We start from the raw sequence: 546297 nt of genomic DNA, 5'->3' as shown, positions 1-546297 counted from the left end.
TCAGTTCAGTCCCTCAGTCATGTCCAGCTCTTTGTGACTCCATGAATTGCAGCACGCCAGGCCTCCCTGTCCATCACCAACTCCCAGAGTTCACTCAAACTCATGTCCATCGAGTCGGTGATGCCATCCAGCCATCTCATCCTCTGTCGTCCCCTTCTCCTCCTGCCCCCAATCCCTCCCAGCATCAGTCTTTTCCAATGAGTCAGCTCTTCCCATGAGGTGGCCAAAGTACTGGAGTTTCAGCTTTAGCAACATTCCTTCCAAAGAACACCCAGGACTGATCTCCTTTAGAATGGACTGGTTGGATCTCCTTGAAGTCCAAGGGACTCTCAAGAGTCTTCTCCAACACCGCAGTTCAAAAGCATCAATTCTTCAGTGCTCAGCTTTCTTCACAGTCCAACTCTCACATTCATACATGACTACTAGAAAAACCATAGCCTTGACTAGACAGATCTTTGTTGGCAAAGTAATGTCTCTGCTTTTGAATATGCTATCTAGGTTGGTCATAACTTTTCTTCCAAGGAGTAAGTGTCTTTTAATTTCATGGCTGTGATCACCATCTGCAGTGATTTTGGAGCCCCAAAAAAATAAAGTCTGACACTGTTTCCACTATTTCCCCATCTATTTGCCATGAAGTGATGGGACCAGATGCCATGATCTTAGTTTTCAGAATGTTGAGCTTTAAGCCAACTTTTTTATACACACCAGTAAACTTACGTAAGTATATAAGTGTATGTGTTATGTATAGACTGTGAAAGGATACAAACTGAATACTTGTTGCTTTTAGAAAAGAAACTAGTGCCTAAAAGACAAATATTAGAGGAAGATATTTTTTTCAGTGGATACACAACACTAAGTTTGAGTGTGTGTATATATATATATATATATATATATAATTTATGTGTTTATTTATGGCTGTGCTGAGTCTTCATTTCTGCGCAGGCTTTTCTCTAGTTGCAATGAGTCAGGGCTACTCTCTAGGTGTAGTGTGTGGCTTCTCATTGCAGGGGCTTCTCTTGTTGCAGAGCAGGGGTTCTAGAGGACTCAGCTTGAGCGGTTTCCAACTGCTGGATCCTTAGTTGCCATTCTCAGGCTCTAGAGCACAAGCTCAACATTTGTAGCACAAGCTCAATAGTTGTGACCCAGGGGCTTAAGTTGCTCCATAACATGTTGGATCTTCCTGGGCCAGATATCAATCTGTGTTACCTGCATTGGCAGGTGAATTTACCACTGAAGCCACCAGAGAAGCCGCTTGAGTTTTTATTTTTACCAAATGCGCCGCACTAGCAGAGACAGAGACACGAACGGTAGAGACAGACCCTCGTAGAGAACCCTTGCTCTCGGAGCAGAAAAGAGAAGCGCTCTCCTAAGCTCACTTCCCCCTCCCCTGGTCCTCTTCCATCTTCTCTCTACTGCTAGAGGCACACGGTAACAAGGGATGCTCAATAGTTGTGTCTGTTGCTGCCTTTCTTTGTTTTGAAAAACTGTGACTAGGCCACAACAGGAGGTAGAATGAGACAGAGCTTGGAGCCAGCCAGGTCGCTGCGGAAGGATGAAAATCTTGTACTTTGGCAGCTGATCTGTTTTAAGATATTTAAATACTATGGGTCTATTTCTCTGTTGTTCCCCTTCGAGCTTAAAAAGGCTTTTAAAAGATAACGCTGGTCTCAGCCTTGCTAAGCAGAGCCAAAGGGTAAATTTGCTCTATTGCGCTGACTCGCAACGTAGGACTCCCTGCCGGCTTGTGCAGTGAGAGGCGCCTCAGCGGGAAAAGAGGGTGGAGCCGCCAGAAGAAAGGCTGCCAGCCAGGATCATAGATTTATAAGAACCGTTTCGAGAACAAAAGAGCTCCATCACTCAGCATTACCCTGGGGCTTCCGAAAGTAGATGCTGCCTCACTCCCATCCCCATGCGCTGTGAACCTGCGAAGATTCCCCAGGTGAAAGGAGTACCAAGGAAAAGCTGGGAAAGAAGCAGGTGTCTGCCTAGCATGTCACGGGGCCCCTGCGCTCATCTGGCAGGAAGGGCAATCAGGCCTGCCCAAGACAGCATAACCCTTCTCCCGTCGTGCGTCCATGTCTCCTCACCCCACTCCCTGTCACACGAGGCGCCCTGAGAGTGAGAGAGACGGTGGGCCGGGTCAGTGAGAGGTGCAAATTCGGGGAAGGAGTCTAACCAGAGGGAGCACCACCGAAGGCACCCCAATTAAGGCGCTGGTGTGCTGAGATCCTCAGGGCGTCCATGAGGACCCGGTGACCTGGGAGGCCAGCTGATGACTGATGACTCTACTGGTTCAGCACACAGGCCATTCAGATATACCAGGACCAGATCCTAGACCTCTAAGGAGAGTCAGAGGGCCAGGACCCCAGAGAGACCATGTACTGGGTGATGAGTTTTCAGAGGTGGACGTACCGGTTATTCCTTCAGGCACCTGGCAGGCTTGGCGCTGCATGTCATTCACCCCTTGCAAGCTCTGGTGAAAGAAGGTATTGAGGGACTTGCAGACCCTAGAGACAGTCCCCCTGTGCCGCATCATCACGTGGTGCTACTAACTGGACCCACATGGGATCCTGGACCTGGGGCGCTCCTGTGGATGCTGGGGAATCTGGGAGAAAACAGTCTGATGTAGCAGCAGAAACCTGGAGAAGGGTCTATGTGATAACTGTGTTTTCCATGAAGGACACACTGTTACGATTAGTCTCTTTCCAGAGACAAGGTGTCTGCCCTCCTCCTAGTTAAGAAATGTAGTGCTACAAGTTCTCACAACTCTCAAAGGGAATTTTCTGACACTTCCTCTTCTGCATCAGCTCACTCGGCCACACCCTCCTCTACTTGACCCATCTCCTTTCTTTTCTTCTCTGGGGCTTCCCCTTCCTGTATTGCCATCTGGCCCAGCTTTTTTCCCCCTAACTTTTTGGCCACATGGGATCTTAGTTCCTCCACCAGGGATCCAACCAGCAACCCCTGCAGTAGAATCGCAGGAGTCTTAACCACTGTACCACCAGGGAAGTCTGCGGCCCAGCACATTTCTGATCACAGTGCTGGAGTCTAGATTTCTTCAAGGAACTGAGGTGGGGGGAGCTGTCACACACGTATAGGGCCAAGTTCCCCCCTCCCTCTAGACCTGGTGCAGAGGTCCCATCTTATCCCAAAGGATCTATGATCCTCACCTAACCCCTCTTCAGTAATTGCCAGAACTTACATTGTGGAGTGCTGCAGGGATTACAAAGCATTTCACCCCATCTGATCCTTACCACCATCTTATGAGTTAAAGCAAGCATTTTTACAACCCAATTTTATAAAGAGATAAATGACTCTCTGACGTTTGTGACCTGCCAAAAGTCAGCTAAAAAGTGAGAGACAGCCTAGAATAATGATGAACACTTCACATTCAATAAAGCTCCCCACCAATAGAAACCTGCCTCATGCTGCAAACTAAGAAAGCCTGAGCAGTCTCCACTTCCTCTCATGCTCACCTAGACTTATTTCTAACTACCTCACTTACCCCCTTACCCACTCTTCTCCGCAGGACCACAGAAGGGTCACAGTTGTTACCACCCCATGAGTGAGAGTCCTCCCCTCCAGTCTTGATCTCATGTGTGCAGCCCCATCTACTTGGCCCCGGGCTGAGGTTCTCGCAGTTAAGGTTGAGGAATCTGTGGCTGGAGAGGTGTTGAAGGGCTCTCCTTCCAAGGTGTATTGTTATATCACTGGGGGGTGGGGGGGTGGGGAGGAACTGGGTGCACTGGGGTTGAGGAAAGAGCACTGTCCCATTATCTTCCAGAGATGAAAGTTGAGACTTTCAGTCTTGACACTCAAATAGGACCTCAAGCAATATATGCAGAGACTATATAGCAGGAGGCCAGGGGTCTTTGGGGAAATCAGACCCAGGCATGGACTGGAGGGTAGTTTCTGGGCTCCCCAGATAATCATTCTCCTCTCCCTGAGCCTCTTTGTTGCCACAGGTTATATGGGAAAGGAGTCTGATTGTTCATGTCATCTGGAAGGGCAGTGGTAAAGAGGAAGAGAGCCTAACTAGAAAGCCTAAAGTCTGAGCAACAAGCCAGCCTCTAGACCGACTGTCCTCTCCCCTAAATAGCTCTGGGGCTCTCTAATTTGAAGCCAGGAAATCAATGGGTCCAGAGAAAAGAATATTCATAGATTCCCAGTGAGGAAGAGGCTCTCAGAGATAGCTGGAAGGGAAGGAAGAGGGCCTGAGGATGGAAAGTATCAAGAGGAAGAGCTGAGATCTGAGAAAAAGAACTGATGTTGACTATATGGGCAGTCCTGCTCCCTCGAATGCCCTCCCAGGCTCCCTGCAGAAAAGCCCTAGTACTCTTCTCCTTTCACCACGAGGGCCAGAGCTTGGGTTCTGAGACTCGTTTTTCACAGTCCACACTCCGGGTCAGCTCTCCAAGTGCCTCATCAGCCTTAACGCACTGCAGCCTGGTTGCTGGGTCATCCCTTCACTCAGCCAAGTCTGCTTTTCTATTAGCTGATTCTTTCAACCTGACCACTCAGCCCTGATTGACCTCATTCTTAGATTCAGGGCTTCTCCTGTGGTTCAGACCCCACAGGCCTATAGACAAGAATCATTATCCCTCATCTGGAAAATTGAAGTAAAGGATACACTTTCACTTATGATACATGTTGCATAGCTCTTGCTAAGTAAATCTTTACCAAATGAAATGGAGCCACCAGCTAAGTGAAAGGAAAGTACTTGAGTCCCTAAAACAGGCATCTCAGCCATCTAGCCATTTACAGTGTGATGGGGTGATGACAGGGCTTCTCCTATTTGTAGAGCTCTTTCTTGGTCTCCCAGATTTCTGCTCGGGCATCTACACGGTCACTGCTTGAGAGTACTTTCTCATAAGTCTGCATGCCTTTGGGACCTGCATTTATGACCCTATTCAGCTTGTTCTTGTTTTGGAGGTGGTGGAACATAAAAACAAACTATATGTTGACTCTTTCTAGTGTTGCAAAACTTTACCCTCTCCAAGCCTTTAACTTTTCCTTTAGGTTTTAATTCTCAGACTTTCAGTCATGTCTGCTGACCTCTGGCTCTTCTAAAAGGTCTCCCATCTCACCCTTGTCCACTTCCCTGGTGGCTCAGACAGTAAAGAATCTGCCTGCAATGCAGGAGACCAAAGTTCAATCCCTGGGTTGGGAAGATCTCCCAGAGAAGGGAAATGACAACCCACTCCAGCATTCTTGCCTAGAGAATTCCATGGACAGAGGATCCTGGTGGGCTACAGTCCATAGGGTTGGCAAAGAGTCGGACACAACTGAGGAACTAACACACACATCTCACTCTTGGCAATGCTGGTGAGCAGAAATAAGTCTGTCCTTCTCCAGAGACAATTAGCCTATATTTCCATCATTTCCTCCTATACTGTGGCCTGACTCTGCTCTACCAAAGCATCTGGAGCCTCGTGCCAGATTAAACTGCCATGGGAAGGGAAAGGATCATGTGTCTTGCCTGTCTTGTGCCCTGTGGCTCCAGCTTTCCTACTTAAGAAGTTGCCTCTGCTTCCTATTAGGGACTTAGGGATCACTGAAGTCCTGCATTATGCTGAAGGGACCCAGGGAATGCAGTTCATGCTTGCCAGCTGCTACTACAGGGGAATTTGTAGCCAAGGTGGCCTATTTGCCTCTGTCTATCCCAGAGAACTGAAGGGTTGAATGTGTACCTCTAGATAGAAAATAAAAACCAGAGTCAAGGGAAAGAAAATAAAAACCAGAGTCAAGGGAAAGTCAAGCGTAAACATTTTTTTCTAATGTCAGCCTTGAGAATGGTTACATAACTTCCTGAAATCCTTTCTAGGCCTACCCTCTAGTCATGTTGAATCAGGGACAGCCAACTCCAGGTCCTAGTCTGGCTCTGCCTGGAACACATGATTTTCTGGGGTAATTATTTATCCTCCCAGATTCAGTGTGGTGATATCTTCAGCAGGAAAACTTTCCAGTCCCTTGCCATACACTTCCCAGACCTGTGGTTGGGCTCATATCTTCCCCCATTCACGCTTATATTATGATGATTGGATTACTGTTTTTGTTTTTTTTTGTTTTTCCCAGCAGACTGACAATTCCTGAAGGCCACAATGTGAAGTGAAAGTCTTTCAGTCGTGTCCAACTCTTTGTGACCCCATGGATAGTCCATGGAATTCTCCAGGCCAGAATATTGGAGTGGGTAGCCTTTCCCTTCTTCAGAGGGTCTTCCCAAGCCAGGGATCGAACCCAGGTCTCCCACACTGCAGACGGAGAAGAGCACGATGTGCAACACTAATCTCTGATGTTTCTGTCTTGAATGTTATCATACAAGGACTCTATAAATGTTTATAGAATAACAAAATTGGGATCAATGCATCAAAGGACCCAAAACACTCCTTTTGGCTCCTGGTATATTGCAACAGCACCCCACTCCAGCACTCTTGCCTGGAAAATCCCATGGACTGAGGAGCCTGATGGACTGCAGTCCATGGGGTCGCTAGGAGTCGGACACGACTGAGCGACTTCACTTTTGCTTTTCACTTTCATGCATCGGAGAAGGAAATGGAGACCCACTCCAGTGTTCTTGCCTGGAGAATCCCAGGGACGGGGCAGCCTGGTGGGCTGCCGCCTATGGGGTTGCAGAGAGTCGAACATGACTGAAGTGACTTAGCAGCAGCATATTGCAAACTGCCCTCCAAAAAATTAACACCTATTTATAATGCCATCTGCTATGGAATATAAGTTTCACTGCAACTTTGCTGGTTTATAAGGAAAAAATCATCCCAATTTTGAGGGGTTTTTTGGTTTGGTTTTGTTTTTGCTTTTTGGACACACTGTCAGGCATGAGGGAATCTTAGTTTCCCTACCAGAGATGGAACCCATCCCCACTGCAGTGGAAGTACAGAGTCTTAACCACTGAACTGCCAGGGAAGTCCCTATTCTATTGTTTTAACATGCTTTTCTTTACTAGTGAAGTTAGTTTCCCCAGTGTTTATCTGACTAACCATGACCTTCTATTGCGAACTGTCTCTTTATATCTTAGTAATCACTTTCTCTGACAACTTACCAAAGCTACAGCCAATTTCTTTCTCCCCTTGAGCAAGGAGTCACTGGCCCAATCTTATAGATGAATAAAGGATTTGTTTCCTAACTTCCATAGATCCATATCAATGGGCCTCAGAGGGTAGTTTACAACCTAAGTCTGTTACAAGGCCCAGGGCAGTTAAGATTCTCCACATTACAGACTTTATTTTCTTGGTAGGAGTTGCATCATCAAAAAAGCAAGAGAATACCAGAAAAACACCTACTCCTGTTTTATTGACTACATCAACGCCTTTGACTGTGTGGATTACAACAAACTGGAAAATTCTTAAAGAGATGGGAATACCAGACCACCTGACCTGCCTCCTGAGAAATCTGTATGCAGGTCAAGAAGCAACAGTTAGAACTGGACATGGAACAACAGACTGATTCCAAATTGGGAAAGGAGTATGTCAAGGCTGTATATTGTCACCCCGCTTATTTAACTTGTATGTAGAGTACATCATGCAAAATGCCAGGCTGGATGAAACACAAGCTGGAATCAAGATTGCCAGGAGAAATATCAATAGCCTCAGATAAGCAGATGACACCACACTTATGGCAGAAAAAGCTTCTTGATGAAAGTGAAAGAGGAGAGTGAAAAAATTGGTTTAAAACTAAACATTCAGAAAACTAAGATCATGGCATCTGGTTCATGATCATGGCAAATAGATAGGGAAACAATGGAAACAGTGACAGACTTTATATTGGGGGGCTCCAAAATCACTACAGATGGTAACTGCAGCCATGAAATTAAAAGACGCTTGATACTTGGAAGAAAAGCTATGACCAACCTAGACAGCACACTAAAAAGCAGAGACATTGTTTTGCCAACAAAGGTCCGTCTAGTCAAAGCTATGGTTGTTATTCCAGTAGTCATGTATGGACGTGAGAGTTGGACTATAAAGAAAGCTAAACAGAAGAATTGATGCTTTTGAACTGTGGTGTTGGAGAAGACTCTTGAGAGTCCCTTGGACTGCAAGGAGATCCAATTAGTCCATCCTAAAGGAAATCAGTCCTGAATATTCATTGGAAGGACTGATGCTGAAGCTGAAACTCCAATACTTTGGCCACCTGATGCGAAGAACTGACTCACTGGAAAAGACCCTGATGCTGGGAAAGATAGAAGGTGGGAGGAGAAGGGGACAACAGAGGATGAGATGGTTGGATGACATCACCAACTCTACGGACATGAGTTTGAATAAGCTCTGGGAGTTGGTGATGAACAGGGAAGCCTGGCGTGCTGTGGTCCATGGGGCTGCAAAGAGTCAGACATGACTGAGGGACTCATGTGAACTGAACTGAGAAGCTACAGATAAGAAATACAGTCTGGGACTTCCCTGATGATACAGTCAGTAAGAATCCACTTGCCGATGCACGAGACATGGGTTCAATCCCTGGTCCAGGAAGATTTCACATGCCTCGGAGCAACTAAGCTCACATGCTGCAACTACTGAAGCTGGTGAGCCTAGAACCTGTGCTCTGCAATTAGAGAAGCCACTGCAAGAAGCCCTCAGGCAGCAACGAAGACCCAGTGCAACTATAAATAAATAAACAATATATTTATTTATATATAATATAATAATATATAATAATATAATATATTTTTAAATGTTAAAAAAAAGAAAGAAATATAGTCTTACAGTTTTCAGCAGATGCCTAAAATTTCTGGAAAAGCACAAGAAAAAGATCCATCCTGTCTGTCCCTTGAAATTTGCAAAGTCTGTTCTCTAGAACGTCTTCTCTTAAACCTCTAGATGGAGAGGGAAAGCAAGAGCACGAAGCAGGTAATACTGCCAGAGCACAGGTCAAGGGCATACCCACCCTGAAAACTTCGTAGCCAGATTTACAATCAGCTGTTTAAGTTGCTGTCATGTAAATTTCAAGGACAGTCTTTTTCTCCAAAAAATGTGGTCTGAGATTTTACTCCCTCCCTATACCTCCCTGATACATGATAGCAAGCATTAAGGAATTTGGCATGGAACAGTCTCACCCACCATTCAGACTTTGAAGCCTGCTCCAGTTCATTTCAAAGTTCACACATACTGCCAGTCTCCATTTTGCTTTTGTTTAGTCACCAAGTCATATCTGACTCTTTTGCAACCCGATGGAATGTAGCCCGCCAGGCTCCTCTGTCCATGGGATTTCCCAGGCAAGAATACTGGAGTGGGTTGCCATTTCCTTCTCCAGGGGATCTTCCTGACCAAGGGATCGAACCCATGTCTTCTGCATTGCAGGTGGATTCTTTACTATCTGACCCACCAGTTTACTTAGTTCTGCCCAACTCTGTGATCCCACGAACTGCAGGACGCCAAGCTTCCCCTTGCTTCACCATCTCCCGGAGCTTGCTCAAACTCATGTTCATTGAGTTGGTGGTGCCATACAACCATCTCATCTTCTGCTGTCCCCTTCATCTCCTGTCTTCAATTTTTCCCAGCATCATGGTCTTTTCTAATGAGTCAGCTCTTTGCATCAGGTGGCCAAAGCGTTGGAGCTTCAGTTTCAGCATCAGTTCCTCTAATAAATATTCAGGGTTGATTTACTTTAGGATTGACTGGTTTGATCTCCTTGCAGTCCAAGGGACTCTCAAGAGTCTTCTCCAACACCACAGTTCAAAAGCATCAATTCTTTGATGTTCAGCTTTCTTTATAGTCCAACTCTTGCATCCATACATGACTACTGGAAAAACCATAGCTTTGACTATATGGACTTTTCTTGGCAAAGTAATGTCTCTGCATTTTAATATGCTGTCTAGGTTCATCATAGCTTTTATTCCAAGAAGCAAGCATCTTTTAATTTTGTTGCTACAGCCACCATCTGAGCCACCAGTTTAGGCCAGAACTGTTTATCCCTTGATCTCTAAAGAAACAGCATTCTTTCAGCCTGAACTCTGGGCCCCGCCTTCATGGCTCAAGTAGAAACTACCGTCCTTATGCCCATACAAAGTCAACTCCAAGAGTTCATCTGTATTTTGTTTAGAGAACATTTCTAAACTAGTCTCTTCTTGGCTGACAATTCTAAACTTTTCCTTCCCTGAAAATATTCTCCCTCTGATCTGTCCTCATTGTCTTCCTCCTCACTCTAAAGAAATGCTTCTTTTAAAAAAAAAAGAAAAGAAAAAATTACCAACTATAGAGGATCCAGAGAGTCAGCAACACATCTCTTTCAGGAACTCATCCAATTCACTCAAAAATTTTTTGATCAGATACTTACTGGGAATCTGATATGACTATATACCTGACTTTGCCTAAGTGCTGAAGGTACCAGAACTACCCATTGGCCCAAGAAAGAGGAGTCCCTTTCCTGGGTCTCACATTTAAGAAAATCCCATATGTAACTAATGTAGACAAATAAATAAGTTTACTATAGAATACAGAGGTGCCTCTGTCACTTGGGATCCTCTGCAACCTAAAATCATTCTGAACTTCTGCTTCCAGGACTAACATGGCTCTAAGACAGGGGGAAACACCTCCCACATCTCTTGTGCAAACCCTTAAAGGTGACTGTGTCTAAGTGACAAGACTGCTTGTAGATTGTGCCTCCGCCAGACATTGCTTCCAAGTACAAGGGAGGACTAGGCAGCAGAAGCATATAGGCTACAAAAAAAAAAGGACAAATTTGTCAAATTCTTCCTCTCAGAGAGCATGAATGGAATACATTTAAAAATAATATTGGATTTATTTATTTTTGGCTGTGTTAGGTCTTCATTGCTGCAGACTGTTCTCTAGCTGCAGAGAGTGGGGGCCACTCTCTAGTTGCAGTGTGCAGGCTTCTTGTGGCGGTGGCTTCTCTTGTTGCAGAGCATGGTCTGTAGGACGCAGAGGCTTCAGTTTGTGGGGCACGTGGGCACAGTAGTTGTGGTTCCCTGGCTCTGGAGCACAGGTTCAGTACTTGTGGCACACGGACTTATTTGCTCCACAGCATGTGGAATCTTCCCAGATCAAGGACTGAACCCACATCTCCTGCATCAGCAGGCAGATTCTTTACCACTGAGCCACAAGGGTAACCCTCGAAATACATTTTTATACCGTGACGTATCATAGTCCCAAGTACCTATTTTCTTTTTTCCCTTCATGTTTCAATGCATAGTTCTGAAGGTACTCAAAAATTAACACAATATCCCTAACAGTTGTTCATTGCAGCAGAGGCACAGTTTGCAATAGCCAACAATGTCGTTACTCTTAAATTTGTATATATGTAGGTTAGGACAACATGTGTGAACTTGATACTAATTCTTTATAATTCTCTGTGTATCTAGATACTGCTTAAAGATATAGTAACAAAGTTGTGATATAAGGTATATAGTACTTCATATAATAAAATAATCCTTAACACAATATAATAATGTTAATTTAACATATGCAACCCCATTATAGTGTGAGAACATGATACATAAAACCAACAATTCATTTCCAAATCTAACTATTACTTTAAGAACTGTATTGATAATACCAGTTGCTAGAGGTTAAAGCACCTGCCTGCAATGCGGGAGACCCGGGTTCGATCCCTGGGTTGGGAAGATCCCCTGGAGAAGGAAATGGCAATCCACTCCAGTATTCTTGCCTGGAGAATCCCATGGACAGAGAAGCCTAGTAGGTTACAGTCCACAGAGTCGCAAAGAGTCAGACACGACTGAGCGACTTCACCTTCACCTTCATGGACTTAACAGAGCAAAATATTTTCCAATTAAATTCACTTTAAAAAACCAATAATTATAATTCAAGAAAGTCTGGCTAATTTGACATCTATTGCTGTCCAGAGGACATAAATTATGTAAAACTGTGGACAGAGATTTTGCTGAAATGAAGGCAAAAACAATTTTTCAGCTATGCCTTTAGAAGGTCAATCTTTGTGCCCTGCTTCCTTTAAACAGAAGACATTCCACATTCCACTGATTCTCTGATGTTTTCAACTCCAGTATTCTTGCCAGGACTTTGGAAGGAAGGAACATGAGTATATGGAAGTTAAAGAGCTATTTCTGGTATGAAGGATTTATATGCCTATAGTAAGAAAATTCAGAGAAGGCAATGGCAACCCACTCCAGTACTCTTGCCTGGAAAATCCCATGGACGGAGGAGCCTTGTAGGCTGCAGTCCATGGGGTCGCTAGGAGTTGGACACGACTGACCGACTTCACTTTCATGCATTGGAGAAGGAAATGGCAGCCCACTCCAGTGTTCTTGCCTGGAGAATCCCAGGGACTGGGGAGCCTGGTGGGCTGCCATCTCTGGGATCGCACAGAGTCGGACACTACTGAAGCTGCTTAGCAGCAGTAAGAAAGTCTGAGGAGGAGTATATTAGACTCTGGGGCTCTCCATATGTTTCTGGGTCACTGATGCTATCAGCACTTGATGACAATTAACAGAGACTGGAGAGTTCATGCATGGGTGGGTCATGCATTTTTTTGCTTCCTCCCATCCCAGGGGCCTTTAGATTGCCCTTTTCCTCTGCTTTCAGCCATCCTTCCAAAGATCATTTCCTTTTCCTTTCCCAAGATTCTTATCAACCAGGACTGGAACCACCTTTCAGTTCAGTTCAGTTGCTTGGTCTTGTCCAACTCTTTTCAACCCCATGGACTGCAGCACACCAGGCTTGTATACAACCATATTGTATCAAGAGCTAGAACAGAGCCAGAGAATACTGCATATAGAGAATACTGGGGTCAAGAAAAGGAACAATCTTGTTCATTTACAAAAGCTCTGAATCCCCAGAAAGGAGCCAGGGAGGGCCTCTAAGAGAGCAGATGAATGTGATTTCCAAATGAGCTAGAAATGAGGAAGAACAGAATAAGAAAGGATAGGAGGGACAGCTGAGTTAGCTGGGGCATGGTGACGAGAAGTCAGATTCAGGATTGACTTAGGAAGGGACCTGGAAAGGAAAATTAGGAAGAGCAATGCCAAACACAGGGGCCACTGCATCCCCACGGCATACCCTGGAGTGTGCGAGACCAACAAATCAGAGAGGTGAGTCAAGAACAGCAAAGCCCCTCCCTTGCTCCCAGCAGACAGCATCTCTCCCTCTACCTAACTCTTGGGTTTCTTATAGATGCAGAGACATCTGTAGGAGAGAGAAACACATAGTCACCATCCATTCACACTCCACCTCCATGACAGATACACATTCACGCTCCACCTCCACGACGGATACACACACATGCTCTAGAGACAGGAAGACAAAAGTACAGCCATTTTGGAAAAGGACTAGTGAATAGTCTTGGGAAGCTAAGAAAACAAAGGCTCTAGGGGCCTTAGTTCCAGAGACAAAAATCAGGCTCACAGCAGTAAAAGATTACCTTTATTTCTGTTACACTAATGAGTATACTTAGTTGCCACAAGACAAGAAACTCAACCATAAATTTTAACCTTATCTGTTCTGGTGCTTTCTTACAGAAAATTATCATGTACTTCTATTTGCTCACAGAAGCACTCCTATTCCTGATAGCTATCTTGGAGCCACCTGCTGCAGATCAAACAAGTTTCATGATTTCTGGAGATTACTGGTGATCACCAGACAAAGCCTCCTCCCTTTTGTTACAAAAACAACTTGCCCCTTCTACTCAGGGAACTGACACTTTTCCCCTCATCTTCTCCTTTATGCACAAGCTATCTCTTTCAATAAAAATTTTTGCTTATCTAAAAGTCTTTTTTTTGTTGTTCATTACATCTTTATAACTCATTTATTTTTTTTAATTGAAGTATAGTTGATTTATTATATCATGTTAGTTTCAGATGCACAGCACAGTGATTCAGTTATACAAATCTCTCTCTCTATATATATATTTCTTTTCAGATTATTTTCCCTTAAAGTTATTACAAGGTATTGAGTAGAGTTCCGTGAGGTATATAGTAGGGCCTTGTTAGTTGCCTAAGAGTCTTGTGGAAGCAATTACTCATTTCTGTGGTATTGCTGTCCAAAAAGGTGGAAAGGGTCCTATAATACCCCCACATATGTACACATAGCTGTATGTACTCCCTCTTCCAAAGATCACCCTAATAACAGCATTATCTTTGTAGGTAAATGTACTGAGAAGACCTATCTTAATGAACAACAGCTATTGCCAGTCAAGGCTGATGCTTGTTGGAGAGCTTTGCCTGTTTTGCTACAGCTTAAAAACACCAGGGCTTCTTATGGATTTTTATGGTGTTCCCGTGGTTAAGAATCTGCCTTGCAATGTAGGGGACACAGGTTTGATATTTGGTTGGGGAAATAGACCCCACATGCCACCTGGCATGGACAAAAAAAAAATAATGAATATTTAATTATAAACAAAAAAAAACATAAAGGTTTCCTTTAGGTTGATGACCAGGAAAGGAACTCAGTTCCCTTGAAGGAATCTGCCCAGCCCAGGATGCGGTCCTCAGTTGATGAAAAGATTGAGTAACAGTAGGAGACTGCTTATAACTCTAAAGCACATGTGACGAATCAGATGGATGCCAGCCAAATTGGACACATATGGTGATTTGTGAGACTTGTTTGTGTTCAGTTGCTCAATCACGTCTGATTTTTGCAACCCTGTGGACTGTAGTCCACCAGACTTCTCTGTAGGGGATTTCCCAGGCAAGAATACTGGAGTGGATTGCCATTCCCTCCTCCAGGGGATCTTCTCAAGGGCTCAAACCCATGTCTCCTGTGTTAGTAGGCAGATTCTTTACAACTGAGCCATCTGGGAAGCGATTTGTTTAGGTATTTTTAAAAGGATGCTTCACCCCTTACTGAAGTGAATTGTTTTGACCAAGAGCTTTTACTTCACCTTGTCAAATTATAAACCTATTGTTATTTTTAAATCTCATAACTATATGTATGTAAATCTTATTTTTAAATCTGCCTTTGAGAGAAAATATTAAAAGTAGAAATTGTGTTTATATCTGAAATAAGTAATGCAAACATCCAGTTTTTGTGGAAGAACTGATGAGGATCTAGGGTCAGGTTCCCAGCTGTCTGCACTAACCCTCAATCCCTGGTATGAGTTTTCGCATATAAGCCTGGGAAGCCACACCATCTCTGAATATTGAGCAATCAAGCTCCAATATCCCTTTACTTCTAATGGAGAGAGCTGAGTCGGATTTCCTGCAGACCATGACCACTAGTCTTTGAAGGGACTCAGCCTTCTTGTGCAAAAGTGAGGAAGAAAATCTTGCAGGTGGAGGTCACTGATATGCAGCAGTCACTAGGCAGCAGTGAAATGCATGAAAACACTGGCATGATGAAGACATTGTTTCTAGGTTGGTGTCTCTGTTCCTGTTTTCCTATACTACACATTCGCTTACTCCCCATTTAGCTAATTGACAGAAATAAATGTAAATGCTGCATTAATAAAGTGAATGTGGTGTGTCATAAATATGTTCTCTCAGGACTGTCTGTACTTTGAAATCCTGAAGCCTATGGGCTTTATACTCAATCTTATTACTCAGAATAAAACACATATCCTTTCTTGTAGTTCTTGGCCTGCTGAATCCTTCAAAGTCTTAAGAGAGATGTAAAGAAATCTATTCTAACTCAATTTGGTCAATCCAGTGAATCTTTATCACTGTTAGAGAATTTTCTTGGTCTTGCCTTCCCTCCCTGGGGCAAGAATCACTCTGAGCCCAGAGTCACATTTAAATTATATTTCAGCAACACGGAAGTTGAACCAGTAGAAATGTACCCTGTCTACTTGTTCAATATCTAACTTGGTCCCCAAATCTATTAATAGGACCTATTAACCTGAAAGGGCCCCAAATCTCTATTTTAGAATACATATTTTTTTTTAATAACTCCCCCTTTCCATGCTGTAGAAAGTACAGTTTTCAAAGCACAGTCAAATGCCAAAAACCTAAATATCTAAACATTAGAACAAGGTGTTAATTCAGTTGGTAATGATACCATCCTTAACCACAGCAGGGAAGAAAAAGATGATGCTAGAGATCCCTAGAGAATTAAAACATACTGAGATTCCAAAAATGAATATAAAGCACAAGACGCAGAATCAATAATCAAAGATAGAAGAAATATTTCTTTGGCAGGAGGTAGGGAACTGGTTTTAGAAATAGGTAGACCTCATAGATTCTCACCATAGGCAATTCCCACCATTGCTTTTAAAAAGAATGTCTAAAACATAACAAAAGAAGCATCCTGAAAATTCCTAAGTAGGAAGAGTAGACCACTAATAGAGGGACATATTTTGTTGCTATAAGTCACTAAGTCCTGTCCAACTCTTTTGCGACCCCATGGACTGTAGCCTGCCAGGATCCTCTGCCCATAGGCAAGAACACTGGAGTGGGCTGCCATGTCCATTTCCTAGGCAAAAACACTGGAGTGGGTTCCACTGCCCTAGTGCAGGAGATCTTCCCGACCCAGGGATCAAACCTGCATCTCCTGCATTGGCCAGTGTATTCTCTACCACTGGGCCAGCAGGGAAGCCCAAAAGAGGAGTACAGACAATAATAATCCATGTCATTCCACTGAAAAAGTAAAAATTACCATGTGGACACCAAGAGAATGATACTTTAGTTAACTTTTTATTCTTCAGTTCAGTTCAGTTCAGTCGCTCAGTCATGTCTGACTCTTTGTGACCCCCTGAATTGCGGCACACCAGGCCTCCCTGTCCATCACCAACTCCTGGAGTTCACTCAAACTCACGTCCATTGAGTCGATGATGCCATCCAGACATTCTCTGTCGTCCCCTTCTCCTCCTGCCCCCAATCCTCCCAGCATCAGCGTCTTTTCCAATGAGTCAACTCTTCACATGAGGTGGCCAAAGTACTGGAGTTTCAGCTTCAGCATCATTCCTTCCAAAGAACGCCCAGGACTGATCTCCTTTAGAATGGACTGGTTGGATCTCCTTGCAGCCCAAGGAACTCTCAAGAGCCTTCTCTAACACCACAGTTCAAAAGCATCAGTTCTTTGGCGCTCAGCTTTCTTATATGAAGACAACAGAGTCATTCTTAGAATACTAATACTTATTTAACTGACATTTCTTTCTGAGTGCTTTTGATGTAACAAGCACTATTCTAAGTGCTATGCATACAGTGGTGAGCAAATCAGACAGTCACCTGCATTTTAGAAATTTTGTCCCCATGATGCTGAAAGCTCAGCCTCTCTGTACACCAGTGCCAAATCAAATCTCAAAGTCCTAAAGTGGAAAAGAATAGCTTTATTGCTCTGTCAGGCAAAGGGAGACACAGTGAGTTCCTGCCCTCAAAAACTATGTGTCCCAACCGAGAAGGATTTCATGAGAAGTTTTATAGCAATGGATCAAGGCTTGGGTCCCGGACAAGATCAGAGTGTGTGCAGGGCCTGGTTCAAAATTGGAAAAGGACTATGTCAAGGCTCTATATTGTCATCCTGATAATTTAACTTATATGCAGAGTATGAAAAATGCATGCAAAATGCAAAATGCCGGGCTGGATGAAGCACAAGCTGGGTTTTCTAATTTTTGCCATGCTTGTGGGAACTTAGTTCCCCAACCAGGTATCAAACCTGGGCCCTCAGCAATGAGAGAACAGAGTCCTAACCACTGGACCACCAAGGAATTCCCTGAAGAACAAGCTGGAATCAAGATTGCCAAGAGAAATATCAGCACCCTCAGGTATGCAGATGATACCACTATAAGGGCAGAAAGTGAGGAGGAACTAAACAGTCTCTTGATGAGGGTGAAAGAGGGGAGTGAAAAAGCTGGCTTAAAACTCAACATTCAAAAACTAAGATCATGGCATCTGGTCCCATTACTTCATGGCAAATAGAAGGGGAAAAAGTGGAAACAGTGACAGATTTTAATTTCTTGGGCTCCAAACTCACTGTGGATGGTGACTGCAGCTATGAAATTAAAAGACACTTACTCCTTGGAAGGAAAGCTATGACAAACCTAAACAGTGTATTAAGAAGAAGGTCCATATGTTGCAGAAAGGGGGACCCCTCCAGGGTCCGAGAGTTGGCTCTTGTCTAACACTCAGAAATGAATTGTCTGAGGAGACACATTGTCTGAGGAGACACATGTGCTAACAAAGCAAGAGATTTTATTGGGAAGGGGTGTCCAGGTGGAGAGCAGTAGGGTAAGGGAACCCCTGCTCTGCCACAGGGCTCAAAGTTTTGCATTTTATGGTAATGAGATTAGTCTCTGGGTTGTCTTTGACCAATCATTCTGACTCAGAGTCCTTTCTGGTGGCACATGCATCACTCAGCCAAGATGGATGCCAGCCAGAAGGATTCTGGGAGGTGATCTGACACATGGTGTCTCCTTTTGACCTTTCCCAAACTCTTCTGGTTAGTGGTGGCTTATTTGTTGCATGTTCCTTACCAGGACCTCCTGTCAGAAAACAACTCATGCAAATGATTACCATGGTGCCTGGCCAGGATGGGCAGTTTCAGTCAGTGTACTTCCCCTAGTAAAAGCTATGGTTTTTCCAGGAATCATGTACGAATGTGAGAGTTGGACCATAAAGAAGGCTGAGTGTCAAAGAATTGATGCTTTCAAACTATGGTGCTGGAGAAGACTCTTGAGAGTTCTTTGGACAGGAAGAAGATCAAACCAATCAATCCTAAAGGAAATCAACCCTGAATATTCATTGGAAGGACCGATGCTAAAGCTGAAGCCCAATACTTCTAGCCACCTGATGCAAAGAGCCAGCTCATTGGCAAAGACCCTGAGGCTGTGAAAGATTGAAGGCAGGAAAAAGGGGCAACAGAGTATGAGATTTGGGGGCTGGATGGCATCACTGACTCAATGGACATGAGTTTGAGCAAGCTCTGGGAGATGGTGAAAGACAGGGAAGCTTGGAGCACTGCAGCCCATGGTGTCACAAGGAGACACAACTTGGCGACTGAACAACAACAACAACAACAACAAGCCTGCACTCCCTTAATCTTGTCTCAAATGGTCAGTCTCCTAATCTTGAGACCAGCATCTCTGGTCCTGTTAATATTGATTGCTTCAGGGGGTTTCTTGACTGCTTCTCCTTTGGTTAGCAATTGTTTGAATCTGCCATTTGGACCTCAAGGAAGACACGGGGCTGGAATCTTGCCTGCAAGAAATGGGAGATAGAAAATGCCTCCATGCCTAGGAGCCCCATAGGGTTTCACTCAGTTTACCCACACATCTTGGATATTTCTCAAACTAATTCAGCAGGACATATTTTAACTAAGAAAAGAAAATCCTTCTATTGAGGCAATTAAATACCACAGTGAGATCCCACTTTCATTACCATCATAACCAGGGACAGTGCAAGAGGAAGAAGGACACTGCCTTTGGCATCAAGACTATGGCTTGAGACCTGCTATGTGGCCTGCATCAGTGAATTGTGTGAGGATAAATTATCAAATCTAGGGAAGACAGAAGTCATATATCATAAGATGAAAAGTTAGTGCAGTCATCATCAGGTGGCTCTACAGGCTTGATAAGTAAAAGCAAAGATACGGAGGGTTATAACCAAGGAGAAGTAGCTAAACTACCACATTCTATTTTTAACCATAGTTCATAAGAACTCCCTTAATTTCTTTTGAAGTTATTTCAACAGTATCACTTACTTCTAAAGGAAAACAAAGGACAAATGTGAAGCATTAATTGGTATTGATGCCAAAATCTTGGCTCTCCGTGCACGGATGTCAAACAGAAATATAGAGATAGAGTTATAGAGAAAAAAGATAGAGTGGCTTTATTTCCCTGCCAGGCAAAGAAGGACCACAGTAGGTTAGCACCTCAAACACTGTGCTCTCCTCCCTGGGGAATAGGGAGAAGTCTTACAGTCAAGTAGGTGATAAGGATCAAGGCAGTGACAGGTTTGCATTCCTCTAATGGGTTGGTAGTGAGGTAAGGATGAGTCAACATCATCAGCCTTCCAGTTCCAACTGGTCTGAGGTCTACATGCTTCTTATCTGGGCAGCATACCATTGTTGATAGTTAACTTCTTCCTCTGGGAGGGGGTTTCAGTATCTGCAAAACAACTCAAAGATATTATTGTGTGTATCCTCTGAAAGGGAACCAGGACCCTGCCCCAAGGCTGCACTATTGTTTCTCTTGACTATTTCTCCCTTATCTTGCATCTTCTCCCTTCCCTAATTAGAACTGCTAATTCTGGCCTTTGGAACTCAGGGAAGTTCATGGAGGCTGAATGAAGGCTATTTCCTATAATCAAAGAAATGGGGGACACAGAAAGGCTTTCTACCCAGGAGTCCCATAGGGCCCTTATCAGCATCAGTATTTGTTATTGCTTAGTGGCTAGGTTACCCACTCCAGTGTTCTCGCCTGGAAAATCTCAGGGACGGGGGAGCCTGGTGGGCTGCCATCTCTGGGGTCCCACAGAGTCAGACATGACTGAAGCGACTTAGCAGCAGCAGCAGCAGCAGCAGCAGCGGCGGCGGCGGCTAGGTTGTGAGCTGAAATCAAGATTGCCGGGAGAAATATCAATAACCTCAGATATGCAGCTGACACCACTCTAATGGCAGAAAGTGAAGAGGAACTAAAAAGCCTCTTGATGAAAGTGAAAGAGGAGAGTGAAAAAGTTGACTTAAAGCTCAACATTCAGAAAACTAAGATCATGGCATCTGGTCCCATCACTTCATGGCAAATAGATGGGGAAACAGTGGAAACAGTGTCAGACTTTACTTTTTTGGCTCCAAAATCACTGCAGATGGTGATTGCAGCCATAAAATTAAAAGACACTTACTCCTTGGAAGGAAAGTTATGACCAACCTAGATAGCATATTCAAAAGCAGAGATATTACTTGGCCAACAAAGATCCATCTAGTCAAGGCTATGGTTTTTCCAGTGGTCATGTATGAATGTAAGAGTTGGACTGTGAAGAAAGCTGAGCGCCAAAGAATTGATGCTTTTGAGCTGTTGTTCTGGAGAAGACTCTTGAGAGTCCCTTGGACTGCAAGGAGATCCAACCAGTCCATCCTAAAGGAGACCAGTCCTGGGTATGCATTGGAAGGACTGATGCTGAGGCTGAAACTCCAATACTTTGGCCACCTCATGCGAAGAGTTGACTCATTTGAAAAAACCCTGATGCTGGGAGGAATTGGGGGCAGGAGGAGAAGGGGATAACAGAGGATGAGATGGATGGATGGCATCACCGGATGCACCTGAGTTTGGGTGAACTCCAGGAGTTGGTGATGGAAAGGGAGGCCTGGCCTACTGCGATGCGTGGGGTCGCAAAGAGTCGGACATGACTGAGCGACTGAACTGAACTGAGTGGCTAAGTTTTGTCCAACTCTGCTGACAAGGGAAGGAAAGGAAAAGGAAGGGAAGGGAAGAGGAAGGGAGGGGAGGAGAGGGGAAAGCTACAGGCTGACTCTCTAAGGGCACAGCTGAAACAACAGCTTGAAGGGAACATTCTGAAAAGATGGGGTACCATCCTTCAGGATGCAGTTTATGTATTGAATCAGAAAACTCTAAATGATACCCCAATAGGATGATTACATAGATCTGACAACCAAGGAGTAGAAGCAGGAATGGTTTCCTTTACCATCACTCCTTCTGACCCATGGAAATTTCATGCTTTCATCTCTGTAATGCTGGGCTCTGTCAAGTCAAAGGTTCAGCTCCCCAAAAAGGATGCACTCTTGACAAGGGATATATCAAGGGTCTCCCTGAACTACAATCTACAGCTGCTGCCATGACACTTTGGATTTCTTAGGCCTAGGGAGCAGAAGATGAGGAGTTACCGTACTGTCAGGGCTGCTGCTGCTGCTGCTGCTAAGTCGATTCATTCGACTCTGTGCGACCCCATAGACAGCAACCCACCAGGCTCCCCGGTCCCTGGGATTCTCCAGGCAAGAACACTGGAGTGGGTTGCCATTTCCTTCTCCAATGCATGAAAGTGAAAAGTGAAAGTGAAAAGTGAAAGTGAAGTCGCTCAGTCGTGTCCTACTCTTAGCGACCCCATGGACTGCAGCCCACCAGGCTCCTCCATCCATGGGATTTTCCAGGCAAGAGTACTGGAGTGGGGTGCCATTGCCTTCTCTGCTGTCAGGGCTAAGCAACACTAATTAGAAGGAAGAGGTAGGACTCTTTTTTACACAATGAGAGCAGAGAAGAATTCATGAAGAACCAAAGTGATCTACTTGGGTGCTTCCCAGCATTCCCATGTAACTGTGAGTCTATATGTACTACAATGTCAGCTGGAGAAAGATATGATTATGAAGGGTTTGGACCATTTAGGATAGAGGGTTTGGGTCCTAATACCAGACAAGCCACTATGACAGCTGAGGGAAGGGAGAATGAGAATGAATGTAAAGGAAGGAGAGGATAGCTGCAGCCCTGAAATCAACCATAGTAACAGTGACTATATTTTCCCTCTCCTTCTTCTAAATTTCTCTTCAAAAACGGAGTCCCATACAAAGCTTGAAGGAATCGTCTCTTGAACCTATCTGTCAAAGCAGATCTGTGTGGTTCTAGGGCAAGTGTGAAAATGCACTACTCAGATCTCCTGCTGTGGTAATCATAATTAACTGATGACCCCAACTGCCAGCCTGTGAATCTGCTATACTTCTTATGGGCTGCTCTCAGACAATGACTGAGTGTAGCTTGGATACTAAGTCAGGCCTATTTCTCAGGAAGCACAACTTCTCTGATAGCCATCTTGAGCTCAAAGACTCTCCATTAGCCTGGCTGAACCTTTTTAGAACTGTGCCTATCCAACCTTTTTTCTTTTCCTCCGTCTTTCACAGAGGTCAGACCTGCATCACAGACTGTGATGAGTTGTGAATTAACTTTTATTTGGGGGCAAAATGAGAACTTAGAGGCCAGGAGACAGCATTTCAGATAGCTCTGATAAACTGTTCTGAAGAGGCACGAGGCAAGGTCCGTATATATGTGATTTTGGTGAAGGTGGGGGAATACACGCAATCAAGCACAAATTTTTGCAAAAGGTTGCTGCTAGTCATGTGAAGGTTACTGCTAGTCATGAAGAGCACACATCACCATGAAAGATGCTGGTGCTTTTCTAGATACTAGAAAATGCAAAAATTGGGCTCATAAAAATAATCTCCTGAAAATAAATGGACTTTTCTGGCAGTTTTTCCCAGAGCACAAAGTGCCTCATTCCTGATCTCCACCCTGAAATCCTTTCAGAGGATGCTACAGGTCAGCAGCTACAGCAGGTCATCATTTAATCCTCATAGATGTAGATGGCGGTGGTGGTTTAGTTGCTAAGTCGTGTCTGACTCTTGCAACCCCATGGACAGTAGCCTCCCAGGCTTCTCTGTCCATGGGATTCTCCAGGCAAGAATACTGGAGTGGGTTGCCATTCCCTTCTCCAAGTTATCTTCCCAACCCAGGAATCGAGCCCAGGTCTCCTGCATTGCACGCAGATTCTTTACCAACTGAGCTACCAGGGAAGCCCCCAGATAGAAAGTACCAATTTGTCATCAGCACTTGACAAATTGGCACTTGCTAACTTGCATTCTATGTACCAATACTACCAGCAGAGCATATGTTTAAAGGTGAAGATCAGACTTAGATTGCCAAGGTTTAGAACTTGTTCTCACCTAACAAGCTCTTGGATCTCAAGCGGAATATTTAGCCACCTGAACTTTCACTTTCCTTGGGTGCAAAATCTATCCTTTAGAAGTATGGGGACTAAATAAGGTAGTACCATATAACAGCGCTTGCCACACTACCTGTCACATAAGGTTCTCATGGTAGCTATTTACCTGGCTTAAAAGTACTGGTTTAATATTAAGAGAAACTAACAAGTAAGAAACATTAAATCTATTATCTATTATTCCATCAATTTGGTCGCCTAAATCTGGCTTCCCTTGGTCATCTTCCCATTACTGCAGTCTCTCCTGGAGAAGGAAATGGCAACCCACTCCAGTACTCTTGCCTGGAGAATCCCATGGAGGGAGGAGCCTGGTAGGCTACAGTCCATGGGGTCGCAAAGAGTCGGACACGACTGAGCGACTATACTTTACTCCATTTCACACAGGAGGTAAAAACTCTAAGACTTCAGTGTTCTCCAGAAGGTAAAAGAAAGAACACTGGTAGTTAATACAAACACAAATCCTTCGCCGTCCTGTGACGCGTTTCTGGCGAACCCAGCATAGGGTCAGCCCATACCTACCTAACCCCGCCCCTCCGATTTCTGGAGGCGGAGACAAATCACAACGCAGGGTGGAAGTCACCTAGCTTCCGGCTAGCTACGCTGGAATTGAGGTGCACAAACGGCCTCCAAGGCGATTTACAGATCGATTGTTTATTGGCTACTAGCAAGCACTCGCTCTCCGCATTGGCTGTTACTGCCCGGCGCCAATGTTCGCGCAGGATGTTCGCTGCAGCTAGTGAGAGTGACAGACACTGCACCTAAATTTCCGGTTCCGGTTCACCGCTGGCGCCATGGCGACCGTTAGAGGGTCGCGGTATCTGCTGACAATAGGCAGATGGCGCCTCAGCTTTGGAATAGCGCCCCAGTTCCGAGTGAGTACCTATTTTCCCTGCTTTCAAAAGAAGCTTTGGACCTCAAGAACAGCTCCTCTCCGAGGAGGTGCGCTTTCGGCAGCTCCTCCTTTAGCCTCCCGCAGCCATCCTCTGTGCCCCCTATTAGCTTTCCTTTTTCTGCAGGCGCTTGCTGCCCTCGTGCCCGGCGTATCCCACGTGGATAACAAGTCCGATTTCCTGGGGAAGAGGCCCCATCGCCGGCACCCTGGCATCCTGCAGCTGTCATGCGTGCGGCTGCCGCAAGGATTGGCTGAAGCCGCGCAGTTACTGCTGCTAGGTGAGTAAAGATGGGAAATGGAAGCTCAAGAAGCGAAGATTGGACCCTGCGTACAAGTGATTCCTCTTTGCATCTTTGGTCCATAGAGAGCTCGATGCCCAATGTGGAGAAACAGGTGCAAGCCCTAACCAATTATCTCTGGAGCCGGCATTTACCTGTAGAGCCAGAGGAGCTACAAAGACGGGCTGTTCTTCTTGAGAAAAAAATCCTGGAAAACGCAGGTAGGTCTTTTCAAAAATAAAGAGTAAGCCAAATAGAAAGAGCAGAGGGAAATGAAGAGCTAGTAATAATTCTGCAGCCTCTTAAATAGATACTGCGATTTCTTATTTGACTTTCTAATCAGAGTAGTTATTCATAATGTTGCCTTTCTAAAAGAAGAAAAGTAATTTCAGAGATTGCCTATTAAATTCAGGGCTTTAGTAAAGATCAATGAGTGCTTCAGTCTACTGTAGAAATTTAGATATTTGTTTTATTTGCCCAAGTCCACTGGATTAAGACCGTCTTAAGTTTTTGTTCAGATAAAATAAAGTCCCTCTCCAGTACTACAGGGAAAGGAAAATTAGTTTGTCAAGTTGTTTTCATGATTGTGAGTTCCTTCCTATTAAGAGGCCTGCCTTTTGTTCATTTTGTATTCCCTGACTTCTTGTAGTACCTGGTTTGTAGTAGGCACTCCGTAGGTAAAATAGTACTGAAGTGAACACAATTGTAAGACAAGTTTTTCAAGCCCCTTTCCTTCCTATAGGAACTTTGGAGACATCACATTATTAAATTGGGGGGAAGTGAAGAAATCTACAAAGTACTGTCTTTATCGTATCCTTTAACTTTTTATTACACTTGCTTTTGATACAGAACAAAACCTGTGAGATAGAGTTGGTTGAGTTGAATGAATTGCTGTTAGAGGCAATATATTATCTGATATACTATGGTGGTGGTGGTCATTATTATTCTTACCTGAAACTCTCCTCTAGTTTGGCTTCTCTCTTAAGCATTTTCCATGTGGGAATTGGTAGGGAATGGCAGGCAGTAAATTCAGATATTGTATCTGAGCCCTGTTCTTCCTAGGTCCTTACTTGCAGTGCTTGTTCTTACCCCAGACTCATGTCAGACAGAGAAACATCATGAAGAAGTCCTGCGTGCCTTGCGCAGAACTACCTATCATTGGCAAGAATTGAGGTAAGGGAGACTAGAAGGGCTGCAGAAGAAGGAAAAGTTTGGCTTTTGAGAAGGAGAGTTGGGGAAATACAATTACACCATTTAGTGTGTGAAAAGGCAATCTGGTTTATAAGCCTCCCTAAGACTTGTCTGTGTTGATCAGTGAAAGGGTTGAGCTGGAAGAGCCCTTTGCAAAGATTTCATTTCCTAAAAGTCTGGAGGGTAGCTGCAGGATAGAGATTAATTCCCAGTGGTATGTCTGATTTTTCTGGCAGCTACAATGAGGGACTGAGCCTGGTGTATATGGCAGCAAGACTGGATGGTGGCTTTGCAGCAGTTTCCAGAGCTTTCCATGAGGTGAAATTCCCTCAACTTCCAACCAGAAACTTTACTATCAGTTCCCTTTTTCATAAAGTAATCTGGGGCAAGATTCTTGGGACATTACATGTGCATTTTTTTCGAGAGGTTGTCTTTATCCTCTGAAAGGAATTTTTGACCCAAAAAAAGGTTTAGAATCACTGTTCTAAGAGCTTTCTATTCTATAAGGCATTTACACTGAATCTTGACATTCACGGCTCATTTCCTCTGTTGCGGTCCCCTAATTCATGTTTACCAAGACCCTAAATAAGTGTCTGTCTTCCCCACTGTGGGGTATTGAATATTTCTTCAGATCCAAGCTCGCCTTCCAGACTTCCAGCCACAAACCTTGATGGACTTTGGCTCGGGTACTGGCTCTGTCACCTGGTGAGTATCTTTCTCTGTCTCTGTCAGTTCCAACTCTAGAGAGTTAGAGCTAGCTTATGCCACGTCAATATCAAGACACTGGAGAACCAAAGGAAGAAGAGGAAAATTGGAACTGATGTGTTTCTTCCCTCAGATTAGACAAGGCATGAGAAGGTATATAAATTAGGGTCAGAACTTAAAGAAATGTCAAGTGAAAAAACCCACATTTAGAAGGATAAAAAAGGAAAGGAATTTGATCTCGGACAGGGATTTACATGTCAGCAAGATTTTTGTGTGTGTGTTCATATAGTTTTTGAGTCTTCTTAACAGTTGTAGATGAAACAAGAAAATAAGATTGCTAGTTTTTCCAACTATTTTAACATAGCGCTCTGTTTCCTCAAGGTTGGGTTAGGGACAGAGGGGTCTCTTGTAGGAATAACTTTGTCGTAAGAACTGAAGATTTATTTTTTGCCACTTTAGGGCTGCTCATAGTACTTGGGGTCAGAGCCTACGTGAGTATATGTGCGTGGACAGCTCAGCTGCCATGTTGGAATTGGCAGAAAAGCTGCTGAAAGGTGAGGACAAAATGTAAGGAAGGGCTTTTCCAAAGTTGAAGGCATTTGCAAAGCAAAGGAGTACCAGAAAGGGTCTTTTACTGGGGAGTAGAGGAGAGGCCGGAAAGTTAAAGATGGGTCTGATGCGATGACCCTGTTGAAGATGCTGGAGGCCTCTGTTGGACTATGGATGGGTAGGGTAAGAATAACAGGACAAATGACCCAATATTCCCCCTGCCCTTTTTTTCAGTTGTCTACTCTGTTGCATCTCATCCTCAGCTAGCATTTTGTCCCTTCAGTTTATACCTACAGTCATATTTGCCACATCTCTACTTTCCTCCACAGGTGGTTCAGAATCTGGGATGCCTTGTGTTCCAGGTGTCTTTTTCAGACAGTTTCTACCTGTATCACCCAAGGCAAGTGGCAGTGTTTAAAGTATGCCAAATGTGGAGTATGCAGATGGAAAACTGTGGTCCTGGCTTTACAACTTAGCATTGAATGTTAGAAAGTAAAAGAAAGCAGAAGAAATTTAGTGGGATAGACCTTTGTTGTACTCTTTAAAAGACAGAGATGTCAAGGTCGGTCGTTTTCCTCATCTTGTGCACCAGGTGCAATTCGATGTGGTGGTAGCAGCCTTTTCTCTCAGTGAACTGCCCAGTAAGGCCGACCGCACTGATGTGGTCCAAACCTTATGGCGCAAGACAGGTCGTTTTCTGGTAAGTGGAAGCCCCTTTTTCCCTTCAAGTTTTTAAGCAGCTTCATGGGTCTGTTTCATGCCTTTCCTTGTCCCCATTGGAGCTTGTCTTCGTTTTTAACCATTTTCATCCTACATAGATCCCTTTGTCCCTCTTTTCAGGTCTCCATCTGCATCATATATGTAATACCTGTTTCGTTTAGAATCCCTATTCTATTTGGGAATGCTCTTACAGAGCTACTGACATTCATGTTTTCATGTAATTCAAGGCTTCTTACTTTCCCTTTTGTAATCAGGTATTGGTAGAGAATGGAACAAAAGCTGGGCACTCCCTTCTCATGGACGCCAGGGACCTGGTCCTTAATGTAAGGTTCTTTTTCCTTCTTTCACCTTACCCTCCTTTCCCCACTTATTCTCACCAGTTCTTGGCACTCCCTTGCAAACTGAAGGGACTGGCATATAGTAATAAGGATGACTCTGGAGATAGTAAGCACATGAAGTCATGATATAGGGTAGTAGTTGGCAAACTCCAGCCTATGGATCAGATCCATACCTGTTTTTATATGAGCAGTGCTTATTTGTGCATCTATAACCATGTGTCTGTGGCTATAGGTCTGTTGCCTGTGGCTATTTTCATCATACAGATAGCAGTAGGAAACAGATTTTTGCCTAGTCTCTGGACCTTTAAAAAAAATTTTGTTTTTGCCAGCCCCTGATCCAGGGCACTTCTGAACTAAGAACCTTATCTGTTTAGGACCGTATGAACCAGTGTATAATCGCAAATTTCATTGTCTTGAAATGGGATATTTTTTTGAGCGTGAAGGTTACTGACAAGGGAGCGCACCATACTATGTGCCAAGTTTCTGCCTTTCTCTTGCTGCAAAGAGAAAGTTCTTTGTTTGGAGTATTAGAGAAACAGCCAGCTTAATTCAGAACATAGTTAATAATTACCAGAATTGAATGTTAGAGGAATCCTTAATTTATTGAGTGCAGAGATTGAGTTAGAATAGACCCCTCAGCCCAGCCTAAAATTTTTTTCATTTCCCTTGATTTCAGAGAAAAGAAAAGTCACCTTTGGACCCTCGACCTGGTTTTGTCTTTGCCCCAGTGAGTATTACTTCCGCCTTTCCCTGCAAGCAAAGATCTGAACTCAGGGCTAGCCAGGAAAAGAGGGCTAGCCACCATCCTCTACTCTTGATTCCTCAGTGATTCCCCTGGCTTGCCCTTTCATCTGCTCTGTGCTCCTTTATCCCTAGCCCTTCTTGACTCTATTAGTCGTAGTTTCTAGGTTTTATGATCTGTGGTTCTCTTGTCTTACCTCATGTCTTTGTGTTCACAGTGTCCGCATGAACTTCCATGTCCCCAGCTGACAGCCTCTAAGCCCCTGGCCTGTAGCTTTTCCCAGGCCTACCATCCCATCCCCTTCAGCTGGGTATGTACTCTGAGAATACTGTGGTAGGGAGAAAATAGCCTGGGAAAGCACAGTAAAAAAGATTCAGAGATGGGAGGATTTGGGAAATTCCAGAGAATGCTTGGAGGTTTTAGGGTCTGAATATATATGACTTATAGAATATGAGAAGAGTCACAGGAATGAGGTTTGAAGAAATTTGTTTTCCCTCATCTTTTCCCGCAAGCCATCTCTGTCTCCTTGTCTTAGAACAAGAAGCCAAAAGAAGAAAAGTTCTCCTTGGTAATCCTTGCCCGAGGATCTCCAGAGGAGGCCAATCGCTGGCCCCGAATCACTCAGCCTGTTCTTAAACGGCCACGCCACGTGCATTGCCACCTGTGCTGTCCAGATGGGCATATGCAGCACGCTGTGATCACGGCCCGCAGACATGGCAGGTGTGGAGGGTGTGACCAGAGTTAGAGGGAGGCAGCGAGAGCCTGCAGCCCACATTGACCCTCTCTTTTCTGTAGGGATTTGTATCGCTGTGCCCGGGTCAGTTCCTGGGGAGACCTTTTACCTGTGATCACACCATCAGAACTTTCTCCATCTCCTGCTCAAGATGCGCCTGAGAGTTGACAACGGATGTGGGACAAGTGTTTTCTTCTATCTTGACGGCCGAAGCTGAAGCTACCTGGTGTCCAGGATGGGAGTGCTATTACTGTTACGGCAAAAAAAAAAAAAAACTAGTTCAAATATTCTCCATTATAGTAGACCATATTCTTTGAGCTTACTCGGCCATCCTCTCGTGTCAGGAGACATTCAACTTTAAGGGATCCAATATGTTGCATTTTCTTCCTTTGTGTGCCATTTGTCAAGGACTCTGTTCCTTATCAGTTCCTGGGATACAGGAACAAGTAGAGCTGCATGCAGTTCTCAGGACTGCTGCTGCTGAGTCACTTCAGTCATGTCCAACTCTGTGTGACCCCATAGACAGCAGCCCACCAGGCTCCCCCATCCCTGGGATTCTCCAGGCAAGAACACAGGAGTGGATTGCCATTTCCTTCTCCAGTGCATGAAAGTGAAAGTGAAGCTGCTCAGTCATGTCTGACTCTTCACGACCCCGTGGACCGCAGCCTACAAGGCTACACCATCCATGGGATTTTCCAGGCAAGAGTACTGGAGTGGGGTGCCATCGCCTTCTCTGTCTCAGGACTTCTCTGTCTCAGATCATGGGAAAGAGCACCTGCTTGGATCCCCTTCAGTGACTCCCTTCAGTGACCTTGTACTTGTTAGACTATCCATTTTGTTGCAACTGGTGGAATTTCATTCTTTTTAACGGCTGAGTAATCATTTTACTGAAGATATATAAGCATGCATTTCTTATACGCATGCTAATAAAATACCCTTGCTCCACTAGAGACTTGGGTCCCCCGCATCCTTCTTTCTGTCTCCAGCTACTTCTTCAGAGCGTGGAAACCTAATGAACTCACTTTCTCACCCGGGCTTTAAAGACCTCCTTGAGAGGACACGCTGTGCCTTTGTTAGTGGTACAAGTCCTATGTATGGGCTTTATTGGTTTTCCACGTAGCCCAAGGGATATTGCCCTTTCCCTCTCTTTCTCTCTTTCTTTTCATCGACTCCAGTGCCCAGGTCCTGGTCTGTAAAAGACCGCAACAAATGGCACCTGAAACATGGACATGGTATTCACCCTTGGCAAACTGGATGGAGTGACTGGGACCTACAGAGGTCGGTAAGTGCGGAGTTATGGGACAAATGTCTGGAAAGCCCCACCATTTTTCTACTTTACTTCATCATTTAAGGTTCAAAGACTTTTGGTTTTGTGTCAGTGCATAGAGGCATGCCTTCAAACAGTGGTTGAATATAATCCCTGGTTCCCTGATGAAGGCAGTTTTGATTTAGAAATTTGGCACCGAGCCAAAGAGAATGTTGGAACAAGCCACTAAACGGGGAAAAAATATTCCAATAGATTTCTGGCCGCTATGGACTCATTAAAGCTGTGATTCTGCCATTTCAGGATAATTCTAGCCCTCCTGATATTCGACAACAGGCGGAACACTTGTTACATGAATATGAATTAGATGATGAAACTTTTCAGAAGGCCCAATTAGAACATAAAATATTGCAGAATTTTCCTACTAGCCCTGTTCTGGCGGCCCCAAGTGCTCCTCCTCTCTCAACAGGCACAAAACCGAAAGTCCCTTCAATTTAAGGACAAAATGACCAACAGTGACTTTTTTGAGGCTCTCTTTGACACTAAAGCTGATAATGTGGCTCTCTTTGACACTAAAACTGATAATGCTTTTTTGGATAATAATGATAAGCCTTTAGCACACACTCGTATTTATGAGAAAAAACTACTCATTCTCCTTCACGACAGAGGCTCTCTGTGTTGCTGACTTTGCAGTCTTGAGTCTCTGAGGCCAGTGGTTTTTCTGCTTTTCCTGTGTTAAGAAATGTTAATAATGCCCAGGGCCAAATAATACCTCAATATGAAGGCATTTTTTCTCACGTGCAACAAATGAAAAAGGCTGTAACTATGTACGGCCTTCATTAACCTTTTACTAAAGAACTTTTAAAGGCTATGGCATCTTCTATTGGAAATTTTGTTCCTTGATTGGCAGCTTTTGATAAGGGCTCTTCTTAAACCAGGAGAATATTTTCAGTGGACAATGTGATTTCAGGATATGGCCCAAGATGATGCCAATTCTAATGCTCAAGCTGGCACTGTCCAAAACCAAATTACTTTTGAAATGTTAACCGATACAAGGTAATTTGATTCTATAGAAGCTCAAATACAAAGCCCTCCTTGATGGAAAACTATCTTGACTATAACTGTAGTCATCTTATTCTTGCTGTTTGCTTTTTATATCAGTAACTGTATAATGAACTTTGTATCTAAGTGGCTTAGGCATTTAAGTTACAAATGATTGTTCATGCTCCTGCAGTTTCCAGTGCCTTGGGGCCCCTGGATCAGAGACCCTCCATATGAGGACAAGGAGAATATATTGCCTCAGAATTTTAGGGTCTATACCCCTTCCCAGCAGGAAGAAGTTACAGAACACTTTCTTCACCCCTTTCCTTGGCAACCATATTCTCCTAAAAGCAGGACAAAAGGAAAGAGTTAAAGCTTAGGCAAACAATCCAGGACTCTGTAAGGAAGAAGCAAACATTCCCACTCATGCCTTCCTTAAGCCTTGTGCAACAATGTATCTTGCTGGAGAACTGACCTTTCTTTAGGTCCAGAGCTAATGATTACACAGCACAATGTCTTACTCATGGAAATGCTTTTCCTAGGCCCTATGTTAATGATTTTAATTATAACAAATCTTTCCTAGGAACCTATATCTCAAGACTTGTACCCCTTATTACACAGCGACAATATATCTTGCCCAGGGACTTTGTCTGGAACCTGTTCTCCCTGGCTAATCTTGTGCCAAAGTTATCTCAGGATATATGTCTTGGGAAAGGGCCTAATAGAACTCTTACAATGTTGAGGTATTCTTTTCATCTATTCTCAGCAGCTAGTTGAGAAATATATAAGGTCCCACTTAAACTAATGAGGCAGATACCCTTTCTACCCCCACAAACCTTCGACCTTTTACTTGGCAAATCTAGTTTGACTTCTAAAAGAATTACTGTTCACCCTGGAATAATTGATTTAGATTATAAGGGAGAATTTCAAATTATGATGTCATCTCAGATACTATGGCAATTCAAAAAGGGGGACAAAATTGCCCAACTACTTCTTTTACTTTAGAATTCTATTAACACCTCTAACAGCATACAGACAGATGGACTTGGCAATACAGATCAAAAACAATCCTTATGGACATCAGTAATACCTGAATATGTATGACCAAATATAAATATCAAAATTAATGGCAAAAGATTTTCTGGTCTTGATACTAGATCCGATATTACTGTTATTTCCAAACATTTATGGCCCAAATCTTGGCCTATACAGAGAATTTCTTGCCAAATTATAGGAGTTTCTCAAGCTAAAATAACAAGAAGTCTGTATCAAAATACTCAAATTTATCCTTGTGAGGGACCAGAAGGCCAACCAGCAACATTACAACCTTATGTGATAGATGTAGCCCTTAATTTAATAGAGATTTACTTATGCAATGGCAAGCACAAATATATATTCCACATTTTTCCTAGGGGCCACTGCTCATTTAACAAACAGTGCAATTATTAAAATAACTTGGAAGAACGATGAGCCTATTTGGACAGATTGAAATTAAAACATATCAAGGAGTCTTATTCCCCTTGGAACTCTCCCATTTTTGTTATAAGAAAGAAATCTAACAAATGGCATCTCTTAACAGACCTTAGAAAAGTTAATGCATCTATGAAACCTGTGGATGCATTACAACCAGGAATTCCATCATCTACCACTATTCCTCTAAACTGGCATATTATTATTACAGATTTACAGGATTGCTTTTTTAGTATCCCTTTACGCCCTCTAGACCAAGAGAGATTTACTTTCTCTTCCTTATCCTAATCACACCAGGCCTCATAAACGATATCAGTGGACTGTATTGCCTCAATGGATGATGAATTCTCCCACCATGTGCCAATACTATGTAGCCAAAGCCCTGAACCTATAAGAAGACAATTTCCTAACTTTCTTGTTACTCATTATATGGATGATGTATTGTTTTCAGCTCCATCTGTTTTGGAAACTCAACACATGTTTGATACTGCTCAACAATGCCTGAAAGACTCTGGATTAATCATTGCCCCTGAAAAAATTCCAACCTCTACACGTTACCATTACTTACGATAATGTTATTAATAGACAACATATTACTCCCCAACTAAAACAGATTCACACTGATAAATTCTCAACCTTGAATGATTTTCAAAAACTTTTAGGTGATATAAATTAGATTAGACCCTCTTTCAGTTCAGTTCAGACGCTCAGTCGTGTCTGACTCTGTGACCCCATGAATTGCAGCACACCAGGCCTCCCTGTCCATCACCAACTCCCGGAGTTCACCCAAACCCACGTCCATCAAGTCGGTGATATCATCCAGCCATCTCATCTTCTGTCGTCCCCTTTTCCTCCTGTCCCCAATCCCTCCCAGCATCACAGTCTTTTCCAATGAGTCAACTCTTCGCATGAGGTGGCCAAAGTACTGGAGTTTCAGCTTTAGCAACATTCCTTCCAAAGAAATCCCATGGCTGATCTTCAGAATGGACTGGTTGGATCTCCTTGCAGTCCAAGGGACTCTCAAGAGTCTTCTCCAACACCACAGTTCAAAAGCATCAATTCTTCAGTGCTCAGCTTTCTTCACAGTCCAACTCTCACATCCATGCATGACCACAGGAAAAACCATAACCTTGACAAGGTGGACCTTTGTTGGCAAAGTAATGTCTCTGCTTTTGAATATGCTATCTAGGTTGGTCATAACTTTCCTTCCAAGGAGTAAGTGTCTTTTAATTTCATGGCTGCAATCACCATCTGCAGTGATTTTGGAGCCCCAAAAAATAAAGTCAGCCACTTTTCCACTGTTTCCCCATGTATTTGCCATGAAGTGATGGGACCAGATGCTATGATCTTAGTTTTCTGAATGTTGAGCTTTCAGCCAACTTTTGCACTCTCCTCTTTCACTTTCATCAAAAGGCTCTTTAGTTCCTCTTCACTTTCTGCCATAAAGGTGGTGTCATCTGCATATCTGAGGTTATTGATATTTCTCCTGGCAATCTTGATTCCAGCTTGTGCTTCTTCCAGTCCAACGTTTCTCATGATGTACTCTGCATAGAAGTTAAATAACAGCCTTGATCTACTCCTTTAGGCATTGCTAATTATCAACTGACTAATCTATTTAATACTTTGAAAGGAGATCCTGATTTAAATAACCCTTGTATAGATGGGGAAACAATGGAAACAGTGTCAGACTTTATTTTGGGGGGCTCCAAAATCACTACAGATGGTGACTGCAGCCATGAAATTAAAAGACGCTTACTCCTTGGAAGGAAAGTTATGACCAACCTAGATAGCATATTCAAAAGCAGAGACATTACTTTGCCAACAAAGGTCCGTCTAGTCAAGGCTATGGTTTTTCCTGTGGTCATGCATGGATGTGAGAGTTGGACTGTGAAGAAAGCTGAGCACTGAAGAATTGATGCTTTTGAACTGTGGTGTTGGAGAAGACTCTTGAGAGTCCCTTGGACTGTAAGGAGATCCAACCAGTCCATTCTGAAGGAGATCATTCCTTCTTTGGAAGGAATGTTGCTAAAGCTGAAACTCCAGTACTTTGGCCACCTCATGCGAAGAGTTGACTCATTGGAAAAGACTGTGATGCTGGGAGGGATTGGGGGCAGGAGGAGAAGGGCCGATAGAGGATGAGATGGCTGGATGGCATCACGGACTCGATGGATGTGGGTCTGAGTGAACTCCGGGAGATGGTGATGGACAGGGAGGCCTGGCGTGCTGCAATTCATGGGGTCGCAAAGAGTCGGACACGACTGAATGACTGAACTGAACTGAACTGTTCACTTTCTCAAGAGGCATGAGAGGAACTCTGGTGCAAAATAAGTTGCGAAAACAGTTTCTTACTTGCATTAGACTTGATTTACCTCTTGAATTATTTATACTCCCCTCTCCATTCTCCCACAGGACTTTTTGCCCAACAAGAACACCCAATAGAATGGATGTATACCCATTTTAGAGGAATAAAGTCACACCCTACCTTGATTTAATTGCTCTAATCATTATCAGTGGAAGAAATAGAACCAAAACTCTAATTGGCTCTGATCCTCATAAAATTGTAATACCCATTAATAAATCTCAATTTGAGAACGCATTACAAACTTCTACCGATTTCCAAAGAGCTTTTCTGGAATATTCTGGCAAATTTTCATTTCATTATCCTAACAAGCTCTGGAATTTCTTCAAAAATACTGAATTTATCTCTTGCATTATCAGCTCGCAATGTATACCTCAAGCTGATATTTTCTATATAGATGGGACTAAAAACGCCAAAGCTTCATTCTGGTCTCTCAAAGAACATAAAATTTTTTGTACTTTCATTCTGCTCAACAAAATGAATTATATGCTCTTATTCAAGTTATTCACCTACATCCTTACCCCATTAATATAGTCTCTGACTCCTTATATTCAGCTTTTGTATTAAAAAATATAGAAACCTCCACTATAAACTCCAATCAACCTATTATTCAACAACTTTTTTTCAAACTACAATCTATTATTAGAAACTGCACTTCTCCCATTTATAATTTTACGTATTCAAACACATTCCTACCTTCCCAGCCCTATGACTCATGGTAATCAACAAGCTGATAAACATTTCTTTTGCTACTTCCGAGGAACAACATGCTCTATTACACAATAACGCTGGCTCCTTGCACCAAATTTTTGAAAATTCCATACCAACAAGCTAAAGAAATCATTAATAATTGCTCTACTTGTAAACCCTTACATCTTCGACCCATTACACAGGGTGACAATCCTCGAGGATTACAACCCAATGTATTATGGCAAATGGATGTAACTCATTGCCCTGAACTTTCTCCATCTTCTTTCCTACATGTCTATATCAACACAAAGTCTTCTTTTATATAGGCCACACCTCTTCAAGGTGAGGCTACACAGCACGTTATAACTCACCTATTAGCTTGTTTTGCAGTAATGGGAATTCTTAGTTCTATAAAAACAGACAATGGCCCTGCCTATATTTCTAGGCAAATCAAACAATTTTTACAATCATTTTCTATTAAGCACATTACAGGTATTCCTTATAATCCACAAGCACAAGGCATAGTTGAACGAGTACATCACACACTGAAACTACTAATAAAAAAATTTAAAAGTGGGGAATACACAGGAACACGTCTATATTCCTTATCCAAAGCAGACTTTACTAGATTTCAGTGTAAGATACTATTTAAACCTATAACTATTGTTAATACAGCTTTATTTGTTTGAGATTTTTATTTTTTTAATTTAAATTTATTTTAATTGGAGGCTAATTACTTTACAATATTGTATTGGTTTTGCCATACATCAACATGAATCTGCCACGGGTATACACGTGTTCCCCATCCTGATCCCTCCTCCCTATACCATCCCTCTGGGTCATCCCAGTGCACCAGACCCAAGCATCCTGTATCCTGCATTGAACCTGGACTGGCGATTCATTTCTTATATGATATTATACATGTTTCAATGCCATTCTCCCAAATCATCCCACCCTCTCCCTCTCCCACAGAGTCCAAAAGACTGTTCTATATATCTGTGTCTCTTGCTGTCTTGCATAGAGGGTTATTGTTACCATCTTTCTAAATTCCATATATATGCGTTAGTATACTGTATTGGTGTTTTTCTTTCTGGCTTACTTCACTCTGTATAATAGGCTCCAGTTTCATCCACCTCATTAGAACTGATTCAAATGAATTCTTTTTAATGGCTGAGTAATACTCCATTGTGTATATGTACCACAGCTTTCTTATCCATTCATCTGCTGATGGACATCTAGGTTGTTTCCATGTCCTGGCTATTATAAACAGTGCTGCGATGAACATTAGGGTACATGTGTCTCTTTCCATTCTGGTTTCCTCAGTGTGTATGCCCAGCAGTGGGATTGCTGGGTCATAAGGCAGTTCTATTTCCAGTTTTTTAAGGAATCTCCACACTGTTCTCCACAGTGGCTGTGCTGGTTTGCATCCCCACCAACAGTGTAAGAGGGTTCCCTTTTCTCCACACCCTCTCCAGCATTTATTGCTTGTAGACTTTTGGATAGCAGCCATTCTGACTGGCTTGAAATGGTACCTCATTGTGGTTTTGATTTGCATTTCTCTAATAATGAGTGATGTTGAGCATCTTTTCATGTGTTTGTTAGCCATCCGTATGTCTTCTTTGGAGAAATGTCTGTTTAGTTCTTTGGCCCATTTTTTGACTGGGTCATTTATTTTTCTGGAATTGAGCTGCATAAGTTGCTTGTATATTTTTGAGATTAGTTGTTTGTCAGTTGCTTCATTTGCTATTATTTTGTCCCATTCTGAAGGCTGTCTTTTCACCTTGCTTATAGTTTCCTTTGTCGTGCAGGAGCTTTTAATTTTAATTAGGTACCATTTGTTTATTTTTGCTTTTATTTCCAATATTCTGGAGGTGGGTCATAGAGGATCCTGCTGTGATTTATGTCAGAGAGTGTTTCCCTATGTTCTCCTCTAAGAGTTTTATAGTTTCTGGTCTTACGTTCAGATCTTTAATCCATTTTGAGTTATTTTTGTGTGTGGTGTTAGAGAATGTTCTAGTTTCATTCTTTTACAAGTGGTTGACCAGTTTTCCCAGCACCACTTGTTAAAGAGATTGTCTTTTCTCCATTGTATATTCTTGCCTCCTTTGTCAAAGATAAGGTGTCCATAGGTGCATGGATTCATTTCTGGGCTTTCTATTTTGTTCCATTGATCTATGTGTCTGTCTTTGTGCCAGTACCATACTGTCTTGATGACTGTGGCTTTGTAGTAGAGCCTGAAGTCAGGCAGGTTGATTCCTCCAGTTCCAGTTGCTTTGGCTATTCGAGGTTTTTTGTATTCCCATACAAATTGTGAAATTATTTGTTCTAGCTCTGTGAAAAATACCATTGGTAGCTCGATAGGGATTGCACTGAATCTATAGATGCTTTGGGTAGTATACTCATTTACAGTATATTGATTCTTCCAATCCATGAACATGGTATATTTCTCCATCTATTAGTGTTCTCTTTGATTTCTTTCACCAATGTTTTACAGTTTTCTATATATAGGTCTTTAGTTTCTTTAGGCAGATATATTCCTAAGTATTTTATTCTTTTCATTGCAATGGTGAATGGAATTGTTTCCTTAATTTCTCTATTTTCTCATTATTAGTGTATAGGAATGCAAGGGATTTCTGTGTGTTGATTTTATATCCTGCAACTTTACTATATTCATTGATTAGCTCTAGTAAATTTTTTAAACTTACCACAGGGAGATATCTTAACAAGAGCAGAAAAACATTTTGAAGGATTACAGGATACCTCTCTTTCTTTGCCTATTTGGTATCAAGATGGGCTGACTAAACAATGGAAATCTGGGAAATTAATCTTACTGGGAAATTAATCTTACAGGGAAAGGGGTATGCTTGTATTTCTCCAGATGGATCCAACAAACTCAATTGGCTTCCTCTTTGGAAAATCCACCCCAAGGGAGCCTCCGGTGTTCAAAATAAAGACAAAAAGACAAAACCTCCAGGAGGAAGAAATTCCAGTACAGGCCATGGCGGCTCTAAAACTCTCCAAGAAGCACCGCCCTCGACATCATCGACCTCATGATCTCCCTGCTGCTAAGTCACTTCAGTCGTGTCCGACTCTGTGTGACCCCATAGATGGCAGCCCACGAGGCTCCCCCGTCCCTGGGATTCTCCAGGCAAGAACACTGGAGTGGGTTGCCATTTCCTTCTCCACTGCGTGAAAGTGAAGTCGCTCAGTCATGTCCGACTCTTAGCGACCCCATGGACTGCAGCCTACCAGGCTCCTCTGTCCATGGGATTTTCCAGGCAAGAGTACTGGAGTGGGGTGCCATCGCCATCTCCGATGATCTCCCTACTTGGGGACAAATAAAAACCCTTACTAATCAAGCTGAAAATCTGGTTTATCAACAGGAAATGCCTCAGAATCCAGAAAATATTTTTGTTGCTAAGCTTGCTTTGCTTGCTTTTGCTTCCCCTGCTCAGGCTGAATTAATTAATCATACTTACTGGGCCTATATACCCAAGCCCCCTTTACTGCAGGTTATAAAATGGACAGATAAAGGACCAATCGTATCCACCAATGACTCAGTACATATGCCTCCTCCTTGGAGCTTGGAGGGGCCCTCTCATCCTGAGAAAAAAGGAAGACTAATTAATATTTCTCTAGGGTATGAAGTCCTTCCTATATGCATGGGTCCAACAGAATTATGCATTAACGTTAGCCGACAAACATGGGCTTTCGTTCTGCCTCCAAAGAAGAACTTTTGGACATTGCTTGGACTGTTTACTGCCCTTTCTTTCTATGAGAACCATGTCAACACTACTGAAACTCTCGGAAAAGGACAAAAATCATTATGCAAAGAGTTTACATATAAATACTTTAAACATACTCCTGTTCATTGGGACAAATGTCAGGCTAAATCAGGAAAATTAATGTTTGTGGCCAATTACAGCATTGATTACTGAGGACCCCATGGTATGTAGTTGTCTAACTGCTCAGATGATATTAACAGCACTGTATATGATTATACCACTCAAGTAGCATAAAAGGTTACTAATACTCTGATTGACTTCATAGTATTAACAAAGGACTTCTTGGCTGGCTTGACGGTGGAATGGCACCCCTCAACCTCGAATCATCCTCAATAAACGGATTGGGCCTGAACAATGGGACATCTGGAAACTTGCCACAAGCACCAAAGAACTTGGAACTTGGAATGGATATTTTATGCGGACCAGTCATAGGCATCATAAATATTCCCTTCGTTATAATCATTCATATTTCATATAAGCTTGTGTTCCCCTTCCTTTTGTTATAGCTATAGGGAACTTGCAGTTTAATAAGACTTTACGTTCTGTGACTTCTATAGATTGCAAATTGTATACTTGTTTTAATTCCTCTGTCTCTTTGAAAAATGAATCCCTTTTGATTCTTCATCCATGGTTGCCAATAGATCTCCAGTGACCCTGGGAAGAGGGTCCCATAGCAGGATTTGCCTCCCAGCTACTTACTAAATCACTTTGACGATCTAAACAAGTCACTAGATGGTTAATTCTTGGCATTTAGGGATTAATAGCCATTTGCACTACTGCCACTGTCTCAGGCATTGCTTTACAAACCTCAGTTCAAACACACAGCTTTATTCAAAATTGGACCAAAGATGCTCGTACTATGTGGACCACTCAGACTCAGATAAATGAGGAAATTCAAGATGAAATACAAGAAATAAAAATAGCCATCCAATAGGTTGGAGATCAATTAATAAATTTGCAAAAATGAGCTATACTAAAATGTAACTGGAATTCTACTCAATTTTGTATTACCCCCATTCCATTCAACTATAGTGCCTACAATGGGAACAAATCAAATTTCATTTGCAAGACTTACATGATAATGCTTTCTTAAATGTACAATTATTACAAAAAGAAATCTTTGAAACTTTCTCTAAGAGTCTACCCTCTTCCAAAAATCTGGAAATCTTAGCTGAACAGCTAGCTGATTAATTATCTGGGCTAGACCCTCGAGGATGATTTCAAAGCGTTATACATACTATTGGATCTAGAGCTATGACTCTGATAATTATCCTGATGGTTATATTTGTAGTATACAGATGCCTTTCAACTAAAATTGTTCAAACTAAACAAACTCGTTTGGTCAGGGCCTTTTTCACAAAAGTATCTACAGTTGCCTCCAATTATGAAAAAAAAGGGGGAATTGTCAGGGGACGGTCAACTTTAAGGGATCCAATATGTTGTATTTTCTTCCTTTGTGTGCTGTGTCTCAAGGACTCTCTGTTCCTTATCAGTTCCTGGGATACAGGAATGAGTAGAGCTGCATGCAGTTCTCAGGACTGAGATCATGAGAAAGAGCACCTGCTTGGATTCCCTTCAAGTGACTCCCTTCACTGACTCTCTTCAGCGACCTTGTACTTATTAGACTATCCATTTAGTTGCAACTGGTAGAATTTCATTCTTTTTAACAGCTGAGTAATCATTTTACTGAAGATATATAAGCATGCTAATAAAATACCCTTGTTCCACTAGAGACTTGGGTCCCCCACATCCTTCTTTCTATCTCCGGCTACTTCTTCAGAGCGTGGAAACCTACTGAGCTCACTTTCTCACCCAAGCTTTCAAGACCTCCTTGAGAGGATGCCCTGTGCCTTCGTGAGTGGTACAAGTCCTGTTTATGGGCTTTATTGGTTTTCCACGTAGCCCGAGGGATATTGCTCTTTCTCTTTCTCTCTTTCTTTTCGTCAACTCCAGTCCCCAGGTCCTAGTCTGTAAAAGACCGCAACACTCTCACAGCTGCTTTTCTTTCTTAATTGCACTTCTCAAGTGATTGCCTTCTAGCTAGAATTGTACTGTGCACCTGGTGTTTACTTCTCCAAGAAAATACTCCCTAAAACTCTCTTCCCTCGTGAGCATCATTCATTCCAGAAAGAAGGTCATCCCTGGTGTGATCATCTCAAGGACCACCTAACACCAGCTTTGACAATTTTGAAAATTTCCAGAAGTGAAGAATGCAAGCTTGATCTACCCTGATCCTTATCTATGGTCCCGGTTTCCACCCTCAAACTATAAGACCCCTTGCTATTCTCTTTCGAGGGAGGGCACAGTCTGTAGGACATTAACCTTCAGTGGCCTCCTTTGCCTGGCACAATAAAAAAACTACTCTTTTATACTTCACCCAAAACTCTGTCTTTATGTTTCTGTTCACTCTGGTTAATAGAGACGAGTTTCAGCAACAGTACCCCTATATATCTGTGTTCACTTGAAGCTTTAATAAGAATAAAAAGGTTTCAAAGAATGGAAATGAATCTGGTGATTTCTTAAAAGGTATAGAGGTCTGTTGTCATGGCCTATCCTATAATGAAGAGAATCCTCAGATTTTCAGTGGTCCCCACGCAAGTCTCCAGCTCATCCTCTCCTGGAAGAATCCTGCTGCTTCCACCAGATAATGAGGGGACAGGGAAAGTCACCCCCAGCTTCCTGAGAACTGGCTCAACAGGTCTCAGGATTGTTACACAGGCCACCTGAACAGGGTAATCAACAGCTGCTTGGCTTCTATTTTTTTCCTGCCTTCTTCCCTTTCAACTTTCTCAACTCCCTCTGAGTTAACCTCATATACATTTGCCTCAAGAGTTGGTTCCCCTCAGGCCTCAATATTCCATCTCCATCTTCACATGTCCAAGCAGGAGCCTTCAGTATACTTGGTTCGTTTCTGTTTTCCCCTATGCCTTGCTGTTTCAGAACTAGAGCAACTTTCTTCATCTTAAAACTCTCAGTCCCCCCAAAAAATAAAAAAATTAAAAAAAAAACCTCTCAGTCCCTTTTCTATAATTTATATCAGGAAACAGGCATAGTCAAAGTTGTAACAGTATCACTATTATAATACTAGAAATCTCAACTTCCTTCTAGACATTTCCATGCCTGGAGCTATTTCTCTGGAGTGACAGGATAGGGGAGTCCCCCTCCTCTACTAGTTGTCACAGAGTGGTGGCAGCTCTACTCGCCAGCCCCACCTTATTCCTGCTGCTGCTAAGTCGCTTCAGTCGTGTCCGACTCTGTGCAACCCCGTAGACAGCAGCCCACCAGGCTCCCCCGTCCCTGGGATTCTCCAGGCAAGAACGCTGGAGTGGGTTGCCATTTCCTTCCCCAATGCATGAAAGGAAAAAGTGAAAGTGAAGTCGCTCAGTCGTGTCTGACTCTCAGCGACCCCATGGACTGCAGCCTACCAGGCTCCTCTGTCCATGGGATTTTCCAGGCAAGAGTACTGGAGTGGAGTGCCATTTCCTTCTCCCCTTCTTATCCCAAGTGGCCCCAAATCCCCTTTGAAAGGATGCAGTTCGGGTATCAACAGAGCAACCTAAAGGACTTGAGGCGGAGTAGACAGGGTATGAAAGGCTTAGATCAAATGTCCTGAGTGAGGCAAGATCAGATTGTCCCCAGGACAAAACAGCTAGGGAGAGCTACTATAGACACTCTGGATTAGAATGGCCCCAGGTCAGAACTGACTCGACAGCCCCAAGATTAGTCACAGCATTGAAGAGGAGAAGACACTGCACCAGGCCATGCCTGGCAGAGAGTCTGGAGTTTCTGGTTTCTAAATTCAGGAAGGCGTCAGCCAGGGGAGGGGCCTGCATGTAAGGGAAGAGTGAGAAACGGGCTGGGCAAGCTTCCTATGTAAGGCTACACAAGAAGAGGCAACATAGACCAGAAAGAGGATTCCTGATAGCCTCCTGAAACTCAGGAGAGTGAGCACGCCATCTCTGACCACCTGAGACACCCCTCCTGCTCCAAAGACTATATATAACTCCACTTGTCTTTCTGAGGCCTCTACTAACCCTGTACCACAAGGATGGAACCACTACTAGGAGCAAAAATTGGCTGCCTATTTGCCCTGCTGGTGCTCACTCTGGTGTGTGGCCTTATTCCCATCTACTTCAAGTGGTTCCAGACTGCTACAGCCACAGGTATAGCCCTATCACATCTTTGTCCCCATAACCTAAGTCTGACTTCAGCCTTGTCACCCTGTCCTGATATCTTGCTCTGATTCTCTCACCATCCCCAGTCTTGGGACATTGAGTGCTGCCCGTGGCTCCTTAGTCACCTTCTTCTTATCTCCTCTTTGCCAACTGGATTGTAACTCCTGCTTTTCATTAGGTTGTCACCGCCGGATCCTCAGTTTCCTGGGCTGCACATCTGCTGGTGTTTTCCTGGGAGCGGGGTTCATGCATATGACTGCTGAAGCCTTGGAGGGGATTAAGTCAGAGATCCAGAACTTGATGATACAGGTGAGCATCAGACCTCCAAGGCCATGAGGCCAGAATGATGAACAGAATGAGGAGAAGAAAGGGGGGAAAGTGACAAGGTCAAGGACAGAAGGAATGACGAGGAAAATGATGGCTCTTGTGTGGAGTGATGGAAACAGGTCAGACTGGCCTTGAAGGAAAGTGGTAGAGCCAACAGCACAGAACAGGACGCTGAGCTGCTTTCCCTCATCTAATTTGCGCTTTTTTCTCCCTAGAACAGGACAAAGAGTGAGGGGCATTCTGATGATGATGCTGATTCAGCTTATGTAAGTGTCTCCCACCATCCCTTACCTGGACAGTAAGGAGAACCAGAGATTGCTTTCATGCCCAGACCTTGAGGATTTATGTATGGAATTCTAAGAATTCCTCCTGCCCCTCAGCTCTGACATTGTTGTTGGCAAGGAAAGGTGGAGCCACTCAATCCTTCCGGGCTTATGAAACCCAGAGAGAATTCTTGTTTAACCTTCCATTCTTTCTCTGGACCCTTTGATATGCTTCATATCATTTCCCCATATTTCTAACCCTATTGATTTTCTTTCCCTTATTTCCTCAGGTTTTCTTGTGGTCAAACGTCCATGTCTCCTCTTGGCTTCGTTCCCCTTTTTATGTTCTGTTACCACACTTCCCATTCTCTTCAGCCCAGTCCCTGCTGCTGCTACTGCTGCTAAGTCACTTCAATTGTGTCCGACTCTGTGCGACCCCATAGACGGCAGCCCACCAGGCTCCCCCATCCCTGGGATTCTCCAGGCAAGAACACGGGAGTGGGTTGCCATTTCCTTCTCCAATGCATGAAAGTGAAAAGTGAAAGGGAAGTCGCTCAGTCGTGTCCGACTCTTTGTGACCCCATGGACTGCAGCCTTCCAGGCTCCTCCATCCATGAGATTTTCCAGGCAAGAGCACTGGAGTGGGGTGCCATTGCCTTCTCCGTCAGCCCAGTCCCAATCCTGTGCAATTTCTTCCCTTCCTTACTTCCCCCAGAGCTCAGCAGTAAAGAAACCACCATCAACACAGGAGACTCGAGTTCGATCCCTGGGTGGGGAAGAACCCCTGGAGAAGGAAATGGCAGCCCACTACGGTATCTTTGCCTGGAAAATCCCATGGAACCTGGCGGGCTATGGTCCAGAGGATCGCAAACAGTTAGGTATGACTGAGCACAAGCGCAGCACACTTTGCCATCTCACAACAGCTTTCTGTTCCCACCAGATGGAGTATCCCTACGGAGAGCTCGTCATCTCTCTGGGCTTCTTCCTTGTCTTCCTTTTGGAGTCGCTGGCATTGCAGTGCTGTCCTGGGACTGCTGAAACACCCAAAGTGCAGGAGCAGGAACTGGGTACAGCTCATGAGCTTGAACCTCACAGCCACGGACTTCTACCCTCACCCTCACAGGGTCCCTTTCGAGCCCTCATCCTCTTGCTCTCACTCTCCTTTCACTCCGTGTTTGAAGGTCTAGCTGTGGGGCTGCAGCTCACAGTCGCATCGACTGTGCAGCTCTGTCTTGCTGTCCTGGCTCACAAGGGGATCGTGGTGTTTGGCGTAGGACTGCGGCTGGTGCAGGTAGGCACTGAATCACGTTGGGCCGTGCTCTCCATTCTGTCTTTAGCTCTCATGTCCCCCCTGGGCCTAGCCATAGGGCTGGCCGTGCCTCAGGGAGACTCTAAAGCTGGGCAAGGTTTGGCACAGGCTCTGTTAGAAGGCATGGCAGCTGGTACATTCCTGTATGTCACCTTCCTGGAAATTCTGCCCCGGGAACTTGCAAGTCCTGAAGCCCCTCTGGCTAAGTGGAGCTGTGTAGCTGCTGGTTTTGCGTTTATGGCTGTCATTGCCTTGTGGGCCTGAGAGATTCCTGACTTTTCTGATGGACCCAAGATGACCTCCCTACTCCCAGAAGAAGCTGCTCAAATGACTTCGCCCTCTGACATTTCTTTCCTGAGACACAGTGACATTTACTAGGCATTGTGCCATAACCTGGACCCCAACTTTTCACCACGTGAGATGCCATTTCTCATACAGGACCGAGAAAAAGTTGTTTTGGTTGAGTACTTATAAATGAGAGGATTTGACTCTTGTCCCATTTGTGCTGTTATGTGTAATAAAATGTCATTTTGTCCTTCCCCTTCAGCTGTGCTGCGCTTCATTTCTCTGGGCTGCCTAGGAGGTGCCTGGTCAGGAGGTGGTGGAGTGGCAGGTGGGAAGGGTGAGTGTGGGACACGGTCTTGTTTTCTGGAATTGGGCCCCCAGTCATTCATTCTGTCAGCTGCAGGCCGAGCCCCTCCAGTTATGGGAACATTGCTGAAATTCCAGCAACTCACTACCACGTTATGCACGTATGCATGTCTTTATGTGTGTGTGTGTGTGTGTGTGTGTGTGTGTGTGTGTGTGTGTGAGTCGCTTCAGTCATGTCCAACTCTTTGCAACCCTATGGACCATAGCCCACCAGGCTCCTCTGTCCATGGGGTTTCTTCAGGCAAGAATACAGGAGTAGCTTGCCATGCCCTCCTCCAGGGGATCTTCCCAACCCAGGGATTGAACCTGCATCTCTTGCATCTCCTGCATTGGCAGGAGTGTGGTTTACCACCGGCACCACCTGGGAAGCCTCCTTACGCACAGATTTGAGAAACTGAGCCAGAGCTCCCACATTCAGAGAGAAGAGGTTTAGGGATCTAGATTTTTCTCCTATGCTATCCACACCCACCCTACTCCCAGTGCCTGTTATCAGCCTCCCACAAAGTATCCAACAGACTTTTGAGATAGAGCTAAATGGAGGCTATTTCCATATGCTTCCTGTTTCATGCTGAGCCCCATGTGGCTTCAGGGACACTCTTGCTCTTCTTGGAGTCTCTGTCTCCTTCCAGCAGCCTCATGCTGAGGGATTAAGAAGCAGTGTATTTGGAGAGAGAGAAAGATGCCAGATAGATGTCTGGGGTGATTACTGGGCTCAAACTGTGACTTGATGACTTTCTTTCTCCCTGCCTTACCTGCCACGATGGCTGCAGCCCCTCCTTTCTAGACCATTTGCCTTTCAGTTTGAGTAACTCTTACAATGTGTTGTTTCTCCTAAGAGCTGCTAAAGACATATACATTATCTAAAACCGAGGGGGAGCAAATGACCGTTGCCCAGCCGCTGACCCATGGGATGGAGGAATATATCAGACTTAGTGGGGAAATAGGGAAAGAGAAGGTATGCCCTGTGCGCTCAACTGCTCACCAGTTTGCTCCTTCTCAGATTTTTGGTATTTAACTGGACTTAACACAGACAAGGTCTCCTGAGTTTCATTCTTGTCTCAGTCTGTCTCCTGTCAGATACACAAAACTCCACCAGCACCAACCCAGCTTACACTCACAAGGATCAGTGAGAAGGCAAGCCTCGGGCAAAGCTAAATAAAAATGTCTGACAAGGGAAATAATTTCCCTGAAGCATCATCCTATTTTGTTTGCCCTTCGGTATTAATTGCACTCACATGGAGTACACTCCAATGTAGTAATGATAGAATTTCTATGCTGAGCATCTGGCACTGTTCTATTGCTTTCACACATTTTATCTCACCTTCCCAACTCTACCAGGTAAATATTATCCCTATGGTAAGTCAAGGAAAGTACTAGAAAAGTTAAATACCTTGGTAGCTAACTGGGCTTCAAACCCATGTTTTTGTGATTCTAAGAAAAACTCAAGATGTAGCTTTTCTTCTCCTACCTTACCTTTCCCTCCCCATCTTCCACGTCAGAGTTTCATAAGAAAGCAGAGAGCACACTGGATAAGTGAGGCAAGCTTAACAAAGGGAGTATATAGAAAGGTATGGGCAGGGTTTAGACAGAGCAACAAGGGATGGTGCAATTGCTTGGGGCTGAGTAATAACAATGCTGTTACCTGGGCTGAACAGAGGGAGTAGCAACCAGAAACTAGAGGGCTGTCCAATAAGAGCTGTGGCCTTGGTACAGGGATACAGCCAAACTGCAGGGACCAGGAGGAAGTCAGAGGAATATCCTCACTCTCCTTCTCTGTGGCCTGCAGCCAGTGTCTCCTGCTGGCCATACCCAAACAGAAACCAAGGATGAAAATGTCTATGGGTGATTGCACATAGGTCAGCCTTGCGAGGCACAGGTCCTAAAGAACTCTGGAAGGGCAAACAGAAGAGATTCCACCCAACATCGATTCTCTGCTGCCTTCGACTCCAGTGATCTTGCCAGGACTTTGGAAGGGACACGATTATATGGAAGTTAGCTATTTCTGGTCCTGAGGATTTGTATGACTACAGAAAGAAGGCTTGAGGAGGAGTACATTAGACTCTAGGGCTCTCCATACGTTTCTGGGTCACTGATGCTATCAGCATTTGACGACAATAAGCAGAGGCTGGAGATTTCAAGCGTGAGTGGGTCATGCATTTTTTTGCTTCCTCCCAACCCACGGGCCTTTAGATTTCCTTTCTCCTCCTCCGCTTTCAGCCTTCCAAAGTCCATTTCCTTTTCCTTTCTCAAGATTCTTACCAACCAGGAACCATCTTTAGTTTGAACCATATTGTATCAAGAGCTGGAATAGAGCTAGGGAATGCCACATGGAGAGAACACTGTGATGAAGAAAAGGAACAATCTTGATCATTTTCAAAAGTTCTGAATCCCCAGCAAGGAGCCAGAAAAGGCTCTAAGGGAGCAGAAGATGAGTGTGATTTCTGAATGAGCTAGAAATGAGAAAGAATGGAATAAGAACCATAGGACAGGAGGGAGAGCTGAGTTAACTGGGGCCTGGTGACTAGAAGCCAGATTCAGGAGTGAACCCTGATTCACACAGCCTTGAAAGATAGATTGTAACCGAAGAAAATTAGAGTCACGAGAGTTGAAATATAAAAATCAGAGGGAAGATATATAGGTTGGAAGAGTGAATAAGAGGAGAAACTAGTTGGAATAATCACAAGAGGATTTATACAAATAGTTTTCAAATCTTCTCAAGTTTTCTTTCTGTGTCTCTTCCTCAACCGTCTTCTCCACGCCATCTATTTTTTACTTATTTAAACAGGAAAAAAAAATCTGAAACAAAAGAATGAAACCTCCAACTTCCTTCCCACTTTGAGCCAGCTTTCCATTTTTGTACCAATAAATGATTCTTTGGGAGAGTTCCCTGGTGATCTAGTGGTTACTTTCACTGCCAAAGCCCAGGTTCAATCCCTGCTCAGGGAAGAGATTCCACAAGTCTCATGGAGTGGCCAAGAAATAAATTAATTACAAATTTAAAAAGTAAATAATTCTTTGAAGTAATCCTTGGGAGCTCCCCACCTTTCCTTTGCTTATGAGCTAAGGGTTGGGTTTAGATATTGCTGTTGTATGAAAAAATGGAGATGGGGAACAGCATACTGAACATTATTCAGTGAACACCTCAGAGCCAGGTGGGAGGCCAGCCAGAGAACAACACATGTGAACAAGATACACCCAGGAACAAAAACCAAAGCGCTCTGAACTAATTCTCATGAGGCGGTTCATGCCATTTCACCCCTCCCCTGAAGGACAGTTTTCCAATGTCTTGCCAAAGGAAACAGTCCCTTGCTCCTGGCTCTGGGTGATAGAGTAAGAAACAGCTAATTGGGGTGTGTTGGTAACATGAGTGCGCCAATCAGCCAAATACCCTCACATTTCCCCCCCGCCCCAGCCCCCAACCTGAGGAAGAAGCCCATAGTTACCAGCAAAGGTGAAGCAAGAAGGGGTACAGACAGGTGTGACACCCACCCCCACCCCCAGTCTGTGCAGATGCTTAACAACAGTTGCCAATTATGTCCTTTTTTATTTCAGTTTTGGTTGTGAGTTACTTTTTTTATATAACTTTATTTAAATAATTAATGTTTAAATAAATAAAATTATATTTTAAAAGTAACAACAAAAACTGAAAAAAAAGTAAATAATTGACAACTGGCGTCTTTAATAATCTCCACAGACTAGGAGTGGAGGTGGTGACTTTATTTCTTTATTTGGCCTTCCCTGGTGGCTCAGATGGTGAAGAGTCTGCCTGCAGTGCAGGAGACCCAGGTTCAATCCCGGGGTCGGGGAGATCCCCTGGAAAAGGAACTGGCAACCCACTCCAGTATCCTTGCCTAGGAAATCCCATGGACACAGCAGCCTGGAGGGCTGCAGTCTATGGGATCACGAAGAGCCGGACACGACTGAGCAGCTAACAGACAGATTTACTTGTTTGACTGTGCAGGGTCTTCACTGCTGTGTGAGGGCTTTCTCTGGCTCTCTGGCAGAGAGTGCAGGGGCGACCCTCTAGTTGCGGTGCGCAGGATTCTCATTGCAGTGGCTTCTCTTGTTGCGGAGCACAGGCTCTAGACTCGTGGGCTTCAGCAGCTGCAGCACAGAGGCTTAGTAGTTGTGGCTCTCAGGCCCTAAACTCACTGACTGCAAGAGCTGTGGTACGTGGACTTCAGCGGTTTCAGCTCCTGGGCTCTACGGACTCAGTACTTGTGGCATACGAGCTTAGTTGCTTCATAGCAAGTAGGATCTTCCCAGACCAGGGATTGAACCCATGTTTCCCTGCATTGGCAGGCAGACTTTTATCCACTGTACCACCAGGAAAGTCCCTGAGTTACTTTCTTTAGATTCATTGAAAGTGAAAAAACAGGAAAGAAGCATTCTATTTTTGCTGTATATTTATCCAGTTGGAGGAAAATTCTAATGTTGGTGAGAAAAGAAGGTTATGTTGTGACTTACATTGCTCTGGGCACTGTTTACCCTGACCACACCCCTGGCCTGTGGTCAGAACTGACTCACACTTTCCACTTTAGTCCTAAAATCTCTGTAGAAAGGTGGTGTCTCCCACTCTGGCTGTTCCCTGTTAGAAGAGTGCTCTCTAAAGCTTAACGGCTATCCTCCTGCTGCAGTTTCACAGCTTTGTGTGTTCCTTCAGAGAATCACCCTTTCATCTGTCTTTAGTAGTTCCGGAATTTTTAAGGGCTCTCATCACTGTGTTCTAATTTTAATCTCCTTCCCATGGCACCCTTGCTTAGCTGTCTTGGGCTTCGGTCGCTAAAGTCAGGGAAACATTCCTTGAGAACAAGAGGAAGAGAGAAACAAGAGTCCTAAGCCTGAAGCCACGACAAAAGAGCGGTAGTTTGTGGTTTGACATCTATCAAGTCCCCTCACCTCTCCTCTAAGCTCTGATCTTAAGAATGGGAAGAGCCACAGACCACTGCTGACCATGGTATCAGGCCTTCCCTCCAGAGCTACCACTAGAATCACAAAGAGCTATGGGAGACGCTTACTCCTTGGAAGAAAAGTTATGACCAACCTAGATAGCATATTCAAAAGCAGAGACGTTACTTTGCCGACTAAGGTCTGTCTACTCAAGGCTATGGTTTTTCCAGTGGTCATGTATGGATGTGAAAGTTGGACTGTGAAGAAGGCTGAGCGCCGAAGAATTGATGCTTTTGAACTGTGGTGTTGGAGAAGACTCTTGAGAGTCCCTTGGACTGCAAGGACATCCAACCAGTCCATTCTGAAGGAAATCAGCCCTGGGATTTCTTTGGAAGGAATGATGCTAAAGCTGAAACTCCAGTACTTTGGCCACCTCATGCGAAGAGTTGACTCATTGGAAAAGACTCTGATGCTGGGAGGGATTGGGGGCAGGAGGAGAAGGGGACGACAGAGGATGAGATGGCTGGATGGCATCACTGACTCGATGGACGTGAGTCAGTGAACTCCGGGAGTTGGTGATGGACAGGGAGGCCTGGCGTGCTGCGATTCATGGAGTCGCAAAGAGTTGGACACGACTGAGCGACTGAACTGAACTGAACTGAACTGAACTGAACTGAACTGAACTGATGGGAGACTTTGGAAGGGACCTGGGAGCTGAGGAGTTGGGAAGAACCATGCCAACCACAGGGGGGCACTGCATCCCCATGGGCTAGCCTGGAGTGTACAGGACCAACAAAGCAGAGAGGTCAGTCAAGGACAGCAAAGCCCCTCTCCCTTGCTCCCAGCAGACAGCATCTCTCCCTCTACTTAATTCTTGGGTTTCCTAAAGATGCAGACACATCTGTAGCAGAGAGAGATACAGTCACCACCCATTCACACCCACCTCCATGGCAGATACACACTCTCTGATATGTATACACAAATGTAATTTACTCCCTCTTCTGAAGAATATCCTGATAACAATGTTATCTTTGTAGGTAAATGTACTGAGAAGACTGGCCTTCCCTTCCATAATGAACAACGGCAGGTATTGCTGGTCAAGGCTGTGAGTTCTCTGCCTTATCTGCATGTTTATCTAGGAGCTGGTTGGTCCAATGTTCCAGTTATGCTGTTTTGTTTCTTTAGCATGGCATTTAAGCCCTGCTTGCTGTCTACCCTGTGTGTGGTTTGTCAACACCCTCACCATCCATAGCCAGCTCTGTAACTTCTGTATTTCTGTGTGCGTGCACGCGTGCTAAGTCACTTCCATCACGTCCGACTCTTTGCAACCCAATGGACTGCAGCCTGCCAGGCTTCTCTGTCCATGGGATTCTCCAGGCAAGAATACTGGAGTGGGTTACCATTCCCTTCTCCAGGGTCTCTATCTCTGCTAGTCACCTAATACTTCCCCCTTCTGATCCTGGCCTACCGCATTGAAGATAGATTTCACCCTGTGTGAGACAGTGAGGAAATGCTCAAGATTCAAGCATACATTCCACATTCCACTCTGATGCCAATGTGTCAGCACCAGATCTCAAGCTACATTAGTCCTTAGCTCAGTTCCACTGAGGAAAGTGCAATTGCCTATGGCATTTCTATTATATGAAGCAATCTAACAAATGACCTTGTAACAATCCATCTACAATCCTCTTGCCAGTAACGCTATATGGTGCCTTCTCATTTTTACTTCTTGTGACCCAAGAGCGTAAGAATCAGCCTGCAACAGCCACAGACTATCAGAAGTCCTCTTGATCGTTGTTCTTACTTGAAAAGCTTCTCAGAGAACCACACGCATAGTCTAATTAACTCCCTGATTCACAGAAGAGGAGAAATTCCTGAGAGGAAGTCCTCTCTTTTGCTGTAACTGTCCTGAAGGAGTCTTCAGATTGGGATCAACCTCGCTAGCAACTGCATGAGGCCTGGTCTGACTGTATTGATCAATCAAAAATGAAATCTACAGAACCCTAGGGAGGATCCTGCCGGAAAATGAGTCAAAAGATGTCCTTGGACACTTGTGTCAGTTTTCTATGCTTCCTTCTTTAAATCATGATTTTGGTGATGTCTCTAAAACTGTATGGCATTTCTCAGTGGGCCAGTCCACTGATAAGGAAGTCTCTTAAGATGTGAGTCCCTCCTCTGGCCCCCAATGGGGATATCCTATCAATATCAAGGGCAATACCATGCTACTGGAGTAGGGACCAGTGACCATGGGGTCACATTTTATAGTGTGTCTATGCTATACAGGGGCCTCCCTGGTGGCTTACACAGTAAAGAATCTGCCTACAATACAGGAGTCTGGGGTTCAATCCCTGTGTCAGGAAGATCCCCTGGAAGAGCGCATGGCAACCCACTCCAGTATCCTTGCCTGGAGAATTTCATAGACAGAGGAGCCTGGAGGGCTACCCACAGTCCAGGGGGTCCACAAAGAGTTGGACACAACTGCGTGACTAACACTTCTGCTATACAAGCCCTCTCCTGTGGTTCTGTCACCTCAAGAAGAGAAATGTAAGGGCTGAGCAGGGAAAGGCAGAAAAGGGGCACGAGGCAGGCATATTCAGACCCAGAAGAATAATGGAGCTCAGATTCCTCTATAGTTTATTGTTACAGCAGAAGTTGTGGGAGATAGGAGGGTACCCCCCACATATAACACACTGTGGTCAGAGCCCCAAGGCAGCCCTTCCCACCCCCACGCCAAGCCCCAAGCAGCCATGCCCAGCTTGGCTCCCCCCCCACCCCCCTCTAGACACACGCTGTCTAGATAGCTACCAAAGTTAGAGCAGCCAGCGGCCCCAGTCCCCTTCCTACTTACTGCCCAGCTCCAGCCCTTCTGTCACACTTGTTCACCGCCCACCACCTCCCATTCCAACTTCCATTTCCACACTGAACGTCTCTGGCATGTCCTGAGGACCACTAACCCACCAGCAGTTCTCCCCATCACACATTCATTTAGGCCCACACCCTTCAGAGGTGAAGGATTAACGCGACACCATGTCAGCTTTGGTGAGAGGAGCCCCAGCCCGGAGCCCCTTACCCTTGCAATCTGGGATAAGGAGGGAGAGTCTGGGGGAGTCACCATAGACAGCTTCTACAACCTCTTGTCCCTTAGCTACAGACACCCAGATTAGGGAGCAGGGAGGCATGCCTTCTCCGCCTTAACACCAAGATGAAGGAGAGGGATCATTTAGGGGTCTGGGTCCCTAAGAGATATTAGGACATCTCTCCCAGGAGCTGAGGGAAATCACAGGTTAGAGGTCAAGGTTAGGGTAGCAATCAAAGATCAAGGTCATCTCCCCACATGATCTGCCCAGCTTCCTGTGCTCACTTGGGCCCAGTGCCCTGTGCGCCTCCCAGGTTAGTACTGGGGGAGGTGAGGGCTGGGTCCCACACCCGGGCAACAAGGGTCACTCAACAGGAGACCTCCATAGTGTGCCCCGGGGGCCCTGAAGAGAGAGTCCCAGACTCGCTGCTCTGGGACAGGGTGCGAGAGCGGGACCGGTTGCCATCAATGGACGCTGCGCTGGTCAGGGAGGCCGTGCGAGACCGGGACAGGCGAGTCATGCAGGATGAGGCCACTGCGGAGACGGAAGGGGAAGCCAGCGGTCAGAGCGGAGGCGGCGAGAGAAGCAGGCAACTCAGAGTGGGGTACTTGGTGGAGACAAGAGTTACAAATGGGGCCAGGGGTCGAGGAGCTTGATTTGACAGACAGTGGTAAATCGAAGAATTAGCCTGAAGTGGTTCCTGCCCCCCGTGGCCCTCCCTCCTCCTATGCCACAACCTCTTGTCTTCATGACAGCCTCTGACCCCCATACTCACTATAGCCCATGCCCTGCAGGAAGTACTTGAAGGCCTCGGTCAGCTTGCCTGGCTGTGAAAGTAAAATGAGGAAAGGGAGACAGCAAAGTGAGGTTAGAAACTGAGCTGGAGCCCATAGCCATGGCAGGTTGGAGATGGGGTGTGTAGCGAAGGGTATAGCTCAGGGCCACTAATATCCCACCCCACGAATGGCAGGGGCGCTCACCTGAGTCAGCTGCGGCTGCCCCCCAGAGTCAGCCATCTGTTCAGGAAAGAGTCATCCAGAAAAAGTGATAAACGTATAAACCAATGAGCCATGCCGAGAGGTACAAGAGGGCCCTCTTCCCTAGGCTTCCCACTCCAGGCCGATGGGGTGTTTTCTGTTTCTTGCTCCCATGTAGGACCCTGGAAGCCAGCCTAGCAGCTGAATCTGGAGAAGATCTATGGCTCTGGACCAGGGGCCAAGAGTCAGGCTGAATGTGGAATAGGGTCACTGACCTTGAGGAAGGAAGTCTGGGTGGGGTCCAGTTTTGAGTTACATTCCACCTGGAGTAGGGAGGAGGTTGAATGAATGAAGTCACACCCCCAGTGGCCCCTCCCAACCAAAAGACCCAGGGGCCCAGATCCAATTCTTTTTTTTTTTTTTTTTTAATTTTATTTCGCCCATACCCACAACATATGGAATCTTAGTTCCACGACCAGGGATCAAACCCATGCCCCCCGCATTGGGAGCATGCAGTTTTAACCACTGGAGCACCAGAAGAGTCCTCCAAGTTCCTTTCTCATCAAGCCTCTGCCCATTTCCTTTTTGTAAGGAATCAACCTCTTATGCCCCAAAGTTACTCTCCCCGTCCCCAAACAGAGCTTGCTTCTTGACAAGCTAGCCCTCTGACTGCCACCCTCCTTCACCCACCCCAAGACTCCCTACTGACCACTGCATCTTCGTGGGGTGCTTGGTCTCCTACCACCAGCATCACAGGGCACCTAGAGGCACAGTGTTGGGGAGCAGGTGGTGAGCCCCTGGCACTCCCTCCTCCGCCTCCTCCCAGAAGAGCAGTTGGCTCCAAAGAGAAAACAACCTTCTGAACCCCGCTGACCCCACCAACAGAGTTCAAAGGGGTAAGACCTAGAGGGTGGTGGTTTGCTAAACAGGATAGGGGAGGAGGTGACAAGAAAATTCCCTGGCAAAAGACTCTCCTTCTAAAGGATGCAAGCATCTAGTAGGGGAAGATCCAGGGAGAGAGGGAAAGCTTTATCCCTTGAGTCTTACTTGAGGGTGGTATCGCCTCCACGCACAAAGTTCAGGTCTCGGCGACTAAAGAGGGTTTAAAAGAAGAGTAGAAACTTTAGGCAAGCAGTGGTACCCACACATATGTAAGCCAGCTTCCCCATGAGGAAGCAATCTTCCTCCCCTAAATTAGAGTTGAATATTGGTGATTACAAGTGAGAACCGAAGGAGAAGGTGGCAGACAGGCCTCAAGCATGAGCCCTATGGTCACTTGTGCCCAAGGTCCCTGGTCAGAGGGCACTGAAGGGGACGAAGGGCACGAGGACCGGAGATCATCTTACTTCAGGGAATCCAAAAGTCTAAGGAAGTAACAAGAGAGAGGGGGCCGGCTTCTCAGAATTCTCCCCTCCACAACCCCCATCTGTCCTGCAGCTGCCCCCTACTGCCCAACAATCCGCCCACCTCGCACAGCCTGCTTCTCCTCCCCTTGGCCCTCTGCGCCTCCCATGACCCCCATTCCCGCTTCTACAATTCTCTTCCGTGCCCACTCACTTGTTGTAGCTGTTCCAGTACAGTTCAATGTTATCCAGGTTGGGAGCATGTGCAATGATATTTCTATACTTTTGTATCAACTCGGAATTTCCAGACAGCTCTTCCTGAAGGAAAAAAGAGGGAGAAGAAATAGGGCTGGGAAGAGAACTCAAAAACAGTTACGAGATGCAAAGAGGCAAACGTTCTTTCCTCCCCAAATCAGTCCCAAGTAAGGAAATCACCCCACACATTCCAGTCCCTGCTGATTCCTTCTACTTCCATCTTCCACAACCATTTACCTGGCTGAAAAGATGTCCAAGGATCATCTCCGAAATGGAAGAGGTGAGGCCTGTTAGCTATGAGGACAGGGCAGGTGAGACAGCTCAGGACATTATGAGGAGTAGAGACCCAAGTTTCTTTCCTGCTCCTTCCCCCATCCCTGAAGCTCACAGGCCAGCCAGTTATGTTGTTAGAGCCTAAATGGACCCACACAAGGGGAAGCCCCCCAAGATCTCAGTGCACAGGCCCCTCCAAACCTTGTGGGCTGCCCAATCCATCCAGCCTTTGGCATTGGGATCAATGTTGATGAGGACAAGACCCTCGACGGTATCAGGGTGGGTAAGCTAAGGGGCAGCAGAGGGAAGTCAGAGGCAGGCATGACTTATCCCCTCCCCACTGAGCTCTGCCCACTCCAGGCTCCATGGGGCCTGCTTCCCACCCTCGTACTCACAGCCTCCCCCCAAGCACACACTAGTAAACACTGCCTGGGCCTTGGACCCGCCTTTTGCTTATCTGGCTTATTTTTTTAATTTCTTACAGCGTATCGCGACAGGACGTAGGCCCCAGCTCCAACACCAATTCCAATTATTGTGGAGAAACTGTGAAAGATAAATGTAGGTCTAATGGGTCCGGGTATCCAAAACTTTGACTCTCCAAACTCCTCCTTCCTAAGGCCATGGGCACAAAGGACAGAAAGGGACCTTCCTTTGGGAGGATGCTGAAAAAGAAGGTGCTAAGGAGCTAAAAAATGGACACTAGTCTTTTCCCAGCTCTCTCCGAGAGAGTGAGTGTCTTGGAAAGAAACACCCACACGCCAACCAACTAGACACTGTTTCCTATGTAGCTCTTTGTCCCTTCTCAACTTTCAGGATCTAGTTCAACTAGTTCTGTTTTAGTTCCTGGTTCCTCTAGAGGAACTGGGAAGGGGGGAACTTAAAGCAAGATATTAAAAAAAGATACAAGTTTGGTGAACAACAGGAAGTATCAGGAGAAAGAGCCCAAGAGGTGAACCACAGCTGCCCAGGGCCCTGATGCTCAGGAAAAGCCAAGTCAAGGACAGAGCCCAGGTGTCATCAGCACTAAGTATGCCCCGAAGAGGCCACACCTGGCTTTCTTTTCCTTCTCTCACCCCCTCTGCCTCTGGAGGAGGCACAGGGAGGGGGAGGGAAAGACAGGCTTGTCTGGTTCCTCAGGGACTATGTCGCCCCCTCCTCTTCTTCTCTAGCTTCCAGATCAGAGAAGACCCTCCTCAGCCTGAGGCAGGGCCAGGCACACAGCTCCCTTCTCTTCTCCTCCTCCCTTAGAGCTACTCTGCTGACTCAAGTCAGCTTTCCAAAGCCACCCGCTTCCTCTCAACTGGAATAGACAATATCTAGTCGGGACAGAACTCGCTCAGGAGTTCTAAGGGCCACCTTGTGCTGGAAAGAGAACTCTGGCTCGGAGGGGTCCCCAGGCCTCTCACTTTAAGTACTGCAGGATGCAAGGGATCATGTCTGCAAGCTGGTCCAGAGATGGGTACTGATACCTGGGGAGGAAAAGAAGGTTAAGGAAAACACCAACCTGCCCCCATGGCCCCCGCCTCCGTGTGCTCCTCATTCTCTCCCAGGGTCACCATTTGCCCTCCCCTTCCTCCTCCCTGATCCAGTCTACTCCATACCTGCCATGTGCCTCACAGCCTGATGAGGAGGGAAGGAGCTAATTCTCACCCCAAAGGGAACACGGGAGCCCCCTCTTCCATGCCAGGGGCATCCACATGAACCCGCACGAAGTTCTGAATGATTTCCTGCATATCCGCAAATTGAAACAGCGGCTGGAAGCAGGATTTATCTAAAGAGAATCCCCATCACCCCAACAGTAGAGTCAGACGGGGAGAATGTCCCCAGGTCAGAATCCACCCTCTTTCTTTCATGCCACATTCAGACTAGGAGAGAACTACCCCTTTGACATGCCACATGGCTCCCTTCCCATACTGGCCCTTCTCCTCCCCCTGCCCCTCCAGCCTCTTCCCAGAAAGAAATGGGAGAGGAAGTGAAGGTCCTTACAGTTGAGTCCCACATCATGGTAGGTGAGTATCGCTGGCCGTTTGGGTTTGGGGGTGCCATAGACAGTAAAAGTGACAGAGCCATAAGGTGTCTCCACAGAGTGAGTCTGCAGGGAAACAGGTCACCATCAGGCAGGAGTTAGGCTGAGAGGAAAAGAGGCACGAGAGGAACCTCCATAACAGTCGGGGGGTTGAAGGGGTGGGGCAAAGAGAGGAAACTGGAGCCAAAAAGTAGAAGCAGGATCAGCAAGAATTTAGGTACAAATGACACTGGAAGATGATTTAGGGGGTGGGAAAGAATAATCAAAGATCGAAGAGCATCAGGGAACTCTGAGAAAAGAAGGAGACGGGAGGAAAGCAGGGAGATGGGGACAGGAACGGACTGGAATAGGAGAAGAAGCAGAGAGAAGAAAACCAGGCAGGGCCCCTCCTTCCTGGGGCGAGAAGAGCCCCTCCTCCCACCTGGGCTGCCCGAAGCTGTTACCTGTCCCTGGTCCAGGAGGATTCGGGCAGCTAACTCAGCCTCCTGGAGAGATACACACAGACAGATACACACAGAAACACACAGCAGAGTCACACAGAGAGACAGACACAGATGAAAGGAAGACAGGTAAAGGGGCCAACGACCAATGACAGAAAGAGATTGACGAAAAAGAGACATGGAGAGGATGAAGGTTAGCATAGTGACAGGAAAGAAGCCTGGACTCTCAGTCGTGGTGTTTGGGGAGAGAGAACATGGGGAGGTGTGGAGAGCTTAGGGGGGTGTGAGTGATAATGAGTCTGGGAAGGGAAGAAGTGAGGGCTATGCTTGGAGGTCTGGGATTCCGGCCTGGGAGTCAGGGGTCTCTGATAACCTTGGCCACCTCGGGTGTCTGCCCTGGCAACAGCGGCTTCTCCTCCGTAATCTGCACTTCCCGCAGCTCTGCCATGGTGACCTGGCAGGGTGAGGGAACACAGAGACTGAGGAGGCTGCCCCCACACTGCACGCCTCCCCCAACCCCTGGCTTCCTCTCTCAACACTGGACAGTGCTGGGTGCGGAGGGCCCCAGGAGCTGAAGACTACTCCAGGACCCACAGAGAGGCGGTCCGGCACGCCCGGCTGCAGGGCCAGGCAGCTGGGAAAGAGGGCTTGGGGAAGAGGACTCAGGACACCACTTCCTTTCAGCCCGGCCATCCCAACACCCCTCAACACCGACACCTCACCTCCGTACCCCCTCCCCTGTCCTGGATGGAAATATCAGGGTGGGGCAGCAGGGCAGCTCGGGTTTCCCAGGCTATATTTAGGGGCCACCCCACACTCCTAGTTAGGTAGGGGGTGAAACTCGTGGTTCAGTGACTGGGTGCTCTAAAGATACCAAGGGATGGGTATCGAGAGTTCACCACTGACTGTGACCTTCGACTAAAGCGCCAAGGTCAGCAGCGCAAAGAGAAAGGGGCTAAAAATGACCTGAGTAACATGACCAAGAGGGGGAGGGGGAAACCAGAAAAGAAGGACAAGGGACATCTGTGTCCAGCAGACCCAATGCCTCCCTTCCTCCCAAGACTCCTGACTTCGAATAAAGTAACATGTATTCAACCTTTGGGGCCGGTGAGGAGCAGAGCACCTGTGCAGACCAGCAGAGTCAAGGGCCAGCAGCCTGGAGGTGGGGTCACTTACTTGGCTCCTATTGGCTGGATAAAGTAGGGTTAGGGGTCAGGGTTCTCACTCCTCCTGGCTCTGGGGTCTGAGAAAACAAGGCAATGAGGTGAATGACATGGAAGACAGATCATGGGTCTTTTAGAGACAGAAAACCTAAGCCAAGACCTGGACTATCTGGGTCACCAATCCCTGCCAGGTCACTAACCCTCCCAATCTGTACCCACGAGTCCAGTGAACAAGTCTTCTCCAGGCTTCAGCTAGAATCAATACAGGCTGGAGGGGTCTGCCGGGCAACACAGCAGGTATCAGTCCAGGCTTGGGGAAGGGGGGCGGGGGGCCGGGGGCCAGGGGCGGGGCGGGGAGAGGAGAGAAGGAAGTGCTGATGTGGAGGAAAGAGCGTGTCTTGTGTCAGAACCTCTGGATTCTACCCCAGGCTCTGCTGCTCCCACTGTGACCTTGGCTCCGTCTGTCACTACTTTTGCGCTCAATTTATTTGCAAATTAAAATGGGGACTAAGGGATCCCCAAGATTTTTGACAGCTCTCGAGTGAGATGGGGTGGCAGAGCACGACCGTTTCTTCCACCATTAAAAAAAAAAATTTTTTTTAAGCCTCGTGCTTTCGCTTCTCTCCTCCACCCAGTCTCGGTGTGGGTCCCGAAAGTGGAGAAGGAGTGTGTGTGGGGCGTTTCCACATTCTCTCCCCAGCGTGCCGCGACGACCCACAAGGGCAGGGAGCCAGCTGGGAAGGGATGGGGAGGACAGATGGGACTGACTGGGCCCAGCCTCCGGAACCTGTCCCTCCGAGTCCCCTCGCTGCTATCCGCGTGGAGGCTGACAATTCGCACGGCTGGCGCGGAGAGCCCTGGACCCCGGACTCAACTTCGTGCACGCCCCAAACACGCCCTGCAGCCCGCGGAGCCTCCGCCTCTGTGCGCCGCGGCCTCGCGGCCCTGCGGGCCGGCTCCTGCCCACGAGCCGTGCACTCCGACGGGTTGGGATCCAAGCGCCTCCCGGTACACCCCGGTGCCAGCCTGGCCCCGCGGCCCCACTCCCGCCCTTCCCCCTACCTGCTGCCGCCGCGGCCGCTTCCACCTTCACTTGCCTTTGACTCCCCGGCCCGCCCCGGCTTGGGCTCCCCGCAGACCCGCCCCCGGCCCGCCCCGGCCCGCCCACGGGCCGCCAGCTCCCCGCAGATCCGCCCCAGACCCCTGGTAAACACGCCCCCCTTCACCCCGCCCGGAGCCTCCCACAGCTCCGGGAGGGGCAGCGCTGGGGGCCCGAGGGGAACTCTAAAGAAAGCCAACTGCTGGGTGCTTCCAGGCTCCGGCCCGCGCTACCCACAACATTCACCACCGCCCCCCGCCCCCGGCAACCGGGCGGCTGCGGGCGTGGGGGGTCCCTTAGTCCCGTGGGGGACCCCCGCGCCCGCTCTCAGCGCCGCCCCTACCCGTGATCTGGCCCTGCCTGTAGCACTCAGGCTCTTCCTGCGCCCCGACTCCAAGGTGGGAACGGGTAAAAGGGAGACGGAGCCAGGCTGCTGGCACCCCACGGTTTTGACTCCACCCGCCCGGAAACAGGGCTAGGCTAAAGAAGGACCGCTGCTGAGGAGGCGAGGGTCTCGACCGTGGACAGGGGAAGTGTGCCTGCACCGACTAGGGGGTGGGGGCGTCGAGGGCGCGGGAGTTACAATTTCGGGGCGCCCAGGGTCCTGGTACCTCCTCTCTGCAGTGTCCCGGCGACTGCTCTCCGGGTTGCTCCCTGAGAAGTTGGAAAACAAGGCGGGGAGGGAGGGGGGGTGCGGGGGGCCGCTATAAATAGAGGGAGATCGCGGGAGGGGGGGAGAGGATGGCCAACGGAGACTCCCGGGTCAAGGCCCCAAGGAGGGGCGGAGGAGGGGCCAGGACCCCCAGGGGTGCTGACTCTTGGGTAAACAGGCACAGGGGTGGAGTTAACTCTGTGGAAGTGGGGTGGGGGGTTAGGGAGGACGCAGTGTCCCGGGCTGGGACCCAAGAGACCCTGTGGCTTCAGTGCTAACCCCTTCTATTCTGGCCCAGAGAAGGAGGCCCGCTTGGCCCAGCCCAGGCAATGGTTTCTCAGGGGCTGCTGCGTCTCTCAGGGCCTGGGTGGGTGTGACGGCCTGGATCCCTCACTCACCCTGCTCTCTCCCCACCTATATGCCCCACCTCCCTGTGCCCCTCTGGGAAAGGTCACTCAGAATGGGATAGTTATGAGGCTAAAGGGATTCAAAGTTGTCTTACACAAAAGGACACAGACTGGATTTCTCCCCACCTGCGCCCTTTCCAGGTTCCCTTCCCCCAGAGGTCCCCACCCTATCCTCCTTCAGCTGGGTTCCTGAGTTGCCATTTCGGGGGCTGGGCACCAGGCCAGTTGGGAACAATGGCCAATGGAACTGGAGCTGCCAACTGCAACACCAGCTCAGACTGCCCCCCCAAGACCCCTAAATTGCCTTCCCCCTCCTGCCTGGGAACCACCCCCCACAATCACCCTCACCACCCCCTCCCATCCAAGGAACATCAATGCCCCTTTCATCCCCACTTGGCAGGGTCTATTGGAAAGGAGGGGCCAAGAGGGAGGAGGTGACCCAGAGTAGATCCCGACTAATCAAATCCAGCTTTTAACAACCCCAAACCTAAAGGATTCCCTCTAGGCCCCCCAATTTGGGGCACCCAAGTTTTCCTCCATTCCCTTCCCCACTCCCTTCATAACCATTTACCCAGAAACTGACACAGAAGCTGGGCACCCCTGGCTCCTTGCCTAGTCCCCTCTCCCCTCTGGATGCCAGTTTAACACTCTCCTGGACAAGGAAATGCCTGCTGGAATTGGGACCATAGATAAAAATGCATAGGACAGAAGAGAGCTCTCCCAGCCCAGCTGGAACTGGGGGAGAAGAGAGCCTACAGTGAGAAATTCTGCCTGCTGCCTCTTCTGATGTATCTAAAGTAGGTCTTACTTGGAGTGGGGGAGGGAAGGACCTGGAGGTTCCAGCATCTAAATTCGTCTCTGGGTCAGGATGACTCAGGGGGAACCTGATAAGGGGCCTACGCAGGGGCGTAGGGCAGGCAGGAGTCGGGAAATTTCCACTGGGATCTGTTTGCTTCCTAGGCTAGGGGTCTCAACCTGCCACGGGCAGTAAGAGGCTGCTTCTGCTCTAAGATGGGGTCCCTCCTTATCAGGGCAGGTCTCAGCCTGGTCCAGTGTCAGTGGCCCAACAAGAACATTTTCCCTAACTTCCTTCTCTTGGGCCAAGAAGCAGCTTCAAACTATACCTTCCAGTTGGCAACAAGAAGGACCTGCTCTGCACAAGCCACTGTATAGATGGAATTCAAAGAAGTGTGAGTCTAGGCATACCTCTCTAGAGCTTAGGATCCAGTAGTTGAGAGAAGATACAGAGATAGAAAACATTCAGAATGATGTAATATAAGATTAATTATTTACACAATAAGTCCTGTAGTAAGAGTTTCCCATCCTTTTCAAGTGGGAGATCAGAGACTTCTATTCCCAAATGATGATTTTAGAATCCCCTGATGGAGACCAACTGTGAATTCAGCAAGTACTTTCAGGTAAGTTTGTTCAGTCTTCTGATAATTTTAACATCTATGCATGTATGCATCTACATGTGCAAAGTTTATTATTTACTCAATGACCAGTCTTCCGTGTGTATATATGTATATATATATATATATATATATATATATATATATATATAGGTTCCACAGGCCCTCAATAACTCAGAAACCCTTGCCCAAAGAGGCTGCAGCCCACAGGCTAAGAACCATTATCTTAGTATAATTCAGAGAAGGAAAGGGTCTTGTTCTTAGGGTAATGCATCCTATGAGAAGTACAGTAGAGTACTTGCATGAGAAGGAGGGCATTCTATCAAGGCAGAGAGACCATCAGGGAAAGTTTAGGGACAGAAATACACAAGTTACTTTGATGAACTCCATAGTAGCTACTGTGTGGAAGGTAATTCTCACATAGTACCCCCCCCAATACTATAAGATAAATATTATTGTCCTCACTGTAGAGGTGAAGAAATTAAAGCTCAGAGGTGTTTAGTCTCTTGCTCAAGGCCACTCACTAGCAAATGATTTATCTAGGACTTAAATCCCTGGATTCAATCCTCTCCAAAGTTATTCTGTCTCTACCAGGCTTCAGGTAGCCTCTGCAGCATAGAGTGATTAGGTCATTATGGCCACAAATACTGATGAAACGTGACATCTGGTAAGGTGAATTGGAGCCAAGTGTGAAGGTAATGAATTGAATGACAGGTAAAAAGGGTGGACTCTTCAAAAAATTTTGAAGATCCAGAGTGTTCTTGATCAGGAGCAATGGATAAGTAATTGTTTTGTGAAAATAATCTGATTGGGAGCGGAGGGTTAAGAAGAGATGGGTTGTGGAGTGGTTGAGGCTAAGGCATTTGACTTAGGAAAGAGGTCATTTAGAAGCCAGAATAATCAACTAGATAGGAGATGACAGGGACTTGAATAAAGAGTGGGAGTAATAGGAATGGAAAGGAAGGAGTGGATTTATAAGACAAGGGAAATTACAGAAATTGGTGACTGATTAGATGGGATGGGGAGGGAAGTCACCAACCTAGTGGCTCTATTTTAGGAGCCATGAAGTTCATTCCTCTAAATGGTGTCCAGCCAGAGAAAAGGCCAGAGAGAAACCCCTTCTGAAAGAAGACACAACACATGTAGTGAAAACTGAATAAAATTACAGCATTACTTTAAAAAGAAGAGGGGAGGGCATTCCCTAGTGGTCCAGTAGTTACTCAGAGCCTTCACTGCTGAGGGCCCAGGTTCAATCCCTAGTCAGTGAACTAAGATTCCAGAAGACATGTGGCATGGGAAAAAAAAAAATATATATATATATATATATATATATCCCTGACCTGCATAGAAAGTTAAAATTATCTGGAAGATTTTGAGAGTCTGAGGCTCACCCTCACCCTAACCCAGCCAGCTGTGTGACCCTCCATGGCCCATGCTCTTTCCGTGTGGGGCCCAAACTGGAAGCCATTTCAAGTTCCTATTGAGCCTGGTCTGCCAAAGCCAGTGGGATTCTCCATGTGTGTCATTAACCCGGCCAGGAGACGAAGAAAGGACAGTGCTGGACTGATGTCAACCTCTTTCCCTTAACTCCTTCCCTGAGCTCTCCTCAACTTTTGTTGAGGGACAGAGCATAAGACAGTTTAACTAGGACCAGAGGACTGGTTCAAGCAGGGCTGATCCAGTGAGGGAAGCTTGGTCACTTGCAGAGATCAGGAGGTTGGTAACATGTTCAATGCAGCATGCGAGGTAGGGACCTAAGACCCCTCCCCCAAGATTAGAGCTGTAACAGGGGCTGAAAATGATGTCACATAAACACCCCTGAGGTCACAGAAACTTCCCTGTCCTCCCCTGTCTCCCCTCCCCACTGCCCCCACCACCACCTCCCCTCTCCCACCCCACCCCCCCACCACCTCTCCCCACACACCCCCGGCTCCTCAGCCAGCCGGCTCCCACAGATCTGCACACACTTACCTACAGAGGCTGGTTAGGGTCAGACACCATCCGGGCACTCTCAGGTACACAGAAGTGGTGGGGAAGTGGTTGGCAGTGGCGATTATTCGGTGTGTAGGATCCGCACTAGTATCCCTCGTACTGAGAACACTATGTCGGACGGGTGTGTTTGCTCCTGTTGCTGATGCTGATTTTACTGTAACCTTCGTCATTACTCTTACTCTTTAACCTTACTCATTAACTCTTACTCATTAACCTTACTCTTCAGTCCTCCCCTCCCCTCCTCCCTCACCCCCAAGCCTCCCCCCTTACTGTCCTCCCCCACCTCCAGTTGACCATGGCGTCAGAAGCAGAAAGAACGTTCCAGCGGTTTGCTGTCTTTGGAGAATCCTCAAGCAGTGGCACTGAAATGAACAACAAGAACTTCTCCAAGCTGTGCAAAGACTGTGGCATCATGGATGGCAAGACGGTCACCTCCACTGACGTGGACATCGTTTTCAGCAAAGTCAAGTAAGGGGCCAAGGACAGGAGTGGGAGTGATGAGTAGAACAAGCAAGGTCATGGGATGTGGCAGGGTTTCTGCAGTAGAGCATTTGTAGCGGGTCTCCTGAGCACCTACTGGGAGCCTGGCTCTGCTAGTCCCTGACCTCAAGACATTCAGTGTGTAGAGGCCCTGTCTGAGTAAGAGGAGGGCTGGACCTTGGAAAGTGATGACTTCATGTTCCCCAGTTCCTGGATTTCTGTCTTACTGACCAGGGCCAAGAATGCCCGAACCATCACATTCCAACAGTTCCAGGAAGCAATGAAGGAACTGGGCCAGAAGCGATTCAAGGGGAAAAGCCCAGATGAAGCCCTGGAGAACATTTATAAGCTCATGGAGGGCAAGGACCCAGCTACCACTGGTGTTACTGTGAGTGACAGACTTCATTCCTAACCCTGACGCTGCTTCCTGAGTCTCTGCTCTCATCTCCCCTCCTCTGCACCGATGTCCCCAACCCTTTTCAATAGCAGCGGGGAAACGGGCACTGTTGGTACTGAAACAGACTAATTTAGAGATCATCGAGTCATTTCAGAAGTGAGGAAACTGTGAGAAGAAGTGACTTAGCCAAGGTCCACAGCGATTTTATTTATTTACTTATTTTTCTTTCCACACCTATTTTAATAGTGAAACTTAGACTCATTCCCAAGTATCCAGGATCTGGGCCAGGCCACCAGGGCCAGGTGGCTTTGGGGGGACATTGAGCACAGAGCACGTGGTACCTGCTCCCTACCCTCTTCGCACTCTTCAGTTCAATTCAGTCGCTCAGTCCGACTCTTTGTGACCCCATGAATCACAGCACGCCAGGCCTCCCTGTCCATTACCAACTCCCGGAGTTCACTCAAACTCATGTCCATCGAGTTGGTTATGTAAGGTCTAATATCCGACTTCTTGCCTTGCACCCACCTTTCTGTTCCCTATTTATCCCCTCTACTAAAATTTCTTTCTACTGTGGGTTTCAAATAGGGCCTTCCCAGCAGGACAGAGGGGCTTCCCTGATGGCTCAGATAGTAAAGAATTTGCTTGCAGTGCTGGAGACCTGGGTTCGATCCCTGGGTTGGAAAGATCCCATAGAGGAGGGCATGGCAACCCACTCCAGTATTCTTGCCTGGAGAATCCCCATGGACAGAGGAGCCTAGAGGGCTACAGTCCGTGGGGTCACAAAGAGTTGGACAAGACTGAGCGACTAAGCACAGCACAGCAGGACAGAACTTGTGTTTTAGGTCTGGGGTTGAAGTCCTCTTGCTGCAGCCTAGTCAAAATAGCTTCTCTGGAAGCAGAAAAGTCCACACACACACCTCCCTACTCATTCCCATGCCCCGGATTCCTTTCTCATGAGTGGATGGCTCTTATCACAGTTCCTCCTCTCATCTGCACCTGAGCCCTAAGCAGGCAGCAGCACCATGCCAGGGGTTGAACATGAGCTCGGACAACTAATAAAACTACTCGAAGGCCGTTGCTAGAGAAGGGCTGTGACAGTGGAGGGGAAGGAAGGGAGCAGGCTCAGGCCCCTCACCCTCTGGCCCACAGAAAGCGACAACAGTGGGCGGGGTGAGCCGGCTGACGGACACCAGCAAGTACACTGGCAGCCACAAGGAGCGCTTCGACGAGAGCGGCAAGGGGAAAGGCATCGCTGGACGGGAAGACGTGACTGACAACTCAGGCTACGTGAGTGGCTACAAGGGTGCTGGCACGTATGATAAGAAGGGCAACAACTAGGGAGCAGCCTCATCTTCACCTGTTGGCCCTTGACCCTGCATCTTGAACACCAGGGAGCTTGGGGTGGGGGGACAATAAACATCTGTGTGTGCAGCAAGCAGTTCACGAGCTCTGTCTTCCACCCGCGGAAGGATGAGGGACCCTTGGTGCAGAAACAGAAGAGCCGAGGAACCCAAGGGTAGGACTTCCCAGAAGCACGTCCTTCATTCTACTTGGCCTCCTCATCACTGGGTAGCATCCCCTTCAACAGCTGCTTCTAAGACCATGGCTGAGGAATATATTTGGAGATAACAGATAAACTAGCTGTGCAGGCAAAAGTATTTGCTAGCTGTGCTCACACATTACCAGTATCCACCCTCCCCAGCATCCCAAAGGGGAGTAGCAATTCCCGATTTGACATAGTACAGCCGGAATACTAGCAATGAGACTGTTCCCTGTCCCTCCACCTTCCTCGTCTGTTACAGTCCATGTTTTGTTGGGGAAGAAATAGACACCAGGGATCTGGTGGCCAAGGATCAAGGATCTATTCGGCCTAACTCCTGTTATGAGTTTATTCTAGAGCTAAGAGTTTCCCCGGTGGCTCGAGAATGTGCCTGCAATGCAGAAGATGTGCAGGAGAGGTGAGTTCTATCCCTGGGTCAGGAAGATCCCCTGGAGTAGGAAATGACAACCCACTCCAATATACTTGCCTAGAAAATTCCATAGACAGAGGAGCCTGGTGGGCTACAGTCCATGGGGTCGCAAGAGTCAGATACGACTGAGCACACAACACAACAGGGGTAAGGAGACTTCATTTTCAACCCAGTCCAGAGCTGAGCTTTACCCCACCCACCTCCATCATGGTAGACATGGAACAGAAGATCCTACTGACCCTACCACCAAAGGGTGGCCCAGGAAGATGGCCAGAGGTGGGTGACCTCCAGGACTCTGAGAGTAGGAGTTCTGATGCATTGCAGAAAAAGTAATGAAATCAGAACTAATTCAGATGTGCTTTTTATCTTTTTATTTGGCAATGATTAGACTCACAGGCAGATGTAAAAAAAAGTACAGAGATCCCATGTACCCTTCTCCCAGTTTCATCCAATGGTTGCATCTTACATAATTCAAATATGGTTTTAAAACCTTCTGTGACCACAGCTGAGCCCACTTCATCCCTGCCTTGTCAGAGGCAGATCCTGGATTTGGGGGGATATCAGAAGGAGCTTCGGGAAGGAAAAGGACGCAGGAATCTCTGGGAGAACAGGTCAGAGAAGATAATTTAAAACTCCAGTGGTCCAAGGCAAGAAGGATGGAAGGAAAAGAGGTCAGAGAAAGAATACAGGCAGACTAAAGAGGTTGGAAGTGTGGGGGAGAGACTGAGAGCTGAGGGGGATGTCCTGGAGAAATGAAGCTAATATGAGTCCAAGACTCTCAGGGAGGGTCCTACAGCTAGAGATGGCCACTGTACAGGTGAACGAGTGGAGGGAATCGTAAGGGAGATGGGGAAGACCGAGAAGGGAAAGGTGGCAGGGAGAGGATTTGAGACTCAGAACCGGTGCCATGGTGTAGCTGAGGCTCTGGGACTCCGGCCAGGATTCAGGATCTGGCCCAGTAGATGGACAGTCGCTGCCAACTGGACACAGTCAGCTTCTTGGGTGGGTAAAACGGTCTGTGGGAGAGCGAGAATGGTGGTGGGGTGGTGGGGGGAGGGAAGCAAGACAGAAAAGGCCGAGAAGACAGCACAACTTTGCATGGTGACCAAAAGTCTGGACATACTTCCTGCCTCCCTGGTCTCTTGGGATGGGACTCTGCCTGCCTGTGAAGTCGGAGAGGAAGCCTTGTACCAGGAATCTGAGCTTTGGGAGTGGGGACAGGCTAGTGTGTAGCAGCGGCCGTGGGCAGGGAGTTGCGGGGGTGGTTTCAGACCAAAGGCCTCCCTTCCTAGTAGAGGCCAATGATATCTATGGGTTCACCATCATACTTTTCAGAGCAGAGCAGATAGAGCCTTTGGTTGGTCAGGGTGCTGTTGTAGCGGCAGCTGGTGGGCGGCTGTCTGTAGTACAGGGAGCAAATTGTGAGCGGGACGGAGTCCTGGGTGAGCGTGCAGTATTCATTGTAATTCTCACAGAAGCTCTCACTGTACTTGCAGAAATTCCAGATGGTTGTCCAAGGGGCATGTAAGACATAATGGGTCTTTGGGCAATACCAGCTTTCTTGCCTGCCCCGAACATAGGACATCAGACCATTGCAGTAACCTTGGAAACCTTTGGCGTAGGTAACCTTGGGATAGTCAACGTGTAAGGTACGGAAGTTCTTGATGGCAAGCTGAGTCTTGATGTTGTCAACCAAAGCTGTCCCTAGAACAACCTGGAGGAAGAGGAGCTGGGCCGCAAGTGGTGCCATTCTTCCTGCTGACAGAGTTAAGGTGGTTGGAGACAGAGGTGGGCCTGGGTGGCTGGCTGTCCCTGCCCAGAGCCTCCATTGTGCCCCCAGCCTCCCCAGTGTGCCCTCCCCTATGCCTTCAAGGCCCAACTGTCCCTCAGAGATCATCCAGCCCAAGTCCTCATGCATCAGACAGAGGAGACATTTGCCCAAGCTCACCCCGCTGGTCGGCCAACTCTAACCATTCCCCCTGACCCTGGGTCTACCTTAGAATCTCAGCTTCACCCCATCCATCTGGGAGCTGTGACACTTACGAAATAAGAGGTCCAAGTGGTCCTTGGGTAAGAGGCTCTTCCTGATTACCCTGGCCCGGTTAGTCCTTCTGGTAAAAATGCGGAGGGTCCAGAAGTGACAGGCTCCACAGCACTTGCCTGACTGCAGCTGAGGAGGGACGGGAGCTGGAAGGCAGCAGGACAGAGGCGGAGTCCTCCTGCCTGAGGCCAAGGACAGCCAACAGGTGAGAGAAGAGGCTAGAAAGGTTGGTGGATAAAGACTGGTTTGGGAGGAGGGCATGTCCCCTGGGTTTGAGGAGCCCCTGGGCTGAGGGGGCTGGATGAGGAGGAGGAAAGAGCCATTTACCTTCTGCTCTCCTCCTCCCTGGTGTCATCAGAACACTAAGTTCCAGCCTCTGTGCCAGAAATCCCCTGGTTCTTAGGCTTCCTTTGATGTCTTCTCTGGTTCACAGGCCCTGCTCCCGTGGAAAGGTGATAAAGAAAGCTCTGGCATGTTTCTGAGAAGCAAGGTGCTGCTTACTCCTGACCCTCAGAGAACAGGGGGTCTCCTACTCTCTCGTCCCACTCCTGGGGGCCCCAGGGCCACATGTACAAGGGAGCCTCCCTGCCTCCTGAGTGCAGGGCTAAGAACCAAAGACCATTCTGTGGACCCCTCACCGTCTCCGTCACCAGCTGCGCTCCAGTGGTGATCATGCTGACCTTGTAGCCTCAGGCCCTTTAGCGTCAGGGCCCTCCTGGAAACCTATGAGGGCTGACCCCGAAGGCTCAAACTTGTCAGGTGGGAGTAGACAGCGTAGCCTGGGCTTGAGGCGGTGTGGGCCAGTGCCCAATAGATCAGATTCTTGCTGTTTAAAAAAAAACAAATGCCAGGCTACTACATCTTTTTCATCAACCCCTGCCCCTTCACAGTCCTGGACTTCCACAGGCCTCTGGGCCTTGCCTCCAGCACCTGTTGTCCAGGTTGTGTCTTAGGACAGCTTACCATTCTCTCCCTGGAGAGCAGGAAAAGAGAGTCAGAACAGAACCCTGAGTGTTCCAAGGCCGGTGTGTGATTCACAAGGGGTAGGGGGCACGGGGAGATGCATGGGTGTTCCTCATTCACAGCCCCTTAACCTTGCTCTTTCTTTTTTAAAGAAATTTTCTTTTCTTTATTCATTTATGGCTGTGTGGGTCTTCATTGCTGTGCACAGGCTTTCCCTACTTGCAAAGAGCAGGGGCTACTCTCTGGTCAGGATGCACAGGCTTCTCTTCGCAGTGGCTTCTCGTTGCAGAGCGTGGGCGTACAGGCTTTAGAAGTTGCTGCTCACGGGCTCTAGAGCGCAGGCTCAGTAGTTGTGGCACAAGGGCTTAGTTGCCCCAAGCCATGTGGAATCTTCCTGCACCAGGGACCGAACCGGTCGGTCCTGCATTGGCAGGAGGATGCTTACTCACCGCACCACCAGCAAAGTCCAGGCTTGCTCTTTCCGACAACACAAGGCAGACTCCAAAACCAAACCCATCCTCCTCCAACTTGCTTTCCCTCCTGCCTTGTCTGTTTCCTCAGTTACCTCTGCAAGAAATCTGAGAGTGATCCTCCACCTTACCCTCTCCCTAATCCCATCCATTTGGAGGCAGTACTACAAGATGGTTAAGAGCCTGGTTTGTGTTGAGCCAAACAGACCAGGAATTGAATCCTGGCTCTGATGCTTCCAGGCTTAGTTCACTAAACCAGTATAAGTTTCAGTTTCTTCATCTGTCAGTGAGGATAATATTCCATACCTTGAAGCAGTATTAGCATTCATGAAGATGTATATCAGAAGCTCTTAGCCCAGGGCCTGGCACTGGTATGAGCTCGAGTCCCTCAGTCACGTAGCCCTGACAATCTCTTGACTAAGATTTTCCTGGAACTTGTCTCTTCCATTCCTATTCCTTCTCCTGCACAGGATCTCCCTTCTCTTGGACACGACACACTCTCCAACCACAAGAGGACTCTCCATCTCATGGGACAGAAGACCTCCCTGACGTGGCCCCACCCTGTCTCCAGCTGCATCTCCATCCCTGCCTGCCTCCACCGCAGCTTGTTCATGTTATCTCCTCTAGCCAGAATGCTGCTCTCTCCTCCCACTCGCATCCCCACCCTCAGTTCTCCTGAGCCAGTTCATGTGGAGATCAACCCAGAGGTCATGTTTAAGAAGCCTCTGTTTGGAGCATCTCCTTAGGGAAATGTGCACAGCTAGGCAGGTGAGGGGAAAGCCCACACAGGCAGGTGGTTCATCTGTATCCTTCAGGCTGGTCTATCAGCCAACACTCTGTGGGAGCCCATGAAGGGTGGTGCCAGAGCCTGGCTGACTCAAGTCTTTGTTTTGAGGAAGCTAGCATTGTGTGGCCCCAGTCTCAGACCATGCCACCTCTTCCTTATTTGCTCAAGGCTGCAGCTTCCCTTGGAAGAGAAAGGGGCTTTTCATGCTGCTTGGTCTTCCACTTCCTTCATTTGCTACTCCCCCTTCATCACTGACCTCCACTTGCACAATTACAGAAATGGAACAACACATCATAAAAGTTTAGGACATGATCTCAGGTTAACCTACTGAGCTTCTGTTTCCTCTTCTAGACAATGGGGTTGATGCCTTCCTTTCCTCATGAGGCTGTGAGAATAAAATGAGAGAGTCAGTATGGAAATGCCTTTTAGTCATTGAACAATATATAAATAGATAACTAGTTATGCTCCTATACCAACTTACTTTTTATTCCCAGCTCACTCAACATTGGCAAGTCTTATATTCCCCGAATGAGCCAAGTGACCTCCCCACATCCCCAATGCCAATCTAGAGCCCTCTGTAATGCCTGACTTAAATTCGTCTTCACCAAGCCTTCTATTAGTCATGCCCCATGCTAATTGCTTGAAAATATTTTAAAATTGTTAAATACTACCTGAAAAGCACTACAACAAATATTGGGGGAAATAGAAAAGTAAATGAGACAGTTCCAGTCCAGATTAAATTTACAATTCAGTAGGAACAACACACAGATGAACATATGTTACAAAGTCATGATCGTGGGACCAGAAAAAGTGCTGAGTGTATGATTGGCCTTTAAGTTTCAATCTTCAATCCTTGTGGTTTGGTCTTTAAAATCCCATCCTGATCCGTAGTATTGCTTCATCCATTCTGACATCCTTGTCATGGTTTCATCTGCTCCTGAGGCCTGAGATTTGTGAAATTGTTGCCCTGTTATACTGGACTTTACTTATACAATAATCATCCTAGAGATGAAGAAACTTTTAGAGATGGACAGCAGCTTGCTTGAGGCCACCTGTCTAATTCAGTGGCTCTCAAGGGGGAGCAGTTAATCATGTCTGGAGCCTTTTTTGGTTGTCACAACTGGGAGGCGCTACTGGCATCTAGTGGGTAGAGGCCAGAGATGCTGCTCAACGTCTTACATTGCACAAGACAGCTCCCACAACAAAGATGCACCCAGATGAAAATGGAGCTTGTGCTGAGGTTGAAAACTTCTGGTCTAATGACAGAATCAGATTTCCTAACAAGAGCAAACTTACTTATACCTTACGTATTGAAAAGGATTGGTAAATATCTAAAACTTAGAGATTTTTTGTTTGTTTGTTTGACTTTGCTTGTGATGGTGCTGGTTCTTCTGCCAGCCAGAGGACTACTGACAGTTCATCACTGAAACAACCTTTTGTTATTTTCCCCTGAAACTGACTCTCTGCATACAGCCATGTACACATTCTCTCCCTCCTCCCCTCCCCAGGGGTAGGATTCTAGAACCACTGGCGAGACTGACAAGGACAAAGATGATTCCCTATGATCCAGGGGGAGCCTAAGCAAGCTCACTACAATCTCGGTGGCTTTACCTTCGCCCTTTCCAAATCGAATGGTTCAAATAGCAAACTGTCCTGGGTTGTCCTTGAACTCAGAGGATTGTTTCAACCACTTCAACCTCCTTGTCATAGTTTGACCTTCACCCCGGGGTTAGAGTTCAGCAGCTGCACTGTCAGTTCCTCAACTGGGACTGGGATCATTCAGGTGATACCACCTGGGAATGGGATCACTCAAGGGCAGGACAAATGCCTTCTAACCTAGAATTTAAATCCTTTAGGGTCACTAACTGTGCTGTACCCTGTGGGAATAGTATAACAGATGGTCCTTGTCTTCTGGGAATTGACAGTCAAAACTGGAGGGAAACAAATATATATGAAGAAATAACCAGTGATTTAAGGCAGAAAATTATACATTTTGACGACAGTAAATGTAGGAATTTAAAGACGAGAGAGATCCCTCTGAATTAGGAAGGCCAAAGAAAGCTTTTTGGAGGGAAATTGAAACCTTTGAATGGATCTCGAGGAACAATTAAGTGGAGATAAAGAGAATTATGAGCCTACTGTATAGCACATGGAACCCTGCTCAATGTTATGTCGAAACCTGGACGCAACGGGAGTTTGGGGGAGAATGGATATAAGTATATGTATGTCTGAGTCCCTTTGCTGTTCGCCTGAAAGTATCACAATGTTGTTAATCGGTTATATTCCAATACAAAATAAAATTTTTTTAAATATGAATAGCATGTATAATATATATTTTAGAAAACGTATGAATTTTTTGCCCCCAAAATTTATGACATTTTGATTCCACTTGTTTGACTTAGTATGAATAGAATACTAGATTTCTAATTAAAAGAAATAGATACACATCAAGCAACAAAGTTTTACTGTATAGCACAGGGAGCTATAGTCAGTATCTTGTAATAACCTATAGTGGAAAATAATCTGAAAATAATGTATGTGTATACGTATAACTGAATTACCTTACTGTGCACCTGAAACATTGTAAGTCAACTGTACTTCAATAAAATATACTGAAGGAGGAAAAAAGCGAGATAGTTGCAGCCTCGAAGCATGAAAAAAAAAAAAAAAGAGGGGGTGGGGAGAATTATGAAAGGCATGTTTGAGGAAAGAAAAAAACCCAGCCTGGCTGAGACTGAGGCACTCAGTGGGAGAAAAGTCAGAGACGAAGTCAGAAAGGCAGGTTTGCCAGATTGTGGCAGACCTTGGGCATCAAGCTAAGGAATTTTTAACTTATTCCATAGACAAATGAGGAACTGGCAATGGCTTACGGGACAAAGTGACCTGGTGAGGCCTCTCAAGCCCAGACCAGGTTCCCCACCCCTACATCCTGGCTGGTCTAAAGGAGCCAAGGATTCCAACCTTCTGTCACTGCTGCCTCCTACAGATCCCAGCTGTTCCAGGAGAGGTCATGAGAATTCAAAGACCCAAAGCGAATCCCACATCTGACCCCAACTTGCTATTTGTTTCACTTTCCTCGTCTGCAAAAATGAGTCCATTACCTTTATTTATCCTAGGAGCAACACAGAATAACAGAACTTGGATCTGCTCCTGCTTGGAAGGAAAGGCTCATGGGCTTTCCATGGGTCTCCAGAGGCTGTGTAGAACTCCAGAAGAGAGAGCGCCTGGGCTCTGAAGGGTGGGCACCAATCCAGGTTCGGCCTCCTCTCTCCCAGGCCCCCTCCACCCCTTCCAACAAGGGCTAGAGGAAGTAGCAGCTGTTGTCCTGAGGGGAAGACAGGCAGAGGTCCACCTGGCACTGTTGGGATTTTTACAACACCAGCCCCAGCAACTTTAAACACACACACATGCACCATACACCACACACACACAGCAGTGGCCCAGGGGAAGGTTAGGCCAAGAGCAGAGACGATGACACTAGAAAGAGAAGGAGGCTACCTCGCAGCCCTACATAGAGGCTTGCTTCCCCCTCATCTCCTCTCCCACCATTTTGTCTTCTCTCCCCTCTTTAATTTGTCTTTTCTCCCTTCTGCCAGCCTTCCCGACCAGTCCTTGGCCTGATGCCTGACTCCTTTTGTTCTCCCTAACCTTATTCCCCTTCCTCCATCCTTTCTCGCCCTGTGAATGCAGTGAAGGAAACATGGCAAAATTATCCTACCGAGTGCAAAGTGAAGCAGATCTTGGAAACTGTACAGTTTCAGTGAATAAATAAACGAAATCACCTGCCTTATCCAAACAGTGGAGGCAAAGTAAGGGTTTCAGCCTGAACTGTGTAAACAGTCGGCTTAACTGTTCAGTTTTCACGGGCAAATCTAAACGTTGACTCCCTCTTCCCTTTGACCTGAGACAGCGTGGCCATATTTACTTTCACAGAACACTAAGGTAGACTTTTTTTAGAACCCCACACGATGAAGTCGAAGAGCACACTGGATAATTATGTTAACAGGAAAACACAAGAGCAGAGGGCAGTGCAAGCTGTGGTTTGGAATCATCTCACTCTAGAATAATAAGAAGTGAGGAGGAGTCCGGCAGGCGAGGAATCCAAATGAGCTCTTGGCCTTTCCACCCCCTCTCTAATCCCAGCCTCCAGTCCAGGGCAGGACTGGCCTGGGCTGATGTGCCTTCTGTCCACATTCTGCCTTAACCCTTGCATTCCTACAGCAGCACAGGCACAATTCTCTACCCAGAAGTTCAAACTACAAAGAATCAGGCGCCTGAACAAAGCAGTGAATGCTGTTAGCACCGCCAAGGCCTCACCAAGGGGCAACCAGGGGAGTCGGAGGCCTGTGCTAACCTGCTCCTGGTTCTCTGCTGCCATCTAGTGGTGTTTCTCACTCCAGCACCATTTTTTTCTTCCAGAGATTCTCCATCCTGACCCACAGCTGTGCTCTCCAGCTACTAAAATGACGTCCCCAACCTCAAAACATACACCCCACCTCCCTGACTCAAAATCCTAACTTCTGGACCAGAACACAAACTGTATGACTCAGATTTGCACGACCTGGATGGTTCATGTGGCTTCTCGGCAGTCACATACGCACAACAGCCAGGGAATCTTTAAACAGATAGATCTTCTTCTCCTCTGCGTTTTTTGGTGTGTGTGTGGTTTTTTTTTTTTTTTTTTTTTTTTACTATGCAGCTTGCAGGATCTGCTTCCTGACCAGGGATTGAACTCAGGCCATGGCAATGAAAGTCTGGACTCCTAGCCACTAGGCCACCCTGAAACTCTCTTTATTCCTCTGCTTAGAACCCTCCTAGGCTCCCCGCTGTGTACACAGCAAAACCTGTGTGTGCATGCTCAGTTGCTCAGTCATGTTCGACTCTTTGCAACCCCATGGACTGTAATCTGCCAGGCTCTTCTGTTCATGGAAACTTCCAAGCAAGAATACTGGAGCAGGTTGCCATTTCCTATTCTAGGGGATCTTCCCAGCCCAGGAATCAAAGCTGTGCTTCCTGTGTTTCCTGCATTGGCAGGTGACTCTTTACCACTGAGCCACCACAGTCCTTTTTTTTTTTTTTCCTTTTTTTCAGCCCTCCAACACAGTCCTTCTAATGGTCTCTGAGGCTTCCATGATCTGGCCTCTGGACCCTTCTGACCCTATCACTCACCCACTCCAGCCACACTGGGCTCTTTACTGTTCCTCCAACCGCCTAGGCATCCATCTGCTATAGGGCCTTTGCAGTGCTGTCCCCTCTGCTTTTTCATACTGGAGAGGGGACAGCATCATGATGAACAAGGCTAGTGGAGGTGATGGAATTCCAGTTGAGCTATTTCAAATCCTAAAAGATAATGCTGTTAACGGGATGCACTCAATATGTCAGCAAATTTAGAAAACTCAGCAGGACTGAAAAAGGTCAGTTTTCATTCCAATGCCAAAGAAAGGCAATGCCAAAGAATGTGCAAACGACCACACCATTGTACTCATCTTACACGCTAACAAAGTAATGCTCAGAATTCTCCAAGCCAGGCTTCAGCAATACTTGAACTGTGAACTTCCAGATGTTCAAGCTGGTTTTAGAAAAGGCAGAGGAACCAGAGATCAAATTACCAACATCCGCTGGATCATTGAAAAAGCTAGAGAGTTTCAGAAAAACATTTACTTCTGCTTTATTGATTACGCCAAAGCCTTTGACTGTGTGGATCACAATAAACTGGAAAATTCTTAAAGAGATGGGAATACCCAATCACCTGACCTGCCTCCTGACGAATCTGTATTCAGGTCAAGAAGCAACAGTTAGAACTGGATATGGAACAACAGACTGGCTCCAAATCCAGAAAGGAGTACATCAAGACTATATATTGCACCCTGCTTATTTAACTTCTATGCAGAGTACATCATGAGAAACGCTGGACTGGAAGAAACACAAGCTGGAATCAAGATTGCGGGGAGAAATATCAATAACCTCAGATATGCAGATGACACCATCCTTATGGCAGAAAGTGAAGAAGAACTAAAGAGACTCTTAATGAAAGTGAAAGAGGAGAGTAAAAAAGTTCAACATGCAAAAAACTGAGATCATGGCTTCCAGTCCTATCACTTCATAGGAAATAGATGGAGAAACAATGGAAACAGTGACAGACTTTATTTTCTTGGGCTCCAAAATTGCTTCAGCTGGTGACTGCAGCCATGAAATTAAAAGACGCTTGCTCCTTGGAAGAAAATCTATGACCAACCTAGACAGCATATTAAAAAGCAGAGACATCAATTTGCCGACAAAAGTCCATCTAGTCAAAGCTATGGTTTTTCCAGTAGTCATTATAGATGTGAGAGTTGGACTACAAAGCTGAGCACTGAAGAATTGATGCTTTTGAACTGTGGTGTTGGAGAAGACTCTTGAGAGTCCCTGGGACTGCAAGGAGATCCAACTAGTCCATCCTAAAGGAAATCAGTCCTGAATATTCATTGGAAGGACTGAGGAAGCTGAAGCTGAAACTCCAATACTTTGGCTACCTGATGTGACTGACTCACTGGAAAAGACCCTGATGCTGGGAAAAATTGAAGGCGGGAGAAGGGGTCAACAGAAGATGAGATGGTTGGATGGCATCACCAGCTCAATGGATGTGAGTTTCAGCAATGGACCGGGAAGCCTGGCATGCTGCAGTCCATGGGATCACAAAGAGCTGGACGCGACTGAGTGACTGAACTGAACTGAATCCCTCTGCTTTGGAGCCTTCTTCCCCAGACAAGAACAAGTTCACTTTCTCACCTTCAAGTGTTTTTCCAGTCACCTACTTCAATGACCCAGTTTAAAAATCACTGCCTACCAATCTCCATTTTTTCTTTTTTCCTTAGCAATGATCACTTTGCACAAAATATGTATTTTTTTTTTTACTGTCCTTCCTCCAATGTTATGTAAATATTCTCTTCCCTCAATGAAATGTAAGCATTCCAAAGGTAGGGATTTTGACTTTTATTCACTGGTATATCCCAAGCTCCTTGGCCCATAGTAGATGCTGACTACGTGAACGAACCTGAATCCACTATTCTGAGATCACTTACTGCTTACAAGTAAATCCTGAGAAGAAGAACACTGTTCATGTCCGTTTTCTAGGCCTTCCATCCACCTGTAGTGATGCTTCTCTTCCTTGGTATCTCAGTTCTTCTGAGTCTCACATACCAAGCTCACTGGAGCCACAGGAGCGGCATGGACTCCAGCTCTCCGCACAGCTGTAACTGCCGCAAGTAACAGGGAGCACAGGCGGAGGAAGGTCTAGTTAGCTGTGGAGCAGCATCCCCACCAGCAGCATTCTCAAATTTGGACACTAAGGGCTGAAATTTTTAATAAAGCAGTGAGGGAAAGAGTGAAGGATGAGAGGTGTTGGGCATCATCTCCAGGTAAAGCCAGGTGACCTTGCTTGACCCTGGAACAGGAGGGACCCAGAAGGATGAATCACTGTAGGATGGTTGAGTTGGAATGGTGCTGGGAATAGTGGCTGTGACGATTGGTCCACTTCGCTGTCTCCACCAAAAGATTAGCAAAAAGTCCTGATGATAAGACGTCATGCAAAGTAACCTTCTAGACTATTCCATCTGTATCTCAGATCAGAAAAAAGCAACCCTTACCACCACAGCCATGGGCTCTTCCCAGAATCAGAACCAGAGGTGTATATAGGAGAGGATAAATGACAGCTCTCATTTGGGGTAGACACCTGGGTCAAGTGTTTTATCAGAGTCATTACAATCTTGTGGCTAGAGGCCAGATCTACTCTTTGAGTATGCCGATTCAGACTTCCTCATTGCTAAAGATGTTTAGGCAGGTGTACTAGCTCCACTTACTCACTTGGAATATGTAAGTGGAAAGGCATGAACCTGATTCATTTCCTGATCCAGGGCTGCTTCCCAGCCCACACCCAAATAAAGGCACCACAGGCCAGGCCAGCTCTCAAGGAGTTCGTGGAGGGAGAGGAGGCCCTCAGAGATCTGAAGACCAGCGGAAGGAAGCTGTGTCCACTGAGCCGGCGTTGCAACAGGAAGACTCAGTGACGAGGTGAGGCTGCAGTAGAACGTGGGTGAGGAGAGAGGACAGGGAAGGGATGGGCTCTGGCCAGATAAGAGTACCCTCAGGTGAGTGACAAGGTGGACAAAGGAGGGACTCAATGTGGATGGATGAGGACACAAAGGGGAGAGAGGAGAGAGATGCTAGAGGCTGGGGGCACAAAACGGGGCTATGGAGGAGATGGGGATGGAGTCATGGAGGGTACAAAACACAGGGAAAAGGATACAAACAGGGACACAGAAGGATGGATGTGAGAGAGAGGAGATGGAGCAAGGAGTAGGAGACTTGTGGGACAATGAATGAATGAAAGATAGGGACACAAGATGAGGGGGACAGAGCCCTAGGATTATGGGAAGGGGTCATAGCAGCTGTGTGCACACAGAGAGGAGAGGAGGAGAAAGACACGGGCAGAGGGAGGAAGGAGACAGAGGGGGAGGGAGACAGTGATCAGCTGGAAGGAGCAGGTTCAGGAGAGCTAATTTCCACCTCCTGCTCTCCATCCCCAGAGACCCCACTCCTCCCTTCTAACTGTGCCCCCTAAGAGAGATGGCCCCAGCCAGAGGAGGATTCTGCCCTCTGCTGCTGCTCCTGCTGCTGGGGCTGTGGGTGGCCGAGGACCCAGTCAGTGCCAGGCCTGGGAACATGACCCCAGCTCAGTGGTTTGAAACTCAGCACGTGCAGCCCAGTCCTCAAGGCTGCAACGCTGCGATGCACAAAATCAACAAGCTCTCCAAACGCTGCAAAGACCTCAACACCTTCCTGCATGAGTCCTTCTCCAATGTGGCCACCGCTTGTCAGACTCCCAACACAGCCTGCAAGAATCGTGAGAATAACTGCCACCGAAGCCAAAAGCCTGTATCCCTGACTGAGTGTAAGCTCACCTCAAGGAGATACCCAGACTGCAAGTACAAGGAGAAGAAACGGGTCACTTCTTACATTGTGGCCTGTAACCCTCCCAAGAAAGGGGACTCTGGGAAATTCAAGCTGGTTCCAGTCCACTTGGACAAAGTCCTTTAGTTTTCCAGCCTTCCTTGTGCTTGAGCTAATTCCCTCTCCAGGCCTCTGGACCACTCCTCCACCCAGAAGTTTCTCTTCTGACATCTCTTGGGACCCTTCCTGGATTAAGCTCCTCTGAAAAGATAGGGGCCTGGAGAGTTGAGGTGATACCTTAGCAGGCTAAGCTCTAGAAGAGGTGGTGATCTCTCTACTTTTTATTGCTATTTTTTCAGAAGTTTATCTGCAATAAGTTTAGGGGTGTGGGTTCCTTGGTCTGTGCCTCATACATCTCTCCCGTGCCCCATCTTCTTATGGCAGCATGGCACGAGGAAGAAAGGACTGGAAAGAGAGTGTATGGGATTTAGGAAAGAGTTACTCCTGTTCCTAAACTGGGTCTCTTCCCCAGCCCTGATGTGGTAGTGAGGTGGCCTGTGTGCAGGGAGGCAGCCAGGAGGGAAGAGAAGGAGGCCACAGCTCATCACAATGACATGGCATTTCAGGCTCTTCACGGTGTGCCCACGTGCATCCCTTGTGAGACAGACTCGACAGGGATTACTTCTTTCGGGATGAGGAAATTGAGGTTTCAGATGGCTTTATTAATTAAAGAGCTCGTCAGGGTGGTTAGTAGCAGAATTTGGACTTGAAACTGGGTCTCTCGACTCTTTAGGCAGTGCACTTTCTATTCTGTCACTGGCCAGAAATGGAGACCTCTGCAGGGACCAGAGGGGCACTGGGTGAGAGTTCACCCGTGAGGCAATGTCGGAGAGCTCTGAAGAGCCAGTTACACCACGTCGCTGCAGTAAAGGTCATTACCTCTCTAGCCAAGGGACTGCTGATGGGGTGTTCCAAGGATCGCAATCCTCTCTCTTCTCTCCACCCCACCCCAACCCCGCCGCTCTGCCCTCCCCCTTCTCCAGCCCACCACTCTTCCGTCCTGGGCCCTGCGCCCGGCTCTGCTGGCCTGATCGCTTAGCCCTGAAGGCGCAGTGTCAGGGGAGTGTCCCAGCTTCATCCCGCTGTTCCAGGATCACGTTTCCCTTGACCTCAAGGGCCTTCCGTGGCCCAGTGCCCACTTGTCACAAACAAGCCAGTGGGAGCTGCCAGAGCTTCCTTCCTCCCGATAATGATCTCTCCTGCCTTGGTGCTTCCCTGGCTCTCCGCTCTGGCTGTCCGCCCAGGCCAGAGGGGTTGAGATGTGGAAATGCCACCTCCCTGTCCCCCAAGGGCTGCAGACACCAGTTCTCCCTTCCTGGTGAGCAGAACTGGAGAAACTATGGGTTTCTGTCGGCTCAGTCCTCATAGACTCCCACTCATAGCCCCCACCCGGCATTGCCTGCAGCCCTGACCATCACCAGCCCCTTCTCTCTCCCTTAATCTCAGTCCCAAACTTCACTATGCCCATGCCCACCCTAGCTGAGCACCTGAAGACTACCTTGTTAGACCTTCCCTTCCCAGCTGCGGAGTCTACTGCCTACCTGTCCCTCCCCAACACTCCAGTGTTCCTTTATGCCTTACCAGAGTCAGGTAAGCTTTGGAGCCAGATACAGTTGGGTATAAATCTTGGCTCAGTCCTTTGTGACTACGTGTCCTCAAAAACACCGCACCTCTTTGCAACTGTGTTTCCATATATATTTCAGAGCTTCCCTGGTGGCTCAGAGGTTAAAGCATCTGCCATGCAATGCGGGAGACCTGGGTTCAATCCCTGGGTTGGGAAGATCCCCTGGAGAAGGAAATGGCAACCCACTCCAGTACTCTTGCCTGGAGAATCCCATGGACAGAGGAGCTTGGTGGGCTACAGCCCACAGGGTCGCAAAGAGTCGGACACGACTGAGCGACTTCACTTTCACTTTCACTTTTCCATATATATTGGAGTAATACCACCTACCCAATAGGATTTCAGGAAGACTTAGAAATGACATTTTTGAAGTCTCAGTCAACCCCAGGCATTGGTAGGCAGTCAATAATAATAGCTAGTAGCAGGTAAGTAGCAGTAACCCTATCATATCCACCTTTGGCTAGATAGACGGGATGGTGAGGGAAGGGATGACAAAAAGAATGGGGAGCAAAACATTGAACACTTCAAGCCAAGTGTGGGGCCAATACATTGATGAGCCTTAAAAGTAGAGGGGCAATAAGTATACTTTATAGCCAAATGACTGGATGTAAAGTCTATATATCTATGGTCACTGTGCTATACATTTATCACTTTTGATGATTTTCATCTGAGGTATATGGATAACCAAGACTGACGGGTAGCTGATATTTTTCTTTTCACTTTTTTCTTTTTTAACAACTCTTTTTATACTCTTTTTTTTAAAATATTTATTTATTTATTTGGCTACACCAGGTCTTAATTGCAGCATGTGAGATCTTCAGTCTTTAGTTGCAGCATGTGGGATCTAGTTCCCTGACCAGGGCTTGAACAGGGGCCCTCTGCATTATGAGTGCAGAGTCTTAGCCACTGGACCACCAGGGAAGTCCCCCCGTCTTTTTATACTCTTTATTGACGGTTTTTCCTATGGGTATTATGGTTTTGGAAGACATCTTCCTCATAAACTTTTTAAGTGGCTAAAAATTAATGTATTCTCTCAAAATAAAAAGAATTTACAAATATAATTTTTTTCTTGAAAGACTCATAATCTCAACAGTAGCTAAAAATTGAACATAATTCTAAAGCAATCTATGATGACAGTGGTCAGAATAGTGGTAGCCTTAGGGAGTACTAACTGGGAAGGTGTAGGAAGCAAGCTGGAAATGTTTGATTCCTGCTCTGGATATGCTTACTTTGTGAAAATTTACTGAGTTGCACATTTATGATCTGTGTACTTTACTGCATGGAAATTATACCTCAATTTTTAAATCTTCCCAAAAAATATAGTTTTTAAAGATTAGCTTATTTAACATGAGATATGCTAATATATCAATTCACAAATACTATAATAAAATCACAGAATCATGATCTAATCCATTTCTACCATCCCACTTTGTACTATTTGTTAAGTTAAATAGTAGTTGTACTATTTACCCACACCAGGGTGTGGCATAGGCTCACTTGGAGGAGGTCATCATTAACCCCATAGAGCCACCAGAACTTACACAGGACTGGGGAAACAGACTCTTGGAGGGCACAAACAAAACCCTGTGTGCACCAGGACCCAGGAGAAAGGAGGAATGACCCCACAAAAGACTGACGCAGACTTGCCTGTGAGTGTCCAGGAGTCTCCGGCGGCTGCATGGGTCGGCTGTGGCTGCTGCAGAGTCGGGGGCACCGAGCACAGCAGGGCAGACACAGGACCTTTTGAAGGAGGTCGCCATTATCCCCAGGTCAGTGGGTGCCCAACATGCTGCTGGAGAAGAGTGGAGAAATAACTCCAGAAAGAATGAAGAGATGGAGCCAAAGCAAAAACAACACCCAGCTGTGGATGTGACTGGTGATGGAAGTAAAGTCCAATGCTGTAGAGCAATATTGCATAGGAACCTGGAATGTTAGGTCCATGAATCAAGGCAAATGGAAGTGGTCAAACAGGATGGCAAGAGTGAACATTGACATTTTAGGAATCAGTGAACTAAAATGGACAGGAATGGGCAAATTTAACTCAGATGACCATTATATCTACTACTGTGGGCAAGAATCCCTTAGGAGAAATGGAGTAGCCCTCATAGTCAACAAAAGAGTCCAAACTGCAGTACTTGGGTGCAATCTCAAAAATAACAGAATGATCGCTGTTCATTTCCAAGGCAAACTATTCAATATCACAGTAATCCAAGTCTATGCCCCAACCAGTAACACTGAAGAAGCTGAAGTTAAATGGTTCTATGAAGACCTACAAGACCTTCTATAACTAACAACATTTTCATTAAAGGGGACTGGAATGCAAAAGTAGGAAGTCAAGAGTAACAGGCAAGTTTGGCCTTGGAGTACGGAATGAAGCAGGGCAAAGGCTGACAGAGTTTTGCCAAGAGAATGCACTGGCCATAGCAAAAACCCTCTTCCAGCAACACAAGAGAAGACTCTACACATGGACATCACCAGATGGTCAACACCAAAATCAGATTGATTATATTCTTTGCAGCCAAAGATGGCTAGAAGCTCTATACAGTTAGCAAAAACAAGACTGGGAGCTGACTGTGGCTCAGATTATGAACTCCTTATTGCCAAATTCAGACTTAAATTGGAGAAAGTAGGGATAACCAGTAGACCATTCAGGTATGACCTAAATCAAATCCCTCACAATTATACAGTGGAAGTGACAAATAGATTCAAGGGATTAAATCTGATAGAGTGCCTGAAGAACTACGGACGGAGGTTCGTGACATTGTACAGGAGGCAGTGATCAAGACCATCCCCAAGAAAAAGAAATGCAAAGAGGCAAAATGGTTGTCTGTGGAAGCATTACAAGTAGCTGAGAATAGAAGAGAAGCAAAAGGCAAAGGAGAAAAGGAAAGATATAGCCACTTGAATGTAGAGTTCCAAAGAATAGCAAGGAGAGATAAGAAAGCCTTCCTCAGTGATCAATGCAAAGAAATAGAGAAAAACAGAATGGGAAAGACTAGAGATTGCTTCAAGAAAATTAGAGATACCAAAGGAACATTTCATGCAAAGATGGGCTCAATAAAGGGCAGAAATGGTATGCACCTAACAGAAGTAGAAGATATTAAGAAGAGATGGCAAGAATACACAAAAGAACTGTACAAAAAAGATCTTCACTGCCCAGATAACCACAATGGTGTGATTACTCACCTAGAGTTAGACATCCTGGAATGTGAAGTCAAGTGGGCCTTAGGAAACATCACTACAAAGCAAGTGGAGGTGATGGAATTCCAGTTGAACTATTTCAAATCCTAAAAGATAATGCTATTAAAGTGCTGCACTCAGTATGCCAGCAAATTTGGAAAACTCAGCAGTGGCCATAGGACTGGAAAAGGTCAGTTTTCATTCCAATGCCAAAGAAAGGCAATGCCAAAGAATGTTCAAACTACCACATAATTGCATTCATCTCACATGCTAGCAAAGTAATGCTTAAAATTATCCAAGCAGGCTTCAACAATATATGAACTGTGAACTTCCATTGTTCAAGCTGGATTCAGAAGAGCCAGAGGAACCAGGGATCAAATTGCCAACACCTGTTGGGTCATCAAAAAAGGAAAAGAGTTCCAGAAAAACATTTACTTCTGCTTTATTGATTATGCCAAAGCCTTTGACTGTGTGGATCCCAATAAACTGTGGAAAATTCTTAAAGAGATGGAAATACCAGACCACCTGAACTGCCTCTGACAAATCTGTATGCAGGTCAAGAAGCAACAGTTAGAATTGGACATGGAACAGACTGATTCCAAATTGGGAAAGGAGTATGTCAAGGTTGTATATTGTCACCCTGCTTATTAAACTTATATGCAAAGTACGTCATGCAAAATGCTGGGCTGAATAAAGCACAAACTGGAATCAAGATTGCCAGGAGAAATATCAATAACCTCAGATATGCAGATGACACCACCCTTATGGCATGAAATAAAGAACTAAAGAGCCTCTTGATGAAAGTGAAAGGAGAGAGTGGAAAAAGTAGGCTTAAAACTCACCATCCTGAAAACTAAGATCATAGCATTCAGTCCCATCACTTCATGGCAAATAGATGGGGAAATAATGGGAACAGTGACAGACTTTATTTTGAGGGACTCCAAAATCACTGCAGATGGTGACTGCATCTATGAAATTAAAAGACACTCCTTGGAAGAAAAGCTATGACCAACCTAGACAGCACATTAAAAAGCAGAGACATTACTTTGCCAACAAAGGTCCATCTAGTCAAAGCTATGGTTTTTCCAGTAGTCATGTATGGATGTGAGAGTCGGACTATAAAGAGAGCTGAGCGCCGAAGAATTGATGCTTTTGAACTGTGGTGTTGGAGAAGACTGTTGAGAGTCCTTGGACTGCAAGGAGATCAAACCAGGCCATCCTAAAGGAAATCAGTCCTGAATGTTCATTGGAAGGACTGATGCTGAAGCTGAAACTCCAATACTTTGGCCACCTGATGAGAAGAACTGACTCATTTGAAAAGACCTTGATGCTGGGAAAGATTGAAGGCGGGAGGAGAAGTGGATGACAGAGGATGAGATGGTTGGATGGCATCAATGACTCAATGGACATGAGTTTGAGCAAGCTCTGGGAGTTGGTGATGGACAGGGAAGCCTGGCATGCTGCAGTCCATGAGATCGCGAAGAGCTGGATATGACTGAGCGACTGAACTGAATTGTACTCTTCATTGAAATGTTGTAAATATTTTTGGCTCAAAAGGTATATAAGGTTTTTTCCTAAAGTTATCCAGGTAATCCATTCTCTTTTACTATTTATATAACTGTCAACTAATGAAAATTTAAAAATAAAATATAAATAAAAATAAACTATTTTTAACTGAAAATTCTTAATGAATTTTTTATGTAGTATAAGCTTTTGTGCTTGTGCTCATGCTCAGTTGCTCAGTTGTGTTCAACTCTTTGTGATCCTTTGGACTGTAGCCTGCCAGGCTCCTCTGTGCATAGGATTCTTCAGGCAAGAATATTGGAGTGGGTTTCCTGCCTTCTCCAGGGGGTCATCCCTACCCAGGGATCAAACCATCGTCTCCTGCATCTCCTGCATTGCAGGCATTCTTTACCTCTGAGCTATAGGGGAAGCCAAGTATAAGCTTTTACAATCAATTATTACATTTTTCTTAAAATAATAATCATGCATTTGTGTTTCCACCAACTGGTAGAATTTCAACTTTTAAAGTTCATAAGGAAAATTTCACTTCCAGTTATATTCAGGGTGCTCACCAACATTTGAAAGAGATTATTCTAATATTAACAATGAACCCAAATGACCTGACTTGTTTTCACACTAATGCATTAACTGATTAGATTTGACAGTCACCCATTCCTTCACATGATCTTGATCACAGCCAAGTTCAGGGATGCCAGGAATTATGCTGAAATAAGCACTGGGCTATTCAGACTTTCAAAGGCCAAAGCTAAGGTCCAAAACGAATAACAGGTTTGCACCAATTACCAAGGCTGCATCTTGACACATTCTTACTTGAAGGCTGAAAAATGGGAAATGAAGACTGATTAGTTGTGAGATTTCTGTTCCGGGGGGTGGCAGCATGGAGAGGGGAGGAGGGTGTCCAGGGAGGTATTGCCCAGCCTTGGGTAGATGGCTTTAAAGGAAACTGTTTCACCCTGGATCTGTCTAAGGAGCAAAAATGGCATCCCATAAAGAACATAACCCAAGAACTGGAGCTAGTGTGAGCTAACTTTCTAGGAGTGAGACTATCTGAGGTAGACTAGGTAGGAGAATTTTTGACATGACTCTATTTGCTCCAAAGGCACCACGCTCTGAAGAAAATGACCCATAGACACTATGAAGAGGGCCAGCTGAGTCAAAGCAGAGAGAAGGGTCCTGATCTCAAGGGCATGGTGTAGGAAGAGGAAACGCCCTTGAGACTGGAAACTTTTTCCTCACCTCCATTCGGATGGCCCTCTTCATAGTGTCTATGGCCCTAAGGGGTGACCTTAGAGCTACAGAAGCAGAAAACAAACCAATAACAATACTCAGGGAAGAGCCTTCTTGGCAAGAACCTTGCCCGATTTCACCACATTTCTCCCATGCTACTGCACAACTGGGCCTCCAAGAGAGCTTTGAAAACTTCAGATCCTCATTCTAAAGTCCTCCTTCTACCCCCTGTTCCACCTGGAGAGAGAAACAGCAGTCACAGCTCTTACCAGGATGTTTTCCTGTGCGGACTTCAAAGCCAGTAAGCATGGGAATATCCATGAAGCCATGGGGACATGAGAAAACATTGCTGGTGAAGCTTCAGAGGAAGTTCACAAGAGGAGAGGCAAGGAAAGATGTCTACCCATAACGGAAATATGCCCATGATGGAAAGTCCTCTTGACTTAGAGAAACTGGAATTTCCTCATCTGTGTAAAGGTCATCTACTTCAGAGTATTATGCAGATTAAATGTGATAACATACACAAAGCACTTAGTACAGTGGCTGGTGTGCAGGAAAAGTCTGAAAGATGTAATCATTTATATTTATTACTGTGATGTCAAATGTTGAGTGGCCAGATCTCTGATGGAGCAGGCCCGACTTCCGTAACAGAAGAACAAAGCACTTAAACAAAGAAGGCCGAGCTCCTCCTCAGCCTCCTCTTGTCCAAAACAATTCCTAGCAAAGAGGAGATAAGGTAAGGTTCAAGATTAGACAAAAAGGACAATATGCATTAATTTCTCTGCTCTCTCTGGAGTGAAGTGGGGGCAATGTTTTCAATTAGAGGGGACAGAAAGCTATTGAGCATTTCTGTTAAGACTATGCAATGGGTTTTTCTCATCTCTACCATCCATGAATCCAAAGATGTGGAAACAGGGCAGAGGAATTAAGGTCACTAACTTTTGAGAGCGTCCTCCTTACCAGCTCCTCTCCAAAGGTTCAATTATCACAGCAGATGATGCAGAGAAGTTCCTAGTTACATTTCTGCTTCCCTTCCTGAGTCATCTAAACTAGTCCTTAGGTAAGCTCACTGTCCCTTCATTCCATCATGGAAGACGTCTTGTATTTTTCCCACCCTCTGATTCAGTTTCTTTTGCTAGTCTGTCTTCCATTACACAAAACTACCACCAAGGGTGGTCCACTGCTTTCCGATGGATTGTTTACATGGGAAAATATCACCATTGTTACTTTCTATGATCTTCACCTGGAAATTTAGTTGAAGTTACACATTTAAAACATAAACTGTACACCTGAAGCTAATACAACATTGTAAACCAACCATATTTTCATTATGAATAAATAAACTAGTAAACAAACTGACCTGGTGTGAATCAGTACAAATTCCTGCTTGGGCCATGGCGGTCACATCTGCATAGCTTTAGGCTCTTTCAGTCGATATTCATAAAACGATGTCATAAGATGTTGTATCCAGTGACCTCAGAGATCATCTAGTACCGCCCTCCCTATTTTGCAAATGAGAAAAATGAGACCCAGGGAACCTAAGACCCTGTGATTTAAGTAAGAACTCATGTTTCCTGAACCAGTCCAATGACATTTCCAAAGTGTTATTCCAGTTAAGGCTCCCAAATGGATCTCAGACATCTTCCAAGGTCAAACTCCCAATACGTGACCGGCAAATCAGCAAATGGACAGGTTCCCAGATTGAGACAAAAGCATGTTCATCCAAAACAGACTGTTCAGTGTCCATGATCCTGAGGTGTTTGCCTTTCTGCTGTTCACCTGTGGACTACATCCCCTTCACCTGAATGCTTACATTGTATCAATGAGATGGAAAAAACAAAACAGCACCCAAGAACTTGATGGTAAACTCGTCAAGCATATCCCTGGGCCATGCCTGTTGGAGACATAAATAAGGGCACACAGCAAGAACAAAGGTCTTTACTCTTCACTTGCTATTTGGGGCCAAGGTGAAAGCATTGCAGAGATCCCACTGGGTGGATCTACAGATGGGCCTGAAACATCCAAAATATTTTATCTTTGGTAAGGGTTATCATTCTCTACCCTCAAGGTTAGCACATCCAGGGCTGGGTTTTCATGGTCAACTAGAGCCCCCAGAGCAATGTTTCTCAGACTTTCCCCTGAAGTGCTAGTAATGGCAGAGGAGAATTAATTAAACACTAAGACATGTCCAGCAGGCATGAGCTTTCTCTAAAGCCTTTTTCTTTCACTGAATTAATATTTATAAAATAGCCACATGCACAGATGTTTTATATCTTAGAATTTAATTTGTGATAATAATGAATCAATGTTAATTTCCTGGTTTTGATGCCTATGCTGTGGTTATGTAGGCAGGCATACTTGTAATTAGGAAATGTTCATTTTGGTATGAAGGGGCAATGGAGCATTTGATCTGTAACTTAGTCCCAAATAGTTCAGAAACGTTCATCAAATTTAGGAAATTGGGGTGAAGTATACAGGGGAGCTCGGTGTGCTATTCCTAAAACATATATAAATTTGCAATTATGTCAAAGCAGAAACATTTGAAAATTATTTTTTAAATAATTGATTTCAATGTTTCAATAAACCCTATCATCGTTTTATTTTGTGTAAAAAACAATGCTTCAAATTACTTCCTTTCCCCTCCAAAATAGTTTTGGGAAAGATGGGAAAGAAGACATTTATCTCATGGCTTTGTGTGCACTTTGTGCATATCTGCATTCAACCTAGACTAGGATACACTCGCCTTAATGAGGTTCTCTTTAATTCGCTCTCTGTGGACTGTGCCTCTGACTGATATTTCTCTTAAAGAACTGTTTCATTTCAGCTTATTCTTTAACTGCATACTGCAGTCCTGTATTATTTAGAGTATTACTAACTTATGCCTTTTTTTCCTTAATTTTGAAAATAGAATTGAAAAAAAAAACCAATTTGTGCTGCTATTTTAAAACTACAAGCCAAAATTCAGAACTTTTTTGAGTAATAGGGAGTAAATGCCCACCTTTCACTCATTTTCTAAAAATGTCACTTAAAAAATTTTAAATATAGCCCAAATATCATTTACCAATGTTTATTCATACTTTAAAAGGGTTCTGATTTGTTTTTCATTCTTCCCCTCAAGGCTTACAATTTTTAGAAATTTCTTTATGTGTGAATCACAATGAGAATGAAAAACAAAAGTCTTATCAGGGAAAAAATAAGAACTGGAAGATATGATAACCACAGAGCCAGAGCAGTAGGAAGGTTGCTGCTGCTGCTGCTAAGGCGCTTCAGTCGTGTCCGACTCTGTGCGACCCCATAGACAGTGGCCCACCAGGCTCTGCCGTCCCTGGGATTCTCCAGGCAAGAACACTGGAGTGGGTTGCCATTTGCTTCTCCAATGCATGAAACTGAAAAGTGAAAGTGAAGTCACTGAGTCCTGTCGAACCTAAAAATGAGAAAATAAACAAACAGCACTTGAAACTGGGACCTAGACCCCCTCAGTAAGTGTTCACTCAGACTGTTTTTATCATTGTCATCATCACCCATGGGAGGTCTGAATACTGAACACAGGCTGAAGTACGTCAAAAGCCACAAAACACATGCAAGGGGAAACACAGACCCCCAGGCTTGTTGGACTGAAGACCACATCCTCTCCTGCTTGAGGACAGATCCTACAGAAAGAAACAAAGGGAGACAGCCCACCCAAAGAAGCACGATCATGGCGGACTGGACACCCTGAAAAGGCCCCAAAGAGCTTCACAGTAAAGAAAACTAAAGCTGGTAAGAAAGAGGGTGAGCCACTGGGAACAGAGATTTCCTGTGATAGCACTCTGAGGCTCAAAGTTTAGAAACCAGAATCCAGGACATCTTATAGCCATGGGTCTTCTCCTCCAATTCTCTTGGAGGAGAATCCTTCTTGGAGAGATTCCTTGTCAAAGTTTCCAGCAAGCTCCTGCCTCAGCCTGAGACCAACCCAGCTCCTCTATCTAGCCTGGCTGTAGACTCAGTACCAAGACCATGAGTCCCAGCAAGCAGAGCAAGGAGGACATTCAGAGAGTCGGGGGCTAGGTAGCCCTACGGTCCTTCAGTGATACCCTGGAGCAGGGTGCTGCCCTTTGGGCTTCTCATCCTTCTAGCTTCCCTCTGGCTTTTTCCAGCCTGAGCTTGCATCTACCCAGCTTCCTGGACTTTCATTCTATTTGCATTTTTCTCTTTCCTCCCTCTTCCCTCTCTCCTGAGGATATCTTTATATATATATTTACAAAGTAATTGAGGAGCTGAATATTCACAATCTCAGTCTCCTTTCTGAATTAGAAGCGCAATAGTGTTTCACAGCAGAGCTGTGGGGCGTCAGGGCATCCATCTGCAGGGCATCCACGGTCAGGACTTCCACCATCAGGAGTAAGTGCAGCTTCCAGTCACCTGTTCTGGCCCCACGTGGTAATCATGGATGTGTGAGCCGTTTGGCAGAAAGTTAGCTGAGAATCTTCCATACTGTGCCCAGAGAACCTGAACACTATCAGCAACCACCTGCCTCCTGAAGTTAATGTTATACCTTCATTCAGCTTGCCTCTTGGTGAATTTTACCTCAGAGCATCTGCACCCCAGCCTGCCTCATCCTTGGCACCTATGGAAAACAGTCAGCAACAGCTCCTCTCACGCATAATCAGGAGTAACTTAGCCAAGCAAATGAAGCTTCCTGCTGGTTACTTAAGCTGAACATGTCCTCAGAGACCTCTATGAACAGATCCCACCAAGGCCCTCTACTGAGGTGCCAGGAATCGGTTCTGGGCAATCTCACACAAGATCCAAGCAGAGGACCAGAAAATGTACATACAGCCCACTCTCCACTTAGCCACTTGCAGCCATTTGCAGTGGTCCCGGCGACTCCTATACCAGTCCTGCTCTTCCAGAACCCCCTTCTTCCTGAACAGGCTGCCCCTTGCCTCCAGGGTAAAGCCTGACAACCCAACTGAAGGTAGCATTTGTAGCTCAAAGCCTATCTCAGGCCAGCAACCCAGATAGACTTTTCTGGCCCCCTCACCCACACCTCCTCAGTTCAGTTTAGTTCAGTCACTCAGTTATGTCCGACTCTTTGCGACCACATGGACTGCAGTATGCCAAGCCTCCTTGTCCATCACCAACTCCCACCTCCCGGAGCTTACTCAAACTCATGTCCATTGAGTCGGTGATGCCATCCAACCATCTTATCCTCTGTCTTCCCCTTCTCCTCCCGCCTTCATTCATTCCCACCATCAGGGTCTTTTCAAATGAGTCAGCTCTTCACACCTCCTAGGCTATACTGAAAAAAACTGGTCTCTACAGGATCAGTGCTTACTCTCCACTCGCCCTCTTGGAGCTACCTTTGGGGTCTTCCTGCAGGATCTCTTTTCACATTCTAGTCTGGCCACTAGCACTCTGATGCTTCCTCTTGTTTCACAGAGTCTTTTAGAAATTATTCTTTTTAGAAAATATTTAGAAATTATTATGCTTTTTAGAAATTACTCAACTGAAACTCTTTAGGCTACAAATGATGAGGAGACTAAGAGGACAAGAGTGGCGATTCAGTTCAGCACACAGTTACTGAGTATCCCTCTGAGCTATCCCGGCTTTATGGAGATTGAGAAGCATGAAAGGAGCTGATTTCTGCCCACGAGTTCACCGTCTAATTGGGAAGCCTGGATACACACATCAGAGTCAAATAACAGAACAAGGTAGTACCTGACTGAACATCTAAGTGAGTGGTACCAGGAGTTAATTGCTGAAGGAGGTGTGTTCAGCAAAGAGTCACCCCAAAGGTAGAGTTGTACAGGAAGGTTCAAGCACAAGCTCGGGGGACAAGCTGAGCACTGAAGGATGGATAATAGTTGAGGGAGAACCTTTAGGGAAGAGGGGAAAAAAAAGCAGAAATAAAGTCACAATCTATCAGTCACAGAGTAACTGTCAGCCCATAAGGTAACTATCAGAAAGCAGTGCGGGGACTTCCCGCACTGGGACAGGAATCTGTCTGCCAATGCAGGGGACAGGGGTTCCACACCTGGTCCAGGAAGATCCCACATGCCACAGAGAAGCTAAGTCCGCGTGCCACAAGCGCTGCAGCTACTGAAGCCCGTGGGCCGAGAGCCTGTGCTCTGCAACGAGAGAAGCCACTGTGATGAGAAGCCCATGCACAGCAGAGAAGACTCAATGCAACAGAAAATAAAATAAGGAAATAAGAGGAAATAAGTATCCCTCTGAGCTAGCTACATGCCCAGCTCTGTGGAGACTGAGAAGCCTGAAAGGACCTGATTTCTGTCCCACAAGTTCATCATCTAGTTGGGAAGACTGAATACACTTGTAAGAGTCAAATAATAGAACAAGGTAGTACCTGATTGAGCATCCAAATGAGTGGTACCAAGAAATGCAGGAAATAATAGATTCAAAAAGCACATTTATAAAAGTAAAAGAGCAGCGTGGTGAGGAGGGAACAACACAACACTGGAGCCAGTCCTCCCTCCTTTTCTGTCCTAGGCCTGCCACTTAACACATCTGTGAACTTAGCCTCTCCAAGCCTCAGTTTCCTTTTCTATAAAATGGAAAAAATAACATGCAACGCATAGTCAGTTCAGTTCAGTCACTCAGTCGTGTCTGACTCTGCGACCCCATGACTTGCAGCATGCCAGGCCTCCCTGGCGATGGACATCACCAACTCCCGACACCCAAACTCATGTCCATCAAGTCGATGATGCCATCCAGCCATCTCATCCTCTGTCATCCCCTTCTCCTCCTGCCCTCAATCCCTCCCAGCATCAGAGTCCTTTCCAATGAGTCAACTCTTTGCATGAGGTAGCCAAAGTATTAGAGTTTCAGCTTTAGCATCATTCCTTCCAAAGAAATCCCAGGACTGATCTCCTTTAGAATGGACTGGTTGGATCTCCTTGCAGTCCAAGGGACTCTCAAGAGTCATCTCCAACACCACAGTTCAAAAGCGTCAATTCTTCGGCTCTCAGCCTTCTTCACAGTCCAACTCTCACATCCATACGTGACTACTGGAAAAACCATAGCCTTGACTAGATGGACCTTTGCTGGCAAAGTAATATCTCTGCTTTTGAATATGCTATCTAGGTTGGTCATAACTTTCCTTCCAAGGAGTAAGCATCTTTTAATTTCATGGCTGCAATCACCATCTGCAGTGATTTTGGATCCCAAAAAAATAGTCTGACTCTGTTTCCACTGTTTTCCCATCATACTATTTGGCAAATTGAGTTGTACATAAAGCACAAGACCTTGGCACACAGTGAGCACTTTTTAAAAAAAAATTTGGCCATACACTGCAGCATGCAGAATCTTAGTTCCCCAACCAGGGATCAAACCACCTGCAGTGGAAGTGCAGAGTCTTAACCACTGGACCACCAGGGAAGTCCCCAAGCACTTTTAAATGATAGCTGTAATCCTTAACAGAATACCTAGCACTGTGCCAAGCACACGCTATATCTTCCCGGAATGGTGGTTAGCGTACACTTAAAATAAATAAATAAATAAATAAAGCAATGTAGTGTGTATCATCCAGGCTGCCTTTAGGGAAGCAGTAAATGATACACTCAAGGCAACTAGCTCTAGAATGTCAAGGGCTCTGTTTAATACCCCCATACCACACTAGGCATTTTAACATTTCGTCATGCCACATTGAATATATAAAATGTATGCTCCTCATTCAATATCATTCTTGCAGAAATGTATCTGAAATGATTTTTAAAGTTTTACTCCTAAAATTATTTGACTCCAAGTAACTTGGGATTGGCACTTCTTCTCCAATCGTGGTGTTGAGAATTCCAGTAAAAGGACGGGAAAAAAAAAAAAATCTAACCTGAAACTGTTTTCCAAAGTAATAGACTTCTTATGGGTGCCAGATTCCAAAATAAGTGAAACCAACTTTATGTTACTGTGGTAGCAGGTAAGTAAATATTTTAAATTTGATTTTATAGTTGACTTTTCCTATATTGGAGCCAATATTTTTTTTTCCTAGTCTCAAATATTGTAGGCCCTTGAAAACCTCCCAGACCCTAGGCCCTGGGCTTTTAGTGCTTAATGGATAAAACAGCCCTGAGACTGTGACCACTGGGAAGACTTTTGATGAATAACTAGGATGAAACACACAATTAAAGGAACTCTTTCCTCAGACCTCCCTGAGTGGGACTGGCCAGTTGCACAGTCAGTACCTACTTGAGGAAAGCATGTTTGCAACTTAACTAGATTCAGAGCTTGTGAAGTCCATGGTCAGTCACTTGGTTGGCATGAAATGTTCCTACCAACCCTTGGCTCCTGCTGCCATCCCTACCCTCTCACACAAAAAGCCCAGAGGCTTGGGTCTGCAACACGTAATGAACAATCACATGGCAATCCAACCATCCCAGTGGGAAAGGCTCAGCTGACAGCCTGCAAAAGGGAAATATATATATTGGGTTGGCCAAAAAATTAGTTAGAGATTTTCTGTAACATCTTATGGAAAAAAACAAACAAAATGAACTTTTTGAACAACTCAATGTATTTTCTCTCTGAGGCCCAAATCAACTATTTGCTGGATAATGCTCTACTGGGATCAAAAAGCAGTGTTTCGTTAGCTTTGTGGGGAGAAGCGCAGGAGAAGGGTGAGCTCGGTTGATGAACCAGGCTCCACCTTGAAGATAGAAAGGAAAACATCTCCAGTGTTTCTCATCTGGCAATGCAGATCATAGGAGTCCAAGTGTTTTTTGCCACTTTGCAGAGCATTTTATCTCAAAGGCAGTGGAGTCACACAGAAGTCAAGGTAGGGCTCAACACGCTAGCACCGACCCAAGAGGCTACAGCTAAAGCAAGATCCCCCACTTCAATCATTTGCTCCCTCCCTTGATAATTGCTGTAATACTGCCAGTATTATCATTTACTAAATTTATATTTATATGCATTTAGTTCAAAGAGTTCTTTGAATATGAAACTGTGTAACATCATATTTCAAAGAATACTAGAATGTCACTGGATAAATAGAAGTAAAAATAAAGAATGTCATCAAATTGTTTAAAATTCTGGTGATCTTCCCTGGTGGTCCAGTGGTTGAGAATCTGCCTTCCAAGCAGAGAATGTGGGTTCGATCCCTGGTCAGGGAATTAAGATCCCACATGCCATGGGGCAACTAAGCCCACTGCTCCACAAAAGAAGCCTGCATGCTGAAACAAACCCAGTGCAGCCAAAAAAAAATGTTTAAGTTCTATCCAGATACTGTTTTCAGTTGAAGGCTCAGCCTGAGATCTGTTGTCTGTACTGAAAAGTGGGTAGAAACAAAGGCTTTACCTTCTTGTCCTAATAGGAGACTTTCATCTCTTAAATGTCATCAGGAGGATTAGAAGAGAATTATCCAAGGCAATGGTCATGTTTCACTTAAACCACAAACAGACACACTCACTCAGCCCTGTCTCTATGGGAAACACGTTCTCCTTCCCTTTTCAGCCTGGTACTAGACCAAAGGGATGGGTTGAAAGTCAAGAAGCTCTAGTCCCAGCTCTGACACTCAGTTGGTGGCCTTGGGAAGGGCACTTGCTCTTTCAGGCCCTCCAGTTCTTTCTTCTGTAAAGCAGAGTTGATTGAGATGATCTTGAGGAAACTCTTCTGCTCTGATTCTGTCATTCCAAAACTTTCTCCACTTAGGGCGATATGTCAGTCCCAGAAAGAACCCAATTCACAGAATCCTGCTTGGCTGGCTGGAACACTGAGAGTGACTGTTTTTCTAGCTTCAGTGAGAAACTGGACCACAGAGCAGAGAGGAATTAATCTGACACCACAACCTTAATATTGATTTTCAGGAATGTCTGAGCCAGCCTGGAAGAGCAAGGTATGGACCCCTGACCTACTTTCTTCCAAGACTGGTTTCCTTTTGTGGTCTGATTTCTCAGAGCTTCAAACCAGGAACATGGGAATGTGGAAAGAATAGGGGCTTTGGAAGCTGAGAAGCATCGATTCAAAGCCTGGAACACTCCCTAGCTGTGTGATGATGGGCAATTTCCTTAACTTTTCTGAGCTTCAGTTTGCTTGCTTATTAAAAATTAAAAAAAGAAAGAGTTCATACCTCATAAAACTCTTATGAAGGAAAAATTGTATATGTATTTATTGGGGGGCATAAAATGTATCATTAAATAAAATGTATCTGCTGGGACTGAGCAATTAAATGCCAGTAGTGTTTTTAAATATCTGAGGCTGTATGAACCCTGCAATAATTGATTTACAGTATGAAATTTTTAGAAGGGCTAGCAGGGCACCCCCATGGTGACCTAGTCACCCACCTCCCATCTCTTCTGTGTCCCTGTGCCCCCTGGGAGCAATGGAGCCAGCCAGAGCAGGATTCTGCCCTCTGCTGCTGCTCCTGCTGCTGGGGCTGTGGGTGGCCAAGGACCAGTCAGCGCCAAGCCCGGGAACATGACCCCAGCTCAGTGGTTTGAAACTCAGCATGTGCAACCCAGACCTCAAGGATGCAACACTGCAATACACAAAATCAACAAGTTCTCTAAGCACTGCAAAAACTTCAGCACCTTTCTGCATGAATCCATCTACTGCATGGTCATCACCTGTCAGACCCCCAACATAGCCTGCAAGAATGGTCATAAAAACTGCCACCAGAGCCAAAAGCCTATATCCCTGACTACGTGTGAGCTCCTCTCAGGAAGACTGCAGGAACAAGGAGAAGCAACTGGAGGCATTCTTCATCGTAGCCTGGGACCTGCCACAACAGAAGGATGACCTGAGGTACCAGCTGGTCCTGTGCTTTTGGATAATGTTGTCTAAGGCCAAGTGTTCCCCTCACCCCAAGCTCTGCAGACTCCTGACACTGTGGCTGCCTTTTCTCCCTTGAGTTCTTCACTAATCCTCACCCTTTTTGCAAATACCACTTCTCTCCCACGCAGCCAACTTCACATACTCTTAATTCCTTACGGGGTTTTGTGGATGCTCCAAATGATGAGGGAAGAGAGGTGATTCTCCTTAATCCTTCACTGCTGCTTACATTGTTTTCTGAGTGTGGATGCCCTGTGGCTCTTCAGGCACTAAGGCTGTTGGCATGGGTGGATCCAGGTTTTGTGGGGCTTATGGCACATGTGATTTTAGAGACCATCTTAAAGAAGAAGAACACAAAATTACAAATGCAAAGTAAAGTCAGGACCTTGGTAGAGCTGTGATTGGACCATTCAGAGGGAACCCCAGGGGAGATCATTCAAGGAAGGAGGCCAGGAGAATCTGTGCCCTGTTCACTGTACTGGGCAAAGGAATGTGTCTGACTTTGTTACAATGAAAAACCCTTCTTTTCCTGATTGAGTGTGTGCATTACTGTCCAGGGGAAGCATGGAGGTTTGGAAACCCCTCTTTATCTCCGTGAAGCGTCAGCATCATGTACCCTGCAGGCAGAAGAGACGGCAGCACCCTGAGCAGGCTCAGGCTGGAAGGAGCAGTCAGTCTGGGGGGCTCTGCCTTCCGCCCCCTTAAAAACTGCCTGGTGGTCCCACGTCACATGAAGGGGAGAATGGCAGGGAAGGGCAGGCTGAGCCCCAGGATAGCAGTCAGACCTAAGGTGGGACCCCTTGTTTATGTTCAAGACCTGACCTCATGCCTCACTGTTATGACCCAGAGCAGGAAGCTCGGATCTTTGAAGTGAACTTCCCTCCCTTGGAAATTTCAGAACCAGGACCTTCTAAAAATCTTGATCTGGTTCTAATTAGTGCTTCTCTAATTAACCACGGTGAAGGATCAGTTTTGTATGCAAAATCTGCCACAGATCAGCACTTTCATAAAATACAATAAAATGAATTACTGGAAAAATGAAATCGAATATACAGATATAGAAAACACAAGGTCGAATTTTTTTATAATCAAATTCAGTGAACATAAAAGTGGTGTATCAGATTGGGATAAAAGTTTCTCAATGCTGCCTTTCAATTTCTATACTTATGATAGATACACAGAGGAAAATGCTATATACATATACACATATAAATTCAACACCAGCATAAGACATACACGCCCATACATATATACATATACATGGGCACGTACTCACACATGTGCACGTGTGCACACAACACACACACTCAACAGTAAGGCAACACTGTCCTTCCCTCTGCTGATTCTGCCTCGCGCATACCGCTTCCTTTCCACACTTGGAAAGAGACTTTGCTACACCAACTCGAGCTCATAATAAGGAAAGCATGATTGGCGAAACATGAAGTGGCAAGAAAAGCAGAAAATCCAAAAATTCTGACTCCCAGCCCCCATCCCTGCTACCCAGAAAGAGATCTAAAGCAGAGCTCCTTGCTACCTACCACACCCACACTATCTTACCCAAATATAGCTTTCCCCACAGCACCCAGACAGCCTTCCCACATCACACTCTGCCCATTGCCACCACTATTGCACCCACCCTGTGCTTCTGACCAAGGAAGAGATACCGAAATGAGAGGAAAACAACATCCTTCTACTCCTCTGTCTTTGCCCGGGTGTTGTGGGCAGGCTTCGCTTCCTCTGTCTGCACCTTAAATGATGGTGTTTCTCAGGCTCCTATTCTTAGCTCTCTTTTCCTCTCACACTGAACCCCCTTGAATGACTTGATACAGTCCCATAGCTTCAACTGCCACTTATCTGCTCCCAAAAGCATCTCTCCGGCCCTGTCTCCCAAGTTCCAGGCACATCTCATCTCAGCACCTTGCAGACATCATTATAAAAAACACTCAGAGCTGGGCTCAGATCTGCCTGGCTGCCAAACTTGCCCCTCCTCCTGGCATCTCTCAGCCTTGGTGAGGGGAAACATCAGAGCCAGTCAGTCAAAGTCTTAATCTAAGAGACACCGGCGTCTACACATTCGTTTTCTGTTTGCTGGGGTCGCCGGTAACTCCTCATCTATCCCATGCTTGCCTGCTAACTTGTCTCAGTCATGTCAGACTCTTTGCGACCCCAATGGACTATAGCCCTCCAGGTTCCCAGGTTCCATTGTCCAGAGGATTTCCCAGGCAAGAATACTGGAGTGCGTTGCCATTTCCTTCTCCAGAATATCTTCCCCACCTAGGGATCAAACCCACATCTCTCTCTTACATCTTCTGCTTGGCAATTGGGTTCTTTACCACTAGCGCCACCTGAGACCACCCAGGTAATCCCAGGTATTACTTTAAGAGGGCGCACAAGTTCTTGGATTTTCTTTTTTCCAAATATCACTAAGTTCCTAAAATTGGTCCAACAGACATAATGATTTTGGAGGCGGCTGTGATTTGAAGCTAAGCAAATACACTTAAGTGGTTGCAATCAAGGATTTGCTATCTAGCTACAGAGGGAAGAAAAAATAATACCTTTAGGACTCTATCGAACAATAACAGAGTAGGAACTTCCCCGGTGGTCCACTGGTTAAGACTCCACCTCCCAATGCAGGAGGTACAGGTTCAATCCCTGGTGGTGGAACCCTACATGCCGAGAGGTGGGGCCAAAAAGTTAAGGGAAAAAAAAGCAGCAATAGAAGAGTATAATGAATCAAGTGGATTCTGTAACATTTCTCTCCCACCTCCCCCAGGGTTTCATTCGTCCTAACCTATAGGTTAGATTCTCTGTTCTCTGTTAAATGCTAATATTCCTGACACATGTCTCTAACATAACATTAGGCCTGTAATTAGAGTCAGGCAACACCAGGAGAAATCAAACCACTGTATATATGTAAGGGCTGTGGCTCCAGAAGCTGGCAAGAGTGTGGAACAAATTCGGAATAGAATGGATCTTTAAATAGACTAATTATATCCAAACAAGTAATGTAGCAGCTTGGGTAGGAGTTTCTGACTTCCGTGTGTAGGTTGAAGAATTAGATGCAGTGTAACTTGAATCCAGGGGCCATGGATCATGAACCTGACCCATTCAGAGACTAATGACAGAATACAGGGCCCACTGGGGCAGTTGGGGGCCTGAGAAGGGCCGCTCAAAAGCCTTGGGACCAAATCTCTGCTGGTTACATTCTCTGAGAACAGATTTCAAAAAGTCAACTGGGAAAGGCACTCCCCAGATATTTAGGATGACATAATTATTTCCTGGTCGGTAAGTTTGCTTTACTATCCATAAAATTGTAAGAATAGAAATATTTACACAAATCAAGTACATGGCGTTAGTGTGTTTGTATTAAAGACTTCCTGTGTATTTTGTATTTTCAGTATTTACAGTGTTTAAGAGAATCTAGCCTGTTACAGTAACAAATTAGTCTTGCTATTTTAAACGTGTAATTAGTTTAGATCTGTGGTTTGAAATAGAATTTTCCTTTATTTTTTTCTTCAAGTTAAAAAAACAATTTTTATGTTTATTTATTTATTTGGTTGCATTGGGTCTTTAGTTGTGGCGTGCAGGATCTTTGTTCCAGTGTGAAGGCTCCTCTAGGTGTGCGAGCTCCAGAGAGCGCAGGCTCAGTAGTTGTGGCACACAGGCTTCTGCATTGGAAAGTGAATTCTTAACCACTGGTCCACCAGAGAAGTCCCCAGTTTTTTTTTTTTACTAAAGTGTAGTTGATTTACAGTGTTGTGCTGATCTCCACTGTACAGCAAAGTAACTCAGTTATATATATATATATGTACACATCCTTTTTATGTATAGAATTTCCCTTTAAAACTAGTTTGGGGACATTTAAAAAACTTAGGAATTTAATCGCTATATTCATAAATTGTCAGATTTCTAAGAATTTTTTTAGGTATTTAGGAATGTGTGGTTGGTTAGCTCAGGTAACCAAATCACTTTGTAAGGACATGGAATATGTTAAACTTATAAAGTATACTTTTAAGTGTTTAAAGGAGTCATTAACTACATTTATAAATGGTACCAAACAGTTCATTAAGTACAATCATTTAAAGTGATTATTAAAATATACTTGTTTGCAAGTTGAACATAAAAACTTAAGGAAGAACTGAGCTTCTGATTTGCATCTTTAACATAGGGAACAAAATTTCAAAAAGCCAAAGTAGCCCTCTACATGTTTTTTTCTGGCACAAAAAGGACATTTAAAAAATTCACACCGACACTGCAAGACTGGTCCATTTTCTGGGCTGCTTTCATCTACCCAGTACAGAGCAGATTGGGTGATTATATATCCTGCTCTTCCCGTGTTTTCTGGTTTTACTAAGCCTTTAGAAGGGAGAATGGCTCTGCTGATGGAATAGCAGAGGCCGGTCTCAAGGCACAGAGCTGGCAGGGACTGACTCCAAAATTGTCTCTCCTCAGCGCCCTCCTTTCTCTCCATTGTTCCGCCTCCAGATGGGTCACTCTGCATTCTGGAGGAACTAAGAAAGGGGAGCAGGGCTTCCCTGAGGCCACTGCGGCGGTGGCAGACAAATTCAGCTGAATACGTAAAAGTAAAACTCAGAGACTATATAGCTGAGTCTCCATCCTCAATAGGGATTTTTCCTCCCTGGCCAAATTTGGAATTTTGAGACTACATATTTCCAAGTAAGATGGCTTTTTAAAAACAACAGATTGTTAAGCAAATGTTTCCTTCAATAAATCAGGCTGCTTGCCTGGAAATGTGTGTGTGTGTGTGTAAACACATGTGTTCATGGTGAGGAGGAGAAGTTATGTTCGTGGGATTAGGAGTGCTGTATTCCACCAGTTACAGATTCTCTGGGGACCAGAATGCCTGGTGTGAAGTACAAATATTTTTTAGTAGAAATAAAACACAAGACAATGTTGGGACTTCCCTAGTGGTCTAGTGGTTAAGAATTCACCTTGCAATGCAGGGTACACAGGTTCTATCCCTAGTCTGGGAACTAATATCCCACATGTCAAGTAGTAACTAAGCCTGCTGCAAGCTGCAACTACTGAGCCCAGGCATCACGCCGGGAGAGCCCGTGTGCTGCGACTAAGACCTGATGCAGCCAAATTAATTAATTAATTAACTAACTAACTAAAAACAACAATATAATGTAACAATTACTTGGAATCAGTCACTTGGGTACTGGGTGCATTTGGCTTGGGCTTTTTTTTTTTTAATCTTATTGGAGTATAGTTGATTTACAACATCGTGTTAGTTCCAGGTTACAGCAGAGTGATTCAGTAATACATATACATATATTCATTCTTTTCCAGCTTCTTTTTCCATATAAATTATTACACAGTATTGAGTAGAGTTTGCTGTGCTGTTAAGTAGGTCCTTGTTGGTTATGTATTTTATTGATATGTATAGCAGTGTGTGTGTGTGTTAGACCCACGGCTTGGGAGCTGTTGGATGCATGGCATAGTGTATTGAAAGGTTTGTAACAAAGATCTTAAGAATAGGTGGAATAGAGGCAGAGACGTGGAAGGAGAAGATGAGCATAGAACACAAGATGTCAAGGAACTGGAGACAAATTTGTGCCCACCGGCTTAGCAGTTCTGAAGACTAAGGGGTTGGGAGATCTGATTTCATGGTGCTATAATTCCCAGGTTGCCTGCCCCTGGAGGCTCGGCTGGGAGTCTGCCAATGAGCACTCCAGCCGCCACTGGATATACCTGGCACACTGAAGTCTTACTAAATGTTCATTGAACACTCAGAGCAAAGGAATGGCGCTAGGGAAATATACAAATCACAACTCTGGAAAGCTTATAAAACAAGTTATTTTAAAACTTTCTCATTATGCTTCAAAATTTCCAGAGAGGGGGAATTGACTGCCTGTCGAGACAGCCTGTCCCATTTTCTGGCAGCTCTAAATATTAAAAATTCTCCTATAGAGAACCTAATCTATGTCTCTGTCACTGCAGCAATTTGCTGATGCCCTATCACTTTGAGCCATTCAGAGTAAATCCAATTCCTTATCACACCCAACTTTGTAAATATTTTCAGTGTTTTGTGCCCCCTACCCTCCAAAATTGCCTCAACAGACAATAACACGAGCTGTAAAATGGCTTCTAAAGTTTGACCCAATAATTTTCAGTTGGTAAAATATGCTAAATGGAAATTGCTCAAAGTGAGAAGGAGTAAATTTGTGCAACCTGTTTATATTTGTCTTTGTGTGGCAAAAAAAAAAGAAAAGAAATTGTAGAAATAATACAAATTGCCCCAAATTGAGAGTGACTAAACAAATGATGGGGCAGCTATTTATAATGCATTAATTGAAGCATCAAGTCATCACTTTAGCTGGAGACAAATATACAAAAATTATTTTGATGCATAGAAATTTGTGTGGGGAATGATAAATGAAGAAAAGAGAACATTGGGACTTCCCTGCTGGTTCAGTGGTTAAGAATCTGCCTTCCAATGCAGGGGGCATGGGTTTGATCCTTTGTCAGGGAACTAATATCCTGCATGCCATGTACCATGCCCTCAACCAAAGGAAAAAAAAAAACAAAACTGTATTTTCAAATGGACTACAACTAAGTAAAAGAGTACCTGTTTTTGTATACCAATAAAGTCCCTAAATGAATTTGGAGCCTTTCCAGAACTCTGTCTCCAAACCAGTGCCTCCTTCAAATTCATCTAGTCCAGTGAACTACGCCTGACTCAGAAGACATTCCACGTGTGTTGTTTTTTCTAATTAAAGTATAATTGGATATAACATCATACCAGCTTCAGGTATAGGACACAATAGTTCAATATTTGTATGTGCTGCAAAATGATTACCAGAATAATTCGACATCTGTCACCATACATAGTTACACAAAATCTTTTTCTTGTGATGAGAACTTTTAAGAACTACTCTCTAGTCAACTTTCAAATATGTAACACAGTGTCATAAATTATTGTCATCAGTAATTACAATATTACTTCAGTTCAGTTCAGTTCAGTTATTCAGTCATGTCCCCATGAACTGCATGACCCCATGAACCGCAGCACACCAGGCCTCCCTGTCCATCACCAACTCCCAGAGTCTACCCAAACTCATGTCCATTGAGTTGGTGATGCCATCCAACCATCTCATGCTCTGTCGTCCCCTTCTCCTGCCCTCAATCTTTCCCAGCATCAGGGTCTTTTCAAATGAGTCAGCTCTTTGCATCAGATGGCCAAAGTATTGGAGTTTCAGCTTCAACATCAGTCCTTCAATGAACACCCAGGACTGAGCTCCTTTAGGATGGACTGGTTGGATCTCCTTATAGTCCAAGGGACTCTCAAGAGTCTTCTCCAACACTACAGTTCAAAAGCATCAATTCTTCAGTGCTCAGCTTTCTTTATAGTCCAATTCTCACATCCATACATGACTATTGGAAAAACTATAGCCTTGACTAGAGGACCTTTGTTGGCAAAGTAATGTCTCTGCTTTGTAATATGCTGTCTAGGTTGGTCATAGCTTTCCTTCCAAGGAGTAAGCGTCTTTTAATTTCATGGCTGCAATCACCATCTGCAGTGATTTTTAGAGCCAAAAAAAAAAAAAATAAAGTCAGCCACTGTTTCCCCATCTATTTGCCATGAAGTGATGGAACCGGACACCATGATCTTAATTTTCTGAATGTTGAGCTTTAAGGCAGCTTTTTTACTCTCCTCTTTCACTTTCATCAAGAGGCTCTTCAGTACTCCTTCACTTTCTGCCATAATGATGGTGTCATCTGCATATCTGAGGTTATTGATATTTCTCCCAGCAATCTTGATTCCAGCTTGTGCTTCCTCCAGCCCAGCGTTTCTCACGACGTACTCTGCATATAAGTTAAATAAACAGGGTGACAATATGCAGCCTTGATGTACTCCTTTTCCTATTTGGAACCAGTCTGTTGTTCCATGTCCAGTTCTAACTGTTGGTTCCTGACCTGCATACGGGTTTCTCAAGAGGCAGGTCAGGTGGTCTGGTATTCCCATCTCTTTCAGAATTTTCCACAGTTTATTGTGATCCACACAGTCAAAGGCTTTGGCATAGTCAATAAAGCAGAAATAGATGTTTTTCTGGAACTCTCTTGCTTTTTTGATGATCCAGAGCATGTTGACAATTTGATCTCTGGTTCCTCTGCCTTTTCTAAAACTGGCTTGAACATCTGGAAGTTCATGGTTCACATATTGCTGAAGCCTGGCTTGGAGACTTTTGAGCATTACTTTACTAGTGTGTGAGATGATGTCACCAATAATGTACATTGCATACTCATGACTTATTTTGTAAGTTTGTATCTTTTGATCCCCTTCATCCATTTCACCCACGTACCAACCCACCTCTTGCAAGGCAACCAGCAGTCTATACTCTGTATCTACAAGATTTTTTTAAAAGAGAAATCACATGACGTCTTTCTCGTACTTATTTTACTGAGCATAATGCCCTTCCCTGGTGGCTCAGATGGTAAAGAATCCACCTGCAATGTGGGAAACCTGGTTCAATCCCTGGGTTGGGAAGCAACCCACAGCAACCCACTCCAGTATTCTTGCCTGGAGAATCCCCATGGATGAAGAAGCCTGGCAGACTACAGTCCATGGGGTTGCAAAGAGATGGACAAAACTGAGCACCTAAGTACACACACACAGACACACACACACACACACATACCATATTTCCTTTGTCCATCTATCAACAGGTAGTCGGGCAGTTTCTGTGTCTTGGCTATTGTAAGTAATACAGCGATGAACACAGACATTCACATATCTTTTCTTCACGAAGAAACGAAAGCTAAGCAGTGGACTCCCTGCCTTGGCCTACTCACTTGTTCCTGGTTTCTATCTCTCACCTGTTCCCACTGCCATTCCTATTATGTGGGGATTTCTGCTCTCTTTACAGTCTTCGGAGCTTCCCCGGTAGATCAGCTGGTAAAGAATCTGCCTGCAATTCAGGAGACCCTGGTTCAGTTCCTGGGTTGGGAAGGTCTGTTGGAGAAGGGCTAGGCTACCCACTCCAGTGTTCTTGGGTTTCTCTGGTGGCTCAGCTGGTAAAGAATCTGCCTGCAATGCAGGAGACCTGGGTTCAATCCCTGGGTTGGGAAGATCCCCTGGAGAAGGGAACAGCTACCCACTCCAGTATTCTGGCCTGGAGAATTCCACAGACTGTATAATCCATGGGGTTGCAAAGAGTCGGACACGACCGAGTGACTCTCACTTTACAGTCTTCACCTAGTTTGGTGACATCTTTTGGACACTAGCTAGGATACAGCAGTGAGAAAAGAGATAAGATCCTTGACTTTTCATGAAGCTTAATTTTGAATGATATGTGGTGGTAGAGGTGGGTCTATTGAGAAACAGGAAATAATCAAAGAACTAATCAGACAGAGACAAATGCTGGGAGGAAAACATACATTATTTGGAGGGACAACAGATGAGAGACCAGGGAGACATTTGAGAATGCAACATTTTAGTTAGGATCGAAGGATGAGAGCCAGAACCTAGAACTGTGAAAAGAAGCCTCCAGGGAGAAGGAATATTCCAAATTAGGAATAAGCAAGGCCTGTGTGAAGCACTGAAAGGCTGCCATGACTGGAGGCTCATAGTGGCTTCCCACATCAGTGGAGTGGTAAGAGATGAGGCTGGACAGAGGAGAAAAGCAGTCGTGATACAAAGAGGAGGCCATTAGAAGAGGTTGATGGGATCTGATTGGAGTATTTTTTTTTTAACTGAAGGATAATTGCTTTACAATGTTGTGTTGATTTCTGTACATCAATGAGGATCAGCCGTAATTATATATGTATATCCCCTCTTTCTTGAGCCTCTCTCCCTCCATCCTCCCATCCCACCTCTCTAGGTCACTACAGAGCACCAGGCTAGGCTCTTGTGTTATACATCAGCTTCCCACCAACTATCCGTTTTACACATGATAGTGTTTATATGTCAGGGCTACTTTCTCAATTCGTCCTTCCCCAGCTGTGTCCACAGGTCCATCATCTACATGTGCATCCCCATTTCATCCGCACAGACAGGCTCATCAGTAATACTTTTCTAGATTCCATACATACACTTTAATATACAATATGTGTTTTTCTCTTTCTGACTTACTTCACTCTGTATAACAGGTTCTAGGTTCATCCACCTCACTACAACACGCTCAAATTTGTTATGACTTAGTAATATTCCATTATATATGTGAACCACAACTTCTTTGATCCATGGTGGTGGCAGTTTAGTCACTAAGTCATGTCCAGTTCTCATGACCCTATGGACTATAGCCTTCCAATCGCCTGTCCATAGTATTTCCCAGGCAAGAATACTGGAGTGGGTTGTCATTTCCTTCTCCAGGGGATCTTCCTGACCCAGGGATCAAACCCAGGTCTCCTGCATTGCAGGCAGTCTCCTGCATTGCAAGTGGATTCTTTACCAACTGAGCCACCAGGGAAGCTCCTTTATCTCCTGTATACCCTGAGAAAACCACAATTTAAAAAGACACATGTGCCCAATGTTCATTGCAGCATTATTTACCATAGCCAGGACATGGAAGCAACCTAGACGTCCAATGGCAGATGAATGGATAATGATCAGGGTTTTTAGAAGATCACGCTGGTGAGGGTGCAGAGAACAGCTTCTTAGGTGGCGAGAGTGGAGCAGGAAGACCAGGATGGAAATGAATGCATTAGTATAGGCAAGATGGTGGTGGTGTGGGCTTTGGTGTCACCTCATTCAAAGCAGACAAGCTATAAATGTTTAAAGGAATATTAGCAAAAAAATAAAACCAAACCTAAGGAAATTAAACAAAAAATAGAATCAGCACATATATACTACACAGATTTCTTATCCTGAAATACCTAAGGTTTGGCTCCCAGTTTCCTTGGAAAGCACGAGTAACAAGAATATGTTCTCTCAAGTCTGTCCTTCCCTGTCCCCCAAATTCCTCTTTGTGGTCCTTCACTAATTCCCCCTTACCTTGAGGTATACAGCTCAAGCAGAGCCCTAGTCCCTTCTAGTCTCTAAGTGGACAAATGTTGAACAGCCTAAAGTCCCAACCCTATGTAGAATGGCCATTACATCTCTTGGTGCACACAAGCCAGGTAATAAACATTACAGACACAAATGTTTCTTTCACCATCTCTCATGTTTGCATAACAGTACTTCCCAAAAGAACCATACTGGAAATTTCCTGGCAATTATTTTAACTATTATTTATTCTAGAACAAGACTAGTGGGGGAAATGGTTTCAATGCCTGGCCACAGTGATATATTTATCACTTTTAGAAACTCTCCCCAGCACTGGTTGCTACAAAAATAAAGTTAACACTTTTTAATATCCTTTTTAAAAAAATGTGTCTGTCTGTACCAGGTCTTAGTTGCAGCACATGGGATCTAGTTTCCTGATCAGGGACCAAACCCAGGCCCTCTTCATTGGAAGTGTGGAATCTTAACCACTGGACCACCAGGGAAGTCCCAAAGTTAACCCTTTTTAACATGATGGTTCAGTTCAGTTCAGTTGCTCAGTCGTGTCTGACTCTGCAACCCCATGGACTTTGCAGCACGCCACGCTTCCCTGTCCTAATCTAACATGTCAACCTAACATGATGGTTAGGTGGTAGAAAAGGTGTAGTGTTCAAAGCACTTCCTATATGGACTCTTGCTTGACAGCTTGGATGAAACCCTATGACAGTGGTTGAGAATGAAGGCTCTGTTGTCAGGCTGCTGGGGTTCAAATTCTGGCTTCTCCGCTCACTGTATAGTTTACAGCTTGTTTTTTAATTTCAAATAAGTCAGAATTTCATCTGTAAAATGTGAGTTTGTTACACTCCAAAGAATCTGAAATTGGTGAAATATAGTGAGAACTTCTAGTGAATGCTGGAGAGAGTTTCTAGGTCTGGTCTATTGCCAGTCTCTATTTCCTCCATTTTAATCTTACTACTTCACAGTCTCCCCAAAACCTTCACATCAACACACACACTTTCACACAGATGCACAGGTATTAGGTAAGAGCCTGCATCCTTGGAGAAAGTGGCATTTAACCACTATACGCATATCTGTCTCCTTATTTACTTAAATAAACCTTTCTAATTTAGCACAGATTAAAACTCCTGGAAGGGAATAACTTGATTTCAGAGGCTTCATCCAAAACCCCTCACCCGTAGGCTCAAAAACTTTCAATAACTCCCTTTTTCCCATGGGGGAAAAATATCCACTCGTTTTTTTTCCCCCCAGGAGCTCACAGACTACCAGAGCCAGCTTTGTGAGAAACTCGGGTTCTACCAACTGTTCCCCAATTTGTTTGAGTATAAAGAATGTTAAGATCTAATGAGGAAAAGTTCAGACTCTGTCAACACTGGGAATGGGTGAGCTGGGTTTGAAACAGATGAATAAGGTTCATAATAAACCCCCTAAGAAAATCTCCTAAATTCTGGCCTCTGTAACCAGCCACTGGGTCGCATTTACAGAGTGGACACCAGGGGGTAGCAAAATCTCACTCTCCCAGTTCTCGGCACTAATTATAAAGAGGCCGGGGGAGGCTGGATGTCTAGAGGGCTCATAACCCATTGACGGACAAGAGCTCCAGCTCCCTGCCTCTGACTGTGCTGGAAAGATGGGCACTGAGGTTTGCTGCCCTAGATTTTTTTTTTTTTTTTTTTTTTTTTTACGCTAGGAGCAGAGGGATTTTCTTGCCTCCAAAAGAATGAATATTTTCTCTCTTTTCCAGACCGGGCAGAGAGGAGAAAAGGGCGGAGATTAGCGTTCAGAGGAGGTGAGAGAAGAGCCCATCACCTAGGCGACGCCCCCTGCATCCCCACCCTTCCGCCTGCCTCCGTTCCAAAGACTGCCCTCAGGCTCCAGTCTCCTGGCTTCGTCGGAGCCGCATCCCATGCAGGACGTTTCCCAAACGTCACCCCCTCCCCAGTCGCAGTGGTACCTGCATTCACGTCCGTCTCTGGGGTCTATTTGGCTCTCCTAGCTTCTCAAATGCCCACTCTTTAGAAGTGCCCCTGCCCACCCCTACACGGCTTCCAGGTGCCTGCTCAAAGGAGGGGCAAAGCATCTCCTTGCTATGCCTAAGCCTCCTCTGAGCCTCCTGGGGGACCCTCGCCAGGGCTTCATTTGCCATCCAGACGAGGTGGAGGATGGGTGAGACTAGAACTTTCTTAACTAGCCTACCCCCTTTGTCTACTGCGTCAGATTGCCATCCCCGCCACCAAGAGCTCTAGCGGCCCCAGGAGACTCCGTTTCGCCACCCCCAAAGAAGGAAGGGTCTGGAATCCGGAGGTGGGGCTGCTGAACGGCGTCTGGTGCCTTGCCTCGGCTAGCTAAGGGAGAGGATGAGGGATTCAGAGGGGAAGGGGCAGCGAGGAAAGAACTCAGAAAACGTCCGTCTCGGCAGGAGGATCCTGATCCCGGGACTCTGAGCGCATTCAGCCTCGACGTCCAATCCTCCTCCCCAAGCCTTCTCCGCTCCCTAACTCCCCCCCGCCCCCGCCCTCCCCAGACCGCACAGAGGAGTCCATTGTCGGAGCCCGAAGGCTCGAGGCCGGAGGGGATGGGAGGGGAAGGAGGAGGGCAGGCAAGCCCCTGGAGAGTGGGAGGAATCCCCTGATTTTCCTGCCCCCAGCTCCGAGGGAAGCTAGCAGGGGCTGGGGAGGTGGGGGGACGGGGGGGGGGGCTGTGTGTGTGTGTGTGTGTGTGTTGGGCGGGGTGGGGGTGGGGGGTTCTCTTCTGAGCTCCAGGTGCTGCCAGTGCTGCCAAAGTCTGGCAACCGAGGGGAGAAGAGGTTCCCAGGCGAGTTAGACTCAGGAGGCTTCCGGCCACCAAATGACCCAGTCCTAGGCTGGGGACCCAGGGAATTCACGCACGCCCCAGTGTCTGGACTGTCCCTTGCGGAGACTAAACTGATCGCCTAGGGAGCTAGGCGGAGGCGGGAAAAGGGCATCTTCGGCGGGACGGGCCTCCGAGGGTCAGGGTCGGGGAGACCGGCTGGAGGGCGGGGCGGAGGAGGAACAGGGTTGCGGGAGAGCCGGGCAGATCGGCTAGGGGCGTGGAGGGGAGCGGCCAGAGGCCCGGCGCGGGAGCGGGCGTCCCAGCAGGGGGTCGGACGCGGAGGCAGAGGCGGGCACTGCAGGGCGGGGCGAGGAGGGGCGGCCGTCTCGACCCTCCCTGGTGGGGCCCCGCGGCCTGGGAGCCCGAGCGGGCCGAGCCGCCACCGCGGCCGGAGCTGTCCCCTAGCCAGACCCGGCGAGACGCGAGCGGCGGGAGGGAGGCGGCGGCGCGCCCGGCCCCGCCCGCCGGCCCGAGCGTCGGACGCGGCCGCGAGCCGAGCCATGGTGAGTCCCGCGTCGCCACCCGGTGTCCCCTCCGCTTTCGCACCGTCCTCTGCGGATCGCCAGCCCCCAGCTGGGTGCCTCCTGCTCCAGCTTGGAACTCTTGAGCGCTCCTGGGACTCTCCTTCCTCCCATCCCCCCCTTCTTTTCTTTGATCTGCCTGTCTGCCCCACTGACTCTGACCCCACTGGGTATTGCCCTCACTCCTTTCTTCCCCTCTTCTTCGCGCCCTCCCCCAACCTCCCTTAGGTCTCTCCCCCTAATCCACATACCTCCCCTCGCCCTCCTCTGTCCTGACTTGTGCTTTCCTTTGCAGGATCTTCCCTCCCCCTCCCGGTCCCAACTCCTTACCCGCGGGAGACCCCTGCGGGTTCGTGCTGCAGCGGCCCTGGAGGGGGGCCCGGCCTCGGGTCATGAGAAATGACCTGCCTGGAACCACCATTTTCCATCCCGGGCCCCACCCCGGGCCCACCCATCCGGCCCTGGGGGACCGGCCACAGCTGCGGCTGGGTTGGGGCCCGGGACCTCGTCAAAAAGGGAAATTCCCGTGGAGAAAGAGATGCTGCCTCAGAGTAGTGGACAGAGTGGGGAGGGGGCCCACAGTGCCAGGGGGCGTAACGATGCCAAAGCCGACCCGAAATGCGATGGGGGGAGGAGTGCCCTGGAGCTCCCGCTGCTGGGAAGCGAAGCACTGTCTCGGAGCATTCCCGCTGCAGCGGGTTGGGGACCCTGGCAGCAGCAACTCGAGGACACAGGAAGCAGGAGGGCGCTGCTAGGGGACGGCCGTGCCTTATAGGAGTGGACATGGTCCTGTGAACTTTCACTCCAAAAGTACTCTCTAAAGAGTCATTGCAGGTGTGGGCACTGCCAGGGAGAGCGCCCACTGCGGAGGGATGAGGGGGTGCACGGCCATAGGGGCGCTCACAGCACGATGTGGAGGAGGGGGAGAGGCCCTGCCATGGGGCGCTCACAGCAGGGAGTGGAGGAGGGGTAGGAGCACCACCGGGGTTATTCCTCTACAGAAGGAAGGGCAGCCCCTGGCAGGGAGACTGGAACAAGAAGAAAGAGGAACTGGGCCAGGGAGAGCTGACTCAGTCTGCTCTCCTCTTTGGTCCGGGCCGGCTGGAGGCCGGGTCGCTGAGCTCCTGCCCGCCCTTTCCCACCCCAGACCCCTCCTCCCCTCCTGCCGCTGCTGTTTCCTGTGGCTGAGACTCTCACTCAGCCATGAGCTCACCGCCCCTAATGGGTTGCAGCTGCCTCGCCGCTCCAGCTCTAGCTCCCCCTTCCAGGCCTCCGAGGGGACAGCCCACTCTGCCTCACCCCGCCCATCCCCACCCTCCCCCACCCACGCTCCCGGAGCTGGCCGGGTCCCCGGAACACTGGGGGGTCTGTCTGCTCGCCCACACACCTTGGGGCCGGGTCTCGGTGCTGACGCACTGACTGTCGGTCTCTGGAGTGGCTGCCTCGCTTCTCTGATTGTCGGGACAGGCTTGTAACAGGCTGGAAAGACTCAATGTAAAGTATGCAGTTTTATCCTCAGGGCAGAGCCGGCGGAGTAGGGGGTGGGGAGGGCAATGCGGAGTAGAGAACTAAGTAAACACTTCAATTCGAGCATCACCCTTGCCCAGTTACAGCAAAGAAATCTGATAAAAGGAATTTCAAAGCCACCTTGAAAGAGAAGTACGTTTGTAAAGGAATAGCCTGGGGGCTGGCTGTTTAGGTTCTGAGATGGAGAAAGATAACCAACTGATTCACTTAGGGAGGCGAGTCTAGAGGAAACAGGGCTGAGAACTTTTGAGAGAGTGGCCCAGGATGGAGGTTGTGAGACAGGCCTTACAGAAATCAGAAAATATTTCAGCTCTAATACATACCAGCAAGGCCTCCTCCTCCCTTTCCTACATGTTCCTTTTGTGACTTTTCCCTCTTCCAGGTGTCCCCACCCAAGTCTTTGTAACCTAACCCAGCATACTCTGGGAATGAGTGATTCCTTGAGAGCCACTGGAGAGGATGAGGGGTGCTAGAAAGACTCAAGACAGATAGCCCTTCAGTCCCTCTTCTTCCCACCCAATGACCATTAGCATATGATTGCTCATGGGTGATGGCACCTCTACTTAAGAAGGAGGTCTCTGGTTGGTCTCTGGTTGGTAGTGATTCCCTGGTGGCTCAGATGGTAAAGCGTCTGCCCGCAATGCAAGAGACCTAGGCTCAATCCCTGGGTCAGGAAGATCCCCTGGAGAAGGAAATGGCAACCCACTCCAGTACTCTTGCCTAGAAAATTCCATGGATGGAGGAGCCTGGTGGGCTACAGTCCATAGGGTCACCAAGAGTCGGACATGACTGAGCAACTTCACAACACGACCCTGGTTGATAGGCCCTGTGGGGAGGGACTAGTAGAATGGCTGTGTGAAAAGGCTCCACCCTGCAGAACTCTCAGCCACCTGTGATTTCCCTAATGGCCCAGGGACCCATCTCTTCTTGAGGAAGAGGGCCTATGCAATTATCCCAATGTGCAAGAACCAGCTTCAGCCCTGATAAAAGACATTCACAGAAAAGTCTCCCCAGATCTCCAAAACCAAGGTCTCAGAGTGCACTCTGATTGGCCCAGCCCCACTCCCATCTCATTCAGCCACCATTTCCTGAATGCCGTCTCTCTACATACTCTTTGTACATGATGGGACCCCTGGGGGACAACGCCAACCTTTAAGGAACCATGCTTGGGTGCTAGGGATCCACTGTCTGATCTTGTCTCTCCCAGGAGCCTGAGCCAGTAGAGGACTGTGTACAGAGTACTCTAGCAGCCCTTTACCCACCTTTCGAGGCAACAGCCCCCACACTGTTGGGCCAAGTGTTCCAGGTGGTGGAGAGGACTTATCGGGAGGATGCGCTGAGATACACACTGGACTTCCTGGTGCCTGCCAAGCACCTGCTTGCCAAGATCCAGCAGGAAGCCTGTGTAAGTGAACACGTTCCTGTTCTGTCTCCCCTAAGATCCACTGCCTCACCCCAGACACCAGTCAAATTAATTTCCCCCCACCCGGAGACACTGCCTCCCCAATACTGATGCCCCCAGAGACACTTACCACTCAGATACTAACACATAGACACTCATCTTCCCAAATATTGACCCCTGAGAAACATCAACTCCCAAAGACGCTGACCCTCCAGACCAAGTTCCAGACATTTCCCTCCTCATATCAATTTTTTCAAGATACTGACTCCCCCAAGAATGACTCAACAAAGTCACTTCTACAGCTCTAAAGACCTCCTAAGAGTCTCCAACTCCTCCAAAACAATAGCATCTGCTGACCACATCTTTATAATGACTCAGTTCTTCTCCTCCTACTCGTGGAACCAGCTTCCTTGAGAAGCTTCCTACCACCAGAAAACCGATCAGTCCCAATCTTTCCTCTCTCACATGCACACAGCAAGACATCTCCTCGTGCACCCCTTGAGTCTTAACCCAACAGGCATAAAGCCACTCCTGCCTAGGCTAGTCCCATTCTAACTAGCCCCTCCTGCTGGCTTCATCCGGAGAAGGCAATGGCACCCCACTCCAGTACTCTTGCCTGGAAAATCCCATGGGTGGAGGAGCCTGGAAGGCTGCAGTCCATGGGGTTGCTAAGAGTCAGACACGACTGAGCAACTTCACTTTCCCTTTTCACTTTCATGCACTGGAGAAGGAAATGGCAACCCACTCCAGTATTCTTGCCTGGAGAATCCCAGGGATGGGGGAGCCTGGTGGGCTGCCATCTATGGGGTCGCACAGAGTTGGACACGACTGAAGTGACTTAGCAGCAGCAGCAGCAGCAGCAGGTGGCTTCATCAGCAGAGGCCTGAGCACAGCCTGCCCCCTATCTCCCCAGGCCCAGTACAGCGGTTTCCTCTTCTTCCACGAGGGCTGGCCCCTCTGCCTGCATGAGCAGGTAGTGGTGCAGCTGGCCGCCCTCCCCTGGCAGCTGCTGCGCCCAGGAGACTTCTACCTGCAAGTGGTACCCTCAGCAGCCCAAGCACCCCGCCTGGCGCTCAAGTGCCTGGCCCCAGGGGGTGGGCGAGTGCAGGAGCTGCCTGTGCCTAATGAGGCTTGTGCATACCTGTTCACACCTGAGTGGCTACAAGGCATCAATAAGGACAGGCCAACAGGTCGCCTCAGCACCTGCCTTCTGTCTGCGCCCTCTGGGATTCAGCGACTGCCCTGGGCGGAGCTCATCTGCCCTCGATTTGTGCACAAAGGAGGCCTCATGGTTGGACATCGGCCAAGCACACTACCCCCAGAACTGCCCTCGGGCCCGCCGGGGCTCCCCAGCCCTCCACTCCCCGAGGAAGCCTTGGGCACCCGGAGTCCCGGGGATGGGCACAATGCCCCCGCTGAAGGACCTGAGGGCGAGTATGTGGAGCTGCTGGAGGTGACACTGCCTGTGAGGGGGAGCCCCATGGATGCTGAAGGCTCCTCCGGCCTCTCTCGGACCCGGACAGTACCCACACGCAAGGGTGCTGGAGGGAAGGGCCGGCATCGGAGACACCGGGCGTGGATGAACCAGAAGGGTCTGGGGCCTCGGGACCAGGATGGTGCCCGGCCACCTGGTGAGGGGAGCAGCACTGGAGCCTCCCCTGGGTCTCCCCCAGGAGCTGAGGTTGAGGCTCTCCCAGAGGCAGCGGCCCTGGAGGTATCTGAGCCCCTGGCAGAGGCACTGGGAGAAGCCTCCGAGTCTTGCCCTCTGAGGCCAGGCGAGGTTGGAGCAGGACCAGGCCAGGGAGCTGAAGGGCTGCCTGGTACCCCTCGGAGAACAGGCAAAGGAAACAGGAGAAAGAAGCGAGCTGCAGGCAGAGGGGCTCTTAACCGAGGAGGGGACAGTGCCCCACTGAGCCCTGGGGACAAGGAAGAGACCAGCCATCAGGAAGCCCTTGTCAGCCTGCCCCCACCAAACGAACACGAGCTTCCAGGATGCAGCCCAGTTAAGGAGGAACATGAAGGCTCAGGGAAGCCAGAACCTGAGCCAAGAGAGGAGCTCAAACCAGCAGACAAAAAAGAGCAACGGTCCCAAGAAGTCTGCAGGCCTGTAGAAGAAAGGACCAGAGAAAGAGAACAGGAGGGGCTAAGCCTGGTGTGCATGGCAGGTGAGACAACATTGAGGCCAGTCGGCAAGGGCCGGGCTAGGTGGGGCCTAGGGAAGGGGGCTGGGGGAAAAGCAGAGGTGAGGCTGGGAGCAGAACAGCCAGACCTGTCCTCACTTCAGGCCCATAGCTCTGCCTTGTGTCTGCAGCACCCAACGATCCAGAAGGGCTCCTCTCCGACCCCCTAAAACCACCCCCAGAGACTGTGCAAGAAGCGAAAGGGGAGAGCATTCCGGAAGAAGGCCCCCCAGTCTCCATCTCTGATGACCCTGGTGTAGCTTGGGACTTAATGGCATCTGGATTCCTCGTCCTGACTGGTCAGTGGGCAGCAGTGGCTGAAGGGAAGGGGTTGAAAAAGCCTCCAGGGTGGGCTGCAGAGGGAAGCGGGGTAGCCGGGAGGTAGCCAAGGCCTGCCCCCAGCCAGGACAGCCTGGCCATTTTGTGTCCTCAGGAGGGGTGGACCAGAGTGGGCGAGCTCTGCTGACCATTACCCCACCGTGCCCTCCCGAGGAGCCCCCACCCTCACAAGACGTGCTGAGCACTGCTCTTCATTACCTCCACTCACTTCTCAGGTAACTGAGGCCCAGGCTCACACCCTGCATAGTAACCTCCTGGGTCATAAGGACCCTGTCCTCTTCTCTCCACAGGACACTGACCTCTAGGACACCTACAACCCTCAGATTGTTCAAGTCATTAATGTCTGACCTTCCTGACCCCTGACTTGCAGAATGTCTTCATCAATCCTCAAAATCAACCCTGCTGACTTTTAGTCTCCTAAGATGCTACCTAGATTATAAAAATGTTGATTCATTCATCCAACAACTATTTCTTGAGTCCCAGAACCTATTAGGCTGGGTGCTGGCATTGAATTCATATCCTTCTGGAGCACAGAATTCCTAACTTTTTAAACTCTAATCCCATGACCCAGTAGTTGTATGAGTATAGACTCCTAATTGCTAGTCATCACTATCTCTTGGACACACATCCCAGGCTTTGTTTGATCCTTTTCCCATTGCTAGAATCTAACTTCTCCTGAGGATGAGTGACACTCAAACACACACACACACACACACACACACAAACACTCTCTCTCTTTCCTTGGCTCTTCTGCCCCCACAGACCTGATCTACAGATATCGGGGCTGTCTGTCCTGCTGGATCTTCGCAAGGCACCCCCACTGCCTCCAGCTCTCATTCCTGTCCTGAGTCAACTTCAGGTAACCAATCCCTTGAGATGATTACTTATTCTGGGCCCTAACTCTTCCCTAGTGGTCATTCCAGGCCACCTAGTCACCTGTAATTTAGGGTTATTCTTCGCTGCCTTCAGGACTCGGGAGACCCGCCCCTCATTCAGCGGCTCTTGCTTCTCACTCTTGATGAGCCTCCAGCTGAACTCCATGGACTTCAGGTTTGAGCTCCTCATTCCCACCTAGTTCCCATCAGTGATGGAGAGAGAAGAGGCTAGTTGGAGCCCCTGATCAATCCCTGAATCCCTAGGTGCCCAGGCCCAAAACCCCCTGTCTTCATGTGTCTACAGGGTGCTGAGTTGCTATCAGAGGGTGATCTGAAAAGAGTGGCCAAGCCTGAGGAGCTGCAGTGGGACTTGGGAGGTCACAGGGAGCCCTCTCCTAGTCACTGGGTAGAGACACACCAGGTAAGCTTCCTCTCCCTCACCCAGGACACTGGGAACCAGGAGTGACCCAGCAGAGGACATTTCTAGGAAAAAACGGCAAATCTGAGTCTTGACCAAGGGGCTGGGAAAGAGTCCATTTAGTTCAATAAGTTGTTATGGTTCACAATTCAACACGTGTTTATTAGCAAATTCAATAAGTATTTATGAGCAAAAGATTATGCATGTGCCCTGGGCTGCTGAGAAGATGGGAGGAATATGTTAAATAAATTCTTTTTTTCCTTCTAGTTTTGAGATATAGTTGACATTCAGCAGTGAACAAGTTTGAGGTGTACAACAGTGATTTACATACAGTCATGAAGTGATTACCACACTAGTGAATATTCATCATCTCATATAGATACAAAATTAAAGAAATAGGAAAATTGTTTTCCTTGTGATGAAAACTCTTAGGATTTACTCTTAACAAGTTCCATATTTAACATACAGCAGTATTATTATATTGTGTTGTACATCACTTCCCTAGTACCCTTCACATCTTGTAACTGGAAGTTTTACCTTTTGATTGAGTGAGTGAGTGAAAATCGCTCAGCTGTCCAACTCTTTGCAACCCCATGGACTATACAATCCATGGAGTTCTCCAGGCCAGAATACTGGAGTGGGTAGCCTTTCCCTTCTCCAGGAGATCTTCCCAACCCAGGTCTACCACGTTGCAGGAGGATTCTTTACCATCTGAGCCACCAGGGAAGCCCGAGAATACTGGAGTGGGTAGCCTATCCCTTTTCCAGGGGATCTTTCTGACCCAGGAATTGAACCAGGGTCTCTTGCCTTGCGACTTCCCTGGTGGCTCAGATGGTAAAGCGTCTGCCTGCAATACGGGAGACTCAGGTTTGATCCCTGAGTTGGGAAGATCTCCTGGAAAAGGAAATGGCAACCCGCTCCAGTATTCCTGCCTGGAGAATCCCAGGGACGGAGGAGCCTGGTAGGCTACAGTCCATGGGGTCACAAAGAGTCGGACATGACTGAGCGACTTCACTTCACTTCACTTCTCTTGCCTTGCAGGCAGATTCTTTACCAGCTGAGCTACCAGGGTAGCCCTGACCGTCTTTGTCCAATTCCCCCTCCCCCTCATCTACACCCTTTAAAAAAACCAAAAATCTGATCTCTTTTTCCTATGAGTTTATTTGTTTTTGAAGTATAATTGACCAACAACACTATTTTAGTTCCTGGTATACAAGAGTAAACTCAATATTTCCATACATTTCAAAATGATCACCATGATGTCTAATTAACATCTGTCACCATACAACGATATTACATAATTATTGACTATATTCCCCGTACTGTACATTTCATACCTGTGGCTGATTTACTTTGCAACTGAAAGTTTGTACTTCTTAATCTCCCCCACCTATTTCTTTCCTCTCCCCATCCCCTCCCCTTTGGCAACCACCTGTTTGTTCTCTGTATCTATAACTTTGCTTCTCTTTGGTTATGTTTGTTCTTTTGTTTTGTTTTTTAGATCCCACATATAAGTACTTGTATTTTTCTGTCTGACTTATTTCACTTAGCATAATACCCTCTAGGCCCATCCATGTTGTCATAAATGGCAAGATTTCATCCTTTTTATGGCTGAGTAATATTCCAGTGTGTGTGTGTGAGTGTGTGTGTACCACATCTTCCCATCAGTAGATGAAGTTACCATTCATCTACTGATGGGAACTTAAAATTGGTTCCATATCTTGGCTATTGTAATAATGCTGCAATTACCATAGAGGTGCATATATATTTTCTAATTACTGTTTTCACTTTCTTTGTATTGAATACTCAGGAGTGGAATTGCTGGATCGTATGGTAGTTCTATTTTTAATATTTTGAGGAACATCCATACTGTTCATAGTGCCTACACCAGTTTACATTCCCACCAATAGTGCATGAGGGTTCCCTTTTCTGCACATCCTCACCTATACTTATTCTGACAGGTGTGAGATGATATCTCATGATGGTTTTGATTTGCACATTCCTGTTTATTAATAATGTTGAGCAGTGTTTGATATGCCTGTTGGCCATGAAACAATGTCTGTATGTCTTCCTTGGAAAAATGTTTATTCAGATCCTCTGCCCATTTTTCAATTGGGTTGCTTGCTTTTTTGGTATTGAGTTGTATGAGTTCTTCATATATTTTGGATATTACCCCCTTATAGGATATATTATTTGCAAATATCTTCTCCCCTTTTTTCATTTTGTTGATGGTTTCCTTCACTGCACAAAGGTGATGTAGTTTGATGTAATTCCATTTGTTTATTTTTGTCTTTGTTTCCCTTCCCTAAAGAGATGTATCCAAAAAAATAATACTAAGATGTCAAGAAGCATATTGCTTATATTTTCTTCTAGAAGTTTTGTTATTTCAGGATTTACATTCAAGTGTTTATTTGATTTAGAATTTATCTTGTGCATGCTGTGAAAGAGTAGTCCAGTTTGATGCTTTTGCAGGTACCTGTCCAGTACTCCCAACGCACCATTTATTGCAGAGACAGTCTTTTTCCATTGTACATTCTTGCCTCCTTTGTCATAGATTAATTGGCCATAAGTGTGTAGATTCATTTCTGGGTTCTCCATTCCGTTCCATTGATCTGTGTGTCTATTTCTGTGCCAGTATCATACTATTTTGATTACTGTAACTTTGTAGCTACAGTTGGAAATCAGGGAGCATGCTACCTGCAACTTTGTTCTTCTTTCTCAAGATTGTTTTGGCTATCCAGAGTCTTTTGTATTTTCATATAAATTTTAGGATTCTTTGTTCTGGTTCTGTGAAAAATGCCATTGATATTTTGATAGGGATTGCCTTCAATCTGTAGATTATCTTGGGAAGTGTGGATATGTTAATAATATTAATTCCACCAATCCATGAGCATGGCATATCTTTCAATCTGTTTGTGTCATCTTCAGCTTCTTTCATCAGTGTGTTATATCAAGTACAAATCTTTTACCTCCTTAGTTAGGTTTCTTCCTAGGCATTTTATTTGTTTTGATATTATTATAAATGGAGTTGTTTTCTTCATTTCTCTTTCTGATAGTTCATTGTTAGTGTATAAAAATGCAACCAATTTCTATATGTTAATTCAGTATCCAGCAATTTTATTGAATTCATTGGTGAGTTACAGTAGGTTTTGGTGGCTTCTCTAGAATTTTCTATGTATAGTATCATATCATCTGCAAACAGTGACCATTTTACTTCTTCCTTTTCATTTTGGATGCCTTTTTATTTCTTTTTCTTCTCTGATTGCTGTGACTAGGACTTCCAAAACTATGTTGAATAAAACCGGTGTGAATGGATGTCCCTATCTTGTTCCTCATCTTAGAAGAAATGCTTTCAGCTTTTCATCATTGAGTATGATGTTAGTTGTGGGTTTGTCATAAATGGCCTTTATGATGTTGAGGTGTTTCCCTCTTTACCCACTTTATTGAGAGTTGTTTTTTTTTATCATAAGTGGATATTAAATTTTCTGAAAAAGTTTTTCCACATCTATCAAGATGATCATGTGATATTTAGCCTTCATTTTGTTAATGTGGTGTTTCATGTTGATTAATTTGCAGATATTGAACCATCCTTGCATATCTTGAATAAATCCCACTTAATCATGATGCATGGTCCTTTTAATGTATTGTTGGATTTGGTTTACTAATGTTATGTTGAGTGTTTTTGCATCTGTGTTCATTAATGATATTGGCCTATAATCTTCTCTTTTTGTGATTCTTAACATGACATTAAATAACATCATTTTTGGTGGAAGATAAAGTAGAAACAACGGGAGAAGCATGCAGAATGTCACTGGGGTTCTAGAAAGAGCTGACTCAGAGGGGCTGATTCTGGTTCCATGTGACCTGTAACAAGTTACTTACTTCTGGAGATGGTGCCTTCCTGTACCTGCTCCCTGCACCAACATTCCAGCCTCAAGATTTTTGCCCACAAACTACACCAGTTGGGACATCTCTGATTTTATGAATCTGAATGCTGTCTTCAAGAAAAGAGGTCTGAACATGGTCTGAGCTGAGTATTAAAGGGGGTCTGTAACATGGTCTCTAAGCTGCGGATCAAAGGGGTAGTGCATCTGAATAGGCAGAGAGGTGGGTTTTATAGTGTGAAGAGGTAGTGCAGATGAGGGGAAGGAGATTCATGTTTACTAAGCTGTAAAATGTGTCAGCCCTACGCTAACTGCTTATGTAGGCTCATCTCTTTAAACCTTTAAATCTGGTACGTCTTTACAGTTGAGAACACTGAGGTTCAGGGAATTTTCTGGACCTGCCTAAAATCTTATAGTTAGTAAGCAACAACCTACTTACTAACTGAATCCAGCATTGCCTCATAAAAGTCTCTAGGGTTGCCCCACCTCCACCCTCAGGCTTAGGCCCCTTATCCTAGGCTCTGTCCCTGGACTCCATCCGCGTGTATTTGTTTCAGCAAGTGGCAAGGCTGTGCCGCCTGTGCCGAGGTGTGCTGGGCTCTATACGGCAAGCCATTGAGGAACTAGAGAGAGCAGCAGAGCCAGAGGAAGAGGTATGAAATGAGATGGGACAAAAGGGCATGAGGTGGAGGTGGGGATGGGGCTGAGCTGAGCTGAGGGCCTTCTGGTGGAACCCTGTCAATTTCTCCCTGCCCGCCAGGAGGTGGTAGGAATGCCTGAGCCCCTGCAGAAGGTACTGGCAGATCCCCGGCTGACGGAGCTGCAGAGGGACGGAGGAGCCATCCTGATGAAGCTGCGCACCACCCACAGCAGCAAGTACGAGGAATGGGTGCATGGGGGCAGGTGGACGCGCACGATGGAGACGCAGCAGAGAACTGCCAGTTCACCTTAGCTGCCAGAAGATTCTTACTAAGCATGTTATCTGGACAGGATATCATGCTTCTCCATTTACAACCCTCATAACATCCCCAGGTGCTAGTTGTGATTATAAATGGACATTTGGAGGATCAGAAATGTTTAATGTCTTGGCCAAGGTCAGTCAGTAAATGGAAGAGTCAGGATTCAGATACAGGCCCATCTGCTGACCTAGGATGCTGTGTCACCCCTCACATTGGAATGCAAGGATACGATGGGGTTGGAGGGGAGCTTGACAAGGGCAGTGGTTAATTCTGCCCCTCTTCCTCCCCAGGCTGGAAGGCCCAGGTCCAGCTGCACTATATCAAGAGGTAGATGAAGCCATTCACCAGCTCGTGCGCCTCTCCAATCTGCACGTGCAGCAGCAGGAGCAGCGGCAACGCTTGCACCAACTGCAACAGGTGAGCCAGCACCCCCTCCCCCATGCCTCTTTCCACCTGAGGGCCTGGCCTCCAGCAACTTTTTTTCCCACTGATACTTTCAGTTGATGGTGTTCTCCTAATCTGGCTTGAACTACCCTCCCTCCCTCCTCATCTCCTTGGAAGTTGATCATGGTCAGTGTGAGATTCAGCAAGAGGGAGGTGGCATTTCAGCACCAGCAAGGAAGAGAAGCCAGATCTCCCCTTCCCATTGCTGATATTTGATCAAGGATCCTTAGAAATTGTGAGATGCTCGGGTGCCCTCGGGGACTGTAGGAAGAATCTATTGATTCTGAGAGCCTACCTCCTTAGCTCAGAAATAACAAATGTCCATTGACACCAGCTCTGTCCACCCCTTAGGCAATATCATCCCCAAACCTGAGGCTGGAAAGGTCCCACCTCCCTCCACCTTAGAAGGAGAGGATGATGGAAGCTGCTAAATGCCTTGGAAACTGAAGTCTCTTTATGAGAAAGATTCGGGGATAAGGCTTGCTTCTTTGAACCTTAATTCTTTTCTCCTGGAGTTAAGAGCTCCATAGAGATTTGCTCTCCACCCTACCTTGTAGGGTAAAGGGAGCTTTGAAATCTGATTGCTCCTTCATAACTCCTGTGTGTGCCGAGTGATCACCTCATGGACTGCATGTGGCCTCACGGGAAGGGTCATCTCAGGGTCAATGACAAAGGAGGGTAGGGGCAGGGCCGTCTTTCTGAAATTTCTCCATATTTAGCTTCCTCCATTGCAGCATCTGGGTTTCCCTGGTGGCTCAGACAGTGAAGAATCTGTCTGCAATGCAGGAGACTTGGGTTCGAGACCTGGGTTCGATCCCTGGGTTGGAAAGATCTCCTGGAGGAGGGTATGACAACCCACTCCAGTATTCTTGAGTGACTAAGCACACACACACATTCCAGCATCCAGGTCTGTGAACCAGTGAAGTTTCTCGTCGTGTCCAACTCTTGGCGATCCCATGGATTGTAACCTACCAGGCTTCTCCATCCATGGAATTTTCCAGGCAAGAGTACTGGAGTGGGTTGCCATTTCCTTCTCCAGGGGGATCTTCCAGACACAGGATCAAACCCAGGTCTCCTGCATTGCAGGCAGACGCTTTACCATCTGAACCAGCAAGGGTATCTGGTGGAGTCCTCTTCCAGGCACTCTGCTTCACATAAAACCCAACCCCCTACTTCTTCTACTGTTTGCTTGCTTGCTTATTAGCTGTTTTCCTCCTGTTTAAAAATTGTTAGAACACAGGATTTGGCGTCTAAGGTGCTCAGTTTGAGTTGTGCTCTGCTAAGAGATGTTGGGCAAGCCTTGAAACATCTCTGAATTCCCGTGTCCTCGTCTACAGAATGGGGGTGACAGTAAGGCCTGCCTCACGAGGGCATTAGGATGATCAAATGATTTCAGCAGAGGACTGCAGAAGTGTTTATTGTTGGCACAGGTTATTGGGAACATTCTCAGACTTCTTGTCCTCAGGCTGTCTTGCCCCAGCTTCCAGCCTTTCTTCAGAGGAAGGAATTACCATCCCTTTTTGGTCAAACATCCCAGGACCAACATGAGAGTTCCTAGAGCCCCATAATAGGCAACCAGAGCTACACACTCACACAAACGTGAGTTGTCTTTCCAGGCGAACTACTGCCCCCGTCACTAGGCTCTGTAAATGTGAAATTTCTTCTGGCCCTCATACCTCTAGTTCACACTAGTTTTATCTACTTCACCTCCAGGCATAGCCCTGGAACCCTAGCACAGGTCTCTCTTCCTAACAGCCCAGCCTCCCCTTCGACTTGTGTTTTACAAAGATCTCTTACTCACTTTCTCACTTGACCCTTGTGGAAATTATCACCACTCACTGTTATTTCCACTTGACAGCTGAGATGACGTGGTTTCCCCCAACTTCTACAAGTTAGGGTGGTGCGGTAGGAGCTGGGCCTCAGCTCTCCTTCGCCCTGCCTGCCCCATTCTCCCTCATGGCCCTGCTCTCCCACCGTCTGCCCCAGGCACTGCAGTGGCTCTCGGGCCCGGGAGAGGAGCAACTGGTGAGCTTTGCCGTGCCTGGGGATTCCCTGCCTGCCCTGCAGGAGACAGAGCTACGATTCCGGGCTTTCAGTGCTGAGGTTCAGGTGAGAAGGGGGATTGGGGAGGAAGGGGAGACTGCTGGACTGGGGGCCAGGCCTCAGAGCAGCCTCGTTTCTCCAGGAGCGCCTGGCTCAGGCGAGGGAGACCCTGGCCCTGGAAGAGGACGCTGCCTCCCAGAAGCTTCTGGATATCTTTGAACAGCGCCTGGAGCAGGTGGAGAGTGGCCTCCATCGGGCTCTGCGGCTACAGCGCTTCTTCCAGCAGGTACGTGCCGAGCCTTTTCTTCCTGTGCCCACCGCCGCCTTTCTTCTGCCTGGAGAAGCTGATTAGGGACCTATTAGAAGCCAGGACTTAGGAGGCCTCCCCTGGGCTTTGACTCTTGGCTCTATCACCCACCTGATGAATGACCTGGGACAGGATTCTAAACTGAGTTTGCCTTGTGGCACCTACCTCACAGAGCTGCGTGAGGATTATATAAGCAGTATGTAACAAGCACTCAGTACAGAGCCTGCCACTTGTGAATTCTGTGTATTGGCTAGGCCCCTCTGTCTCGCTACCAGCTCAGAGTAACACATTAGGCAGGGATGCAGGACAGTTTGGAGAGGTGTTTTGAGGGGTGGTGGTGGTGCTGGGCCTTGGGAAGCCTCGGTGAAGAAGGACAAGAGCTGCCATGGGGCAGTTCATGGGAATGGCCCGGGACCTCACCCTTTCCTGCCCCCACTCCCCATCCCTTTGGCCTTGCAGGCACACGAATGGGTGGATGAAGGTTCTGCGAGGCTGGCAGGAGCGGGACCAGGGCGGGAGGCGGTGCTGGCAGCCTTGGCCCTGCGGCGTGCCCCGGAGCCCAGCACTGGCACTTTCCAGGAGATGCGGGCCCTGGCCCTGGACCTGGGCAGCCCGGCAGCCCTGCGAGAATGGGGCCGCTGCCGGGCCCGCTGCCAAGAGCTGGAGAGGAGGATTCAGCAACAGCTGGGGGAGGAGGCGAGTCCCCAGGGCCACCGGCGACGACGGGCAGACAGTGCCAGCAGCGGAGGGGCCCTGCGGGGCCCGCACAGCCCCTCACCCAGCCTCAGCTCCCTGCTGCTCCCCAGCAGCCCTGGGCCACGGGCAGCCCCATCTCATTGCTCCCTGGCCCCCTGTGGGGAGGACTATGAGGAGGAGGGTGCCGAGCTGGGTCCGGAAGCAGAAGGCAGACCACCAAGGACTGTGCTGATCCGAGGCCTGGAGGTCACCAGTACGGAGGTGGTAGACAGGACGTGCTCACCCCGGGAACACGTGCTGCTGGGCCGGGCCGGGGGACCAGAAGGGCCCTGGGGAGTGGGCACCCCCCGGATGGAGCGCAAGCGGAGCATCAGGTGAGAGCCCAAGCAGCAGACCCAGCTGCCCCACAGGAAAAGAAGGTGACATTGTCGGGGTGGCGACTGCCTCCCATGCCACAGCCTCCCCTGTCTCTCCCTGTGGCACCTGCAGCACCCAGCAGCGTCTGGTGTCTGAGCTGATTACCTGTGAGCAAGAATATGTGGCAGCCTTGAGTGAGCCGGTGCCACCCCCGGGGCCTGAGCTGACTCCAGAATTGCGGGGCACCTGGGCCGCTGCCCTGAGTGCCCGGGAGAGGCTCCGCAGTTTCCACCGGACACACTTTCTGCGGGAACTTCAGGGCTGCGCCACCCACCCCCTGCGCATTGGGGCCTGCTTCCTTCGCCATGTGAGTCAGCCTCTAAAATATCTTCCGGGGCTTCTCCCTTCACAGGTCTCAGCCCCATCCACGGTCCCTCCTTGTCAGTACCTCTCTCCTCCCCGCTCCCCTCCCTGGAATGTGCAGTCCCAGACACTGGAGCCTAATGCTGTTTGCTGGGCTCCTGGATCTACTCTGCCTCTGTGTCCCCAGCATCAGGGCTGCCTGGCCTTTGCTCTCTCCACTGGAGCCTGTCATTCCTCAGGCAGACTGAGTGCTCCCCGGGGGCCGGTCCCTCCTTCCGGCCGCACCGGATGTGGAGGAGGAGAGGGAGAGGCTGGTCTGCAGGGCCTCATGGAGATGACTTACTGCTTCCCTACTGGCACAGGGGGACCAATTCAGCCTTTATGCCCAGTACGTGAAGCACCGGCACAAACTGGAGACTGGTCTGGCTGCCCTCAGCCCCCCAACCAAGGTAACTTTTTCTCCTACTCTGTGAGAAGGGGAGAAGCCAGGATGACGTAAAATTCAGCCAACCTCAAAATCTCTCGGGAAAAAAAAAGCTTTCCTAGACGTGCCATGGAGCTTCAGCTACCAGTAATCTCCCAGAATTGCTGAGGGTGGGCATGCACTGGTCTGGGAGCCAGGCGAAGCTGGGATCATATCCGGTCCACCTGAGGACTTTGGGCAAGGGTCTCGATTCCTCCGGCCTGCTGTTTCTGTATCCAGTAAACGTGGGCAGTATTCACTACATCTAACTAATGGACTGCTCGGAGGGTCAAAAGACCTCACATCAAAAGATGTGAAAGTGACTTCCAAAGTTAAAAGCCGGAGAATACAGGGATTATTTGTATTCCTCTTCCATTCTCCTTTAAGATATAGAGGATGTCTGAGTCTCATGCAGGCCTCCTACCTTGTTTCTTTCTGTGGAAAGGTTTTTCACCTTACCTTTGGGCGTATCTGGCTTGTGGGTGCATGCTAGGTTGCTTCAGTCATGTCCGACTCTGTGTGACCCTGTGGACTGTAGCCTGCCATGCATCTCTGTCCATGGCATTCTCCAGGCAAGAAGACTGGAGATGGTTGCCATGCCCTCCTCCAGGGGATCTTCCTGACCTGGGGATCAAACTTGAGTCTTTTAAGTCTCCTGTATTGGCAGGTGGGTTCTAGTACCACCTGGGAAGACCATCTGGACTTGATCTACCCCTAAAAACCCGGAGTACTGCCCATCTTCCCCAAAGGTCTTAGCACCTTCCCTCATTCCTATCTGTTTCCTCCCCATACTAGGGCACCTTGGAGGGGGGCCCTCACCTGCCCCAGGCCTTGCAGCAGCCCCTGGAGCAGCTGGCCAGGTATGGGCGGCTCTTAGAGGAGCTCCTAAGGGAAGTTGGGCCTGAACCAAGTTCTGAGCGCCAGGCCCTTGGGGCTGCTGTGCAGCTGCTCCGGGAACAAGAGATCCGTGGCAGAGACCTGCTGGCTGTAGAGGCCGTGCGTGGCTGTGAGGTAAGGGCATATTCCAGACACACCAGCCCAGGCCGCCCTGTGATATCAGAAGCAGTGTGGGCTGGTGACCAGGGAACTAGACTCAATGTCAGAGGGCCCCAGGCTGTCGTTTCTAACAAACGTGGATAGCTTTGGTCAAGTCACTGAACTTCACTGGCCCTCAATTTCCTGCCCGGCATCCCATGACCCTGTATCTGCCTCTGCTTTCCTATTCCTTTCCTAATTCTTATCTACATCTACCCTGCAGTTCATTCTGTATCTCAGCACTCAACACATACCTATTCCCCTCTCCTTAGTCTCTTTCCAGCCCTAAGGTTCCAGAACAGCTTGGAAACCTACCTCCACTGGGTTAGACCTCTTTTCCCTTCAGGTCTTTGCTGATTTGATTCTCTTCCTGGGGCAAAATGGTGCTTTGGTCCCCAACATGCAAAGGCTTACCCACTAGAGGCTCTAAACCCTACTGTGTGATCCATCTTCTGTCTTCAGAGGCAGGGCTGTGTTGCCACGCCAGGGGTGCTGTGCATGGTGACCAGTAGATGGGTTCTAGGTCAGGGGCTTTCCTGATTTCCTCACTCCACCTGAGAACCAGTGCAGTAGGGCCCTTGCCCTATTAATCCCATTTTTACGCTCCATAAAATATATATAAAGGGCCCTAGGGCCAATGACTTTTCCTTTTGCTTTCCCCAGATAGATCTGAAGGAGCAGGGCCAACTCTTGCACCGGGACCCTTTCACAGTCATCTGTGGCCGAAAAAAGTGCTTTCGCCATGTCTTTCTCTTTGAGCATCTCCTCCTGTTCAGCAAGCTCAAGGGCCCTGAGGGGGGGTCAGAGACCTTCGTTTACAAGCAGGCCTTTAAGGTACAACGCCTGGGGGCAGGGTGGTGGTGGGAAACCACAGGGACAGGACAGGAAATCATGCTCTTCTTGAGAACTCAGGATGTTCTGGAAAACTCAATCCCAACCCAGGTTCAGAATCTGTATCATGTCAAACAGGCTTTGGCCCGTAATCAAACATCAGGTTAGGTGTCAAGGTGACAGAAGTCCTTGTCATTGGCCTGCTTCACGGGGTTCTTATTCACACAGGAGATTCATGGGGCATTCCAAACCAGAAGGGAGGAGGACCCTTCCCATTAAGAACACACATGCTTTCTGAGTTAGGGATGGTCCCTGGGGGATGAAGAGAGGACACTATAAATGTAGCTTAACTTATGGAACTGAAGAAACCAAGAGGAGGGAGGCCTTGCTTTAGGGAAACAGCCTTGATATCCAGATAAACGTCAATAGCAGCCTAGTCCCAGATCAGGCAATGTGGCATGATTCTAAGAGTTTCTCTGACTTAGTCCTCTTATACTAGTTCCAACAGAGTCCAATACAGAGAAGAAAGCTTAGGTTTGGAATAACACAGCCATGGGCTTGAACTTTCTCTAATAAGCTATGATAAGCCTTTGGACAAGATGCTCTGGGTATTATACAGCACCCCCCTTCTGTAAATCGTGGTTGTTGTGAAGGCTAAATGTAGAGCACTTGGCACAGGGTAGGTGTTGAGCAAACATTTACTGAGCATCTCCCAGATGCCAAGCTAAGTGTAGTGCTTTTCCACATGGTACCATCTAGTCAGGATACACTTCATCTTCACCCACACTCCTCTGCTCTTTCTCAGACTGCCGACATGGGGCTAACAGAAAACATCGGGGACAGTGGGCTCTGCTTTGAGTTGTGGTTTCGGCGGCGGCGTGCACGAGAGGCGTACACCCTGCAGGCAGCCTCACCAGAGATCAAACTCAAGTGGACAAGTTCTATTGCCCAGTTGCTGTGGAGACAGGCAGCCCACAACAAGGGTACTGGGCAGAACCAGGAGTGGGTGTGCTTGGGATCAAGGTTATGGCAGGAGGTTAGCTGGAGAGGGCCTGGGGAAAGGAGGGTATAAGATGGAGAATGATGTATGAGAAGATTCGACATGAGAGAGATTGCTGAGATAGAAATTAGTCGAAGGTGTACCAAAAGAAAAGAGGAAGCCACTAAATTTCAGGAAGGTGAGCACAAATGGCTGGGCAAAAGAGTCAGAGGGTGTTCAGCGCACGTGCCTTGCCTTCCAGAATTTAATTTCTCTGTTAGCAGACCTAGTTTGTTTCGTTTTGAGCAGTCTTTGGTTAGTTTTTGGTTTTCATTTTTAATTCTCTTTAATTCTCATTCCACTCGTCTGAAAAGTGGAAAGTAACATCTACATCTTGGTATGATAAGAAGGATTAAATAAGGTGATATATATGGAAACACTTGATAAACTGTAAAGGTATGTAAAAATGGGAATTTTGCGCTTAATGCCCAAGATAAAAGAAGGTGTGAGTATTAGAAGAGAAGTTGGGTAGCAAGAATGCCAAGTGGGCAGGATGCAGCAGGTAGGAGAGAAGAGACAGCTGTCTAAGGGGGAAGTCAAGGACCACCATCACCATCCGTGTCATAACAGTCAACAGGAGAGTAACAAGAGACACCAAGGGAATGACAATGAGGAATGAAGAGCTGGGAAGGAGCAAAGAAGTTGGTAACATGGTCTCTGTTCCCTAGAGCTCCGAGTGCAGCAGATGGTCTCCATGGGCATTGGGAATAAACCCTTCCTGGACATCAAAGCACTTGGGGAGCGGACACTGAGTGCCCTGCTCACTGGAAGAGGTGAGGGCCAGAGTGCAGGGGGGTGGCCCCCAGAAGTCAAAGACCTTGAGAGTGAATGCACAGTGAGGCGGTGTGGTGGAAAGAAAGGAAGGGTCACAAGTGGATATGTCTTCTCAGAAACTGTGGGACTGACTGGGAGGCCCTCTAGGAGATGAGGGTCATTTCAGGGAGCCAGGAGGGCTTTCCCACACCAGCACCCCACCCCTCCACCTCCCCCACTCTCTGCAGCCGCCCGCACCCGGGCCTCGGTGGCCGTGTCATCCTTTGAGCATGCCGGCCCCTCCCTTCCCGGTCTCTCCCCGGGAGCCTGTTCCCTGCCTGCCCGCGTCGAGGAGGAGGCCTGGGATCTGGACGTCAAGCAAATTGCCCTGGGTGAGGCACCTCTCAAGGGGTGGCTCCCAACAGCTGGGTCATCATGGTGATGTTCAGGCTGCTTGCTGCTGAGCAATTCCTTTCTTTAGCCAAGTGGCCCGGTTGCCATGACAACTATGTACAGCTTCCCCATTGCTAAAAGAGCCTTCCATCTGGTTGCTAGGGTAATGCTTACAGCAGCCTGTTGCTAAGAAGCACTTCCTCTGTACCTCTCTCTCTAGCTCTCCTTGGGTTTCTATGGAAACTGCTTCAGCTTCCTGTTGTACCCTCCTGGTTCACCACGGCAATCCTTATAGTTTCCTGTCGCTTCTTCCCTGGTTGCTCTAATGATGCCGCTGACAATTTCCTGCCTCTTGGTAGGGGGGTTCTCTTGCAACTGGATTGCTATGGTGACTTTCAGCTTCCTGTTGCTATGGAGCTTTTTCTTCCCTGATGGAGCAGCTTGGTTGCTTAAGGTAATCTAGAGGGGTTCTGTACTCTGCTCTCACCCTAGCTTCCCCTCCAGCCCCAGAAACACTTGACTCTTCTGGAGATGTGTCCCCAGGACCGAGAAACAGCCCCAGCCTGCAACCCCCACACCCTGGGAGCAGCACTCCCATTCTGTCCAGTGGAGGGATCTTAGGGCTATCCCGGCAGGTAAGTCCTTGCAGGAGTGCTGAGAATGGGGTGGGCTCTTCTGGTTGTTCAGCTCATGAGGGGCAGAGGAACCAGTGAGCCTGTGCTCCCACAAGGCTACAGGTTAGATGGATGTATTGTCCAGTCTGCGTTTCTCCTCTCCTCCAGGCCTGGCTGAGAGGGATGAAGGTCAAAAGTGAAAAAGAATCTTTAATAAGGAATGTGGTGCAAGAGTGAGAGAGAGGGGAGAATTCTAACAGACGGGTTGGAACTTGGATTCAATCCGCAAAATTCAGGAATGATGAGGAGGAAAAAAGGGTGAACTAATTGACAGGCTTGGGAGAGAGGGAGGGTTATATAACCTCTCTATACAAGAGATGATTTCTTATGCTTTAAACTCACTGTAGTTTCTCTTCCTTCAGAGTCATACCCGGGCCCTGAGCGACCCCACCACGCCTCTGTGACTGGGTGAGTTGGTGCCCCCTTTCTACCACATCCTACATCCTTCCCCTTCCCTTCCCCAGCTGCCTGGGAGTCAGCTTGTTCCCTCTCCCAACCCATCTTCCCTCTTCTTTCCTGGCTTCCAGAGAAGATCCGGAGCTTGGCTACCGCCCCTCCTCTCAGCACACTTTGGGCTGGGATGCTGAGGGCACATAGTGGAGGACTGGAAGAGCACTGAAGTCCTTCCCTCTGCTTCCTGGACAGAGAGGAGGTCAAAGGACTAGTATGTTTCCCTGCTACCACTGTCTCTAGCTTTTCCCAGCCAGGTGCCTTCCTACAAGAACCAGAGTGTCCACACTTGCTTGCCTTTATACCCTGGAGGTGGGGAAATTTTCCTCCGTCCAGTCCTTTCCCATCCGGGGCCAGTGCATACTCCCAGGACACAGCTCCGTGTCAGCCCTGCCTCCATAGCCTGTGTTCTCCCCTCATGCCGCCCCCTGACTCTTCCTGAGAAGACTCATCTCTGCCAGTTCCTGGCAACTCCATTCTTGGAGGGGGGGGGGGGGGTGTCACAGACACGGAGCTATGCAAACCATTACAGAAGAGTGGGGCAGGGAACTGCAAACTTTATATATGTAATTACTGTTATTATAATACTATTGTTATATTAAAATATTTACTCACACTTTGTCTCCAAACAGCTAGAGCAGACCTCAGGGTTGGAGTGATACCACTAACTTGAGCACTTCCACTCACCCGATCGTTAACTAGAACACAGAAAATAAAGCCAAGGCTGCAAGGTACACTGTACCCCCTTTCTGGCACAAAGCTGGGCCTGGGTGAACGTGCACCCTCCCAAAGGAGAGGCCTCCAGAGGCCTGACGTTCCTCCTCTCATTCTGCATGCACTTCCTGAGGCTGAGCTGGTCACAGTCAAGCTGGGGTCTACTAGCACCATCCAGCAGTTTCTCAAGACGGCATTCTCAGATCACAGTACAGGAGAACAATAGGCTACTTGTTAAAATACTAATTCATGGGCCCCACCCCAGAGCCACTGAAGCCAAAGCCTGAGGGTAAAGCCCAAGCTTCTTACCAAGCTCTTTGGGTGGTAAAAAGTGCCTGAAGAAAGGACTCTTTTCTGGATGCAGTGGCCCAAGGACAGGACATAGGCAGGCAGACACAGTGCCCTGTGTCTCAAGACACCTGTTTATTGGGGACACAACTCTGCGACAGGGATGACAGGAATCGTACCAAAAATAGCGACGTCTACAGGGCCCCTGAAGGGGCTAGAAGGGTGCAGTGCCCCCCACCCCCACCCATTGTACAAAAATAAACTCTCACGCCTATGGACCAGCAAAGGCTGGCAGAGCTGCCCCTCAGCAGGAACAGTCCTCTCTGCCAGCCCTGGGACCCCGTTCTTTGATCCTCACCCCTGCCACTGCTAAGGCACTGTGACTCTCCCCTGGGCTGGGTGGGTGTCGCCCGCCCACCCTCCTCACGCTCTCTGCCCCTCCACCTCTGGTCCGCCCGGGGCTGGGATATGGGTCCCACGCTGCCCCCTGCTGGCTGCTCTACCCAACTACCTCTACCGCTGCCCCGCTCCGGCGGGGTAAACTAAGCTAACGGCCCCCTAAGAGGGCTCCCTACCTTTCTTGGCCCCCTAGCCCAGCCTCTCCGGATCTCAACAGCCCGGGGCCCTCCTCCCCTTCCTGCGGAGGAGTGGGAGGGGTCTCTCCTGATGGTGCTCGGGCATAGGGCGGGGATGCATCGGCCTGGGGCGGCCTGCGGCCCCGAGCCCTGCGGCTGTGGTGCACTTGGAGGTGCAAGGCCATGAGCTCGGGGGCTCCAGTGGCGAAGGGACAGAAGAGGCATCGGTGGAGGGCACCCCCTGGCCCAGCCTCGCCTCCCGGCCCCGCCCGCAGGGACAGGTCCAGGGGCTCAGCCTCACCGCCTCGCCCGTTGCGCAGGGTCCTCCCGGGGCTAGCGGGCTTCCGACGGGACCCCGGCGCGCCACCACTCGCGGGAGGCCGGGGGCTCGCTCTGCCCTCTACCCAGGTCGCAGACTGCGGAGCCGCCTTTGCTCCGGACGACTGGACCGAACCCCGCTGGGAAGGGGGCGGCGGCTCTGGGGGTGGCCCGGGGCCGGCTCCACTCTTCTGCTCCCGGTGGTGGCGCTGCAGGTGATACTTGAGCGAGCCGGACTGGGTGCCCGCGTAGTCGCAGTGTGGACACTTGTAGGGGCGCTCGCCTGGGGAGGAGGGGTGCGATAATGCCAGAGTCACGATCACTGTCCGCCCCGACCCGCATTTCACTCCATGTACAGGCTTTGGGCAAGGAAAAAAAACACTGCCTCACCCACCCTTCTGATTTTAATTAAGAGGTGTTTCTCGCAGCTCTCACCCGCACCCCTCACCCCGCTTCCTGGCCTCAGCCCCCTCCCCATCCCGGGGGTTGGCCCCCTCACCTGTGTGCACTCGCAGGTGCACTTTGAGGTGATGCGCTGAGCGGAAAGATTTTCCACAAAAGGGGCAATCCTTGCCGGTGGCCCCCCGGCCCCCTTCAGGCCGGGCCCCTCCAACTAACAGCCCATTCTCTTCTGCAATACACGCGTTAAAAAAAAGTCAGAGGGATCCGTTGCCCTAACTCTATTAGGTCTGCGTGCCCCCATACCACCCACAGGACTGCTTCCCCTCCCAGCCCAGGAGGAAACGAAATGTTTGCGGGAACCTGAGAGGTTCGACTTGCTCTGAGTTGGATTGTGCCCTCAAAGGGGAGTAAAGCCTCTACGGGAGGAAAACCGAGAAATGAGGCAGGCCCTTTTTAAAAGGAGCAGGCAGGAGGGCAGTGGTGGCGTCAGAGTGGGCCACAATGTGGAACACCTTAGAGGAGATCCTTACATACCCTGCGTGGCGGTGGACCTCGCCTGGGCCCCCGCGGCAGGCGCAGAGTGCCCTGAGGCCTCACCTGGGCGCGGGGGCAGTGAAGCCAGAGGGCCCACCGCCCTGCTCCGGGCCCAGGTCTCTTCCTCTGCCTCCACCACCTCCTCTTCTTCGTCTGGCTCCTCGGCGCGGTGCCGGCGAGCCCGGGCTGGGAGAGCAGAGGGCAGTGGGCGGAAGCTTCCAAAGCTGCGGCCAGCCCCAGGCTCAGCGCCCTCACCATTGGGCCGCGCCTCGCCGGCTCGCAGGCTCAGGTAGCCAAGGAGGCTCGGAGGCTCACGGCGCTCAGCGGGGGTGGGCGCTGGGGCCAAGAGGAGCGCAGGGCCCAGAGGCTCGTAGGCAAGTAGGCCCAGGTCAGGAGGCTGGGGGGCCCGGGCAGGCCCGGAACCAGGCCCCGGAGCACGCAGTGGGCCCAGCTTGCTGGCGTGCACTTTCATGTGGTTCTTTAGGAACCAGGGCTCCTTGAAGCAGCGGCCACAAACAGGACATGCATGATCGAAGGAGGCCTTGTGCTTGCGCATGTGACCCTTGAGAAACCAGGACTGCGTAAAGCTCTGGCCACACACTTGACAGCGGAACTCCGGAGGCGCTGGGGGCTCCTCGGGAGCAGCAGGAGCGGGGGCGGGGGTTGCCTCACTTTCAGGCTCCGGCTCTGGCTCGGGGACCGATCTAGGTTCAGGCTGGGGTGGAGGTTGAGGCTGGGGCGCAGCCGAGGTGGCCGCCAGGGGGCGCTCGGGAGCTCCGTGGGCGGTCAGGCTGTGGTGCAGCAGCTCCTCCTCCTGGCTGGAGCCGAAACTGCACAGGCCGCACTTCCAGGGCCTGTGCAGAATGTGCAGGTGGCGTTCGCGCTCTGCCGCGGTGCGAAATTTGCCTTTGCAGAAGGGGCAACGGAAGGCGGACGACGAAGGAGCCTGGGGTCGCGCCAGGCCCTCGGTGGCAGGGGTGGCCTGCAGGCCCCCTGAGCTTCGAGGTCGCCCCAGCCGGGCCTCCCGCAGTAGAGCGCGCTCCTCCAACTCCAGCAACAGGCGCGCTGCGGGGCTTCGCGGGCGCTCGGGCTGGTGCGTGCGCAGGTGTGAGCGCAGCAGCGCACGCTGCGCAGCACGGTGGCCACAGTGCGGGCACTGGAAGGCCTGGGCGCCTGGGTGCGCCCGCAGGTGCAAAGCCAGGATAGAGTTGAAGCGGAAGCGCTTCCCGCATACAGGGCAGGGGAAGCGCCGTTCACCTGCGCGACTCTCAGACCAACCCACTGCTCCCATCCCTGGAGACCCAGCGCTCACGCCTGGCCCGTTGGAGTAGCGCTGCAGATCCAGTTCGCCGTCGAAAGCCGGGGGCGACGGCGCTAGGTGGCCGACCGGGGCGCGGGGACGTGAGCCCTGTGGAGAAAGATGTGAACAGAGCGAAGGGTGGAGAAGGGAGAGCTGTGGGGGAGACATGGATACGGAGAGCCAGAGGAACCCAAGAGAGGGTGGGTCGGGGCGTGAACCAAGAACACCGGGGGCCCCTCCCACTCACCTCGAGGAAGTTGGGGGATGAATGGGAACTGAGCTTTTGGGACCACGGAAATAATAATGGGAGGCCAGAGAGACAAAAGAGAGGTAGGGAGGGGAGGAAGTATAGTTGCAGGTACTTGTAGGTTCAGGCCAGAGCCTCACTCACCTCCATGGACCCCCTTCACATTCTTTGGTTCTGAGGAGTGTACGGAAGAGGGGGGAAAGCTGCTAGTGAAGGCAACAGGTGCTGAAGAGCTAAAGCAAGAGAGACAGATTTGGAGCAAAGGATGAGCCCTGATTTTCAGCAGTGGAAAAAGTCACCCCTAACCTCAGCCTCTTCCGGAGAGCCCCAAGCTCTTAGCACCCTGGGATCTATCCCTTCTCCTCCCTTACATCCTGAGACAGGAGGAGGCTGCTGTTTTCAAAACTTGTACTACTTTATTTGTTCACAAGGCTCCCTAATAACCCAGATTTCTTCCCCCTAAATTTTTCATTTTAAATGCCTTATCCAGAACAACCATCACCACCACCACCACCACCACGCCCCCACCCCACCCCCACGTCTCAGCCACCCTGGTGGTGGAAGAGACCATCACAGTATACTCGTCTCTCATTTAGACTGGGCTGTGCAGTGGGAAAAGCAAGTGGGGTCGGCTTGCCATGCTCCTCAGCTATCCAAGTGGGACCAGTTGCTCTCAGACCCCTAACTGACCAGCCAGCCAAACATTCTTCCAGGCTCCACAGTTCTTCCTTCTGCCTTTACCCTGTCTTTCTGTCTTTCCCCCTCATTCTTCCTCCCTCCGCCTGGATTCCTGATCCATTCATTTCCATTCATTACAGAGACTCATTCATGCATGGGAGAGAAACACCTCCCAGCAGCAGAGTCTGGAGACAGACAGAGGGGGAGGGGCATGAAGGGGGAGAGAGCCAGAGGAAAAGGGAATGAAGAGAGAGTTGGGGGAGGAGTGGAAGTTAAGGGGCGCTGCTGGCCTTGGGAAGGGGTTAAAAACTGCAAATACCGGATAGAATTCATCCCCTCGTTTCAAACCTTGGAGCCTGCAGTTTGATGGGGCATCTCAGCCCCTTTGTCCAGGGCTGTTCCGAGGCAGGCTTTCCTCCTCTCTGCAGGGGAGAGGCTCCCTCACACAAGAGGAGGATTACACTGGCTCTGAGCTCAAGAGGCTGGAGTGAGGGACGGGGGGCGGGGCTGGGCCATCTGCACAGATAGGGGCTCAGCACATGCTCTGAGCTGAAAAGGGTTAAAATTCTCCAGGCTAAAATTCCCTGGGCCTGGGATGTGCAGAGCTCCAGTTCTGAGGAAGGAGAAGAGCACTGAGAGGAAGAGGACTCCGGGGTGGGGGTGGGGGGGCAAGGATCTCCTGATTCTAAGCTTCAGAGAAGGTTAGCTTTAGGACTTAGAAGCAACCCCACAATTAAGATTCATGGAAACAGGCCTAGGAGAATGACCAGAAGTCATCTAGTCTATCCCGCTTACATAAAGAACTGTATGTGGTCAAAGCTAGACAAATGTGGACCTTACCTGATTTTTTTTTTTTTTTTTTTTGGCCTGAGACAGAAAGAATGTTTGAGGTATAAAGAACCTCCTTACAATAGGCATTGTGAAACTGAAATAGGTTACTGAGAAAGAAAAGGATTCAGCAATATTTTGCTTAAGGAATTTTAACAGTAGAGAACTGAGCTAGGGTCAGCCCTGCAAAGAAAAAAGGCTCTGGAGACCCAAGGATGCTTTAATTTTTGATGTTTAGTAGATGGGACAAGATTCCATGAAGGGTCAGGTACCTGTTACATGTGGAATCTGGGTGATGGGAATTTTATTAACAGGAAATTAATTAACAAAATGTCTTTGTCCAAGGTCACTAAACAACCTCCACCACAACTTTTAATATCTTTATTTCTGCAGCTTCAAATTAAGGTATCCACTCTCATCTTCTGGATCCTCCAAATAAGCCCCTTTCCTGAGACCAAGATCCTTGTTGAGTTCACTAAGTAATATAATGAAAGATGAATTAGTGTAGGACTGAGGGGTATAAGACTATTGTGGGCCCAGTCAGATCATTAATAGCCCTGCAACCTTCAGTAAATCACTTAACTTCCCAGTTTACTCATCTGTAAAATAAGGGCATTAGACTAATTTATACTGATGGTCCCCTCCAGTTCAAAAGTTTTGTGGTTCTGAGTCATAGGACTCTTCTGGACCCCAGAGAGATGTTGAAACAAATGGTCATCCCTTCAGTACCATGGAGAGTGCAGTGGGCTACCAGAGGCGCCTCTTTGGCCACCTCCATACCATAGAGCAATGAAGTGCTAGAGGGGCCATATTTGCCATTTTAGCACCTCACATAAGGCAACAAGAAAAGCCAGAGGATTTTTAAAAATTCTTATCTGGAAACCATAGAGGGGGGAAAAAAAACCAGTGGTACCAGAGGGATTATTTTGGCCTTTTGGATGTCACTGAAAATAGGCAGATGTAACAGAAAATAGATGTAACTAGAAGAATTTTAATTAGCTATAAGGAGTGTTCTGACAGTTAGTTTGTACATCCTGGAATGAGTTACTGAGGCATCATATTTGGGTCCATCACATTCTGTTGCTCTCCTGGGGATTCCCGGAACATCCTGGTGTACAGCCAATCTGGTATATTCAGAGGAAGCAGATGGTGGGGGAGGAGGGGGAGGAGGCTGGGAATACTGCATGGTCATAGCTGACTAACCTATGGGCACATACCCTGATTCTGAGAAGATTCTAGGGCCCTTAAAACCGCTTATAGGATAGTAAACAAAATACCTCCTGGGAGGCTGATCTCATACCAAAGCAAGTAGAGTAGGAATTGGGCAAAGCTTCCTCCCCAAAACAAAACAAAAGCACTACTTTGCACGTAGCAGTTTTCCAGGACGGAAATGCAGTGATATACAAGAAGGCTCAAAGTGAAGCTGAATTCCCAGCAGGGAAAGTTTCCCCAGAGGGTAGCCTCAAATCAACAAAACCCACTGAGAGAACCTCCTAGGCTCAGTCAGGATCTCCAGAATCATCTCCTTACCAAAGAGGTCCCAAGAACCTGATCCCACAAGTTTTTCTCAGTCGGAGAAAGCACTGACAGAACCCAGAGCCCCAGATTTTATGAAATGACCTGGAACCCAGATCACGCATGCATTGCCCGTGGGCAATAATCAGAGTTTTCTATACTCAGGCCCTAAACACCAACCATGAGACTTAGCCAGGCAGTAGCACTGACCTACTCCCCACCCTCAGTGGGAATCAAGGGTTATTTTGCCCTTATTTGGGTTCTACAGGGATGTAGGGCCAGGGATAGGGATCCAAAATCTTTCCAAAGCAATAGGCCAATTCCTTTTATATGCTAGGAGACCTGGTGGGAAAGGGGGTGTGGACCATCAAGGGTTGGTGAGAAGACTCTTAGAAACAACAGGGACAAGTATATAGATGCATCTGCTGTCTGGAGGACCATGAAGATTCTCTCTCAAACTTTGTGTTTCCAAAGCTTTTAGGGTCAAAGTGTAAGGGGCAATGGTCAGGACTTGAAGTATAGGGCCTGCAGGACAGTGACTAGATCTCTGTCTCCGGTCATCTCTACACTTGATGTTTTTCCCTCTGAGAATGTTCACGCCCTCCAAGTCCTCTAACAATTATGATTAATGCTGTACTAGATGGAGTTGAAAGGGAAGTCCTTAGGTGGTCTAGAGTCAAGACCACCTTTATCACATGGACACGCCACTAGTTCACTTTTATGGCCTCCTTTCCATGGTCCTCTGAGCTGTGCTGCTCAGGTGGCTCCCCTAAAACTGACCTCACAGCACAGCCTGCCCACCTTTTAGACTGAGCTCTTGGTAAAGCCTGCTTCCTTCCATCCTCACTACCCTGAGTGGGGGTTACAGACCTCAGTTGTGGGTTTCAAATGGACAGCAGGAGGTAAGAGGGAAGTACACCTGCTCACCTACAGCCACCCCACCATAGTGAATCTTATCCCAGAGGCATGTCCCAAGTTGACCCCTCTTCTGAAAGTTGCGAAGGACCTGGATCTGGGGGAAGGGCATGCAGCCAGCCCTAAGCCCCCTTAGCTGGAGCTGACCCTAGAAAGGTCAGGGTCTCAGCACCCATATGAACCTCAGTTCTCAGATAAGGGGGTGGGGAGTGGGTAGGAAAGCCTCTGGGAAAATCTCCCTCCCAGAAGTAGGTTGGCAAGTAGGGCAAGACCTTTGATCTTGCACAAGAGGTTCTTCTAGCAGCACCCCGGGCCCCTCCCGGGGAAGATAAACCAGAAGGATGATGGGGGACAGGGTTGGGAGACTGGGAGGCCAAGGCTCAGCTACCCGGGCCCGGAGAACAAAAGCTGAGTTGCAGCCGCCTCCGCCGCTGCCGCCGGCCGAGCTCTTTGTGACACTTTGTTTGGGACGCAGAGAGGGAAGCACCCCCCCATCCTCTCCCCTCCCCCATCCCCCGCTCCCGGAGAGTTTGGGTCCCTTCCCCCTCCTCCTCCATCAGCCCTACCTGGGCCGGGGGGCACTCATCCACTCTGGTTCCCAGTTCGGCCGCCCGGCACCCCCAGGCCCCTCGCGCCCTGCCTTCGGGCCCCTACAAAGACGACCGCCCCCCCACCCCCGCTGGCCTTTCCCCTTTGGTGTCCGCTTTCCCGACTCCCCCACCTGCCCCCCCTCCTTCGAGGCCCCCCTAGCTCTCAGGCTTCCGTGGCCGCCGCCCCCACCCCGCCCCCCCAGGAGCTCTGGGCGAAGTTTGCTTGGGGCCGAGCCGGCGCCCCTCCCCCGCCCCCGCCCCCTGCACCTGCTCCGAGCCGGGCGCGCGTAGCGGGGGCCCCCCCTCCGGAGGGGGGGCGGGGGCCGGGGGCGGGGGCCGGGTGGCTGAGGGGGGGCCGGGAGTGGGGGGAGCGGCTACTCACGAGCCCCGGGCGGGCGGCGGCGGAGCGGGCGGCGGCGGCGGCGGCGGCGGGCGGCGGGCCGGCGGCGCGGGCGTCAGCGTTACGTGGGGCCGGGGGAGATGCGCCGGGCCCCGGCCCCCCCGCCCCCGGCCCGGCCCCCGCCCCCTCCCCGGTCCCCCGCCCCCGGCCCCGGCCCGCATTGTGTGCGGCGGGAGGCGGCCCGGCCATTAGCATGCGGGGGGCGGCGCGGCGGGGCTGGGAGCCGCACGGGAGCGGGAGCGGGAGCGGGGCTCCGGCTCCGGGGACAGGGAGCAGGGGACCCCGGGAGCCACGAGAGGCGGCCGCCAGGGGCGGGGTGCGGGCCGTTTGGAGACTGGGGGCGCTGTCGGAGGAGGGGGGGAACGGGGGTGGGGCGCACGGATGATTCCAACAGGAGACTGGAAGAGATTTTGAAAGGTCATCTCGTCCTTCCCCCAGCCTCCAAGCAGGACTGCCCCTCCCACCCTAAACCCGGACATACCAGGGAAGGAGCTGGCTCTGCCGCTCTTTCTGCCCCAACATGCACAGACTCGGGAAGTTCTTCCTGGGGTTTTATCTCAAAGCCTCTCCCTTACAATTTCTGTCTCTCTTTTGGGGGAGGAGGAGGGGCGATTTTAGAGATAGTTAATGTCGGCCGTGTTAAGAAACATTAAAGTTACTGTTCGGTCCTTTCTGTTCTCGATAAACAATTCCTGCTCCTTCCTCTCGAGTTCTATTTTTCCATTCCTTAAGTTACTTTAATGGCTCTTCAATACAACAAATATTTACTGAGTGCTTACTAAGTACCAACCACTATGCTCAGGGCCGTGGGGGATGAACACAGTAGGGGAATGTGGTACTCTCCCTCGAGGAGATTGTAATCTAGACAGGGACTACAAATTTGTAAACTGGACACTTAGATTTGATCAATATTTCACTGAATGCCTGATCACATATTTAATAGTATACAATCCTTCCAATAACACTTCTATAATTAGTCTGCATTTACAGGTAAGGAAAATGAGGCTAGACTCTTTCCACTGGCCTACCAGTTATGGGATACTCAGTGCAAGCCCAACATCTCACATTCTGTCAGGCCATCACCACAAAATAAAATTAATATACATAAGGATAGAGGAGAGAGTAGACAGAACAGTTCTCAAGATCCCTTTAAATGTGATTCTCACTGCCCAGTAAAGAAGAGGGGGCACAGTGTTTCAGTGAGTTGGCGCAGCACTGAACAGGGCAAAAGTGGCTCACATAGAAGGCCACTTGCCTCCCAGGACCCTGCCTCCTAGTTCTAACTCCTGGGGTCTTCTGGCTCAGTCTTCTGTCATCAATTAATAATAGCGACTCACATTTATTGATCGTGTAGGTGCCAGGTGCTGAACTGAATGGGTTCATATGCATTTTCTCTTTTAATACTTAAGGCAACCCCTTGAGATTGGTATTAATTTGCCTTTAATGATAAGAAAACAGAGATTAAGTAACTTGCCCAAGGTCACCTGGGTTGATCTGGGATTTGAACATAAATCTGGTTGCCTCCAGAAGTCAGGCTTGCACCAAGGTGGGCTTTTCCTACTTTTGATCTACAGAATATATATTTGGGCCCAGGTGATTCTGCTTCTTTATTGCTGTTCAGTAGCTAAGTCATGTCTGACTCTTTGCGACCCCAGGAACTGCAGCACACCAGGCCTCCCTGGTGTGTAGAAATAAATGACCCCAGCTTAGCTTCTGAATAAGTGCTGTAATGGCATCAGGTATATCAGTATAAACTAATCAGCATCATTAATGGTTATTATGTACCCACCCTGAGTCAACAACCCTTCCCAGTCATATTACTGTCCCCCTTTTAATCACTCAGTTTCAACAAACTGAGGTTCAAATTGGTAGAATAATGTATCCAAGGCCACACAGCTGGGAAAGGGTCAGAGCTTGCCTGGCTGCAAGGCAACTTCTGTCCCTCAAAAATATTAATTGTTGCAATAGTGTCCTTTCCAAGGCTGACCATTTAAGGACCAGTCTTCTAACATGTCTAACTACAGGTTATCACTGAGTCAAAAACAATCCCTACTATAAATAGAGCTCTCCATCCACTTAGTCAGTGCCCAATCCAGAATAAATCCTTCAAGAAAGGAATGAGAGAGGAGAAATTGTCCAGAAAGTGAGAGATAAGAAGCTAGGTCTTAGCTGGTCTTGGAAAAAACCTTCAAGTGGTAATGATGGGACTAATCCAGAGAGTGAGGTGGGATTTCCCTACAGAATGACAAGTAATTTAAGGAGGAAGCCCCCTAAAAAAGGAAAAAGATTAGGTGGAAATGGGACATTGGAGCCCAAGGTCATAGTATCCATGTGGATAAGGTGAGTGATCAGAAGAGGCACCAAGGATGGGCAGAGACGGGGTCAACAGGAAATGGGAACAGAATGAGATAGGGCAAGGTGTCTTGTAGAGTGAACTGAGGCTAGTGTCTACCCACCGCCACTCCCTGGATCCATAGGCCCTCATAGGGACCTTTGCCCCACCACACCTCAGCCCTGATAGCCTGTCTCTGCCAGGACAAGTTTGTCATCTGCTCTGAGCTACCAGGGGCCCCGCCAGGAACTCCAGGCCCGATTGGGACCCATCCCTTTGGAGCAGCTGCTTCAGACTAGGTAGGTGTAAGGACCCTAAGTCTCAACTTCCTGGATACTGAAAGCAGGCAGAGGGGCAGCTGAAAGAGATGTTGCTGGATGTCCTGTCTTCTGATGGGTGTCATACTGCATTTTCCCCAGGCTAGAAATCACGGAGCTCTAGTGGTCAAGGGAGCCATGGAGGACAGAGATGGTCAGCAAGAGAGACCTAGCCTTCGTCTGGAAAAGCTACAGCACTGGGCCAGGCACAGGCAGAGTGGGCGCCTCCTGGTGCTGGCGGTGAGGCCAAGCTGCCCCACCCCGACCTTCAGCGTGTTCACTTGTACCCCCAATTCAGTTCTACACATGTTTTGTAAGCACTTATCACGTGCCTGAAACTATGCTAGGCTGAGTGGGAGGAGGGTGGAGGAAATATTGAATAAACAAGGCAAGACTCTTAATCTCCAAGTAGATTCTCCATATGGGGAAAACACACAGGTAAGTAACTGAACTACAGCATGAGGCAGGAAAAAATTAAATGATATCTCCTTCTCCTTATGGCCCTTGGTTGACTACTCTCTGGCACTATGCATTCTTCCCAATCGCTGATCTATGTACGAGGCAAAGATTGGGAGGAAGGGAGTTCCTGACAGTTTCCCTTCAACTACACTGCATCTGGCCTCCAGGTGAGCCAGCTATGGCTGGCAGTGGCTATGGTGCCCTTTGCTGTCTCAGTAGCCTGCCTGAACTCTGCTTGTCACATGACCACAGCACTGCCACTTGGGCCTGGCATACTGGTAAGAACTACCACGTGGGAGGGTAGAAGGAAGGGCCCCTCTCTAACAAGCCAGACCTCACCACTTGCCTTTCTCATCATTCAGGGTCTCCTCACTGGGATTGTTACTCTTGAGCTGCGCAGAGCACCCCGTCTCTGGAAGGTGAGAGGGGAAAAGAATGTAGTACTATTCTCCCACCCCCTGAAACACATACACACATGCACATCTCAGTCTAGGAAGTGAATTTCTAACTGTTTACTAATTATGTCAGCTCTCTGCCCATGACTGGCCTAAAACCCTGAGGGGGTAAAATAAGAAAGTTAAAGGGCTGATGGTCTTGTTTGGAGGTGGAGGAATAGGAGCTGAGTTTTGTTTTCAGCTAGGCTACAGGTGGGGCTTGAGGTTCCAATGAGTCCCCTAGGCTGGCAGGACTCAACTGGCTCACTGGCAGGTGCGCGCCATGATGATATTCAACACCTTTAATCTGATCTCGGGCTTCATCGCATTGGTGGTTGAGGTGATGAAGACAGCCTTGATGTCTGCCCGAACCATCCCCTCCGAGGTACAAGTGAATAAAGGAGAATGTGGGAGGATGTGGAGGCAAGAGGAGGGGAAAGGACAAGGGCAGATAAGTGCAGGGTCCCCTGCAGCACACCCTCAGCCCCATCTACCTACAGCTAGCTGGCTTGTTGGTGCTGGAGCTCAGCGCTGAGGCCTTCACCCTAGGGGGAGTGCTGGTCTCAGCATACTCCCTGTTCCTGCTGAGCCAGAGGAAGCCAAGATGCTGCAGAAGCCAGAGTCTTCGCTACCAGGAGCTACAGGAGGTATTGAGGGCTGGGAGGAAGCAGAGAGCTAGAAACTTATTTTTTTCACTGGCTATTCTGGTCAATGGTACTTAAGGGAGAATAATGTGGTGGGGCAGGAGGGGTTGTTAAACTGAAACTTATTAGTTTTCTGGCTTTGGACATGTCTCTCCTAGTGATGGCTAGGAGACTCAGATGGTAAAGCGTTTGCCTGCAGTGCGGGAGACCTGGGTTCGATCCTTGGGTTGGGAAGATCTCCTGGAGAAGGAAATGGCAACCCACTCCAGTACTCTTGCCTGGAAAATTCCAGGGACTGAGGAGCCTGGTAGGCTACAGTCCATGGGATCCACAAAGAGTCGAACACGACTGAGCGACTTCACTTTCCCTTTCTCCTAGTGATGAGTAACAGGAAACTGAGTATCTAAATGGTTGGGGCTAGAAATGTGGGAGAGCATTAGGAATGTGACTAAATACTGGAAGGACTATGTGAACATAAGGGAAAAAATGGGAGAGGAGGAAGCTGCATCTCTCTGGGATTCCTCCTTTCTCACCCTTGATGTTTGCTCACCTCACAACTGTCTGGTTTTCAGGGCCTCTCAGAGTTGGAGGAAGTTCCTGAGTTGGAGACTGGTCCCACAGTGGCTAGCACAGCAAAGAGAACAAATGAGTGAGCTGGCAAGTGGAAGCAGACATGTGCTGCCCTCCTATCCGATGGGAACATTCTCCAGACTCTCCTGCACCGCATCCCCCTGAACTCCAACTAGATGGAGTCCCCCGACACATACATGAAGTCTTGTGGAGTGCCTTCAATTTTCCCTCTGACTAGGCCCCTTGCTTTACCCTTCCCTGCTGGGGAAAGCAACACCTAGAGTGAGTCTGCCATCACCTCACAGCCCTGAGAATCTGACTGCCTGCAAGATAAGACATCCTTAAACTAACTTTCAGCTAGATCCATTTCCTCCCTTCCATTCTTACCCACTGCCTCCCCAGCTTCACATCTGCCTCATCTCACTGTTTCCAAGATTTCCACCTTTCACAATCCCATTCACTCCAAACCCGGGTTCCTGTACACGCCCACTCTCTGAGATCCATTCACCACTGGTGCTTCCGTTCTCTCACTTCGATCTGGCGCCTTTCTACTCTAGCAGAAACTACAAATCCCAGGATGCCTCGCCGCCCCGTGGCCTGCTGGGAAATAAAGAGCCTTTCCTTCTGTGGTGGGGGCGCTGTGCATCTGCTGAGTGACGCGAGGCGCTGGAAATCTGGGCCTAGACGAGCGTTTCCTCGGACGCGACCACTGGCCCCGCGTGCAGGGAGGAGCCGGGAGGGCAGTTTTACACGGGGGCGCCACCACTCCAACCTCGGTAACTGAGAACTGACTGGGGTTCTATATTCCTCCATCTGGTAGCTTCGGAGACCGGCTGGGGTTGAGGGCTGCCCCTCGGCAGAGCTGGGGTTTCCCAGATGCTGTCGCCGTGCCCCCTCCCACAGTGCCCAGGTCCAAAGTCCTGAGACTTGGAGCGCGCGCGAGAAAGGGGTTGGAGATGATGAGTCAGAAGCCCAGGGCCCTGCTCATCCCCCTCCCCCGGGGCCTAGGCGCCTGAGGAGGACGGACTGGCTGGGCAGAAGGGGTGGACAGGGCAGGAAGAGGGAGGGACACGGCGACCCAAGCTAAGGTTTTCCCGCCTCTTGTGAGCTAGCCGGTGTAACGATCCCGCGTTGCAACCACCCTTTCCAAGGCGGGAGCGATACTGCGCAGGCTCAGCCTCTCGGCAGCCCTGCCGACCTTTGATCGCAGCTGCGGCGCGCTTGCAGAAGCTCTGGTTGTGCGCAACCCCCACCGTTTATGATCTTTGCAATTGTGCAAAAATGGCAAGTTCAGGTGGGCTTGAGAAAAGCACAGGAAAACGAGGGCACCCAGTAGCACCAACCCGACAGCTTGCTAGCCGCTAGAGAAACTAGAAATTGACCAGAGCTGCAATACTAAGAAAACTCACCCCAAATTCACATAGTGCCGGGATGGGTGTGCGCCTCACACTCATTTTTGTTCCCACTTGAGAAGGCTGCTTCTCCAGACTTAACCAAGCCCAGGCACCAGTGAGGAAAGAGCGCAGCCTGGCTGCATTGCCCTGACATTGCAGTGGAGCCCGCTGTTTGTGACACCTTGGGAGTGGTAATAGTTGCCCTATGACAAGATTGTGTGAGTATTAGTGGGTGGGGACAGTTCTGGGATTAGGCTGTGGAATGAGGAAACAAAATCTCCCTCACTCCCCCAGTCTAAATGACAGAATAATGGAGAGCTCATCTGTGAAGCACTCACAATAATTTTCCTCAAAATCAGAAGGTGGTGGTAGCTGAAGAAGCTAGGAATAAAAGTCAACAATTCATTCTTAACTGTCTTCCACATAGGAGCAACAAGTTTTAGGATATGATCAGATATCTAGGAATTGCATTTTAGTTCTTGGAAAAGTTCAGTTACCATGCAGATAAACCTTGTATCAGGTTAGCCTAGGTTGTGCTGTGGTAACAATGCCAAAATCTCAATGGCCTAAACCCACAAAGGTTTACTCTCTGGCAGGGTGCTCTGCTCTTTGTAAATTATTCAGGTACCCAAGTCCATAGACCACCACCATTATGAGATACAACCATGTCAGTTCAGTTCAGTTCAGTTGCTCAGTTGTGTCAGACTCTCTTCGACCCCATGAATGGCAGCACGCCAGGCCTCCCTGTCCATCACCAACTCCCGGAGTTTACCCAAACTCATGTCCATCGAGTCGGTGATGCCATCCAGCCATCTCATCCTCTGTCGTCCCCTTCTCCTCCTGCCCCCAATCCCTCCCAGCATCAGGGGCTTTTCCAGTGAGTCAACTCGTCGCATGAGGTGGCCAAAGTATTGAAGTTTCAGCTTCAGCATCAGTCCTTCCAAAGAAATCCCAGGGCTGATCTCCTTCAGGATGGACTGGTTGGATCTCCTTGCAGTCCAAGGGACTCTCAAGAGTCTTCTCCAACACCACAGTTCAAAAGCATCAGTTCTTCGGCACTCAGCTATCTTCACAGTCCAACTCTCACATTCATACATGACCATTGGAAAAACCATAGCCTTGACTAGATGGACCTTAGTCGACAAACTAATGTCTCTGCTTTTTAATATGCTATCTAGGTTGGTCATAACTTTTCTTCCAAGGAGTAAGCGTCTTTTAATTTCATGGCTGCAGTCACCATCTACAGTGATTTTGGAGCCCAAAAAATAAAGTCTGACACTGTTCCCACTGTTTCCCCATCTATTTCCCATGAAGTGATGGGACCACATGCCATGATCTTTGTTTTCTGGATGTTGAGCTTTAAGCCAACTTTTGCACTCTCCTCTTTCACTTTCATCAAGAGGCTTTTTAGTTCCTCTTCACTTTCTGCCATAAGAGTGGTGTCATCTGCATATCTGAGGTTATTGATATTTCTCCCTGCAATCTTGATTCCAGCTTGTGTTTTTTCCAGTCCAGCGTTTCTCATGATGTACTCTGCATATAAGTTAAATAAGCAGGGTGACAATATACAGCCTTGATGTACTCCTTTTCCTATTTGGAACCAGTCTGTTGTTCCATGTCCAGTTCTAACTGTTGCTTCCTGACCTGCATACAGATTTCTCAAGAGGCAGGTCAGGTGGTCTGGTATTCCTATCTCTTTCAGAATTTTCCAGTTTATTGTGATCCACACAGTCAAAGGCTTTGGCATAGTCAATAATAAAGCAGAAATAGATGTTTTTCTGGAACTCTCTTGCTTTTTCCATGATCCAGCGGATGTTGGCAATTTGATTTCTGGTTCCTCTGCCTTTTCTAAAACCAGCTTGAACATCAGGAAGTTCACGGTTCACGTATTGCTGAAGCCTGGCTTGGAGAATTTTGAGCATTACTTTACTAGCATGTGAGATGAGTGCAATTGTGCGGTAGTTTGAGCATTCTTTGGCATTGCCTTTCTTTGGGATTGGAATGAAAACTGACCCTTTCCAGTCCTGTGGCCACTGCTGAGTTTTCCAAATTTGCTGGCATCTTGAGTGCAGCACTTTCACAGCCTCATCTTTCAGGATTTGAAACAACTCAACTGAAATTCCATCACCTCCACTAGCTTTGTTCGTAGTGATGCTTTCTAACCTTTAACCCAACTTTTTCACTCTGCTCTTTCACTTTCATCAAGAGGCTATTTAGTTCCTCTTCACTTTCTGCCATAGGGGTGATGTCATCTGCATATCTGAGATTATTGATGTTTCTCCTGGCAATCTTGATTCCAGCTTGTGCTTCTTCCAGCCCAGTGTTTCTCATGATGTACTCTGCATAGAAGTTAAATAAGCAAGGTGACAATATCCAGCCTTGACGTACTCCTTTTCCTATTTGGAACCTGTCTGTTGTTCCATGTCCAGTTCTAACTGTTGCTTCCTGACCTGCATATAGGTTTCTCAAGAGGCAGGTCAGGTGGTCTGGTATTCCCATCTCTTTCAGAATTTTCCACAGTTTGTTGTGATCCACACATTCAAAGGCTTTGGAATAGTCAATAAAGCAGAAATAGATGTTTTTCTGGAACTCTCTTGCTTTTTCCATGATCCAGTGGATGTTGGCAATTTGATCTCTGGTTCCTCTGCCTTTTCTAAAACCAGCTTGAACATCAGGAAGTTCACGGTTCATGTATTGCTGAAGTCTGGCTTGGAGAATTTTGAGCATTACTCTACTAGTGTGTGAGATGAGTGCAACTGTGTGGTAGTTTGAGCATTCTTTGGCATTCCCTTTGTTTGGGATTGGAATGAAAACTGACCTTTTCCAGTCTTGTGGCCACTGCTGAGTTTTCCAAATTTGCTGACATCTTGAGTGTAGCGCTTTCACAGCATCATCTTTCAGGATTTGAAATAGCTCCACTGGAATTCCATCACCTCCACTAGCTTTGTTCATAGTGATGCTTTCTAAGGCCCACTTGACTTCACATTCCAGGATGTCTGACTAGGTGAGTGATCACACCATGGTGATTACCTGGGTCGTGAAGATCTTTTTGTACAGTTCTTCTGTGTATTCTTGCCACTTCTTCTTAATATCTTCTGCTTCTGTTTAGGTCCATACCATTCCTGTCCTTTATCAAGCCCATCTTTGCCTGAAACGATCCCTTGGTATCTCTGATTTTCTTGATGAGATCGCTAGTCTTTCCCATTCTGTTCTTTTCCTCTGTTTCTTTGCATTGATCACTGAGGAAGGCTTTCTTATCTCTTCTTGCTATTCTTTGGAATGCTGCATTCAGATGCTTATATCTTTCCTTTTCTCCTTTGCTTTTCGCCTCTCTTCTTTTCACAGCTATTTGTAAGGCCTCCCCAGACAGCCATTTTGCTTTTTTGCATTTGTTTTCCATGGGGATGGTCTTGATCCCTGTCTTCTGTACAATGTCATGAACCTCCATCCATAGTTCATCAGGCACTCTACCTATCAGATCTAGGCCCTTAAATCTATTTCTCACTTCCACTGAATAATCATAAAGGATTTGATTTAGGTCATACCTGAATGGTCTAGTGGTTTTCCCCACTTTCTTCAATTTAAGTCTGAATTTGGCAATAAGGAGTTCATGATCTGAGCCACAGTCAGCTCCTGGTGTTGTTTTTGTTGACTGTATAGAGCTTCTCCATCTTTGGCTGCAAAGAATATAATCAGTCTGATTTCAGTGTTGACCATCTGGTGATGTCCATGTGTAGCATTTTCTCTTGTGTTGTTGGAAGAGGGTGTTTGTTATGACCAGTGCATTCTCTTGGCAAAACTCTATTAGCCTTTGCCCTGCTTCATTCCGTACTCCAAGGCCAAATTTGCCTGTTACTCCAGGTGTTTCTTGACTTCCTACTTTTGCATTCCAGTCCCCTATAATGAACATCTTTTGGGGGTGTTAGTTCTAAAAGGTCTTGTAGGTCTTCATAGAACCATTCAACTTCAGCTTCTTCAGTGTTACTGGTTGGGACATAGACTTGGATTACCGTGATATTGAATGGTTTGCCTTAGAAATGAACAGAGATCATTCTGTTGTTTTTGAGATTGCATCCAAGTACTTCATTTCAGACTCTTTTGTTGACCATGATGGCTACTCCATTTCTTCTGAGGGATTCCTGCCTGCAGTAGTAGATATAATGGTCATCTGAGTTAAATTCACCCATTCCAGTCCATTTTAGTTCGCTGATTCCTAGAATGTCGACGTTCACTCTTGCCATCTCCTGTTTGACCACTTCCAATTTGCCTTGATTCATGGACCTGACATTCCAGGTTCCTATGCAATATTGCTCTTTACAGTATCAGACCTTGCTTCTATCACCAATCACATCCACAGCTGGGTATTGTTTTTGCTTTGGCTCCATCCCTTCATTCTTTCTGGAGTTATTTCTCCACTGATCTCCAGAAGCATATTGGGCACTTACCAACGTGGGGAGTTTCTCTTTCAGTATCCTATCATTTTGCCTTTTCATACTGTTCATGGGGTTCTCAAAGTAAGAATACTGAAGTGGTTTACCATTCCCTTCTCCAGTGGACCACATTCTGTCTGACTTCTGCACCATGATCCGTCCATCTTGGGTGGCCCCACACGGCATGGCTTGGTTTCACTGAGTTAGGCAAGGCTGTGGTCTGTGTGATCAGATTGGCTAGTTTCTGTGAATATGGTTTCAGTGTGTCTGCCCTCTGATGCCCTCTTGCAACACCTACCATCTTACTTGGGTTTCTCTTACCTTGGACTTACCTTATTCTTCACGGCTGCTCCAGCAAAGTGCAGCCGCTGCTCCTTACCTTGGACAAGGTCGCTCCTCCTGATCTTGAACATGGAGTAGCTCCTCTCGGCCTTCCTGCACCTGTGCAGCTGCTGCTCCTTGGACGTGGGGTTGCTCCTCTCCACCACCGCCCCTGACCTCGGACATGGGGTAGCTCCTCTCGGCCACTCCTGCACCACTGTTGCAGCCTGACGCTCTCTACCATGTCACCATGAGACTAATTGCCCCTTCCCCCAGCTCCAGCCCCTTCCCAAGTTGTGAAGTAAACATGGAAAATTGTTCAGGTTCTTAAATGCTTCTGCCTCAAAGGGATACATATCGCTTTCACACACACTTCATTGACCAAAACAAGTCATATAACCACACTCAACTTCAGGATGGTTAGAAGGGCAATCTTCATATGCCTGAAAGGGGAGTAGATATAGTTCATTGAAAGAAGAGGAGGTAATCATTTGCAAGGATTCTTGAACAACTAAGCAGTGGGAATTCATCCATTCCAACAGTTATACCTGTATCTACTTCTCTGGTTTTGATACATGAACCACTAAAATGAAGTTTTTTTGTTTTTTGTTTTTTTTTGTCCATGTCACATGCCTCACAGGATCTTAGTTCCCCGATCAGGGATGGAACCCATGCCCCCTACAGTTGGAGACATGAAGTCCCAACCACTAGACCGCCAGAGAAGTCCATATAATGAAGTTCTTAATAGAAACCCAATAGTTCCCCCTGCCAAGAGTAATAAGATTGGGAGTCAGAAAATGTAGACTCTTGTTTTGATATGGAAGTTTGGGCAAATCAGACCTCTCTGAAATGCATTTTGCTTAAATGGAGATTATAATATTTACTCTCTACCTTACTGGAGTAGTAAGGCTCAAATAAATCACACATGAGAAAAAAATACTTTAAAACTATAAAGCACTTCAGAGGTTGAAAATAAATTGCCTATAGAGATGAAAAATAGTGTAAATGAGTGGAGCAGATTAGGCATGAGTTAATAGGGAGTGATGGGAACTATGGCAATCTAGAGAGCCCACATTCTGTTTAAAGACTAACCCTACTCAACTCTACCCAATTATTGGCATGTGGGACTATGGGCTTAGTATTGCCATTGTTCCAATTTTTCTATAATAGTCAGAAATTCTGACTTTTTAAATGTAAAATCTTCTGATTTTAAAATGTTAACGACTGATTTTCTTAAAACTGAGTACCAGATTTGGTCCATAGTCCTTCAATTATTATCTGTCCTTTATATACACATATGGTAGAAATTTAGAGTTTAGATGTACAATATGGTTCTTGTAGGCCATCAAAGCCTTTTATAAAATTCAAGAGTCCTGTAGAGATTTAACATTAGGTTCTCAAAACCATTTTTTAAGAATCATATCCCTCTTATATTGGTTTTCAGGGAGGGGTATTTTGCCCCACAGGGATTACTTGGCAATTTTTGGTAGTGACAGCTTCCGATGGAGGGGGAGGGGAAGAGTATGTAACCAGAAGAGTATTAAGAGGATAAATTGGAAGATCAGAGATTTAGTCCCAGTGTTACTGTTGCCCCTATCCTGTGCATTGACCTCTGCAAGCTGCGAGTAAAGACTGTGAGACTTGTCCTGTGGTCCTCATTATCCCCCCCACCCTTCTCGGTATACTGCCTACTGCCAGAGATCCTAGCTGCTCCATGAAAGCATTCTGCTTTGCTCAGTGCTTCCCAGCAACCATTGTATCTGTCCCTTCATCAGTTTGGCAGCCGCTATAGAAGTCACTCATGTTTTACTTGAATTCCTGCCCATTGGAACTTCACAGAAAGAAGTGACTGTGACAAGGTTCCTGCTGACGTCAGTTTTAAAGGCCTTGACCCCATCCCCTGCTTTAAGCATTTAAGAAATATGTGGCTTTATATGCGGCTGAATTCTGAGGTGGTTGGGAAATTCTCCATGTTGATGAATTTTACCCTGATTTTTTTGAGATTCAGTCATTTATTCTGACCTTAAATACATGATTTTAGACAACAGACATTTCCCAAATGAAGTATCAGCTTTTGCAGATGGTTCAGGTTTTGTGTCCTGGGCTTTGTCCTCTGCTGCCATCTTGTGGCCTCTTTGCTGCTGGGGTCGAGGTCTCACAAAGGGCCTTGCCTCCAGGTAATGGCGTGTGTCAGTGGCTTATGGCTTAGTTGGAGAAGGAGTCTGCTCACTGTGGGGTATGCGCCAAATCCCTCCCCTGCTATGAGTCCACCTGGGCCATGACGCACGCCAAGCGCATAGCAAGTAGGCTGGAGGCACAGGGCCTTCTGGGTCACTCCCAGCCCTTGGGCCTCCATGTGTTATGCAATCCTGGACTCAAGCCAGAAAATCAGTAAACTCAACTACCCGGGAGTAATCGGAGCTGACCTCGCTTGCTTGGCCCAGTGAATGCCCTGCAGCCTCTTTCTACTCACTGTCAGGGCTGAGCTATTCTTTATCTTAGTGAGAAGAGATGATTACCTCATCAGTATTTGGTTTTACTGGCTAGGCCCATTTTGGTTTGCTCTGTGTACACATTGTTTCTTCTTGGCTTGTCCCGCCAGTGCTACTTCAAGTTCGATGTTTAATTGCTGGATTGAGCAGGACAGTGGCAGTGAGTGTCGCTGTTAAGCAATGTTTCCTATAAGGATGACAGGATCTGAGCACTGTAGTGATCAGAGGTCCATGTCCAGGGCACAGGGAATCTAGGATACTGCCCTTGTAGCTGGGCTATTAGTGACTGAGCAGCAAGTGACTCGTTCTGGAGGAAAGGCAGGAAAACTTCTAGTGGGTGCTATTTTCTATCATTATAATAATGTGTTTAAAACCTTCCAAGAGTTGAAGTATTAATAAATGTATAGAACTGTCCCCTAGCTGTTTGCCCTTCCTGTATGTTTTACACGTTTGGCTTTTTATGGAGAGCCCAGACTCTACCAGGCCCTCCTTATCCCTATCTGCAGAATTGGAGGAGGAAGCAAAGGAGGAGGGGGAGGGAAAACAGTTGCCTGTAGTTCGTTTTAATATGCTTTCCCATGTATAAAAATTTAGGGGAGTCTGGTGCTCTGTGATGACCTGGAGAAATAGGATGGGGGAAGGGGAGAAAGGCTGGGGAGGGAAGGGCTGTATCTATAATTGCAGCTGATTTGCATTGCTGTATGGCAGAAACTAACACAACACTGTAAAAAAAACTTTTTAATTAAATTTAATAATAGAAAAAAAAAGACAAAAATTCAGGGAAAGGGCCTCCTTGTATAATTTCTTAGGCTATTAGACTGGTATGTGTTGCTTTATAACTCAGATGCTGTTTACTTAAAGGGAGTTGTCTTCTGTTTCTTTGTTTTTCCTTCTTTGCCTATATTTTTTCAGTTTTATTTTTATTATATTTTGTGGTTCATGTTATTCCTTTTTATTTTTATAAATTTTTTTAGAAACTTATTGATTTTTGGCTGCTCTGGGTCTTCATCGGTGCACATGGGCTTTCTCTAGTGTGGCTAGCGGAGGCTACTCTTTAGTTATATTGTGCAGGCTTCTCATTGCCATGGCTTCTCTTGCCGCAGAGCATGGGCTCGAGGCTACGCAGGCTTCAGTCGTTGTGGTGCGTGGGCTTAGTTGCCCCGGGGCATGTGGAATCTTCTTGGACCAGAGATTGAACAGCGTCCCCAGGATTGGCAGGCTGATTCTTAAGCACTGGACCATCTGGTAAGTCCTATATGTTATTCTTGATTCTACCTATGATCTGAATCGTTGGTTTATTTTTCTTATCAGAAACGTTTCCTGTGTTCAATCCAGAGTGAGTGAGTTGTTTTTGTTGACTCTTATCTATTTTTCCTTGCCTTTTAAAGTTTCTTGTTTATAAAGTATTTTTCTATAAGTCCAAGCTCGCCATATAGAGGAGCTTTGCTTCTTTATAATTCTATGCTCACTTTATGTATGAAGAAACTACTCTGTATCCACTCTTGTGCTTTAGATAAAATGAGAGGACTCAAAGTCATGGCATAAGAGAAACAGGACTGATGTCTTTGTAAATCTCACAGATAATTATGAGGAAGAGAAACTATTGTTAGTGAGCCCAAGATGTGAAACTGGGCCCAGTGGTGTCATATTATAGAGAGGCAGAGAGGCTGGTTTTCAACCAAAAAAGAGAAATGGAATACCTTTCTAAAGATGAGCTGCTTTGAAGTTAGTCTCTCAACCTCTGGGTAATGTTTGAGGTGTTTTGTGCAACTCACTTCTGTACAGTTAAGTTGTTGAAGTGAGTTTTCAAGTATCAACCAAATGATTGGAATGTTGTTGTTCAGTTTCTGAGTCATGTCCAACTCTTTGAGACCCCATGGACTGTGGCACACGAGGCTTCTCTGTCCTTCACCATCTCCGGAAGCTTGCTCAAACTAATGTCCATTGAGTCAGTCATGCCATCCAACCTTCTCATCCTCTGTCATCCCCTTCTCCTCCTGCCTTCAATCTTTCCCAGCATCAGGGTCTTTTCTAATGAGTCAGCTCTTTGCATCAGATAGCCAAAGTATTGGAGCTTCAGCTTCAGCATGAATCCTTCCAGTGAATATTCAGGACTGATTTCCTTTAGGATTGACTGGTTGGATTTCCTTGCTGTCCAAGGTACTCTCAACAGGCTTCTCCAACACCACAATATCGGACTTTATTTTTACCACCAGACACATCCACAACTGGGCATTGTTTCCGCTTTGGCTCAACCTCTTCATTCCTTCTGGAGCTATTTCTCTGCTCTTCTCCAGTAGTATATTGGGCACCTACCGACCTGGGGAGTTCATCTTTCAGTGTCTTATCTTTTTGCATTTTTATACTGTTCATGGGGTTCTCAAGGAAAGAATGCTGAAGTGGTTTGCCATTCTCTTCTCCAGTAATGGTTTGAATAGATGACCTTTAATTTATTCTCCAACATTAAGATTTGGTTTCTCAGCAATGATGGATTTGTGTTTTGTTTTGTTTTTTGACTGCTCTGGGTCTTCGTTGCTGCACATGGGCTTTCTCTGCTTGTGGAGAGTGGGGGCTACTCTGTAGTTATGGTGCGTGGGATTCTCATTGAGATGGCTTCTCTTATTGTAAAACACAGGCTCTAGGGTGCTCAGGCTTCAGTAGTTGCAGCTTGCAAGCTCCAGAGCACAGTCTCAATAGTTGTGGCACACAGGCTTAGTTGCCCCATGGCACGTGGGATCTTCCTTGACGAAAGACTGAATAACGTTCCCTACATTGCAAGACAGATTCTTAACCACTGGACTAGCAGGGAAACCCCAGTGATGGTTTTTTAAATGGGCCCACTCATAATCTGGTGGCTCAGGCAATAAAGAATCTTCCTGCAATGCAGAAGACACAGGTTCAATCCCTGGGTTGGGAAGATCCCCTGGAAAAGGGAAAGGCTACCCACTCCAGTACTCTGGCCTGGAGAATTGCATGGACTGTATAGATCATGGTGGGGTCTCAAAGAGTCAGACACGACTGAGTGACTTTCACTTTCAAGGATGATGATCATGACAGCAGTGACTCAGTGATGGGCAAGGTGGGAGTCAGGACTGTTTTTTGCACACATTAGTGAAAAGTCAGAACAATCAAAACTCCAGTGAGAAGTTAAAGCCATGTCATGTCAAAATAGCTAAGTCAAAACATCTCACTTTGGCACATATGTTTCTTTCTTTTATGCCTTATTCAAGCAGTGGTAAGTAGTCCTAGCCCCAAATTGCTAACTGGTACTGATTCTTCAAGACTCAGTTTAGTCTTCACCTACTTTGGGAAGCTTCCCTGACTTCTCTCCTCACTACCAGGTGCTTTTACAGTACTTTACACATAATTCTATACTTATTATGAAGGGGATCAGAAGACCTCACCCCAAAATGTGTCACATTGGCATGGAGATTGTCTTGATTAGAAGGCAAATAAGCAGCACACTCAGAAACAGCGCTTTGCCCTCCCTCTAATAAAAGTGAAATATAAATTTCCCTTTGTAAAGGTCATCCCCCTCCTATCTCTCATAGTGGGAGGAAGAAAAGCAACCATTACATGGCAGACAGAGTCAGCACCATCATGAATGTACACAAACAACCTTACTAAAATCACAATTGTCTTTTATCAGTTTTCCCCATATATTTAGTTTCCTGAAATCTACCACTCCTAGAGGCCTAAAATGCTTTTCCTTTATCTTGTCACTTCTCCACAGTTTATCACCTTTTGTTAAAATAGTATATAATCCCCTGTGTCTAAGCACCTCTTTGATCCATCATTTCTTTTCTATGAAGAGCCTCTATATATATAAAAATTGAAATATTAACAAGTGAAATGTATATGCCTTTTTTCCTGTTAATTTGACTTTTTATCAATGTAATTTGCAAGCTCCAGCTACTAAACCAAGAAGGTAGAGAAGTTTTTTCTTCCGCCACAAATGAAATTGTCATTTATGTGCCCACCTTTGAAGCAGGAACTGTTTTATTCATCTTTATAAGCCCAGAACCTAGCTAAGGGAATGGCATATAGGAGACATTCAATACACATTGAATGACTGAATAAATAAATACACTAAGTCTGAAGGAACTTCAACATAGAAACTCCTATGCAACATTCTGACAGTCATTCAATCTCTGCTAAAACATTAACAGTAATGGTCACTGGAGAAAATCACTCAATCATGGCAGCTGGTTCCACAACAAATTCGTGATCTCAAACTGCAGCAATATCCTAAAGGCAACCCTGTAATATTAATACTACTATTGGCAGTTCTCAGTTTCCACAGCTGCTACTTCAAGTTTTTTGTCTTGTTTTGTTTTCAATAGTTATTCTAAAGTGCATCTAGAAGAATAAACAAATAATAATGAAAGAACAAGAAGGCAGGAAAGAAGAAAAAGAAAGAAGAGAGAAAGGGTTTCTAACAAGAGTAATAAGGTGAGACTTGGTCTATCAGCTATTCATGTATAAGATGAAAAATTAAAACACTATGGTATTGACATCAGAATAGATAGATAGATGAATGGAATAGAATAGAGTCAAAAGAAGAGCTCAAGCATATATAAGATTTAATAAATTTTAGTAGTACTATTTCTTATCAGTTAGTTAATCATGAACTAAAATTAGTTTATGATGTTGGAATAACTGCATAACTGTACTAAGTTATACTTCTATCATATACCATACACCAAAATAAATTCTAGACATAAATGGAAATCAAAATCATAAAAATATGAGAAGAAGTATAGGTAATTATTTATATAACCCAGGTCAAATGAGAGCTATTAGATATGACATTGATGACAGAAACTGCAAACAAAGCTAGTGGAGGTGATGAACAAAGCTAGTGGAGGTGATGGCATTCCAGCAGAGCTATTTCAAATCCTAAAAGATGATGCTGTTATAGTGCTGCACTCAATATGCCAGCAAATTTGGAAAATTTATCAGTGGCCACAGAATTGGAAAAAGTCAATTTTCATTCCAATCCTAAAGAAGGGCAATGCCAAAGAATGTTCAAACTACCACACAACTGCATTCTTTTCACATGCTAGCAAAGTAATGCTCAAAATCCTCCAAACTAGGCTTCAACAGTATGTGAACCGAGAACTTCCAGATGTACAACCTGCATACAGAAAAGGCAGAGGAACCTGAGATCAAATTGCCAACATCCTTTGGATCATAGAAAATACCAGAGAATTCCATAAGAACATCTATTTCCACTTCACTGACTATGCGCTAAAGCCTTTGACTATGTGGATCACAACAAACTTTGGAAAATTCTTAAAGAGATGGGAATTACAGACCACCTTACCTGCCTTCTGAAAAACCTGTATGCAGGTCAAGAAGCAACAGTTAGAACAGTTAGAACCAGACATGGAACAATGGACTGGTTCGAAATTGGAAAATGAGTATGTCAAGGCTATATATTATCACCCTGCGTATTTAACTTATATGCAGAGTACATCATGCAAAATGCCGGGCTGGATGAAGCACTGCTGGAATCAAGATTGTGAGGAGAAATATCAATAACCTCAGATATGCAGATGATACCACCCTTATGGCAGAAGAGGAACTAAAGAGCTTCTTGATGAAGGTAGAAGAGGAGAGTGAAAAAGCTGGCTTAAAACTCAACATTTAAAAAACTAAGATCATGGCATCTGATCCCATCATTTCATGGGAAATAGATGGGGAAACAATGGAAACAGTAACAGACTTTACTTTTGGGGGCTCCAAAAATTACTGCAGATGGTGACTGCAGCCATGAAATTAAAAGATGCTTGCTCCTTGGAAGAAAAGCAATGACAAACCTGGACAGTTTAAAAAGCAGGGGTTATTAAAAAGCAGGGATATTATTTTGCCTACAAAGTTCTGTATAATCAAAGCTGTGGTTTTTCCAGTGGTCATGTGCGGATATGAGAGCTAGACAATAAAACAGGCTGAGTGCTGAAGAATTGATGCCTTCAAATTGTGGTGTTGGCGAAGACTCTTGAGAGTCTCTTCAACAGCAAGGAAATCAAACCAGTCAATCCTAAAGGAAATCAACCCTGAATATTCACTGGAAGGACTGATGCTGAACCTGAAGCTCCAATACTTTGGCCACCTGATACAAAGAGATGACTCACTGGAAAAGACCCTGATACTAGGCAATATTGAAGGCAGGAGGAGAAGGGAACAACAGAGGATGAGATGGGTGGATGGCATCACCAACTCAATGGACATGAGTTTGTGCAAACTCCCAGAGATGGTGAAGGACAGGGAAGCCTGGCATGTTGCTGCCCATGGGGTCATAAACAGTTGGACACTACTGAGCGACTGAACAACAAAGTAGAAACTGAAAGGAAAAAGATTGATTTTACATTAAAAATTTTAAGCTTTCTATCAAAAAAATACAATAAATAAAGGTAAAGTTCAAATGTAAAGTTAAAGGATGAAAGAATAACATAAAACTAAAAGATGGTTAGTATCAGTACTGAATATTTTCTTTTTTAATATTAATTTTATTTATTATTTGGCTGCTCTGGGTCTTATTTGTGACATGTGGGTCTAGATCCCTCACCAGGGTTCAAACCCCGGCCCCCTGCATTGTGAGCATGGCGTCTTAGCCACTGGGCCATCAGGGAAGTCCCTGAATCTTTTCTTACAGAGAAATTGATAAAGACAAAACGGCCAATTTACCAAATAAAGAAATACAGTAAAGAAACTTAAATGGCCAATAAATTTATGAAAGATGATTTGTAATCATAGTAGTTAAGCAAGGGCTTCCCTGGTGGCTCAGAGGTTAAAGCATCTGCCTGCAATGCGGGAGACCTGGGTTTGATTCCTGGCTTGGGAAGATCCCCTGGAGAAGGAAATGGCAACCCAGTCCAGTATTCTTGCCTGGAGAATCTCATGGACAGAGGAGCTTGGTGGCTACAGTCCACGGGGTCACAAAGAGTCGGGCACGACTGAGCGACTTCACTTTCACTTTAGTTAAATAAATTCAATTTATTTATTTATCTATTTTTTTGGCTACACTGCTCAGCATGTGAGATCTTAGTTCCCTAACCAGGGATGGCACCTGTGCCCCCTGCAATGGAAACGAATCTTAACCACTGGACGGCCAGGGAAGTCCCTAAATAGATGCAATTTAAAACAATAAGATGCTATTTTGTGTCAATAATGTTGTTACTTTTAAATGCATAAAACCCATCATTGAAGAGTATGCAAGGAAATAGGCATTTTCTTATTTATCTGATAGGACTGTAAATTGGTAAACTGTAATGGAAAACAACTTAACATCTTGTACATACAGATTAAAAATTGCCTACCCTTGGGAATTCTCTGGTGGTCCCATGGTTAGGGCTCTGCACTTTTACTGCAGGAAGCACAGGTGTGATCCCTGGTCAAGAAGCTAAGATCCTGCATGCTGCATGGCTTGGTCAAAAAAAAAAAATTGCCTACCCATAACCCAGCAATTCGATATCTAGGAGTTTTTTACAGGAATACTTTAGGTCATATGTAAGGAGTTACCTACTGAAATGTTCAGTACATCATTAATTTTAAAAGTGCAAGCAGTTTTAAATATCTAACTATTTGGTGTGTGTGTTAGTTGCTCAGTTGTGTGTGACTCTGCAACCCATGGACTGTAGCCCACCAGGCTCCTCCATCCCTGGGATTTCCCAGGTAAGAACGCTGGAGTGGGTTGCCGTTTCCTTCTCTAGGGGATCTTCCCAACCCAGGGACTGAACCCAGGTCTCCAACATTGTAAGCAGACTCTTTACCACCTGAGCCACCAGAGAAACAATACGGTTGTTGATTTTTATTTTATTATTATTATTTTAAAATTTTACTCCACATCCATGCCGCCTGCAGTGGAAGCACAGAGTCCCAACAATCAGACTGCCAGGGAAGTCCTAGTTGATCTTTAAAGTATATAAGCCTAGAGATTGAAATGTTATACTATACTACATTGGTATAAAAAGAGTATTCCTAAGTAAAAGAAATTTTTTCATCATTGCATCCAATAAAAAATGGCAAAAGACTTGAATAAAAAAGTCTTCTGCCATTTTTCTCCAAAAAATTTGTAAACGGCTAATAATCACATGAAAATGATGTCAAGCATCATTAGTCATTAGGTAGTCAGTTCAGTTGCTCAGTTCTGTCCGACTCCTTGCGACCCCATGAATCACAGCACGCCAGGCCTCCCTGTCCATCACCAACTCCCGGAGTTCACTCAAACTCATGTCCATCGAGTCAGTGATGTCATCCAGCCATCTTATCCTCTGTCGTCTCCTTCTCCTCCTGCCCCCAATCCCTCCCAGCATCAGGGTCTTTTCCAATGAGTCAACTCTTTGCATGAGGTGGCCAAAGTATTGAAGTTTCAGCTTCAGCATCAGTCCTTCCAATGAACACCCAGGACTGATCTCCTTTAGGATGGACTGGTTGGATCTCCTTACAGTCCAAGGGACTCTCAAGAGTCTTCTCCAACACCACAGTTCAAAAGCATCAATTCTTCGGCGCTCAGCTTTCTTCACAGTCCAACTCTCACATTCATACATGACCACAGGAAAAACCACAGCCTTGACTAGATGGACCTTTGTTGGCAAAGTAATGTCTCTGCTTTTTAATATGCTATCTGGTTGGTCATAACTTTCCTTCCAAGGAGTAAGCGTCTTTTAATTTCATGGCTGCAATCACCATCTGCAGTGATTTTGGAGCCCCCCAAAATAACGTCTGACACTGTTTCCACTGTTTCCCCATCTATTTCCCATGAAGTGATGGGACCGGATGCCATGATCTTCGTTTCCTGAATGTTGAGCTTTAAGCCAACTTTTTCACTCTCCTCTTTCACTTTCATCAAGAGGCTATTTAGTTCCTCTTCACTTTCTGCCATAAGCATGGTGTCATCTGCATATCTGAGGTTATTGATATTTCTCCCAGCAATCTTGATTCCAGCTTGTGTGTCTTCCAGTCCAGCATTTCTCATGATGTACTCTGCATAGAAGTTAAATAAGCAGGGTGACAATATACAGCCTTGACGCACTCCTTTTCCTATTTGAAACCAGTCTGTTGTTCCATGTCGTTTTAACTGTTGATTCCTGACCTGCATATAGGTTTCTCTAGAGGCAGGTCAGGTGCTCTGGTATTCCCATCTCTTTCAGAATTTTCCACAGTTTGTTGTGATCCACACAGTCAAAGGTTTTGGCATAGTCAATAAAGCAGAAATAGATGTTTTTCTGTAACTCTCTTGCTTTTTCCATGATCCAGCAATGTTGGCAATTTGATCTCTGGTTCCTCTGCCTTTTCTAAAACCAGCTTGAACATCAGGAAGTTCAGGGTTCACATATTGCTGAAGCCTGGCTTGGAGAATTCTGAGCATTACTTTACTAGCATGTGAGATGAGTGCAACTGTGCGGTAGTTTGAGCATTCTTTGGCGTTGCCTTTGTTTGGGATTGGAATGAAAACTGACCTTTTCTAGTCCTGAGGCCACTGCTGAGTTTTCCAAATTTGCTGGCATCTTGAGTGCAGCACTTTCACAGCATCATCTTTCAGGATTTGAAATAGCTCCACTGGAATTCCATCACCTCCACTAGCTTTGTTCATAATGATGCTTTCTAAGGCCCACTTGACTTCACATTCCAGGATGTCTGGCTCTAGATGAGTGATCACACCATTGTGATTATCTGGGTCATGAAGATCTTTTTTGTACAGTTCTTTTGTGTATTCTTGCCACCTCTTCTTAAGATCTTCTGCTTCTGTTAGGTTCATACCATTTCTGTCCTTTATCAAGCCCATCTTTGCATGAAATGTTCCCTTGGTATCTCTAATTTTCTTAAAGAGATCTCTAGTCTTTCCCATTCTGTTGTTTTCCTCTATTTCTTTGCATTGATCGCTAAAGAAGGCTTTCTTATCTCTTCTTGCTGTTCTTTGGAACTCTGCATTCAGATGCTTATATCTTTCCTTTTCTCCTTTGCTTTTCGCTTCTCTTCTTTTCACAGCTATTTGTAAGGCCTCCCCAGACAGCCATTTTGCTTTTTTTGCATTTCTTTTCCATGGGGATGGTCTTGATCCCTGTCTTCTGTACAATGTCACGAACCTCATTCCATAGTTCATCAGGCACTCTATCTATCAGATCTAGGCCCTTAACTCTATTTCTCACTTCCACTGAATAATCATAAGGGATTTGATTTAGGTCATACCTGAATGGTCTAGCGGTTTTCCCTACTTTCTTCAATTTAAGTCTGAATTTGGTAATAAAGAGTTCATGATCTGAGCCACAGTCAGCTCCTGGTGTTGTTTTTGTTGACTGCATAGAGCTTCTCCATCTTTGGCTGCAAAGAATATAATCAGTCTGATTTGGGTATTGACCATCTGGTGATGTCCATGTGTAGAGTTTTCTCTTCTGTTGTTGGAAGAGGGTGTTTGCTATGACCAGTGCATTTTCTCAGCAAAACTCTATTAGTCTTTGCCCTGCTTCATTCCATATTCCAAGGCCAAATTTGCCTGTTACTCCATACCCAAAGGGCAGCGGCCAAGAGGAGTTACCCCACGTCCAAGGTCGGGGCAGCAGCCAAGAGTGCCAGGCTGCGATGGCGCAAGAACGGCCAAGAGGAGCTACCCTGCGTCCAAGGTCAGGGGTGTTGGCTGGGAGGAGCCACCCCACGTCCAAAGAGCGGTGGCTGCACGGGCACAGGAGAGCCTAGAGGAGCTATCCCATGTTGAAGGTCAGGAAGGGCGGCGGTGAGGAGATACCCCTCATCCAAGGTAAGGAGCACCGGGTGCGCTTTGCTGGAGCAGCCGTGAAGAGATATCCCATGCCCAAGGTAAGAGAAACCCAAGTAAGATGGTAGGTGTTGCAAGAGGGCATCAGAGGGCAGACACACTGAAACCATACTCACAGAAAACTAGTCAATCTAATCACACTAGGACCACAGCCTTGTCTAACTCAATGAAACTAAGCCATGCCTGTGGGGCAACCCAAGACGGGCGGGTCATGGTGGAGAGGTCTGACAGAACGTGGTTGACTGGAGAAGGGAAAGGCAAACCACTTCAGTATTCCTGCCTTGAGAACCCCATGAACAGTATGAAAAAAGCAAAATGATAGGATACTGAAAGAGGAACTCAGTAGGTGCCCAATATGCTACTGGAGATCAGTGGAGAAATAACTCCAGAAAGAATGAAGGGATAGAGCCAAAGCAAAAACAATACTCAGGTGTGGATGTGACTGGTGATAGAAGCAAGGTCCGATGCTGTAAAGAGCAATATTGCATAGGAACCTGGAATGTTAGGTCCATGAATCAAGGCAAATTGGAAGTGGTCAAACAGGAGATGGCAAGAGTGAATGTCGACATTCTAGGAATCAGCAAACTAAAATGGACTGGAATGGGTGAATTTAATTCAGATGACCATTATATTTACTACTGCGGGCAGGAATCCCTCAGAAGAAATGGAGTAGCCATCATGGTCAACAAAAGAGTCCAAAATGCAGTACTTGGATGCAATCTCAAAAACGACAGAATGATCTGTTTTTTTCCAAGGCAAACCATTCAATATCACGGTAATCCAAGTCTATGCCCCAACCAGTAACACTGAAGAAGCTGAAGTTGAATGGTTCTATGAAGACCTACAAGACCTTTTAGAACTAACAACCCCAAAATATGTCCTTTTCATTATAGGGGACAGGAATGCAAAAGTAGGAAGTCAAGAAACAGAGTCATTAGGGAAATACAATTCAAAATGGCAATGAAGTACTACTCTACTGCTTCACACCTACTAGGAGAGCTATAAGAACAACAGCAACAAATGGAAAATAACAAGTGTGGGCAAAGATGTGGAGGAATTGGACCTCTCATGTATTGCTGGTAGGAGCATAAATGCTGCTTTGGAAAATAGGTTGGCATTTCCTCAATAGGTGAGACATAGAATTACTATACAAGCCAGCAATTCTTATGCATTTACTAAGCACGTGTTCAAACAAAGATTTAGATATAAATATTCATAGAGAAAGGATGGAAACAACTCAGATGACCATCAACTGATAAATGAATATATAAGATGTGGTATATCCTTATAATGGAACACTTCTTATTCCACTATGCTACAACATGGATGAATCCTGCAAATACTGTACTAAGTGAAAGAAGCCAGACACAAAAGGCCACATATTGTGTGATTCCGTTCATCTGAAATATCTAGAATAGGCAAATCCACGGAAACAAAAGGCATATTAATGGTTGCCATGGGCTAGGAAGAAAGAATGGGACAAGACTGCGAAATGGCTATGGGGTTTCCTTTTGTGATGCTGAAAGTGTTCTGGTACCAGATAGTGGTAATGATTGCAGAACACTGTGAATGTATTAAATGCCACTGAATTGTATACTTTAAAATAGTTAAAATAGTGAAGTATATGTTATGTGAATTTTACCACAATAAAAAAAAAGCACATTACAAAACAGTAGGTATAGTTTTTGTTTTTCTGAAGTATATGCATATGAAAAAATGTGTAGAAAGATAGGGACTCCTCTGGTGGTCCAGTGGTTTAGAATTGCCTTCCAGTGCTGGGGATACAGGTCTGATCCCTAAACAGTTTCTGATCAGTCTCTCTCAGTCTTGCCTAACTCTTTGCGACTCCATGGAGCCTGCCAGGCTCCTCTGTCCTTCACTATCTCCCTGAGATTGCTCAAACTTATGTCCATTGAGTTGGTGATGCCATCCAACCATCTCATCCTCTGTCACCCCCTTCCCCTCCTGCCCTCAATCTTTCCCAGCATCAGGGTCTTTTCCAATGAGTCAGCTCTTCACATTAGATGGCCAAAGTATTGGAGCTTCAGCTTCAGCATCAGTCCTCTCAAGGAATATTCAGGGTTGATTTCCCTTAGGATTGGCTGGTTTGATCTCCTTGTAGTCCAAGCGAGTCTCAAGAGTCTTCTCCAGGCCTATGGTTCAAAAACATCAATTCTTCAGCACTCAGCCTTCCTTATTATCTGGCTCTCATATCTATACATGACTACTGGAAAAACCGTAGCTTATACACACACAAACACCCATATGTATATATAAGACCTCCATAATCTGGGTTTAAAATATTATTTTAAAGTTTTCCTGGAGGATACAGGAGCATCGTGTAGTGTGAGAAGCTCCCTTTGTCTCACACCTTCAGTTTACAACTAGTAAAACATCCCTGACTCAAGAAAAGCTCCCAACCCAACACACCAGGATGCTAGAGAGATCCATACATCTGTACATGTGAAGGTGGGTGGATTGGAACACAGAGGAGGTGGAAGGTGGGGAAAGAGCAGAGGCAGTGCCCAGGATCCCAGCCCCTTGGTCACAGCAGCCGAGCCCAGCAAACAGCGGAGCAGGAGGAGGGGTAGCGGACACAACTTCAGCATCTCTGCTGAACAGGAAACAGGGCAGCGGCACTGGTGGGCCGAGACAGTCCCTCCAACTGTGGTGACGCCTACAACTCCCCGTGGTCCCCTGCCCTTGCCTACTGCAGCAGTTACTGCAAACCAGACAACCCCAGACACGGTGGAGACAATCCCTGACCTCGGCTCCCCCAGCTCTCCCACTCCTCTCTCATCACAGTGGCAATGTTTGCAAACCAGACAACTTTGGACAAAATAAAGGTTCCCGCCGTCCCAGTGCCCCTGGTGGTGACACCAGTAACACCAGTGTTGCCAGCAGCACCAAGGCACTAGGAACCCCAGAGGCACAGGCAGCTATGACAAGGGCAGCAGCGACACCTTTGGCAAAAGTAATGGAAGATGGAAAGTGCTAATTCTCAAATCTAGGCAGCAGCTCCAGTAAGAGAAACCAAAAACTTGTGCTATAGCACCACCTACCGATAAGCAAAAGAAAGGCCTTCTAGTGACTGGTCTGTTAAATTGTTAAAAGTAAACAAAACTATTTAAATAAGAAAAGTGTTCACTATTTCAAATGTGCTGGCAGAGGATCGGTTCATCTTGCATCATAAAAAGACATGATAACACAGTACCAAAAAAAGAAAGTGACAAGTCCACAGAACTGAAACAAAATTATAGAAGCCTTCTAATCCAACTGTTAAAGAATTCAAAAATAGCTGTCATGAAGAAATTAAATGAGCTACAAGAAAATACAGAAGACAGCTCAATGACCTCAGGAATAGAATCAAGGAACAGAAGGACTATTTTACCGAAGAGAATGAAACTCTAAAAAAGAACCAAGTAGAAATTGTGGAGATGAAGAGCTCAATAAATGAGATGAAGAATGCATTAGAAAGCACTGAAAACAGAGAAGGCCCTATAGAAGAGATAATTCACAGACTCAAAGATGGAAATCTAGAAATGACTCATGTAGAAGAGGAGATAATAAAACTAAGTTTTGTTTTGTTTTCAATGAAGAAACTATGAGAACTATCTACATTAGGAAAGGCAACATAAAGATAATGGGTATCCCAGAAGAAAGGAGGAAGAGGGAGCAAAGAACTCTTAAAGAAATAATAACAGAATTTTCCAAACCTGGGGAAGGAAATGGATGTATACATTCATGAAGCTAGTATAACATCTAATTATATCAGTGCAGAAAAACCTTTTCCAAGACATATTATATTAAAGCTGTCAAAAGTCAGTGACAAAGAAAAAACTTAAAAGACATAGAGGGAAAAAAGAGTAACCTACAAAGGTACCTCAGTAGGCTATCAGCATATTTCTCAGTAAAACCTCTACAGGCTGTAAGACAGCAAAATGACATACTCAAAATACTGAAAGATGGAAACTTTCAGCCAATAATAACTTCAGCAAAGTTATTATTCAGATATGAAGGAGGAATAAAGGCTTTCCTAGACCAACAAAAGCTGAGAGAGTTCATCACAACTAGATCTATTTACAAGGAATGTTGAAGGGAGCTTTTAAACCTGAAACAAAAAGACAAAAGTACACAAAACTTTGAGTAAGGTGATGAATAGACAGAATCAGAAAAATGAGAACTCTGTATCAGAATACTGTTAAACAATACAGTATAAAGTTTAAAGGGCAAAAAGTATTTAAAATAACTATAGCTTCTTCAATTTGCTAGTGAATTCATGATATAAAGAAGGATAATTTGTGACAATAAAAACATGGAAGGGAAGAAGAAAAAGACAAACCTATATAGACACATGAAGACAAGATGCTATCACCAGAAAAAGAAACTATATTCCTAAAAAGGACTATTTTATCTATGAGATATTTTATACAAACCTCATGGTAACCACACACACACACACACACACACACACACACACACATAAAATTGGAGCAGAGACATGAAACATGAATAAGAGGAAACAGAAAAACATCATAGAAAACCACCAAACCAAAATAACAGACAGAAACACAAGGGAAAAGAAACAACGGAGATAAAGAGGAACTAGAAAACAGAAGATTAAATGACAGGACTAAGTCCTCATCTATCAATACTCATCTTAAATGCAAATGGATTGAATTCACTAAGTAAAGGACACAGAGTGGCTGGATGGATTAAAAAACAAGACCCAACTATAGACTGCCTTTGGGAGACTTAGCTCTAAAGACCAACATAGGCTCAAAGTGAAGGGATGGAAGATGATACACCAATCAAATGGCAGCCAAAATAAAGCAGGTACAACCACTACTCATATCAGATAAAATAGACTTTAAGAAAATAAAGTAATAAGAGACAAAGATGTACCTAATGACAAAGGGGACAATCCTTCAAGAAGATATAACATTTATTAGTATAGATGGAACTAATATATATGAATCAATTATTAATAGACCTATAAAGAGAAATTGGCAGCAGCACAATAATAGTTGGGAACTTCAACATCCTACTACATCAATGGATAGATTATCCAGACAGAAATTCAATGAGAAAATATCAGTCTTAAATCAGGTGAACTTAATAGATTTATGCAGAAGACCCCGTTCAAGAGCAATAGAATACACATTCTTCTCAAGTGCACATAGAATATTTTCAAGGATATAGACTAGATGCTGGGACACGAAACAGCTTTCAGTAAATTTAAGAAGCCTGAAATCACATTAAACATTTTTTCCATACATAACAATGTGAAACTAGAAATCAGTTACAAGAAAAAAACTGGGAAAAATATGTGGAAACTGAACAACATGTTACTGAAAAACAATTGAGTCAATGAAGAAATAAAAGGAGAAATATAAAAAAAACCTGAAGACAAAAATAATGACATACCAAAATCTATGGGATGCAGCAAAAGCAGTGCTAGAAGGAAAATTTATGGCAACATAAGCCTAACCTCAAGAAACAAGAAAAATCTCAACTAAACAACTTAACCTTATATTTAAAATTTGGAAGGAATGATGCTAAAGCTGAAACTCCAGTACTTTGGCCACCTCATGCGAAGAGTTGACTCATTGGAGAAGACTTTGATGCTGGGAAGAATTGGGGGCAGGAGGAGAAGGGGACAACAGAGGATGAGATGGCTGGATGGCATCACCGACTCGATGGATGTGAGTCCGAGTGAATTCCGGGAGTTGGTGATGAATAGGGAGGCCTGGTGTGCTGTGATTCATGGGGTCGCAAAGAGTCAGATACAACTGAGCGACTGAACTGAACTGAGAAAAGAACAAATGAAGCCCACTGAAGGAAATAATAAAAATCAGAGTGGAATTAAATGAAATAGAGACTAAAAAGATATCAGAAAAAATCAATGAAGCTACGAGTTGGTTCTTCGAAAAGATAAAAAATAAAGACAAAATTAGAAATGAAGGAAGAGAAATTATAACAGAAATGACAGAAATACAAAGGATTATAAGAGAATGCTATGAACAACTATACAACAACAAATTGGATAATCTAAAAAATAGGTAAATTCTTTGAGTATAAAATCATACAACCAAGACTGAATCATCAAGCAATAGAAAATCTGAGTAGACTGATCTCTACTAATGAGATTGAAACAGTAATAAAAACCTCCCAAAAAACAAAAGTCCAAGACAAGATGGCTTCTCTGGTGAATTCTACCAAACATTCAAAGGATATTTAATACCAATCCTCAAGCTATTCCAAAAAAATTGAAGCGGAGGCAATGCTTCCTAACTTGTTTTACGAAATGATTATGCCAATACCAAAACCAGAAAAGAGCACCACAAAAAAAGGAAATTACAGGTCAATATCACTGATGAATATAGATGCAAAAATCCTCAACAAAATATTAGCTAACCAAGTACAATAGTATATTTAAGTTATCGCACACCATGATCATGCTTTGCTGGTGGATCAGCTGGTAAAAAATCCTCCTGCAATGCAGGAGACCTTGATTCAATCCCTGGGTCAGGAAGATCCCTTGGAGAAGGGATAGGCTACCCACTCCAGTCTTCTTGGGCTTCCCTGGTGGTTCAGATGGTAAAGAGTCTGCCTGCAATGCAGGAGACCTGGCTTTATTCCCTGGGTTGGGACAATCCCCTGGAGGAGGGCGTGGCAACCCACTCCAGTATACTTGCCTGGAGAATCCCCATGGACAGAGGACCCTGACCGACTGCAGTCCATGAGGTCACAAAGAGTTGGACACGACAGCGACTAAGCACAGCAGAGCACACCATGATCAAGTGTGATATATTCCAGGTATGCAAGGATGGTTCAACATCTGCAAGTCAATCAGCATGATACACCACATTAGTAAATGAAGGATAAAAATCATATGATTATTTCAATAGAGTAGAAAAAGCATTTGACAAGATCCAACATCCACTTATCAGGGTCATGAAGATCTTTTTTGTACAGTTTTTCTGTGTATTCTTGCCACTTCTTAATATCTTCTGCTTCTGTTAGGTCCATACCATGTCTGTCCTTTATTGCGCTCATCTTTGCATGAAATGTTCCCTTGGTATCTCACATTTTCTTGAAGAGATCGCTAATCTTTCTCATTCTATTGTTTTCCTCTATTTCTTTGCATTAATCGTTGAGGAAGGCTTTCTCTCTCCTTGCTATTCTTTGGAACTCTGAATTCAAATGGGTGTATCTTTCCTTTTCTCCTTTGCCTTTTACTTCTCTTCTTTTCTCAACTATTTATAACTTGTCAGACAACCATTTTGCCTTTTTGCATTTCTTTTTATTGAGGATGGTCTTGATTACTGCCTCCTGTACAATGTCATGAACCTCCATTCATAGTTCTTCAGGCACTTTGTCTATCAGATCTAATCCTTTGACTCTATTTGTCACTTCCTACTGTATAATTGTAAGGATTTGATTTAGGTCACACTTGAATTGTTTAGTGGTTCTCCCTACTTTCTTCAATTTAAGTCTGAATTTGGCAATAAGGAATTCATGATCTGAGCCACAGTCAGCTCCTGGTCTTGTTTTTGCTGACTGTATAGAGCTTCTCCATCTTTGGCTGCAAAGAATATAATCAATCTGATTTCAGTATTGACCATCTGGTGATGTCCATGTGTAGAGTTTTCTCTTGTGTTGTTGGAAGAGGGTGTTTGCTATGACCACTGCATTCTCTTGGCAAAACTCTGTCAGCCTTTGACCAGCTTTGTTTTGTACTCCAAGGCCAAATTTGCCTGTTACTCCAGGCAAATTGACTTCCTACTTTTGCATTCCAGTCCCCTATAATGAAGAGGACATCTTTTTTGAGTGTTAGTTCTAGAAGATCTTGTAGGTCTTCATAGAACTGTTCAACTTCAGCTTCTTCAGTGTTACTGGTTGGGGCATGGACTTGGATTACTGTGATTTTGAATGGTTTGCCTTGGAAACGAACAGAGATCATTTTGTCGTTTTTGAGATTTCATCCAAGTACTGCATTTTGGACTCTTTTGTTGACCATGATGGCTACTCCATTTCTTCTTAGGATTCTTGCCCACAGTAGTAGATATAATGGTCATCTGAGTTAAATTCACCCATCCCAGTCCATTTTAGTTCACTGATTCCTAAAATGTCACTTACCTAAGTGGGCCTTAGGAATCATCACTATGAACAAAGCTAGTGCAGGTTATGGAATTCTATTTCAAATCCTAAAAGATGATGCTGTGAAAGTGCCGCACTCAATAGCCAGGAAACCTGGAAAACTCAGCAGTGGCCACAGGACTGGAAAAGGTCAGTTTGCATTCCAATCCCAAAGAAAGGCAATGCCAAAGAATCTTCAAACTACCACACAATTGCACTCATCTCACAAGCTAGCAAAATAATTCTCAAAATTCTCCAAGCCAGGCTTTAACAGTACATGAACTATGAATGTCCATTGTTCAAGCTGGATTTAGAAAAGGCAGCGGAATCAGAAATCAAATCGCCAACATCTGCTGGATCATTGAAAAAGCAAGAGAGTTCCAGAAAAACATCTGCTTTTGCTTTATTGACTACACCAAAACCTTTGACTCTGTGGATCACAACAAACTGTGGAAAATTCTTAAAGAGATGGAAACACCAGACCACCTGACCTGCTTCCTGACAAATCTGTATGCAGGTCAAGAAGCAGCAGTTAGAACTGGACATGGAACAACAGACTGGTTCCAAATCTGGAAAGGAGTATGTCAAGGCTGTATATTGTCACCCTGCTTATTTAACTTATGCAGAGTATATCATGCAAAATGCCAGGCTGGATGAAGCACAAATTGGAATCCAGATTGCCAGGAGAAATATCAATAACCTCAAATATGCAGATGACACCACTCTTATGGCAGAAAGTAAAGAACTAAAGAGCCTCTTGATGAAAGTGAAAGAGGAGAATGAAAAAGTTGGCTTAAAACTCAACATTCAGAAAACTAGGATTATGGTATCTGGTCCCATCACTTCATGGCAAACAGATGGGGAAACAGTGGGAACAGTGAAAGACTTTATTTTTGGGGGCTCCAAAATCAATGCAGATGGTGACTGCAGCCATGAAATTAAAAGACGCTTGCTCCTTGGAAGAAAAGCTGTGACCAACCCAGACAGCATATTACATAGCAAGGGCATTATTTTACCAACAAAGGTCCAGCTAGTCAAAGCTATGGTTTTTCCAGTAGTCATGTATGGATGTGAGAGATGGACCATAAAGAAAGCTGAGCAGCGAAGAATTGATGCTTTTGAACTGTGGTGTTGGAGAAGACTCTTGAGAGTCCCTTGGACTGCTAGGAGATCCAACCAGTCCATCCTAAAGAAAATCAGTCCTGAATATTCACTGGAAGGACCGATTCTGAAGCTGAAACTCCAATACTTTGGCCACCTGATGTGAAGAACTGACTCATTGGAAAAGACCCTGATGCTGGAAAAGATTGAAGGCAGGAGGATAAGGGGACAACAGAGGATGAGATGGTTGGATGGCATTACTGACGCGATGGACATGAGTTTAAGTAGGCTCCAGGAGTTGGTGATGGACAGGGAAGCCTGGCACGTTGCAGTCCATGGGGTCCCAAAGAGTCAGACATGACTGAGCGACTGAACTGAACGTCCACCTATGATAAAAACTCTCAATAAAGTGGATACAGAGGGAACAAACTTCAACATGATAAAGGCCATTTATCACAAGCCCACAACTAATATCAGGGTAAAAAACTGAAAACTATCGGCCTAAGATCAGGAGCAAGACAGGGATGCCCACTCACACCATTTTTATTCAACATAGCATTGGCAGCCCTAGTCAGAGAAGTTATACAAGAAATAGAAATAAAAAGCATCCAAACTGGAAATCAAGATATAAAACTGTCACTATTTGCAGATGACAAGATCTTATGTATAGAAAACCCTGAAGATCCCACTAAAAACTATTATAAACAATAAATGAATACAGGAAAGTTGCAGCATATAAAATCAACATACAAAAATCAGTTTCATTTCTATATACTAACAATAAACTATCAGAAAGAAATTAAGAAAGCAATTATGTTTACAATTGCAATGAAAAGAACAATATACACAGGAATAAATTAAACCAAGGAGGTGAAAACCCTATACACTGAAAACTATAGGACATTGTTGAAAGAAATTGCAAAAGACACAAAGAAATGGAAAGGTATTTTGTACTTATGAACTGAAGAACTAACATTGTGTGAATATTCATATTACCTAAAGTTATCTACAGATTCAATGTAATCCCTTTCAAAATCCCAACGAAAATTTTCACAGAAATAGAAAAGAAAAATCTAAAATTTATATGGAACCACCAAAAATCTCAAAAAGCCCAGGCAATCTTGAGTAAAAAAGAACAAAACTGGAGGTGTCACAGTCCCTGATTCAAAATTATACTACAATGCTAGAGTAATCATAACAGCATGGTATTGGCAGAAAATCAGACATACAGATCAATGGAATAGAATTGAGAGCCCAGATACAAACCCACACATTTATGGATAACTAATTTATTATTTCAATTTGGGACAAATGAGTCAAGACCATACAGTGGAGAACAGCAAATCTCTTCAATAAATGGTGTTGAGAAAATTGCACAGTCACATAAAAAAGAATGAAGCTAGACCACCATCTTATACCATACACAAAATCAACTCCAAATGGATTTTTTAAAAAAAAGAAAGATTTGAAGACCTGAAATCATAAAATTCCTGGAAGAAAACATAGGCAATATGCTCTTTACCATTGCTGTTAGTAATATCTTTTTGCATATGTTTTCTCAGGCAAGGGAAATAACCTTGAAAATAAAAAAATGGGTGGGAATTCCCTGGTGGTCCAATGGTTAGGACTCCGTGCTTTCATTGTCAAAGACTTGATTTCAGTCTCTGGTCAGGGCGTTAAGATCCCACAAGCAACATGGCGTGACCAAAAAATAAATAGATAAATAAATGGGACTACATCAAACTAAAAGCTTTTGCCCAGCAAAGGAAACCACCAACAAAACAGACAAATCTATTGAATGGAAGAAGACATTTGCAAATCATATATACAATTAGGGGTTAACATTCAAAATATATAAAGAACACATACAACTCAACAAAAACAAAAACAAAATGCAATTGAAAAATGGGCAGAGGCTATGAATAGACATTTTCCCAAAGGAGACATGGAGATGGCCAACAGACGAATGAAAATATGTTCAACACCACTAATTATTAGGGAAATACAAATCAAAACAACAGAAAGCTATCACCTCACACTTATCAGAATGGCTATTATCAAAAATACAATAAATAGCAAATGTTGGAAAGGATGTAGAGAAAAGGGAATTCTCCTTCACTGTTGGTAGGATTGTAAATTTGTGTATCCATAATGGAGATTCCTCAAAAAATTAAGAATAGATCTACTATACAATTTAGGTATTCTACTCCTGAGTATTCAAAGAAAACAAAAACAATAATTTGAAAAGATATACACACCTCTATGTTCATTGCAACATTACTTACAATAACCAAGATATGGAAACAACCTATGATCTTATCAGTGGATGAATGGGTCAAGATGTCACACACATACGCATATATACATATATATATATACCGCATATAATCCATATATATATATATAGTATATATATACACCATTCAGTCATAAAAAGGTGAAATCTTGCCATTTGTGACAGCCTGGATGGCCCTTGAGGGTATTATGCTAAGTGAAATAAGACAGATGTAGAAAGACAAATATCATATGATTTCACTCATGTGGAATGTAAAATATAAATAAATGAACAAACAAAACACATAGATATGGAGAACAGACAGGAAGGAGGTTGAGAGGGAAGGTGAAATAAGTAAAGGAGATCAACTGTATAGTGATGGATGGAAGCTAGACTTTTGGTGGAAAGCACACTCATGTTGGGAAGTCGTTCAGTCGTGTCCGACTCTTTGCGACCCGATGGACTGTAGCCCACCAGGCTCCTCCATCCATGGAATTTTCTAGGCAAGAGTACTGGAGTGGGTTGCACACTATTGTGTATTTAAAAGCGAAATTACAATGTTGTACACATGAAACTAATATGTTACAAATCAATGTTGCCTCAATTTAAAAAATAAAATTTTAAAAAGTATGCCATTTCTCAATCAATGGAAAAGAGAAGGTTAAATCAACTTGAAGTGGGAAAAAGAAAGTTTTTCTTGTATTGAGCCAAAAACTCTTTTTACTTGTTAAATGAAACCTTTAGTTGGGGAAAAATTGATAAGGTTTTAAAGGTAAATAGCACCAAGGAATCTGGAAACTACTAAAATGATGATGGAAGAGAACATTCAGAGAAACAAGTAAACATGTACTTAGAAAGAAAAAATTCTCTTTCATAGCTGAGTCAAAGATGTTACTGTAGGAGAGAAGTACCTTTCAAAAAGGGTAAGGCAAGCAAATAAAAGGGAATAAGGATGCAACAGAATCATATTAAGAGGCACAGACTAGAAGTTCCTTTTGCAATCAACTGTAACAAATAGTGCTAGGGAATTAAAAAAGAACTCAGGGAAAAAATTAGAAAACTATTTTCCAAATCTATTATCTCTGACTACAGCTGCCAACTGGGTTGTAAGGACGTACGGGCTGTAAATGTGGTTTGTGTTCATGAAAAAACCTTCAGAAGGGACCAGAGAAAATAACATATGTGCAGTCATGTAGCATTTATAATAATGATGATGATGATATCTTCATTTCTAATAATAGTATTTACATGTACCTTTGTCATGCTTACTCTGTGCTTCACCCTATCTTAAGCACTTCTAGTGTCTTAATTCAATTAATCCTTACAATACCCCTAAAAAGCAGGCACTAATATCCTTGTTTTACAGTTAAGGGAAATAAAGTCCAGGGAATTTACTGTCACACAGCAGCTAGTCAGTAAAGGGCTAACTCATTTCCAGGAGTCCGTGCTCTAGAGTACATGTACTTAACCCCAGTAACACTGCCTCTCTGGCCAAAACATTCCCTCCAGCTGTGATTGCCAAAGGGTAGTCCTTTGTCAAAACTATTTTCAAAATAATACTAAGATTTTTTTTTTTCTTTTTTCATTCTCATGTGTTTACGAGTACACAGAAGAAATCTCCAGAGGCTACAGGAAGTATAATGACATCATCACTTTAATGGCTAATAGACAATGGGTTTGTATAGTCTTGTGTTTTCTGGGGTTTTCTTTTTATGAACTTTTACTGGCATATAAATTGCTTTACAATGTTGTGTTAGGTTTCTACTGGGCAGCAAAGTGAATCAGGTGTACATATATGCACTCTTCAAAAGATTTCCTTCCCATTTAGGTCACCACAGAGCACTGAGTAGAGTTCCCTGTGCTAGACAGTAGGTTCTCATCTATTTTATACATAGTAGGGTATATACCTGGAGAAGGCAGTGGCACCCCACTCCAGCACTCTTGCCTGGAAAATCCCATGGACGGAGGAGCCTGATAGGCTGCAGTCTGTGGGGTCGCTAAGAGTCGGACACGGCTGAGCGACTTCACTTTCATTTTTCACTTTCATGCATTGGAGAAGGAAATGGCAACCCACTCCAGTGTTCGCGCCTGGAGAATCCCAGGGACAGCTGAGCCTGGTAGGAGGCCGTCTATGGGGTCGCACAGAGTTGGACACAACTGAAGCGACTTAGCAGCAGCAGCAACAGGGTATATACCTGGGATTTTCTAAGGTTAAGCTGTTTGGGATCCTGAAACCAAAAAGTTTGAGAACCATTGCCCTAAGGTAAAGTGTTCTCTGGTTTCTGAAGGAATAATCATGACTTATTGCCATAATTTATTCATTCTGTCATTCAATAATTACTGAATTATTATGCCAGATATAGGGATTACATTGGTGGATAAGAGGGGCATGGTCCCTTGAGTTTGGTGTGATGGTTCTAAAATATTAGGGTGCATGTGAGTCCCTTGGTAAGTACAAATTAAAATGCAGATTAACTTTTTAGGGGGTGGGGCTCAGGAATTTTTATATATATCCACTAACTATACATTGGAAAACGCTGGTCTAGTAGTTGTTTAGCATGAAGAGAAAAATTGGAGAAATGAAAGTGATCACCACAGACTCTGAGTCTGCTAAAGAGCCATACCATAAACATTGTCATAGAAACTCTTACATTCTTGACCTGCATACAGATTTGTCAGGAGGCAGGTCAGGTGGTCTGGTATTCCCATCTCTTTCAGAATTTTCCACAGTTTGTTGTGATCCACACAGTCAAAGGCTTTGGTGTAGTCAATAAAGCAGAAATAGATGTTCTTCTGAAACTCTCTTGCTTTTTCAATGATCCAGCAGATGTTGGCAATTTGATCTCTGGTTCCTCTGAGACGAGAGATAGTATAACATATTTGTATAGTGGAAGAAATTGATGGTGCAGAAGAGAGGGTATAAGTGTAGGAGCAAAGCCTGTGAATAAGGAAAGGGGATTGGAATTTAGCACACAGGTGAGGGATTGGCCTTAAATGTTAATGAGAATAGTTCATCCATTGTCACAGGAGAGAAGGCAGACAGGTATAGGCCTCGGTGTTTCAGTAGCTTGGTGAAAAAGTTTTTGGCAGCAAGATGATGGAGTAGAACGTGCACTCATCTTCTCCTGCAAGAACTCCAAAATTACAACTCGCTGCTGAACAACCATTGACAGGAGAATGTTGGATTTCACCAAAAACGATACCCCACGTCCAAGGGCAAATGAGAAGCCCCAGCAAGATGGTAGGAGGGGTGAAATCGCATTTAGAATCAAACCCCACACCCACCAGAGACCCTCGTAGGACTCAAACAAACCTTGTGCACACCAGGATCAAGAGACCCCCACAGAGACTGAGCCAGAGATTTCAGTACTATACAGCAAACCTAGCATGTCCTATATACTATACGTGGCCTACTCTTGAAAGCAGACACGATTATCCCCATTTTAGAGATGAACTAGAATTAATTTTATAACTCACTTCATATTTCACTGAAAAAATAGAGAAATGCAATTGAAAACTACTTTAACTTTTTTGCCAAGCTACTGAACTACCTAGGCCTATACCTGTCTGCCTTCTCTCCTGTGACAATGGATGAACTCTTGTCATTAATATTTAAGGCAATCCCCTTATCTGTGTGCTAGATTCCAATCCCTTTTCCTTACTCACAGGCTTTGCTCCTATAACTATATCCTCTCTCTTCTACACCATCAATTTCTTCCTCTATAAAATGTTATAGTATCTCCCATCTTTGGAGAAAAACAAAATTTTGTTTCTATCATGACATTGCCTATTTTCTCTGCTCTCCTATGTCAATGGCAGTGTAAATTATGCTTAGTCACATATAACATAAAAGCCAAAATATATAAGACAGGGTCCATTTTCTTTTATATAAAGGAAGCTCAGAGGTAGAGATTATGGGTTCATACTGTCCCTAGGGACCCAAACTCCTCTGTCTTCCTTCTTGGCCATCCTTTGCATAGAACTTCCAGGCTCAAGGTCACCTTCTGACCCAATATACCTACTGTACTCCAGACATCTATGTTCCAGTTTTCAGCATACCAAAATCTAAAAAAGATACGACTCGTCAGTCTATGTCTGACGCAGGATACAGCATGCTTGGGGCTGGTGCATGGGGATGACCCAGAGAGATGTTCTGGGGAGGGAGGTGGGAGGGGGGTTCATGTTTGGGAACGCATGTAAGAATTAAAGATTTTAAAGTTAAAAAAATAAAAAACTAAAAAAAAAAAAAAGAAATAAAAGAGAAAAAAAATTAAAAAGATACGACTTATGACTAAGCACTTTCTGGAAGGTAAAGCAAGAACAATTTCTAATGGATTAGTAATATTGCCTCTTTAGCTGGATAGTGATTGCATTTTATTTTTAATCACTATATAATAAATAGACATGACTGTGTTTAAAATACTCTCTTGTAGATTTTCAGTGTTTAAAAACAATCACTTGACAAAAGAAAAACAAAATAAATGAAGAGAAAGATGGAATTAATAAAGAACAATCTGATATTAATAAAATCGGAAACCGATACATTGCAGAAATAAGAAAAACCGCAAAACAGAATGTTTTCAAAGGTTGATAAAAATCCTCTGCTGAGTGTTATTAAGGAAAATAAAACAAATATATGAAGAATGTGTAAGGCAATGTAACCACAGAAACACACAAAAGAAATGAGTAGCTAATACAAATTTATGAAAGAGTTACTATGGGTCAGATACTGTTTTAGATATGGTGTCATTTAAATTTCACAAGTGTAAGTATTATGTAATTTAATTTTCACAACAGTTTTATACATAAAATAGATTTTACTGTTATCCCTATTTCCCAAATGAGACAAAACTTAGCAGAGAGAGGTAAAAGAACTTCCCCAAATTTACATTGCTAGTAAGTGACAGAGCTAGATTAGAATTAGGCAGGATATGTCTTTAATCCTTCCTCAACATTGCCTTGCTTCAGATGTTTATCTCACGGAGTGTTGTTGTCCAGAAGATCCTTACAGACCACTTAATCCTTTTCTCATTTTATGGTAGAGGATCTTTTTTTAGATTGTCCTAAAAAATGGAACAAACCCTCTGGAGAGATTTAGAAGAGTTAAGTGGAGATGTTGTTGACCTAAAGAGCAAATACAAAATTTATAAGAAAATATTATGTACAACTCATGGCAATAAATTTGAAAATCTAGAAGGAGGAAGTAATTTTTGAGCAAAATATAACTGATGAAATTGATTTAATAAGCAGGGAAAAGCCTAAAATGAAATTAATAACTATGTAAGAAATTGGAAGTATAATTAAAAGTCTACCTTTTAAAGACACACCAGTCTCAGGTGGTTTTACAGCAGAGCATGTATCATTTTTAAAGAACAAATATTCCTATCTTATTTAAATTATTCCACACTATTGGGAAAAAAAGGGCTTCCCTGCTGACTCAGTGGTAAAGAATTCACTTGCCAGCTCAGGACCTGTAGGTTCCATCCTTGGGTGGGGAAGACCCCCTAGAGGAGGACATGGTAATCCACTCCGGTATTCTTGCTGGGAAAATACCATGGGCAGAGGAGTCTAGCAGGCTACAGTCCATGGAATCGCAAAGAATCAGATACAGCTGAAGGAACTGAGCATGCACAGGGGCTGATAGAAAGGAAAAGGTGGGGCAGGAGACATGCAGGGTCTTAGTGTCTCGACCAGGGATCAAACTTGTGCACCCTGCAGTGGAAGCATGCACACTTAAACCACTGGGCCTCCAGGGAAGTCCAGGAATGTCTATCATGTACTGAATGATTTACCTGTAATATGTAACTGAATACTTAAAACTCACACCAATGGAAAGATGAGATACCTGTGACTCAGAAAAACCAAGTAACTTGCCTAAGTTCACCCAGTTTGGAAGCAACTAAGTAGTTACTTGTCCAGGAAAAAAGTCAATAAAGACAATAGAATATCATCTGAGCTTCTGAAATTGTTACAGTATTATTCAAGTAAGTAGACAGTTTAAAAATGTTAAAGTCAAGGAGTCAGTTTTTTATAAAGAGGCAATTATAAGGAAGGAAGGATTTCCCCCAAACAGTGCAGGTCTTCTTTATTTAAGGGTAGAACTTCATTGTGAAGAATATAAATGTCAGTTTGTAATAAAAAATATTCACACACACGGAAACACGAAAGAAACGTCTGAATAAAGGCATGCCTAAATATTCCCAGTGGGTCCAGTTATTCAACTAGCAGACAGTCCTTACTTCTTTCTAGTCTCTATGACACGATCAGTTCTTTCTGTGGCAGTGGACGCAGAGGCCCCTGCAGACCAGAGAGTGCCTCCTATGAACAGCGCTGAGCATGGGATAAATTTCCCTCAGCTTTCTAAAGATTTGTGGTGATGAATTAAGAAGATCCTTCCATTATTTTTCTTTCCCAAACCTTTCTTAAAGCTTCTTTCACATCCTTGTTTCTCAAAGAGTAGATAAGGGGGTTGAGCAGTGGGATCACCACTGTGTAGATCACAGCAACTGTGCGGTCTTGGGTTAGGGAGTAGCTGGACCTGGGGCGCAGGTACATGAAAAGTGTTGTGCCGTAGAAGAGGCACACAGCAGTGAAGTGGGAAGCACAGGTGGAAAAGGCCTTGAATCTGCCCTGGGCTGAGTTCATCCTCAGGATGGTGATGAGAATTAAGAGGTAGGAGACCAAGATGGTGAGGGTACAGCTCAAAAGGTTGAAACCAGCAAAAACGAAGAGCAAGATTTCACACAGTGAGGTGTCCACACAAGACAGAGACAGGATGGGTGGTCCATCACAGAAGAAGTGAGTGACCACGTGAGTACCACAGAATTTCAGACTAAAGATACAGCTTGTGTGGATCAGAGAATTAAGAAATCCTGCACCATAGGATCCCACAATCAGAGAGGCACAGACCGTAGGAGACATGGCAACTGGGTAGAGCAGGGGGTTACAAACAGCCGCATAGCGGTCATAGGCCATGGCAGCAATGAGATAGCATTCACTGGTGGCAAAACCCGCATAGAAAAACATCTGAACCACACAGCCAAGATAGGTGATCACCTTCCTCTTGGCCAAGAAGTTCACCAGAGTCTGGGGGACAACCGTGGAGGAGTAGCAGAAATCCAAGAAGGAGAGGCTCTTCAGGAGGGAGTACATGGGTGTGTGCAGCGTGGCACTTACATGGATCAGAAGAAACATGATTAGATTCCCCAGCAGTGTGATAGTATACATGCCCAGGAACACCACGAAGAGCAGCTTCTGGAGCCAGGGGTCACTGGTGAGCCCCAAAAGCTCAAACTCAGTCTCTCGGCTCAGGTTGGCCCCTTCCATGTTCCTTCAGTGCTCTGTGACGTGGAAAGAGAGGACCACCGGAAAGAAGTGAAACACCCGGAGGCTCTCACAGGCCGAATTCTGCCCTAAGGACAGCCTTCTGAAGATTGCTTTCACTGAGGAAGTCTGCTTTTGTCAGTGGGATTCTGTCACAGAGAAGTTCTCCTCAACTTGGCTGATTAGTCACTTAGGAAGTATTACTTAAGCAGCAATGGAAAATAGAAACGAAATGTACACAATTTGATCTCTTAGGGATCTTAAAAAATTCTAAGTAAGGAAACAATTACTTACCAAAAATTTATTGACCATCTTCTATAAACTTAGCTCTATGTTCTTCCTGTCAGGAATTCAAGTATGTCTGACTTCAAGAAGCCTATATTCTAGAGACTATATATTTTGTGTCTAAGCACACACGCTGTGGCATCAGACTGAAAAAGTTCCAAACAGACCTCATCATTAGCCAGCTAGGTAACCTTGGGAATGTTACTTAACCTTTCTTTTGATTTTCAGTTTTCTGTAAAATAGGGATAACAACACTAATCTCAAAAGTTTATTGCAAAAATTCAATGAGTTAATTCATGTAAAGCACTTGAACAAAGCCTGGCACTTTGAGAAAGAATGTTAGCTTGATTATTCTTGTTGGAGAGAAAAATCTAACACAAAACTAAACAATAAAAATAAATAAATGGAACAGCGACAAGATTTAGCAAACAACCTACCACCAAATAAAATAGAAGAGAAATGTGTACTAAGTGAGAGTAACTAAACAAGCCTTCAGAGGATCTGGAGAATTCTAGAGGAGTAGAAGGTGGTTCGTTGGCTCAGCTATACAATTGCTTCTCAGAACTTGGCACAAGTCAAGCACTATTGTGGACTCTAAAGGTGATGGGGGTTGGGATGTGGAGAAATAGGGGTGGTGTAAGGCTGCAGAGTGTACACTGAGACCTTGCACTCGAGAGCATCAGCCAAGGGGAAAATGTCACCCATCCTTCATGAAGGCACCATCATTTCCAGTGAATAGAATCACCTTGTTCTCAAGGGATGTTGGGGCCAGCAGGGAAGGAATAGCCCCTCTCCAGGACTAGGGCTTTGTAAAAATGCCTTTTACACACAGAAAATGAATAAAGTCATGATGTACTCTTGAGAGTCCCTTGGGCTGCAAGGAGATCCATCCTTAAGGAAATCAGTCTGGAATACTTATTGGAAGGACTGATGCTGAAGCTGAAACTCCAATACTTTGGCCACCTGCTGCGAAGAACTGATTCATATGAAAAGACCCTGATTCTGGGAGGGATTGAAGGCAGGAGGAGAAGGGGACAACAGAGGATAAGTTGGTTGGATGGCATCACCTACTCAATGGACATAAGTTTGAGTAAACTATGGGAGTTGAAGATGGACATGGAGGCCTGGCATGCTGCAGTCCACGGGGTCACAAAGAGTAGGACACGACTGGGCAACTGAACTGAACTGAACTGTACCACCTGAACACCATACTCTCTCCTGCTCCATTGGCTGCTAGCTCCTGAATTACCTTGGGCTCTGGAGTCAGCTTAGTATCCTGTGCTCTTTGGTGAGGATCCTCAGTTGTGGAGTTGTTGAAACCAGCAGATGTGATAGAGGAGGCTAGAAAGGGAAAAAATTGAGCCCCCTCCTCCTGCCCTGAGGAGTAAATGAATAATGAAGCTGTGAAAGATGTTGGGAAGATTCCAGAGAGGAAAGAGCTGTCATGAACAGGCAAAAGATTCTAGTTTGTCCCATTGGCAAACTTTCCAGAATCAGCAAACTGCCAGAGCAGGGGAAGACTCTGGAATATGGATAACTAAATTTATACATAAATTTGTTGAGGGACTTCCCTGGTGGTCCAGTGGTTAAGATTCTGTGGTTAAGACTCTGTGCTCCCAATGCAGGGGACCTGGGTTTGAACTCTAGGCAAGGAACTAGATCCCACATACAGCATCTAATAGCTCACAGGCTGCAGCTAAAGATCCTATATGCCACAACTAAGACTTGGCACAGCCAAATCAATAAATAAAATTTTAAAAAATTTTTAGCTATCAAGTAGATACTGAAGACACTATGGCTATTGATGGAACACTGTGAGTGGTGACTGGAAGAAATCATAATAATGACCAAAGAGATAACATGCCCTAATAAAGTTGCGATACAAAACCCGAGAGGGCAAATTTGAACACAGGGTACTGGTAACATCTTTTAGAGCACATGGAGCATAACTGACTTATTTGGTGTCACTGAGATGTAACATTTCAGCCATTCTGAACCCAACAGTTGCTAGTTTATAATAAACCCTATTATGCAGGATTGCAGACAGCCCCAGATTTGGGTTGCAAATGTCATTGGCCCTATTGGTGTCAAAAGCCAACCCAGTTTCAAGGCAAATTACAAGGACTTTAAAGAATTAACTATAAAAATCTCAGGATGAAATAACTTACAGCGACTTCAAGAAATTGAGAAATGCTTACTATGAGTGAAGTAGAACTTAAGACCCAAGTTCACACCTTCTTCAATAGGTGGTTTCAATGTGAGTAACAGGTCTGCAAGTACTTCTCTGATTAAAAGAGTAGACAAAAGCTGAGAAGAGCAGGAACGCGGCCAACACGCAGGCTGGGAGGTAGGATGGAAAAGGTTAGGGTAGTGGGTAATGCAATGGGTAGCTGATCAGAGCCTCTGATTTATTACTCGCTGAAGAGTTGACTCATTGGAAAAGACTGATGCTGGGAGGGATTGGGGGCAGGAAGAAAAGGGGACGACCGAGGATGAGATGGCTGGATGGCATCACTGACTTGATGGACGCGAGTCTGAGTGAACTCTGGGAGTTGGTGATGGACAGGGAGGCCTGGCATGCTGCAATTCATGGGGTTGCAGAGAGTGGGACACGACTGAGCGACTGAACTGAACTGAACTGATGTCTACTCGCTTTCTCTTCTTCTCCCCTTTCCTCTGCCATCCCTCTTCTCCAGTCTGCACTAAATTCAAAACTATTCAGAGTATAGAGAGAGTCAAGCAAGGGATTGTGGACAAACTGACATCTCTGACAGTTCTTTCAAAGGATGCTGGAGTGGGGTCCCTGTGGCGGTCCAGTGGTTAGGACTCCTTGCTTCTTCTAATTCAGGGGGCACAGGTTTGATCCCTGATCGGGGAACTAGGATCCCATATGTTATGCAACATGGCCAAAATAATAATAAATAAATGGAAGTAGTTCATCTTGGGGCGGGGGGGAAGGATGCTGGAGTAACAACTATTTCTGTTGGCTGTAGTTTATACCTGTCAATGGAAACTAGGAAGAAAACTTGAGTGGTCTAGTCTAGTCATGCTGGAGTGGAGTGTTTAGGAGTGAGAGCAGGTGTCAGGGGCCTGTAGATGAGGGAGGAATAAGCAAGGGTTTATTATACCTGTTTCTTTGCCTTCCTCCTTGGGATAACAGAGTGGGAGTATAACGGAGAGCAGGCAGCCAGAGGGAGCAGCAATGACCCCACACAGCGAGCAGCAATGACCTCAGACAATGGTTCTGAAACGTTAAGGTGCTCTGCCCAAGGTTCCCTGGGGAAGCCTGCTGCATGTGCAGATTCTAGGTACCAACCTCAGAAAATGTGATCTAGTAAATCTAAAGCCAGGCCCCCAAATCTGGTAAATCTGAAACAGGTGGTCACTGACCACACTTTGAGGAACACTAAACCATGGAGTATCTTCCCCTGAGCCACATATAAATATCCTTTTCTGAGTTGCTAGAATTCTCCATGTCCTGGAAAATCAGACCAGCCTGTACGATAAGGTGGTTGTCCTGGACATTCACTTCCTTCCAGAAGACATATCAGTAGTTAACAATTCCCAGAAATCTGAGTATTACTTGGTGATAGTCAAGCACCAACGAATTTCGTCCTTCAAGTTTGCTTTACATGTTCATAAGAAAATCATTTAATTCCAACAGAGCATGTGACTTGGTGGCAGAGCTGTTGCTCTGGAGGTCAGAACACAATCTTTCCTTAGAAAAACAGTGATGACAAAGTCAGACTCATTGGGTCCATAGACTGAGTCTGGGGATCAGAGCCTGCTACTGACTTTAACCTCTCACGTGGTGAAGGGAGGGAGGCAGCCCCCACCCTGAGAGGCCCTCACAGTTGGTCCTGTACTGGGAAGAGGCACCCCAGAGCTATCTTTTCCCATGGGTGGCCCATTAGCTCACAGCTGGGGCGGATGTTGCCTTCATTAATGAGGGCTTAGCAGGCAGGTAAAGAAGTAAGAATAATTGGCCCCATATAGATCCATTAATGCATTTGCAAAGTTACTGAGTTTCTACCCTTGAGAAATCTGGTGACTGGGACACTGGGAATAAAGGGAACAGATCCATACCAGGTCCCTGCCAATACACTGATCAGTAGCCCCAAAGGACCTCTCTATCTCAACCCCGAATTGAACTCTTATGTACTTATTAACTGTATTTCTTCTATGCTGGAGAAATGTTTTTATAGTTTTTCTTTCCTTTATTCCAGTTTTCCAGTGTATACAGTGACTTAGACTACAGTGAAGGAAGACCTCTCTGTCCATCAAGATCATAATAAAATTAGAGGTATGTGATTTATTTAACACATACTTGGGATTTTCTAGGGATAGTTCTGTTATCAATTTCTAATTTAATAGCATGTCATCGGAGAACATGCTTTGTATGACTTGAACACTTTTGGATTTATTGAGACTTGTTCATGGCCCAGAATATGGTGTATTTTGATGAATGTTCCATGACCACTTGAAAAGAATTATATTCTTCTATCATTAGGTCACGTGGTCTATCACTTTCAATGACCTCATGTGGCTTAATAATGTTGTTCAAGTCTCCTATATCCTGTCTAATTTTCTGCCTACTTTTTCTATCAAGAATTGAAAGGGGAGTACATTGAAATCTAACTATAATTGTGAATTTTTTTTCTTGCAGTTTTTCAGTTTTGCTTTCATGTATTTTGAAGTTTTGTTATGAGGTATGTAAACATTTAAGATTGTTATGTCCTCTTGATAAATTTTCCCATATACTATAAAATGACCAGGAGCTGAGAATCACTGGGGCCATCTTGAAGGCTGGCTATCATAGTCCATCCTCTGGCCCTCACTGAATCTTGTCCAACTAATACATGAATATATGCGCAAAATATACTCATATCTCCCAAAAATCATGTTCCACTACAGTATCAGCTCAAAGTCCACAGTCACATCATCTAAATCAGGTATAACTGAAGTATGGTCCCTCTGTAAGAGTATCTTGACTACAGTTCCTCTCAGTCTTAAGATTGGTGAGCTACACACAGAAGTTACATCTGGCTTCTATACACACAAAACATATAATGGCAGGACAGGTCTGGGATAACCTCTGTAGGAAATAATGGGAGGTGGGGCACACAAGAGTCACTGAGTCACAAAAATTCTAAAATCCAGTAAGACACTTGTTGGCAAGTCCTTGATTAGGACTCAAATCCTAAGAATAATTCTCCGTGGCTCTTGGCTCCACTCGGAGATTATAGTTGTCCTCACTAAATTATCCTTCACTTTATATGAAAGCTAGCCTGTGTTTGTAAGCTGAGTAGTTTTCTTAGCTTGCTTCCTGACTGAAGGAGTTTGGGAATTGAAAGGCTTCTCTTCATTTTCTTCTTACAGTTCAATCTGGTGGTGGTTCTGTCATCGTGACTTTCTTAAAAACTTGGGCGTCTTCTGTGACTCTTATTAACAAATCTCTCTTGATACAGCCCTCTGCCTTGAACCTCTGCTGAGACTGTTGAGGGCTTGTGCCCTGAAACTTTTTGGAAGTCCTATCATTTAACTGAACCATTCTCTGAGGTACTACCTTAGATCTTTCTAAAGTCTTAACAAAAGATTTTACTGACCCTCTGTTTCATCTTTGTTATTTGGCCATGAGTCGCTTGAGGGATCTTAGTTTCCTGATCAGAAATTGAACCTGGGCCCTCAGCAGTGAAAACATTCGGTCCTAACCACTGGACAGCCAGGGAATTCCCAGATTGCCAATTTCATTAGGCAATTTATATTTTCTACCATCTACATTACTGAAGGCACCAGTGTTGCTAAACTCTCTGCAACTGCATAACAGAGACTTTTTTTCCCTCTGAGTTTCCAATAACATTTTCCTCATAGTTGTCTAAGTCCCATGTTTATCTTTATTGGCAGCCTTCTCAAAGACTATTAGAATTTTGCTAACAGTCTCTTCAAGGCATTTTAAACTTTCACTAATCCTCTCCTCAAAGTTCTTTCAGCTTCCTCCCACTGCACTGTAAAAGATGCTTATAATTTTTTAGGGTTTTGTTAAATCCACGTCTCATTTCCATTTACCAAAGACTGTTTTATTATCTATTGCTTTGTAATAAACTGTCCTAAAATTTAGCAGCTTAAAAAAAAAACAATAAACAGTATTTCACATGATTTCTATGGGTCAAAAATTGGAGAGACCTTGGTTTTCTCATGGAGCTGCAGCTAAGATGTCAACTGGAGCTGTTGTCAGTTGAATCACTGGAGGATCTGCTTACAAGACAGTTCACTCCCTTGACTGGTGTTGATGCTGTTAGCAGGAGACCTCAGTTCTTCTGCACATGAATCTCCCCACTAAACTGTTGGAGTGTCCTGCTGACATGATGACTGCCTCCCTGCAGTGAAGGTGAACAAAGAGAGGGCAAGGAGAAAGCCACAGTGTTTTTTAAGACCTTGGAAGCCTCAGAAAGCGCACACTATTACTTTCACAGTATTCTGATGGTTATTCAGGTCAGCCTACTAAGGACTGGTAAGGGCCAAGACGGCTGGCTATCATATTTGGAAGCTAACAGGGAATTAATTCAGTGTATTGAAAACTAGGATTTAAAGGGAAAGAATCAAACATTTATTCTGCATTTCCCATGTGAGCTACCGCATCTAAAATATAAAGACAAAGAAAATTCAAAAGTAAAAAACTGAAAAATATATATACCATGCATGTTTTAACAAAATGAAGTCTAGTTTAACTATGCTAATATAAGTTAAAGTAGACATTAAAGGAAAGAGCTTTAGGAGAGACTAAGGGCATTTCATAATAACAAAAGGGCGAATCCAACAGGAAGATGTAATAATCCTAAAATTAATATGCATTTAATAACACAACTTCAAATATATATAAAGCAAAATGATAGAACATAGGGTGAAACAGATTAAATTACAATCATAGTTGGAGATTTTAACACATCTCTGTCACTAAATGATGGGACAAGCTGACAGAAAATCACAAAGGATATAAAGGATGTGAATAAACAGCTAATGAAATTGCTATAAAGAAAACAGTGCACCTACAAATCACAGAATGCACATTCTTCTAAAGCAATATATGCTTTGGATATTTACCAAAACGAACATATACCTGGCAATACAGTAACTCTTAACATATTTCAAAGGAATGAAATTATAAAGAGTATGTTCTCTCCAATGCAGTGGAATTGAACTATAAATAAAAAAGAGAGTTATAAAATCCTGCTTAGAAATTAAATAATAGACTTAAGAAATTAAGCAATAGACTGACTTCTAAATAACTGGAGTTAAAAGAGAAATCACAATGTTAATGAGATACAACAAAGATGTAAAAGACACAGGAATATTATGAGTAATCATCCCAATAAATTTGAATTTAAATAAAATAGAAAAAAATCCTTAAGGAGCATAACTCATCAAAACAAAGAGGAAATAATCAGAATAGTCCTAAAGCTAATACAAATTTTAATCCATTATTAAAAATTCCCTACAAAGAAAACTCTAGGCTCAGATGGCTTCATCAGTAAAATTTCTCAAATATTTAAAGAATAAATAACATCTATATTACACAGAAAATTCCAGTCGGTAGGAAAAGAGGAAATTCTGTTAAATTTATTATAAGAGACCCATATAACCTTGACAACCAACACCTAGAAACAACACAGTAAGAAAGGAACTCCAGGTCAATTTCTCTCATGAACATAGAGACAAAAATCCTAAATAAAATATTTGTGTGTGTGCTCAGTCATGTCTTTCTGTCTGCGGCCCCATGGACTGCACCACACCAGGGTCCTTTCTCCATGGAATTTTCCAGGCTAGACATCTGGAGTGGGTTGCCATTTCCTCCTCCAGGGGATCTTCCCGACCAAGGAATCAAACCTGCATCTCTTTTGTCTCCTGCATTAGCAAGCAGGTTCTTTACAATTAGTGCCACCTCAGTTCAGTTCAGTCACTCAGTCGTGTCTGACTCTTTGCGACCCCACGAATCACAGCACACCAGGCCTCCCTGTCCATCACCAACTCCCGGAGTTCACTCAGACTCACGTCCATCGAGTCAGTGATGACATCCAGCCATCTCATCCTCTGTCATCCCCTTCTCCTCCTGCCCCCAATCCCTCCCAGCATCAAAATCTTTTCCAATGAGTCAACTCTTCGCATGAGGTGGCCAAAGTACTGGAGTTTCAGCTTTAGCATCATTCCTTCCAAAGAAATCCCAGGGCTGATCTCCTTCAGAATGGACTGGTTGGATCTCCTTGCAGTCCAAGGGACTCTCAAGAATCTTCTCCAACACCACAGTTCAAAAGCATCAATTCTTCAGTGCTCAGCCTTCTTCACAGTCCAACTCTCACATCCATACATGACCACTGGAAAAACCATAGCCTTGACTAGACGGACCTTAGTCGGCAAAGTAATGTCTCTGCTTTTGAATATGCTATCTAGGTTGGTCACAACTTTTCTTCCAAGCAGTAAGCGTCTTTTAATTTCATGGCTGCAATCACCATCTGCAGTGATTTTGGAGCCCCCCAAAATAAAGTCTGACACTGTTTCCACTGTTTCTCCATCTATTTCCCATGAAGTGATGGGACCGGATGCCATGATCTTCGTTTTCTGAATGTTGAGCTTTAAGCCAACTTTTTCGCTCTCCTCTTTCACTTTCATCAAGAGGCTTTTTAGTTCCTCTTCACTTTCTGCCATAAGGGTGGTGTCATCTGCATATCTGAGGTTGATATTTCTCCCGGCAATCTTGATTCCAGCTTGTGTTTCTTCCAGTCCAGCGTTTCTCATGATGTACTCTGCATAGAAGTTAAATAAGCAGGGTGACAATATACAGCCTTGACGTACTCCTTTTCCTATTTGGAACCAGTCTGTTGTTCCATGTCCAGTTCTAACTGTTGCTTCCTGGCCTGCATACAGATTTCTCAAGAGGCAGGTCAGGTGGTCTGGTATTCCCATGTCTTTCAGAATTTTCCACAGTTTGTTGTGATCCACACAGTCAAAGGCTTTGGCATAGTCAATAAAGCAGAAATCGATGTTTTTCTGGAACTCTCTTGCTTTTTCCATAATCCAGCAGATGTTGGCAATTTGATCTCTGGTTCCTCTGCCTTTTCTAAAACCAGCTTGAACATCAGGAAGTTCATGGTTCACGTATTGCTGAAGCCTGGCTTGGAGAAATTTGAGCATTACTTTACTAGTGTGTGAGATGAGTGCAATTGTGCAGTAGTTTGAGCATTCTTTGGCATTGCCTTTCTTTGGGATTGGAATGAAAACTGACCTTTTCCAGTCCTGAGGCCACTGCTGAGTTTTCCAAATTTGTTGGCATCTTGAGTGTAGCACTTTCACAGCATCATCTTTCAGGATTTGAAATAGCTCAACTGAAATAGCTCTATTTCATGGGAAATAGATGGAGAAACAGTGGAAACAGTGTCAGACTTTATTTTGGGGGGCTCCGAAATCACTGCAGATGGTGATTGCAGCCATGAAATTAAAAGACGCTTACTCCTTGGAAGGAAAGTTATGACCAACCTAGATAGCATATTAAAAAGCAGAGACATTACTTTGCCAACAAAGGTTCGTCTAATCAAGGCTATGGTTTTTCCAGTGGTCATGTATGAATGTGAGAGTTGGACTGTGAAGAAAGCTGAGCGCTGAAGAATTGATGCTTTTGAACTGTGGTGTTGGAGAAGACTCTTGAGAGTCCCTTGGACTGCAAGGAGATCCAACCAGTCCATTCTAAAGGAGTTCGGTCCTGGGTGTTCTTTGGAAGGAATGATGCTAAAGCTGTAACTCCAGTACTTTGGCCACCTCATGCAAAGAGTTGACTCATTGGAAAGGACTCTGATGCTGGGAGGGATTGGGGGCAGGAGGAGAAGGGGACGACCGAGGATGAGATGGCTGGATGTCATCACTGACTCGATGGACGTGTGTCTGAGTGAACTCCGGGAGTTGGTAATGGACAGGGAGGCCTGGCGTGCTACAACTCATGGAGTCGCAAAGTCGGACACGACTGAGTGACTGAACTGAACTGAACTGAACTGAATGCATATATGTGGAATCTAGAAGAATGGTATCGATGAATTTATTTGCAAGGCAGCAATGGAGAAACAGACATAGAGAACAAACTTATGGACATAGGGGAGAGTGGAGGAGAGAGTGAGATGTATGGAGAGAGTAACATGGAAACTTACATTACCATATGTAAAATAGATAGCCAATGGAAATTTGCTATATGATTCAAGAAACTCAAACAGGGGCTCCGTATCAGCCTAGAAGGGTGGGGTGGGGAGGGAGATGGGAGGGAGGTTCAAGAGGGAGGGGACATATGTATATCTATGGCTGATTCAGGTTGATGTTTGACAGAAAACTACAAAATTTTGTAAAGCAATTATCCTTCAACTAAAAATTAAATTAAAGAAAAAAAACACTCTAGAAAATTAGGACTTCCCTTGTAGCTCAGCTGGTAAAGAATCCACCTGCAATGTGGGAGACCAGGTTTGATCCCTGGGTTGGGAAGATCCTCTGAAGAAGGGAAAGGCTTCCCACTCCAGTATTCCTGGCCTGTAGAATTCCATGGATTGTATAGTCCATGGGGTTGCAAAAAGTCAGACACAGCTGAGTAACTTTCACTTTCACTTTCATAGAAAATTAACAGAATGAAAACATAGCCCACAGAATGAAAGGAAATATTTGAATATCATGTAACTCATGAGGAACTGATATCCGGAATTTATAAAGGACTTATTTAACCCAACAAAAATGAAAAAACTGGAATTAAAAATGGGCAAAAGGGACTTCCCTGGTGGTCCAGTAGTAAAGAATCCGCCTGCCAATGCAGGGAACGTGAATTCAATCCCTGGTCCAGGAAGATCCCACATGCCATGAGGCAACTAAGCTCGTGCACCACAACTACTGAACCCAAGTCAGCTACTGACCCCTGCACACCTAGAGCCTGCGCCCTGCAGCAAGAGAAGCCCCTACAGTGAGAAGCCCGCACCCCACATCAAAGAGCAGCCCCCACTCGCCGCAACTGAAGACCCAGCACAGCCATAAAGAAATGATGGACTTGAATAGACAGTACTCCAAGGAACATAGAAAAGTGGTCAATAAACACAGCCAAATGTTTAACATCATTAATCATTCAGTCAGTTCAGCCGCTCAGTCATGTCCAACTCTTTGCGACTCCATGAATCGCAGCACGCCAGGCCTCCCTGTCCATCACCAGCTCCCGGAGTTCACTCAGACTCATGTCCATCGAGTCAGTGATGCCATCCAGCCATCTCATCCTCAGTCGTCCCCTTCTCCTCCTGCCCCCAATCCCTCCCAGCATCAGAGTCTTTTCCAATGAGTCAACTCTTCCCATGAGGTGACCAAAGTACTGGAGTTTCAGCTTTAGCATCATCCCTTCCAAAGAACACCCAGGACTAATCTCCTTCAGAATGGACTGGTTGGATCTCCTTGCAGTCCAAGGGACTCTCAAGAGTCTTCTCCAACACCACAGTTCAAAAGCATCAATTCTTTGGCGCTCAGCCTTCTTCACAGTCCAACTCTCACATCCATATATGACTACTGGAAAAACCATAGGGAAATGCAAATCAAAACCACTTTGAGATACCACTTCACATTTACTAGGATGGCAGAAAGAAAAAAATTACAAGTATTGGGGAGGATGTGGAGACATTTGAACATTTGGCATTGCAGGTAGGACTTTAAAATGGTGCAGCCAAGGTAATTCCCCGGCAGTTAAGTGGTTAGAATTCGGTGCTCTCACTGCCAGGGGCCTGGGTTTGATCTCTGGCTGGGGAAATAAGATCCCACAAGTCATGTGGTGTGACCAGAAAATTAATGGTGTGACCACTGTAGAAAATGGTGTGACAAACACCTCAGAAATTAAATAGAATTTGTGTATAATTCAGAAATTCTATTTCAAAGTACATAGCCAAAAAAGTGAAAGCAGAAACTTGAATAGATATTTGTAAATAGTGTTCATAGCAGCAATATTCACAACAGTCAATAGGTAAAAAATCAGTGTCCATTAAGTAGGTGGATAAACTTTTGTTTATACATAGGAATAAATCTACATAAGGAGGCAGACCTGTACTCTGAAAACTGTAAAATGGTGATGAAAGAAAATAAAGATGACAAAAACCGATGGAAAGATAGACCATGTTCTTGGATTGGAAGGGTCAATATTTTTTAAATGACCATATTACCAGGAATTCTCTGGTGATCCAGTGGTTGGGACTCCATGCTTCCACTGCATGGGGCACAAGTTGATCCTTGGCCAGGGAACTAAATAAAGTTGTGTGGCACAGCCAAAAAAAAAAAAAAGGCTATACTACCCAAGGAAATCTACAGACAAAATTCAATGCTCATTCATGAAAAAATATTCTCAGTGAGTTAGGAATAGACGAAAGTTATCTCAACCAGATAAAGTGTATGTGTGGAAAATCTACAGCTAACATCATACTTATGGTAAAAGAGTGTATATTTCCCCCCCACAAACTGGGAACAAAGCAAGGATGTCTGGTCTTACCACCCTTATGCATCATAGTACTAGAAATCCTAGCCAGTGCAAGAATGAAAGAAAACAAAAATCATACGTACTGGAAAGGGAGAAAATTCATATTTGCAGATGGCATGGCTATCTTGGAGATGAATCTATAAAATTCTCAATGCACTGAAAAAATTCATTTCCCAATGAAGCTATTAAAAACCCGAAACTACTAGAATAAGAGTTCAATAAGGTTACAAGATGATGCAAGATCAAGATAACACTACAAAACCCTGATGAAAAGAAAAGACCTAAACAAAGGGAAAGTCATACCATGTTCATGGATTAAAGGATTCAACATTGATTAAAGACATTGATTCTCCTAAATTGATCTATAGATTTAGTACATTTCCTATCATAATCCAAGTAAGATTTTTAACATACAAGCATATTCTAAAATACATATGGAAATGTAAAGGAGATAACTAAAACAAGTTTTGAAAACATAAAATAGTAAAGAGGAAAGAAACATTCTACCCAATTTTAAGACTTTCTATATAGCTGCAGTTAAAAAAAATATGATATGGACAAATGGATTAATACATTGAACAATGGAACAAAAGAGAGAACCTAGAAATAGACCCATACAACTATGCTTAATTCATTTTTGACAAAAGTGCAGGAGCATTTTAGTGGAGGAAGGTATTTTCAACAAATGGTGTTGGAATAATTGAATCAGTTCAGTTCAGTTCAGTTCAGTTCAGTCGCTCAGTCGTGTCCGACTCTTGCGACCCCATGAATTGCAGCATGCCAGGCCTCCCTGTCCATCACCAACTCCCGGAGTTCACTCAGACTCATGTACATCGAGTCTGTGATGCCATCCAGCCATCTCATCCTCTGTCGTCCCCTTCTCCTCCTGCCCCCAATCCCTCCCAGCATCAGAGTCTTTTCCAATGAGTCAACTCTTTGCATGAGGTGGCCAAAGTACTGGAGCTTCAGCTTTAGCATCATTCCTTCCAAAGAACACCCAGGGTTGATCTCCTTCAGAATGGACTGGTTGGATCTCCTTGCAGTCCAAGGGATTCTCAAGAGTCTTCCCCAACACCACAGTTCAAAAGCATCAGTTCTTCGGCACTCAGCCTTCTTCACAGTCCAACTCTCATATCCATACATGACCACAGGAAAAACCATAGCCTTGACTAGACGGACCTTAGTCGGCAAAGTAATGTCTCTGCTTTTGAATATACTATCTAGGTTGGTCATAACTTTTCTTCCAAGGAGTAAGCGTCTTTTAATTTCATGGCTGCAATCACCATCTGCAGTGATTTTGGAGCCCCCCAAAAAAGTCTGACACTGTTTCCACTGTTTCCCCATCTATTTCCCATGAAGTGATGGGACCAGATGCCATGATCTTCGTTTTTTGAATGTTGAGCTTTAAGCCAACTTTTTCGCTCTCCTCTTTCACTTTCATCAAGAGGCTTTTTAGTTCCTCTTCACTTTCTGCCATAAGGGTGGTGTCATCTGCATATCTGAGGTTATTGATATTTCTCCCAGCAATCTTGATTCCAGCTTGTGTTTCTTCCAGTCCAGCGTTTCTCATGATGTACTCTGCATAGAAGTTAAATAAGCAGGGTGACAATATACAGCCTTGATGCACTCCTTTTCCTATTTGGAACCAGTCTGTTGTTCCATGTCCATTTCTAACTGTTGCTTCCTGACCTGCATACAGATTTCTCAAGAGGCAGGTCAGGTGGTCTGGTATTCCCATGTCTTTCAGAATTTTCCACAGTTTGTTGTGATCCACACAAAGGCTTTGGCATAGTCAATAAAGCAGAAATAGATGTTCTTCTGGAACTCTTTTGCTTTTTCCATGATCCAGCGGATGTTGGCAATAGCCATAGTTAAAAAAAAAAAACCCTTCAGTTTAAATCTCCCATCTTATACAAAAAATAACTTTAGATGAATCATAGATTTAACATAAAAGCTAAAACTCTAAAATTTTGAAGAGAAAAACATAGGAGAAAATCGGCAGGGCTCAAGTCCTGGTAAAGAATTCTTAGAAATGACACTAAAAGCATGATCATAAAAGAAAAAGAACTGATTACTGGACTTCATCAAAATTTAAAACTTTTTTTCCACTAAGTCTCTGTTAAAGCTAAGCTACAGAGTGGGGGAAAGCCATCTAAACAAAGGACATGTAGCTAGAAAATGTAAAGAACTCTCAAAACTTAGCAGTTTAAAAAGTCAATGATAAAATTGATAAGAACATCAACAGCTATTCTGCCAAAGAGGGATGTATGGATAACAGATAAGCACATGAGAAGACGATCAATACCATTAGCTACAAGGGAAATACAAACAAACAAAAACAGAAAACCACTACAAACTTATTAGAAAAGTGAAAATAAAATTAAGTGACAATCCCAAATCCTGGCAAGAATGTGGAGAAACTGGATGTCTCATACATTGTCCATGGAAATGTAAAACAATACAGCATCTCTGGTAAACAGTTTGGCAGTTTTTAATAAAAATAAACGTACATATTACCATACCAGTCACCATAAAATGTCCAGAAAAACTGATACACAGTTATTCATAGCAGCTCTGTTTGTAATAGCTCCAAACTGGAAACATCCCAGATGTCCTTAGCCAGATGAACAATTAACAAACTTGAATATCCACAACAATTAAAAGGAAAAAACTATTGATATATGTAACAACTTGGGTGAAATTCAAGGGCATCTTGCTGTTGGGGTGGGGAGGAGCCATACTCAAAAATCTACATACTGTCTGATGCCATTTACATAACTTCTTGAAATTTTAAAATTATGGTGATGAAGAGGTTAGCGGTTTCCGCAGGTTAGGGACGGTAGCGGAGGATGGACGAGCGCACAGTGAGGTGATGAATAGCACAAGCGTTCCTTTGTGGTAATGGGGCAGCTCTTCATAATACTGATTGGGGTGGTGGTTACCTGAGTTCATGCATGTGACAGAACTGTGCAGAAACACACACATATACAGGGGAGAACTGGTAAAATCTGAGTAAGGTCTGGAGTTTAACAGTAATATGCCAGTACTGGCTTCCTGTTTTTGACAAATGTGCCATGGTAGTGTTAAGATGTTAACATTAAGAGAAACTTAACGAGGGATGAGGGATACACAAGGAGTTCTCTGTATATCTTTGCAACTTTCCTGTAAATCAAACATTGAAGTCTTATTTTTTATAAAAGAAAAATTTAATGTGATACCACTAAGCATCTTTAGAGAGGGAATATAGCAGGTAGGCAAGGGTGTGGAGAATACTGTTTATCCCAGTAACTTCATTCTTAGCTTCATAACCATAAGAAATAGATACATATGTTCAAGAAGACGTGCTCTAGAATGTTCATAGCAGCTTTATTCATAACATCCAAAATCAAAAACAGTACAAATACCTATTCACAGAATGAATAAACTGCAGTATATTTTTACAGCATAATAGTCTACCACAGTATGAACATGCAACAATAGAGATGAATTGCACAAGATGTTGAATCAAAAAGCCAGACACAGAAAACTACATATTATGCCATTTATTTTGCAGTTCAAAATCAGGCAGAAACAATCTATGGTGTCAGGATAGTATGTTCCTGGGATGGAGGTATAGTGATCAGAAGAGGGCATGCATGGGGCTATAATGCTGGTGATTTTCCAGTTCTTGACTTCTAGCTATTGTGTGTTTTCAGTGTGAGACAAGTTAACAGCTACACACGATTTGTGCATTTTTCTGTTAATTATAATAAAACGTTCACTAAAAAGGAAACACAAAGTGAGATACCACTACATACTCATTAAAAAACCTAAAATTAAGAGGACAAACAATATCAAGTGTTGGCAAGGATGTGGAGAATTGAAAATATCATTTACAGTTAGAATATATACTAGTATAATAACTTTGGGAAAAGTGTTTTGCAGTATCTACTAAAGCTAAATATACACATACCGTATGACCCCCAAATGCCACCCAATTACATACCCTACAGAAATGTGTACATATGTGTTCTCCAAAGGCAGGTTTAGGAACATTCATAACAGGACTGTCTCAAACTGAAAATAATCCAAATGTCCTTCAATGCTGCTGGAGCCTATTAAGATTGATTATAGCCCAGAATAGTATAAATTAATGGGGAACAGGAGCCAGAGTATTCCAGCCTCTCTTCTCCCATTTCTCAGACAATTTTGGAAAGCTACATGTTGTCTCAATAACACACCTTTATATTGGCTTTTCCTTAACTCTCCCCACTTCATTACTCATCTCCCAGGATCAATCCCTCAATAAACTACTGCATCCAAGTGTTTTCTTGGGGAAGCCCAAACTTTTACCTATTCCATCCATCCATACTTCAAAAACAGACAAAACCTATCTAATGGTGACAGAAGTCAGAATAGTGGTTACCTAGTGGTGTAATGACTGGAGGGGGCATGAAGGTTTCTGGGGTACTGGGATCATTCCATATCCTGATCAGGGTGGTGTTTAAACAGGCATGTTCACTTTACAAACAGTCAAGCTATATGCTTAAAATGTATGCACCTTATAGTGTGTGTGTGTATCCTTTTCTTAAAAATTAAAAAATGCAGGTGTTGAAGAGTAGCAGAGCTGCTTACTAAGGTGAGAGTGGGCTATGTAAGAAAAACTGGACTTTATTGATAAAGACAAGTTAATTGCAATGGGTCTATCCATCTTTCTGGAAAATGCTCTCTCTCTCATTCTTGGCATCAGATGGATTATTAAGGGACTTGTTAGTGGCTAGCATTGGGAGAGGACTGTGAAACAGTGGAAGCAAAGGCACTGAAGTTCACCTGTTAGGAAAGCGCCTCCTTGAGACAGGCATAGGCATTACATCCTTCCAGGTATGTTGTGAAGTCAGTTCTGCCTTGCTTGGCATTCCTGCTGCCTGTTTCTTAGACCGCCTTACACTAGGCTAACTCTCCTCCACTTCTTCCTTTCTTCATTCGTACATCAAATATGTATTTTTGTGTCAGATACTGTGTTAAGCACTTGGGATATATTGGTGAGCATTAATAGATATGGTTCCTGCTTTCATTGTTTCAACTCTAAAACTTATTAATCAAATAATCATACAAATTGTGTAATCAGTGCTACAAAGATTCCTGTTTCTGAGAGCCTACTGGTCTACTTAGGAAAGGTAGGGAGGATTCCTGGAGTGACACCTGAGCTAAATTCTAAGGATGAATAGAAGTTAACTATGGACAAACGAGTAAAGGTGGAGGGAGAAGAGCGGGGGAGTAGGCGGGACAAAGAGAAGTTCCATATGGTTGAAAAAGACAAAGACCAGGGCCATATGGTAGAGCAGCTGGACAGATAGGCAAGTTTAGACCACTGACGCTTTTGAACTGTGGTGTTGGAGAAGATCAAACCAGTCAATCCTACAGGAAATCAGTCCAGAATATTCAGTGGAAGGACTGATGCTGAAGCTTCAATGCTTTGGCCACCTGACGTGAAGAACTGGCTCACTGGAAAAGACCCTGACTCTGGGAAAGACTGAAGATACAAGGGGATGACAGATGATGAGACTGTTGGATGGCATCACTGACTCAATAGACAGGAGTTTGAGCAACCTCCGGGAGTTGATCAACAGGGAAGCCTGGCGTGCTGCAGTCCATGGGGTCACAAAGAGTAGGACATGACTAAGTGACTGAACTGAACACTTTGTTAAGCAGTTTTGTCACTATCCTAAGGGCAAGTAAGGCCAGGGGAGTTTTAAGCTGAAGAGTGCCATCATTTTATTTTGGAAACACTACTGTGATTGGACTAGACAAGGACCAGAGTGGGTATGGTTATACACGAGGGTATTGAGCAAGCCAGAAGGGTGACGGCAGCCTGGCCTGGGATGGCGGCAGTCAAGATGGTGAGAAAAAAACAACTGAACAGTTGTTTAGAAGGCACATGGGCTTTAATACCAGCTAATATATGGTGTATCATTTTTATTTTTAAACAGAGCAAATAATTATGCATTTATATGAGCTAGATGCAACTGTACATGTGTTGTTAACCTTGATTGATGTTTCACTAGCACATTTCTTACAAAAAAAGGTGACCATGTTGCAACTCAATTGCGCCAGGATATTCTGAAACTGATAGGTGTCAATACTGCTTAAGGAAAGTAACTGAAGACTGCCATAAAACTGCCCAAAAAGAGAGCAGGGGGAGAACATGGCTAGGGAACCAATAATGAAAAACATCCAAAGGGCATTCGGAGGGAGGCAAAATGAAAATCAAGTGTACAGAAGACAGGCAGGAGGCTGCCATCTTGGTGGAAAAGTTGAAAAATGACTCCAGATACACCAAAGCTAAGAGAGAGCTTTCCAAGTTCTGTAGATATTTAGGGAAAACAAACCTTCGAGTCCCTTGTGTGAAGACTGCAGAATCCTTCAAGTGCAGAACTCTGATGGGAGTGTTAGTATTTCAAAGAAAGATGTACATACTTACACTCAGGTGGACACAGGACAAGAAAGCACAACTGCAAGGGTGTGTCGCCACGTGCCTGATTCCAGGTGGAGGGGAGATGGTAGAGCCCTGGGTATGTCCCCAGGTGTTGCAGGGCCCCACCAGAATGCATCGTTTGTATGCCCAGGTTAAGACAGAATAAAAACACTGACAGCAAACACTGAGGTCACCCATCTCCAAGTGTGTCATGAGAAGACACAGTGAGGATGCTGTCAAAGGCTGCTCCTCTGCCCAAGGCAGGGCCGAAACACCTGTAGCTGGGAGGTCAGTCCGACATGGGGCACCTGTAAAGGACAGTACAGGCCACCACAGGACTTTCTGCAGTTATGCAGACAACTTCCTGGCAACTAAACCCCAGCCAACTTCCAGGACTCTGGGAATGACCTAGTTGCTGCTACCCAACAACTTTTGCGAAGAGTGTGTATAAAATTTTGATGAAGGGTCAGGTTTGGTTGGATGAGGAAACTAACAAAAAGTAAAACACAGGTTCCAAGGAGGGAGAGAAATCTTGTGGGTGAGGCTGGGCTGGCAGCTGGCTCTAGCCTGCTATTCAGCAGACTACCTGGTCCACTCCAAACTCTGGTTAGGCTGATTTCTCCCAGAAAGACCAACAACAGGGTGTTTGAAGTATGACACTGTTAACTCTGCTTGAAGGAGCAAGCATCCTTCAAGGCAGGGACAAAAACAGGCCCCCAAAAACCCTAAACCCAAAGAATGTCCATACATCAAAGTCCAATGTAAGACTTCTAAGTCTGGATGAAAACTAGTAAAGCTGTTACCCAAGAACCAAGCTGGAATCACCAGGTTCACCTTGCTCCTGCCCCCAAAATATCTCACAGTAGCACCATCAATTCATTATTGTGGCTTGTCTGGGTCAATCTGTGTCATCTAACTCCCTCCACATTAGGAAGTCCTTTTGGGAGAGACTTTTCTTTAGGACATTCCTGCAATGGTACTGCCAGGTGCTTCTCCTGAAACACACACATAGCCTCAAGGTACAGGGTCAAAGAATGCAGTCACTGTTCTATTCTAACAAAGTAATTTTTACAAATTATTCAGCTCTTATCCAGGCATTTTTCAACAATGCGCTTTTCCAATGATTAGATCTATGAACCACTCCAGTACTCAGTGGACAGATGGAAAGAAAAATGGTGGATTTTTTTCGAGAGTGGATTACACAACAGAGTAGGCTTGGGGTTGTACATGTTCTCATGCTAGGGAAATACTCAATTTAGGGTTGAGGGATGTTCTAGGTAATGTTCAGTGTTCTAGGGATGTCTTCAATGAGCCCATGGCTCAGCAGTATTTTAAACTCCAGACATGGAACAACTTGGAAACAGTCACTTTTGTTTATGTTAAGTTTGAGTTAGTAATCAATTATCTATTACTTGTTTAAAAACTGCTCAGTATTCTCTAATACTACCCAAGAAGGCCATCACTACACGTGACTACTCAAGTTAAAATGAAACTCCAACTCCTCACATTTTGGGGGATGGGGCTACACAGCTTGTGGGACCTTAGTTCTCAAATTAGGGACCAAACCCAGGTCCTTGGCAGTAAAAGCCCAGAATCCTGACGACTGGACCGACAGGGAATTCCCCACATTAGCCACATTTCCAAGGCTCACTCACAAGGCTACCGTCTTGGCCAATGCATGATGGAACATTTCCATCATCTCAGAGAATCCCAGTGGACTGTGCAGCAGCTTCTTATTCCCTATATGTCTTAGGTTACTCCTTCCCATTTACTTGTCTTTTTGGCATATTCCTCATTACATTATCCCTTCTCTCTTCCTAACCTGTCTTATAGTTTTAATTCAAGTGGTGGGGAAGAGAGTCCCACTCTAGCTCACAATAGGACTTACAGGTCCTGCTTTTCATAACTGGGGTTCTACATTTTATAAACTTGAAAGTTACTGACACAATCTGCTATGGTTTTGAGGCTTTCTCCTTGATTAATAAAAATTAGAGTAACTCGGAGGAAATGGCAACCCACTCCAGTGTTCTTGCCTGGAGAATCCCAGGAACGGTGGAGCCTGGTGGGCTGCCATCTATGGGGTCGCACAGAGTCAGACACGACTGAAGCGACTTAGAGAAAGAGAGAATAACTTGGAACCTTCAAAATCCCTAATTTAATCTCCCAACATTTGGAATTCTGCCATTCTAGTCAGGTAGCCATCTATACCCAGCCTTTTCTCTACAGCTTAACTGGCCAAATTTTTACTTTATCCCTAATGTTCCTCCAAACACTAAACATCCTCCAACGTAGTGTCCCTTATTATTCAAACATCACAGTAGAAATACTTGTTCTCTGTGAGTTACAGCACTGATAAAGCAAGTGAGGCTCTTTAAAGTTACTTAGTATCCCCACTCTGCATTATTATAAGATTTACTCATCACCCTCATTTCTATGTCACACATGCTTACTACTGTTAACTAGTTTCTGCAAGTAATCAGGGTACTACTTTTTCTTTGACCTCTCTGAATTCAACTGAAATGCATTTTCTTGGTCAAGGTGATCTTAACTAGGGTCCCAAAATTCAAACCCCACTTTATACTGGTGCAGCTGAATTTTCCTCACACTAAATAAAAAGGTCAACTGTACAGAACTTTTTAATGTGGCTAAGTCCTTCGTTCTCCCAGGTTATAGTCAGTAATGATGCTTCCTGGTTCTCTCCTGAAAATAAAATTAGTTCAACCGTGATCAGTCCATGGGGTCACCAAGAAGTGGATACAACTAAGCGACTAAACAATGGTCGGTCAGAGTGGTCACAGGCAAGGCATGTGTTCTCAGAAAAAGTACACTTTAAAAACTGATCTCTAAATAAAAGTACCCTAAAGCTTCAAGGGCATTAGATTTCATGGTATACTGAGAAAACCTATTATTCTAAATTTTATATCCAAGCAAATGCAGCACTGTATTTTACTTTGTTTTGAGCTTTCCATAGGGTTTTCAATACATGGTTTCAAATGGAATGAAAAACAGACACTTTCCATGCCTGGGCTAAGTAGTCCAATATTTTAAAATACTGATGGCTAACAATTTCAAAACAGCGTTTATTACCATCTTGGAACTTGGACCTAGACATTTGAGCCTTCTTCTAAGGATTTAGTTTATTTTCTTGTCACCAGTCATGTGCTAAATTCTGAGTTTGTGTAACATATGAGAACATATGAAACAAGGCAGTTAGAAGTACTTTTGACCAAGGTCCTAACAAAACCTACTTATATACAGTGACATGAGCTACAAGGGCAGTCCATAGTCCAGCCTCTCCCTTCTGTCCTACTTTGTCACCTGTTAGATAAAGTGATTTATGGAACCTTTATAAATAGGACATGACTTCTGTCCCTACCAAGTTGTATATAAATGCCTTTGAAACAGAAGCAACTTTCTGGGAAATCCAAGGGCGCGTAAGTTTTAACAGCCCAAACTGACCATGTTTTTGTCCTGTCCTGCTGGAAAACCTGAAGCATGAAACATACATAAAAAGAGCCTTTCAGGACAAGGCAAGCATCATAAACCTGAAAGCGGTTTAATAAGTCCAAGTTTGGGTGCTAATTAGTACCATGCCTAAAATTAGCTTGAATGGACTGAATTAATTGTAAGTAAAATAAACGTTTGACTCTGTCCTCACAGTTTGGTAGGAAGGAACAGACTACAGAAGACCAGGAAATAGCTCTACAATCAGTAAACACTGAGGCACAGACTCAGAATCCATTCGGTTACTGGGGCTATAAATGGCAATTAAAAAACAAAATGGAAGAAAAGACAAGTTTCATTCTCCAGCTGTTTCACTCTTGACATGTTTGAACCTCTTCTACTTAAGGATGAAACAATTCAGCACACAACAAAAATCTCAAAAAAGGTGCCAATTGGATCACAAAACATTGACAAAAAGGCTTAAGGAAGTTCCCAAACTTTTTCATTAGGCCTTAAAAGCCATTTTTGCAAACAAATCTCCACTTCAATCCAAGTGACTTGTCTCCTTGATTCAACACCCACCCCAATGAAACCTAAGTTGAAGTGTATGTTGGTATGCATAATAATTATGACTCAAAGATATTTATCTAGTACATTCTAGGGGTTTTGTGAAGGCTGCTGTGAAACAAAGAATTTGAAGTAAACAATTATAAAATACAAAAATAAAAAAATCAGGGTATTTATTTTTTCTCCAAATTCCTGGTTTTAATAAGGTCTTGTTTATTTTGAGAAAAAAAGGTCCCAAACATCAGGCTGTTCACAAAAATAACCCACAGTATCAACTTTAGAAAACAAATCTTAAGACTATTACACTAGTTATTTTTCTAGAGGATGCACTTAACATGCCAACTCTCATTCACAAAAATACATTGTTACATTTGTGTTGAACAGCCCCACACAGCACTCTTATGTGGGGTATAACACACATACCTCTAACTCAAAGCTGCTCTCAGGTTCTACTCAACTAATGAGACTGCCTTTGTAGTTAGGGAAGCAACTATTGTATGAATGGAAAGAACTGTACTCCCTGTATAACAAGAGATTATTTTGGAGACAGTTGATAAAAACCATACATCCTTTTTATTGTTAAGTCATAAAGAGGTATCAAAATTAAAAGCAAAAATTACAGGGTAAGACTTAACGTAACTACTAGGAGGGTCAAAGGAAGTGAAAATGGGACTAGGCGCAGGGCAATATGAATTAATGAACATGGGAAGGACAAGGATGGGGAGAACAGTGAGCATGTGCTGAAGATACTAGGGGAGAGGATCTGGTGAAAATTTTGATCTTAGACAAGCGCCTAGGTAAAGAAATAATGGGACAAGATTTCTAAACCCCGCTATGTGCTTAAGAGTCATCCTCGCCATTGGCGCTGTCTCTGTCATCCTCTCCTTCCTCAGCCTCTTTTTCATCATCCTTGATCAACTCCAGCTGTGAGAAACAGACACAAATAGGATGGAGTTAGAGGCACTCCATGTGGCCCTGACCCCCCCTCCACCACCTCTTTCTTTCCTTTCCCGTGGTTTTCACCTGGTCATCCCCCCGATCTTCATTATCATCATCATCCAGTAGGTCCCCCTCCTCAGCAGAGTCATCTGCACCCCCCTCAGACTCCATCTTCACATTAGTCTCATCTTTCTTCAGGGAGCTGCTGCTCTGCTCCTCTTCTGACTTATCATTCTTCATCTCTACTGGGGATGAGAAGGACAAGTCTGTCTAGGGGCAAGTAATGTCCACAGGATGTAGGCAATCCCCACTAACAGATCATAGAACTGCAGCACAAATCTAAATCCTCCCACAAAATGCCCTTCCCAATTCAAATTCCACAAGTTTCATATTCAATTGCTTTATACCCCACTATTTCAACATGTACTTGCAACTAGCTTAGGTAACTACTTTACACCCAACAAGCAATAGGACCACTTACCTCCTTGTTTGCTCTGTTCTTTTTCAATTTTTTCCAGGCTTTCCAGTAAAGAGTCCACTTTTTGTTTTATCTGGGTTAACTCCTTCTTAATGGTCTGAAGGTCATCTCCTTTCACTTAATACAAACAAAAACCTAGATTAAAATCAGATGTACTAGAAGCTACCAGATAACCAAACACATTCCCCCTCTAGACTATACAATGGTGGTCAACATGAGATCCTTGAAGAGAAATGGAGCCTATACCAGACTGTCCTAGTAATGACGTGGGGGTGGGGGTTGGGGGCGCCTCACTGATCTGTTGATTATTAGATGAAAATGGAATCTAATGAATCTATTCCCTTAGGAGCAGCATTATTACTTTTGTAAGCCTGCTAAAAAAAAACCCCTCAATTCTATTTTAAAGCATTTTCTAGTTTTAGCAACATTATTTTATACACTGAATGGGTGTTGCAACTCCTTAAAATCTAATGACTTTTTCAAATTACCAAGGCCTTAAGGACAAAGGCTGCCTAGAGCTGACCCCTTAATCACTATTTTCTCATCTTCCATTATTTGATTAAACAGTTATTTGTACAAACATAAAAGTTTTGAATATTAACTGCGTTGATCTCTGAATTTCAACATACAAGAAATATCAGAACCAGAAAGCTGCAGTAATAATACTTACACTTTCCAGACTTAGAAGAAGATCCCCGCTGTCCACTCTTAGAATTGAAGCCACTTTTGCCCCTTCGTGAGGTGTTTCCTGATACACGCTGGCGTTTTGAGGGCACTACAGCCCGAGCAATAGGAGGAGGAGGAGGAACACGTGCTGGGTAACTGTACATCCTATTGGATAAAAGGAAAACAGAATTTCTTCACAAAGAAGTCAGGAAGATTCCAACAACTGTATCCTTATAAAATGATATATATTATTGTCAATTGTCTAGCAATTAATTCTTTTTGCTACGTTAATTTCATTCATAAGGCCAATTTATTCTTTTTAATACTGCAACTGCACATATACACACAATGGTTGCCTTAATCTCTGGACATAAAGGTTCCTGTGTACAATGGCATTATTGATAGAACCTTACTTTTTGCCATGAATGGCCTTTGCCTTTCATCTTATTCCTTTCATATATGTGCTACAGTATTATAAGGAAATAAAGTACTCACAAATGACTACAATTAACCAACTTTGCAAACAGTGCTCTTATTAGCTAAATCCCTGGCATTTTCATCCACAGAAGCATACAAATATTTATCACTAGTTTATAGCATTAGGTTGAACCATATAAAACTTCCATGATTAACTGCTTTTGGCCTACAGAAACAGGCATTTCATATGTATTAGCTGGGTGTACATACCACTATCAATTCTAACAACATTTAGCATAAGCTCCGCTCAAAGCTCCAACAGAGGATATTGTCTATCTTGTTCACCATTCACTAGTGCCTAAATTCATTGCTCAGCACACATTTAGCTCTCAAAAATTACATATTTTTCAACTGCTGCTTCCACTGAGTAAGTATTCCTGTGACTGCTAAAGATATACCAAAGTGATGGCATAGTACTGGTGCTTACATTTGTAAAGAGAAAAAAATAAAACAAAAACCTTCCCACAAGGACATTAGTTCCAGAAAGTCTTTTTATTCCATGTTATTCTTTTTACAAAAGCCTGTAGGGCATAAGTTAAGATGTACCAGTAGGAAAAAAAACTAATAATTCTAGTTCTGAACCACTTTAGCTATTGACTCCAAGGCCAAGGAACAATCCACCAACTGTTCCCCCACCTAACTTCAAAGCGATAAAATTTTAAAACCCTTATATAATGTGATGCGTCTCCCTCTTATATGCCTCATCAGTAGCTAACAGTCTCCAATCCTGGCAGTGAGAACATTGATTCTGCAGTCTCACAGACATTTCTTTCTTCTGCTCAACCTTAACAATATAAAAATGTTTCTATTCTGTTTTAACAAGGCAAGTAGGTATGACAGGAACATTTTCCTAATTTAAGAGTATGTGTGTACTATCAAATAAGTGAGGGAATCAACCCTCGGTAAGTTATTAAAACAGTTTTGTTTTACGTTCCAATAAGGAAGTTTGAATCCTAGGAAATAGGAAAATTTAAGATCCTGTTATTCAGAAAGTAGGCTCATGCTTCTGCAGGTTTCTTCTCAGTAGAAGAGTATTAACGGAGCTGTCTGTCAGTTTTAATCCATTTATGGGAATTACCAAAAGAGCTACTTAGTAACTTTTTATTGTAACTACTTTCTTCCATTTTTACATAAAGCTGTTTGTCTTTTGGCCCCAAATTTTCCAAAGTATAATGATCCAGAAACTGTAAAATATCAGTGTTCAGAAACTACTTTCCTTTGTGATGCTCTGTACAATTTCTGAGAGTAAAAAAGTGAGTTACCACACCTTTAGGCATGAAACAGCTCATGCCTGAGCCCTGCTGGATTTAGAGATCTAACCTACTTTCCAACCCACTTACTCACTGGCATCAGTCTCCAAGCCAATGAACTAGCCATTCCAGATTCCCTATCCTCTAAGGCACTGTAATTTCTTTTTTGAACCATACTACTTCATCTTACCAGGGTATATATCTCTGTAACAAAAATGAAGAAACACACTGTGTATTTTCGATTTATGCAATAGTATCATGAACACAAAGGAAGTCAAACGCTTTAGTTCTCTGAAGAAAAATGATCAACTGGTTATGCTGAAGGGCTTTTAGGGTCACAGAACTGCTGCTTAAGCAAAAAATGGGCTCTCAAAAAACTCACCAACATTTCTCCAAGGAAGTTTAAGTAGACCATGCCTTATAAGATGCCAAAGCTCATCAATGTGAAAACATGAGAAGAGAAAACAGGAAGAGAAAAACCACACCTACTGAGAGAATCTTTTTGGTTATAGAATAGATAATAGGATGCTTCCTATAACAGCTTCAAGAACCAGGTACAAACTAAGTAACCACTTCCCCCACAAGAAAGTTATACAGTAAATCACAGGAGGTAATGAAAGAGCTGAATTCTCTAATTATAAAGCCCAAGCCATTAAAAAGTCTTCATGGAAGTTACATTGTTACTAGAGAACAAGCATTGAACACTAAGAGAATTGTGATTCCACTGAGTTCAGAACCTGGACACTAAGTGTTAGTATAAAATCTAGTCAAAATAAAAACAAAACTAAAATATCATTTTAAATAAACACTTCTGGACACACATTAGCTAGTAATCTAACAGATAAGACAAACAAAACAAAAACCCTCTACCCTAACCTCCAAGGTAAAACATGAGCATTACAAGGCCTTTATTAAATGTACAGGCATTCAAAGGCAAGCTTCTTCAATGACTGAATGTAACACAGTGACCTCTGGCCTCAGAAAACCTGATTAGTAATACATCTTAACTACTATCAAAGTAGAAACAACTAGAATAAAGTATTGGCAAAAACCTATATTCTCCAGAATGTTTACTTAATGAACCATAACTGTTTCTGGTCCTAAAAATTGGACAGATTTAGGAGAAGGCAATGGCACCCCACTCTAGTACTCTTGCCTGGAAAATCCCACGGACGGAGGAGCCTCGTAGGCTGCAGTCCATGGTGTTGCTAAGAGTCAGACACAACTGAGCGACTTCACTTTCACTTTTACGCAATGGACAAGGAAATGGCAACCCACTCCAGTGTTCTTGCCTGGAGAATCCCAGGGGTTGGGGAGCCTGGTGGGCAGGCGTCTACGGGGTCGCACAGAGTCGGACACGACTGAAGTGACTTAGCAGCAGCAACAGGCAATCAATTAAGATTACTGCCCCCATTACAATACTGACTTATCAAATTCAGTTTAAACACACATTCTCATTATAATTTCATTCAAGGGTTAGGAAATATTTTTTCTCCCACTACATTATTCTTCATTTGCAACAGAAAAATGTCAAGATGAAGTTTCTTCCTGATCATCTTTGATTTTCCTAAGAAAGGGTCAGATTTTATAGGCTACTTGTATTTTGGGGCTTTTGGATGTCAGACACTCCCTCCAACTGTCTGCTAAAATTCTGTGAATGGTTCAATTTACAACAATCTACAACTTATACAACTTCAATTTTAAGTTTCCCAATACATCATCCACAGTAAACCTTCACAACACACCCCTTACGTAACATTATGCTGTACAGATTTTCTACAAAGAAAAGGAGTTTTACAACATTTATCTATCTGGCCTTGTGTGGATGAAGCAGTACACTGGATGAGCAGAGTTATCAACTACTGATACTCATGAATACCAGAATTTAAAGGAAGTGTTCAAGAATCAAAATCTTCTAGACTTCCCTGGTGGTTGAGAATCTGCCTTCCAATGCAGTGCATGTAGGCTCAATTCCCTGGTCAGTGAACTAAAAACCCACATGTTGCAACTACAGAGCCCACGTGCCACTAGGAAAGATTCCATGCGCTACAACTAAGACCTAACAGTTAAAAATAAATAAAATTATTAAAAAATCAAGACCTTCAGTAATTGGCATTTTTGAACATTATACTCTTTAGAAAACCATCTGAAAAACCTTATTTGAATGATTTAGGTAACTGTCTTCTGATCTTTTTTAAGAAAATTACCAAATTTTTCACTAGACTGGATTGACAGCACAATACCCTCAGTAGACTTTATGTCTTAAAATTGCTTTTTAGTAATTAACACAATGAAATTATCTTAAAACTTATTACTGAAGACTACGGTATAAAATTCTTTTAAATACATAATTTAGGAACCAAAAAATTTTAAAATCTACCATAATAAAATTTTAATAGGACATTTTTTTTATCTCAGTTTTATTTTATGAATGAGTAGACTGTTGCCTTTAATTACCTAAGGGAAAAGTGCTAAAAATGACTATGAAGTATCAGTCACTCAATCATGTCCGACTCTGCAACTCTTTGCAATATAGACTATATACAGTCTGCCAGGATTCTCCATCCATGGAATTCTCCAGGGATCAAAGCCAGGTCTCCCACATTCTTTATGGTCTGAGTTACTGGGGAAGCTCTACCCTCATGCCTATGTAACATGTTTAGTTCAGGTTTACATTAAAATAAAGCTGATGTATCAATATTTACCCTCAAACCCCTCATTTTCAGGATGTAAAATTTATCCTGTTGACCTTTAAAATAAATCCACTAGTGAAATTCTTATAATTCTTATAATTTGTGTTGTATTTCTATATTAAGAAATAATTTCTAATTGTTATTTGTAGGTACCCCTCCACAAATGTTCCCTTGACTAGTCTGGGAACTGGATATGACTATAAACACTTGTTTTGATAACGTAAGGAAGAGTGTCAATTACTAATGTAAATTTACAGTTGTACTTTATGGTCCTTAACTTTCTTTAAACTGCTCTTTTGGTCCATTAAGGATACAGCTTATCTGTGCGACAGTTAAAATTACTGTTTTTAATTACTGTTTAATTACTGTTTTTACAGCAAGTACTGCTCAACTAAATGATTAAGGGACTTAATGATAAACAGGTCTGCTGTGCAGGATTCATTCAATATATAAGGGCACCGAAACATCAAATTTTAACTAAGTTTTTTTGAGCTAAAGAAAAACAAACAGAAACACACACACACCCAGAAAAACAAAGGTTTATCAGTACCTCTGTAAGGTTTAGGAACTTTGCGCAAAAAACAGTGATCAAAGCTGGGGAACACCACACGAACAGATACTTACAAAGAGCAGGAATCAATAACCTCTGTATTTGTAGAATCAATGAAAGCAATCAATAATTGGCTCTGTAATCTTTTGAAAAGTATTGGTGATGTAAGTATTTAGAGGTACTCTTGCGAAGTCAATAGTACATTTGGTTAAAAATATGAAAGCCACTTAAGCAACTATACTGAATTTTCTTCATGGATTCACTGGTAATCTATGTTAATCTAAAACTATGTTTCATGGGAGGGCAATTTGAAAATTTACCTAAAATAAAATTATCTGGGTGATAGAACATAGATTGCTTTGAGTCCTTTGAAATAGGACTAGATCCAAAACAGCATTAGGAAAAATAACTTTTAAACTATTTATAAAACTTTCCATCCATGTGATGGGTGGAAATCTTTTCAAGTCTGCTCAATTTTCAAAGAATTACACTATTACTCAATTGTTATGATGTACTCAATAAACACTCCCAAATATCACTTTGGATCTTTCCAAAAGATAATGTCTTAAACTGTCAGTGTGGTCCAATTTTTGTTTTTTTTTAAAAAGGTGAAAACTACAAAAGGAGATCAAACCAGTCAATCCTAAATGAAACCAATCATGAATATTCAAAGGACTGACACCAAAGTTTCAATACTTTGGCCAGCTGATGTGAAGAGCCAACTTATTGGAAAATACCCTGATGCTGGAAAGACTGAGAGCAGGAGAAAAGGGCGAGAGAAGATGAGATGGTTGGACGGCATCATCGACTCAATGTGCCTGAGTATGAGCAAACTCTGGGAGATAGTGAAGGACAAGGAAGCCTAGCTTCAGTCCATGCGCTCACAGCAACTGAGCAAATGAACAACATTTATGAAAAATACTGTTTATAAACAGTAAGTTAGAAAACACGTAAGACCATTCATTATTAAATTCTCATGTTGTCAAGCCAGGTCAGAGTATACCTCTCTCACTTACAATAAAATTTCTTTAAAGGAGGTGTCTGTGAAAACAGATTTGTGATCACCAGGGGACACAGTGGAGGAAGGAGTTTACTACAAGAAAGCTTCACGGCAAATTTTTGGGAGATATGGAATTATATCTTGATTGCACTGGTAAATACATAGCTATGCAGGTAGAAACTGTACATCCAAAAGAGTAAAATTTAAGTTTTGTATGATATGTCTGCTTCCCTGTTGGCTCAGTGGTAAAGAATAAATATGCCTGCCAATACAGAGGACAATCCCTGGGTCAGGAAGATCCCCTAGAGAAAGAAATAGCAACCCACTTGAGTATTCTTGCCTAGGAAACCCATGGACAGAGGAGCCAGGCAGGCTACATGGAGTCACAAGCGTTTGACATGACTTAATAATGACTAAACAACATGATGTCTCCACAATTTGTCTTTCCATTCTCTCTTGAATTGCCTTATAAAGTCTTGTGCCCCCCTCCATTATGAAAACCTACCCTTGACCCCAATGAACTCCACACCTGCTACTGGCCTAATTACATCTCTCAAAGTGGATGTCTAATAAGGAACTTATATTAACATATCCACAACTCAACTGTTATATTCACCCCAAACCTTTGTTCCTTCTATATTCTTTCCCCATCACTGTTCCTATAAATTCCTAGCCAAAACTTTGGTGACATCAGTGATTTCTCTCAGCCCTCACAAAAATCTGGAAGAAATGTATGTCTGCATTAACTTCAAATACAACTACTATTCAGCACTCCCACTGTCACCGCCTTGGTCCTTCCCCAAATGACTGTCTGCATAATTCCATCAGCCCCTTTCAGAATGATCTAGTTAAAATAGTAATAATAAAAAAGATCCTTTCTGTTCAACTATCTCCAATAGCCATACCCCCATTCAGGGTAAAAACTAAAAATAAACAGTATCGTAACATGCTCTGTATGTGTTCAACCTGTCCATCCTCTCTGAGGCCATCTATTTTCCACTAGTACCCGTGATACCCACAATATTTCATAGTAAGATCTTAACAAATATTTATTGAGAAAATAAATTTTCCTAAACTGGCCTATAGGAAAGAATTTATCACAAGTCATATTATCAACAACAAATAACAAACCAATCTATCATTTAACTGGAAAGCCAGTAGGATTCAGCTCCCCTTTTTCTAGTTTTATAAAAACTACTGGGAGTTTTCCCCTAAGAAAATTAGTTTATTATTGAAAAAAGTTCAATAATAATTTAACCACGAAACTGAATCCTTTTTCAAACTATTGATAACAATATAAAAATAAGATCCTGTGCCTATAATATATATGATTTAAGACTATTACGTCATGCTCCCTGTAAGGACATCACAATTTCCCACTGATGAGCTCCTGCTAGTATACATTTTGTACTCCATCAATCTATTCCTCTTGCTAAACTATTCTATCTCATAGTAATAAGATACTTATCCCTGGTAAAATAAAAGTCCTGGAAAGGAAGTTCATCCACCTAAACAAGTCAAACTCTTGGTGGACTTCTTTCTTGTTCCTCTGGATTATACTTTAAGAAGGTATCAAAGTATGTGTTAGATGCTCAGTAGTATCCAACTCTTTGTGACCCCATGGACTGTAGCCTGCCAGGCTCCTAATTCCATGGGATTTTACAGGCAAGGATACTGGAGCGGGTTGCAATTTCCTTCTCCAGGGGATCTTTCTGACCCAGGGACTGAACCCAGATCTCCTGCATTGCAGGCAGACTCTTTACATCTGAGCCACCAGGTAAGTCCTTGCATCGAAGTATAATCTTATCCTATTTATCAAAAGGATATCTCCCTCCCCCCACCTTGAAAAATAACATTAGTTTCTTGGATATTCTTTCAACATTGTCAGCTTGTCCTAAAACTAGTCTGGGTTCCCTAACTTCTGAAGAGCAGTCCTTGGTCCTTTTCTTTCTTATACTTAGGACTAAGTCTGTAGCACTCTAAGATCTGTACTATCAAATCAAGTAATAACTAGCCACATGTGGCTATTTAAAACAAATTTAAATTCAGTTCTGCAGTTACATTAGCCACATTTTCCATATGTGGCTATCTATGACACCAATACTGCAGATACAGAATACTGACCTCATCACACAGTTCTACTGGACAGCATTGTTCTAGTTTGTTCCTTCCAGACATCTACTTACTTTCTATATATAATTTCCAAAGAGTCTAGAATTCTATGACATTTAAAAGAAAAAAAAACTAAGAGTAATAAACTTCAAAAATGATAGTATCAGTTACTGTATCCATAATCTTATACCAAAAATATATGAAAAAGCTTTTCCCAATATAAAATTGGCCACAGAATCTGTCTGAATACATTTCTCCAAAGAGAAACAACCAATTAGCACATGAAAACTCAACATCGGTTTTAAGAAAATACAAATAAGAACCACAAAAAGCTAATCCTCACAACAGAATAGCTTAAATAACAAAGACACAACAAAACAGATGTTGGCAAGGATGTAGAGAAATTAAAAACCTCATACATGGCTCAGTTCAGTTCAGTTGCTGAGTCATATCCGACTCTTTGCGACACCATGGACTGTAGCACTCCAGGCCTCCCTGTCTATCACCAACTCCTGGAATTTACTCAAACTCATGTCCATTGAGTTGGTGATACCATCCAACCATCTCATCCTCTGTCATCCCCTTCTCCTCCTGCCTTCAATCTTTCCCAGCACCATGGTCTTTTCCAATGAGTCAGTTCTTCGCATCAGGTGGCCAAAGTATTGGAGCTCCCGCTTCAACATCAGTCCTTCCAATGAATATTCAGGACTGATTTCCTTTAAGATGGACTGGTTGGATCTCCTTGCAGTCCAAGGGACTCTCTAGTGTTCTCCAGCACCATATTCAAAAGCATCAATTCTTTGGCACTCAGCTTGCTTTATTTATAGTCCAACTCTCACATCTATACATGACTACTGGAAAAACCACAGCCTTGAGCAGACGCACCTTGCTGGCAAAGAAATACATGCCATACATGGCTAATGGGAAAGTAAAATGGTACAGCTGCTTTGGAAGACAGTATGGCAGTAAGACTCAGCAATTCTACTCCTAGGTACATACCTAAGAGAAATGAAAACGTGCCCAGGCAAAGATGTGTATACCAGTGCTCAGAGCAGCATTATTCAAAATATGGAAAACAGTTCAAAAATCTACCAACAGATGAATAGATAAACATACTGCAGTAGTAATAAAAGGAATGAAGTACTAACACAGAGTGTAACATGGGTTAACTGTTGGAAAAAAACATGGAAGAAATGGGTCACAAAAGACATACCTCATGATTCCACTGACATGAAATGTCCAAAATAAGCAAAGCTATACATAGAAAGGCAGCCTTCCTGGTGGCTCAGTGGTAAAGAATCCACCTGCCAATGCAGGAGATGAGAATCCCTTGGTCAGGAAGATCCCCTGGAGAAAGAAATGGCAACCCACTCCAGTATTCTTGCCTGGGAAATCCCATGGACAGAGGAGCCTGGTGGGTATAGTCCATGGGGTTGTATAAGAGTCACGATTTAGTAACTAAAAGGACAATATAGAAAGTGGTTGCCAGGCCTGGGGATAGAATAGGGAATGACTGCTAGTAAGTTGTTTATTTTTAGAGTGGTAACATGTTCTAAAATTGTTATCACGGTTGTAGTCACACTCTGAATATATATGTTGAACTGTATACTTTAAAATGAATTACATCTCAACAAAGCTAGGTTTTTAAAAAAATATTAACATCAAGGAGCTTGACAAAGCATATCTGAATGGAGAGTCCTAAAACAGCAGAGGTCACCGATGGGTTAGGTAATAACGTACCCAGAACACCACTTAATTCAGAGCCACAAAACAGATTCTCTGATATGGATGCAAAAGATTCCCTTTCAAATAAATATCTCCCACTTCTCAACAAGAGTCCAGGACACAAATTCAAGTCTAACAGTATCATATTTATGCTCAAAGCGTAATCATACAAATCTACACATTAATCTAAAATCTGAGAACATGTTTAGTTTCCCATAAGCAACAAACAGAAGGACTATTAGCAAATGAAAATTCTCACCCTTTGCCTAAAATGAAGATCTTAACTGTCAACTAAAGCAGCATTCCTCAGCTTTCCCAAGCAGCCAAGAACTCTCTGGTTCTCTGAATCACATGCCTTTCCAAGCAGATGATCTCACTCAATTCTCCAAACCTGAACATTTTGCGTACTCTTCTTTTGTACACACATCCAAAACCTCTCTCTCTCAGGTCCAGTGTTGCTCAGGAATATCAGAAAATTGAAAGAAAAGGAGGGAGCCAAGAAGACAGCTCCTCTAACACCAATAAGGGCGTTGGCAACTGAAATCCATATACTGTATTTTTTGACTAATTCAAAACCTAAAATAGTTTGCCTAAAACAAAATAAGGGCTCAGATATTAGTTTAACACTTATGATGGTTGTTACCATCTTTCATTTGTCTTGCATTTTCAATGGCGATTCCCCCACTTCAATTTCTTTTCTCTACTTTCTGTAAGCATATCTTATTGGAAAAGATCTGGAGGATAAGTATCAACAGAATTGCTTATTTCCCCAAATTCTAAGAACTCAAACCTTTCACAGACCTGTCACTTAGCAAAAGATTACACCTTTAATGGCATAATTCTAGTCATAAAAATAAAAACCTCATCTCGACTTATTATTTTAGACATCTTGACTTATTTTAGCCCCAGAAAGCACCTGCTCTGATAACTGTGACCCAATAAATCATGCCAAGATTAGTCTACCTCAGAAATTTCTCCACATTCCAACATTTACAATGGTAAATGTCTTTCCCCCTCCAGTTTCTCTTTTCTAGTCATGGGGTTGTTAATAAGGTATCACTGCTAATAGGATCCAACTACTCAATGTGTTCTTTCCAATCACAGCTGGCTGCTTCCCCAAATATGCTAGGCATATTCATAACCCTGTATCCTCACTCTGTCTAAAAACCTCCTACTTAATAGCAAAGGCAGGTACAAATATTGCCCTTTGTGAAACAACCTGGAGCTCTCTAAATTTTAACAGGGTAGCTCACACTTCCCCCAAGGGCACACAATTCGTCTTTCTATGGGACAATCCTGTATAAAGCAGAACACATAGCAGCCAATTAATTTCACAGCACTTTCTTCACTGCATAACACAGCGCTCATCATAAATGCGCCACATTTGATCTGCTTGTAGACTTACTTCCCTCCTCCTTTCATGGTATACTAGCAATACTTAATGTACCTATATGTGCCATAATAACAGCACTCTGAAAAATCTCTAGTGGAACAACTTCACAGTTCAGTCCCTTATGCACTGTTGACATTGGTATCCACGTAACATATGCAACTTCTGACAAGTTATTTATTATAAAGTCCTCAAAGACCACAGAACTAAACTCAGGGTCCTTTTGAAACCTGCTTAACAGGTGTTTGCCAAGTCTCAGCTATCATACCATAGCCTATTATCAAATCTAAGTAAGCATGTGATTTTCTTGTGTTCCAAAGTTCTTTACAGAAGAATGACTGAGAAAGAACTACTCCATTGTCATAACTGAGTGCTATTTCTTTTATTTAAATTGACACAATTCACATACCAAACCAATAGAAACCCTTTGAGTATGTACAACTTAGTGATTTTTAGTATTCTCACAAACTTCTGCATCATTACAACTCTGCAATTCCAGAATATTTTCCTGGATGATTATAAGAGAAAGAAAAAGCTTTAATGCCTATTTCCAACAATGTACCAATTATTTTTATTATAGCACTTCTGGCACAACAGCACAACCTGCTTTCTAATTGGCATTTATATCAAAAGTGAATGACTAAATCTCTACATGGAAAAAGAAATTGAGAGAAATTCATTTAAGCATTTCAAAGAAAATCACTCAAAGGAACTGCTTCACACAAGAAGTCCTCCAACAGCAACTACTCCAGCAACAATTTCCCTAGAAGCAACAAGACTCAACAGGATCCAAGTGGAAATGGATCTCTGTCAGCTTACAGGCTGTGAGACTTTCAACATCAAGGTAACTGATGCAGAGATCCTCCTCCACCACGAAGGCTTCCCCAGTGGCTCAGGGGGTAAAGAATCTGCCTGCAGTGTAGGAGATGCAGGAGACGAGAGACGGGAAGATCCCCTGGAGGAAGAAATGGCAACCCACTCCAGTCTTCTTCGCATGGGAAATCCCATGGACAGAGGAGCCTGGCAGGCTAGTCTATGGGGTGAAAAGTGTCAGACAGGACTGAGCATGCCCACCAGCCCCTATCATGAGTAGTCACCCTAACTCAGAAAGCTACTTTGGGGCTTGTCTTCCTACCAGAAAAAATGTGTTAACAAATCTTTGAGTAATTATAAACTATGTATGACAGTTTATAGCCCATTTGAAAGAGGTGACAGTGCATCTGAGAAACATTAAGAAGTATCTAAAATGGCAGTTTCACACATGTTGGTAATTTATGTTAAATTCACTTAAGAACTTCCAACATATATCAGAAATGGCCTTAAGAACAAATAAAATGACAGGCCTAATTTACATAATTTATGAAAAAGTAATTTGCACTAAGACTATAGAATCCAGTCCTCTGTTGCCTCCTCAGAGACAGCATATATTAATATATACCTCCTCAGAGATAGCATATATTAATATATAAGTGACTCAAACTTTAATGTTTGATCATCCTCCAGTATGAAAAGTATTCACAATCTTTGGAACTGGTGCATCAAAACCCATGAAAACCCAAGCAAAAATAAAAATCACTCTAATTCTCCTAACAAAACGTCATTAATCACCTACTCCCTGATATTGAAAATGTATCTCCTTAAGAAACACCTAATGCTTACATTCCTAAAGTTTCTGACAAAAGTCAGGCTAATGATGATTAAATTGCATAATACAATCAAATACTCTGGTCTCCTCTCCAGGAGAGAGAGGAGGGGCGGGGCATTAGACCGGAAGGGGCGGAGCATTAGACCAGAAGGGGCAGGGCGGAGTATTTCATTGGGCAGTGTTTAATAAAATACTCTGGTCTCCTCTCTGACCTCCCATATGTAAAAAAAAGAAAAGAAGAAAACAACCTGAACCTGAACTAGGCTCCAAATCTACTCCACTAGTTCAAAGGAAATACAGATGACAGGTTAACATGCTAAACAACGCAAAATACAACCTGCAAAATCAAGTCTGGAAAACTTGGATGATTAAGGAATCTCCCTATCTTAAGTGTAAGTGGTATTGTCATTGTGTTTATAAAATGTCATTATGCTTATAAAAGCAGTCTTTATCTTACACTGATACTTTCTTACATAAATTAAAATGTTCTATATTAGTAAACAAAAAACTTGAAATAACTACTAAAAAACATGTCAAAATAAACACCAGTCTTCATTTCACTATGTATTAGTTTAGACTTCTGTCACATAAGGAACTGCAAGCTAAAGATGTTAGATTTTGTGGAAAGGAATGGTGGGGTCCATGATTCCCTTCATTTAAAATGAAGGGAGTCAACAATATATGCATAAGCAATAACGTATGTCAGTGTTAACAGTGCAGCATGTGGGATCTTTCCAGACCAGGCACTGAACCCGTTTCCTGCATTGGCAGGTACCACCTAAACACCAGGGAAACCCAAGATTAATTCTTGATTAACTGAAAGCATAATAGTATTTGAAGGTTATACATAACGCAACCTTTGTCCACGTTTCCTTAGTCTTCATAACAACTCAATTAGTAGGCATTATCATTTTAGGGGTAAGAAAACTGAAGTGATATATGACTCTGGTCATAATCCTTCTGCTAAGTGACTAAGCCTTTGGATTCTTCTATCAGCTGCCGCCCTAATGTAACAATAGGCAGTAGAAATGCCAAATGTATGTCTTAAAATATTCATGTGAATTTCATGTTCTTAATAGTGTGACTAAGCAGACTGATTTAACCCCCATTTATATAACAGAACACAGAGCTTTCAGCACATCTCAGAGCCAATTTCCCATCTTCTTTTAGTAAAGAATCTAAAAGTTAATTTATGATGTTACGAAGGTTAATAAATATCTTAACCTTAGCAATACAGATAACAACTAAAGGTATTCTCTTGCTCTTGAAAAACGAGTGAGGCCAACAGTGGTGGTGTTACCAGTTTTTAAGACCAAATAGCAGTGGTAAGATCTATGAAGGTATTTCTGCAAACATCTCAGTGTTTTCATTATTCCTTGCTTTCTCTTTTACTCAATTTCAAAATTTATCACTTAAAACAACTTTTCCCAAACTTACTTCAAAATTTATCACTTAAAACAACTTTTCCCAAACTTACTTAGAATGAGACGATGCATCTATATCAACTTTCTCATGATTTTTCAAATACAAATGCTATTCTGGGGGCCTAAGAAACCATTATTCCAACCCCTCTGCCTTTTAGAACTGTTATCATCTCCAATCTACAATACAAATCTTAACACTTAACATGAATGCCTAAAGCAATTTGCATTGTAAATTCATTACATATGCTTATTGTACCCTATTCTGGTTGGTTTGCTTAAAGGAGACTACTGAAAGTTTAAGGAATCATTTTTTATATTTTTGCTGTAATCTTCTATAATGCAAATCTAAACAGCTAATATGCAAAAAAAAAAAAATAGAGAAATGAGACTGCTAATTAAATTCCCTTTATCACTGGGCAAGTCAGTCCTTACATTTATGTGGCACAAATTAAAACAAAAAACTGACTTGTCAAGAAAAAGCATTAGTCCAGAAAATATTGGACATGTCTCCATATGCCCTGTCAATATATATATAAACTGATTCTATAAAATCAACAACAAAAAAAAATCACCCTTATCTAGTCTAACTCTAATGATTTGCAGGAAGTTATTTTTCCATTGGGCTTCCTGGTGGCTCAGATGGTAAAGAATCTGCCTGCAATGCAGAAGACCTGGGTTAGATCCCTGGATCAGGAAGATCCCCTGGAGAAGGGAATGGCAACCCATTCCAGTCAGTATTCTTGACTGGAGAATTACATGGACAGAGGAGCCTGGATGGCTACAGTCCATGGGGCTGCAAAGAGTCAAATACAACTGAGCAACACACACTTTTTTTCATTATGTTCTGACAGAAAAGAGGGGGCTTTATTTGAAAACATGTTTGTTATTCATTACTACAAAATAGAACATTACCACAAAATAGAAAAATAAATGGTTCTCACTAGACAGCCTCTAATCGGAAGAGAAAACATCTTAAACATACCTGTCGTAATAATCCCGTTGAAAGTCATAGTCCAAGTCAAAAGATGAGCTGAAAAACAAATACCAGAGAGGATTAATTTGGACCTGTTGACAACAGCAGATGGAAAAAAAAAAAACCCACCCTAAACCAACCCAACAAACAGATCAACAGATTAGCATGGACTAATGCCCAATCATTAAGCAACAGATCACTAAATTCCAACCACTTTAGGCCACTGGACATAGTGGCCGAACTACAAATTTAGCTATAAGATTGCTAAAATGCCAACACATAAGAGCTAAAATAAAAATATGGAAAAACACAATAGTAAATTAAACATTCTTATGTCATCCTCTTTCCCTTTCTTACTCCCTCCCCAGCTTCTCAGAAACTAAGTAACTCCTTTTGAAGGAATTTAATTTATACTAGTAGGGCTTCCCTGGTGGCTCAGATGGTAAGCAATCTGCCGGCAATGCAGGAGACCCGGGTTTGATCCCTGGGTCAGGAAGATTCCCTGGAGAAGGCAATGGCAACAACACTCCAGTATTCTTGTCTGGGAAATCCCATGGACAGAGGAGCCCGACAGGCTCTACGTCCATGGCATAGCGAGAGAGTCAGAGACGACTGAGCAACTAACACTTTAAATACCAAACTACTCTTTAATAGTAAAAAATCTCAGGAATTCCAACAACTCTCTGGGAAATGGGGTAAAATGAAGTATATTAACACAAAATTAATAAAGCAGTCCTTTCACATACATAAAACATACTACAGTTAACCCTCCCCACATCCAGAAAACAGATAGAGAAGATGCCCACTGATGGACACAATGCAGTTATAAATAATAAAGTTCCGGACCTGAGTAGAGGGGACGGAGAAGGGTGTTCTGGTACTGACCCGTACATCTCCGCTGCAGATCGTTTCACACCTGCTTTTCCTCGGTTCACTTTTGGCTCTGCAGCCAGATTAATATCTGGGGGTGGAAAAAAAACTTTAATGACAACTCTGTTGGGAGGGAGGTGTCTCAAACTGCATCTTTCTAGAGTGTACATGGCCATATAATTAAACAAAAGTCAAATGATGTATCTCATCTTTCCTTGTTATATAAAATCGGCTCAAGATTTTTTTTACAAGGTTAGGAGTTAATCCTCCGTTTCTTTGTCCTCTGTTCTCTACCACCAAAACAGAAAGGCAAAACATACGAAGTCTGTCTTTAGTACCTTTTACCCTCGACTTGAATACCTCAATGAGAAACTGGGGATTTTTATTCTCCTTACAAATAGGATAAACTGAAAAGCTGCATAAAAAAATAAACACTGTACAGTGAACTGCTTATAAGTAAACAATCTTCATATGCATGCACATACTCCAAGAAAAGGGAAAGAATTAAAAGAAAACAAATCTAGTTTCCATATACAACATAATTTTTAAAACACCTATGCCAAAGTGCCCAGTTGCTCACCATGCCACCCACTACCTATCAAAGAATTCATGTTCCTTTTAACAGACGAGACAATTTCTCAAAAAACAATTAAATAAAAGCTAGCCAGCTCTCCAAAACTCAGTTCATCAAGTGACCACTGGAAAAAGACTTTTAAGTACATTGTCTTATCTGCTAAACACCATTACATTTATGAATAATCTTCAGAGTATGAATAATCTTCAGAGTCTGCAGTTCACTAAAAACTCATTTCTAATTTTTAGTAATTAATGTTTATAACAACCCTGCTTTTACAATTTTGACTTTGGAATCATGAAGATTTTATAAAACTAAAGGTAGACTTTTTAAAAGCAGTTTAAAAAATGTAGTAACAAGATTAACTACACTATGTATCCAACTGATTTTACAACCTCATAGAATTATTTCATGATAGTGGAAAATCTGCATTAAATTTACAGTTGCCCCTCCATTATCTGTGGTTTTGCACTAGGATTCTACCAATGCTCTTACAGTAATGTAATACATACGTAGATGTGAAGTCATGCAATTCAAACATGTGTTATTCCATCAAGAGAATAAGTCAATATCCAAAATTGAATAATTTTAATAAAAACAGAGATATGATTGCTTGAGGCTGTGGTACAATGCACACATAAAAATCTGACATTTTGTTTTCTTAAAAACCTAAGTGTCCCCTATTCTGCCCACTGAAACTAACAAGATGCAATTAAAATTCAATAAACACTCCTGGTATACAGGGAGTGGGTTTCCAAATAATTCCCATCAAAAGGAGCCAACACTCTTATAAGATACACAGATGACCCAGAATATCCTGTGGTGCAGTAAGCAAGGGAAATGCATTATCACAAGAGAAAGGTCTCAAGGACACAGGAACCAACTTAAAGGTGGTCTATCCACTGGCCAAAGATGAGATATCTCGAGTTTCAAACAACAGTTTTCACAGGACTGAAACACATATAATGAGATCTCAAGTTTAAAATATAAATTATCTGAATAGAGCTCAGATCTCATTTCTCAAAAATTTAAACATGCTAGATCAGAGGTGAACCCTATTGGGGAACTAATATAAGACAACCTTTTATTATGAATCACCTCAAGTTATCTAAATAACTAACCCTCTCAAGTTATCTAAATTCTCTTGACAACCACATAGTAGTATTACCTTCAGTAAGAATAGATAATAAACCGAGGTAGCATGTGCACGCACACACACAATTATTTTAACGAAGAAAAGCCATGTAGGCTGCCCAACACGTAAGGCCCTAACATACATCTGACTCTAGAGCACATGACTAAGCCCTGTTGTCTTCACCCAGTCGACTGTGTTCAAAATGACACAGACATTTTAAGCAGCAAAAGTACCTTATGAAATATTGTTCCTCTCTCTCCTACTTTACTCAAGACTGCCAACTAAGGGTTATCCAGTCTCTACTACACCAAATGGTAAAATTTTACAGGCCTAAAATTCTCTTTAGACCTATAAACCTTATTTTTATTTTTTATTAGGCTGATGTCAAGACATAACACGCCGAACACCTCTCTGAATAACAGCTTTATGGAGAGGGAGAGGGAGAGGGGAGAGAAAGAAAACATGAACAGAAGAACTCCCAGATGTGAATTACATAATCAATGAAAAATTAATTCAACCCAGATCTTACCTAAAACCTGGCCAGCAATCATTCTGCCATCCTCTCCTGCCACAGCAGCCCGGGCATTTCTCTCATTAACATACTGAACAAAGGCAAAGCCCTTATGAACAGAGCAACCCACGATTTTGCCGTATTTTGAGAAGATTGCCTCCACGTCAGATTTCTTGACCACAAGGGTATTGAGATTCCCAATGAATACACGAGAGTTCATGGAGCGAGGATCCGTCTTGTTGGTAACATTGCTGGCCATTGTCTTTGATGATCCGGTGCCTCACAAAGCTGAAAAACTGAGAGGGGAAAAAAATGCATTCAGGTGAAAAAAATGCTAAAAACAAAATAGTCCTTGATAAAAAACCTGTTCTACTCTTATTTTGAACCATTCCACCTACAGTTATCAGTCAACTTAAACAAAATGGATCTCACAGCATCAAGTTTATTAGTATTCAGAGACTTGAGCCCATGAATATATATTCTCATAGAAATTCAACCTCCTCTTCTGTAATACACTCCTGCTAGACTATCACTTCAAGGGGGGAAAATTCCTCTTCACATAATACACACAATCCTCTTGGAAATTATTAATCCCAAGTGACTTCACTGTTTAAAACTCCTCAAGCAAATCAGAACCCCTTAATCTCTCTACCATAAATTTCTGTTTTTTCACTGTCCCAGTTATGCTAATCGAACCATCCCTTGCCATCTATCAATAACTCCACCTTTTTGCATGTTGCTTTTATTGAGTCTCACTCGTTACCACATAAAGAACTCCAGTTTCTGCCCAAAAACTATTTTTTAGCTGGATGAATGTGGACAAGTGACACTCTGCCCTTCAAGTTTAATTAACTTTGTTATATGAAGGCAATAAGTAGAACCAACTCATTCACTCTGGAAATAATCTATTTCCAGGTTTATTTCCAGATTTATAGCATCCAATAGATACTTACATATCAATACCATTTTTACAGAATGTTAATGATTCTTTATGTGAAAACAGTACAAAATATAGCTAGGACATTTAATAATGCTGGATGGTGATGATGATAAAACTAGAAGGTATAACACTGCCTTAATCAAAAAAGAACCAGAAGCAGTAAGGAAGAAAACACAACTTTGCTCAGACCATTTCAAAACAAAAATTGTCTTTATATATGTTACAGAGGCATAGTCTGTAACTCTGTGGAGATTCATGAAGTCATTTTAGGTCTTTTAAAGTGCAAGATGTTTTGATATTCTTTAGCTTTTCTATCAGCTTTTCATCTACTGCTCCTTCCCACTCCAACCACCAAAGTTAAACAGGGCTTAAGATGGATCCAGCCATCTAGAGTAACATTCTTAAGGTTATTTCCCATTCAACCCCTTGAAAGGTACTGAATAGCAAGGTCTAGTATTTCTTAACTTTCCAATCCTCAAGAAGATAATGACAAACTAGTTCTTGTAGATTATGTCTTATATACATGTAAAAAAAAAAAGATGGTATAACATTTACACATGACCACTACCATTCTGACCCTTCAAATACCTTGTCTTTTCACACACATACTGAGTCTAAAACTTTAAAGCTCCTATCCTTCTGAAATTCAGGAAACACCCTGCTTTTATTCGAGTTTCTAAATTGTTTATCTTTACAATTTTTTTGATACTAAGCAGTAAAAATTAACCTAACAGTGGCTACTCAGAACCACTAACAGCCTTTCAACTTAAGCAGGAGCACCAAAAAGCCTTAGAACTCCAAGAGGGATCAAAACAGAAACCTACTAAGAGGCCTAACTGGTTTCAAATAATAATACTTCTGCGTGGCTCTTAAAGTTTGCTATTATTTTAAGTGGAGACATAAGCCAGTTTTCAGCAAATTTTTTCACAAACACACACACACACACACACTCAAGTGATAAATACAGGTAAAAGCTCACTGAGTTTCTTCTTTAGTATTTATTTATTTGTGGTAGGCAGGATCTTCAATCTCTGCCCCAGCATACAGATCTCTAGTTGTGGTTTGCAAAATCTTAGTTGCAGCATGTGGGGTTCAGCTCCCTGACCAGGGAACAAACTCAGGCCCCTGTACTGGAAGGCAGATTCTCAACTGCAGGACCACCAGGTAAGTCCCTCTCCTTGAGTTTAGTAAGAAGAAATTAATTGTGGGTAAAGCAGAAACCTATGAACAGCATACAGAATACAACTTTGTGTCAATGCATCCCAAACAAAACTTCATAATGCACACTGGTAAGGGCAAGTCAGAAGCTAACATGCATGTTATATATCACTGTGGGAGAAGCAAAAGAAGCAACTAGGAGCCCGGAAGGGCCAAAAAACGGAAGAACATCAAAATATCCAGGTAGTATGTACTGGAAAGGAAAAGAACAAATGTTAGGAAAAGCAGTTTCAACAGGGAGGGTCTTGCCTGAGTCAATAGTGGGTGAGTACAAGGTACTGCAGTAAAACTGTCCATAGGTGCTAAAGCAGCTCAAGTCTCTAGAGAATCTCAATACTCAGAAGCCCCATGTGCATTCCTTTCTCCATCTCTTTCCTCCTCCTCCTCAAACTACTAACTTCACAATAAAATCACTTTGTTCCTTTAAAAATAATTCTACTACCTAATGTATACCCCTGGTAGTAACAGTCTTACTCACTGATACAAATTTGATGTCTTTTAATGCTGTTTTTAGATACGTTCCCCTTTAACATTTATCTGTTGAAGAATCTTGAGCATTTGTCCTGCAGTTTTTCAAAATTTCATACCCTTAGCATAATTCCACATATTTTGTATTTTCAGAAATTGGAAGCTGTGATCAAAGGCTTGATCAGACTCACGTGTGACACTTCTGCAAGGTTATATTCAAGTAGTATTATCTTTTTGTAATGTTATTCATGCTAAAATTCTACCAGATCTCTCTAGGGATTATGGTAACTCAAGCTTATCCTTAATATTATTACTTAGAAAGAGCTTGAAAATAGTTTTATCAGTTCCTGCAACTTATTAACAGTTTGCCTGTGTCCTTTGTATCTGTCAGTTTCGCTGGGTATAAAATCACTGAATCACATTTTCTTTCCTTAAATATACTCCATTTACTTCTGGACTGCCACAGAATCATTCCAAACTATAAACCTTGCTGGCAAAGTTCTATTTTCTCAACCTGAGTAGACGCTACAGGGTTTTTGCTTTATAATAATTCATTAAGCTGGTTTTTTTTTTTTAAAGACAAATAGAAATGAAATAGACCTAAATGAGTATATTTGAGAGTGCCTCATGGGTCATATGGAGAAGGAAATGGCAACCCACGCCAGTACCCTTGCCTGGAAAATCCAATGGACAGAAAAGCCTGGTAGGCTACAGTCCATGGGGTCGCAAAGAGTTGGACATGACTGAGTGACTTCACTTCACTTCACATGGGTCATAGAAGTTTACATTTTGGAGTCACCCTTATAGGACAAGTCAATTTCTCCTAACTTTTTAAAGATGGTAAGTAAATAAAAGCACACAGAATAAAAAATACATCATAATCAATTTCTTTCCTAAAATTAGTTTCAAAGATTAAAACTAAAGAGGGAAATATTTCTGAAATGACTCTTTGGTTACTCTGTAAACTGTTTAAACTCAGTAACAGACATCAAGTGGTTTCCAGAAAAGCAGAATCCCATCACCGTATAAACAGAAAAAGATTGAGTATTTCCCTAGAGGTTACAGGGTGGTGGAATTCAAACCTCTACTTAATGGATGCATACACATGTATGTGCTTGCTATCTTTTCACCCCAGGTTATTTTCACAATTTTTTATCATCAAAGAATTACTAAGATTGGCGAGTAAAAGTCAAAACCAAAAATGCTGAGTTACTTGATTACACCAAAGGATGTATGTGTCCATTTGATTATGTTTTATGTTGAAGCAATAAAAGCAATGAGTGGCTCTATCAAGGATAAGAACTGCTCAAGATTCATGGATACAGAAGTGTGTTTCTATCACCAATGCTACCACATCAGTCATATCCTAAACCGAAACTCACGAAATCTACATCACGTAGATTTGGAATGGAGTTGGAATACAAGCTACCCTGTCAATTAATTTATTTTCAACTGTTCATCCTCAAGTTTGAGTTATGGTGTGCAACTCTCATATGCCTAAAGCAGTTTAAAGACGGTGTCACTAGATGGCAGCAATGAGTTGACAAATTTTTTAAATGATAGCCATCTTGAATCCAAAGACTTCCTATCTCACACTGTCACAATTTATCAAGTTTCTCAGTACCTCTTAGATACTATAAATTTCTCTGCCTACCTAGAGCAACATCACCTGATCTAAACTGCTTTCCTTTAACACACTTAAGCTCCTCTTTTGCCCCTTAAGTCCCTTTCACACTACTTTCCTGTTATTCTTCCCCACCCCATCATATTCTCTGCTTCCTGTCTTCATTGCATTCATCAACTATTTCCCTCTGGTCTGCTTCAGCAGGCAACAATAAACTGCCCATGTCTGCAAAAAGTTGGCCAGTGTACAGCTGGCCCTCCCTATCTGCAGATTCTGCATCTGTAGATCTAAACAATCATGGATCAAAAAATATTATGTGGGGAAATTATTTATTATATAAAGTTCCAAAACCCCAAACTTGAATTTGCTGCACATCATTTATATAACATTTACACTATATTTCCTTTTTAAACTCAGGTATGTTTTATTTTCAGAACATTTTCAACAGTAGAATATATGAACTGGCACAGAGCAGGTACTGCTTTGTTTATGCAAGCAGCCAGTCAGCCACTGTCTTTAAATGAATTAACTGTAATGTGTAATACCCCACTAAGCACTGTATTTGGTGCTTCTTACACATACTGATTTTCCTTTTTTTGGAATATAGTTGCTTTACACTGCTGTGTAGCAAAGTGAATCATCTATAACGTGTACAAAGAGCCCCTTTTCTGGATTTCCTTCCCATTTAGGTCACCAGAGAGCACCAAGTAGGGTTTCCTGTGTTACACAGTTAAGTTCTCATTAATTATCTATTTTATACATAGTAGTGCATATATGTTAATCCCAATCTACCAGTTCACCTCCCCTTCCCCCAGAGTATCCATGTTTGTTCTCTATGTCTGTGTCTCTGCTTCCTCTTTTAAGATAAGATCATTTATACTATTTTTCTAGATTCCATACACATGCATTAACATATAAATTTATTTTTTACATTGTATTTTCTTTACAACTATTTATACTACATTAAGGTATTATTAATATAAGTAATTATAATATTATATTTGATAGTATAAGTAATCTAGAAACAATTCAAAGTATATGAGAAGATGTGTATAGATTATATGCAAATACAGATGGTATATATAAAACACACCATTTTATACAAGGGACTTGAGCATCCCAGAATTTGGTTATCTGCCAGGGTCCTAGAATCAATCTTCCTAGAACACCAAGCGACTGTAATTTGCTCATTCCCAAAGCTAATTATGTATCAAAACACAGACATAGTCCCAAGGTAAAGACTATCATGTAAAGACTATTAACATGAAAAAATAGCACATGGTGGTATTTTCAGGCCACAAGAATACCAAATTGACCGTTTTAAGTTAAGCTATATAGAACTGAATCACTTCATTGTACATCTGAAACTAATACAACACTGTCAATCAACTATACTTCCAGAACCAACTATAAAAATATTAACACTGAAAAACAAAAACAGATTAAAAGTAAAAATGGTACCCCACAGCCATCCAAACAAACGTTAGGGACCAATCTCACTCTACACGCCAGAAGTATCATAACTGTCAAAACAGTAAGACAAAATGGTCCCTCCAAAAGAGGAGCAACAAAAAAGGGGAATAAAATAATAAACCATTAACATGAAGAAGCGTTGGATTCCAAGTATGACTATTAACTAAAATTAAAAAAGTACCTCTACTACTGTAGAAATATGAGTCACCACTTATATGAAGTGATCTAACATTATATGCTTCCTGTTTGACAAAATAAATGTATGTCACCTAAGCAATATTCTTAGTAAAATATTTGGCTTGAATCGATACAACAGGGAAACAATCAGATTGCAAGTCTGTGGGGACATTATACAACACAACTTGTTAGGACTCCTCAAGAGTAGGAAGATTAAGAAAGCAACACCATGGGAAAGAGATCTTTTCTGTGAAAACAAGAGAAATTTAATGTAGATTGTGTAAGAGAGAATACTGAATCAGTGTTTGCCTTGTTGCAGTTCCCATCTCAAGTATCACGCCTGTAACTTTAATATCATTCAGGAGGGGACAAAAACACAGATCAAACATGGTACATTTAGACAGTTGTTACCAGAACAAGCACAGGAAGGCTGAGACAAGAATGGCTTATTTTACAAAAGTACACATTATCTGTTCAAGTTTTTTCTTTTTTTTAAGAACCTATTCCAGCAAATGGAAAAGAAATATATACCACATCATACTCTTGAGCAAGTTCCCCTAAAAATAGTTTTTTCTGTCAGATATGCAGAATGATCACCCAGTGGGGCAGAGGAGGAAACTGGCACTAACACTGCTGTAACTAAGTAAAACTAGTGCATGTTTCTGTAAGCTCATCTGAAAATCCTTTGTAAAGCTACTCCAGCAAAATGTTAAAGCTAAGTGCTAAGCAATGGGGAGGTCAATAAATTTGTACTAATTAAGCAACTGATGACATTAAATAAATTTCAGGTAATCCTATTTTGGAATGGAAAGAGAAAAGATGTTTTGTAAATTCCTGGACAAAGAAGTAAAAAAAGATTAGCTTTTTAACAAAAACATGTTGCAGAAAGTTTACATACTGGTAAAGATGTTAAAAGAATATACAACATATATAGAGGTTAGATGTCCTTTTCATTATAGGGGACTGAGCAACTGAACTAAACTGATAGAGGTTAGACAGATACATCTATAGCTACTGAGACAGGAAAAATGGATCAAAACATTAAAATATTGGTAATGGTTATCTCTGAGTGCTGATGCTGTTAGGTAAATATTTTCTCTCTCTGCATGTCTCCAAGTTTTAATAAGTATTTCATAATAATTAAAGAGGACTGTTCCTGTCTAAGTATAGTGAAACAGACCTCAATGACAAAAAAAACCTAAATCACATAGATCAATGTCCCCAAATTCAAAAGATGATTAATCATTAAACTTCTTGAATTGCCACTGAAGTCAAGGAACTCACAACCTGGAAAAGATACTCAATTCTAAAACTTAACAGGCTCTGAACTCCATTCTAGATGCTACCCAGATGTTATCATGTCTGCCATCTTTAGCACTGTCAATATCTGTAGAATTCACTGTTAAGTGCAAGGCTCTGCATTTCACATACTCTTCTATCTAATTCATAGTCCTTGGTTCCAACCTGAAGAAAATTTCAAACTTTGATTTTGTTGTGTGAAGTATTAACAATCTCTCCCAATTCTCCAGATTTTTTCAACATACTATAAGCAGGTTCATCTGTCATTTTAAAGTTTAGTAAGATTAAGTCTTTGATTGTGTGAAAGTCAAAGTTGCTCAGTCCTGTCCAACTCTGTGACCCCATGGACTGTAGCCCATCAGGCTCCTCTGTCCATGAAATTCTCCAGGCCAGTATACTGGAGTGAGTAGCTGTTTCCTCTCCAGGGGATCTTCCCAACCCAGGCCTCCCGCACTGCAGGCGGATTTTTTATCATCTGAGCCACCAGGGAAACCCAAGAATACTGGAGTGGGTGGGTAGCTTATCCCTTCTCCAGCGGATCTTCCCGACCCAGGAACTGAACTGTGGTCTCCTGCATTGCAGGCAGATTCTTTACCAGCTGAGCTACTGTGTGGATCACAACCAACTGGAAAATTCTTAAAGAGATGGGAATACCAGATCACCTGACCTGTCTCCTGAGAAAGCTGTATGTAGGTCAAAAAGCAGCAGTTAGAAGTCGGCATGAACAACAAACTGATTCAAAATTGGGAAAGGAGTATGTCAAGGCTGTATGCTGTCACCCTGCTTATTTAACTTGCATGAAGAGTACATTATGAGAAATGCTGAACATCACAAGCTGGAATCAAGATTGCCAGAATTATCAACAACTTCAGATATGCAGATACTACCCTAGTGAAAGAGGCAGAAAGTGAAGAGGAACTAGAGTCTCTTGATGAGGATGAAAGAAAAAGTGAAAAAGCTGACTTAAACTCAACATTCAAAAAGCGAAGATCATGGCATCTGGTCCCATCACTTCAAGGCAAACAGAAGAGGAAAAAGTGCAAACAGTGACAGATTTTACTTTCTTGAGCTCCAAAATCACTGTGGATGGTAACTGTAGCCACAAAATTTAAAAGATGCTTGCTCCTTGGAAGAAAGGCTATGACAAACCTAGACAGCGTATTAAAAAGCAGAGACATCACTTTGCGGACAAAGGTCCATATAATCAAAGCTATGGTTTTTTCAGTAGTCATATATGGATGTGACAGCTGGACCATAAAGGCAGCTGAGTGCTGAAAAACTGATGCTTCTGAACTGTGGTGTTGGAGAAGACTCTTGAGAGTCCTTTGGAGTGCAAGGGGATCAAACCAGTCAATCCTAAAGGAAATCAACCCTGAATATTTATTGGAAGGACTGATGCTGAAGATCCACTACTCTGGCTACCTGATAATACGAGATGACTCACTGGAAAAGACTGTAATGGTGGAAAGATTAAAGCCAGGAGAACAGGTAACAGAGGATGAGATGGCTGGATGGCACCACCGACTCAATGGACATGAGTTTGAGCAAACTGGGAGAGAGTGAAGGACAGGGAAGCCTGGTATGCTGTGGTCCACGGGGTTGCAAAGAGTCAGACATGACTTAGCGACCGAACAACGAAGATTAACACAATTTTCTTTCAGAAGTTTTTTTATGCCATATTTTAGTTTTGAAATGATAAGATTATCTATCCCCAGTCATGCCATGCCCATTGTGACTGAACTACATTTAAATTACTACTTTAACTACATTTAAATTAACTAACTTTGACATGAGAACTTTCTGAATAGAAAATACCAAAAAAAGAGACATTCCCATACTAAAATATACCCTAATTAAAAAGCAAAAAAACTGATGAATGTGTGCAATACGTATCTGTCCACAACAATTTAAGTTACTACTGTATATTAAAAAATAAAGACATTCCAATTTCAAACTTAACCACATAAGTGGCGTGGACTTCCCTCTAGAAAGCCAATCCCTTCAAACACCAGATACTTCAATCATAAAGTGAGTATCATTGAAAGCACTTTTCTCATAGGATAGGTATGAGGTGTTAAGATACAGAAAACACTGAACATGGTGCCTGGCACACAGCAAGTGTAGCCACTGCAGCTGCTCTTACTACTACATCATTTTCTATTATTGGTACATACCAATAAAAAGTGGGACACAGACACAAGGACACAAGAGGTGATTAAAAGCTAAACCAAACACTATACCTACCAAACAAGTAGAAATATTTTAAACTGAAATTTTCACATGTTATTTCTGACAGTATGAACAGGTAACAGTATATTCAGAAGTGGACTATTTTATCAAAGCCTTAAAATTGTACATGTTCTTAAAAAAAAACCTCATGCATATTCCGTAACTCAATAATCTTACCTCTGAGGACTTATCTGAAGGAATCAAGGATGTGGATATATTACAGTGAAAAATTAGAAAATAAAACACATAATATGAGACTAAATGAATTTCAGTACAACAGTCTAACTGGAAACAAGCAACAACTTAAAAAAAAAAAATAATTTATTGGGAATTCTGTCAGTCCAGAGGTTAAGAATCCATACTTCCACTGGAGGGGGTACAAGCTCATCACTGGCTGGGGAAATAAGACCCTGCAAGCTGCATGGCACAGCCAAAATTATATATAATAATAATAAAATAACTTGATACCAAGAGATTTTCAAGACGTTAAGCATACACAATACATATATTATCTAGAAGACTACGCACTAAAGTGCTAAGACATCTCAGGATACGGTAAGATCATGAGGTTTTAGAATACTCTTTTCTCCCAATCTTTCTTTAATATTGTAACAGTTTCTTAACTTTTTTTGTTCTGTAAAGATAGTTTCATGCTACCCTGGAATTTAATGATTATATGGCCTGGTGTAGTCATCAATGCTTTTCTATAAATTTCTTGACAGAAGTTAGAAAAGTTGAGTGCTTCCCCTCCTTAATGCAATTCAGAACTATGTAAAATCGAGGAAATGGGCATCTTTAGGACAACAAAACTTTCACTAGATGTTGCATTCTGTAATTTGGTGTTTCTCATTCTATGTCTGTTAGCAGTCCCGACACACAGATATTAGGTATAATTCCCTGTGTACATGTGCTTAGTTGCCTTCAGTCATGTTCAATGCATGTGACAGAATGCAATGCAGCCTGCCAGGCTCCTCTGTCCATGGGATTCTCCAGGGAAAAATACTAAAATGTGTCGCTATGCCCTCCTCCAGGGAATCTTCCTGACCCAGGGATCAAACCTTACAGGGATTCCCTGGTGGCTCAGATGGTAAAGTGTCTGCCTGCAATGCAGGAGACCCAGGTTCAATTCCTGAGTCGGGATGATCCCCTGGAGAAGGAAATGGCAATGCACTCCAGCACTCTTGCCTGGAAAATCCCATGGACGGAGGAACCTGATAGGCTACAGTCTTACATCTAAGCTGCACTGGCAGGCAGGTTCTTCACCAACAATGCCGCCTATATTTACTAAACAGTAAATCCTTGCTTATCTATTTTATGTTTAGTAGTTTCTACCAGTTAATTCCATACTCTTATTAATGTGTCCTCCTCACCCATCATTAAATGTTAAGTCACCTCTATTCTATGAGTGTTACATCACACTTTACGGAGAGGGGAAAAATACAGCATTTAAAAACCTATCATATTCTTAACTAGAACAACTTCTATACAGGAAAACTCCCCATCAACAACTGTTTCCTCAGAATATTTTAAACCATTTGAAAAAAAGTTCCTGAATCTGTAAGCATTAGGAGTATGTAAGAGACTGCTTTTCATAGCAAAAAAATTACTTCAGTAAGGTCAATAATCTTGACTGTTTTCAGCAAAACATTTGAGAAAAAGCAAACACAGCAATCTAGGTGAAAGAAATTCATTATTGTTTTGTTATGTCTCAAAAGCTGGGAGAAGAAAAAAATGGTCATAACTTAAGAGCCACCTTGACCTGCAAAGTTACATTTTTCAAATGTTTCAGCTATCATTTATTGCCGAGAAATAATTACACATTGGTCACATTATATATGATTTCCCTAAGAGCTCAGATAATTCAAAATACACACATTTCAGGATGGCATGTATATCTGATTACTAGCTTAAGTGGCTCAGACATTTATTCAGATTGCTTGATGGAAATTACTTGATTTTTAATTCTATTTGGGAAGAGTCATTATTCAAAATTTGTACATAAGAGTCATCTTTAATACTGCATTATCTCAAATTTACATAAAATGTGGCTACTTTATGACCCTCAGCTATGCTCCCCGAAGAGCAAAAACACTTGTCAGAAAGTCTATTAAAATTTCCAATTCCCAAGTAATAAAAAGGAGTGAAAGGGTAGGACATTGTATTCTGTATTTCTAAGAAGCTTCCAGATAATGATAATGATATGCTACTGCTGTGGATCACAGTCTGAATAGCAAGGGTCAACAATACTTACACATAAGACTTCATTATCTTGTAGAAAGCTTCAATGTTATCAGTGAACTCAAACTGAACCTTTAGTAACAACAAATAAACTTTTTAAAGTCCCACCAGGAGACAAAATCAGGGGAAAAAAAATCAAGACTTTTCAGATTTTGCAAAGATAATACTATAGTTTTGCTATGTAACAGCGAGTGGGATCTGGGCAAGCATCCAGCTACCAGATTTAATACATTAACATTTCTGCAATAATACATAAGCATAGTCACTAAATATAACAAAGACTATAAATAATCTCATGTCAGTTGAAGTCAGGTTCTGTGATCAAACTTGATGAAAAACTGTCACAGATTTCTGAATTGAGAACAGAAGATCTGATGGTACAACAAAATAATTTTTAATAAGCAAACCCAACTTAAAGTTACTACATCATTCTCCATCTCTCAGATCCAAGCAACTAACACACAATCCCAGAATTTAGCAGTAAAATGTGTATGTGTGCTAAGTTGCTTCAGTCGTGTCTGTTTGCGACCCTATCGACTATAGCCTGCCAGGCTGCTCTGTCCATGGCATTCTCCAAGCAAGAATACTGGAGTGGATTGCCATTTCTTCCTCCAGGGGACCTTCGTAACACAGGGATTGAACCAGAGTTTCTTACGTCTCATGCATTGGCAGGCAGGTTCTTTACCACTAGCGCCACTTGGGAAGCCCAAAATGTATATTAAGTACGGCAAATTCCATCTTTTGCTAGCCTGAAAACTCAATTTTATCACACGTGAGGATAATCATTACCAAGCTTCTCACTCAAAATTTTACACTTATCTCTGATTAATAGAAGTTTCCAAATTCTAGGAAGGAATAAGCAAAACATAACACCTAAGCAAAAAAAGTCATCCAAGTTACCATTTCCATAGAAAAAACACAACTAGAGAATGCCTTATTCAGCCCTCAGAGTAGTACCTTAGGGTCTTCAAATATATTACATGTTTCTGTGTGTTAAGAGTCCTTATCTTTCAAAGAAACACTGAAATAGCTATAGATGAAATAAATCAATTATTTACTTCAAAATAACATGAAGGGAAGGGAATGGATGCAGGTATAGATAAAAACAAGATTACCCCCAATTTGCCAAAGCTGGACAAGTTCCTAGCAATTAACCTGGCAGCAGCTTTTTACTCAGAAAATGTATTAACTCTTTAAACATTGTTACTCTTCAATTAATAGACTTATCAAACACGAAAACATTTAAATTTCAGGAGCAAACCCTGAAACATAATGAAAAAGACTCAAGAAATTAACAAAATTAGAAGTCAAATATTAGTGGTCACTTACATTAGTAAATTATTTTTACCTTTTTCAGAGAGCAACCTAGATTGAAGCTTTTAAAACATGCATGCTCTTGAAGTTATACTTCTAGGGCTTAATTCTAAGCAAATAACTAAGGGTTATTCACAAAACCTTAGCTGTAATACTGTTCAATTGCTTTTAAAAGGAAAAACCTAAGAACTCAACAATAGAGTACGCAATAGTAAGCAAGAACATTGTGTAAGTATGCAATGTAATACTATGCAGTTATTAAAATCTTTAGGAGAGCTGTATCTAATAACATCTTATATTGATGTTACGTTCATGCTGGGGGAAAAAAAAAAAAAAAAGACTACTTAAATGTATGTCTCATATGTAGGGAGCCTTCCAGGTGGTTTGGTGGTAGATAATCCGCCTGCCAATGCAGGAGAGGCAGGTTCAATCCCTGGGTCAGGAAGAGCCGGTGGAGGAGGAAAGGGCAACCCATTCCAGTATTCTTGCCTGGGAAATCCCATAGACAGGAGTCATATGTAGGATATTGCTTTTTCAAAAGCATACATACACAAAAAAAAGAAAAATAAGAAAAAGTCTGAAAGGACACATCAAAACTTTCATTCTGGATGGGTAAGTACGCCTTTTTGATGGGCCTCCATTGCATTTTCTAAATTTTATATGTACATGCATTGCTTAATTTGGATTAAGGCTAAAATAAAGATGGGGGTAACTTCTTTTAAAATCCGCATCAATCAAGTCATCTGATTAATCTTCCTTTTAAATTCTTAGTAAAACTACATCTTAACACAAACCATTAATTCCAACACAGGAAGCCAACAAACTTTCAAGGATTAACAAGGGAAATTTTTTCCTTGGAAAGCACACTTTACTACCTCAATTTTAGCTGTAAAGTTTCTTAAAGTTATCACAAAACTACTAAGGCAAAGACACTATGGTTACACAATTTTCAGAATTCAGAATTTAGTAAGAGGACTAAGGCAGATTTTTCATTTAACATGTACTCAACTATTCCTAAATGTTATTCCAGACAAGTTAGAAAAGCCTAAGACTGGTTCAATGAATTTCCAGGGAGTTGTATTAGTTCTGAAACCAACTCAAAAGCCATAGGTTAATCTAAACAATAAACAGGAAGAGTATTTCAGAAAGGTCAAACTGGAATCAGATTAGATAGGAAGAAAAACTCAGATGCCCTTTAATCTACTATTTATGTGTGCTCAGTCGTGTCTGACTCTTTGAGACTCCACAGATGAAGCCCACCAGGTTCCTCTGTCCACAGAATTTTCCAGGCAAGAGTACTGGAGTGGATTGCCACTTCCTAGTCCAGGGGATCTCCCCAACCCAAGGATGGAACCTGTGTCTCCTCCATTTGCAGGCAGATTCTTGACCACTGAGTCACCTAGGAAGCCCTTAGTCTACTGTGTTAGTTCCTTAGTCATGCCCAACTCTTTTCAACCCCATGGACTGTAGCCCACCAGACTCCTCTGTCCATGAGATTTTCCAGGCAAGGATACTGGAGTGGGTTGCCATTTCCTTTCCTATGGCTACTGCTTAAAAATAGCTATGTATTCCCAGTAGAGAATAAATCCTTAAAAAATGACAAAGTTCTTTCAAATTTTTATTAAAGCTCCATCACCAGCAATACATCAGCCTACATCCTCAAATGCTAATGGGACTCATTCCATCACAGGCAAACCTAATTTAAGCCTGCTTTTACAACTAAAAAAAGTCGCTTACTAAACTACCACAGAAGCCAGTTATGCTATTTATATTCAGACATAAAGTCAAAGAGCTGAAGTATATTGACAATAAGGAGTTTTAGGTTTAATTAGAAGCAAAATACTGTTGTGTTGCTCAATAATGGTCTTTGAACACACAAAGCAAGTTTCCTTCTAACCCTAAGTCCTTCCCGCTTGTCCAGAAGTAATCCATCAATGGTGTTTCACGTTTATTTTTCCAGATATTTCTCTGTATCTTACACAGAAGAAAATAAACTTCTATAATATGTGAGCTGATGAAAAGTGCTAAAGAGCAGTTAGAAGGCTAAGTGAGAGAAAACACTGAGGTGATGACCTTTGAGTAAGAACGAAAATGAACTGAGGAATCCAACCTGTCTGGGGAAGAAAACCCACCCACCCCCCACCCCCCCGCAGCCCCCGCCCAAAAAGGCTTCTGAGGTAGGAACATTTAGTATATCCAAATCTCAGTTAAGGAGGCCAGTGTGGCTGAAGCAGAGTAGCATACAATTAACGAGGAGGAGGTGTGTAACAGATCATACAGCACATCCTGTAAATCGCAATACAATTCTGACTTGAATGCTGAACTAGGCAGCTATTAAAGTGAGTTTCAAACCAGAAACTCAGGTAATACATTTTCAAACATTATTATTTTAACAGGATCAATCTAGCTACCACACACTGGGGTGGAGGTATAAAAGAAATATAAATCTATTGCAATAATGTGCCAAAGACAAATGATGACTTGAAATTGGATCAAGTCACAGCAGAATGAGTGGTGAATCCTGGTTATAATTTAAAGGCAGAAATGACAGTGTTTTCTACAATGCCAAAGATGAGGTATGAGAGAAAAAAAAAGTCAAGGATGGCTAACCAAAGTCTGGCTTGACATGAAAACACCAGTTTCATTAACTGAAATGGGCAACACTGCAGAAGAAACTGGTTTGAGAAAAGAGCAGGAGCCCAGTTTTGGACTTTTAAACTAATACATACTTAACACTCACGGAAGCTGTCAGGTGGGTAACTGGATAGCGACAATAAAGAGAAGTCCAGGCTGGTGATATATGTTTGGGCATCATCAGCTTATAGATAGTATAGAAAACCATGTGACTGAATGAAATGACCCAGGGAAGTGTGAGTAGAAAAGTGAAGTGGAAGAACTGAACCACAGAGCTAAGTGGGAGAAGGAATAGCCAATAAAACCTGGAAGCTAAGTAAAAAATAGTTTTAAAAAGTGGCAGCTCAACTGGTTTAATCATACCAAAAAGCATGATAAGGATTGAAAGGACCACTGGATTTAGCAAATCCCTCTGGGTTACACATTTTTAAAAACCATAAATTATACGATTACTTTTTTCTCCCAACTCTCAACAGGGATGTTAGAAAAATAACTTTCTAAAGCCTAACTAAATATCCTCTTCAAACTCTTGTTCATTAATACACACAAAGAAATCTCATTTGAAAAACCAGGCCAAGTACCCTCAGGCCTAGGATTACCTTCTTCAAAAGATGAATAGATAGTGGCCTATTTTAACAAGTCTTCTAACCTAGTCTTTAGTCCTACTTACACTTAGTCTTCATTACTAACATTACCCACACAACTGCCAAAAGGAAATTTCAATAAAGTAACCAGATCTCTCCAATCTCCAAAGTCCTCAAACAAATTCCTATTGTGTCTGAAGCAATCTAGATATTAAACATGGGCCCATATACTATGCTTGGTTCTCGCCTACCTTTCCAACTTCATGTCTTTTCTCTGTATTCCTGGTGACTTATTTTATAGTAGGATTTCTTGCACTGAGGCCAACTCCCTCCTACCCAACCCACCCTCACCCATCTGGGCTTTCTAAGATAATCCAACTTCTGACCTCAATTTCAACATAAGCCAGCTCCTAAGGTCTCTTTGCTGGCAGCACCCTTTCACTGCCATATCTGTATCTGGCTCCCTGAACTATCATCTCTTTTCCTTCATGGGTCTAGACTGTGAAAGTGCTATTCTTTTCTCTCTCCTCTCAATGGTCTATAATACTCAAGAGGGCAAGAGACAGTATGTTTTGTTCACCTGTATATGCCCAAGCCTAGTGGTGATTTTCAGATAAGCACTCAAATGTTTAATAACAACATTTCTAACTTGAAAGCTGGGAATCTTCCCAAATCTGTCACTCTTCATATCACAGCCACCACCAAATCCTAAATTTAATGGTTCCTAATCCCAGTACCATTGCTTTTGGCAGTGATATTTGCCCAGTGAACTGGCCAGTAAAGCCAGTTCATTATTCTTCCCTCTATTCCAGTTTCTTACTTATCACCTACTCCAATCTCATTCTCCTCTATGGCCATTTCCTCATGGCTATTACAATGACATTTCTAAAAATGAAAATCTGGTATCATTCCTCAGTTCAGAATCTTTTAATAGTCATCAGTTTCTGGATAAAGTACAAATTTCTTGGCGTGGTATTAAAATTTTTATAATCTGGCCATAACTCTCTAAAAGCCTTTCCTGACCTCTTTTAAGAGTCAATGAGGTGCCCATCTAGTGCACAGTTCTATAGGCTCTGTGCCTACCTTTAACCACAGTGACATTATATCAGCCATCCGTCTCTCTCAAAAGGTTATGAGTCCCTGAAGAACCATTATACTTTGTTGCATTCCGCAAACCAGAAGAACATGACCCGAAAAATAATGGATTTGTAAAAGGGTATCAATAAAACCTGGACCTAAAAGAAAATTTTCCATTCCTCTTCCAGGTAACCTCACAACATTTTACTTAATTTTCTGCCAGTTTGCTTTCCTTTGAAGCTGCCTTCAGTTTTCACTTTAACTAGATTTTACTTTCAATAGGAGTAAGGGGAGGGGTCAAGTATGTGATCCACTCCAGTACACACAGCTAAGTATACCTTTAAAAGCCACTCTACTTCTCCCCTGGCCTTACTCCAGCTCAATATTAAAGCAACTCTCAAGTGAATTATCAAAACGTTTCACCGTTGTCAGTAAATTATTACTGTGTGTTAGTCACTCAGTTGCATCCTACTCTCTGCGATTTCTACAGGTTGCTATTATTTTTAACACTTTGACTATCCACATCCTTATTAATCTCTGCATTTTTCTTGTGAACACAGTCGATTCCCTAATATGTAGCTGGGCCAGAAGTAATCACTGAAAAAGAGGTCAATCCTTGATCTTTCCTGGTCTGGATACAGAGATTATACAGATTTTCCTGGTGAGGTTAAAAAGTCTATTTATCCTTTTCTTTTAAAAAAATCTTCCAGTCAGATAGCATTTCAATATCATAGCATGTTTCCTGTGGGTTGATTCATGCTAAATTTTAATGATAAAAAAGCCTAAATAGAATAGAATCCAAATTTATTGTCACAATCTAAAGATTACTCTAAATGACAGAAAATGTTTACTAATTTGCAATAACCTAAGAAAAAATGAACACCTAACATTTTTGTCTTGCTGATCACTAAAACATGTCATTTTCATTCTAAAATATATGTAAACTTCAGCTGCTCTTTGCTTTATGAAAAACCCTCAGCACCCCAAGTTTGACACTCATAATTCCATTAGTATAAAAAACCCTGAAGGGTCCTTCCTTAGGAAGCATCTTTTGAGATACACACACAAAAGCCTAACCTAAACATTTCCAGAAGCTATCACCTGCACCACATCAACTTAAACAGGTGTTATTTCCTAGTCTTTCCAATGAAACCAAGTGGACCTCACACCTCTTACCATCACCCAGGAAGGGTGTGCATCTGTTCCGAAGGCCCCCCTGGCTCCAGGTCATCCTGGCTGCTGCTGCTCCAGGCTGGGCATCCATGTTGCTGCAGCTTGTGGTTTGTGATGATGGGTAGTGTACAGGAAAAGCAGGATGGGATTTCAAGGGAAACAGGAGGGGGATGGCTTTCTGAGAAAATGCCATCACCATCATAGGTGTTAAGTAATACCACACACATTTTATTGCAGCACAGTTTAAAAATTTAACAAATGAAAGATTAAAAATAAAAAAAAACAAAAATAAAAAAATAAAAAATACAGACGTCCAGAGATGCTCTAAAACAGTTAAGTTAAAGATCAGGAAAAATAAGGTCACAGACTTAACAGCCAGTAAAATTCTTTCGAGCGTGGGGAAGGGGATAAGGGCAAGGGGGGAGGGTTGGGAGAGAAAAGGTTTATGTGATCAATCCACTTAAAAATGCTAATGCCTTCACTTTCTCTCCCAAGATGTAAAACTCCAAAGTCAATCAGGAGGCCGGAGAAATTCTTAATGAACATTCAGAAAAACTCGATTTTAATCCGGTTAAAAATCATCAGTGTCATTATCATCATCATCATCACCATCATTAAGTATAATAAATAATAGTAACTAGTAACAACAATAAAAAGGAAATCAGCGGAAAGTCAGGAAAAATGTAAAAAAAAAATTGGAATAACTTACTGTAGCTGAAGATCAAAAAAATCTCACTGTAAAAAAACAAAAATAAAAATAGCCCAGATTAGAAAAACGGGAGGTGCAAAAATGTCAAGTCAGTAAAGTTCATTTCTTTTCTCTTTCCAAAAGCAGTTTCCACAAAAACCGCAAGGGTAAAGTTCTCAGTAGCAGACAAGCAAAGCCCTTTCCACATCATCAATCAATCTTAAAAATACACGAGGAAGTAGAGAGGTCAGTTTATGAGAGGCTAAAAGGCTCCTCCTCCTCTAACCCAATTGCTGCAGAAAAAATAGAAATATAAATTTAAAAATTACATCTTAAATCCAAGTCCCGTTTTTGGAAACAATTGAAAAAAAAAAACCACCTGTAAATTTGCCGTAGTGCACACCAAGTTGCATCATTATGTTTAAAATGTCTTTATAAAATCAATTTTGGAATGGGAATGTGTGTGTTCTGGAAGGGTGGGGAAGGGAGGTTAAAAATCAAAGCTGAGCTCCAGTGAGTAGGGATGGGGTTCGCCTTGCTGCCCTGTGAAAGGAGAAGGGACAGATTGAGTCAGAGTTCCTCAGAAATGTTGTGCCCTAAACCCCCAAGACAGAAACATCTGTCCATTTCATGTAACATTCTGGTAAAACATAACATCCCACTGGATGGGGAGAGCCTCTATAGAATTATCCCCTCTACCAGTGACTGGCTTCACAATTCTTCAATGTCAGTAGGGACTATTTTAATTACATATGCACCTGTATTCCCTTAAGGGTCTCAAAAAAATATCCACATTCAAACACTCCTCTTCATAATCAGTTTGGCCAAAGAGAATTTAGAAAAACCAGATAAACAGAGATGAAGTGAGCAAATGTCAAACATCAGAAAGCAGATCTGTGTTTTAAATTTTAGGCCCAGGTAGCTCTTCCTACCATACAAACTGAAGGGGAAGGGTCTACTCTGAAGATACGTACTAAAGATGACATGTAGGCTCAAAACCAATGAGTGGTCAATCTGTAAAACCTGACAGAATCTGTCAGGGAAACAGTTTAAATCAAGAGCACATTAATCCACTCAGTAACAAAATGAAAAGTCAGATGAAGGAAAAAAGATTATTATGGCTACTGACTACACAATGTTAAAAAAAAAAAAACAGGCAAAAAGGTGTTTGTTTCTTTGTGGTCCCACTGTTTACAAATAGTACATACTGCTAATTCCAAGATAGCAATTCTAAGAATCTGATACATACTGTCACAACAGACTGGCTAAGATTTGCAATTAGATTGTAGGTCTTTGAGCAATAAGAATGACTGTACCTGCATTTTAATATTCAGCCATGAGGTTTTATTCTCCTTTCCAAATGTCAGTGAACTAAAAAAAATTAAGCTGAGCTTTTAAAAAGTGTTCCTTAAGTCAATTACAAATTAATGACTAAAGCAATGGAAAAGGTACTATTAAATCTATTTTTGAGAATTAGCAAACCAAATAAGCTTTTACGCTTAGACTGTGTTAAATTTTAACTGATGTGTTAAATGTTACAAATGTACAAACTATTAAAAAAACGTTACAGAAAATGTACAATTATTTGAATGTACATTCAAATATACGTTTTGAATGTGTAAGTTCAGTTATGGTGAGACGTTCAGTTTTCTTCTTTGGAATCACAGCCTGAACTTGGTACTCAATAATGTCAGGATGCTAAATAACTGGTTCAGCTACAAACAAATCCTCTGCAAACATGTTATAAGATTAAAAACTAATGTAAAACATTTACATCTTTCAAATTTAAGAACTTAAGATGTCTTCCAAGATACTATGCTTAATTGATGAGCTACCCCTCATAAAAATGATTAACCAAGTTGATCACCTAATTATAACTTTCGTAACTAATAGTACACCTGTAGTTTATACTTTGTCAAATCTAGATTTGCATACCTTCTTCTAAAGGGGTATTCTCAAAGTGAGGGCTGCCAACCAAGATAGCGTGGCACATACTAGAAATGCACATTAACAGGGTCTACCCCAGACTGACTTTATTAGAAAGTGGTGATGGAGAGCCCAGCAATGTTTTAACCAGCCCTCTTGCTGGTCCTAATGTCTGCTCATGTTTAAGAACCACTGTGCAGAGTTTAATAAGGAATCTCTATCCCCTAATTAGGATCGAAACACAGTAACTCGAAAATTATAACCTACCACACTAAACGCTATACCATAAAGCCCTACAGATATCCCTTTTCCCTTCATAAACCTCAGATTTCCAATGTCTAAGAGAACACATGCAGCTATGCTACATCTTAAAGTTCTGATTTTCACCATAATCAACTATCTAGTAAATCTATTCTGTACAAAATTTTAAGCCTCCCTGGTCCCAATGAGAATGAATGAGTATATATTAAGTATGAGCAAATAATGTTCCCCAAAGACAACTAATTAAATGATCTGAAGACTGAAATACTGTTATTAAGACAGTTAACAGTAATTACTAATATACAAAAACTGCTGTCAACAGTGAAACTATTTCTGTACACTATTTAGCCTTCTGGCAAAAAATCACTTGAATTACAGAAAATAGACATTAAGAGGTAAGAAGTCTAAGTCGCTTCAGTCGTGTCCGACTCTGTGTGACCCCACAGACGGCAGCCCACCAGGCTCCCCTGTCCCTGGGATTCTCCAGGCAAGAACACTGGAGTGGTTTGCCATGTCCTTCTCCAATGCATGAAAGTGAAAAGTGAAAGTGAAGTCGCTCAGTCGTGTCTGACTCTTCTGCGACCCCATGGACTGCAGCCTACCAGGCTCCTTTGCCCATGGGATTTTCCAGGGAAGAGTACTGGGGTGCCATCGCCTTCTCCGTGAGGATAGAGACTACCTTTTTTCCTGTTTCCCTGGTTCGCAATAACAACATCATTCTGGTGGGGAAAGCAGACCAGTTTTTGGCAGCCCTGGTGGGAAAGGCGGATCTTGCATTTACCTAGGTTGGGGGGCAGGAGGACCCTCTGTGGAGGGAATGCTAAACGGGTATACATGAGCAAGACAGGAGGCTTTGGGTTCACACACCCCGTGACAACAGGGCAGGCTGGGCTGGAGGCCTTGCCCTTGAGTTTCTGAAGCCCCAGGGCTCTTGTTAAGATCCCTTATAAATATAAAACTGGATTTCATTAAGTTTAACTGATTTTATAAGCAGCAGGAGGGGAAAAATCCAGTTCTCTTAACTCCTAGACCAGGGTTCTTTCAACTGTCACACTTCCCACTTGACATCTCACACATCCACCAGTTAATATAAATTAATCTTTAAGATTAGAAAAATTAGCTATTTTGGAGCTTATTCCGTGTTTCTAACAGCAATTCCATCCAAAACAAGGTCACACAACTATGCAAAACCCTCTAGAGACCTAATCAGGAATAATGTGTGTTTATATCCTCTACCAAAGAAACAGCAGGAGGCATGAGCATGGGAAACACAGAGTCCTCCAGCTTAAGCCATCCTTCTTAAATCCCTCTTCTCCAGCCAACATGAAAATGTTACTAATGCCTATCTATTTGAAATCAAATCTAGTTATTTCAGATATTAATTTTGTGGCCAAATCATTCCAGATGAGTGATATTAAACTGTTACCTTGGTACATGCTGATCCTATGGAACCCATTTCTAACACCTCAAGGCAAGAAAAGTGCACTTCAAATAATTTCATTTCCATCTAAGAATTTAACCATTCTTAAATACTGATTTCCTACATTTCTCTTTATTTGCCAACAATATTAGGCGTATGATTTCCTAAATTAACCAATTATTGCCCTTTTAAAGTCCATGTGACAATCTAAATGCTTAAGCTTTTATTTTTAAGGCAAAGCTTTTAATTCTATTACAAAATCTATATGCTAAGGGATCGATACATAGCTACCTACAGTAACAGTTTTAGCTTCTGTTCCTAAGGGACAAATTTACCCAGTATGGGCTTAAACTATACTTAACATTACTTTTTGTGAATGTTTGACACATTATGAAAAACAAAATCACCTAAATCTTACACAAAGATTAAAAAAAAGCGATTTCTTGGATAAGTGAATGTGATACTTTGAAACTTATGTAATTTTTAAAAACCTGGCAAAAATTGTTTAGTAATTTTCAGGGCTTAGCAAACAGTAACCACCGTAATACCTGCTTAACAAAAAGCATATAGTTATGCATTTTTGCCAACTTTGGGATGGTCCGGAAAATTAATGCCAGATATCCCGAAAATCAAACTTCACAAAATCTTAGGACTTCACATTAATAAACGCAATACTCATAATCTTTTCCCCAAGAGCAGTTTGGGTATTTCCAGCTACCGCTAGTCCTTGCTGTAATTACTTTTAACATCTACGATTTCAACGGGGAGGTAAAGCCACTTGCCTTAACCTGGAGACCAAATTCCTTACTAGTTCGGCTGATTAATATGACCCAGGCAATCAACACTCATGCCTCGGTTTCTGTCTAAGAAAGATAGTATACCTACCTCAAGCAAGTTCCACTAACTTATATATTTCAAGTGATTTGTAACCTGCAGATAAAAACCCAGCTTTAATTATTACTGTTGATATGTAAATCAGATTACAATTTTTTAAATAAAATTGAAAATATTTCGAGGTTCATCATTTGTTCAGAGAGGCGTAAACTAAAAAGTAATCAGTAAAATATTAAAACTATTGTTTTCATATTTATACCCTGCGGTACGCTCCAGAATTTGGAGGCTTGCGGTACAAAAAATTTCTGCTTGATAAACCTTCCCCATCCCCCACTTAATTTTAAAATTTAACAGGAAGCATCGGCACTACATTAACTTGAACTACATTCATGAGCATCTTTGATCATCCGTTTCACAATCTGAGTCCTCATGGTCACCGAAAATTAAAGGACAGCCGTTAACACAAGAAAGCGAAAAAGAAAAACAGCATTTTCCCTGCCGATTGTGGCCTAGAGGACACTGGGTTAAAAATCTACTCAAGGGCTGCGGCCTAGAAAACTCTCCGCGTAAGATCTAATCCCCCAAACCGGAGAATAAATGGGGGCCTGCTTACTCTACCGAGGGGAGGGTTCCCTCGTCCTCTCTCCCACTCCACCTCGCGCTCCCCAAAGAACCCAGCGCTTCCTCTGCTTCCGCTCCCTCCACTTACCAGGAGGGGGAAGGGAGAAGAGATTCGATTCTGAATCTCCTACCCCTGGGTTCTACGTGAAGAAGCCGATGGCTGCTCGAGGTCGGCAACGCGGTCGCAATCGCTCAGTCTTCGCCTCTTCACAAAATGGCCCCCGAGTCTCCTCTGCCGCCGAGGCGAAGGCCTAGGCCCGCCCCTCTTCTGAGAATCCTCCTATTGGCTGCGAGTTTTCTCGCTCCCGCTTCTCATTAGACAGTTCTACCGCTCTTCACAATTCTATCCAATCACAATCAGTAGTGGCTTAGACTAATCTAGAGAATTTCCACATGCGTGGGAGAAACTAGTTTGTAACTGGTCATATTTCCTGTCATTTATCTTCTGAGACATGCTTATTGGCCACTGTACCCTGACGAAGCTCTGGGTGGAAACTTGCCTTTGTAAGGCTCACCGCTTCACATCCGGGTATCCGAGATACCTGATTGGCGGTCTCAGTATCCCATCGCTACTCTTCAGAGCGCCTAGAAGGAGGCCCACCCGGATCTCGGAATTCCCGCGGCGCGGGCGCGGGGGCGGGGGTGGGGGGGCAGATGAAGATTGCCGGGTCTTGTTTGGTAGACTTCTGAAAGGTCTGCCCTAGCTCCCGGCCTAGGTAAGAGGAAAAGCTGTAGCCCGCGGGGTGAACAAAAAAATTGTTTTTTCTTTGACTGGGGAGGGAGCAGTGAAAGCTAGAATACAAACCAGCCCTGCAGTTTTTCCAACCCTAGAGCTACTTTCTGGACATTTCTCAGCTTGTCAAGCCCTTCAAACAACCCATAACTCACGCAAAACAACTGACTTAACTCACCTCTCCACTGCAAAAGGTAAATAAAGTCTAAAATACTGGCCTGGGATACTACAGCATTCGTCCTCTGGCCCCAAGTCATCTCACTTTCTTTTTTTTTTTTTCCCCAAAGTGGTGAGGCTGAGGGAGTGTATTCATTTATTTTTTAATATAAATTTATTTATTTTAATTGGAGGTTAATTACTTTACAATATTGTATTGGTTTTGCCATACATCAACATGAATCCGCCACAGGTATGCACGTGTTCCCCATCCTGAACCCCCCTCCCTCATCCCTCCCCGTACCATCCCTCTGGGTCGTCTCAGTGTACCAGCCCCAAGCATCCAGTATCATCATCTCACTTTCTAATATCCTATATGCCAACCAAATTGGTTCAACTGGCTAGCTCTCCCCCGCCCGAACCCACAATCGGGTCCCTTAATTCTCCGCATCCTGAAACGATCCTGTCTCCCACCTACTGGCGTCGTCTGCACTGCAGTCCCTCTGGTTATATTATAGCAGCCGAGCACGCAATGCAATAAGGACCAGCTGTGCTAGGAATAGGAATAAAGGATATTTCTCTGTGTAGTTGGGGAAAGCAAGATTGCAGAACACTTATCTAGAGAATGTGATACTCTATACATTTTAAGGAATATATGCATTTGTGAATACAGTTTTATGCATTAGTTTCGAATTCTTAATTTCAGATTCACAAGGAAACTGTCTACCTGTCAAATGGCAAAAATCAAGACAGTTTAGTAACGAGTGTACTGTCCTTTACTCAAGTGAAAACAATTCATGGTTGGAAGAGTACGGTGACTCACAAGCAGTGGAGCACTCCCCCAGGGAGTTTGGGCAAGAATGAGCTTAATACAGCATTAAAAGCAGCAAGGCAATCGAGTTTGATCGCCTGCGGTTGTGTATCTGACCTTATTTAGAAAGATTAAGGAACAAGGAAATAAGTATACAGCCTAAAAAGTATGGCGTTTGAGAAGATTGACTGACTGGGTGTACTGAGTTTCTGGTCAAGGTGACCTTTTACAGGAACTTGAAGTTTAAGTATGCTAATGTGACACCCCCAGCAGGAGCAACTCCATCTTGGGCCTAGAAATTTATCTGGACATATCTTTGGGGAGCGAACCTTTTACATTTTTCAATGGTATGCCTTTCTTTACAATTTGAACTTTTTGCCATATGCATGTGTTGTTTTAAGCAGATCTAAAAAGCAAAAGCAAAAAGCATGTAATAAAAAATAAACTAAAATGTTAATGGTGGTTCCCCCATGGTGGGAGAACTTGTGCTTTTTTTTCCCCCCTTAAACTTGCCTGTGCTTTTCTATATTTTCTGAATTGTTAAGTTTGAACAAGTAATCAGAGAGGAAACATCTCCAAGTGCTTAAAGCCTCAGCTCAGTTGCCACATTGCAATTTATTTAAAATGACCTCATTGCACTGTTGTTAATTTTACATTTGTCTCTCCTTCTCTCATGGATAGTATATCTTTTGATTACAGAGTTTAATTCTCATTGCTGTCTGTATTCCCTTTGCCTACTACATGTCCTAGGACCTTAAACAGAGAGTGTCTGAAATTTGTGTTAAATTAATCATTAGCTTTTATTTAGCAGGAGAAATTGTTATTTTCCCTGGACAAACAGGTAGACTATACTTTTTTCTATTAAATATTGTATACAGTTCTTACTCAGAGGAACCCAGATAGTATGAGGCTTGATTGACATGTTATGCGTGTGTTTCTTAAGTAAACAAAAATAAATACTAGCATGTTTTATTAATCATGGTTCTCATAGAATAAAAATATTTATGAAGTTAATATTTAAATTCATTTTACCACAAATCAGTTTTACTGCATGATCTTTGACGTGACCTACTTATTAACTGGGGCTTCCCAGGTGGCTCAGTGGTAAAGAATCCACTTGCTAATATGGGAGATGCAGGTTTGATCTCTGAGTTGGGAAGATCCCCTGGAGGAAGAAATGGTAACGCACTGCATTATTCTTGCTTGGAAAATTTCATGGACAGAGAAGCCTGGCAGACTACAGTCCATGGGGTTGCAAAGAGTTGGACAAGACTAAGCATGCATGCACACATTTATTAACTATCACTGTATTTGGTGCAAGGGAGTACTTAAGAGAGAGCATTTATGTTTCTACTGAGTTTTCCCCATTGCTAGATGGGAGGAACCAAGAAGAATTAACATCCAATCCCTCCATCAAGTAGCTTGAATTTACTAAGGGTGAGAAAACAAGTGCAAAAACAGCATAATACAAGGCAGAATGCAAAGCACCACGTTGATCATAATCATTCACAACTATCTAGTTTTAAGACTCTTACAGAGTGGCAGGTGAAATGGAGAGTAGGAAATTTCCTTTATCTCTTCTACTTAAACACCCTTAAACTTCTTAAGTTGGCTGCTTTTATTAAGTGATTCTGTATACATTGTAGAAAGCCATTAGCCAGACCTCAGTAATGGAGGGGAAGTAGGAGAAGAGATAAGGAAATAGAAATAGTAACTTCTTCAGTTCAGTCTTGTCTGACTCTTTGCAACCCCATGGTCTGCAGCACTGCCAGGCTTCCCTGTCCATCGCCAACTTGCAGAGCTTATTCAGACTCATGTCCATCATGTCAGTGATGCCATCCAACCATCTCATCCACTGTCATCCCCTTATCCTCCCGCCTTCAATCTTTCCCAGCATCATGGTCTTTTCCAATGAGTCAGCTCTTTGCATCAGGTGGCCAAAGTATTGGAATTTCAGCTTCAGCATCAGTACTTCCAATGAATATTCAGGACTGATTTCCTTTAGGATGGACTGGTTTGATCTTGCAATCCAAGGGATGCTCAAGAGCAAAAATAGCATAATACAAGGCAGAATGCAAAGCACCATGTTGACCATAATCATTCACAATTATCTGGTTTCACCCAGAGTGGTGGGTGAAATGCCTTACCTTGGGCTAAAGAGAAAAAACAAAACTATACTTTTGTCTTTGATTCGAGAAGTAATTTCTGTTTTAAGAAGGCTTTATATGGCTTAGCGGTATTACCGGAATAATGTGTCCCCTGCAACCTTTCTTCCTCTCAGTTCTAAGCCACCTGTCAAGAGGAAGAAGAAAGAGAAAGCTGCAACGGCTTTGAAATGCCTGATTTGCTTTTTACATGACTTATTGGCTGAATATTTTCCTCAATATTTGTCATTCTACATACCCTCAGTGTACCTAGTTATCTACCTTATTCTATTCAACAAGTCAAATAGGACTTTACCAATACAATTCTCATTGCCTCTCTTCCTCTAATCCTTTATTATCCAAGAGTGCTATCAAAAGCATCTTCCAGGGCTTCCCTGGTGGCTCAGTCAGTAAAGAATCCAGCCACAGTGGAGAATCCAGGACCCAGTGGAGACCTGGGTCCAATCCCTGGGTCAAGAAGATCCCCTGCACGAGGAAATGGCAACCCAGTCCAGTATTCTTGCCTAGGGAATCCCATGGACAGTGGAGCCTGGCAGGTGACAGTCTAAGAGGCTGTACGAGTCTGACACAACTTAGCAAATGAACAACAGCATCTAGTGTCCTACAAAGGAAGTTGAGGGCTGATGCCCTAAAAAAAGAAGGGAAAAAAAAGCATCTTCCACTGGAGAGTGAGGAGGTGGTCTCTGATGGATCAAGACAAAGCACTTAATTAAAATGTGCCAGACTTTCCAATACACAACACTGCTGCTGCTGCTAAGTCTCTTCAGTCGTCTCCGACTGTGTGCGACCCCATAGACGGCAGCCCACCAGGCTCCCTGTCCCTGGGATTCTCCAGGCAAGAACACTGGAGTGGGTTGCCATTCCCTTCTCCAATGCATAAAAGTGAAAAGTGAAAGTGAAGTTGTTCAGTCGTGTCTGACTCTTCGCCACCTCATGCATTGCAGCCTACCAGGCTCCTCCATCCATGGGATTTTCCAGACAAGAGTACTGGAGTGGGTTGCTGTTTCCTTCTCCGAATACCCAACACTACTTTATGCTTTTTTACACTGATTGGGAGACGTTTCTGACTGTTGACAATCTATCTTCTACAGGCAACCATGCTGCTGCTGCTGCTAAGTCGCTTCAGTCCTGTCCGACTCTGTGTGACCTCATAGACAGCCTCCCACCAGGCTCCCCCGTCCCTGGGATTCTCCAGGCAAGAACACTGGCGTGGGTTGCCATTTCCTTCTCCAATGCATGAAAGTGAAAAATGAAAGTGAAGTCGCTCAGTCTTAGCGACCTCATGGATTGCAGCCTACCAGGCTCCTCTGTTCATGGGATTTTCCAGGCAAGAGTATTGGAGTGGGGTGCCATTGCCTTCTCCGACAGGCAACCATATTCTACCAGAAAAACGATATGGTAAAGATATTACACAGCACTTTCAAGACCCTTAAACTTTGAATGCATCCTGTTTTGCTATATTGAGTCTGTCCCCCAAGCTGATACTGCAAACTGCTCTCATGATAATCATTTGAAAGCATTCACTTTTATTGTGACTGCCATACTAAAATCCTATAATAGCGCTCTGTTCCAGTCCTACATTTTCATTGCTTCATTCACACCTCTTTCCTGACTGGCCCGTCGTTACATATCAGTTATCCCTTCCACAAGGCCCTATTCTGGCAGCCCCTGCTGTTCTCCAACAGGGTATAGATTCTCCAAAAATGATGTTACACACTGCTAATAATATTATTGGTTTATTGGTCAGTTTGATTGGATTATATATCCTTCTCAAGGTTTCTAGTGTTTTAGGGTTTTTTTCTATTTTTATTTTAAAGCTTTCTAAATAGAAATATCCTATTTTTTTCTAATAATTCATGATTATTATAAAAAATTAAAATGCAGAAAGAATGAAAACATCTATGTGCTCTGTCCTCCAAAAACATTCATTCTTAACTATTTGGTATAGATTTTTACAGATTTTTAAAAGATGTATATATGGATTTATTTTTACCTGAATATCTTGTAATCAGAGAACTTTTAAATCTTAATAACTAAAACCTTGAGCTCAAAAATGTAAAAATAAGCAAAAAATCTTTATCTATAAAGCTTGAAAAAATTAGAAAGATTAAAGCAACTCAGAATCATGACATCTAGTGGTTTTCAGGTCAAGTAGTATCTGATTTTAAGTATTATTGGTCACCATTATGTTAATAATAGAAAAAAAACCATAACTTTTCTATAACTGTATGTGAAGCACTTTTCATGTGGCAGTTTTATTATCCCCAGTTTAAAGGTAAGGTAACTAAAGCACAGAGAAATTAAATCATTTGCCTAAAGTGGCACAGCTAGTTTTTGATGGAGCTAAGATTCTGACTCTAGGAAGTCTGATTCTAGAGTGCATATAACTATTACAGAGTTATTAATAATATAAGATTTGCCACAGTGGAAATTTTACTTATTTATTGAACAAGTATTTATTAACAAATACATGCTATGTAATAAGCAATTGTGCTAAGTACTGTAACAGGTCACAAGGACATAGAAGTAAAAAAAATAGATGTAGTTCCTGATGTTCGGAACAGAGTCAAGTATTAAATGAATAAATAGGCAATTGCTTATAATAAATTGCTACTAAATATAAGTACATGATGCTGTGGAATCTATATAATATAGGCCCCAGTCCTTTCAAGGAAATGTTGTGAAAATAAATAACTTAAGACGACTTCTTCTTATTTCCTCAGTTTCTTTTTTCCCCTTTCTACTAAATGTTTCTATCCATTTTTTCCCTTTGTCTTCTTTGCTTCTCTTCTAATTTTCATCCCAGCAATGACCTAAATCTGGTTTCTTGCAGGTTAAGCCTTCTCTAACACTCTTGCCATCTGTTCTCCTTCTGGCTGTGCAGCACAAGATTTTATCCTCTGGTAGTTTTTCATTAAGCTAATCTTTGTACAGCTTACAAAGTACTTTACAGTTGACAAATCTTACATTTAACAATTAGTGCTTATTTTACCTCTGATGGTAGACATTGACCTTTTGAGAAAACATCTAAAGGTTATAAAAATACTATGTGAACTGGACCAAATCCTTTCAAGTCTAAAATTTTATTTCACATAGTAATTGCTTCATATGGTTGACCAGTATAAGATTTACTCAGGAACTCTTTAAACATAATTTTGGAGAACTTTCTTCATGTTTGAGGAACATTACCATAGCCTGATTCTTTAAATTTATTTTATTGATGTATAGTTGATTTGTAATGTGTTGATTTCTGCTGTACATCAAAATCATTCAGTAATACATTTATTTATACTTTTTCATATTCTTTTCCATTATGGTTTATGACAGGATATTGAATAAAGTTCCTGTGTTATACAGTAGGTCCTTGTTCATCCATTCTGTATATGATATGTTTACATTTGCTGGTCCCAAACTCCCAGTTCCTCCCTCCCTGATCCCTTCCACTTTGGCAACAACTAGTATGTTCTCTATACCTAGGAATCTGTTTCTGTTTCATAGATAAGTTCATCTGTATCATATTTTAGATTCCACATATAAGTGATATCATATGATATTTGTCTTTCTGTTTCTGACTTACTTCACTTGGTATGATAATTTCTAGACCCATCTGTGTTGCTGCAACTGACATTATTTCATTCTTTTTTGTGACTGAGTAATATTCCACTGTATATAGGTGCCACATCTTTATCCACTCTCTGTCAGTGGACATTTAGGTTGTTTCCATGTCTTAGCTGTTTTAAATAGTACTGCTATGAACATAGGGGTGCATGTTTCTTTTTGAATTATAGTTTGTCCAGATATATGCCCAAGAGTGGTATTGCTGCATCATATGGCAACTCTTACTAGAGAAAGATTCTTACCTTTTATCACTACCTATTCCACATCTCCACTCCCAGAACACTTCCTTCTTGTCATCCCAATTTATACTCAGATACCTAAATCCTAGGGATTCCCTCATAACTCAGTCGGTCAACAATCTGCCTGCAATGCAGGAGACCTGGGTTCAATTCCTGGATTCGGAAGATCCCCTGGAGAAGGAAATGGCAACCCACTCCAATATTCTGCCTGGAGAATCCCATGGACAGAGGAGCCTGGCAAGATACAGTCCATGGGGTCGCAAGAGTTGGACACGACTTAGTGACTAAACCGCCACCACCACCTAAATCCTAGAACATACTCCCTTGCTCACTTTCTCATTGTTTAAAGAACCTGCACTACCATTTCCTTCTGGGGAGGGCTAAAAACAATCAGATCAGTTCAGTTCATTTCAGTCGCTCAGTCGTGTCCGACACTTTGTGACCACATGAATCGCAGCACGCCAGGCCTCCCTGTCTATCACCATCTCCCGGAGTTAACTCAAACTCACGTCCATCAGTTATGTCATCCAGCCATCTCATCCTCTGTCATCCCCTTCTCCTCCTGCCCCCAATCCCTCCCAGCATCAGAGTCTTTTCCAATGAGTCAACTCTTTGGGTGAGGTGGCCAAAGTACTAGAGTTTCAGCTTTAGCATCATTCCTTCCAAAGAACACCCAGGACTGATCTCCTTTAGAATGGACTGCTTGGATATTCTTGCAGTCCAAGAGACTCTCAAGAGTCTCTCCAACACCACAGTTCAAAAGCATCAATTCTTCAGCCCTCAGCTTTCTTCACAGTCCAACTCTCACATCCATACATGACCACTGGAAAAACCATAGCCTTGACCAGACGGACCTTTGTTGGCAAAGTAATGTCTCTGCTTTTCAATATGCTATCTAGGTTGGTCATAACTTTCTTCCAAGGAGTAAGCGTCTTTTAATTTCATGGCTGCAATCACCATCTGCAGTGATTTTGGAGCCCAAAAAATAAAGTCTGACACTGTTTCCACTGTTCTGCCATCTATCTCCCATGAGGTGATGACCCGATGCCATGATCTTAGTTTTCTGAATGTTGAGCTTTAAGCCAAATTTTTCACTCTCCTCTTTCACTTTCATCAAGAGGCTCTTTAGTTCCTCTTCACTTTCTGCCATAAGGGTGGTGTCATCTGCATATCTGAGATTGTTGATATTTCTCCCAGCAATCTTGATTCCAGCTTGTGTTTCTTCCAGCCCAGAATTTCTCATGATGTACTCTACATGTAAGTCAAATAAGCAGGGTGACAATATACAGCCTTGACTTATTCCTTTTCCTATTTGGAACCAGTCTGTTGTTCCATGTCCAGTTCTAACTGTTGCTTCCTGACCTGCATATAGGTTTCTCAAGAGGCAGGTCAGGTGGTCTGGTATTCCCATCTCTTTCAGAATTTTCCACAGTTTGTTGTGATCCACACAGTCAAAGGCTTTGGCATAGTCAATAAAGCAGAAATCGATGTTTTTCTGGAACTCTCTTGCTTTTTCCATGATCCAGTGGATGTTGGCAATTTGATCTCTGGTTCCTCTGCCTTTTCTAAAACCAGCTTGAACATCAGGAAGTTCACGGTTCACGTATTGCTGAAGCCTGGCTTGGAGAATTTTGAGCATTACTCTACTAGTGTGTGAGATGAGTGCAACTGTGTGGTAGTTTGAGCATTCTTTGGCATTCCCTTTGTTTGGGATTGGAATGAAAACTGACCTTTTCCAGTCCTGTGGCCACTGCTGAGTTTTCCAAATTTGCTGGCATTTTGAGTGCAGCACTTTCACAGCATCATCTTTCAGGATTTGAAATAGCTCCACTGGAATTCCATCACCTCCACTAGCTTTGTTCATAGTGATGCTTTCTAAGGCCCACTTGACTTCACATTCCAGGATGTCTGGCTCTAGGTGAGTGATCATACCATCGTGATTATCTTGGTCGTGAAGATCTTTTTTGTACAGTTCTTCTGTGTATTCTTGCCACCTCTTCTTAAGATCTTCTGCTTCTGTTAGGTCCATACCATTTCTGTCCTTTATCGAGCCCATCTTTGCATGAAATGTTCCCTTGGTATCTCTAATTTTCTTGAAGAGATCTCTAGTCTTTCCCATTCTGTTGTTTTCCTCTATTTCTTTGCATTGATCGCTGAGAAAGGCTTTCTTATCTCTTCTTGCTGTTCTTTGGAACTCTGCATTCAGATGCCTATATCTTTCCTTTTCTCCTTTGCTTTTCACTTCTCTTCTTTTCACAGCTATTTGTAAGGCCTCCCTAGACAGCCATTTTGCTTTTTTGCATTTCTTTTCCATGGGGATGGTCTTGATCCCTGTCTCCTGTACAATGTCACGAACCTCCATCCATAGTTCATCAGGCACTCTATCTATCAGATCTAGTCCCTTAAATCTATTTCTCACTTCCACTGTATAATCATAAGGGATTTGATGTAGGTCATACCTAAATGGTCTAGTTTCCCTACTTTCTTCAATTTAAATCTGAATTTGCCAATAAGAAGCTCACGATCTGAGCCACAGTCAGCTCCCGGTCTTGTTTTTGACAGAATGTGGTCCACTGGAGAAGGGAATGGCAAACCCATTCCCTTTAGTAACTTTAGTATTCTTGCCTAAAGAACCCCATGAACAGTATGAAAAGGCAAAATGATAGGATACTGAAAGAGGAACTCCCCAGGTCAGTAGGTCCCCAATATGCTACTGGATATCAGCGGAGAAATAACTCCAGAAAGAATGAAGGGATAGAGCCAAAGCAAAAACAATACTCAGGTGTGGATGTGACTGGTGATAGAAGCAAGGTTTGATGCTGTAAAGAGCAATATTGCATAGGAACCTGGAATGTTAGGTCCATGAGTCAAGGCAAATTGGAAGTGGTCAACAGGAGATAGCAAGAGTGAATGTCGACATTCTAGGAATCAGCAAATTAAAATGGACTGGAATGGGTGAATTTAACTCAGATGACCATTGTATCTACTACTGCGGGCAGGAATCCCTCAGAAGAAATGGAGTAGCCATCATGGTCAACAAAAGAGTCCGAAATGCAGTATTTGGATGCAATCTCAAAAACGACAGAAAGATCTCTGTTCGTTTCCAAGGCAAACCATTCAGTATCACAGTAATCCAAGTCTATGCCCCAACCAGTAATGCTGAAGAAGCTGAAGTTGAATGGTTCTATGAAGATCTACAAGACCTTTTAGAACTAACACCCAAAAAAGATGTCCTTTTCATTATAGGGGACTGGAATGCAAAAGTAGGAAGTTAAGAAACACCTGGAGTAACAGTCAAATTTGGCCTTGGAATACAGAATGAAGCAGGGCAAAGGCTAATAGAGTTTTGCCAAGAGAACACCCTGGTCATAGCAAACACCCTCTTCCAACAACACAAGAGAATACTCTAAACATGGACATCACCAGATGGTCAACACTGAAATCAGATTGATTATATTCTTTGCAGCCAGAGATGGAGAAGCTGTATACAGTCAGAAAAAGACCAGGAGCTGACTGTGGCTCATATCATGAGCTTCTTAAAAACAGAATAGTAGGGGTCAAAAAATGATATATTTGGGGAATTTGAAGAAATGCTGAATTAGGGGTAATATATCACAAAGAAAGGTGGCATGCATTTGAATTGGTAGATTTGAGCAATAAAGGAAAGGGGTATAAATTCATACCCCTTACTTTCCCTTTACCTGAGTACTGAAAAGCAAAAGAAAGCCTTGTTAATTTTGTGTAAGGTTTCTAATATCTAAATCAAGTATCAGTTTTCAATTTTAAATTTAAAATATATAAAATTGGGGAATGAAAATGTCCTAAAACTAATTTATGGTGATGGTTTCATTAGTTAGTGAAGTTACTTTAAAAAAAAATCACTGTTTTACACCTGAAATAAGTATGTGTACAAGGAAAAAAGAATATAACACTAAAAACTCAGTCCTTTAGTCAGACTAACTACATTTCAAATGCCTCATAACCACATGTAGCAAGTAGCTACCATTTTGAACGCCATAGGTTTAATAGTATATAAAACTTTTCATGTTGTTGCAAATGACGTTATTTAATTCTTTTCTTATTTTCAATCTGTTTCAAAATACTTACAACAGACATATAACAACCAAAATAGAAAACATGCAAAAAATGTAATATTCTTAATGTATCAGGGACTTATAAAAGAAACATATAATGATAATAAATATTTTAAAAGTTCAAGGCAACTAGCAAGTAAAGAAATGTATTTTAAAAGGATAGTGAATTAGTATTTTTGACTATGAAATAGGTTTAAAAAAATATATATACTCCTACTGTTAAGATGAGAAGAAGCCGATACTGCTGGCAGACGTATAAACTAGTATAGCTTTTCTGAAAGTTGGTTGGACAATTTGGAAATATGGACTGAGGAGCCTGGTGGGTTACAGCCCAGGGTTCGAAAAGAGTCAGACATGACTGAGCAGTTAACACTTTCACATTCATCCAAGGCCTTAAAAATAGGCATTCAATTTGACCCAGCAATTCTACTTTTAGTAATTCATCTTATAAAAATAAATATGGATGGAAGCAAGGATGTATCTATGAGGATTTTTAATGCAATATGGTTATAGTGGCAAAAAAACATGAAAATAATCTAAATGCCCATCGATGGAGAATTGATTAAATTGATTATTATACATTTATAGACTAGAATATTGAAGTCATTTCTAATTATACAATAGAATATTTAATAATATTTTTAAATGTTCATTTTACATTATAATTAGTTATTAAAAAATGAAAACTTTAAAAAATAGATGACTCATAAAAACAACAAAGTAGAAAGGTGGTTGCCAAGGGCTGGAGGGAGGGGAAAATGGGGAGTTGTTTAATGGGCATAGAGTTTCGTTTTGTAAGATGAAAAGGTTCTGGAGATTGATTGTATAACAATGTGAATATACTGTTAAAAAAAAGACAACAGGCCCAACCAAAATGGAGTTGCTTATCCTAAGCCCCATGTCACCAAACCAACACTTGACTTACAGTTTTGCCTCTTCCAAAAATGGAATCCTAAACTAGCCAATTGGGAACTGCCTAATTCATTCCCCTTAGGTACCTGCCTGATAGACCCATCCCCTAAAGGATGCAATAACTAAGCACTCTTCTGTCTGGTATAACTTCCTTGTTCCCATTGCCTTCTGCCTGTAAAGGTCTCATTTTGTACAGCTCCTTGGAGCTCTTTTTGGTCTGCTAGATAGAATTTTGACTAATTTGTGATTGTTGAAGAAAACCAATAAGATGTTTAAAATTTACTCTAGTTGAATTTTGTGTGTTAACAATACTTAACACTATTGAACTATACACTTAAAAAATTATTAAGATAATACATTTTGTTATGAGTATTTTACTAAATTTTTAAGAAATTTAGTAAATTTAAAAAGAAAACAAATGATTCTATTTTTATTTCAATTGTCTATGCCTTTAATTTTCTTCTTTTTATTTTTCTGTTTGTGTCTACCATGAACATGAGTTATTTTTAGAATCAGAATGGTATTATTATATCTCCAACTTCTTGGTACAGAAACTTATATTTCTTTAACAATGAACAAAGCCTTATAGTCTACATTTAGAAGTATATTAAGCCTGGGGCTTTCCTGGTGGCACAGTGGATAAGGATCTGCCTGCCAGTGCAGGAGACACAGTTTCGATCCCTGATCCAGGAAGATTCCACACGCCGTGGAGCAACTAAGCCTGTGTACCACAACTGCTGAGCCCGAACTCTAGGGCCTGTGCTCCACAAGTGGCTGCAATGAAACGCCCTCTCAGCACAACAAAGAGTAGCCCCCACTTGCCACAACTAGAGAAAGCCCACGCGATGAAGACCCAGTGCAGCCAAAAATAAAGAAATAATTAAAATGATTGTTTTTAAAAAGCATATTAAGCCTAGTGAAAAAAATATCAAATAATATAAATCCATTCTAAAATGTAATGAGGATGTCAGGGGAAAAACGAGGTAACTTGTTGTCTGAAAGGAGTAGGAGGAAACGTTTAAAAAATCAGAGACTCAGAAAAAAGAGAAAAAATCACCAAACACGAACTTGGCCTACTTCAAAATTTTGCCCAGAGCTAATTCTGCTTAAATAAGCTGAAAAAGGAGAGAAGACCCATGATCCCTGAGAAACTGCTTGGGCAAGAAGTAATCTTGGGTGCCGAAAAAGCCAGTTTTTATAATTCTGACATTTAGACTTGGGGAAAATATTAAATTGGATTTTCTTGTTTTCACTGGGACACTTACTGTGTTCTGAGTAATCTTTATAAATCCTAATTGTCTCTCTTAGTTTATTCATAGGACATAGGGAAGTCACATAGAGTCCATTAAACATACGCTCACCCTCCTGGGAATCTGTTTTCAACGTATATACTGAGTGTGCCTAAGAAAGAGAATTTGGGGACTTTCCTGGTGGGCCAGTGGGTAAGACTCCAAGCTCCTAATGCAGGCAGTCCAGGTTCGATCCCTGGTCAGGGAACTAGATCCCACCTACCACAACAAAACAGTCTGCATGCTACAGTGAAGATGAGAGATCTTGCATGCAGTAACTAAGGCCCTGTGCAGCCAAATAAAATAAATATTTTTTATTAAAGAATTTCATATAACAGTTGAAACTAGATTTCACTTAATATATAGTATGAATGTAGTGACCAGCATGCAGAATTTTAAAGAACATCCGATTTTCAAATATCAAGTTCTATTGTTGCATAATTACATCCCAGTATTTGGTTTGAAAACTATGATCACAATGATAAAATATATACATTCTTTTACTTGAGAGGGTCCTGGCACACATGGACTGAGTAGGCACATTGATCCCACCAATGGAGCAGAGTTTGTTACCTTCAAAGAGATCTTAGGGCTCCAGAAAATATCCCACTGTTGTTGCCCTTCTGGAAGTGATTCAAAGATCCTTCTCCCAACACCAACACATTTCTGTTAATCTCAGATCAAATAGATACTTTTTCAGCTTTAGCTTTAGTTGAGAAGTTGGTATGTTAAAGGATGTTTTAACTGCTCTTTCTCCAACCACAACAGAAACAGGAAAAAATGCGGGGCCTTCAAGCTCTGATCTGCAAAGAGTTAACATCTTAAGAGCTAAACAGAACTGTATTAACTCCTCTCTTAACAAGCCAGGAAGACAAGAGGATTCTGCAGAACTGGAGGACACCAAAACAGTTAGAGAAAAGAATAAGAGAGAGCTCTCTAGAGGAAGCAAGAACTGTAAGTTTGTATCAAATACAAGTTTATAGTCCTCCATTTCTTTCCCTGGGGTTTTTGAGAGGAGTGAAAAAGGTTTATTCATTTTGTCTTGCGCTGGTCTCCCACGCATCCAGACACAATGCCACTGGGCTTCCCTTGTGCTTCAGCTGGTGAATTTGCCTGCAGCGTGGGTCAGGAAGGTCCCCTGGAGACGGGGATGGCTATTCACTCCAATATTCTTACCTGGAGAATTCTGTATTTTGCCAGTCTGATAGGCATCCAGACGCAATATCACTAGGTCTTCTTTAATCCTGTCACCTTTTTCACTCCATTCCACATCCAACTAGTTGGCAAGTATTTAGATTTTCCTTCTTCAGTGTCTTTGTAATCTATCCCAGTCTTCCATCTCCCTGCCACCGTCCTTCCTAGTTCAAGGTCACTTTCCTGAACCATAGCAATATCCTAATGCTCCTCTCTGCCAGTCTTTTTAGCGTACTTATTCCAGATGAATCTTCCTAAAGCCTTTCCACAGTCCTAACACTATTGTTCTTATGCTCAAAATGTGTAATTCTCACCCATTCTCTGCAGAATGAATATAACTCCTCTAGTTTATATGCAAGGTCTTCCAACATATGCTTCCTTTCACTTGAATTCTTACAACTCAAAGTTGTCTGCCTACCTGCTTCTGTTGAAGACCACCCTGCTCTTTGCCCGTCTCTGACTCTATTCAAACTGTCCTCTATCTGTATAAACCATTCTATATCTCCACCTGCAAAATCCCTCCAGACCCCAACAATCTTCCCTCTGTAAAGCTTTACTGATCCTTCAAGTAAATGTGAATTTCAGTCTTCCTCTGTACTCTCATTTTGCTTTGCTCTTCTCAGATTGACTTTTTTTTTTTAAGACTGACTTTTTATATTTCACCTTACAGCTAAAGATGTGCTTTTCTCATTTCTCCTCTCGTCATTAATTATTCACTTCCTCAGGGCAAGGACTTTATTTTTCTTTCTTTTCTGTGGGAAACTACATTTTTTTTATTATCATAATTGACACTGTATAGCATAATGATTTGAATTACATATATTGTGAAATGATTATCACAGTTAAGTAAATATACATCATCTTATATAGACACAAAATTAAAGAAATATAAATTACATTTTTCCTTGTGATGAGAGCTCTTAAAATTTACTCTCTTAACAACTTTATAATGTATAGCAGTGTTAATTATATTTATCAAGTATATTACATCCCTGGCATTTACTTATTTTAGACATGAAACTGGAAGTTTGTACCTTTTGACTACATCCAGTTCCCATTCTGCTCACTCCCACCTCTGGTAACCACAAATCTGAGGGCTGTATTTTTTCTCCATGTAACAACTGCACCAAATGGGTATTCAGTAACATTTGCCAAATTAAGTTCAATCCAAATTCTAGGCATTCCTGTCATCTTTTCAGAGCATTCGTACAACGGACACTGAAATTACAGAGCCTATACTTTTCTCCAAAGCTTCTCTTTGTCTCTGCTCCAAGTTTCTTTCTTAACGCTTACATCTCCTTTCTGTCCTCTTAAATAAGATCAGCTCCTCCTCAGTTCCCTCACTCATTGTTAAATTATTTTCTCTAAGATCCATTCACAATTTGTCCCTTTCTTCCCCCAGATTTTCAGTTCAAAGGAGCCCAACTTTAGTGCCCCCTTTCAGGGACTTGTCTGTTTATCAGACCTGTTAAAGTTAACTTCTTATGCAATGGAAAGACCTGAATTCCCAATCTATATTAAATTTAAAATAGTTAAAACACTACTTCTATATTTTAACACATAGGTCCACTTAATCCATGAATTTTTAGAGGATGGAAGTATTTTTACAACATCATTTCCTCTGCTCTACTGAAATGCTACTGACAATCCTTTGAGCAGATTTCTCACCTGATTTTTGCAGTTTTCTTCTTTTTTCTCTCTTAGGCTCATGTAAGTGACACCATTATGGCTCTCACTTCACTGTGTTCTTAGAGATGAGAGAGAATTAATGCAAAACCTTGTAAAATTATTAAAAGCAACTCTAAAAAGGAAAACAATTTCTATCACAACCCAATATAATAGTGATACATTAGTTGAAAAATTATGATGTATCTGCAGATACCAGGCACTCTGTTAAGAACAAAGATATCCTCAAAAGAGCTGATAGGCTAGTAAAGAGACATGTGATGTTCAAATACCATAGAGAACTAACTTATACTAACCAACATATAAGAACATTACATATATATATATCATAATACAAATCATTAACTTATACTGATAAATACAATTAGAATTATCAATTGGCCAGAAACTAGTTCAGCAAAAACAACAAAAACAGCTAGCATTTAGCTAATATGGAGGCTATACTAAGTACCAAGCATTATGTACACTTTTTATAAGCATTATTTCATTTGACCCTAATCATAATAATATGAGATGAGTATTTCATCCCTATTTTATAGGTAAGGAAAATAAACAGAGTGGTTAAGTAACTTATCCCTGGTCACACAGCAAAAGAAAGATGTGAATCATGTCTTTCTTATTGCTAGGCTTTAGACCACAGTCACTGTTTACGGTTCATTTTCTTCAGCTTTAATCAGGGGTGAGTATAAAATCAGATTAAGCACAGTTGGCTGTATAATTTTGATTTTTATGTCATCACACTGGTTTTATTCAGCAATCACTATGAATGAGTTATTCTTTGCCCTCACTCACCTACCCTTGCCCCAGTATACTACAATTCTGAGTATCACTGCCACAAATTTATTTTTGTCTTTTATTCCATGGAGTGCAAAACAAGTGATAAAGTCTTCTTCTTTACCTCTACTCTCCACTTTTCTCCTGAGCCTTTAGATCTGATCATTTCTTTGCTTTTGGATGTCCCTTCCCAGTCTCTCCTGAGTTTTCCTTTCTGGCCTTCTGATAGCCTCCATTTCATTGTTGGTGCTTCTCTGACCACTTTCAGTGGTGCTTCTCAGTGGCTCCACAGTACTATACAGCTTTGGTGGTGTATTTTGGAATGGTCATAAACCAGGACACTCTTCTCTGGGTCCAAATAGTATTAAAGAACCACAGAATCTCTTCCTCTACCACAGCTTCATTTTTGTAAATGGCTTCAGGTGAGAGGACAGGTCTCTGATGTAGTCAACCCTCCTTTCCTTTTATCTTACTTTTCTACCATAGACTGGTTGAGAAAATGGGGTAATATAGCAGACATAAAAGCAGCTTTCAGCGTGAGGATTGACTTTAAAACAAAATGGTTTCCTTGGTTGCTTCCGTTTTGTCCTTATCCTGGGATTATTGTCAAATGTGAAACTTTTGGGTGATTGTCAGCTTCCTTAATGTAGAAATCTGTATAGATCCATTTAGAATTATGTCATTTGAAAGATATTCTCCACTTATTGTAGTTTAAAAAATGAAACATCACAGAACAGAATATGAATGATTCAATTCAAGTTAAATTGTCTGGAAAATAAATCAACAAAATGTTAATGTTTTCTCCCAGTAATAGAATTTCTCCATCATGCTTTCTACTTTCTTCTTTGTATTTCTCTGCTTGTTCACAATGAGCTTATGAACAAGCTTCTTCAGTTGACAAGTCAAGCTAGTTTCAGCAAAAAGGGGAATTTGTTTTAAGGACATAATACTCTCATGCAGAACCTAAGGGCAGGAACAGAGACAGGCGCTGGGGAAGACTAAAATCAGGGACAGGAAACTTTCAGTACCTTTTAACTCGACCACTCAGTGTTGGTCTGTCTCTTGACTTGTTTGTTCATTCACCCATTCACTTACTCAATATATATTTATTAGGTGCCTATTACATTCTAAGGACTTCCCAGGCGGTGCTAGTGGTAAAGAACTCACTGCCAGTGCAGGAGACGAAAGAGACTCAGGTTCCATCCCCAGGTCAGCAAGAGGGCATGGCAACCCACTCCCGTATTCTTGCCTAGACAGAGGAGCCGCATTTCTAGGAGTTGTCAAGTAAGAGATTTTCTCTTAAAACCAATTTTCTGCTGTCAAAGCCCTTAAGTTTTAGTAAGAGGAGGCAATAAATAAGTGTAAATAAATGAGGTCGTTTCTGGATATGTAAGTGGTACTAGTGAAATACACAGGGCAACACGATAGAGGAAGTAATCTAGTTGCAAAGTCAGAGAAAGTCCTATTGGCAGATGAGAAGATGCTGAGAGACTGAAGGATAAAAAGGAACTAGCCATGCGAAGAGTAAGGGAAAGAGCATTCCAGCCAAGTACAAATGTTCTGAGGCAAATACTATATGTATTATAGTAGTTAAAGCCAGGAGATTGGATATTACAATTCAGAAAAAGAGGTTTGAAGTGACTCTGCAGATGGAATTTCCATAGTTATTTAGGCTACAAATTAGAATATAGCCATCCCAGAAATCCCAAGCTTACGTAATAGTTCTAGTCATCCACAGAGGCTAAATTTAAGTCTCTTAGTCCCATTTCCAAATGCCTGGAGGAAAGAATTTGATTGGCCCAGCTTAAGACAGTTGTCTACCCCTGGTCTAATGAGCAGTGACTGTAGGAACTGGGTCATAGACTATAAACCCAATTACTGATGTGTTGGTTCCTATCACCAATACATCCCTATAATGGAGTAGTGAGGGATTCAGAGGCTCATTTCCTAGAGAAAGGGGATGGTCATTGGCTTTCAGGCTGAGCAGATACTTTAAAAATGATCCAAAATGATATGGATCAATTCTATAATTGGAAAAATTGATTTTATTCTTAATAAATAACATCATTATTACTGAATGCTTGGTTTTATCCCTTAGTGTAGAGTGATTCACTTCACTACAGAAAAGACTATGCCATGTCTTACACCATCATGAAAGTGTTGAGAAATTTCTGCTACCGCTTAAGTCTAGCCTGCAGACGACATCCGCACATTGCAAGTAATTGACTGAAGGTTTCCTTTATTTTAGTGTCCTGTGGTATCTGTCACAGCCTGGGAGATGATATGACATCTTATCTTCTGGAGGATCATACAGCAAAGGACCTGATAGAGACATAAACTCGATACCTCTGATGATACCAGCCTCTAAAGGTAAACTCGATGTCTGAGGATGGATGCCTTCTAGAATGAAAACAACCCTCAGTCTGTTATTGTGGGGCATCTTGCTAGTCTTCACAGTGACTGCTTTGCTGTCAGCCCTTTTCTTCAATCTTCTCAACATTTTCTTCATATGTTCTTATAATAAACATTTTTGTTGTGTGGGTTTATGAGCACCACAAACACAAGCCAAGAACGAATGAGCGAGTCTCATTCATCTATGCGTGTGATCAGCCCTTCACTCTCACTAAGCAGAGGTAGGCAGTTTAAAAGAAGAGAGAGCACAGCCCCACTACCTCTTCTTCCCCACTCACCTGAAGATATTTTTGTAACTTTGTTCACACACTCCCACTCCTCAGTCCTATTCATAGCTACTGTTAATTCTCTTTTCACCTGATTTCACTTCTGTAAGTTTTATTTAAAAGATCGGGCATTTTATGCACTGCTCATGGGTGTATAAATGGTGTGATCATTTTGGAATGAAAGCTTGGCATTAGCTAGTAAAACTGAATATGCAGCTTTACTTTTGAGTATAAAATGGCAGAGGTTTTTGCATAGACAAGAGACATAGATCAGAATATTTATAGCAGCATTGTTCAAAAGAGTGAAAAATGTAACAACATAAATGTCCAATGACCAGAAAAATGAATATACATTGATATATAGTCCTGCATTGAAATAATAAATTTGCTTTCTCTATAATAAATAATTTTAGTTTTCCTTACAAAATTGTAAAGAAATGCAAGACAGTTATTAATACAACATTCAAGATAGTGGTCACTTCTAGAGGAAGAAGGAAACAGTATGGATGAAGAACTTACAGAGGCCACTAGTAATCTTTTGTTTCTTAACCTGGTATGTATTTTATGTGCAGAAAATTTTATTTACTTTTAAAGTAAAATAATTTTACTTTATTATTATTTAAACTGTCCATATGTGTTTTATTTCACAATTTATATATGTGAGATAGATATATATAATATGTATACTAAATGCTGTATATTATACATAATAGTTTTATTGGGATATAAATTTACATATATAAAGTTCACTCTTTTAAAATGTACAGTTCCTTAATTTTTACTACATTCACAGTTTTGCATTCATCTCTACTACCTAATTTTAGAACATATAATTACCCCCCCAAAAAAACCCTTATAGCTGACATTCCCCATGTCCCCACTCCCTGCTCCTGATAATCACTAATCTGCTTTAAGTCTCAAATCCATTGCCTATTCTCGACATTTGCTATAAGTGCTATAAATAATACAATATATGATTTTTTCTGTCTAGCTTCTTTCACTTAGCAAAATGTTTTCAAAGTTCATTCAAATTGTAACATTTATCAATGCTTCATTCCTTTTTATAACTTTTATCACATTTTGTTTATACATTCATCAGTTGATGGACATTTGAGTTGTTTTCACTTTTTGGCTTTTATAAATAATGCTGGTGTGAACATTCATGTACAAGTTTTATAGAAACATATATTTTCATTTCTCTTAGGTATATACCCAAGAGTAGGATTGCTGGGTCATATGGTAACGCTTTGTTATTTCAAGGAACTGCCAGATTTCTGACAGCAGTTGCACATTTTTACATCCCTACTAACAATGTATGAGAGTTCCAATTTCCTCATATCATCATATATAATACTACATGGTCCAAGATCACAACAGTTTACTTCCATATTTTCTTCTAAGAATTTTGCAGTTTTAGCTCTTACACTTAGGTCTGTGATCCATTTTTAAGTTAATGTTTAATATGTGGTGTGTGGTAAGGATGCAGCTTCATTCTTTGTGTGTGTATGTAGATTACCTTGGGTGGTATGGTCACTTTAATAATATTAATTCTTTCAGTTCATGAACACAGTATATGTTTCTGTTTGTGTTGTCTTCAGTTTCTTTCATCAGTGTCTTATACTTTTCCAAGTACTGTCTTTTACCTCCTTAGACATGTTTATCCCTAGATATTTCATTCTTCTGATACAATGGTAAATAGGATTGTTTTCTTAATTTCTCTGATAGTTTATGGTTATTGTATAGAAATTCAATAAATATCTATATATTAATTTCATATCCTACAACTTTACTGAATTCATCGATGAGCTATAGTAGTTTTCCAGTGTTTTTAGAATTTTCTATGTGGAGTGTTAAGTCATCTGCAAGCAGTAACAGTTTTACTTCTTTCCCAATTTGGGTTCCCTTTATTTCTTTTTCTTCTCTGATTGCCATGGCTAGAACTTCCAAAACTATGTTGAATGAAAGTGGCAAGAGTGGACATCTTTGTTTGGTTCCTGATCTTAGAGAAAATGTTCTCAGCTTTTTACTGTTGAGTATGATGTTAGCTGTAGGTTTGTCATATATGACTATTATATGCAGGACCCTTGGGTTGGGAATCCTAATGTGGGTCTCAGACCTCTTACTCTTTTGTGAAAACCTCTACAGTGCATTTATCCTCCAGTTTGTGGGTTTTCCACCTAGAGGTATGAGACTTGACAATTCCTTGCCCCTACCTTGCTGTTCCTGCTTTATCTCTTTGGTTGTAGATCTTTTGTTGTTCTGCAGATAGTTGTGATTTTGGTGTGACCGTAATAGGAGGTGAGCTCAGGCCCTTTCTACTCAGCCATCTTGGCCAATCTCTGGGAGATACCTTTAAATGTCATCATTTTGAAGAAGAATTGAGACTTCAGAACTGGAATACAAATTCAGCAAAATTTAAAAGTGTGGTAGACTTGATGTTGACTCCCTGAGGACTGGATTAGTACATGCTTCCTGCTTAGCTTTCCATTGGTCCTGAGGATGAAAATACACAGAACTTCTAAACCATCAGGTTCAGAAGCAGGTGCCTGTAGGTTTGAAGAGAGGAGAAAGCTAAATCATAATATTTCAGTGAGAAATCTACTATGTTTCTGATGTCCTTTAATGGTGCATAGTTGGAGATTTTGTGCCTCTTAAAGCGTTAATTGTTGCACAGATAAAGCGCATGAAACAAACTGGCTGAGATGGTTGTCAACGTTGGAAAAGACATAGAACTACTGACAGAAAACCCCTGTGCAGGAAATAATTACCTAGAGAATTCAGTCAGTTTGGAGACCATCCATACAACCAAAAATCTAAAAGAACTCAATATTTCTTCAGCACAGTAAAGGAAGTATGGAAGAAGGTGCCAAAGTAAAGGTTTTATACTTTTGATTTGTGGGAAAAGAAACTTTCCTAGGTGTCATTACAAATGGTGTCCAGTTTCCCTTCTGTTCTTTATATAGCTAAATAGCTAAAAGTAAATCAAGTAAACTCTTTGCTATAAATGCACATTTTCATAAAAGTTTCTGGTCATGCTACAGATTTTCCTCCTAGTGATCATACTTTCCTGTTAAGTGTCCCTGACAATCAGCTGCATCATTTTTAACTTCATTAGTATGGAAGTTGTATTTTTTTTTTTAATTCCAAGCAATTTTGAATTTATCTTAGAAACTTTGCTTTGGAAGAAAAAAAAGTTTGATCACATACAAATAAAACCACATTAATGGAATATTTTTATAGCATATATTTTAAAATTAATTTTTTTAAAGTTAATTTTAGGCACTTTCCTGGCAGTCCAGTGATTAAGACTTCACCTTCCAATGGAGGGGTTGCAGGTTTAATCCCTGGTTGAGGAGCTAAGTTTGTACATGACTCAGAACTGAAAAACCGAAACATAAAACAGAAATAATTTCAATAAAGACTTTTAAAAAATGGTACACATCAAAAAAATAAATGCAACATATTAAAAATTAATTTTAATATTTTTTTCTGATATCACCAATTCCAAAAGAAAATAGTAATTTATGGTACAGTTAAGCTGTATAACTAAAAATGTTGACATTATAATGTCAACCACTTCCCTGCTGGTACAGTGGATAAGAATCTGCCTGCCAGTTCAGGGGGCACAGGTTTGATCCCTAACACAGGTCCTGGAAGATTCCACATGCAACTAAGCCCATATACTACAACCACTGAAGCCGCTGCACCCGCCTGACATTGAACCTACTGGGCCTGCGTACTGCAACTACTGAAGCCTGTGTGCCTAGAGCCTGTGCTCCACAACAAGAGAAGCCATGGCAATGAGAAGCCCGTGTACCACAGTGAAGAGTAGCTCACCGCAACTAGAGAAAGCCTGCACACAGCAATGAAGACCCAGTGCAACCAAAAATAAATATATACATAAATAAATTCATTATAAAATTTAAAAGAAAAAGAATAGGACACAGTATAATATAAAAAAATATTATTGGCTTGTACACTACCAGGGCTGGTGGGGTCAGAAGTCTTTGCCATTGCAAACAGGTGTGAATCAGTGGGTCACTCAGCTGGCAGAAGTGTGATTCAACAGTGCCGTGGATAAAAACATAGCCCACGTAGTGAGGAGACTTGTTTCATTCAAGGGTATTGGGGATAGTGGGAACTGATTTGTCACTGAGAAGAAAGATGCAAATATGGGAAGATATAAGACCAGAATAAACCATGTGATTTTGGATTTTATATGAAGGTATCAGAGTGCCCTCATGGTTTCTAGCATATAGAAATAGACATAGGTGTGTGTGTGTGCCTGTGCACATATGTGTGTATATATGCATACACTTCCTGACTCTGTCAGCTGAGAGGACATAGCCATAAGAACACAAAATACCCAAATCTTGGTTTTTAAATACCTTCTCTGGTAACAGGTACAAGAGGTTCAGGTAGGGAAAGCACAAGGTGAGCCTAGAATATCTTATTGTGCCAGAAAATAAGAAAGTTCTCAAAAAATCATGGAGATATTTTTATCTTTTATTTATTTATTTATTTTTCAGATTTTATTTTATTATAGAGAGATGGTATGGGGAGGGAGGTGGGAGGGGTGTTCAGGATTGGGAACACGTGTACACCCGTGGCGGATTCATGTTGATGTATGGAGATATTTTTAAAGGACATCAGAATCAGCTGGAAGGGCTCACACTGGCCAAATGTGGAAAAATTTGAGCATTAAAAGGAATGATATAGATGGATTATAACCCATTGAATAAAATCTGTAAGATCATACAGATATAAATAAACAGATGAATTAATAAACACACTGAAGGAACATCTTTTATAGTAGAATGCAATTAACAAATGTAGAAGGAATAATGTAATTAAAAACTCACCATTTGGTGACCACGATAGCAGTAATTCAGGCAGGAATCATTAAACAATGCTAAAGCTAGTCAGTAAAAATTTTATAATGTCATATAACATTAGGTCCTAATATACAGTGTCAGATTATTTCCCCAGAAAATAATTATTAATTAATTGGTTTTAAGAAGACTTCTCAATTAACTTTATGGTGGCTCAGTGGCAAAGAATCCCCGTGTCAGTGCAGGAGACACAGGTTTGATCCCTGGGTCAGAAGATGCAACCCACCCCGGTATTATGTGCCTACTGATAAAATGCACGGAGAAAAGGATAGCTTCAGTTCTGTGGGATTTCTGTCCCAAATGAATAATCTGAACCCACTGTGAAGAAACATCAGTCAAACCCTGACTGAGGGGCATTCTGCAAAGGAAATGGCCTTTACTCTGTGCTCTTAAAATGTCAAAGTCATGAAAGACAAGGAAAGAATAAAGGACTGTTCTAGAGTGAAGGAGACTAAAGAGACATGCCAATCAAGTGAAACACACGATCCTGAATTTTTGAAATTTGAATGGTCTATGGGTTAGATGGTAAAATAATACTAGGGCTAATTTCCTTATTTTGATGGATATACTGTATCCATCAAATATACCATGGTTCTTTAGAAGAAAATGGACATCATGTCTGTAATTTACTTTTAAGTGATTCCAAAAAGTAATATGTAGAAAATACATGTAATTTTAAATATTATGTAATATATATGTGGAGAAAGAGAGAGAAAGAATAGGATAAGACAAATGAAGTAAAATTAACAATTATGAGCTTAAATTTTAAGCTCTGGGTTTTTCTTCAAAATCAGAACTGATTCTAAACTAGTGAACACTAACACTATCTTATAGTGTACTGCAGTTTCCTCTGCTTAGATCAAGCAGAGGCTCTATTCCAAGGAAGCAGATCTGGGGACAGTTTCTCCATACCACCAAAACAAATGGTGACTCCCGTTACTCAAGAAGGGTTTCTATCCTTTTCCTTATGGGGGCTCTGAAGACAGTTATGGGTACAATCCTTGTCTAAGTCCAAATTATCTAATTATTATGAGAAGGAAAAATAAAAGAGTGGATTAAAAATAAAAATGAAGTAGACTAAAAGCTCTACTTGCTACTTTTAGAAAGAGAATATACTTTCCAGATAGGAGGTTGAATCACATGCTGGAATGAAATGTAATGATTTTCCATATACAAGAGTGACGTAGAATGATTAAGTTCATATACTTCATGAATTTCCTCTTAAACACTTGACTCAAAATAGATTCAAGCCCTCTGGACAAGATGCAGCCAGAGATATGATGAGCTAAAAACATTACATATAAGAATAATCTCTATTTACCCTCTTCCGGGACTTTAGGTAAGAATACAAAAATTCAACCACCCTTGAGCAGGATGACTCGGGATGAATTGGAGGACAGTTTGTTTCGTCTTCGTGAAGAGCACATGTTGGTGAAGGAGCTTTTTTGGAAGCAACAAGATGAGATCAAAAGGTACCCAGAGTTCTTACATCTTTAAAAGCTGTGTCTACATCAGACCTTCACTGTAATAAACAAAAAAGAATGCATCTTCCTGAGATGTCTACACCAGAAAACAGTTCAAATGGCGAGGATGGTTAACTCCAAAAATTGTTTTTGAAGCAATATTGCTTTGTTTTCTTGCCAAATGCATCAATAGTCTGTGGCCATTAGTCCATAAAGCATCATCAGAGCTATTCCAACCCAGAGAGCAAAAGACTGGGCAGGCTTCTGCCCTGGTCACAAAAGAGAGAATGGGGACAGGGGAACGGACAAAATCACAAAGGACTAAAGACTATAGGAGCAAGTAAGAAAAGGGGTTTTATTTATAAAGCAAAACTCAAAATTGCATTGATCATTCCCTATATGCAGGCATGTAATATGTGCTTTATATATGTTAACTCATTTAATATAATGAAAGAAGCCATATCAAGAAGGAAAGGGAGCACAAAGAGGTTATATAACTTGCCCAAGGACATAGCTAATGAATGGCAGAGCTGAAAGCTCTTAACTCCAAAATTAGGGTACTGGCTTTCAAAAGTGTGTCTTTTGGGTACAGACCTGGAAAGAAATCTGAGATGGAGAGTGGGTAGATAACTAGATGCAGAGAATAAGAGTTCTGAAAGTCTGGGGTTAATCTCTAGGACACATTTTAAAGATATTGGTGTCAATGCCTCCCAGCCAAAGACCATTAGGAACATACCTATAGTTGGGCAAGTTTGGGTTTTTACTGTGGTAGCTAGAAAAAGTGCACACCATGGGCATCTCAGCAAGACTGTGTTAGAAAGAGTCTATCATAGGATTTGGGCTTCAGCTGGGTGGTTTAGGGGAGGCTCCAAGGTAACAGAAATTTGCTCTAGACTTGATACTGTCAGAAAGCAGGGACAATTTTGTGTTTTGATATCTCAGTAAATCTTACCTACAGGGAGGCTAGACTAGAGTGAGGCTAACGCTGTAACTGGGAAAGCAGCAGCAGTCACTCCGGTTAGCCAGGAGAGAGTATGTTTGGTATTTTGTGGATGAGACAGTGACCTTGCTTTCGTCTGAGCTGAGACGGAAGTATGCAGCAGACTTCTCTGGTATCACTCTGTCATGGTCTCAGAGTGGCCATGTGTGATGTTGGTGTTCTGTGAGAATACATCCCGAAGCACAATAACAGGGCCTAGCTGTGAATGTAGCTGTGAATGCCAGGCCACCTTCAAACAACACTGAGGACTAGCTGTGTCCCACCAATTTCCCGAAGTCAGCAGCAGCTTTTTGCTTTCTCGATGGTAACCCCTGAGAGTGGTTCAGAGTTTCATTTAGAATTTACGAGATTGCAGGTTTCTGCTGTATGCCATCACACTTCAGAGTTGGAGATTCTTTATTATATTGTGGAGAACTTGAGAATCCAGTGAAGTCAGATGGTTACATGGGCCAAGGGATCTTGTTTCTTGGTTGATAACCAAAAAGTACTTGAGGTTATAGATAGTAAGTGACTAAACTGGATACTATCCCCTCTGACTTTGGGCAAGTTACCCCATGGACTGTAGCCCACCAGGCTCCTCTGTCCATGGGATTTCCCAGGCAAGAATACTGGAGTGGGTTGCCATTTCCTTCTCCAGAGGATCTTCCTGATCCAGGGATCAAACCCACATCTCCTGCATGTGTGTTTGATATCCCAGTAAATCTTACCTGCAGGGAGGCTAGACTAGAGTGAGGCTAAAGCTGTAATTGGGAAAGAAGCAGCTTTATTTGGACATAATGATGCATAATAATAATTGCTAACTCCTCCAGGACTTCCCCTGGAGAAGGAAATGGCAACCCACTCCAGTGTTCTTGCCTGGAGAATCCCAGGGACGGCGGAGCCTGGTGGGCTGCCTTCTATGGGGTCGCACAGAGTCGGACACGACTGAAGTAACTTAGCAGCAGCCAGGACTTCCCTGGTGACTCAATGGTAAAGAATCTGCTGGCCAATGCAGGAGATGTGGGTTTGATCCCTGGATCAGGAAGATCCCCTGGAGAAGGAAATGGCAACCCACTCCAGTATTCTTGCCTGGGAAATCCCATGGACAGAGGAGCCTGGTGGGCTACAATCCATGGGGTTGCAAAAGAATGGGACACAACTTAGCAACTAAACAACAACCTGTGCTTACAGTGCACCATCACTAAGTCCTTTATATATGTTAACTTATTTAATCCTCATAAAAATACAACACATGCGTGCGTGCTAAGTTGCTTCAATCATGTCCTACTCTTTGCAGCCCTATGGACTGTAGCCTGCCAGGCCCCTCTGTCCATGGGATTCTCCAGGCAAGAATACTGGGGTGGGTTGCCATGCCCTTTTCCAAACAATCCAATGGGCAGGTACCTGTATTTATAGATGAGGAAACTGAACCCAAATGGTTAATGACATGCCCCAGGCAGCATAGTCAATGTCAGAACTGCCAGGCAGTGGGATCATAGAATCTGATGGTAACATTTAAAAGTATAATTTCAGGTCAAGATAATAAATAGTGATTGACTGTCCATTGTAGGTAATGCTCAATGTACCCAGGGGGACTAATACAGGAATAATTTTTAGAGTGAGCACATATACAGGAATGTGTGAACAGTTGGGACTGGAGAAGTAAATATTAAAATTTCTACTTATATTTAATTATCTCCTGTTAACTTAGTATTTTTGTTTATGGTTTATAATGACCATGATGTATTAATACAGAAGACATAATTTAAAAATAAATATACAGAATTATATAGAGAGCCTTCTGTATTAATACATCATGGTCATTGGGGGCAGAAAATTAATTTTATATCCGAGATCAATTCCCAATTCAGATTACTCGCCACCACATAAACTGTAGAGATAATCGCTGTCATAGAAGAAGGCACGATCGACCAGCTCTTCTTTTGCCCACAGGATGAGAACAGCCTTGCTCCGGCTAACCGCAGCAGGCCGGGGCCTGCGGGCCGAGGCGGCCGCGGCGGAGCCTGAGCTCCGGGAGCCCGCTAGACGGCGGCGGAACGCAGAGTGGCGGCAGCGCCCCCTCAAGCACCAGCGCCGCCCGCTGCCCGGGCTCCAGCTGCAGTTCCAGCGCGTGGGCCCTCCTGCTCCCCGCCGCACCCAGCCTCGCGTCCACACGGGACACAGACAGCTCCACACCGCCGGGGCACCGGAGGCCGAGAAACCCAAGAGAGGTGAGGCTCGGGGCCAAGTCCCCGACAGGGTCAAAGCGCTGGAAGGATTGATTTGCCAGCCGCATTTTCCTCCCACTGCTGTGTTCCGCCCACCACCCCCATTTTGCTCTTTTGTTCTCGTTCCTCTCTAGTCTCCAAAATCTTTTTTTTTTTTTTTCCTGAGTAGGATGTCAGGTTCAAAATTCTCACTTCACCATGAGGTTCTATTGAGAGGAGAATCAGACAATGGAAAAGGGAAAAGTTGCTGGTCACGTTTTGTAGGGATCAGAAAACAGATCACTTTGATGACCTGCTCAGGTGTGAGTGACAGTGAGCTTAAGACCTGCCCCTCTCCTGGGTCTATGGGACTCTGGGCAGAGTGATTTGTGCCTCCACAATTGGGGTTCTTCATCTTTGGAGGGGGAAAGAGCCTCCTTTGAAACCATGAGCAAAAGCTAGGCCCCCTCCCAAGAAAACTGCCATACACATAGACAAACTTTGCATACAACTGCATGGGTTCAGAGATTCCCAAAGCCCATTCCTGAAGCCCAGGCTTAGAAGTCAGGCTGCTAATTGAGGAGCTGCAGTTTCTCCTCTTCCTGTATCCCAAGTGGCTAAGTGTCTCTGACTGCTATGGAACCCAACGCTGAATTAAATAAGTGCTGTGCGTGCCTCCTTCACCTGGCTTACTCATCCCTATTTGAGATTCATGGAAATAAGGTGTCTTGGCCCTGGGGACTCAGTGTTAGGTTTTGTTCAGCACAGTTCTATATTTTCAAGCTCCCTCCTTGAGCCAACAAAATCTTTGTGTAAACAGCTAAAAGGAGAAAAACTGAAACATTTGTTTGAAGTTCAGCTCAGTTTAACTTCAGCACTATAAAATACCAATTATACACTAGGCACTAGAAACAAAGATAACTAAGAGTGGACACACAGTCCCTGCTCTTTCTTCTTCCCATTTATTCTTACTTACCTGAGAGCCTATGGTCCTGCTAATTCATTAAATCAGTAGTGCAAGAGTAAAAACTGAGAACCCCTCCTCTGGGATTATTGGTCATATAAGGACTTCCCCCAGGTCTCAAGTCTCCCTGCCTTCAGCACTTGGGGTTCCATTTCTAGCTAGAGTTCTGGAGAAATCTCTTGCCAGAGGCTGCATCTTCTGTCTATAAACTTTCAGAGTCAAGGGACAGGCTGAGCTACACAGCCCCTCCCACATTCAAGGAACATGTGAGAAATGAAGAAGCCAGAGGTGAAGGATCCAGTGAACCCAGGGAACTGTGAGTTCTCTTCTATCCTGTGCTGTTACTCTTTCACCTTTAATTGGAAAACCTTTATTTGGGGAACAAGTGAACCCTGCCACTTTTGAGTCGTTCCAGCATTATCAGAGAAGATGAAAGTCATCCCTAGGTCAAATTCCAACTTCATTGCTTAAAAATGGAAAATAAGCACCTCTCTGTCTTCCAAGGAAAGGAAAATAAAGGCCCTTTCCTTAATTGAAGGTATTCCTTCTCCGTATATTTACCCCCTTACGTCATAATTAACTTATATTTCTGTTTGACACTGGAAAGCTACACTTCGTAAGATTATCCTCCACACATGCCAAGATTACTAACTCCTCTAATTAAAAATATATATATATATATATGTGAGAACCTAGTTCTAAACCCCTATAACAGGGGTTTCTATTTATTTTTTTTGTGTGTTAAATGTTCCTAATTCTAAGAGAAAAATCTCTTTTAGCAAAGTCATATAATTATGACTAAGCTCATTGGTCTCTGCATGCCTAACAGTGCCCACCTTATGACCAGCGATACTATGCAAGTGGAAGAATCACCCAAGTCTCCTGAGAAAATGTGGTCCAAAGATGAAATTTTTGAACAGAGAAGCTCTTTGGAGAGTGCTCAGAAGGCCACAGAACTTCGGTAAGAGTGTGGAATTCCATGTCCCACATGAACTGAAAAAGATTCTACTTGGCACCTTTCACCCATCTCAGAGGAATAGAGAATTTTGGGGATTAAATTCACACTGAGAAGTAGGCCTGGAGGCACAAGTGGATTACAGAATCGATTACCTTGAAAGGGATATTTATGTATAAGAAAAGTTTTGCTTCACTTTATAGAAGGAAAAATATTTCATCCTTATCACCAGATAGGGGTTCTCAGCCCCCATTCTGCTTCAGCCCCTGGAAAGCTTAAAAAATAGACTTAATTTTTTAAGAGCAGTTTAGGTTCACAACAGGGTTGAGCATAGAGAGGTTTCCCATATACCTCCCCGTCTCACCTTCCCCTCCCTCCCCCACACACCCAAACGTCCCGCATTGTCAACATCCCACAGCAGAGGAATACATTTGTTACAATGGATCAGTCTACAGGGACACATCACAAAAATCACCCAAAGTCCATAACTTACCTTATGGTTACTCTTGGTGTTGTGCATTCTGTGGGTTTGGACAAATATTTAATCCCGTGTGCACTGTTAAAGTATCGTACAGCGTAGTTTCACTGCCCTGAAAGTCCTCTGTGCTCTGCCTATTCATCCCTTCCTCCCCCCTTCCCCCTGGCACCACTGCTCGTTTTACTGTCCTCATAGTTTTGCCTTTCCCGGAACTTCATCTCGTTGGAATCATACAATATGTTGTTTGTTTAGATGGGCTTCTTTCACTGAGCAATGTACAGTTAAGTTTCCTCCTTTTCGTGGCTTGATAGTTCATTTCTTTTTAGCACTGAATCACATTTCATTGTCTGGATGTATCACAGTTTATTTAGCCACTCACCTATTGAGGAACATCTTGGTAGCTTCCAAATTTTGACAGTTATGAGTGAAACTGTTGCAAAATCCACATTCATGTTTCTGTATGGACATAAGTTTTAAACCTGAAGACTTTTTAAAACCACAGACGCCTGTGTCCCACCCCAGAGACTCCCTTTCAATTAATTGGGGGTGGAGTTGAGGCAGTGTTAAGATTAAAGATTGCACCAGATGATTCTAATAACCATCTGGGACTGGAAATCACTGACAGAGAGTCTAGTGAACCCAAATCCTCCCCCAGTGCCTTTCAGATAATAAAGGAAACATGGTCCCTTAGGTTCAGAAGTAACGATCTTCCTTTGTGCCCCTGTCCGTATCCACAGAGGGGAAAGGTCCTTCACTCTCTCCATTCACAGATGGTATTTTAGCACTGTCTTCTTTCTCCAGAGCTTCCATTAAAGAGAATATACAGCTGATTCGACTTAAGAAGCTCTTACATGAAAGGAATACCTCTTTGGCAGTGACAAAGGCACAATTAACAGAAGTTCAGGCCGTGAGTTGCCATCTTCAGCTGTGCTTTTTGGGGGGAGGGTGTGAAATAAATTAGCTAAGAAAATTGTGTTATTTTCTCCATCTTACACATGGGAGACCAGATAGGAAAGAAGCTGAGTTGCTTGTCAAAAGTCACAAATCTACAGGTGATGTTTAAATCCAAGCCTTACAACTCAAGCCCTGCCCACGAAGGTGGAATTAAGTGGGGACAACTTGTGTCAGATTAAGTTCCAAGCCAGAGACCCCAACCAGAGTTTAACTGAACTTGGGAAGCCAAGAGCAGTCATAGGGGAGGAAGGAAACCAGTTTATTGAGCACTTTCTATGTGATAGACTCTGTCCTAGGTACAGAGAGTCATCTAAGCCGGACAACAACTGTCAAGGTAATGTTGAACAGGTGAGGGAACTGAGCCACAGAAAAGTTAAATAACTTGCTCAAGTTATTAAATAAGAGGAAGAGCAGAATTTGGGTCCAGGTTCATCTGGAATCAAGGCTCTCACTCTTCTCACTACCATGCAATAGAAACTCATATCTGAATGGTAGAAATAGAGCACCAAGAGTCTAAATAATAAATTGGCACCATTATTTTACTGAATAAACATTAATTGACTACCAGGAACTGTGCAAAGCACTGGATACAAAGGTTAAAAAGATAATACAGCTCCTGCCTTCAAGGAACTTGTAAAAGTGAGAAGACAAGATATAGACAAGTACAACTATCCCCAAGCAGGGTATGAGAGGAAAACAAAAGACAGGGTCATTGGATCCACCAGAGGATGGGCTGCAGGATCTGAAGAGGATTCATAAGGGATTCTACTCCTGAGCTGGACACTGACAGTTTAGCATGTGTTAATGAGTGTGCAAGAGAAAGAGAAGGGCTTTCCAGGGGTAGGGTGGTGTAGGCCAAGGCACAGAGGTGAGAAACATCAGGGAGCAGGTCATGGAGCTCTCAGCAGGAATTTAGACTTTATCCTATAGACAGTGGAGAGCTGCAGAAAAGTTTTAAGCAAGTTGATCGTCAGTTTTTTCCCCCAAAGAGATCACTTTGCCTTTTTTTTAATGTCCAAAATACTTTGAAATACATTTTAATAAAGAAATGATACTTTCAAAAAACTATTAAAAAGTGCTAATAATGATTAATTCTGAGTAGCGGGATTATAGATGACTATTACAATAGTACTTACACTTTTCTGAAATTTTGAACTTCTCAAAAATGACAAAACTACTAGAAAGATGACCTGGCGGCAGGGTGAATGATAGGTTGGCTGATATAAGACTGAAGCCAAAGAAATCAGCAAAAAAGACGAGTGCAGTGATCCAGGGGATTCAGGATGAGGGTCCCAACCAACGCAGTGAAAGAGGCTTACAGAGAAAGGACTGTGTTAGAGGTCCAGAACTAGAAGAATAGACTTTATCACCAAAGTAGAGTGGTGAAGGAAAAGGAGAAATAAGAGGTAACTCCTGCATCTCCAGCTTGGGTGATTAAATGATGGTGGTGCCATTCAGTGGGATTAGCTACAGTTGATTCTGCCCTTGGTATGTCTGTTTTGATGAGGACTAAAGGCATCTTTTGGAGAAGGCAATGGCACCCCACTCCAGTACTCATGCCTGGAAAATCCCGTGGACAGAGGAGCCAGTCCATGGGGTTGCTAAGAATCGGACACGACTGAGCAACTTCACTTTCACTTTTCACTTTCATGCATTGGAGAAGGAAATGGCAACCCATTCCAGTGTTCTTGCCTGGAGAATCCCAGGGATGGGGGAAGCCTCGTGGGCTGCCGTCTATGGGGTCGTGCAGAGTCAGACACGACTGAAGCGACTTAGCAGCAGCAGCAGCAAAGGCATCTTTGGGGCTTTCCTGATGGCTCAGCAGTAAAGAATCTGCCTGTAATGCAGGAGGCCCAGGTTTGATTCCTGGGTCAGGAAGATTCCCTGGAGGAGGGCATGGCAACCCACGTACCCTCGCCTAGAGAATCCCATAGACAGAGGAGCCTGGCAGGCTGCAGTCCTTAGGGTCTTACAGAGTTGGACACAACTGAAGCAGCTTAGCAAAGGTATCTTTATAAGGTCAACCTCCCAAACTGTATTTTGTAAGAACTGTGCATATGCCTGTATTCTTTTGAGTTGAATAGTTTTGGTAACACTTAAAGGATGGGAAATCTGGAAAGGAAGATATTTTAAAATCATATGGATAAATAGCTGTATTTGTGGAATTATATATTTTAAAAATCCATCCATTCCTCCATTGCATTGAAGGGAAAAAGGGAGAAAGCCATTCTAAATTGAAGGTCCTTACCCATATTAGTGGTAGTATAAAGACCTAAAGTGGTGAATACTTTTTTTAAATGTAGGTTTTACAGCTTGTTTTTTAAAGCAGTTTTCATTTCTAGTCATATTTTATTACACATATACTAAGATAAGTTTTCATCCTCTTAATCTCTGTCTTAATCTCTATCAGTGATATGAGGTCAGTAGTGCAGACTCTGGAGTCAGGCTGAGGTATAGCTCTCCCTCAGCCTCTTGAAAGCTGTGTGATTCTGGGCAAGTGACTTAGCTCTCTGAACTTTGAGTTTCTCATTTTTAAAGTTCAGGTAACAGTACCTCTCAGATTTGCTGTAAATATTAAATGACATAATATGTGTGAAAGAATTATGATGATCGTAATATAAGAGATAATGAAACACATAGTAACATGTAACACAGAGTAATTACTCAGCCAATAATAGTAGCTGTTGCTGTGAGTTTGGTTATTGTTGTTATTTCTGTTTCCAAAACTGTAAAGTGACCTTTCTGAAGCATGATGAGTAAAGAGATAGCACCTAGTTTGAAAATAAGAATACACTTTCTTGGAAAATCCACCAAGTGCAATGCAAATTTGCATAGCTGACCCTTGTAAAGAAACGCCATGATCTATTATATTCACAGACTGCCTGGCAAGCTAGATCAGGGAAAGGGAGCAGCAGTTAGTAAACCGGCACACAGATTGACTTGATTTATGGGAAATGTTCGTAACATCTTTTAAATATTTAAACATTTGTATTACAGAGATAAATATCAAAATAAATATCAACTTGGTATATCAATAGGATAACATCTATTTCTTTCTTTCAGGCATATGAAACTCTGCTCCATAAGGTACTTAATAAAGATTCCTTAAATCTCTGTTTCTGGATAATCAGAGGAATGAAACCCAAATGAATCTTCAAGTAACGTAACACCAGAATTTAGCCAACTAAATCAAATGTAATTTTATTAAGACAAATGATACTGTCACTATTATCAGAAAATACAGATTGCATTGTTTTCACAAAAATTAAAATATAAGGTCTGAAACAGTATTTTTGAGCCTATTGCTACAGAGACTTTTTCCCAGGAGTAGTCCTCTAGCATGCCTAAGGTGGTGAGATATAGCAAAATTGTTGTGAACCTTCTCTGGAGTTATTAAATATTTGTACCTCTGTGAATGGGGTACAGGTGAAGCTAGGTAAACGTCCATGATTAAGAGTCACTAAGGTCGAGTTCCTTACATGATCAGCCACAGCTGTTCCTTTCAGAAGGCTCCATCAGAAAAATGCATTTAACTTCTAGAGTTAACATGTCACTTTGCTAGGTGCACAAAGGGAAATGTCGTTGTAAAAAGCATTTAAGTGTCTTAGAAGATAAAGGCAATTGAGAAAGGTGGCACTTTACTTAGAATTAGGGTTGAGTTTGAACTTCGGGAAAATCAAGGCTCCAGTGATGAATTAGTTTCCCAGAGTGGAAAATCCTCACCAACAGGGAAATGATACTTTCTGAGAAATGCTAGGGTAAGAAACAAGGTTATTTTACAGTGCAAAGGACCATGCTTTAAATCAAAACCCTTCTTTGAGACATCCATTAGGGAATGCTGATGCTGGGGTTGTTGGTTTCTTGAGACCCCTCCTGATGAGTGTTATAAACATTCCCAGAGCAACTTTCCTTTTGCCCCAGAATCAGGGAATCCTGGGCGCAGCCCACGATGCCCTCCTCAACCAAGTGAATGAACTTAGGGCGGAGCTCAAGGAGGAGAGCAAGAAGGCTGTGAGCTTGAAGAGCCAAATGGAAGATGTGTCCATCCTGCAGATAACCCTGAAGGAGGTAAATAACAATAATTGAAAGATACCATCAATTGTATGTTACATCCCAATTTCAAAGATGTTAAAAAGTGTATCTGAGCAAAAATATGGGTATTTTTCTTTTTTTCAAATGAGAAAAATGAGGTTCCAAGTGATTGAATAATTTGCTCAAGATTACAGTATTGTAATGGTGTAAAACTAGAAAAATACTGGGGTTTACATTTACATCTGGCTTCCCTGGTGGCTTAGTGGTAAAGGGCTTCCCTGGTGGCTCAGAGGTTAAAGCATCTGCCTCCAATGTGGGAGACCTGGGTTCAATCCCTGGGTCGGGAAGATCCCCTGGAGAAGGAAATGGCAACCCACTCCAGTATTCTTGCCTGGAGAATCCCATGGACAGAGGAGCCTGGTAGGCTACAGTCCATGGGGTCGCAAAGAGTCGGACACGACTGAGCGACTTCACCTTCACCTTTAGTGGTAAAGAATCCACCTGCCAATGCAGGAGACACAGATTTGATCCCTGGGTTGGAAAGATCCTCTGGAGAAGGAAATGGCAACCCACTCCTGTTGTTCTGCCTGGGAAATCTTATGGACAGAGGAGCCTGTCCGGCTACAGTCCGTGGAGTCATGAAAGAGACGAACACGACTTCGCAACTAAACAACTATTCTCCAAAGTCTTTTCTCTTTTATAACGTTCTGCTGTTTCCCTCCCAGTAGAAACCCAGACATCGTAAAAATTTAATTCGATAGTATGCCTCCCTCCTCATTCCCTGCCACAAGCAAATATCTCTATTTATCAGGGTTCTTATCCTGCCCTGCCCCAAGAGCTCACAGTATAGTGTTTGTTTTAGAAGCCCCATATGCACAGGTTTCCAGTGACTCCGAAGACTCTACTGCCTTTTCTCTTTAAGAAAGGATTAAAAATGCACTCCTGCTGTGCCTGTGTTTACGTGGATCCCTAATCCCCAGAACCACTGTGTTGTTTTTTTTTTCCCCACCCAACCCAGAACCACTGTTGAGATGGATAATACTGTCTTGTGAACCCCTGGGTAACTGTCAAGTCATGGTGCAGGCTCAGGTTCTGTATAAAATGCAAAAGAAATGTTTTTATTAACAATAAAAAATTTAATTCAGGGAATCCTCATTAATTCCGATAATAATTTCTCTCCCACCTTAAATTGCTTCAGGTCTTTCTAGCTGAACGGATCTTCACAGACATGGGGATGAATATTGAAAATCTCCCCCACGAGTCCCATCCCGCAACAGAAAAGGGAGAGCTTGTGCAAGGCAATGGATTTTAAAATTTTATCTCAAGCATTCTATTATCATTCTTAGTTTCAGGAGAGAGTTGAAGATTTGGAAAAAGAACGAAAATTGCTGAATGACAATTATGACAAACTCTTAGAAAAGTAAGAACCAAGTTTAGATCTCAGAACATTGTTTGTTATAAAAGACAGTTATAGAAAAGTGCAATCTGAATTTAAACAATAAAAATAATTCTTAGTCTTGATAAGGACACGGGGAAACTGGTACTCGACACAGTGAGAATATAAATTGACAGACTCTTTTAGGAAGAGAATTTGACCTTATCTATCAAAACGTTAAAGGTACATCTCTTTTGTGCCAGATAACCCATTTTTTGGAAACAAAAACTAAAGAAATCCTCTTGTGTGTGTGCAAAGATACCTCTGCAATAAGAATGTTAAATATTCCTGCATTGTTATTTTAATCTGTAAAAGTTAAAAAAAAAAAATGGAAACAGTCAAAATTTCCTGAGAGGGATTGTCTACATAAATCATGTTGTACCCCACACTGAAACAGTATAAAGTTATTAGACCTATATGCCTAAGATACACTGTTAAAAGAAAATATAAATTGCAAAATAATGTGTTGTGACTTAAATTATGTCATGTGTGTGGATCCCCAAACTTTTAATGAGATGAAAGGACTGAAATAGGGCTTTTATTCTAAATATCTCTGTATCATTTTAATTTTTCACAACAAATGTATATTCATGTATTTTGAAATTAAAAATACTGTAAATTTTACAAAATTAAATGTTCCTTCTGACTAACGTAAGGACAGCAGGGTGTAGATTGGAGAGGTTGCATGAGAGCATCCTGGGAAGAACTGACACTCTTCAATGCAGTGAAGTAAGTGTCAGCCTTACCCACTTTGAAGACTCCCTGTGACAAACATTACTGTTGGCCTCTTCCCTTCCTTATTCATAACATTATCTTCTCAGATCATCATGTAATGTATGGGCAGAAAGTGCCAAGAAATCTCAGTACTAGCTTAAACAAGTTGTTTTTAGACCACATTTGTTAAAACGATAAATAGGAAAAAGACATAAGTAGAAATAATTGCTTGATTGCATAAGCAATTCACTTGTGTAAATAATTCAGTTGTGTCAACTTCACTTATGTAAATAATCAGGAACTGTGTGTTTTACATTGAAGATGAATCTGCCCTGTCATCTAGATATAGTGGTGTTCAGGATGCAGTCACCGAGAGATTAGTTCCTGCCCTACAGTAGTAATTTACAATCTGATTCAAAGGTGAGCGTTCTCTAAAGTAGCCACTGGTGAAGGTAGACAGAGGAGTAAGAGAAAAAGGAAATATTCTGTTTCTTATTTCTAATCTAACAGGCCTGAGAATGTCTTGGTACACAGTTCCCTGCCTAAAGCAAGCCTTCATGCTGGAGAAGTTCCCTGGGAAATAGATAAGAAAGACTTGGGTTGTTTGCTCAGGGGGTTATTTGAGACTTAAACAGAAGTGATACTAAGCAACTCAGTAGGACCCAGAAGTTCCAAGGCAGTTGGTAAATGACAGTTACAGAGAAAGCAGGAGCAGAAAAAAACATGTTGGGAAATGAATGATGAACTAGGCCCAGGAGATGCTGAAACTGTGTAATAAAGACGTCCTGTCACCCAACTTTGAGTGTCCATCTGACAACTCTCCTCTCCCTCCTTACTTGCTGCCCGTTTTCAGCATGCTGGATAGCAGCAATCAGCCTCAGTGGAGCCATGAGCTTGGAGAACAGCTACAGCAGAAAGTCTCTCAGTTGCAGGATCAGCTGGATGTTGAGATGAAGGAGAAGAGAGAAATCTTACTTCAGCTTTCACAAGAGAAAGGTAGGTCTCTCTCAAATGAGGCATTCTCTACATCTGGTAGGGGAGAAAGGAGCTCGGGCCAGCATCTCCAACCCCATCTCTTGATCTTATTTGTGTTTGGGGTGGGTTACTGGATAATTAGACTAAGAACATTGGCAGTCAGGTCAGATTCACAATCAAGGAAGCATGACACCTACCTCACACGTATACTTTTCCCTACATGATGACTTTCCATGTGAGAGAACGCCACTTCTTAATTTGTAATGTTTTAAACTATTTATTGAAAGTATTGAAAATGAATTTTTCTGCCTTCTCATCAGTCATTTTAGGATGGTTGGAAAGTATTTTGTTTTCTTTTTTAGCATCTGATACCTGAAATTGAGAAGCAGATTATTGATCTTCATTACCACTGGCATTTCCCCCTGTCTTAATTCTTATATCACAGTAGTTACTCTAAATATTTTTAAGTACTGTCAAAGAGACCTTTGTCTCCTCTCTTTTCGCTGGTCTGGACCTTGATATTTAGTCTTATCAAATTTATATTTCATCATATTCTAGTATGTTCACATGACAGAGTGGAGGAAAAGAAATATGACATCAAGAAAAACAGAGGCAGGAACCGTAAAAGAATAAAGCTTAGGAGTACTTTCTAAGAATCCTTGTAGTATGTATGAAGTATGAGTGAGGTCTTGTGGGTAATCTAATGTAACTTCCTCTCTAATGCCTGATAGTGAAATAATCAATTTAAATGGTGATCACTTTCCTTCCCTGAAACACACATAGAAATGTCCAAATGCCCAGAGTGGGTGTGGAGGTGGGTGTCACAGGGAGCCAATAGCTTAGAAGTCAGACCAAGCTGGGGAAGCATTGAGGAGATACTGTCAAAAATTTTGGACTACCTAGTCAGTCAAGTGGCTCTGATTTTTGCTGTGGTGGTGTTAGTACCCCATTCCGTACTACAGCTCTGCTGATGTTTTCTGTTGTTTTTGGACTCCAAGTGTCAACTCAGGGTCAATAAGCTGGAATCGCTTTGTAGAAATCAGAGAAAATTACTTCTCTAAGGGCAAGTTTATAAAATGAATTAAACATTAGTGGGAAAGTGTAATTCACATTTGGGCCAACTTTAGCACGGTTGTTGGTGCGTGGTTGTTGGTAACAGAGTTTCAGCTTTCTGTATTTTTTTTCCTCAGCTCAAAACAAAGATCTGGAGCTTGAGGTCACCAACTTGCTTCAGAAGCATAAACAGAAAGTAGAGGATCTCCAAAATATAAGCACATTTTCCCCATCTCCTGACAGGCAATCTGCACCAGCCACTCACCCAGCTCTATTTCAAGAGACCATTCAGATACAGGTAAGAGCATCTTTAATCAAGCAAGTCTCCTCTATAGGGGGATACCTGGCAAATATCTGCTGAAAAGATGAAAGGACTAGAAAACTCACTGAATAACATTTTGTCCTGATTGACGACACTGTTTGGAAGGGTATGAGAAGGTTGAGAGTAGAGACAGCCTCATGAACTGCGCAGACTTTCCCCACACTGTACAGCTCATAAGCTTTAGAATCTTTTCCAGATGAGGACTTGCAATGATCTACTGAAGAGCAAACATCCATTGGAGGTTGTGTAACTTACTCACTGCTTCTGCTGAACATGAGTAACTAGGGCAGAGAGCCTTGTGAAGTAACACAGGTTCTCTTCTACATTTTGAAATAGATTCTGCTGCTGGTACTTTATGATTACCAGCAGCTACTTTAGACAATAGTTATTACTATACTACCATATTTCTACTCTGTTTTACCAATGCTTTTTCCTCTGTAGCCCTGTGAACCAAAAAACCAGGAAGAAAAAAAACTGTCCCAGATGTTAAGTGAGTTGCAAGTATCGCATGCAGAGACCACATTGGAACTAGAAAAGACCAGAGACATGCTTATTCTGCAGCGCAAAATCAACGTGTGTTATCAGGTGCAAGGAAAGATGGTACAGGAAGGGGACAGATAAATGGGCACACAGGAACCACATACAAAACTGGGAATGAAGCAAGACCCAAGTTTCCAGGGCTGTTGCAAGGTGATAGGCTGTCCTGTGAAAACACAAATGTGCTGTCTTTTGCACTTGAGGGCTCACATATGCCCATGGCACCTTGGCAATAGAAGCCAAAGGGGCCAGCTAATGAAAATGGCAAGTGGGAAGCTTCTGGGTTTAAATTTTGCCAGACCCAGGAAAAATACTACCTCTTGGCACTAACAGCACAACTGGTCCTGGAGGAGTCTGTAAGGAATCCAAGCCTTTTTCTAGTGGATGAATCTGCCCTGCTAAGGGGGTAGTGGAGTCTCCTTTACCCACGAAGTACCACCTTTTTATCTGGGCCCTTTGGTTCTGGGCCACTGAGATAGCAAAGTTCAGACATTATTTCGTTTCAGGAGGAACTGGAAGCAATGATGACAAAAGCCGATAATGAAAATAAAGATCACGAAGAAAAACTGGAGAGGTTGAACCAGCTCCTAGACCTCAAGAACAAGCGTATCAATCAGCTGGAAGGTATTTTAAGGAGCCATGGCCTTCCAGTATCTGGCAAGTCTTAGTAGTTTGTTCATTTCGTCTTAGGGTCTGTCGCACGGCTAAATGCCTTTGCTGCCCTCTGCACCTGTCGAGAGGGCCCCCTCTGTGTCTCGGTATATGACTTAGCCTTCCTGTTCTTTATCGTATCATCTTCGTTATTTTAATACATGGCCAGCAGTTTCTTTTCCTGCATCACATCAGGGTATTTTCTCTGATTTCTCTGGAGATTTTCTACAGGGCCCAGACATTGCAGAATCTACTCTGAAAATCAGTGTATCACTGTTGGTCCTAAGGTGAGTGAGGGCCTTCTCTCAAGATTGTTTCTTGAAGCCAGGCCTAGATCACAGTGTTTGTGAGATAATAGAGCTTCACCACTCCTCTCTCATCATCTCTTTCTATGATTTCTCTCGGAAAGTTCCTGAATTCTTTGTTGCAGTTTGTGGATGTCTACAAAGCAGTGTAGGTGGCTGGACACTTATGCAAATTTTATAATGTGATACTTTCTATGTTTGGTTCAGTATACTGGTGACCAGGATCTGGTCTCCAGCCTTACATGGTGAGAAAATTGGCTTTGTTATTACACTCAGTGGTGAGATACCTGACTCATATTAACCAAATGCACTAAAGACTGAGATTTATACCAGAATGTTAATTTGTTACTCTAGGATAGTGGCTCTTTCACTGCTGCCTTGAGAATATGCTCAGGGCAACTTTTTTTTGGAAAAGCAGAATCAATAAGGATACTGAGTGAGCATGAAACTAGAGTAAAGGGAGGTGGGTCATTCAGCATGATTTATGCATACCAGGGTAAGTCTGTTAAAAGGTCCCTGCCAAGTAACAAAGGAAATCCTTTGTATTGAAATTCTCCTGTCTTTCAGATTCAGGATCTTTCTCCCGGGATAGTGCAGTGTAATACCCTTACCTACTTCTAAAGATTCATTTGCTTTAACTTATAGTTCCTTCATTACTGATAAGGCTAAAGAGTTTTTCTTTGTTTACCAGTTGTTTGTATTACTTGTTTTGAGACTTGCCTGTCTTGCCTGTCCCTGCCCTTAACCCTTTTCTTAATAGTGTATTATTAATTTTTAGAAGCTCTTTATATGCTAGAATTTATTGTCTTTGTATCATGTAATGCAAACTTTTAATGTTTTCTTTAGTTCTATTAATCTTATCAATTAAGAAACTGCTCATCAGTGCCTGTATCCCACTTCTGGGCAGGAAGACATTCTGATGTACCCCAAATATCTTTATTCTACTACTTTAACTCTTAAAATAGGACCCTTGTCATCAACACACTGTGACGACTCAGATACTCCAATTTGAAGCAGACTGTATATCATCTCAGGTTGGTTGGATATGGGAGGTAACGCACAGATTTAGTGGGCTGTCTCACCTATCTTTATTTTATATCCTATTGCCAATATTTTAAACCTCTTTCCAGTAAGTGCCCTCCCTAATTTTTACTCTATTACTCTTTGATTTAAAGTGGGTTTTTTGGCCTTCTTACAATAAAATCAAATTCTTAACAGAATGAAGAGTCTTGTGATTGATCTGACTGGAAAAGAGGAATCATATCTTAATGGAGCCCAGTGTAATGTGATAGACACTGACTGTAACTTGCTATTCTCTCCAGGGCCAATATCCCAAACTTTAGTAAATATCTACATTTTGTGTTTCTGTGCTTCTGTAATGAAATTATCAGTTAATTCATAGGATCCTGCTGTAAGCAAAAACAGTGTCATCCATGGATGAAACTGTGCCTCTAGTGTTAGCAGTATAACCTCCTGAGGTTAGCATTTACTTTCCAATTTAGTTAAAATAGGCATTGGATTATTTGGCCATCAGAATCCAAAGCACCAGGTTGTCATTCTGTTGCTTTTCTTTTAAAATCACATGGTTTCCTGAAATAGTCACAATCTGGACTTCCACCATGGTTTTTATTCTCTTTCTACCTTCCTTTACCTTAAGGAAGAAACTTCCTACCTTTTAATGGATAGGCAGTTTTCTTTCCCCTCTAGCACAGCTTAAAGACGTGGCTTATGGCACCCGACAGTTGCCGTTATGTCTGAAACCACTGCCAGCCTATGAAGATGAGGATAAAGTGGACATTTCTCCACGGCATCAGAGTGAGAACCTTTTTGAACTGCACATCCATCAGGCCTTTCTGACCTCTGCTGCCCTGGCTCAGGCTGCAGACACTCAACCTATTACTTTCTGCACCTATTCCTTCTATGACTTTGAAACCCACTGTACCCCACTAGTTGTGGGGCCACAACCTCTCTATGACTTCACCTCCCAGTATGTGGTAGAGACAGACTCCCTCTTCTTGCACTACCTTCAAGGGGCTTCAGCCCAGGTTGATCTACACCAGGCAATAGGCAGTGAGCACCACAGCCTTGCAGCTGGATGGATTTGCTTTGACAGGGTTCTAGAGACTGCAGAGAGAGTCCACGGCTCTGCCACACTTACTGGTAAGTGCTGTCAACCTCCCGCAGTTGCCAGGATTAATGTGACATTTCCCACAGTGCTGGTGGTTTCCTATTTTCTTCTCCCTTTATTCTTGATCCTTGCCACACCATCTGTGCCTCTATGCCTTTCATACTTTCTGCTACCCAGGAACTGGTGGAGAAGTCTTTGGGGTGCTAGAGTACTGGATGAGGCTGCGCTTCCCCATAAGATCCAGTCTACAAGCATACAATAAGCGAAAGAAAGCCCAGGCATACTTGGCAGCCAATGTGCTTGGAGCCTGGGAGGCCCAGAAGGATGAGGTGAGAAAAAGGATGAACCCATGCATCTCAGAGGACACTCAGTCAAACGGCTCTTGAGAGCAGCTCAGCCTTCCACTGTCAATAAGTGCTTGTTGAATGTGGGTGAAAGACAAAAACTGCCACCCCACAACTAGTCTAGATCCTTCCCTCGGCCAAGCTGGAGTTTGAAACGAAATCATGCCCTTGAAGCTAGCTACGTCTCCTTTCTATAAGCAAAGTGGCTTCTCTGTTCCACTGTCTAAGATGAGGCCTGAGAGCCAGCGTCTCCCCAAGAGAGGTATCTGCCAGAGCCAGTGTGAAGGCAGCTGAAAGTCGTTGACCAGGCATCTCTGTTTCCCAGTCAAGATTCAGCAGTTCTTTAGGTCATAGCTTTTCCTCATCGAGGGCTCTGGGCTTCACCTGCAATGAGTCTCTCAGCCTGCCCTTTTCCTCAATCCAAGACCAACATCTTTTCAGTCCAGATCGGGGACATGGAAGAATCAGAATGAGCTGCGGGTGGAAATCATCCGATGCTGTGGCCTCCGGAGCCGATTGCTGGGAGCCCAACCCAGTCCTTACGTCATGTATCGCTTCTTTACCTTTTCTGACCACGACACCACCATCATTCCGGCCAGTAACAATCCCTACTTCAGAGACCTGGCTCGATTCCCAGTGCTTGTGACTTCTGACCTGGATCAGTATCTGAGGCGGGAGGCCCTCTCTGTGTACGTTTTTGATGACGAAGACTCAGAGCCTGGCTCGTACCTTGGCCGAGTCCAAGTGCCCTTGCTTCCTCTTGCACAAAACAAATCCATTCAAGGTAGGAGTTCAAGGTTATTACATCTTTATGCTCTGCCCAGTGTCCTCTCCCTGTCCTAATTCTACTTTTCTTGCTTGGAATAGTCTCTCTTAGAACTCGCTGAAAGGATTTGAGGATACTGTGAAGAGCAGCAGAGAAGACTTAGAGCCTCACTAATCATATGGAAACACTGGCTTCTGCTGCTGCTCTTCAGCAACAGAAGGCAATCCCCGAGTGGGTAGACCCACCACTCTGCAGTCCATACCTCTGTGTCTGAACCAACATTTTCCATCTCTGTAGTGCTTTCCGGTATTCATTTTTACTTAAGGTCTATTATTTCTTGGCACATGGCTAGATATCAGATTTTAAGTTGTGTCTGTAACATTTCATCATAATTCTCTTGCTTCTTTTAAACATTAAATCCAAATGAGTCTTCCATGCCATGCCATGACAAATTTCTTGGATTCTCCTCCAACCCCAGTATGAAGCTGAACTTCATGCTACCTTATCCTACATTCATACCCAGGGTTGTACAGGTTGTACAAGAAGGGTCAACTCTCTAGGAAGTGTGGATGGTTATAGTCAGTATTGACCATATTAAAAAAGCTTTGTTCCAGGAAGTATGTGAGGGCTCCGTTCTCCCAATATCACGAGTGCTTAAAAAAAAATAAGAAAAGAAGCTGACTCTTCTGCTCACAACTCATCCTTTGCCAAAGAGAGGCAATGTGAGCCATCTGTTAAATTAATCAGTGTTACAAAGCAGAAGCCTGACATTCAGAAAAAAGCCATTTTGCTTAAGTCTTCGTGGTTTTTGTTATTTCAGAAATAGGGGCCACGGGTGTAGATAATGGTTTTCTTAGTATGCCTAAGGTGTAGAAACTGTTTGGTAATAGTAGAAGGTGCTCTTGTTTACTGACTGGGTGACTGATGACAAGCAAGCTATATCTCTCCATGCATCTTTGACTATCCCTTCTTGAACCTGGAGATACCAATCTTCCCCAATAAATATTTTGAGTAGCAGAAGTAAATATTCTGAATGATTATGGATATTCACTGATATTTTATTTTGCTTCTGAGTGTATTGTCATCATGGTTATTTGACTGATGTTAATTACAAACAAAATGTGAAATTTAAACTGGGGAAGTCATAGGTAAGGTTGTGATAAACGCTCATGTGCCTACTTTCTTGTGATCAGATTTTATTAATATCTGTGCGTCTCTCAGGTGATTTTAACCTCACTGACCCTGTGGGGGAACCCAATGGATCTGTTCAGGTGCAACTGGATTGGGGGTCTTGCTACCTCCCGCCGGAGAGCTTTCCAAAGCCAGAAGCTCAGAGTGAGGAGGACACCAGGGATGGTTTAGAGACGTCAGTAGAAGAGGAAGAAGCTTCCTTTCCTCCCCAGGTAGCAGATCTCCCCCAATCCTGTGGGGAAGATTTGATTTGAGGAAGACAGTATTACAACTGGGGTAGAAGAAATTCCTTCTGTGAATGCCATGTGTGCATGCTAAGTCACTTCAGTTGTATCTGACTCTGCAACCCCTGGACTGTAGCCCTCCAGGCTCCTCTGACCATGGGATTCTCCAGGCAAGCATACTGAAGTGGGTTGCTGTGCCCTCCTCCAGGGAGTCTTCCTGACCCAGGGATTGAATCGGTGGTTCTTATGGCTCCTGCATGGGCAGGCGGGTTCTTTACCACTAGCATCATCTGAGAAGCCCATGAATGTCGTCATGTTCTGCAAATTTAATCTGCAGCATTCATAATGCCATAAGGCTATGGATAGAACAAAATGCTGGGTTTTATTGTAGGGAGGAGAAGAGATGGCATATCTCCGCTCCATGGCAAGAGATAAAGGAAGTCTAATGCTGGCTCACAGATCTCTTTCTTGATTATCATGGCTGTTAAACTCACCTTGTAAATCTGTCTCTGATCCTTCTATTTAGGACCAGATGGTATCTGTTGATATTCCCACTGAAGCTGAGCAGTATCAAGCTAAAAGAAAACCTCTTCAGGTGGGAGAAAGAAAGGAAAGGGAACACCAGGTTACAGGCTACTCAAGAAGAAAACATGGCAGAAAAACAGGTCTCCAAGGAAAGAACAGAATGGAGTATCTTAGTCAGAACCTCTTAAATGGAAGTACACTACAGGTAAGGCCTTAGAAACCCTGAAGAATGAAAGTATGGGTCGTAGTGTCCCCAAGTTTATTATTCTCAGTGGTAGAAGCAGAAGCAGGCACACAAGATAAATGATAATCACAGCTTTTTGTGGTGAGCGTGTATTTCCACAAACATAAGTAGTTTAATAAATCTCTGGAGTGTTCAGTTCTTTTCAATGTAATTTAATTTAACAGATTATACACTCTGTAATTTATGCTTAGAGATATAGTACCACAGTCCTAACTAGGTCACTTCAACTATAATCAAAATAAAAACAAGTATTTATTGAACACCTATGTGTTTGATACTACCTCTTCTTCATAGGAAACTGAATTAAAGTTACTATGTGGTCTGAAATATATATACGTGCACATATATGAGGTTATAAATATATATCATGTGACTGAGTATATGTATTTATATTGTATTATATTATGCAATATTAGACTTTAAATTACTATAATTATACAGTATACTTATTTACAATTATAATTGTATCTGAAGCAGGTGAAGTACGTTGAATGGAAATTCTCAGGGCTTAAGATCTCCACAGATCATGTTTTAAAAAATCAGCAAAAGGAAGAGGAAATGACATCATCCTATTCAGCACAGATACTAAACGAAACCCCACATCCTGTGAATGGTATTGTCTTTTTAAAATATGATTTTCCTTTGTAACAATGGATTATTTACAAAGCTGGTTATTTACTTTCTTCTTTCATCTTCATTGTTAAACTTTTCATGATCAATTGTATTAGAGACCCTAGGCTCAGTTTTATGTTACAAGTGTGCTGGTTAGGCCAACCAAGCTGTCATTCTCAAAGAAAGTAGCAGTCTATGTATTTAAAGCTAGCTAGCCAGTTTAACATGAGAAATGCTGGGCTGGAAGAAGCACAAGCTGGAATCAAGATTGCCGGGAGAAATACCAATAAACTCAGATATGCAGATAACACCACCCTTATGGCAGAAAGTGAAGAGGAACTAAAAAGCCTCTTGATGAAAATGGAAGAGGAGAGTGAAAAAGTTGGCTTAAAGCTCAACATTCAGAAAACTAAGATCATGGTATCTGGTCCCATCACTTCATGGGAAATAGATGGGGAAACAGTGGAAACAGTGTCAGACTTTATTTTTGGGGCTCCAAAATCACTGCAGATGGTGATTGCAGCCATGAAATTAAAAGACGCTTACTCCTTGGAAGAAAGTTATGACCAACCTAGATAGCATATTAAAAAGCAGAGACATTACTTTGCCAACAAAGGTCTGTCTAGTCAAGGCTATGGTTTTTCCAGTGGTCATGTATGGATGTGAGAGTTGGACTGTGAAGAAAGCTGAGCACTGAAGAATTGATGCTTTTGAACTGTGGTGTTGGAGAAGACTCTTGAGAGTCCCTTGGACTGCAAGGAGCTCCAGTCAGTCCATTCTAAAGGAGATCAGTCCTGGGTGTTCTTTGGAAGGACTGATGCTAAAGCTGAAACTCCAATACTTTGGTCACCTCATGCGAAGAGCTGACTCATTGGAAAAGACTGATGCTGGAAGGGATTGGGGACTGGAGGAGAAGGGGACAGAGGATGAGATGGTTGGATGGCATCACTAACTCAATGGACATGAGTCTGAGTGAACTCTGGGAGTTGGTGATGGAAGAGAGGCCTGGCTTGCTGAAGTTCGTGGGATCGCAAAGAGTCAGATATGACTGAGCAACTGAACTGAAGTGAACTGAACTGAGCCAGTTTAACTGGCTTCCCAGGTGGCTCAGCAACAAAGAATCCCCTGCCAAGTAGGAGACACGGGTTCACTCCCTGGAGAAGGAAATGGTGACCCACTCCAGTTTGCTTGCCTGGGAAATCCCATTGACTACAGTCCACAAAAGAGTTGGACATAACTTAGAGACTAAACAACAGCAAGCCAGTTTAGCTAACTAGCAAGTATAAAATGTTAACTCACACACACAAAAAAGTTAACTCACTCGAGTTTTGTAAATTATGGTTACAAAGAAATAGAAGAAGGGTGGTCAGTTCATTTGTGATTTAAATCCAAATTTCTTTTAAAATAAAGCAAGGCTTTTGGGTTACATAGAAAAGGTTATGATTTCATGTTATAATCATGCAAGCTAGGTAATTCAGACCAACTTTCCCAATGATGACACCTGAAAAGTCAAAGTTAATATATATTTTCGGACTTCCCTATTGGCCCAGTGATTAGGAATCTGTCTGCCAGTGCAAGGGACATGGGTTCAATCCCTGTTTCAGGAAGATTCTACATGCTGTGGGGCAACTAAGCCCATGCATCACAACTACTGAAGCCCGAGTACCCCAGAGCCCTTGCTCTGAACCAAGACAAGCCACCACACTGAGAAGCCCACGCTCTCACAACTAGAAAATAGCCCCGACTCACCACAGCTAAAGAAAGTCCACATGTAGCAAGAAAGATCCAGCAGCCGCCAGAAATAATAAATATAAATTTTTAAAAAACATAAAAAGTTGAAGTTAATATATATACATATATATTTTAGTTTTAATGTTTCTTAAAAGCATTAAAAGGCCAATAATTAGGGAGGGAGGAATCACTTCGCCTTGATCAAGGAGATGATGAGCTCAGAGAGGTGAGCTGGAATTAATACTCCAGCCCTGGGACATTACTGGTCTGGAGGAAGCAGTGGAGAGATGGAACTGTGCTTTTGGTGGACTTTTGGGGTGGTTAAACAGGATACAGTCTGAACCTCGTTTCTGTCCAGCATAGGCAAGTGTCTCCTCAGACCAGAATTCCCCACTCTGGTCTTGCACCCTGATGGCGGCACTTTCTGAGTCTCTTATCCTCTGAGAGGCAGAACTGTGCTTTGGGCACTTTTAGGCTAGAGAGGCAAGAGCTGACCTGAAGGCCACCAGGCACTGGAGTTATTAGACACTACCTGCATAACAACTGTGCTTACTACCTTCATGAAGATGAATGCTGAACTTTAAAATTTTAGTAAGGAACTAGAACTGTGGAAATTTATATTTTAAGCTTTTTAACAGTTTTAAAATAATTTCAAACTAATATAAGAGCTACATGAATAAGACAAAAAAGTTCACATAAATCCCTTCATGCAAATTCACCAACTTTTAACCCTTCTTCACATTTTGCCTTATCAATTTTTTCTTGGAGCAGTTGAGAATAATTTGCAAACATCATGTCCCTTTACTGCTATATATTTCATCTAGAAAAAGGATATTATATAACCACAGTACAATGATAAAGTTTGCAGGCTTGACATGGGTGCCTTGTTACTCAATATCCAGTCCACTTATCAGTTGTCTCAATAATGTCCATTATAGCAGGCTGCCTCCTGCCGCCCCCCTTTAATCTGGGATCTTTCATTGCATTCAGTGATGTCTCCTTAGTCCCCTTTAATCTGGAACAACCTCTTTCCTTTGTCTTTCATGATACTGACATTTTTGAAGGATATAGGTGAGCTGTTCTGTGGAGCATGCCTTAATTTGGATTTGTCTGAAGTTCCTTTGTTAGATTCAGGTTAGGAATTTTCTTTTTCAGGAATACCACAGAAGTGATATTCTATCCTTTTCACTGCATCACGTTAGAAGGTCTGTGATGTCAGTTTGTGCCATTATTGGTGATGTTAACTTTGATCACTTGGCTAAGAAAGCATTTTGCCACATATTTTCATCATAAAATTATCATTTCCCCCTTGGTAGTTACTAAGTAATCCATGAGAAGGTAGTTTGAGTCCATATAAATATTCTTCATCAGATTTCACCTAATAATTTTGGCATTCATTTATGTGGATTTTTTTGCCTGAATCAAATTACAAGATGTTTGCAAAATATATTGCAAATTTGAAAACCAATATAAATGATAGAACTGCTAAATACACAAATTTATGAGGAAAAGAGATGGGTTGAAAGCAGATTAGACAGAACTAAAATGAGAATTGGTGAAAATATCCAGAATAAAATGAAAGATGACAAGATGGAAAATACTACAGAGAAGAAGAGAGAGAAAATGAGGTCTGAGCTGTACTTGGGTCTCCCTGGGAGCTCAGTGGCACAGAATTCGCCTACAAAGAAGGAGACGCAGATTAAATCCCTGGGTGGGGAAGATCCCCTGGAGGAGAGCACGGCAACCCACTCCAGTATTCTCGCCTGGCGAATCCCTGAAAGAAGAGCCTGGCAGGCTAAATCCATAGGGTTACAAAGAGTCAGACATGACTGAAGTGACTGAGCATGCGCGCGTTCAAGCTATCCTTAAATGGAAAAGAGAAAGAAGGGGGAACAAAGGCAATAAAGTGGTGATGACTTGGAGTTTTCCAGAATTCATAAAAGGTATTAATAATATTCAATGAAATGAAACTCAAGCAGGATAAGTAAAAATCAAAATCTAGACCTATCAGAGTAAGATTGTGGAAAATAAAATCAAAGAGAAAATACCAAAAGTATCCATTTAAAAGAAAAACAGCCATGGGTGCGCTGTTGGTAAGAAGGACAATGACATCAAGAACGACAACCATAGTCCCAATTCTTATATTTCTCATAATATTTGCCTTTATATTTAGGTGCTCCTATTTGTATTTAGGTGCATACAATGAAAGGAAAGTGAGGTCTCTCAGTCGTGTCCAACTCTTTGCAACCCCATGGACTGTAGCCTACCAGGCTCCTCTGTCCATGGGATTTTCCAGGCAAGAGTACTGGAGTGGGTTGCCATTTCCTTCTCCAGGGGATCTTCCCGACCCAGGGATTGAACCCGGGTCTACCGCATTGCAGACAGACACTTTACCATCTGAGCCACATAGCCTTACAATTGTTATATCTTCTTGGATTGATCACTTAATCATTATGTAGTTAGTCTTTGTCTCTTGTAACAGTCCTTATTTTAAAATTTATTTTGTCTGATGTGAGTATTGCTACTCCAGCTTTCTTTTCTTTGTTTGTTTTAATATATATTTATTTGGCTGCAGTGGATCTCAGTTGTAGCATGCAGGATCTTTAGTTGCAGCATGCGAACTCTTACTTTCAACATAGGATCTAGGTCCCTGACTAGATTGAACTCAGGCCTCTTCATTGGGAGCACAGAGTCTTAACCACTGGACAACCAGGGAAGTCCCAACTCCAGCTTTTGTTTGATTTCCATTTCCATGGAACACCTTTTTCCATTCAGATGGAAAGATATTGGAATGGAAAGACACATTCCATTCCAATCTGTATGTGTGTCTCTAGGTCTGAAGTTGGGTCTCTTGTAGGCAGCATATATATGGGTCTTATTTTTGTATGCATTCAGTCTTTTGGTTGGAGCCTTTAATCTATTTACTTGTTAAGTATTTGATTTGTAGTTATTGCTATTTTGTTCATTATTTGGGGATTGTTTTATAGCCTTTTTTTTCTTTTTTTGTTCTCTTCTTCTGTGATTGAATTAATATATTTAGTGTTATGTTTGGATTTCTTTTTCTTTCTTGTGCTTCTATCTATTATAGATTTTTGATTTGTGGTTACAATGAGGTTTTTGTATAGCAATATGTGTGTGTGTGTGTGTGATTGTTTTAAGTTGCTTATCTCTTAATTTCAAATGTATTTGTTCTCTCTTCCTCTTACAATTACTGTTTTTGATATCATATTTTACATCTAATTGTTTTACATATCCCTTAACTGCTTTATTGTTCAGTTGGTAAGTTGTGTCTGACTCTCTGCAACCCATGGACTGCAGCACACCAGGCTTCCCTGTCCTTCACTATCTCCTGGAGTTTGCTCAAACTCATGTCCATTGAGTTGGTAATGCCATCCAACCATCTCATCCTCTGTCACCTTCTTTTCCTCCTGTCCTCAATCTTTCTCAGCATCGAGGTCTTTTCCAGTGAATCTTGATTTCCTTTAGGATTGGCTGGTTTGATCTCCTTGCTGGGCAAGGGGCTCTCAGGAATCTTCTTCAGCACCACAGTTTGAAAGCACCAATTCTTCGATGCTCACCCTTCTTTATGGTCCAACTCACACACCCATACCTGACTACTGGAAAAATCATAGCTTTGATTAGACAGACCTTTGTTGGCAAAGTGATGTCTCTGCTTTTTAATATGCTGTCTAGGTTTGTCATAGGTTTTCTTCCAAGGAGCAAGTGTCTTTTAATTTCATGGCTGCAGTCACCATCTGCAATGATTTTGGAGCCCAAGAAAATAAAATCTGCCTTTGTTTTTATTTTTTTGCCATCTATTTGCCATGAAGTGATAGGGTTGGATATCATGATCTTCATTTTTTGAATTTTGAGTTTTAAGCCAGCCTTTTCACTCTTCTCTTTTACCTTTATCAAGAGAGTCTTTGGTTCCTTTTCACTTTCTGCCATTAGGGGGGTATCATCTGTATATCTGAGGTTGTTGATATTTCTTGTGGCAATTTTGATTCCAGCTTGTGATTCACCCAACCTGGCATTGCGCATGATGTACTCTGAATATAAGTTAAATAAGCAGGGTGTCAATATCAATCTTGACGTCTTCCTTTCCCAATTGTGGATCTGTATGATTTTACTACTTCTGTCTTTTAACCTTCCTACTAGTTTTGTGCATGGATGATTTCCTAACTTTACTGTGTATGTTTTCCTTTACTGATGGATGAGTTTTTCTTTTCATAATTTTCATGTTTCTAGTTGTGGTCTTTTCTTTTTCACTTAAATAAATTTCTTTTATCTTTCTTGTAAAGCTGGTTTGGTGGCACTGAACTCTTTTAGGTTTTGCTTATCTATAAAGCTTTTGATGTTTCCATCAAATCTGAATGAGAGCCTTGCTGGATAAAACATTCTTGGTTATATGTTTTTCTCATTTGTCACTTTAAATATATCATGTCACTCTCTTCTGGCCTGCAGAGTTTCTGTTGAAAAGTCAACTGACAGCCTTATGGAACTTTCTTTGTATGTTATTTGTTGCTTTTCCCTTGCTGTTTTTATATTCTCTCTCTATCTTAAATTTTTCTCATTTTATTTACTCTCTATCTTGATGTGTTTCTCTTTGGGTTCATCCTATATAGAACTCTTTATGTTTCCTGGTGTTGGGTGACTATTTGCTTTTCCAAGCTAGGGAAATTTGCAGCTATTGTTGTTTCAGATATGTTCTCTGCCCCTTTGTCAGGCTCTTCTTCTGAAAGTGAAAGTGAAAGTCCCTCAGTCGTGTCCGACTCATTGCAGTCCCATGGACTATACAGTCCATAGAGTACTCCAGACCAGAATACTAGAGTGGGTAGCCTTTCCCTTCTCCAGGGGATCTTCCCAACTCAGGGATTGAACCGGGGTCTCCCGCTCTTCTGCTGGGGCTCTTGTAAGGCAAATATTAGTGTGCTTGGTGTTGTCCCAGAGGTCTCTATAAATGTCCTTATTTCTTTTCAATGTTCTTTCTTGTTTCTGTTCAGTATCAGTGATTTCCACTACTGTAGCTCACTGATCCATTCCTAGGTATCGTTTAGTCTACTGTTTATCCTTCTAGTATATTTTTCTTTTTAGTCTTTGTAGTCTTCATCTCTGAGGGGTGGTTCTTTACATAAATTCTCAGTCTACATTCATTCTCCTCCCAAGTTCTTTGATCATCTTTACAAGCGCTACCTAGAATTTCTTTTCATGTAGATTGCTGATGTCCACTTCACTAACTACTACTTCTGGGGTTTTATCTTGTTCCTTTGTCTGAAACATGTTCCGCTGTTGCCTCATTTTGCCCGTGTTGCTGTATCTTGTAGGTTGGCTATTCCCTATTTCCCTACCTTGGAGAAATGGCCTTTTGCAGTAGACATTGTATGCATCCCAGCTCACACTCCCCTTGTGTCACTCAAGTTACATGCTCTAGGGGTTCCCCCTATGAGGGCTGCATGAGTCCTTCTGTGGTGGGCTGACTATGTGGGCAGTCTGGTGAGCTTGTTTGGCTCCTGGTCTACCTGCTTGCCCAGCCCTGCCTTTTGTGGAGGCTGCTGGCACCAGTTGGCAAGACCGTCACAAGGCAGCTGATTGTGGAACCCCAGAGGTCTTCAGGGCTACTGCTGGGCATAATTAGGGTCCATAAGACTCTAGGGCTATAGCTTACTCACTGGTGGGTGAAGTCAGACTCTGGGGATAGTGCTGGCCTACGGGCAGGCAGAGCCAGGTCCTGGAGTCTTGTTGCAGGGCTTAGGTGTCCCAGAGCTGGTGTTAGATCACTGGTGGAGTGGGCCAGTTTCTGACACAGTTGTGTGTGGCGTCCCGGGTGTCCCAAAGCTCGTGGGCATGGCTGGGGCCCAGTCAATCCCATGTCCCAGTTGGGCCTACTGGGTGATTGTGGTATGATGTCTGCCCCCTGCTGGGTAAGGCGGGTCCAGAAGCTAGAGCAGGCTCTCCGGAGGGGTGGGCCATGTCCAGAGTTGACTGTGGGCTCAGGGAGTCTTGAGTCAGCCTGTCTGCTAATGGGTGGGGCTGTCTCCCCACCCAGTTAGTTGCTTGGCCTGAGGCAGCCCAGCCTGGCACCTACAGGCCACTGGGCCAGCGTAGCACTGGGTCCTGAGGCTACTAAGTAGAGGGAGGATTCCACAGTGGTGCTTGCCAGCAGCAGTGTCTAGGTGATAGAAGGAGCTCCCCAAAATGGCTGCTGTCAGTGTCCATGTCTCAGGGTAAGCTGCACTTGCCTACTGTCTCTCTAGGAGATTCTTCAAGATCAGCAGGTGGGATTCCTGTCAAGCTCCTCTCAATTTATTGCTTCCTCCTTGAGTCTTCCAGCATATGAGATTTTGTGTGCACACTTTAAAATAAAGTCTCTATTTCCCAGTCCCCTGGGATTCCTGAAAGTAAACTTGTCTAGCCTTCAAAGTCAGATGCTCTGGGGGTGCATCTTTCCAGTGCAGGTCCCTTAGGCTGAGGAACCCAAAGTGTGGCTCAGATCTCCTTCTCCTCTGGGAGAACCTCTGCAGTTGTAATTATTCCCCAGTTTGTGGGTCACCCACCAGAGGGTATGGGACTTGACTATATCACGAGTCCACCCCCTACACCATCTTGTTGTGGTTCCTTCTTTATAGCTTTAATTGAATTTTCTTTCTAGAATGTCCTGGTTTTTTCCCTGATAGTTGTTCTGCCAAAAGTTGTGATTTTGGTGTGTTTGTGAGAGGAGATGAGCTCAGGGTCTTTCTGTTTCACCATCTTGGTTGATCTCCCACAGTGGTTTTTTCAAAGATTCACACAGAAACTTCAGTACAGTAATCCCTATGTAATTCAGCCCCAGATTCAAGTGTTTTAGGCTTGATTTTTATTAGAAAAGCTTTGAGAAATGATTGCAAACATCCCTGATTATATTGCAGCTCTGTACCCCCAGGATCTAGGGTTTACACTGGGGTTAACTCAAGCCCTCGCACACAGAAGGTTCATCCTGTCATCCATGAGGACTTTCTTACCAAGAGCAATGTGTCAGCCTGTGATCGATGATCAAAGCAGAAGAGAGATCCTTGCAATAGGTTTTTTTAAGGTAAAAATTTTCCAGTGTCAGCCTCTGGAGGAAGCAATTTAGGTGTCTCAGAGTTACATGCAGCAACTTGACTTTCATCCAGAAGCTCATTTTCTGTGAGGTTCAAGAGTGCCAGTGAGTGCTTGGTTTCAAAGGGAGGAGGAAAGATGAACTCATTGATGAATGGTGACAGAACAAGATACCACCATGAGACAGTACAGATTACATTTTGGGTGTCTCAAGGCCTCACACAATGGGGAAAGAACATCATTTTGGTCATTTCCTTTGAAGGCCAGATGCGTTGGCTTCTTATGCATTGCCGCTTATAGCCACCAAAGGTGAGGCAGAAGTTTCAATAAGCATCAGCTGAGGAAATAACCTTGAGAATCACTTTCTGCACATGACAGGTAGAAGAGCCCAGTTTCTTATAAAGAATCCTCACCAATGAAGTACTAAGTAATCTCTGATGTCCAGGAATACTAGATTCTTGTTTGAGCCAAACATGGAACAAGGATCCATCCAGACAGGAAGCAATTATTGATCATTCTTGGACTCTCAATGTCTGATTTTGATACATTTTCATTCTCCAGAAATATCCCCTTTTGTAACTGTAGCAAACCTTTCTGAAAGGTGCTTGAGGCAGAACAATTTGAGTTCATGATATCCATTTTATTTTCAAATATTGGGATATCTCCGTATCATAGACCATTGCAGCCTTCACAAGCTGCTCTTCCTAGATGTGTAAAGATGGTACAAAACCACCTTTATGTTCATCATTGGGGAAAAGGGTTTATTCTTTTCAGACTATGCTTTATATTTCAGTAAGTCCCATTTGACCTCTAATTGACACTTGGCAGTCAAAAATTCTCTCTGGCCTCCTGAGTCTCTTTTCATTAGAGAGGCTGAATAAGTATGCTACTTGGGTCAGCTGGGAATTCTTTAGTCTTTTTTCCTCGAAAAGTAGCTTCTGCACATTCTCAGTGTCCTACCTGAGTCTATCCCTGTCTTCCTCCTTCTCACTCTCCAAAATGTTGGATATAATGACAAGAAACTGCCAGCTACTGAGCTGGATGAAGAAGGAGCAGCCCTCACAGTCTGTGCCCCTCTGAAGGGTATCCCCATCCAGGAAAGGACAAAGATCAGACTCTTTTGACCAAAACCTCCTGAGGGCTTCTCCTTCAAAGATAGATGTTTGCATCCACATGACCTCAGCACTAGGGGAAACAGAGCCTTCATTAGAGCTTGGAGGTGTTGCCAGGCACCTGCATTAACTGGTTGCAAATAAAACACAAGAACAGCAATGTGGTAGTTTGGCAAGCCAGGGCTGGCTCTTTCCTCTTCCTCATCTCAGTTTCAGACAAGTGCAGACAATCTGGCACTCCTGTTTAACATTGTAGTGGAGGTTTTAATTATTGTAATAAGAAAAAAATTATTGCAAAAAGGCAAGAAGAAGAAAAGTCGTATAGATGGGAAAGGAGGAGGTAGTGTTACTTTTATTTGCAATCAACATGATCCTCTATTTAGAAAATCATAAGAAACCAATAAAAATTTTTAAACAACTGAAACTAAGAGCAAGTGAACAAGGTTGCAATATATAAACCAATATTTCAAAATTAATTGTATTTCCATATTTTATAAATGAACAATCTTAAATGAATAAAACAGTTACATTCACACTATCATCTAAACTTTAAAGAGGTTTAAGAATAAGTTTAATGAAAGAAAGGTAAGTCCTATATACTGAAATCTGCAAAAGTTTTTAAGAGAAGTTAAGGAAAATTCAAATAAATGAAGAAATGTACCATGCTTATGGATTGGACCACTAAAAATTATGAAAATGATGCAGTTCTACCCAAATTTTATATAGAAAAGCAAATAATCTACCCGAAACAATTTAGTAAAAGAAAAAAATTGAAATTTTTGTACTATTTGATTTCAAAGCTTACTATGAAGCTGCAGCAATTCAGACAGTGTTACACTGTCAGTGTTAGCACAAAGATAGATTTATATATCAGTGAAACAGAATTGCTAATCCAGAAATAGATTCTTACATTTATTGAAAATTGATTTTCCACAAAGGTTTCAACGTCATTCAGTAGGGAAATCGAATCTTTCCAATAAATGGCTCTGGGACAATCTATCCACATACAGAAAAAAAGAGAGAACTTAGACAAGACACCGTAAAACTTCTGTGCTTAGCCGCTCAGTCATGTCTGACTCTGCGACCCCATGGACTGCAGTCTGCCAGGCTTCTCTGTCCATGGGGATTCTCCAGGCGAGAATACTGGAATGGGTTGCCATGCCTTCCTCCAGGGGATCTTCCCAACCCAGGGATCAAACCCAGGTCTCCCACATTGCAGATCATAGACAAAACATTCTCTGACCTGAATTGTACCAATGTTTTCTTAGGTTAGTCTCCCATAGCAATAGAATCAAAACCAAAAATAAACAAATGGGGCCTAATCAAACTTTACAAGTTTGTGCGCAGCAAAGGAAACCATAAACAAAATGAAAACCAGAGAATGGGAGAAAATATTTGCAAACAATGTGACCGACAAGGGCTTAATTTCCAAAGATACAAACAGTTCCAACAACTCAACAAGAAAAAATAAAACACCCAATTAAAAAATGGGCAGAAGACCTAAATAGACATTGCCCCAAAGACATACAGATGGCCAGTAGGCACATGGAAAGATACTCAACATCACTAATTATCAGAGAAATGCAAATCCAAACTACAATGAGGTACTACTTCACACAGGTCAGAATGGCTATTATTACAAGGTGTCCAAATAATAAATGTTGGAGGGCGTGTGGAGATACTCTTACAGTATTGATGGGAATGTAAATTGGTATAGCCATTATGGAAAACAGTATGGAGCTGCCTCAAAAAACTAAAAATAGAGCTACCATTTGATCCTGCAATCCCACTCCTAGGCACGTATCTGGAAAAATCATGCTTTGAAAAGATATGTGCACCCCAATGTTCACTGAAGCAGTATTTACAGCAGCCAAGACATGGAATCAATCTAAATATCCAATGATAGATACATAGATTAAAAAGATGAGGTAATGGAATATTACTCAGCCATAAAAAGAATGAAATAATGGCATTAGCAACAACATGGATGGATTTAGAGATTATCCTACTAAGTGAAGTAATTCAAACAGAGAAAGACATAGAATATGATATCACTTATATGTGGAACCTAAAAAATTATACAAATAAAGTCATTTAAGTTATTTATTTACAAAACAGAAACAGACTCACAGATCTAGAAAACAGATTAATGGTTACCAAAGGGGAAAGGAGGAGGGGAGGGATAAATTAGAAGTTTGGGATTAACATGTAAACACTACTGTATATAAAATAGATAATCAACAAGGGCCTATTGTATAGCACAGGAAACTCTACTCAATACTCTGTAATAACCTATATGGGAAAAGAATCTGAAAAAGAATAAATATATGTATATGTACAACTAAATCATTTTGCTGTATACCTAAAACACAGCATTGTAAGTCAACTATAATCTAATATAAAATGAAAAATTTTAAATAAGTAAATAAAAATGCCTACCTTAAAAAAAGTTTTAGGAGTATCAAGATCCCATTGTGAGAAAGCGCATCTGGGATGAGAGATGCTGCTTGATGCCAGTCTTTGTAAAATACAGTCTGCTGCATCCTGATTATACTGTTTTTCCTTGCTTAGTAATTTTCTCCAGTCCCTGAAAGGACAAAATTTCTCTCTACCTTTTATCTACCTTCCTTCCTTTTCTGTTTTTCAGAAGTGAACCTTATGTGTTTGGTAATCTTCTGAAGAAATGAAACTTTAAAAAAGAGGGTTTGATTCTTAGAGCCAAAATCTAGGTACTCAGAATTAGTACCTAGACAGTAAATTGAAGATGTAGGTACTAAGTCTTTTCTGGGCTAGACAGTATGCTCCAAAACAGCTCTGTAACTCTAAGTCTCTTCTCTGACAGATAAAGAATTCTGTGAACAAACTTCTGATGTCAGTGAAGCACAAACTACAGACAGCGATGAGATAGTAACACCTGTATCTCAGAAATGTCCTAAGGCAGTAAGTACACTGGGGTAACCACTGTGCATGGGCCAAGATTGTAAGTAATGACAGTGTGCTTAATGGCCGTGTGTGCAAAGTTCAAATCCCTTTGTAATGAACCAGATGGGAAACTCAAATTATTTAGTTAAATTTACATTGTGATTGAATGAAAGTCTGTTGATATAGGCAGATGAAAGGATCATTTTCTTGATTTGGCACTAATATAAATGAGGACTGACTTCAACACTTGTCTCTCCTCTTTGGATCCCTTACCTACTTCCTTCATTGTAAATTGTGATTTACCCAGCCTGTGACACGCCTTTCTTTAAATCTACTTTAAGAGAGCAGGTTTACTTTGGGAGGTGGAGGCTGGAAGAAAGGAAAGGATTCTGGGAGGACTCAGAGAGATCATTCAGTTTTTGAAGGTATTTATTCAACCTTTAAAACCTGTAATTAGAATTATATATTAAGCATTTTGGCCTCAAATCTCTCTTGGAACTAATTGAGGCTGCATACACACACACACACACACACAAATAAATATTCACAGGTATATTCACAGTCATTTTATTGGAATATTGTGAAGTTACAGATGAGATAGAAGACAATCACTCTAGCTGCTAGAATGCTCCCTTGTACATTTGTAGGCAGTCAATAAGTATTTGTTAGATGAGTGACTGAATGTAAGACTAAAATCTAATTGAGAATGATGAACCTTATTAGAAACAATAAAGGAAAGCATAGGGCCATCTAGAATCAAGTGGGTAATTATGTGATATAACTCTAAGGTTTGTGAGAGTTCCAAACAGGAAAATTACTGTTGCTTTTGTAGAGATCAGCAATCTTCCTTCAAAGTCAGAAATTGTACTGAAGTTTTATAGAAAAATGAAGGATATTGGAGTGGGGAGAAACAATTCGAGTGCAGTAGACTCAGGCCATTAATATGGCAAATAGTTTAGTTTATTTTCTGAACTTTTATCTGTCATATCTTTTTTACACACTATGTAACTAGTATCTTGAGAAATGTTTGTAAGACAGGTCAGAGCCATAGAATTAGAACTAGACCATAACACATTAGCCATCATAAGGTGATGTGTCCAGGATTGTAGAGGTAGTTAATGAAAGAGGTGGAACTTGAGTCAAGTTTTCTAAACTGTGTACCTCTCAGATCAACCCAAAAAGCAGTCTAGCTGATCAGCAAATTTGGAACCACAAGTCAGACAGATGACATTAAAAATATTACCCTAGGACTTCCCTGGTGGTCCAGTGGTTAGGAACCCACCTGCCAGGCCAGGGGAGCTGGGTTCAATCCCTGGTCCGGGAAGATTCCACATGCTGCAGAGCAGCTAAGCCCATGCGCCACAACTGTTGAAGTCCATGCACCTCGAGCCTGTGCTCCTCCACAAGAGAAACCTCTGCTCACCACAACGAAGAGAAGCCCGTGCCCTCTACAACCAGAGAAAACCCACACACAGCAATGAAGACCCGGCACAGTCAAAAATAAAATCAGTAATTAAAATAAAAACTACCCTAAATTAAATACTCCTAAATGAGGTCTGTTAGAAAACCTTTATGTACCCCAAAATGTTACTTGATAAACTAAACATGAAATCTGATTATATTTAGTAAGAATTAGTGTTGTTATCAAGTTAAACTTAAAACACAGACACACGTATACTTGATACCAGAAAAGCCTTATCCAAAGTCCAGGTTTGGGAGTTCCCTGGCGGCCTCATAGTTAGGATTCCGTGCTTTTACTGCCATGGCTTGGGTTCAGTCCCTGGTGGGGAAACTGAGATTCCACAAGCTACATGGTGCAGCCGAAAGAATAAAAAGTCCAGGCTCTTGTTCAACTCATCCATAAGAATTTGGATGGGTAACACAAAACAGAAAGGGGAAAAAACAAAAAACAACACACAAAGGGTGAGGATTAAAGAGAACAAAGGAGTAGGGGAAATTTTCTTAGTTGCCCAGTGGTTAGGATTGGCATTTTCACTGCTGTGGCCCAGATTCAATCTCTGGTCAGGGAACTAAGACCTCACAAGCTGTGCAGCATGGCCTGAATAAATCAATACAATTTGTTTTAAATAAAAAAGCAGTTTATTGAGGCAGAAGCAAAAGTTACACACTCAGATGCAGGCCTCCTCACAGGTGAGGGGCATGCCACAAGGTTTTTTGATCTCCCTTTTATCCTATTTTTAGCCCTTTGAATGGATGGGAGTATTTTTGATTAGGGGTAGAATATTCATTGAGGGGAGGGTTGAAGTATGGCCTGGATTGCCCCAGGTTGCCTCTGGTCTCATGCATTTATTTCCTGAAGACTACACAAGTGCTCTAAGAACTGTTCTCCCTTACTAGTCAAGCACCACAGGGGAAGGTCAAACAGGGTAATCAGCAACCTGTACATTTTTACTGTGGATGTGCCATGGTTTCTGTGGTCAGAGTTTCTTGTTCAAATGCTAAAAGTTTCTGTTTTAGATGGCATTTCTCCATGTTCATCGTCTCATTAAGTGTAAAATAAAGAGAAATATAGGCTGTCTTTGGGTCCAGCCTTGTCTTTCCTGCCTCATACTCAGTCCTGTTTGTATTTCAAAATAGCTGGGCATGAAAGATGGAAGAGGTTGAAGGTCCAGAGACAGTAGTTGGCCTCTGTCCCTCTTCCGCCTGGAGTCAGCCACAGCAATGGAGGAGGCAAGAGAATGTAATGTTTAGGAACGTGGAAATGTGGTTCAGACAAAAGTGATCCAGGCTCTGCTATTAATATCGATACCATTTGGGGGGAGTTATTTAACCCCAATTCAGCCAAGTGGTCTCTTGGTGCCAGCTTTAGGTGCCTGTAAATTGATTCTCAAGGAGTAGTATGTTAGCTGGAGTGTGCCTGTGATTATAGAGAGTGATGTGTTCATTAAATGGAGTATAAACACTGGCACCACTAGCTTACCGGAAATGAATATTTTCCTTGTCAGTGTTCAGAGAAGATGTGCATTGAAATCGTCTCCCTGGCCTTCTACCCAGAGGCTGAAGTGATGTGTGATGAGAACGTGGAACAGGTGTACGTGGAATACAGGTTCTACGATCTGCCCTTGTCAGAGACGGAGACTCCGATATCCCTGAGGAAACCCAGAGCAGGAGAAGAGATCTACTTCCACTTCAGCAAGGGTGAGGTGTCCCTCGTGATCAGCGGGAGGGGAAGCTGACAGTTGTTCAGCCTGAGGGCTTCTGCTGCGGTGGATCTAACCATTTTCTTTTCTTTATCAAAGTAATATATGCATATGGTTTTAAAATATCAAATAGGCCTAAACAGATTTTTGATTAAAATAAAGCAGTCCTTTGTTCCACTCATTCTCTACACATCACTCCCCCTCGCCCCTCTCTGACCCCTTCCTTAGTCCACCACTCCACTTTTCACTTTTTCTGCTAGTTCTTCTTTCCTCTGTTATTTAACCCCATGTTTCTGAGGAAATGTTTCTTTTGCAGTTTCCCGATTCAGTAATTGTAGACCTTATCTGCTGACTTCCTATCTTGGCACATAAAATTTGTCTCTCTTACATCACATCCGCATTCTCTTTCTCCCGTACAGTTGGATCATAATTTTATTTAATTTTTAAATAATTGTAATTGTTTCTATTATTGTGACTATGCAAGTATTCTTATAGAGCCAAGTTGTACACCATAATATAATTTCTTTCTTGTATTATTGTGGTCTCAATTTTTCATTTTCTTTTTTTTTCTTATACCTGTTGTGATTCTTTCTGCATCCTCCAGCAGATTTTTAAATTTTCAAATAAACAACCTATCATATAATTTATCTTTTTTTTTTTTCCTGAAGATATCTCTTTATCTTCTTGTTCTTCTCCTCTGTTATCCCACTGCTGCCTCATTTGGAGAGTTTAATTCTCTTTTATTACTGCATTTCTTATCTCCTGGGTCCTATGTCACCCTCTATCTGATTTATTATATTCTAATGGATCATGTTTTTGAGTAGCTTTTAAAGAAAGAGTACATTGGAAGTAAATACTTTGAGACAGTCTTGCATGAAATCTCTATTCATACAAATAAATCTATTCTCAAATAAACCCATATATTTATTTAATTGATGATTAGACCAAGTATAAAAATCTATGTTGAAAACATTTTTCATTCAGAATTTCAAAGCTGTTGGTCCATGATCTTCTAGGTCCAGACCTGGAGTCCAGCTCTTATATGAAAACTACCTCCTACCTCCCCAGAAGACGTTAATATTTTCTCTTTATTTTTAGTGTTCTTAAATTTCAGAATCATGTGCATGTATGTTCTTTAATTGTTCTGGCCATTCAGTGGGCTCTTTAAATCTGGAAGCTCATGGCTTTTAGTTCTAAGAAACTTGTTTTCCTTTCTCTGATAACTTTGTCCCCCTACATTTTCTCATTTTCTTAGTAGAATTTTGGATCTTCCACATTGATGCTCTAATTCATTTGCCTCACAGTCCTTAATAGCAGCTGCAGAAAGGAAGACTACCTCCAAGATCTCACACAGCCCAGTGGGCAGAACTCCATCATGTGGCCAAACCTAGCTAAACTAGAGACTAGAAAACCCAGGCAAATTTATTTGAGGCTGCAACAGTCATGTGTAAAAATGAGGAGGAAGAGGGGAATGCATGTTGCATCAGGCACCTCAAACCCAAATTTCTAGGCAGCCCTGACAAAAACATCAGTCTCCTAGAATTCTTCCAGTTGAGGAGTGGGGGGAGCACATTTTTCTTGGCCTTTGGCAGAACAGCTTACAACGTGGATTGTAAGGCTTATCAGTACTCAAAGCATTTTCTTAAAGGGCCACATAGTAAATGTTTTAGGCTTTGTCGGCCAGTCTCTGGCACAACTTTTCAACTCTATCATTATAGTTGGAAAGCCACCACACAGGAAAGAGATGGCTGTGTCCAATAAAACCTTATTTATGAAAACAAGTAGCTGGCTCCTGGGTACCCATGCTTGTCAGGTGTCTGGTTTAAATCACTGTTTTGCATATGCCATTTATGAAAATCTTAGTGCCCAAATAGCAACAGTATATGATTCTTTTCTTTTCTCCCACTTACCCTTAATACAGTGATAGATCTGGACCCAGTGGAGCAAAAAGAACGGAGGCAGTTTCTGTTCACCATGCTGATTGGAGAAGATCCTGAGCAAGGACAGTAAGCATCTGCTTCCTATTTCTAAAGACAGGAGACATCACACAAGAATTCAGGAGTTTAAGTCTAGTTTTGTGCTGATGTGGAGTATTTTAATAACTTCTTTCATATTAATATTCTCCTAATGAATTTCCCATCAACTTGAGTAATTTATGCTTGTGACTGACTACCTGATAAATTATGTAGTCGCATAGGATTAGTTCATTTCTCACCCATGGCAGCCTCTGATAAGCGCTTTTTTTTGAGGCAGCAATTGACATCAACACTCAGTGCCCCCTAGAGAAAGGACAAACTGCCTTGATGCTCTAGAATAATTTGATTCATTTCTTGCAAAACAGTACCATTGTTAGCTTACCAAATATTATGCCTTTATGATATCAATTTTATATTTTGAGTTAAAAATGATTTCTCTACAGGAATACTTTGAAGTAAAATCTGAGTCTATTCTTAAGTTTTAGGAAAGCCGACTGTCATATTCCTATAATCTGAGGAGCCCTCCTTTTAGAGGTTCCAGATGAAATGCATTGGATATACATAGACTGAAAAATTTCTCGTTGTCTAGCAGAATTTTGAAAATCAAATTTATATGGACACCTATTTTTTATTTTTGTCAGAGTCTGGCAACCTTACCTCCTTTCCGTGTGTGTAAGAACTAGTATGGGACTGGTGTTCTAATCCATTACTTTTCTAAAAACCCAGTGAAAGTGAAAGTCACTCAGTCATGTCCAACCCTTTGTGACCTCATGGGCTATACAGTTCATGGAATCCTCCAGGCTAGAATGCTGGAGTGGGTAGCCTTTCTCTTCTCCAGGGGATCTTCCAAACCCAGGGATCAAACGCAGTTCTCCTGCATTGCAGGCTGATTCTTTACCAGCTAAGCCACAGGGAAAGTCCAAGAATACTGGAGTGGGTAGCCTGTCCTTCTCCAGGGGATCTTCCTGACCCAGGAATCGAACTGGGGTCTCCTGCACTGCAGGCGGATGCTTTACCAGCTGAGCCACCAGGGAAGCCTCGAAAAGCCCATAGTGGGTAGAATGTTGCCTGTGTGATCACCCAGACTTGGTTTTGAATCTTGACTCTTCTAGTTACTAGCTCTGTGATGTTTGAGATAGTACTTGAAGGTTCGAGAGAGGATGCTGCAGAAACAACGTAGTTTCCCTAAGGCACTCGGTATTGCATGCAGCAAGTGGTGATGCGAGTTATCATCTGTTTCCTGGGATAGCTGAGGTGGAAGAGTCAGCATTGTTCCTTTGCATTGTTGAAGTTCTCAGTACTGATACAGAAACATAATTACAAATACATATTGCTTAGCAGCTGTAAATGCATCACTTTTGGAATTTCTTTTCAGCTTCTCATATTTAACTATGATTTGAAATGCTTGAATTTTTGGTCCTATTCTTGCTCCTGTAGAACTATGGGCCGCCAATATTTGCTTTTAAAAAATGAATAGGAATATAAAATATCCAGAAGAGGCAAATCCAGAGACAGAAAGATTAGTGGTCACCAGAACTGAGGGAGAGAATGGGGAGTGACTGGTTAAGGGTGTAGGTTTTGTGGTGGTGAACATGATCTGGAATTAGATAGTGGTGATGTTTGTACAACATTATGATTATACTAAAAAAAACCCCACTTTTGTACACTTTTACAATGGCTAAAATAGTGAATTTGTGTCATGTAAATTTTATCTAAAAATTTTAATAGGTCTCAGTTTCTGGAATTCAGTATCATTCTTTGCTAGACTAATACTGTCAGCCTCCTGTATCTGCAGGTTCCACATCCATGGGGTCAACTAACAATGGATGAAAAATATTTGAAAATACAATTCTAGATTCTAGGATGTTCCAAAAAGCAAAATTTAACTTTGCCGTGTACTGGCAACTATTTACTTAACACTTATGTTGTATTTACAGCTATTTATAATAGCATTTATACTGTATTAGCTATTTATAAGTAATCGAGATGATTTATTCTATATGCAAATCCAATAGCATTTTATATAAAGGACTTGAGCATCTATGGATTTTAGTATCTGAGGTGGGTTCTATAATTGTTAATTGCTCACTGCTTGGGAGGAACTGTGATCTGTATGATCTTTACCACATCAATCTTCCAAGATTTACAACTCTTACTTTTTTATATTCATTTTGTAATTCTGTAGTTTCCTTTACTCTGCTCAGGCTTGGTATAAAACTGTTATTTACAACTATAAAAACCTCTTATAATTTCCATAATCTTGTTTTTTGTGTAACACCTCCACTGCCCATTTCTAATCTTTCAGCAAAGCTATAAACCATTTTACAATGAAATGTATCTCTCAATAGTTTTAAGACAATTTAACCAACTACTTTGTCTTAGTTCCCTCCAAGCCTGTTGTTACTTTTTTAAGTCATACCAATTTCTCAGTCTTTTGCCTTGCATTCTTGTAAGATGAAGTGATTCAAAGAAATACAATGTGTAATTTGATTACTTTTATCCCTTTTTTTAAAGCCTCAGTGTATCAGTAGTACTGAGTTAAATGGATATTTTCCCCTTTAGTTTAAAGTTTACAGTAGTAAGTGATCCTATTGAGGAGGAAAAGAAAGAATGTCAAGAAGTAGGCTACGCCTATCTGGAGCTGTGGCCGATCCTGGCATCAGGAAGAGACATCCTCGAGCAAGACCTAGACAGTGAGTCATCCATTTTGGTGCTCCTCAGTTCTACTTATGTCTAAGAGAATAATCCTAATAACGAATATTTTTGACCTTTAATACATAATTACTACGTAGTTGATGAGACAATTGGGATTGAAATCCCTTCTGCTGTTTTTCTAAATCATTCAATCTTCTCCCATACATCTCCTGGCAACTAACATCTATTAGGAATCTCCAGTATTTGAGACAGGGAGGTTTTGAAGAGTTTTAATTTCAAGCAAATTTAAACATCAGCCTTTCTGACCTCCCGTATCCAATCTGTTCTGAAACTGTCTACTGTTCATTTCCCCTAACCCATCCAAAATGGTCCTCTTTGATTCTAATGTCTTCAGTCCCAACATTAAGTGTTCTGAATCTGTCCCTACCTCCACTGTTGGAACTTCAGAACCCTTTTCTCTACTGAATTACTGCATTAACCTCATTAACTGCCTTGCATGATTTGCTCATGCCCCCTTAGAATATATTCCCCAGAGTGGAGTCACTTTTTTGGAACCCAAATAAAAAACTGTCATTTCTAATACCTTCAATTAAAACATTTTTTACAAGACAAATGGCCTGTTACAATCTAGATCCTGCTTATCAATATAGCTTCATTTCTGCCATCTCTTATAGTTTTTCAAACTTGTTTTCAAATCTTGGCACATGCTATACATGCTTAGAGTATCTTTTACTTTTTGAAGACAAAGGATTGTCTCCAGAAGGCCTTTTCTGATTCTTCCATTCTGGATGAGGTGCCATGTCTGTGTTCCCAAAGCACTCGAGTTTTCAGCTACGTCAGATTGAGTCCCACTAAAATAGGAGGTCGTAACCTTGTGTAGTATCCCCAGCACCTAATGTGGAAAATATTTTAGTATTTACTATAAAACATTAAGTATTTAAATGTTTTCCAGTTGAATGATACAGATGTCTGGTGTTTCTTTTTTCTTTCCCAACAGTTGTTAGCCCTGAAGATCAGGCTACCCCCATAGGAAAGCTCAAGGTGTCCCTTCAAGCTGCTGCTGCCCTCCATGCTATTTACAAGGAGATGACTGAGGATTTGTGTTCATGATGGAACAAGTGCTAGTCCATTCTAAACTCTGAGGGAACCATAGTAAAAAGTCTCTTATAAAGTAACTTGCTCTACTATGAATCTGGTTTACTGTGATGTCTCAACCTAATCATGAAAGTTTAGAGTGAAAAGTTTCTTTTTGTGATGCTAGCTGGATAGAAAGAATTATTCTGTATGCCTCAGCACTTCTCTAGGAGAGACGCAGGCTTGTTTCTAGGAAGTGAACCGCAAAAGAACTGTCACAGAAGGTGAATTTATAAAAACAAAACCACCAAAAAAAAAAAAAAACCACAGTTTATTTATCTTTTAGTTTTTCCAAAATTGAAAATATCAAGTCCTACTGCTAAGGAGAAAATAAACAAACAAATGAACAAAAATCCGAGATCCCTCCCCCCTCTTCTCTTAAAGTCACAGAACACAGAAGGAACTGCAGTGGGACAGGTGGGTGCAGAGAACCAGGAGGGAGAGGATGGCAAGATAAACTCCCCAAATACTGAAAAAGCTGTTCAACAGAAACTGTGATAAATACAGGACAATGCAAGACAAGTAAAAACAAGGAGCAGCAGTGATGAGAGGCTGTGTTGCAGATGTGGCCTCCCTTCCTCTTCTCTTTTCTCATCAGGGTGTTCTAGGCCCAAGGCATGACTTGCCCCTTCCAGATCTAAATGTTGACTCCTTTGAGCCTCCTCCTAGATTGCACTAGAAGCAGTACATGAGGCACAGCCATTCTTTCCTCATACATCAGAAAAGAAACAATGGTAATTTTGCTCCCACCACTGTACCATGTATAAATTTGTAAGGAAGATGAAACTGAGCCAGGGAGTATCACTGCTTCTTACGTCTTCCAAGGCAGTAGCAATACCTCAGAATCTGCCTGAGGCAAGAAAGCAGGAAAAGATACCAGCCTGATCAGCCTATCTCAAGCTGTATTGCTTACACCATTAGCAAATTCCAAGAACCTTTTCTTGAGTACTGCAAAGATGTGTCTTAAAGAGATGTGAGGAAGGTCATGGTAGGAGGGTAAGATGGAGGATCGAATCTGCTGGTCAAGAGCCATGGTACAGGCAGGCAAAGGTCACCTTGTACCAATGTCTTAGAAACATAGCTTTAAGACATCAAAGAATAAGATGTCAGAAGCCAACAATGTCCTGGCAGAAGGTGACAGGAAGAGAGAGGAATGAAATGGTATTTATTAACAGCGGAAGCCTCTGCCCTTCTTCAAGAACACCTCCTCCCTTGCCATCTGGATGGGGCCATTGGCACGTGTCCTGGTGGGCCTGGAATTCCCCGAGTAGCTTGGTCCACACAAATGGCCCCCTAAACCCATACACAAATGGCAAAACTTCAAAAGAAAAAAAAAAAAAGGAAAAAATACAGTTTCTATGTCATGTAAAATTTTCAGGGATTGGCTGTAGGAAGAATGGAGCTGAGGGCCAAAGTTCTGAAGTTACTTCCTCTTTTTTTTGGGAGGCGCAGAGCTGTGTCTGGAACCTCGGTTAGAGCCTCGGCCTGAACTGTGCACAGATGCCTTCCTCTTCCGGCTCATACTTCGACTCTGTTCTTCTTCTTCCTCGTAGCGGCTTTCACGGTCGGCTAAACAGAAGAACGAGGCACTAGTTAGCTAGATGTTAGCTTTAGGTATCTAATGCTATTGTACACAGCATGAAGTAATGCAGAGAACGTACTTTGGAGTCAGACTTAACTTTTAATCTTTTCTCAGTTGCTTATTAGTTGTATGATCTTGGGCAAGTACTTAACCTTTCTGAGCCTTGATTTACTTATAAAATGGAAAACTGTTTTAGGCTTAAAGGTAATCTATGCAAAGGACCTATCACTATGCTTGGGCTATACAGTACAGTAGTATGTAACTTACATTTGGTATTTGGTTTCAGAGTAGTTAAAACTAGTACTACAAAAACATTCTTAACCTGGAAGAGGGCCATAAAGCTAGACTACTATCTGACTTAGATTTGGAAACCAAACAGCCTAATTTTGGAGTGTGGTAAGATTATCCTGGCTAAGGACCCACTGGGGGAGCTGAGCAGATGAAAAACTCCTCCAAGTTGGCAGAGTTGTGCCCCCTGGAGAGTACAGATGCACTCAAGACCTCATTTGCGCTTCTGGTCAATGACGCTGTAGCTGTGACTCCACGTCAGTTTTACACTGTTCTTATGTTACTTTTATCAGCTAACTATCTCAAAATACTGAAATTTGTGTCTTAAAAAAATAAAACAAAATATTTACCTTTTCGGGCTTCTTCCTCCAGTTCGTCCCAATCCTTTCCACTCTCTTCTTCACTGCCCAATGATTCCTTGGAATAATCTGGAATAATATTAAGCATGATTTACTTCATGTTTGGATGTGAGAGTTGGACTGTGAAGAAAGCTGAGCACCGAAGAATTGATGCTTTTGAACTGTGGTGTTGGAGAAGATTCTTGAGAGTCCCTTGGACTGCAAGGAGATCCAACCAGTCATTCTAAAGGAGATCAGTCCTGGTGTTCTTTGGAAGGACTGATGCTAAAGCTGAAACTCCAGTACTTTGGCCACCTCATGTGAAGAGTTGACTCACTGGAAAAGACTCTGATGCTGGAAGGGGTTGAGGGCAGGAGGAGAAGAGGACGACAGAGGATGAGATGGCTGGATGGCATCACCGACTCAATGGATATGAGTTTGATAAACTCCAGGAGTTGGTGATGGACAGGGAGGCCTGGCGTGCTGCAATTCACGGGGTCGCAAAGAGTCGGACACAACTGAGAGACTGAACTGAATTGAACTAGACCGGAAACGGAATGGAATAATAAAATTATTCCCTTAAAAAGTCTGTAGAAATTGCCTAAGGTCAGACACGACTGAAGTGACTTAGCAGGAGCAGCAGTAGCAGGAAGTCATGAACACTTGTCCCTATGAAGACTCACCTGATTCTTCAGCTTCTGATGAATAATCTTCATCACTGTCCTCCTCCTCTTCTTCATAGTCTTCCTCTGAAGGATTAAAAGTCTCATCTTCGATTTCAGACTCGGAATCCCCTTCCTCAGCATCACTCCCCTGGTAAATTGGAGCATAATACTAAATACTGGGTGGGTTTTTTTTTTAAATTTACTTCATTAATAACTTAATTAATTCAATCCACTGAGTGTACCAGCATTATTTCTATTTTATATGAAAAATGAAATAAAAAAGACATAAACCAGAATAAGAGATAAAAATAGTTAATTAAAATTACTAGTAAGATATAATAATTAGACAACTTTTGCAAGACGATTTGAAGTATTTTCTCTGAAAAGTAAGCAATTCATTCAAACAGTAGTTTTTGTAATTTCAAAGAAACCTTGTGAGTGGCTACCAATGCCCAATTAATTTATCATTTACCTGTAAAACTAACTTGAAGAGACAATACCAAGCTACGCTCAGAACTTCTCCCATGTGATTGGTCCCTTATGTACTATTCATACGGCATTCTCCTAACTGCCCAAATGACAATGGGAAACACTATGCACCAGAAAAGAAACCCCACACTCACGCACCTCACCCTCAGGTTCCAGGAAAGACCAGCCACCTTGTTCAAAGAAGCCCTCAGGGTCATCAACAATGGTCTTCATAATTTTAGTCCAGTTGAGGGACTGTACTCCTTCTGTGTATTTTAGGTCACAGGAACTAAAGAAAAATAACATCATAAAGTAAAAAAAAAAATCCTCCATACTCAGCTTTTGGGTTTTGTTTTTTCTTGGTTTTGGCCATGCCAAAAGAGCAGAGTCTTAACCACTGGACCACCAGGGAAATCCCACCTCTATACTTCTTGAGAATATCCAGTGACATGCTGGTCATTAGCATCGTGGAAGAGCAGTACCCTTTTCATATCTGAGAGCAGGTACTCTTTGCACTATCCCACCAGAACATACCCCAAAAGAGCTGATATCTGGTTTCCCAGAGCACTAGACCTCACAACAGGGGCCCATTTTTAAAAAAAACTACTTAACGTGCCCTGTGTTAAGAAATTATTCAAATAACATTTATCCACTTCTGTTGAAGTGAGCAACCAATATGGGTGGGGGAAAAAAAGAAAAGCAGAACACAGTAATGGTAAGGGCTATAAAAAGAAACCATTAGCATAAAACCTGAGTGTGTGCTTAGTCACTCAGTTGTGTTAGACTCTTTGCAACCCCATGGACTGTAGCCTGCCAGGCTCCCCTGTCTATGAGGATCCTCCAGGCAGAAATACTGGAGTAGGTTGCCATGCCCTCCTCCAGGGGATTTTCCCAACCCAGGGATCAAACCCAGCTCTCCCACGTAGCAGGCAGATTCTTTACCATCTGCGCCACCAGGGAAGCCATAAAACCCGAGATGCCAGCATAAATCCATTATGGCACAATCACACACACTGAAGCTTTTGCTTCTAGTTGTGCTGCAAGGTGACAAGAGTTAGATTTACCTTTTCACCCAAACAACCAGAAAACTGAACACAGTGTGGAACAACAGTTTTCAAACACTGGATACTTAGCAGCCCTAGACTAAAATCCCTATGGAACTTCACAATGGAATGAACAGCAATGGGAATGGTTAAATATGTAAGAAAGACTTTCTCCTTCTCGTTTTGTAAATTAAGGAATAGCTGTTTTGAAGCTAAAATAATGACAACTGTGGAATTCATAGCATATTAAAAGCAAAATGTAATAATAGCAGAAAGGATAGAAGAGAAATGGAAGCATAAGAACCTTCTAACAGACATGGTATATTATCTGAATGCAGACTCTGACAAGTTAGAGGTGTAGCTCATCAGCAAACTAGGAAGATGATCGTAAAGAATCATAAAATTAAAAGCAGGCATAAAAAGGAGAAAAGCTTATCTTTGACAAAGGAGGCAGAAATATACAACGGAGAAAAGACAATCTCTAACAAGTGGTGCTGGGAAAACTGGTCAACCACCTGTAAAAGAATGAAACTAGAACACTTTCTAACACCATACACAAAAGTAAACTCAAAATGGATTAAAGATCTAAATGTAAGACCAGAAACTATAAAACTCCTAGAGGAAAACAGAGGCAGAACACTCTCCAACATAAATCACAGTAAGATCCTCTATGAACCTCTTCCCAGAGTAATGGAAATAAAAGTAAAAATAAACAAATGGGACCTAATTAAACTTAAAAGCTTTTGCACATGAAGGAAAGTATAAGCAAGGTGAAAAGACAGCCTTCAGAATGGGAGAAAATAATAGCAAATGAAGCAACTGACAAAAGAATTAATCTCCAAAATATACAAGCAGCTCATGCAGCTCAATACCAGAAAAATAAGTGACCCAATCAAAAAATGGACCAAAGAATTGAACAGACATTTCTCCAAAGAAGATATACAGATGGGTAACGCATGAAAAGACGCCCAACATCAGTCATTATCAGAGAAATGCAAATCAAAACCACAATGAGGTACCATCTCATGCTGGTAAGAATAGCTGCCATCAAAAAGTCTACAAACGATAAAGGCTGGAGAGGGTGTGGAGGAAAGGGAACGCTCTTACACTGTTGGTGGGAATGCAAACTAGTACAGCCACTATGGAGAACAGTGTGGAGATTCCTTAAAAAAAAAACAAAAAACTGGAAACAGAACTGCCATATGACCCAGTAATCCCACTGCTGGGCATACACACTGAGGAAACCAGAACTGAAAGAGACACATGTACCCCAATGTTCATCGCAGCACTGTTTATTAAAAAGAACACATCTGAGTCAGTTCTAATGAGTTGCATGGAACTGGAGCCTATTATACAGAGTGAAGTAAGTCAGAAAGAAAAACACCAATACAGTATGCTGCTGCTGCTGCTGCTAAGTGGCTTCAGTCGTGTCCGACTCTGTGCGACCCTATAGATGGCAGCCCACCAGGCTCCCCCATCCCTGGGATTCTCCAGGCAAGAACACTGGAGTGGGTTGCCATTTCCTTCTCCAATGCAGGAAAGTGAAAACGCTTAGTCCTATCTGACTCTTAGCAACCCCATGGACCGCAGCCTACCAGGCTCCTCCATCCATGGGGTTTTCCAGGCTAGAGTACTGGAGTGGGGTGCCATTGCCTTCTCCAATACAGTATATTAACATATATATATGGAATTTAGAAAGATAGTAATGACGACCCTATATGCAAGACAGCAAAAGAGACACAGATTAAAAGGTAGATATTCTCAGAATGGATTAAAAAAAAGCCAAGGCATGAAAGCAACCTCAATGTCCACTGACAGAGGATTAGATAAAAGAAAATGTGGTACATATATACAATGGAATATCACTCAGCCATTAAAAAGAATGAAATAATGCTATTTGCAGCAACATGGATGCAACCAGAGATTGTCATACTGAGTGAAGCAAGTCAGAGAAAGAAATATCATATGACATCCCTTTATATGTGGAATCTAAAAAGACGTGATACAGATGAACTTACAAAACAGACTCACAGACTTTAGAGAACAAGCTTATTATGGCTGCCGGGGGAAGGGATAGTTAGGGAGTTTGGGATAGACATGTACACATTGCTGTATTTAAAACAGATAACCAACAAGGACCTACTATATAGCACATGGAACTCTGCCCAATATTATATGGCAGCCTATAGGGGAGGGGAGTTTGAGGTAGAATGGATACATGTATATATATGGCTGAATCCCTTTGCTGCTCACCTGAAACTACTACAACATTGTAAATTGGCTATACCCCAATACAAAATAAAAAATTAATAAAGCTAGAAGTCTATAGTAATACCATACTATGTAGATTTCAAAACAAGGACTATTACTAGAAAAAGAAAGGACATTTCATGATGGAGAATAAAATTCAATAAAAATTGATAAACCTCTAGACTGATCAACAAAAAGAGGAAACTATTAATATTAGGAATGAAAGGGGTAAAAGTATTGCACAAATACTAGAGTTGACAAAATAAACCAGTTCGTTGAAAGATACAAGTTGAATTTATGTAGAATAGTCAATAATAGCCAACTTTGAAAAGGAACAAAATGGGAGGACTTACACTACCTGACTTCAAGATTCATTATAAAGCCACAATATTCACTACAGGATCAGTGTAAGAACACACACAAACCAATGGAGCAGAAAACACTATCCAGAAATAGAGTCTCTCCTACACATTCTTTTTTTAAACAAACATGCCAAGTAATTCAATGGGTAAGGGATAATCTTTTCAAAAAATGATAGCTAGAGTAACTGGCTACATATACACAAAGTTCAAACCTTCATCCTTACACCACAGTAAAAAAAATAAACTCAAAATGGACCACAGATATAAGACCTAAACCTACGGAACTCTAGAAAAGTTTTATGACTTTGGCTTAGGCAAAATTTATTACATAAAGCCATAAAGAGCAGAAATTACAGAAGAAAAAGTTGATTAAACATCTTTCATGGAAAATTTAACTTTTGATCTTCAAATGATATTTTAAGAAAATGAAAAGCCATAGAAACTACTGGAAGAAAATATATGTAAAATGTATTTGATGAGGGACTTTATTTAGCCTAAACAATTCTTAAAATTCAGTAGTAAAGAAATCTGATTCTTAACATGGGCAAAAAACATGAATATACTTCATCAAAGTATAGAATGACCGACAGCATATGAAAAAATGCTCAAAATCACCGGTAATCTTGGAAATGCAAACTGAAACCACAATGAGAAAGCCGCCCACCACAACGGCCAATAACGAAAAGACCGATAAACCCCAGTGTTGTTGAGGATGTGGAGCAACTACAGTTCTCCCATACTACACGTTTTCCAGCCACTCTGGCAACGGATTTGGTAGTTTCTTATAAAGCTAAACATATACTTAACCATAAACCATATGACACAGCAATCCCACTCTTAGGTCATTTATCCAAGAGAAATGAAAATGTATGTCCATACAAAAACCTGTACATAGTGTTTATAGCAGCTATTCCTAAGAGTCCCCAAAGGGAAACAATCCTAATGTCTATTATCTGGTAGATAGGTAAATAAAGCAAAGACTGTCCATACAATGGGGAACTCCTCTGTAATAAAAAGGAGTATGCCAATGATGTGTACAACACCTTGAGTAAATTTCAAAAGCATTATGCCAAGTGAAAGATAAAAAAGATACAAAACACTGCATACTTGTATAATTCCATTTTTGTGAAATTCTAGATGAAGCAAACTGCACAGTCACAGAAACCACTGACAAGGCTAAAGGGAGAGGATCGACTCCAACAGGGCAGGAGGACTCTGGGGAGTGAAGGGGACGGTCCATGTCTCCATCATGATGGTAGATACAAGACTATATACAGTTGTTAGAACTCATCAAATCATGTACTTAAATTGATGAATTTTATTGCATGTAAATTGTACCTCAATAAAGAGGATTTAAAAAAATCATACAGGGGATTCCCTGGTGGCTCAGTGGTAAAGAATCTGCCTGCCAATGCAGGAGACACGGGTTCAGTCCCTCATCCAGGAAGATCCCACATGCTGTGGGCAAGTAAGCCCATGCACTACAACTAGTGGGCCTGTACTCTAGAGCATGGGAGCCGCAACTACTGAGCATGGGCGGGCTCCGGAGTTAAGAGAAGCCACCGCAATGAGAAGGTCGCACACCTCAACTAGAGTAGTCCCTACTCTCTGAAACTAGACAGAAACCTATGCAGTAACGAAGACCTAGCACAGCCAAAAATAGTCACACAAATCTATAAATATTTTTGATACCATGTTACTTACCTGCAAATGTTTTCAAGGAAAACCCTCATGGAAATTATAAAGTTGGATCTTTCACACAGGCTACTTTTAGCTCTTTCAACCATTTCTTAAGAGACGTTTTATATTTGCAGGGCCTCCCCCTACAGATAACTGGAAGGAGGAAGCAGGGCAGAGCAAACTATCCTCATGGACACACATGCCTCACACTTTCCCCACAAAGTGACATCTCCCTTTTTATTGGGGTTCTGGCATATCTATGAGGAATTCTTTTAGCTGAAGTGTAAGTATGTGAAAGGTAAAAGCTAAAATAAATATACATTGTATCTCATGTTTTAGTAAAAACAGAGAACTAGTAAGGAATTTTATACATCCATCAAGTAGTCAAAAAAGATCTCAGACTCTGATACTCAGTGGCAGTAGCGGTAAAGAATCCACCTGCCAATGTAGGAGACCTAAGAGACACGGGTTCGATTCCTGGGTTGGGATGATCCCCTGGAGGAGGGCATGGCAACCCACTCCAGTATTCTTGCCTGGACAGTCCCATGAACAGAGGGGTGTGGTAGGCTATAGTCCATAGGGTTGCAGAGTCAGACATGACTGAAGCGACTTAGCATGAACACATAGCCAGTGAAGATAATGCAGGGGCTAAAGCCACCCTTTCGTAGCCAATGACTTAAGCAGAGAGTGGTTGTTCAGTTAATACTAGTTCATTTGAAACTTGGTTGAGCAACAACAGACTTAAGCATATGCAAGGTCACATGCAGCCTCTTCTGTATCATATTAACTTTCTGAGTACTCTCCATTTAAAGAAGGCAGTCTTAGGCAGAGACTTAGACTCTTAGTCCAGAGCAGAGCTAGGAGGAGCCCAGAGATCTTGCCCTTAATTCAGTGATTCTAACCCAGTGCAGAAACTGAGGAAGAACTAAAGAGCCTCTTGATGAAAGTGAAAGAGGAGAGTGAAAAAGTTGGCTTAAAGCTCAACATTTGGAAAACTAAGATGATGGCATCTAGTCCCATCACTTCATGGCAAATAGATGAGGAAACAGTGTAAATAGTGTTAGACTTTGTTTCCTTGGGCACCAAAATCACTGCAGATGGTGACAGCAGCCATGAAATTAAAAGATGCTTGTTCCCTGGGTGAAAAGCTATGACCAACCTAGAAAGCATATTAAAAAGCAGAGATATTACTTTGTCAACAAAGGTCTGTATAGTCAAAGCTATGGTTTTTCCAGTAGTCATGTATGGATGTGAGAGATTGGACTATAAAGAAAGCTGAGTGCCTAAGAATTGATGCTTCTTAACTGTGGTGTTGGAGAAGACTCTTGAGACTCCCTTGGACTCCAAGTAGATCAAACCAGTCAATCCTAAAGGAAATCAGTCCTGAATATTCACTGGAATGACTGATGCAGAAGCTGAAACTCCAATACTTTGGCCACCTGATGCGAAGAACTGACTCATTGGAAAAGACTCTGATGCTGGGAAAGATCGAAGGCAAAAGGGGACAACAGAGGATGAGATGGTTGGATGGCATCACCGACTTGATGGACGTAAGTTTGAGCAAGCTCCAGGAGTTGGTGATGGACATGGAAGCCTGGTGTGCTGCAGTCCATGGGGTAGCAAAGAGTTGGACACGACTGAGCGACTGAACTGACTGAACCTAGCGCATTTACTCTCCTCCCCCTGCCTCTGCTCCAAAGCTTGATATGTGTTGAACACATGGGTTGCAAGGAGTCGGACAGGACTGAAGTGACTTCACTCACATGCATGCATGAACTACTGTTGGGTATTCAGGAAAAAGTAACATCCCAAATTTTCAAGTCCTGGTTGGTAACAACCCAAAGGCAGTTTCATTAAGTATACCAACAGATTTTACATATAACATACCACATTCATATTCTAGAAAACTGTGTTCATGGGACAGGAGATTGCTGGGAGGTTTACTTACTTTAACCATTCCTTGATGGGGTCAAGAGAGGCAACAGGAATCGCATTGATCATTGTCACTTTCTTGCTGTAGTCCTTGTAGACGATCACCATGTCAAAGTTCTTCAGGTGAAACTGGACTCGCTCAAAGTGAATCAGCTCCACTTCATCCAACGTTACCACAAAAGGTGGCTGTCAGGGAAGAAAGGAACTATTTTCATAAAAATACTTCCCACAAAACACTAGCATTTTCAAATGCTTTCAGGATCTAAAAACTACCACACAAAGGATAACTAAACTGTCTTTTGTTTGTTTTTGGGGGGCAAATACTAAAAGCGATAAAACATACCGAGAAGCCTGGCTTAAAGGGTCTGCAAGATCGAAAGCCACCCTCAGGGAGAAGTCATTTAAGGAAACTATGCAAAGAAACTGTCTCTAAAAACTAAAGAGACTTCTACAGAATCTTTGTTCAATTTTTATACCTAAGGTAAATAAATATAAAAAGTTAAAATACTAAGATATAATAAGGACCTAGCTTTCAAAACATCTACTCTCTTGGTTTCTTTTCTCTAACAATTTTCTTCCTAAAAAGAGGTCAGGAACACTCACCCATTCTGTAGCATTTACCAGTGCACTACTAGTAGGCTGAAGGAGGCAGGTACTCCTATAGGGAGCACCATTAAATCTGAAAGACAGTAGGAGACTCACATAAGATGGGGTTCACTGCAAGAGAAACTGCTGCCGCCCCAACAGGCTTCTCTCCTTTCCCATTCCAAACAAAACTCCAGAACACTCGCTAGAGACTCACTTCCAGAGAGAGGGAGCCTCTCAGTCTTAGCTATTCACCCAGCCCTTGAACATTTCCAAGAGATAATGGATGTCCACAGGAAAAAGAACATGATATGTTATGCTAAGTTATTATTAAAGGAAGAATAACTAATTTTTCTGAAGGCCAAAAAGAAGATGACACATTACCCCAAGTCCCTAAAAGGCACTTCAAATTCCAGTTCCTCCTTGGTTAGAGCCTCTACTTTTTCAATGAAATTTTTAAAGGCTGTTTTCAGTTTGTGCCTCATTTCTCTTTCCATCTGTAGAAGAAATACGAATTAACTATAGTTATCACTTTACTTATTAACAGTAATCCCTTCAAAAACCATGAAGTGCTTTTGTAGTCCTTAATTCTGTTAACTATGATACTAACATGGATACTTTATTACAGGCTGCTAAAATTAATTATAGTTATGCCTACGAATAAAGTCTATTTCATAGCCAACATACTACACCATCCCAGCAGATACTTGAGAAGTTCTGCATAGTTTCTGGAGTGGTTTATAAAATATATAACAATTACTGAGCTCAGATCTGGGCTGAATCCTAGCTCATGCTCAGTCGCTTTGTGTTCAACTCTGCTTCTAAGCTTCTCTGTCCATGGGATTCTCCAGGTAAGAATACTGGAGTGGGTTGCCATGCGTTTCTCCAGGGGATCTTCCTCACCCAGGGATCGAACTCACATCTCCTGTGTCTCCTGCATTGCAGGAGGATTCCTTTACTGCTGAGACACTAGGGAAGCCTGAATCCTACCTCCCTACCCTGCAAATAAAATACCAAATTTCACCTGCTCAGCATAGAGGTCATCTCGGTCATGCATATGCTGATGTTTCCCCAAGTCTGTGGTGATCTCCCCGACTTCTGTGTAGAACTGCACATCTGTATGCCGCTTCTTCCCAAACATGATGGCATTCTGAAGACCGAAAGTAGAAAGAAGAAGAAATTTTAAGACTTATTTCGCAAAGAAGTCTACACAGGCAAAAATAACAAAACAGGAGAATATTAAAATATCTACACTAGAAACCATAGCATTTATGTAAGAATAGTTAAACCACTCCACGTGTCATCATAAATAATGACATTTGGGAATATAAAAGAGTATAAATTTTTTAAAGTATTCCTACTTATTAGAATGGACTTTGGAGATTATGTTGATAATTGTCAAAGCAAAAACTTTCTATTTCAGAAACAGGAATGTGGAACAGACCTATATGTTTTGGAGATCATTATGTATCACACCAAGGAACAAACATGATTAGCACCTTTGAGATGTCAGGCGCTGGGGGCTTTACAGGCATTATTTTATTCAGTGCCCTTAATGATCTTATGTGACAGGTGATATTTTTCATCACTATTTTAAAAGAAACACTGTGATAGTAAGATCTTGCCCAAGAGCTCATAGCTAGCTGACAGAAAGATATACCTTGAGGTGAAAGTGCAAGACAATAATCATTTCCCCATCACATGGCTGGAATAAAGCATGCTTGATGTTATTGTACAAAATATCCACTTTGTCTCCTCGGACAGACGTGAAGCGAAAACCTAGGTGGGGGGAATGGAGGAAGCTGCTAAGTATCAAGGTACATCATCAGGTTAGCCCAAAAGGTACTGCATCTTTTCTGGCTGATGTGAACAGGGTCAGAGGGAATGCCAACAAGGTACAGAGCTTTCCTTTCGTTCTGGCCACAGAGCATGTCAAAGTAGATTCCTCCCAGCACTTCCTACTATGTTATCTGGTCTGTCATTACTACAGATGTGCCTCCAAAGACAAAGCCCAGGCACAAGAGAGATCATCCATACCATTGACATGGGCCTCCAGTGAGCCTTGCATCCTCTTTTGGGCAATGTTTGGGCGAATGTACAGATCTTTTAGTTTGGGATTACTCCGGTTTAGATTGATCACCAGTGAATCTTGTTTCACAATGCCCTAAGCAGAATGAAAATCAACATGAATTCTCACATATCTTTCTATGTCCCCAAACCTTCATGTGTCCTTTTGCACAAAGGCACTTTGCTGTTGTTCCGGCTCACCTCCTTCTCTTTCTCTTCCGCTTCCCGAGTCTTATAACGCTTCTGCACTTCTTTTATAATTCGGAAGGCATTCTGAAGGTTCAAGGCTGGAACTGTCTGTTCTCCAGGTGCCTTCATATTTGAAGCTCGGTATGTACTACAGAAAAGGGGGAGCACTTATGTAATTTCTTCATCATGCCATCTAACCCACACCCATTACTGTGTTTTACAACTGGCTTAATACCTTTTAGGAGAAAAAGGTACCACTGAGTGCTAAAATAATGTCTGGAAAGATGAAAAAATCCTTCCTCTCTCTTAAACAGATGATGTTATAAATAGCTAATCCACTGAGTGGGGGAGTCACAGCTTTATTTCAAATCCTGCATAAACGTCCCCAAATGATCCTATTTCACTTTAAGAATAAACAGACTCCAGTGCAGCACACATCTGATATTTTATCAACAAATATGTCAAGTGAGGATAAAATATCTTTACGAGGATTTAAATTAGGTTCCAACCTCAAAACAGTGCAAGGTTAGTACAGCAATCCTCCTTATCAAGGACCACTGAGGAAGGTGCCACCATTCACTAGGATGTGGGAGAACACAGCACTCTCTGGGTTTCTGAGGGTACTGCTCTGGCCAGTAGGGACTTGAGGGTGGTTGTTTCCCTGGGAACTCACATTTCCTTGACAAAAGTGGCTTCTGGGTTGGGAAAGATGTTGCCCTCATTTCTGCCCAGAGCACTGCCTGGGCAATAGAAGTTGATTCGCAAGTAAGTATAATCTCCTTCCACAGACATACTTATATTCTGTTCAAAGAAAGGAAAAGCATTAGCAAAGAAACCAAACAAATAAGATTTCTTTCCTCGATGAAGGTAAGTAGCTATAGACATGCTAAAATTAAGTTAGTAGTTACAAACTGACAGCTAAACCTAGCCTGTAATCCTTACTCTAAAACTAATAAGCTACATATTTAGCTTATTTTTTTATATGATCAAATGCTGTTTCTGAAAGAATCACTGAGTTCCTGAAGTTCTTTTCCTGTGCCATGTTTATGACAACAGGTTAAAAAGTTCTTCAAGTTCAAAGACAAACAAGCAAAGTATGGTTATAGACTAGGTCATTTAACTTTCTCCAAAGCGCAAACAGGGAAGGAAGGAAAATGACCGCAGGAGACTAGGGAGTGGGGTTGGGGAGTCAGTAACATGGGAAAGGTAGAGTCAGTAGGAGCACAGAACAGGAGAGACACGCAGTCAGGACAGCCATCTATGGTAAGCACAATTATTTGAAGGAATTATCGAATGAAGCCTGATTCAACGTCAGTACCTTGATTGTGGCAATGTGAAAAGGTGTCGCAATGCCAAACACAGGCATTATTACAGTCTCGTATTTTTTATCAATATAGATCTTCATTTCCCGAATGTGTGGTTCCTTAGGCATCAAAGATGGGTTTTTATAGGACACATTAGATTTACGAGCTCTGGAGTGGGAATAAAAAAACGTTCTTGAGAAATTTCTGCAAATCACATATAACCCTAAGACAATCTCACTAATCCATGCAAAGTCTTACTTCTGAATCTGCTGTTCCCCTTTCTGTTCAGTTAATCGCCTCTTTGCTTCCTCGTTGAGCTGAGCTGCCAGTTCTTTTTGATGGGCTCTTCGCTTCTCTTCTGCAGTCATCTCATTCTAAAGAAGGGAAAACCGAAGTTATCAGGACCTGTGAACCATGACAAACAGGAAATCGAAGTAGTTTTCAAACAGTAAACTTACTCGTGTTCTTTCTGTAAGTAAAGCTGCTCTGGAACCTCTTCCCAACAGGTCCTCAGCTTCATCTTTCTCCTCTTCCTCTTCTTCCTCATCTTCATTCTATGGAGGGAAAAAAAATCATCATCAGAAACTCAAATCTTAATTATGTTAGCCATTATTATTTACTTCTTCATTGTAGCAAACTTTTCACCACTCATTTTTATCTTCTTCTTACCTTTAGAAAAATCCCTACGTTCTTCACTTTCTTCTTCACAGAAGTGAGAACAGTAGCTGGACCATCCTGGAATACAAAGAGGAAGTGAGACATCTCTAAGAGCATTTAAATGACATACTTTCACTTTCGAACCCAGTAACTAGCTGGGCCATGCTTTGAATCTTCTGGCCCTAAAAAAGTCTCTGACAACACATAAAACCAGTTATCTTCCCCAATGCACATTAGGAACTGCAATTTGGGAGGCAATAATGGGATAATGAGTAAGAATACTGGCTTGATTTGAAACCTGGCTCACTCACTTTTGAGCTCTGTGACATCTGGCAAGGTACATATACTTTTCTGTGCCTCAGTTGCTTTATCTACATATTCGGATAAGAGTATCTATTTCATAGAATTATTATAAGGATTCAATGAATTAATGTATAAATGTGTTCATATAAGAACACTGAAATATTTACTACCATTAAGAATCAACAGGGACTCTGTGACGATATAGAAGGGTGGGATGGGGAAACAGATGGGAGGGAGGTTCGGGAGGAAGGGGACAGGATGTACCTATGGCTGATTCTTGTTGATGTTTGACAGAAAACAACAAAGTTCTGTAAAGCAATTATTCTTCTATTTAAAAATAAAGTGGCAAAATAAAAATATATCAGTTCCTGCTAAGTTAAAGAAACCAGTCACAAAAAAACCCCTAAATGCTCAGAAAAGGCAAATCCTTAGAAAAAGATTCCCTCCCACTGTCTAGGCCTGGGAGGGAAATGAGGAGTGACTGCTAATGGGCACAGGGTTTCTTTCTGAGGTGATGAAAATGTTCTAAAACTAGACTATGGCGACAGTTGCATTAACTGTAAACATAATAAAAGTCACAATTGTACACGTTAATTGCATGGTATGTAAACTGTTAAAGCTATTACAAAAGAAAAAAAAAATCAGCTCTGTCACAGAATCAGTTCCTGATAGTATCATAATCAAGGTTCAAGCCACAGTGTGATAGAGTTTGTTTAAACAATCTGTTTTCCTGGCTGTACTAGGTCAGGCTTTCATAGGCATCTCTAATTCCCCTTAGCTAGCATTTAACAAATGATAAAAAGAAAAAACACCACGTAACATAGACAAGCAATAAATAGTAAATAAGGATTTACTATGTAGCACATGGAAATATACTCAGTATCTTCTAATAACTTAAAATGGAAAATAATATGAATATATATATATATATATAAACTGAATCTTTCTACTGTACACCTGAAACTAACATGATATTGTAAATCAACTATTTGTTGTTGTTCAGTTCCTCAGTCACGTCCGACTCTTTGCGACCCCATGGGCTGCAGCACACCAGGTTTCCCTGTCTTTCACCATCTCCCGGAGCTTGCTCAAACTCATGTCCATTAAGTCGGTGATGCCATCCAACCATCTCGTCCTCTGTCGTCTCCTTCTCCTCCTGCCTTCAATCTTTCCCAGCATCAGGATCTTTTCCAGTAAGTCGGATCTTTGCATCAGGTGGCCAAAGTATTGGAGCTGCAGCATCAGTCCTTCTAATGAATGTTCAGGATTGATTTCCTTTAGAATTGACTGGTTTGACCTACTTGCAGTCCAAGGGATTCTCAAGAATCTTCAACACCACAGTTTGAAAGCATCAATACTTCAGCGCTCAGCTTTTGTTATGGCCCAACTCTCACATCCATACATGACTACTGGAAAAATCAACTATACTTTCATTTAAAAAAAGGGAAGGGGAACCATACGGTTAAAAATGCACTTCAATATTCAATTCATGAAAGAAGCAATATATACCTCATCCACAAGCACTGTGTCTCCAATGAACAGGGCATAGGTTTTCTCTTCTGGTTTCTTCCCTTCCTTGTTAGTCAAATCTGAGAATCCCAAATTGATGCTGAAAACCATCCCTAAACCAGCAAAACAGGAATCAGTGAATGACTGTGAAAGTTTGAAGTGTGATTTTATACAGAATAGAGGGAGATGAAACTAAGGTAAAGTATTTTAAAAGGCATACATTTTTCTAATGTATGCCTGTAAAACTCACCTTTCTTTAGTTTGTACTGATTTTTACTATTAATTACTAAAGAACCTTCACGGAATTCAATGCCCATTCCAAACCTAAAAAAGAAATAAGGAAACTTCAACAATAAGCTAAGAGGCCTCTAACCTGAGTCAGGTACACTATATCCTATTTTAATTTTCAAGGTAAGGCAGGCAAACAAGCTGAGTAATTTGCCACTATTGATGAGCTGTTAAAGGGCACACTATCAAGAACGTATAACAACTGGAATAAGAGATAATTTCTAATAGAATACTGATAACTGGATTTACTAAGTCTCCTAGGCCAAAACTCGGTATAGGTCAATGTATTTCCTCTTGTCCATCACAGAAATCCAGAAATAATATATCCCAACTAGCTTCATCTAAGGAGCCTGCCTAGAACTTTTGTTTCTCAAATGTCTTTGGTTCTATAGTATATTAGCAGTATATCTAGGTGTTCAATGATCAAATACACTTGAGAAACACTGGAGAAAAAAAAACTTTAAGAGTTTAAATAGCGGGATATCTCAGAGTGCTTATTTTGCAAATATGAATTGAGGTGTTCTAAGAGAGGAAATATTGTATGTAATGCCTCTTCACATTTATAATTTAAGCCTGAAACATCTACAACATTGGTCTGAAAAGATCTCCATGAACTTACATACATTCTCTGATAACATAATGTGTCTGGCACACAGTTAAGCTGAATAGTCCACAAACACTGGTTGGATCATCATGACTGCCACTCATGAAAACTGACACAGTGACAATGTGTATCACAGCATCTTACCCTAGGTTTTTGGTAATTTTGTTCAGCAGCTCTGGCTTCTGCTTTTTAACCACATCCATGACAGCATTATATACATCACATATCTTCACACCTAATGACAAGACAGATGGGACATTAAAGTATCTTTCAGGAAAAAACCACAAATCACATTTTAAAAATCAACATTATTTTTACTCGTTAAGTCACCTAAAGCAGGGTTTCTCAAAACACACAATAAGGAATACAGTTGCAGGGCTGGTAGGGCTTAGAAATGTGCATTTTAAGAAACAATCCACCTAGTCATTCTTTAATTACACTGAGAATCACTCCAGGGGGACTGTGGAACCCTAGTTGGTCTCAGTGAAATAATTTAAGAGTTGATAAATGGCATTACATTAAATGTACTATACATTTTGAAGAACAAGACTACTGAACAGGTAAATTGGAAGAATGCTGGACTTAATTTTTCAAAGTTTAGGATATGAATATGTATTTCAAGCCAGAGTAGTTCAAATACTATAGCCTCAGAGGAGTTTTTATTCTCACTGAACAAGGACTATGGATTGCCAGTTGGATTTCTCAAGATTGACTGAGGTATCAGGAGGGAATGGTGTTGGGAAGCTCTGGGAAACTTTAAGTGGACTTACAAAGTTGTTTAAAGGTAGCAAACATGAAGTCCCATTTAGCCAACTGGGAGTGAGGAGTCTCAAGGCAAAAGAGGTGCCAAATGCTCTCCTTTTAAGTAGACAGTAGCTTGCTTAGCAGGGTTGCCAAGTTAGTTCTGCTCTCAAACTAAGATTCCTGGTATTCATTCAATATAGGATTAACATTACATAGTCTGTCAGGAGAGATACTACTTCTCAGAACTTTCTAAAGAAAAGTAGTAAGAGCATGGTATTTTATGAAGATCTGAACACAGAGCCCTAACCAGTCAGAGAGGTTTCTGTAAACATCAATATAGAACCACAGTAACCGTTCCTGCATAAAAGAAAAGTACATTGAAGAACTAAATGGTAGGATGATTGGAGGTTAGTAAAATCTAATTCTATTTACAGTACAAGAGCCTCAGGGATAAACAGTCCCACAAATGCTACATTTTTGTTACACAATTTCTAAACCTTATCTAAGGCACACATTACCATGTCTTAGTTCCTTTAACAGCTCCTCTTGCAGCTGAAGCAAAAAGTTGTAATTTTCTTGAACCTCCTGAGAAGGATCAACCATCAAAGTGCGAACAAGGTTGGAGCAGTAAGACTTGAAGCGAATACCCATGGCACAGGTAATGGCCCCAAAATGCATATGGTTCTTGTCACTAGAGACCACAGGGAGAAAGCATCTCATTACACAAACTTGTGAAGTCCTTACCATACCTGGCATACACATCTGTAATCACAATTTTGACCTGCTATATCCCAAAGCTGAAGTAGAAAAAAATGACCTAAACATTTTTTTTTTAAAACCACGTCAGTTTATAAAGGCTTTGGAAAGTTGTATCCCAAATATGCAAAAATCATACTGAATTTTATGCATTATAATCTAACAGTATATTGGTAAGCCATCACCCTTCCACCAGCCCCGATGAATAGCATTCTTTACAGTATTTTTAAAAATTGGAAGGGGAATAATTATGATATATCTAGCAAGATTTTTATTTTTTAAACATGTTTTGCATTTTTTCTTGTCATTTTTAGTCATCTGGAAAATGCTTACAATCAAATACTCAAGTAAGAAATGAATAACTATGTGAAATAAATTAAACTATACACAGAATAAGACAAGAAGATAATGCAGGAGGCAGGCTAATGGTTATTCTTTTTCTTCCTATTTTTTTGAATCCCAGAATGAGTCTAAGAAAAAACAGGCCAAAGGCTGAAGTGCTCCGGTTGTTTTATATTTTGAAATTCTCATACTCACCTCACCACACTGAACTTGAGGTTATAGTTGCCACCACTCTGAATGATAGGAGGGTAACACATTTCCACAGTAGAAGGGTCTGCCCCAGCAAGGTATTTTTTCTCTTCTATGGCCTTTTCCACTGACTCAGCCAGTTTGCTGTGTCGAACTTTCTATAAAAATACCCAGAAATAAAACAATACTTACCATAGGGTGGCAGAACGGTGCTGGGTTTTTGGACATGACCATTTGAAAACAACATATATCTTGATATCATATAGGATGCCAAAGTAGTCTTATGAAGTGGTTTATGTACCAGATAACACACTGGTGTACACGCAAAAGCAAATTTAGAGAATATGTGGAATTTGCAGCTATTCAAAGAATTCTCAAGTGACATACTGGGTAGGCTCCAGAAACTACAGTGGACGTTTATAGTTATTCTCAAAGAGAGCTGGCACAATTACACACCACCAACTTTAATCTACCAAAGGAAGCTGAACACAACCTAAAAAACACTGCATGGGAGGGACTTACTTCATTATAACAGTGAAAAGACACTCCCACCCCCAATTTACCTCATCTGCATCAACTATTTCCATGACTCTTTCCTTGAAGAATTTGTTGAAGACCTCAGAGGTGATGCTAGCTGCTTTCTTCATTAGATTGAGTTCTCCATCCTCCTTTACAGCAATGGTATAGGCCACAACTGCACTGATGTCTATCTGCAGTCAAAGGGATAAACAGTTCCTAACATGCAGACACAGAACTGCTAAAGAAATCTCTCTCCCCCAGTTCAAATATTATCAGTGACTATGTCTGGTTATTTAGCAAACTATCAGCGGTTTGCAGAATATCTAAATATTCTCTTCTTGGATTGAATAAACATCTGAAAGAACGCTTTACCAGGTCATTGGTGTATTCTAAGAGGCAATGAACTAACATATCATTTAAAGTGTAAATGTAAATGCTTCTCTTGAGATTTCTGTAAAGGCTAGAGAAGGAAGACAGAAAAGAAAAAAAGTTTTTCGGACAAGAGATTTTCCTCAATTTCCCTCCGGAGTAGCTGAACTGTCTGCTGAATGCCTCACTCCTAACTGAAAAGTGAATTGGTTAACCACTCAGCAACAGGAACTGAAAATGGAAATGTGAATGAATATGCAGCTTTCTCAAAACAAAGTCTCTGCAATATCAGCTGTGAAAGCCCCTCACAATTTTGTCTTCTCAACTCTCAATGTGCTTATTTCCAGAATATTCTTACTTTGTCAAAACCCTCTTTGTTGAGGCAGTCGTTCCAGCTCTTCATGAACTCTCCTGGAAATTTGTCTTTGCTGAACACTCCAATCTTCTTGCCATTCTTGCTTTCTTTAATGGCTTCAATCATTTTGTCAAAGCTGCTCTTGTTACTTTCATTCTGTCAGTGCCACAGGGAGAAAAAGGGGGTTTAGTTTAAGAATTAGACATCTATGTTCTACTAGTACTAGGTAGAGAATATTCTAAACTATGGAAAGAAATAAATTCTATCTCCCCTTTTCCTACCTATTTATTTAGGGAAGACTGTAGTATACCAAAAGTTTACACAAAATTTCTTTGGATATATTTATATGTTTAAGTGAAGTGCCACATAAGCTGGGAAGACTATTCTTTACTTCAGGAAGAGCTAAGAAACTGAAATACAAAGGTGAACAACATTCTGAAAAGAAATCTTTGTCAGGTGGGCAAGAAAAAAAGATTACATTTGATAAAAATTGGAAATGAGATATACCTTTCCTTAAGGATATTTAAAGATTTTTGTCCTAACTAAGATACTAAGAGAAGTATCCTCAAGCATGGATAAAGTTAGTTTTCACCATAATTTCATTACCCATTTGTGTTACTGCAAACTGATAGGATTATTGAACTCTTTTCTATCTTTCTAACAAATGACAGTTAGCTAAAATCTTCCCCTTGTATTTCTGAATTCCTAGAAGGCTTTTCTGTTTACCACTTTTAAACATTCTTTCTTATTTATGACGAATTCTTTGTCCGTTCTGACCTTTTCTCGTACGAGTAGTGTGATGGCAGGGGCTCCGTTAGCATTCTCATTGCCCTTAGTGTTGGCAATCTGTTTCAAGAACTCCACTTTTTTCTTGCTGGCCATAAAGATGATTTTGTCATCACAGAATACCATGATAGTATCAGTTAGTTCATAACCAAAGAGCCATGTCTACGGGAAAAGACAACAGTGTGAACAGATTTAAAAAAAAAATCAATATATTTATATGTCTGAAATAAAGTATCTGGAATTAACTTCAAAATAATCTTGTAGTGTGAGAACCTGGATATAGCTTCCAATGAAATGAGATTAGTCAGTACTGTTCACTGAACTTTTTGTGAAAGAACTATTCTACACATCCTCTGTTTATCACGATAGCCACTACAGAGTACTTGAGACTGAGGACTGAGGAGCTGAAATTTTAATGCGGCTAGTGGCTACCATACTGAACAGTAGCTGATTCAATGACTCTCAGGGCTAAACACTGCTGTAAACTTCTCACCTGTAAGGCAGTTGATTTAGCATAAACAATTTCTTCATCAACACCCACTGATACAACAATGGCATCAACGTTGGCATACTCATCTTCTCCTTTCTGAAAGGCAGAGTAGATAATTTGGTTATTTTCTTTTCATATGAGCACAACAGGAATATATCCAAGATAACACATAATTTTTTCCTAATGGAAATTCAAAGTTTAAGGTACATATATACTTGGCAACCTTACTGTAATTACTTACTCTATTTTTAAAATAGCTTTCTGAGACAAAATTCATATACAATTCACCAACTTTAAGTGTAAAATTCAGTGGTTTTCAGTGTATTCAGTTACACAACCATTACAATCTAATTTTAGAAATTTTTCTCTCTCCCCCCCAAAACCCATTAGCAATAATTATCCACCTCCTCTCAGTCCTAGCAATCACTAATCTCATTTGTCCCTAAGGATTTGTCTATCATGGACATAATATTCTTTCATGGTTCGTATGTTTTAGCATGTGTCAATACCACATCCCATTTTATTGCTAAGTAATATTCCATTATGTGAACATACTATATTATATCCATTCAACTGTTGGATATTTGAATTGTTTCCATTTTTTGGCTATTATGAATAATGCTACTATAAACATTAGTAAGTTCTTCTGTGCACATATTTCTCTTGAGTATATATCTAGGTGAGAAATTGCTACTTATATAGTAACTCTATATTTAACTTTCTGAGGAAACACAAGACTGTTTTCTAAAGTGCCTGCACTGTTTCACAAATTTCTTTCCCAAAAGTAATGTGTGAGGGTTCCAATTTCTCCACATGCTGACCAACACTTAACTTTATTATAGCCATCCAATGGGTATGAAGTATCTCACTGCAGTTTTGATTTGTATTTCCACAATGGTCAATGATCTTAACTGAGCTCCCAGTCACGTGATTCTGATGATTTGTATACCTATTTGGAGAAGTGTGTGTTCAGATCCTTTTCCCACTCTGGGTTATTGCTTTATTACTAAGTCGTAAGAGTTCTTTTTTATACGTAAAAGTCTCTTATCAGATATGATTTGCATTTTTTTCTCCTGTTCAATGGATTTTCCTTTCACTTTTGTATGGATGTCCTTTGAAGCACAAAAGTTTTTTATTCTGAAGAAGTCCAAATTCTTTTCTTGTGCTTTTGATGTCACATGTAAGGTGGCTTTGCCTAACCCAAGGACACGAAGATATAACTATACTTTCTTCTATAGAAGTTTTACAGTTTTAGCTCTTATATTTACATTTATGCTTCATTTTGAGTAAAGTTTGTGTTCAGTGTAAGGAAGGGGCCCAACCTCTTTTCCCGTCCCCAAATTGTCTTGGCACCACATCAAAAAAGAAATGATGTAAATGTGAAGGTTTATATCTGGATTCTCAATTTTATTCCACTGAGTTACATGACTGCCCTTACACTAGTATATTGCTTTGATTACTGCAGCTTTGTATTAAGTCCTGAAATTGAGATCTGTGAGTCCTCCAACCATTAGCTACTCCTGAACTGTTCTATAAAACCAAAGCACTGATAACTGTGAACTATAAGGTCAAATCTCTGATTTCCCTATAAAGTCAAGAAAAATATCTACAGGGAATGCCCTGGTGGTACACTGGTTAGGACTTTGAGCTTCCACTGTAGGGGGCCTTGGTTCGATCCCTGGTTGGGGAACCAAGATCATACAAGACATGTGGCATGGCCAAAACAAAACAAAACCTACATACATAATGCTATAAATCAATAATATCTCAATTTTAAAAAATTTCTTTAAGATTCTTCCATATTTTGGCATCCTGGATGCCAATCTGGATCCAAATAAAATAGCAATTGAGGGTTCTGCTGCATTTCTCTAGCAAAACAAAATATATAACCCAAAGGAGTTACTATATAGTAACCTTATACATTCCCTCACTGATTTTCACTGAGAAAATGTTTACCTTCAGGTTAGTAAGATTTTATCATTAGTTCCCACTGATGATGCAAAAACAATGGTAATTAAAACTGCTAGTGCCTTAGCATAAATCAAGGTAGTGGCACCAAGCTATGTTCATCACTACTACACACTCAATAGAAAGGAAAAAAAAAGCCAGTTTCACTTAGAAAATGTCCTTGATACAGTAAAAATGACTAATATTATAAAATCCTAATCTTTGAATATATGTCTTTTTAATAGTCTGTGTGAAGAAATGGAAAGCACATCCAAAGCACTTCTGTGTGTACACTGAAGTATGACAGCTGTCTCAAGGAAAAGCACTTGTATCAATTCAATTACTTCAGTAATAAACTAGTCACAGACTTGGATATCTAGCATACATTTTCTCAAAAATGAATGAAGTGAGTCTATCACTTCAAGGAAAATGAAAGAAATGTGTTGTTAATGATGAAATTTGAGCCTTCAAACAGAAATCAAAATTGGAAAACCTTGTACTCACCATTGTGAACTTGACAACTTCTCAACTTATTCAAGAACTTTTCTGATGATAGCAGCAGAATATTAACATACACAATTCTCCAACATTATATAATGAAGCATGTACATTTACCAGATGTATACAACTGAGGGAACAATATTTTCCAAATAACCAGCGAATGATGTTACAAAATTGTAACTTGAGTATGAAAGGTCACTGTTGTGGTTTTAAATTCCACATTACAACTAACTTTCAAGAGATAACCACTTCCAGGGAATTCCCTGGCAGTCCAGTGGTTAGGACTCAGCATTTTGACTGCCAAGGGCCCAGGTTCAAACCCTGGTCAGACAACTAAGATCCCATAAGCCGAGAGGCCCCCCCCCAAAAAAAAAGAGAGAGCGATTAACTACTTCGAGTTTTAGTGTAGTAACAAAGACTATCCAGTTATCTGAAGAGTTTATTAAAATTTCTCCCTTTTCCAACTTTATGTATGTATGAAGCCAAATTTCTTTCTATATTTGATCAAGCCTATATAAAGAAAGGTTGTGGGGAGCGGAATAATTTAAGACTGTAAAAGGGTCCTGTTATCAGGGTTGGGGACCACTGTCCTGCGATCCCTGATGTGGCGTAACAACAACTCTGGCATCAGGTCGTCTCTCCTCCCCGCTCTGCCACGTACATTCCAGTTCTTCAGTGAACAGGGGATTCTGTGGCAACAGCATTACTAGTACCTTGATAACCCCCCAAAATTAGCAACAGGTACTCCCCTATATTTAAGCGTTTTGGCTACCAATACATAAATTTTTTCCCTAAACATGTCTTCAAAAATACCACTGAAACTAACCAAAAAGTCTCTTTTAGTATTTTTTGATACTTAAAATCTTAGTCAAAATTTTTCCACAAAGAAAAGGGTATCAACATGCACAAAAATTCAAAACACACAGTAATAAATTTTTAAAAAGTTGTTGTTCAGCCACTAAGCTGTGTCTGACTCTTTACAATTCCATGGACTGCAGCATACCAGGCTCCTCTGTCTTCCACTATCTCCCAGACCTTGCTCAAGTTCATGTCCATTGAGTTAGTGATATACAAAGAATATAATTACATAATTAATCATTAATAACATAGGAAAACCATACAAAGTTATCTCAACATAACTGAAAATAGGAAGTGAGAAAAAAAGACCTATGTACTCAGATTTTTTATGAGGATATGGGAAACCAATCCACCAAATCTCAAGGATTTCCATTAATATAAAATGTCTGGTTTTCTACTGTCCATCAAAAATGTGAGAGGATGAATCCTAATCTCTCTTGGAACCCAGCTGCTCTGACCATTTCATAGAATATTTCTGACTGATTCTTTATAAACACCAGGAGAAATAAATGCAGAATATCTAAAGATAATAAATTTCAATACAGTTTTTTCTAAAAATGTGATTCAATGAAAAGGATTACAATAAAGTCAACAATTTTGACAGCAAAGCCCTGGACACTGTTTTGTATTTTCAAATCTTATAAGGCATATAAATGCAGATTAAATCTGAAAATAGTCTTCTGAAACTATGGGAGATTAATAATCCACTTGTAAAACTTCCATGATGGGAGTAGGGTGGGGGGAGGCTCAAGGAGGGTTATATGTATACCTGTAGCTGACTCATTCGTTGTACAGCTAAAACCAATGCAACGTTACAAAGCAATTATCCTCCAATTAAACACAAATTAAACAAAAATGTTACCCACAGTAACATTTTAATAAATCATATACAATACTAAAATATTTTCAGATTAATTTATGCCTGGAATTTGTTTTAAAGTACTGGAGTGGGGGACTTTCCTGGTGGTCCAGTGGGTAAGACTCCATGCTGCCACTGCAAGGAGCATGGGTTTGATTCCTGGTCATGGTACTAAGATCCCAGATGCTGCACACTGTGGCCAAAAAAATAAATGAATAAACAAACAAAAAAATGAATAACAAAAAATATTGGGGGTGTGGGGCAAAAAAAAAGCCACAAGGCTAGCTGCTGCTGCCCCAGGACCAGTTGTACAGTCAGTTCCAAGCACTGGCTATTTGAGATAGCTGGGGCTCAACTCTGCTGCTTAAACAGCCTCAGATTCCCACCTAACCTCTTCTGCTTGGGAGATCTTTAGGACTCAGGCTTGGCCCCTTGTCAAATCTGGACAAATTCCTGTGCTCCCTTTTTGAGATGAACCATTTTACAGCAGTGACTCCTGGTGTGCAGACTCTCAACATTCACCCAATCCGCTCTGTCACCAAATTCTCCCACTTTCCAGTCTGTCTGGTCCACTTACCACGCAAGTGTTGCTGAAACAGGTGTTTCAGATGGGAACAGTATTGACTGAGCAGGCACTTTCTGTACGTAACCTGTAAGCCTCATGATAAAACTTTAGCTGCAGTAGGCATCATCATATTCAGAACCCCCAATCAAGACCTAGCACAATCAAAACTCCCACACAAACACATAGGCAGTTCTCACACTAATGATTTAGCTTTTAAAAAAAGAGGTGCTGAAATTCTAATTAAAATACACATATTAAGATGGATATTTTTCATTAGGATACAAGTATTATAACAGTATAAAGATATACTTTTCTACCACCTCTGTCTCTTTCAGTTAAAAGAACAGAATACTTTCACTGGGTCCTAAAGATAAAAATGAATTTCTTTGGGAAGTTCCTGATTTTTATCTACAAGGAGACCTAGAATCATTTGACTAACTTTTCTGCCTTTTATGTAGAGAGAGACAGTAAGCCTACTGGGTGAGGGCTCACTCTGAAGACAGCCTGCCTGGGCTCAAAGCCATGACCTCACCCCTTATTGTCACCCAATCTTTCTGTGTTCCAATATCCTACATCTTCACATCTCTAAGTGTTGCTGTGAGAATTAAACTAGCAAATGTATATGAAATACTTAGAATAGGGCCTAGCTCATAGTAACTACTATGTGTTTGCCATCATTATTATTAAAGACCAAAATGTAGAAGAAACACAGGCAAAATACTCTCACATAAATTATAGCAATATATTTTTTGGATCTCTCTCCTAAAGCAAAGGAAACAAAAGCAAAAATAAACAAATGAGACCTAATTAAACTAAAAGCTTTTGTACAGCAAACCACTGACAAAATGAAAAGAAAACCCTTTAAATGGGAGAAAACATTTACAAATGATATGAACTAATATATATATCCAAAATAGATAAACAGTTCACACAACTCAATATATATTTTTAAAAAAAAGCCCTATTAGAAAATGGGCAGAAGACCATTTTTCCAAAATAGACACACATGGCCAACATGAAAAAGTTTTAACATCATTAATCACTAGAGAATTGCAAATCAAAACCACAACGAGGTATTCTCACACCAGCTAGAATGGCTATCATCAAAAAGAACACAAACAACAAATGCTGGCAAGGATGTAGAAAAAAAGGAACCCTTGTGTAATCCATTGGTGGGAATGTAAATTTGTGCAGCCACTGTACAGTATGGAGGTTTCCCAAAAACCGAAAATTAGAACTATCATATGATCAACAATTCTACTCCTGGGTATATATCTGAAGAAAATGAAAATATTTCTTTGAAAAGATATATGTGCCGCAATGTTCACTGCAGAATTATTTACAACAGCCAAGATATGGAAGCAACCTAAGTGTCCGTCAACAGATGAACAGATAAAGATGTGGGGTGTATATACACACCCACCCCCATATACAATGAAATACTATACTCAGTCATTAAAAACAAATGAAATTTTTCCATCTCCAACAACACAGACAGACTTGGAAAGCATTATGTACTAAGGTTAGAGTTTTTTGGAAGATGCGAGAGTGGTAAATGACTAAGTGCCTGATAAGCATTCTTAGCCAGAAGATATCAATGTTAAGTGTGTGTATCTCATTAAAGCCTTTATAGGCTCAGGACTCAGGAGGCACCAAGTATTAGAGAAGAGAAAAGGGATATATCATACATGGTAAGTTCAGGGCTAACAACAGAAGTCTGGTCAGCAAGCTTAAGTCCCTAGTTCGTGAAAGTCCTGAGAAAACTCCTAACCCTCCCACAAAAACAATGCATTCTCTGAAGAAAGGGGCTCAAAAAGCTCTAGATATTAGGTCCAGCAGAAGGCAATTAATAAATGCTGAGGAATTCAATGAAAGTCTGTTCTTTTTAAAGTCAATGATTTAATTGATTTTAACATAAATTCTGTATTATCAAAATACAAATGGAGGTGGCTTCTGGTATTAAAACAGAGATAACAGCAAAATTCAAAATTATTAGGCTAGAACCTAAAATTATGTAGATATTGAGAATCATAGCAGAAATTAAGCATTATTTTAGTTCGGAGACTCCTAGGAGACAAGACCAAAATGGAACTAGTAGGTTAAATTGTTCTCTTAGTTTAATAGAAAGAATGCAATTTTATTAGCAGAAATTTTTCTTGCATTGAATCCTAAGTGGACTTTTTAAAAGTAGTTACTTTTAGAAATAAGAAGACAGAGCTTAGTTCAAACACTGTTTGGTAGAAAATAGTCAATTGTCTTTTAATTGACCATTTCTTTCCCTCACCTTAATAAATGCCAAGAGCACATTTCCTGTGTATGCATGCACAGTCGCTAAGTCCTGTCTGCTTCTCTGAGATCCCTCCAGGCTCCTCTGTTCATGGGATTTTCCAGGCAAGAAAACTGGAGTGGGTTGCCATTTCCTCCTCCAGAAAGTCTGTTTTTTTGAATGACAACTGCTCCAAAGACAAGAATTAGAGAGTTTTTCTTTGGTCACCACCAAATTCCCAGAAAATACTCGAGGATACTGCCAGTATCTGAGGGGTTCTCCAGGGAATAAGCTAATCTATTTACTCTACCATAACCTCTCTACTAGTTGAGAGACCCAATTCATGCAGAGCTTCCCACCAGTTTCTTATTACCGTAGTCTTAACACAAACGAGTAGCCAAGGCTCAATTTGATTTTTGTGAAGTGTTCAACACATAAGAGAGAAAGCAAAGAAATCCAGGGGAAACAGACATGGCAGAGGACAGAAGATAAAAATAAAACACCCCCAAAACAAGAAATAAATATAGTATATCTATGAAGCAAGAAAAAATAGGGGATAAGAAAGAACTTAGGAAAAAAAAATGTGATGAAGTCAAGAAACAGCATCTGGAAGTAGACAATAAAGAGATAGAAAATGAAATGAAAAAGATAACAAATTTAAGCCAAAAGTTCTAAACTCCACTAAGCAGGAATTTCTGGGGGAGCAGGGGAGGAACAGATCACTGAGGAAATGGAGGGGAGAAAACGATCAAAGAATGCAAAATTCCAGCACTGACAGATGTGAGTCTTCAGACTAAAATGGCCCCCCACTTCCCAACTCAATGCAAAGGGTTAAAAAAAAAAAAGATTCATACCAAGGCAGTGAAATATCAAAACATGAGGAATAAAGAGATGTTTTACAGAGAACAATAGGCCATATATATTGGAACAGGAAGTAGAATCACATCACCCTTCTCAAAAGAAATACTGAATGCTTGAAGGCTGATAAATAGTTGACAAATTCTGAGCAGAATTCTCAGAGATTTTCAACCTTGAATTTTATACTAACTGAACTATTATTATTAACGAAAAGTAGAGACAAAACTTTTTAAGACACATAATGGCTCAAGAAACATCTATTCTCCGTATCCTTTCCTAAGAACCTCTTAGAGAAACGCTCTAACAAAACAAAGGAAAAAAAAAATCACAACATGGACTGCTGGATATAGGGGACACTGGAAGTTCCAAGGTTCAACAGACTGGAACACAACCTGCACAGACAGAGCAGAATAATGTAAGGTTGAGTGGGTGGTGGTGGTTAAAAAACAAAACAGAATAAAATATCTGTTGAGCACGAAAATTTTAGAATAAAAGACTGATGAGATTACGACAGATCTACAGGAAAAAATTAAGGCTAAGGACATTTAAAAGAGGAGAAAAACTGAAGCAATCAATGCCAGGAAAAATGAAAAAACTTAATAGTAACTTAATTATACTTTATTACCTCACCCAGCAGTGAAAATAGTTACATGAGTATAACAATGTAAACTGATTTTACTAAAAACTGGGAAAAAAAAAAAATCACAGAGGGATGGATATGTGATAAAGGAAGTATGATAAAAATATTAACTGTATAAACTAGGTGGGGGGGCACATGAGTTCTCACTGGAAATTTCTTTTACCTTTCTGTAGGCTTAAATATTTCATAACTATGTCAAGAAATTTACAGGAAGTATCAGGAGGAAGGGAAATTGAAATGTTATGGTGTAAGTTAAATTTAAATCCTAATTCTACCAAAACAAGGGTTAATATCTAAAACTGATAAACCAAGAAATACTGATAGCAGTATATAGATATTACTTTAAAATATAAAAGGAAGTGAAGAACTGGAAAGTGGGTGCTTCTGTGGCAGGTGACAGTTTCTTATGCTAAGGCTTTTCGAACAATTTGTTATTTTAAAACGTATGTATGTATTACATGACTAAAACGGATTTTTTTTAAAATGCAAGGTAGATATCAATAATACAAGCGGTAAGGAATCAGCAAAAACTGTGACAATGGCGCCTGAATGATAAAAGTTGGGAGAATATGCAGCAGAGGAACAACTATTTTCCTTTGAAGCTAAAAGGGTATCGCATTACAAGAGGAAACAAAAATTTTTTAAGTCTCTAGTTATACCAAGGATACGAATCTAACTCATCACCCAAACAGATACAACTCTGAGAATAAAAAGGTATGCCATTAATTACACAGGGATAACAGGTAGACAGTTTCAGAAAAGGCAAGACTTATGATCACACTAAGTACAGCCTCCATAAAAATCTCTTCAAACCAAGATGGGGATGTATAAAAGCTCAAAAATCAAATTATCAGCATTTAATGAGGGCCTACTACATGCCAGGCACTGCACTTGTAATAGTGGCAAAAAAATAAACAAAAATGAGTAAGACAGAATAAACGAATCTCAGCCTGCCCAGGTATTTACTTCTATCTAGCCTTCCTCTTTACTCAAGAAACCAAAGCACTATTTAAACCTTTCTCTAGTTCACTCCAGAGATAAGTGAGCAACCAAGATAGGTAGAAGCAAACTGTCATCTTGTTAAAAGCAGTATGAAAATTGCCCATATTTCAAAGAACCTTCCTAAGCCACAAAAGTCACTGCCTAGTCTTACAGAGCAATCCAGAACAAGAACTTGTCCACAACAAAAACCAGCAAAGAGCCAGAAATCACCACTCAAGAGAAACACTGACGCTATAGGTTATTAGTTTTCTCCATAGGCACAAACTTCCTCTTCAAGGCTGGGGCCACTCAGCTCCCCAGTCCTGATGGGTAGTGTAGTGCCACATGAATGAATGCAATGGATCAGCATTCCATTGGAAAACAGCTACCATTCTGATTTTTTAAATGGAATTCTTCTGGGTTAAAAGGCAGATGACTGAAGTCAAGGTTCACACACAGCAGCATGTCCCAACAGTTAGGTCCCAAATGAGTTACAGGTATGCATGGGTACAATCTCCCCTCAGTTCTCAAAGCAGCTGGGATCCCAGGATAGTGGGTAACCTCCCCACTTGTACCCCCATGAAGTACTAATCCTATCACTTGGTTAAAAACAATCACAGTCATGAAAAGACTGGGAAGCTCTGAATAAGGACCCAGTAAGTATAAGAAGACAGGGGAGAAGCTCATGCTCACCACCCAGGGTCACTACCTAGGGGTCTCTACTGCAGAGACAGAAAGGTGCTGCAAACTCTTCCTGCTGTAGCAGTTCTCATTAAAAAAAAAAAAGCCCATTATCTTATCCCTAAAATAACACTATTCACTCAGGTATAAGGTTTAAGGTTTGAAAAATTTCTACTCAAAAAAGGAAGTGTGTGATAATCCAACTCTTTTCGGGACATAGTTAAACTGTAATTAAGAGATATATCTTATTTACAATAGCCTCACAAAATGTACTTTAAAATCAACTTGCAGATAAAGGAGATGAGGAAACACATTAGTTCCTACTCTTATTTTAAAAAAGAAAAAAAAAAATAGCCTTTTCATGCTCTACAACTCTAGGTAGTTGTGTGAACAGCACTGGAGTTACAAGAAGCAACCACACCATTCTGTAAGGCTAATGCTTTAAGGGTATTTAAAACTTACAAGTGGGAACGGAGTCTAAACTAGTTTTTTAGTTAATTTTTGTCTTTGAAGATGGGAGTGGACAACACAAGTTTTGGGATTTCTATAGTTAACTACAAGTTATTATTATTTCAAGGCCAATTTTCTTACTCAAAAAAGGAATAAGTGTAGAAAAGCAAATATAGCTTGCCCCTGTGTATTTCACTATTTTCCTGCTGCACCTAAGAGGATAAGCAACCAGAACTTATTCCGGAAACCACGATCTTTAGTTAAGCAGGTCGGGATGAAAGTGCTGTAACCTGGAAGACTGCATAAAGCAATTTGACAGGTGGGGTCTAAGCACAGTTATTAAAACTCACAGTTATAACAAGGCAGGAAGTCTATTCAAATAAGATTTTTCATAATGACATGACAAATTTTGCCAAGTACATTTTTATACTGGCTTGTAACTTTGTAAGATCAGGATCTTATCATTTAACATGCTCCTTTCAAATGATAGAAGAGCCAAGATAAACTTTAGCATTTGAGAAACAAACAAAAAAATAGGGCCAATAACTTAACTTTCATGGATTTAAAGACTGTCATCGACATTGAGTTTACCAATGGGTCTTTAGGCCTCAAGTATTTCCCTAGTACATGCTTCGCATTTATCTACCATGTATGGGAACTTTGAGCTCTAAATTAATTTTAGCTTCAGTGAATGGTCTAGATAGGGTTATCTGATCAACTTCTGAATCACTGGGACTAGAAACAACCACTATAGCAAAGGTGTGTGACTGGGGTGGGGTGGGGTGGGGGGTCTATGAGTGGAAGAGCAGGCATTTGATTATTACTCACATCATAGTACTTATTAATCTTCAGGAAATATCTGGGCATTTAGAAAAGTATTTTTAATATGGATTACGTTCAAACTTTAAAACATGACAGTGAGAGAACTTATAAAAACATCTGGTAGAAATTAACCAATAAAATTTTTAAAAATAAATTTATTTCAGCTTTTGTCTAGCATAGTCCTTAGTTGTGCTTATAAAATGCATAAAACCCATTTTATTTTCAATCATCTAATCCATTTATGCCCAAAAGATAAAACGTGCACAGGAACCTTTAGTATGAATGGTAGGCAAATGATCAATTTTAATAGCTTAGTTTTTAGTAGATCAGTTTCAAAGGCAATTTACAATGCTGAAGTCAGAACTGATCATTTTTGTCAGGATGCTCTTCAGGTTTTAAAAAGCCCTCTTTAGCTTTATCTTCCCTGAATGACAACAGTTCAGAGGTCATACTTCAGCTGGATAGCTCAGAAGACACCACAGGATGCAATCAAATGTTTGAACTGATCAATTACCATCACAAAAATAAAATTTTAATTGCGGACTTTTCCAAGTAATCAAAAATACCCAATCCTTAGACTAGAAACGGTAACAGCTCTTTTTCTAAACACGTGCCCTGGATCCTCAACCACGGAGAAAACGAATAAGGTTTTAAGCATCACATCGTTTTTCTGCATTACCAAAACCTGCAGGTTTTCAGCGTTAGATTTCTGTGTTACCCACGGCAGGGCCTAGAACAGGAGGCGGTTGCGCGTGAGCAGTATGTCTTTTTTTAACTCCAGCAAGAGCAACGCAAATGGTAAACGCCAAGAGCCCGATTCTCATCCTTCTGGCCCCTCCATCCATCCTTGACGAAATGGTTGTAATTCTGGCGGGACCTGGGGCACAACACTCTGGTTCTGGAAGGACAGAGCGAGTGCGTGGGTGTGTATGAACACTGGAGGAGGGGGCAGCAAGACGTGATCACGGAGTGGGAGGGAAGAATGATGATGCCTCTTCTAGGGCGGGAAGAAACTACGAGAGGTGGCTGTTATGCATGACGGGCGCAGGCACGCGGGGAAGATGGTGGTGGCCGCAGGGTAAGGTGATTACGGGGGGGATTCCCTGCTACAGGGTGGCGCTTGGGGTCGTCTACGGTGAATGATCCTGGAGCAACTAAATGGGCACGACCCTGAACCCGGGAATTCCTGACGGAAAGGGGAAAAAAGGCGCCGAGAAACGGGGTTATTATGGGATGGCAAAGGGGGGCTCCCTGGGGAAATTACGGGATCTATCTCACCCTCCAATTGCTGTACAGTCTCTTCACTCGTCGATAATAAGCGTCTTTGTCGAGAGTTACAGCCATAGCCACAGACGCCGCTTCTCCTCGGGTTCCGAGAATCACGCGAGGTCCCGGCTCCGCCACCCTCTCTCGGCCCCGGAATCCCGCACTCTCCCAGTGACCCGGAAGTATCGACCTCAAAGATGCCCTTTCCGCTTCCGGGTCCCGGCAGCGGTCGGAATTCTTTTTTAAAAAAATCCTTCCTCCGGAGGTTAGGGGGAGGAGAGGAAGGAAGAGTGGGAAAGCAACAAAACATGCAACGCAAAAAGAGCCCAGATTTTCGCGGGGTTTTCTTGTCAACTTAGCAACAGCCGCACGCGAGTCGACGTCATCACGTGATGCTCTGCCCCCGCCCTTACTCTGCCCGGGGCCGAGGTCTCCAGGAGCGCCGATTCCGTGTCGAGGCGGCGGCGGCGGCGGCTGGACACTGAGGAGGCGGGAGTCTTGACGTGCCGGCCCCGCCCCATACAAACTGCCGCGCGCGGGTGCAATGGCCCCACCCATAGTCAAAGGAAGGGGAAACGGAGAGCGGGATCTGGGGTGGGAGTGGGAAGCCTACAGCATAACTGGATTTCTCTCCTAGAAAATGTGGGGAAGCAAAAGCCTCTGCCGCTCCAGGCCTGGTGATAGGACGCTGGGTTAGGGGCTCCAGGCAGACAGGGAGCTCAAGCCGGTAAGAGGGAGCACATCCTGCGGATAAACTGAACTTAGGCCGGCGCCAGGGGGGAAGGACTTCGCCTTTGAAAGGGAAATTAAATGCCCAGGCTTCATTTGAGCGCTAGGACGATTAGGGGAGGGGTCATAGGAAACAAATGCGAGCTCAAGCCGTGACAGCATCCTTCCAGCCAGCCAGTCCCCTGCCACAGTTCATGAAGTGACACCATTTTTACGCCTTCCCCGAAACAATTTCAGTTAATTCAAAACAAAATGTACGTGGGTCTTGATGGAAATTCTTCTTTCTCATCTCTTGGAGAACTTGGGGATTTTGAATCTGGGAACATTTTGCCTACTATTTTAGCTTAGATAATTTGGCAAGGTCGAAAGCCTATGCTTATGTACAAGCTTTTCACTGAGTAAGGATGACTTGTCTGCCCTATCCAAGGTAACTTCACACATTAACAGTAAGGAACTTTAAGAAAGTGGTGTTGAAATTACCCATCATGAACATCAACTGGTAATATTTATATTGGGTTTGAGCAAATATAGAACGAGGGAAGAGTGGGAAAGGATTAACTTAAATTTATTAATGCCAAGGGGAAGGAAGGTAACAGTTCCTGACCCTCCAGCTGTATCCACAGTTCGGTCAGGAACAGGCTCTGCCAGAGGCTAGTGCCAGCGCTACATAGTCTGTGGTTAATGGAGGTGTCTAGGGAGGGGTGAGCACGTTGGCTGCTCTAGTCTCCTTTCCTTCCCCAGAACCGAGGAAGTAATCATGTATTATTTTAGGAGTTCCCCTACCCACCCAATCCTCTCAAATTTGGAAGCAATCAGGTACAAGTGTTCTTTTTCCTTTTCACCTCCTGGAGTCCTGGGTCTCCCCACATCTCCCCTGCCCCTCCCACTTTTCCATAGTCCAAGGGCCAGAGTAAATGAAATACAGCAGCCACCCAAGCAATGGGGACCATGCTGGGTCTTCAGTCATCAGCATCTTCGCTGGAGTCTGAGTTGGCTGGCATCATAGGATCATCAATGAGTGAGAAGTCCCTTTCTGAGCTATCATAGCCCTGAGATAAATCATCATCATCATCTTCATCCTCATCGTCCTCATCCTCCTCAGGTTGCAGTGGTGGCAACCTCAAGGCAGTAGCAGAGGTGGTAGTGGCTGGTGAAGAAGGGTAGCCAGTGGCTCTCAGGCCTGGATGGTGATGGTGGTGATGGTGGGGGTGGGGGTGGTGGTGGTGGTGATGAAGCATGGTGCTGGAGTCTACATGAGGGGATGATGCTGCACCACCCATCACAAACGGCATAAAAGGCAAAGATGCAGAAGTGGCACTGCTGTGACCCAGAGATGACACAGATTGCAGGCCACTACTGCTGTGTTGGAAGGTATTATGCAGAGACAGGGACCCAGTGCCTCCACCCTGCATCAGGGCCATCATCTTAGAAAGGTCTGGTCGCGTCCTACGGGCCCGCTTCTTGCTGCTGTCTGGTGCAATAGGCCCTGGCAAAACCCGGTTCAACACAGTTTCAGCATGATGACCCTGGGAAGAAGGAACAGAAGATAGTAAAAGGAAGAAAAAACAAAACAGAAGTCAACAGAGTCCTAGCTTGCAAATGCTTTTTCATTGAACTACCTTTAGGAGGGGCAAAGTATAGTCCAATCAGACTTACTGGTAATGGAGACGAGGTAAAGCTGGATGTAGCAGGTTGAAACATTATGATGCTGAAGCTAAACGCAAAGATTTGACACTAACACTCATCTGAACCAGAGCTCTGATTTTTTTCCCACGACTACACTATAGCTTTACTCTAGCCAACCATTTCAAAATTGCTTATTTTTGTTAATAAGAAGCCTGAGTAAGACAATGAATGAATCAGTACTTATACAGTATGCTCTCCTGATGGCAGATTGTTCACCTGATCTTACCATGTGAAAGACAGTACAACCATACTGACATAATCAATATTATCCTTCATTATTGCATCAGAATGGGGTAAACTCAAGAGAGACCAGATTAAGAGTCTAGATGTACAGAACACCAAAAAGACTACAGGATAGCCCCTTAGAAAATTTACTAAAATAATTTTTTTCCTCAATAAACTTACATATCTGCTGAATTTTGAATTGCTTCATGTAAATGAGCTCACAATAAATTCTGGTTAAATTCACGGAAGCTGGAACATTATTAGACCTAAGTACAATACTGAGTAAACTGGCATTAAACTCAGTTACAAACATCTCAATACTTAATTTTTTAGGCTTTTAAAATGTAACTATAATAACTACCAGGGTTTCCCTGGTAGCTCAAATGGTAAATAATCTGCCTGCAATGCACCTAGGTTCGATCCCCTGGGTCAGGAAAAACCCCCGGAGAAGAGAATGGCAACCCACTCCAGTATTTTTGCCTGGAAAAACCCCATGGACAGAGGAGCTTAGTGGGCTAGTCCATGGGGTCAAAGAGAGTTGGATACGACTGAACAACTAATATACTTTCACATAATAGCACCAAATCACATTAGGATGCAATAATAATACAATGCTAGATACATGATCAATTCTCCAATAAGAATATTGTACTAATCACATTATAATTTTCTGTGATTTGCTATGATCTTTTTCTTTCTTAGGGTTAACAACTGATTACAAAGAAGAGCAAAAGTACTTGAGGCAAAAATAGGTAATCCTGGAGAAAAAGCCTTCTTTACCGGCTGCTCTATAATGTTAAATTCAACACAGAGATGGTATTAGCCTTCTTGCCATCAGCCTCCCATATCAACCACTCTGCTTATCACACCCTTGGGCCCATGGAGGATAAGAGAGAAAAATAAAACATTCTTCCATGGCAACAATATTTGTATGAAACAACTTTCACCCAGTATAAAAGCAATACATCTTATAAATTCACCTCACAAATAAATATTATCTTATGGGCAAAATAATGTTTCAGAATTTGTTAAATGCAAATGATATTTTTCATTTGGAAATTTTGTTAAAAGATAAACCATGTGGTTTTGTATATGTATATATATACACACACATACACATGTATATAGAAGATCAAAAGGGGAATGATTAGATAAAGTGAATATACAAAGTATTAATCCATTTAAATGTTTACCAAACCCTGATTTATATGTTTATATTTACACAACTATTGTCCAAAGTAAGGGAAACATAGCCAAGGGAAACTTTCGCAGTTATATTCTGATGGAAAGGATTATGGGTTCTTAATCCACCAAATCTATAACCATATAAAAGTATAAGTACACTTGCAAATCATGGAATAACATAATTACCAAAATTGTTGTTATAAACTATAGAAAATGATTTCCTGTCTTTTTCCATTACTGGCATATTATTAATGATTCTCAACATCTTCTGTGTTGAGAAGCCTATTAAAACATGGCTGTTTTAATAGGTTCCAAATCACTTCTTGAGGGAGGCTGTGCTGTGCAGCCTTGCAGGTTCCCTCATCAGGGACTGAACCCCAGGCCCTCAGCAGTGAAAGCACAGAGTCCTACCCACTGGCCTGCTAGAGAATTTCCCAAATCACTTCTAAAATATAAAACTTTTAAGAGATGATCTGCTCCCAAACCTTCAATTTTTCAGGATATACAAATTTAAAAAGTTAAAAGGATTTGCCCAAAATCCCTTAGTCATAGAAAAGCAGGATAAAGCACTGAATTTTCTAACATGTCTTACTAATTCTTACATTTTAATATGCTTGAAGTGCTAAAGTTAGCTTTTAGAATTTCATGCTCTTCTAGAGATGAGGATACTACAGGACTATAAAAATATCAATAAAAACATTATGGCTTCTTTGTGAACTGAGGATAAATTTTCTCAAACATATAGGGGAAAAAAAGATAAACAACATTAAATAATTTCTCTAGTCATATCTAGCCTGGGAACAGAGTGGTAATATCTCAGTTTCACTCACCTTTTTTCCATTTCTAGAGTTAGCTGTCTGTACTGGTTCTATTCCCAAACAGTTCAATTCTGCCTTATTATTTTTTTTATACCTCTGCCATTTCTGTTTTCTGCGATCCTCCATATACTATAAGAGAAAAGTTGCAGTTATCCTAAAAGAATAAAACTTCTCTGGAGTAATTATTAAGGTACTAGTGTCTATTCTGACCATAATGCTTATTGTGTGAATAAAGGATTAATCCTAGTGGAAAACTGCCATTAAGCAGACTTCTCCAAAAAAATTAGGTGTGATTATATACTAGCTCAGTGCCTAGCATTTAGTTTAACAAGTACTGGAACATTATTTTGATCCTCATAACGACTCTGTGAAATAGGAAGACTGAATATAATTACTCTTATTTTGCCGATGCAGAAACAATGACATAATATGGCATGCTTCTTCCCTCTCACACAGCTTAAATATCAAGGGAATGACTTTAAATCTAGCTGGATGGAACTGCCACTCACCGCTAGAAATCGGGGATCGACAGCGAACTCTGGATGACCCTGTAACCACATCTCCAGTTCAGCCCGGCGAGGGGCATCCTCACCCACGAGCAAAGTACCATCCACCTTATTGATGACAGGGATCCGGGTCTCCAGGTCCACATCAAGGTGATTAGGCTCTTCCATGCACTCCACCTCCAGCTGCAAACCCAGAATCCACCCCCATGAGCACATACTCTTATGAGTAGGGAGGGAGGGGGAGCAGAGCCAATGGTAGCCAGAAATAGTATCTTCTACTCCCTCAATCCCAACTGCCTTCATCAGTTACTGGGAACAGAAAGATTTTATCTAATCATCATGTTAAAGACTTTCTCTACCGCTTACCTCAACTAGCTTCTTTCTGTTCCCTTTCTTCTTATGAAAAAGAGGATGTCCATCTCCCATTACTCCATTAGCCATCAACTTGTGCTTTTGGAATGTTAACTTCAATCCTTCCTCCTAGAAAGACACCCGACCCATCCAAGATGTCACATAGCATGTTTTTAAAACAAAGATTAACTTTAGAGGGAATTAAGTAAAGGTCACCCTCTGGTTCAATGATGGTGAGAAAAAAGGCCATCTGACTAATGGGTGCAAACTAGAAATACAATAAGACTTATATATTTTTCCTTAGAAAGACTTCATTTCTTGACTCAGTGCCCCTCAGGTTGATTTAAGAGAAGTAGAATTTATCTCAGTAACACCCAATGCAGGGAAAAATCCCCTACCTGGTGTCTCAGAATTAGCATGGCAACTCATCACAGGGGCAAAATCCTGATATTCCTGTCATGTAACTAAAACATTTTTCTTGTTGAATACTTAATAACCATCTACTAGGGTTCATTAGGGAAGAGCATCAGGAAAAATAAAATTTCCATCCATTTCCCAAACAATACTGATTTAATTTCAGTAGGAATAATTTTTTTATTTTTAATAAGGCCCATAACACTTTAGTATCATTTTAATAGCTTTTCCATAATTTGATTTCAATTTGTAAAAACTAGGTTTCTAGGGTCTACAAGCAAGCCACTCAAAAGAACCCTTTTAATCTAGCCACTAGGAGATACAAGGGCTTCCCTGGTAGCTCAGCTGGTAAAGAATCTGCCTACAATGCAGGAGACCCTGGTTCGATTCCTGGGTTGGAAAGATCCGCTGTAGAAGGAATAGGCTACCCACTCCAGTATTCTTGGGACTTCCCTGGTGGCTCAGATGGTAAAGAATCCACCTGCAATGTGGGAGACCTGGGTTCGATCCCTGGGTTGGGAAGATCCCCTGGAGGAGGGCATGGCAACCCACTCCAGTACTCTTGCCTGGAGAATCCCCATGGACAGAGGAGCCTGGTGGGCTACAGTCTATGGGGTCACAAAGAGTCGGAGACAACTGAGTGACTAAGCATTCACAGGAGTCAACTCAAGTCAATATAAGATCCCTTCCTTTACTTTAGTGACTTTTCCTCAACGGATCTTTGTGAGCTCTAATTTCTTTTTTCTCTTCTGATTTTTAAGGTTAGCTGACCAAATGAGCTTAATACTAATGTTATGTTCATAAAACTAGTTAAGAAGAATTACAGCCTCCTTCCTCACTTCCCAGTGCCTAAATGCTCAGCTTACATCTTTGATCTGAACCGTAAACTCCTTCTCATCCATGCCTCGGCGAAGTTTGGTGAACTGAGCTGCTGCTGTGGTGACTGCAGACACTTCCTCCTCTGCCATGGAAGCTGCGCTGCTACTTCGTGGTGTGGGGACTGGAGAGTCACCATATTCTCCTGGAGTCAATGAGGGACTGTCCAGCAAGTGGTTGCCTGGCCCCAAAATTCCTCCTGTTACCATTTCCTGGCTCCGGCGATTAGAAGGCCACTTCCCTGAGAGTACAGCCTGGCAGACGAGGTCAATACGGTTTATCAGGACACGATCCTGAGTGGGGGAAAAAGAAATCAATTAGTCATGTGATCCTGTGACAAGCAATTGCACCATCATTAAGATAAGTAAAAATTATATGTCGAAAATGAGGGAGGTAAGAGTAATAGAACCCAAAGTCGACGGGTAAGAGCTTCATGAAAAAACATGTACCACTAAACATAATCGAAGAGACCTAGAACCATCTACTTGTTCTCTGTATATGTCACTCTTTTTAGAATTTTATTTTTCATTGGAGGATAATTACTTTATAGTATTGTGACGGTTTCTGCCATACATCAACAAGATTAAGCCACAGGCATATGTCCCCTCCGGCTTAAATTGCCTTCCCACCTCCCTCCCTGCTCTACCCATCTAGGTTGTCACAGAGCACTGGCTTTGTGTTTCCTGAATCATAAAGCAAATTCCCACTGGCTTTCTGTTTTACAGTAATGTACATTAACTAGTGTTTCAACACTAGTCTCTCAAGTCATCCCATTCTCTCCCTTCCTGTGACCAAAAGTCTGTTCTTCATGTCTGTGTCTTCATTGCTGCACTGCAAATTCATTAGTTCCATCTTTCTAGATTCCATATATATGTGTTAATATATGGCATTTGTCTTCCTCTCTCTGATTTAGTTCACTTTGTACAATAGGCTCTAGGTTCATCCACCTCATTAGAAATGACTGAACTCTTGTTCCTTTTTATGGATGAGTAATATTCCATTGTATATATGCAGCACAATGTCTGTATCCATTCATCTGTTGGTGGACATCTAGGTTGCTTCCATGTCCTAGCTATTGTAAATAGTGCTGCAATGAACATTAGGATACATGTGTCTTTTTTCAATTATGGTTTCCTGAGAGAATATGCCCAGTAGTGGGATTGCTGGGTCATATGGTAGTTTTAATCCTACTTTTTTAAAGAATCTCCATACTATTCTCCATAGTGGCTGTATCACACTATATTTTCAGACTCAACATGTCGAGTAATGAGGCTGTTACCTTGGGCCACTCAGAAGCTCTCTGTCTTTCTTGTAGCAGCAGAAGCTCAGGGGTCATTTGTTCTCCATCTTCATTTGGGAATCCATCTTGGGACATAGGAAGGGACAGGAGACTCTCTTCATCATAGAGCTTTGAGCGGGACTGGTCAGCAGCTAGGGATCGATCACACAGAACATGTAAGCAAAGGTGGAAGAATAAAGTTACACAGGAATGGTATTGTATAGACTTTAAATAAAGGCCCTAAGAGTAACAGATCTCTTCTGATATTCTATCAAATTAAAATCTGAATCTTAGAAAATGCATTTAGGAAAGAAGGGAAATGCAGAGAGGGAGGAATGGGGAAGACGGCCAACAGCCTGTCACATGCACTCACTCAGCTTCTCTTCCTTCTCGTCCTCACTCTCATCAGTGCTGGAGCTGGAGCTGGATGAGGATGAGGAAGAAGAGGATGATGGTGACAGCTTGCTCAAGTCCAGCTCAGAGTCTGAATCATCCTCATCCTCCAGTTTGACTGGTGGAACACTTCGGGAGACCAGAGGGGTAGTATCAGAGGGGGCTACTCGCATCTCATAGTCTTGTGGGGTTGGTCGGCTCCTGGCCACCACCTCATGCTCTAGCTTTAAAGTCAGACTCTCCAGACTGGGGACCTGGGCAGCTGTCTCCTCAGGTGGCTTTTCAACAGGAGCATCTGGGCGCAGGGGCAGTGGTGAGGCAGTGCGCGAGGTGTACTGCTGGTGGAGCAGTGGAGTAGAGCAGCGTGACAGGGATGGAGCTGGGGCTCCTGCCTGATGGTTCTGCATATAATTCATACGGGCAGCCAGGAAAGAGAAGTCTGGGTCCTGCATGATGTTGCAGTCTGTTTGGCTCACCCCGTGGCGGGCTGCCCCTCGTAGAAGCTCCCCGTCATGCCGAATGGGCTCCCACCACTTGGGCAATTCAGGACCTGGAGGCTGACATAATGCCAGCCGATCTTCCAAAAGAGGGTGGCATAAAACTTGTTCCCGTAAGCGCCGAAGCAATTCAATACGGTAGAGAGTCCGTGAGGCCCTTTCCTCAGTGATGGGCTCAATAAACAGATTAGGGTCCGGGGGTTCTGCAGGAGATAAGGGTAGAAGAAATGAACTAAGAGCTGGTTCTGTCACAATCCATGCCCACTCACTCAAGATCTTCAGTCTTGCTTACCATCTCCAGCTGCTGGGGGAAGGCGGCACACTTGGCGGCACATGGCCACAAAGCCATGGAAATATTTGGTAAGGCTTTCATCTGTTTTTTTGTCCAGTCGGGCAAAAGTACGGAAGCGATCCCAATGGAACTGCATGGTATCAGGGTCATACTCCACACCAAAGGTAGAAACCACTCGATAGAAATCAGTTTGCTCACGCCTTGTCCATCTACAAAGGGAGGACGAATAAGGCAATAGTGGTCAGAACACAGGGACTGGTTACTTCTTAGTATGGCGTGGAATATTTGAACACACTAAAAATGAAAGTTGGCAGGGAAGGCGGGGGGGGGCGGGCAGGGAGTCCCCAAAGAGCAGAAGAGGTAGTTTATAACAAGGAATAATTTAAGAATTAGCAAGCTAAGGGGGAAAATGATGCAAAAATCTCAATGAGGATGACTATGTACAAGACCTTCCCAGGAGTTATGGTTAAGTATGGTTTTACAGGGGTTAAGTATGGGTTGCAGGTGTATAACAAAGGCCAAAGAAGTGGTCCCTCTGTGAAAAGTGAAAGTACTAGTTGCTCAGTCATGTCCAACTCTTTGCAACCCCATAGACTGTAGCCCTCTATGCTCCTCTGTCCATGGAATTCTCCAGACAAGAATACTGGAATGGGTAGCCATTCCCTTCTCCAGGGGATCTTCCTGACTCAGGGATCAAACCCAGGTCTCCTGCATTGTAAGCAGATTCTTTACCGTCTGAGCCAACAGGGATGCCATAATCCTTCCTAAGATGCTTTTCAATATAGGGCCCATAGTTGAAGAGAAGTTTACAGCTTAGTCCAAATTCCCAGCCACATTTTACCGTTGCTGTTTCTCCCGCCGTGCAATTTCTTTCAGCTTGAAGGCTGCCTCACAACGTCGCCTTCTCCGATCCCCACGTTCTGCAGCCTCTATCTTCATCTGTTCTCTCTTATAGCTGCGCTGATAGGCTGTTACTAGGCGCCGAAGCCTAGCTGTCAAAGCAGAGCCTGGAGGCCAGAATAGATGGCCTGGCTGTTGGGTCACCTGGGCTGTGGGAAGCAAAGTAGAATAAACAACAAGTACAGGAAAGATAGTAGAGATAATACAGGTATTTCAACCCACCCAAAGGCAAAGCTCTCAGAAATCCCAGTAAAGGAGCGAATTCGGTCAATTTCCCAATTCCACCAACCCATACAAGTTGACTTAGAAATTTACCTTCATCTCCATCTATCACTGAGATCTCCTCATCCATCATCATCAAGGGATCACCCTAGAGAAGGAGATCCACCCCGCAGGATGGAGAGGGGATGAAAAGGGGGTAAAATTGGCACTCTCAAATCACTTGTGTGTGTGTCCTTTTATGGCATCAAGGTATCAAGATATTTTTTAATGAAAGGAACCCTCACAGAAAACTGAAAGCAATCAACTAAAAGAATAAGGAAGTATAACCTGCAAAGTTAGTTCTTATCAATGCCTTGAAGACAGTGAGACTCAGGAATTAAATAGTCCAATAATATAGTTCATTGTCCAGCTTAGGTCCCACCTTCTCCAAAAAATCATCCCTGACCTCCCCTAGCTAGTGTTATAATCCTTTCCATTAATACTTTATATTCTTGAATGGTACTTTTCATTTTTTATTATAAATTAATCAGTATACTTCATGATTCAGGGAATTGGAAAATACTGTTTAGTAATACAGAAAAGCTAGACTCAAATGAAAATTCCTCACCTCATCATCTTGGTCCTTTGGGGGTCCCTGGAGTGGTTTGTATTCCGGATCTTCACAATCTTTATCAAAGTCAACCCTAAAATTATCCAGAGGTATGAGAAAATGACAAAATTGAGTTCTAAACTGCTTGATTTTAAAATGAAACAGCACATTTCCTTTTTCTTAATAGCTTTTTATTATTTAACCCATTTTCCCCCTCTGTCCCAACTAGTATCTACTTTTATTATTTCATTGGAATGAATGATCTATGCCTGCTTATTTTTACTACTTTACTCTACTGAGCAAAAGGATATTACATGATTTGCAATAAATAAATCTAATTTCCTCTGTGGGTCCTACACTAGGCAAACTGAGGCTGTGATCACTGAAGAAAAATCTTTCAATAATAAGGGACTAGGAAGGTATTCATGAACTAAGTCAAATATTTCACATGCCCCTCAGATCTCCACATGAGAAGTTTTGTTAAACTCACTGGCACCCAAACCAGGGCAATACTGCCCTAGCTGGTGGCTCAGTATTAGCATGGCAACTCATCACTGAGGCATGGACTCAGGCAAAGTAAACACCTTTATGTGTCAGCGGACACTGGAAAATGATAGACCAAGGCTAAAGTTTCCTGAGGGTCTATCACACTGGTGGTAGGGGACTGTTGCATGGCTACCATCTTTCAAGAGAAGCAGTTACCCTCTCTGCTACTGTAGCTAAAAGCACTGCACAGAAAACTGAAGAGAAGATCAAATAAGCCATTTGGGAGTAATTTTCCCCCTTAGTTGCGCTGTATGACAATGTATGGTTTCAGGCCAATTTATGGAGACCTTTCTGCTGGTCGCACTGTTTGTTAAGAATTTATCATTTGTGAGTATAACCACCATTAGGAATCCCAACGGATTCAGTCAAGGCTAGAGTTATGTCATCTCTTAGCACAAGCAACAAATATCCTTTGTAATGCAGATACAGCTTTAACAGAACTAAACATCAATGCTTACCCTTCCACTATGTCAGAAAAATTATCTAACACGCGATGCTCTGCTGCGATGGCTTTGTCATCTGGTCGGCCAGCCTTTTCCAGGAAGCATAAGGCTGGGTCTGCCCTCATAGTATTATATTTTTCATAGCCTTGAAGAGAAAGAGCCATAATTAAAGAAAATCAGACTCATTTTGCTTTTACGCTTACTTCATATGCTGCTGGAATAAAAATGTGGGCTACTTTGCTCATAGTGTAAAGTACTCTGAAAATGTTAATTTGGACAGCTGTTGGGTTATATTAAGATATTTAATATTTCCACTCCAATTCAGAGTCATAAAGAGTTTTATCACTAGTTACCAAAAATAGGAATTTAATCAGTGTGTACAGAGAATGGTGACAGATTTACATAGCCATTTAACGGGTAATTTTTTTTTTAAAACGGGTAATTTTTTATCATCATTCTTACTACATAGGTGAGGAAATTTTTAAAGTCCAATAATTTAGAGCTAGGTAATACACTTTCAAATAAAGGATAAGAAATTTGTACCTGCAAACAGGTACTCTGAATGGTGGATGAATGATGAACGTATTTCAGGATATTTGGACTCTTCTAAAGCCTCTGCACCTCACAAGTAAATCTAACACTACAAATGCTCACATTTTTTCTCATCCAATTAAACTTGTCAAAAATGTGAATTAAGTGCCATTACTTTTATTTTATAGAAGTAAACAGAAAAGTATATTAAAAAAGAAATAATCTTCCGATTCATTAAGTCACTAGGCTAGAAGTTAGCACTTACTGCTTTTTATGTGTGGAATTTGTGATTAGGGAAGATTGAAAAGGGAGTCTTCTCCCTTTTTCTACTCTACTTTAAGCCAGTTTTTTCTACTGACCTAAAAAAAAATTTTTTTTTTAATTTTTCTTTCACTCAAGCATGGCTATTCACACCTACGTAAGAGTGAATGCTGAATATTTAGACAAACAAGATGCTATAGAAACAGAACATTTTCAGCAAGGCACAGGAAAGCTATGCAAAGTAAACATGTTTATTATTAACAAGAGTAGACATGCATCATCTCCCCCGATTGCAAACCTTAACTTAGATACCACTGCATACAGACTGGTAGTAACTGATTAATCACAGAACAGATGGAAGACACCCTACCTTGCGATTTAACTATCCATCTGGTCTTTCCTGACCATCTATTCATAGGAACAGCTCTGCTCTATATTTCTGAGAACCAGTTTACCATTCAAACGTAATTATTGGTCTTAAGTACTTTGCAAAACATTTCATCTGTGGACAAAACTCCATAACAGGAAAAGAGCAGACTAAGAGCAGACACCTACCATGCTTAAAGACTCCAATGAGCAGGGACTTATCAGCCTCACTGTCCCACCATGTTGTTGGAACCTCCAGCTGATCCACTACTGGGAACCATATGTCAATCTCACTGAAGGTGTAAGAGGCAGAGTCAGCACAGTGATGCAGGAAATAAAAGCAAACAATCTTTGGAAAGATTATTACAAGTATCTTCCTTTCTCTATTAATTTAAATAGTCCTACATCTGCCTATTTCCTTCCACTGGTATCAAGAACAGCTGTCCCCTGGTATCTGTAAGGGATTCGTTCCACCCCAGACACCAAAATCCACTGATGTTCAAGCCCCTAAAATAAGATGGAATCATACAGTAAATTCAGCTGGCCCTTATGGATTTGATCAACTGTGGATCAAAAGGATGCAAAACCCAAGGATACAAAAGGACAACTGCATAGCACTGAAGACCTGATATACAGATTTTAATTACCACGTATCCCAAGATAGTTAACAGTGAAATAAGTAAACCAATCTATTCTGGAATAAGGCACAGCATAAGGAAAAATAAAGCATAACTTTACCTGGCAATTGCACCCCCTAACACCTTCTCTGCCTGGTCTCCAATAACCTCCTGTCTCAGATAATATAGCATTCGTACCCGCAACAGCACCCTAGAAGGGAGAGAGGAAGAACTGGCTCAGTAATAGTGCAGAAAGCGTGAGGTGGAAAATCCTTTAGTCTGCTAAATTCCATCCTTACTTGTTACACTGATGTTTTAAGTGCTTCTTATAACTCTCATCTTGAAACAGAGTATCAGGGTTATACTTCCGGATCCAATCTGCCTTATGGATATCAAAAGTGCTTTGTGACTTTACTTTTTTCCCCTTGCGTCCACGAGGCACAGGGATAGACAGACCTGGGGAAGGGGATACATCGAAGACTTGGATTGAGAAAAACCCTTGGACCTGAAAAGGATTAGGTAACCTATAGAAAGACAAAAAGCAAAGACTTGATAATCACCTGAATGATTCTGCAATTCTTTTGTCTTGCCATTTTCAGCAGGGCTAATCAAGTCCCAAATGAAGCCTTTGATATTTTCATCCCCACGATAGTGTAAGAGACAGTACACGAGGATGGCCCGGCAAATTGTTTCCACATCTCTTTCAGTCATCCGTCGCTTGAAACGTCCATGAGACAGAATATCTCGCCATCGTCCCCAACTACAAAAAAATGCAATCATATGGATATTTTCCTAGGGACCCCAGTCCCTCAAATTCACATGTCCCAAATGGTGGGAGACAAAATGATCTTGGGAAAACATGGTAACAGAATAAATTTTTTCCCATTATCCCCTCTTTGATCATACCTTCCAATTTAAAAAGCGAACGAGATGTCTATCAGGAAGGAATGTACTACCTCTGAGGAAAGATGGGGTCTTACCCATATACCAGGAGATGCTTTTCCACCCGAAAACAGTCAGTGCGCCCATAGGTATGATGACGGTCATGTCGGCGAGAGCGTGGTCGCTCATCGTCTTCACTTTCCAAATCAGAGAATTCCACTAGGTCATCATCTTTCAGAGTGCTGAAGTGGCGGGTCTGTTTTCGTACTCTAGGTGTGTCAATCACCAAGTTATTCTATGCAGAGAACAGAAGGAGAAGTAACTCTTTTCACAATATAATCGTGGGAAAGGAATTAAAGATAACCAGACTGAAATAGCCTTGCATGTAATATCTGTAGATACTCAAAGATAGATTCTTTTTTGGACATGTAAGATAATCTACAGGGATTCAGGAAGCAAACTTAAGTGATAGTTATCTAAGTACTTTTTAGTGGCCCTCTATATAGAAAGCTTTTACAATGGCCTGTGATATACCATCATAAGCCAAGGTCAGCACTGAAGAATCAGAGCAGTTGTAAGGACTCCAGAAAGTAATGTGTTTCCTGCCATAGTTTTTCTTTGAAGGAAAAGGAAGCTCACCTTGCTATTGAGTAGATCCATGTCCAGGTCAGCCTTTTTGGCCCACTTTTGCCAAAAGTTTGGGTCATCCAGAGAAATATCAGTCCTATTTTCAGAAGCCACAAAGCTTGCCTAATGAGGAACAAAGAAATACTAAAGTTGACTACACCACTTTTTTGAGTAAAGAGAAATCAGTATATTTTAAAACTATATTAAAAAAAAAACTATATTTTTTTAAAAATATTAAATTCTAGAGATTCCTGTCTCTCTGTGCTAAAAGCCTCTAGCACCAACAGAACATACCTTGGCAAAGGTAGAACCCTTTCCTTCAGATTCAATGGTGATGGTAGTGGTTCGTCTTAACAAGATCTGGTCAATGTCCTCTTCACAAAACTTGGAGCCCTCATCATCTTCCTCCATTATGGCTGCATACGCTCCTTTCCTTAAGAGATCTTCAATCTCCTTCTTAGAGAACTGTTGGATCTACAAAATCCAACAGAAAGGTGAAAAAAAATCAGAGAATATTATCTAACCACATCATGATATTTTATTATATTTTAAGGAATAATCATTGAGAATCCAAACAAGGGGTCAGGTTCCTATACAAAAAATAGCTTTTGCCTCCCTTCATCACCATGACCTACTACAAATATAGCTAAAAATTAAGAAGACTCACTCCAGTAATGTTGCCATCCCGACCACTCATGGACTGAAGCACAGCTTTATCCAATCCCAACTTGAGGCTAGCCTTATCAAACATCTCCCTCTCGTAAGAATTACGAGTGATGAGACGGTACACCTTCACAGCTTTGCTCTGCCCAATTCGATGACAACGTGCTTGGGCCTGGTTTTAACAAATGGAAGGAAGGGCAAAAATAACAACATTAGAAGGGGTGGGGAGGACAAGCATTCAAAATACTGATTTACATTTATAAAGCAGCCATGAGATCAACTCAACATCAGAAAGTCAATTTCAAGATGAAATTACTGCCTCATCATCCAGACCAGGTGTCAGCAAATCTTGGTCACCTATTTCTAAAGTTTCTGCTGAAACACAGCTCTACCCATTCATTTATATTTGCTTATAGATGTTTTTTGTAGTACAAGAGTAAAGGAGAACCGTTACAACAGAGACTGATTTGCACAGCCTAAAATATTAACTATCTGCCCTATACAGAAAAAGTTTGATGACCTAACTAACTAAACAATTCCAGATTCTTGAAAAGCTAAGACTTTCTAAGAGAACCTGATCCTGTTGCAAAACCTCTCAGGTTAGGTGATTAGTCCCTAAGACAATGATTTCCTCTACCTGCAGGTCATTTTGCGGATTCCAGTCCGAATCAAAGATGATGCAAGTATCAGCAGCTGTGAGATTAATGCCAAGTCCACCAGCCCGGGTGCATAGCAGGAAGACAAATCGGTCCGAGTCAGGCTTGCTAAAACGGTCAATAGCAGCTTGCCGAAGGTTGCCTCTAACTCGCCCATCAATACGCTCATATAAGTACCTGCAAGGGAATCACAGGAAAAAAGTTTAATCAGCTGAGCAGAAAAAGAGAAGAAAAAAGCAGGCTGGGATCATACCAGTACCCTTGTATTGCTAGTTCACCAAAAGTTTTATCAGAAAGTTGAGAGTGAGAGTCTTGAATACTTCTCTTAGCCCAGTCCTGGTCAACTTTATTTAAACCCAGGCCTCCCACTCTTTGCAGCTCTATAAGTACAAAGTAAACAGGCGAGGAATGACTTTTTTCTCACCTTCTCTGGATTAGATAATCCTCTAGGATATCTAGGCAGCGTACCATCTGGGAGAAGATCAGAACCTTATGGCCACCAGCTTTAAGTTTTGGAAGTAGCTTGTCAATAAGAACCAATTTGCCAGCTGAACGAACCATGGCCTGCAAGTGGAAGTCATGAGGTATGATATGGCAAGCTTCTCGAAACTCTGTTAGGATTTTTTCTTCTGCACCTGCCAAAAGAAAATCAGACCTAATGTTGAGATCCAGAGAAACACACTAAGGCTGCAGTTTATTTAACTGAGATAAGGAAGCAAAGAAAAGAAAATAACCTGACTTGATATCAATATGACTTGAAAACAGAATTTCAGCAACTCCCAAACCCTAAAATATCCTCAATTTTGTTAATACAAAATATTCCATATAAGTCAGGCTTAAGAATTATTCCACGTAAGTCAGAGTAAAATATGTAAATATGTGGAAAAGGACTAGAATATTACATGAAAACCACTATTACCACCATACTGCCATCCAAAACAGAAACAGCAACACAGAATATCAATGGAGACAGAACAGAATTCTTAACAGCAAATCCTTTTTAACTTTGGAGATTATGCAGAGTCAAAGGGTCAGAAAGAACTAGAGGAAGATGTTCCACGTGAGAATGGTTTTAAAAAGAGAAAATTCCCTCTATTTCCAAACTAGGATGGATCAGCCAATCCATGTATTGTTTCTGAGGAACACCATTTAGTAATCAAGGTAACACAGAAATGTAGGTGTTTCAGGAGTTCTCTCACCATTGATGAGATATGGGTGGTTGCAGCATTTCCGCAACTCCATCATTGTGTTGAGTAGATTCGGCATGTTAGTATGACCTGCCCCTTTGGAAAGAAAGGAGAAGTTTTTCTCCAAAATAGCCCGGTAGTATTTTTTCTGAATGTTGGTTAGCTCTACTTCAATAATGGTCTCCTGTTTGGGTGCCAGGTTCTTTTCAACATCTTCTTTGAGTCTTCTCAGCATCATTGGTTTGAGAATGGCCTGTAGCTTTTGAACCTGTAACCAACAGAGGAAAAAATAATAACATGAGGACAAACCTTCTCACATTAGATGGAAACATGGATATCAATGACAGTAGATATCTTCCCTAGTACAAATTTTTTTATTCTGCATTAGTATCACATCAGACAACTTCCTACCTGTTCTTCTGTTTTGAGATCCCCAAAGTCTTTGAGGAATTCTGATTCTGATGGAAACTGTGACGGTTCCAAGAAATGAAGCAAGCTAAACAGTTCCTCCACAGTATTTTGCAATGGTGTTCCAGTGAGCAGCACTTTGTGCTCCTAGAAATGGAGAACACAGAAGAAAGATAAAACTCAGAAAGACTTCTGAAGTTTTCCATCAAGTATATAACTTTAGTTTCCATTTCTTTAACTGTAAAATTATGGAAATGGACCAGATTACTCTTACTTGCTGCCTCTTTTGATAAACACAAAATACTCAAGAATATTCTTGATATTATTTAACATATTAATTTAATATCATAAGGCAATAAAGAAATATTTAGAACATGTTTTTTCCAATTAAATATGCCTCTCCACACTCAAGTCCCCACAGATATCCATTAATATGTCTCCCTCTAAGAAATGTACCTGTGTAGGATTAAATATGGCCATTGATTTTTGGTAGTTCCTCCTATCAAGATTCACCACTTGAACATGGTCGTGCTTTATAACTTGCTCTGACAATGAGAATGTAGCAGAAGTGGGTACCATGTGCGTTTCAGAGCCTCAAAGGCCTTGCCTTCCACCTTTACCCTCTTGGAACACTGCTCTGACTCTACCAGGTACAGAAGCAAAGTCTGGCCCACAGAGGGGTGACAGACCACATGGAAGATGGCCTAGCCAACAACCAGTACCAACTGTCAGCTGCAGCTGTATCACTGACTCCTGGCAAGGCCACTGAAAGAATGAGATCACTCAGCCCAGCCCAAGTTGCTGAGCTAGAGAGTCATGAAAAACACAGTTGTTTTAAGTCACTAGGTTTTTGGATATTTTGTTATGCAGAAATAGGTAACTAATTTAACATCTCACCTCTTCACCCAGTTGAGAACCACTAACCCACAATCATCTTCTAACTCTAAAATTTATATGAGTTTTATGACTTTCAGGCTACCATTCCCACAGGCCACACCCCCACTCAATACCACGATTCTGATTCTTCTCTATAAAATTAATTCATATGGAATTAAGATTACTTAATTCTAGGTGTTTCTGGCCGCAAGTCAGTGGGAGGAACTCACCAGGTCCATGTGCTTGAGACTATCAAGCAGTTTGCAATTACGGTTCTTTAGTCGATGGGCCTCATCAATGATGACACACCGCCATTCAATCTCACGAAGCTCAGGACAGTCTGACAAAATCATCTCAAAAGTGGTGATCAAGGCATCAAACTTGTATGCACCTGGGATGAGGCGCCCCTAAGCATGAAGGCAACAAAGTCAGAAAAGGCCTAAAATGTACTTAAATGAGAAGCTCTTCTGGACTACATATTCTGCATATTATATTTAGGCAGGCCTCATAGAAAACACAAATTGCACCACCACCCACCTCTGCCACTGTTCATATTCCTGATAAACAGTGTCAAATCACTGAATCACTGCCTCCTCAACACACTCAGCTTCTTGGGAAAATCACAGACCTTACTGAAAGAAGCTGGACATTCTTGACTTTGCTGCATGCCTACCTCATGTATTTCAGCCCTATATCTTCTGTTGGTAAACACTAAAATCCACAAATGTTGAGCACTGCTGAAACACACAAGATAAAACTAAAAGTGAAACAGCTAATGTAGTATGTGGTAATATTGGTTACTACCTAAAAATGGACAAAAGAATCCAATTATCTTAACGAAATTAAGAGCCACAAAATGACTTGAATAAACTTGGGTTTCGTAGAAATAAAAATGGGAAACTAATGGTAGGAAAAAAACTCAAAATTCAATGTTAAGAAACCCTTTCCAAACTTATACAGAAAAAAGAAATAATCTTGATGAAAACTTCAGTAGACTTAAAAAAAAAAAGGAAGAAATGTCTTATGTTCACCATTTTATGAATCAAGGAATTAAAAGTAGCTAAATGAATTTCATTCTGGAAAATTATTTTTTGATGAAAACTAATCAATCCTGGTAAAACTATTTAAAACGTATATATTCATAAATAAAGTCAGAATTTCCACTGGATCAAAATGTTCACTGGATCAAAATAGCAAAGTTGGAAAAGTGTCCTGCATAAAGTAGACAACAATACCTTACATCACAGAGAGTCTCAATAAAAGTCTTTGACTCATATAAAAGCTTCTAAAATACCAGGTACTTTGACCTACTCTCTAAGCCATAGTATTTGCATTATAGGAAACTCACCCGTGAGTCTTTGCAGTACATTTCATATTGCTGTATCATCTGCCGGCTGGCCAGGCTGCCATGGTACACAATAGTGTTCATCTCTGTCCATGTGTTGAATTCCCGCTCCCAGTTAGTAATTGTGGACAGTGGGGCAATGACTAGGAAAGGGCCATGGATGCCCACATTATATACTTCCTGCAAGAAGGCAATGGACTGAATGGTTTTGCCCAATCCCATCTCATCAGCCAGAATGCAGTTCTGCCTGCCAATTCATCACAAAAAAAAAAAAAGAAAAGCATGTCAAAAGAGACCATCTTGTAAAAAGTACATAAAATGAACCTGTTTCTACAGAAAATAAATAAAAATAATCCCAGACTAAGCCTGTATCTTGTGGTCCTACTCTTCCTTACCTGTTATACCAATTAAAGAGCAGCCAGTTGACCCCTTCCAACTGATATTCCCGTAACTGGTTTCTGTTTTTATACTCATGTGACAACTCCAACTTCTTCCAGGCACTTGCCTGTGGACGATTCTAAAAAGTAAGGAATTTTAATAAATGGGGTGGAGGTACTAACGAAATTAGGTAAATTTACTGCTGCTAAGTCGCTTCAGTCGTGTCTGACTCTGTGCGACCCCATAGACAGCAGCCCACCAGGCTCCCCTGTCCCTGGGATTCTCCAGGCAAGAACACTGGAGTGGGTTGCCATTTCCTTCTCCAATGCATGAAAGTGAAAAGTGAAAGTGAAGTCACTCAGTCATGTCCGACCCTAAGTGATCCCATGGACTGTAGCCCACCAGGCTCCTCCATCCATGGGACTTTCCAGGCAAGAGTACTGGAGTGGTGTGCCAGGTAAACTTACTAGGTAGTTCTAATAGGTGAAGTCAATTCAAAGACATTATTGCTTGGACTAAACATGTTAAATATATTCAAATTCATGACTTCACAATGACATATTCACAACAAAAAAAAGAGAGAAAACCCACTGAGCCACCAAGGAAGTCCAAGAATACTGGAGTGGGTAGCCCATCCCTTTTCCAGTGGATCTTCCCAACCCAGGAATCAAACTCGGGTCTCCTGAATTGCAGGCTGATTCTTTACCAACTGAGCTATCAGGAAAGCCCAAACTCTATATGAGGAAAATTAAATCATTCCCTATATGGACTTTACACTCTAAATGCAGATGTACTTACCACCCTTTTGAGTTCTGGGTGCCTTGACTGGATGCGTTTAAATTCTCGAATCTTGCCCTCATCAACATCCTCTTTGAGCTCCCACGTACTATCCTCGTAGGGTAGAGAGCACCATTTCACCAGGTAGTAAATTACAGGCTAGGGGAGAAGAAGTCAGAGCTTTAGTGAAATGATGCCGTGTTCTCTGCTGTGATTTGAAGATTAAGAATTTAACTAAGTGTCAATACCTAAAAAGGTGCCCAAAATATCAGACTGAAAACACCAGCCATAGGCTCACCTGCAGATGCACTGTACTATTTGTGCCTTTGATCATGCTTCCAGACAACTTATCAGAATCTAAAGGAGAAATTTCTACCCAGCACTATCTAGAACACTAATCACTGAAACATTAGGCTCACCAACCAAGCAGATAAAAAAAAAAAAAATTCTATATTGTGTTGAATTAGATTGAAATTAGAAGATATGGTAGCCCCATTCCATACTATCCTCCTGGCACCCAATATAGTAACAGTGAAAGCAAGGCTGCTTTTAGAAGTGAGAAACAGGTTAAATCCATAGGAACAAAGCAGGGCTGAAATTACTGGGCTTCTGAGTTCCTGGAGCTCTGAATGCAGGTGCTATTTCAAAGAGCAGTCACATGAAAAAAACAGCAGTCATATGGTGGGAAAAGGAGACCAGGCCTGGGTGTTCACTGGAAGGACTGATGCTGAGGCTGAAACTCCAATACTTTGGCCACCTCATTAGAAGAGTTGACTCATTGGAAAAGACCCTGATGCTGGGAGGGATTGGGGGCAGGAGGAGAAGGGGACGACAGAGGATGAGATGGCTGGATGGCATCATCGACCTGATGCCCATGAGTTTGGGTGAACTCCAGGAGTTGGTGATGGACAGGGAGGCCTGGCATGCTGCGATTCATGGCATCGCAAAGAGTTGGGACATGACTGAGCGACTGAACTGAACTGAGTATAATCATCAAGAAAGCTCTAATAATCTACTGATAAAATACTCCTTAAAATAGCCAGCAAGAAGTGTGAAGATCCAAGTGTTTAAGAGAGACAGATCATGGAAAAACTAGAATCTATGTAATTTCTCTTTTACTTTTTTCTTTATTGTAGTAACTCGGGTCACTTCCTATAGAAAGACATTTGTCCAGGTCACACATTTCCAGCATCATAACTAATTTTCCAAGGACTTTAATACTTATTATAATACTTATTTCCACTACTGTGTAATGTAATAAGGATGACTAATTAAGCTCATTTTGGGACAGGGGAAATGGGCAAAGTTTTTATCCAATATTAGAAGTGTAAATTAGGGTACTAAAACACTTTCATCTGTCATGCCAGGTCTAATAACATTCCAGAGGGGCCTAATCAAAATCTAATTACTTTTGGAAGATGAAAGTACAAGTATAGTGATAGAGAGCATAACATTTTTAAGACTAGGAAGGCTGAGAACCTGAAAGTGATGAGAATAATATAACAATGGCTAACCTGTCCTGACTAATAACTGGTCCATTCCACTCTCACCTCCCACAAATAAACAATAAGCAATAATTCCCACCCCTAATTGCAAAAGCAGAAATATGTGATTTCTGAGGTATTCTTGTTAGGATTTAAAGACACTGTGTTCTAATGACTTTGGATAGCTAAGGTTCTATCTGAGTGACCTTGAAAGCTTATAAAACAAACTTGGGCTTTAACAGATGGAAGACTTTGACTCTTAGGTTCTATAAGGTTCTACAAGGATGACATATGGGAGCAAGTCACTTTGTGAGTAAACCCAGTCTGCCATCTAGCACTGATGTCTTAACAAGGCTCTGCTATTCCCTCCTAGTCACTATGTAAGCAGGAACTGTTTGAGTGATAAAATTTTGATGAAATGTGACCCTGTGATGTTAAACTAATAACTCGGACTAGAAGTGAAAAGAGTTCTAACAAAGTGCTGCTTCATGGTCCAAGTAAATCTGAATAAAAGAGATCAATGTTGAATTCACTCGTGGCTTAGATCTACATAACTCTTGGTTGGAAAATGAAAAAAAGTGATTAATGAAAGAAAACATGTCACCAAACGTTTCAACATATGTAAAATCTGCTACCCAATCTAAGGAAGCTTTAGTTCTGGGGTCCCTAAACCAAGCTATGCATGAGAACCCCTCGAAGAACCAACTTAAAAATACAGATCTCTTGGTCCTCCCTTAGATGTACTAAATCTGCACTTGTGGGAGCAAGACCCCACAGTCTGTTTAAAAGTTCTGACTCAAATGTAGTATATGTTTTAGTGACAAATGGAAATGCATTTACCTGATGTTGTGCATGTGTGTGCAGTCGCTTCAGTCGTGTCTGACTCTTTGTGACCTTATCGACTGGAGCCCGCCAGGATCCTCTGTCCACTGGATTTCCCAGGCAAGAATACTGGAGTGGATTGCCATTTCCTCCTCCAGGGGATCTTCCAGACCCAGGGATAGAACCCGTGTCTCCTGTGGCTTCTGCACCGCAGGCAGATTCTTTACCACTGAGCCACTGGGGAAGCCCCAGTTCAGGAAATAAATAATTCTCAACAACTTAAAGAGAAAGCTATGAGTCTATGCAAGTATTTTTATATTCATGTTTGGAAATTGACTAAGTATTCCTTTCTCTATCCCCACCTCTCACCCTCAAGTGAATGTCAAGGGTCTCTTATATAAAACCTGAGAGAAAATGAGATCAAGGTGAATGAGTCCTTGCAAATACACCTTCCAGATATCTGACTTCAAGAGAATCTTTCTCTTTAGCCTCTCTCTGTACTCCTGTACCTTCCCAATATCATTCTGAAGTCCTCTCAGAAAAAATTCAAAAGTACCTTTTCATTCCAAGAATTTTTCAGCCAAATCTGAAAAATACAGGATGGGCAAGCAGACAGGCAGAAATCTTTAAGGCCTTTCATGTTCCTCCACGTCCCAACTCACCTCCCCATTGTCCTTGTCAATACTGTGAGACTCATCCAATATCCTATCCACCTCTACATAGTCTGGATTGAAGGGCTCTTCATCCTAGAGGAATTATGAAGCCAAACAATAAAACCAAAAAGATCATTGTCTAGGAAATTCACCCTTCCACCCAACCTTTAGTGGATATCCTTACTTCAAAATTTATTAAGAAAAAAGAAGGGAGTTCCCCCTTTTCACCCTATCAAATCCTACACACTTACCTGTGTTTGTACCTATCTTCTCATGTTACCAGATCAAGTGTGACTACTCCTAACAGTGGCTACTCTCTCCATATATGCTTTGGATTTCATTCCTTCCTGCCTTCTTAGGAATCCCTCTCTAGTGCAACATTCCCAAAATATACACACATGTTCTACTGGTTCACATCTTAAAAAGACCTCTCTGACTCTACATCCCCCCACAACTATTCTTCTGTTCTGCTTCATACGTAACCTTTCCCAAGAGTTTTAAATACACAGTACCTCCATTTTATCACTTCTCTATTTGTCCACCCATTCTACTCTTCTACTTCCATCACATAATGAAACCACTCATCAAGGTCATTCATGATCTCCAAATTGCCAAATACAATGGAAACATTTCTGTACTCACCTTAATTTATAGCTACAAAGGATTCAACAATTCATCTTTCTCCCGAAAGCACTCTCTAGGCTTTTCTGAGACACCATATTCACTTTTGTAGCCTTATTTTGGATTCACTTTTTGTTTTGGTCAATTCTCAGTCACCTTCACTGGCTCTTTTTCTCCTAAGTCACTGGTATCTAACTTTGGGTGATAGGCCAAGATAAATAACCCAAAGCTCCAAAGAGAAATCTCAAAGAAACCTTAGGGGAAAAAAATTCTTCTTTCTTACAGCGCTTTCCCATTGATTTTTGTGGCCTATCTTTTCTCTAATATTTTTCTTATCACTCTGGCATAGTCATTAAGGCTTTAATAACTATGTATATGCTGATACATTCCAAATTTTAATTGTAGCCTAAAAAATCCAGTTTTGTATATCTATCTCCTTGCTAGCCATGTTATGGAATTTTAAACTTAACATGGTCTAAACTAAAATCTTGATTTTCCCCAAACCAGTTGCTTCCAAGATCTTCCATTCTTTAATACCTGTCTATGTAAGCCATTATACCAATTGCCGTCAATTCTACTTTAAAGTAAACTCAAATTTATCCCTTCTCTCCAACAACTGAATGCACTCTGCTATAAAGGCATGGTAATTTCTCATCTAGAAAACTTCAATGGCCTCCTTATGGCCCATCCTACTTTCATGCTTACTCTTCTCCCATCCATTCTCCAAAGTCTAGATGATCTTTTAAAGGTGAAAACTGGTTTATGTCTTTGGCCTGTTTTAAATAGTCCAATGGTTTCCCCTTTTGCACTTAGAATAAAAACAAAACTAAAAGGTCTGTGAGCACCTGCTTCTATCATATATAAATACCACTGTGCTTTCAGTTCCTCATCCTGTCTCGGGGTCTTCATATACTGCTACTTCCCATGCCAGGGGTACTATTTACAGGTGTTTATGGCCTTGCTAACTTCTATTCATAATTCAATTCTCAGTGACGCCTTCCCGGATTATCCAAAGCAGGCATTTTTTAATATCTTCCTATGCTTCTTCTTTGCTGGTACTTATCACAATTTGAATTATTTTAAAATCTCTCTCTCCCTCCCCATTAGACAGTGAGCTATATGAGAACACAGACCATGCGTGATCTGTTAACCCCAGTGACTAGCACATAAAATAATGAATAAATGAGTGATTGATTTGGCTAAATGACCTACCTATAAAGGCAAATCTGACTGGCACACAAGTCAGTTAGCAGAGCTTGGCTCAATGGCCACAAATTATATATATAGTATCAGCTGAAATGGGATTACAGTTTCACTGTACATTTCACAAATTAGGCTTTAAAAGAACATAGGCCAAAAACAATAACAACAACAACAACAACAAAAACCTCCACAACCCAATCATTATTTTATTTTCATATAAAAAGAAATTATAAAACCCACATGGTCCTACTTGCTCTCTCCAAGTGATGTGGAAAATAACTCACTTATTGATAAATCTGGTGATATAAAGTTAGCTTCATCAGATGTATTTGGCCACAACTGGCCTTTTTTTGCTGAAGCTATACATTATTCCTTCTTTCAGTCTTCTTATTAGACCTCTTCCTCTTTAGGTCTTAAGAAATTTTGAAAAAGAATTCTTTTTCTCAAGGCACTTAGTATTATATATTAAATACAGATTTTAAAAATCCCATTTTGGAAAAGATATATGTACAAAAAGTTTTCAAAGAAAAATGGAGTGTTAAAATACAACTCAAGAGATTCTCACAGATGCTCCAGTACTTAACTAGTAGTAACACCGAATGTAATTAAAGTTCCTTTATCACTATTTCTAGTTATACTGGATTAGAAATTTGAGAAAATAAATGCTCCCTCTTAATGACATGGTTGCTTATGTCTACAGATACCATCAGTTGCTAAAGACTGACAATAGAGGGAGAAGAATCCCTGAAGTGGACCCCTGAAGTGGACCAGATAGTTAATCATCTGTTTTGAAAATACTTCATGACTATCAAACAACTCAATTTCAAAACATTCTATAACTTATAAAAAGACCATATTTAGACCTGGTAAAACAAAGCATAGGGCAATTAAGTAAGGAGAGTCCAAAGATCGAAATGAAACTTATATACCCATATATATATATAAAGCAACTAAACTATAAGTCTTTTGACCAATCAGTCAGGGATAACCTCAATTTATGCTTTTATGAAATAAATGATAAGCAATACCTATCCCTAATTACCTCATGGAAGAAGTGTCTCATCTGAGCCATTTTGGTTTTGAAGCGCTTTAGTTTTTGATGGATCCTCTTATCCTTCTCCAGCTGGGAGATGGTAGCCCATTCACAGTGCAGATAGGAGCTAAAGGAGATGGAAATCGTCAGCCATGGTATGAGAAAGTGGAACTGGTAAGCTAGTGTCTGAGATGAGGATATTAGCCAAAAGCAGACCTCAGAGTATGTTGCTTCAATGGGGAGACAGTCTTTAAGATCAGTGCCTCTTAAACTTGATTTTGTACACCAACCACTTAGTTTAGGGTTGGCTTGAAAGTTCACATTTCTTTTTTTTTAATATAAATTTATCTATTTTAATTGGAGGCTAATTACAATATTCTATTGGTTCTGCCATACATCAACATGAATCCGCCATGGGTGTACACGTGTTCCCCATCCTGAACCCCCCTCACACCTCCCAAAAGCTCATATTTCTAGCAGGCACCCAAATGATGCTAATTCTGCTGGTTGATGGATCACACTGAGTAGCAAGGTCTTAATGTCAGGAATTTTATCAGGAACCACCCTTACCCCACTTTTCTGTAGGCAAACATTAATCAGTCAATTTCTGAGCTTCTCTCTGAACAGACATTTTCCTCACTGGAAACAATTTGGGTGAGGAAAACTATTTTTTAAAAAAAGGGACACATTCCCAACCAGGACAGACTATACAGGAGAACTTATTACAACCCCGTGGAATTTGGGGTGAAAAGCTTTTTGCACAGATCACGTACTAGTTCTTGTACTTGACAAAGAATTCTTCTGCTTCAGTATACTGTCCAGAAGGAAGCTGGGAAGAAAAAAATTACAGTTATTAACAACTTATTTATCAAAGAGACTCCTTAATTTTAATACACGTGGCAGACTTCCATACCAAGAATAAAATATGTATCATCCAGGATATATCACTGACTAAAGGATTAAAGAACCTAATCTGGCATTTCAATGCTAGAAGCCTGATACCTGGAGAAAATAAGCCCTTTCTGGATTTAACCAGGTAAGTGAAAGAAGGGGCAATAAGACAGTTCTTACTTTCCACCTAACTTTTCTCCGCTATCTCTTGTAACTACATTATAGTGATATAGACTGACATCCAAAGGTGCTAATTACATAAAGTCTGTAACTGTAGCATTATGGGCTAACATGGAAAATAGGCCTCACCTCCTTCTTCACAATCCGCATAGAAAGTACTTTGTCTACAATGGCAGCATCTTCTTCACTGGGATTTTCCTGCAGGAAAAGATGCAGTCAGTCAAACAAAGAGATTGTGAGCAGCAAGACACACATCTCAAATTGCTTAGTTCTCAGCTTACCACAAAGAACTGCATGGAAGGCAAAGTCTCGCCATCTGGTTCCTGCACTGGCTCAGGAAGGATAGGCTCAGTTTTGATTGGACCAGTTACATCCACTTCTTCTTCTTCTTCATCGTCTGTGATCTTTATATCCAGATCCTCTGTATATTTTTTCCGCTTAACTTGGCGGTTCGAGCGTCTCTTCTACAGGGGCAAAAACAGTCAAAATAACTGCTTAGGTCTCTCAAACAGAAAACCTTTAAAACTATTTGACTATAGTCATGTACTTAGATTTGACTCCAAATTCCCTAGGAAAAATCAAACCAAAAGATGGTAAGGAGCTTATTTATCAAATTGTATGATATTAAACCATGTAACTTATTCCATGTACTGAGTAAATATTAATTTCCTGAATTCCTTCATTATAGTATCAGAATTCATCTGAAAGTAACCTGGGTACTATTGGCAAGAGGCTCTGAAAAACTAAAATAGAACTCTTTAAACTCTCTACCTGCAGGGTGCAATGAACTTCACACCAGGAGCAACCTTGGAGTCCACTGGTACAAAAACATTGTTTCTAACTGTTTGTCTGTTTTAGTTCTAAAGTTTTGTTTGTTTAATAAATAGGATCATACAGCACATACTGTTCTGCTGCTTACTTGTTAACATTTTTCTTGGAGATGTTTTCCATATCAATGAATTTCAGATCTACCTCATTCTTTCAAGTGGTTGAGCAAAATTTAATTAAATAATCTCAGTAATAGGTACAGCTCATGATAAAAATTAGGAAGGATGGAGAGAAAAAATTATTTTTCAGTAATGATTATAACCCCTGGAAAATCCAAAATCAAATGAGTCATTAGAAGCAGAACTACTAAAATTGATTTCTAAATTCAATTTTAGTAGTTAGTAGTACAATTTAGTACAATCAATTGTACTAAAATTGATTTGATAAATTTGCTTGGCATAAAGTTAATTTTAAAAAATCAATGGCATTCTTACATAGACTAAGCCAGAAAATACAATAAAAGAAAAGTCTGTTTATGAAAAAAGATCATCTTTAGTATTAAATTTAGTAAGAAATAATGAAATATTTATAACCTCCCCAATCACAAAAGTTTGAAAAACAAATTTAACAAAACTTTTAAATTAGATAAGCTGATTCTAAAATTCAACAGAGAACTAAACATCTAAGTATAACCATAAAAATATGAAAAGGTATACTTGGCCTTATCCGATGTTAAAGCCAATATAAAGCTATAAGGATTAACACAGCTTGGTACCTCTCCAGGAGGAGATAAACAGATCAATGAAATAGTGTCCAAATATAGATTAAAATACTTAGGTGGATTTAGAACATGATAAAAATAGTATTTTTAATCAGTGAGGAAAAAGTGGATTATTCTATAAATGAGATTGAAAACAAACCACTAGCCAAACAAAACAAATTTGTTTCTTATATCCTCCAGATATAAGAAACAAATTTATAAAAAGACTGAATAATTTCAAAGTTTAAAAAAAGACAAAATTTCTGAATTTCTTTCTTTAAATAATCCTGGAGTAGGAAAGGTGTTTCTGATAAAGTGACTGATCAATTTGATCTTATAACTAAGAAAAAAAATCAATACAATAGAAATATGAGCAAATAACATCAATAGACAATTTTTGTAGGAAAAAAACATGAATGGCTTTCAATGTAAAATGATGCTCACATTCACAATAAAATTGTTACAACTGAAAACTTTTTTTTTTTTTTTGCATCTAACCAAGAGGCAAAAATCTGAGAGTTTGATCGAATATTTGAAATAGGAACTCATACATTGCTGGTGAGAGTACACACTGGCATGAAGAAAATTTCCATATAACAAAATTTGACAATATCCATTGACCCAACAATCCCACTTCAAAGATATTATCCTACAGATAAATTTGTACATGTATACAAATCTCTGCGGGCTTCTCTGGTGGCTTAGTGGTTAAAGAACCTGCCTGCCAATGCAGGAGATGTGGGTTCAATCCCTGAGTTAGGAAGGTTCCCTGGAGAAGGAAACGGCAACCCACTCCCGTATTTTTGCCTGGGAAATTCATGGACAGAGGAGCCTGGCAGTCCATGGGGCCGCAAAAGTCAAACACAACTTAGCAACTAAACAACAACAACAAAGAACAGCAAATCTCTGTCAGCATTATCTGTGGTAGTAAAAGACCAGAGAAAACCTAAATGCCCACCAACAGGGGCTGGATTGGACAAATTATGCTACAGTCAAAAAATGTAACACTACAGAACTATATAAAAAGAATGGGGTAGACGGACAAGAATGAACAGTGGATGTGGAGCTGGAACTCTCACTGCTGGTCCATGTGTAAAATGACAATCACTTCAGAAGGCAGCAGATTCTTACAAGGTTAAAAAGTCAAATGTTTAACTACCCCACAGTCTATCAACTCCTGGCTATTTAGCTATGAGAAATGAAAACCTATGTCCACAAAGCATGTGTACTAAGACTGTCCACTGCATCCTTACTCAAAACAGCTCCAGACTGAAGAAACCAAATGTCTAATAGAATGAATAAACACTGTGGTATATTCCTGAAGTAAAATGTTTCTCAAGAAAAAAAAAGGAATGAACTTCTGATACATCACCATGAATAATTCTGAACACCACTATGCTGAAAAAAGTGAGACCCAAGAGTATATACTATGTGATTCCAATTACATGAAGTTTAAGAACAGGCTAAGTTTAATCTATGGTTAACAGAAATGAGCACAATTGTTGCTTATGGGGAGATGGTGGGGAGAGGATGGTGAACTGACAGAAAAGAGGGTACCAGGGAACCTTCTGGGATGATGGAACATGGGGCTTCATTAAATAATTTCTCTACTTTGGTGTATATTTCAAATTTTTCATAATAAAAAAGAGTGTGAGGAAGAATGGGTTAGATTTATCTTTTCTAATAAAGAACTATATTCAAGATATACTGTTAGAGAAAAAAGCACAGTACAGAAGAATAGGTATGGAATATTAACATTGAGTGGAAGTGAATTATGAGGCCTCCACTGCCAAGACTGGTATTTGAGGAAACACAATTAGGTCAATTAATTGTGTTTCCTCAAGTTCTGACATGAAAATCCTAGCCCCCTAGTACCTCAGAATGTGACTGTCTGGAGACAGGGCCTTAAAGAGGTGATTAAGTTGGGGTGGGCACTACTGGATCAGGGCCCTTAAGAGGAGGGAATCTGGCCACACGCAGAGACAACAGGGACACACGCACTGAGCAAAGATCATGCGGGGGCACAGTGAGGAGGCGGCCTCTGCAAGCCACGGAGAGAGGCCTCGGAGGTAACCAGACCTCCTGATCTTGCACTTCTAGCCTTCAGACCTGTAAGAAAATAAATTTCTGTTGTTTAAACTATCTAGTCCGTGGTATTTTGTTATGGTAACCCTAGCAAATTAATATACCACTTTTTAAATTTTATTAATTCTTGTATTTCTTGTATTACAAAGATTTGCCTATAGTTTGTGTTTTAATTTTATTTTTAATTGGAGGATAATTACTTTACAATGCTGTGATAGTTTCTGCCATACTCACTTGTTGTTTTGATTATATAACACTTTATTTAACTCTGTTTATTTAACAAACATATATAACTCTTACTGTGCTCTCTTACCTAAACACTCTTCTATGTGGTTTGCAAACATTTACATTTAATCCTAACAACTCTACTTAGTAGATATTACGATCTGTACTTTAGAGATGAAGAAATTGAGACACCACAAGGTCAAGTAAACTTGCCTTAAGTGACAATATTAGTAAATACTAGAGTTAACATGAGAACCCAAGAAATGGTCTTGGTCTTAAACACTATGCTATTTAGAGCATTTTTCGTTGTTGCTACATATACATAGTTTTTATATAGTAAATATATCAATCTCTCCCTTTATGACTTGGAAATTTTAATACCCTCCTTAACTCAGTCACGTTTGATAAAGGTCCATGATTTCAATTTTTACATTTTTACCTTTGATTAAACTAGAATTTGTTTTTCTTAAAGAGTAATGCAAGAAATCCAGTTTTATTTCTTCCTAAATGAGTAGTCATCCTAACATAATGTGTTAAACAATCTTTCTTTCCATTGATTTTATAATCTTTTTCCTTTCTTTTTTTTTTGGCTGCACCATCCTTGGTAGCTTGCAGTATCCTAATTCCCTGACCAGGGATTGAGCCCCGGGCCCTCAGCAATCAAAGTGCGGCGTTCTAACCACTGGACCACCACGCAATTCTCTCCACTGATTTTAAATGGCCTTTTAACTCACATCCTAATGTCTCAAAATTATCTGGATCTGTTTCTAGACTGTTATTTTTCACTCTGCTATTTCTTCTTTAAACTCTTGGTAACTATAATTTCATAATATATTTTAATGTCTGTTAAATCTAGCTTTTGCTTCACTCTCCATTTCAAAAATGTCTGTCCTATCCTCATGTTAATATCCCCCAGAAAAACCCAAGTCTCAGTTTGTCAGTGCAGTGAATATATATTAAAGAAGAGGGGAGACATTTATAAAGTATTGATAGCTAGTGAGGCACCTGAGGTTTGTTTAGTCCAAACCTCCACTTTCAGATAAGGAATTTAGATATAGCTAAGTAAACTAGCCAGACCCATTAGAGCTACTCAGAAGTACTATGGGTATCCTGAATCATTAATAGCTTCTTCTTTCCATGGTTGGAAACTAAAGGCAAAGATGGTACCATAAGGCAACAGAGACAGAGGACTAAAGTTCTTTTGATCCAGCTTTTTTTATTCTCTTCCCAATGTTTCTCATCTTTAAAAGGTAGCAAAAACACTGTGCCTTAAGCTTCCCAGTTCAGAGAGTCAAAACCCTAAAGTGTAAGTAATGCACAAGGGACAGCTGGACTGTTCTAAGACCAAAGTACTAGCATACCCAGAACAACAACTGCAGCATAATTGCATATCTGCTTAGTCTCTGAAACACTGGAATTTGAGAAAATGACTACTGTAGAGTAATATGCATTTTTAGAGTAATACACGTTTTGCCTAAAAAACATAAATAAGTAAAATTTAAGCCACGACCATGACCAGGTTTTGCCTCTTTTACTTTTTAGGCCTACCTCTGGTTTAGAAAAGCTGTTGAAATATGCATAGTCTTATGGTCTCTCACTATCTATTCCTGGTCTGCCTGTCAGAAGTAAACAGGATCTTTTCATGAAGTTTTTTAGGGATTCTTTTACCTGAATGCTGCTTTCTTCATCTTCCCGGGGTGATTGTGCGGGCATGACTTCTACATCTGAATTATCAGATGAGGTATTACGTTTTCTCTTCTTACCCACCACAGGAGTGATGGTGCTAAAAAGGAAAAACCAGATTCAGTTACAGCGAAGGCAAGGAAAATTTAGGAATAGAAAATACAATTAATCTAACCTATCACATATGAAACCTCCAGGCATGCTACTGCTGCTGCTAAGTCGCTTCAGTCGTGTCCAACTCTGTGCGACCCCTTAGACGGCAGCCCACCAGGCTCCCCGTCCCTGGGATTCTCCAGGCAAGAACACTGGAGTGGGTTGCCATTTCCTTCTCCAGTGCTCTAGATATTCAGTCTGGGGACTCATAACTATTGAGTAGGGTGTATGAAAAAAAAGAAGATATTGGGGTTTCTAAACTACCAGCTGGCCTTTACACCAGATTTGACAAATTTCTGCTACCACTGTATTCACGAATACCTGAATGAAGGCAGCATAACACAGCAGAACCAATTCCTGACTAACAGTTACAAGGCCTCATTTCAGTTCCAGTTCTCATTAGCTCGGCGTTAGTCTTCTAACTAGCAAACATTGATGATAAAACCTAGCGTGATAGCTGTTGAAGATCAAGTAAAATAACAGACATGAAACTTGCTTTTTTAAGCTAAAAAACCCTGTACAAATATAAAGCATTATTATAATTACACCACAAAGCCTGAAGCATCTCAGGGAGTAGAAACTAGCAAGAAAGGAGTGAAGCTACAAGACATGGAAGGAAGAGAGCACACTCAATTGTGGCAAGAGTTATGCGGCAAGCCGTGGTTCTGTCAAGACTGCTTAAGGCTGACAGTGGCTGCTGAAATCTTCTCCAGTTCACATATGAAATGCAAGAACAGGGCAGCTATGTCTGCAGCAGCTCTTTTACCAGCATGGGTTGTAGGGGGCTAGGGAGAAGACTTTCACACTACAGTGATACAAAATCAAGAAGAATACATCTTTTACACAAAACCCCTAACTCAAGACTGGCTGTCTTTCCCAGGCCTTGATGTTCACTTGGGACAGAGAAGAGAAAGGACTTATTATTTTCTATGACACATCCCCTTGAACTCTGAAGCTGCTATATACAGCATGAATTTAAAAACAAGAATTTAAACATGTGTGCACTCTCCCCAAAGACCCCAACACAACAGCAAAGGGTGGCACTCACTTTAGCTTACTCTTGCCCTTGGTTTTGGAGGTACCAGATGTTTTGCTCTTCTTCGGCTTTTCTTCCTTGAGCCTCTCCCCACTGCTCTTCTTCCTGCGTTTCTTCTCCCCTTCCTCCTCAGGCCGGACGCTGGGCAGCTCATCCTCATTCAGGACTCGAGGTATGTTCTGTTCGCCCCGAGCACGGGCCCTCGCAATGGCCTCTGCTACAATCCGGTTTGCTTTCTCTTGCTTCTTTTGGTGTTCCAGCCTACGGTTTTCCTCAATTCCTGTCTTGCCCCCAGTATGGGGAGCAGAACTTGCTGGTGAGGACAGAGCTGCCACTTCACTGGCACTGAGAACTTTAACTACGGAGAGCCCAGAGGAGGCCCCTTGGGAAGAGCCGGCCTATAGAAATAAAGACACTACAATTTCAACATGCTTATGGCTAAACGACCTGAATAAAACAGCCCTAAAGCACACAGGCTGGAAACGTTAGTTCTCTTAATCCCTTAAGAATAAGACTCATCAAGTCTTACTGAACCTAGAGGCATGCTTTTTTTTTTTTTTTTTTTAGTAATTTTTTGGTGGGATGGGGATGAGAAAAGGCAATTGTGCCAAATTAACCTTCTATACGCTTTAGCCATGCTTCTAATGTCAATACTCATCTCCACAATGCCATACAACTTCCAAACAATACAGACAACACTACTGTCTAGGCCAGTAAGAAAATTCCAATGCCATTCTTGTCCTACCTTTATCTTCCTGGGGGTGGTAGGGGGTGGGGTGAGGGTAGGGGAAAGAATGATAGATAAGCACTTGACCTCTTCCAAGACTATTTATCTTTCAGATGAGGAGTATTTTCAGTCATTTTCATTTCACAAGGATATCAGCAAAGATTATAAATAAAACAATTTAAAGACAAATACTAAACAAATCATCTCTTATCCCAAACCCAACAATAACCCTCAAATCTTTTCATGATATAATTAAAATAAGGTTCCCGTGGGTGAAAGAAAGAAAAGCCTGCATCTCACTTGAGAGACATGAATCTAGACTGGCCCCACATTCAGCAGTGAGTGGTTGCTGAGGATAACGTCAGGGGACTAAGAGCGTGTTTGCCTTCTTAGCTCAACATGTTGAGTCTCACCTGTGGCTGAAGCACCACCTTGAGGGGTACTGAAAGTCTCTGTCCTGGGGCCTGTCCTGGTCCCATTATCTGAGCCTGCTGCACAGAGGAGAGAGTCACTGGCTGGGTGGAGGGCGGCTGTTGGGGTTGTGGCTGCGATGATGGAGGCTGTGGTACGATCTGGATTTTCTGTTGTGGTTGCTGCACCTGCAGCTGTATGGTTACTACTTTGGCAGGCTGCCCCTGGGCATTCTTGGCTTGAGTCAGGGCTGCTAGCTGGTTGCCCTGTAACACTATCTTGCCTGGTAGACTCCCTAGCACGACATGCCGGTGTCCTTGGGGACCTCCAGACTGTGGCTGCTGGAGGACCAGTGTGATGCGTTTCGATTCACCCTAGAGTGAAGAGAGGAAATTGCAAGAGAGGTAGGACATTAAAGAAGGGTAGACCCCTTAGTATTTACACCAGTTTTCCTCATCCTGGAATTATAAAAACTGAGGGTCAGAAAAGACAGTACAATCCCCTCTGTTCATCTTCCTATCTGTCCTGATAAATCTTTTCTATAACCTCTGCCCAGTGGGTACCAAGTCTATTCTTGAAAAACTGCTGAAAGGTTTGCTATTTTCTAAGGCAGTCATTCCATTTTTTGGAAACCTATTAGGATAAAAGTCTTTACAATGAACTAAAATCCACCTCCTCAGAGCTTCTCTTCACCAGCCCTACTTATCTGAACACTGTCTTCCCCTCCTCCAAATTCTTCTGGCCCTTGATTCAGAGGCTAGAGTCTTTATTTTCTTATAAAAGAAACAAGTCTTTTCACTGGGCAAAGCTGGAGGAGGACAATCTTAATAAGAAGAACAGTAAAGATACACATAGTTTCTGTAAGTCTTGCAAATATAAATACACATATTTGTCAAAAATGATTCTTTGTTCCCATTGCATCCTACAGTACTCGTATAACTTTGTATCATCCACCACTGTGAGTTCTTGCTTAAGGTCTGTATTTCCTGGCAGATGGTGAGCTCTGTAAGGACAGGGACTGTGTCTATCTTGTTCAGCGCCAGCTAGGCACAGTGTAAATATGCAGTAAGAGCTCAAAAAATGCATTAACACTAACTGCTTTCACCTTGTAAGTAACAAATAATGTGGCTATCAACACTAACTGATAAAAAGTAAAGACGGAATTTAAGCAGAATTCCTAGAGACAGCTCTCATGTGCTTGCTCTCACACAGTTGCTGGGCCCGCTACTAAACCAAAATTCACCTCCCCCTTTCACTCAAGTCACCTGGGTGGGTGTAGAGGTCAGTGTAACTGCAGGCTTCAGTGGGGGCCCTGTGGCCCCAGGGTTTCCAGCAGGAGCTGAACCCTTAACTGGCTGTAGGACCAGCTGCTTTACTGGTCGGCTGGGCTGGACAATGCGCTGAACAGTAGCCTGGTTCCCAGGGACCTTGGCGGCCAACACTGTATTACCAGAGACAATGGAAACACCAGGTCGAAGGGGAGTGCCGGTTAGCACTTTGGTAAAAGTGACTTTTCCACCATTGGCTGTGCCAGCCACAAGGGGCTGAGCTGTGCTGGTGATACCTTGGGCCTGAATTTGTGCCACATGGGCACCAGTGACTGAGGAGCTTGGTGGGGCTTTAAGGATAACAATCTTAGGGGCAGACTGAGGTGGTTGTCCTCCAGCACTACTGGAGGAGACAGCTGTGGCAGAGACACCCATGAAAGGATTCCCTTGGCTCAGGATCTCCTGGCTCTTGGAGACCTGCAAAAGTCCTGATGTTGGCGTTGATGTCTGTAAGACAGGTTGGGCTGGCTGCTCTTGGCTGATGGGCTGAGTGGTATAATCATGCAAGGTTAAAGATTCTGGAGCTGGAGCTGTTGATTCTTTGGGAAGTTCTGTGGGGGCTGTTTCCTCTGGTGGGGGGACCAAGTCATTTGCTGATGAATTTGCCACATCGCCACCTCCACCATCCTGGTTCATCTGATCCAAGGAGTCCAGAGAGCTTGGCAGTCCAAGGGCTTCTTCAATAGGGTCTTGCGTGACCGGATTGAAGCTGTCATCAGTCAGAGAGTCCAGGCCAAATAAATTTGGGTCATCAAACAGATCCATGATGGGGTCTGCCATCTTGGGAAAGCAATGGGGGTTACTTCCCCAAGGTTTAAGGAGGGAAGGGGAGGGGGGGTACTGGCTCTCCCCTCCCCTCCCCTATTAAGAAAAAAATGTACACAATGGAAGAGGACTACTCTTCAGGTAAAGAGGCAAGAAACAAGTGCATGTCAGACTGTCCTGACCTTCATGGAGCAAGATGGCTAGGTCTTCAGAGGAAGATGATGGAACTCCTGTTGTAGAAAGACAAATGACAAGTAAGCAAAGGAGGTGACCTCAGGGAAAATTTCTGCCCGTAACATCAAATAGCATCAAAATAGTAAGAGAAGAAGGAAATGTGAGGTAAGCTGAGGACAGAGACACAGCAGAAAGAACATCCACACTTCTGCTTTGAAACCAAAAGAGAAAAAAAGAAATAAGCCAACCCCTTTTTGGGGCTCTTACACCTACACACTTTGAAGCTTCTGTCTGTCAAGATAATTCCACTGTCTCTGTCCATTTCTTTTCACAATTATCATTCTTAGGTACAGAACAGGAAATGCAACATTCATTCACTTTCTATTTCAGATTCTTAAGTTGACAGCAATGAACAATATATCAGCAATACTTCAGTGAATACAGATAGAGGCTTCTGGATATACTGGATTTTGTAACTTTTCCTTGTAATTCCGATACTTCTACTTACTACTAGCAAAAATAAACACCTTTAACCAAGCTTACTGGGTAATCTCGCTAAGTTTATAGTATAATTTTACTCAGGAAGACTCACAGACTTTAGTTCACCCATCAGTGAACCTATACATTGTGCTTCTGTTATTAAGTCCCCTCCCCGCTTTCTCATATTTAAGATCAAAACCTTCTCTGGGAGAAGAGTCAAAGAATTCTACAATTTCGTTCCAGTTTATGTTTCCAACTTTCACTCTCATCATTTCCTGTATGCTCATCACTTCCTATATATACCCTAGATTTCAGTCCAAACAGATAATCCAGTTCCCTTAATGACATTCCTATCTGCATGACTTTGCCTATTTTGCTCTATTTTCTGCCTGGAACATCTTTACCACCCTCCCCACAAACATCTCTTCCAGCTAAAATCTTTAACATCCTCAAAGGTCTTCTACTCAGTAAGGCGAGCCCTGCACCTCCATAAGGTGAGCAATTTGTGATGACCCAGTCCCTTCATCTTCTTTGTTGTTGTTGTTTAATCACTAAGTCATGTCTGACCCTTTTGCAACCCCATGGACTACAGCCCACCAAGCTTCTCCATCCATGGGATTTCCCAGGCAAGAATACTGGAGTTGGTTCCCCACCCAGGAATTGAACCCACATCTCCTGCATTGATGGGCAGATTCTTTACTGATGAGCCACCAAGGAAACTCTCATCTTCTTTAAATACCCACAACATTGCCTGCACCTTATTTAAAGCACTTATATTTAACATTTTATTAAAATGATAAGTCTCTTGTCCATTTCCTCTAAAGGACCAAAAGGTTCCTTTGTGCAAATTATAAAAAGCTGCCTGCTCAAGATGCTTGTCTGCCATCTGCTGGAAAATTATCATATTAAGCATATTATCTGTGATGATGATGAACATGTGCAACGCACACCCTGCACAACCCTGCCTGGTGGCCCAGCTCCTCTTTCTTCAAGACAGAAGAGCTCCTGAATGGTGGGGACCACATCTTATTCATCTGTGGATCTCTAAATTGCCAGATCAATATCACATACACAGTAGCTACTCAAAAAAATTTAAATGAATTAAGTGCCTGTGGTATCTGAAATTAACTATTCTGTTCTTAGAGAAATTAACTGGTATTCTCTGATTCTAAGATGAGACAGTAGAAAACTTCCTATCTTGAAAAACTGTCCTACAAATAACTGAAACTATGTTTACAAAATCCACATATGGGGCTTTTAAGTACATAAAATGTTGGAAAAAGGAAAAACCAAGACAAGGAGTTTTAAGTATATCACCCTGTAACTGTTTGAAAATGTAGTATTTGCTTTCTGTATACGATTTCAGTATGTGTCAATCCAGGAAAGCATCGGTAACACCATTTCTCCTACTTTTAGAAGAAACCAGAAAAGAAATTTGTCAGTGACACAGAACAGACTAGACTGAAGACTTTTTCACACAAACCCCAAGCTTTTTTCCCTCCTCCTCAACTCATTCCAGTTATCCCTGCAAAATTAATATAATGTGGGTAAGTAGCCCAGAAACTGAGACACAGATAAGAGAACAGACTCATCAGTAGTTGGCACAGCAGTTTTTCAAAATTACAAACCATACAGAGCATCTCCACCAATGTTAAACAAGATCTTTCGAGCTTCAGTAACTGTATCCCTTCACATCTCAAGCAAGGTCCGCATCACTTCCCATTCCTGGCTAAAGTATTCCACAAGCTCATCCCAGCCTCTCCTATCTAACGCCTGCCCCAAAACTACTCAAAATGGTGATCAGAAGACTTATAAATATTTCTTAATTTAATAAAAATCTACTCAATAATTTTATAAATTTTTTCAATACTTCTATCATCTTTTCCTAGTTATGCCCTACTTTGCTACATATTATCTTTTCACCTCCTATTCACTGTCAGAGAAACTACACTAAATATCTAACAGTCAGCTGTCACACAAAAAATACAGTGAAAGTTCCCACTAACTAGAAGTTTACACTGTTAATAGTTTATAACCTTCCTTTCTTCCATGGAGGATTCTGTCCTTTCCAGGACTCCTTGCTATTTATTCACCCAAATGTTCTTTCTTCCCTCCGCAAAAGCCCAGTCTCAGAGAAAGAGAGAGAGAGAGAGAGAGAGAGAGAGAGAGAGATCTCATTTTTTAATGGGAAAAACCAGGTTAACAGCTTCTCAAATATTTCCTTACTTCCATATGACTCAAGCATTAAGCTCTTAAAGGTCAATGTACTTATTTATCTCCCTTTCCAATTTTGGGACCAAATTCCTGCTTCTCCTGGTTCAGTCAAGGCCCCCCAATTTAAAAAATCTCACCACCGACAATGCCACACATCAAATCTCACTACTTCTCAGTTCCATTCCATCAACTCACCCCTACCTGACCTAATTCATTGTATATGAATTTTTTAATCCTAGCCTACAGCTTCTTTTTTAACTCACATCTTTAAATCTGTCCTTGACTCTCAAAAGAATAAGCCTTCTCCAAATGTACCGCCAACTTTCTTACTCCCTCCTATTCTTACTTATGGGTCATCCTAGCTATACCCATATCTGGCCTATTCTACCAAGTTCATCTACCTCATGAATTCTCTTTCCATAATTCAAATCCTGGTAACAAAAATAAATAAATGTTAAGCAGTCAAATATATGAAACCCTTAAGATAACCTTAAGTAAAGCTACTCCCTAGATAAAGAAATCATAGCAGACTTTTATCATATTGAGAATGAAAAGCCAGCCTTCACCTTCCATTGACCCAAAGAGAAACATATGCATATGTTCAAAAGACAGTTTGATGGCTGTACTTAAACATTTTCCATAATTCCAAACTAACAAGTAGACTAATGACAGAAAACTTGTGGGGTGGGGGGGAGGGTGTGGGATATGAGGGAAGTAGAACCAACTAGTCAGTTGAGATTAAAATTCAAAGCTATCCATCTACAACTTCGAGATAACAAGCCGTAGAGATTCTTTATATAACAGCCCTTCATCTCACCTTCTTTTTTAAGGAGAAACTACTCCTTCCCCTCGAAATAAATAAATACTGATGTTGGCAGCTTTACCACCTTTAATATAGTTCTTCTGGGTTTTCTTAGAAATCTAGAGTCCCAGCTCTCCTGTTTTTATTTTATGTGCCTCCTGGTACCCTTGCCCATTTCAAAAACAACTTGTCTGTCCAATCATAAAGGACTAAGTTTTAATTCCATGCTATACTTTTCAATCTCAATCTCCCCAAATCTTTCAACAAAGCAGTGATTCTCAACTGGGAGATGGAAGGTATGTGAAGTTTGAAAATGTACCTTTAATGTTATAACTTTACATTTGTCAAATGGAAACAATCTCACTGTTTACATTATTTATATTCAATAAAACTGAACCATATCTCTTGGCCTGTGAGGGTATGTAAAAGACAACATGGTGGGGGTGGGGGTTGGGGGGCGGTGTAGCGCAGGCAGGTGTGGACAGAGAAAGAAGCATGCCTGGTTTGGAAAGATTATCGACATTTATGTGATGGGATAGGATTTCTTATGGCCTCTCAAAAGGAAGTTCATCATTTTGTTTATGATAGATGAGAAATACTGCAAGAAAAATTAGCCCAGTTGTCTAATACATAAACTGACCTTCAGACATCCATTCTCCATTTACAGATTTCTCTACACTGCCCATCCTCTTAGAAGATAACAGATGAATGGCATAATGACAACAAATGACCTTTTGGGGGAGGGGAAGGCTGCATCTTTACAAAGTACCAGCCATGACCACTTAACCTCTAACTGCTCAAAGAACAAACTATTTTACTTCAAAGTATTAATCTTGTTATTGGAAACTGTATCCTTTCAAGATCAGTGGCAGGCAGGCAGACATAAACATTCTATGGAAACAAAAGATAGAAGCAATCTGAAGAAATCTCTTGAAAATAAAATAAATCAGAAGGCTTAAAATGAAGATAGTCAATATAATTTTTAAAAGAGAAGGACTTAAAAACTGCACCATGGAGACATCTGTGAGACCCAAAGGGTCTTAAGTCTTATAAAGAAACAGGAAATAAACATCCTATGTGAATGGAATCACAACTTAGGGTCAGCAAAGGATCAGGATGGAAGGACACAGACCATAAGAAATGGAGCTATTTAACTTGAAGCCACTCAGGAGATTTCCTCAAGAATATCAAGATCCTAGGCCATTTTCTCTGTCTTCACCATTCTCACTGCCAAATGTGTGGCTGCTCTTTTTTGTTTGTTTTCCCAGTTACTGAAGGAAAAAGCACTCACACCTCAATCAGGAGTATGGACATTTGGGGCAAACATGGCTGGTAAAGTGAGTCCTTCTGAATAAACAGGGAAAGCAAAATAGGCAAGTATGAACGCTAGAACCATGTACATACGTTCAAGGGGTAAAGGAAAAAGTACAGAAATTTTGTGCTCCTGTGGAAGAAGGGAAAGAGCAAGGTAAGGAAGTATGGGACTGATGGAGAGGAAAACGCGACTGGAGGCGGGGGTGGCGGGCACCCGGGTGCATTACCTGCTCATACTGCCAGTGTTGGTGCCAGTAAGGCCCACACAGCAGAGGCGGGAGATTTCTGGCAACTGGAGCCCCCAAAATGGAGATGAAGTACATGCACTTGAGGGAGTGAGCCAGTGGGGTGCCCTCCAGGGTGCGGATGGTCAAGACGCGAAGATGCGGGGTGGGGGGGTGTGGATGCCCGGGGTGGGGGGGGGGGGCGAGCAATGTTAGGGCGGAAGCTACAGGCGGGAAGGTCCGACAAGCCCTGAAGGAGAAAAGGAGCTGTGTCTCACCCCAGCAGGGTAATAGAGGTGCCTTTACCTGCAGCGGCCGTGGGGGGCCGGTTCGCCCCTCTCGCTGTCTCTCCAGCACCAGTTCCCCCTCCTCCTGCGCAACCTAACTTGATGCTCCTGCCCGCCCCACGTCCTTATTCGCTCCACTCCGCTGCCACTCACCACAGGCGCAAGGACGCAAAACAGCGCAAAGGGTGGGACTAAACAGAGCTTCCCCCTCCCCCGCCACCGCGGGGTTAGGTTGAGAGCGCACGGAGAGGCCTATCCGGTTTCCAGGGCCGAGGCGAAGCCTGCAGCTTGCTTGAAAAAAAAAAAAAGGAGCCTGGCCAAAGGAATGGTCTCAAGCTGAGGGAAACTAGTCCTGGAGATTCAATTCCCCCACCTCCAACACTCTTTTCTGCACACCAAAGAGCGTAAACTCGGGAGAGAGGGTTCCACACTAGGCCAACTCCGCCTCCCTCTGAATCCCCTGCCTCTTAGTCCTGTCAGCGCCTCTGCTGTGGTGACTACCCCTTATCCCACGACCCATTAAAAGGGGCCACATCTTCCATCCATCAGAGGAGTGAGTCAGCCCAACTGCTGAAACACGGAGCCCTCTTCTCTTCAAAGATGAAGCGCTCTCTCTGCTGCAACCCAAATTGCATTCTTGATAGTCTAACCCTTAAGCATCAGTATCACTTTCTAGAAAGTAATCTCAGGTACTCACGACCAATTCCCAAGCACTCCACCTCCAAAATGCACACCTACTCCTAACCCCCAAACCTGGGCTCTGGCCCTCACCTCGCTGCTCTTGAAACTCAGCCCCTCTGATATATGGGTCAGGGTCCAGTTTGCAGTGCCACTTCAGACCACTCTAATTCCCAGGGTTGGCAACCCCAGAATGATGGTACAAGCTTAAATCCCTCAAAGTAAACTGTTAATAAAAACAGCTGCTTACCTCCTGACCACTAATTTCCCCTGAAATGTAAACACTCTCAACACTGAAATCCTACTTTCTGTGCTCTATGATACAAACTAGGAAGATCAACTTGGCCTTAGATCTCCTATTTTTAAAAGATCTTTGCCTTACCACTAATGCTAGGGACACCCAATCCCCACTCCAGTAAACAGCAATACTGTTCTCCCATTCACTCAGGCTCCAAACTTCAAAGTTGCATCTGAAACTTCCTCTTGTATCCATTTTTCAACCATTTGCCCAGTCCCATCGGCTCTCCTGAAAATGTATCACAGATAGTGGAGCTGGCCAGCTTCCCAATCACATCAAGTCAGTTCTCTTGTTGCACAGATGAGAAAACCGAGGCTTACAGCTGAGTGATACAACCATGAAACCAAGTGGCAAAGTTAGGATTCATCTTTCTCACTTTATTTCTGCTGCCACTTCATTTATGCAGCTCCTATAACAGAAAGAAGCCTCTCTCCCCCTACTAATTCTTTCTGCTATCAGATTAGTTTCCTAAAACACAGGATAGCTAAATCAGTCACCTGCTTAAAAACTTTTAAAGATTCCCTGTTACTTAAGATATAATCCCTAAAAGACCACACTTTGCCTTTCTAGTCTTTTTTTTTTAGCCATACCCCATGGACTGCAGGCTCTTAGTTCCCCAATCATGGATTGAACCCAGAGCCAAGGCAGTGGCAGAGCTGAATCCTAACCATTGGACCACCAGGAAACTCCCTGCCTTTCTAGTCTTATTTCCCACTATTCTACATACACATTTATATGCTGGCCAAAACAGACAATATTGTCAATATATTTTTTTCTCATCTGGGCCTAAGTAGTACACTTGCCTTCAAATTATGTTACTCTTATTCCATTTCTTTGTTTTCTCAAAATCTTACTTATCCTTTAGGACCCACATCAAATACCTCTTCATTATCTGAACATTTACTGAGCATACAATATACAGAGTAATATGGTAGCATTAGAGAACCAAAGATGAATCAGATAATCTCCACCCTCAAAGAGGCTTCCCTGATAGCTCAGTTGGTAAAGAATCCATCTGCAATGCAGGAGACACTGGTTTGATTCCTGGGTCGGGAATATCTGCTGGAGGATGGACAGGCTATCCACTCCAGTATTCTTGGGCTTCCCTTGTGGCTCAGCTGGTAAAGAATCCACCTGCAATGCGGGAGACCTGGGTTCAATCCCTGAGTCGGGAAGATCCCCTGGAGAAAGGAAAGGCTACCCACTCTAGTATTCTTGGGCTTCCCTTGTGGCTCAGCTGGTAAAGAATCCACCTGCAATGCGGGAGACCTGGGTTCAGTCCCTGGGTCGGGAAGATCCCCTGGAGACGGGAAAGGCTACTCACTCCAGTAGCTGGATGAGACTTTCACTCACTTCACCCTCAAAGAACCTAAGACAGGAAGGAGTACATTTGTGTACACATGTGGGGAGATTAGGAAGAGTAGGGACTATGCCAGCGGTGACAAATGTCCAATGGAATACACGCCCTTCAGGTCAAAGGGACTTAATAAATTACAAGAAAAGGTATTAAGGAAGTAGTCTCTTAAAGGATGAGGAGTTAACTTGGGAAGGGAAGGTGAGCTACAAGAAAGGGGTGTTCAGGCAACAGGGACAGTAAGAGGAAAAGCAAAAGAAAGCAGGGCAGTGAAAAGCAGTATGAGATATATAGAGGAAGGTCCAAGTAGTTCAGAAGTTCAGTCTTGCCTAAGTGTAAATCACAAAGAAGAAATCAGAAGGAGACAAAAATTGAAGGGGGAGGTAAGGGGCAGATCTTTCAAGGAAAAAGCCTTGAATGCCACATTGAAGCATTACAGGTGTCCAAGGAGCCACTGAAAGATGGAATCATACAATCAAATATGCATTTTAGTTAGCTAGCTCTGGCTGCTGGATAGAGAACAGATTTGGGGGATGAGGGAACAGAGGACACAGAAGCAGCTAGGAGGCTGCTATGGTAGTCCAGAAAAGAGTTGTAATGTGGATGCTTGTTGATTTTTTTTTTTCCTGCACCCCTGCCTTCCTATATTAGAGACTAACTCAAGGTAAAATCTTCAATGGAAGACTGGATCTTAAGTCCCATTACAGAGCTCGAGTGGGTGGGTGGGGGGTACTGAAATGAGGGGTGAGGTTCTACTTCCCCTTCCAGTTGGGGAAGAAGTATACATACACATAACTTTGCCCAGTTTAAGTGGACACTCCTGTGGAAAACCTTGATTTTGCAGTGGCAATACAAAAAATATTGTCTAATCAGCCAGTTAGACAATATTCAGCAATGGGAGACACTCGAATTCTGCAGCATCATAAACAGACTGTCAGTGCTATGATCCTGCCCACATTCTCCGTGTCTCCAACTTCCCTTGGTTCCAGATCAATTTCTAAATCAGATTCTCTAGCATTCCCATGTGAGCCACACAACATCCTTTGAATATGTTCCCTTTCAGCTTAAGTTAGTCAAAAGATGATTTCTGTGGTTTGCAACCAGGAATTCTTGCAAGATGCTGCTGCTGCTGCTGCTAAGTCGCTTCAGTCGTGTCCAACTCTAATGATGAGAACCCAAATCATAGCAATGTGGTTCCAAAGGTAATGAAGGGAAGGAAGGGAGAGAGTTTAGTAAAACTTAGTGGATAAAAACTGGTAGAACCTAGAGTTTACAGGGAAAGAGGAGTTCAGCCACTGTAGTCTGAGTTGCCTATAGCATGTCAAGTACTGACATTCAATGGGAGGCTGGATGTATAAATCTAAAAGTTGCCTTGGTGACAGATTTGGAATTATCAGTATCAAAACAGTAGTTTTACGAGTGGGAAGAACTCAGAATATGAAGAGCAGAGCAAGTATATATAACACCGCACCAATGCTGTTGGGAAGACAACAGAGAATGCTGGGGGTCTGGGAAGAACTGAATGTCCACTCCAAAGAAAGCAGCTGCTGTTCAGCTCTTAGTTAAGTGTTGCCATATGGAAACACAAATCTGAGGTTGAGAGAGAACTTTAGGTTTTCCAAAAGCCAGAAATACAGGGCTTTATGTAAGTCTTCCAGGTTTTAAACAAAGATAACTAATTTTTAAAAACGTTTTAAACACTTGGCAGGCTAAACAAAACACTTAGCAGGAAACCCCCAAATTTGAGATTTTGGGTGTGGAGTGAGAAAAGCTACAGAGGAACCCAGGAGAACATCAGTATTTAAGAGTCAGAATAAGCCACACCTATTAAGCAGGTAGACAAGGCAAAGCTAGAGAAGCAGAAAGTGCAATGCAACCGAAGCAGAGAGAGGAGAGAGTTGCAGGGGGAAAGAGTGATCAGCTGCATCCAAAAAAGCACAAATGTCCACTAATACAAGAACTTTAAAATGCGTCCATTGGATTTAACACATCTCTGCTTTTCTCTATCAAGCTAAGAGTAGTCAGTTCCATATGAGTTTTCATAGCATTTTTGTTAAGTACTTTTTTGGGATAATTATCTTCTAATTCCTATTTTAGTTACATTTGTATGTGGAAGCCTCAGGGGCTTAAAGTCACAGGGATGTGGGTTCAAATTCCTATTCACAAAGTAAATAAACCTTTCTGAGTCTAGTCCATTCCTTTGTACAAAGGCAGATCAAAGTGGTGGTGGTGTTCAGTGGCTAAGTCATGTCCAACTCTTCGTGACCCTGTGGACTGGAGCACACCAGGCTTTCCTGTCCTTCACTATCTCCTGGAGTACAAAGGGGGATCAAATTATAGGGCCATTAATGAGGATTAATGAAACATCTCACATACTTCTAATAAATATTGATATATAACCACTATTTCTAGGAGGTACTAAACCAATGTTCCTGGATAACAGTTGGGAAAAAAATTGTTTTTACCAGTGTCTCTACCTAATTTGGGAGATGCCAGTCAGCCTTAGAGGGTGTAGAGTGATTAATGGCCTTCAAAATAATTCATTAATTTCAGCAGGTTAATATCTATGAGCATGAATATGCACTGCAGCCATTGCTTCCTCTCTATTAGATCTAATTTACAGCAAACAGGAATAACTACAGTTTAGATTCTAGAGTCTGGAGATCATATTTAACTAACTGGCTTCAGTCAGCCTAAACCTGCTATAGATGTTCTAAGTCACTAGCATCTGACTTTTGGGTACTTAGAGACCTAAATTAAAACTCTCAGGGATCCAAGGAAGGATGATAAAGATTTCAAAAACACCCCCTCATCCCATCCCTCCAAGCACTTTTTTCCAGAACATCACACTTCTCTGATTTACCTTCTACTTCTCTGGCCAATTCTCCTTTGCTACTCTTCTCCTCCACCAGCATTTAGTTCACCAAGCTTTGGTCCTAGGCCTTCCTTTTTTCTCATTCTGTACCTTCAAGGATGTCCGGTTCATATACAGGGTCTCAATTCATTATTTTCCTCAACAAACTACTTATATACTTGTCTCTCATTTGTATCTCTGGGCAAGATGTCTGAACTCCAGGCCTGTTTATTGACTTGCTTACTCAACAGCTCTTCCTGGTTGTCTCTACAGTCTCCCTGGCTGACCTTCTTGTCCAGCTCTCCCTAGAAGAGGCTTCTTACCTCAAGGAGACTTGATTTCTTGGTGGTATCCTCCATACTCACTCACATGTGCACTCACAGAAGGTAATCACCCTCTAGCATCTCCTATTCAGCTGTGGCTGAAGATACCAGAAACTCTTTTCCTTACCACTCCTATCCAATATTTCAGAATCCTACCTTCATCCCCTAAACATCCCTCAAATCTACCCACTTCTGCCTCTACTACCATTCTGGGTCAAATGACCATCCCCACTCCCCTCGACTACTGGAACTGCCTTCCAACTTGTTCCCCATCTGTTCAGCCTGTTTAATTGTTTGCTGTTGTTTAGTCTGAGTCATGCCTGACTCTTGTGATCCTATGGATAGCTCCTCTGTCCATGGGATTTCCCAGGCAAGAATACTAGAGTGAGTTGCCATTTCTTTCTCCAGGGGGATCTTTCCAACCCAGGGATCGAACTTGTGTCTCCTGCATTTCCAGGCCGATTCTTTACCACTGAACCAACAGGGCAGCCCATTTAATTCTTATTTATCCTTCAAATCTCAACACCATCATTTAAAACAAAAGCTTTCCCTTACTTCCCAGACAAAAAAATTGCCAAACTTTTTAATGTACATTACACACTTAGCCCTGTTTTAAACAATGAAAATGTATTAGCAGACTGAACTTGAAATAACTGCATTTTTACAGATGAGGAAACTGAGGCACAAATCATAAGCAATTAACTCAACATTCCAGAGTTAATGGAATGTGGGGCCGGATTCAAACTTAGGTAGTATAGCTTCCAAAGTCACATTCTTAACAACCCAACTATATTATGGTGTAGATTATATGCCTTTATTGTAAATTCTCTGTAACATCCATAATTTCTCTTTCGTAGTAAACTGACTATAAACTGTTTGCTATCCAGCCTTCCTCACCCCCATATTAGAATGCAAGTTACACAAGGGCAAGGTCTGTGTACAGCTTATTACAATATTTCCTTTGCTTATCAGGTGGTAATGGGCACCCTGTGTACTTTTGTTGAAGGAATGCATTTTCAACTTCTAGTCAAAGATGTGTGGGAGTGGGGATTGGGGAGGGGGTGGTGCTGCGTAATACAAAGGTATTTCACCAAAACCACACACTTCTCAGGCTGCTGAGAGCACACAGGCAGCAGCATAGCTCCAGAGACATTCAAAAGAGGAACCAAAAGACCCTAAGCATCTTTACTCTTCAGGACCTGTAGCAGACACAGCTTTCACATGGAGCAAGGGAGGCTGCATTTAACACACATAACAGACTACTTTCTGTAGTGTGGCAATCACTATTGAAAGCCGTGAAATTTTAGTTATCTCCTTTAGGCTTGGGACCCTAAAATCTTCAGTGGTGGGTAATTTAAAGCTGTGGCAAAACGTGAATGGATGAAACCATACTCACATGCCTCAAAAATGGGGCATGGATTCAGCCTCATTGCAGATTTTATTCCAGTGAAACCGTAGAGTTTTGGTCTAAGTCTGAAGAGAGAAAATAAGAGCCTAACCTTTAAGGATCAGTGCCCTGAGGTCAAGTTAGACTGGACCTGGAGAAGTTCCTCTTCACTGGTGCGTGTTCAACACGATGAAAGTAATATTCTAGGTTCTAAATTAAGGAATATATAACTGGATCAATATATCACCTTGAATGACACCACTTTTGGACATCCAGCTTAAGCAATAATATATGCAATTTCTTTTTACTGAGGCAATACCAATTTATAACATTTATAAGTTTCAGGCGTACAGTGTTTTTCCTACCTCTGTATACACTACAGCATGTTCACCACCAAAAAGTTACTTTGCATTTATTACCATATAGTTGATCCCCTTTGCTCACTTCACCTTCTCCCCCATAGTATATATAATTTTTTAACAGAGTCATGGTCCTCTTTATGCCCTCCCACACCACCCCTGCATGCCCTACTTTAACTGGCCCAGGTATATATATACTGTTTCAGCCTAACAGAGAAATATAAATATTTACTTAATTTATTTATTTACCTTTTGGCTGTACTGCACAGCTTGTGTGATGTTCCCCAACCAGGGACTGAACCCAGGCTGTGGCAGTGAAAGCCAGGAATCCTAATCAGTAGGCCAACAGGGAACTCCTACTCAATTATTTATGAGGGACTGTTTTCATTGCAACATTTATGCTAAAAAAGTATGTGTGGCAGGGGAGGAGAAACACTGCTATTACCTCACTTATGCCTCTAGGCACAAAAAATGATCCAGTGACATGGGATGATGAAGTCAGTGAGTTAGTTTCACTTGCACTGGCTAAAAAATGAAGTTGTCTGTGACTGACCAAGCGATTTTCCTCCGTAGAGCTTAAAGTATTTCACATAATCTTATCTTCAAAATAACTAAGTCAAATAAAAGAAACTACTATTCTTTTTTTTTTCCTTTTGACAAAAATACAAAAAGAAAATTTACATTCTCAAGGCCCTACAACTGCTAAAGGTATAGCTTTAATAAGCTATGGAATGCCTACTTGTCTAATACTGTGGTCAAACACAGTTGTCCAGAGGCCTACAATGAATTTCTAACTGGGGGGAGATGATAACAAATGAGGCTTTGAAGTCCCATAGACCAGAGTCCTACTCCTGGTTAAGTTATCAAACCTCACTAAGTCTTATTTTTTTCTCTTCTGTAAAATGAAAGTAACATCACACACATTTTCAGGGTTATTCTGAAGATTAAAAGATTATGTACAATGTTTGGCACACAGTAGGCAAATAAAAAGGAGTTTATTATACCCTGTCTAATAATTTAAAAGACTACCACTAAAGGTTTCTCTCAAAGCAAAATTACTCCTTAGAGACTTGGCTGAGCTGATCTGCTAAGCAGAATGGTGGGATACTCAAGTAGATGCAAAAGTTTCGTAATCAGAATAGCTGGACTGCTGGGTAGGATAAAAAGACCCGCACTACTGTGCTGAGAAAGCAGGATAACACTTTAACCTCAAAACCTCGGAACAGACTTCAACCAGCATGGGTGGCTAGGACAACATGCAGGTAATTCAGTTAATCATTTTGTGTGTTTATAGAAATGATGCTGGTATCTATCTGAGTACCTTGCTTACTTCACAATGTTGCCTGTGGGAACTTATCAGTTCTGCAACTGACTAGGCTGTTCCTCAGGAGCTCACATGCCCCTAGTCCCAGGTGCCTCAAATTTTAACTCCCATGACTTTCAGGAGAGCAGAGAGGGAAGTGAGCATTACCCACATACATACTTAAGACCTCATGGAAAAGGTGCCCCCACCAAGAGGTACACCCAAAAAACAGGCAAAAGCACTACATGTTTAGGAGATTTAATGTGTAAATAAACAAAGAATGACCTGGGGCTGAACGGAAGCAATGAAGAATAAAACACCGAAAGTTCAGTGTTTATGCAACTTGGCAGCCCCTATTCAAAAATTCTGAAAAATCGTGCCTGTCATTAAGTTTACTTGAATGGATGAGTATCTGATACACATCTGATATCTGTAATAGGACATGAAAAATCACAGAATAAGTGAAATATGATTTCATGTTCCATTACAAAACACTATTATGACTTGGTTCTAAGTCGGCTGCCAAATTACCAAAATCACTGTTTTTTTCCCTAGAACCAATCAAAAATAAATTCCTGTATCACTAATGGGACCATGTACCTCTGAATATCCATGTGACTTAAGAATAATTCCCAAAGATATGTTGTATCCCCAAATCATGTAGTGGAAGAGAAAATGGAGGTGGGATATTCCAAAGGTTTTTATAAAGACCATGAGAGACAATTTGAGAAATCTGAAAGACTTTACAGCTCTTGAATATACTTCCTCTCAGATGAAGTTAAGAATTCAACTAATTCAACTAATATATATTCTTCTAAGGAAAGTTACTGACATAATTTAAGGAGAATTACAAAACAAAACAAAAAGGTGTTAGTACTGGAATATTGGGATATTTATTACCAAACAAATCAGAACTATCAGATTTAGGGTGCTGACATACATACGGAGAAAAAAGCACAGTTCTGTTACTATCTAGTAATTTGGTTATTATCTAGTAATTTTAAAAGTCTGTCATTTAATTACCTTTTTAACATTTAAAAAACATAAAAAGCCCAGAAATACCAAATAAAAATAAGCCATACACAGTAACTTTCTCTGGAAATATATTGAGGGAATAAAATCAGGAATGCTTCACTCTTTCAATGACAAAGCCAATCTTTTAAAAATTACGCATAAAGGTGGTCTTCCCTGGAGGCTCAGACAATAAAGAATCTGCCTGCAATGCAGGAGACCCGGGTTCAATCCCTGGGTTGGGAAGATTCCACTAGAGACAGAAATGGCAACCCAATCCAGTATTCTTGCCTGGAAGAATTCTTGCCCTCTCCCATGGGCAGAGGAGCCTGGCAGGCTACAGTCCACAGGATTGCAGTCAGACAGGACTGAAGCAACTTAGCACATGCATGGTGCACACACACACACAGACATGTAATATTTAACATCTTTGGTTTGGTTTTGCAACTTTTTGTACTTTTACTTGACTATGTTCTGAAAACTCTTTTCAAACAAACTAGTAAGACTATGGCACCCCACTCCAGTACTGTTGCCTGGAAAATCCCATGGACGGAGGAGCCTGGTGGGCTGCAGTCCATGGGGTCGCTAAGAGTCTGACACGACTTCACTTTCACTTTTCACTTTCATGTATTGGAGAAGGAAATGGCAACCCACTCATGTTCTTGCCTGGAGAATCCTAGGGATGGGGGAGCCTGGTGGGCTGCTGTCTATGGGGTCGCACAGAGTCGGACACTACTGAAGCGACTTAGCAGCGGCAGCAGCAGCACGACTATACTTGAAAAGTCTGAATAGGAAGGGGCTCGAATGTCATCTAGGCTCCGGAGCCTACACTGTCCCATTGCTTGGAATACATTCCTGAATTCATCCCTGCTAAAGGTGCATGAAAAGTAACTATCTATGCCAGTCTTTCTGCTAGATTTTTCATTATCATGTAACATATAGAAGAATAAATAATATATGTTACATTATGTAACATATACAGAAATTAAGTGCTTTATTTTTTTAAAAAAACTTCTGCAGGATCTGATCTCCTGCAACAATTAGATACTTTAAAGTTAACCTACAGGGACTTCCCAGGCGGTGCAGTGGTAACGAATCCATCTGCAATGCAGGAGATGTGGGTTGGATCCCTGGGTTGGGAAGATGCCCTGGAGGAGGAAATGGCAACCCATTCCAGTAATCTTGCCTGGAGAATACCATGGACGGAGGAGCCTGGCGGGGGACAGTGCACGGGGTCGCAAAGAGTTGGACACGACTGAGCACACATGCAAAGTACAGCAGAGCGGACTATTTTGCTTCATGTGAGATTCAATAGCCAAGAGTTTAGTGAAGGATAGAAAGTGATGGGTAATAAAACGGCAAAAGAAATTGTTACCGCCTGAACAGCTTAATGAGAAATCTCAGACAGTAACATACTCTGTAGTTTAAATTTAAAATATCCAATAACTACAAAGAGGTGGACTTATTTTGCAATATAGAGAAAAATTTAAAGGCAATATGAATTAGTCAGAAAAAGCAAAACAAAGAAAAAAAGCTAAACTACAACTTCATGTAAGAACCAACACAAAACAAAACAGAGGTTAAGGTTGGGAGAAGGGGATCCAGGATAATTCAAAATTTAATAAATGGTTAAACAAAGCTTTAGGCAATAGTGAACAGTTCACACACCAGCGATGCTACATAGCAATACAACTGTTACTTGGGTGCCATGCTGTGCTTAGTTGCTCAGTCCTGTCCAACTCTTTGTGACCTTATGGACTATAGCCCACCATGCTCCTCTGTCTAGGGGTTTTCTCCAGGCAAGAATACTGGAGTGGGTTGCCATGCCCTCCTCCAGGGGATCTTCCCAACCCAGGGACTGAACCCAGGTCTCCCGCAGGTGGATTATTTACCGTCTGAGCCAGGGAAGCCCATGAATACTGGAGTGGGTAGTCTATCCCTTCCCCAGGGGATCTTCCCGACCCAGGGATCGAACCAGTGTCTTCTGTATTGCAGGGGGATTCTTTACCAGCTGAGCTACCAGGGAAGCCAAGTTATTTGGGTACCAGGCACCAAAGGAACCCCTCTTGAAAATTAGGGTCTCTTTGCATTCTTAAATGGTCTCAAGACAGATGGGAAAAGGGACAATGTCAGTGAGTCAAAATAAAAGGCAAAGTGGACAAAATTATAATGGAAGGATAAAAGGAAGACCACCTGCTCTGTGAGAAAAAGAACAATTAATTAAAAAGGAGATGAGTAGGTTCTGAAATGATAGTTTACCAATGAATCGAATGCTAAAAGTAAAATAGTAAATACTAAGTTGGTTATAGTAGGTGCAAGGGTAGGTCAAGCAAAGACCTGCGGATCAGGGACTGGTTCAAATACAACTCCAGAAGTGGAGTCACTTCTGAGGCTGAGGGTGGAGGGTCCAGAACAATATTGTCTTGTTTATCCTTCAGTTATTAGGCTAAACGTAAGCTCAAAGATAGCTTAACCCTTGCAGGACTGTAGACAAACAGTATCTTCAAAGCATTTAGCATTCATCTGAATGAGTATTAAATCTCATTCTTTCAGAAAGCAAGTACAGAGCTTGAAACCCACAAATTAATAAAGTGTTAGTTTTGCCCATAAACACCTCACTCTTTTCAAAGGAGACATGTACAAGGGTTTCTTTTAAAGATCAATTCCCTTCACCATCCTACCTTACCTACCAGAAACTTGACCCTTCTAATAATAAGTGGCAAATTTTTCCTGTTACAACTAAAACTGTGCAGCGGTGGTTACCACAATGCCAAGATTCTTTCACCCCATCACCCAGCAGGTGCTGCAGAGAAGACTGTCCCGGGAAATACAAGATCTGTGTTTCCTGGTGATTCACAACCAGCTCAGCAGCTTTCTATTTCTATCATTTCTATCCATGTCTAAATGGATTTTGTCATTTTGGGAACTGACATACTCAAAAGGCCAGAGGCACAGGATAGATCAAACATGAGGAAAGCAAGAACTGTGTCACTAACGATGCACTGTGTCATCAAACCTCTTATCCTAATCCATAACTCCTTTACTACTGCAGTTTTAAACCTTCCCCGAAGCCTGTCTTTACACACACGTACCTTCTCTTTGGCCAACGTCCTTCATTTTGCCTTGCAGACCCACTGGCATACTACTCTTATTACCTGTCTCTTTAAATGAAAAAAGTTGTTTTCCTTATCATAACTCTTCTTTTCCTTTAAGGGGTGGGATAATCCAAAATATTTGGAATGAGAAACTTCCCATGTTCTTGCCCTAAGAGGTGGACCACAGTTTGTTCTGAAATCTATTTGTTGATCAATACAAAAGAAATTCCTAAGCAGAAAACAGAGCTAATGGACTACCAAGAGAATATTATTCAAATCACAAACTCACCTTCTAGTACCTAACGTGCCCCACAGTGGATAGGACCTCACCTGATGCTAAGGATAACAGGCAGAGAATCTCCGGCTGAACTAATAGGTTCAGAACAACATGAAGAGTAAACAAGCTGTGGATGTTAGGGCGATGGTAGGGTGCAGCAGACAGAAAACGCAGCTCCTCCGGTGTTTGGGGCATTCCACTATGTCTATTCTTTAAAAGAAAAAGACATCAAGTTCTAAGTCTTCCACTTCTGGCTCACGGTTCTCAGTCACTGAAAAGAGATTGGTCCACCAAACATCTATATACCACAATTCACCTCTTCCTTGAAGACCTTAATCATTTAGGACTGCCCCTTAAAAGGTAGGAGCTGCTGCATTTGCACAGCTGCCGCAAAGGCAGGGAAATTTCCTGCGACACTGGAGACAGGTAAATAAAGAAACTGCTTTCGCTCCGAGGAAGGGGGAGGGGTCTTCTGCCACTGAAGAGTTTACATAATGCAACAGAAAACCAGCGAGCTCTGCGGACCTGTCAATGGAGATGCAAAGCTAGACCTCCTATCTTCCAACCACCTCTAAACACTGTCCAAAAGCCTGCTCCGCTCTCCCAAAGATCCACAGAAATTACACCTAATAATGTAAAACAATCGCACATGCTCACCTCATGCTCTCCTAACCACCTTTACTGCTAAAATACACACATACAAAAAAACCCCCAAACCCCAAACTCCCACTTGAGTCCAAAGTATGGAGTAACCAAACGGAGCCGCGGAGTTTTCCCTCTGAAGGGGCAAAGAGAAAACGGATCTGCCTCAAATCTACACGATGCCCAGTAATCCAATGACAAGGCCTAAAAACTTCACAGGGGCCGGGGCAGCCGCGTTCGCAGCTCAGCCCGGCTCGGGCCCCGCGGGCCGGCAGCCGCCCTCACCCCCGGCCTCTCACAAAGGAGAATGGTTCAGTCCGGAGCATCACCCAGCACCTGATCCCGCACAACTGGGGGAAGGACAGAGGGCGGGGGAGCGAGGAGGAGGATGAGTTAAGAAAACCAATCTAAGAGCCGCAGCTTTTGCAAAGACTCTCGGACCAGCACTGAGCAGCGGGCGTGTGCTGAAAGCCTACCTGAACAAGTCCCGGCGCTTCCTTTCCAGCTAGCGTTTCAACTCACCCTTTCGGAGAACAAGGCGCCTTCCGGCGGAGCATGGCCAGCCCTCGCCTCAATCTAGCTTGCTAGTAGTCCATGCTCCCTTGCTCCGCCCACCTACGCTCCCACCCGCCAATGGCAGGGCCGACGCCCCGCCTCTTCCAGCAGGGTAATGTGAGCTCCATCAAGGAAGTCTCTTGAGGATGGGAGGTCCTAAAAGGCTGAGGCAACCACACATATGCCTGATTGAAAATAAAATCTGGCGGTACCTTGTGTCTGACCGCTTTCGGTTCACGAGCTTTAGGATCTCTCCGTATCTTTCTTTTCTTGACCCCCGCCGTTGGGGGCGCTCTAAACTAAAACATTTAGTTACCTGTTTCTGGGAAGCCATCTTGGATCGGGCTGGTGCTTTTCGGGCCGGGAGGAGGAAGGAGTGCTTAAGGAATCTAGAGCCCTTTTCGGCGTCCTGTCCGATTGCTTAGGTACAGCCCCAACGTACCCTCCTTTACGTAATCAGACTACCCCTCAGTCACGATGGGGAGTAAACCTGGAATAATGCTGAGTGTGCCTGGAGGCAACCCCCACCCTCTCTCATACAAGTGAAGCGATCTTAACCAAATCAAAGAAACAAAAATTAATTCTTGAAGTGAGTGGATTTTCTGAGTTCCTGGGATAATCCTTTAGAGATTTCTCAATCTTCAGGATATCAGCATAACATCAGCATAGGTTATGCATCTATTCTAGATGCTTCTAATTCTGTTTCGCTCACAAGTTTTCCAGTGTTCTGACTTTGACAGTACAGATTACTGCTAGTAAGTTGGAAATGAACAAAATTCAGGAAAGAATTTCAACTTAAAAAAAAAAGTGTTCTTCCATGGCAAGAACACTGGAGTGGGTTGCCATTTCTTTCTCCAATGCAGGAAACTGAAAAGTGAAAGTGAAGTCACTCAGTCGAGCCTGACTCTTAGCGACCCCATGGACTGCAGCCCATCAGGCTCCTCTGTCCATGGGATTTTCCAGGCAAGAGTACTGGAGTGGGGTGCCATTGCCTTCTCTGCTGCCATATGCAATGACCTATAAATAGTAATGACTTATGATTTCCAACTGTCCTGGGCTTCAAAAATCAACCAACTCTCATATTATAAACAGTATTCTTCACATGGGGGTGGGAGATGCATTTTCTGTAACTCCTCATGACCATTTCATTCAGAACATCAGCAGTAATCAACAAAGGTCATGAATTTGCCCAGATACTTTCATTTCTTATGCTTAAAACTGATGAAATACCTGAGTATAGAAGGTTATGAGTGGTTTTTGGATAATATGGGATTATCAGTTCAAGAGATACCCCATTTGAGTTGTTCACCATGTTAAAAAAAAAAAAACCAAAACACTCCAAAAGCAACAGCTCTAGACAGAATGCTATGTCTGATCAATGTTCTGATTCACCCTGATCACTAAAGGTTTCTTTGACTGATAGAGGAAACTCTTGTACAGAAACCATAAAGTTTTATTTACTTATAATTCTGTCTCTGGTGTGAGCGGACTAGCCAAATTCAACAGCCTTAATCCTTTTCGGAATGAGGTAGGAGTTTTCAAAAACAAAACCAAACCAAACCTTAATCAAAGCAGTACTCCATATGCCTTCCAACTTCCTGTGATACAGTGTGAACTAATACTACTGCTACTGGGGGCAGAATCCAGTATAAAATGAATGTATCTCAAGAAGGCTTCTTCCAATACCTTTGATACAATTCCCTAGAAGAAGAGTATCTACTTATGTTTGAGATACAATCAAAAATGACACATGAAATGTGAGAAGCTTGGATACATGCATATATTTAATAATGAAACAATTTATCGACAACCAAAAAAAAAAAAGAGAAAAAAATTCACAAGACCGCAGTGCTGTGGAAGAAAATGAGACATCAGTATAGCAACTGACCCAGAAGGCTGCATGATAAGTACAGCAAAGACAGACTTGACTAGGATAGTATTGTATGCTCTTCAAATGGAGAAGTATCCACTTATTTGACTGCTTGGAAGCAGGCAGCTTTATTGTATGCTGCATGGAATGGAGGCAAAGAGCCAGGGAAAGGACAGAGAGGAGAAGAAGAGCAATAAAGAATTCAGGGTAAGCAGATGGAAGGGACTGAGATAGAATTACAAAGAGATGACTGTAAGGCTTTTGTTTCTTCTGCAGCCTAAAATAAACCTGTTCCAAGTCTTTGTCAGTCAAATTCAGTGATCACGCAAGTAGCACTAGGCACTGTGAAGGAATGGTGAAGGAACTGGTTTACAAAAGTCAAAGGATACCAGGGGTTCCTGCTCTCAAAGAGCTTACAACCTATATGAGGAGACAGGTTCCACACACAAAGCTACTATAAAACATATTTACAAAGTAACATAAATACAAATAAATATACATATGAATAAACAATATATGAAAGCTAAAAGGTACTGTGTCAATAATTGTTCAGAAGACCCTAGGTCAAAGAAGGCTTTCCGAAGGAAAAAAATGTGGACTTTGAGTATAACAGTAGTGTATAGTAGGACATGTGCAAAGGCATAGAGTGGAAGCAAATATGTCGTGTACAGTAGGCAGATTAGCTTGATAGAAAGTCTAAATAGGTCTCCTTAAGAAGTGAGTGGGATAAAACAGTAAGAGTCTATTTGGTGAAAGATACTGACTTACCAATGTTAGGTCTGGTCCCTAAAACAAAACAAACAGGGAAAGATGTTTTCTTTAGGTAATGATAGGAAGTGGCTACAAGGCCAGGACCAACTCTACTACTCTCAAAAGTTTTGTAGTTACTCTCAAACAGAGAAACTAGAAATGGGATGGTGGAGAAGTATTCATCATCCTTGAGCAGTTCAATTAGAAGAACTGCCTTCTGCAACAATTCTTATGTAGTGGCAAGTGAAAAACCTCAATGAAATCCCTAAACTGAGGACCTAAAACCCAAAGGGCAGCCAGATCCCAGTCACCTCAAGGGCTCAAGCAGAACGTCCTAGACCTTGTTACTAATTCTTGGTGGGGAGTAGATTGTGTCTGCTTATAAAAGAATTTATTTTTGAACTACCATGACAATCAGCTTTGATCCTAACATTTTACAAATTAAAACAGGAGGATGAGAAGAGCCCTAATCTATAGGGAATGCTCACGTCCCTGAAGAAGGACAGGTCAATAAGGGCCCAAATTCTCCCCTGGTCTTTAAGTGGAGAGGCAAAACATCACACCTTAAAAAGAGGCTTTTCCCAGCCAAAGACCTCTTTCTTTAAGCCTACTGATCTGAAGCTGTTCCAGGAAGGAAAAAAAAAAGAGTCCAGGCCAGTTGTTCAGCAGCAGCCAGAGTCAGCCCCCATGTCATGAGAGCCCCGCTGGGAGGCACTGGGTCCCACTGGGGTTGAAATACACTGCTGGGGTCCAATCTTGATGCCATTTGCCTGTAAGAGAAAAGAAGCAATAGTTCCCACCTCAGTGTGAAAGTAAGTGGGAGAAAGGAGAGGGATAAAAGGAGAAATCATTAATTACAATTTCTAGAAGCAGGTATGGCCTTGGCAGGTAACCATGCGCCTTAGCCAGACTGCTGCGGAACAATAATCTGTGATGGTGAAAATAAAGTCACCAGCTGTGGTATTATAGATCACTGGAAGTGGCTTCTGTGCCCATTTTTAAAGTGACTGTTAAGTTACTTAAGTTTCATAGCTATGTGCAGAATCAGGATGTGATTGGTAAGAGTAGGTAAAACAGAAGTGGCAGCATATTAGCATATAATTCATTACCCCCCCCCCGCCCCCCAAATGTGCTTTAAGGAAATGACAAGCTAAGCAATTAAGAACCACACCTCCCCCATGCTTTGGAATAGTAAAAACCTGAGGTTGAGAGAAAAACCTCCCATAATGTATAAACCTTTTAGACCAGTAATTAATAATCTCTTTAAGTAGTCTTGGAGAAGGAAATGGCAACCCACTCCAGTACTCTTGCCTGGAAAATCCCATGGACAGAGGAGCCCGGTAGGCCACAGTCCATGAGGTCACAAAGAGTTGGACATGCCTGAGTCACTTACTTCACTTCACTTCACTTTAAGCAGTCTGGGTCTCAGACTTGAGAAAAAAACAGACAAGCTATGCCAGTTCATATAGCTTCATATAGTATCATGTTAGACAGAAAGTGCTTATATTCTAGGAAGCATCCTGTCCTGTTTAAAACAAAGCAAATTTAACTGTCAGCCCCTTACCCTATCTTACCTCATTGTGGACATCAAATAAACCCTGCTGGATCTTCCTATATATTTCTTTGGCTGTGTTAATGAAGGCCTGAAGGAGACATAAATCATAGTATTAGGCTCAAGTTTAGGTAGAGAAATTAGGAAAAGAGAATACAAATATTATGCCGATTTGGATTTCAAAAGTGAATTGGGAACCATTAGGAGAACTGAGTAAAAATATACAAGGTCCTCCAAAGACCCTGTAAAACCCACTCCAAACAATTTCAAATAGAAAAAAGAGACTCTATGGTATTTTGGTATTGACACAAGATGTACCTAGGGTTCCCAGATTGGCACACTCTGCAAATAAAGCAAATATGCTCTCTTCTGAGTCAGTTACTTAAGACAGATTCAATACCAGACTTAGGAATGACTAAGATGGAATTCATTAGTTCCTCCAACTAAGATGATTTACAAATAACAGTAGTGTCAATCCACACTACCAATTAATGTTACTTAATATAAAAGTAAAGCCTTAGGAACAAGGAAAAACAAATGGAACAATTCCCTTAGAGGGAGAGACATGGTCACTATGACCCCTGTTACCCATGTTTTAACAGGGGAGGAGAATTCTGAAGGGAAAAAAAAGGCAGGGACAAAGATACGGTGTAATCTCTGAAAAGCTTTCCCTACTTTTTCCGAAATAGTACCTCCTCAACATTGCAGGCTGTTTTGGCTGAAGTTTCCATGAATATAAGTCCATGCTCCCGAGCAAAGGCTTCTCCTTCTTCTCTCTTCACATCCCTACGAGACTCTAAGTCACTGCAAGAGATTAATCATTAATTGGGGAGAAAACTAAAAAAAGATCCAAGTGAAAGAAGAAATTTATTCTAAAAGAATCCCACAGCTGTTTCAACTGCCAGTTAATCCATAAAGAATGCAGATCCTGAATGGTGTCCTTTTGTACAGGGTCGCTGATTTCTGTAGCCTCTGGGAAAATATTCTTCAGATCAGATTCTTGACAGCTGCTACACAGTTGAGGATAATGCCTTATCTCTTATTACAGAGAAAAGGGTTTATAAAAGGTTAGGCAAGCCCCATAGTTTCTCAAGGTCTATGCTGTAGTCTTCTTTTTTGAAGGAGATCCAGTTAAACCAAAGGAAAGAAGAGGAAAGGGAAATTCCATTTACTGGGAAGTAGAAAAGTCATGGATGTCACATCGCATAGTGATAAGTGTCTTCCTCATTACTGGAATCAAGCCACAAGAGGAGACAGCAAGGAATAAGGAAAACCCAGTTGCCTTAACTCACTAGTATCATTATTAACATGTATAATAAACAGCAGCTTGCCACCAGGGAAATGAAGGATTCAGAGAAAATGATATGGGTAAAATTAGGTGATACTAAGAACAGAGCCGAGGATTGAGGAAGAATAAAGTGGCATGGAAAAGACTTTATGAAACACAGGATTAAAGGATGCAGAATAAGATTATGGTGAACTGTCCAATTTTCATTTTTCAAACTGGAAATTTTCATTTGGGAGGATTCCAGTTTTTCACCATGAAAAGAAAAAATCCAGGAGTAAGTCCACTAGAGAAAAAAAATCTGCAAAACGTATACTTATTTTTCATGAGCTGTGTGAAGACCAAGGAAGAACTAACCCAAAATGGCAACAGAGCTAAATCTGAACATCTAGCCCAGACATACCTCTGAGTTCCAGATCTGTTTGTCCATTTGCCTGTTCATTTCTACTCATGTGTAAAAGGCATCTCAGATGTACATCAAAATGAAACATCATCTTTTCCCCCCAACCCAACTCTGTCCCACACTTCCACATGGCACAAGCCAAAAACCAAGGCTATTATTAACATTTTTTCCTTCTTCACACCAAATACCCAATTCACCCCAAAGCGAAGTGTTTCCAAAATGTACCCTATAATCATCCTTTTTCTCTCTCTCCAGTGTCACTGACCTAGTCCAATCCACCACTTTCTCACTTGGACTACTGCAGCTGAGAACCACATCAACCCTTGTTCCCCTCCAGATCTTTTAAAATCTGATCAAGCTACTTCTCTGCTTAAAACTCTTAAATGCTTCCTACTGTGTTTAGAATAAAATCCAGACTCCTCACTCAGGTCTGTAAGTGCCACAAGATCTGGCTCCTGCCTTCTTTTCCAACCTCGTCTTGTACCATTCCCCTCTGATTTAGTCTAACCACACCAGGTTTCTTTCAACATTATAAACTTATCATCAAGCTTCTTCCCAGTTTAAAGCTTTCACAGTTTCTTACCCCTATCTGACGCCTTTTCAAAAACTCTTTGCCCAGTGAACTCTTGCCCATCCTTCAGATTTCAGTTTAAATGACAACTCTAAATCAAAAATAAGTACCCTGGGGCTTCCCTGGTGGTCCAGTGGTCCAACACAGGGGACACTGGTTTGATCCTTGGTCTGGGAAGATCACACATGCCTCAGAGCAGAGCAGCTAAGCCAGTGTGCCACCTGAGTTCATTTGCCACAACTACTGAAGCCTGCATGCCTTAGAGCCCGTGCTCCACAACAAGCGAAGCCACAAAATCAAGAAGCCTGCACACTGCAACTAGTGAGGAGCTCCCGCTTTCCAAAATTAGAGAAAGCCCACAAGCAGCAACTAAGACCCCAGACTCCTTTGTTCATGGGATTCTCTAAGCAAGAACACTGGAGTGGGTAGCCATTCCCTTCAGGGGATCTTCCTAACCCCGGGATCAAACCCTGGCCTTCTGCATCCCAGGCGGATTCTTTACCATCTGAGTCACCAGGGAAACCCAAATAAAATTATAAAAAATAAATAAGTATCCTGGTACTCTTTTTTACAGTGCCCTTTTTTTCCCCTGCACTGCATTTATCATAATTTATAAACAGATACAAATCATTTTATGCTTAATATCTATGTCTCCACTAGTCTGTGAGCTCCGTGGGAATGAGGGCAGGATTTTGTTTTCACCTTGCCCACTCAGGGTCTACCACAGTATCCAGGATGTAGTTAAGGTTTTTCACAAATTGGCTGAACCAATGAGTATAATCAGTCTGTGGCCACAGTTCTAGGTGCCACAGATTATTTGAAATACTCAAGGGAAACATAGCAACACTCAACATCAGAACACCACATAAATTGCTGTTGTTCAGTCGCTAAGTCATATTTGACCCTTTTGTGACCCCATGGACTGTAGCCTGCCAGGCTCCTCTATTCATGGGATTCCCCAGGCAAGAACAATGGAGGGGGTTGCCATTTCCTTCTCCGGGGGATCTTCCCAACCCAGGGATAGAACCCGTGTCTCCTGCACTGGAAGGCGGATTCTTTACCATTGAGCCACCAGAGAAGCCCCCACATAAATACAAGCTTAATATAATTGGCAGTGTCAAAATCAGATCATGATAGATTCAACATTTGCACTTCTTTTTGAGGCTGCATTCTTGGCAGCTGCTGTGACAAAAAAGCAAACACTGCACAAAAATCAATTTGCAACAGAAAAAAGTGTGGTAGTGTCCAATGTTAACTCCAAGGTTCGACAAGCTGTGCTATGCCTGATAGGCCTACACAGGTCATTAGCAAGTAATTACAGTGACTTAAGAATGAAATAAGAAATTCTTTTCCTTTTAATTCACGTTTTTTGTTTTTCAAACAGTTACTCAGTTGCTATGACAAAAATACCTGCTATTTTGTTGAGACCTAACTATTTAATAACAAAACTATCAAGTATGTCTTGTGGCCTATGGGTGCCTTAGAAAATTCATTGAGAATAACAGATGTTACTAAGGATGGGGAGAACCTGGAATGCTTGTGCACTGAGAGCAGTAATGCTAAGTAGTGCAGCCACTATGGAAAACAGTACAGCAGTACCTCCAAAAATTAAACAGAATTTCCATAAGATCCAGCAGTTCCATTTCTGGGCATATATCCTAAAGAACTGAAAGCAGGGCCCCAAGCAGATCTCTGTACACCCATGCTGACCAGCAGTACTATTCACAACAGTCAAAAGTAAGAAGCAACCAAAGTGTACATCAATGGATAATAAAGAAAATGTGGTGAATACATCCAATGGATTACTATCTAACCTTAAAACAGAAGAAAATTCTGACACACGCTACAATATAGATAAACCTTGAGGATGTTATGCTAAACAAAAGCCAGGAACAAGAGGACAAATATTGTAAGTTTCCTAAAGTAGGCAGAAGAGACAGAAAGTAGAATGGTTACTGCTAGGGGCTAGTGGGATGGGATCTTCCCTGATGGCTCAGCGGTGAAGAATCCACCCGCAATGCAGGAGACGCGGTTTCAGTCCCTGGGTTGGGAAGATCCCCTGGAGAAGGGGACAGCAACCCACTCCGGTATTCTTGTCTGGGAAATCCTACAGACAGAGGAGTCTGGTGGACCACAGTCCACAGAGTCACAAAAGAGATACAACTTGGTGACTAAACAGCAATAGCGGGATGGGGAAGGTGAAATTAGTGTTTATGGGAACAGAGTTTCAGTTGAGGAAGATAAAAAAGTTCCGGAGATAAATGGTGGTGATGGTTGTATAACAATGTGAATGTACTTAATGCCACAGAACTGTACACTTAAAAATGGTTAAAATGGTAAGTTTTATGTTATATATATTTTACTGCAATAAAAAAGCTTTTTTAAATTGAGATACTAACGAACCTAAACTAAAAAAGTTTAGGTCCCAAATAATTCAATATCCAAAGAGTACCTAGACGACGTCTAGTACTTGTTATTTATACAAATAAAAATTTACCTCTTATTCCCAATCAGCATGATAACCATGTTGGAACTAGAGTGCTGCCGGGCATCCTCTAACCAGGAGGTCAGGTGGTTGAAGGTTTCACGCCTACAGCAGAAAAATTTCAAACGTGTGTCAGAGGCCCATTTCAAAATGTCAAAGCATTTCCAAATGCACAGGAAAAGGGGGAAACTTCTATGTATAAAGAAAAATATAAAACAGGCAATTCCTCTTTAGCATTCTTACTAGATTCAATGGATTAAAAAGATTTTAAGAACAGAGGAAAGAGTCTCCCTCTCACTCAGCAGGTGTGACTCACCTTGTAATGTCATACACCAGCAGTGCGCCGGCTGCTCCCCTGTAGTAGGAACGGGTGATAGAACGGAAGGATTCTTGTCCAGCCTTTTCCATCAACATGGCAACAAAAAAAAATCCCAACAAAACCAGGTTATTTGCAGAGAAGTTACTTGATCAGATGCCACTCTAACACAAAGGAGTTAATTTTACAAAAGAACTTCTATTAAGAAAAGAGAATTGGCGAAAAGAAAACCTGAATGCCCAGGAAGAAGTCCAGGTGGGAAATCAGTATCTTTCAGTGGGAGTACAGTTGGTATTTTGGGTGGGTCAATTCTTCCTGTGAGACTGTCCATTTAATTGCTGAATGTTTATAGCATCCCTGGCTCCCTGTTACTGAATGTATTTACCCTATAATCAGTGTGACAAAGACATTTCCACACAATATCCCCTAGGAGAGACTGGAAATACACTAGAAACTCAGAGTATTTTTCAGTCCCATATGATGTTGAACGTATCACCTTTGTTTTTTGTTTCTATTTTTGTTTCCACTCCTTTGTCTTAGAAAATTATCTTAGAATGCCAATGCTCTATATAATAGAAGTTTCATTTCAATGGATCAAAGTAGAAAATTAGATACAAAGCACTATACTAACTGACCTTTAGTGACTGATAAAGGCAGGACAGGGCTTCCCAGATGGTGCTAATGGTAAAGAACCCTTCTGCCACTGCAGGAGACTTAGAGACGTGGGTTTGATCCCTGAATGGGAAGATCCCCTGAAGGAGGACATGGCAACCCACTCCAGTATTCTTGCCTGGAGAATCCGATGGACAGAGGAGCCTGGTGGGCTACAGTCCACAGGGTCACAAAGCGCTGGACACAACTGAAGTGACTTAGCATACACATACACAAAGGCAGGACTACCAAGAGGTCCCTTACTGGGATCCTGTCACAGCAAACAGGAATAATGACTAGGGAAAGCAGTCCAGGGCCCAGGACAGCGCTGTCCTAAAACAAATTCAAGTTTATTCTCTACTTGCATTTCCAACGGGGGCCAGATATTAAGATTTATTTATAATTGAGCAATTTACTAATGCCCCATATACAGGATACTTTTGCTTTCTTGATGGAATAGGTTTTTGGGGAGGACAAGTTTCATCAAAGGAAGCAAAATCATCTAAATATGAATTCCCTGGGCATTGACTCTATTCTATCAGAAAAGTTTTCACATTCTTGAAATTGCTTATCCTTCTGTCCCTACATAAAGGTTAGGATGGGAGACTTTAAGATTGTTCTTAAAGATAGGAAAACTAAGATCTGGACATGGGAAAATAAATAGCTTTTATACAATATACCAACAATAACATTCATGATACTAATAATTAACAAAAATGTGAAAAATTAGGCTCAAAGGTCAGTTCAGTAACTGGCCAAAAGTTAAAAATTCTAAAAACACCAAATCCATAATTTAAATGTAGGAGCTTAGTATAATACTCCATAGCAAAAAAGTCTGTTTTCTTAAACATTATGTCACATAATCTAAAGCCAGGTTTAAGGTCAGAAGACTGTTCTAGTACACTAGTTCTAGGTTACATTTCCAACAGTACAAGAATCTCTTACTACAACAATCTTATTGCATACCTGATAGAACATTAAAATCCAAAAGTAATTCTAAAGAACTTTGTTGGTAATATTAACCACACTTTAAGATCTAAAACATATTTTTTCCCTCCAAGAGCTCACTTAAATTTTATTTTTTTCCCTAATAGCTTTATGTCTTAAAGCATTTGATTCCTGGTTGGCTTCTAACTTACACTTTTTCCTCCTCTGCTATGATTGAAAGCCCTCTCCTTCCTCAAGTCCTTCCAAGAGCTAAAAGGGAAGTCTGAGGGAGGCCTGTGTGATGGTTGAATCAATAGAAGCATTTAACTTTTGCAAATGAAAACACTTTCAGTGTGCTATCACAAATGATTTTTGAAATCAAATCACTTTACTTCTTAATCTCAATCAATTTCCTGAACCAAAGTTTGCTAGGCAATAAATTAGAAAGAGACTTCTCTGGTGGTCCAGTGGCTAAGACTCTGAGCTCCCAATGCAGGGGGCCAGAGTTTGATCCCTGACCAGGGAACTAGATCCCACATACTGCAACTAAAGATCCTGCTGCTGTAACTAAGAGCCAGTGCAGTCAAATAAATGAATAAAAACAAATATTTTTTAAAAAAAGCTAGAAAGAGTGAGCCATTCAATTTGAGATGATCTGCATCAGTCTGAGGTATCTTTGTCCATCTCCTGTTTAACAGAAAAAATCCGAAGCAGCAAAGAATTAAGATGGAGATAAAGAGAATTAAGTTTTCTCATTTCCCCCAAATGGAAGCATCACATTATATATAATTTCAAGATATATAAAGTATCCATTTCTACAAAATCAGACAGGCTTATTTCTTAAGAATCAAAATGCATTCTAAAGTAAGATGCAAATGAATCTTGGATTTTTTTTTTTTTTGGCCGTGCTGCATGACTTGTGGGATAGTAGTTCCTTGACCAGGGATCAAACCTTTATGCTGCCCTTGCAGTGAAAGCTCCAAGTCCTAACCACTGGACTGCTAGGAAATTCCTGAATTTGGGATTATTTAATCAATATATTTACCAAAGCAAACTCATATATACTTGGATTATTTGAAACAAAAAGACATGGTATTCAGAATTTGTAACTGTGACAGATGGAAGTGAAAGCTTTCCTGTCTCTTTGATTTCACTAGACCTCCTCTGACTTCTGTATGCAGGTCAAAAAGGAACAGTTAAAACCAGACATGGAACAACGGACTGGTTCCAGTTTGGGCAAGAAGTATGTCAAGGCTGTATATTCCCATTTTATTTAACTTATATGCAGAGTACATCATGTGAAATGCCAGGCTGGATGAAGCACAAGCTAGAATCAAGTTTGCCGGGAGAAATATCAATAACCTTAGATATGCAGACACCACCATTCTGATGGCAGAAGAGCGAAGAACTAAAGAGTCTCTTGATGAAAGTCAAAGAGGACAGTGAAAAAGCTGGCTTAAAACTCAACATTCAAAAACTAAGATCATGGCATCCAGTCCCATCATTTCATGGCAAGTAGATGGGGATACAATGGAAACAGTGACAGACTTTATTTTCTTGGGCTTCAAAATCACTGCTTATGGTGACTGCAGCCATGAAATTAAAAGACGCTTGCTCCTTGCAAGAAAAGCTATGACCAACCTAGAAAGCATGTTAAAAAGCAGAGATATTACTTTGCCAATAAAAGTCCATCTAGTCAGAGCTTTGGTTTTTCCAGTAGTCATGTATGGATGTGAGAGTTGGACTATAAAGAAAGCTAAGTGCTGAAGAATTAATACTTTTGAACTGTGGTGTTGGAGAAGACTCTTGAGAGTCCCTTGGACTGCAAGGAGATCCAACCAGTCCATCCTAAAGGAAATCAGTCCTGAATATTCATTGCAAGGACTGATGCTGAAGCTGAAGCTCCAATACTTTTGTCACCTGATGCGAAGAACTAACTCACTGGAAAAGACCCTGATGCTGGGAAAGATGCAAGAGGAGAAGGGGATGACAGAGGATGAGATGGTTGGATGGCATTACTGACTCGATGGACATGAGTTTGAGCAGGTTCCAGTTATTGGTGATGGACAGGGAAGCCTGACATGCTGCAGTCCATGGCGTCGCAAAGAGTTGGACATGACTGAGTGACTGAACTGAACTGAACTCTGACCTCCATCCTTAGCTCCTCCGTCATAGCCCTTTATCCCTGCATCAGCCTTTACTGTTATATTTGGGACTAAAGTATTTTTGTTTTCTCTTACCGTATCCCAGATTTGCAGTTTGATTTGTTTTCCATCAATGTTGACCATACGGGCCCCAAACTCCACACCTGTCAGTGAAAACCGAAAGAATGTGATTCTCACGAACAACCATGGTGACAAGAGGTTCATGCTTGTCCTCATTGTGCTAATGACTCATCCTCCGCACTTGGTGCTACTAAGCCCATTACAGTTCCCTATTTGCTCCAATTAATTTTTTGCTCCTTAAAGTTTTCTCTTCTAGAATTAAAAACTGTGTTCCAGGTGACAACCACCTCAGGAATATAACTGAAAAGCACATATGGGGATAAAAATTAATTAAGAAATCAAATAGAAAAAGTGAATGAATTTTTAGAATTATTGTTTAATGCTTAAATTTGATTAAGAAATGGTTAATTTGTAACTAAAAAACTTCTAAATTTTTTGAAAATATTTCTTAATATTTTCCCAAAGTCACTCTCTAGTCCTCTATATGAAACAATAAATACTTGCTTTTTGCAATTTTAGATTTTTTTTTTAGAAAAGCACCTATCTAAGAATAGGTTCTCAAGAATGAAACATTTCAGATCTCCAATAATTCCAAGAGTTCATCAGAAAAACAGCATGCCTCACAGGGGTTTGGAAACAGATAGTCCGAATAAAGGTTTTAGTTTACCTGCATTCAACTTCTATCAAGGTAATGTCAGGTCAAAACTTAAAAATCGAAGATCACTTACATTAAAAATACTTGATTGTAAGTCAAACAATTTGCCCTATTTTCTATCTTTACACAGTACTTTACTCCAGGAATTCTGATCTGCAGGTAAGTAACAGCACTAATCTAGCTTCTGCTATTCAGGGGCCCCAGGCACAAATATATCCAGAATCTCTCTCAACTCTATAAAGTTTTACAGTCAATAAGCAGATTTAAAAAATTGTTTCTTACTACTCTAGACTGCATCATCAAGAATAATGATAGTTACTAAAAAAAAAAAAAGTCACTAATTTTGTTTTCTTTCTGGACAAGAGGAATGGAGTTTCAATGGGGAAGAATTAAAAAATACAACTTCTGTCCCCTTTTATGCAACTTCCTCTAATTATGAAAAAATCTTCATATTTTGTGCACATTTTATAGCCAACTGCCTTGTTTATCCTGGTATAGAAGACTGAATTCAGAAAGAAACAGGGCATATGTTGGACTCTGGGAAAACTTGATCACTTCATTTTGCTACTTTGAAACCTGTCACTTGCTCCCATTACCTTTAGGTGTGTCAAAACTCATCTCTCCCCTTCCCCACCCTAGATGTTCTCTACTCTTACTTCTTGTCACTCTTCTCTTTAAATTCCATGGTCAAGCCATATTAAATTACTTTCAGTTTTCCAGATTAGCCTGAACTTTGTTATTCCTGAGCCTTTACACCTGTTTTTCCCTCTTGGCCTGATCACTTTTCTCTCACCTTCCACAACCCCTTCGCTTGGCTAGTTCCTTCTCATGCTTCCATTTTCAGCTTTTCCTGATAGATGTGGCAGCCTCTTATCCCCTTTTGCAATAGTAATTTATTCATTGGTATCTGCCCCCAGCCTCACCTCACCTCCTACACTGGAGCTTTCAATGTAGGCATGTTTGCCTTGTTAAGCACTGTATCACTTAGCACCTAGCACATTGTGGTTGTACACAATAGTCATTTACAAAAGTATTTTCCTGTTGATACTAAATCCTTTTCTAACCACTTTAGTTATTTGGCTCTGAATAAGTACTGTGGGATCAGTAGTAGCTTCAGATTTCCATAATGTGGGACTTGGAAGTGGCAATATAGTAAGAAAGGGAGCTAGGGACTTTACTCTGAAACTGCACCTGCATGGCAAGAAGGCTAGTTTTATGTATATAATCTTTATTTGGGTTGGAGTTATGGAGATTATGGGGAATGGGTTGTTAAAACTCAGCAGGTCGTCCCATATCACAAATTTGTGGAAGATGTTCACATTTCCCACGCTTACCAGAGAGTTCTTGAAACTCATGATTATCATATCTTTTCTTTAAAACAAAACTTACCAGTTTCATGTACCTTTTATTCTAGGTCTGGGATGGCTCTTCCATTTGCTTCCTCCTCTCCAACACACACACAAAATCTATACTGTAGTGATTACTTTGAAAAAGTAATGAGGTTCACACTACTTTACCGCAGAGTAAGGCGAGTTTTTGAATTAACAGTACGTTTTCGTAGGATTTTACATAAACATACAAACCACATTTGTTAAAAAAAAAAAATCCTGAGGCAACTAATCCATACCTCATGGTCATCTCTAAATCTAGTCACCTTTCAATTACCTACTCCCCATTACACTACTGCCCATTTCTCAGCATTTAGTCATTCTTCACTTAACATAACTTTGGACTAACCCCAAAATAGGAAGACGTAACTTTTCTACTTCGAACACTAAAGCTGCTAACTTTCTATTTTAGTCAGATTTCATAATCTATTCTACGAGAGGTATATGCGCTTACCTATTGTGAGGTCGTGGACAGGTTGGAATCGCTTGTCTGTAAACTGCAGGAGGAGACATGACTTCCCCACACCTGAAAGAAGACGCGTGCGTTAGGAGTTAGGCAGCGAGAACAGACCAGCGTCGGGGCGTCCAGGACTGGGGAAGGGGAGCCCCGAGCCCCGCCCCCGGCGGCCCGCCCCGCCCCCCGCTTCACTTAATCGCCCAGCCCACTAAATGAGCCCCGCCCCCAAGCCCCGACTTGGGTGTTTCGGATCTCCGCCCCAGCTTGAGGATTGTCGCCCGCGGGTTACCTGTGTCTCCGATGATGATGTACTTGAAGAGATAAGCATAAGTCATGGTCCCTTTTCCTCTGGATTCCGGGTCCGCCCGACTTCTACAGCCACTTACCTCCGGCCTCTCTAGCCGCTCAATCTATCGACCTCCGGCCCCTCTAGCCCAGTTAACGTCTCTATTGCTCTCCCTCGAAATCCCGTTTCGGTCGGAGCGACGGTAATACCCAGATACCACCTCCGGGGACGCCTCTAACACTCCTACATGCCATTATCCCACCAAGCTCCAGGAGGCGATAGCTAGCCTGTCAGTCCGCTCGGCCTTCCCGGGCCTGACTCGCAGCAGCCCCAAGGCGCTCCTTCCAATCAGCGGAGAGCGACGCACGACGTTGGGGAAGTGACGGCAGTTCCGTGTCCTGTGTGGGGGCGGTGGGAGTGATGAGTTCACTGAGACCGTGATAGCCGTTGTGTGAAGATGGAGGTAGGCTCCTGAGCGTTGAGAAGCCTGGCGAGAGAGCGCGGCTGACGGGGTTGAAGCAGAAGCGGGAAGCGGCAGATGGGAGGGGAGAGAGAGCGGGGTTTGGGGGGTGTTGTCATAATGTCTGGGTCAGAAAACGTCGCTCCGATCTAACTCTCTGCTTCCCCTAACTTATCCCCGCGGCTTTCTTTTGGTTTCCAGTTTCCCGGAGGAAATGACAATTACCTGACGATCACAGGGCCCTCGCACCCCTTCCTGTCAGGGGCCGAGGTGAGCATGAGTTGCCGACGCTGCGCGGAGAGGGTGGGAGGCAGCGGTGGGGTAGGATGATGGGGAGGAGAGCGCGGACGCCAGGGCCCGGGGGTTGGGAACCGGAGGCTGAGATCGATATCTGGAGAAAAGTGGCAGCTGCCTTCAGAGCCTATGAGGACTACGCGGAAGGCTAGGAAAGCTGCTGTCATCAGAAAAGCAGGACTCTGGAAAAAGCGAACCTATTTTAGAGCGATTCTGTATTGGAGTATAGAATGAAATTGTCTCCTTTCGTGGAGGAGAAACAAGTACAATAATGGGAGATCGCAGGAGGGAGAGAATGTTTCAGCCAAAGAAATTTGGGAAGGGGCAGGAGTTTACCTAACACGTCAACTGTGGAATGTGTTCATTCTTAAACCGTACTCTATTGAAGGGGTATGTGTTTCGTTGAAACTTCCTACCTAGCAATTTTTTGAAAAGTTAATGGTTATGTTTACTTACAGAGTGTTAGCTTGTTGTGCTAGTGAGAGAATGAAAGGGAATATTTGCGAGAAAACATGGAGTTGAGTAGAGCACGCGTTTCTGTTTGCCAGTGCCTCAGAGTTTGGGTAGGTTACTTCACCCTTATGTGTCAGTTTCCCTAGCTGTCAAAGGATTGTAATAATAGTTTATTACGATGTTGTGAAGTGGAAGTAATGATCATGGTGATGTCCTTTAGTGTTCTTGGGAAAGGTTTAATTGAAATGTTGTCATAAATATGTATGATTTGTTTAGACAAGGCAAAAGAAAAGGGTGGAACAAAAATAAATTCAGTCTTTGAGAAACGGAAATTTTGAACTTTCTGTCTTTTGAGAATTTTTAATTGTTTTCAAACTTGGCATAAACCATTTTATCACTTTTTTTGTATCAAGAATTCTCAATTGCTGTTGAATGAACTTATCCATAGGGTCGCAAAGAGTTGGACACGACTGAAGCGACTTGGCATGCATTCATGAGCTTATCCTGTAACAAACCTTAATAGAGTTTCTTGCAAGGAAAAGAAATGTCCACAAAAATAACTTATCATAAAAAAGTTGAAAAAATTCGACTTCTTTGAAATATAAAGTGTTTTGGGTTTGTTTTTTTTTTTTTGGCCATGCTGTGCAGCTCTCCAGGTTGTAGTTCCCCAACCAGGGACTGAACCCAGGCCCAAACAGTTGAGAGTGCCAAGTCCTGACCACTAGAGCAACAGGGAATTTCCAAAATTTAAGAACTTTTCATCAGTAGACATCATTAAGAAATTAAATAGGCACTTCACAGACTGGGAGAAGATATTTTATTACATATATCTGGCTCAGATTCAGAGTATATTCAGGTACTTCTGCAGAGTGAAATAAAGAATCCAATTTTTAAATGGACAAAAGATTTAAACTTGCATATCAGAAGAGAGGGTATCCAAATTGTCACTAGGCATATGAAAAAGTATCATCATCACTTATCAGGGAAATGCCAATTAACAATGAGGTACCATTTTATACCCATCATAATGGTGAAAATTTAAAAAACTGATCATTCCAGGAGTTAATAAGCATGTAGATAACTCTTAATCATTGCTGGTGAGACTGTAAATCGATTCAGCCTCTTTGGAAAACTAGTAGTATCTACGACACATGAAATATAGTTATCCTGTGACCTGGTAATTCCACTCCTTGATGTATACATAAGAGAAATGAATGCATATACTAAACAAAAACATGTATGTCCACAGAAACTTGATTTATATAGCTAAACAGTGGAAACAAATGTCTATAAACTGATAGGTTTGTTAAAGGGAATACTACACAGCAATAAAAAATAATGAACTACTAATGCAACCTGAGTGATCTCAAAAATATACTATTGGATAAAAGAAGCCAAATAAAAAAGAGTAGACACTCTATGGGTTTATTTTTAAATTAAGATGAAGAATAGACAGCACTAAACTATGCTGACAGAAATCAGAATAGTGGTACCCACTGTGGAAGGGAGGGAGTACTGACTAGAGAGGAGCATGAGAAGATTTTTTAGAGTGATGGAAATGTTCTGTATCTTTATCTGGGCAGTAGATAATTGGGTGTTAAGGTATGTAAAAATTCATTGAGCTATATACTTAAAATTTGTGTGCTTTACATTACTTATACCTCAATAAAATAAGAAATAATAATTTTTAAAGATTAAGTGTCCAGAGAGGCAGGCTCAGCATTTATAATAGCATTGTTTGAGCTAGGAGAGCTCTATAGTCTGAAGGGAGTTTAATCTTTCTGTTTATCTTGTTTAGGTTGGCACTTAAATAATGATATTGTACTTTGAGCACTCTGGGGAAATTAGTCATAAAGATGCATGCTTGCATGTTAAGTCGCTTCAGTCCTGTCCCATTCTTTGTCTCCTCTGTCCATGGGATTCTCCAGGCAAGAATACTAGAATGAGTTGCCATTCCCTTCTCTAGGAGATCTTCCTGATCCAGGGATCAAACTGACCTCTCTTGCATCCCCTACATTGACAGGCAGGTTCTTTACACTAGCGCCATCTGGGAAGCCCCAGTCATAAAGATAACCTATCCTTAATTTTCCTAATTTTCTAAGTAATCATTAGAACCAGTTAATGATTTCAGGCTGAATAGTTAAATTTTCATTACTGTATCAATTTTTAAGAACAATTAAACTATTTTAATAATCCATAGGACCAATGTATTGTTGAATAAATCAGTGTTTGATTAAAAGAACTTTTCCTTAAGATGAATAATCTACACAAGAAATTACTTAAATACTAGATTGTGTGTTTTGGTATGGAGGAATGTGAAAAGGTAGGAAAAATGGTATTTAAAATTTTTTTAGTTCTCTAATAGCTAAACCTTTATAATCCTTGCTTATAAACTATAATTCCCAAACTGCTTTCTTCTTCATAAAGCCCCAGGAATTTAACAGAAGGAAATGAAAGTTGAGTTGAAAAGGGAGAAGAATCATGTTTCTTTTTCCTCTTTCTGTGTCCACGTCATTTAGTTTTACTTTAATATTTGCTACAGTTTTATCTTTTTATATTTGGCAAGCTAGAGTTTATGATTTAGTTATATAGTGAATCCACTGAAATAAAAGATCTTTAGATGTTCATTATCTAATAATCTTACCAATAGCTTGTGGTAGTAGAAGCTTTAGAGTAGATCTCTATTCTAACACGTGGTTTCCCCTTCTGTATTCTTGATCATTGCAGTTATTTTACTCTTCCTTTTTAAAGGAAGAAACAACGTAACAAAAAACAAAACAGGAGTAAAGCCATAGATGCAGAATAACAAAGCTGTTTCCATTCCAGTAGGTGGTACATAGAAAGAATGCCTTGTTAATTCGATACAGTGAAATCTCTGCTTCCTTGGTGTTTAGTGTAGCTCATGAGAATACTCTGGATGGTTTATGAAGGCTAGTCCTTTGTAGAACACTGGTCTTTTCTATGAATTTTTATTCTTTTTTCAGTTCTCATTAACAAATAGTATCATTTTCATATCAGCAGAGTTACTTTTTTTATTTGCTTTACCAAAGCAACCTGTATCTTCTTAAAAAATTGTAAACTACTATTTTACAACTGTTGATCTAATACAATAAATGTTTCTCCGGATCCTTCCTGTCACTGTAACTTTTGTTTGTTTACATCAGAATTTGGTAAAAATCTTTGTACTGTTTTTCCTGAAAAAAGCTCACATGAACTTGAACTGAAATCTCAGAGTCATGGACTGAAGTTAAGAACTTCCACATAATAAGAAAAATTATGATTTGTGTACTGAGGAAAGTTCAGTTCTTAGGGAGCGTTCTAGTTTTTCCTCAATTGTATGCTCCTGTGCTCTTTATGCTCCCCTCGTGTTAATATCGCAAATGTTTACCATGCTAAATAGTAAGGCTCTTGGAAGAGGAAAATACAGAAATGAAGCAATATACATGTCTTTTTGTCTTCTAGGAAACTTTTTTTCTGTTTTCCAGTGTGATTTCAGAGAAATTTCACAGACATACTCTCTCCCTAGTTTTAATAGTTGGAAATATTCTATCAAAATTAAAAATGGTGATATTGGTGAGATCCTTTGTAGGTCTGGAAATACCTTGAGGAATTCTTAAAGAATGTTGTTATTGTTCAGTTGCTCAGTTGTGTCCACTTTTTGTGACCCCGTGGACTGCAGCATGCCAGGTTTCCCTTTCCTTCACCATCTCCTGGAGCTTGCTCTAACTCATGTCCACTGAGTCGTTGATGCCATTCAACCATCTCATCCTCTGTCATCCCCTTCTCCTTGTGCCTTCAATCTTTCCCACCATCAGGGTTTTTTTCCAGTGAGTCGGCTTTTCGCATCAGGTGGTCAAAGTATTGAAGCTTTAGCTTCAGCATCAGTCCTTGCAATGAATATTCAGGATTGATTTCCTTTAGAATTGACTGGTTTGATCTCCTAGGAGTCCAAGAGACTCTCAAGAGTCTTCTCCAACACCACAGTTCAAAAGCATCAACTTGTTGGTGCTTAGCCTTCTTTATGGTCCAACTTTCACATCCATACATGACTACAGGAAAAACCGTAACTTTGACTAGATGGACCTTTGTCAGCAAAGTGATGTCTCTGCTTTTTAATATGCTGTCTAGGTTGGTCATAGCTTTTCTTGCAAGGAGCAAGCTTCTTTTAATTTCATGGCTGCAGTCACCATCTGCAGTGATTCAGGAGCCCAAGAAAATAAAGTCTGTCACTGTTCCCATTGTTTCCCCATCCATTTGCCATGAAGTGATGGGACTAGATGCCATGATCTTTGTTATTTGAATGTTGAGTTTTAAGCCAGCTTTTTCTCTCTCGTCTTTCATGTTCATTGAGAGGCTCTTTAGTTCCTCTTCACTTTCTGCCATAAGGGTAGTGTCTTCTGAATATCTGAGGTTATTGATATTTCTCTCAGCAATCTTGTTTCCAGCTTATGCTTCATCCAGCCCGGCATTTTGCATGATATACTCTGCATATAAGTTAAATAAGCAGAGTGACAATATACAGCCTTGACGTACTCCTTTCCCAATTTGGAACCAGTCCATTGTTCCATGTCCAGTTTTAACTGTTGCTTCTTGACCTGCCTACAGGTTTCTCAGGAGGCAGGTCAGGTGGTCTGGTGGTGTCTTTTTCAGAATTTCCCACAGTTTGTTGTGATACACACAGTCAAAGGCTTTATTGTAGTCAGTGAAGCAGAAATAGATGTTTTTCTGAAATTCTCTTGCTTTTTCTGTGATCCAGTGGATGTTAGCAATTTGATCTCTGATTCATCTGCCTTTTTAAAATCCTGCTTGAGATACGTTACTTAATTATGAAAAAGAAAAAAAAATACCTGTGGGTATCTACTGAATTTCATCTGAATCAGTTAATATTTATTGTGCCATATGACAAATTGATAAAATTTAAAGTTTCTAAAATTCCAACAATCTGTGATAATTGGTTGGGGTAGGTAACAAGCTAACAATTAGGATATTAATGTTATCACTAAGTAAGTATATATATATCAGGGCCATGTGACAAACCTTTCTGTAGTAAATCCCATTAGTTCTCCTAATGACCATATAAGGAGATTACAAGTCTGATTTTATAAATGAGGAAAACCCATTTGAGGTCATATAGTAAGTGGCAGAGAAGGGACTTGAACCCAGATCTCTGTGACACAAAAGTCTCTTGCTTTTAATGCTCTATTGCTGTTGTTACTAATGCTCTGTTGCTGCAGATGCTGCCATTTTTAGTTTTTTAGTGTCAAAAGAAACCATAGCATTTAATGTATTTTGAATGAGACATTGATCTGTTACCTCCATGAATGGTGGCCTCATTCAGAGTGCATGCCTGCACGCTCACTCAGTTCTGACTACTTGTGACCCATGGACTGTAGCCCGCCAGGCTCCTCTGCCTGGGACTTGCCAGGCAAGAACACTGGAGTGAGTTGCCATTTCCTTCTCTGGGGGATCTTCCCAACCCAGAAATCGAACCTGAGTCTCCTGTGTCTCCTGCATTAGCAGGCAGGTTCTTTACTACTGAGTAGAAAGACTATATTATTATTGTAGTTGGATTCAGAGGAAGTGATTGGGTCTTCCAGCTGGAGTAATCGTTTTCTTCCTCTTTTGCAGAAAGGCTCGTTCAGAGCAAGACAGGAATGTGTTCGGGAACTCTTAGAGAACCAGTTTGCCCTCTGGCTATATCTCTTATGAAGGTTTTTCTCCTCACTGTTATCCTTATTTTGGTTGGCATTGTTGGGTTTTCTGAAAATCCTGTACATATAGGAATTTTGTACAAATCATGATTTCTAAAACAGAAAAGAGGTAGGAAACTCTCAAGTGCATATATTTTAGAAGTGCATAAGGTCCCCGTGACAGTTCCTTTTAGGATTTGCTTCAGAGGACCCTAAAACAACAAAGTCTGATTGTCTGGTTGACAGTGAATTTCTGTGGTCTAACAGTTCAGGTGTAGTAATTATGAAATAATTGCTGTATCCTAGAATCTTCAGACAGATTTTAAGCATCATAACAAAATAGGTTATAAAGGTTGAGTCATTATTAATGGTGCTGAAAGAATCATTCATTAGACCAACAGGCAAAATAGTTTAGTACAACCAAGATGATAAAGGCAGAAAAGAGATACGTGAATTGAAAACTGTGATTTTGATATTGGCAGCTTTGTACATGACATACGGCCAAAGATATGAGGAAGAAGAGACTTATTTTTAAAATTAAATAAGTCCTAAGATATTGATAACAAAAATGGGATCCAGGCTGAAAAGAAGTACACTAAGAATGTCTAGTACTCAGGCACGTTCTTCTAGCAGTATGCAACTCCTCCTCTTTCCACTAAATCTTTTTCCTTTTTTCCCTCCCTACAGACGTTCCACACACCAAGCCTGGGTGATGAGGAATTTGAAATCCCACCTATCTCCTTGGATTCTGATCCCTCATTGGCTGTCTCAGATGTGGTTGGCCACTTTGATGACCTGGCAGACCCTTCCTCCTCTCAGGATGGCAGCTTTTCAGCCCAGTATGGGGTCCAGACGTTGGACATGCCTGTGGGCATGACCCATGGCTTGATGGAGCAGGGCGGGGGGCTCCTGAGTGGGGGCTTGACCATGGTAAGGGGCAAGACATTATCAGGCTTACCCAACCTCATGGGCATGGTGTTAGGGGAGATACAAGTGACTCTGTATGCCTTACTTAATTCCCTTGGGTATTACTTTTCATTCTTCTGACTAAAGGCTAATAAAGACCTCACTTCCCTTGAATAAGTGAGATTTATCATTTGAATCAATTTTTTTTAAACATGTTTTAAAACTGTAAAATGTCCAGTGTTAACCCTGAAATGAAAATTATTTATTGGATTTTTGAAAGAAAAGTTTTTTCCCCATTACATTATGGCTTTCACATTCTACAGTTCAAATGAGTATGATTGTTGGTATGTTGAGGGGTGTATTCAAAACCTGTCTGAACCATGAGTGGATTAAGAGGATTAATATGTGTTTCAGTGTATTGGGCTTCTAGCACATCTCATCAGCACGTCGACACACACTACACTTGATGCCAGACATCTCTTCTAACATTGGCTTTACTCTGATTTGCCTGTGCATCGAACTTTACCCAGTCATTATTTAAGAGGGTACAGGGATAAAGTTTTTCTTTCCCCTGTGTGTCATCACTATCTCCAGATTACTGAATGATTTACTTGCTCTGAACTTGCCCCAAATTAAGACTTCTTTGGCTGTTTTTAGTTATTTTGGAATAGGCCTTTAAGTACAAATAAGTGACTTAGTACACAACCTATAATTTCTCTACTTATTAAAAAGCTTAGTATGTTTTATATGTAGATAAATTATTTGATGTTAGTTTAAATGATGATGCATTCTGGGTAAGCAGAGGGTTTATAAACTGTCCTGAATTCAGGTGCAGGGACGGGAAAGGTGGTGTTTTTTATATTTACTGTTTAATTTGTCCTTCTGCTTCTCTCAGGACTTGGATCATTCTATAGGAACTCAGTATAGTGCCAACCCACCGGTTACAATTGATGTACCAATGACAGACATGACATCTGGCTTGATGGGGCATAGCCAGTTGACCACCATTGATCAGTCAGAACTGAGTTCTCAACTTGGTCTGAGCTTAGGGGGTGGCACCATCCTGCCACCTGCCCAGTCACCTGAGGATCGTCTTTCAACCACCCCTTCACCTACAGGTTCACTTCATGAGGATGGTGTTGAGGAATTCCGGAGGGTAAGGCATTCTCTGCCAAAATCAAATCTGCCATGTTACACTGGGATAAAACCCTTGACATATAGATCCAACTAAGTTTTCTCTCCTACTGCCCTGCCATCTTCTCTGCTCTTTTCTGGTTATGGGGTCCTGCCTCTATTACAGTTTATAATGCTTTTTCCAACCCCCATACTTATCAGTCTTCACATACTTTACTAAAGCCTTAATCTTCTTGCCTCTGTTTTTATTTAGCATTTCTGAAAATTCCATTCATATGACTAGTTTACCCCATCTAAAAGTCCTTTTCTGTCAGTTCTCCAGATGTGATACTTCCCTCATAATTCTGTCTCTTTTCTCCTCACAGCAACCTCCCAGCCAGAAGACAGTTGTGGTGGAAGCAGGGAAAAAGCAGAAGGCTCCAAAGAAGAGAAAAAAGAAAGATCCTAATGAACCTCAAAAACCAGTTTCAGCATATGCTTTATTCTTTCGTGACACACAGGCTGCCATCAAGGGACAGAATCCCAATGCCACTTTTGGAGAGGTTTCAAAAATTGTTGCTTCTATGTGGGACAGTCTTGGAGAAGAGCAAAAACAGGTGAGCAAATAACGAGGAACAATGTTATAGAAGTTCTTAAGAATAAGGGGGATAGGGACTTCCATGCTGGTCCAGTGGCTAAGACTCCACGCTTCAGATGCAGTGGACCCAGGTTCAATCCCTGGTCAGGGAACTAGGCCCCACATGCCGCTACTAAGACCTGGTGCAGCAAAATAACTTTTTAAAAATTGGTTAAAAAAAAAAAGGCAAGGGGATTAAACCTAAGCTTTAACTTTCTCAGATGTTATTTAATACCAACTCTTTGTTAATGGGATTCAAGATCATCTGTCTTAAAACTTCACTTTCATGCATTGCAGAAGCAAATGGCAACCCACTCCAGTGTTCTTGCCTGGAGAATCCAAGGGACGGAGGAGCCTGGTGGGCTGCTGTCTATGGGGTTGCACAGAGTCAGACACGACTGAAGTGACTTAGCAGCAGTCTTAAAAATTGCAGCCATACCCTGAATCCAAAATATCTACATAAAAATTATTATAAAAAACACTGAATCCACAGCCAAGTTTGGAGTTTTTCATTGGCCTCATATAAACTTGAGAACTATAGTTAACCTCCCTAAATTTAACCTGAATTAAACAGATGAAAATTGTGTTACTACATAAATATACAATTGAAATGAAAGATGAATGTAATTATCATTACCCTAGCCTCAACAGGTGTTATATCAAAGTAAGTCTGCTACTTAATCATTAAAACAAAAACTGAATATATTACAGGTAATTTATATCAGTTATGTGTTGCTCAGTAAACCACCACAAATTTAGTAGCTTAAGACAGAAGTAATTTATTATTTATTATGATTCTGTAAATTGGTTAGGTGGTTTTCCTGGTGTTCTTACCTGGGTTTATTCCTGCAGTTGTACTCATAAACAACAGCCTGATATGGCTGCTCAAGATGACCTTGCTACCATCTCTGGCAGTTGGTGCTACCTGTTGGCTTAAACGCCTTGGTTCTCTTTCGCATGGTCTCTCATCCTCCAGATAGGCTAGACTGACTTCTTTACACTGGCAGGCTTAGAGCAGTGTTCCAAGAGAACAAAAACAGGTGCCCCCAAATTCTTAATTCAGCCACATTCTAATGGTTAAAGCAACTCACAGAGCTAGCCCAAATTCAAAGGAAAGGGAAATAGGTTTCATTTGTTAATGGAAGACTAGGTACACAGAACAGGAAGAATTGTGGCCATCGTTACAGTTTATCACATTCCTTAAGAGGGAGAGTATACTGACTGGGTAGACATGATCCCAGACTAAGCAGACTACTGATTTATCATGTAGTTAGGGGGTCAGGATTTGTGTTGGTTACAGAAGTGTGGGCAGTGGTTGCTATTAGCTTCAGAAGTGTAGTTATTCTGCAAGCCTACTCTTGATCGGCTGGCTTTCATATACAAGTCTGCCATGGAGGCTGTCTTGAGTACTAGTTTTCAGAAGTGTATTCACCGAAGAAGGGTTGTCAATATTTACACTAAGATGAATTGTCTTTCATTGATGAATAATACAGGATTATTAGTCTTTTCTATGAGTATGTGGACTTTTTAAGCAGCCTCTTTCATGCAGGTATATAAGAGGAAAACTGAAGCTGCCAAGAAAGAGTATCTGAAGGCTCTGGCTGCTTATAAAGACAATCAGGAGTGTCAGGTAAGAGGACTGGGATAGATGTATATTTAAACCATAAACAAATTTTTGAGCTGCTTATTAGCATTTATAAGAAGTAAATACCACCAAAAATCTGTGGAATCTACTAATACTATGTAGTATTAGAGCTTAAAAGTATATAGCAAGTTTCCCATTTGTTTCCATCATAATACTCTCCGAACAGTCTGTCTTTGAGTTTGATATTCTCATTGTTTACTTTAGCCAAGTAGCACACATGGCTGCCCATTTTTCTTTCTTTCTTTACCCACCACGTTCACCCCCTGACCCCCACCCCATCTGTATTTTTTTCTTGGAAGGTGGTTAGGGTGAACATACCCTGGGGAAGAGGATAAATCGCCTGATTTTTTTTTTTCATCTTCTTTTAGGCCACTGTGGAAACTGTGGACATGGACCCAGCGCCACCATCACAGACTCCTTCTCCACCTCCTGTGGCTGCTGCTGACCCAGCGTCTCCAGCACCAGCCTCAACAGAGCCCCCTGCCCTGTCTCCTTCCATTGTTGTCAATTCCACTCTTTCATCCTATGTGGCAAACCAGGCATCTTCTGGGGCTGGAGGTCAGCCCAATATTACCAAGTTGATTATTACCAAACAGATGTTGCCCTCTTCTATTACTATGTCTCAAGGAGGGATGGTTACTGTTATCCCAGCCACAGTGGTGACCTCTCGGGGTCTCCAACTTGGCCAAACCAGTACAGCTACTATCCAGCCCAGTCAACAAGCCCAGATTGTCACTCGATCGGTGTTGCAGGCAGCAGCAGCAGCAGCAGCTTCTATGCAACTACCTCCACCACGACTACAGCCCCCTCCACTACAGCAGATGCCTCAACCCCCAACTCAGCAGCAAGTAACCATTCTCCAACAGCCTCCCCCACTCCAGGCCATGCAACAGCCTCCACCTCAGAAATTTCGAATCAACCTACAGCAACAGCCACCTCCACTGCAAGTCAAGATTGTGCCTCCACCCACTCTGAAAATGCAGACTACCTTAGTTCCACCACCTGTAGAAAGTAGTCCAGAGCAGCCTGTGAACAACAGCCCTGAGACCCACACAGTGGAGGAGACCACTCCTGAGACAATCTGTGAAATGATCACAGATGTAGTGTCTGAGGTGAGACTGTTTCAGGTATTTGCTCTAGACCAGTGAAAGCATTTTGGTTGATACAATAAAAGCAGGAGTTGCTAGTAGCATTTAATGCCTGACGAGGATACAAAATATCCTATAGAGAACGTTTGCTTACAACTGAATTATCCCACCGGAGATACTCTGTAGTGTTCTTGAGAAGAAACATGAAGAGGGCCTCCTGCCCTAGATTACTCCTTAACTCAGCAGAAATAATACAGTAGTTCAAGTAAAGATACAGCCTAAGCATAGTTACTTTTCAAGTGTCTACCCCAGGATCCAAAGCTTGAGAGACAAATTCTTCCATTTCTCCCAAACCTTGACTGCTTGGCTTATGTTTTAAGTAAAGGGATGGGTAGGGGATATAGGTAAAAAAATTCAGTTAGTTTGTATCGATGAGTCTTTCCAAAGAGACAGATGCCAATTTACCCTGGTTTTAACTTGAAATTTAGTATATTTGTGATGTTAGCTTCGTAACTAATGAAACAATGTTTTTTTGATGTGGGCCATATTTTTTTTAATTGGAGGAGAACTGCTTTACAATACTGTGTTGGTTTCTGCCATACATCAACATGAGAAACAATTATTTTGGGGGGGGGGGACCCACCCTGCAAAATCAGGAACTATGGATCTTGAAAGTTTATCTTCTCTTAGTCCCTCTGATCTTAGTGACCCAACCTCTATTCACATTCTACTTTTGAATTGATATTTTCAGAGGAATATTATTTAAGTGTAGAATAAAGTTAGTGATAGGTTAAGATTAAACACTACCATTATGACCAGCATTCCCCTGATGGGAAGCATCATGTCAGTCTGGATGACAAAATTCTAAAGCTGGATTTGGAGTGAGATCAAGAATTCACGTTTCTTTGGAACTTTACCCCTACCTGTGAGGGACTGTAACATGTGTTGCTCCACTGGATCACAGAGTTAATTTGACTAGCTGGCTGGCTGGCTAGGTAGAAATCTAGTCCATCTTGATGCTCTCTTCCTCTCATAGGTTGAATCTCCTTCTCAAATGGATGTTGAATTGGTGACTGGGTCTCCCGTGACACTTTCACCCCAGCCTCGATGTGTGAGGTCTGGCTGTGAAAACCCTCCCGTTGTGAGTAAGGACTGGGACAATGAGTACTGCAGTAATGAGTGCGTGGTGAAGCACTGCAGGTGAGCTTACAGTTCCCTTCTTATAATTAATGTATGGCTAAATTAACTGTTGGAATAACATGGTATCTGAGCATATAATCAGTATCACCTTACCTTAGGTAGAATAGGTTGCTATGTATGTCTGATTACAGAAGCTACTAGAAAAGTTTCCCTCCTTAAAAAGAGCTTACATTTGCCATATAGACAAAGATGACATAATTAGCAGTTCACACTTTTCAGTTACCATGTTAGCTCTACGTGTTCATTTTGAAACTATGACACATCAAGCTGTTGGTGTCTATGAATATCAGTATAGTTTATCTCCTTAGTGCAAACCAGACCACTTAGGTAATGAATTAGAATTTGAGGATGGATAGGTGGTTAAGTAGCACAATAAAATGCTAAGTATAGGGCAAAGGGAAGAAGTTCTGAAGATTCTGCCCATTTCCCCAGTTTTCCTGAGACTGACCTACATTCATGAAATAAGGCATTGGTATTTCCTATCTGAAATCCTTTAAATTAGGATTGCCTATACTTCTGACTTCTAGGCCTATTGCCCTTATATTCCTATTTAGGTGATATCTATCAACCTATTTGTTTAAGACTGAGTTTTAAAAAAACATACCTAGGCTGTAATTCTAAGTTTGTGTGTATCTTTTTCTTTCTTAGGGATGTCTTCTTGGCCTGGGTAGCCTCTAGAAACTCAAACACAGTGGTGTTTGTGAAATAGTACATCTGTTCTCCAAGCCAGTGAAGACTTACTGATGGGAACATGTCCACCGAGCCTATTTTAAAAAGACAAGCGAGGCTTCTGGTAGTGCCTGATCTCAACCCATGATGATCCTTTATGTCTTTCACCTTTCTCCCCTTCTGTCGCTCTTCTACAGAGCTATGGAGCAGGGCCACTGGGTTTGCTGCAATCTGGAATTGCTTTTTACTTTCAAGTACAAGCAGATATATCAGTGATAATAACAGGAAAGGGTGAAGGGAATATAAACAAGTAGAACATAGGGGTGATGGATGGGTGGGGGATTGTTTGAGGAAACTTGTTGGTATAATTGTCGTAGGATTTACCTAAAAGATTATTAAAATGATAGAGTACTCAGCTTTGAGTCTAGGAAAAAAACATCACTGTGTGCATCCCTTCTAAAGGGGCTAAAAGGTTGCATTAAAGGTTACCTCTTAGAGAACTATTACTGTCACATCTGTACATTCATTATTAGTTTGAGAACAAAGGTTTTCAACACAGTAATAATAAGCACACTGGACTGTAGAGAAAATAACATCACCTAGGAGCTTCTTATTTCTCTGCCATTATATTTCTGTACTCAACTTTCTAATTGTATCACAGTTTGAGTGTAAAAGGGAGAACTCGACATCCTTAATATAAGAGGTTTCACCTAAGAGGTTTCACCAAAGTTTAAAGAAAGTGTGTTCACTTGTGTTTGATGAAATATCTTTTAAAAAAATAGGCCGAAGTGTTCTCACTTATACAGGCTAATTCTCTGCATACCCTAGGCACTTATTTAATGTAAGATGTGCTTATTTCATTTTTCTTGGAATTAAATGAATGAAAAACTAACAAAGCCAGTTGTAACAGAATAAGCAACTATTTAAAACGTGACAGCTCTAGTGATGATAATCTTAAGTGATACTCAGATCTTACCTTGAGAAATGTCCCAGAGAACCCTTTCTTATCATGTTTATAATACTTAACTGCTGATCAAATCAACATTTTAATGCTTTCCACACATTCATTTAGTTTGAAGCTTTATAGCAACCCAATAAGGCAGGTAACATTTCCCAGTTACCTAACATTCCCAGTTACGTTCCCAGTTTACATTTATAAGCAATCATACTAAGTTGAGTTACACAAGATCACACACTCTTAAGTGGCAGAGCCAGAACTTGACCTCGAAATCCCAACTACAATACAAACTTTTATTTAAATAAGGGGGAAAAAAAGCTATTGTACAAACATTACTCTTCAGGTACAGCCTGTAGAGCCATGGCTATGGATGCTTAGGTTCAGAAGTACTTCTATAGATTCTTAGGTTTAGAGATGATACCATCTGGATATCTTTGCTTGAACCGGGCAACCACATCTGGGTCTAGTAGGTGGATCCCATCCAATTGGTTTCCAAGGGTGATCCTGAAGCAAGGGGAAAGATGGGGCAAGCCAAAAATCCTGGAATTTAAAGGCTTAATATTGTTAAAAGATGTGTTCTTTTCATTAAGTCTGCCTATCATCTCAATAGGCATCTGAATATCTGTGCCAGTTCTTTTATAAAGATAGTACATGGTACTAAGGCTGGTAAGAAATTGGGCAGATTCCGATGTTAAAAGAGGCTGGATCTGTACTAATTAAGGGTTAATAATTTACAGCTAACCAGGCCTACATCACAAAGCTATGCTGCCAGTGACTACACTGGATGAGTGACATGCTAGCAGCATGTCTTTTAAAGTTCTGCCTACAGGATGAAAGACTAAAATTGTTGACAGATTAAATAGGTTCTCAGTAACCACCAGGGGGCAGATTCAGTACATCCAGTAGAATAATGAAGAGCTTTAGGGGTGGAGACCTTAAGAGCAGTGTTTAAATCTTAAAAACCTGTTGGTTTTCCAGTGAATGTTGGTTGCTTAAGAATCCTCTGAAGCCCATTTACAGACTAGTGGAAGTGAGGTGACGCTCTACTAACTTATATATTTGACCATAAACAGTTGTGCCCTTGGGGGCTAGCATGTTCTCTGGTCTCCTTACCAGTTGGGTTGCACATTGTGTGGTCGTCCAAATAACTCAATCTTGCGAGTGCCAGGGGACAGTCTTTCAATCATGCCATAGATTTCATCTGGTTTATGACTAGTGGAACGAACCTAGGAAATAAAAGCTCTAGCTACTTTTAAGTTACCCAAGATCACAATTCTAGCCCTTTCCACTTATGTTTATGATCCCAATGAGAAAACCTGGGATAAGAATATAGAATAACTGATTTAAAATGTGGCTCTTTGGATGCCTGGGGAAAGCACATACCTCAGCTACGATCACATCACAATCCAGACCCTGGTTGAAGCCTTGGGGATTTCCTTTGACACCAACCTGCTCACCAGAGAACAGAATGATGAAAAATTTATGAAAGTTTTATGAAACCCCAGTATTTGAACTGTTTCTCAATAAGAAATCAAACAATTCCTGTTTTTGCTCCACCTAATGTATTGGGCCCCACTACTGCTCACCAAGCAGTGTTCCTTCCCATGGTTCAACCAATGACCTGTGCGGCCTGTTCGAATGATGCGCTGCAGTTGATTTGTCTTCACCCAGATAATTTCATCTACCCGTTCATAACTGTGGGATATAAGAAAAAGAATCAGAACTTTAATCAGGCTTTCACAGTTTAAGGATGATACCATCTACTCTACAGAGGCAAGAAATCACAGTATACTCTGGAAGAAAGAAACCCTATCAACTACATATTTCCGTCAGAAGAAAACAACAGTGATGGCTACTTACCCCCAGAGGTTCAGACATTCTCTGCCCAACTCCATGGCCCTGGAAAGAAATAAGGGTTAAACAGCTACTTCCATGCCAGTATTTTTTCTCCCTTCAAGATATATGTGTTTTCAATAGACATTCAGTGAACATTTACATGCAAGACACCATTGGGGCAAGAGGATGGATCTAAGAATGAAAAGGCAAAACACAGAATCTATTCTCAATGGTCTTACCTTTCACAAGAAACAAATGTAGAGTTAAACAGAATTCATGGTATCATTTGTGTTATAAACAGGCATCAGATCTCAGTAGGTAAGAAAGGCTGACTGAGTCATAAGTTTAATAGAGCTAGAAAAACCCAAGATTTTATCCCCACCCAGTACTCACTCTGTACTATATCTGCCCATACCTACATATCTTTGAACTGCATTACCTGCCTGTGACCCAGAGGAAGAGAAAGCCATCATCCTGCAGTACTGGTATGTTGAGCCTGCGCATCTCATCATCTGTCAGGGTCCCATAGGGCAGCTCCATGTGAATATCCCAGGGTGGGTCAGCCATCACAACTGCAAACTTGCCCAAGATACTGACGTCCAGGTAGCGGATATCACAACAGATCCACTGCATGAGGTGGTATTTGGTCATCTTCCCTTCCTTCACTCTCCGATTCATGGCCCCAGTCCCTCTTTTTCCATTGGATTTTCCTGTTCCCTCATATGCTATATATCCCGCTCCATTCCCAATCAGCAAGGGAGATTGCTGATTATGCCTTGCTTTCCTACATGTATGGCTGCTCTACTGAGATAAAGGTCCTTAAGTTGAGGTTAAGTTTTCTGAGCAGACAGGTACCTGAGGTGGGAAGAGTCGATCTGCATTGGAGTCACCTCCAACGCTCTGTGTAAGGGCAAGCTCTTGGCTTGGTGTATGGTCTTTGCTTCCAGGAGCCTCAGAATCCATGCAAGCATCAATTTCATAGTGAACATATTTGCAGGTATCCATGTGGAAACATGTGTTAAGGAAAGAGCAGTCTCCTAATGACTCATCAGTGTGTTTATTGATGATCCGTCTGGGGAAATAGTAAGGGACAGTTGGAATCAACATGGTATTCCAGTTAGATCCCCCAGTTGCAAAAAAACTGTTGCAAAATTTGCAGTCTTTCACTATCATCAGAGCTTCCTCTAAGAGTTTTCAGATAAGGAAAGCAGGTGATATTAAAATCTGTAATTTACAATAAAGAAATGTTTTTTAATTCCTCTCTGAGCAAAAACTTAACTTCCTTATGACAGGAATAAAGCTCTGACCTAAGAGGCCAGGTTCTTGTTTCTCCTAAGACTGTCCTTCTAGAGAACTTTAACTTTCACTGGGGATCAAAGACAGAGATATCCTGCTATTGCAAGAAAAGAGCAATTTTTTTTTTTTAATCTCCTATCTTTTGGAGAGTGCAGCCTGTATTCCCTCCCATAGAACACTACTTCTGAAAGTGTACCTTCAGAATCTTGAAGTCTTAGACAAACCATATTAAAAGCACTTAATAACAGCATTAAAGACAAACCCAATGAGTGGAAGGACCGTGCTTAAAAAATGACTGCTTCTAGGAGACCCAGCCAACCCTCTTCCCCTCAAAAGACCTGAAGTGCAGCTTTCGACAGGGCCGGTCAGCATCACTGGCTTTCATACACTCCTCCTTGGTTCCATAGTCACAGAACTCTTGAACTTGAGCCCGACCTCGTGAGCGAAACTTTTCAACAATGGATTGTTCCTTGGCTGTTGTAGTATTTAGTAACTCTAGGATCTCCTGACTAACCTGGGTGATAGAAGAAACCTTTGTCTGGAAAGGGTCTGTAGATAAAATTCGCCCTTAAACCACCTCTGCAAATTCTACTTGACATCAATGTCCTATGAGGGGTCAATAAACTACATTAATATGAGAAAACCCAGAAGAGATTTTTCATGGATTTAGTCCTTTCTCACAAATCTGCACTTGGGATGAAATTAAAATATATGCAGACCAGTTCCTGCTGCTAAGCATTAAGCTAAACTCCCCTCCCCAGGAAAGCATTCTTTCCAGCCAAAACCACTTATATTTAATACGTACTGAAGCCAAGACACAGTGCTGATAAGCACTTTACTGTTTGGTTCAGAGCCTAGGCAACAATTCTACATGGTGGGTGGGTGGTGGGGACAGGTGAGAGGCGGTACTCTAATTAGTCTCACAAATGAGAAGACTAAGCATCAAGAGAAGTTAACTATTCAAATTTATACAGCTAGAAATAGGAAATGGCTAATTCATGTGGGTCCAAAATATTCTTCCACACAGAACCAGTGAAAAAGGTTTTCTAAATCAGAGTTCTCAGCATTTGGTGCACTGATGTTTTTGGCCAGATAATTCTTTGTGGGTTATCCTACTAAGATTGTAGGATGCTGTGCAGCATCCCTTGCTTCTCTACCCAATAGGTGACTGTAGTACTCCTGTGTTGTGACAACCAAAAACGTCTCCAGACTTTGCAAAACATCCCCTGGGCGTTAGGAGGGAGGGTAATATCATCCTCTATTGAGAACCACTGCTCTAAACCCTCAATTCTAAGAACTGCTCTTTGCCCCTAGGGGTAAATTCTTCTCAACCAATGCTAAAATTCAAAGTGTAAGTGTGAAATCACTTCTATCTACCCCTACCTTCTTGCTCTGTTGTTCCTTAGTAGATTGTTGGTTAAGAAGGCTCTCTATCTCCAGATCAACATCTGAGGCAGCATGTTTTCTTGATTTCTTTGGCTCCTTGGCTACTTCTGATGTGGAAGAGGCCAGACCAGAGGCCAAAGAACTAGTAAAGGCAGCTGCTGTGGTGGAGTCCTGCTCTGCACGCCGCTTCTGCCCTGCAATAGTCCCTGCTACCTCCCCAGGGCCCTTCTTTTCTGCCACAGCACCCATCATGGCGGAGAGCTTGGAATGATCAGCATAGGTCACAAGAGTGGGATGTGCATCGTCTTGTAGGAGACTTCGCTTTACTTCGATCAACTCCTGAGCGGCAAACTTCTGTAGGAGGCTTTCTACCCCATCCTGAGTGGCAGGGGCATCTGGCTAAGGAAGGAAGGCAGGAGGGAAAGTGTTAAGACCCTGACCACGAACTGATGAAAAACAGTGGCAGTTCTCAACCTTGTCTTATCATTCATTACCGTGGAGATGGCAAGACGGATAGACACAGCATCAGTGGGCAATGTTAGTGACAGATCAGAGAGGTGGTGTAGCAACTTCTTCTCTAATTCAGGGTCTGTAGCTAGTTCAGGAACTGCTGAAGCTGTACTAGGCTTGGGGCCACCAGAAGTGGGTGCAGCAGGTACTGGGCTGTCGCTACGGAAGGTTGGAGACAGTGCTGCCTCTGGATTCCGAAGATCTAGGAGTGAAGAGATGTGAAAATGAAAAAAGGCAACCACTGTCAATCTACACATTCCTCAGGAGTTAAGATTTCCAGCATTTACAACACAGTCCTTTCATTTCATGCAGAAAATTCTCTGACCAGATTTGGCACTAAATACCCTTTATTAAATCACACCCAAGCATTCACTGCTTTGCCAAGGTAAATTTTCTGGGATCTGCTTACCCTTTCTATGTTGGGTGAGAAGTATTTCCTAATTTCATTCCTTTCTCTGCTTCACAGGAAATAAATTAGCATCTTGGTAGATTTAAATGTCCATACCACCTCCCTTCAGTCACACTAAATGACAACTGATATAATCAACTTGAATTTATAAGCCAAGAATATTTTCACCAACCTAAACTGTGATGAGATCTTTCTGAAGAACTGAGTTTGAGTTTTAATGAATTAAGGCCGCTGGACATCAGAGAGTATAAAAAATGACAGTGTTGGGGGTTATAACTCAAACACAAAAATTTTATAGAACTGCTCAAGCCCTGGTCAACAATGATAGTTCCTGACTATATTCTTATAACCTACTCTAGTACGTCACAAGCTGGGTAGCCATCATAACCTTAATAAGATTTAAGAAACTCAAATTAGGACAAAATATTACCTTTGGGAAAGCCTAATATCTGTGATTATTTATTTAAAATACAAGTGAAATATTAAACATTCAGGATCTATACTGGAATTCTGTTAAATACTATCTAAGTGGCCACTAGTTTACATTTAGAGATATTTTGGTTACTTAGAAATTTCCACTCATAGAACTGACTTCAAAAAATTTAGCTCAGAATTCCAAGGAAAATGAAGTCAAACTATACCAAACACCTTACCAAAACAGTTACATTTTAGGAAAATAAGTTATACCCTATGTGTGAGACTCCATAATTTCATACTAGCTGAAAACGTTAAATGACAGAATTTTTTTCACCTTGCTCACTGATGATTCTTTTATGTTGTGCTGAATCTCAGACTAGAACAAGTTCCTTGTTTTGGTTTTGGCAAGGAGGTATTGTACACATAGAAATCATGGAAGCACTTTGAAGGTCTGGATGGGCAAGTCTGAAAGCAAGCAATCTAAGCTAAAGATAACATAAGAAATTTAAGCAACAATTACTATTTAGCTTATCTGGAAGACTACAGGCACAATTGTTACACTGAATAGGACTGAACTGGTAACTACTCAAGTCCCTTGCAACTGAAAGATTCTAATAAATCTAAGCTAAAAGTACCCCAATTATAATTTACACTAGTTTCAAACTCTGAGTATTTAAATAGATCAGTCAAATTTAAAATTTCTTTAGAAGAAACCAAAAATTTCATTAAGTAACCTAACCTAGCACAATTAATGATGAACCTATAGCAGAAAAAATACAAAGTGTTTTAAAATTAGGATTTCAGGCATTACATGCACAGTTTTATACATTATGTACTGACCATTTTAACTCATGATACATGCTAAAGGGAGCAAATTATATAAGGTATTAAAGAGTTTGAGGGACTTCCACGGTGCTCCAGCAGCTAAGACTCCATGCTAACAATGCAGGGGGCCTCGGTTCCGTCCTTGGTCAGGGAACTATATCCCACATCCTGCAACTAAGAGTTTGCATGCCACAACTAAAGATCCCACATATTACAACATGCCGCATGGAAGAAAGAAAATACCAAGTGCCATAACTAAGACCCAGCAGCACAGCCAAATAAATAATTTGATAAAAGAAAGAGCTGTGTAGTTTTAAAATTTTAATATTTTAGATAAACTATATAAATTATCTATTCCCCCCTTTATATTTAAACATTATTTGCCAGGCACCTATTAATATTCTTTTGCCATTAGTATGAGTTTTATTTTGTTAATAAAGACCTAAGCACCCTATAGACAATCTCTATTATGTCTTTTTTTAACCACTTAATTATGATTAGCATGTAAAAAGTTGTATATATTTAACAGATACAACTCAGTGAGTTTGGAGACAGTATATATTCATTAAATCATCACCACCACCTAGGCCATAACCATATCTATCATTCCCCAAAAGTTTCTTTCTGCTGCCTTTTTTATTATTTTTGTGTATCTGATAAGACAAACTTAACACAGGATCTACCCCCTTAGAAAATGTTAAGTATACAACACAGTGCTGTTAACCATAGGCACTATACACTGTATAAGCGATCTCCAGAACTTATTTATCTTGCATAACTGAGATTCTGTACCTGCTGTATCACCTCTCCATTTTTCCGCTTCCCTAGGCCTTGGCAGTCACCACTCTATTTCTATGACTTTGACTATTTTAGATTCCACATGTCAAATATAATCTAAGTGAGACCATACAGTATTTGCATCTGAATTAGTTCACTTATCATAATGTCCTCCAGATCCACTCATGCTGTCACAAATGGCAGGATTTCCTCCTTCTTTTGGCTGTAAAATATCCCATTGCATATATATTTCATGTTTTCTTTATCCATTTATCCATCAATGGATGTTTAGGTTGCTACCCTATCTTGGCTGTATGTGAACATAAATAATGCTACAATGAGCGTGGATGTGCAGGTATCTCCTTGAAATCCTTATTCCAAATCCTTTGAATTCCTAAAAGTGAAACTGCTGGATCATATGGTAATTCTATTTTTTTACTTACTGAGGAACATCCATACTGTTTTCCATAGTGGCTATGCCAGGTTACATTCCCACTATCGGTGAATCAGAATTCCCTTTTCTTGCTAACACTTGTTCTCTTTTTTTTAATAACAAGTTTGAGGTGATATCTTATTATGGTTATGATTTGCATTCCCCTGATGATTAGTGATGTTGAACAAGTTTTCAAACACCTGTTGGTCATTTGCATGTCTTCTTTGGAGACCTATTAGGCTTCCCTGGTGGCTCAGAGGTTAAAGTGTCTGCCTGCAATGCGGGAGACCCGGGTTCGATCCCTGGGTTGGGAAGATCCTCTGGAGAAGGAAATGGCAGCCTACTCCAGTATTCTTGCCTGGAGAATCCCACGAATGAAGTAGCCTGGTAGGCTACAGTCCACGGGGTCGCAAACAGTCGGACACGACTGAGCGACTTCACTTCACTTTGGAGACCTATTACCTCTTAAATTGGTGTATTTTGCCCTTCTGACTTAAAAGAAGGTAAGTGTTGTCACTGATTAAAGTAAATAGTACCATTTTCCATAATTTCAACATTTCAATCAGTGTTTCATTCTTGTTAATGTAATCTAACCCAAATTCTGTTCAGGAACACACTTATTCACTGTCACATTACTTTCCTTTTTGCCACAATGGTTCTTGAGATGCTTGGCTTAAATATGCAATAATACCACATTATTTCCATGATAAACATTTTGTTGATTGAATTTATTTTAAATGAAGTCCAAAATCTAACAGTTCAAAGAATCTACTTGACATTATTACATCTCCTATTATCATACTTACAATAACAATGTATAAATTTGGTTAGATGTTAATGCTGGTTAGATGTTTGGCTAGATGTTCATTTTCTACCAACTAGTTTATCAAACTTTTCATGCAAATGTTACCTGCTATTTCTAAAATATACTACACGTTTTTTCATGTAAACTTTCAACACCTAGCAGACATTATCTGTGAGGAAAAGCACTGACTGTGTTCTGATGTTAATGTCATTAAGTTGAAAATGTACTTTTTATAATTCACCTACTGATACTATGAAAACTGTAATATAAACATTTCTTCTTACAATTTTTGCTTTGGTAACTAAATTTATACGTTCTTTGAGTTATGTTTAATGACCTTTTCTTACAGCAAGAACTCTATGATAAAGAACCACTTTAACATATATTTTCAATCCCTAGAACTGGATACAAACTTTTTTTTCTTTTTGATAATCTGACCAATACTTAAGTTTTAATACAGTTCTGTGATTCTGGTTATGAATCCTTATGTTAGTAACAACTCGTGGGAGTATTCTTTTCATCACATTCAGGACATGGAGCTGAAAATATCTCTTTTAAGGTTACTTGGAGGAGGCGGCTCACATTTAATATTTGGAACAAAATTAACAGCTGATTAATGTAACTGTTATTTATAGATGGGCTTGAGCCACTCTGAATTCCCTTAAGTCAAACACAAATTTGTGCACAGATACACAAATCTGGGGGAAAGACTCCAACCCTTTATCATTCTTAAAATGGGTTATGGGCAGAAAACAATTAGGAATCCCTGAGTTCCAACTCCTTCAGAAAGTATTCGTTATTAATTCAGTACATTTATTGAGCACTTCCATTATGCTGGTAACTATGTTGATTCTCCGCTTCTAATCTAATGAAAAATGTAATGTGTTGGGCTCAGCAAAGGAATACTTAATACTTGAGTTTTAGGAGCTCAGTTAAAGATAAACAAAATACTAGCTTGAAGACATAAAAATGTGGCCAGACTCTGAACTTGCTGACCTCTAAAATATGTCAATATCCATATTCACATCTTCAATTCCATTGATGAAATACATTGAGCAGTTCACATATTCACTATGTGCTAAGCTACACCATGTATGGATGTGAGAGCTAGACTGTGAAGAATTGATGCTTTTGAACTGCGGTGTTGGAGAAGACTCCCCTGGACTGTAAGGAGATCCAACTAGTCCATTCTAAAGGAGATCAGTCCTGGGTGTTCTTTGGAAGGACTGATGCTAAAGCTGAAACTCCAATACTTTGGCCACCTCATGCGAAGGGTTGACTCATTGGAAAAGACTCTGATGCTGGGAGGGACTGGGGGCAGGAGAAGGGGACGACTGAGGATGAGATGGCTGGATGGCATCACCGACTCGATGGACATGAGTTTGGGTGAACTCTGGGAGTTGGTGATGGATAGGGAGGCCTGGCGTGCTGCAATTCATGGGGTCACAAAGAGTCGGACACGACTGAGTGACTGAACTGAACTGAACTGAACTGAAGCTGCACCACGTTTATTTTGTTTCAATTAATGAAATAAACATTTACTGAAAGTAATAATCTTCATTTCAGAAATCTACTTTATTCTATGGAAAACAGTGCGACAGTTCCTAAGCAAATTGAAAATAGAATTACCATATGCTCCAGCAATTCCACTTCTGTTATATGTCCAAAAAAGTTGAAAACATAATCTTGAAGCAATAACCTGTTACACCCGTGTTCACAGCAGCATTATTCACAATAGCCAAAATGTGGAAGCAACCCTCAAGTATCCACCAATGGATAAATGGATCAAGAAAATGTGGTATATACATACAATGGAATATTATTCAGCTTTAAAAAGGAAGGAAATTATGACACGTGCTACAACATGGATGAACCTTGAGATGTGCTAAAGGAAATCAGTCAAATACTTCATGATTCCATTTTCACAAGGTATCTAGAGTAGTCAAACACAGAAACAAGGTAGAATGGTGGTTGCCAGGGCCTGGGATGAAGGGAGAATAGTGAGTTTTGGTTTTGCAAGACAAAAGAATTTCGGAGACTGGTTGCCCAATAATGTGAATATACATCTCACTATCAACTGTACATTTTTAAATGGTCAGATTGTATTTTATGGTATGTGTACTTTTGCCACAATTTTTTTTAAAGTTATACCTTAAAAATGCCAAGCTAAAAAAAAAAAAATGCCAAGCTAACAAAGGTCTCCCAGTGATTCTTTGTTCATAATATTTTGCATTTATTAATGACATGGATACATTTTAGTTTATTTAAATATCCTTGTCTTTTAATATTGAGCTCAACAGTAAATAATTAAGTATCAGATTTGGGTAACCCTATAAAAATATAGATGTGGTAAGAACATTTTTATTTCCTGTGAGAAAAGAACTAAATGATGTGAATTTTCATGTAGCCTTTGGTTATATTTTCCATGACAAATTGGTTAAGAGAGTGTTTCACAATGTTTTCCTAAGAATCCTAACCCTTAAGGAAACATATTCTTTTGAATAACCAAAATAACTGAATGGAAGAACAGTGATAGGCTGGCTGACTTAATTTGTGTGTTTCATCTCTACTTATCCCCTAAAGACCAAATAGGCCCGTCAAAGCTCTGGGCTAGAAGGTAATATATGTTTAATCACAAACTCAAAAACAATTTTACAGGAAGCTTAACTATATCAACTGGCTATACTAAAAGTCTTACCCATATTTTATTAAGTGGATATACAAATCAAGAGATATTTATACCCCAAAAAGAATATTTATGTTCAAGGGAGAACAGATCTTGCTTTCAAAATTATTAAACATGCTCAGCAAGGACCCTGATGAAGTATCCATACTCTAGCGGCTGGATTTGCATACAGCACAAAGTTTGGTTAATACCAAAGTGTGGTTAATACCATGGAAAAGTGAAGCGGAATTTCTATTAATTAATACTCGATACTATGACTTGCACTTCTTCCTCTACTTGCTCTGCCCTCTTACCATCTCTTTAGTTATTTAAGTCCTATATAGCCGCTGAGACCAAATTCCAAGTGTCAACTCTTCCATGATGTCTTCACTGACTAGACTGACTCTTGTTAGTTCTACCTTCACTGTGCTCATTGTGGAATTAATTCATTTGGCATTTTACATATATTATCGTGTATTTCTGACTTTTTCTTTATTCCCAACTACATTTTAAACTCCTTGAGGGCAGGGACGCGCTCTAATTTTTGTCTAACTAGACTCATGTAGATACTAGATAGATGTGCACTTATTACGGTGTAAGAGTCCTGGCAAGACATCTTTTAGTTTCAAGGGCCAGAATACAAGTGCAGAGACCTAATATACTTCAACACAAGATTTAGAAATGGACTCGAGTATACTGATAAACAGTGCAAGCTGCCACAAGAGTGGTATGTATTCATTATCCTTGCAGATCTTTAATTGATTTGCCTTAGATAATTCAGGGCTTGTGTAGGGGATGTGGTATGAGTAGAAAATCTTTTGAGGTTCCTTCAAGTTTTAAGACTGTGACACGGGTCAATAGGAGGGGAGAAAAAGTTTCAAAACAAATGTTTTCAGATTCCTGCTCGGTGTGTAAATGGCTAAACCAACGCTACTTCCTCTACTCATTTAGCAACATTGAATGCCAACTCTGTGAGGACCACTGAACTGGGCACTGTGGAGATAAAGGCTCAGTACTTGTTCTCACGGCGCCCAGAATCGCAAAGAAATGAGCAATACAAAGCAATTGCTATAAAAGGGAAGAACAAAGCGCTATGGGAGTTAACCATAAAAAGGGACTTGCTGCTTCAAGGGACAGCGGCTAAAAGGCCTAGCAAACGGGACGCTCCCGTAGACTTCAGAAAAGTCAACGAGATGGGGGGACGCGGAGATGCGAAGGGAGCTTCCGACCTGGGAAAGAGAACTGGAGGAATCAGAGCCCAGGCTGAGAAACCGCTACTACCTGCAGGAAGATGAAGCATCTGTGCTGCTGAGGGGGAAGAGAACCGGAACCAATGTATGAAGCGTTAAAGAAACACGTTTGAGGAAAGGCACCAACTCGGGAGCTTTTTTTCTCCAGGGTTCCCTTCAGCCCTCTCTAGCTAATCATCGGCCCCAACAACCCCGCGCCTCACCCAAGTGCCCCGAGTCCTGCTTCCGCCTCCGCTGCAGCCTCTCCCGCAGTGAGTCCAGCTGCTTTTTGTGGGCCTGGATAGAGCTCCACGTGTCCGACATTTCAGTCTCGTGGCCCGGCCACGTCTCCAACTAGGCACGGTGGACTAGCGCTTCCCAGCTCTGGTTTCAAGAAATTGCCTAACTCTCACGCGGACACCCCAAGGCTAGCCGGAAAGAGATCCCAGCAGATGCTATGGAGGGAAAGTCACTTCCGGTTTTTCTCTCCCTTTGAAGCTGAAATGAGAGCCACCATAAGTGTTGGCAGAATAGCGGATATGTTTTTTACAGGAGCTCTTTCGCGCTTCCGGGTGCGTTGAGGCTGTGGTTGCCGTGTTGGTGTCTGGCAAAGCTGCCATGTTGCTTATAGCCGCGCATGCGGCCATGTTAAGTATTAGGAAATGAGTCCGAGTGCGTTAGGGCGGCGCTGTAGGGCAGCATGTGTAATCCCGGTTTTTGAAATGAAGGATCACTAATTCCTTTGGACAGTTTGACACTAACATACTTTTGCCACTAAAGATGTAAGTTCATGTTTCCGTGCACTTGTTTACAAAAATACACCACTACGTATGCTTTTAGGGAAGAGGACTGATGGAACAGAGATACTATGAAGAGATTCAGTTCAGTCGCTCAGTCGTGTCCGGCTCTGCGACCCCATGAACCGCAGCACGCCAGGCCTCCCTGTCCATCACCAACTCCCGGAGTCCACCCAAACCCTTGTCCATAGAGTCGATGATGCCATCCAACCATCTCATCCTCTGTCGTCCCCTTCTCCTTCTGCCGTCAATCTTTCCCAGCATCAGGGTCTTTTCCAATGAATCAGCTCTTTGCATCAGGTGGCCAAAGTATTGGAGTTTCAGCGTCAACATCAGTCCTTCCAGTGAACACCCAGGACTGATCTCCTTTAGGATGGACTGTTTGGATAAAGAGATTACATATACATATTCTCACTATTATACCAAATTTACAAGTATCATATGTAACACGTTAAAGTAGAGCCTTCAGGGAACTCTCAGGCTGTTCAGTGGTTAGGAGTTCACACTTTCACTGCCCAGTACCCTGTTTGATCTCTGGTGGGGTAACTTAAGATCCCACAAGTTGGGGAAGGTGGGGGCTAGGTGGGGGGAGGCTAAATTAATAAATAAAATAAGATCGACTCCTCAGAGGGGGTACTAGGGGGCTTCTGAGGTTCTGGTTGTGCTGCGTTTCTTATTGTGGGCATGAACACGTTGTTTAAGAAAATCATCAGAGCCAAACAGTTTGGTATGTGAAATTCTCTGTATAGTAAACTTAAAAACTTTTTTTTTAAAATGGGATCCTCTGAATGGAAGTATTTGGGAACCATTGTTTTATCAACTCCACAGAATGCCAAACACTGCCAGAAAGAACATCTTCAGAGGGCATGGCCCCTGTTTTCAGAGTCTCTGGTCTGGTAAAGGAGCCAAACCCCACTCCCTTTACTGATATTGAACCATATTTGCAACATAAGGCAGCATGAACATAGGCTTAAAAAACAAACGTGACTGCAAAGAAGGGACACTCCAAGCCCAGATGATCCAAGATGGCATTGGAAAGAGGGTGACATCAAGATTCAGGCTTGAAATGACAGATAGGACTTAAGTAGGTGAAGTGTAAGAAAGAATTCCAGACTAAGAACATGATAAAAGCAAAGGTCTAGACTCGATGTAGCAAAGCATGGTGCATGCCATGTTGAACCAGATTAATTTTGCTAGAACACAGAAAATTATGTTTGGGAATTTGGGAGAATATTTGTTTCCATATTTGAAGCTAGATTGCAAAAGGTACATGTTACCTTGCAATTTATTCAGAATACAACAGGGGACATTTTAAAAGTTGCATATAAAAAAAATAAAAATAAAAGTTGCATATAGGGAATATTTTACGGGAGCTGATATTTTGGTTGAATTGAGATGGGGAAAAAAGTTTAGAGATAGGGGAAATGATTAGTAGCCTATGGTAACAGTTTCACCATAGAATCTTTAAGTCAGAAGCCATCTATGGATAGTAATGGAAAGGAAGGGATGAAAATGAAGAGGGACTACTAAGAAGAAAGATGTATATATATTGGAATGTGGTGGTTTCATTCATTTATTCAGCAAATATTTACTGAGTGACCACTATGTGCTAGGTACTGTGCAGATTTAGTAGTGATCAAAATATTCATCTCCATCTCATTTTCTGAATCTAATTTGCCTTGTGTTCCTTTAAGCATTGAAAATGCAGGACACAGAAATGAATATGGGCTCATATGAGCATCTCTGGACATTTAATTTTCAGGATTATACTTAATTAGAAGGAAAAATGGGATTTCCATGACAGCCATGGTTAAGAATTGGCCTTCCAATGCAGGGGACACAGGTTTGATCCCTGGTTAGTGAACTAAGATCCCACATACTGTGGGCAACCAAACCCACATGCGGCAACTAGAGTGCCTGCATGCTGCAACCAAGACTCAGTGCAGCCTTGAAAAAAAAAGAAGAAAAAATGCTATCTTACTCAGCAGAAATACTCTTGGTGAAGTTGGCTGATCAGTACTTCTGAGGGACTGCTTAGCAGTCCCTACTTCTAAGGGACTGCTCTACCTAAGGGGTTTTGCTTTCTTTAATAAACCTGGTTCTAACAACGACCCTCAAGAAAGTTGACAAAAAATGCTTTTGCACTCTCATTTAGGATATATTCTGTGTGACCCTATGTTTAGACGCATGTATTATTACTAAAGTAAGATAATCCCATTATTGCTATATTAGAGAACTGTTAGAGTTAATTGTTCACAAATCTGAATCCCTCACTTACTGTAAGATCATTGTTTCTTTCAAGGTCCTGAACACATAGAAATTAAATATATAGTAACTTTATAGCAGTAAAATGAAATAGTCCTGGGGGAGAAAGACAGTATAGGATATAGCTTTGCAGAAGTTGAAGAGAGTTGATTCATCTCAAAGACAGATTTCCACAGGTCATCCCTTAAACTTATAAGCATTTTTGTCTAAGAAAGGAAGAATTTGTTTAGTGGAAGAGATTCAGGCTCTGGTAGAATTCAGGATACGCATGACCTGAATTGCCTCCACTCACCTACAGAGGAAGCCAAAGTGGCAGTACAGGTACTCCTGAAAGTCAGCCAAATTAAGGGGAGCTCCCAGAAGTTTTTCCTTTAACATTCACTTTTTAAACTATTACAGTAATAAACCAGGCAAATTTTAGGAGCACAAGAGGACCACTTAGCATGATCTGCTTATAGAGGGATTTTCTTCTAGAGGCCTCAGGACCAGTTTTCAGCTCAAAAGAAAACCACTGCTTTCTTATCTGGGCCCCCTTATAGCCAGTCTGCATACAACTGTGAGCAGTAAAGAGAGGACTGACTCTCACCCAGACCTCTTTTAGTCCAAAGACTGAAAGCCTAGTTGTGAGCAGATGATTGCTGCATGCACTACATCTCCTAACTTTCTGGTAATCTCCTAATCTGCGTAGAGTGTTCAGAGTTAGCCACAACAGTAATGGCTCCCATCCCACATACGCTTATGAAGTGTGACTCCACTGTCACTCTTCCCAATGAGGTAAAGCTTGTTTCCTCTCTTGAATCTGAACTGGCCTTCTGACTAGCTTTGGCTAAGAGAAAGTGGCAGAGATGGTATTCTTTGAGTTTCAGATTCTAGCCCTTAAGAAGCCTTGCAGCTTCTGCTTTTGTCATCTTAGAGACCTAGGCCTTTATGCAAGTCCATTTATCCTAATAGCTAAACCACTTGAAGAGAGAGGGAGAAGGAAAGGGAGAAGAGAGGGAAAAAAAGAGAGAGAGAAATTCTAGAGATTGAAAGATGTCAAAAAGAGATCTTGGAGAATGAGACTCTAAGGAGAGAGGTTCCAGCATTCCAGTCATTCAGCTGAGGGGCCAGAAGTGAGTGAGGCCATCTTGGATCCTCCGGCCTAAATTGAAGCTGCTGAGTGAGCTCAGCCCTCACCACCTGGAACACAAACAAGCCATCCTAGTTGAAGCCTGTTCAGACCCATGGACTCACAAGCTAATACATAATTATTTGTAAGACCCTAAGTTTTGGATGGTCTGTTACATAGCAACGGATTACTGAGTCATCCACAGTACTGACCGAATAGTACACTTCTTAACTGGTTCTTTGGTCAAATGTTTTCTTTCTTCAGTTTCGTCCTTACTCAGATTTTAAAATTATATAATCAAAAGCACAATGTCCATTGGGGTTAGTAAATCTGTTGTTAAACATTAAGAAAAACAAGAAAATGTAAAAGGAAGTCAAAGTTGGGTCTGAGGGAAAGTGAGTGAGGTCTCTTCTGGGAATCAGGAGATAGATGTTTACTAAGAAGTTCCAGGGACAGTAAACCAGAATCCTAGGAGTGGAAAATGTGCCAATAGAATTGAGACCTTTTTGAGGGGTGACACAGGTTGAAATCTGGGAGAAGCTGATACTGAGACAAAGTCAAGAGTGCAAAAGTTTTATTGGGAAGTAATACTTGTTAAAAAAAAAAAAAAAGAAGAAGAAGAAGTGGGGAGGAGGGGTGAAGAAAGTGGAATTGGGTTGGGAGAGCTGTCCAAAGCTATCAATGCTGCAGCTGTGATAGTCGCTGACAGACCATTGGGGAGTTTCATGGGAAGAACTGTTCATTAGTCCCATGTTCCCTGGCAATGGCTAAGGCCTATACCACCCACCACCTTGCTTAGTCTTTGACCAGGGGCTGGAGAGGAGGACAACTGGAGGCTGTCCAGGCTCCTTTTTTTGGTCACTCCATGAAGCTTGTGGGATTTTAGTTCCTTCAACCAGGTATCAAACCTGGCCCTTGGCAGAGAGCACAGAGTCCTAACCAGTGGACTGCCATGGAATTCTCTAACCAGGTTTCTTGGAGCTAGGTAGCCAGTTCTTTCTTGAAGGGACATCTTGGAAGTAGCACATATCTGTTTCTGCAAAGGGGACTTGATGTACCTTATATAGGTTTTTACATGGTAACTCCATTTGTCCTTAGGTCATCGTATAGATTCGGTTAATTTCTTTCAGCATGGTTATTACAAAAGCTCAGCTTAAGAGAACTGTATGTCCCCTCCCCTTTCTATATCTTTGTGTCATTAGTCATTTCCCTTTATGGAATCCCACAGGCCATTGTGTCTTAGCACAGTATTTGCTACCACCATATAAAAATATGCTTACATTTTTCCTCTTTGACTGAGCTCGCTTTGGGACAGAAGTATGTCTTCTTTACCTTTGTACCTACCTAGCACTTGGTCTCTGAAACAAATCCTCAAAATTGAACTGAATGAATGAGCTAAGAAACTGTCTCTTGCTTCTTATAATAGTCATCCATTTATCCATCTAGTTCGAACTGAATCCACGATCCCTATTTCAGGTAAAGTGTTTTGCAAGCTGCATTTATTTACATATTCACTGCAGCAGGTTAGAGTTAATTCATTTTCCAAAGAAATGATCAAATGAGAAGTAATTGAGAGTAAGAAAGGATGGGGTTGAAGATGGGGATTGGAGTGGGCTTTGAGGAGGCTCTAAGAGAATAAGATAGAAAAGAAATAAAAGCTGTCAGGGGTCAATGAAAGAAGAAAAAGCCGGGGAGGGAAAGAATGAAAAGTAGATAGAAGGAAAAACAAAGTAGAGCTACGAAGGACGAGGGTAGGGAATCAGGCTCAGGGCTGACCTGCCCAAGGAAGTATCCATTAGTAGAAGCCTCACTGACAGCTGTTATTATAATGAGAACTGGCATCTAAAGAGAGGGCAAGTCTAGTTTAATTAGTTAAATGGCATTATCTATGTCCAGTGAGGGTGGGGAGGTAAGGGAATAGAAGGATTGGTGACCCACCTCCTTCCATTGGCTGAAAGGAAAAACAGATTTATAAAGCTTTGGTAGGGAATTAGGGAGACAGGAGCTGTTTCTTCCCCAAGACTGTCATGTCCTATTCACTAGTACCTTTAAAGGGGAATGGGTACGGCTCCAGGAGGCCATTGTAATTAAACCTCCGTTTAGGAACAGGTTTACTCACGTCTTCCCTTCAGTCTTCCTGCCAGCCTCACTTTAGGAGTCCCGTGATGGAACCAGAAGCAAGTACCACCCCTGAAGGTAGTAGCAGTGAAACTGAGTTTCTGCTGACCTGGGTTCTTAATCCCCTTCTGCAACTGATTGGCTACATGTCTTCAGGCAAATCATTTTACCAGTCCTATCCCTTTAGCACATGGTTTCAGTGATATCTTACAAAAGCAAAAATTAAAAAAAATTCCAGAGGATGTTTTCTTTAGGAAAGCAAGGTCTAAGAGTCTGAACCTTACCATATTGTGGGGACAAAACAAAAAAGAAAAAGAAAAAAAATATATATATATATATATACACACACACACAGACACAGCCACCCGCAATGTACTTCCTCTGCTAAAAATTCTCCTTTATATTACTTTGTTGGTAGAAATTATTAGGGTTGAATTATTTTTTCTAATAGTTTGTAACATTAGACCAAGGATCATAAAGATGAATTCACCTTCCTTCTGCAGGTTAACTGATGTCAGCTAGGCTGGCTTAGGTTTCAGGAAGGACTGATAGCATTCAAACTCCAAACAAAACAAAAAACAAAAAAAAATTCAAAAGCCTGGTGGTGGAAGCATCTAGGCAAAGAGAAAACCTGGACAAACGCTGTAAACAGTGAGCAAATCCTCTACCTTTTGAGAACACAAACACCATTTCAACAAAGAAATTACATTCAGTGGAGGTTGTTTTAGGACAAGGCTGAGCAAATTAAATACTTCACCACCATATGTTCGGCTTTGGCAGGAGATGTAGGTGGTAAGGGAATCTCAATGTTAGGGAATGCCCATATCACACCCCAGCTGGCTATTTAGTCATGAAATAAGGAGAAACACACAAATATTTGGTTAAGACACCTTTAATGAAAAGGGAAAGACACTAGTATCTCCCTTGTCTGCTCTTCACATTTTACTATGTTAGGAAACTCTGGAGCCTACACCTTTGGAGGAGCCATCACGTCAGTCAATAGCAGAAGCTTCACCCCCTCCCCCTCAGAACTCCTGTTCCAGATGATCCTATGTTAAGAGTAAATACTACATCTCATTACAAGACAGAGAGGCAGGGAGGACAGCACCTGGGGCTCCTCTCCCAAAGTCTGGGACTCTATGAACCAGACAGTGACAAAGACACAAACCCAGGTCCATGGACAGGCAAAATGGGGAGGAAGTGGACCTTGAGAGAGGAAGGTGAGGAAAATACAAGGGGCTAGGGAATAAAGGAGGGAGTTATCTAAAACTAGAAGCACACTAGTGCTAGGAAACCCCCCTGACCCACGGTGCACTGTGGCACACTTAAGTCACCTTGAGTCCAAAAGAACATTCATGAGACCCATCGACCTATCCAAATAAGAATGTGAGGTCTCCTCCTTTACATCTCGCCCCTTTATTAATCACATAGGTTTGCACCAAGCCTTACGCTTTACAACACTCAACTCTCCATTAGTCCTTCAACTACCCTCATGAACAATGCTTGCTAAAGATGTGAACTTCACATTTCCCTCCCCCAAAGAGCCATCCCATGGGAGACCTCGCAGCAAGAATTCCACTTGTTTGCTAACTGTGAGAGGCAAAGATGAAGGATATGAGAAGCTCAAAGTATCTTGGCATATTAACCGGCCAACACTTTTACCTTAATGTGACTAAGACACGAGTGCCTTACTAGCAGGAAGAGTGTCCTGTGCCTTTCATTTCTCCCTACCCCCTGGGGCTGGGCCACGAGACAGATAATTGTTGCATTTTCACTGTTGGCACGTGGAAGGAGAAGGAAGGTACAATCTGCTACTTCTCTTTATGATGGGCTTTCCAGGCACTGTCTTGGATGCAAGAGGTCAAAAGAGGAAAAGGGGAGCTCTCTTCTCCTTGGCTTCTCTGGATCCCTCTGCTAGAGGCAACTTCCCGGCCTCAGTTCCTGGGCCAAACAGCACTGGTCGTGCAGGGCCTGAAGTGGTAGTGGAGATGGAGATGGAACTGGAAGTTTGGGGCTTGGTGGGCAGGTCACTTGACAGGAAGGTTGTGTCCTGGTTCCAAAGAGACAGCGGGCCCACCCTCACCAGCTGGGAAGGAATGCCCTGGGACAAGAAGCCATGCAGGTTGACCTGGTCACCAGAGAGGAGTGGCCCTAGGCCCTCCAGGGACAGGTGCTGCCCCCTTCGGGGTGGCTGTAATTCCATATGTGGGTGCTCAGGTGCACCTGCCAAAGGGAAGGGAGAGGAGAGGGAAGAAGGGTCATTCTCAGAGAAGCTGGAAAGGGTTCTTCTCGGGAATGTAAAAGCTGTAGCAAGTCTATTTTCCTCAGGTACAATGGATGAAGAGGGAAGAAAAGTTTCTCAGGGGGCAATTGCCGTGAGCTCAGCCATTTTGAAGCTCAAGGATTAGAGAAAAGTCATTAGGGACATCTAAGAACTCAGAGAAACAGACAAATAAAGGCTCAGATCTGGGAGGTCCTTCTACAGAGCTCTCACTTCCTGCTCCTTGGGTCAAGGGGCAGCAGGTACAGAAAAACTGGTTCATGGGATGGTGGGGTCATCTTTTCGGGGAAAGGGAGAGAGCCCTGGGGAAGTGATAGAGGGTGAGCAGCCTGGGACCAAGGAAAGAGCAGCAATATTCTGAGGGCCATGGGGGGCAAAGGGCTGTACCTGGTGGTGGGCCAGCAGCATGTGCTTCTTGAGGGTAGCCCGCTCGAGAAAGCCCTGCCTGCAGAAAACACAAGTGAAGAGCAGCCCCTCCTTGGGGTGGGTTTTCTGATGCTCCTCCAGAGCTGCTTGGGTGGGAAAGGTCTGGCCACACACCTCACAGGCCTTTCGGCCACTGCTCTCCCCGGGCTCCTTTCTCATCACTTCCTGCAGGCTCAGCTCCTCCACCAAGGGGGTGCTGCTGCCTTCCCCTTCAAGGGCCAGCGCTGACCCTGGGCTGGAGCTCCTCTCCGGTTTTGCCCCCTCTTCCGTGCCTCCGGCAGCATCACTGCCTCCCTGCTCCTTTGGCTGTGTCTGATCCAGGGTGTCAGCTGGTGGCGGCGGCAGCAGACACGGCTGCTGAATGGTCTTCTCATTAGTGTCCATCTCCTTCCCAGCTGTGGTCACCGCTGCCACAGTCCCCACTTCCTCCTCAGTGCCAGAGGCCTCTTCTGAATCACCTCGCACGGATATGGCCTTCTCCCCTCCACTTTCAGAGCCTCTTCCGGCCAGGGAATCTTCATCAGTCACATCTTCTTCCTCTTCTTCATCCTCTTCCTCTTCTTCAGACAACTCCTCCTCTGGGGATGGCTGCTGGGATGGCTGCTGGGGGAAGCCCCCCGCTCCGGAGACTGTCGATTGCTCAGAGCCGTTCTCCTGGGCAGCTCCCCCCGCTTCAGGGAGTGCAGTGCCACCATTGGGGATCTGGCCCCCCAGGTGCATCCGAACATGCTGCTGCAGAGTAACAGCATTGGTGAACTTCTTCTGGCAAATGGGGCAGGAGTTCTGGGCCCGGGCAGCTGGACTAGCCTTATGGCCCACGAAATGTGCACGCAGATTGCCTCGGGTAGAGAAAGCTCTGCCACACACTTTGCATTTGAAGGGTCGCTCACCTCCATGCTGACCGTAATGCAGGCGCAGTGCCCGAGGACAGCTCAGCACCCGGAGACAAATGACACACTGGTTGGGTCCAGATGAGGCTGATGATGAAGCTGCAGGGGCAGAGGTTGTGGGGGCACCCGAGGCAGTAGAGGCCACTGCCACAGCTCCTTGACGGTCAATCTTTTCTACCAGCTGCTGAAGCTTGGAGGTCTCGGAGGGTGAAGCCCCCAAGGGCTCCAGCACGTAAGGGAAGGGGAAGCTACCAGTGGACTTCAAGTGGTTGGTAAGCAGGGCCCAGCTGGGTAGCGATGTCACCAGCTTACTTAGCTGCATGCGGGTTGCTGCGCCACTTTCTGCCACCCCGGCGATGGCTGAGCCCTCACTCCCCGGCGGGGTGTTTTCATCCGCTTTATTCTTTGGCTCTACTGCTTTCATGAGCACAAACTTATTGAAAGCAGGAAGCGCAGGGGCCGTAGTGGTGCCTGCACCGGTGGAGAGCAGCGTGAGGCTCTCTGTGGCACTGAGGGCGGCGGTGGAGGCCACCAGAGGCTTGCGTTCCACACCTCCACCCGGCACAGCTGCCTCCTCCTCAGCCTTCTCTGGCGGCACCGACATACCATAGGGCAGGCCGCTGCTGGTGATAACATAGTCGAGATGCTCTGGAACCGGGTGAGGGTTCATCTGCACATGTGGGTACTTCTCCCGATGCCGGTGGAAATGCACTTTGAGGTTGCCTCGCGTGGTAAAGCGGTTGCCACACACATTACACTTATAGGGTCTCTCGCCTGTGTGGGAACGCAGGTGGATCTGCAGGGCACTGTCACTACCAAATACTTTGGCGCAGAAGCGGCACTTGTGCCTCCCACCGGGCTTCTCCAAGGGGCCCATCACTTCCCCATAACCCAACTCTCCACCTCCATTCTTTGGCTTCAGGAGCCCTGGGGAAGCAGCAGCCTCGAGGCCCCGGGCTGCCCCAAGACACTGCGCTGCCAGGAGTCCCGTAGTGCCTGGGAATGCCAGGTGAGGTGAGGCGATCAGCTGATCCGTGCTGCCCGACAGGGCCGGGGAGGCTGCAGGGGTGGGTTTGTGGCTTCGCCCGACCACACCAGCAGAAAAAGGGTGCTGTGACCCCAAGGGGTGGTAAAGGTGGAAGAAAGCCTGCTTGGGTGCTTCTGCCCCTGAGGAGGAGGTGGAGGAAGGTGCCAGTGTTTTGCCAGTTTGGACAGGCTTGATGGGACTGAAGAGAGGCAGCAGGGGCTTGGTGGAGGAGGCAGTCCCTGTCCCAGGTAGCTCCGAGGGACTGGAAGGGGTGCCCACTGTCTGGCCTAAGGAGCCTAGCAGCAGCACCTGCCGGCAGATTTGCTCAGTCATCTGCATCTGATGAATCTGGCGCTGCTGCAGCACCCGGAGTTCTTCCAAGATCAGAGGGATGTTCAAGTGGCCACTGCCTACCCCTGTGGGGGGAGGAGGAGGCGGAGGAGGAGGGGGTGCAGGGGTGGACTCCGGCGGTAATGGAGTCGCTCCCAGCTTGGGGCTGGCCAAGATCAGGCCCCCACCTCCCCCAGCTGCTGTACCTGTGGCAGCAATGAGGAAGTGCCCGGAAGACTCCTCTCCCCTCCGCTCGGGGCCCCAGGTGGGATCTGTGGGTACAGAGGACGCGCAGTCCGAGGGGTTGCTTTGCTCGGCCTCCATGGCCTGCGGACTACTCTGGCCCTCAGGCCGAGGCTCGCAAGAGGTCGAAGAGTTGTTGGGGTTCTCCTGGCCCCCAATTATCACCATTACAGGGGGATCAGTAGAACATGCATTCTGGTGGGCGAGGAATTCAGCTGGGTCAGTGAATTGTGCGCAGCACTTGGCACAGACTTGGGGGTGGTCGTCCTCGCTCACATCACCTGGGGAAGAACACAAGGAGAGAGCGTGGGTGGTGCGGTTGGGATGGATATACACAGGCTGTAATTAACAAGGAGCCCAGTAACCGCTAGTGGGGGTGGGGAGATGAGCTCACCATCAGGCCGTGCAGAAGGCTAGAGCTCAGGGCTGACCCGCCTGGACACGACACGCCAGCACTGGGGGCCAGGAAGGAGAGGAGCGGGCATGCACAAGCTACTGTCCCCCTTCTATCCCCTCGCACCCCGGGTCACCGGCGGACGGAAGGACAAGCTGGGAGGACCGGGTCCTGGGCAGAGAATCGTCCGTTTTATCTCGTCCACCGAAAGTCCTTCCCCCCTCGCCCCGCGCACCCCCTCCACCCCTACCCCTGCAGGGCCCTACCGCACCTCCAAGCTCCGCCGGCTCCCCGCAGGGCCCCCCGAGACGAGCGCTCCTCCCGGCTTCGTGCGCCATGGTTGTGCGGGAGGTGCAGGGCCGGGTGGAGTGGGAGACAATGGGTATCCGGATTGGGGGAGGCGGCACTGGCCGCCCGGGCTGCAGCAGCCTCTGCACCCAGCGGCCCGGACTGCAGAGATGGAGATCGCGGCGGGGGGAGGGCGCAGCGGAGGAGGGGGAGGGGAGCGAGGAGACGCGGAGGAGGGGAGGAGCTGGAGCCAGAAAGCTGGGAGAGGGGAGATGGGGGAGGAGCTGCTGGGAAGGGGCGTCTGTGGGGAGGAGTTGCTGGGGAGGGAGGCGGGAGCTGGGGAAGAAGAGAGGGGGCGGGGGACGGGTGTACGGGGGCGGGAGCCCAGAGCACAGGAGGGTTTCCGGTAGGCTCAGTGACAGGTGCTGTGGGGCCTGGTGGGGGTCCACCTATCCTTGCCCTCTGCTAGCTCCCCCCATCTCCAGATGTCTTTGCCCAGACCGGCCCGCCCACCTCCCCAGCAAGCTCAAGGGGGCACAGTAGGAAACACAGCCTTGCTCAATAGAGCAGAGCGATAGGCTTCTCTTATTTTCCTTCGGATAAAGGATCCGCTGAGCCTGGAAAACGTGGACTCCAGAGAGGGTGGTCTGAGGGCCAGAGTGAGAGGGGGGTCCCAGAAAATCCACCCCTTATCTACACACATTCACACCGCCCCTGCAAATGCCCCAAGTTTTGTCCTGTTTTCTTCACCTCCATTCCCACCCTACCCCCACACCCCCTCTACAAAAGAAGCTTCTCAGGGTGGGAGGCTGAGAGGTAGAATTTCCAAGGAAGTCGATTCAGGACTCTTCTCTGCGGAACACTAAGCCCCTTTACTCCCCGCCCCTCCTCCCCCAGAATAATAGCTGAATGCAAGTTATTCCACGGATCACCCAGCCCACACCTCATTTACAGAGTTCATGCTTATTAAAGGAGTCATCTCCTATTTAGTTTCCTCTTCTCTACCCTTCTTCCTCCGTTGTCCTTCTCTAGCAACGCAGACACTATTACGGATGTGCTGTTTGGGGGTGATGCTAGTTTGCAGAGGCCCACCTAGCTTTAACCTGGGGGGAAGGGAACTCCTCCCGAAACAATGGGGAAAATGCAGTAGGAGGGAGCTACCAGGCAGCCTATCGGGGCCTAAAGTCCCTCTTAGCCCCAGGCTGGGTTGAATGCCTAGAAATGACTTAACACCTGCTCACTGCACAGAGGTGGCCTCCTATTAGGAGAGAGGATTAAGGGCGTAAAATGCCTCCTGGACCAGGTACTCTGCATTCCCTTCCTATCTTGAAATGAGCCTTAATGGCTTTCCAACTTCCTTAAAAGAGCTTATCTTTCTTACAGGAGGTGATAAGTCCTTAGTTCAGTGTTTTGCCTGGGCATCAGTAAATCCACCTTGTTCTAATCCCAGTTCCGTTCTTGCCTGGCTGGTAAATTGAGGTGTGGTGGGCAGTCACACCATGACTGCACTGCCATTTCCTTTTTTGTAAAGTGGTAATATTGTAGCTATGTTGGCTTCATCAGAGAAATATAGTGGGGATAAAATAATCTATATATATAGGACTTCAAATTTTGGGAGGAGTCCTAAATATTATGAATTAAAGAACTTATATTTAAGTGGCAAAAAAAAAAACCAAAATAAGCTAAAATACATATATATTCAAATTAGGTCTGTTTTCATGTTGCCTATTAATTTATTTTAATTTATTTATTTTTGGCCAAGCTGTACGGCTTACTCAGGATCTTAGTTCCCTGAACCCAGGTCCTTGGTAGCATAAGCGTGGCATCCTAACCACTGGACTGCCAGGGAATTAGCAATCTTATTCATTTCTGAGGCTAATATCATTGGCATATGTTAAGAGTAGGAAGTCTTTTGGGGTGGGAGCTGTAATAGCCATTTCCTTCTCCAAATATTAATGTTAGTATAATGTAATATTAATATTAGGCTTTCCAGGTGGCGCTAGTGGTAAAGAATCCATCTGCCAATGCAGGAGAGGCAAGAGACATGGGTTTGATTCTTGGGTTGGAACGATTCCCTGGAGTAGGAAAAGGCAATCCACTCCATTATTCTTGCCTGGAAAATTCCATGGACAGAGGAGCCTGGCAGGCTACAGTCCATGGGGTTGCAAAGAGTCAGACATGACTGAACACACACACTGAGTTGTATATAATATAGACATAGTTGAATGTTAATATTAGTATAATATTAATAATGTCCACTTTCATTGAAAACATTGTACTGAATTGTTTTGAAACTTCAGATAAACACAAGGGTCTTGATACTGTAGACAATGGCTCTGAAACAGAGGAGCTCCAGGCTTCCAGACCTGACCAGGGAGGGAGAGAGGATTCTGTGTCAATTATGGTAAGTCACAGGTTAACTGCAATGTTGTTTATTTTTATAGATAAGGAAGTTGAAGCTTGGAGAGGTTAAGTGACTTTTCCAAGTTCACACAGTAATTCAGTGCAGCAAACATTCAGAGTTTTGACTCCTGTCCAATACTTTCCCAAGCACATCAACATTGTGTAGCTTCCCTAAGCTAGAGAAAGGGCCTTGTGTGGTTCCTACCTGCCATTTGCTCTGCAGCCTCAGTGAGAGAGAAGGAATCAGATGGACTCTTTCTACTGAGCATTTGTTAATTAGCATTGAATGTTTGATATCAAGTTGCTGTTTTGTCAAGTCTTCCAACAAGAAAAGAAATCCTTTTCTTTTCATCTTCTCCTGGGAAACACTGTCCCCTTTCTAGCTCTTTAATGAAACTTGCTTTCTGATGTGTAATTTGATCTGCACTCTTCTTAAAGGTAAATTCAGTCCCTGTTGAAAGGTGATGGATCAACAGCCACCTGTAAGAGGAGCCCTCTTTTTCTTAGCACTTTGCACTCACTGCCTATCCTGAAAAGGGGGGTGGGATTCTTAGGCAGACACGAATGAAATCATAAACACAGGACTAAACAAACCTGGTAATGGTGTCCCTAGATAGCAGATAAGGTGAAGTAAGCTACCCTGGGTCACATGCAAAGTCTGGGATGGACACAGGACTGAGACCTGGATATGCTGGTTTAAATTTATAAAGAGCTGAAATACAAGGAAAAATGAAATCAGGTGACTCTCTAAATCTGGTGGCTCATCAAACTTAGGAAAGGATGGCTCGGAAAACAGAAAAATCGGTGTGTAGCAGGTAGACTTGAACACAGGTTCTCAAACTTTGCTGCCCATTAGAATTACTGGAAGAGCTTTTAAAAATTGCAGTGGCCAGGCTGTGTGTGCGTGCATGCTAAGTCTGATGCTTTGTGAAGATATGAACTGTAGCCTGCCAGGCTCCTCTGTCTGTGTGATTCTCCAAGCAACAATACAGGGTAGCCATTTCCTCCTCCAAGGAATCTTCCGGACCCAGGGATTGAATCTGCATCTCTTAGGTCTCCTACGTTGGCTGGTGGGATCTTTACCACTAGAGCCACCTGGGAAGCCTGGCCAGGGTGGGTCTAGGCAGCAATGTTTGTAATGTTCCTCAAGTGATTCCAATGTACAGCCAAGGAGGAGAACCATAGTGTGTATCAGAGGAGTGCCTTTCTCAGCAAACCTTCCACCCTGCTTCTCACAAATCTTCAAAGTGGAAAAGTAGAAAGTGCTGTAATGTCTGACTCTTTTGTGACCCCATAGACTGTAGCCTGCCAGGCTCCTCTATTCATGAGATTTCACAGGCAAGAATACTGGAGTGGGTTGCCATTTCCTTCTTTAGGGGATCTTCCCGACCCAGGGATCAGATCCGTTTCTCCTGCATTGCTGGAGAATTCTTTACTGCTGAGCCACCAGGGAAGGTCACAAATCTTACCTGTGTTCAACTTTACAAAAATCAGGACATAAGTAAAATGAGTCGCTCAGTGCAAAATAAAATCTGCCTGTTGGGTTCTCTCTCTACTCTGACCACAGGTACATTTTGACTCTCTTGTGCCCTGCTTCCATGAACAGAAATTGACATGATATACACTCGACTAAGAGTTTAAGTGACTGTATGTGCATCTTGAGCCATACTTCTAATTGTAAAATGAAAGGCTTTGTTCTACACAGAGTTCAGGCACCATCCATCCAACCATTAAAGAAAGGAGCATACTATGTAAGCCCTGCCTAAACCTACTGTTAATGTTGGACCAACACCAATTGATAGTATCCCCAATTATGAGTTGATCCTATAACTGCTGCTACAGAGGACTTCTAAGGGAGAATAAATGATCTCTTCCTCACTCCTCTCTCCTAAATGCATCCACATACTCCTCTGTCGCTCACACCTAGTAAGTGTACCCTTGACCTGTGCAACACAGTGGACAAATAGGCACAGGTACATCTGGTGCAAAGTGAGAAAAATATATGTTTCCAGAATAAGAATATCTTAGATCAAACACACAAAAAAAGGTTGTTTTAAAAAAAAAAAAAAACAGGCATTTTTCTGATATCAAAGGACTCGGCACTTAACATGGAATTTATACTGTTTTGAAGCTGGAAGTGACTTTAGAGATCTGACCTCTCACTGAGCACAGTGATTGAGAATGTCAGCTCTGAATCAGGCCTCAGTTAAAGTGCCAGCACTTTCTAATCTTTGTGACCTTGGGAAAAGTTTCTTAATTTCCCCAAGGCTTGGATTTCTTTTTAAAATGGGGGTATAGCAACAAAAAGGCATGAAATTCTTATACAGTGCCGCAACATAGATGAGACTTGAAAACACTGCGCTGAGTGAAATAAGCCAGATGGAAATAAGCCACTCAAATGGACACATATTGTATGGTTTCATTATGGGAGATCCCTAGAATTGGCAAGTTCACAGAGACAGAAAGTCGAATGGTGATTTCCTGGGCCGGTGGGCTGGGTGAAGCAAATGGGGAGTTATTATTTAATGGGTATGCAGTTTCAGTTTTGCGAGATGAAAGAGCTCTGAGATGGCTGGTAGTGATGGTCACACAGAATTGTGAATATACTTAATGCCACTGAATTGTATGCTTGAAAATGAAAAATTTTGTATCACCATAAATTAAAGTCATTTTAATGGAGGTGATAATAATAGCAGAGAAATAAACAAAAGGAAATCTATAAACGGCATAGCATAGTACCTGACAAATAGTAAATGCTGGGCAAATATTAGCAATGAGTATTATTCTGTAAAGACTAAAAGCTGAAGCCCTGGGAGAAGGCTGGACTTGTCTAAGGTCACAAAACTTCCAAGTCCAAGCTGGACTGAAAACCAGGTTTTGGGCTTCCTTATCCAGTGCTCTATTGTACCCTGCCTGAGTACTTTCTATCTACTCAGAAATGTTTTCTTTTTGACCCAGGAGTGCCTAGGGCTTAAAGGCTCAGGGATCAATACTCCAAGAGAGGATGCTGTAAAGAGAACAGGACCCTCACAACTCTATTTTTGCCTTCTTTCCCCTTTTGCTGCTCTTGATATCTGCCAACTGCCATTTCTCCCCCTAGATCTGTTTGGCTGTTGTCCTGGTTTCTGCTTCTCACTAAATATCTGGGTTTCTGATGTTTTCCTTTATTTCCCAGATGCACTGGTTTACATTCTCCCTATTCACATCCCTTATGTTCTCTATTCCAGACTTCTAGACTCTGTAGGGAAGAGAGGAATTTTTTTTCTCTCCAGAGTTTTTAAGTAAATAGACTATTTCCTTCTCATCACTTATGTGCAATTACTATTCTGTTAGGTTTTTGGTGTTCTGGTCAGGGAAGCTGAACAAAAAGAGGACTGGAAAACAGGTTTTTCAGACTGTGTCTTGGTGATATCTTAGGTCACTGCAGAGATGAGGCTTTTAAAATGTGCAACAAAGGCTCAGCATTTGCTTGTCACATAGGGCAAACATTGCTTAAAGGAAGGCAAAGACTCCTGAAAGCTTTAGTGGCACCCTAGCCTACTAAATAAATGTCTGTTGATGGTCATGATGATGCCCATAGCTCCACAGGTACACCTGTAAAATAAGAGCCCTCCCTACCTAATTTGGGGGCGTGCAGAACAAAAAAAATGTCCCTGGGGTAGAAGGAAAACTCAGGAGCCCAAAGATCATGTGAGTGAATAGAAACCCTATCTGTATATCTTATAAAAGCACTAAGGAATTTTAGATTTGATCAAATATTAGCCACCTCATCTTACATATGAGACCCCATTACACACCAGGTCATGGTAGTAGCGCAAGGATCTTTCACTCTCAGGAGAATTCTGAACAGAAAACCCATCGGCTTTCTTAAGATTAACTACTGCTTTCTTGCTCCTGACATTTGTGTTTTTAACTTTTATGGCTCAAAGGCAAAATTTCAACTGCAATTCTTTGCTGCCATTGAGTTCAGGCCTGTACTGTTTCCATGGGGACGGCTTTGCAGCAGCATTCCGCGCCCCCAGGTGTTCACAGCCACAAGTGGGAGCTACAGCTCAAGGGGCTGGAGAATCCTCTCAGGGCAGTAGGGAAAGAATTTGTAGCTTCCTCCCAGACTTTTCCTCAGCAGTGGTGTAGGGAATGGGTGAGCTGAGGAAGTGGGGAGAGAGGAGGAAAGGAGGACGCCTCTGGGGGGGGATTCAGTATTGTTCCGCAATCCAACCAGCAGGGGAGCAGGACTGTAAGGCAACTCCGAGGCTCTGGGGGAAGTCTCCTGTAGAGCAGAGGGAGGAAACATCCGGCCTACAGCCGCATTAAGGCGGGGGCTAATGTGTCCCAGGAGGGAAGGATGCCACCAGCATGAACCTCTTAATACTGGCACAGTGGGATCCCATTAAAGCACTGACTTGAAGGGGATGTGTTCTCTACACAAAAGCCAATATGTCTGTAGCATGTGGCACACTGACTTGATCTCGTCTTTTTTTTTTTTTTTTTAACAGCAGGTGAGAACATAAATTTAATCCATGCTTTAGTTTTAGCCACTCCAAATACATTATCCTAGAGGTTTCCATGACACATATCTCATAAAGAAATGCTGAAGTTCACCAAGAGTTCCCAGAGCTTTGGTCTTATTTCAGAATTTGCAGGAAGTGCCACTGCACTCACATATAACAATAATACTCACATATTAAGTACTTATTTATGCTAGGCACTGTACCACATGTATTAAGCACTTATTTATGCTAGTTATTTTTATAAGTGTACTAAAACATGTATTAACTCAATAACCCAATGAGATAGTAATCAGTATATTCATCCCCATTTTACAGATGAAGAAACTGAGACATAGAAAAGCAAAGTAAATCCACAAAGGCTGCACAGCTAACCAAGAGGTAGAGCCAGGATTTGAATCTTGAAATTCTGCCTTCAGAATCCTTGTGTTTATTCCTATATTACATTGTTGAGTGAATCAGCTGTTTGCTAAATAAATAGCTTATCCCTGAGCCAGTGTGAAATACATAGCCATACCAGATTATCCAAAACTTGCTCATTCCTAAGAAGTACCTGGATATTTGCAAAGATACAGATTCCCAGACTCTAGCCCACATCTACCCACAACCAAGCAAGCTTGGAAAACCCTAATTTAGGTGGAGTGTGTACTACTAGCTCTGATTATCATGAAAACACGGTTTCTGTCCTGATTATGCCTGTTTTTGAGACTGAGCAATGTCACTGCTCAGTATCTTAGTTACTCTGTTGGCTGCCTCTTACTTGCTGGAATGTTATAAGAATACATGAAAATTTCCCCCCTCATAAAGAAAATGTTACATAAATGATAATATCCTCATAAAATGATATGCATGTATTAAAATGCATGTATGTTAACGCATACAGTTTTTTTAGCTTGGCTTTACTTGAAGCATCCACCTAAGGCCCTCATCCAGACCTTTCCTCTAGCCTCTACCCCAGGTGACACAGATACACACTCCAAACTAGGCTGCATCTGACCGACATTAGCTCTCTCCCTCTGGGAGCTCTGATCTGTTCTCTGCGCAGCCCAACAATAAGAAACTTTTTTCTCCTCTCCCTCAGGGGAACCTTCACGTTCATCCAATTCATTCTCTTGCAACCCAACTCTCCAGAAAGAAAAGGGGGGGCGGGAATCCCACCCCTAAGAGACGGGTCTTCAGGTCTGAGAAGGTTACTTAGCAACGGGCACAAAGACCAGTGAGCAAAGGGGGACCTGGGGAGAAAACTCTTGGGTGGGGAGACAGAGCCAGTTTGAAAACTCCATTTCATCCAAAGAAAAGCAACATGGAAAACAAACAGAATCAACCCTGAGAAAAGCCAAGCGGGGCTCCACTCCAGCGCAGGTCATCATCTCCTTACTCCCTGCGACTCAACTCTTTCAACCCCCTAGTGACCAAGTCCTCCCCCTGGTTTCGCCCATGGCCCGGGTGCCCTCCCCTTGCCCTGGCCTGACCCACACAGGCTTGGACTCGGCCCCCACCCCCACCCCTCCCCGGCACCCACCGTTCTCAGACGCGCTGGGACCTTCGCAGTCCGAGATTAACTGTTGGGGTTTCCGCTGCTTTCGCCGAGACATTCCCGGGTAGAGAGAGGTGGGACAGGGAGGGACAACGCTCACTTAGTCTGAATCGGGGTGACCTGGTCAGGTCTTCCCCCTAGGTCTGAAGCCAACTGATGCCTCTCCCCCAGTGCCAATCACTGTGAAGCAGAGATGTTCTCGCTTCCCAGGGACAGACAGACAGACACGCGCGCGCTCTGATTCTCAGTCTCTGACTCTCTCTCAATCTCTGCAAGTCTTTAAAGGGGAGACGCCCCCTTTTTTTTTCTTCAGCTTCTTCCCTACGCTTCTGCAGCTCCCATTGTAAAAGCAAAAATCCTAATCTTTCCGCACACTCTTTTCTTTTGTACTGCAGAGGAAAGGATTTAACCCTCTCCTCCCTGCCTGGGTTCCGGGCCTCTCGCTCTGCTGTCTGTTCAGAAAATGTCCCTCCGTCGTTTTTCGGACTCTTCCTCTAAGCTCTTCGCAGTGCTTTCTGGTTATTTCATGATTCTGTGCCACCTTGTTGGAAGATGTGACTGCTTCTGGGGTATAAGCGGAAATGAAAACTTTCTGGTATATCCTGATTATAAGGCCAAGAACTCAGTCACTCGCAAGTCAAAAATGAGAAAGGCTGACAAAAAAATTAAGTAAAAATGATCATTATATATATGTAGATCTCTTTAAAATTTATAAGATATTTTCATGTATGGGGCATAGTTTGAGAAATACATCTTTGAGGTTAGCACACCCAGTTTTACTACTCCTATTTATAGATGATCCTCTTTATAGCTGAACCAAAAGGCTCAGGGAGGTTAAGTAACTTGTCCAAGATTGCACAGCTGTGATGTAAGAGAAACAGCCCTAGCACCCAGGTGGATCTGACAGTAGTCTAGCTTTTTTTTTTTTTTTCTTTTCCTCTATAGTGTTAAAACGTACAATATGCCACCAAACTCCTAGCATGTAAAATGAAAATGATTGATCTTAAGGAATCTCATTTAAAATACCCACAGGGTCAGGGGCTCTTCTGTGTCTCCCACTTCTTTCCAGCTCCCAGAGCGGAAGGGATGCCACCTTTGCTAAAATCATACAGAAGAGTTCCGTGGTACTCCAGAGGAGACATTGGCTTCCCTGGCGGCTCAAGTGGTAAAGAACCCGCCTGCCAATGCAGGAGACGCAGGTAGGATCCCTGTGTCAGGAGGATCCCCTGGAAGAGGAAATGGCAACCTGCTCCAATATTCTTACCAGGATAATTCCGTGGACAGAGGAGCCTGGTGGGCTTCAGTCCGTGGGGTCGCAAAGAGTCTGGCACGACTGAAATGACTGAGCATTCATGCACCACCAGAACAGAAGTTACAAGGAGGCACCTTCAGCTCAGTATAAAGGAACTTTATAAAGTGTGATGGCTTCTCCTGTAAATTTGTGAGCTCTTTGTGACATGCTCTCACAGAGACAGAAAACAGTTGTCAAGGATTCTGTGGAAAGAATTTCTTTGTGGATATTAAATTTGATCTTTAAGAACATATCATTTGGTGTACTTGCCCAGTGGTCCAGTGGTTTAAGACTCTGCACTTTCAATGCAGGGGATGTGGGTTTGATCCCCGGTCAAGAAACTAAGATGTGGTATGGCCAAACAACAATAACAAAAAAACCATCGTTGGCAATGAGCCAACCGAGTCTCTCCGGTTTAGATTGCACATTTAAGGGTGATTGATTTATTGTTCTTTAACTTCTGATGTTGCTGCTCCTCCCTGAATTTGAGGTGCTAATGTTACTACTTTGCACAGACTATCCAGATATGCCCTATCTTCTAGCTATAATGCCTAGGTCCTCTCTTTTAAACTTATTTATCTTTTACTCTACTGGCTTAGATAAGACAGCATCAGAAACACCATCTGTTAGGAAAGTGGGAATTATTTTCCCTTTGGAGTTGAGTGATGTAAATCTTATGGCTGTGTCTTCAGAGAAAGTGTTGGGTGCACACTTGGAGTTTCCTTCATTTCTTCCCTTACACAAGTGCAACTTAGTTTGGCAGTAATAAGAAAGGGAGAGAGAAAGACAGATGGTAGGAGGGTTGCTGGTGATAAAAGAGGCAGTTACCCCCATCAAAAGAGATTTGGGGAGTACTCTGATCTTTGCTTTGGAGTTCATGGAGTCTCCATTATTTTCCCAGATTTTTGGGGTCAGGACCTTGAGTGGCTCCCTCGTAGGCAATCCTCAGAACTCTTGCTAACATTGTGTTATTCATCCTGTTAACCTCCTTGTGGTAGACAGGTGCAGTCATCACTAGGCTATTGTGGAGGAAATGGGAACACAGAGGCCAGGAAAGTTCCAACTTCTCAGTGGAATAGACTGGGTTTGGTCACAGTATAATTCCACCGTTTCCATCAGGTAATTCCTCTTTGAGGAAAAGAAATGAGAGAAGGAACATAGCATTCTGCTTTCCTTAGGAGTCTGGAGATCTCCAAGGGCACATCTTGGGGCCCAGTATTCATCTCTTTGCTGAGTCTTGTCTGTCTGGTCTTTCCCTACTTTGGTCCACCCTCTTTCTTGCTGTCCTTATTGTGAAAGGAAGGGCTCTTTCCCCTCCTCTCCTTTCTTCCGCCCTCCCCCATTTACCATTTTTTCCTTTTACCTCTCCACAGTGGCCTCTTGACCTCCCCACAGAGTTACAAAAGTAAAATCCTTGAAGAGATGCTGCTGTGGGAATGTTAATGAGCCTTCCCCACAAAGGGGCAAAGACTTTACTTCACTGAGTTGGAAAAAAGCCCCTTTGAAAAGGGGTTTCTGTGTGTGGTGAAGTGGAGAGGGGAGGGGGAGGTGAGAGGGAGGGAGAGGGAGAAAAGAAGGGAGGGAGAGAAAGAGCAAGAGAATGAAAGGAGAGAGAAATGAGAGACAGATTGAGAGAAACTTAGTAGAAGAATAGAATATGAAAACAGCACGTTTCCTTCTGTAATTGGTGATTTAATTGTTGGAAAATGTTCCATAGTCATTTGACCTTGTAAATGAAGCATTTAAGTTCCCAAAAAGCTCAAGAGGCACTCTCGGAATTGAAGATAATGAAGGATGAGAAAAAAGGACTTACCCTAGCACCCTACCCCCAGTTCCTTCCCCTGTGTGGAAGCCTGAGAGGCTTTGGGGGTGGGGAGGGTGGGAGGATATTTTGGGCAGGAAGTAGTTGGTGGTGAAGATGGACTCTTTATTCTGGCTTTGTGGTTCCTTTTTATGATATTTGCTAATTTTACCAATATTTTCTATTTTGGCTTCCCTATTAACTTAAAATTTTTCCTCTCTTAAGGGATAAAATACTGTTGGCTGTTTACATCATGGAGCCAAATCAGGACTTTGCTCAGGACTCCTACTTTTCAAGCAGGACACTGTATCCTTCCTTTGTGAGCACAGGTTGCCTCTGAATTAGTTTAAACGGATGTTAGGGTACTCTTATTATCAAAAAATATGTCCTTAAAAAGCAAAGATATGTTGTTGCTTTTGGAAAAAATTGAAGTATAGTTAAATGTTATTGCTCTTTAAAGAAAGCCAGTTATTATGTTTGACTCGAAGAGATTTTCCTGCACATTGTTTTGTGATATCAGCACAATAGTGCAGTCAAAGAAGCCCAGAACTGTGAGAAACAAAGAGAAGGTGATGGGAATGAGATCCTCCGAGGAAGAGAAAGAAGAGGGCCCAGTCAGGGATGCTAATTCCCAGAGCTCTGTAACTCCTCTGGATGCTCTGTAATCACAGGTAATCACATGGGGAATTTACGGAGAATTCACATTCCTAGCCTCTACCCCTGATCTCCTTAATCAGTCTCTGAGTCTGAAGCCTAAGATTTAAAAATAAACTCTTAAATGATTCTTTTGCAGTTTGAGACAATTGAGCTTGACTGTTGCTTTTGAAACCAGGTTGTAGATACCTAGAGGATTACAAGGCAAGCCATGCACACATGAAGTGAGTCCAGTCTGTGGTCCCAGTAAACAATATGCCTCCCAAATGTGTGTACTACTGTTGGCCAAATGTTTTTGGTGATGTGGTTGAGAGTAATACACTTTGAAGTCTCTGAAAAGCGTTTCTAAACTCAGAGTGGCTTTTGCTCTAAAAATACAACCTCAGTCGAATGGGGGTCCAGGAAATTCTTTGGCATTTCATTCAAGGCCTCTTCTCTCTGGACAATACTCTGCTGTTAGCATTCCTCTTTTTCTAGTTTGTAGAAGAGGAGGCATTGTGGAAGCACTTTCTGTACCTTCCCAGGAGTTGGAATCCCATGAGGAATTTGATTTTAATTGCAAGAGAACAAAACTAGGAATCTAGAAACCTTTCTATGATATGACATGTAACCTTTCTATGATAGCCATAACCATAGCTAATCATAGCTAAGGTGCATTCTGCACCTTTGATTGTATCACACTCCTTTAATCCTTTAAATAACTTTGCAAGGGAACAGTATATAATCCCCATTTTAGGCAAGCAGAACACCCTATTTTGCAGTAAAGAAACTGAGGCACAAGAGACAAAGTAGCATTCTTGTTCAAGGTCTGATAGCTGATAAGTGGCAGAGTGAAATTTGCCCAAGCAATGCCTGACTTGACAGCCCATGTTTTTCACCACAGTGTGACCATTTATTGCCATCCCCCTGATTTCTGTCTGTTACAGGCCTCACTTTCTGGGTGCAGACCAGTAGTGTGACTTGAACTTTTAACTTGCAAGGAAAATTTGAAGACCCACAAGTAAATATCTACAAATTATGACTCCTTTAATTACATATATTACCACATGTTCCAATAGTCTTGCATTAAGGAGTAAGGCAATGAAAAGTAAGGTAAGAGTGTCCTTTGTAGAACTTTATAGAATAAGAAAGCATGGCAAGCGATCCCTGGTCTTATCAGATGATTTCTGCTTGGCCTCTTTCAGGTGACAGTTGCCATGGTGTTTTAGGGGCAGAGGGAGGGAGTGAAGATCAAGGAGGTCATTCAGATTGAGTCTTATCTGGGGTTTCTTTTGGAGTTCATTTGGCAAAAGATGGCAGGGATTTAAACATTCATAAGAGAAAGGAGAGAAGTTATTCTTTTTGCTTTCCGTGGTTTCTCAATGTTACTCTTGTTAAACAAAGGGGAAATGGAGTTTGTGAAGAGGTCAAGGTTGTGGAACAGGAGCAGGAGGTTGTGGGGGAAGGGCATGAGCCTAGCAGGCAGGGGGAGAAGCCTAGGGTCCGGGTTGGGGGGTAGTATATGTGCCTGTGTTTTGAAGGAAAAAATTATAGGAACAATTTGCTAAAGTTCCATAGAGCCTAAGGTTGGTTGTTTAAAAGAAAATAAGCAAATCAACCAATGAGGTACAAACAGTAAGGGGCAAAGGTGGGGTGGGGAGAATGATGACAAAGACAAACAAACCAAGCCATGAGAAGGAACAGTTCAGAGTGCTGGGAAAGAGTCAAGTCACAGATGAAAATCTTTGGAGGGATAGGAAAAAAGGGATTGAAATTATGTCAGAAAACGTGAATAACTGACAGCTATCATAGAAACATGGTCAGAGCCTTCAGAAGGCAACTTTAAGAACAAGTGGGTTCTCAAGGACTTTGGAGCTAGATGGGGCCCTAGATGGGGGCCATAGGGATCATTTCCAAATCTCTTGCTATTCAGATAAAGAAACTAAGACCAAGAGAGGTTAAAAGACTTTTCAAAAGGTTCTCCAAAACCAGATCTTATCTCAAGGAATTGCCCTTTGCACTACGTAAAGAATAAATGGCTAGAGGCAAGAATGAGAGAGAACCCAAGCAGAAGTAAAACTTTAAAAGATAGCTCTTAATTTCTCCATCTTCTCTAGAATTTATGAACTTTTTTTCTTGTGGGGACCAAAGTATTTTAGAAGCCAATTCCATTCTGATAACTTCATACCCTAAGCTATTCAATTAAATAATAATCTATTTCCCACATTGGAGATTATTCCCAGGAATGGGATCCCCCAGTGACTAATTCTAGTATTTAAAAAAGTGTTGATTATGTCTAATTGATTCCTAATCATATTTTAATTGTAAATCCTTTATATCATCCCTTATTCATTCACACTCATTTATTCAACAGATTTTTTTTTAAGTATCTGTTTGCACTAAGTACCTACTATACAACAGAAAATAAAACAAATACTTTCCAGTTTATTATTATGCAGCTATTTTGTAATGGTTTGGACTTTAATCTTTTGGTGACAGGTCTTTATTTGTTTTGGGCATTATTTCCAGTTCCAAACTATGCCACTGCTTTATCCCTCATCCATAATTCTATAAGTCCGTAAGTCACCCAAGATTCAGAGGGACTTCTGATGTGGTTCCTCATTTATCCTGGAACTGCTTTTATGGCCGTGAAATGAGCCGGGACACATGGTTCTCATGGAGTTGATTAGAGCCAGTTTATACAGAAGATAGTTCAAAGTGAGGAGAGCTGATGGGGCAAATCAAAGCCAGAATACTTGAGGAGAACCAGAAGAGCTGAAGATCCTGAAGGCAACCAGTTAGTCCAAAGGGACTGGGATAGGAAATGAGTTAACAGAGAGCAAAGTGAAGAACTGGAAGAGTTGCTGTAAATACTGACTTTACTGAACTTGTAGGTTTGAGGTGAATAGCGACTGGCTTAAACATGGAAGTTAAGGATACATAGTGTACCTAGAAGAGAACATAGGTGAAACATTCTGGTACGTAAATCTTAGCAATGTGTTCTTAAGTCAGTCTTCCAAGGCAATAGAGATAAAAGCAAAAATAAACAAATGGGACCTAATCCGATTTATAGGCTATTGCACAGCAAAGGAAACCATAAGCAAAAATAAACAGACAACCTATGGAATGGGAGAAAATATTTGCAAATGGTAAGACTGACAAGGGCATAATTTCCAAAGCTCATATAGTGAAGTGAAGTCGTTCAGTCTCGTCTGACTCTTTGCTACCCCGGGGAGTATAGCCCACGAGGCTCTCCTGTCCATGGGATTTTCCAGGCAAGAATACTGGAGTGGGTTGCCATTTCCTTCTCTGGGGGATCTTCCCAACCCAGGGATCGAACCCAGCTCTCCCGCATTGCAGGCAGATGCTTTACCCTCTGAGCTACCAGGGAAGCCCACAGCTCATATAACTCAGTAATAAAAACCAAACAAACCAGCTGACAAATGGGATAAGACCTAGACATTTCTCCAAAGAAGTCATACAGATGGCCAGCGGGCACATGAAAAGATACCCAATACCCAACATTGCTAATTATTAGATAAATGCAAGTCAAAACTACAATGAGGAATCACCTACTCTGGTCAAAATGGCCATCACTAAAAAGTTTACAAATAATACTGCTGGAAAAGGTATGGAGAAAAGGGAACACTCCTATCCTGTTGGTGGTAATGTGAATTGGTACAGCTACTATGGAAAATGGGCTTCCCTTGTAGCTCAGTCAGTAAAGAATCTGCCTGCAGTGCAGGAAACCTGGGTTTGATCCCCAGGTCAGGAAGATCCCCTGGAGAAGGAAATGGCAACTCACTCTAGTATTCTTGCCTGGAAAATGCTATGGATAGAGGAGCCTGGTGAGCTACAGTCCATGGAGTCACAAGAGTCGGACATGACTTAGCAAGTAAACCACCACTTTGGAAAATAGTATGAAGTTAACTTGAAAAACTAGAAATAGAGTTACCGTGTGATCCAGCAATCCCACTCCAGGGTATATAACCAGAAAAGATGAAAACTCTAATTTAAAAAGACACATGCACCCCAATGTTTATAGAAACACTATGTACAGTAGCCAAGACATGGAAGTCACCTAAGTTTCCATCAACAGATGAATGGATAAAGAAGATATGGTATATATACAAAATGGAATATTATTCAGCCAAAAAAAGAATGAAATAATGCCATTTGTAGCAAAATGGGTGGGCTTAGAGATTATCATATTAAGATTATCATATCAGAAAGAGGATGATAAATATATGATACTGTTTATATGTGGAATCTAAAATATGATGCAACTGAACTTACTTACAAAACTGCAGTAGACTTATAGACAAGGGAACAAATTTAAGATTACCAAAGGGGGAAGGGGGTGGAGGAGGGATGCATTAGGAGTCTAGGGTTAGCAGATACAAACTACTATATATAAAATAAACAAATATGTTGTTCTCTACAGTATAGAGTACTATATTAAATATCTTTTCATAAACCATAATAGAAAAGAATATGAAGATACATATATATATATATCTGAATCATTTTGCTGTACAACAGAAACTAACACAGCATTGTAAATCAACTAGACTTTTAAAAAATAAAAATATTCATGATGTACATTTTGGACAATTCTGTGCCTCCTTGCAGTCAAGCATTTTTATGAGACTGGATGACTTATAAGATAGTACTTATATTATTTAATAATTATATACTGTTTGATTCTCTGGTCTTTCTCCCTCTTAAAGTGCATTGTACATATATTGACCATTGTACATTTCTTGTATAGCTGGACTTAGAAAAGGCAGAAGAACCAGAGATCAAATTGCCAACATCCATTGGATTACAAAAAAAGCAAGAGAACTCCATAAAACATCTACTTCTGTTTCACTGACTATGCTAAAGCCTTTTGACTGTGTGGATCACAACAAACTGTGGAAAATTCTTAAAGAGATGGGAATAACAAACTACGTTACCTGCCTCCTGAGAAATCCATATGCAGGTCAAGAAGCAACAGTTAGAACCAGACATGGAACAATGGACTGGTTCAAAATTGTGAAAGGAGTATGTCAAGGATATATATGGTCATCCTGCTTATTTAACTTATAGGCAGAGTACATCATGCAAAATACCTGGCTGAATGAAGCACAAGCTAGAATCAAGATTGCCGGGAAAAATATCAATACCCTTAGATATGCAGATGACACCATCCTTATGGGAGAAAGCAAACAGGAACTGAAGAGCCTCTTGATGAAAGTGAAAGAGGAGAGTGAAAAAGTTGACTTAAGACTCAACATTCAGAAAACTAAGATAATGGCATCCGGTCCCATCACTTCATGGCAAATAGATGGGGAGACAATGCGAATAGTGACACTTTATTTTTAGGGGCTCCAGAATTACTGTAGATGGTGACTGCAGCCATGAATTTAAAAGACACTTGCTCCTTGGAAGAAAAGCCATGACCAACCTAGACAGCATGTTAAAAAGCAGTATGTACTCCTTTGCCAACAAAGGTCCATCTAGTCAAATCTATGGTATTTCCAGTAGTCATATATGGATGGGAGAGTTGGACTATAAAGAAAGCTGAACGCTGAAGAATTGATGCTTTTGAACTATGGTGTTGGAGAAGACTCTTGAGAGTCCCTTGGACTGCAAGGAGATCCAACCAGTCCATTCTGAAGGAGATCAGCCCTGGGATTTCTTTGGAAGGAATGATGCTAAAGCTGAAACTCCAATACTTCGGCCACCTCATGCGAAGAGTTGACTCATTGGAAAAGACCCTGATGCTGGGAAAGATTGAAGGCAGGAGGAGAAGTGGATGACAGAGGATGAGATGGTTGGATGGCATCATCAACTTGGTGGACATGAGTCTGAGTAAGCTCTGGGAGTTGGTGATGGCAGGGAAGCCTGCTGTGCTGTAGTCCATGGGGTTGCAAAGAGTCAGACATGACTGAGCGACTAAACTGAACTGAATTGATATACATACACAGAAAGAGGTATAAAGGTATATGTCTTTTAAAATGCATATACAAAGATGAGGAAAGGGGATCAGGGGGTTTGGAGCAGGAATTGGAGATGAGGGAGGATAAACTTAATGACCCAATTCTACTCAATGAGGTTTAGATCTTTCCTTGCACCATCTGGTTCACTGACCTCTGGTTCCATCTTTGGTCAAAGGATAAATGTCACCAGGATATGTGTATGTTTCCAAAAAATGAAAGTCTGAGAGAAAAGAGAGAGTAGAAAGGGAGGATTGGGAGAAACAAGCTTGTTATTCAAGGGGAGTTGTACTTTCCATCACCTACCCCCATCCTTATACTACAAACCTCCTCATCCTTCCATGCACACCATTTCTAAGCTGTCCATCTTTATTCATGCAACTTGAAATCCAAGTATTAACTTTTTTCTTGAAATCAAAGAAGGAACACTCTCCTACCCCCACAAGATACTTGAAAATAACCTTAGAAAATAAACTCAATAAAATCACATTACATATTTTAAAATCTTAGAAAACAAATGAAAAAGTATCATACCATAAGAGTAAGATGAAATCTCTTCTAAACTTAATATCTGTTTAAAATAAGAGTATTAAAATATTTAATTATCAAAATAAAAAGCACATTTAGGGAATCCCCTGGAGGTTCAGTGGTTAGGATTTTACATATTCACTGCTGGGGCCCTGGTTTGATCCCTGGTCAGGGCACTAAGATCCTGCTAGCTGCAAAGCAATGGCAGGAAAAAAAGGCACCTTTATGTGAAATCATAATTTGGCCATTCTTTGAAACCCATTCTATGCTAGCTGGGCATGATGTATATGACTATAACCTCATGTCCTTTCCAACTCCCAGGAGCTTATACTGACATATGACATACTGAATGGAATGCTAGAGTGGAGTGGTCTGCATGCAGACTATTATTCATTAAGTTGTTTCCCCTCTTCTTTCACAGAGCTTAATGTAATTAAAATGGAATTTGCATATTAAAATTTAATTTTAAATTAAGTTAAAATATTAAAATGAGTCAATAATCTTTAGGCGTGCCTATCTTTGTGACCTCCAGAAGTATGTCCAGTCAAAAACCAAAGTAGCTTACAGGTTCATGATTCTGTAGCTCCAGATGGCAGAGTCACCTCAGTATGTAAATCCCACCCAAGCCACAGAAATCTTTTCTTTCTTTTGCGACATAAGGACCAAGTGAGGCCTCCCAACTAGTTATACTCTCAGCAAACATTTATCAAGTTCATTTAATATTTCACTTACCAGACCTGCATTTAGGGAGCCAGTAGAGTTAAAATATATATATACTTCTCAACATAGAAGAGGGGAAATGTTAAAACAAGAAAATAAAAACAGAGAATTCCCTGGTGGGTAGGACTTGGCACTTTCACTGCTGTGGCCTGGGTTCAATCCCTGATCAGGAAATTATCATCTATAAGTGTGGTATGTAAAAAAAAAAAAAAGAATATATATATATATATATAAAATACAGTATACATATACACATATATAATACAATGTGAGGAATTTCATAGAGGATGTGTAAAGTTCTAGGGGAAGAAGAAGGGAGATTTGACTTAGATTGTCACCAGCAATAAATTTTCCATTCATTCATCCATTCATTCATTCCTTCCTCTCTCCCTCGCTCTCCCATCCCAATATTAAACAGATATTCATGGTGTTTAGTTACTATATATAAAACACTGTGCTAGATGTCACAAAATGCAAAGAGAATAAAAGCATCTTTCTGAAAGGATTGTTAACTTGGTATGGGAGACAAAACAGGTGAACAGGTAATGCTTACTTTATGAGCATTATGAGCAGCTACTCTTTATGGGCCACTTTTTGGTGACAAGGTCATGTGATGCTTTGTCTTGCAGTGATCTTGTGAGGTAGATATGATTATCCCCATCTTACCAACCAGGAAATTGAGGTTTAGAGAGGTTAGTAAATTGCTAGGGCCATGCAGCTGTGAATTATGGAGCTGAAACTCTAACACAGTTACTTATAACACAGACTGTATTCTAAAGACTATATGGATTCCAGAGTGATTTTTTGGGTTTAAATTGTCTTTACCATTTATCAGCTGCATGATTTGGGGCATTTTACTTAACTTCTCTGAGCCTCAGTTTCCTCACACAAAAATGAGGTTAAGGGAATTCCTTGGTAGTCCAAGGAATTCTTGGTAGTCCTTGGTAGTGTTAATCTGCCTGCAATGTACAGACCTGGGTTCGATCTCTGGGTTGCGAAGCCCCCTGGAGAAGAGCGTGGCAACACACTCCAGTATTCTTGCCTGGAGAATCCCTGTGGACAGAGGAGCCTGGCGGGCTGCAGTCCATGGGGTCAAAAAGAATCAGACATGACTGAGCGACTAGGTGACTAATCACCAGTGCTTTCACTGACAAGAGACCAGGTTCAATCCCTGGCGGGGAAACTAAGATTCTGCAAGCCATACAACACCACCAAAATAAAATAAAAATGAGGTTAATAATATCTATTTCAGAGGATTGTGGTGGAGATTTAACAAAACAAGGAATTTGGCCCAGTGCCTGGCCAATCTTTCAAGATCACTACATTTGGTGACAATTATTATTATGCTGACCTGCATAGGCAGCAAGTGGTGAGTGTGCTAGGAAATGCAGATCAAATGTGTGCTCATTCAGAGGAAGGAAAGGTCACTTCCAATTGAAGGGCAAGAGGGTGAATAGATTAAAGAATTGTGAAGAATTCACTTAAAATGGAATTTTTTCAAAAAAGGTACGACTTGAGCACTTAGACTCTAAAATTTAGACTCGAAGGCTCTGTGAGGAAAGCAGCAAGGATCTTGTCACCTGTGGGAGGTGACAAGCAATAAAAATGCAAGTAAATAAATTAGATAATTATAGAGAGTGGTAATTAAACAAGACAGTGAGAGAGAAAGCGAAATGGAAAGGTGGGGCTGGAAGGTAAGCCATTAGGAAAGAAAACTTGATTAGCAGAGAAAACCAAGTAGAGAGCTGTTCATATGTAGATCAACTGCTATCTGTGAATGGATACTGAATAATAGCCCAAACTGACGGAAATGCAAATACTCCCAGAAACAGGGGCTATTAGTAAGACACTTTCCTTATTTCTGATTAAGCAGAAAACAGCACCCCCCACCCCACAACTGGTCTTTGAATGAACACATTCACATCCTCATGATTTTGATGAAAAGACATTTTTCCTTTGTCTTTAGTTTGCCCTGAAGCTAGAGGTAAGTAAAATTAATTAAAACTAAAGCTATCACATTCAAAAAATAATTTTTTTTTTTTTTTTTTTTTGCTGTCCTGTGGCTTGGATTTTAGTTCCCCGACCAGAGATGGAACCCAGGCCCTTGATAATGAGAGCATGGAGTCCTAAACCCTGGGACCACCAGGGAATTCCCAAAGCTGCCCTGTTCTTATTGCTCACTTATTTATTTATCCATTCAGCAAATATTTTACCGAGAGCTTTCCATGTGCCAGGCACTACACTGTACCTGGGGAATACAGTGGATGGTCTTTCCTTGGAGTGCTCGTCTCTTGCTCCAGAGTGCTTTCGGAACAAGACACATAAGCACCTCAGGCAGGTTCTGACACAGGTCTGCTGATATTTTTGGATAGGGGTAGGAGAGGACTTAGTATTATAAGGGGCCCGGAGTGTGTCCTGAAATAGTCTATGGTGAGAAGACAATTGAAGAATTTTGGAAAAGATTTTAATGTCCCCAGATTTTATTTGAACTGAAACATTATTTGCCTTTTACATTCCTCTGTGCACCCCATTCCAAGTTCCACCCCGTCACTCCTTCTTCTATACCTGTCCTCATCTTTTGCTGTCCAAAGTTAGCAAATAAATCTCCTCCTTTCCACCCATTCCAGCGCCTGCTATTCTTCACAGCCAGTCTCTGGGCTCAGCCCCAAGCCTTGAGGGGCAGTAAATGGATTCAGAGTTGCTGCTTAAACACAGATCCCCATGGAAACCGAAGGACTAAGAAAACAAAAAGAGAGGAAGAGGCAGCCACTGCCTGACCTTTTACGCTCACTCTCCAAATTCTTTTCGCTCTTGGGTGTGAAGGCAAGTGCTTATTTGTGTAACTAATGGAACCAAAGAACCTGACCCCTTGTCCCCACCCCCAAATGTCTTAAGAATGTCTTTGATAATAAGTGAAGAGCAGTGTGACACCTCCACCTGGTGGTAGCAGTATGAAATTGCCGCCAAGATGAGCGAGAAATGAGTGAGAGCCTGCAAAGCAGGCTTAGTTGCAAAAGAAAGAGGATGCAAAGATGCAACATGCAGAGGCCACTCCTAGAAAAGTGTTTAGCATTTCGTATTTGCTCAGAGGTTAAAGCGTATGCCTACGATGCGGGAGACCCGGGTTCTACCCCTGGGTCGGGAAGATCCCATGGAGAAGGAAATGGCAACATACTCCAGGATTCTTGCCTGGAGAATCCCATGGACGGAGGAGCCTGGTTGTCCACGGGGTCCCAAAGAGTTGGACACGACTGAGCGACTTCACTCACATATATTTAAAAACTACTGATATCATCTTTATGTTGATGAGTCAGGTTTTTGTGTGTTTTTTTTTGCATCTGATCCAAATATGGGTACACGAGGTCTAGTCTCACATCTCACAGCTCCACAGTTGGTATTTCCTACCTGAATGTTTTGTCACCACAAATGCAGCATCTTCCCAAAGCTGGATGGTGCTTTTCTCTTCCTTTCCTTTCCCTTCTACGGGGCAGCCTTTGCTAGTTTACAAAAGGAAGCCAAAAGGTGCTTCTTCCACTGTCTTTGATATATCTTCTCTGGTTGCTCATGGGATGTGATTCTTTCTGCTGCCACTAGAGACAGTCTGTGCCCCCTGTCCGCTCCCACCCACCCAAGGTTGTCTCTCTCTCTTCAGGAGCTAGGAGGGAATAGGGATGGGCAGATCCATCTCCTTCCTCTTGTTTCTTGATTCCCTAAGACTTCCCAGGACAAATACAGCAGAAGACCTGTGATGTTCTTAACTGGAAAGTTAGAGCAGTTTCAGAAGGGCATTACAACGTAAGAGAGATAGAAACTGAAGTTATAGCTAGCCTGGATTTTCCCTTTCACTATGCAAGGGAAGGTATCTCAAGACTAGGATCCCTACAGGGGTGTCCCCAAGGGTTCTCCCTTCATTCCTGACCTGCTAGTTTAGTTTTCAGTTTCTGGATTCTTCAAGTCCAATCCTGAGTTCTTTAAATCCAATCTTCCTACCAGTGAGAGCCATGAGCTTGCTGATTCCTATACAGCTTGACTTGTTAAGTCAGCCCATCTCTGTGGGTCTTTCACTATTACCATTATTAATTAGTTAAGTCAACACGCTCTGAATCTATACTAAAGATACCCTACTTTCTTTTTAGCAAAGCTGTGGTCTCTGCCTTGCATTGAGGATTATATGAGTCTTTTTTACTCTTTTGGGAGGGCCTGGTGATATTGTATAAATGCTTTATTCTTTGTTTCCTAGCCCCCCTTTTTTTTGTTTGGCTTGCATTTCCTGATGCTGGGAAAGATTGAGGGCAAGAGGAGAAGGAGGAAACAGAGGATGAGATGGTTGGATGACTTCATGGACTCAATGAACATAAGTTTGAGCAAACTCCAGGAGATGGTGAAGGACAGGGAAGCCTGGCTTGCTGCAGTCCGTGGGGTTGCAAAGAGTCAGGCATGACTTAGTAACTGAACAACAAACAACAAAACCAGGAATCAAACTTGGGCCCCCTGCAGCGGAAGTAAGGAGTTCTAATCGCTGGACTACCAGGGAATTCCTGGGTTTCAGTTTTATTTAGGGAATTAGTGAGGATACAACCTAGGAGACAGCCTTTCAGGCAGCTCTGAGGAACTGCTGCAAAGAGGTAAGGAGGGTCAGTGTGTCTGTGATCCTGGAGAACGGGGTGGGTACCTGCAATCAGGCACACATCTTGGTAGAGGGCACAGATATCTTAGTTCATGATTTCAGTGCTTTCCAAGTATGGAAAGATATAAGCAGTTGGGTTCATAAAATTTTCTCTTGAAAATATCTAATAATCTGAAGGATATACTGCCAGTTTCCCCAGAGGATAGAGTGCCTCCTTCCTGAGCTCCATCCTGAACTCCTTTTGGGCTGTGTTGAAGGTCAGCTACTGCAGTGGCTAACTCAGTCCTTGTAGAACTGGGTGGCAAGCAACCATTTTTATTTGGCACTTAAAAAAAAAAAAAGGTCTTTCTTGAGTTTGTTACAATATTGCTTCTTTTCTATGTTTTGGTGTTTTGGCTGTGAGCATGTGGGATCCCAGCTCCCTGACCAGGGTTTGAACCTGCACACCCTGCACTGGAAGGCGAAATCGTAACCGCTGGACTGCCAAGAAAGGTCCTTTTTGGTCCTTTTAGTATCTGATTCTCAGTCATAATAGGTGCTGCTGCTGCTGCTGCTAAGCTGCTTCAGTCGTGTCCAACTATGCACGAACCCATAGACGACAGCCCACCAGGCTCCCCGGTCCCTGGGATTCTCCAGGCAAGAACACTGGAGTGGGTTGCCATTGCCTTCTCCAATGCAGGAAAGTGAAAAGTGAAAGTGAAGTCACTCAGTTGTGTCCGACTCCTGGCGACCCCATGGACTGCAGCCTACTAGGCTCCTCCGTCCATGGGATTTTCCAGGCAAGAGTACTGGAATGGGGTGCCATTGCCTAGGCTTGACAAAAGTCTTTTGACAACGAGTCCCTAGGATCGGAAGGGGTGAGAGATGGAAGTGGGAGAGTGAGCCGATATTCCCTCCCACCATAACAGCATATACTTTGTTTTTGTTTTGTTTAGTTGCTAAGTTGTGTTGGTCCTCTTTGAGACCCCATGGATTGTAGCCCACCAGGCTCTTCTGTCCATGGGATTCTCCACTGAAGTGGGTTACCATTTCCTTCTCCAGGGAACCTTCCCGACCGAGGGATGAAACCTGTGTCTCCTTCTTTGCAGGTGGATTATTTACCACTGAGTCACCTGGGAAGGCACATCAGCATATCTAAACCACAAGTAAACCATATATAAACCACTGCTTCTCCCTTAAAGCAGTTTTGCCTCCCGACTTAACCTTTGTAGAAGGCATTTGTTTCAATTAATTAATCAGAATTTTTTCCCACTTTCCTTCTTCCTTAAAAACCTAAACAAAACCAGAAACCTGGAAAAAAAACAAAACAACAACAACAGATCTATCCTTTTATTAATACTTCTCATAGTCGTGTCTCATAAAATACTGATGAAATAGTCTCTGTGTCCACAGGCGCTTCCTAGTCCAGATCATCAACACTTCCCCATCAAGAATCACCTCTAATCTTCCCACCCTTATTTTCTCACTTCCCGGCTACCCCATCACAACCACCTTCCTGGTTTACTCCATCCTACAAATTGTTGGTTAAATATCACATGCACAGGTCCCTTGTCTGTCCCAAATCTTTCATTGTCTCTGAGATTTGCTACTACGTGCAGTATAGTTCTCCTAGTGCCTGAGGACTCATCCTTACTGTCCTGCCTCTTCCTCTCGCTTTTGCAGTTTGGTCAGGCTAACTTTTGGCCCCACAGTCGCTTCCACCATTGTTCTTCCTCTTGTCCCAGAGCCCTCTTGCCCTCCCTGACTGCTCCAGCTTCCATGGGTCTCCATCTCTTCTGGAAGGCTGCAGTACTTTTAGTATCCCACAGTCTAACATGGAACATTGTTTGCTGCTTTTCATAATGTATATTAGCTTTGTCACTCCAACTTAATAGTCAGTCGACATCAGAGAGGAAGTCAGGGCTTTTATGCACCTTCTATAACGCCACAGTTCTGGGCATAGCCTGAGAATACTGTAAGTTCTCATCAAAGTTTCTGCTTGTATGTGAGTCACCTGTGACCTTTCCTTTCTTCATAATAGCATAGCACATTGTTTATACCTTGATTATATCACTTACCAGAGTTTACCTTTTATCAAAGGTGGAGCCCATACTTGTTTCTTTGGCTGCTCTGGGAGTTCCTTAGGCCTAGAGACCATATTATATTCATTCTGCCTGGTTCACAATATTTCGTAGAGTGCTAGAGTAAGAAGAAGCTCAACAATGTTTTTTTCCAGCATAAATACTTTTATATAACTGAGGGAAAAGAAGTCACATATTTGGAAGACAGATCCATTGAGAGGATAATAGTAAACTAAAAAAATAGATTTCTATAACCAATTAAGTATTCCATTTATATTAAAACACTTATAATTGTAGTTTAGAATTTTATTTTTAAATTTTATGTACAAGGAACTAATGTTTCTTCCAGTGGGTTGATGTTTTAGATAATCTATTTAAGGAAAATCATCTAGTCTAACTTGATGAATCCTCTTTCCTTCTTCTATTGTTATAAACACTGGCTGCATATATTGAGGCCGTATTTTTGGATCAGGCTATCCCAGTCTGAGCACATTTGGCAAAAGTGAGAACCATGGGTGAATTTCTAAAGGTGGTTTCCATAGAGTTGCTGGTGATCCATCTCACTGTCAGGGGTGCAGTGTGGCAAAAGGTCAATTGCTTTTTTTGAAATTTTTGTTTTATACTGGACTTTAGTTGATTCATATATATGGTTGTGTTAATTTCAGGTATAAAGCAAAGTGATTCAGTTATACATAGTGGTGGTTTAGTCACTAAGTCGTGTCTGACTCTCTCCAACCCTATGGACTGTAGCCCGCCAGGCTCCTCTGTCCATGGGATTTCCCAGGCAAGAATACTGGAGTGGACTGCTATGCCCTCCTCCAGGGGATCTTCCCAACCCAAGGATCAAACATGTGTCTCTTCTGTCTCCCGCATTGGCACGTGGGCTTTTTACCACTCGCGTCACCTGGGAAGCCCTGAGTTATACATGTATTTATTCTGTTTAAAATTGTTTTCTCATTTAGGTCATTGCAGAATATTGAGCAGAGCTCCCTGTGTTGTATAGTAAGTCCTTGTTGTTATCTGTTTTAAATGTAGTAGTGTATATATGTCAATACCAAACTCCCAGTTTATCCCTCCCTGACACCTTTCCCCTTTGATAACCATAAGTTTGATTTCTAAGTCTGTGAGTTTGTTTCTTTTTCTGTAAGTAAGTTGATCTGTATCCTTTTAAAAAATATTCCACATATAAGCAATATCATATGATATTTGTCTCTCTCTGACATTTCTTTTAGTATAATTTCCAGGTCCATCCATGTTGCTGGAAATGGTATTATTTCATTCCTTTTTATGGCTGAGTAGTATTCCATTGTGTGTATGTACCATATCTTCTTTATCTATTCATCTGTTGATGGATATTTAGGTTGCTTCCATGTCTTGGTTATCCTAAACAGTGCTACTATAAACAATCGGGGTGCACGGATCTTTTAGAATTAGAGTTTTCTTCAGTTTTATAGCTAAGAATAGGATTGTTAGATCATATGACAACTCTATGTTTTTAGTTTTTTAGGGAAACTCCATACTGTTTTCTGTAGTAAGTGCACCAATTTACATTCCTACCCACATTATAGGAAGGTTCCCTTTTCTCCACACCCTCTCCAGCATTTATTATTTACAGACTTTTAAATGATGGCCATTCTGACTGGTGTGAGGTAACACCTCATTGTAGCTTTGATTTGCATTCCCCTAAGGCTATGGTTTTTCCTGTGGTCATGTATGGATGTGAGAGTTGGACTGTGAAGAAGGCTGAGTGCTGAAGAATTGATGCTTTTGAACTGTGGTGTTGGAAAAGACTCTTAAGAGTCCCTTGGACTGCAAGAAGATCCAACCAGTCCATTCTGAAGGAGATCAGCCCTGGGATTTCTTTGGAAGGAATGATGCTAAAGCTGAAACTCCAGTACTTTGGCCACCTCACGCGAAGAGTTGACTCATTGGAAAAGACTCTGATGCTGGGAGGGATTGGGGGCAGGAGGAGAAGGGGACGACAGAGGATGAGATAGCTGCATGGCATCACTGACTCGATGGACGTGAGTCTGAGTGAACTCTGGGAGTTGATGATGGACAGAAAGGCCTGGTGTGCTGTGATTCATGGGGTCGCAAAGAGTTGGACACGACTGAATTGAACTGAACTGAACTGAATAATTAGCAATGTTGAGCATCTTTTTATGTGCCTATTGGCCATCTGTATGTCTTTTTTCCCCCTTGCTGCACAGCTTGCTGGATCTTAGTTCCTTGATGAAGGACTGAACCTGTGCCCTTGGCAGTGGAAGTGCGGAGTCCTAACCACTGAATCACCAGAGAATTTACTGTATGTCTTCTTAATAAGGTCTGTTTTTAAAAGAGAAAGAAATTGCACCTTTAATCTAAAAGGGATTAATTTCTACTATGACTGTTGTATGTATTCTTTTTTTAAACAAATATTTTGTGTTTTTTAAAAATAATTTTGTTTATTTATTCATTTTTGGCTGCGGTAGGTCTCTGTTGCTGAATGAACTTTTCTCTAGCTGCAGTTAGCTGGGGCTACTCTCTAGTTGCGGTGTGCAGGCTTCTCATTGGGGTGACTTCTCTTGTTGCAGAGCACAGGCTCAATAGTTGTGGTGCATGGGCTTCACTGCTCCACGGCATGTAGGATCTTCCTGGACCAGGGACTGAACCCACGTCTCCTCTTACTGACAGGTGGGTTCTTTACTACTGAGCCACCACCAAAGCCCATATGTGTTCTTGTTAGATAAGCATTGTTGTTGTTTTGTCGATAAGTTGTGTCCTATCCTTTTGTAACTGGATGGACTGTAGCCTGTCAGGCTCCTCTGTCCATGGGATTTCCCAGGCAAGAATACGGAGTAGTCATTGTTGAAAGTAAATGTACTCTTTAGGGTGTAGATACTAATGTTTCAGTAAGCATGCAATTATATTAAGGTGGTAGTGGCACAGTGAACAATGTGGAAGTTGTTCATTTTCAACCTGAAGTAAAATACTTTCAAGAATTAAAAAAAAATGCTGGAGTGGGCTGCCATTTCCTTCTCCAGAGGAATCTTCCTTATGAGAGGGAAATAAGATGCATTAAATCAAAATGAATTAAATATGAATGTCCTTCCTGGTAGAGATCGTTTGTGAGCTAACTGATAACAAAGAACTTGCATGGACTACCCTGGAGGTACAATGGATAAAGAATCTGCCTGCCATGCAGGGGATATGGATTCAGTCCCTGGTCCAGGAAGATTCAACATGCTGTGGAGCCACTAAGTCCATGAGCCACAACTACTGAAGCCCTTGCACCTAAAGCCTATGCTCCGCAACAAGAGAGGCCATGCATTGAGAGGCCTGTGCCCTGCAACTAGAGAGCAGCCCCCACTAGCCATGAGTAGAGAAAAACCAGGCACAGCTGCAGAGATCCAGTGCAGCTAAACCTAAATAAGTAAAATAAAATCTCTCCTCCACTAAAAAGAAAAAAAAAAAAAAGAACTTGCATGAAAGTTTAACTGTATTCTAAATTTATGAATAGGTAAGAAAATGGCAGTTATATAAAACTGCTGGTTGTAAGCACAACTTTAACGCTGAAAATGCTTGAAGAAAACATTGTTTAGTGAAACTCATCCCAAAGTTGTTCAAGTCAATAAGGTTATTAAATTCATTGTTGTTTCTTTTTCTTCAAAACTTGAACCTAGTGAAGGAGACAAATACATCTTCAAAATTCACTGCTTTGAACTTAATCCAGGTTGTTATTACCCCTTATGCAGGTCAAGAAGCAACAGTTAGAACTGGACATGGAACAACAGACTGGTTCCAAATTGGGAAAGGAGTACATCAAGGCTGCTTATTTAACTTATAAGCAGAGTACATCATGAGAAATGCCAGACTGGATGAAGCACAGCTAGAATCAAGATTGCTGGGAGAAATATCAATAACCTCAGATATGTGCAGATGATACCACACTTATCGCCAAAAGCAAAGAACAAGGAGCCTCTTGATGAAAGTGAAAGAGGAGAGTGAAAAAAGTTGGCTTAAAACTCAACATTCAGAAAACTAAGATCATGGCATTCGGTCCCATCACTTCATGGCAAATAGATGGGGAAACAAAGGAAACAGTGACAGACTATTTTGGGGGGCTCCAAAATCACTACAGATGGTGATTGCAGCCATGAAATTAAAAGATGCTTACTCCTTGGAAAAGCTATGACCAACCTAGACAGCATATTAAAAAGCAGAGACATTACTTTGCCAACAACGGTCTGTTTAGTCAAAGCTATGGTTTTTCCAGTAATCATGTATGGATGTGAGAGTTAGTTAGACTATAAAAAAAGCTGAGCGCCGAAGAATTGATGCTTTTGAATTGTGGTGTTGGAGAAGACTCTTGAGAGTCCCTTGGACTGCAAGGAGATCCAACCAGTCTATCCTAAAGGAAATCAGTCCTGAATATTCACTGGAAGTACTGATGTCAAAGCTGAAACTCCAATACTTTGGCCACCTGATGCCAAGAACTAATTGGAAAAGACCCTGATGCTGGGAGAGATTGAAGGCAGGAGGAGAAGGGGACGACAGAGGATGAGATGGTTGAATGGCATCACCGACACAATGGACATGAATTTGAGTAAGCTCTGGGAGTTGGTGATGGACAGGGAAACCTGGCGTGCTGCAGTCCCTGGGGTTGCAAAGAGTCGGACACAACTGAGCGACTGAACTGACTGATCACCCCTTAACTGGTTACTGTGTTTTGCCCTCTACAATCCATTCACTATGTAGCAGCAACAACGACAGTATTTAAATACAAGTTGGATCATGTCGGTGTAAAGCTCTGATGCAGGCTTTGGCATTTGATTAGAATGAAATCCATAGTCCTTACAAAGATCTAAATGATCTGGACTCATGCTATTTGTCCTATCTTTTCCTATATTCCTGACCATCACTCTCATTAACCGTGCTCTTCTTGCTTAATTCTTTCACTTTCTTCAAGTCTCCGATTGAAAGCCATGCTTTCACAAAAACCTGTGCATGAATGCTCATAGCTGCATTATTCACGATAGCCAAAATTTACAAACAACCCAAATAATCATCAAATGATGAATGGATAAAGAAAATGTAGTCTAGTGATACAATGGAATATTATTCAGTCTTAAAAAAGGCATGATATTCTGAAACATGTGAGAACACAGATGGACCGAAAGACATTCTTTAAAATGGAAAGCACTTAGAACAAATATTGTAGGATTCCACTTATTTGACATACCTAGAATAGGCATACTGATTATATGGTACAATTCTACATATTTCAAATCTTCATTCTACTCTACTACCCACATACCTTTTCATTGCTAGGTAAATATCTCTTTACTGCAGTGTTCTATATCCTGTGGTCTGGGAATAATGGTTCCTGTGCATTAGCATGTGGAAGGTCAGGTGAGGCCTGAATCACACGCAAAGTTCTGGAGCACAGAGGGAGGCCTAGAAGGACTGAGTGGTCAGGCTGAAAGAATTAACAGGCAGAGAAACAAATGCAATGAGCTACCCCGGAGGGTGACAAAAGCTGCAGAGGTCAGGCAAAGGTCAGGCTGCCAAGGCATTGGAGAGCTGGTTTAGTGTGGTTCCAGGGCAAACATGTGGAGAACAGAGCCCTAGCTTTGGGTGGAGAGAAGAGAGATCCTTGGATGTCTGGATCTTAAGTCCTAGTAGCTAAGAGGGTGTTAAAGAGAGTAGTTGTCAACGTCACCAGCTTCCTGTTTCTTCTGTCGGACCTTAGGCCCCGCCATTCTCTTCCACAGTTTGTCAGCTCCTCCTCACTTCTTTTCTTACTGCCTTCTCCTCTCTGGAAAACCGTAAATGTTATTATCCCGAGAACCCTTGATTGCAGATTCTCTAGTCTGAGAGCCTCAAGGCTACTCAGGGGATTTAGGGTTTGGGGGAAAGAGAGGTGATAGAGGCTGGCTTGTTGCTTGTGCTGGGCACAGATTGGCTAAGGAGCTCTGCTGTTGTAGTTTCTTGCCTTCAAGAGCTGCCTAGCTTCTCCACAGAGGGAACAGGGACCCATTCACTATATAACTTGTGGCAAAGATAGGACCGGAGAGTGGAGACGAAGGCCAAGAGGCCAGGCTCCTTGCCTTTGCTTCTCTTCACACTTCAGGCTGTGTGAGGTCATCTAATCCCAGAGAAACCCTGCTCCCAATGTTTGGACTCATTAAATGGAGCGTAGAATGAGGCATGATTTGGGTATCAGGCCAGAAATTTTCAGCATCTTGTAGCGTCAGAAAGTGATGGGTCAGTACCCGGGTTACTCAGCCTCACCCCTTGCAGCCTCCAGCCCCTACAGCGGTGTGCTCTAATAACAGAAGCCAAGAGGAGAGAGGCTCAGAAACCGTTCCAGCCAAGGAATCTCCAGTACCTAACTCTCTAGGAGCATCAACCGGGATCAAGTAAAGGAGCACACACAGGATTGAGACTGGGTATGTGTAGCTGTAGTGATCCTTCTTTGGTCGCAGAGAGAGGAGTGGGAAAATAGGAATGTGTAAGGGGCCAAGTGAGGTTCTTATAAGTAGAGAGAATGAGCATGAGAGCAAGGTTGTTCAAGGTTGTTGTTTAAGGTTGTTCAGCAAGCAAAGTTGTTGAAGCTTTTCTCTTAGGTAGGTATGAAGTAGGTTTTCAATGGAAGTGCTTTGTATTTGTAGGTAATGCAGTGGTCTACTGGATTAATCCAAATTAGAACAGAACAGCGAATTTTCCTTGGCCCTAGAGGTTCTAAGATTTGTGTTCAGCTTCATGATGTTGTATGACTTTGGACAATTCATTCAACTGTTCTGAAAGTCAGTTACTAAAAATGGGTCACTATAATACCTATCTTACCTTGCAGAGAGGGTGATGACCAATGTATATGAGAGTTCTTTGTAAACTCTAAATTCTAAAGCCTTGTTATTTAAAGGGTGACCCACAGATAAAAATCATTTGGCAGCTAGTTAGAAATGAAAATCTCAGGTTCCATCCCAAATCTACTGAGTCAGAACCTATATAACAAGGTCCCCAGATAATTGCACATAAAAAATTTACACTTGTTCTTAGTCAAAAGGCCGAGAATTGACGCACATAAAAAGTTGAAGAGCATCATTGTAAAGAACTTCATAAATTAGTGTTACTGCTTGTTTCAAGATCAAGGATCACCTGAGCTTCAGTTTTGCTCTCTTAAGACCATTAAGGGGTGTAAGCTGCCCACCTCTCTGAATGATGGATCCCTCTAGCCCAATTTCTTTAATGAGTATAGTCTTCAGGAAGATGATTGAGACTATACTGGGCTGTGGCTGTGGGATGAGAGGAAATGAGGGAAGGAAGCCTTGAAAAGAAGGGAGGGAAGATGGATGTTGGAAGGAAGAAAGACTACAGAGGTTTTCTGGAAGGAGTTCAAGAAAGCAGTGTTATTAGAGACAAGTGGAGAGCACTTGTAATCCTGGGAGGTGGGGGGTGGACTTTAAGCACACAAATATCTAGTGTTCTGAGATAAGAGAAACAATTCTCCTTTTTGCTTCCTTTCTCCATTTTTCTAACAGAAAACATGCTTCTGACATGGACTCTCCTCTTGTTCCTCCTAATGGACCAGCCTTCCTTCTCTGAGGCCCAAGACCTCCTCCGTCACCAAACTGACAGGCCCAGAACGAAGATCTCTGCCAACCACAAATATTACTGTGACATGATGATGAAGGCTCGAGGGCTGGCCACTGACAAGAGCTGTAAGAAGAACAAGATCTTTGTCCACAGTGTGTCACCCAGCGCTCGTGGCCTTTGCGAGAGTCCAGCTGTGACGTGTATGAAGCCGTCTGAGTTTTACAGCTGCCACCTCATCACCTTCAAAGTTACTCAGTGTAATCTCTACCCAGAGGCTGTGCCCCCACACTGTCACTATAAAGGTGTCACTTTCCAGATGGACGTGAAAATAGTCTGTGCGGGCAAACGTCCAATTCGTTTGGAAGAATAGCCTCTGTAGTCACTCACCATGGCTGTCTGCTGCTCTGCTTCACCCCATCTCATTCCCTCTGTGATGTCCTGCTCAACCCCAGCTGGTGTGGTTTCCTGCAGAGTCTGGGCTCCCACCGTTCCCTGAGTCCTAGCCCCAACGCCTGCTCTCTCACTGTCAGTCCTGTGGATTTGTGTTAGAGAGATGGTGGAGGCAGAGGGCAGGTGGGCTTGTCATCAGCACCCTTTGGGACTTTTGGTTCTTGTCCTGTTTAATTGCTTTGTCCTGGCTGCAGAGGGAGAGAAAGCTAACGCTAAATTCTTTCCTGGGGCTTGGTCCCTCAATCCCTAGGGTGGAAGAGAAAGTCAGAGCGAGTTGTGGGCAGTTATGCCCCAGGGATCTGCTGAGCCCATTTGCCCCTAAACCTGCTGCTTTAATAAAACTCTCAAGGGCATTGACGATGAATTGTTCTGTGTGTTTGAGTTTCCAGTCCCCTCTCATCCAAGGGGGTGGGTGATGGAAAGGGATTTGGAGGGAAAACCTCCTGTGCAGAAACAAACTCCAGAAGTGTTAAACACCAGCAGTGGGTAGGTGAAAGTGTGAAAATGGGCATGCATTTACACATATACATATTATATTATATATTATAATATATGATTATATTCAACACAATGAATTAGGAACATGACTTGGTACAAACTTTTGGGGAGGTAACATAGTAGTATCTATTAGTATTAAAACTATGTAACAATATTTTATAATCATCAAACTTGCTAAGAGACTGTATCTTAATTATTTCAATCACTAAAAAGAAAGGATAATTATGTGACATGAAAGAGGTGCAGATTATCAATACAATGAAAATCATTATAATATATAAATGTATCAAATCAACATATTGTATACCTTAAATTTACAAATGTTATATGTCAAATAACATTTTAACAAAAAACTCACAAAACCTCATATGTATGAAGGATGCTTATATGAGTGTTCTGTGCACTTACTTTAATAAGAATGTTCCTTCAGGGACTGGACATATTAATAATAGCTCTTCTCTAATGGATTTAAAGACCATTTAATAAAGATTTATAAATAAATAAAAACTATATATCCCCTTTGATATTAAAAAACAAACTTTCAAATCTATCCTGGAATTTCCCTGGTGGCACAGTGGCTAATAATCCACCTGCCAATGCAGGAGACATGGGTTGGATCCCTGGTACGGGAAGATCCCATATACCACAGAGCAACTAAGCCTGTGTACCACAAATTATCGAGCCCTTACTCTGGAGCCTGGGAACCGCAACTACTGAGCCCATGTGCCACAACTACTGAAGTCGGTGCATCCTAGAACCCATGCTCTGCACCAAGAGAAGCCACTGCAATGAGCATCCACGCACTACAACTAGAGAGTCAGTTCAGTTCAGTTGCTCAGTCGTGTCCCACTCCCTGCAACCCCATGGATTGCAGGCTTCTCTGTCCATCACCAACTCCCGGAGCTTACTCAAACTCATGTTCATCGGGTCGGTGATGCCATCCAACCATCTCATCCTCTGTCGTTCCCTTCTCCACCTGCCTTCAATCTTTCCCAGCATCAGGGTCTTTTCCAATGAGTCATTTCTTTACATCAGGTGGCCAAAGTACTGGAGTTTCACCTGCAGCATCAGTCCTTCCAGTGATTATTCAGGACTGATTTCCTTTAGGATGAACTGGTTGGATCTCCTTGCAGTCCAAGGGACTCTCAGGAATCTTCCCCAACATCACTGTTCAAAAGCATCAATTCTTCAGTGCTCAACTTTCTTTATAGTCCAACTTTCACATCCATACATGACTAAAGGAAAAACCACAGCTTTGACTGGACGGACATTTGTTGGCAAAGTAATGTCTCTGCTTTTTAATATGCTGCCTAGGTTGGTCATAACTTTTCTTCCAAGGAGTGAGCGTCTTTTAATTTAATGGCTGCAGTCACCATCTGCAGTGATTTTGGAGCCTCTCCAAAATAGTCTGTTACTCTTTCCATTGTTTCCCCATCTATTTGCCATGCAGTGATGGGACTGGAAGCCATGATTGTTGTTTTCTGAATGTTGAGTTTTAAGAATATGCCACAGTTTGTTGTGATCCACAAAGCCAAAGGCTTTGGCATAGTTAACAAAGCAAAAGTAGATGTTTTCCTGGAACTCTCTTGCTTTTTCGATGATCCAGTGGATGTTGGTATTGGTCTCTGGTTCCTCTGTCTTTTCTAAATCCAAGTTGAACATCTGGAATTTCATGGTTCATGTCTTGTTGAAGGCTGGCTTGGAGAATTTTGAGCATTACTTTACTAGTGTGAATTTAACTCAGATGACCATTATATCTACTACTGTGCGCAAGAATCTCTTAGAAGAAATGGAGTAGACATCAGAGTCAACAAAAGAGTCCAAAATGCAGTACTTGAATGTAATCTCAAAAATGACAGAATAATCTCTGCTTGTTTCCAAGGCAAACCATTCAATATCACAGTAATCCAAGTCTATGTCCCGACCAGTAATCTGAACAAGCTGAACATGAACAGTTCTATGAAGACCTACAAGACCTCCTAGAACTAACACCAAAAAAGAAGTCCTCTTCATTATAGGGGACTGGAATGCAAAAGTAGGAAGTCAAGAGCTACCTGGAGTAACAGGCAAATTTGGCCTTGGAGTACAAAACAAAGCTGGTTAAAGGCTAACAGTTTTACCAAGAGAATGCACTGGACATAGCAAACACCCCTTCTGACCACACAAGAGAAGACTCTACACATGAATATCATTAGATGGTCAACACTGAAATCAGATTGATTATATTCTTTGCAGCCAAAGATAGAGAAGTTCTATACAGTCAGCAAAAATAAGACCGAGAGCTGACTGTGGGTCAGATCATGAACTCCTTATTGCCAAATTCAAACTTAAATTGAAGAAAGTAGGGAAAACCACTAGACCATCCAAGTGAAAGTGAAAGTGAAGTCACTCAGTCATGTCTGACTCTTTGTGACCCCATGGACTGTAGCCTACCAGGCTCCTCCGTCCATAGGATTTTCCAGGCAAGAGTACTGGAGTGGGTTGCGTTTTACAGTGGAAGTGACAAATAGATTGAAGGGATTAGATCTAACAGACAGAGTGCCTGAAGAACTATGGACAGAGGTTTGTGATATTGTATAGGAGGCAGGGATCAAGAACATCCCTAAGGAAAAGAAATGCAAAAAGGCAAAATGGTTGTATGACGAGGCCTTACAAATAGCCGAGAAAAGAAGAAAAGCAAAAGGCAAAGGAGAAAAGGAAAGATATACCCATTAGAATGCAGAGTTCCAAAGAATAGCAAGGAGAGATAAGAAAGACTTCCTCAGTGATCAGTGCAAAGAAATAGAGGAAAATGATAGAATGGGAAAGACTAGAGATCTCTACAAGAAAATCAGAGATACCAAGGGAACATGTCATGCAAAGATGGGCAGAAATGGTATGGACTTAACAGAAGCAGAAGATATTAAGAAAGGTGACAAGAATACACAGAAGAACTATACAAAAAAAGATCTTCACGACCCAGATAACCACGATGGTACAATCACTCACCTAGAGCCAGACATCCTGGAATGGGAAGTCAAGTGGGCCTTAAGAAGCATCACTATGAACAAAGCTAGTGGAGGTGATGGAATTCCAGTGGAGCTCTTTCAAATCCTGAAAGATGATGCTGTAAAGGTGCTGCACTTAATATGCCAGCAAATCTGGAAAACTCAGCAGTGGCCACAGGACTGGAAAAGGTCAGTTTTCTTTCCAATCCCAAAGAAAGACAATGCCAAAGAATGTTCAAACTACTGCACAATTGCACTCATCTCACAGCTAGAGAGAGTTGTGCTATTAAAGGAAAGCCTGCGCAGTGAGGAAGACCCAGTCTAGCCAAAAATAAATAAAACCTGTCCGTACTAAAAGTAATAATATTGTAAGGGTATTTTTAGATGTATTTAGATGTTTATTTCAGGTTTGTTCATAGTGACAAAAACTCAAAACACTCTAATAGTCACAAAGATGAATGATTAAATAAATTATGAAAATCATCCTGAGTAATATTGTACAGCTATTCAGAAAGAATGAGTTAGAACCATATGTACTGACCTGAAGGAATGAACATTATATTTTATAATGTGGAGGAAAGGAAAGAGAGCTGTCATTCAACAGTTGGTTGCTCAAAGAAGTGAAGTGTTAGTTGTTCGGTCATGTCTGACTCTTCAAGACCTCATGGACTGTAGCCCGCCAGGCTCCTCTGTCCGTGGAGTTCTCTGTCAAGAATACTGGAATGGGTCGCCATTTCCTTCTCCAGGAGACTTCCCAGCCCAGGGATTGAACTTGGATGTCCTGTATTACAGGCAGATTTTTTTTTTACCATCTGAGTTACCAGGGAAGCCTATAATGTGTGTGTGTGGGATAGCAAATTGTAGAAAAATGTATATAATAATGTATATAAAATACAAAATATTAAAGTCACTAGAGGGAATTGCCTGGTTGCCCAGTGGTTAGAACTTTCCATTTTAGGGGGCATGGGCCCAATTCCTGGCTGGGGTACTAAGGAAGGGAAAGCCGCTCAGTCGTGTCCGACTCTTTGCGACTCCATGGACTGTAGCCTATCAGGCTTCTCAGTCCATGGGATTTTCCAGGCAAGAGTACTGGAGTGGGTTGCCATTTCCTTCTCCAGGGGATCTTCCCAAACCAGGGATCGAACCCGGGTCTCCCGCATTGTAGGCATACGCTTTACCCACTGAGCAACACTATGATGCCAAACTGGAGGGCAGAGGTCCTCTGGGGACAAAAAGAGAATCCTTTAGATGATATAATGACTGAAAATTTGTAAAAACTCAAGGAGAGAGGCATGAGCAAGAGAATAAGGAAGATAACCAATTACGATGTGTAGTCCCAGCATTCTTAACTGACCATATGAGCAGTATTTACACAGTCATAATGTAATACCCTTTTCATACTGTTCATGGGGTCCTCAAGGCAAGAATACTGAAGTGGTTTGCCATTCCCTTCTCAGTGGACTGCATTTTGTCAGAACTCTCTACCATGACCCGTCCAACTTCGGTGGCCCTACACGGCATGGCTCATAGTTGCACTGAGTTAGACAAGGCTGTGGTCCATATGATCACATTGGTTAGTTTTCTGGGACTGTGGTTTTCAGTCTGTCTACTCTCTGATGAAGGATAAGAGGCTTATGGAAGCTTCCTGATGGGAGAGACTGACTGAGGGGGAAACTGGGTCTTATTCAGATGGGTGAGGACATGCTCAGTAAATCTTTAATCCAACTTTCTGTTGATGGGTGGGGGTGTGTTCCCTCCCTATTATTAACCTGGGGCCAAACTATGGTGGAGGTAATGAAGATAATGGCAACCTCCTTCAAAAGGTCCCAGCACACACTGCTACCACTCAGTGCCCCCAACCCTGCAGCAGGCCATCACTTCATGGCAAATAGATGGGGAAACAATGGAAACAGTGACAAACTTTATTTTTCTGGGCTCCAAAATCACTGCAGATGGTGACTGCAGCCATGAAATTAAAAGATGCTTGCTCCTTGGAAGAAAAGTTGTGACCAACCTAGACAACATTAAAAAGCAGAGACATTACATTTCCAACAAAGGACCGTCTAGTCAAAGCTATGGTTTTTCCAGTGGTCATGTGTGGATGTGAGATTTGGACTATAATGAAAGCTGAGCACCAAAGACTTGATGCTTTCGAACAGTGGTGTTGGAGAAGACTCTTGAGAGTCTCTTGGTTAGCAAGGAAATCCAACCAGTCCATCCTAAAGGAAATCAGTCCTGAATATTCATTGCAACAACTGATGCTGAAGCTGAAACTCCAATACTTTGGCCATCTGATGCGAAGAACTGACTCATTTGAAAAGACCTTGATGCTGGGAAAGACTGAAGGCGGGAGGAGAAGGGGACGACAGAGGATGAGGTAGTTGGATGGCATCATTGACACGATGGACATGAGTTTGAGTAAACTCTGGGAGTTGGTGATGGACAGGGAGGCCTGGCATGCTGAAGTCCATGGGGTCGCAAAGAGTCAGACACAACTGAGCGACTGAACAGAACTGAATGAACAGAACTTTAGGTAAATTGTTTTTAGTGGTTTTATATATTTGGAATTATCATAAACAGAGTAATGAAGGTCTACTGGTGGTTATGGAATGGAATAAAAATATTATCAACTTTGGCAATTAAAAAACACAGATGCCAGAAATCTGGAGGTGAAGATAGAGAGATGGAGGGAAGGATGGGAGAGGTAATAAGTATTCTTTTATAAAGTGAAGGGACAAGATATTTAATTATATTTATTCACTAATTAGACAAACTTATTAAGCATCTGCTATGTTCTAAGCATTCTTCTTCCCATTAAAAATTCAGTGGTGAACAAAACAGATACAGATCTCTGCCTACTCACCAAGGTGGACAATAGAAGAGTTACAGTTGCAGCCACAGTTTATGTCAACAATGGATGGTAAATTGCTCCACAACACATTCCAAAATTGTAGAAGTGGGTACATCCTCCATGTGGCAGTCATGGAGGTGTCACTGGGATCTCCTTTCAAGAAAGAAATAAGCTAGTATATACATCCCAGTGAGAAAATATACTTTTACCGTTCAAGAGAGGGAAGATGACATTGAGGTTTCCACTTGGTATTATTTATTTCCATCTTTCTATATTGTCAGGTATTTTAATTCAAGTTCTCTAGGAAGCTGACTGTTAAGAGTCAGAATAGCAGACCTAGAGGGATAAGGAAGCAAGGCTGGGTAGAAAGAGCCTCAGACTGCCATGCAGTTCTGGGAAAGTCTCAGGCAGCCCAATGAGAGCTGTGGGGCAGAGGCTGCTTAAAGTAGAGTTGGGCAGAAACAGCTTGACCCTAGGTGGCCTCACTGCACTTTCACTGGCTGGGGACAGTGCCCTTCCAATGCTGCAGTATCCCCAAAGATGCCACAGCTGGAGGCAGGTAATTATGCCTCTTGCAGCTGATTTCTAGCAAATCACCCATTTTATCCAGTACGAAAATTGAGAAAGCTGAGAAGCTTTTAAGTACCTGGCTAAGATGACCTCCAAGATTTTTGCCCTCTGGTATGTATACTCTCTCCCAGTTATTCAATCAAACACAATCAAAATTTCTTCTAGGTGTTGATGTGAAGGGAGTTTGCAGAGGTAATTAAGGCTCCAAATGAGTTGATCTTAAAATAGGAAGATTATCACCTTTGGACCTGACTTAATCAGGTAAGCCTTCAGGCAATCAGGACTGCATTCTTCGTGGAGAGAGAGACTCAAAGCATGAGAGGGATTCCAAGTGAGGGTGAGTCTCCATTGTTGGCCTTGAAGATGGAGAGGGCCTTGTGGCAAGGAATTTGGGCAGGGGGCTGAGAATGCCCTAGAGGCTGAGAATGTCCTTTATCTGAAAGACAACAAGGAGACAGGGACCCAGGTCTTATAGTTGCCAGGAACTGACATGTGAGCTAGGATGACAACCAGGAACTCCACTCAGGCACTCCTTGATTTTAGCCCTGTGACATCCTAAGTAGAGAACCAATTCCTTCTATGCTTTGGATTTGTGACCTATAAAACCATGAGCTAATAAATGGGCTTTGTTTTAAGCTGCTGATGAATTAAATCCAGACTTCCTACATAGTTTCCAAGGCTTTACATGAGCTGACCCTTGTGTAATCATGTACTCTGTCCCCCCAGGAACTACAGTTCAACAACATTTGCTTTCCTTTCAAACATGCCAAACTCTTTTCTATCCTGGAGGCTTGTACTAGCTTTCCCCTCAGTTTGGAAACCTTCTTCCTGAGATTTTCAGGACTATGGCTTAAAAAACTTTTATTATGAGGATTTCCAAACACACATGACCAACCTAGATGTCATATTCAAAAGCAGAGACATTACTTTGCCAACAAAGGTCTGTCTAGTCAAAGCTATGATTTTTTCAGTAGTCATGGATGGATGTGAGAGTTGGAGTGTAAATAAAGCTGAGCACTGAAGAACTGATGCTTTTGAACAGTGGTGTTGAAGAAGACTCTTGAGAGTCCCTTGGAATGCAAGGTGATCAAACAGTCAATCCTGAAGGAAATCAGTCCTGAATATTCATTGGAAGGACTGATGCTAAAGCTGAAACTCCAATACTTTGGCCACCTGACGCATTGGAAAAAACCCTGATGCTGGGAAACACTGAAGGCAGGAGAAAGGGACAGCAGAGGAAGACATTGTTGGATGGGGTCACTGACTTGATGGACTTGAGTTTGAGCAGGCTCCAGGAGTTGGTGATGGACAAGGAAGCCTGGTGTGCTGCAGTCCACGGAGTTGCAGAGTCGGACATGACTGAGTGAGTGAACTGAAACACACGTGAATAAATAGAATTAATTCCTACTCAGCTAGCTTCAATGGACATATGGCCTTTCTCATCTATATTCCTCTTTCCCTCTCTTCTTGCCCTTTCCTTAAAAGATTTTACATTTTATTTTTAATTGTAAAATACAGATAAAATTTACCAGCTTCCATTTTTAAGTGTTTAGTTCAGTAGTGTTAAGTATATTTACCTTGTACAACCAATCTCTAGAACTCCTTGCATCTTGCAAAACTGAAATTTTGTTAGCTCTCCATTTCCTCTACCTTCAGGCCCTGGCAACCACCATTCTACTTCTGTCTACATGGATTTGACTTCTTTAGGGATCTCATATAAGAGGAATTTGTATAGACTCATATAAGAGTCTTTTTGTCACAGGCTTGTTTTACTTAGCATAATGCCTTAAAGATTCGTCCATGTTGTAACAGGTTTCATAATTTCCTTTTTAAAAAAAGGCTGAATAATATTCCACAGTGTGTGTATATCATGTTTTGCTTATCCAAACAAAATCTGTTCAGGGACACAAGGGTTGTTTGTATGTTTTGGTGATTGTGAATAATATTGTTACGAACATGGGTGTACAAATATCTTTGAAGTCCTACTTTCAACTCGTTTAGATATATACCCAGAAATGGGATCACTGGATCATATGGTAATTCTAGTTTTAATGATTTTAGTAACTGCCAAACTGTTTTACAAAATGACTGCCCCATTGCACAGTTCAATGTACAATGGTCAAGTAGCCGACAGTAACCTTAAACTGACTCTTGGCCCCTCACGTGACTATATACTCTATAGATAGGAGCCCTCAGAGTCACAACCAAATTGAAGTTCCTGGTATGACTCCCCCAGCACCCTAATGATCAACCAGCTGTCTTGCCTCTAGCACTTTCCCCTTATGCGCCCTTTAAATGAGAAACACATGTGGCTTCCCAAAACTCTGCCCTTTTGGTTTGAATTTATTAATCTGGCCTTAGCCTGGAACCTCAAACACTCTACACACCAAGCTGAATAAAGGCATATGCCCTAGGTCGTGTTGTTCTTTATCTGCATTCTGCCTTGCCCTCCCCATAGGGCCCCTTGAGTCTTGCTGGATACTGTCTCCAGGACCTGTGAGTAATAATAAACTTCTCTATTTCAAGCCCTGTGTATTCTGTTGTTGAACCATGGTTTTTAATCTGGCACCTTGTGGTCCACTTAATAAGTGTTAATTTAACAAATTCACAACAGTGCCCAATCTACTTTTTAAACAAATGTTTGCTTCAGTATTAGTTCTTGTTGATCAGTATTTTTGTTATACATTTACAGATCACTTTAATGTTATTTTGTTAATTGTTAAGACAACAGCTATGATAGCAATTGTGGTAAGCACCTGGAAAAACAGGAACAAGATGTATAATAGCCTTGGGAAATTTTTTTAGTTCCTGAGCTACAGATTTAAGCTTATTTTTGTGATGCACATTTCAACCACTTTATTTGTTAATTATTTTTGAGGATTAAGATATTTCACAAAAAATATTCTAATTTGAGGGAATTGACCTCAAATTTTCTGAACAGAATATTAGGAAATTGTGTGGATCAGCTTCATCCAATGGATAACAGTTAGTGTTCTGTCTCCTATATGAAGTAGATGAATTTGTGAGTCCTTGGAGATAAACATTAACATGACCAAACTGTTGACTCTGTGCTATGACCAAGAGAGTTTGCTTTATATTGATAGATAGCATGATTTCATCACATGGATAAAGAAATCATTCAATACAAAAAGCTGCACAATAAGGCACAAGCATAATAAGTTAAGGAGATGCTAAGTGATTGAAACCAGAGATACTGCACACAGTTTGCCCACATTGCTTCAGTTCAGTTCAGTTCAGTCGCTCAGTCGTGTCTGACTCTTTGCAACCCCATAAATCGCAGCACGTCAGGCCTCCCTGTCCATCACCAACTCCTGGAGTTCACTCAGACTCGCGTCCATCGAGTCAGTGATGCCATCCAGCCATCTCATCCTCTGTCGTCCCCTTCTCCTCCTGCCCCCAATCCCTCCCAGCATCAGAGTCTTTTCTAATGAGTCAGCTCTTCGCATGAGGTGGCCAAAGTACTGGAGTTTCAGCTTTAGCATCATTCCTTCCAAAGAAATCCCAGGGCTGATCTCCTTCAGAATGGACTGGTTGGATCTCCTTGCAATCCAAGGGACTCTCAAGAGTCTTCTCCAACACCACAGTTCAAAAGCATCAATTCTTTGGCGCTCAGCCTTCTTCACAGTCCAACTCTCACAGCCATACATGACCACTGGAAAAACCATAGCCTTGACTAGACAGACCTTAGTCAGCAAAGTAATTTCTCTGCTTTTGAATATGCTATCTAGGTTGGTCATAACTTTTCTTCCAAGGAGTAAGCGTCTTTTAATTTCGTGGCTGCAGTCACCATCTGCAGTGATTTTGGAGCCCCCCAAAATAAAGTCTGACACTGTTTCCACTGTTTCCCCATCTGTTTCCCATGAAGTGATGGGACCAGATGTCAACTCCAGGAAATCTTGTCAACCTCATGAGTCTAATTTTGATATGGAATATGGATTTGGATACATTATCATGCTGTCCTAATTAATTGTACTATTTTCTTTTAAAAGGAAATTTCATATTGAGCTTTATTTTTTGATGTTGGGTAATAAGCCTTTGACTGTGTGGATCACAACAAACTGTGGAAAATTCTGAAAGAGATGTGAATACCAGACCACCTGACCTGTCTCTTGAGAAAACTATATGCAGGTCAGGAAGCAATAGTTTGAACTGGACATGGAACAACAGACTGGTTCCAAATAGGAAAAGGAGTACGTCAAGGCTGTATATTGTCACCCTGCTTATTTAACTTATAAGCAGAGTACATCATAAGAAATGCTGGACTGGAAGAAGCACAAGCTGGGATCAAGACTGCCAGGAGAAGTATCAATAACCTCAGATATGCAGATGACACCACCCTTATGGCAGAAAGTGAAGAGGAACTAAAAAGCCTCTTGATGAAAGTGAAAGAGGAGAGTGAAAAAGTTGGCTTAAAGCTCTACATTCAGAAAACGAAGATCATGGCATCTGGTCCCATCACTTCATGGGGAATAGATGGGGAAACAGTGGAAGCAGTGTCAGACTTTACTTTTTTGGGATCCAAAATCACTGCAGATGGTGACTGCAGCCATGAAATTAAAAGATGCTTACTCCTTGGAAGGAAACTTATGACCAGACTAGATAGCATATTAAAAAGCAGAGATATTACTTTGCCAACAAAGGTCCATCTAGTCAAGGCTATGGTTTTTCCAGTGGTCATGTATGGATGTGAGAGTTGGACTGTGAAGAAAGCTGAGTGCTGAAGAATTAATGATTTTGAACTGTGGTGTTGGAGAAGACTCTTGAGAGTCCCCTGGACTGCAAGGAGATCCAACCAGTCCATCCTAAAGGAGACCAGTCCTAGTGTTCATTGGAAGGACTGATGCTGATGCTGAAACTCCAATACTTTGGCCACCTCATGTGAAGAGTTGACTCACTGGAAAAGACCATGATGCTGGGAGGGATTGGGCGCAGGAGGAGAAGGGGACGACCGAGGATGAGATGGCTGGATGGCATCACCGACTCGATGCACCTGACTTTGGGTGAACTCCGGGAGTTGGTGATGGACAGGGAGGCCTGGTGTGCTGTGGTTTATGGGGTCTCAAAGAGTTGGACATGATTGAGTGACTGAACTGAGCTGAATATTTGAGTCATTTAGAGAGACTTAATTGTATTCTTGTTTTTGGATTTTTAATTTGCTTTGGATTGTGAAAGTACCAGTTTAAGAGGAGGTTTATTTCTTCAGCAGGCAAGGCGAGCTAAATACTTTAGTTCCTCTTCACATTCCACTGGGGCGTCAGTATGTCCTCAAAGTCAGGCCTGTAAAGATGCACACGTCAAGGAATCTACAGCTTCTTTTAATTTTTTGGTGGCCATATGTGGAATCTTAGTTCCCTGATCAGGGATCAAACCACACCCCTTGTTTAACCACTGGACCACCAAGAAATCCCTACAGTTTTTTCCCTAGCACTATCTCCTAAGACATATATGTATATATATATATATATATATATATATATATATATATATATATATATATATTTGTGGAACAGAACTGAAGAACATTCTCCTATTAAAAGAACTATGATTCCTCTTATGAGGGGGTAAGCAATGTGCTTATGGGTCAAAAGGCCCATTGGATACTTTCCGTACGCCAATCCTCTGGATGTGTGAATGTGCCAAGCTACCTTCTAATGGCCTTAGCCTCACTCCCCACTGATGGAGCAGCTGAAGATTGTTTATCTGAAAGACACTAAGGAACTGCCACAAAGTATTTTATTTTTAACTGTATTTAATCCTGTTGTACTGGTGTTATGTGGCTACATGCAAGAGAAAAAGGAAAAAAAAAACCTCACTGAAATCTAAACATTAGAATCAATTGTAAATGTGAAGAGTTGTCCAGTGGGGGACTGATCCTTTCAAACCTCACTCTTAGTCCCTGGGCCGCCTATTAGTCTCTTCAGGGCCAGCTTCACCTCTTGGTTCCGCAGAGTGTAGATGAGGGGGTTGAGGAAAGGAGTGATGGCTGTGGGGAAGAGGGCAGCTGCCCCATCCAGGGGGCTGCCGGTTTCAGGCCTCAGGTAGATGAAGGCACAGGGTACATAGTACACAGTTACTATGGTTACATGGGCTCCACAGGTTGAAAAGGCGCGGCGCCGCCCATCAGCTGTACGGATTCTCAGGATGGCCTGAATGATCTGTATGTAGGAGAGGAGAATCAGCGAGAAGCAACTGGCAACTACCACCCCAATGTCCACAAAGGTCACAAGCTCATTGACTGATGTATCAGCACAGGCCAGTCTCAGAACTGCAGGGATGTCACAGAAGAAGTAATCTACCTGGTTGGGCCCACAGTAGGGCAGACGGAAGGTTAGGATGGCCTGGAGAGCCCCATGCATGGATCCTGCCACCCAAGCTCCAGCCACAAGCAAGGTACTCAGCTTAGCATTCATGAGCATGGGGTAGCGCAGGGGCCGGCATATTGCCAGATACCGATCGTAGGCCATCAAGGTGTAGAGGAAGCACTGGGTGGAGCCCAGAAAGTGATAGAAATAGAGTTGGGCGATGCAGCCACCAAATGGGATAGGTTTGAGGCCTAAAGTGAAGTTCATCATGAGGCGAGGGACAATGATAGAGGAGATGCCCATGTCAATGATGGAGAGAACACCAAGAAAGATGTACATGGGACGAGCATGGAGCTGCCGGTCTACACAGACAGTGATTAGAATGAGCAGGTTTCCCAGCTGAGTCAGGATGTAGATCAGCAGGAAGAACCCAAAGAGAAACGTCCTTAGCTGAGGTGGGTAGGGAATTCCTGTCAGAATGAACTCAGTCAACAATGTGCTATTGATTCTTTCCATCCTCTGCAGAGATCTTACCTAGAGAATGGACAAAATAGGAGTTAGAATGGACAAAACAGGAGTTATCATGGAGGTAAGAGGGAAGTGAGGAGGAATAAGAGAAAGAAATGATAAAAATACAGCACAGTGGCACAGAAGTTTCTCTCATGTGGAGAGATGACAAACAGGGAGAAGTTCTACGGCACTGGTTGGCGTGTTTTGTAAGTAAAGTTTCTTTGGAGCTCAGCCATGCTCACTTACTTACGTTATTGTCTGTAGCTGCTTTGGTGCTATGATGACAGAGTTGAGTAGATGTGTTTGGACTGCAAAGCCTAAAGTATTTACTCTCTGGAGCTTTACAGAAAGAGTTTGCTTGTAGGTGCTTGCATCTGGAACTCTTTGGTCAAAGATTAAGGGTTAACTGAAAACAACACATGTGGGAAAGGATATTTGTTTTGTTGGATGGTCTGCCAGTTCAAAAACTTCCAGAAGCCATGGGTTCATTCTTATCTCTTCCAGGACAGAAACTTACATAGACTGGGGAGGAGGTAGGCAGGAAATGAGAAGATTCCTTTTTCCTTTTGTAGGAGAGACAATAGAATAGATTGATTAAATGGCTAGTTGAGTGTGACAGTGCTGGATATTACACAAGTCTACTCTCTAAGTTGTTTTCGATTAAAGGAAAAGAATGCTTGTGAGGCTGTAAGCATATGAGAAACGGTGTGGTTGGTTCTTGGTCCTATGTATTTCAGTCTCCTTGTATATTATACTTTTGCTTTGACATGCTGTAAAGGAAGGGAAGAGAGCAAGAAACAAAGAGGCATGGCTGTAGTGAGACATCAGATTAAAGAAAAAGTGAGGATGACAAGCAAAATGAGAGGAGCAGGACGAGAGCACACGGCTAGAACAGAGAAAATGATCCTCATTGTGGAAGAGTTATTTCAAGTTTTCAGTCCAACCCCTTGATTGACATTTCCCCACCTGAAGAAAAGGGTTGGATTAGTAAGTTTTAGTTTGCAGGGCAGGGATAGAGACACAGAGTTTGAGGACAGACTTGTGGACACAGCAGGGGAAGGAAAGGGTGGGCCGAACTGAGAGAGTAGCACTGAAACTTATACATTACCATATGTGAAATAGACAGCCAGTGGGAAGTTGCTGGATAACACAGGGAGCTCAGCCTAGAGGGGTGGGACAGCGTAGGGGGTGGGAGGGAGTTTCAAGAGGGAGGGGACATATGTATATTTAAGACGACTCCTGCTGTTGTATGGCAGAAACCAACACAACATTGTAAAGCAATTATCCTCTCAGTTCAGTTCAGTTCATTTCAGTCGCTCAGTCGTATCCGACTCTTTGCCACCCCGTGAGCCGCAGCACTCCAGGCCTCCCTGTCCATCATCAACTCCCAGAGTCCACCCAAACCCATGTCCATTGAGTTGGTGATGCCTTCTAATTAAAAATTTAAAAAAAATTAAAAGAAAACCTCTCCATAGTTGTATGATTCTCTTGTAATCTAAACTCATGGGTTGAGGTTAGGTGTCAAAGAAATTGAAGTGAGGGACTTTTCTGGCAGTCCAGTGGTTAAGATTGCACTCCGAATGCAGGGGCACAGGTTCAACCCTTGGTTGAGGAATTAAGATCCTGCGTGCCTCATGGAGTAACAAAAAAGAAAGAAAGAAAGAAAGAAATGGAAATGAGTTGGTTGATTTTGATCTGCAGCAATAGAAAGGGAATTTGATTAACAGGGAATGTCAGGAGCTCTCTGATTAACAGTCCCCTGACCTTCACACCTGTGCTCCAATTCATGTGAATACAAAGAGCTGAGAAGTGGCAACGCTTGAATAAGACACCATGGACAGATAGTCCTGCTGCTGAAAGAAAATCCTGAAAGTGAATACAGTATTATAATGCATCTGGGTCATCAGTTTACCTCTTGGTTTTGAGCATGTTTGATTGCTCCTCTATGTTTTCATTTCCCTGTTGAAGCTACTAAGATGGGGAGTGAAACTCAAGATCCAATTCTGACAATGACAAATAATAGGTAGTTATACTCAAAAATCTTTACAATGAATGCTTGACCTTAAACCTGTTGTATCTATGCTCTATCAAAGGCTAACCCTCATTATTTAACCTTTCTTATAGAACTTAAGAAAAGAAGCAGGAAATCCTTCTACCCCATTTTTCCCAAGTGACTGGAAGAGCAGTTGTGGCTTTTAAAATATTTTAGTTGCAGGAAAGCAGTGATGATTGAACTTCAAAAAGTCAACCACAGAACTCTTCCAGATGCCAAGGTTACAGTTATGGCCCCTCTTCCCAATTCCCAACTTCAGAAAGTGCAGAAAGTTTAAGTTACTAGTGACATCCTTGAAAAATTCACGACTGTGCCCAACAGTAGTTTTGGTTTGAATAAGCTCGGAAGGGAAATCAAAGAATCAGTTTGTTAGTTTATAATAGGAGATCTCACTCCCATGGCTGAAATGGTTTTCCTACCAATCAGAGTGACTACTTACTAATACCAAGGCCTCTGGAAACCAAGTTAGGAATCAAACGTACAGTATATTTCTAAGTTTTGAATCAGAGCAAGAAGAATTTGATGGAGCATACTTATCCTGCAATAGGTCTCACTGAATTACACCTAGTAAATTACATAGTCCCTTTACCTAAGGGAATGCTTTAATCTTTTCTTCAGACACAACAGTTTTTTCTTCTGGGCAGTAGTGAGGATACATCAAGAAAGTTTGACTCTAATTATTCTCTTCCTGAGTCTATATCTCTTTTAGATTGCCTTTATTATTTCCAATGACTCCCTTCTTTTCAACACATTTTCCTAACTTAGAGTTCCCAGTCATTTTTTCCTCATTTGGTTTCTATATCATTTTCCTGTTTGCATTAGGGAACATTATCTGTTCTCTGAATTATTCTCTAGGAACTGTTATTTCTTTGGGGATTTCCTGCAGATAGGGAATTCCAGTCCACACACACTGTGACGATTCTTGTTTTACTGAACTAGAAAGAATCATATTTCCTAATCTTACCCTTAGATTTTAGGGCCATTTTAATGGGAGGGATGAGGGGAACGGATGTAGCCTTGTTTGTAATAAATGTGATTTCATTCCAGTTGCAACTAAGCTTTGCTCTTTGATTCTCTACCACTTTTTCTTTTGCATTTAGGCACAAAGATGAACAGGAAAGCTTCCTTTTGCCTCTGGTATGTCATGACCTTCTTCCCTGTGCCACTGCCAGTTACCATAGGTCTCCAAGCGTGAACTTGGTGTCCATTGAGTGAATACCCCTCTACCTATTCTGATTCATTAATATCCCAGATGGGGGTCCAAGATGCCTTACAGTCTTTCAATAATAGAATTGGAGAGAAAGAGAGAGATGAAGGATGGGAGAGAGAAAGGGGTGGGGAAGGGTAGGAGAAAGAGAGATTGAGAAAGAGAGGGAAAGGGGAGAGGGAGGGAAAGGAGAGAGCCAGAGATAGAGAAAGAGACAGAGAGATGAATACAGCGCCAACAGAAAAAACATGGCACTGATGAAACCTCAGAGGATCAGGGTGATATGAACTCAGAATAGTGACGGTGTTTTATATCTCTGTGGTGTCCTCATGATCCTTTGAGGAGTTAAACGACACCGGATCCCCATAGTTGGATAGTGCTAAGTACTCCAAGCAAATTTTATACTTTTCAGTCTAGGACTGATTCTACATTTTACTTTACATTTCTTCCCACGAATAAGCCAAAATATTTTAGTAAATCATGTTATTTAAGATTGCTAAATCATTAAGAGTTTAAAAAATTAATTTGTAACGTTAATCCTCAGTGTCCTGAAGCCAGAGATTTGTCTGTGATCTAAATAACAGTTTTAAGAGTTTGAAGGTTCATTCTGTCAAAGATTCTAACCGGGTGTTGCTACTCTGTTTCTAAAACTAGATGTAGTAGAATTAAGTGCAAGTTCTAAAATTAAACAAGTCAAATTTTGTTAACCTGAATCTGTGAATCCATCTTCTTGTCCATCTTCTTTCATTGTCTGGCATTCTATTACACTGAGCAATTCTTTAAAAAGTAGACCATTCCCTGCGGGGCTTGGCAATATTTTCATTTAATAGAAACCTAGACTGTGAAGATATTGGTGCAATGTATTTTTGAATTGTGGCCTGGTTAAAACACAGAGGGTCATCTAGTACAAACATGTTTGAAAAAAGTATAGGAATCATTAGTGACCACAAATTGACTATAAATCTATAATATTGATCATTTAAAAAATTGTTAGTGGCTGATTTGCCCAGAGGGTAGATTTCTTTTTAAATTAGGCAAAAGCACAAGCTTGACACCATTTCAATAAATGAATTTTGCTTAATTCTGGTCCCAAATTACATATTTAAGTCTAGTGACCATGTCTCAAATGGCCACAAAGAAACGACCATTCAAAAATCCATCATTTTTTGAAAATCAACTCAAGGCAACATTTTAGTCTATAAAAAGCATTCCAAATACTTGGGAAACATATAATCTATTGTCATTTTCTGAATTTTACAATAAGACATATAAAACTGAAAATAATGTAAAGAGGAATAACATTGGAATGAATATATACATATATACAATGAGATGAGAAAATTTGAGTTACTGTCTGAGAAATGCAACTAAAATATAACACCTGTATGAGCAATGAATTTAAAATGTATGTTTAAAATAGTCACTATCACTGAAATCAGATTATAGTTTTATCCAACATCCGTGTTTCAATCTTCAAATTTTAGGTAAAGTATCTATCTTATGGGTGGGAGAAGGAACTTGACAAGGACTAAACAGCAAGGAGCAAAGATGGAACCACCAGAGAACTCCAAGAAGCTCTTACCTTCTCTGGTTGGCATTGAGTGTAGGCAGTGAATGAGCTTCTGAAGAAGGGTAGCTTTGGAGAAAGACATAGGTAACAGAAGGCTTGGGGAGACTCATCCTGATATGAAAAGGCTTATATGGTAACTGTATAGTTAGACGTACGTGTGTGTGTGTGTGTGTGTGTGTGTGCACGCGCGCGTGCATGTTTAGTCACTAAGTCATGTTTGACTCTTTGGACACCATGGGTTGTAGCCTGCCAGGCTCCTCTGTCCATGGGATTTTCCAGGCAAGAATACTGGAATAGGTTGCAATTCCCTTCTCCAGGGGATCTTCCTGACCCAGGGATCAAATCTGTGTCTTCTGCATTGGCAGGTGGATTCTTTACCACTGAGCCACCTGGGAAGCCCACAGTTAGACTTACCAGGCAGTAAAGAACATTTCTAAAAAAGAAAAGACAGATGAAAAAGAGAAATACTGACTAATGAAGCAAGGAAAGACAATGAGAAGTAAAGGGACATAGATGGAGAAACCCCTTACACAGTGTTTGGATCAAGCATTTATCTATATCTGAAACTTACTTCACAATCATTTATATTTGGAAATAGCTTCCTCTTTTTTTTTTTTTTTTTAGCACTTCAGTGATCAAGTCTTGTAGGTGATGTTTAACTCTGGGAAACTGGATAGGACTAGGGCAGGTGCTATTTGGCGGAGAGAGAATCACCTTTACCTGGAGGTGTCAGCATCTACAGAAAATCCTTTTTCAACCCGGAAGAAGAGATATAAATCTGTTCCGAGAGAGATTTCAATGGCTTTGGATCCAAGGTTCAGCAGGAGTTATTGTGAAGAGCTTATGGTGGAAGACCCAATTAGTCAGTTCTGGCTGGATCAAAATGAAAGACCAAACTATTGAACTTGATTTATTATTTGTCTGGTAATATGTAGACATCCTCTTCCAGTCTCCATATAAACATGGGGAAGAGTTGTTGCTCCTGCTGAAGGTAATTGCTGAAGTTGGTCTCTTGTGTTCTGTTACTTCTTTTATTTTCCCCAGGGTTAATTACTGTGTGTGAGACCTTTGGCTTAGGGAATATTGTAATAGCACCCCCATGATAAGACAAAACCAGTATCTATGGTTTGTTTCCGGGAAACTCCCTTGGTTTCTAGCTTTTACCTGTTTTTGTTTTTAAAAGCTTTTTCCAGCTTTGTAACATCAGGTGGAACAAAGGCAATGCGGCTTAACAGGGCTTGTTGATAACTCCACATCTGTGATTTCTTTTCTCTTCCAAAAACAAATTTGAAAAAAAGGAAGGAAAAACTAACGTAGTTGTTATAGGTCAAAAATGTTTTCATAGTGGTACACTCACATTTTATGAACTTGTACTTCATAAATACTAAGGTGCTCAGATAGAACCACATAGAAGAAGCACAGAATCTCAGGGTTAGAGGAACACGAGAAGTCAAATCCAGCTATTATCTCTAATACTTTGTCATACTCTCTGGGCAGTGATTTTTTAGAAAGTTTATGTATAATTGACATATAATGTTACATTCACTTCAAAGTTATTCAACGTTTATATAAATTAGGAGGCAATCACCATATTAAGTCTATTTTCTATCTGTCATCTTTTAAAGTTATTACAATATTTATTGGTTATATTCCCTATTCTGTGCTTTTCATCCCCATGACTTCTTTATTTTATTAACTGGCTGTTCTATCCATTATTGTGAGTGGGGTCTTGGAGACTCCACCTATCATTGTAGAGCAGTGTATCTCTCCCTTCCGCTTTGTTAGGTTGGCTTTGTATATTTTGATGACCTGTCATCAGGCATGTAAATGTTTATAATTGTTATATGTTCTCGCTGTACTGAAACTTTTACTACTATGTGATGTCTTCTTGTCTCTGGCATCTTTTGCCACCCTTTCACCTTCAGCTTCTTTGTGTCTTTGTCTCTCAAGTGAGTCTCTTGCCCATAGCATATAGTTTGATAATGTGTTTATTCTGTCAATTTCTGACTTTGACTTGACAGTTTAATCCATTTACATGGAACAGCCAGAAAGAAGATAAGGAAATGGAGGACTCAGCACACTAAACCAACTAAATCTAACAGAGATACACAGAATATTCTCTAAAGAGGATATATGAATGGGCGAAAAGCACATGAAAATATGCTAAGCATCACTAATAATTAGAGAAATGCAAACCCAAACTACAATGAGATACCACTTCACATTCATGAGGATGGTGGCTATCAGAAAAACAGAAAACAGCAGGTGCTGGTACGGATGTGGAGAAATAGGAACTCCTGTGTACTGTTAGGTGGAAATGAAAAATAGTACAACCCTTGTGGAAAAAAGCATGGTGGGTCCTCAAGAACTTAAAAATACAATAACCATATGATCCATCAGTTTCACTCCTGGCATATACCCCAAAGAACTGAAAGCAGGGTCTCAAAGAGATATCTGAGGATCCATATTCAGAGTAGCATTATACACAATAGCTAAAGTGTGCAAACAATCTCAGAGTCCATCAATGGAAATACAAATACGGCCTATACATACAACAGAATATTATTTTGCCTTAAAAATGAAGAAAATTCCACAATATGCCACAGCATGGATTAACCTGGAAGGCATTATACTAAATGAAATTAGCCAATCACAAAAAGACGAACACTGTATGAGGTATTTAGGAAAGTCAAAATCATAGAGACAGAATGCGTAAAGGTGATTGCCAGGGGCTTGTGGAAGGGGAGAATAGGAGTTATTGTTTGATGGGTGTTGAGTTTCAGTTTTATAGAGTGAAAGGAGTTATGGACATGGGTGGTCATGATGGTTGCACAATGATGTGAATGTATTTCATACCACTGAACCGTACACTTAAAAATTATTAAGATGGTAATGTTTATACAATAGGCTTAGCATGACCTCATACATCTAAATGGGTGAAAAAACTGTCAGCAAATGAAAGAACATATTTACCTGGTCCTTCATTTTCTGGAAGGAGTTATTGACACCTGCTCATATACTGCCCTGTATTTCTTGTTCCTCCAGATAAGAGCAGGACACATCATAAAGGATAGATCAAGATTATTTATATCACCCTGACCTGGTCAGAAGGACATTGCTTGATTAACTGACTGGCCCACTGAATGATGGAACAGGTGGACTCCAGATCTATGGCTATTGGGCATTATAGTAATTGGACAAAAAGTTTTCTGGGTGCTTTGGATAATTTAAATGAAATTCAGAAGACTTTCCTGGTGCTGTTTCAATTTTCAGTTAAAAATTATTGATTGAATAAAGTATTAATTAGGATGAGATGAAACTGCTAACAAAGTAACTGAGTAAAAAAACAGTGGATTAAAGAAGTTAGAGGTCTATTTTCTTTCACTTAAAATTCTTAAGGAAACACTCCAAGTTGGCAGGTGATTCATTTCCACTTGGTTACAAGGTACTGCTGATGAAGCTGGGTCCCTGTTGTATGCCAGTCCCAGCTCAGAGTAGGAAAAATCATGGAAAAGTTCCTGTGCCAGGTGTGAGGGCCAGACCTGGAAGGATTATACATACACGTAAACTCTTCTCTTACTCAGTTTGAGAGAACTCTGAAATATGACCATACCTGGAATGGTCTACAGTCTAATCTACAGTTATCTGGCTAGGGAAGAAGGAGAGACTGGATCCTGGTAGCTATCTCTACTAGAGTGCCAGTTAATAGACATTAGGGAAAAGGGGGCTGTGGCACAAACACCAGTGAAATACCCTTTCTCTTCTCCAAAGACTCCAATTTGAATATTGTTTCAGGCTTCCCTGCTGGCTCAAAGAATCTGCCTGCAGTGCAGGAGACCCGCATTCAGTCTCTGGATTGGGAAGATTTATTGGAGAAGGGAATGGCTGCCCACTCCAGTATTCTTGCCTGGAGAATCCCATGGACAGAGGAGCCTGATAGGCTATGGTACATTGAGTCACAAAGAGTTGGATACAACTGAGCAGGTACGCACCATAGCACTAGAAGCTTCTTCCTAATAGAATTACACTCAATTCAGCTTAAACCAAACTGTTTTTGAACATCTGCCACATGCAGCAGTTGCTGAAAAGAGCTGCAGCAGTGATGATGTAGGTAGTCCCTGAGCCTCTAGTTACTTATTTTCACTCCCAGCCCCTCTACCTGAGGCTAGTCTTTTCAGAGCAGACTTCACTTCCTGGTTCCTCAGTGTGTAGATGAGGGGGTTTAGAAATGGGGTGACAACAGTGTAAAACACAGCCACTGCCCCATCCAGGGGACTCTTGGAGCCAGCCCGAAGGTAGATGAAAGTACAGGGGACATAGTAGACTGTGACCACGGTTAGGTGGGAGCCGCAGGTGGAGAAGGCTCGGCGCCGCCCATCAGCAGTGTGTATCTGCAGGATGGCGTGGACTATGTTGGCATAGGAGAGCAGGATTAACATGAAGCAACTGGCAGCCACTACCCCGATGTCCACAAAAGTCACACGCTCGTTGACAGTTGTGTCTGCACAGGCCAGTCTCAATACTGCAGGGATGTCACAGAAAAAATAATCCACCTTGTTGGGCCCACAGTAGGGCAGGCGGAATGTCAGGGTGGCCTGGATGGACCCATGAATGGAGCCAGCCACCCAAGCTCCAGCCACAAGGATGGTGCATAACCTCCCATTCATGAGCATGGGGTAGTGCAGGGGCTGGCATATTGCCAGGTACCTGTCATAGGCCATCAAGGTGTAGAGGAAGCACTGAGTGCTGCCCAGGAAATGAAAGAAATACAGTTGAGCCACACAGCCCCCAAACGGGATTCTCTTGCTGGCGGGAGTAAAATCCAATATTAGCCGAGGAACGATGACGGAGGAGAGCCACATGTCCAGGAATGAGAGCACGCCCAGGAGGATGTACATGGGGCGAGTGTGGAGCTTTGGGTCAGCCCACACAGTGAGCAAAATGAGGAGGTTGCCCAGCTGAGTCAGGATGTAAATGATGAAGAAGACCAAGAAGAGAAGAATCCTCAGCCTCAGTGGGTGAGATAAGCCCAGGAGAATGAAATCTGTGACCACAGAATCCAGGGATGTGTTGCTGGTCTTTTCCATGTTCTTCTGTAGTCTGCTAAGATGAATGAAGAAGTCAGGCAAGGGAAATACAACACAGAAATGCGATGGGAGAATGCTTTTTCCTGATGATTAATGCCAGAGAGTTATGAGATAAACTGAATACTATTAAATATTTTTTCTAAAAGGAGAGGCGGCATTGTCATTAGTCATTTTGGTTTACTTGATACTATAAATCACCCCCAGGCTGGTTAGTACTCTAGGTGAATGGAAACTCTTATCTACTGAGAAGAATAATTTGGCAGATCAAGGAAGAGGAGAACGTGTGAATGATAGGCAGTATCATTAACTCCAAGCAAAAAATATGTTCACCAAAGAGGAGCTAAGGCTGAGACAGAGGAGCGTGGAATGCATATCCCAGAATGAGCACATCTACTTGCTCCTCCACTTACCATTATTGGAATGGCCCCTCTTTGTCCTCAGCTGAAATCTCACCTCCTCACCATAGCTTGGAAAAATATTCGTTTTCCGGTCCTTGTTTGTCACTCCATCATACCCACTGCAATTCCTTCCTGACGTTCGGATGCACGGACTTCCTCAGCGCTCTCTCAGTTCAGTGCTCCAGCCTGGAACATGTGCACCCACTGCCTCTCTGCCCCCTTCACCTACATAATGCCCACTTTTGTTTCAGGACTGTATTTGGAGGGCCTCATCTTCAAAAGGACTTTCTTGTTTCCCAAAGACCATGCTTACTCTTTCAGAACACGTATCACATTATATTGCTGTTGCCTATGTTGTCTAATGTCTCTTCCATTAGTCATCCTCTCTAGTACAGTAGAAGTGATAATTATTTTCTGAATAGCTGATTGAATGAAAGTGAAAGAAAGTCACTCAGTCGTGTCTGACTCTTTGCGACCCCGTGGACTGTAGCCCATCAGGCTCCTCTATCCATGGCATTCTCCAGGCAAGAATACTAGAGTAGGTTGCCATGCTCTTCTCCAGGAGATCTTACCGACCCAGGTATAGAACCCAGATCTCCTGCATTGCTGGCAGATTCTTTACCATTTAAGCTACCTGGGAAAGTGATTGAATAAACGTTGCCAAATCCTACTGATATGACACAGTGCTTCTTTCTCTGACTCATGGGCCCACCCCTGGCTGGCAAGGGACCATCTCATTCTGATGCATTATGGGTTTAGTTTTGTTATAAAAAATGTCAAAGACCTTTCACATTTTTCATTGCTCCAGGATATCATTTAGATTTATTGGTTGATTTATGTGGTTCATTGGTTTGGGATTGCATTTTCTGGTAAAATGTTTCAGAGGAATTCTTACTGTACAAGCTTTGATTAACGCAGAACTTAATCTTCAGTTTGTACATATATAGAGAATTATAGCTAGATCTTGCTCTAGATATACTGTTGACTTTTGAACAACATGAGGGTTAGAGGCACTGACCTCTGTGCAGTTAAAAATTGAGTATTGCTATCTCTGCCTCACAAACAAACTGATTAATAGCCTGTGATAAATCATAATGGAAAAAGATATAAAAAAAGAATGTATATATATGTATGTATAACTGAATCATTGTGCTATACAGCAAAATTTAATATAACATTGTAAATCAACTGTACTTCAATTAAAAAAACAACCCCCCAAACCCCACAAAGAGATTGATAAGTGTGTTACCAAGAGGTGGGAAGCATAAACATTTTGGATAGAGTCAGGACTGGACCTTTCGATTCCACATGTGATCTCTAATGGAACACATTTTTCATGACTTTCCCTCTAAATTAATTTAAATCTCTGTAAATTGAAAATACAGGTACTATATTGAAAAAAATCCAGTTATAAGTGAATCTGCATAGCTCAAACTTGTGCTGTTCATGGGTCTATTATATGTTGCAGTTTACCATACAATAACGCTCTCTAAAGACCTGAAAAGAATTTGAAGTACCTAATCCACAGGATAAGAAAAAACAGAGCAATGACATATGTCTGTTTCATTCATTTTGTCAAATATTCTATTTGAAAGAGATTTTTTTCCCCCTACTAGGGTTTGAGTGCTATCATCTGTCATTTTGCAACAAAGTAACTTTGATACTTAAATGTCTATTTTCAAGAAGCAATTAATATAATAGAGATTAATTATAAATTATGTGGGAGTATTAGTAGATTTAACCATTTACTCTCCATCAGAAAAGCCATCAAGATATTTTATTGTGGTTATTTTATAAAGTAACATAATTCATAATTTAACTTTTAAAAGCTATTAATAGTAATAATGATACATAATAAACCTGGTTCTTCAGAAGTCATAGAAAATATTAAGCATACCCTCTGCTTGCAAAGAAAGAAGAAACACCAGGCTTTTACTGCCTGAGTTTCAGGAATACACTTCGATTTGACAACAAATCGGAAGACTATTCAGCTAGAATACAGTGAAGGGATAGAAAGAGTTGGATTAAGATTATGTTTAAAATGCAAATAATGAGCCAAGGCAATTTTTATTTTTGTCAATATATATGTGTAATACCAGTGTTCCTTCATTTAGGCAAGCAATACGTTCCTGAAATGCTTTATGAAAATCAATTGTATATCAAATCAGACAGAACTGTAGCACTGGGAGAAGTGTTTGGAGGATTTCCATAATGTGTATTTATGCATAATTAAAAACATTCTCCCTAATTTATCCGCTTTTCCAGTCTGATTTTTCCCATTTGTTGTGCATAACTCTGGTTCCGCCTCTCCTAGATGCCCTGTTGGATGAAAGCTTCCTTTACCTCTATGTTCCGGGAGAGGATGGCAGCTTTGACTTAGGGTATGGTGTGTTCAGGGGCTGCATAGGAGGGCAATTTGTGATTTAGAGAGATGGGCAGAGTAGATTTCCAGGAGGTGGATTTGGAAGAAACAGGTAATGTGTTTGATGAAGGATTAAATCTCTTGATGAGAGAAACAGTCTGTCCCCACCGCCCCACCCCTCCCTGGTCTCTCTTCTGCAGCTTCATGTGTCTTTTTGTTTTAGGTCTGCTCCTGTTCTTTAGCTATGGAAACTTAGTATATTTAAAGTAAAGGAATAGACAGACTTAAAGAATTAAAAAAAATTAAAAACAATTTTAGTGTAGCCAGTCAGGTAACAAACTAAAAATTTCCCAAGTTTTAGACGTTTTGATGTTGCTAAAATCATGTGGTAAAATGGTCAGAAATGAAATATAAAGCATATAAAAATAGCAAAATGTTAAAATTCAGTATTAAAAAACACCTGAAAATAAGGGCCCAGTGATATTAAAGAATAAAAAATACACACTTGAAAATCAATTATCCTGGAAACTCTAGGGAAAGGCTGTGGGGGGTGTTAGTGAAAAAGAGATACTGAAAAGATAAGGACCAGGTTGTGGGGGAACAAGGGCACCTTCTAGAGAGCTCTATGGACCCACAGGATCTTGGGCTGGGCTGCTTTCTGAGCCTCCCATCCCTCCACTGCTGCTGCTGCTGCTAAGTCACTTCAGTCGTGTCCGACTCTGTGTGACCCCATAGATGGCAGCCCACCAGGCTCCCCCGTCCCTGGGATTCTCCAGGCAAGAACACTGGAGTGGGTTGCCATTTCCTTCTCCAATGCATGAAAGAGCAAAGTGAAAGTGAAGTCACTCAGTCGTGTCTGACTGTTAGTGACCCCATGGACTGCAGCTCACCAGGCTCCTCTGTCCATGGGATTTTCCAGACAAGAGTGCTGGAGTGGGGTGCCATTTCCTTCTCCGCTGCTAAGGCACTTCAGTTGTGTCCGACTCTGTGTGACCCCATGGACTGCAGCCACCCAGGTTCCTCCATCCATGGGATTTTCCAGGCAAGAGTACTGGAGTGGGTTGCCATTGCCTTCTCCTTCCTTCTCTGCTACCCATCCCCAAATCAGGCCAGTTTGTTGTGAGCATATCTCTTTCAGTAACTTTCCCATTTAAAGACTTAGAAGGAGAGCAGCCTTCCATTAAACTGTTTGAGACTTTGAATTTCTACAGCTAAATTTTGGGAGCTGGGCTATTGGGAACAATTATAAAATCCTGAAGAGGAGGAATGAAGACTGGTCTAGTGTTGTGTTAGACACACTGGGATCAGAGGACTTCTGTATTTACCCCTAGGACAAGGCCCACCCCAAAACTGTTTCTGGAGAGTATATTCTCTTTCCTTCATTATCCATTCAGTAACTAAACATCCTGGTAGAGCTAGGGCAGAGTAGGGAAAATGGATCAGAGAAGGAAACGGCAACCCTCTCCAGTATTCCTGCAGGGAGAATCCCATGGACAGAGGAGCCTGGCGGGCTACAGTCCATAGGGTCCCAAAGAGTTGGACAAGACTGAGCGACCGAGCACACGAGGGGAAATGGATAGAGTATGGGGTGGCCTAGACATATTTTATCTCTTTTCAGAAGAAGAGGCTCTTGTCCTTCTGGGTGTGCTTGCGTGCTAAGTAGCTTCAATCATGTCCTACTCTTTGTAACTCTGCGGACTGTAGCCCATCAGGCTTCACTGTCCATGGGATTCTCCAGGCAAGAATACTGGAGTGGGTTGCCCTGCCCCCCTCTCCAGGATCTTCCCCGCCCAGGGATCAAACCTGTGTCTACTGCACTGAAAGGGGGTTTCTTTACTATTAGCGCCACCTGGGAAGGTTAAAAAGAATGAGCTTGCTTATAGAATGCTACTTTGTATCCTCTTCACTGGAGAAAGGAAAGACTAAGAATCTTGCCTATTTATGTTTGCGAAATTACCAAAGAATTTTCTTCACAAAATCTATTACTTTATCACTGCCCAGCTTTGTTCTTTGTGACTGCCAGAGAGGGAGATAGAAAGATGCAGATGAGAGATGAGAGAAAGAGAGAAAAATGAAACTAAAATAGCATTTTCTTTTGAACCACTTCTCAACCCAAAAAAGAAATTCCCTAAGTTTGGAAAGAAAGAACTTAATACTAGTAGTTTGAGAAAGGGTTGAGGAAGAAGATGGGGAAAAGAGACTGATTAACATTTTTGGAAAAACAATAGAATGTCTGAAGTTTCCATAGTTAGTGTGTGGCCTTATTCTGAAAGGAGCTGGTTTCAGGATTGCTTTCCCATCCTTGTAGACTCACATGTACAGAGCTGCAAAATCGCGGAGAAGGCTGGCCTTGAGTTGAATGGTCCAGCACATGGAGAGATGTCCTTCAGAGAATCAGGTTAGCCTGTTGTAAAGGGCTCCCATATATGTGTTGGGAACCTTTAGGATTCTTTCAGGAGTTTTGCCTGGCAAATAAATATTTATAATCTTTGAGAGCATCTGCCTTTCAGGGCTCTTTGATGAGTGTGACTTCTATATCTCTTGAGTCATATTTTACATTGCTTTTCATCAGCTGTTGCCTCTCTCACTCTGAACAAAAGGGGGAAAAAAAGCTGTCAAGAGATTTGAAGAAATATTCTAACCTCAGAGGAATTTACTACTCTAACGTGTTTCCCTAATGAGATTGTCCCTCCCCAAATCCTCATTATTTTGTTTTGAGGGAAGAGAGCAGGAAATATTTCTCGTAGACCTCCAGAAATAGGACTGTGGGGGATTACCTCGCCAGTATAGTGTTGGATGATTTCCAGTTTCTTAGAGGTGTTATGATCTCTCAGCTGATCACTTTCTTTCCCCATATACCCATCAGGGATCCTCCATCATTTCTTCCGGTTTCTCTTCACATGTGACCTGATCATTGAGGGTCTCTTGACTCTCTCACTCTCCCCCTCCACTTAGCATCATACGACAAATTATAATTTACTCTTTTACTTGTTTATTGTCTCCACTCATTAGAACATAGACTCCATGAGAGGGGGGAGTTTTGCTCATCAAGGAATCCCCAACACACACACATTGCCTGACATATAGTAAGTTCTCAATAAATACTTTTGAATGAATGAATGAGTAGGAGAAACTGTTACACATATTAAATGCTTTGGGCAGAAAAAAGCATTGCTTTCAAATGTGAACCTCAAATTTAAAGTTACCAGGGCTTGATTTGGCCTCAAACTGACTCTCACATGCATGTGCAGGTCTAGGCAGCATATGCCAGTGTAAGTGGCTTTGGATGTTCACTTATTTATTTTACAAAAGAGTCCCTTAGGCTGCAAGGAGGTCAAACCAGTCAATCTTGAAGGAAATCAACCCTGAATATTCATTGGAAGGACTGATGTTGACGCTGAAGCTCTAATACTTTGGCCACCTGATGTGAAGAACTGACTCATTGGAAAAGACCCTGATGCTGCAAAAGACTGAGGGCAGGAGAAGAGGGTGACAGCAGATGAGATGGCTGGATGGCATCACTGACTCGATGGACACGAGTTTGAGAAGCTCTGGGGGTTGGTGATGGACAGGGAAGCCTGGCGTGCTGCAGTCCATGGGGTTGCAAAGAGTCGGACACAAGTGAGCAACTGAACTGAACTGAACTGAATTTTAATCTGTGTAATGTTAGGAAACTGGCTAGAAATGAAGAAATGAAGCTTGGAGTGTGATGTAAGCTTCAGGAGCCTCCACTGTAAAACAACAAGGCTGGACAAAGACAGGATGATTCCTAAGATTCATTTAAATTTTAAGTTATCAAAGGTGCAGTGCTATACCTGGCCACAAGATGACAGTGTTGTCTTTTTTATTAAAACCAAGTGCTGCGTCTGCTGCTGCTGCTACTGCTGCATGGAGTAAATAGAAATAAATCCAGAGGGCTCATGAGAGGTATACATTTCTTTAGCAAAGATACTATATTATTTTTACATTAACTTCGGGTACATTAGCTTGGGACAACTATGTATTGAAGAGATAATTTCCTTTTGTGACAATTGGGAAGTAGTTTGAAATATAGCTTTCCCTCTCCTTGTCTCCCTCCTCCTTGCCTCTTTTCTTCCTTCCTTTCCTCCTTCCTTCCCTCCATCCTTTCCTCCCTTGGTCCCTTCCTTCCTTTCCCTTCTAGCCTTCTTCTCTTTCTCCTTTTCTCTCCATTTCTTTCAAGTTCTCACTTTATTACATAAAAATTACCAGTCAAAACAGAAGTGTATGAGAACGGGTTAATATTCTCACCATTTCCTTTTAATCCCAACTTTCTGAAGTAACTAAAGTGAATAGTTTCCTTTGTTTTTCCATCTCTTCTTCTTTATTCATACATATGTACAGATAAATATCTTATATTTCTTTAGATCTTTAAAAAATATCTCTTTGCCTCTTTGTCGGGAGATAAATTTAGATGGCAGAAAAACATGTCCATCTCTTCTGTATTGTCACAAACACCACCACCATCAGCACCACACACACACGCACACACACACACACGCACACACACACACACGCACACACTGTGTGCATAACCTGCCTCTAATCTCACTCCTGTTTCTATTTTCTCTTGCCTTCAGAAAGACGAATTCTCAGCATTGTCAAATTGACCACTTCTGCCTTTGCTTTCCTTCCTATTTGCCATCTCTGTTCTTTATACACAATTTTATTGTTTGATATTCACAAAATCACATGGATTAATACCTGTGGATTCATCAGTAGAAAAAGTTCACGTGAAGACACTCCTGAAAGTGCTCCCACGGAAGCTCAGTCCTTCAAGAAAGCTCCACCCGCTGCGTTGTCTTCTGGGTTTTGCGTCCAGATTGAGATTTCCTCCCTCAACCACAGGGAGGGAACCCACCTTCCTTTGGCTCCAGGGGCACGGGTGCGGAGGATGCAGTGCCTGGTTTGTGGTGTCCTGCAGCAGATGTGGAATTTTTTTCTTCTTTGTGTTTCCCTGACAGTGAGAGGTAAGTCTCAAATTATTAGCAAACATTACCAGGAACTTTCAGAATAATTTTCTTCCAGATAAATGATGGCAACTCCTAACTTTTGTAATGAAAGAGTCTTTCCCCAAACACATTAGTGGTGCTAATTGTCCTCATCCCATCCTCATCCTTGTCCCATGTCTTTCTACCAGCATTTATTTCTACCTAAGGAACTCTTCCATCAAAGGCAGTGTTTTTTTGTGACCATGTGAGAACTATCCTCTTTAATAATGATGTGGTTTCCTGGAGTGCTACCTTGATAATGGTCATGCATCTTCTCATAGGCTCTGCAGGAAAAGGCGTTGAGCAGCCCACTGAGTTGACGGCTATGGAAGGAGCCTCTGCCCAGGTCAACTGCACCTACCAGACATCTGGGTTCAATGGACTGTTCTGGTACCAGCAACATGATGGTGGAGCACCTGTGTTTCTCTCTTACAATGTTTTGGATGGTTTGGAGATGAGAGGTCATTTTTCTTCATTCCTTAGACGCTCTGATGCACACAGTTACCTCCTTCTGAAGGAACTCCACATGAAAGACTTTGCCTCTTACCTCTGTGCTGTGATAGACACGGTGACTGTGAGGTCTTTTCAGCTGCTCCAAAACTCAGAGGCAAACACACCAGGGAGAAGTTATATTTTCTGAGTGTATGCTTGCTATAAGTTGAGAGCAGGGAACTTTGCAACCAGACTACCTAGATTTGAATTTGCTGCTTTCCATCTGGGTAGTCTTGAGCCAGTCAATTTACCTTTCTTTAATTCAGTTTATCCAGTTTTATCCATAAAGAAAGCTGAGTGCAAAGAATTGATGCTTTTGAATTGTGATGTTGGAGAAGACGCTTGAGAGTCTCTTGGACTGCAAAGAAATCAAAACAGTCAATCCTAAAGGAAATCAGTCCTGAATATTCATTGGAAGGACTGGTGCTGAAGCTGAAGCTCAAATACTTTGGCCACCTGGTATGAAGAACTGACTCATTGAAAAAGACTCCGATGCTGGGAAAGGTTGAAGGCAGGAGGAGAAGGGGATGACAGAGGATGAGATCATTGAATAGTATCACCGACTTGATGGACATGAGTTTGAGCAGGCTCCAGCTGTTGGTGATGGACAGGGAAGCCTGGTGTGCTGCAATCCCTGGGGTCTCAAAGAGTTGGACATGACTCAGTGACTGAACTGAACTGACTGATCCATTTATAAAACAAAAATAATAGTACCTGCCAGATGAGTGGTTGTGAGTTATACACACACATAGAACAGAACAGTGCTGGCAATAGTGAGCTCTGTATAAGTGTTAGTTATTTAACTTCTAGTCTTAAACTTTCACTAAGTCTCACGAGGCCGGAGTTCTGGGACTGGATCTCAGTATTTATCTATCCTTGGTTTGTAGAAGTTGAAATCCTGACAACTATTTGCATATTGTGGACTGATGGATGAAAGATGGAGTTTGTAAATGGGGAAGGTTCTCTCTTCTGAAGAGATCACTGGGTGATACTCATTCTCTCTGGAGAGACCCCGAACTTTAGAAGTCCAAATGCAAATGCTTCAAAATGAGATGTTAAGTATTCTGATGAGCTTTGTACAGCTATCTTTATGTGTATGTCCCTGAGAAGTTAATGTGATCTTAATGTATTTTGGGAGGTTATAAGACAGTCTGGAAATGAGGTTCAGGGCTTTGAACTTGAAGAACATGGACTTGAGTATCTATAGGAGATGAGAAAGAAGAGCTAGCATAAGCTAAATGGTATATAATTCAGGGTGAGGAAGGAGCCAGTTAGGGGGTGCCTATGGTATGGCATTGTCAGTGGGTATGAAGAACAGTAAAAATCTGTAGTCGGTTTAAAGATTTTCCTTTCCTACTTTTAAATTTTCAAAGCTTTGTTAAATGTTACAGCTTACTGTCAGCTAGGTTTAGAAAATAAATGATTATTTTTGTGTCTTTGTCCCTACACGAGATAAAATTGATCAGAGCTTAGAAGTTCAAATTGTAGGTTATTCAGATATCAAAAGTTCAGTTCAGTTCAGTCGCTCAGTCGTGTCCGACTCTTTGCAACCCCATGAATTGCAGCACGCCAGTCCTCCCTGTCCATCACCAACTCCGGAGTTCACTCAAACTCACACCTATCGAGTCAGTGATGCCATCCAGCCATCTCATCCTCTGTCATCCCCTTCTCCTCCTGCCCCCAATCCCTCCCAGCATCATGGTCTTTTCCAATGAGTCAGCTCTTCACATGAGGTGGCCAAAGTATTGGCATTTTAGCTTCAGCATCAGCCCTTCCAATAAACACCCAGGACTGATCTCCTTTAAGATGGACTGATTGGATCTCCTTGCAGTCCAAGGGACTCTCAAGAGTCTTCTCCAACCCCACAGTTCAAAAGCATCAGTTCTTCAGTGCTCAGCTTTCTTCACAGTTCAACTCTCACATCCATACATTATCACTGGAAAAACCATAGCCTTGATTAGACGGACCTTTGTTGGCAAAGTAATATCTCTACTTTTCAATATACTATCTAGGTTGGTCATAACTTTTCTTCCCAGGAGTAAGCGTCTTTTAATTTCATGGCTGCAATCACCATCTGCAGTGATTTTGGATCCCCCCAAAATAAAGTCTGACACTGTTTCCACTGTTTCCCCATCTATTTCCCATGAAATGATGGGACCAGATACCATGATCTTCATTTTCTGAATGTTCTGCTTTAAGCCAACTTTTTCACTCTCTTCCTTCACTTTCATCAAGAAGCTTTTTAGTTCCTCTTCACTTTCTGCCATAAGGGTGGTGTCATCTGCATATCTGAGGTTATTGATATTTCTCCCTGCAATCTTGATTCTATCTTGTGCTTCTTCTAGCCCAACGTTTCTCATGATGTACTCTGCATAGAAGTTAAGTAAGCAGGGTGACAATGTACAGCCTTGACGTACTCCTTTTCCTATTTGGAACCAGTCTGTTGCTCCATGTCCAGTTCGAACTGTTGCTTCCTGACCTGCATATTGGTTTCTCAAGAGGCAGGTCAGGTGGTCTGGTATTCCCATCTCTTTCAGAATTTTCTACAGTTTATTGTGATCCACACAGTCAAAGGGTTTGGCATAGTCAATAAAGCAGAAATAGATGTTTTTCTGGAACTCTCTTGCTTTTCCCATGATCAGCGGATGTTGGCAATTTGATCTCTGGTTCCTCTGCCTTTTCTAAAACCAGCTTGAACATCTGGAAGTTCATGG

General features: G+C 42.3%; 20 protein-coding genes, 2 long non-coding RNA genes, 3 other non-coding genes and 1 pseudogene across 131 annotated transcripts; 11 read left to right on the top strand and 15 right to left on the bottom strand.

Moving 5' to 3' along the window:
* Positions 1 to 24122: 24122 nt before the first annotated feature.
* Positions 24123 to 30688, top strand: METTL17 (methyltransferase like 17). Its single transcript, XM_069595956.1, has 14 exons — positions 24123 to 24462; positions 24607 to 24760; positions 24847 to 24981; positions 25855 to 25933; positions 26188 to 26269; positions 26583 to 26656; positions 27116 to 27210; positions 27535 to 27605; positions 27798 to 27905; positions 28180 to 28248; positions 28940 to 28990; positions 29223 to 29315; positions 29541 to 29725; positions 29801 to 30688. The coding sequence occupies exons 1-14, from the start codon at positions 24382 to 24384 to the stop codon at positions 29904 to 29906; spliced, it is 1383 nt and encodes a 460-aa protein (XP_069452057.1). The 5' UTR covers positions 24123 to 24381; the 3' UTR covers positions 29907 to 30688.
* Positions 30689 to 44178: 13490 nt separating this feature from the next.
* Positions 44179 to 46960, top strand: SLC39A2 (solute carrier family 39 member 2). Of its 2 annotated transcripts, XM_069595958.2 has the most exons (5): positions 44217 to 44510; positions 44701 to 44831; positions 45065 to 45115; positions 45403 to 45596; positions 46053 to 46960. In XM_069595958.2, exons 1-4 carry the CDS (start codon positions 44396 to 44398, stop codon positions 45553 to 45555), a joined length of 450 nt encoding a protein of 149 aa, XP_069452059.1. In that variant the 5' UTR covers positions 44217 to 44395; the 3' UTR covers positions 45556 to 45596; positions 46053 to 46960. The 2 variants fall into 2 exon arrangements, with proteins under 2 accessions (XP_069452058.1, XP_069452059.1); XM_069595957.2 differs by lacking the exon at positions 45403 to 45596 and having other exon boundaries at positions 44179 to 44510.
* A 7619-nt stretch (positions 46961 to 54579) lies between these two features.
* Positions 54580 to 63398, bottom strand: NDRG2 (NDRG family member 2). 11 transcript variants are annotated; one of them, XM_069595924.1, is made up of 17 exons: positions 63227 to 63298; positions 61530 to 61596; positions 60727 to 60807; positions 60357 to 60398; positions 59874 to 59979; positions 59538 to 59658; positions 59294 to 59356; positions 58370 to 58430; positions 58089 to 58175; positions 57852 to 57908; positions 57574 to 57677; positions 57064 to 57108; positions 56726 to 56777; positions 56292 to 56339; positions 56020 to 56055; positions 55815 to 55866; positions 54580 to 55573 (listed from the first exon to the last, which is right to left on the bottom strand). In XM_069595924.1, the coding sequence occupies exons 3-17, from the start codon at positions 60799 to 60801 to the stop codon at positions 55407 to 55409; spliced, it is 1116 nt and encodes a 371-aa protein (XP_069452025.1). In that variant the 5' UTR covers positions 60802 to 60807; positions 61530 to 61596; positions 63227 to 63298; the 3' UTR covers positions 54580 to 55406. The 11 variants fall into 11 exon arrangements, with proteins under 11 accessions (XP_069452025.1, XP_069452027.1, XP_069452024.1 ...); XM_069595926.1 differs by lacking the exon at positions 63227 to 63298 and adding an exon at positions 62959 to 62997; XM_069595923.1 differs by lacking the exon at positions 63227 to 63298 and adding an exon at positions 62579 to 62678.
* Positions 61608 to 69390, top strand: TPPP2 (tubulin polymerization promoting protein family member 2). 10 transcript variants are annotated; one of them, XM_069595918.1, is made up of 6 exons: positions 62791 to 63013; positions 64706 to 64864; positions 65008 to 65092; positions 67305 to 67546; positions 67793 to 67946; positions 69105 to 69390. In XM_069595918.1, exons 3-6 carry the CDS (start codon positions 65057 to 65059, stop codon positions 69291 to 69293), a joined length of 621 nt encoding a protein of 206 aa, XP_069452019.1. In that variant the 5' UTR covers positions 62791 to 63013; positions 64706 to 64864; positions 65008 to 65056; the 3' UTR covers positions 69294 to 69390. The 10 variants fall into 10 exon arrangements, with proteins under 10 accessions (XP_069452022.1, XP_069452018.1, XP_069452015.1 ...); XM_069595922.1 differs by having other exon boundaries at positions 62830 to 63013; positions 67368 to 67546; XM_069595921.1 differs by lacking the exons at positions 62791 to 63013; positions 64706 to 64864 and adding an exon at positions 61608 to 61813 and having other exon boundaries at positions 67368 to 67546.
* Positions 69391 to 70281: 891 nt separating this feature from the next.
* Positions 70282 to 116331, bottom strand: RNASE13 (ribonuclease A family member 13 (inactive)). Of its 17 annotated transcripts, none has more exons than XM_069595949.1 (7): positions 116152 to 116252; positions 92087 to 92228; positions 86443 to 86587; positions 74515 to 74571; positions 72294 to 72402; positions 71969 to 72148; positions 70282 to 71680 (listed from the first exon to the last, which is right to left on the bottom strand). In XM_069595949.1, exons 5-7 carry the CDS (start codon positions 72319 to 72321, stop codon positions 71214 to 71216), a joined length of 675 nt encoding a protein of 224 aa, XP_069452050.1. In that variant the 5' UTR covers positions 72322 to 72402; positions 74515 to 74571; positions 86443 to 86587; positions 92087 to 92228; positions 116152 to 116252; the 3' UTR covers positions 70282 to 71213. The 17 variants fall into 17 exon arrangements, with proteins under 17 accessions (XP_069452050.1, XP_069452044.1, XP_069452045.1 ...); XM_069595943.1 differs by lacking the exons at positions 86443 to 86587; positions 92087 to 92228; positions 116152 to 116252 and adding exons at positions 72605 to 72792; positions 77288 to 77511; positions 77835 to 77884; XM_069595944.1 differs by lacking the exons at positions 86443 to 86587; positions 92087 to 92228 and adding an exon at positions 72605 to 72792 and having other exon boundaries at positions 116152 to 116262.
* On the top strand, positions 71623 to 72482 carry LOC138443465 (uncharacterized). The gene is made up of 3 exons (XR_011258163.1): positions 71623 to 71697; positions 71926 to 72171; positions 72400 to 72482. It is a non-coding gene; the product is annotated as an uncharacterized lncRNA (long non-coding RNA).
* LOC138443464 (ribonuclease 7-like) lies at positions 82774 to 83314 on the top strand. The gene has a single exon (XM_069595955.1). The coding sequence runs from the start codon at positions 82791 to 82793 to the stop codon at positions 83259 to 83261; it is 471 nt and encodes a 156-aa protein (XP_069452056.1). The 5' UTR covers positions 82774 to 82790; the 3' UTR covers positions 83262 to 83314.
* Positions 85644 to 85716, bottom strand: TRNAM-CAU (transfer RNA methionine (anticodon CAU)). The gene has a single exon. It is a non-coding gene; the product is annotated as a tRNA-Met (tRNA).
* LOC138444087 (ribonuclease 8-like) lies at positions 101036 to 101496 on the top strand (annotated as a pseudogene).
* On the top strand, positions 114995 to 137869 carry ARHGEF40 (Rho guanine nucleotide exchange factor 40). Of its 5 annotated transcripts, none has more exons than XR_011258162.1 (24): positions 114995 to 115803; positions 118556 to 118753; positions 119664 to 120915; positions 121062 to 121229; positions 121364 to 121484; positions 122032 to 122128; positions 122239 to 122319; positions 122449 to 122565; positions 127004 to 127099; positions 127207 to 127322; positions 127696 to 127822; positions 129836 to 129958; positions 130035 to 130178; positions 130659 to 131269; positions 131385 to 131619; positions 131978 to 132064; positions 132874 to 133089; positions 133781 to 133947; positions 134750 to 134927; positions 135652 to 135756; positions 135985 to 136128; positions 136634 to 136764; positions 137166 to 137211; positions 137331 to 137366. XR_011258162.1 is itself a non-coding variant. In XM_069595906.1 (24 exons), the coding sequence occupies exons 1-23, from the start codon at positions 115801 to 115803 to the stop codon at positions 137205 to 137207; spliced, it is 4563 nt and encodes a 1520-aa protein (XP_069452007.1). In that variant the 5' UTR covers positions 114995 to 115800; the 3' UTR covers positions 137208 to 137211; positions 137331 to 137869. The 5 variants fall into 5 exon arrangements, 4 of the variants coding, with proteins under 4 accessions (XP_069452007.1, XP_069452006.1, XP_069452009.1 ...); XM_069595906.1 differs by having other exon boundaries at positions 133777 to 133947; positions 137331 to 137869; XM_069595905.1 differs by having other exon boundaries at positions 133777 to 133947; positions 136622 to 136764; positions 137331 to 137869.
* A 502-nt stretch (positions 137870 to 138371) lies between these two features.
* ZNF219 (zinc finger protein 219) lies at positions 138372 to 152886 on the bottom strand. 4 transcript variants are annotated; one of them, XM_069595912.1, is made up of 5 exons: positions 152723 to 152886; positions 141776 to 141864; positions 140085 to 141492; positions 139648 to 139779; positions 138372 to 139431 (listed from the first exon to the last, which is right to left on the bottom strand). In XM_069595912.1, the coding sequence occupies exons 2-5, from the start codon at positions 141779 to 141781 to the stop codon at positions 138827 to 138829; spliced, it is 2151 nt and encodes a 716-aa protein (XP_069452013.1). In that variant the 5' UTR covers positions 141782 to 141864; positions 152723 to 152886; the 3' UTR covers positions 138372 to 138826. The 4 variants fall into 4 exon arrangements, with proteins under 4 accessions (XP_069452013.1, XP_069452012.1, XP_069452010.1 ...); XM_069595911.1 differs by lacking the exon at positions 152723 to 152886 and adding an exon at positions 147039 to 147116; XM_069595909.1 differs by lacking the exon at positions 152723 to 152886 and adding an exon at positions 146540 to 146657.
* Positions 148683 to 151943, top strand: TMEM253 (transmembrane protein 253). 2 transcript variants are annotated; one of them, XM_069595953.1, is made up of 7 exons: positions 148683 to 148897; positions 149309 to 149446; positions 149833 to 149943; positions 150028 to 150084; positions 150374 to 150484; positions 150600 to 150746; positions 151316 to 151943. In XM_069595953.1, the coding sequence occupies exons 2-7, from the start codon at positions 149345 to 149347 to the stop codon at positions 151394 to 151396; spliced, it is 609 nt and encodes a 202-aa protein (XP_069452054.1). In that variant the 5' UTR covers positions 148683 to 148897; positions 149309 to 149344; the 3' UTR covers positions 151397 to 151943. The 2 variants fall into 2 exon arrangements, with proteins under 2 accessions (XP_069452054.1, XP_069452055.1); XM_069595954.1 differs by lacking the exons at positions 148683 to 148897; positions 149309 to 149446 and adding an exon at positions 149590 to 149644.
* Positions 152887 to 170639: 17753 nt separating the features above from the next.
* Positions 170640 to 202010, top strand: LOC138443466 (uncharacterized). 2 transcript variants are annotated; one of them, XR_011258165.1, is made up of 5 exons: positions 170640 to 170768; positions 183856 to 183920; positions 194080 to 194156; positions 194520 to 194562; positions 200497 to 202002. It is a non-coding gene; the product is annotated as an uncharacterized lncRNA (long non-coding RNA). The 2 variants fall into 2 exon arrangements; XR_011258164.1 differs by lacking the exon at positions 170640 to 170768 and having other exon boundaries at positions 183407 to 183920; positions 200497 to 202010.
* OR5AU1 (olfactory receptor family 5 subfamily AU member 1) lies at positions 187694 to 190251 on the bottom strand. The gene has a single exon (XM_069595934.1). The coding sequence runs from the start codon at positions 189569 to 189571 to the stop codon at positions 188627 to 188629; it is 945 nt and encodes a 314-aa protein (XP_069452035.1). The 5' UTR covers positions 189572 to 190251; the 3' UTR covers positions 187694 to 188626.
* An 11003-nt stretch (positions 202011 to 213013) lies between the features above and the next one.
* On the bottom strand, positions 213014 to 257800 carry HNRNPC (heterogeneous nuclear ribonucleoprotein C). Of its 50 annotated transcripts, none has more exons than XM_069595858.1 (12): positions 257540 to 257710; positions 256882 to 256926; positions 252769 to 252932; positions 252411 to 252436; positions 251705 to 251879; positions 233272 to 233549; positions 231010 to 231124; positions 230173 to 230220; positions 214929 to 215089; positions 214262 to 214375; positions 213865 to 214025; positions 213014 to 213765 (listed from the first exon to the last, which is right to left on the bottom strand). In XM_069595858.1, the coding sequence occupies exons 6-12, from the start codon at positions 233510 to 233512 to the stop codon at positions 213682 to 213684; spliced, it is 924 nt and encodes a 307-aa protein (XP_069451959.1). In that variant the 5' UTR covers positions 233513 to 233549; positions 251705 to 251879; positions 252411 to 252436; positions 252769 to 252932; positions 256882 to 256926; positions 257540 to 257710; the 3' UTR covers positions 213014 to 213681. The 50 variants fall into 50 exon arrangements, with proteins under 50 accessions (XP_069451959.1, XP_069451967.1, XP_069451989.1 ...); XM_069595866.1 differs by having other exon boundaries at positions 251698 to 251802; XM_069595888.1 differs by having other exon boundaries at positions 231049 to 231124; positions 251698 to 251802.
* A 19611-nt stretch (positions 257801 to 277411) lies between these two features.
* RPGRIP1 (RPGR interacting protein 1) lies at positions 277412 to 329860 on the top strand. The gene is made up of 24 exons (XM_070292468.1): positions 277412 to 277492; positions 284032 to 284164; positions 287088 to 287365; positions 288522 to 288621; positions 289135 to 289266; positions 290540 to 290645; positions 293756 to 293779; positions 294614 to 294760; positions 296071 to 296144; positions 297727 to 297869; positions 299039 to 299199; positions 299665 to 299808; positions 300267 to 300417; positions 302424 to 302876; positions 303022 to 303173; positions 303630 to 303972; positions 305176 to 305357; positions 305896 to 306099; positions 306613 to 306751; positions 319513 to 319610; positions 322559 to 322751; positions 324675 to 324759; positions 327292 to 327422; positions 328382 to 329860. The coding sequence occupies exons 1-24, from the start codon at positions 277474 to 277476 to the stop codon at positions 328492 to 328494; spliced, it is 3705 nt and encodes a 1234-aa protein (XP_070148569.1). The 5' UTR covers positions 277412 to 277473; the 3' UTR covers positions 328495 to 329860.
* On the bottom strand, positions 328771 to 364394 carry SUPT16H (SPT16 homolog, facilitates chromatin remodeling subunit). Its single transcript, XM_069595852.1, has 26 exons — positions 363889 to 364394; positions 351186 to 351278; positions 350684 to 350854; positions 349910 to 350062; positions 349227 to 349373; positions 348670 to 348821; positions 347895 to 348067; positions 346777 to 346867; positions 345991 to 346064; positions 345741 to 345853; positions 343941 to 344006; positions 343730 to 343825; positions 343530 to 343645; positions 343286 to 343439; positions 342641 to 342768; positions 341980 to 342115; positions 341749 to 341875; positions 341372 to 341490; positions 340736 to 340861; positions 340096 to 340208; positions 339730 to 339805; positions 339143 to 339312; positions 332019 to 332148; positions 331410 to 331539; positions 330739 to 330816; positions 328771 to 330087 (listed from the first exon to the last, which is right to left on the bottom strand). The coding sequence occupies exons 1-26, from the start codon at positions 363952 to 363954 to the stop codon at positions 329942 to 329944; spliced, it is 3144 nt and encodes a 1047-aa protein (XP_069451953.1). The 5' UTR covers positions 363955 to 364394; the 3' UTR covers positions 328771 to 329941.
* A 760-nt stretch (positions 364395 to 365154) lies between these two features.
* On the bottom strand, positions 365155 to 421907 carry CHD8 (chromodomain helicase DNA binding protein 8). Of its 11 annotated transcripts, none has more exons than XM_069595842.1 (38): positions 421828 to 421907; positions 401402 to 402459; positions 400139 to 400510; positions 399011 to 399396; positions 397795 to 397909; positions 392570 to 392752; positions 392418 to 392486; positions 391991 to 392046; positions 391227 to 391344; positions 388370 to 388453; positions 385423 to 385560; positions 384642 to 384763; positions 384250 to 384493; positions 383132 to 383308; positions 382029 to 382172; positions 381630 to 381885; positions 380855 to 381065; positions 380412 to 380607; positions 379779 to 379946; positions 379406 to 379585; positions 379124 to 379234; positions 378583 to 378779; positions 378163 to 378362; positions 377902 to 378082; positions 377724 to 377813; positions 377175 to 377278; positions 375843 to 375972; positions 374857 to 374932; positions 374343 to 374397; positions 373969 to 374176; positions 373128 to 373336; positions 372319 to 373038; positions 371946 to 372097; positions 370657 to 370959; positions 369392 to 369505; positions 369029 to 369208; positions 368532 to 368648; positions 365155 to 366131 (listed from the first exon to the last, which is right to left on the bottom strand). In XM_069595842.1, the coding sequence occupies exons 2-38, from the start codon at positions 402242 to 402244 to the stop codon at positions 365565 to 365567; spliced, it is 7776 nt and encodes a 2591-aa protein (XP_069451943.1). In that variant the 5' UTR covers positions 402245 to 402459; positions 421828 to 421907; the 3' UTR covers positions 365155 to 365564. The 11 variants fall into 11 exon arrangements, with proteins under 11 accessions (XP_069451943.1, XP_069451941.1, XP_069451944.1 ...); XM_069595840.1 differs by having other exon boundaries at positions 421782 to 421899; XM_069595843.1 differs by having other exon boundaries at positions 377902 to 378058; positions 421782 to 421899.
* Positions 369705 to 369813, bottom strand: LOC138444471 (small nucleolar RNA U6-53/MBII-28). Its single transcript, XR_011258496.1, has one exon. It is a non-coding gene; the product is annotated as a small nucleolar RNA U6-53/MBII-28 (small nucleolar RNA).
* On the bottom strand, positions 375289 to 375398 carry LOC138444470 (small nucleolar RNA U6-53/MBII-28). The gene has a single exon (XR_011258495.1). It is a non-coding gene; the product is annotated as a small nucleolar RNA U6-53/MBII-28 (small nucleolar RNA).
* Positions 421908 to 423626: 1719 nt separating the features above from the next.
* On the bottom strand, positions 423627 to 438348 carry RAB2B (RAB2B, member RAS oncogene family). The gene is made up of 8 exons (XM_069597753.1): positions 437685 to 438348; positions 437393 to 437464; positions 434911 to 434978; positions 431093 to 431175; positions 430789 to 430881; positions 426725 to 426836; positions 426055 to 426123; positions 423627 to 425250 (listed from the first exon to the last, which is right to left on the bottom strand). The coding sequence occupies exons 1-8, from the start codon at positions 437728 to 437730 to the stop codon at positions 425143 to 425145; spliced, it is 651 nt and encodes a 216-aa protein (XP_069453854.1). The 5' UTR covers positions 437731 to 438348; the 3' UTR covers positions 423627 to 425142.
* On the top strand, positions 437617 to 452339 carry TOX4 (TOX high mobility group box family member 4). The gene is made up of 9 exons (XM_069597751.1): positions 437617 to 438144; positions 438343 to 438411; positions 445266 to 445508; positions 446380 to 446640; positions 446984 to 447214; positions 448784 to 448864; positions 449248 to 449991; positions 451004 to 451167; positions 451816 to 452339. Exons 1-9 carry the CDS (start codon positions 438139 to 438141, stop codon positions 451874 to 451876), a joined length of 1860 nt encoding a protein of 619 aa, XP_069453852.1. The 5' UTR covers positions 437617 to 438138; the 3' UTR covers positions 451877 to 452339.
* Positions 452340 to 453066: 727 nt separating this feature from the next.
* Positions 453067 to 465872, bottom strand: METTL3 (methyltransferase 3, N6-adenosine-methyltransferase complex catalytic subunit). Its single transcript, XM_069597752.1, has 11 exons — positions 465607 to 465872; positions 457807 to 458024; positions 457310 to 457711; positions 456265 to 456440; positions 455486 to 455702; positions 455070 to 455257; positions 454655 to 454693; positions 454381 to 454489; positions 454178 to 454243; positions 453908 to 454020; positions 453067 to 453298 (listed from the first exon to the last, which is right to left on the bottom strand). The coding sequence occupies exons 1-11, from the start codon at positions 465704 to 465706 to the stop codon at positions 453187 to 453189; spliced, it is 1740 nt and encodes a 579-aa protein (XP_069453853.1). The 5' UTR covers positions 465707 to 465872; the 3' UTR covers positions 453067 to 453186.
* A 6674-nt stretch (positions 465873 to 472546) lies between these two features.
* SALL2 (spalt like transcription factor 2) lies at positions 472547 to 486225 on the bottom strand. Of its 3 annotated transcripts, XM_069597748.1 has the most exons (3): positions 485983 to 486225; positions 474339 to 477148; positions 472547 to 473893 (listed from the first exon to the last, which is right to left on the bottom strand). In XM_069597748.1, the coding sequence occupies exons 1-3, from the start codon at positions 486053 to 486055 to the stop codon at positions 473822 to 473824; spliced, it is 2955 nt and encodes a 984-aa protein (XP_069453849.1). In that variant the 5' UTR covers positions 486056 to 486225; the 3' UTR covers positions 472547 to 473821. The 3 variants fall into 3 exon arrangements, with proteins under 3 accessions (XP_069453849.1, XP_069453847.1, XP_069453848.1); XM_069597746.1 differs by having other exon boundaries at positions 473875 to 477148; positions 485983 to 486224; XM_069597747.1 differs by lacking the exon at positions 485983 to 486225 and adding an exon at positions 477533 to 477809 and having other exon boundaries at positions 473875 to 477148.
* A 38211-nt stretch (positions 486226 to 524436) lies between these two features.
* OR10G3 (olfactory receptor family 10 subfamily G member 3) lies at positions 524437 to 525411 on the bottom strand. Its single transcript, XM_069597413.1, has one exon. It carries the CDS (start codon positions 525409 to 525411, stop codon positions 524470 to 524472), a length of 942 nt encoding a protein of 313 aa, XP_069453514.1. The 3' UTR covers positions 524437 to 524469.
* Positions 525412 to 534363: 8952 nt separating this feature from the next.
* Positions 534364 to 535322, bottom strand: OR10G2 (olfactory receptor family 10 subfamily G member 2). The gene has a single exon (XM_069597750.1). It carries the CDS (start codon positions 535320 to 535322, stop codon positions 534366 to 534368), a length of 957 nt encoding a protein of 318 aa, XP_069453851.1. The 3' UTR covers positions 534364 to 534365.
* Positions 535323 to 546297: the final 10975 nt, after the last annotated feature.

The sequence above is a fragment of the Ovis canadensis genome, chromosome 7 (assembly GCF_042477335.2).
Source record: "Ovis canadensis isolate MfBH-ARS-UI-01 breed Bighorn chromosome 7, ARS-UI_OviCan_v2, whole genome shotgun sequence".
Classification (NCBI taxonomy): Eukaryota; Metazoa; Chordata; class Mammalia; order Artiodactyla; family Bovidae; genus Ovis; species Ovis canadensis.
This window is presented reverse-complemented; position numbering and strand designations above follow the sequence as displayed.

Excerpts from the sequence above, each read along its gene's own strand:
- METTL17 (XM_069595956.1), top strand. The coding sequence starts at position 24,382 with ATGGCGACCGTTAGAGGGTCGCGGTATCTGCTGACAATAGGCAGATGG. Across the intron at positions 27,906-28,179 it reads GCAAGACAGGTCGTTTTCTG|GTATTGGTAGAGAATGGAAC; the intron begins GTAAGTGGAAGC and ends TTTTGTAATCAG. Across the intron at positions 29,316-29,540 it reads ATCCCATCCCCTTCAGCTGG|AACAAGAAGCCAAAAGAAGA; the intron begins GTATGTACTCTG and ends TCCTTGTCTTAG.
- SLC39A2 (XM_069595957.2), top strand. The coding sequence starts at position 44,396 with ATGGAACCACTACTAGGAGCAAAAATTGGCTGCCTATTTGCCCTGCTG. Across the intron at positions 44,832-45,064 it reads TCCAGAACTTGATGATACAG|AACAGGACAAAGAGTGAGGG; the intron begins GTGAGCATCAGA and ends TTTTCTCCCTAG. Across the intron at positions 45,116-46,052 it reads ATGATGCTGATTCAGCTTAT|ATGGAGTATCCCTACGGAGA; the intron begins GTAAGTGTCTCC and ends TGTTCCCACCAG.
- NDRG2 (XM_069595924.1), bottom strand. The coding sequence starts at position 60,801 with ATGGCAGAGCTGCGGGAAGTGCAGATTACGGAGGAGAAGCCGCTGTTG. Across the intron at positions 57,678-57,851 it reads TTGGACATCTTTTCAGCCAG|GAAGAGCTGTCTGGAAATTC; the intron begins GTAAATGGTTGT and ends TTTTTCCTTCAG. Across the intron at positions 55,867-56,019 it reads GGCAGCCGCAGCTGACTCAG|CCAGGCAAGCTGACCGAGGC; the intron begins GTGAGCGCCCCT and ends TTACTTTCACAG.
- TPPP2 (XM_069595917.1), top strand. The coding sequence starts at position 65,057 with ATGGAGACCAACTGTGAATTCAGCAAGTACTTTCAG. Across the intron at positions 65,093-67,304 it reads AATTCAGCAAGTACTTTCAG|TCCTCCCCTCCCCTCCTCCC; the intron begins GTAAGTTTGTTC and ends CTTACTCTTCAG. Across the intron at positions 67,947-69,104 it reads CAGCTACCACTGGTGTTACT|AAAGCGACAACAGTGGGCGG; the intron begins GTGAGTGACAGA and ends TCTGGCCCACAG.
- RNASE13 (XM_069595935.1), bottom strand. The coding sequence starts at position 72,227 with ATGCCCTCCTCCCAAACCAGTCTTTATCCACCAACCTTTCTAGCCTCT. Across the intron at positions 71,684-71,968 it reads CCACTTGGACCTCTTATTTC|CAGGAAGAATGGCACCACTT; the intron begins GTAAGTGTCACA and ends TAACTCTGTCAG.
- LOC138443464 (XM_069595955.1), top strand. The coding sequence starts at position 82,791 with ATGGCCCCAGCCAGAGGAGGATTCTGCCCTCTGCTGCTGCTCCTGCTG.
- ARHGEF40 (XM_069595905.1), top strand. Across the intron at positions 131,620-131,977 it reads GGGCCTGCTTCCTTCGCCAT|GGGGACCAATTCAGCCTTTA; the intron begins GTGAGTCAGCCT and ends CTACTGGCACAG. Across the intron at positions 133,948-134,749 it reads TTTACAAGCAGGCCTTTAAG|ACTGCCGACATGGGGCTAAC; the intron begins GTACAACGCCTG and ends GCTCTTTCTCAG.
- ZNF219 (XM_069595912.1), bottom strand. Across the intron at positions 139,780-140,084 it reads GAGGTCCACCGCCACGCAGG|AAGAGAATGGGCTGTTAGTT; the intron begins GTATGTAAGGAT and ends CGTGTATTGCAG. Across the intron at positions 139,432-139,647 it reads GCACCTGCGAGTGCACACAG|GCGAGCGCCCCTACAAGTGT; the intron begins GTGAGGGGGCCA and ends CCTCCTCCCCAG.
- TMEM253 (XM_069595953.1), top strand. The coding sequence starts at position 149,345 with ATGGAGGACAGAGATGGTCAGCAAGAGAGACCTAGCCTTCGTCTGGAA. Across the intron at positions 149,447-149,832 it reads GGCGCCTCCTGGTGCTGGCG|GTGAGCCAGCTATGGCTGGC; the intron begins GTGAGGCCAAGC and ends TCTGGCCTCCAG. Across the intron at positions 150,085-150,373 it reads GAGCACCCCGTCTCTGGAAG|GTGCGCGCCATGATGATATT; the intron begins GTGAGAGGGGAA and ends GCTCACTGGCAG.
- OR5AU1 (XM_069595934.1), bottom strand. The coding sequence starts at position 189,571 with ATGGAAGGGGCCAACCTGAGCCGAGAGACTGAGTTTGAGCTTTTGGGG.
- HNRNPC (XM_069595854.1), bottom strand. The coding sequence starts at position 233,512 with ATGGCCAGCAATGTTACCAACAAGACGGATCCTCGCTCCATGAACTCT. Across the intron at positions 215,090-230,172 it reads CAACGGGATTATTACGACAG|GATGTACAGTTACCCAGCAC; the intron begins GTATGTTTAAGA and ends TTTATCCAATAG. Across the intron at positions 214,376-214,928 it reads TTCTTCTAAGTCTGGAAAGT|TGAAAGGAGATGACCTTCAG; the intron begins GTAAGTATTATT and ends GTTTGTATTAAG.
- RPGRIP1 (XM_070292468.1), top strand. Across the intron at positions 287,366-288,521 it reads GGCCGAGAAACCCAAGAGAG|AGTCAAGGGACAGGCTGAGC; the intron begins GTGAGGCTCGGG and ends ATAAACTTTCAG. Across the intron at positions 296,145-297,726 it reads TATGACAAACTCTTAGAAAA|CATGCTGGATAGCAGCAATC; the intron begins GTAAGAACCAAG and ends GCCCGTTTTCAG.
- SUPT16H (XM_069595852.1), bottom strand. The coding sequence starts at position 363,954 with ATGGCTGTAACTCTCGACAAAGACGCTTATTATCGACGAGTGAAGAGA. Across the intron at positions 343,826-343,940 it reads ACGTAGGGATTTTTCTAAAG|AATGAAGATGAGGAAGAAGA; the intron begins GTAAGAAGAAGA and ends TTCCCTCCATAG. Across the intron at positions 342,116-342,640 it reads GCCACTTTTGTCAAGGAAAT|TACATACCGAGCTTCAAATA; the intron begins GTGAGTTCCCAG and ends CCTTTTCTGTAG.
- CHD8 (XM_069595842.1), bottom strand. The coding sequence starts at position 402,244 with ATGGCAGACCCCATCATGGATCTGTTTGATGACCCAAATTTATTTGGC. Across the intron at positions 378,363-378,582 it reads AAGCATCTCCTGGTATATGG|TTGGGGACGATGGCGAGATA; the intron begins GTAAGACCCCAT and ends ATTTTTTTGTAG. Across the intron at positions 378,083-378,162 it reads AGAATTGCAGAATCATTCAG|TCTTCGATGTATCCCCTTCC; the intron begins GTGATTATCAAG and ends TCTCAATCCAAG.
- RAB2B (XM_069597753.1), bottom strand. The coding sequence starts at position 437,730 with ATGACTTATGCTTATCTCTTCAAGTACATCATCATCGGAGACACAG. Across the intron at positions 434,979-437,392 it reads TGTCCACGACCTCACAATAG|GTGTGGAGTTTGGGGCCCGT; the intron begins GTAAGCGCATAT and ends TTTCACTGACAG. Across the intron at positions 426,124-426,724 it reads CAGCCTGCAATGTTGAGGAG|GCCTTCATTAACACAGCCAA; the intron begins GTACTATTTCGG and ends TGTCTCCTTCAG.
- TOX4 (XM_069597751.1), top strand. Across the intron at positions 438,412-445,265 it reads CCTTCCTGTCAGGGGCCGAG|ACGTTCCACACACCAAGCCT; the intron begins GTGAGCATGAGT and ends CCCTCCCTACAG. Across the intron at positions 449,992-451,003 it reads TCACAGATGTAGTGTCTGAG|GTTGAATCTCCTTCTCAAAT; the intron begins GTGAGACTGTTT and ends TTCCTCTCATAG.
- METTL3 (XM_069597752.1), bottom strand. The coding sequence starts at position 465,706 with ATGTCGGACACGTGGAGCTCTATCCAGGCCCACAAAAAGCAGCTGGAC. Across the intron at positions 455,258-455,485 it reads ATCGACTCTTCCCACCTCAG|TGGATCTGTTGTGATATCCG; the intron begins GTACCTGTCTGC and ends CACCTCATGCAG. Across the intron at positions 453,299-453,907 it reads CACAATGTGCAACCCAACTG|GATCACCCTTGGAAACCAAT; the intron begins GTAAGGAGACCA and ends CCCTTGCTTCAG.
- SALL2 (XM_069597746.1), bottom strand. The coding sequence starts at position 486,055 with ATGTCTCGGCGAAAGCAGCGGAAACCCCAACAGTTAATCTCGGACTGC. Across the intron at positions 477,149-485,982 it reads TCCCAGCGCGTCTGAGAACG|GTGATGTGAGCGAGGACGAC; the intron begins GTGGGTGCCGGG and ends GTTCTTCCCCAG.
- OR10G3 (XM_069597413.1), bottom strand. The coding sequence starts at position 525,411 with ATGGAAAGAATCAATAGCACATTGTTGACTGAGTTCATTCTGACAGGA.
- OR10G2 (XM_069597750.1), bottom strand. The coding sequence starts at position 535,322 with ATGGAAAAGACCAGCAACACATCCCTGGATTCTGTGGTCACAGATTTC.